Raw genomic sequence first — 568950 nt, forward strand, 5'->3', positions numbered from 1 at the left:
AGATTGCCTACTATGTCAATACAGTACCTGTCAATATGTCGCATACAGTACCAATCATCTCCATTCAGGAAGATGTATAACCAATTAAACAGATGGCTTTCTTCATTGTGGGGGAGAGATAGATTTTAATGAAGATAATAAATATGTGGTAATGCATATCTGAGAAGAAAACGGGGACAGAACTATGGAACGTACAGCACGGAAGAAAACCATTCGGCCCATTGTGTCAGTGATGACTCTTTAAAAGAGCAATTTATTCTTAATCAAAGAAGGTGTTGTTTTACGAATTGTTGCTTTATTTTAGCTTCCACCACCCATTCAAGGCAGTGCATTCCAGATCGTAACAACTCTCTGGGTAAACAAATTCCAGTTCTACAATGTTTCTACAGGTATAGTTTACGGTAACAAATAACAAATTGCCAGAAAATGCTCAGATCCATCCAATGTTTAACGGGTTCCATAGAAGCACATTTTAAATCAATCTGCATCTTTGTAACCAAATAGTGAAAAGTGCAATACGCCGAGACGCCTACATCTTGTATTACAATATTCTCACAAAGTAGCAAGAGTGGCAATGGGACCTTCTGTCTATGTTCAGACATGACTTCAGTTTAAAGTCTACATGAATCATTATCAAACTAGACATCAAAATTACTTTTAAAAAAATTCCATTTACTAACTGGAAGGACATTCCTCCGAGGCACTCATATTAATTTGGCACATCAAGTAATTGTCAAAGAATCAAATAAAAAAAGCTTAATTCTTGGCTGCAGAGTGGTCTGCAGATGCAACTATTGCATAAATGCAGATACAAGCATTACACATCCCCTCAAATCTTGGTCTCCACATACAAAAACAATTAAATTTAGCAATTTCTTCTGTATTACTCTTAAGCCTGAAACAATCGCTTTTACTGGGTTTTCAACAACAACATCAAACTTGTATTTATGTAGTGCCTTTCACGTATCTCACAGTACTTTACTAAGATGTGTTCAGACTCCTATCCAGTGCCAAACCACTGTTTTAAAAAAAACACATACATTATAGAACTACAAATTCTAAATCAATAAAGAATGTATTTCTCTCCTCACCAGTCTCACTGATTCCACCCTGTATGGATTATAACTCATCCAAACTCTGCATATTACTAGCATCCTTGTAGCATTTGACTTGCTCTCAGTATCTCTGTGGATTGACTTTAAATCCATTCATGGCCTCACCCCTCACAATCTATGCCATCTTCTCAAGCCCCAGATTCCAGCTATGCCCTTCGCTTTTCTGCTTCCAGTCTCCTGTTGTTTAGTTACCTTCCGCCACTCTGTCCCCACTCTCTGGAGAACAGGCAAACATAGGTTTAGGGTTGTAAAGGACAGGTAGCAAAAAAAAATTCTTTTTGCTGTCTCCTCCAGCCCTGTTTATATTGTCCCATGCTTTCACATAGTATTCTTTCAATTGTGAAACACACTTTGATGGTGTTTCTAAACTCATCAATTGTGATCTGGGGTAGAGCAGGTAGATTTATCCTCCAGATCTTCAATAAGACGCTGCAAAGCAAATGTACAATCAATTCTGCACATATTCTAATTGGGCAAAACATTTAGTGATCCACTGGTGATAAAATCATTAAGTCAATTGCATCATTATACACCACTGATGTTGGGTGGCTAATTTAGTTTGGATGCTCTCAAGCATGATGCTGGGTGACCATGTGAGTCAGTTAACAGAGAAAAAAAATGTCTTGTGCTAACTTTCCTTAATTCAAACTATACATATATTTTTGAAATGTATCTTTAATCGTGTTCTCACTGGCAATACGTTTTTAAAGCAAAGTTTTTTGACTGGTTCAGAGCAGTACTGCCTTGGATTCTGCTTGTCAAACAGCACCCACAAGAGGACAGGCAGCAGGGATCACTGCACTGCCAATTCCTCCCAGCAAAAATGTTTTACAATATTAATAATAATTCTTGCATTTTCATTGCATTGTATATTCTGTGAAATGCTTTGTGACATCTCGAAGATGTGATAAGGCACTATATCAATAAATTCTAAATTGATAAAGAATATAGTTCTCTCCTCGCCAGTCTCACTAATTCCACCCTGTACGGATTATAACTCATCCAAACTCTGCATATTACTTGCATCCTTGCAGGATATGACTCACTCTCAGTGTCTCCATGGATTGACATCAAACCCCTTCATGGAGCCCTGTAGTTCAGTGGTTAGAGCACTCGCCTCTCAAGCGAGAGACCTGTGTTCGATGTGAGAAGCGCTATATCAAATGGAAGGATTGTTATTATATCAAATGCAAGGATTATTATTATAATTATTTGATATAGCGCCTTTCACCTCATTGAAGCATCTCAAAGCGTATCACAGAGTATACTGTAAAATGAATTGACTGTATATTTTGTGGGCAAAACACGGCAGCCAATTTATTTATTTTGAAGGGATTATTCCTCCAAGGAAAGTGATCCACCAATCTACTAACACCCAGGTTTCTACTTACTGCTAGGTAACCAGGGGGAGTAAGGAAACTTGCCTAAGGTTTCACGTTGTTGTTTTTATTTAAGAATAAAGCAACGCTTTATCCAACAACATATGGTTTGCTTGATCTGCACCTCTGACAATGCTGATGCATTGCTTTAAGTGTTCCAGATCACTTTGAATCTACCCATGAGATTTAGTGTTAGTTAGTTAGTGTTAGTACAAATCTGATAGTGACGTGCAAAAAGGGCTCCAGCAGCGTGACTGTTGCTGGGCTGCTGACAACACTGCTAGCGATTTCCCTGGGAATTGCTCGTATTGCCATTTGTCCTCGAGACTTCAGCGCCGATGAGGTCTCAGGTCTGAGCTGTGGCTTTGGAAAGGGGAATGAGCATGCACTGAAACTTGGAAACAGCTCAGCCTGTTTCAGACGATCCCAGACATTACATACACACCAAGACCAGATGTCGCATTACACAGGGCCTTTCACTCTTTCCATTTGGCAAAGAAGGGTCTTTAGGGGCAATGGGGTAGAGGGGAGGCGACAAAGCAAACAGGAACTGCTGCAGACAGGACACAGATATTATCTACAAGGAGAAAGATGAGGCAATCTTGACAAATGTACTGAGGTGGTGGCAGAAAGTTGCAAAGCTTCAGTAAACTCAGGGGAAGGTTACACTGTGTAAAGGTTATGTTCAGAAATCTTCTGATGTGGAGTGTTGGCATAATGTAAGGTAAGTAATGTGTGTACATGAGGTGTATAGAGTGTCAAAGTGTTTTCTCACAAACGAGAAAGACAAGACAAAACCTGGTCCCTTGGGCCACTCTTCACCATCACCTGAATTCCAATAGTGTAAAACCGGCATTGAGCAGGCAATCAGTTATCAGCCTGGCTCGGTTGGGTAGCACACTCAACTCTGAGTTAGAAGGTTGTGGATTAAACGCCCACATCAGAGCTTTGAACTCACAATCAAGACTGACACTCTAATACAGTACTGGAATAATGCTGCATTGTTGTGCCATCCTTCAGATAAGACATTAAACAGAGGACTCATCCATCTGTTGAGGTGCATGGGAAAGATCCCACGACAATATTTGAAAAAGGAATCGAGTTTCTCCCTGTGTCCCAGCCCAATTCTTCCAAAATTGATCGTTGACATCATGGGACATTGTTGCGCGCAGGTTGGCTGCACTGTTAGCCTACAAAAAACATAGTCGCTACACTTCACAGTAAATCCTGTGAAGCAGTTTGAGACGTCCTCCTGATGTGAAAGGTGCTAATGTCGAATGCAAGGATTACTCATTTTCTTTTTTAAAATGAAACTGGCCAGTTTGACATTTTCCTCAGACATCAGAGAAGCCTGAATCAAGGTAATTGATAGTCAAGTGCTAACAGGTGATTGTAAAACTGGCTGCAGGAGTCCTGGTTGTTCAGAGGGAGTCAGTGCATGCTGCAATTGGCAATTAGCATTGATTTGGTTTAGGGCAGCTCAGAGAAACTGACACAGTATATGCTACAGAATTTCTCCCCTGCACTTTGTTAAAAATTGAGGTCACTTGAAATTATTACTTTTATAAAGGTAAGCATATGTTCAGTTTCTACTTTTTTTGTTTTGTGTTACTGGCAAGGTTCGGTTGCCAAGTTCCCAAGAAAAGTTCATGTTGAAGAACTCCCTTGGATCTCACCCTGCTGACTGGGAGACAATAAAGTAGGAGTTCTAAGTTAATAAGTTCAAAACTCGATTCATTCTCAGTCACAAATGCAGTTGAACAGTAAGTTTTTAATAAGTGACAATTGCACAGGTCTATCTTGACTGAAGAGGGGTCCTGTACTGTTGGAAATATTTCTGTGTAAGGTGAAGAATAAGGGAAGATTATAGATAAACACATTTCAATAATGAATTCTATTGCTGTAACAAGAATGACAGGTATTACATTGGTTGTGTTTATAACAGCAGCTGTGCAAAATTTGTTGCAATTTGTACTTGGTAGTGTTTGATTAAGATGGTATATGAAAAAGTTTGTGCTGAGCTTCAGGAACAGATGGATTGCTCTTCAGTCAGTAATATTATCTACTAAGCTGTTGTGTAGCCTTACACAAGATCAACCATTGTATTTGGGTTTATTACACATTTTTCCTCTTGAATGACTAAAACCTTGCTGTAAGTTCAGTTTTAGTCCCCCTACATTAATTTATTTCACTAAGTGCAAACCTTAGGCACTGTGAGAATTAAGCATCTCCATGGTCTGTAACTGTGTAATGTAGACTGACATGTGCCATGTAATTTTGAACAATATGAGCGTGGAAAATTCTTGCTGTGTGGCTGTCCATTTGAATGAAAAAATTGCCGTCTAGAAATTGTGTCTCTGCTCAGTATTTATAAAGTGTTTAGAGAGGTTCTCCCAACATGAAAGACGCAATATAGGTGTTTTGTTTCCTCCGCTTGCCTTCTATCTCCTTCCAAAGCCAGAATTTCAATCAAGTGGCACATTTTTTGGGGGTGTGATCCTGGATTGTAACATTGCTGAGGTTGATTTTTGCCATCACCCAGACATGTGATTACATGCACTTGCCTGCAGGCGCCGCTGAACGTCCTTGCTCAAGTGCATTCACCCATTTACCTGAGCTCAACTCGTGGAGCTCAATCCTCCGATAATAATCCTTGCATTTAATACAGCGCCTTATCATGTCTTCGACACGTCTCAAAGCGCTTCCCAGAATATACTGTAAAGTGAATTGACTGTATTTTTTTGTGGCCAAAATGCTTCAGCCAATTGCGTGCACATCTTTCGTGTTGAGGTTAAATAATAAAAATAATCCTTGTTTTTGATATAGTGCCTCATCACATCATTGAGATGCCTTAAGTGCTTCAAAGCATATACTGTAAAGTGGATTGACTGTATTTTGTGGGCAAAAAGGCAAGTACGTGACACATGACGGCCGATTTTCCTTGTTTTTCTTCCTTGATCAAGTAATTTAACACAAAACCTTTCTTGTATTTTTACAATCTCTAAAAGCAAGGTTTTTTTTGGAAAATCCACAAGGAAGGAATATTTATCAGTACAAAGTTTATTAATGGCCATAATGGTATAATACAAAAAATACCTGCTCTCGTGAATATTGGAGCCACATTACAAAAAATGTTAATATGCTATGTAGTAGTTATTGCCAACTGACCCAAACTCTCCATTTAACATTTTTCATATTTATTCTTTGCATATTTTTTCTGATCCTTTCAAGCTAAGAGACAGTTTTATATACAGTTGTTGAATATGAGATCCCGGCCCCCCATGATAGTTTAAGGGGCGAAGGATAAGAACAGGAGTACAATTTACATTTATCATAGACAGCGGGTGAAAATGCTCTTTGGGGAGGCTGAGTAAAAACTCAGTTAAAGAGTTGGACCCCTTTAAGACATGTATGACTAATAGATTCATCGGTCAATCAGAAGTGAGGGCGCCCATTGGAAGAGGGGTTCCGTGTGTGCCGTGGGTTGGGGCTGCTGGGAGGACTGGCTGTTGTCCTTCTCAGGGCTTTCCCCTTGTAGATAGATTGGGGTGGGATGCCTGATCCCCTTCTATCCTAATCACTTGCCGTCTATGATTCATATTAGCAGCATTCAGGTTGGGAAGATGTCTCAAAATGCTTTACACAGCTGTCTGGGAACTTGGGTCAGCCGTGTGGGGGGGGTGGGGGGGGACCAGAGCTTATCGTACTTACTCCTCCATTAAATCTGCAGAAACTCCCTTTAATTCCATTTCCCTGCTTTTCTCCATATCCTTCAATATATTTACTTATCAAATATGTATCCAGTAAGAACAAAAACGGAACAATAGAGATGTTAAAGTGGAGCTTTATGAAACCCACTTCATTCAGAGTTGCAAAACAAAAACAATTGTTGTTTAATCTATTTTGCAAATTCATCATGATAAGCAGAAGATTTAGAAGCTAAAATAATACCCAGGAAGATTGGCGGTAGATCGTCAGTCATAAAGTGGATTGTAACCTGGAGTATTTGGAATATCTTGCATTAAATGTTTATAAAATAACAGTAAATACAACGTGTCCATGTCTTGATCATCAGGGAATGCTGGATGTTCCTTTATTTCTGATAATGGGGCTAATAGCCACTAATACCATTTGTGGAGTCCTGTAGCTCAGTGGTTAGAGCACTCGCTTTGCAAGCGAGAGACCTGAGTTCAATTCCAGGCAGGGCGAAACCTTGGGCAAGTTTCCTTACTCCACACAGAGCCTAATAATAATCCCTCCAAAACCAAAAACAATAATAAATTGGTCATTTTCAATCTACGACTGTTTGTGGGACATTGCTGTGCGCAATTGGCTGCCGTGTTTGCCCACAAATATATACAGTCAATTCACTTTACAGTGTGTCTGTGAAGCGCTTTGGGACGTCCTCCCGACGTGAAAAGCGCTATATCAAATGCAAGGATTATTATTATAATACAAGGTGTTTCCTAGGTGGATTTCTTAATTAATAAATAAATGGGAAACGCTGAACAATGACTGGAGGGAATTCTACTCTGATGATATTTTGCTTTGGAGCAGACTTGTGAGTTGGTGTAATGTACGTCTCATTTCTAAACACCTTTGAGACATGTAGAAGGTGTGAAAAGTGAGATATCAAATGCAAGGATTATTATTATTATCACATATTAGAACTTAATAAAATACTGATAATCCATTTGTTAGAGCGTTGACATGTCAAAGTCCTTCACATGATTTACAGTAGTGTATGAACTCCATATTTGTAGACAGACGTGGCAGCCAACTTGAAATGAAGTGAATGACCAATTTTATCTGGGGAATTATTGGCCAGGACACCAGGAGAAACTTGCCATTGATATCACTCGCCTGAGTCTAGGCAAGTCCGTGTTCAATTGCTTGTGAGTTTTCAGTTGTTGATTTGATTGATGGCATGAATCAAGAAATATTCCATCAAGCAAATGTATTTTGTTGGCCACCATAAAGGTTGTCCACCAACGATATAAAACACAAGAAACATTGCAGCCTGGATACCCATTGAGCCTCGTGCGTGTCGGTAGATGAGTATCTTATTCATTGCCCGGATTATTTTGCAAACATTGTGGCTGGAAATTTGTGTTCAGAATGGCTTTCAGTCGCTTCCAAAAGAAGTTCTGCTGGAACTCGCCCTGCGGCCACTCCAAGTAGGTTTTCCTGTTCATCAGCTTCCTCAGTTTGCAGAATCGATCGGGAATGGATTTCGCAGGAATGGGTTCAAGGAGGAGCAGGATGAGAGAGTCTTTCTTTTTGTCAAGTATCTGATTGTGCGCAAAAAATAATTCGTAGTGGCACCACTCGCTCTGCACAAAGCTCTTTGACAGGACAAATATGGTTTTGTAACTCTTTGATATGCAATCGATTATGTTGGCGATGATCGACTTCCCAGGCCTGAAGTCTCTTTCGTGGATACAGATGTGGAATGGCGGGTTATTGGTTTCCAGCTGTGGCAGCATTTTATTCTTTACCCAGTCAGAGTCGCGCTCACTATATGAAATAAAGGCATGATACTCGAAATTCCCTTCCATGAGGTCATCTGGATGCCTTTTTGCATTGACCCAAAGCCAGAGTGTGTGGATGTACCAGGTGACCTTGTACTTAATGCACAGGATAACGCACAAGGCTACTACAAGTGCTATGCAGGCCAAAAGGACTCCAACAAATAGAGGAATGTTACACTCGACTGTTGAAAATTTCAGGTCTTTGATGACTTGACCTTGAATGTTTAGCGGACTGGCACATCGATAGTCTGCCGGCCAGTCAATGATCTCAATGTGCGAATGCTCAATATAATCAATGACTGACTGAATTGCGCAGGAGCACCGAAAAGGGTTGTTGCCTAATTTCAACTGGATTTGATTCATGGACCGCAGCAAGTCTACGTCGATGGTATTAATCGCATTGCGGTCGATGGACAAGACTCTTACGGGGTGGCCTGCTGCGAATTCAGGAAGAAATGATATAGCATTCCCTGTCAAAATGATTTCTCGCAGGTTGCTCATCTTCTCAAGGTTTGGCACTGTGCTGATGGCGTTGTAGCTTAAGTCTACCGATTCTAGCGAGGACGGTAGGCAGCTGAACACATTTGCTAAAAGTTTATTGTGCGAGAAATTGATGTGCCTTAAACTCCGAGACCAACTGCACATCCCTTCTCCAGGTAATTGAAGGGAATTAGAAGTTGCGATTAAACGGGTCAAGTTCCGCATCTGGAATGTCATCACACTGAGCTGTCGTAGGTGTGAAAATTTGTTGTCATTGAGTACGAGCGAGGTTAGGCCAGGGAACGGATTCGAACATTTTGGGATGAAGCTGAATTCTTGGAGTAAGTTGAAAGAAACATCTAAGTACTTTAAATTGATCAGCTTTTCCGATACCCCACACGGGATGTAGTACATGCTTCCATTTATGACACTCAACTTTGTCAGCTGTTGGAACAGGTTCTGAATGTATTTGAGCGAGTAAAATTTGAAGAAGTTTGGATTGACAATGTTGTTGATATAAATTTTATGCAAATTGATCTGCTGGGATGAGATTATTTCAATATCCCATTTGCCAATGCTGTCGATGTTGATGTTGGACAAATGCATTTCCACTATAGTTGATCTTAAAACGTTTTCAAACAAATTAATTGTTATCCGGTCATCGAGAGTGATGTGATTTAGGCTAAGAGTCGACAGATTTAATTTTTTTAAGGGGGTGAATAATTCCATACTGGTCCTGTATTTGGCTAAATTGTAATTTATGATTTCCAATGTGGTGGTTGTGTTTGGTAGATCATTTAATATCTGGGTAAGTATATCTGGTTTCTTCTCGATGTGCAAATCTAAAATAAGATCTCTTAAATTCTCCAGAGCAGTAAGTGTCCCAGGTTCATACTCTTCCAGGTCTTGAGTGATCAGATGGACCTTCTGTAGTGGGAGTCCACGAAGCATTGAGAGAGATCCTACCTTCAAGAAGGAAACTGAAGGGGTTCCAAGCATTAGAGTCTCTAGTTTCTTCAGCTCCTTAATCTCAACTCCCAGATAAATTGTGTCATACAAGTTGTTGGAGATATCTAGGTAGGTCAACGACTTGAGGTGATTAAATGGCAAAATTGCAATATCGTGCAAAGAATTATTCGAAAGGTCGAGGTGCTGCAGCTCTGAGTTATTTGCAAATGCTCCAGGTTCTATAGCAGCGATCTTGTTGAATGAAAGAATCAGCCTTTTCAGTTTGGAAAGTGTTTTGAAATATTGCTGTTGGATTCTTGTCATTTGGTTGTGGGACAGGTCCAGGATCTCAGTGTATGGTGTCACGGCGCACGGAATATTTGGAAATCCAATTCTTGAGCAGTTCACTGAATGAGCGCTTCTCTTCTCCAGTGGTGCAGAGCAAACAGTCATGAGCAGAGAGCTCAAGATAGCAACTGAACCAATTGCTACGATCTTGGCCTCTGGCCTGCCTGTCATGGCGACTGTTGAATGTTTTAGCTTTTCCAGGGCTTAATGCTGGCAATACAGCCACCTTCGCAATTATCCTGCCAAATGAACCAAAAGGGGGTGAGGGGAAATTAAAAATAACTCAGAGGAAATATCAGTGCATTATAGCAAAGCCTGCTGCTCTTTAAGATGCACCCTCTCCACCAAACCACTGTCAACTGCAACATTACTTTGTTTCAAGACACTGGACGTCTATTCGATTGAGTACCAAATGCGTTTGTCATTTGGCAAGTTTCCTTACTCCACACACGCCTGTTTACCTAGAAGTAAATCTGAAAACCCTGTTGTTAATCGATTGGTGGATCGCTTTCCAGGAGTAATTATCTCTCCAAAAAAATTGACAACTGTTTGTGGACACTGCTGTGTGCAATTGGCTGCTGTGTTTCACCCTCAAAATACACAGGTGATATATACAGTAAAGTGCTTTGGACGTTTCAACGATGTGTTAAGGCGCTATATTGAATGCAAGGACTATTATTAACATGGTATATTATTCGCACACAGTTGGTGCTTGTGTGCTCATTTAAAGCATGGGGTGTTGGTGTGGGTAAAGGAGCACTTTTTCATTGCAACTGAGGATTGGTATCAAGATGCATAAATCATTTATGACACAGTCAAATGATGATCAAAGGTCCCTATATTCCGTGAGCCGATCACCCCATCCTCGCCCGGCTTCACTGGCTCCCCATCCCCCAGAGGATTGAATTTAATATTCTCTGCCTCTCTTTTAAAGCTCTCCACAGTCTTCTTGCTCCTCTCTGCCTCTGCAACCCTCTAAAAGCTGACCAACGTAGCCGCTCCCTCCTCTCGGCGATACTGGCCTGCTCCATGTCCCCCGCCCTGCCTTCTCCACCATTGGCTGCCCGGCCTTCAGTCTTTCTGTCCCCACCCTCTGGAATTCCATTTGGGAATCCCTCCATCTACTGTCCTCTCCCTTGCCTCCGTTTCAGATGTTCTTCCCCCATTCACTTTACTCTTTCGGTCGTTCTCTAAAAACATGTTAAGCAACAGTGGGTTTTTATACATTTTTCCTAAAGTCTGCTTAATACAGTCGTGAATCTGTGCCCATTTCTCATGTTGACACACTCTGATCCCTTCTTTGTGTGGATTTGAGCCACTCTGAAGTTAAAATAATTTGTTTTTAATCTTATTTTACTGAAATTTCTTCCGTCGGATTATTTTAATTTATAATTCTTTGAAGTGGTGCCATATGGACAGTAAAACAAAGAAGTAACTTCCTTTTAAAACCAAAGAATTTAACAAAAAACGGCACAACTGATGAACCAGGAACATTCGCTTTATACAATGTATGCAGCCACTCACATTGTATTGTGTGCTTACCTTTACTGGAGAGACAGGTAACCTGTAGTTCTGTTGTGTTTCTGTGCTTTCTCCCTCTCTAATTTTTCCAGTTGCTTCTCCTTTGCCAAGCCTGCTCTTGCTCTGCCCTGCCCAAGATTCTGCTCTCAGGAACTTGCTGCAGGTGTGATGTTACAACTCCCTCAGTTTTATACGTCACAAGCTTTTCTTTGAAACTCCGTAACTCTGAAAGATACAGTAAATGCCTGGCTTTGAAGATACAGAGACCAATTAGAAGGTTCAGTAAAATCTGGGTTTGGTCAAAGCCTATTAATTTGGTGGGTGGATGCCATACCGAACAAAATAAACTTTGTGAAATCCAAAATCTATATCCAGAAGTTTTATTTCCACAGTGTAATTGTCCCATTTCTATTTTTCTTTTACTGTGTGTGGTGTGTGTGTTGCATATTGAGAGGGGTCAAGGCCCCACTTGTATGGTCTAGGCTGAGCAGGTGTACAATTTATTCTGTGAAGCGTTTTGAAACATCTCAATGACGTGATAAGATGCAATATCAATGCAAGGGTTATTATTATGCTATTATGTCATTAGGGATGAATAGATGCAGCTATCAAAAAAGATTGGACAAATTGGAGCTTTTCTCTATAGAGATGAGATGATTGAGAAAAGATCCAATAGAAGTGCTTAAGATTAGTCACTAATAAGAGGCATCAATATGTGAATGGGAAGCAAATTTAAAGCAAGTTTAGGAAGAACTTTCTCTGGCAGAGTAGTGAGGCGGGGAACACATTGCCAGAGCTATGTTTGAAGTAAATGTACAGAATTTGAGCAAACTTGATCTATACATGGAGGAAGAAAGGGAAATAGAAGGGTGGAGTATAAATATTGGCATGGATTAATTTGGCCAAATGTCCTGTTTCCATGTCATACCAATCTATGTAATTCTAAAAAAAAATCATTCACTTTATGGCTGTTTGTGAGACATTGCTATGGGCAAATTGGCTGCAGTGTTTACCTACAAAATACAGTGACTACACTCTACAGTAAATCCTGTGATATGCCTTGAGACATTTCAACTATGTGAAAAGACATGGTATCAAACGGAACCTTTATTTATCCAATTGTAAATATAAAGCCAGCAACAACAACTTGCACTCAATATAGCTCCTATCATGTCAGAAAATGCCTCTAAAAGAACTTTGAATTAATCTTTGAACTGCACTAACACTTGCACTGTCCGATCTTATGTGACGAATGCTTGCTCAAAGCACTTTGATATCTTTAAAGCACTTCCCTATGAAATAGCAGCTGATCTGAGTCATTTGTACTAAGGTGAGAAACTGCACCAATACCTGCATGTTAATTATTATATTGCTTTGTAAGGGTAGGTCTATTAATAGGAGCCACTCTTAGATGGCAAGGTGTGCAAATAGACCTGCCTCTTCCAGGCTTAATTATGTTGTGCTCTTAGGTCTTGCAATAATAATCCTTGCATTTGATATAACATCTTATCATGTCATTGAGACATCTCAAAGTGGTTTACAGATTACACTGTAAAGTTAATTGACTGTATATTTTATGGGTGAAATGCGACAGCCAATTACGCATAGCAGTGTCCCACAGTCACGGATTGAGTGACAAAATCATTTATTTTTTTAAAAAAAACTTGGAAGGAATTATTACCCTGGAATAGCGAACCACTTAACAACCAGGTTACCTACTTATTGCTAGGTAAACATAGGCATGTGGAGTAAGGAGACTTGCTCTGCCAGCGAATCGAACCCGGGTCTTCTGTCTTGCGAGGTGACTGTTCTAATCAATCTGCTACAGGACTTCACTATGAGCCCAAGCATATTGTGTGGCCAATCTTTCTTTGCCTACTCTCAATCATTTGGTTGTTTGCTGCGCTAAGCAAGGCTATTGCACATTTCAGGAGTATCTCACCTTTTTCTTAAGTATGACGCAGCTTGCAGACCTATTCAGGCTTTCAAACCAGCCTCTTGCTCTCCTGGGTATTGCCCCCCCCCCCCCCTAATTTACCTATACCTTTTCTTCCCCAGCCGCTCTTCACAGGAGTCACAATAATAATAATAATCCTTGCATTTGATATAGCGCTTTTCACGTCGGGAGGACGTCCCAAAGCACTTCACCTAACAAACTGTAAAGTGAATTGACTGTATATTTGTGGGCGAACGCGGCAGCCAATTGCGCACAGCAATGTCCCACAAACAGTCGTAGATTGAAAATGACCAATTTATTATTGTTTTTGGTTTTGGAGGGATTATTATTAGGCGTATGGAGTAAGGAAACTTGCCCAAGGTTTCGCCCTGCCTGGAATTGAACTCAGGTCTCTCGCTTGCAAAGCGAGTGCTCTAACCACTGAGCTACAGGACTCCACAAATAGCCTCTTAAGTGATTTTTGAAAAATTTCTGTATGCCCCCCACCCTTCCTTGGCTTATCGTGTCTGTGTAAAAGATGTACATCTAGTTCAAATAGTTTGTGTGTGTGGGAAACAGAATGTTTACTGATGTTACTATTTTTCAAGCAGTTTAATTCCCTCTAAGAGTATTTTGTGTTTCAGCAGTCTTTCACAAGTGGAAACTGTAACAAGTACAATCATAAGTCTACACATGAGAGCTTGATATTCCAGAGTCAATTATTTTTCCAATGATTAGCTTTTAAGTTATGAGCCTCCTTCATAGTAAAGGCAGTGTCTGGTACAGCAGTAGGTGTACAGATCAGGAGGTTGCAGGTTTGTCTGTGCTGACTCTGCTGATCTGGCAGTGCATGGAAAGTGCTTTTGTGTGAATTTTGGGTAAGAACGTGGTTGAGGCTTCCCATACCACTTATTGAGATGTACCTGAAATGAAGAAAACGCATTGAGGAAGAAAAGGTTGAATTTTCAACATCATTTACAACCAACATTTTTGTAGTTTCAGATCACCATTTCACGTACATTAACCTTAGATTTAGCAAAGAAATGAAGTGCCTACAGTAACAGAGGTTTTGTGACCTTTATTTTGTTATGGTGTTACACTTTAGCCTTTTTGGGGGAAGGGGAAATATAAATGAACCACAGGTAACTGCGTAGATCAGGGTGGCCCAACCTTTTGGCTCCTGAGGGCCGAATGGCAGATTTGAGGTAAGTCCAAGGGCTGTATAAACAACATTTTATCCTGATTGGCAAATCCCGTTGCCAGGCAGAGCCTGAGCCCCTGGTGTCTATCTCATGATGGGCCAGACCCGTTTTAGAGCCTGTGTGTTGGCTGTATTTGCAATGAAGTTGGGATGGTTCACGGGCCGATAAAATCACCCCCGGGCCGGATGCAGCTAGTTGGACCACCCTGGCGTAGAAAATACAGAGAATCATTCATATGTACATTTTCATAAAGATAGAATACATCTTGGTGTCTGATTTCCCCAATATTGGCATCTTCTCATACAACAACTTGCATTTATATAGCGCCTTCCACGTCGGGAGGACGTCCCAAGGGCGCTGAAACAGTGTATTGACTTCAAATGGCTGGTGGCTATTTGGTCAGATTGGCTGAAGAATAAGAACTGTATGGCTTAGAATGATGATCTGTCTCTCTCATTGAGCAATGTGCCAGACCAGTGTCTCCCAGCTGCAAACCTCTGGTCTGTCTGCCGCCAATATATAGCACCATTTTTCACAAAACTGTATAAAACAATGGCGGATTTCAAAACTGGCATCCATCCTCTGATTTTTTTTTCTTTTTTTTTTTACTCGTGTGCAATATAAAAAATATACTTGCTGAAGTGATTTAGTATGGGTATGCAGACACTGCTATATAAACTATGAAAGTCGTCTGGTATTCGATGTTTCCGTCAGCACTGTATGACAATGCTCGCACTTTCATTCTGTACGTCTGCGGCTCCCGGAGTGGTCTGGTTGTAAAAACAACTCCTTTCAATTTCTCGTCCCGAATGGCGAAAGGAACGCCCGGGTCCTCGTCCACCACTTGGAAGATTGTTCGCGGGTGCATCACGCCGTCCTGAGTGTAAGCCACCAGCCGGATGAGATCCTGGTTCGCGGCAATGCCGAAGGGAAGGGCGACGAGCTTGTACTCCAGTGCATAGGGACTCAGAGCACACTCCAGGTCATTAGACGGGCAGTTTTTCAGGCAGAACCTAAGAGCAAAAAAACAAATCCATTTCAAATGTCGCCTATAAAAGTCAGACTTCTGTTCCTGTAGATTCTGCTCAAACCAACTGGTCACATTGCTCATTATGTTCCCTGTCCCCCACCCTCACAAACCAGACAAGTCCTGCAATTTTGAAAGGATAAGTTTCTTTAAGAATTCTCCCCTAATTCACATGTGCAGTCATAAGGTGAGGGAACTTTACGCAAGTGACTGTCTACTGGGTAGGTGAGTGAAAATTCCATTTTCCTTCAAGTATTGTGTCACGCATACATGAGGAAAAAGAGAATTAGAGAGAGATAAAAGAGATTAGGAGGGGTGGAGGATTGGGTGGTGCATAAGTGCCAGAGTGGGCTAGTTGGATTAAAGTGCCTATTTCTATATTGAACTGAAGGAGTTGCACAATTTTGTTTCCTTGCAAATAGGTGAAAAAGGTGGTATTGGTGGTTTGATGCATCTCTTAGATATGGTCAATGCTAGATTTTATTTTTGTTTTGAAAGGTTGCAACTGGAGCGAGTGAAAAGTGAATACAATTGGATGTTTGGATCACGAGGTAGGGGGTTTGCTTGGAACAAAAGAGCACAGCTGGAAATTAGGAGGATTTTGTTTTACACAAAAGCTTTAAAGATGTGCAATGTCATTTAAGAGAAAATATTTTTTATTTTGAAAGAGAGGGAAGGTAAATGGGACTGAGTCAATTGCTCTTTTAAACAGCTGGCAAAGACACAAAGGGCTGAATGGCCTTCTGTGCTGTAAAACAATTTTTGGGTTTGATTTCCTTATAAATTTTCAGCTGGTGACAATTCAGACAATAGCAGGATGGATATCATGTTGGCGAAACTTACCCAGTGATTGGATCTCGCAAGTAGTTGGGTGGGCAAGGCGTGTCTATGCACTGATAGCTGCCTCTCATGTTGAAACACATACGGTTGGCCCCACAGTGGATGTTCTGCTCCAGGCACTCGTCAACATCTGAATAATTGAATAACAAAACCAGTTTCAGTATTACCATTGGGATTCATACAAGCAAAACCGGCAATTATTATTAAATCTAGAGAAATTAAAGAATGGGAAGGCGAATTTGATAAAATATGTGCACTTTAATACATTTGTCTTAATTTTGGGGATTAATTATCTCATACAAGCCTGAAACATTTTAGAAAAAAAATCTTTTTTTAAAAAAAGTGTAAGAATGAAAAATATATGGCTTGTTCATTTTAATGCTTTTTTTCCCTCACAGCCATTTTTGCACATAGCATTGTCCCACAAACCACTGTGAAAAGTACACTATAACCAATTTTGTTTTGATCTGGGGGCATGTTAACCACGATACTGGGAGAGGATTTCTTCTGAATGCTGTGACTGAACCAAGTGAAAACACGGCATCTACTTAAATAGTCAGATCTTTTGAAGAAAATACAACCATATTTGCTACTAAATTCTGTTTTTCACCTTATGTACATTAACAGCAGCTTGCATTTATATAGTGCCCTTCACGGCGGACAGTGTTTCGGAGTGCTTTATATTACATTATAATAATATTAATAAGAATCTTTGCATTTGATATAGCGCTTTTCACGTCGGGAGGACATCTCAAAGAGTTTCACAGAACACACTGTAAAGTGAATTGACTGTATATTTGTGGGCGAACGCCAATTGCACACAGCAGTGTCCCACAAACAGTCGTAGATTGAAAATGACCAATTTATTATTGTTTTTGGTTTTGGGGGGGATTATTATTAGGCGTGTTGGAGTAAGGAAACTTGCCCAAGGTTTCGCCCTGCCTGGAATTGAACTCAGGTGTCTCGCTTGCAAAGCGAATGCTCTAACCACTGAGCTACAGGACTCCACCTGTTAATTATATTAACAACTAGGAATTGTAAATCATTTCTGAACTATAACCTTACCATGGCACGCCTTGCCATTAGTCATGAGTCGATATCCACTGGGACAGAGGCACTGGTAGCTTCCTGGTGTGTTTTTGCAGTCGTGTTGACAGATTTCCTTGTTTTCACATTCGTTAATATCTGTGAAGAGAGGTTTGCAGAGTTTAGAGACGTGTTGAATACTTTCTGTTCTCTTCCCTTCCCTGCCCCATGTGTTGGACATTCATCAGTGTAATGAACCCAGTACTCTCTCCACCAGTCTGTTTGAGAACCTTAGACAACTTGTGCAATTAATAATAATCCTTGCATCTGAATAGAATACATGGAAATCCCATGCAGAGATTTCCCGAATTTCCTGGTTTCACACTTAATGAATATTTAAGGGATTTTGCATAATTCCTGATTCACAACTTTACTGTAACACGTACAGGTCACATTTCCAACCTACCTAACCAGACCTAAGTTGGACAATAGAGGTGAATGGGAATATACTATTTGATCAGGTAAAAGGGGTGCCAATGGCTTGAGGACATTGAAGAACAAGGGAAAGTAATAATAATCTTTGCATTTAATATAGCACCTTTCACGTCATCGAGCGAATCAAAGCACTTCACAGGATATACTGCGGGTGGATTGCTTGTATATTTTGTGAGCGAAACGCAGCAGCTGCTTGTGCACAGTAATGTTCTACAAACCGCTATGGAGTCAGTGACTGATTTTATTTGGGGGATTGTTGGTCAGGGAGAGAGAAACTCGCTTCTCTTTTCGAATAGTGCCATGGGACCGTTAACATCTTCGTGGCAGATAGGACCTCGGTTTAACGTCTCATCCGAAGTAGCAAGGCTATGCTCTATGCTCTTTTGGGGGTGGGGGCATTGAGTTGCTCTAACAAACGCGATCGAGAAGGAGTTTTCTGAGCAATGCTAATTCAAGCTTCACAACCTTCAAGACATTTCATTTCACACTGTTGCATTAAAAAGAAGATGCCATGATAAATTCTGATGTTTACCTATGCATTTGCCATTCTTTGCCTCATAGCCTTCAGGGCATGTTTTTCTAACGTTCCTGCCAGTCCTGGAGGAAGCTGAACGATATCGGCTGCCGTAGCCCACGTGGGATCTATACTGTGAGGACTGACTAATGTACTGGTGCCGGTTGAAATAACCCACGTTGGGGAACTGGGCAAAGTTATAGGTGTAATAATTGCTCTCATAATTTGGCAACCTCTCTAATCCAGCGCATGATTTCCCATCGCCTAACAAATGTTGTCCAGGTGGACAGAGGCACTTGAAGCTGCCAGGGGTGTTGATGCACTGGTATGCACAGGGTTTAGGCACCCGCTCACATTCGTCAATGTCTGCTCATGGGACATGGTCGCAGCACAATGTACCATGAAAAGGAAAGAAAAAAGAACATAGAAAAAGAGGATCAGTTTGAGTTGCACAATGAGGACCCGTCTTTACTTTCAATCAGGAGTGTTTGCTGACACTAGGGTCTAATTTGTGGTATTTAACTGGGTTCCTTATTGCACTGAATCACACAAATGGTGACTGCTTCTTGTGAAAGGAAGTACATTTCGCCCGCAAAATTCAGTCGATTCACTTTACAGTATATTCTGTGAAGCGCTTTAAGACGTCTCGAAGACGTGATAAGGCGCTTTATCAAATGCAAGGATAATTATGTCTCTCCCCCCTCCCCCGGGGAACTCTGAACCGAGCGGCAATGCCGTGGGGTTTACGAAACTAAGCAATCACATTAAAAGCATTGCCACAAATTAGACCCAGTTACTCCTGACAGGAATTTGGAAAGTACAGTACAGTAAAACTCACATGACTTAAACAAAGTCTGAGTTGCAGGCAACCTGTATAAGTCTACACTATGCATGCGTAATTCAATGCAGCTAGTAAGTCCACATAGGGTGATGGGTCAAGACTACATTTCCCGCAATTCAGTGCGTCTTCACCCGTCACCACATGAGCATTGACCGGCAAGTGCTGGCATCTGGTTTAATCATGGGAAATTAAGCTCTTCTGCGTATGCATCAATCGATCAAGGCTGTTTATCGCGAGTCCATGCAGCCAGTACGGGGTCAGGCAACAGGTCAGGATGTTATTTCCCGCAATTGAAGGCAGCAGCCAGTAATTGTAGAAATAATGGAGGGGAGGGGAGCTGGGTTATGATTTAGGAAGTGATTAATACAAGTAGTGCAAATAAATCTAAGTGGTTTTGATAGGGAACTGAATGGAACTTGGGTGAATGTACAACTTGGGCAATTATACAATTTATATAGATAAGACTTACGTGAGTTTTACTGTATAAGCTATTATAGTCCAGGCTGACACTCCAATACAGTGTTGGGGGGAAGGCTGCAAAGGCAGAGGTGCCATCCTTTGGATAAGATATTAAACTGAGATCCCATTTGCCTGTCTACTCAGATTGGGTTGGGCACAGGGAGGTGATATTTGTAAGGTGATCCCAACGAAATACTGCCAACTTTTCAAACCAATGGATTGTGCCCTTATGACAAAATTCAAAGCATTATCTATCCCTTGTGTGTTTTTTAAAAGATTCAACTTGCCAGCAAAATACTGTACCCTTAAATCGTTCATTAAACTGATCTGAACAGCAGATTTTAGTGGAGAAAAGGTGATTTATTTGAAGGGTGCTGTGTGAGCAGGCTAATGTTTGCAATTGCGAAGATTTTTAAAAAAAATTTACACCTGCCTAAGTGTGTAAACTGAGATGGCCCTTTTCACATAAGCGTTGCTTTTTTTCCCCAATCACATGAGTCATTAAATAGGTCAGTTATTCCGATGCATGCACCTGTGCTTTGATGTATAAGCAAATTAAGGAATCAAATGGAAGGTCAGAGATCACTTGATAAGTACTGTCATTAATGTGTGGAGAGAAAAACCTGCCATTATTTAGTTTGTCTTCTCCAGTTCCTGCTTTTCCCTCTTTCAGGGCAGGGAGAAGCAGCATTCCCCTTCCCTGTTGGAATATTGTAACCAGCTGTTTACCATTTTGTTGAATGCTACACCATATGCAGCTGAGGAATTAGCAAGCTTTGCTTGAGAAATAGGAAACCCAACTCCCAACTGGAGCTATCTGTTTGTTATAATTTAAATTTCCTGGCCCCAATTTTGGACCACATGACTAATTGTCACAGCCTTGAGTGACTGACCACCGCCTTGCATTCGACTCTGTCAAACTCTTTCTGTCTGAATTGTTGCCACAGCAGTTTTGTTAGTAAAAGTTGCCACTTTTTGTGATCAATGTAAATGAAAATTAAAGAGAAGGGTGGGCAGACTAATTCTAACATCCAACACAGATTAGGCAAGTGGCAGGAATTCTGTCACATTTCCCCAAACAAAGCATCTCATCAAATTGGTAAGTCAGAGTAATCAGTCCACTTTGATATGTTGAGATATCAGAACAAGATGGCACAGGTTCAGGTTTGTTGAGGACAATTTCAGGAAGAGATAAGGCTGGATTTCAGACTGAAAGTGATTTGGCCTAATTAATCACGGAGGTGCCACTGTAATACCCAATTAGAAATAGGTCAAATCATTAGCATCATGAGCAAATTTATGTAATGTGGATCTTTCGTGCTCTGTATTTTAGATCTGTTGTAATATTTATCCATCGTTCTCTGCACAATCTAAATGGTGATATTGAGAGAAATCAGAGCAAGAAGCTTACATCTATTCCTTCCTTGATTTGCTTACTTTAACTAAATGACTAAAAATATTATTAAATTAATATATATATAACAATAAATGATTCCGATTGGGACGTCCTCCTGACGTGAAAGGCGCTTTATAAATGGAATCTTGTTGTTGTTCCTTACATTTGATATAGTACCTCATCATGTTGTCAAAACATCTCAAACCACTTCACAGGATTTACTGTAAATTGTAGTGAGTGAATTTCTAAGTGAACTTGATAATCCAATTTCACACAGAAATATCCCACAAACAGCCATGGAGTAAATGACCAATTTTATCTGGGTGATTATTGGGCAGACTACTGGGTATGAGTCCCACCCCAGCTCGGTCGCCCAACCACCACTTTGAGATATCCTCCTGACAAGAAAGGTGCTATTGCAAACTATTGTATCTTCTCTCCAATAGTCACTGGGTTATGTGCCTTCTGAAGCCAAGAGCAGATGAGCAGGTCTCAGACTAGCACAATACATACTTTACATTCCTGCACTGAAATGCAAGGATTATTATTGAAGGGAAAGAAGCAGGTAAACGCAGTACAGTTGAATCTCACTTTGCAACATCTTAGCAATGAGGATCACGCACTATTCACGCCACTTTTTTTTAGTCTAGAATCCTAGGTGACTATCACCTCAGCTTCACAACCCAGGCAAAATAGATTACTCTATTGCTTGCTGTCATAGTAAATTTCAACTGTACAGTGATGCCTGCCTCTGCAGTACTCCTCAATAAATAATCATTACACGTGGAAGAGAACTGATGCCCTTGTGAAGGATTTCTCTGTACAAATTCATGAGATTTCATATTGAAAATTAGTAAAAAAAAATCCTCATTGGGTTTCTTCGATATCTTGCTGCTACATTGGAGACCTGCAAATGCTTTACAGATTTAACAGCCACGTATGAGGTGGTGATAATCTAATTTCAGAGAATAAAAGCCATGCTGTGGGGAGGATGCAGCTACAGAAAGCTAAAGTGTTAATTGTGCAGTTTATAGGCTCATTCACATTGGAGTTTTATGTTATTGAGGAATGGTTAAGATGCTGAATTTTACCACTCAATATCTGCAATCAAATCCTTATACAAGTCAGGTGTTGTAACAAGGCTAAATATAAACGCCCCAAACTTTGCCCCAATAAACACGATTTTTTTGAAAAAAGCACATATTTTAAAAAATAAAGGCATCCGTTTGTTAAATCTCACGAGAAGTTTACCTCCATCATTGGGATTCATTAGAAACTGTGTTAGACTGTGAAATGAAATGTCAGCCTCATGCAGAAATGTGCTCCAATGCGAAGCTGAATGTTACTCACCAACACAAGGCCTTCCAACTCCCTGAGATCGGTAACCTCTTGGGCAAACACAGCGGTAGCTGCCTCGGGTATTCTCACAGACCTGATTGTAGCGGCACTGGTGAGTGCCATCTCTGCACTCGTTAATATCTGTGGAAAAATGTCTGTTACCAACTGCACCGATCTACAACCTGCCGAAGTGGGTTGGTAACTTGTACCAAGAGTCTATGGTTGGTAACAACATTTGCTAACAACGTTTACTAACAACATTTGAGATTCTAAAGGAGATGTTAACTGCGTTCTGCCCAAACTAAATGAATCAGCTAGTTGCGTTTGCATTTCCATTGAAATGTGACTGGGCTCCTGACATTGAAGTTGGTCTCTTTCTCTGTAGCCACTGCATATATGTAGCAAGGCATTCCAAGATGTGGTTTGAAAATACTAGGTTCTATGGCTGACACAATTCATTATTGATGTTACCACACGGCTTAATTATTCCAAATGTCTTTTCAAGTGGCAATGATTTACTGGTAAACAAATGGTGCTTAAGGATACTAATGCAGATATAAAATGTCCTGTGTTCCTTGAAACCTACCAATACAGCTCCCATTCTCTGCTTTTGTCATTCCACTTGGACACAGATCGATGCACTTGAATCCCCCTCGCGTGTTCTTACATTGCTGATCAAGTCGGCACACATTCTGTCGACATTCATTGATGTCTAAATGGAGAAAGAGAAAGTGATCGATAAAGCTCCATTTTTTTTAGTCACGGAGCACTTAGAAATGTCTCTTCATTTTTATTTAAAGAGCTTGGAGGCTCATCCTTTATTTCTATTGTTCTCTATTTCCAATTGTATGAATTTTGTAACTTCAGTTTGTTCATCTTGCTGAATTGCATTAATGTGATGAAAGGTCTGCTTGCTCATTTTGTGACACTCTGGTCTCCTCGGAAGTTTGAGGGGGTCAAGGGGCCCCTAAGTCAGGACTTTGTGCTCAAAGTCATAGAGTGAGAGAGCTGCACTGTGAGATGTCTGTCATCATGGAGTCCTGTAGCTCAGTGGTTAGAGCACTCGCTTTGGGTTCAATTCCCGGCAGGGTGAAACCTTGGGCAAGTTTCCTTACTCCACACGCCTGATAATAATCCCTCAAACAATAATAAATTGGTCATTTCAATCCACGACTGTTTGTGGGAAGCTGCCATGCGCAATTGGCTGCCGCATTTCATCCACAATATACAGTCTATTCTGTGAAGCACTTTGAGACATCTTGAAGACGTGAAAAGCGCTATATCAGATGCAAGGATTATTTATCATTCATAAGGGACATTAAATTGCTGTACTGTTTGCCTGTTTGGGTGGATGCTAAAGATCCCATGGAACTATCTGAAAAGGGCAGAGAGTTTCCCCCAGTGTTCAGACTAACAATCCCCCAAATAAATTTGGTCATTTGTTTTGTGGCTGTTTGTACAATTTGCTGAGTGCAAATTGGCCACCACATTTACCTACAAATACAGCACTACACTTAATTCTAATAACCTGTGAAATGCTTTGAGAATTTGTGGGCACTGTATCTAATTATTATATAGGTGTGAATCATCCATTCGAGTAGTTTTAGTATGTGGTGCTTGGTGTGCTATAACACTATTATTTTTTTGCATTTGATATAGCACCTTATCTAGTCGGCAATGTCTCAAAGTGCTTCACATGATTTTACTGTGAAGTGTAGTGACTATCGCAAGCGCATTGTACATGAAGTACAGTAGCTCCGGCTCTTAATGTTGTGCTTCAGCACTGTCAAGCGTTCTGGAGGGGCACTATATAGATGCAAGTTGTTGTAGATACTTATATATTGCATTCCACATGAGCTTTGTATAACTGGTCGTGCACTTACCCATGCATCTTCTACCTCGCAGCTGGTAGCCTGGGTCACACCTGCATCGGTAGCTTCCGATGATGTTTAGACAGCGCTGTTGGCATGGATTTGACTCTTGGCATTCGTTGATGTCTGTCGAGCAGAAAAGGAATCTAATTTTCACCTCTGAATATTTTTTGCAAATGTTAGCATTGCCGGGATGTAATTTACACTGTGTAAAATTAAGGCTAGTGTTTAGCCAATGAAACGCTTCAAAAAACATTGCTCTCACCTACTGAAATAAAGTTCATGGGGGGAAACGTAAGAGGTAGTAAATAGTAATGGTGTCTTATAATTAAGTTCAGCTTTCTTGTGATATCAGGTGGATGTGAAGGTCTTCTCCATTCTCTATGTGAATCCTCCCACTCAGCTCCTATTAACTCTGCAAACCAAAGCCTTAACAGGTAGGGTGGTCCTAGCTGGACAAGATTGTTAGACAGTGCTATCAATGGCAAGCTATGTGGTTTTAGCTGGTTAGACTCCAGCAGTACATCAAGCACACCCTGGGTCCCTAAGCCTTTGCTCCTAACATGGCATGGAAATTGGTCATTCAGGTCTGCTTCTCTGTGTTGGACTAATTAGAGTTGGTCTCCTCGTCACTGACTTATGAGTTAGTCTCTGTCACTGATGTAGGTAAGTTAGTCTCTCAGTCAGTTAAATCTTAGTAACACAATTTGTAGTATTAACGACAACAATACCTTGGCAGCTTAAACCCTCTGATGTCCTCCTGAAGCCAAGCCCACAGCGTACCACACAGCGATACGAACCAATAGTGTTTTCACAGTCTTGTCCGGCATGGCAGGTGTGACCACCTAAAGCGCACTCATTGATGTCTGAAAACCAATATTAAATAGTGATGTACCAAAAGATTCAAGGTGCAGTTAATCTGAATGTAAAAGAGTTTTATTTTGGATGTGGCTCCTTCAGCAAAATTTAAATCGACTGGAGTTCTGATGAAGGATTGCCCCTGAAATGTTGACCTTTTTCAAATACTGATCAACCTTGTGCTTTGCTTTTTTCTTTGTTAACTCCCTATTTCATTTGCTGACCATCAACCTTTTCAACACCCGGTCATTTCATAGACAGGATGTTGACATGGCCACTTCCAAGTTTTAACACTTTATTTTTACATACAAATAGTCACTGAACATTGTTATCGCTTCTCTGACTGAGCCTTTCTAATGGTAAGCAGTTTCCTGCTGATCATTCACTCCCTCTCCCCATGCACCTTTAACCTTTCATATGTCTATCTACTTTGCTCTTGAAATTCACAATGGACTCTGCCTCGATCTCCTTAGTTTGGCAGGGCTTTGTACATCCCAACAACTCTCCGTGTAGGGGGCCAAAAAATATTGCTAAGCTCCCCTTTTGCTCTGACTATTTTATATCTATGTCCTCACTGACTCCTCTACCCGTAGCTTCTCCCCATTTATCCTGTCAAAACCGTTAGTAATTTTATACACCTTTACTAGGGTCCTCCTCTGCTCCAATTTAAACAGACCCAACCTCTCCAATCTCTTCCCAGAACTACATCCCTGATATCAATGTAGCTAATCCAATCAATATCCTGGAGTTGGGAAGGACAGTATGCCATCCAATTCTAGACATTTATTCTGATCTTTGTACCTCTGCTATTAACTAATTTATCTATCAAAGCTGACTTATTCAGTTTCCTTAAACGTTGCCTGCCGCCCCCCCCCTCATTTTGTTTAACCAAGAGGTTAATCAGAATTAGATGTTTTATTTGAGACTCATGTCGTGCAGGAATTGTCTAGATTGATGCAGTCAGATTTCTGTTCAGCAGAAATGCAGTGTTACCTTGGCAGGTTCTTCCATCGGCAGAGATGGTGAGTCCTTTTGGGCATGAGCAGTAATAGGTACCCATTGCATTGTGGCAGGTATTTGAGCAGGGATTGCGGATAGTGCACTCATCTTCATCTGTAGAGGAGCAGGGAGGGCGTTAGGCACAGCCATGGATTGAAGCATTTTCGTGCAAACTTGCTTCATCTTTGAATGCAATTGCTTTCCTTACCTGAGCAATAGGGCCCAGCCGAGTCCAGAGTGAAGCCGCTTGGGCACTGGTTACTGCGGTCACCTAATATAAAACAAATGCTTTTAGCTCTTCCTTAAACATAAGCTGCTCTCAGCCAAATAACACTCAGAGACATTCCCTTTCTTCCACCCGAGTTTAGTTATTGTTAATCATTGGCTTTGTAAGTGCGTACGATAGTGTTCCACTGCCATGTATAGCCTGCACTGATCGAACGTGGAGGGCAATAACACAGCCAGGATCAGAGCACCTGTATTAAACCTAGCAATCCTCCTCTGCTGTATTCTTTTGTGTGTAAAATACTGCAAGTAGAGACTGTGGGTGTTTGTGTGTGTATATATAATAGGGTGTTTGTACCATCAAAGGAGTTTACAGTAATAATAATCCTTGCATTTGATATAGCGCCTTATCACCTCATTGAGACGTCTCAAAGCGCGACACGGGAAATATTGTAAAGGGGATTGTGTATTTTCTTGGCAAAGCACAGCAATGTCCCACAAACAGTTGTGGATTGAATGACCAATCTTTTTTTGAGGGATTATTACTCCCGGAAAATGATCCGCCAATTGACTAACAACCGGGTACAGTACCTTTAGTGATGATGGCATGTATTCTGTAGTCCAGAGTTTCATCCAGTGGGTTGTACTCTGCACTAATAGAGGTAGCGTGCAGTGTTTCTACTAGAAACGGCATCCGTCCACGGTTATGATTGTATGTGATGGTGTGGTTCCAGGAGTATGGCACACTTGCACCATCAACGGTGAACATTCTGGTGGAGTAGGCGTAAATCTGCCCGCCTCCAATTTGAACGTAATCCTCCGTGTAATCCTAAATGTGACATTTAAGAGACAAGGAATTTCTGTTACTTTACCATCTTTCATACCTCCCCTCAGTACATTTTAATTACCAGTATTAGGGATGTTAGTCCTAGCCATGAATCCACACAAAATCTGTGCTGAGTGTCTGAGAATATGAATCTGGATGTGGGGCAGTGTCTCAAAGTGCTTAATTCTTACATTGTGCACGTAGCAATCTGGTTATTCCTAAGAAACTGTAATGGAATTGGGATATATTCCCCATTTTTAGATAAGAATCAAATATTTTTTTGATGGACAATAAGCCCATCCTTTTTTGTCCTCTCTTGACCTACTTTGTTCTCTTTCCAGTAATGCATCTTGTTGAGTCTTTAACCCATTTATAAGTTTTCTTTTGAATTTTCCTGATAGTTGCTGGCAGTTGTAGAAAGTTCCAATTGTGTTCTCTAGTCCAGCACAGGCCAGGAGATGGGACTTGCAACTGTATTGTTCAGTTTCACAATGTGTAGTGGCTTTACCAGTAGATTTGGAAGATCACAATACCTTTTTTTAAATTACCTTAACATTCAGGTTCACAGCAGAAGGAAGCTGTAGCGCATATCCATTCACCACAATATCCAACAACAGTGCTCCATCCGAGTCCAGGCCTCTGGCGATGTGCGTCATCCTCAGTATCTCTCCTGGAACAGACAGTGACCAAAGCACAGTGAATCCTCCCTAAATGCAACCTGTGCTTAACATATTGCTCACTGTGTGGCTGTGTGAGTTCAGTCCCAACATAGTTACTGAGTTTTATGCACTGTAATTAAGTTCAATAGGCTGACTCTCCAATGTAGTGCCATCCTTTGGATGAAAGTTGAATCAAGAACCTGTCTAACATTAGTGTGTGTAAATAGGGCCTTTTTGTTATCCAAAACCTCTTGTGAAAATTCACATCCTTTTACTAATCTCATGTACCTTTCCAAACTTTGCAAATACAGCACTTAGCAACTCACCAGTAGCAAACTCAACTTGCGTCTCCCGTCTGAACACTCCCTCCGTGAGAGAATATCCGTTGACTGCTTCCCCAATTTCCTTAGCGGTTGCCCAGTAGATGGGATTTAGGATTGAGATGAGCTTCCTCATAGCAGGACCTAGACAAGCAAGGAAGGGATTAATGCAGAACGAGATGGGTCCTACCCAACTAACGCATGTAATCCTGGTCTATTGTAATTACCTTGTAAAAGGGATGTGAAATTGAGATATACAGGTGTCCACAAAGTCCTCTTACCCCGGTTACAAAATAGCGTACAAGACAACGGAGGAGTCAGATGCATTTCACCTCGTCACTCCATGTTACGGACGATGTTGTACCGAACATGGTGACGGATCATTACCTGCATGAAAATGATGGCGTCGCTCACACTGATCCTCTGTACCTCTAAATACAGTTAAATGCTTGTACTAAGTACTTCTAAATACAATTATCATCATTCTTCCACGTTTCAGTTGTTGGTCAGTACAGTGTAGGGGGGAAACAAAAGGACTTTGTGGATAGACACCCTGTACCCACTGACTACTGAAATGCTCCGCACTCACCAATGCTCCTCGGTATGTTTGAGATCTGTGCCTGTATAATTCGAGCCTCAGTTTCTGGACTGTCAAAGATGGTAGCGTTCAGTAGAGCAATGCCAAACTCCACATCGTTAATGTTCCCAATAACACTTCCCCTGGCACGCTGAGGTCCACCTGAAACAAACAGAGACAATTACTGCATGTTGAACGCCTTATTTTTTATATATTTGTACGTAAAAAAAATCAATCTGTTTTTTAGGATTTTGAATGAAATAATCCTCAACAAGATATTGTTTCTCAGCACTTCAACAGATTGTTTGATTATTTTCAGATTCTTGCCCTGGTCTTCAAATCTCACCATGGTCTCACATTACCCTAGTCCATGTAATCCTTTCCCTTCAATCTGGCCCTTACTCTCCGATCTCATAATTTTCTGGTTTTACTCAGTGCTCAGACGTTACCCCCACTGTCTCTACGTTCAAATCCTTCGTATATTTCTGCTAGTTCCTGCTACATTTTGTTGAATGCTTTGAGAAGTGTAATTGCATGAAAGCTGAAACGCAAATGCTTTAAGAGTCATCAGAGACATTTCCTTGGTAAACACTCTGGATTTCAATATTTCTGAGGCCTGAATACCTTATTGCAGCTTTCAAAATGTGTGCGGTTTCAAGCATGTGGCATCCACTGAAATATTTCTATGCAGTTTCAACAGCGGGAGAGAGGAGGTGACTGTAAAGCAGTTGAAGAGGAAGGTTTTCAGTCATGATGAGGATGTGGGGTGGGGGTGCAAGGCGGAGGGATTGAGGGAGAGAATTCCAAAGCTTCGGAGCTTAGTGGAGTGGAGGAGACTAGGGACCAGCATGAGGCAAGAGCCATTTGAGCAGAGGCGGTGAATAAGGGAGTGGGGAGAAAGCAGGTCGAAAAGTTGGGAGGTGCCAGGGTATGAAGGGATTTGTTTCGCACGCTGAGCATAATCCAATGACAAACCTGGGCAGGGTTGGCCTTTACATCTGGACACTTGGGAGGCATCTCCTGGACACGAGCGGCCCCCGCTGGACGGCAGGGGCTTGTTGCACAGACGGACCCGCCTCTGTTCCCCACCTCCACACGATGCTGAGCAGTCACTCCAGGCCAGCCAAGGCCCCCAGTTCCCATCCACTGCGTGCATAGTTTTGAAGAAGGAAATGTATTTACAGAGGTTGCATTCAGATCGTTTAATTGCCATCTTCTGAGAAGGTGGGAAAGGGGGAGGGGGAGGTTGGGGAAAGTAACTATCACATTGGGAGCAGACTTGATGAGAGACTCCCTTTTGCTCTTGACTATCAGTGTGATTAATTGATGAACATCTCGGGTGTGATTCCGGAGCTGACCTAAATTTGCAGATCTCACATCAAATTTTTGCTGTGTGGGTGGGTGGGGGGGATGAGAGAATCTTCTCACAGTCTTGTGGCACGTGTGAGACGTCCTCACAGCATTTGTGTGATATCTTGCATGGGCTCCAAATGTGAAAGCAGCCCCTGCACTAATGACCAAAGCTAAAGTATCAGCGTTCTGTTGATCAGGTTGCAGTGAGAGCCGCACTGAAGGTCAGCTCTGGGCAGTCTGTTGTTACCTCTTCAGCAGGAAGGTTGTTTAGGTGAAGTTTCAGATCAACCACCTAAAAGTCTTAAGGTGCGTCAGTCTGTCTCAATCCCGAAAGGACATCAGCTAACGTCACAGCACTTACTCTAGGACTACAATTGCCTCTTTGGCGGTCTTAGCCCTCAGGGTAAAAAAATGTTTGACTAACTGGTTTTGTGAGCCTGGCTATTATAGGAATCTCTATTGAGAACTGGGGGTGTGTAATGTAAGTGTTGGGATGGGCCCTTCACTTCCTCCAGCATCATATGTGAACTCAGAATCCTTGTGAAATCAACACAAGATCTGATATTTGAATAGGATGCCAGGATCTGGCCACTGAATTCAGGTAACCAGCAGCAGATTGCGATTCAGTAAATGAATTGGTATCCTGATTTTAGTGATTTATTTGCTATTAAGATTGTTTAAGTTCAATGAATGAGCTTTTTTCTTCCCCTTTTTCTAGATAAGGTAACATTGGCCTTTATGTCTGAGCAAAGGAAATTCAATGTTACTTTGTATTCATTGCAACTGAAACAAACTTTTCAAGAGTGAAGTGTCTTGGAGAAATGTATTACCCCCCAACACCCCCAATTAAGCCATCAACAAAACTACAGGATAATAGATCATCATTTGAAAGATTAACAGTCTCGCCCTTTCTTCCAGTCACCGAGGGAATGCTTACGCAGGTTTCTCAGCACAAGGCAAGGCTTGTCTCATTGATGACCAACACACTAAGCTTTCTTGATGATTTATGCCATACATTCAGTCAAGAAAAAAACTGAAAGCACACTACCGATTGAACCCGGACTTACGTACTCTTACGAATGTTCGGAGGGGGGTCTGCCAATCGACTAACAACCAGGTTCCTACTTACTGATAGGTAAACAGGCATGTGGAGTAAGGGGACTTGCCCAACTTTTCGCCCTGTGGGGAATTAAACCCAGGCACTCTCTTGCGAGGGAGTATTCACTCAACTCAATGTCAACTCGAAACAAACCACATCAGCTTTGGCAGTCAGCCAACTCACCTGGACAAATGTTGGAGCTACACCTCTGTATCTGAGTGTCGGCCCCAGCGCAGGCCCGACCCCCGCTGGCTGGCCGGGGATTGTCGCAGGTCCTATACCGCCGCATCTGGCCTCCGTTGCACGTCCGACTGCATGTTCCCCAACTGCTCCAAGGGCCCCAGTTTCCGTGAACTGAAACAAGCAAAAATAGGCATTATAACACGTCGGCCGTGCAGAAAACCTGCCCGGCCCTGAAGTTTAATATGAGTGGAAGGTAGGTTCTCCCAATGTCCTGGCCGGAAACCCCCCCCAACTAACATTGATCGTTCACTTGCCGTATGAATTGCTGTTGGCTGCTGCGTTCAACCCACAAATACAACCATTACTCTTACAAAAAACTTGGTGATGCCACTTTGAGATTCAACATTATAGGTGCTGTACTCAAATGCAAATATAATACAACAAGTACAATAAATCTCTCATAAGTCGTATCATTTGGGACCATACATTTACTATCATTTATGTAAAGTATAAGTTATGTCAAACTTGCATAGAATATAAACTCTTGGACCGGGACTTGGGCAGATGTGTGACTAAGGGGATTATATGATTTATGCGAGTTTGACTGTATTAATGTTAGCATTTTTATTTTACTATTAAGACCACTGTGTAATATTATGAGGTAAATATCAGTTCAATGGGACCTTACAGCATTTGAAGGAGTGTGATTAACCACCAGTACTCACTCGGACACCGATCACTGTTGCAGAAGTCGATCTGTACGTCATTGCCTTCGCACTGGCGCCCCCCGTTCTGTGGTGGGGGGTCTGAGCACGCTCTGGTCCTCTGACGAGTGCCGCCTCCACACGACATGCTGCAGGCTGTCCAGCTGCTCCATGACTTCCATCGTCCATCCACTAAAACCAGGAAACAACAGCAGCCACAGAGGAGGGCGTCAAATTCTTTCTTGTGTGCAGAGCTCATGCTAACCCTGCTGTTCTCAAAAACTCTTGTCTTTATGTCTGGATCTTTCCAGGTGTTGGAGCTAAATGCTTACTGCAGATCTGCCTAAAGTATTATATAATATGCACAAAACAGCAAGAAAACTTTGGATGAAGAAGGTCAGTTGGCCAATTTCATCTGATCATCAATTCGACCCCACCAGCTTCCCATTAAATCGGCAACATAGTTTGAGATGGACTTGAGTTTCTTAATGCAAGATTAATTCTACACACTCTTGATGGCAAGGGGTGTGTGGGGTCAGGAAATGGCACCTCACATTAAATAACTATCTGAGTGTGGTTAAAATGACTTAAATAAATGTCACTCACTTTAACAATCATGTACATGATTACAAAATTTCAGATCAATCATAGGGTCATGCTGGATGGCCTGGGATAATCTCCCGACATGAAAGGCGCTATGTAATGCAATTTGTGGTGGTGTTCATCTGCCTGTTCAAGTGGACATTAAAGATTCCCTAGTCGAGAAAGGAGAAGGGAGTTTCTCCCGATGTCCTGCCCAACAATCCCCCAGATAAAACTGGTCTTTCATTTCATGGCTGTGGAACATAGTAGTACAATTTGGATGCCTACAAATACAGTCACTGAACTTTACAGAAAGAACTAAAGTGCTTTAACCTTACACCTCATATGTTAACTAAAACGGAATATTATGTTGGTGTTGCCAATTGCATACCTGGGCACAGTCGGTTATTACACACTTGGGTCTGCACCTCCTGCCCCTCACAGTGAGCTCCATCGAAGGACGGAGGAGGATTGTTACAAAGCTCTGTCTGGTTTGGGTCCCTTTACCACAGGTCTCGCTGCATGTTCCCCATGGCATCCAGGCCCCCCAACCACCGCCCACTGCAGAGAGATTCATCAAACAGCATGTGAAAATCTCAGTGCTAGCCAGCATGGAAGCAACCCGAAAGCTGTTCTAACGTCATGAAATAGACCATGTCCATTTTAACAAAAGGAGTTTAAAACGTTTACCTGACTTTCTCTTTCACTAATTGGTTTGAATTGGGCTGAAGTAGAGAGTTAAGCGAGAACAGAAAAAAATAACTAGCGGATATGGACAAGTGTCTGTCTTAAAGGTCTGTCTTAAAGGCATGAACAGCAACTTTTAACAAGCGCACCAGAGTGATATAAAAGGCATGGAAGTGAATGATGCAACTTTGATGTTTATTAAATTGCACATATTAGGATCCTTTGGCAAACGTATGCACTGCTCAGTATTTGGATTCAGAATGTCTTTGTATCAGTATCTGGTCTGAAGCCAGGGCCCTGTGGGTTTTATTACAACAAACTGGAGTGATTTGGGGAGTTATTGGGGGGAAGGGAATCGCTATAAAATGCTCTCTATTTCATAATGCCCACATCCTTTGTTTTACCGTATCAAAGTTCGCTAGGTTTGCTTATAAGTGTCACGTATCAAAAGCCACACATGCAGTAAGTAAAGCATGTCACACAGAGAGACTTAATTGTAGGGTGGGCTCTTAACTATTCTCAGAAGTGGAGTTTTAATTATTGAGCTTCATAGCTGAGGTCCTTGTCAATCCAAGTTGTAGAAAATTCAAGCAATTTATTTATTAAGTATAAAGCTGAGCTTTGAGCCTTTAGACACCCCCCCCGGTCCATCCTGGTGTCCCTCCAACTTGTTCTAGATCTATCTCAAGACCTATCTCTTTGACCATTGCTACGGTTCATCATTCTCCCTCCCACCACATCACCCAGCTCAAGTGTCAAGGCAGAATTGTTAAGCGCCTTGGGAAGTCCTCCTGACGTGAAAAGCGCTATATAAATGTAAATATGTATCGTATAATATATGCATATAAATGTCTTATGTAATTCTGTACAGTTTTCATATAATACAATATTATATGTGTATAAAAATAAAGAGATAGACGGACACTTGTATGTTACCTGGACAGGGGCGATTATTGCACATGATAGTCTCCACAGTCTTGCCCTCACATGGCTTCCCACCATACTGCATGGGTGGGTTACTGCACACCCTTGTTCTCATCCTATTTCCCTGGCCACAGGTACGAGAGCATTCCTCCCACTGGCCCCACTCTGACCAGTTGCCGTCCACTGGAAGACAACAAAGAAGTGCGATGTTACGGTAGAAAATTTCAAATGAAAAGTCTTACATTGCAACAGATTTGGATAAATTCCCATCCGCTCTCATTCCTCCAGACCTCCCACCCAGACCACCGACCTCCCATCACAGCATCAAGCTGTTTTTTAAATAAGTCCAGCATCCTGGCCTCAATCGCCTTGCCCAGCAACCTAATCCAATCAATCACTGTGCGAGCAAAGAAAAACTTGGTATCTGCCTGAAATTCTTCTTTACAACTCTAAACCTATGACTTTGGATAAAGTGACCTCTATTCCAGGGGCACTTAAGACAATTGTAGCTCCCTTCTTAGCAACTCGGTGGAGATCCGCTAACTAGGCACAGGCTGATGATTAAACTTTCTTTTTATCTACAGTGTGTACATTCTGAGCAATCTTAAATTTGGTCTTCATAGATCTTGCTGTAAAGGTTTTGTAGGCGAAATATCCCACATCGGCAGATTGCTTACTCTTCTGATGTAAGAAGTGCCATTGGTCTTACAATGGTTTAAACCAGTGGTGCCAACCTATGGCCTGTAGGCCAAAATTGGCCCAAGAATTGACTGTCAAGAAGTAGCCTCTCCTGAACATTCGCATAAGTTTAGATAAGTCCTTGTTCAATCAGTCGAGCATTTTCAGTTTTTTTTCTTGATTGAATATTTCTTGATTTTTGGCATAAATCAAGCAAATCTTTTTTGTTGACTGACCATCAATGTGGCCACCACTGGTTTAAACACTTGCACCCTTCTGTGGCTTTGTTTGTTGTGGTGGCCAGTCTTTGCCGGGTGCAGGGTAGAACGCTTACAGTTCTGGATCAGGAAGTAAAGCTGCTCCTACACACCTGGGCAAGGCTTGGCCTGGCAACCGCGACCTTCTTCGCTGGCCCCCTGGCATGGCCGACCCCCGTTGGCTGGGAGTGGATTCGTGCAGAGCCTCCGCCGTTTTTGGACTCCTTGCCCACAGGTAACGCTGCAGGGACCCCACACCAGCCACTTGGAAAATCCCCCATGCACTGCGGAGGGGAAACGGCAAGTGTTCAAACCCTTGTTGCTTTACTCTCCGTTCTCCATCAGAAAGGTTCACATGGCTGATTCATGGATGAATTGAGATGTATCTATTTTTGGGAGCAGCCAAATGTCCGACACAAATAGCAACCCATTACTATGCTTAAGAGTGTCCAAACCAAACTCCTGGGGGTTACATTACAACGCAATTTACAATTGTATAGCAGCTTTCACATTGCAAACCTCTTGCCTGGGCACCCAAGCTGGGACCTGAAGAGGGTGGGGAGGGGAAAGATGACTGAAGGCACGGTCAAAGAGTTAGATCTTGGCCATTTTGGCCAACCAGTCTGTGTCTGTGTTCAGAACCCACAAAAACCCCAACCCCTTCTATTCCCCTCCTCATGTATGAATCGAGTTTTCTCTTAAATATGTGAATGCTATTTGCTTCAACCACAGTTTCTGGTGGTGAGTTCCACATTTTCACTACCCTCTACATGAAGACGTTGCTCCTAAATGCCCTTAGTGGTGGCCAAGTTAGTGAAGAACATCAAACCTTGGATGGTCAGGGAGACCTTCACCAGTGCTGAGCCCATCAGGTTCCTGGCCACGCACTCGTAGTCAGATGTGTCCTCTTTCTGCAGGGCGGTGAGCCTCAGCGAGCTATCTGATAGGATGGTGACTCTGTCGTTGCTGAGGAGCGGGCGCCCCTGACGGGACCACTCGACTGTAGGGGGTGGCTCTCCACCTGCCTGACAGCTCAAGATAACTGTGGAGCCAGCGTCTGCCACTGTGTCCATCGGCTCAACTATGAACACCGGGGAGCCTGGGAGAGAGAAAGCATCATAGATTAACTGATGGGTTCTGTACCTTCCTCAAGGCAGAAATGTATTGCATTGCTGCGTTACAACACTTCCAAAATCAGCAATTAAACTGAGTGCGTCCTTCGAATGAGATGTTAAACCGAGCCCCCGTCTGACTGTTCAGGTGGATGTTCAGGATCCCGTGGCACTATTTGAAGAGAGAAATAAGTTTCTCCCAGGCTCCTGGCCAGCAATCCCCCAAATAAAATGTCATGGCTGTCTGTGGGACATTACTATGTGCAATTGGACTCCCGCATTCGCCTGCAAATACAGTCACTCCATTCCACAGTAAATCCATGAAGTGCTTTGAGGTGTCCTCCCAATGTGAGAGGCGCTAATACTCTTATAGAAAGGGCTGTAAACAATATTATTGCAAAATTCAAGGAAATCGGGTTTCAATTTTCCCTCTCCATTCGATTGATAAGAAGTCACTGGAGAACCAAAGTACCAGCAAAGGCTTACTCTGCAGAGTCAAGGTCACGCTGCGCTCAACCACACCAGCCTCATTTGTAGCGATGCACTTGTAGTCCCCAGCATCTTCATTCTGCAAATGAAACGGAGAGAGGATAGGAACAGGAGGCGGCTATTCAGCCCATTGAGCCCATTCCATTACTTTATTGAATCATGGCAGATCTTTTGACCCTCGTATCCCTGCTTTCTTTTTTCTTCATCTCCCTAAATGCTCCTTAAGTATCTGTCCAGTTCCCTTTTCAAAATTCCCAAACTATTCTGCATCTGTAAGCTATGCAGCAATTCATTCCAGATTGTCACAAACCTCTGTGTGAAGAAATATTACCCGATCTTGAGTCTAATCAGTTTAGCTCTAATTGTAAGATGATGACAGCAACAGGCGGGTATGAGTTTCTGATCAACATTCCAACCCTTTCTAACACTTCTCAAAAAAGCTATCTGCATGTTTTAACCCTTTTATCAAAGCAGGAACGATGTGTGTACAAAACAAGTACACTGGACACAAGAGATTATAAGTAAGATCCTTTGGTTGGTTGCTGGTTACACCTATTACCACAGTAAGTGAGGAAGGCACAAAGTGCAAAATCAATGATTTAAAGTATATTATTTTTATTATATTGCTAAATGTGAGCCCAAAGCAAACTGATTTCCTATCGGTTTCATTCTTTCCCAGGACTTTAACGCTATGGATCTCTTTATGTTCCTCCCTTCCTCCTACAACATACAGACTTTGAAAAGCCATCACCCTAACCTGTGCTTTGTGATCTCTCTCTCTCTCTCTCTCTCTTCCCATGCTGGCAGTGTGCTGTGCCTTGGGACCTGGAAACCTCACCCAGGTATTGCAATAAGAACAAAAGTTGATTTCAAAAAGAACCTTCAATTTTGCTGGAGTAAAATGTTATTAAGAATTTTCTGGCGCTAGCATTAGTTTTGAGACCGAGTGTTCTGGTGTCCAGCACCTGCTGAGCTCAGCTCACTGAACTCTTCACTGCATATGACCTACTGTCTATTGCACAACTTACTTACCACTGTGCCATAGATGGCCAGCGAGCCATTGTGGAGTTGTCGGATCCTGTTGGTGATATGAATACTGATGCCTTTTTTGCTCCACTGAATGGTGGGGGGAGGATCGCCTCGGACCTCGCAGTTCAGGATTGCGTTGCCTCCCAGAGGTTCGATGCGGTTTGGGTTGAAGTCGCCATCAAAGATTGGAGGCTCTAGGGGAAGATGGGGGAAATTGACAACCAGCCATTTCTTAAGCGAAAGCATAAAAAGGTGCAACCTTCACACAAATGCTCTATTCCCACCTCAAGTAAGTTGAACCATTAACAAAGCCCATATTAAAAGGGCACAAATGAATGAAACCTCCATCAGATTCCCTCTTAACCTCCCAGGAAACCTTTTCCTAACATGTCACTGATGTGATAACTCCATACCTTATTGCTTCTCCAAGTGCTATCACCTAACAAATGTTTCCAATTCACAAAAAAAATTAAGACCAGTATTGTTCCTCCATCAACGACCCCACTTCGAATACCACACCCAGCTTCCTTACTAATTAACATTATGTTTATGAGCAGGGCAACTCGACCAGTAAATAAACCGAAAAACAATCTAAACATTCCCAATCATCCAAGAAGAAAACTAAACAGAGACAGATGGCCGAGAGATGGTGCCACTGCAATGTTATTAAGGAAAGCTGAGAGATGGTGCTAAAGGGTTAGTTTTCCCAAACGAGGGATTTTCAGACTTGTGAATGTTCCTGCTGTGATGAATGCAAACAAGGAACATAAAGTAGCAAGAGAACACAGAAGCTCTTCCCAATTCACCTTTGACATATACAAATCCAATGGCCTTGATGGAACCCACTCTGTTTTCTGCTGTGCAAATGTACGTCCCAGAGTCATCCTTCGATGCCCTTTCAATAATCAGTTCACTGTGTCCATTGACGTTATCATACCGGGCTGTAGGAATAAACCATGCATTTGTCAGTAAGCTGTCTTGAGATTTGTCGCATGTTTTAGTTATTGTTAAATCTCCAGTTTCAATTTGAACATTTTTATACAAAACAACTTACATTTCTATAGTGACTTTCACGTCAGGGCAGACGTCTCAAAGCGCTTCATGGGGCTGGAATCAGCACCCAAAGGATGGGAGGAGGGGAACGATGACTGAAAGTAGTTGATGAGGTACTTTTTGAGATGCGTCTTGAAAGAGGGGAAGAAGCGAGCGAGTCTGAGGGACTCTGGAATGGAATTCAAGATCGTGGGGATAGAATAATAATAATAATCCTTGTATTTGATATAGCGTTTTGCACTTCGGGAGGACGTCCCAAAGCGCTTCACAGAACACACTATAAAGTGAATTGACTGTATATCTGTGGGCGAACGCGGCAGCCAATTGCGCACAGCAATGTCCCACGAAAAGCCGTGGATTGAAAATGACCAATTTATTATTGTTTTTGGAGGGATTATTATTAGGCGTATGGAGTAAGGAAACTTGCCCAAGGTTTCGCCCTGACCTGCCTGGAATTGAACTCAGGTCTCTCGCTTGCAAAGCGAGCGCTCTAACCACTGAACTACAGAATAGCTGAAAGACCACCCGCCAGTATAAACTGATCGGGCACGTAATTCTCTAGTCTGACTTGGGGACAGGTGTACAAAGAGGCGCAGAAATGAGATGAATAGATCTGCCATGATCTAATAAACTGTCTTATCTGACATTTGCTAACTCATCACAGATAAGATCAACCCTGATTACCAAGTACTTCACCAGCTTAGCTTCAAGAAGACCTCACTTACACCCACCCTTTCCTCCTACCCCCACCCCATAACAGCAGGACGGTCAGTGTTGGTAACACACGATATATTACAATAAAAGCAGTATATTCGATCCACATGAATCTCAGATCCAGTCAGTTGGGGAATCCTAGAGCAACCTATTAAAAACATCTACCAAGGTAGTCCTAGCAAACCATTATTTTCTTTTGCAAATGGATGAATCGAATGTAGGATTTAAATGACTTGATACAATACAGTTCGATACCCGTAGAAAAGTTCAGTCAGGAAAAACGGACATGAAAGGAGTTCTGAGGAAATGGACCTTTGGGCAGATCACGGTACCTCTCACAGCAGGAAGACACGATTGCACGTATTCTCCGAGCAGCCCGCACGCAAGAAGCAGGTCCTCACCGGGTATGATGTTGTTGTTGAACATCCAGGTGATGTGGGGTGTAGGAATACCATTTGTTGCACAGGTCAGTGCGAGGCGCTCCCCTTTGTTCAGGGATATGTCTCCAGGCAGTTCTGAAAAGGTCGGGTGGATGTGCACAGTCAAGTCGATGGTCATGGACTCACGCCCGATGGGGTTGGTGGCTGTACAAGTGTAGCTCCCGGCGTCGCCTGGCTGAGAGGGAGCAGTAGGAGGTTACAAGACTGCACTTGTCAGAAGCAATATGAGGCAAGACCCACCTGTTTAAAGGAAGCAAATCCTCCTTTTCCGATCCTCATTTCCCTGGGAAGCGGGATCCGAGCTGCAGGTCTGAGTGGTGGCTATTTCTCTTACCTTGGCATTTTCCACAGCGAGTTCCCCTGACCGCAGCAATGTGAACTTCCCCGGGGTGTCCCGTAGGGCCACGCCATCCCTCTGCCAGCTCAGGACTGGCCGAGGCACGCCGTCAGCCACGCACTGCAAAGTTACTCGCGAGCCCTCGATCACCGTGAGCTCCGTCTCTGCTCCGCGAATGGTTGGTGGGACTGTAAGAAAGGCACTAAGTAAACACACTGGACCTGAATGTGGATCGGTGATAATCCCTGCATTTGATACCTCACCTCATCACATTCTTGATGTCTCAATGCGTCTCATCAGATGTACTGTAAACTGCAACGACTGTGTCTATTTTGAAGGCAATTGCGGCACCCAGCCATGTCCCATAAACAGCCATGGAGTGAGTGACCAATTTTATTTGGGTATTGTGTGGTCACTCAATCCACAATTGTGTGCAATTGGCTGCCGTGTTTCCATCTCCCCCCCACACACACAAAATAGAGCCGATGTACTTTACAGAGTATAATACAAGAATTATTATCTTTATTATTGAGGGCAGAGGAAAGCCACCTTTGAATGCCAAACGTACCGTGGACAATGAGAAGCATGCTGGAGCTGCTGGATCCAGCCAGGTTAGATGCCGTGCAGGTATACCGGCCGGTGTCTCCAGGCTGGGCAAAGGCAATCTGCAGAGCCCCAGTGCTCAGCATCCTTTGGCGGATGGTCTCGGTGACCTGATGTCCGTCCTTGTTCCATGTGATCTCAGGAGCCGGGAAGCCCTTGGCCTCGCAGAGCAGGGTCAGCGATCTATCCAAAGCGACCACATAGTTCTTCGGATGAGGCTTGATTTCAGGCGGGACTTTCAAATTCAAAAAAAAAGTTTTATTGGTTTAAAATTAATTTTATGAATTATTTCAGACCATGGTTATTTGAAAAAAAAAATCTGTCCCTGGGTATAATGCAGCAAAAGTTAAATGAAGAGCTCTGCATGGGATCCGGTCGGTGTGAGAGCACCTTATATTTCAAATAATCATTCATTTTCTTTAACTCACCCTGCACTTGGAGCTTTATCTTTCCTAAGGCTGTGCCGGCTGGGTTCTGTGCGACACACATGTAGGTGCCAGTGTCCTTCACTGTCGCACGGGTGATCTGAAGTCCGCCACTGGGCAGCACGATGAAATTACCTCCTTTTTAAATCAGAAAGAAAGGGCAGGAGAAAAGCAATTCAGCATTCAAACTTGAAAGCACTGAGTTCTTGTTTTTAATTGACAGACATAATAATTGTAGTGCCTCTAACGCTAACATCACAAAGGTCTTTCGAGTAATTTCCAATGGATCCCACCCCTGTTGTAATGCTGTGTTTTGAGACCATCGAATCAGACCCTGCGTTATAACCCTATTAAATGGCTGCTGGTTAGCAATCCTGACCGTGCTGTTAAGTATTTTGACTTGTGATAGTTGTAGATGAATATGACAGCCAATTTACATCCAGCAATTCAATGATTCCCCAGCTTCAAACTTCTGAGCGAGCATTGGTGAGGAATGGTCAAACACACTAACTGTAGACCGTTTGCTCCAGTGCAAAATGAGTACTTGTAGCTGACTACAACTGCACTGCAGTACCTGCTTAGACGGTGAAGGTGTTCTGTATAGCTCCGGAACAGAGTTGGCTACAGAAGGGATGGAGGTGGCTTTACCTGCCGTGCTAATGCTGATGCCTTCCTTCTGCCAAGAGATGGTAGGGTTGGGGGTGCCGGTGGCCTTGCAGGGGAGAGTGACGGAGTTGTTGAGAATCACATCCAGTTTGCTGGGCTGCGTCTGAATCGTGGGAAGTTCTGGAAAGAGATGGGACCTTGAATTAGGAAAGTTACTGTGAAATTGGGTTCAAGCGTTGGTCAGAAACCACACCAAGGATATTATTAAAATGTTTTATTAGCGATTATAAAACCACACAAGCATAAACATCACATTACACCCGAACCATTATCATTACTCATTGCGCTTAAATGACTACTAACGCACTATCTTAAGATACATTACTAAAGCACTATCTTAACAGGATACACTTGATACTAAAATTCTAAACATATTAAAAAAAATGTGATATATGAAATGTGCCTAAATAATCTCTAACTGAACAATTTTGCAACCGGGATGATGGTGGTGGCAATAATGATAATAATCTTTGTATTTCATATAAGCTCCTTATCACGTTGTTGAGATGTCTCAAAACACTTCACAAGGTATCCCGTAAAGTGGTTAGACAGAATTTTGTAGGCAGCAAATGCGGCAGCCAATTTGCACACAGCAAAGTCCCACAAATAGCCATGGAATAAGTAATCAATTTTGTGTGGGAGGGGTTTGTAGGCCAGGATCCTGGGTGAGAAAAATGCCCTTGTCTTTTCAAATATCTTTTACGACAATCCAGCACTGTGTTGGAGTGTCAACATAGACTATATTCCAAGACCTGACATGAAGCTTGAATCCACAAGCTTCTGACTCGGAGGTGAAATTGCTACCAACTGAGCCGGGTGGACATAGGCGAGGTCATTTCTGGCGAGAAAATGATGTAAATCTCAGTTTATGGAGAAGGACCATGCTTCACACATTGATACCAATATAGTAGATGAAAGTGGAAGTGTATAATATGGGCTGTACATTGGTGCCTACCTTGTACCCGGAGGTTGACGTGTCTGTGGGCACTGCCAGCGGCATTTGTTGCAGTACAGATGTACTTTCCTGTGTGTCTGAGCTGGGCAGCGCTAATCTCAATAGTTCCTGGATGAACAGCAAAATGCACTCTATCACCAAGGGTTTCAGTGGATGAGAAAAGTAACTTGTGAAATATAAATGAATGACTTGTACTACAGGGCATGAGAACATGCAGTTAATATGAAGAATACCTTCACTAGTTGGCTTTTTAAAAAACTTTCTTTTTAAAATAAAATCCTCAGCAATTTTTCCCGAGAGTATTCATTCCTGTTTTCTTGCAACGATGATATGGTTCCTATCAGCATATTCCAGGGCTTACGTCGAATATAAACACCAGCGCGGACTAGTTCTGATGAATGGCCATTTTGGTGCTGCACATTCCATGTAATGTTATTCTATGTAACTACAGTGTTTGGTTTCAGTGCTGTAGGATATTTACCCCATTAGACCACTGGGGGGAGCATTTTACTTCTTGTGCTGCTCTCATTGGGATGTGTTGCTCTCAGCGAGACTGACCGACCGATGTACTGTATTTTATAAGCTTTGAAATAAGGTTTATTTTTTTAAAAAATGGCTGGGTGGTCTATTGCTATTGTATGGCAAGCTTTCCTGCTGCTTGCCTAGCTAGAACCACCCTACCCGTTAGGGCTTTTGCTTATAGGCTTAACAGAAGCTGAGTGGGATGGTTCCCTGCTCCCAGTGACTGGTCTGCCCTTCCAGGTCCTGCCAATATGCCAGGCTGGATTTGGTGTCATTAGCAGTGCCCTGAAATACTGTGGACTCACCTGGCTCAGGAAGTGGACGACCGAGACCACCATAAAGGGCTGGTTCGATTCCGACACACCATTGCCAAAGGAGACCCCACTTATCCAACCCTCCTCCCCCCTCCCCGCCAGGAAGATAGTCACTAGTTGGTTGTTCAACATCCGACAAGTGCCCTCACTTGGTGGATTGTTACCTGTTGGCAGAACGCGGTAATCCTCTCCTTGAAGTGGCAGGTTGATTCCATCCTTGGTCCAGTGAATGGCCGGGATGGGGACCCCTGAGGCAGTGCAGGTTAACACAGCCGGAGACAACTTTGTCACCAGCAGGTCCGTAGCTTCGTCCGCAATCGAAGGAGGTACTGGACAGGGAGCAAAAGCATTGAATAGAGCAGCAATCATCTCAGCTTTGTCAATCATTGAATTTATCGAGTTTAAAATCTTTGTCCTTCCCTCCCTTCCCTCACCCTGACCATTTGCCCCCTGCTCGGGTCCCGACCCAACTGTCCAGCGCCTTGGGATGTCCTCCCGACGTGAAAGGCGCTCTATAACTGCAATCTTGTTGTTGTTGTTGTTTAAAGCATGCTTGCTCTGTCCTATCTCTGTAACCTCCTAAAACCCTACCAACCTTTTCGCTCAACTAGCCTGCTCCACACCCCTTGACCCACCATCGGAGGTCGAGCCTTGCTGCACACACCCTCTAGATCGAAGCTCAAGCCCCTCTGCCTTGCCCCCTCAATTGCCTCCTTCGAGACTCATCGTAAGACACTCCTTTTTGGTCACCCTCCTGTCTCCACCCTCCCTGCTCTCCACCTCTCCTGATCCCAAGCCTGCAGCTCGAGTGCAAACCCTTGACCGTCCAGCGCCTTGGGACATCCTCCCGACGTGAAAGACATTATATCAATGAAATTTGCTGCAGTGTTCATCACGAACATTCAGGTGTCAGCCTGGCTCAGTTGGTAGCACTCTCGCCTACAACTACAGTCGCTAACACTTTACAGAAAATTTCCGCAAAGCACTTTGAGACGTGCTCCTGACGTGAAAGGCGCTATATCAAATGCAAGGATTCTTATTTATTTGAAAATAAGAGTAAATCCCACAGAGCAGCAGTGCAATCACTCTGGGCAAGAGTGGCATTAGAAGTGATAGTTCAATGATAGTCCACTTTACACCAGCTAACCTATGGTGCACACTGTGACCATTGATAAAATCAATGCTTTTGCCCCTCAGCAGTGCACCAGAGTGACAGCCTGGACACTGAACTCAAGTCCTGACAACAATGGGGCATGAGCCGATACTTTTCTGACCCAGAGCTACCCACAGAGTCAGGCTACTCCACAATTATCTACAAATAGCCAAAAATAATGACTTTTTTAAAAAAAAAAGAAACGGACACATGACTGCAATCCTGTGTGATCCACATAAGTCACCATCCATCACTTGTACTTAAACACCAGGCGAATTGCTGACATCAATGCACCCAGACCTCCCTACCTTGTACAGTAAGTCTGATCGTCCTTTGATCTGATCCGGCATCGTTGGAAACATTGCACTCATACAGGCCAGTGTCCTCCACAGTGGGCGAGAGAATTACAAGGGAGGCCGAGGAAAGCAGTCTGAGGGAGGCAATTTCGAAAGTTAAAGTTATACGAAGTGTTTATGGAGAGCGTTTTTTGGCACGTGGCTTTCTATGTTTTTTTTTAAAAAAAGACTTTGATTCGCCCACAAACACATAGTGAATTCACTTTATAATATATTTTGTGAAGCGCATTGAGAAGTCTCAACGATGTGATAAGAAATGCAAGGGTTATTATTATTATTATTATTCTTTTCAAGAACTTGCACTTGTAGATTGTCTCTCATATAAAAAGAACAGCTCAAAGCACTCGACAAATTCAACTGGGAAATGAGACATTAACTGAAGAATCAATTTATTAATGAACAAAATTGTGATAATTGTTTGCTTTGAGATCATAAACATCAGGCGCCTCCTGGCTCAGGTGATAGATCTCTCACCCTTTGAGTCAGAAGGCGGTGGGTTCAAACACCACATCTGGACTTTGAGCTCACAGTCCAGACAGACACTTCAGTACAGTGTGTGGGGAGAGCTGATTATTGGAGGTGCCATGGGTGAGATGTTAAATTGAGGTCCTGTCTCCCTGTTCAGGCAGACATTAAATATCCCTCAGCACTATTCGAAAAGAGAAAGGAGTTTCTCACGTTCTGGGCAACACTCTTCCCGTTAAACGGTCATGAAATTCACATCATGACTTAACAACGTCACTGCATTTAGCCGTGGTTCCTGTGAAGCACTTTGGGAAGTCTTTGGGATGTGAAAGTCACTATATCAAATAAATGCAAGAGTTTTTTTTTAAATGCAACCTATCCTACTTTTGTGTTTCAAACAAACACTTTGTGAAAGACCGAGTAAAACTGATAGTATCTTATCTGATGTGTATCAGAAAGTGCTCGGCTGTCTATCGTGCACCCAAGTATAGTGTTGAGCGAAAGTCCCTGTGAATCAATATGCTCTCGGGCAACCAGATTTCATCACCTGTACATGTTCTGATCGGTGTTGAGAAGCCGTCCATTCTTCTTCCAGGTGACCACAGGCCTTGGGATCCCGGTTGCCTCGCACGCCAGGATGGTCTGCACATTGACTGTGATGGTGATATCGGTGGGGCCGAGGGCAATGGATGGAGGGACTATTGGAGGGAGGAAAAGAGAAAATACCATCATCAATGGCATTAACACAAGCATTCAAATGCGGGGTCTGGGGAAAGCCGGAAATATACAAATGGAGATCAGACGCTTCTAGAGACACGTAGCTCAGTTATTCTCCATATGCGACTGAAAAATAGCTCTTTAAAAAAAGCAGAGTGTACGTCTGCATAATATCGTCAGCTGCAAAACAGTCTTGGGACATTTCAACGCGCTTGTCTATACAAAAAGGTGTGAAGGACACCCACTGGGTGTCAGCAGTGCTGTGCGAGCCATTACCGTAAACCTGCACATCAATGCGCTTGCGAGCGGTTCCGGCCGGGTTGGTCGCCATGCACAGATATCGGCCTGTATCGGTTACTTGAGCTGAGTCGATGCGCAATGAACCGTCACCTGAGAGCGAATACCTGAGAGGAAACCAGATCTAAGATTTATAAATAACCACAAAACAACCACTGCACACACACACACGAACACACACAGACACACAACAGCAGAGGGCTCAGAGGGGAACTCGGGTGGTCAGCAAAAGCAAAAACAACTTGGATTTACATAACGTTATTTAAGCAGGGTGACGTCTGGGAGCACTTAAAAGTAAATTAGCAAAAGCATTCAAAAATGATTGGTCTGTACAGTAATAACTGGACGAAAGTGCTGAATGCTGGTCAATTTTATAGTGTAAGTTTTTTTTAAATGGACCTAAACCACTGTGTTCTAACAGGGTTCAAGTGTATCTCTGTGGTCTCTGCCCGACAGTGACAAGTTATGGAGGAATTCACTCTGGGGCTCCAAACCTCCATGAATTGCGTTAGAACTGTCCAAGCCAATTTCGCTCGGGACTTGTTCTGAGTTTGGATGTTCAGAGTGCTACGTTTAAAGTTCCCGTCAAAATCCGGTAAAGCACTCTAAACAAAAGTGAAGTCTCGCGATATCCGTACCAATGGTTTACATGATCGGATGGAACCATTTTGGATGCCTTCAAATCCCTTTATATATAAAATCTTTTCAGTGAATAGGAGCGAGTGTGCGTTAGTAAAAGTAATTTCTTCCCCTTTCCACCACCCCCGCCCTTGAAGAATCAATCAAGGTTTAACAATGTTCTGACCGGAGGTTGCTTGTTGAGAGAACAGTGCCGTCCTTTCTCCAGGTGACTTGGGGTGAGGGCAGCCCGCTTACTGCACACGTGAGCACCGCTGGCTGGTTGATGTGAACAGCCACTGCCTGGGGGCTCTCCTCGATCATCGGAGGAACTGTACATTGGAAAGCAAGGGGAGCAGATTAGCTGCTGTTCAGAGACTGTGCTCACTATCGGCCGTAGAGTCATTGAGAAACGTTCACCACTATCCTCGCAGAGAAATTATTTCAAAGTGCGGGATTTGCATTCCCCTGGATACATGAAACAAGCCCCCCACCCTCCATCTTAACACTTAAAATACCACTGCTCTTATTTATTTTGCAGCTGTCTTGAGGCCACGGATATCTAACTCGTGACAATACAATTTATACAGCTTCAATTTAGATAGTACCTTTCACATCGGGAGGACGCCTCAAAGCACTTCCCAGCTTTATACTGCAAAGTACTGTGTGTATTTTGCGGGCCAAGTTTTTCCACAGTTCTCCGAAACAAAAGCATCAAGTTTCAGACTGAAGTAAAGCACTTCTCGTAATTGAGACTGAACTGAAAGGTTGTCCAGAATTGTATGCAACCGTAACATTTTAAGACAAAGTGGTCTCTCCAGAATAATGCAGCGTGAAATTTAAACCCTCTTTGATTTAGCACCAGAGAATCAAACACCTCAAACATCCCTCTGTAATTTCATGCTTTTGACTCACATTATTTAATTTTCAGAAGACGTTTAAGGTATAAAATATAATAATAATCCTTTGATCTAGCGCCTTATCACGTCATTGAGACGTCTCAAAGCGCTTCGCAGAATATACTGTGAAGTGAATGACTGTATTTTTTGTGGGCGAAAATCTATATATATTTTAAAAACCTGGATCTCAGCTAACCGTTCGCGCGTAAAACATTTCACTTACCATTTACGGCTAAGGTGAACTCTCTGGTCATTGTCCCCGCGATGTTGCTGGCCACACAGGTGTAGCGAGCTGTGTCCCCCAGGTCGGCGTTATTGATCTGCAGGTACCGTCCGCTGGACAGGATGCGGATACGAGGGGTTGCCTGAAAACCACGAGTCTGTATAGTCAAGTTCAGTTCAAGCGCCATTCACTATAAATAATAACGATCCTTGCATTTGATTTTGCGCCGCATCACCTCGTTGAGACGTCTCAAAGCCTCATATGTCCTCAGGCAGAGGCTCCCAAAGTGTAGGAGCGAGAGCAGCAGAAAAGAGAGCGCTTGTCGGCTATTATTTCAACTCTGTGTGATCCCCTTTCATTCTCTAACATTTTTATCCTCTTAACAGTGGAACCTTTTATTGTGGATGCATTGGAGTGATTTTTCCATGGGCGAGTTGTGCCCACATTCAGGATACAGTACGGTGTTTGAAACCCACCCTCATCCCACCTGGTGTGTTGGTAAATCTGCACAGCGAGGGTTAGTTAACCTGAGTCTGATGGCACAGTTTCTTGCTCTCCAGGAAGTATAGCTGCCCAACAGGTGAAGGCGATCCTGTTACCTGCAGTAGCTTGTTGTCTTTCAGCCAGGTCAGTGTTGGGGGTGGTACAGCATCCGACTTGCACTCCAGGATTGCCTGTCCGTTTCGCACTACAGTCAGGTACTGAGGCCCACTTTGACCAGCAATGTTCGGAGGGACTGTGTTGAAAGCACAAAGCGGAGTACGTGGAGTGAACACTGGGCGGCCGCATTTGAAATGCGTTCTCGTATGATCAGCGAAAATATGCTTACATATTTAGGTTACCCCTCGCTGCAACTAAAAACACAAAAACTAAACATTTGTGAAATTTAGAGATTCAGATTGTGTGATCGTGGACCGGTTCTGGAAAAATTGGAACTAACACAAATCACATTCCAGTGTAATTATAATAATAATCCTTATATTCAGTAAGCACTCTTCATGTCGTGAGGACGTCCCAAAGTGCTTCTCAGGATATACTGTAAAGTGGTGCGACTGTTTTTATGGGCAAATACTGCATAATTTACGCAAAGCAAATAGTTACTGAAGACTGTTGGATGTTGTACTGGCATTTGCTATCATCACTAAACCGGCAATCTGTGATGACACCAGATCCCAAAGTGCCCAGAGAGGGCATCAGCCGGGGCTCGATCTCACACCTGCTGAAAGTCAGTCGCTGGCCTGTGCTCCAGCTCCCTTGTGAACTGATCTTAGCTAACTGCCGTGTCTACCAATTAGACACCCCTGAGCCCCATTTTGTTTCATTCCTTACCGTGCACCCTGACCAGGTACTCTTTATCATCATCCCCCGCGGTAGTGGATGCCAAGCACGTGTATCTGCCAGTGTCTTCCACCTGCCGAGGGAAGCACCAAAACATATACGTTAAACTAAACAACTGCCATTCCGCCTTTTAAAATCAAATCCAAACTGTTCAATCAGTCTTGGGCAGTATAAGCTTATGCTGTGGTCTTTGTATTGTCAGTCAGGGTAGTGCACGAAAGAAGGATAACCACTGATTGAAGACACAGTAACCTGAAGAAACGCGCATTAAACATCAGACATTCAGCTTGTACATCTCAAAGAACCTTGTATGTGTGAGAAAATGTGTGTGTATGTATGTGACAGAGAAAGAGAGTGTGTATGATAGAGAGTGTGTGTTTGAGAGAATGTTTGTGTGTGGGTATGTGTGAGATTGTGCGTGTGTGTGAGCTCAGGCTCGAGCGGCTGAATGGCCTATTCCTGTTCCTATATTCCTATGAGAGAAGGTGTGTGTGTGTATGTGTATGACAGAGTGTGTGTGTGTGTCTCAAATGGCATCAATATATTTTAAGAGAAAACTTGATGCATAAGTGAGGGAAAGGGAATACAGAGGTTATAGGTGAAGGGAACGGGAGGGGAGGTGTGGCGTATAAACACCAGCACACACTATTTGGGCTGAATGGCCTCTTTCTGTGCTGTATCACTCTATGTAAGGTGGAAAGTCTCCCCCAGATGAGCGTTCAGTGTGAGATTGAGTGTTGTGCATGGGCTGAAGCAATACAAAGGACAGGATAAAGGTCTTATGAAGAGTTCCAGGACCTGAGCGTTTGCTACTCTCAGGACCTCTCCTCCCCGCAGCACACGGATGGTCTCTGTCTGCGGCAACGGACGTCCGTCCTTCATCCAGGTCAGCACAGGAGCTGGGATACCAGTAGCAATACAGAGGAGCTCCAATGGGTTATTCACAACCACAGAGGTTTCCTCTGGTAAGTCAGAGCCATTGATGCGGGGTGGATCTGTAAGAGACGATCATTTACGTTTAAGCTTCTCAGTTTATTTTTGTTATTACATTATTATTATTTATTGGTTGTCATTGTATTTTTATAGCATCTTCCTTGTCACATCTAAAAGGCTCAAAGAGCCTACAATGAATACTGTCGGGTGTGCCCGTGTTTGCACACAGCATGGAGTACAGAATATACTGTAAAAATGACGTGGCAATATTTTGTGGGTGAAATGCCGCAGCCAATTGCGCACAGCAGTGTCCCACAAACAGATGCAGATTGAGATACCAAATTATTATTATTTTCATTTCTGAAGGGATTATTACCTCCATAAAAGCGATCTCAATCGACTAACAACCCCGTTCCTACTTACTGCTGGGTAAACAGAGGCGTGCGGAGTAAGGCAAGTTGCCTAAGGTTTCGCCCTGCTCGGGAAGTACGTGATTCTGCTGTGCTGTGTGCGAGGCTGTGGTGTGTGCGCAAGGCTGTGTTGGAAGTGAGTGAACTTTGGCTTGGAACATCTACAGACGTCAATGTAACCGGGAACGTGTACACCGCGATAGACTGGCTACTGTCACATTCTCCAGCTAAACAAAGCGGGGTGAATGGAGCACTGTACAGCAATCGTTTCACTACTTTGTAAGAAACGGAGGGCGACTTTAATTCATTGGCTCCAGAAGGGCCCACATTGTACCTTTCCCAGTCGAGTGTTGTATCTTGACTTACCCAGTACCTTCAGGTTGAAGTGCTTGCTGACCTCTCCGGCCTCATTGCTGGCTACACATGTGTACACGCCTGTGTCCCCCAGCTCTGCCCTGGTGATCTGCAGGGCCATTCCCCGGTTGCTGACAGTCATGTGCCTGCCCAGCACCAGTGGTTCTGCCGCTTTAAGCCAGGCCAGGGTCGGAGCTGGGGTTCCGTCCATAATGCACGACATGGAGGCTGAACTTCCCTTAATGACAGTCACGTCTTCAGTGCCGCCAGCATTGTCCAGGTTTGGAGGTACTAGGAGAGACAAAGCCAAATGTCACGGCTCTGTTAAGCATTTGAGTGGAGAGCTGAGAATTTCCGCCTGTTGCGCTTTCCACAACTGCCGCGATGCATAGTGTTATTATAACAATAATAATCCTTGCATTCAATTATGGCACCTTATCACATCGTCGAGACATCTCAAAGCACCACAACCAATTTGTACACCGCAGTGTCACACAAACAGCCATGGAGCGAGTGATCAATTTCATTTGGGGGATTGCTGATCAGGAGAAACTCCCTTCTCTTTATCATAAAACCCGATTTTTGATTCGAGCACATCAGTTTGGATTGCCCTTGAGTGGAATAAAGCCAATGTAGACTTCCTTGCTCAAAACTCACCGTACACTATTAAGTTGTAATTCTTGTTGTCGACACCAGCCCGGTTGGAGGCCACACAGGTGTATGTACCAGCATCAGATACTTGAACTCGTACAATTCTGAAACCAAACAAATAAATACAGCTGGAATCTGAGGAGTAAAAAGTTATTTATTCTGTGTGTGTGTGTGAGGACGCTTTGGGACGTCCTCTCAACGTGAAAGGCGCTCTATAAATGTAATTGTGTTGTTGTTGTTTGTTGTGTGTGTGTGCGTGTGTTGCATTGCTTTGGGTTGTTTTTGTATGTGTGTCTTTGTGTGTGCGTGTGTGCATACATAATATAATAATCCTTGCATTTGAAATTGCACCTTTTCACATCATTGAGATGTCTCAAAGCGCTTCACAGATTATACTGTAAAGTGAATTGAATGTATATATTGTGAGCAAAATGCAGCAGCAAATTGGGTGAGGAGATGATTGGGCTCAAATATTTATAAATCCAAGTTTAGACACTACCGACACCACTTGGAAAACCTACCTCAGAACCTGCCCAGCAGAAAGGAGCCTGATCTGGGAGGAAATGGGCAGGGGAAGCCCGTTCCTGAGCCAGTTGAGCTGTGGTGGAGGTGAACCGATGGCCTTGCACTCTATGTTAATGGAACTGTCCAATATGGTGGTGAGCTCCCTGTTGCCCTCTGCACTCTCGTGAATGGTCGGTGGAACTAGAACACAAAAGATAGATACATTAATAAGTTTGTTGACTTTTTGGTAAATATCTTATCTGCAATTTACCATTTTACACAGAGATGACGTTTGAAACCACAAGGGTTTGTTGCAGTTGTTGCTGGAATTTGGACCTTTATGTAAAAAAAATCAGAATATTTAATAATGTTACAACGCATTAGACAATTGTACCAGACAAAAAAAAAAACTGTCATTCTAATACAGCAAAAAGAGACTCGACGCTATCTGTCTGATATTTGAGTGCAGTTTGTGATATTTTTAACATGATTCCCTAATAAATAATATCAGTCCCCAAATGGAGACTCCTTTCAGTAACAGGAAATGTATCACATTGAACCCACAGGAACTCACTCCGACATGATCCTGTGGATGACGGGAATTCCAATTTGATTTGATTGCTTATTAAAGAATCCTCATTAACAAATACCACAGAGTAGACCTCAGTGCCATCAGCTATCATTAATAATATGGAACTGACTGACATTGTTGGGAAGATATATAATAATAATAATCAGAATCCTTGAGACATCTCAAATCGCTTCACAGGATTTACTGCAAAGTAAAGACTATGACTGTGTGTACTTGTAGACATTTTTTTCTAATCTTAAGGATTATTGATCAGGATACTGGGAAAAACTCACTTCTTTTTNCAAATCGTGTCACGGGGTCTTTAACATTCACCTGAACTGGTAGGTACGATCTCAGATAAATGTCTCATCCAAAGCACAGTACCTCTGACAATGTAGCTCTCATCCAGCACTCTATTACCAAGACTAGCCTAGACTAGACTGAGTTCAAAGCCCTGACGTGAGGCTTGAACCCTCAATCTTCTGATTCGGGAGGCGAGAGTGCTATCAATTGAACCAGGGTGACATCCTAATGTAGGCCTATATTTATAGTGAAGTGGAGTATGCAGTGCCCTCTAATTGCCTCCTGTATTGTAGAGAAGCAGCAGAGATCTGGAGAGTGCATCCTGAATGGTCTGCTGCAATGTACTCACCGTAAATGTTCAGGTTGAATATTCGATCTTCCTCACCAGCGGAATTGGTGGCCACGCAAGTATATTTCCCAATGTCTGCTGTAACTGCACTGGTAATGGAGAGGGTGCTGCCATCTGAAGTCAGTCTGATAGAACACAACCACAACAACCAATTAAAAGTGCAACGATGAGTCTTCCTGCAAACTAAAATTATTTAGCAGAACTACATTTAGTTATTGATCAGAAACTACATAAATAGTTATCAATAATAATCCTAGCATTTGATACAATGCCTTATTTCATCGTTGAGATGTCTCAAAGCGCTTCACAGAGTATACTGTAAAGTGAATTGACTGTGTATTTTGTGGGCGAAACAAATACTCAGTCAATTGATCAGAAGCTACATACATAGAGTTATTGATCAGAAGCTACCTTAATCGTCCTTCATCAGATGTATTGAAGGGTTTCCCATCTTTGAGCCACTGTACTTGAGGTTTGGGAGTGCCTTGAGCAGCACAGATCAGCTTCACGTTTTCACCAACTGCAACACTGACCTCACTCGGCATCTCAGACCCCAAGATATTGGGGGGAACTGCACCAACAACAACAACAACAACTGGTATTTACATAGCGCCCCTCACACAGGGTAGTGTACCAGAGCATTTGACAGTGGCAGAGCTTCGGGGCTTAGTGGCTGAAAGTGTGGCGGAATAGAGGGCACGAAAGACAAGAGGCTGGAGCCAGTCGAGCGGAGGCAACGGGTATTGGGTTGGGGAGAAAGCAGGTCGGAGAGGTAGGGAGGTGTCAGGGCATACAGAGACAAAATGACATGCGAAAAGTGAGCAAAGGCAGGAAGTCCAAACCTTGTATGGTCAGGAGATAATTTTTGCGGGCTGTGCCTTCCACGTTTGAGGCGACGCAGGTGTATGTGCCGGTGTCTGACTGTTGGGAGCGAGCAATCTGCAGCTTGCTCCCTCCAGACAGGATGTGCATCTCCAAGGACCCAGCATTCGCTGTAACAGGAAGAAGAGCAGCAACAAGCTCTGTTTTGTGGTAATTTGTTTGCAGAGAGCAGTGCGACGTTCACATGCTTTCTCGGGTTACAAAATAACAATCCTCGCATTTGGTACAATGCCTTTCATGTCAGGAGGACATCCCAAAGCACTTCACGGGATGTACCTGTAAAGTCCAGTGATTGTGTGTTTTTTTGTTAACTAATGTGGCAAAACATTTACACACAACAATGTTCCACAAGCAGCCACAGAGTGGAACAATTATTTTGTATTTGCGGCTTTTGTTGGCCAGGACTCCAGGAGAAACTTCGCTTCTCTTTTTGAATAGTGCTATGGGATCTTGAACGTCAATCTAAACAGGCAGACAGGACCTTGGTTTAATGCCTCATCTGAAGGACGACACCTCCGACAATGCAGCACACCCCCAAGCACTGCACTGCACTGGAGTGTCAGATTAGACAATGTGAGTTCAAAGTCCCGACATGGGGCTTGAGCACACAGGTGAGGAAGAATAAAGGGGAACTTACTCTGCACCTATTCTATGCTGTACCCGATGTTGAATTTCTCAATGGCATTTGCTTAATGGGCAATCTTAAAGTATTTTTCAAGACTCCACCCCCCCTCCACCTCGCACTGTTTCCCCCAAGAAAAAATGATTCACAAACCTGAAGATATCATTTAATCAGGATTGACATTTATGCTAATATTCCCAGTCTTACCACTGGGGGGCACAGCGCTTGCATAGGTCTTGAGTTGATACTACAACCAGTCCAAACTGCATAGAAATCAGCTTACCGATGGCTCTTCCACTCTTGAGCCATGTTAGTGTGGGCGGAGGAATGCCGGTAGCATCACAAGCAAAGGTGACAGGGTTGCTAATGACCTCGTTGATTGTTTCTTGTGCTGGACCTTCAATGCTGGGTGGGACTGAATAAGAAAAACAACAATAATAATAGTCCTTGCATTGCTACGACATCGGGCGACATGTTGAAGCACTTTGCAGGATGTATTGTAAAATATAGGAACTACGTATTTTGTAGGCAAACGGGGCAGCGAATTTGCATACAGCAATGTCCCACAAACAGCCATGTCTGTGAAAGACCAATTTTGTCTGGGAGACTGTTGGGAGAAGCTCCCTCAAGGTGAATCTATACCAACCATCGGAGCAGGCAGATGGAACTGTGGTTTAACATCTCATCCAAATGAAGGCACCTCCAGCATTGCAGCACGCTTCCAGCACTGTATTGGTGTGTTAGTCTGGACTGTGAGCTCAGTTTCCCACCACTGTTTCCCTTCTTTTTAATGTCTGCAATAATCCTTGCATTTGATATAGTGCCATTGAGACGTCTCAAAGCGTTTCACAGAATATATTGTATAGTGGATTTACGTAGATTTTGTGGGTGAAACATGGCAGTCAATTGTGCACAGCAGTGTCCCACAAACAGTCGTGGATTGAGTGACCAAATTATTATTTGATCTTTTGAAGGGATTATTACTCCTAGAAAGCGATCCGCCAATCGACTGACAACTGAGTTCCTATTTAATACTCAGTAAACAGAGGCATTTGGAGTAACAAAACTTGTCTAAGGTTTCCCCCCCTCCCGGGATTCAAACCCAGGTCCTCTTGCTTGTGAGGCGAGCGTGGTAACAGCTTAACTACAGGATTCAGAAAAAGCGTATCTTACCATGTATGTTGAGATGAAAACTCTTATCCGCCTGTCCTGCAACGTTTGTGGCTTTACACACATACTGTCCTGTGTCTGACACCTTTGAATTTTCCGGAAAAAAAACACATACAAAAAGCATTGTTGATATTTTCAAATCGGTTTAAAACCACAAGCATGAGCAGTCTGAAATAAGTAGCTGCTAGGTGAAAGAGGATTTAGTACTTCATACAAAACAAATGCTAAAGTAAGTGGATTAACTGTGTATTTTGTGGGCAAAATGCGGCAGTAAGTTGCGCACAGCAGTGTCTCACGAACAATCGTGGATTGAGTGACTACATTTTTCTGCAAATCGACTAGCAAGTAGGGTTCCTACTTACTGCTAGGTAATCAAGAGGCATGTGGAGTAAGGAAACTTGCCTAAGGTTTTGCCCCACCGGGACATCGAATCCGGATCAGCTCGCTCGCAAGCCGAGCGCTCTAACGACCATGTTATGGGACTCCCTAATAGAAAGATCTCTTCCCCATCTGTTTGCCCACCCACCCCCGACCTGCTCTGCCCCTTGCCGGGAACGTGCTTCGTTCGGGATGGCAGTACCCTGAGCAGGACTCAGCTGCTCCTGTGTTAGACCCTCCTCTGCCCTCTGTGTTACCTCAACACCAGAGATCTCCAGCATTTGGCCGTTGGCCAGAATCCGAAGTTTGGCGGAAGCGGAGGCCGTGCGTCCGTTCTTGTACCAGGTGATGACGGGAGGCGGCACAGCATTGGACTCGCACTTCAGGGTCAGCGTGCTCCCAGCGCGGACACTGATCACCTCAGGGGAGTCCCCCGTGTGGTCCTTAATTGTGGGTGGAACTGGGAAGAGAAGCAAAACGTTGAGCGACGGGTGCCATCACTGTGACCCTGACCCTATTCTAGTCATCCTGACCCATAGCCGTTCGTGCAGCTGACCCAATTCAAGCACTCTGAGGCGCTACCCTGTGTGAGGGGCACTGCGCAGATTGCAAGTCGTTGTTATTCTTTGGTCACAATCTACAGTTATTTAGAAAGCTAGTCGTGTTCACCGACTCTTTTGATTTAAAAAAAAGCACGCGAATTGCAATCGGTCACATTGTACGTAGCCTGGCACGTCACACAGAATCAAACGTCATGGATTCACAGCTTCTTCGGTTGAAGCGTTCCAATCAAACCGCCAGTCTACAGCGCGAATGAATCTGTGTAATTAGGGTCTGCTTCCCGAACTCGGGGTGGCTCCTGTCCAGTCAAATGCAGGTGGTTTAGCAACAGCCTGCACTGCTGACTTCCATTACTCTGCCACCTGGTCTCCAATGCATTGCAGTCGCATTAAAACCAGAAGGTGCCCTTTCCTCTTTCGAAGTGCGGCTTGCTTGGTGCTTATTGTGTCACCTGCTTGACCCCTCCATAGTGAGAAATCAGGGCCAATCTCAACATTGCTGATACCACAAAGCATGCAGATCACCCTCACTCTCTGTTTTAATACAAGTAAATATCAGGTACTGCATATAAGAAGGAAGAGTAGGAGGCATGCAATGAGAATTGAGCTTCACAAGCTTTCACTATATATTTATCTGACTCTCTTTTCAATGCAACTATGGATTTGGCTCACTTTATAATAATAATAATCCTTGAACCCTCTCAATATGCAACATAACAACGGGCAATTAACAAAAATGTAATAATATAATAATCCTTGCATTTAATATAATTATTATAATAATAATGATCCCTGCATTTGATATAGCATCTTATGTCATTGAGACGTCTCAAAGCGCTTCACAGAATATATAATAAAGTGAACTGACTGTGTATTTTGTGGGCGAAACGTGGCAGCCAATATTGCAAAGCAGTGTCTCACAAACAGTCATGAATTGAGTGACCACGTTTTTTGGGGGAGGAATTAAATCCCCTGGAAAGCGATCTGCCAAATGGGTTCCTACTTACTGCAAGGTAAACAGAGGCGTCTAATTCAAGCTGAGATGCTGGATACAAACCATAAATCGTGAGGAAAATCTGCTTTTCTGCCTGTCCGGCTTGGTTTATAGCGATGCAGATGTATTTCCCACCGTCTGACAGCTTAGCCCGAAGGAGCTGCACAGTTCGACCTCCTAGTGAGACAAAGGTTTCACGATCAGCAATCCAATCCAGGTTTAAGGACAATGCAGAACAAATGCGCATTCTTTGACGTCTGACACTGAGAAAAAGAGCTTTCACTGTAGAGAAACTCAGGGTATTTTAGTCTGTCCATGCTGCGAGATGCTACCTGCACAACATCCGTGGTGTCAGCCTCAAGTGCGTTATCTGCCAATGGGAATTTCTTACCGGGCATAATGAGAACATTGGTGTTGGACTGCAGAGGCTTCCCATCCTTAAACCAGCTGAGCATGGGAGGTGGAAAAGCTGTGGCCTCGCAGGTCAAAGAGATGAAGTTATTTATCACCACCGTCATGTTCTCTGCATTGGTGCCCACAATACTAGGAGGCACTGGGAAAAGAAAGCAAAAGAGGAGGCCAAGCGGATTCCCATTAGAAACTCGTGTAGCACTTGAACCTGCTCAACATCGCGATTGAGTCTATTCTACCTGGTCATGGCTCGTCACACCACTTTATCATATTGTTTAAGACTGTGCAAAATTGTGGAAAATTTCTCAAACTCGGTCTTAAACTTGAAAGTGTTTTTTCTGCGTTCCTTAAAAAAAATCTTAGATTGATTTTAAGAATTATTAACAATTTCTGTGTCATCTTAAATTTCTAAGGCAAAATAGAAAATAGTAATAATAATAATCCTTGCATTTGATATAGCGCTTTTCATATCTTCTAGACATCTCAAAGGACTTCACAGAACATACTTTAAAGTGAATTGACTGTACATTTGTGGGCAAAACCGTTAAAAGACTAGGTTGAATTTCACACCTTATAATAGAACAATGGTCTGTATTTTATTTTGCCTCCATTTATAATGAACTAGTGATTCAATCCTTTTGGAAACTGGTTATACATCAATATTAGCTGTGTTAATGATTGATTAAATTCCAGGTTGTTGCTTCATTTCATTGTCTACTTGAAAAGCACCTCCTTTTGACTGAGTCGCGACCTGCACGTAAAGGGAGATGGGAAATAACTGAAGGGCTCATTGGGGGTGACCTTATGAAGAATGTCAGTTGTTCCCAAATTTCTCAGTGCAATATTAGTGAAGCCCATAACCAGAGGCCGTGAGCCATTCAAAGTATATTGTTACTAACGAGTTACCTTTTAAAACAAAATCATCAATTGGCAACCCTTGTCCAACCATTGAGGATACAACAGCAATAGAGGAGGAAGCATCAGCTTACCACTGGAAGCCATACAGACAGTGTGCTGTAGTGATGGCTTCTGGGTGAGTGCATTGGAGCACTGAACCATCAGAATTGAACCTCTTCAAATACGATTGATGTATAATTGTACCCCTCAAGTGACCACAAACACTTGATCACGTACGGTATCCCAATCTGGGACTGGTCTAATTTAAACAAGCAGCTCTTCAGGGTTGGTTTAGATGACTTTTAACCAGTAGTAATTTAGTTCACTTTAAAACTAAAATAATCACCAAACAATTAACTTCACATTCTTATTTTTGTTTTGGAGAAACCGAGACGGCTGTTCTGGGGAGTTCATTGATGAATTTGCATTGCATGGACGCCATTGTAAAATGTTCTAGAATATATTGGAGTGGGAGCTAAATAGAGAGAGTGACTTCTAATTATTCCAAAGCAACTGGAATTATCTGACCATCAGTGACTAAGCGTGGGTTGCAACACTTACCGTGCACGTTCAGGTTGAAGTATTTTTCGGAGTTCCCGGCTACATTTTCAGCCACACAGATGTACCTGCCCGTGTCCGATACCTGGGCGTTCAGCACCTGTCAGTAGCAGAGAGGGTGAATGGTACTGGAAATAATTGCTTTTCTTTCACAAAGGGTTCTTGTCTTACAGCAGGGATATTCCAAGCCCTCCTCAGATTAACGGGAACGCTGCTGGTGTCTTGACACCGGGAAAAAGTGCCTTGTATTGAAAACTGTGTTTTAATTTGTGGCTGTTCAGGTGGTCGTCAATTGCACTGTTTGAAAAGAGAAAGGAGTTTCTCTCTCCAGGAGTCTCAGTCAGCAAATTCCCCAAATAAAATTGGTCACTCACTGTTTGTGGGATACTGCTGTGTGCAAATTGGCTGTCGGGTTTCATCCACAAAATACAGTCAATCACTTTAACAGTATTCCTGCAAAGCGCTATACGATGTCTCTGTGACTTAATAAGGAGCTTTATTAAATGCAAGCATTATTATTATTATTATTATACTACAATAATCCTTGTATTATGGCCGAGTCTTTATTCTTCCTTTAAATACAGGGCACTAGGGTAGGAAGTGGTGATTGTGAGTGAGCTATCTTAATGAGGCTTCTACAAGCCCCGAGCACCAAGTAATGATAATGTGGCTCAAACATCCCCCCCGCCCATCCCTAAACTTGAACTGGATGTGCACCTGAAGCGTTCGTCCACTGGACAGAAGTTTGTGGGTATTGTCCCCACTCAGTGGCTGCCCGTCCTTCAGCCAGGAGATTTTGGGGGTGGGATTTCCGCTGACCATACAGTCCAACACGACAGTCTTGTTAATCAGTACGATGACTTCTTCAGGCAAATCACTGTCAGCCCCTTTGATGGATGGCGGAGCTGCAGGGAGGGGAAAGGCAACTGTCCTCAGGAACGGTACAATGATGTCATCTCCTCTTGAAGGTTCCCCTTTTACATCAGTGTGTGGTAACTGAGACCCATTGCTTTTCAGATAGAAACCCATTTGGGTCTAAGTCACTAGCACCAAGTTGTACAAGACAACCATTCAATCACACGACTAAGCAGCACCAGCCACATTGAGGTTTTACCACTTGGAATTCAACACAACAAAAAGCGGGGGTAGTTTGGAAGGTTAGAAGAATGTTTTTTATAATAGAGTATATTCAGTAGAACTCGCATAAGTCTTACCTTTATAAATCGTATATTCACCCAAGTCCCATTCAGTTTCCAATCAAAACCACTTAGATTTCTTTGCACCACACAGATCTATCACCTCATACTCCACTCCCCTACATTCCTCCCACACTTACCAGCTACATTGAATTGCGGGAAATGTAGTCTTGACCCGTCACTGCATGTGCACTTATCGGCTGCATTGAATTACGCATGCATAGTGTAGATTATTGATTAACTCAGATTTTATATGATTTACACAGTTTGCCTGCAACTCGGACTTCATGTAAATCATACAATCCCGACTGATACGACTTATGTGAGTTTTACTCTACATATATGTTAGTGTACAGAGCTTTGTGACTGTAGAGCCTCTCGGCACAAATAGCTCTTAAAACTGAATCCCCGTAACAACATTGAAAAAGAAAATGGATGAGCTGTAGGGAAAGAGCAGAGGAAAAGGATTAGAGTAGATAGCTCCACCAGGCTAGCACCAAAACATGCACAGTGAGCTAGAAGCCTCCTTTCTATTTGCATTCTTTCCATGATTTGGCAACTTTATCAGAAAGCTGAATACCCTGTGCTTCATACATAGAATCATACAGTACAAAAGGAGGTCATTCGGCCCATCGTACCTTGCCGGCTCTTTGAAAGAGCTATCTGCTAGTCCCACTGCCCATCTCTTTCCCCCAAATATTTTGTTTTCAAATATATATCCAATTCTCTTTTGAGAGTTATTATCGAATCTGCTTCCACCACCCTTTCAGACAGTGCATTCCAGCTCGTAACAACTCGCTGCGTAAAATATGTTCCCTTCATCTCCCCTCTTGTTCTTTTGCAAATTATCTTGAATCACATTCATCAAAGCAAAGAGTGTTCCTCAGTGCAGTGCACTGAGCAGTTGGCTGTTGTACTCACTCATCACCCTCACTTCGTACTGAATAGAGTCCTCGCCTGCTTCATTCACAGCTACACACGTGTACCTCCCAGCGTCAGGAGTTTGTGCTCTGGGAATCTGTAACACCCGGCCTCCTACACAGGAATGGGCAGAAACTCAACACCTCGGAACAACGACTAGATTTCCACAAAACGCTGGTTCTATTTATAATAGTAATAATGCTTGCATTATCACATCATTGAGCCATCGCAATGCTCTTCACAGAATATATCGTAAAGTGAATTGATTGTGTATTTTTGTGGGTGAAAAATACATTGTGCATCACCTCTGTTTACACTGTGCATCACCATCCTCATGGGTCAAGTAAAACACCTTCCCAATAAAGAGGAGTTTTGGAAATGAGTCTTGCTCTTCTGAGATTAATGGTTTCCAACGATAATAATAATTCTTGCATTTGATATAGCGCCCTATCACATTATCAAGATGTCTCAATGTGCATTTCAAGAATTTATATTCTGTATATTCTGTGAAGCGCTTTGAGACATCTCAACGATGTGAAAAGGTGCAATATCAAATGCAAGAATTATTATTATTATGACCTTTACTGTTAAATGTAGTTAAACGTACTGTTACTGGTGCTCTTGCACTCATGGTTAATTTCTATAGAACAAAATAATCCTCCATCCCTGCACTGAAAATTGTCAATGTTTTTCTTGGCAGGTAATAAATAATTAAATTTTGATTTCTGTTTTCAGTAATCGCCTTCACGGAGCCAATGTTTTCTTGGCAGGAGGCGAAACATTATAATTTCAATTATAATTTTCAATGGAGCAATTATCATTTTGTTGTTTCGGTGGGTAGAGACTGGGAAAATTGCCACAAAGCTGGTTCTCGTTTCAAATGTTGCTTAAAATTGTGCGTGTGTGTGTGGAGGGGGGAGGTGGGGGTGGGCATTATTGCCTTTCATAGAGGGGACCTTATAGAGATATATAACATTCTAAATAGGTAAACCCAGAGCAATACTTTGAGGTTTGCCAATGTAGCAGAACAAAAGGCCACATCATCAGGATTGTGCTGGGCAATTTCAGGGCAGACATCAAAGTGGCTTTCTTTACCCGTTAAAGCTAATTAGTGACCGGGCGACTAGGACGGACGTTTGAAGCCATGACTCCTCGATTCACTTAAGAAACAGCTTGTTACTGTAATGGGCAGTTTGATAGGGAAGGCGTTCTGGAAGGGGACAGTCAAATGGGGCAAAGGACCTTCTGTCCTGGATGTGCCTTGTGAATAGAAGCAGATGCTTAGACATACCTGGCAGTATCAGAACTTTGTCACTAGAGGTCAGCAGTTTGCCATCTTTGTACCAGCTGAGAGACGGAGGTGGTACAGCATTGGTCTCGCAGTACAGGGAGAGCGGGTTGTTAATGACCACATCCTTGACTTCAATCCCGTTGCTGCCCTCTAACGCCCTGCCCTTTGTATCCTGAACATACACTGGTTTCACAAAACTCGGAGGAACTAAATTAAAATCAAAAGGAAGCATTAAAACAACTCCAATCACAGCAGATAATTGGTTAAAATAGCTTTTTTTAACACCCCCACCAACTCACTTAATCCCACACAAATCCCTAAAAAAAATACACATTTCAGGAAAAATGACAGAATATGTTGAATTTTAAGATCTGACCCGCAAAAAAGGTTCGCAATACTTCCTTTCATACGTGGAACGACCAGAAATATCCACAGGAGGAAGAATTAAGACACCTGACTGACCCTCCCTCCCCCACAAAAGAGATTATACTCATGGCAATAAGCACGCAAGAAATTGGACCTTGAATGTTCACATCATAATCTTTTTCATCCTCTCCAGCGATGTTGGAGGCGACACAGGTATATCGGCCAGTGTCTGAGATCTGTGTGTTCTTTATTCTTACGATACGACCATTCGCTGTGATGGTAATGTGGCTGTCCTGCTTCAGAGGCTGGGAAAGGAAAATGCTATTTAAGATTCACAAACCTCTTCAATGTTACATTTACTCGATGCTCGTGATGGGGGGAAGGGGTGGGTGGGAGGGGAGGGGGGCGGTGTTCACGGACACCACCAAGGCTGAACCAGAAACATTGCAGCAGACCGTTGAGAAATAATAATAATCCTTGTATTTGATATAGTGCCTTATCATGTCATTGGGACGCTTCACAAAATATACTATACTGTAAAGTGAATTGACTATTTTGTGGGCGAATCCCGGCAGCCAATTGCACACTGCAAGGTCCCACAAACATTCATGGAATGAGGGACCAAATATTTTTTTTAGGGGATCATTACCCACCAGAAAGTGATCCGTCAATCGACTGACAACCTAAGAAAGGAAACTCGCCTAAGGTTTTGCCCTGCCCAGGAATAGAACCCGGTTCCTCTCGTTTGCGAGACAAGTGCGCTAACCACTGCTCTACAGGACTACATTATGCCCCCTTAAAAAGGTTCAAACGCTCTTTAAATAAAAAGTACGACAAACCTGTCCGTCCTTGTACCAGCGGAGAGTGGCTGCTGGAATCGCTTGAGTCTCGCACTCCAGAGTCAGGCTGTTGTTTATTTTAATCTTTATTTCTTTGGGGGACAAGCCAAAACCTGGGACGTCGTCCTTGTTGATGGTGGGAGGAACTGGGCAGAAAGAAGTGAAAATGAATGGTTTCACCCTCAGCTCGCTGTGAAAGTACATCCGGTGACCTGCTGGAGTTGCGGTTTGTAGATCAATGTAGCACTGATCAACCCCAGTATGCGACCTGAAGTGCATCAGTCTGTAAGCGCTGCGAGATGCTATATTGCCTGAAAGGTGCCATATAAGTGCAAGTTATTGGTCAGCTTTGATCCCAGTCTTTATTGGGAATGTGAAGCTTAAGATTTGACAAAGCCTAAGATATTATGGCATCAATTGCCAATAGATGATGGAATGGGTTAAATACTACTTTGGAATCTTGATGATTTGCTATGATACTGGCTGATACAGGAGCCACACAGAAAGCACTTACTGTACACTTTTACTTCATAATTCTTTAGTGTTTCTCCAGCCTCGTTGGTTGCAATACAAGTGTATCTTCCTGCGTCCTTCTCCTGGGCGTTCAGAATCTGAAGCGTTCGACCACCTGAAACACAAAGACAGGATGTGTTCAGTTTACATTATAATATTAATAAGAATTATCAACGACATTTACATTGGCAAATCTTGAGTATTCACCAGACTCAAACTTGTCTCTTGTGTTGGGAAGGATTTTTGGCCCAGTCCTGTCTGCCTGTTCAGGTAGATGTTAATGATCCTGCGGAACCTTCCGCAAATAGAAGGGAGTTTCTTCTGGTGTCCGGGCTAAAAACCCTCAGAACGTTCCACGTCTACCACTAAACCCGAGGGATAGACCTTCAATGCGCAGTTGCTAATCAGTCAGACTGATAAAAGAGTTGCTATTTGCTGAATAACACATTCAATCTCAAATATCTAGGCTGACAGTCTAACACAACTCTAGGGGAGTGCTGCATTGTTGAGGGCTGCCATCCTTTGGATGTACTTTAAACTAAGAACATAAGAACATAAGAATTAGGAGCAGGAGTAGGCCATTCGGCCCCGCTAGCCTGCCCCGCCATTCAATAAGATCATGCCTGATCTATTCTAACTCAACCTACCCACCTTATCCCCATAACGCTTATTTACAAGAAATCTATCAATCTCAGTCTTGAATATGTTCAAGGACTGAGCATCCACAGCCCTTTGGGGTAGAGAATTCCATAAATTCACTACCCTCTGAGTGAAGAAGTTTTTCCTCAACTCAGTGCGGAAGGGCTTACCCCTAATGTTAAGACTGTGACTGGTTATATTTTCTCCAACCAGGGGAAAAAGTCTCTCACTATCTATTCTGTCGTGCCCCTTAATAATCTTACAGGTTTCTATAAGATCACCTCTCATTCTTCTATATTCTAGAGAATATAGGCTTAAATTGCTCAACCTACCCTCATCCCTGGTACCAACCTAGTGAATCTATGTTGTACCCCTTCCAAGGCGAGTACATCCTTTCTTAAATAAAGAGACCAAAACTGCACACAATACTCTAGGTGCGGTCTCATCAGGGCCCTATACAGTTGCAGCAAGACTTCCCTACTCTTATATTCTAACCCTTTTGTAACAAATGCCAACATACCGTTCGCCTTCCTAATTGCTTGCTGTACCTGCAAACTAAATTTTTGTGACTGGTGTACAAGGACACCCAAGTCCCTCTGAACGCTAACACTATCTAGTCTCTCCCCTTCTAAAAAATAATCTGCTCTACTGTTTTTGCCACCTAGGTGGATGACCTCACACTTTCCTACATTATACTTCATCTGCCACCTATTTGCCCGCTCACCTTGCCTATCTATATCTTGTTGCATTTTTTTAATGTCATCCTCGGTGTTTACTCTCCCTCCTAGTTTGGTGTCATCCGCGAATTTGGATATATTAAGTTCGATGTCCTCATCTAGATCGTTGATGTAGATAGCAAATAGTTGAGGCTCAAGCACTGATCCTTGTGGCACTCCACTAGTCACATCCCGCCAATCTGAGAAGGACCCGTTTATCCCTATTCTTTGTTTTCTTCCCATTAGCCATTCATCAAACCATGCTAATATATTCCCCTTAATTCCATGGGCCCTAATCTTGTGAATCAACCTTTTATGCGGCACCTTATCGAATGGCTTTTGGAAATCTAAATACACTACATCCACTGATTTCCCCCCTATCTAATCTACTTGATATGTCCTCAAAAAAATCTAAAAGATTTGTTAAGCATTTATTAAGTGAGAATTCTATACCACAGTTCTTGTCCAACAAGCTTTTTTTTTTAATGACTACAAATTTAGGCGCATTTACCTTTACTGTCATTCGATTCCTGGATGGGTTAAATACTGTTTTGGAACAATGATTATTCGCTGTAATTCCCCCCAACCCCACCCCCCCAAGTAGTATTGCCGAACATTTACCTGGAAAAATGCGGATGTTTTGACTGTTGGAGTCAAAAGCTGCCCCGTCTTTGAGCCAGGTGATAGTGGCAGGAGGGTAGGACTGTGCTTCACACACCAGGGACGTGGGACTATTTAGAATGACAGTGACGTCCTCTGGTGTGCCCTCGCTGTTGGCACCGGGGATTGTCGGAGACACTGATCGGAGGAAGAGAAAGCAACAAATAACTAACAGAACCCCGCCCACGTTTAGAGTTGCCAGCAAGCCAAATTTTGCACTTGCAGAGTGACTGAGCTTCCAGTAACTCTATCCCACTCCTCAACCTCAGTGCGTCGCAGAAGCGATAGCCTTCTACCGGACTGGTTCAGGTTGCAGTTGCAACTCTCTGCGGGAAGGAAAAGCTCAATGGAAGCATAGTGCTGCGGGATCTTTTCTTGACACGTGCCGCCATGATGAAGGGACAGAGAAAAGAAAGAAACCCAAGGAGGAAAACCTGATGCCTCTTGGGTCTCTTGGTGATTGAAGCCTACAGCTGTCCAATGCTATCACCGTATTAATGGGGCTACCAGGCTGAAAGGGCTAAGAGGCGTTGCTCAGGATTCCTACCCAGCACATTTAAATTGAAGTTCTTGCTCCGGTCTCCAGCTGCGTTGGAGGCCACGCAGGTGTAGCGGCCTGTGTCAGACACGCGCGTCCTGTCGATCTGGAGGAAGCGGCCGCTGGACAGTACCCGATGCCTCTGGTCCTTCGTCAGTGGCTGCCCGTCTTTTAACCACGTGATGTTTGGGATGGGCTTACCTGTGCAGAAATAAACCCCCAAAAATAAACCCAAACTGTCCCATTATTGGCATATGTATTCCCAGCGTTGAATGTTTGCAGCCGATTGTGGCAAAATAGGGTATCCCACCTCACTTCACCTAGCCCAAAATTTTACCCAGTCTTAACCTGTGAGACTACAACTTTTCTTAAAGTTTATGTTCACACAGACTTGTGAAAAATTCTTAAATTCAGCCTTAATTTGGAAGCCAGTTATCCGTAGCTCTTAAATGGAAGTTGGCCTCCAAGCTAAAACTGGGGAAAGAATTTTCTACAGTCTTGGGCGATCTTAAATTTTTAAGACAAAATTGTTCTACGTGCTCAGACTAGGTGGAACAAACAGATTGAGGACAGTGTGTTTGTCAGGGAATTAGTTTCTGCTGCATAGGGCTTTGTAGAAGGGAGAATGTGCTTGGCAGATCCATGACAGTAAGTGACCAGGTGAACAAGGGAAATTTTGTGTGGTTTATGTCCTGTCAATCATTCTCGTAATCATCTGAACAATATACTGTATTACGTAGCTGCCGTCACAGACGTTAATATCCATATAGCATGAGATGTATATTGGATTGCAAAGTATTCATGTGCTGTGCTCTTACCAGAAACCTCACAGCTAAGGGTAACGCTAAGACTCTCCTTGACTTTCACATCTTCCAGTGTTCCTTCATTCACCATACTTGGTGGTACTGTTACAAAAGAGCATACCCAGTTAAATATTATTGAGCAACAGATGAATGTGACAATTGTTATTCAGTTTCTATTAGGTGTCCGCTTAACTTAGCTCGCAGCACTTTTGCCTCTTGGTCAGAAAGTTATGATTTCAAGTCCAATGTCAGTGCTTTGAGCTTAGTATTGTCGCAAGAAATGTCTTTCAGACAAGATGTTAAGCCGAGGTGGAATAGCTGAAAGCTGTTTGTTGATGAGATTACATACCCAGAACATCCAGGTCAAAGGTTTTCCTCTCTTCTCCCGCAGCATTGGTGACCACACAGAAGTATCTGCCGGCATCTTCCACCTCCGTGTGCATTAAACGTAGGATTCGACCCCCTGGTGAACGGAGGAAAGTTCAAAGCTTACATTAGGTAAGTAACATAAAGTGTGTGTGTGTATATAAATAACTAGAATGGTGCACGATGTTCGAAGCACTTAACCAAATATGAAGTGACAATTCACAACACAATGCCAATGTCTTGTATCCGTTACATGCGATTCATAGCCTTGAATGGGATTTATATTTCCTATTCCCTGAGCACTCACTGAGTAGGGGCCTGCAGAGTACTCTGTTCCCTGATGTTAGTTTTCCAATGTTGCTAAGTACTGGTAAAATAGAAGGCTCTATAACATTAAAACTGGCTCCACTGAACAGCCCAAGAGCATTTCTTAGTGGACATGAAGAGAGTTGCATCTTGTTACAAATCGATGTTCTGCCAAAACTAGCTCCTCGTACCAAATTTCATCTGTGTTTTTACAGCATGGCTCCGTGTGACTTTCATGGCAATTGGCCACATAAAACCACACAAAGGAAATTATAACCTTGAAGATAATCGCGTAAAGTTAATCCCAGCGTGCTCTCTGTCTCTCTCCCTCTCTTCGTAGACAGATTCTACCACTGGGCCACTTTTTGGAGCAGGAGAGACTGCTGGAAGAGCAGTGTACCATTCCCTGGGGAACTCTGGTAACCACACGTAGACTGTGTCAGTACAGAGGGCCCACAGGTCAGTGTGATGGACCACTAGTTACAGACAGGAGTTGCTGATGGTGACTCGGAGTCCATTAGTGACTCCAGTTAAGAATTGCCAGGTGTTAGACTTCAACTTAGTGGTGAATAACACACATCGCACAAATACTTCCATGATTTATCACACCCAAAGTCTGCTTCGTACCGTAAAGCATAAATACATTACAGACAATGGCAGAAATGCGGCCGAGTTTAATGGTGAACTGTGTCCATTCAAGAAATGCGTGCCACGCTTGTTGTCAATTAATTATCCTGCTGGCTTTGTATTTGCTCCAGAACATGTTTCATATAAAATGACGGGCTCAATTTACACAACTGAGTTTACGTTGGAGCGAATCCAGTAAAGGCTGAGTAAATGTGGAAGTATAACAGTGCCCTCGGGAGATGGAATGGATTGCCCTTCACAGACAGGCTTTGTGCTGCTTGGGCTGGGTGGCTTTGCTATTAGAGCAGATTAGATGCTCTTCTCATCTCAAGCTGTCGACTGTCCCGGCAAACACCACGGTGTTTGTGGATCACTCCTCGATCCCGGGTTGCAGCATTTATATGGGAGAAAACCCCAATCACACGGATGTAAAGGACTGATCCTGGAGTAGGCACTTACGCCCGTGTACAGTAAAGTTAGGCAGGAAGTAAGCACTGTGACCGTCATGAGCTTCAGTGGAATTGTACGCATTTTAAACACGTGTGAGTTTGTCGTTTTCCTGGTATTTGTTGAGACTCCAGTTAGTATTGGAGTCATTATTGTTCAGCAAAAGCACAAGAAACTCATCGAGATAGATCTTCACGATAGTAGCTCACCTGAGAGTATTCGCAAGCTGTTACTGAGGCTGATCGGTCGCCCGTCCTTCAGCCAGGTAATCGATGGCAGAGGGATACCCGAAGCCTCACAGGTCAGTACGACAGGGTTTTTCACCACCACGCTCACATTCTCCGGCACGCTCAGGGCTCCGCTAATACTTGGCGGCACTGAAAGAAGAACCGTAGCGTTCGAGCAGCCAGTTATCTTTTACAGTTATTGATCATAGGACAATTATTTCTGTTCGTCTGATCGATATCGTGCCTTACCTGAACTCCACAATAATAATCATAGCATTTGATCTAGCACCTCATCATGTCATTGAGACATCTCAAAGCGCTTCACAGAATATACTGTAAAGTAGATTGACTGTGTATTATGTGGGCGAAACGGGTCAGCCAATCGCGCACAGCAGTGTCCCACAAACGATCGTGGATTGAGTGACCATTTTTTTTCCCATTACACAAGCTGGGGTAATGCTTGTCCAAAAGATGATGTCAATATTGGCCATTGTTATAATATATAATATAATCCTTGCATTTGATATAGCGCTTTTCACTTCTTCTCGACATCTCAAAGCGCTTCACAGAATAGACTGTACAGTGAATTGACCGTATATTTGTGGGCGAAACGCGGCATCCAATTGCGCACAGCAATGTCCCACAAACAGTCGTGGATTGAAAATTACCAATTTATTATTGTTTTTGTTTTTTGGAGGGATTATTATTAGGCGTGTGGAGTAAGGAAACTTGCCCAAGGTTTTGCCATGCCTGGAATTGTACCCAGGTGTCTCACTTGCAAGGCGAGTTGTCTAACCACTGAGCTGCAGGACTTCACAATACAACACTAAGCCGATTAAGACATGATCACTACCCTGTTAACGTTTCCCCATTTCAAGTGCAGTTTTATTTCTCCCCCTTCCCCCCCCATCCCCAAGTACACCGTATTAAATGGCTTCAAGAAGGAGGAAGATAAAATATAGGAATGAGGGTTGATGGTGGGAGGGGGTGGGGGAGGGGTAGGAAGAGAAGGAGATGGACTGAAGGAAAGCAGTGACATGCCTTTTGTATAAATCTGTGGCTTCACAAGCCCTTCAGTAACCCTGCTACTCACCATGTACACTGAGGTCGTATTTCCTATCAGCCTGCCCGGCCACATTCACAGCCACACATGTGTACCGGCCGGTGTCAAACACCTGAGTGTCCTTAACCAGCAGTCGCTGGCCATCGCTCAGCACCGTCAGCCTACGGCCGCTCGTCAAGGGACGTCCGTCCTTCAGCCAGGTCAGGGCAGGGCGGGGCGTCCCCTGGGCCTCGCACTCCAAGCTCACCTCGCTCCCCTGAGTCACGGTGACTTCAGTTGGACGAGTGCCGCTGTTGCTGATAGTAGGTCGGACTGTCAATCAAACACACAAACAAATGAAGTTAAATGAAGCGTAAAGAAGGAGACCACTTTGTGTGCATTTATGTAATGTGTAATTAACCTGTACCTTTTGGAATATACCCTACAAAAGACACAGGCACTTCACTTTACGGTAAATCCTGTCAAGTGCTATGACATCCTCTTGAAGTGAACTGCGTTATATAAAAATGCAAGGATTATTATGATTATTGTTCAACCATATGGCTTAACGTAATTTTTACCCAAAGTAAAAAAAAGTTAGCTGAAACTTCTATAACAATTCTCCTTCATTTCTGATTCACTGTACTTTGAATGTTTATATTCCGTGAAAAGCATTATATCAATTATATCCTGTCCAGCCATTCAGCGCAAACTGTTTTTTCAACTCCACATTTTGATTTATTTCAATATCTTAAAAACAGAGAGGGCCACATTTCCCCTCTTTTCCTGCGTTTGTTTTCCCAACGAAAACATCTGTAATGGTCAAATTACAAGATGTATTAAGAAAATTCTGCAGTATTAGTAAACATTATTAAAACGTTCAGCTTGATTTCCATTCAAATCGTTTCCACTTTATATAACAAATAATAATAATCCTTTGTCGTCTCAAAGCGCTTCACAGGATATACTGTAGAGTGTGGTGACTGTGTGTTTTGCAGGAGAACGCAGCAACCAATTTTCACAAAGCAATGTCCCACAAACAGCCATGTTTGTTTATATATAGCTGAATGTAGAGATTAGAACAGCGAACTCTGCATTGAATCTTGGAGACATGCAACCTCCTGCTTTTCTCCCAAATGTGGAACTCATTCACAGACAGGCTGTTTTGTATTTCTTGGTCACAAGTGTACACGATTTCCATACTTGACTGGCTGTAAAACATCATATTTGCCATAGATATATCACACTATCTCTTCCGCTCCTTGCCGCAGACCCCTGTGCTTGTTATAAAGAGGTCGTTCTCTTGGGAAGCGACCAGCTGTGCACCATCCTGACTGCCTTTGAGATGGCAATTTCAGCCAATTAACAACTGCTTTGTCTATAAAATAACCATTCAAGTACAAAACACGCAGTCACTGCACTTCACAGTAAATCATGTGAGACGCTTTAAGACGCCTGGGGTAAAACACACTATACCAAATGCAAGAATTATTATTTTATTAATACTATTTGGGCACATAATACGTGATATAATAAGTTATTCCAGTCTAAAGGTTTAGTGGTAAATACGTCCTTATGGATCAGATTGTGGGTTGTTTCTGAGTAGTAGAAAGTTAACTCACAATGGGAAGAAGCTCATGTTAACAGCTGGCTCTGTAACGTACCGTAGACCTGCAGTGTATATTCCTTCTTGCTGTTTCCAGCCACATTGGATGCCTCACACGTGTAGGATGCGCTGTCTGCCGGTTCGGCGTTCGAGACCTGCAGCTGCCTCCCACCAGACAAAACACGGACCCGTCCCCCAGTGTCAGTCAGCAGTGACAAGCCTGGAGCAAATATACAAATAAACACCCCTTCTCTCTGCGCCCCAGAGCCACACATATACACATAGAATCTACGGCTAAGTAAAGCCAGGATAATGGGCATCTAAGTTTCCAAAACTGGCAAATAGATTCATAACTAGCGAATCCGGCAGGTTCCCAGCTGAGCAACAACTTGCATTTACTCGATGTAGCATCTTGGAGGGCTTACAAGCGCGTAGAGGGATTGAAGCAGCATAGTGGCTGAAAGCACGGACACCGATGGTAGACTGGAGGGGTTGAGGGAAGCGCAGAAGGATGGGTAGGAGGGTGGACATATAAATCGTATGTTAACATCACGTCATTACAATGTCAAGTTATCAAACCGTACTTTGGGATTTAAAAAAACAAAACACCATTACATCAATTTCTATTGTTTTTTCTCGAAGAGCAAATGCAGAACGAACGTTCAAACGTTATACGGCTCCTTTCAAGTGGGGAAAGCACTTTAGAGAAATGGACACGTTCCATTTTTAACTGGAGAGAGAAAAAAAGGGATTGCTGTAATGGTGCTTTTGAAACTCCAAAAGTATTGTTTGGTAGTCTAACCATTTCACTGGAATGCCACATACATGATTCATGTTTCCACTTTTCTATGACTTCACAAGACTTTGTTTGTAGCATCCGCCCCCAGCTGTTTGTGGTATGTGGTTTATCCAATATCTTAAAACCTACATCTTTGATGGTTTTTACGGGTTTTTTTGCCCTGTTGAGTGTCTGACCCTGTCACTGTAAAGGACGCTTTATAAATCCAAGTTGTGTTGTTGTATCTGTCTGATATGTCACCTCCGACAGGTGTGCTTTACAGTAGTCGGCATAGCACAACTCACCATCCTTCTTCCACATGAGGTTTGGGGGTGGAATAGCACTGGACTCACAGATCAGGCTGATCAGGCTTCCTTCAATGACCGTTAGCTGGGACAGCTCATCTGACCCTCGAATACTCGGTGGCACTACATGGTGAAATGCAAGGCACACGTTAATGTAGGTGGCGATTAAACCAAGAGAAATACTTCAGTCTCTTCACATTCCATTCCATGTTTTGCCTCAGTACAAAGACACAAAACCAGCAGAAAACAAACCCACTGTGGAAAATATCTAACCCAAATATGGAGATTTTGGAAGGAGGGATAAGGAAAGATGTAATCTAAATTAGAAACGTATCTAAATTAAACACAGAAAATAATAATACTTGCATTTGATATAGCGCCTTATCATGTCTTCGAGACATCTCAAAGCACTTCACAGAATATACTGTAAACTGTGTACTTTGTGGGCAAAACTCGGCAGCCAATTGCGCACAGGAATGTCCCATAAACTCGTGGAGTCCTGTAGCTCAGTGGTTAGAGCACTCGCTTTGCAAGTGAGAGACCTGAGTTCAATTCCAGGCAGGGCGAAACCTTGGGCAAGTTTCCTTACTCCACACAGAGCCTAATAATAATCCCTCCAAAAAAAAAACAATAATAAAATTGGTCATTTTCAATCCATATGACTGTTTGTGGGACATTGCTGTGTGCAATTGGCTGCCGCGTTCGCCCACAAATATACAGTCAATTCACTTTACAGTGTGTTCTATGAAGCACTTTGGGACATCCTCCCGATATGAAAAGCGCTATATCAAATGCAAGGATTATTATTATTATTATTAAACAGTCGTGGATTGAAGTGACCAATTTTTTTTTGAAGGAATTATTACCCCCGGAAAAGCGATCTGCCAATCAACTAACAACTGGGTTCCTACTTACTGCTAGGTAAACAGAGGCGGATAGAGAAAGGAAACTTGCCCAACGTATCGCCCTGTCGGGAATCAAACCCAGGTCTCCCATTTACAAGGCGAGTGCTCTAACCACTAACTACAGGACTCCACAATTAGAGGGATGCATCCTGCTTAACTAATTCCGGATAGCATTAGGTGCAGGTTGGCAAGATAACCTTCACAGTAAGTCCACAAAATACATAGCCACTACGCTGTAAGTTCCTTTATAAACTACAGAAAACAGACTTCAAAGGTGAGACTGAATTCAGCAATTTGCCAAATTCTAAGCCGGAAAATTCCTAAGAGGAAGTCAATCTGGACCTGGGTGGAAAATCTCCCTTTCTAATCCTTACAAAGTAGCCTGAACTAAATTTATCTCAGTTTGTGCAATCCCCAAAGTTCCAGGCTGTAAAAAACAGGAGCTGACAAAATACAGTTTTTGTTATAATTCCAAAATGCTCAGGGTGGTTTTAAGAGCTGAAGCCTATTTGTCCGAGTACTGATGAATAGCCAAATGGTTAAGGTGCCTGTGATTCCTAAGCTGTAGAAAGCTGCCAAGTTGAGGAGTTTTCCAGTTTTGCCCGAACAGCGATGACCTACCCCAAATGTTTAAGTTGTAGTTCTTCTCTGTTTTGCCAGCCACGTTGGTGGCTTCACATGTGTACCGGCCAGTATCCAGGACTTGAGCGACGTCAATCTGTGAGTTAGATAAAGAAAATTACAATTGCCATTGGCTTCCACCCATTCTACAGAATTGCCTGGCTTATTCTTTGTGTGGTGGGGATGGTCAGCCGGGTGTCTGACACTTGAGGAAATCCATCTCCATGTTTAACAGACTCGAAACCAGACTCGAGTTCCACATACGTATGCCACCTACAGGTGGAAATTTCCTTAATAATAATAATAATAATCCTTGCATTTGATATAGCGCTTTTCACGTCGGGAGGACGTCCCAAAGACCTTCACAGAACACACTGTAAATTGAATTGACTGTATATTTGTGGGCGAACATGGCAGCCAATTGCGCACAGCAATGTCCCACAAACAGTCGTAGATTGAAAATGACCAATTTTTATTATTGTTTTTGGTTTTTGGAGGGATTATTATTAGGCGTGTGGAGTAAGGAAACTTGCCCAAGGTTTTGCCCTGCCTGGAATTGACCTCAGGTCTCACACTTGCAAGTGAGTGCTCTAACCACTGAGCTACAGGACTCCTTGTGTCTGGAATGGAAAGTGCGCTCTTTCCCTGGAGGAATCTCCCTGGTAAGAGCCAAGGCCTGTTGCTAAAGCTAAAGTAAGCTTCCTGCTGCTTATCCTGCTAGGAGCATTCTACCCATTAGTGCTTTGGCTTGCAGCATTAACAGGAGCTGAGGGAGAACAATCCTTGCCTCGTTGACCCAGCTTCTGTGTACTAATGGTTTATAAACCTTGACATACCATTTTCATTTAAAATCATTAATATTGTAACGTATTGTAAAGCATCACAAGATTCCATGTGTAGGCGGCTATTCTAACAACCTTTCACTAAACTGATGGCACGTTAGATATTTACAGACCAGAGGGTCATGAGAAATGACTTCAAATAGACACAAAACCCCTTTGTTCCCAGTTCCAGCATGCTATGTTGGTGCACATAGTGCCTTTTAGTGTAGGATGGTAATCTCACAAAGTGCTTAGTGAAAGGAGGAATATCTCAAAGTGCTTAGTGCAGAATAGCCAATGCAGAGGTAGCTACAAGCAGATGTCACTGTGGAGGGATGTACCTTCAATGTGCTTCCATCTTCAGACACTGAGAGGCCTGCCTTCCTGAGTAGAGGTCTTCCATCTTTGAGCCAGCTGAGAGCTGGGGGAGGGATGGCATTGCTCTGACACGTCAGCACCACAGCTTGGTTAATGATGACTGAGACGTTCTGTTCTTCTCCCATGATATTTGGTGGGACTGTAAGACACGTGAATGTTTTACTCTGTGGGTCTCGTGCCTATTCTTGTCAAATTCCACCATCCATTACACTGGAGCTCCCAATTGAGCCAGGTTGCCACCATGTACTAGTGTCTATTATTTGTGTCCATTGACGAATTCACACATCATTTTTTTTAAACTGAGAAATTCAAAAATATTCTCAATGACTGCAATCCTCAGTCAGGAAACACATTGTTTTGATTACTGAGGCACTTTTGCATACTATAATACTGGACACAAACCGGCAGAAGCAATTTATTTTTGTAAGTGAGTATTTCCTGATCAGAGTTTGTCTCTTCATACACTATCTGAGACCCACTGCCAAACAGAGGGCAGATGAATATAACAAAGCATCAACGAGAGAAAAGGGGTTTCAGCAAACCAAATTTGTTACCAGAGACAACAGCTATTGGCATGGACTTCTAACATTTGGCAAGGTATTTTGCATTGACCACATGAATCAATGGGGATTTGGCAGATGTCCTCGACTATTTTAAAACAAAGATACAAGTCATATCTAGTTGCATTTCAATATCTTTGCCAGACATTTTAAGTCGACTTGTCAAGTGCAGCTGTGTTTCAAGCTATTAAAAGTAATGGAAGTGTTTCTGTCAGGAACGATTGGAAATAAACTTGTCAGAACTGCAACCTTAGCCTGCGTTTCATTAACAACCCTCGGGCGGCTCAGCCTTCGAGGTTCTGGAGGAGGAAGGGTCTCTGTACCAACCGGGAAACCACGCACACGTCTTTACAATTAGAGGCCATGTTAGACGTGAATGTTCACACAGTGTATTGCTGTGCAACATGTGTGGCATTTAAGGCATGGCAGGCCAGCGAGAGCTTCAACAATGCACAATATTTTGCGAAGACACCATAGCTGGCAACAGGCAGCGAAGGAGAGACAGGAAAAGCATAAGAGCATAGGAATTGCGAGACGAAAAAAGACCATGGTCCATCTAGTTCGCCTTCCACCATTTTGGTAGTCGAATGCTATAATAATGGAGACGTTGATGGCAATTAATTCTGTATGGATTCATCTACAACAGAATGGAAAGCTTTAGGACCTTGGATCTAAAGTTGCCTGGTTCTTCCAAGCCAATGATACACTATGTCATGTCTCAAATTTCTTATATACTGTATCCCAAAATATTATTTTCTAAAAGAAATCTATCTAAACACACTTGTCACTGCGCTCACCAGGTCCACTTTACAATCCATGGTATCAATTTGGTTCCTAGTTACAAATTATTACTAATAATCCTTGCATTTGATATAGTGCTTTATTATGTCTACGAGATAACTCAAATCATTCACAGGAATGATCTTACTGTGACGTGTAACAAATGGGCATTTTGCAGATGAAAGTGGCAGCCAATGTCCCACAATAGCCATGAAGTGAATGACCAATTTTTATCTGCGGGGGTTGTTGGACAGGACACTGGGACAAACTCCCTTCTCTTGTCAAGTGAGATCTTTCATGTCCCCTTGAACAGGCCATTGCATCTTAACTGTTATCCTTTTGATGGCTTATTCAACATATGTAAAAGGAATATAGCACAGGGCGTCAAGGAGTAGTTTTAGTCCACAATTAGCTGAGGAGCGAATATCCTCTTGATTATTCCTTTTTTTCCCACGCTCAGTGATTATTTTCCCCAGTGGTTCATGTGAGATGAGTATTAAAGGTGGGGATTGAGGCACAGTCTTGCATTCTGTCACTGCTGCACAGTACGCACGTGAGCAATGGACTGTGCAGGCGTAACGTGTTTTCTGTGCTCATGTAAAGAATATCTCAGTCCTTCCCTCGTCCTCACCTTATTCTGCAATTAATGAAAATTAATAATAATCCCTGAAAGTAAAGGCATGCACTGCATTCCATTCCACTATCTCCTTTCCAGCATTTGGAATATACAGAAGGGATCACAGATTGTATTGGCGAAAGCTGGGTTAACTTTGAAGCTGTCTGCAACCACCTTTGACCATCATGCCCGTGAACACTTCTTACCCCCCACCCCTCCCCAGGCACAGTCGCTTTGAGATATGTTTCTGATGTTAAAGACACCATATGACTATGAAACGTTGCATGAAATGTGGCGCTATGTGTTTGTATTCTGGGGTTTAAGTACATTAGGAAACTGTTCAGGATTTACTTCTTGTTCAAGGGGGAAAAAAAACACTTGTCTGGAAAATCTCCACTTTACAAGGCTTCACTTCCCACGTGTTTCATGGAAACTGGAGCTGATTCAAACATGTGCTGAGGAGCGCTGGCTTACACTGCTGCTACTGACAGAGGATGTCCACACTCCAGCCTGATTGAGTGTCCTCCCTCGCAGCCGGTTCTGCTGCTCTCTTTGACTTTTTTTTAAAATGCGATTTGAACTGTTGGGTTGCCAGTTTTATATGCTAGACTTTATCTGTCAGCTAAGATTGCAGTAGATGCGCGACAGGCAAAGGATATTTATAACAAAAACAGCATTTATATAGGACCCTTTAAGCGGGGTTGGGGCTCGGAGGGCTATAATTGACTTGTGTGCAAATAGGTTACTGGGAGATGGAGAGTTGGTATTGGATGATATGAAAATGTGCACAGTGTGCCGTTTATACTTATGCCTGTTGACAACACTTGGCACATCCTCCTGACATGAAAAGCTCTATACAAATGTAATTTGCTTGTTTGTAGGAGGGCAGTTTGTAGCCATTGTACAAACTGGGCAATGGACTAGGATACAATAGAATTTACATTTGTTTAGCATCCTTCACATTGAGAGGATGTATCAAAGTGTTTAACACTGTTGGCTGGGCAAGTGAGGTTGGTGGGTGGCGGGGAGAGATTATTCAAAATAATTTTTTCATCCCCACCCAGAATTGTTATACTGGATTGAAATTTAAGAAAGTCTAGTTAAAACACGGTTGACTGTTAAAGGCTTCCCCAGCTGCACACTCGTAGAAATCAGGAATCTGAGGCAGTAAAATTCATCGCAGTGATAATGGTTTTGAATTTTTTAAGAAAAAGTTCTATCAGGCAACAAACCTTCCAGCTTCTAGCCAATGGCAAGTGCTGAAAAACGTTCTGATGACTAGCTCTGCTCTGAGTCAGAAGGTTGTGGGTTCAAGCCCCACATTAGTACTTTGAACTTCTGTGGTATTATACAGTCTAGTCTGAATGTATGCAGTGGTGGGGGTGCCCTGATTGTTGCAGATGCCCTACTTTGTAATGAGATGTTAAACCGAGACCCCATCTATCTGTCTAGGTGGACATTAAAGATCCCAGGGCACTTTTTTAAAAAGAGAAGGGAGTTTCTCCCAATGTCCTGACAACAATCCCCCAAATAAAATTGGTCACTTGCTTCATGACCGTTCATGAGACACTCCTGTGCAAAGTGGCTGCTGGTTTGCCTACAAATGCACGGTCACTGCACTTCACAGTGAATCCTGTGAAGCGTTTTGAGGTGTCCGCCTGACGTGAAGGGCAATCTACCAAATTCAAGTATTATAATAATAATCCTTGCATTTGATATAGCACCTTATCACATCATTGAGACATCTCAATCGCTTCACAGGATCACTTTTCAAATAGTGCCATGGAATCTTTAACATTCACTTGAACAGGCAGACTGGACCTTGGTTTAATGTCTCATCCGTTAACGACCTCAGTTTACCAACTCGTCATTAATTGGAAAGTGTTTTGCTGCTGACCCCTATAAAAAAAATATAGACAGTAAACATCAAGTAAAAATCTTAAGAGTCGGGTTAATCTTTGTACTAAATGAAAAACAGAGGCTTCCTGATTGTAAAGTGCGGCTGATGTCTCTGCGGTGTAGACAAAGGGTGCTTTGGCACACAGTTTGTTGCTGCCATCTTTTGCGGAGAGCTTCAGATTACGTACTTCAAATACAAGGCCATGAGCGTGCCTCAAGCACATTTGGAAGGAAAAGTAGAGCCAGTGGTAGTAATCTTACCGTGCACTCTGAGGTCAATGTTCCTCTGCTGTTCACCTGCCGCGTTCACTGCTACACACGTGTATCTGCCAGTGTCACTGACCTGAGCGCTGGTGAGGGCAAGCACTCGACTCCCAGACAGGACCTGCGAATGGGGGCATTGACACCATGTTGGCACCAGAGGATTACTGTTAGCAGCACAAGCTAGTTGGGATGAATGGCCTGTGTCGGTGCTATATTTTTCTACATAATTTTTCAGCACAGAACAAGACCATTCAATCCATCATAAAAGTATTGATGACCCACCTCCACCCCCCCCCCCCCACTTTCTCCCCGTACTGTTTTATACTTTTCTAGCATTTGTGCAATCTTAGTATCATAGAGAATGGTTATATTATCCCATCACGCTCTAGCACCTCCCTTTCTTTCTGATCTCCTCCTACGCTACTCCTTTGCTCACCCCCTCCACCTAGCTAACTCAGGCTTGCTGTTCATTACCATTAGTGGCTGAGCTTCCTGATTCTACGTCCCTAACCTCCAAAGCTTTCCCCTTCCTGTCCATCTCGCCCTCTCTTTATCCATTCTTCATATCCAGGTGTATTGGACCGAGTTCTCTGTTGATAACATCACAAGAGTGCAACCAGGTATATCCCTTTACACAAAAGGTAATTAATGACTGGAAGCGGGTTACTAGGAAGGGTGGCTGTGAGTTGGAGCTGGATTTATCTTGAAATAAATTGTTTGACGCTGTACGGGAAAGACTGTACTGTACGCCATCAATTAAGAAATGTTCAATCAAGAAAAAAATGAAAACACACAACATGAATTTATATAGTGCCCTTCATGCAGGGTAGGGCTTGCTCTGGGACACCACTGATCGAACACAGACCTACGGGGGTCACAGGGAAGGGGGGGTCGCAGTTTGGCCACCACTGAGTTAGCTGGTTCAAAGCCGAGCACCGTTAGCCAACTCACCACCACCAGTCACAGGCTACAACAGGCCTGATTGGTAGATTGGTGCTGGCAGGTAGCCCATCAGGGGAGCACCGTAGGAGGCCCTGAGGTTCAGCTGCCAGAACCACAGCCAAATATCTGCTGGAACTTTAACAATATTTCCCCCAAACAATCCCTCTGTAATGAAATCAGGCATTAGTAGTTTAAAAAAATGAAGACTTCACTGCTTTGAAATGCTGTGGTCTTCGAGCATCTGGACCGAGTGAAATAAAACCATTTGGCCTAAGGCAGACACAAAAGGGTCACAGGACTCGTTCAAACGCAGAAGGCCCATTTTAGTCCATTCGATTGTATCGTTCCAGAACAACAACAACAAGATTCCATTTATAAAGCGCCTTTCACGTCAGGAGGACGTCCCAAGGCGCTGCACAGTTGGGTCAGGACCCGAGCAGGGGGGAAATGGTCAGGGTGAGGGGAGGGAAGGGAGGGAGCGAGGAGGGGGAAGAGAGTCGAGAGGGGAGCTGAAGGCACGGTCAAAGAGAAAGGTTTTGAGACCGGCCTTGAAGGAGGAGAGGGAGGAAGCAAGGCGAAGGCGAAGAATACCCGCAACGACACTTCCTTCCCATCGCAGCACTTGCCTGCACAACACACAGTCACTACACTTTGCACTAAATCCTGCAAAGCGCTTTGCAGGGCCTCGGTAATGCGATAAGGCGTTACGTTAAAAATGCAAATATTATTATTATAATCTGTTTCTTAAACGAGTGCAGTGTGTTGCTCTCAGTTGCCCTTCCTGGTAACCCCATTCCAGTCATTAATCCCTTTGAGTAAAGATGTGCTTCCTGGTGTCTGTATTAAAATTGCCCTTACAACCCAGATGCTGTGTCTGCCTGCACTGTTGCCTTGGTGAGGACAAAATTATTTGACCGAGTAGAAAAGAGTCCCGAATATCAGACTATTTTTGAATATTCCAAGCTTTGCCTCCTGCCAACCTATGCCCAATACTTTCTGGAATTAGGTAAGCAGGATGAGTCCTTCCAGGGAGAGAGTGCACATTCCATTCCAACAATCTATCTCTGGGATTTCCAGGTATAGATGGGAATGCATGGAATTCTCATCTTGGTTTGGATGGGTTGTGCTGCTTCAGCTTAAGCTTAATATGCCTAAGCTTGGGGATGAGTTTCCACATGTGGCAAGCACCCGGGTGACCAAAACATAAATAAAAATCGGACTTTAAACCCCACAGTGGTAGTTAAGCAAAAGAATAGTTCATTGTGGATTAGTGGTACCTGGATGCCATCGGAGAAGCTGGAGACCGGGCTGCCATCTTTCAACCATGTCAGGCTGGGCGCTGGGATGCCCCTGGCCTCACATTCCAGTCGGACCGGGTTATTGACCACCACTGCGACTGTGTCACTGGTGCCAGAGATCGTTGGAGCAACTGGGGAGGCGGAAACAGACAACATGTCACCAGCAAAACTGAGGCACAGCAGGGAGCAGAAAAAACAGGAGTGACCTTAACCCCGCAATGAGGATGTATTGCTATGGGCTTGTGGCCACAATTAGCTTGAGAGCGGAAGGTCTTTCCCCCTGTGTAACACTGTGGCAAGAGAAAAAAAGGTTACATTGCGTTTCGCCCACAAAAATACACAGTGACTCCACTTTACAGTATATACTTTGAAACATCTCAATGACATGATAAGGCACTATATCAAATGCAAGGATTATTTTGATTACTATTGGGGGATGAGTCCTTTTCTTTGAGAAATATTTACAAAACACCATTGATGTATTTAGTTATTTATTTATTATGTATTTAGCTCACGCTGTAATCAACCCCCAACCACGTGCAAAGCAGGGCATTTGCACACTTCCACACACGCACAACACACCTCCGTTCATCAAGCGACGGACAGGTCTTAACACTGGCAAGGTTGTCTGATTTTTTCCTGAACGTGGGACAAGTAACTTCAGCCCCAGCCTCTCATCCCAGTTTTAAATGGAAGCTTTGCTTAGGCAAGCTGTGCGGTATTAACTGGTTCAACTCCAGCAGTTACCCCCCAAATCACGCTCCCCCGCAAGCCTTGACTCTCACCAATCCGCCGGGTAACGCTCTCCAGGTTGGAGCAAGCAGAGTACGTCCCTCCAGGGAGAGACTGCGCATTCCATTCCAGACACGGGGGGATTTCCACGTGTAAGGTGGCATACATATGTGGAAATAACTCATTTTTCCTGCTGATCGCTCATAACTTACACAAACCAACCTCCAGCCCTCGTCCCCTCCTCTCAGCGCCCCCCAAATACGTGTCTTCACTTCTCTGCCCTTGCACTGACTGTACAAACGGCTGAGGCTGGCCATGCTTACCGTGCACCTGCAGACTGTAGAGAATCTCAGTAGCTCCTGCCACATTGGTAGCTGTGCACCTGTATAAGCCGGTGTCCCCGACCTGGGCCCTGGCGATCTGCAGAAACTGACCCCGCTCCCGGGCGGACACTCCAAAGCCTGTGCCGAGCGGGCGATTGTCTTTGTACCATGTCACCGCTGGTGTTGGGGAAAGTCAACGTTTTAGTCAGTGGTTCTTTCGCTGCTCAGAAAAATCACTGCCGCTGGCTAGTTTGATAAGTCACAGTATAATGTACTTTTTTTTGCTGAAGGAATAAATGCTCCTTAAACTATGAGCAAAGACTGGAAAGACTGTATGGAGGCTCAGTGCAACTAGAAAATTGAAGGGAGACCTGATCAAGGTCTTTAAAACGTATGCCGGGTTTTCAGAGTAGATGAGAGAAATGATTTCCAGTTGGTTGACTCAGTCAGTGACATATCAGTGCCTCAATTTAAAGAACTTGGATTTCTTTTAAAGAGGATTTATTTTCACACAGAGTCGTCAGGACTTGGAATGCCTTGTTGGGTTTGGTGGTTGAGGCAGCATTCAAGTTGGCTTTCAAGAGGGAACACGATAGATATATAAAAAAATAGCCATTTGGTATGAGGAAAAGGCAGGGAAAAGGGACTGAATGGATTTGTCATTCAAAGAGCCAGTACAGACCCAATATATTACAATGGCCTTCTTCTGTGCTGTAAATCTCTATGTTTTTTGGCTCCTTGTGACTTATGCCATCAGTATATCACTGATAACTGCTCATTCATCATTGCACATTAATCTATTTAATGTAGGATCACTCAATACTTTACATTAAAGGTCTCTGGATGAGCAGTGCCTTGCCTGGTGTAGGATGACCCCATGATTTGTATTCGAGCTACACAGAGGTTTAGCAACAACCTAGTGCAAGAAACGTGGAGTTAGAGACACATGGATTGTCAATGGTAACCTACCAGGTGTGGGATTGCCGGATGCTTTACACTCTAGCTGCACCGGATTGTTAGCAATCACTGTTCTGTTCACTGTCTGACCCCCGTCCTCAATGCTGGGAGGTTCTGCAAAGCAAATTACATCTGTGACTAGCAGCAACAACAACAACTTGCATTTACATAGTCCCCTTCAGCAGGATAGCCTCTCAGAGTGCTGCACCGCAACATTCGCCCGGCTTCCCATCCCCCAGAGGATAGAGCTCAAAATCCTCATCCTTGCCTTCAAAGCCCACCATGGCCTTGCTCCTTCCTATCTTTGTAACCTACTAACCCCATATCAACCTGTCCCATCCCTCTGCTCAGTAGGCTCTGGCCTGATCTATGTCCTCCGCCCAGCCTGCCCCACCAACGCCAACTCGGTCTTCAGCTTTTCTGCCCCCACCCTTTGGAACTCCATCACAGAGTCCCTTCGTTTTGCTCCCTCCCTCGCCTCCTTCAAAGCACATCTCAAGACCGTCCTCTTTGACCACGCATTTGGTCACCCTCCTATCTCTACCCTCCTTGTCATTCACCCCCCTTGGTCCCAACCCCCTGCTCGGGTCCAAATCCCTGACTGTCCAGTGTTTTGGGACTTTCCTCCCGACATGAAAGGTGCTATACAAATGTGATTTGTTGTTGTTCTCACCATGTACGTGGATTCTGACGTGTTGCTGTGCTTCTCCGGCTCTGTTAGTGGCCACGCAGGAATACATGCCAGCGTCCTCCAGCAGAGCATTCACAATTTGCAGCTCACGTCCTGCAGACTCCAGCTGCAAAGGTAACAGGCACACACACGTATGCCAAAACACACCCAAACAAAGGCACACAAAGATACCCAGATACACACACACACACATGCACAGACACCCACACACAGACATAATTTAGACACACACATACAGACACAGTTATTAGACATTGATACCTTGTCTGGAATGAGTTATACAAAGCCAAAAAGGCAAAAATGTGGTCAGCTTCCAGGCTTCCACTTAGGTTACTAATGTACGGGAAGAGCAGCCAGGATTCACTTGCTAATAATAATACTCCTTGTGTTTGATATTGCACATATAATGTCAAAAAATCTTAAAGCGCTTCATAGAGAATCGCTGGCACACATAGTAACTGTGTATTTGTAGTTATAGTTGCTTGTGGGACCTTGGTGTCTGCAAAATGATTTCTGAGTCTGCCTACTAATACAAAGCCACTATTGACAGCAATTAACCGATAGTATTTGAACTTCTGAAATTATGAAGTGCTTTGAGACATCCTCACAATATGAAAGGCATTACATCAATGTAAACTGTTGTATTGTTTTGACTTTATAGGAGCTATATATATCAAAGAAAAGGCTTTTCTTTGTTGACTCTGAAACAAGGCAGCCATTTGGTTAATGATATTAAAGAACTGGTCATGCAATTCCCCAAACCCCCCTTTATTGGCATTGATATATGATCAAGAGCCTTGGGGTGTCCTCCTGATGTGAAAGGCATGATAAACATAAATTTGTTGTTGTTGATCACCCCTCAGGGTTCTTGGAATGAATCCATTGATGAACTAATAGGACTACTAGACTACATAAGACCTTTGAAGGAACTATTTGAGAGTATTGGCTGAATTTGTAGGGGTGGTTACCTTAAAGCACTTCTCAGCGCTGGCTGTTTATCAGTCGGGGAGCATACCTTAATCGTTCCTCTCGCTGTGTTGACCGGCCGCCCATCTTTGAGCCAGGTGATGGTGGGGTTGGGAATGCCGTTCGCCACACACTGCATGGTTAAGGTCTTGTGAACCACCACCGACCTTTCGGAGGGTCCCGTTGATCTGATTGTCGGTGGCACTGCAATGAGTGGGTAAACAAATAAAGTAAGGGAGTTTCTCCCAGTGTCCAGGCCAACAATCCCCCAAATAAAATTGCTCACTCACTCCATGCCTTCTTGTGGGACATTACTGTGTGCAAATTGACTGCTGCATTCACCCGCAAATTGCACAAACAATCACTTCACAGTAAACCCTGTGAAATGCTTTGAGTCAACCTCCTGACCTGAAAGGTGCAATACCAAATGCAGGGATTATTATTACCATGCCTTCGGTCATCTTCCCTCCTCCACTCCCCTTGCCCTCGCACCCCTGTCTGATATCAACCCACAGCTCGGGTGCAAATCTCTAATTGTCCTACGCCTTGGGACATCCTGCTGACGTGAAGGCTCTACATAAATTTGTTGTTATTATTATGTGTACGATCACCAAAATACCCTCTCCAATGGAGACCAAGAGGGCATTGTACTCAGCCTGGAGAACACGAAGGGAGCAAAATACATTTAAATGGAAAAAGGAAACATATTTCAACATTCAGTCGAGCAGTGCACGAGGTGCGTACCTTGAACAGTCACACTAAATCCCCGCTTCTGATTGCCTGCTTCGTTTGTGGCCACACATCGGTACTGCCCGGTGTCAGAGACCTGGGCTCGAGAGATGACCAGCTTACGGCCGTCAGCTAAAATCTTCACACCAACCTGGACATTTAAGGGTCGTCCATCTTTCAGCCACCTGGGACAATACAATAAATCATTGGTTATGCTGATAGTTTGTGCCAGCCTACCCTTCTACAATGGAATAATAATTTGAAGCAGCAGAATGCAGTTGTAGCATAGGACGTAATACAACTTGCATTAATACAGCGTCTTTCACGTAGAATAGCATCTCAGAGGCCTTTACAATCGTGGGGTGGATGCCGAGCATTGAGGAGAGGGGTGGGAGGAGGTGATCATAGGCACAGCTGAAGAGCTGGGTTGTAAAGCCAGATTTAAAGATAGATGAAGAGGGGTGAGATGGATGGTTAAAGGAAGAGCGTGCCGAGGTTAAGGGTATGTTATTGGCAACCTTGCAGACGGTGACTCAGGAAGGGCGAGGGAGGTGCAAACAGCCCAAGCTGGCCGATCAGAGGGGGTGAGCGAAGAAATGGAGAAAGGAGGAGATCAGAGAGAGAGGAAGTCAAGGAATTTGTCGGTGAGAGTGAGGACCTTGAAATCAATCCACTGGGAGACAGTGGAGTCTGGAAAGGCTTTAAAAAGGGAATTCCTTTAAAAAGGGAATTTGATAAAGAAAATGAAAAGGTGTGGGGAAAGGGCGAGGGGAGAGGGATTGATTGGATGGGCTATCCTTTCACGGAGTCATCATGGACAAAATGGGCTAACTGGCCACCTGGAAGAGATTATGAGTCTAGCACTGCAAATTAATGTATTAATATATATTTTGACTGGAATAATAAATCAACGTGGAAACCCTCAGCAACGGGATATGTCCAGTTCATTCTAAACAGATGGAATCGTTCTTACATACAAACTCTGAGTGCAGAATTTCATCAGCCCCATAATTTATTTGGTGGAATCCACACAGATGGTTTTCAACAAGGGGACTTTTTAAACATTGACTTTGTTTAATACTGACTTTTATAATAAGGGAGAATTAAAGAAAAATGCAACATTTTGGCAGGGCATTTAATTCTTTGGGTTATATCAAAAAATATTACAACATTCAAATAATATGGGTTCAGAAAACCAACCATAAGGTTAACGTTAAAAATACCATTACTTAAAATGTGCTGTTAATGAACATATTAACCCTTGCAAATAATCCTTGCATTTGACGATACCACTTTATCACATCATTGAAATGTCTCAAGCAATTCACGGAATTCAGTGTAGAGACTGTGCATTTGTAGGCAAACTGAAGAACTAGAATATTTTGAAGTTTTCGGTCACTAAAATTGTTCAATTATTCAAGCACCAATGAATTTAAACTCTGCACATCATGGACATAGAACCATAGAAATCTACAGCACAGAAGAAGGCTATTTGGCCCATCATGTCTGTGCTGGCTTTTTTAAATAGCAATTCTTTCAGACCATTTACCTGCTTTTCCCCATACACCTATAGTTTACTCCTTTTTAGATATTTATCTAATTCCCTTTTGAAAGCTAATATCGATTCTGCCTCAACCACTGCTCGCAGCAGGGCATCCCATATTCTAAAAACTTTGTGTGTGAATAAAAAAATCTCCTGACCTTCCCCCATGTTTACCAGTCTAGATGCGCTTCACCTCTGAGATTGGCAACAAGTACATCTCTCCTTTGGTTTCTGTTTTCGGCTCTGGGAGAGGATGAGGGCTTAAAAGGTTGGGTGGCGAGATTCCTTCTAAGAGGTTGACTATTGCTATCATTGGCTTTTGGGTTTAGCTGGTCAGACTCGAGGAATACCCCAATGCACACTCTGGGGTCCCTAAGCCTGGGCTCTTGCCAACCTTAATACTCAACGAATTAGGTAAGCAGGATGTGTGCCTCCAGGTAGAATTTCATTCCAATAAATATTCTTGGGAATTTCCATGCTTCGGAACCTTAGCATGAGTCAGACACCTGGCCGACCCCCAAAAATTACTGTGCGAAACAAGAGGATAAGACACTGAAGCCAAACTTACGTGATCTTCGGAGGTGGGGACCCGGCTGCCTGGCACTCTAGTTCCAGTGTGTGATGGACTGTGACAGTGGTGTCTGTAGTCTCCTCACTCCCTTCTATATGTGGTGGCACTGTGTGGAGACAGAAAGAGTAAACTGGACACGAGGTATGTTATTTACAACTAATGTGTGCAGCGTGGCACCAATGATCAACCACACCATGTCCTGCCATGTCTACTGCTACCTCTTTACACTTTACTGTCCCCATCTACACAGTATAGCACAATGGCAGGCAGATTTGGTCTTCTATATGCAATCTGCAGAGACTGTCAAGCCAAACAAATGTCACCATCTACTTTAGCCCCTTTTACCGAGCCTCCATTGACAGTCAAATTACAGTCTTGCCAAATGGTGACATTTTTGGCAGAGATCTGGCATCATAATAACAATGCTTGTGTTTGATACAGCACCATTAACATCAAAACATTTCATAGAGCTTCACAGGCAACTTCTGTCAAACATAGCGACCGTATATTTGCAAACAAACACAGTAGTCCTGGAGTCGTGGAGTCCTCTAGCTCAGTGGTTAGAGCACTCGCTTTGCAAGCGAAAGACCTGAGTTCAATTCCAGGCACAGGGCGAAACCTTGGGCAAGTTTCCTTACTCCACACGCCTAATAATAATCCCTCCAAAAACCAAAAACAATAATAAATTGGTCATTTTCAATCTTCGACGATTTGTGGGACATTGCTGTGCGCAATTGGCTGCCGCGTTCGCCCACAAATATACAGTCAATTCACTTTACAGTGTGTTCTGTGAAGCGCTTTGGGACGTCCTCCCGATGTGAAAAGCGCTATATCAAATGCAAGGATTATTATTATTATTATAGTCAATTTCTGCAAAGCAAGTCCTCACAAATGACTGTGAAGTGAACAATCAGTTTATTTTTCTGGTTGGCCGAGACACTGGGAGAAAACTCCCATCTCTTTTTGAATGCGTTCAGAACCTTAGCATCCACCTTGGTTTAAAGTCTCATCCAAAGGACATCTGTGACAATGCAAAGCTTCCCCCACTGGACTGTCAGCCTTGTCCCTGAAGAATAAATGACAGACTTTCTCCATCACAGATTAGTTGGTGCTCTGAATGACTGAAATCATATCATTTCTCTTATAGCCTTTCCTGAGGACCAATCCCATTGTTGAATTGTGTACAAATCCAACTGGCTGTTCACATCTGGATTGTGGCAAATATTTATAACAGTAAGAGGGAAAAGAATTGATCCTTAACGGGTGGGGGAAAGGCTGAGTGAAAGAAAATGTAAAATGCATCTCTCAATGTATGTAGGCTGCAAGTCCTGCTTATAATTTCACAGAGGACACACACACAGCTTTTATGGATCAGTGTGGTCAAGTGTATGCAGATCCTCTGATATTAGTTGCTCGTTGTTGAGCGATTCTGGCTTCCTGCTGCAATGATGCTCCAGACAGTTCAGGAATGTTTTAATATTGAAATAACTAGAGCTGGCAACAACACAATGCACCCTAATACTGAGGCAGTTGCAGGGCAGAAGAGAAGGATTACCTATCGGAAAATGAGCCCTTTCTTTTGGCCTGTCCACAGGGGGACAAGAGAGGTGATAGAGCCTCTCCAGCTACTGGCGCATTATTCAAACCTTGGACAAACTTAGGGCCTTGTAGCGAGCTGGGAGGACTGAGAGGAAATCAACTTACAACCTTATCTTTTCTTACCTAAGACATCAACGTTGTATTTGACCTCATTCTCGCCAGCGATGCTGGTTGCCACACACACATATCCTCCGGCTTCGGACAAGGCAATGCTCAGAATTTGTACCCGTCTGCCTCCCAGCAGCACACGCACGTTGTTGCTGTGTTCCACGGGCACTCCGTCCTTCAGCCAAGTGAGGGTCGGGGGTGGGTGACCCGAGGCATCACACTCCAACGTAACCGAGTTACCGATGATGACTTTCTTCTGCTGGGGAGTGTCCGAGGTCCCGTCGATATTGGGAGGAACTGGTAAAGGGGCACAAAGCGATGAGAACAAATATTGGTCACTATAAATCGGAAGTCGTATTTTTGTTAGAGGTATTGTCTCGTGGCAATTGTTAAAAAACATAAAAAATAATCCACAGTATCAACGAAATAATGATATATTGATCCTTCACATAGAGAAGTGTCCTACTGTCGAAACGTCTCAAAGCGCTTCACAGAATTTAATGTTGACTGTAGTGACTGCATATTTGTATGAGAACGAGACAGCCGATTTGGTAACAGCTATGTTCTACAAACAGCCATGAACTGAATGACCAATTTTATTTGGGGGAATTGTTGGCCAGGGTACCAGGAGAAACTCCCTGATTTAATGTCTCTTCTGAAGAGTGGCACCTCTGACAGTGCAGCGTTCTCCTCGCACAGTGCTGGAGTGTCAGCCTAGACTATGTGAGTTCAAAGACCAGGTATATAGATTGCTTTATTGCATTCGCAGAAATACTGGGAATGGAGGTGCAGGCATCCAATTCCAAGGTATTCAGTAAGCATTATCCATTACTAATGTCCCAGCTTCTTTGGGCATTTGGGGAGCGGACAAGGGCATCTGCTCTCCCAATCACATATTGGATGTAAGAGGTCTAAAGCTGACACTTTCACATACCTAGCGCTTCCACATAAGAGAACCTCTCTCAAGACCTTCCTCTTCAATGGTACCTTTGGTCATCTTCCCATCACCACCCCTGTTTGCCCTCCACCCATTTTGACTCAGCCCCCAGTTCGGAAAGACGCTATGTAAATTCAATTTATTGTTGTTGTTGAAAGTATCTCAGTGATTTACAGGGTCAGTGTGGATAGGAGATTGCAAGATAAGAAAGGGGTAGGGGAAGGTGACGGAGGATACAGTGAGATGGTTAGGTTTTGAAGAATTTTGAGCGGATTGAGAAGGTTGAAAGTGAAGGGATTTTGGAGATGTTGTTCCAGCACCAGGGCATGGCCTCCAGAAACTGTAATATCTAAATAAAGCAGAAAACCTGCCTAACGGTTCCACGGCACCCGACAGTCGAGGAACTTGCGACACTTACGATAAACGTCAAGGTTGTAAGGCTTTTCAGCCGTTCCAGCAACGCTGGTCACCCGGCAGGTGTATTTGCCTGCGTCGGATACTTGAGCCCGGGATATCTGGAGGAATTTCCCTCTTTCGATGTACGTGGCATGCGAGCTGGAGATGAGAGGTCGAGCATCTTTGTACCATGTCACGGCGGGCAGTGGAACCCCACGGGCCTCACATTCCAGGGCCACCGCGCTGTTCAACAGAACCGTCAGGTCAGTGGTGAGGTTGCCACCTTTAATACTGGGCGGAACTGGAGGAAAAATGACAGAGGAATGCTGTAAACGTAAAGATGACGATCCCTTACGTTCGCACAGCTCCTGCTTTTACTTACCATAGCTCCTCCCGCTCAAAAGAGACATCACAAAGCGCGTTGCAGAAATGAGCTTAATAAAATACTGATGACAACCCTTGCATTTGCTGTAACATTGTATTATGTCATTGAGACGTCTCAAAGCACTTCACGAGATACACTGCAAAATGGATTGACTGTATATTTTGTGGGCGAAACGCGGCAGCTAATTGTGCACAGCAACGTCCCACAAACAGTTGTGGATTGGGCGGCCAATTTTTTGTGAAGGGATTATTACCCAGAAATGAGCTTATTAAAAATTTAAGTGTTGAGAGAGTGAGGGAGTTGGGGCAGTTCATTTATGCCCAGCAAATTCCAACAAGTAACAACGAGGCAAGTGGTCAGCTAGAATTTTTGTGGGTAATTTCTCACAAGGAGGGAAACAAGGTCATGAAGAGTAGAGCACCACTTTACTTTGAAATCACAGGAAATGGGAGAGGAAGAGAGAGAGAGAAAGCGACGGGAGAGGGGGGGAGAGATCTCTTCATTGCTCTTAAAAGAGCGAGCACAGACACAATGGGCCAAATGGCCGCCTTCTATGCTGTAGATTTCTATGGTTCCATGGTTCCATATCCCGCTGAATTATAAGGCAGATGGGACCTAAATTAGTGACGCGATGAAAAAAAAGGGATGATTAAACAGGCATAAAATCAATCAACATACAAACAAGTCAGCCCTGGGTATAAACGGGCATGAAATACCACAGAACCTGAGCCTGGATGCCTAGCGCATGTTCTGTATCCATGAAGGGCTTGTCTTACCATAGACGTTGAGCTTAAACTCCTTGAATTGTTTTCCTGCAGCATTCACGGCGCTGCACTGGTAATGGCCCTGGTCGGCCAGACGGGCGCTCTTTATCTGCAGCGCCTGCCCACTGTCTGTCACCTCCACATTCGGGTTGCCCGAGAACAGGGGCCTGTAAGTGCACAACCATCAAAGTGTCACCGTGCGACTGAGTTCAGTGCAAAATAAAGAGAGTAAAGAAAGAGCAATGCAATACAGTTTTTATAGCGTCTTTCATGTCGGGAGAACATCTCAAAGTGCTTTACATAACTGCAAGGGCAGCTTTCTCGTACTCTTACTTCTATCTCTACTCGTAGATCGATCTTTTCCAGTTTGTCTTTGATTAGTACGTACCTGTTATCTTTGTACCATTGGATGTTGGGGAGGGGCACTCCTTTGACTTTACATTCCAGCATTATCTCCCGATTGAAAATGACTGAGATCTCGCTTGGGCTGCCAGCATTCGTTATACTCGGCGGGACTGAGGAAGGAAGGTAAGATGGTGGAGAAGAGTGAACGACATAGTTACATTGGGGTAGGGAGACTAAAATTCACTGCTAGGCTGCTACAGACTTTTACACCTTAAGCAAGATTTGTATTTGATGCAGCTTACATTTTATTATGTCTCAAAACGCTTTCCACTCACACCAAAACACACACATAGGTGTGCCCACCATCAGTTACTTCAAAGCATAATTTTAGGGAAACCTGGCAGCTAATTTGCAGCAGCAACATCGCAGTCAACATCTAGAGGAATGAATGATTTGACCCGTTTCATTTGATCTTTAACATCCACCTCAAGAGGCAAATAAATGCATGCTTTGTCTTACATCTGAGTTGAAGGCAGTACCTCCAACAATGCTGTACTAGACTGACAGACAGGCAGGAGTCTGACAGATGGTTAGATGGTTGTGGGTTCAAGATATATATATATATTTTTATCTTACAATCCAGGCCGACACTCCAATAAAATACTGGGGGAGCACCTCATTGTTGGAGATGCTGTCCTTCGGATGAGATGTTAAACTGAGGTCTTGTCTTCCTGTTGAGGTGGACATTAAAAATCCTAATGCAATATTTGAAAAGAGATGGGAGTTTTTCCCGGTGTTCTGGTCAACAATCCCCCAAATAAAATTGGTCACTCGCTTCATGGCTGTTTGTGGAAGAATTACTGTGTACAAATTGGCTGCTGCGTTCACCTACAAAATACACAGCTAACTCCCATCACAGTAAATGCTGTGAAGCATTCAACAACATAAGGTGCTACATCAAATACAAGGATTATTACTGTTAACATTTTGACCCAGAGATAAGAGTGCAACTGAGTCACACTGATGTCTTGTCTAAGCAACTAAAACCCCCCACAAGATTAGCAAAGAAACCACAGGTCCCTTTTATCAAAGTGTAACTAAGTGCGTAAAAGGAGATACTGTGTTCAAAAGATATAATATGCATCCGCTACTGAATGAGCACATGATTAGCTTGGTGATTAAACTCCAGCGGAATGGAAAAGGACATCGCCTTCGTACTCTAGGAATTTCTGTAAACCTGCTGCGAGTCCAACACCCTCTGCTGTAACTTTAAGGGGAATTCAATTTCTTTGAAATCACGATGTACAGCCAGGGCTCCAAAGTGACGCTGAGATTACTGATACTCATACTGAATGAACATTGGGAGATAAACCCATAGCTTAGGCCCTCGACTGAATTGTGCACAGTCTGCAGCTCTGTAGTACGCACAAGATCACAAGAGAGGTTTGGATGAAGAAAGCCTTTTGGACCAGTTGATATCATTCTTCCAGAACACGCAACCTACTGCCCTCTTATAAACAGCACCAAGCTGTTTTTTTTTAAATAAGTCCAGCACTCCTTGTCTCCTACAGGTCCGTCTCAAAACCCTCCACTTCAACCATGCCTCCGGTCACCCTCCTACCCCCACCCTTCCTGCCCTCCATCCCTCCTGATTCCCAAACTCCAGCTGGGGTCCAAATCTCTTTCATCCCCTCCCCCTCTTCCTTCCATCTTTCTCTCTCAATCCCCTTCTCCCCCCCTCTCTCTCCGCCCTCTCCCCCCATTTCTCCACCCCACTCTCTCTCCCCTTCCCTCCCCCTCTCTCACAATCAACTGCATGGGCCACTATCCGCAGCAGCAGGAGCCGGTGGTTGCTAAGGATGCGGTGGATAAGGAGACGCTTTTGCTTTCCCCTCAGGTCAGGTACACATTGCAGTAACGGCTGGTATTATTTCCACTCTGCGCTATGGCCCCCAACCGCCGGTTCCTGCCACTGCCATGGGAGGACGTTTGCCAGGGAGGGAGGGAGGGAGCAGAACCTGGAATGTTGGAAATGGTCTCGGGCTGGATAAATCACCCACCTGTCGACTTATTGTTTTGAAAAAGCACAGGGGGTCCACAACAATATGATGTGTAAAACAACTGTGAAATGAAACGTGCATTAAACGTTAAATCAAACATTACATGTTCGAAAACAAGTGCTTTAAAGAAATGCGGAACAACGCTTCGGTAAGTGGTTGTTTGATAACTTAGTAATCAAACTAACACTAACTGTAGTTTAAATCGAATCTACTCACCCAGCACTTCCACATTGAAGCTCTTCTCTGCTGTTCCAGCGATGTTAATTGCTCTGCACAAGTATCTCCCTGTGTCTCCTGTAGACGCCTTCAGCAATCGCAGCATTTTCCCCTCATTTAACAGCTGTATGATATTGCTGCCACTAATCTAGAGGATACATTGCAGTAGAAGGCTTAATTATTGCACGAGTGGGTGTGGAAGGGCGAGGTAATGAGGGTTCAACTATCACTGACATTACTACTGTCTCACAAAGGAATATCTTAAGGCACAAGTTACATTGAAGTGTTTGAGAGATTTTATGTTACTTGAAGTGGCGCCTGATTTGAGCATTTGAAAGGGAATTGGATAAATACCTAAGGATAGAGAGCATACCAATAGATTTGAGGAGACGGCTTGAATGCTGGTGCTAGCTCAGTTAAAGGGCAATTTCAGGACAGACACCAGAAAGATTTTCTTTACCCAGGGGGTAATCAGGAACAGGTCGCAAGGAAGGATGGTTTCAGCTCGTACTTGGGATGCATTTAAAAAGCATCTTGATACTGTAATTAGAACACTCTTCCTCAATCCCTCCATCTTGCCCCCTCTCCCCTTTATTGTCCCCCCAAAAACCTTCCTCTTTGACCATGCTTACGGTCACCTCCACTCCCTCACCACCCCCACCTCCCAGCTCAGAATCAAGCTCCACCACTGTTAAGCGTTCTGAGATGCTACTCTATCTGAAGGGTGCTATATAAGTGTAAGCTATTGTTGTTGACAGTAGGGTGGGTGTTCTGGAGGGATGGGATTGGATGGGCTAAAGGGCCTTCTTCATCCAAACTGATCTTGTGACTGGAGCTATCTACCTGAATCCCAATTCCCTGCTCTTTGTCCAGACCATTATATATTCCTCTTCAAATACTTATCCAATTCCCTTTTGAACAAGAGCACTGCAGAAACGCTGAACAAGCTCACAGTCCATTACTCTTTTAAAGACAGGAAAAGATGGCAGTACATACAGGCTTTCTATCTTTATACCAGGTGATGATGGGAGCGGGGTTTCCTGACACGTCACAGTAGAGGTTGATGGGCTGATTCACAACCACAGACCTGTTGACTGGCTTCTCATTGTCCCTGATTTCAGGAGGAACTGAGAGAGGAAAAGAAGGACCGTGTTAACTATATGATGCCTTGCACCTTGTATTGCCACCAAACAGAAGTATAAAAAGAACTGCGGAAAGCCAGCCATCAGATTAAGATTGAATTGAATGATTTTCTAAAGCTCTTAACAATCCTAAATTCGAAGGTTAAGTCATGAGAAATTTCAGCTCGTTGGACTATTCATTTGTATTGCATTAGTTCCAGGGTTTCTCATACAGCGACATACGTACCGTGTACCTTAAGCTGGTACTTTCTCTCGGTGGTTCCAGCTTCATTCATTGCCACACAGACGTACTCTCCATTGTCGTACGGTGAAACGGCATCGATGAGTAAAGTCCCATCGTCCAAAAAGGAGACGCCTGGCTCATTGCCAGTCAGCTCTCTCCCATTACGCAACCACTTAATGATTGGTTTCGGGATACCTAGCAACAGAGGATTATAACGTGCATGAAAAAACAAACTTCAAAAAGCCTCAGATACAAGCAGAATTACAGCACGGCAAATCACCAATTTAAAAGGGACTTGTGTGGTTATTGCACGATGGTCTATAGGAGAGAATGTTAATTATGCCTTCCAACATCCAAACTTATACGCAGAAGGGAAAGGAGCACTGATTACATTTTTGTACATTGAATTTACCCCCCACAAAAAATATAATCACAACTACACTCGACAATAATTACTGTAACATCAAAATGCGTTTTGCATTTATATAGTGCCTTTCACGTTAGGATGACATCCTAAGGCACTGTAAAGCACGTTGACACATTCCAAAGGAGCTATAAAAATGCAAGCTCTGACCCTGTGGGTCAAGACCCTGATGGGTAGTTGATCTTAACTGGACAAGCAAGCCAGTGTTCATGAGATGCATGATTATAGATATTTAAACTCCAGCACTATCCCCCAGTGGCACACTCTAGGATCCTCAAGCAATAGTTCTGCCCCTAAACTGTCTGGGATTAGGTCAACAGGATGTGTCCCTCTGTGGGTAGAGAGTGTGCATTCCATCCCAATCAAAGAGAAATCATACATGTGTGGAACTAACAGATATTTGTGAAAATATTCTAGCTGAGGCAACTCGTCTAATTCATGTGCATGAAGTGTCTTAGCCTCGGTCAGCAAGGAAAATACTGGGCAATAGATAGTCAGCTCAAGAGAACAAGCAGGACATAGCACTCAGAGAATAAGTATGCAAAGAGTAGGTCTCCTGACTTCCTTAAATCAGCAAGGGAGGGTAATATTGACCAAATGTAAATATTTTTGTAATATAAGAACAACAAAATTACATTTGTAAAGACCCTTTCATGTCGGGAAAATGTCTCAAGGCGCTGGACAGACAGAGGTACGGACCCGAGCTAGGGGTCAGGGTGGAGGAGCGTGGAGGGCAGGGGGGGGAAGCAGGGAGATCGAAAGCACGGTCGAAGAGGAGGGTCTTGAGACGGGTCTTGAAAGTGCCATGGGAGTGGCAAGGCAGAGGGAGTAGGGAATGGAGTTCCAGATGGTGGGGGCAGAGTGGCGGAAGGCCCGCCCGCCAATGGTGGGGCAAGCGAGGCGGAGGATGTGAAGCAGGCTGGAGCCCATTGAGCGGAGGGAGTGAACAGGATGTAGGGGCTAAGGAGGTCGCAGAGGTAGAGGGGAGGAAGCAAGACCGTGGAGGGCTTTGAAGGTGAGGACCAGGATCTTCAACTGTAACAGTCAATTCACTTTACAGTCTATTCTGTGAAGCGCTTTGAAATGTCGAGAAGATGTGAAAAGCGCTATATCAAATGCAAGGATTATTATTATTCATCCTCTGTGTGATGGGAAACCTGTGGAGTTGGGCAAGGATGGGGGTGATAGGATCGCGGAGCCTAATGCGGGAGAGGAAATGGGTTGCAGAGTTCTGGATGATATAAACCACAAAATATACAATATATTTTGTCCATTTTACAATATATTCTGTATCAACGATCAACGTTGTGATGAGGCGCTATATCAAATACAAGGTTTTTTTTATTATTATAAATGGAAATGAAACCATAGCTGTACAGAACACCACATATCCAGCCAAGGCCTCCCAACCCATTAGGTCTTTGGACACCCCAGCAAGACTAACTCTTGAGCAAGACAGACCGATCAACAAAGCCTTGGATTAGTGCAGACCTGTATCACTTCATCAGGCAGGCAAATTTCCTGTGAACCAGTTCAACTCCTGAAGGACCCAGTTTTCCTCTCCCCCACCCCCAACTCCCTCCCACGCACACAAAAGGAGCATCCATTTTAGACATGGTTTAGTATGCGTTAACCTCGAAAGGCTGAAATTTTGTTTTTGAAATCCTGAATCTACCTTTTGTGGATTCCCTTCCAAAGAGATCTCATAATTGTCAGGGTGGTGATCTGCAGCTCATTATAGATCAAATCACCTGTTCATTATTTGGCAAAAAACAATCTCCGGAAAGTTGAGGTTGTGAGCCAAATCTTAAAAATGCTTAATTTCCTCCACATATAAAACATACACTAACAGCCTTGAGTTCATGTGCTCTTTCCCCCCACTGGTACTGAGGCAGCTTCTCAACAACAGATGTGGAAAAACATCTGTTGAAGATAACCCAGCTAAGTCATTGTTTTCCTTTCTTTGAATTGTTCTGAGTTTGGAGCCAAATGACGGGAGTAAGTTTGGGAACCTTTGCTGGAATCTATTAAAAGTTCTTGGTGACACTACATAGCGTTGTTAATCCTGAACTCATCAGGTCAATCTGAACCACACTTCCTTTAGAAAACCAAAGACTTGAATCTTAGCCTTATTGTGCAGTACAGTGCAATTCAAAGCTACAGATCAGCTATTTACCAACATTCCGAACGTTAGAACCAGAGAAATTTTTACAACCCATCAGGAGGCCATTTGGCCTTTTGAAACAATGCAATGCAATGATGGAATGCAATGTAATGTAGTTTTGGAACTTACTCCCAGCCACCTGATCTAGATTTATGGTGAACAACATGTGCCAAGTTAAAATGCAGAATAACTGCAAACACCATCTCCCAGGATAAAATATGAGAATGTAGCAAACACACAAATCCATTGTCAATGGCTATATGACTAATAAGACAGTCTGCCTATACCACAGAGTCTATCATGAAATGTACCATACCTTACCGCTGAGTGTATAACAAAAAATGCTGTGTGTGTGTGGTGTGTGTGTGTGTATAAATCAACAACAGCATTTATCATATATTGCGCTTCACGCAGGATAGCAACTCGGAGCACTTAATCCCACTTCCCAGGAAAAAGATACAATATTATGGTTGTATGGGCAATAAATGGCAGTATAAGGCATACAGCATCGTGTGTGCTACCTTGTACTCTTACCTTTGGCTGGGCAGGGGAAGGCAATGCGTTGGTTTGCTACTCTCTCTTGGAATGGGGTGTTGTACGGAGGACCTGGGTCTTCAACTGAGGGAGGTTCTGTGAATACAGTGAAGAGAATATTTCAATTAAAGGCACAAATCCTGATTTTAGTCGGCTTTGGCTGAGGTTTTGATCGGAGACACTGTTAATGTATAATGCCTCAAGGGCAGGATAAAAATGCCATCAAAGGGGGGATTTAATGGAAACCTAGTCAGTCACTTGCGGGTTGTTCATGCTATATGTTCACTGGCATTCTTCCACATGTTTCAGATGTTGCTCAGTGCACTGTTGGGGTGGGGGTGGAGGAGGAAGCAAGGAGGTAACAGGACGTTGTGAACACCCTGTACATTCCAAGCTGTGCTTCTAGCGATACTCACGGTGAATCTGCAAGGTTGTCGCGGCTTCATCCCGACCAGCAGCATTGATAGCGACACATCGATAGACGCCAGCATCAGAGAGTTGGACCTCCTTCACGATCAGCGTTCCCTCGGTCCCCAGGGTGAAGCGCGTACCACGGGCATCCAGGACGATGCTTCGGTCTTTATACCAGGTTACCGTGGGGGTGGGTAATCCATGGGCATTACAGGGAATGTCGACCCTGTGACCGACTTGGACTTTCATAACACGGGGGCCCGGCTGAATCTTTGGAGGAACTGAAGAACAGCAAAAAAAGCAAGTGAAGTGCTTCACTCTCATGTATACAAGGGAAATAAGGTTTGCTCTTGTACTGTCTAGTTGTGAAAGAAAGAGAGACGGATTGAGATTCAATCACAAACTGTCTGGCAAGCTTTCCCTGTGCTTCTCCAGCTAAGACCACCCTACCCATCAGGGTACAGTTAACAGAAGCTGAATGGGTGATTCCCTGCCTCCAATGGCTGGTCTGCCCTTCCAAGCCCTGCCAATGAACCAAGCTGGCTTTGCTTCATTTAGTTCTTCACTGGACATAGTTTTGCCAACCAAGATCAAAGTTTTCACTGATTATATTTGAATGGCTTACATTTTGCACTGTTATAACTTCAATCAAAATTACACACAGTCCTAGTCTTGTCCTGTGTTGTGGTGGCAGTACAGCCTTTGGCTCAAGAGATTAAATGGGTGAGGTGGAATCCTCGATCAGGTAGGTGTTGTGTGGTGTGCTACAGGGATTTTCTTGACAGGGTAAACGGCAATCAAAAGCTACTGATCAAGGACTCAGCCAGGGCTTTGGCATTATTGATGCCTGGCCGACTTTACAGTCAGCAAATGAAGAGCCCACAGGAAAGCACTGCCTGCAACTGACAGGAAAAACTTGTGCTGAGAAAGGTCACTTTAATATGGACCTGCGGACACATACCAAACAACAAAAACAACTTGGGATAAAGGCACGGGGCTCCAGAAGTTGGAGGCGTGATGCTGCAAGGCTTTACCCTGAGTGAAGGGCGCTATATAAATGCAAATTGTTATTATGTTGTAGTAATGACTTAAGGCTTGGTCACTGATGGTAGCACAGGGAGGTTGGCATCAGGCCTGTGTGGAGTCCAGCAATGCTGGAGTGAGGGAAGGAAATGTACGGGTGATTGGGCTGCACACAGGACATGGTACAAAAACTACAAGCGAAATTTGTAACACAGTCAGCGGGAATTAACTAAAAGCACGTCTGTACAGCAGTGGTAGTAAAGCTACCAGGGCACCCAGTCCTGTTTGTCTTGCTACACTATCCACCATGTTGAAATGTCCCAAAACATCATGTGGAATAAATATTAAAGGTCTATAAAGCAAACACCACAGGCAACCTCTGTAAATAGTTTCTCTTGTTAATTGACTGTCTTTTTGCCTGTAAAGTGTTTCAATGGGTACACAATGTACTATTTAAGCGATTTTATAGACATAACCTCCCCATAGCATTCCTCCCCCTCCCATCCCCTTCTCAAAATCTGCTCCAATCAATGTAAGATGTGCTCAGTGTAAGATGTGTACTTCAGATAAATATCTGGGGGTTACAGTAGAAATTCTCCACAATTTAAATTATACAAATAAATGAATGCTTCTGGCCACTAGCGGACCAAAGAAGGTTTATAAACCAGGCACCGTGATTCATTCTGTAGCAGAAGGTTTAGGTTTACTTTTACAAGAAAGCAAGACACAGTCTTGTGGAACCGTATCATGAGTTTGGAATGTAATGCCACTCAGTTGCCAGTGTTATGACTTGCATAGTAATCCTTATTTAATGAACATTTGCAAGGTGGCTGCACACTTGTATGGTTCCACAAGTTCCATGAGTGTCACTCCACAAGTGTGTGGCATCCCACAGATGTGTATTGCATGAGTGTCAGATGTCACATATTTACACTGTACACACCTAAGATACAGACATTTAATAGTCACTACACTTGACATCAATTCTTGTGAATGAAACTTTACTGCTGCTTTACCAAAGATTGCATAATTATTTCCAGTTTAATAATTTACTTTCAAAGATCTGCTAATCTTTTCAACAAACATTTTTTTTCCTTTAGTGTATGTGTAAAAGCCATTGTAATAGCTGTGGAGCCCAATGTGAGAGCCTCATTGACATCCCATTAAAGCATTGCTAACAACTCTGGAGAAGGGGGTGTCTTTGACATGTAAAGAAAGCTTCTGACACTCTCCATTGTACTTTTCCTGGCCTACAACCCCCCATAAAACTGGTCACTTCATGGCATGTTTGGCAGAACATTGTTGTGTGCAAATTGGCAGCTGCGTTTGCCTGCAAAAATTCTCTCATTGTTTTCCACAGTAAATTCTGTGAAGTGTTTTCAGATAACTCCTTGACGTGATAAGGCACGTGATAAGGCACAAATGCAAGGATAATTATTTACAACAACAACAAAATTACATTTATAGAGCGCCTTTCACGTTGGGAGGATGTCCCAAGGCGCTGAACAGTCAGGTGTCGGGGCCTGAGCATGGGGGAGGGGTGGTGTAGGGGTGAGGGAAGGCAGAGAGGTGGGAGGGAGACCAAAGGCACAATGGAAAAGAAGAGTCTTGAGACCGGCCCTGAAGGAGGCAAGGGGCGAAGCGAGGCGAAGGGACCGTGGGATGGAGTTCCAGAGTGTGGGAGCAGAGAGGCTGAAAGCCCGGCCACCCATGGTAGGGCGGGTCGGGTGGGAGACATGGAGCAGAACGGAGGGAGCGGGCAGGTTGGTTGGAAGTCAGCAGGTCAGAGGGGTAGGAGGGGGCAAGGCCACAGTAGCCTTGAAAGTGAGGACGAGGATCTTGAACTCGATCCTCTGGGGGATTTATTATATAATGTAAATGAAAACATACCATGGATACTCAGTATAACAGACTGGGTGATGTTCCCAGCAATGTTTGTGGCAACACAGCGATATATCCCACCGTCAGACAGTTGGGTTTTCAGGATTTTCATTGACCCTGATGAGAGCTGAGTGTGTCTGGAATACAGAATAACAATTTAAATAAAGCTTCAGTAAAAAGACCAACTTAAAAAATATCCACCCTCTCAAAATATACGGTAACATCCATAGACTGATCCCAGATTTTGTTGAATGAACATTAAGAATACAAACAACTGCTAAATACAATGAACTAAGTATGGAGAATCTAGCTCATGAAAACCAGACTCAATGGCTATTGTAAAATATGTTATAAAATAAATATAAAATACACTGTCAATCCCCTTTACAATATATTCTGTGAAGCACTTTGAGTCGTCTCAACGACATGATAAGGTGCTATATCAAATGCGAGATTACTATTGAAAGGTTCTTCAATGGTCAAGTTTTGACAGCTGTTAGCTGGGCGGCCGGACTTTCCTGCATCTGCAGTATCTGACGGGATGGGTATCAGTTACAGTTCTGTGCCACAGGCTGAGCGGAACACAGCTGTAAAGGAAACTGGAATGGTTTATGGCCCAGGCTGGAGGGGTGAGTGACGACAGTCAAATTTCAAAGATCACCTCCGTTGAAAAGAGAACCTTTTGGTGCCAAATTTTAGACACTTTTGCAGCGTGTACCCACATCCAGAATCCAGGCCTGAACTGGACTGAAGGACTCACTCATTTCCATTTCCTTACAACCATCACAGAGAAGACCTATCTTTCATTTGCAGAGGAACTGTGTCTCGGTCCTAGATGAGGAAGGATCGTTCATAGAACACATGGGACCATGGTGCAATAAGGTGCTGTTTCTCAGTGTGTTTGGTCTGAAGAAACAATGTTAAAGTCTAGGGAAAATATTCCAATAGTGCCATGTCCAGCATTAGTGATAAATCCACAGCAAGGGACTTTTGTTTTGAATGAATTGTCCCACTCTGTTTGAAGCAAATAGCATCAATGTACTTCAGAGAAAACTTGATGCAAACATGAGAAAGACAGGAAAAGACGAATGAGTATAGGTGAAGGGAATTAGGAGGGTTAGGGGCTCATGTAGAGTATAAACAGCGGCACAGTTGGCCAAATGGCCTGTTTCCGTGCCATGTCACTCAATGTAACTGTCTGTGCGTTTCTGTGTAACTGTACTCAACTCTGTGCAGCTCTATATTGTGCCACACTGTGTCCTACTGGTGCAGTCAGAGCCTGTAACCGTAGCGCAAGTTGCTAGTTGAAAAGGATAAGGATTACCTTGGTGAGTAAGGAGAAATGAGCTGTCTGTTTTTGGCCCAGGTGATGATGGGAGGAGGAAAGCTCTGCACTTCACAGGGCAGTGTGGCATCATGCCCTGCCACCACCGAGATCTCCCTCGGACTCTCTCCACTTCTCGAGCCAGCACTAACTCTTGGTTTGACTAGAATTGACAAATGGGTTGCAAAAACTTCTGTAAGACACTAGATACATGTATCTATTTCGAGCATTCCATCAGGAAAATGCCCTTTGCTCTTATCTCTCAGTCGTTAGAAATGGAAATAGTCCTGATCCAAACACAAATATATCAGTTCAATTTACATTTAAAAAAACGTACATCACATTCAGAAGAAAGGCACTGAATAGACTTCAAAATTTCTGTTTCCTTTTGTCATTTACCAATTGCTACTGGTATTTGTACTGCACTAGTTATTGGTTATTCAGGGTAATAGTCGTCTAATATTGACAGAACATGGATTTCAAACACACTTGTAGTTGGGTTGTGTGATTTCACAAGATTGGATGAAGAGTGTCCTTCAGCTCATCCGATCTCATCTTTCCAGATCATCTACCCTACTGTCCCTCCACCAAACTGCTTTTGAAATGAGTGCAGTGTCACGGCCTCAACCACCCTTTTAGCAATTTGTTCCAGTTGTTCATCCCCCGCTGTGTATAGAAAAACTTCCTGGTATCTGTCCTGAAACAACAGACCCCACTAGAAAGAGTTCCTTTTTAATTTTTTTGCAGTAATCCCAGTTGCAGTGTATTTCTGGATCAGAAGTACCTTTTGCACAAGCTAGTCATAACTTTATGAGCATTCTTGGGGCCACTAACACCAATACATCTTCAAAATAACTAGACAATACTCTTTACCTTTTGAAATCAACAGGATTATAGCATCTTCACCATTTTTTAGCAAAACAAAAGTCTCACTGATAACTTGCAAACAATAAACCATTTTACAGATGGTTTAATGAGAGCGATCTTGTACCCAGTCTTTAATATGGGGAATCCCATAAGAAAAACGTAATGAAAAGTTTAGCATGTTGTTGCTATTTGTAGTGAATGTGGAAAGTTACCTCTAATACCACCTAGCACAAAACAAAATAAAACTGTAAGAAAGTTTAAAAAGAGCTCCACTATGAGATTCAGTTTACAAAGCAGTGCATTCAATGCAGTACAGGAAACAGCTCAGTGCAGTTCAGCACTTCTGATCTGAGGAGTTTGGTCTGCTCTCACGAAGAGGAAGCAGAGATATTCACTTGAACCCTTGATCACCAGGCTCAAGCCAGACTTGCCCTGCCGGTCTGCATTGTCCTTTGACAATTTGGGGCCTAGAAGAGCTTGGGGGGAATTGGGGGTTGTCTATGTGAATAACCCTCATTCCCTAAGTGGAACATTTTGATCCAATTCAGCTAATGGAGGTGAGCAGGCCTAACCTTGCTCACCAATAAAATAAACTCAGTGCAGTAGAGGAAACAGCTCAGTGAGGGACAGGGATAAGCTCAGACCAGTACAGGGCTAATGTCAATACCGTAAACCGTCAGTTGAACCTTGCGAGAAGCGTAGCCTGCAGCGTTGGTGGCCGTGCACACAAACTCCCCCGTCTGCTCGCCAGTCGGGGAAAATATCAATAAGCTTCCGTCCGAGCCAGTCTTGAATTTCTGATTGTCTTCGGTAATAACTTCACTGTTCTGTGTGTTAGTTGTAAAATAAAATTAAATAATTTCTTTGTTTTCAAGCTACTTTTCAACAATGCAAAGTATCCCCGATAATGATAATAATAAAATTATTACTTGCATTTATTTAGCGCCTTTCGGGATTCTCAAAGCGCTTTACAAAATACAATTGATTTGGAATGAAGTGAAGGTTGTTGCAATATCTGCAGAGATAACTTTCTGGTTGTTATTTGATTTTTAAAGAGAGATATTCTAGAAAGTAACACAATAATATTTCGTATGAAAATATGTTGCATTTGAAATTCCTGTTGTTTACTTTGTCAGGATTGTGAAGTACAGGCTAGATCCTGTACTGCCCCGATCACATCAATGCTGAACAGTGTGTGTAAATACAGCTGCTGAGTCTACATGCTGAGAACCGTCATTACTATCTAAAGGTGACCATTATTACAGGTTAGGCAGTATTATATTGAGTCAGTAGTAGGTAAATCGAGCTCTTCTCTTCTTTAAATCCAAATGACTAACCGATCTGGCATGTTCAGATGTCTATTGGAATGACATTACAACCAGACTGTATCTGTGTTATTTCTATGAGACTCAAGCTAGCTGCCTCTGTAAGTAGCACAACAAATTGTAAGAAGGTGGGTGCTATTTTGAGGCATGATTTATTATGGACTTAAAACAAAGAACAGCAAATAAGATTACAGTGAATTGTTTTTGATAATTTTCTCTGCTCCCTCCTGAAGATCAGTCATGCTTTTTTTCAGCCAGATGTCTGATACATGCAGAAACCCATTGCCATGTTTAATAGTATTCAAACTAGACAGATCCTTGCATGCCACCTACACATGGAAATTCCTGTGTGTGAAATGGAATGTGCACTCTCTCCCCGGAGGAACACACGATACTTGTCTAATTCAAGCGGGTATCAGGTACATGTTGACAAGAGCCCAGGCTTGTGCACCCCACAGTGTGCGTTAAAGATACTGCTGGAGTTTTACCACCTAAAAACACAACTTGTCGTTGAAGACATGACTTCCTACTCTTTGTCCAGGTGGGACAAACCTACCTGTTAGGGCTTTAGCTTGCAGGGTTAGCGGGAGCTGAGTGGGAAAAATCCCTCTTTCCCCCCGATAAGTCTGCCCCTCTAAATCCTGCTGATGAGCCAGGCTGGCTGGTCTGTTCCCTGGAGTACTGTGGACCTGTCTGGCTCAGGAACTGGATTACTGAGATCGCCACAGAGTCTTGATTCAATTGCGACATTTCATTGCCAGGCATGTTCACCTTGGAGCCAATTCAGCTATAAGGAGATTCTGCTTCCCCCCCCGCCCCCTGCCCCCACACACAGGATATTCAAGATAAGTCATTTGGTTCTGTGGCAGCTAAATTACTTATCTTGACTATCCTGTGAAGTCCTCTGGCAACCTCACTCAAACCGAATTGTTTCAATATCACACCAGGGAGAATAGGGGGCAGGTGAGGAATGACCCTGATTTATTCATGTATCTAATGAACCTTGGAAACAGCTCAGACACGAGGAAATCACTTTGCTCCTAGGGGCGATATCAAAGCAAGTATTATTATTAAATATTGCTGAGAGTGGTGGATAAAGGAAGTCGTGGGTTCAAATACCTTGGACCAGGTGATTGAAGGCTTGGGAGTACCATGTGCTTTACAAGGTAGTGTGACTCGGACTCCCTCAATGGTACTGAATATTTGAGGTCCATGTTGGATGGTGGGGAGAACTGAAACACAAAATAAATATTAAACATTGTGAGTTAGTTAAGGGTTAATTGGAATAGGGTGAATATTTAGGTTCATGGAGAGCGGTCACAGGTGTTCAGAGTCTGTTGAATTTGTTAGATTGAGATATCAATCTGGTTATCTCACGTAAGGTGTAAAAATGTTGGTAAGGGCTTTCGGTTTATGGCTTTTTTGTTAGATTTTGTGAGTTAACAGGTTTTATGTTGGAGTCTTTTAGTCTGAACATAGTTGAGTTAACGAGTTTAGGTTTTCGAACTGTAAAAGCATCAAGGATTGATTGAAGGAGTCAATCTTAGTCAATTTGGAGTTGAGTTTGTCAAAGTACGGAGAACTGATTGGGTAAAAAAATCACATGGGCATATTTGAGGTATAAGAGAGAGGAAGTGAAGTTATATGACAGTTGAGTTTTGGAGTTTTAACTAATATTTGACTTTAATATCACTAATTATAAAAACTCTGAATCTCAGGAACTTAGAAGAGATGTGAATTTGGGGTAAGGTTACTCTATTTGTTTACCCCTGGTGGTCCAAGTGTTGAGGCTCAGTGGTTAGATATCTTATAAAGTATAGGATTATGCCTTGTTAAAGTTATATTAATATAATATTATCAGAGTATTATATAAGAATTGTTTTTGTTATTTTTGGGTCAAATGCTCCGAATGCGGGAATATATATATATATATTGAAGTATATGGGTTTGAATAAATAAGAAATATTTTATTAAAAGCCAAGTGCTGGGTGTATTTTGTGAGACTGCTCTGACTGGGCACGTACCCTAATAGTAATTAGAGAAGGATCGCTCTTTTCAGAGTGCACCTGGAAGGAGCATACAATTCTCATCCAGACATAAGATACCATGACAATATGAATTTTTATTAATAACATTAATTTATTATAATAATGATAATACTTGCATTTGATATCGTGCATTATCACACTGTTAAGATATCTCAAAGCGCTTCACCGGAAAGCATAATGACTATATATTCTGTACGCAAAATGTGTAAAGTGTATGCGTACCTATATGTACTGTGCATGTATATGTACACTATATGTGTGTGGGTCAATGTGTACAGGGTGTCTGTGTATGTTTATATGTACTGTGTGTGGAGTCCTGTAGCTCAGTGGTTAGAGCACTCGCTTTGCAAGTGAGAGACTTGAGTTCAATTCCAGGCAAAGGGTGAAACCTTGGGCAAGTTTCCTTACTCCACACGCTTAATAATAATCCCTCCAAAAAATAAGACAATAATAAATTGGTCATTTTCAATCTACGACTGTTTGTGGGACACTGCTGTGCGCAATTGGCTGCCGCATTCGCCCACAAATATACAGTCAATTCACTTTATAGTGTGTTCTGTGAAGCGCTTTGGGACGTCCTCCTGACATGAAAAGTGCTATATCAAATGCAACGATTATTATTATTATTATTATTTATATGCATAGTGTGTTTGTGTGTGTATCTATATCTGCAGTGTGTATGTCTATATTCAATATGTGTGTGCATCCACATCTACAGTGTTTGCGCGTGTCTATATCCACAGTGTGTATACATATCTATAGTATGTGTGTCTAAATGTATAGTTTGTGTGTGTATATATATCTACAGTGTATGCGTGTGTCTATATCCAGTGTGTGTGTATCTACATCTATAGCATGTATATCTATAGTATGTGTATCAGGGTGAAGAAGATGGGATATTCCATGATGGTGGCAGCTTCTTTGAGTTTGCAAAAACATTGACTTTCTATTGAAAAGTTTCTTGTGCTTGTGGTTCAGAAGCTGAGTTTGAAGCTTCAGTGGTTTGGGAAGCTCTGGACTTGCTGGGAAAATTACTGGAGGAGTTTTCCTGGAATATCCATTAAACAAAAATTTCCCTTTTCAAAGTAAAAGGCAGTACCTCAGAGACACACACTGACAACAGAAAGCAAATTATGTCTCATCGCTGGAGAACCACAGCTGGATTTTTGTCCCAAAGTAAAAACATTAATAAAGTTCCAATATGTTTATTCAGGAAATGAGGTGAATGATACAGACCATGTGGTTTAATAAATGACTGCCTTGCTTGCTTCTCTCTGTGCCTTCAGAATTGTCTTGAAAACTGCTCTATTTGACCGTGCCTTTGGTCAATACCATTACATTCCTCTGCCTCTCCTTCCTGCTTAATTCTACCCATTGTCTTTCTAAAGTGCTTTTGAGGTGGTCATTCACTCTACATGAAAAGCCCCTTTACATAGGTGCATGGTGTTGCTGTTGTGGTCGAAGGTATTTACAGTGCATTACCTACCAGCTACTTTGGTATTACTTACCAAAGATGTTCACAGTGGTCATCCTTTTGCTGGTCCCCGCCACATTACTGGCGACACACGTGTACTTGCCCCCATCGTGCAGCCGGACCCTCTCAATGTGGAGACTTTTGTCCCGGCGCACAGTCACGTAACCGTCCGACAACACCTGGGTGAGCAAACAAACAAAATCAGGGGCTTGTGATGCTTAAATGCTCGGTTTGGGGGTAGGGGTGGGGAGGCAGAGAAAAAGTGATTGTAGAGAAAAGGCAGGAGACAGCAGGACTGGTGGGGAAAGAGAGGAGAGGGGGACTAGTGGATCAGGACTGAAGAAAATGCTCTTTCAAGGAGTCAGCGTAGATAAGCCGAATGACTTTCTTCAATGCTGAAATATTCTGTGAATCTGCAACAGAGCTATCTATAACTGTTTCCCTCTTTGCCCCCTCCCCCACCACACCCCCCCAACTCCCCCCGTGCCCCCAACACACACACACACACTTAGCCCCAGTGATTTTCTCTCCTCACCAGCAAAGAATTTTTCGTCCACCGCCGTTCCGCGAGAGGATTCCCAGCCAGTAGCAAACAGGGCAAAGTCAAGGGCTGCCCCTCAATGACGTTGACAACCGCCGGGCTGATCCCAATCAGCGGCGTAACTGTGCAAAGGCAGAAGGGTTGAGGTTAAGCGAGGGGAATGGATACTTCACTCTAGGTGTTGAGCGAGAACAGGAGGAAATCCTGAAAAGAAGAATTCCTGTTGATCAAACGGTTTAGTTCACACCATTGTATACACCATCTCTTGTGTATAGACGTCACAAGAGATGTTCAGCTGAAGAAGTCCCTTTGGCCAATTTGATCTCATCCTATTTTGTTTCAGATAACTAGGACAACTAGGAACATAGGAAGAGAAGTAGGCCATTTAGCCCCTTGAGCCTGTTCTGCCATTCTAGTAGATCATGGTTGATCTGTACCTCAATTCCAATTAACCACCTCTGTCCCATATACCTTGATACTCTTACCTAACAAAAATCTATCCAACTCAGTCTTAAAAATTGGAATAGATGAAGCATCCACAGCCTTTTGGAAGAAAGAGTTTCTCTAACTTAGTCTCTCGAGAGATTTGTGTCTGACACATGCTGAAATCCGTTCCCGTGCTTAAGAGTATCCAAGCCAGGCAGCCTCCTACATATATAAGCCGCCTACACATGGGAATTTCCCTGTGTCTGGAATGGAATACAGACTCTCCCTGGGGGAAGAGATGATTCATAGACAGGCTGCACTCACTGAAATTCACATCTAAAAGAAACCCTGGAATTGTGCATTAGTCTTTAGGATTGCATTTTATATCTAAGAAAATGTCATGACAAAAAGCACAGTCATTACACTTTATAATAAATCCTGTGAAGCGCTTTGAGACGTCCTGACGTGAAAGGCGCTGTATCAGTTGGAAGTATTATTATTGTATCTTTATAAAGGATCGAACTGTGAATGAAACTTGTATAAAAGAGAACTATGTGAAAACGCACGACAACTCGAGATGACACAATACAATTTACACTTGCAGGAGCCTCTCATGTCAGGAAGACGTCTCAAAGCGCTGCTGGCTGGATACCCAAAGTGTGTGTGTGGGGGGGGGGGGGGGGCGGGGGGCGGAGGATAGGGCTGAAGAGGATGGTGGTGGGGAGAAGAGGAAAAGATGACCGAAAGCGCAGTCAAAAGGTGGGGTGGCGGTAACGCCTTGAGGCGGACAAACAACAAGATTAGAAAGACTTTTTGACAACTAGAACTTTTCCGACTAATTATAACTAGATCGCAGTCTGCTCCTCCCTATCAAGGAGCAAGCAGCATGTGCTGGAGTCTCCTCTTTCACTCCAGCTTCTCCCTCCGGGGCCTGGGTTTGCTGGCTGGCCCGCTCTCGCCAGAACTAACACTGGGAGTTGAGAACGGCTCACATCAGCAGTAATTGCATGTGAGCGTCTTGTTCCTCTGCAGCGCCGACTCACTCGGCCACTGGGGATCCCAGCTGCGGCTCATTCAACGAGAGCCAGAGTCGGTGAAGGACCAGGCGGAAATGCCCGTTCACCCACCTAGTTCCTGCCCCATTCATCACTGTCACCTCTCTAGAGGTAGCTTGTGAAGTAGCATAGCAGCAACCCGGTAAGGCTGGCCCACACTACATTCCACCTCCCCCTCTCCCACTGCGATGATGCCCGAACAACAAAATCTCTTATTAACCCTCAAAACCCCCCAAAAGGCCGTTCAGCTGGCTTGACCTACACAAGCATTCAGGGAACGAGCAGATTTATTTTGGCATCGCACACTGACTGACAATGCGATCCAGATGTGACACTGCAATTTTCTTCTTGAACAAGAACAAGAAGAAAAAGGGCAATTTTTTTTCTCTTTAAATGTGGTCTTGTACAGTTAGTTCTTAAAGCAGCACTGTTTATCCATTGAGAGACTGCGGAATGCACTGCTCCACAAAATACACAGTCAATTCACTTTACAGCATATCCTGTGAAGTGCTTTGAGATATCTCAACGATGTGATAAGGCGTTACATCAAATGCAAGGATTATTATTATTAAAACCACAGAGGCAGAATCAACCAGGATGTTTAAATGAGGAGATCGATGGAAGCTTAGGTTATAATAACAGTAATTCTTGCATCTGATATAGTCTTTCATTTTCAGAGGCCTTCACCGGATTTCTACCCCAAGGTGCAGTGGCTGTGTATTATGTAGGTGAATGAATGTCTCCCGCCCGACCTACCATCGGTGTCCGGGCTTTCAGCCTCTCTGCCACCACACTCTGGAACTCCAACCCACTGTCCCTTCACCTCGCTTCCTCCCTTGCATCCTTCAAGGCCGGTCTCAAGACCCTTCTCTTCGACCGTGCCTTTTGGTCTCCCTCCCACCTCTCTACCTTCCCTCACCCCTACACCACCCCTCCCCCATGCTCTGGCCCCGACATCTGACTGTTCAGCGCTTTGGGACGTCCTCACAACGTGAAAGGCGCTCTATAAATGTAATTTTGTTGTTGTTGAGGCAGTCAATTTACAAACAGTAAATTTCGCACAAACGGCCATGAATTGAATAACAAGAAAGATTGTTGGCCAGAAGACTGGAAGAAACTGCCTTCTCTTTACAACTTGAGGCATGGGAAACTTTGATGTCCACAGGTAGATCGGCTGAGGTTTAATATCTCATCCAAAGCATGGCACCTCTGATAATTCAGCTCCCCCCCAGCACTGCATTGGAGTAGCAACTGTGACTTTGTGAGTGCAAAGCCCCAACATGGGGCTCCAACCCACACCTTCTGACACAGAGATGGGAGTGTTATGAAGCCAACAGCCCGTCAAGCAGTAGTAAAGAGCATGTAGAAAAAGCATGTAGGAAATGTGAGAAAAAGATCTGCCACAATCTAACAAACTGAGAAAGCTCAGGAGCACTATTAGCACTGGCAAAGACTGGCCACTTTCCATGCTATACACGACGGCCATTGGAGGCCTATAAGATGTCCTCCTGATGTGAAAGACACTATATCAAATGCAAGGATTATTGCTATTACAATCCTCGTATCCATTGATCTCCTCAACATTTGCCCCACTCTATGGTTCTGGGTCAGGAGACTGGCAAACTGAGGTGTCCTTCCCGGTTGGAACAGTATTATCCTTGTGAAATTGGGGCTTCTGAATCCCTGCATGGTTTAATTTAATGTCAAAGGTTTAAGTAGAAATGAACACAACTCGACAACAACTCATTTGTAGAGCACCCTTCATGTGCGGCAGTGACTCAAAGCGCTTGTGTTAAAGGATGGGACGTCCTCCCGACGTGAAAGGCGCTATACAATGTAATCTTGTTGTTGTTGATGAAAGAGGTCAACTCAGTGAGGTCGGTGGGAGTTCTTGCCTGCTAGGAATCAAATCAACCCCCAGCCCCACAGCCACCTAGTACTGCGGCAACCACCTAGGCTGAATTTATGACCTTCCAAACAGAAATTTATGGAAACCAGGAACCCTCAGCCCCTGAAAGGTTAGAGCACGGGTTTACATTACAAACACTGTGAGGATTGGGCTGAACTTATCAGCGTGAGAGAGTGGTTAATGGGTAAAGACAGAAAGCAGAGCTCGTCTCTGTGATCAGATAGGAGCAGAGAGGCCACACTGTAGCCCAGCGGTCAGAGATAGAAAGAGGCATTGGAGCTGTAAACCTAACCGCAGGCTGGTTAACATCTGGCCCTGCAGCTGTGCCCGAGGTCTCTTGTTTGTATTCTCATAATCCTTTATCTTAACCCAGGACCATTGCAGGAACGTTTGCGAGGTTGTGGGAGTGGGTCTCCTGTGTGAAAAGCAGCTCTCCAGCTGGTACTTCTCCGATACATTCTCCAGGTCCTCGGTGGCTAGCGGGGACCCACAGACTCGTTGGGAGGTGAAGGAATCCAGCGGACACATGTGTGCGCGCACACACGGCTGTAAAATCTAAAGCCTTTCCTGTACTCGAGGTTTCTATGAAAAGAAAACGTTCAACCTGAAACCTGATCGCTGTGTGCTCCTCGAGCAATTATTAAGTTCTGGTGGACTGAAACCCCACAGGAAATGTATGGTTTCACTCCCGAGCCTTTCATTGTTTCGCGCCTCAGCTCTACCTCTGTCAAGTCTGAGGAGCAAAAGTAAACTTGGTTTGTTGTTGTGGTTCTGTTTGTCTTTCATTTAGAGATGCAATGTGGTATCAAAGCTGGAAACGTCTGCTTGACATCTAATCCTGAAACTGTGCCCAAGGTTTCTTGTTTACACTCTTCTACTCCCTTCCTCTCCTGAAGGTGCTCCATCATGCTGGGTTATGCACTCAGTGGTACCTTTCCCAAGTATATAATAATAATACTCCATGCATTTGATATAGCACGTTATCACGTCTTCGAGACTTTTCAAAGCGCTTCCCAGAATATAGTGTAAAATGAATTCACTGTATATTTGTGGGTGAAATGCGGCAGCCAATTGTGCACAGCAATGCATCTTAATGTTTGATCCCGCACACTGAACATATAATTATCAGCCCATTGGTTGCTCAGCTCCTGTTGATCACTTACCCAGTCCCGTCACTGTTACTCTGACCTGGGCCTGTATCTTCCAAACTGGTTCTCAGCCTCACAGACGTACGTGGCCTCATCATCCACCCAAAGATCTGAAGAGAAGAGTTGCGTTAGTTACGATTCACGATTGTGCCGCATTGAATAACAGTAAAATAAAAAAAAATTACATTTGATACAACACCTTTCGCTATGGGAAGATGTCTCAAAGTACTTCAGATTTTTTTTCCTTAAAGTGTAGTGATTGTGTGGGTTGTGGATGAACCTGGCAGCCAATTTGCACACAGCTGTGTCCCACAGACAACCATGAAAGTGAATTGGACATTCCAATTTTATCTTGGGCAATTGTTGGCCATTAGAAACATGCAGACAGGACCTCAGTTTAATGACTCATCCTAAAGACTGCACCTCCGACAATGCGGAGGAGGTTGCAGTGCAGTACTATGTTAGTAATAATAATAATTATATTCAAATTTTATGAGAGCCTTTCACATCAGGAGAACGTCTCAAAGTTGCTTCACATAAGGTTACATTGAAGCCTTGCTTCTGTTAAGCGGGTACAAGCGATAGTTAATAGTAACGTCGCACAACCAGTACCAAGTCAAAGCCTTTATTAATTTGGATGAAGGAGGAAAACAGCCAAGAGAACTGCTGTCTTTCTTTGAAATAGAGCCAAGGAATTTTTAATACTCATGTGAACAGGCAAAATATTACCTTGGTTTAAATTCTAACCTGTAGATCAGTGAGTCTTAACTATGTGGAGAAAACTTACATGACTTTGTAACTACCGCGGTGCCTGTGCTCCCTATTTTATAGGAACATGATATCACAGAACTCACTGTTAAAGAAGAGGCTTCCGGTTGTCAACTGAGTGACCAAGCTGACGGCTCGAGGCCTGGAGTAAATGGACAGTCCATCCAACCGTCGCCACCTGACCCGTGGCTCAGGGTAGCCCTGTGCCTGGCAGGGCAGAGTCAAATTGGAGCCAATGTCCACTGAAATATCCAGCGGAGACTGAAAGAATGTAGGGGCAGCTGTGGAAGGAGAGTGAAACCAGTTAAATATACTAACCGCCAATTCTACCGATTCTATGTATACCTCCATTCGGGTTTTATCTGTTGAAGAAATTATCCCCAATGCCAAACCACCACTGAACAGAATCTTGTGTAGATTTGCCAAATGAGATCGCAAACCAATTTCTGTAAAGTGCAGACATCTCAGTAATCTAGACAATGCATGATTCAGGTCACTTTCCCCATGGTCTGATTCCCCCTCCCCACCCCTCTTCACTTGAAGTTGATGGTGATCAGCATAAGTTCACTCATAACTGCAAACAAAGCCACCGCCATCAATAGTGCGTTTCACTGCAAGTTGCAAATTTGTTGTAGAAACTTACAACCGACTTCCAAAGTGACCTGCCCGGTGTCTCTTCCTGCCTCGTTGGTGGCCACACACATATAATCTCCTGCATCCAGGTCCTGGCTGCCCTGAATCCTCAAAGTGCCTTGACTGGTATCGATTCTTAAGAAATTAGAAGGTCTGAGCTCCAGGTCGCCTGAAATCACAAAGAACATTTAGTTTTAAAAAAAGTGAGAATAAGCATAACTGACATGAGTCAGATACAATTGCTCACAAGCCTCAAGACACCTCCCACCTCCCCCCAAAGAACAATGAACTGAGGTGATTGCCTCCTGCTGGTTAAATCGCGCAGGTGAGGCTAGGGTTGGAAGTCACAGAGGAGGTGGTAGTCCACTGGCCCAATCTTTCAGAGCGAGAGGCTGAATGCTAGAAATGGGGAAGAAAGGTTGGGGTTGTGGAACTCCACAAAGACAATTGCTTGCTTTAAGAGCTCCTTGATGCTACTCTGTGCTCCAGGTGAAAGGATGTCCCCAGTCACTCAGAGGTATTACTGGTTTAAAGCATATACATAATTATCAGCAGCTTATGAGACCAGAGTGATTTTTAGCTTTCCTCAACTCAACCAAAATGGAAAATGGCAGGAGTCAATGGTAATAGTAATCCTTGCATTTGCATTTTGATACAGTTAAAGACCTGAGAGGAATAGGAATTTCTGGCTCGCAAGGCATGAATCCTACTGCCTTTTTGCCGAGAGGGGCCCTCGAAATGATGTGGAATTTGCACAATCTACCTGCTGTCAGCAGCTATTTTCCACAGCTGTCTGAAGAAGCCTAGTGGTTCGACAAAAAGCACAAACTCAATTCTTTTTTTCTCAATTTCAGACTGATCGGAATGTCAGACTAGGAGCACCGGTGGGGCTGCTAACATCAATGCTGATGTCACACTCCACTCTTTGACTGGTCCGGAGGCAGTGTTAATAATGTGTTAATAATGCCAAAGTCCGCAAACATGTGCAACCTGCTCTGGTACTGGCAGAATTCAGGTTAGTTTCACCGGCAATTAAGCCTCATCTTAAACTAGTTCATTCATTCTTATAAGCAACAGGTTCATCGTCAAATTGCGTTCAACCTCCAAACATTTGCACTTAAATAAGGCAACAGGATCAACTGGCTAATGAATGTTTTTGTACGCAATGATGTCTAAATTATTCGAGGCGGAAGGAGTAAAAACCAACAAATCTGGGCATGTTGCAGCTCCCTTCCAGAACTCTGCTCCTCACTGATTTCACAGAAGTCGGAAATGAGATTAGCACCCAGAGTGGAGTTCAGCCTTAGAATCACAGAAACGTACAGGTCAGAAGGAGGCCCTTTGGCCCATCGAGTCCACACCCGCTCTCTCTCACCTTTGAACCACTTCACTTCGGGCGCTGGAACCCCAGTGGCTGGACATTCCAGCACCGAAGTGTCACCCAGACCAACGAGTATCTCCTTTCGGACCACGTTGACCTTTGGAACCTCTGAAGAAGGAAAAGAGGTAACAAATCACATCTCCAGTCCAGACTAATCCTTTATTACTCCCGAACAGAAGGGAGTTTCTCCCAGTGTCCTTGCGAACAAATTCCACAAACAAGATATTGTTTACTCGCTTCATAGCTCCATTTGCTATCCGCCCACAAAAATACAAGGACTGTCAGACTGACCTATGTAGGTGAGAACTGATGCCTGTCTATCAGTCCCTGCAGGGTTACTGCCCAGGCAGGTATAAACTCCAGCATCTTTCTGCGTAGCGTATCGGATAACCAGGTTGCCGCCTTCAATCAGAATATGCCTTTAAAACACAAAGTGCAATGTGATGTTTCAGATCAATGCCTTTTTTTAAAAAACAAGTTAAAAGTGTTGGAAAAATAATAATTTATCAGGGAACAGCAGCAACAAAGCGCTGGTGACTGCATCTGATAGATTGGAACATAGGAAAACAAGAATGAGCCAGACTGACTGGTCCATCATCAAGAGGATCTTGACTACAGGAGTATCGTAGTGGTTAGCGTGCTCGCCTCGCAAGCGAGAGGACCCAGGTTCGATTCCTGGGCACAAGTTTCCTTACTCCAAATGCCTCTGTTTCCCTAGCAGTAAGTAGGAACCCGACTGTTAGTTGATTGCCGACTCGCTTTCCAAGGATCATAATCCTCATGATTATGCTGCTGCATTTCACCCATTTTTCACGCACAAATCCACTGCATTTCATCCACAAAAATACACAGTCAATCCGCTTGATACTATATTCTGTGAAGCACTTTGACATGTCTCAACGATGTGATAATAATAATAATCCCTGCATTTGATATAGCGCCTTATCATGACTCGAAATATAAGGCACTATATCAAATGCAAAAATTATTATTATTATTAATAAAGGCAGCTGGAGATCGGAGGTAGCTCAGCAGCCACCTCTGGTAATGTTGCAGAAAGTGATGACATCTTGAAATAAGGCAAATGAAAACCACAGTTAAATGAGTGCATACCTGTTGGATCCCATTATGAACATATCGTTGTGTGTCCAGACGATATGTGGCTGGGGGTAGCCCGTAGCAGAGCAGCGGATTCGCACCTGCTTTCTCTCGGTGAACGTCTGTGTTTTAGGATGGACAGTGACTCTCGGGGGCTCTGATATGAAAAAGAATATTCATCGTTCATTCAGCGTAACATATGAAGCAACACGTCAACGCAGAGAGCCATTGAATAATAGGACTAAAGAACCTTTCATTTTTGTCTCGAAACCCACATCGTGAAAACATTTGAGAATTCTATATAACTTATGTATTTCTATCTTTGTAACACTTTGCCCAATTTCCACGGGCTCTCCCTACTTCTAACCAATCCTCAACGGCAACATGGTCACCCTAGCTTCCGCAAGCTATCATTAATAGCACTTTGCGGGAAGGCAACAAAGGCGAGACACCACTGACCTTATGTGACTCAAATATACCTCTCAGTCTATATACTCCACAATCCAGCTTAAAAGCAGTAAAAGGGTGCCAGCCTGGCTCAGTTGGTAGTGCTCTAGCCTAAGGCAGGAGGTTGTGGATTCTTTGAACTGCGTAGTCTAGGCTGACGCTTCAATGCAGTGCTACGGAGAGTACTGCAGAGAGGTGGCGTCCTTCGGGCAAGACGTTAAATCAAGGTCCCGTCCACTAGTTCAGGTAGATATTAAAAATAACAATCCCGCAAATAAAATTGGTCATTCACTTTGTGGCTGTCCACAAATTAGCTGCTGTGTGGTCACTCACAAATACACTGTAAAATCCTGCGAAGAACTTTAAGACATTCCGACGACATGAATAAGACACTACATCAATTGCAAGGATTATTATTAATTTCTACAGACTCAATTTCGCCAATATAATGTGTCCATTTCTGATGGAGAAATAGGAGGCGAATTTTGGGCTGCGACTGCACTATTAGACAGGGTTACGGAAAGCAATGAAAAAGCTTGTTAAAGAGATTATATGGATCGATTTACATGTTGTAAAGAATGGCAAGCGGGAATAAATGGTGTGGAAAACATTTCCAACTCATATGCTCAGGACGTCAGCTGAAAATACTGAACTGTTGGCATTTCTTCACATGTTATTTTTAGTTGTGGTCTACATTAAACTGGCCAAACAGAGATTTTATTTTCCCTGAGTTAAGCACTCCAAGATGCTACCCCACATGAAATGCAAGTTGTTTAAATACAATTTTTTTTGAAAGGGGGTTTGAAGGCCTTCTTCAAGGTGAGACTTTGGAGGAAGGTGAAGAGAGAGCGATTATTGGTGGCGGGGTAGGGGGTGGTGTGTGTGTCTAATTATTTCCGCAGAAGGAATCCAAGTAGAATTACCATTGACAGCCAATAAACGTGCTTTAGAAGTAGATCATGGCAGAATGGAGGGATATACTTCAAGTTATAGGAACATAGGAAGACAAGACAGTGACTGTATTTGTGGGCGAACACAGCAGCTAATTTGCTAAATACAAAGTGAATGACCAATTTTATTTGGTCTCGGATTCATTTTATATAATCACAAAATACTGCAAACTAGACCGAGCATTGTGTTCTTTTACTGTATTGGATGATATACCTGGCTCTGGACCAGAGAGCGTTTGATTTTCTGTCAATTGGTGTTACTACTGTGTTTCACACCCCCGCCCCCTCTCCTGAATGGCTTTCACTCAGTTTGCTTTTGTTTAATAGAAATCAAACCAGGCAAATCAGCCACAGAGGGTAAACGTGGACAATTTTCTCTAAATCGGAAATCTCTTCGCCCTAATGTACGATCAGTGGATAACTAGATATTTGGCTTATTACATAACTAATAATAAGCATTTAATAGAGTGCCTTCTGTCATTGAGAAATTGGAAAGCACTTCACAGAATGTATTGTAAAATGCAGTGATTGTGTATTTTGTATGCGAACACTGCAGCCAATTTACACACAGCAATGTTCCACAAGCAGCTGTGAAGTGAGCGACCAATTTTATTTGAAGGATTGTTGGCCAGGACACTGTAGAAAGTTTTTTTTGAATAGTGAATCTTGAACATCCACCTATTCCCTGGCAGACAGGACCTCGATTTAACGTTTCATTCAAAGTATGATAGTACATCGCTCCCCAAGCTCTGTATCATATTGCGAGACTGTGAGCTCCACAAAGTCTCAACATCCTGAAATAAAATCCTGAAATAATATTCCTTACATTTGACGTAGTGGCTTTGACATCAGACGGAAGCCTCAAAGTGCTTCACAGGATTTACTGCGCCTTGGGACATCCTCGTGATGTGAAAGGCACTATACAAATGTAATTTGTTGCTTGTTTTAAAAAAGTGGGGCGATGGTGCACTTTGTGGGTGAGTGGGTGAAATAACACACTGTATGGCTCTCATGCTGGATAGGTTAATGAAGAGCACTGTGAAAAATACTGCTCTCTGACATGTTCTCTTTAGAGGCACAAAATCCCCTCCCCGAGCCCCCACCCTCCCACCTTACCCTGCACCAGCTTAGGAAACAAACCAGACCAGGCTCATCGCTCCAGTCCTCGAGTGGTTGGCGGCTACGTTAACTACAGATATGAGTCATGTCAAGTCTACTTGAGGGTTAGACAGAGCAACATGAAAAGGGCCTCATGTCAGTTGTGTGGGTGGGATTATTTAGGCAGGAAGATGTGAAGAGAGATTGAAAGGAAACCTCACAGGGCAAAGTGATTTCTACCAACTCTCGCCACTTAGTTTTTTATGCTCCGAACCAAAAGTGGTAGAAACACAAAGGGGGAGGGTGTCAGAAATAGACGTTTCACTTGACTTTAAAACTCGCAGATTGTGCTGCGTTCGTGTTGAAGGCAAAATCTGGCTTCCCTTTCCAGCCTCATTAACATCACTGAATTCTAGTCCGTCATTGCTCCCCACTGCCCGTGAACTCAGACGCTCAGTACCTTTCTTCTACCTGTTAGTGATCTCACATCAAAGTGGGAATAATGACTGTGATCCAGCCGGCTGTGGGTAGCAATTAAATGTCCTGAGGGTATCCTGACAGCTGTTTATATGAACAAGAGCATTCACGTTTCCAGCACCCGAGATAAACCGCACACAACAAAGTGCGCAGCCATCAGGGGAGAAGTCTGCTCTGCATCTGGCAAAAAGACAATGATATCAACCCAGCACGTGGGATCCTCTTATTGTTCTGGTTACATCTCTCTACTCTGGGAGGGGGAAAAAAATGTGAAATGGAAACGGGCAGATTAAGTTTGAGTGTGAGGAGGCTGGCAGGGGGAGGGAAGGAAAGAGTCAACATTACACATTGGTGTGTCAGCCCAAAAAAGTAACACATCCTATACTGAGCTCAAGTACTGACTTGGGAGTTTGAACCTGTAACCTTTCGACCCTGATATTCATATGATATGTATTTGAGGGCTAAAATTCCACCTGGTCTTCGCTTGTAAGATCATTCATTTTCAAATAATAAAAAAACAATAATTTGACTGATAATTATGAAATCACACAGAACAAAAGTTAATTGGTCAACAATCTCCCAGATTTGTCATTCAATTGGTCACTCACTCCCCAAATTAGCTGCCATGTTCATTTATAAAATACACAATCACTATATTTACAATAACCCTGTGAAGGTCTTTGAGACTTTTCGTTTGTAATAAGGCACAATATCAAATGCAAGGATGATGATAATTATTATTAATAAATGATGGATTCTTAAATTGCGATTGCTAATTTCACAAAACGACTGAAGTCAAACAATATTGGTTCATTCTGTTCCGTATATCCTGTGAAGAGCTTTGAGATGTCATCGCAAGGTGGAACCCACTGTATTACAGCAATATAATAATGACCTTACAATTGCTTCAGCACCTTTTTCATAAATTCAACTAGCACAAGAAATCTAAGTGGTTTTGATAGGAAACTGAAAGAGACTCGGGTGAATGTACAACTTAAGCGATTATACGATTTATAAAGATAAGAGTTAAGCAAGTTTTACTGTATTACAGTGGGTAATTGTTACACCGTATAACAAAGTCAGCGAACTGTACTACTTACCTTGTACCACCAGATACACCGAGCCAAGCGTCGCTCCTCCTTCATTTGAAGCAATGCAGTTGTACTGCCCAGCATCAGTCGTCCGCACACTTCTGATCTCCAGAGACAAGTTGCTCATTACTTGAGCTCTAAGTCCTTCCGTCAGTCTGGGGTCAGCACCGTATCTCTGCCAGGTGAGGTTGTAGCGCACCGTGCTCAGGGTCAGACAGGTCAGCACGGCTCTCTCACCAGGAACCACCGTCACGTTGTTGGGCACCTGGATGGTGGGAGGAGGTTCTGCGGGGTTCAAGACCGAAACTAAAGATCAGATCACACCGAGGCCTGATACACGTATGGAGATTTCTAAACAGGATTCCTTTAATAGACGCCCTGCTTCCAGTAACTGGAAGTAAATCACTGTGTTATTGCAAGGGCAATGATAATTCATCGCTGGGGTAATATCCCATATTTGATCCATTCCAGATTTGAGTTAAATTAGACACTTAATATTTACACTCAACACCGTGTTATGGGACTAATTTCACTCCAGGGGGTAGCAATTCCACCTGGGTTGGTTCCAGACTTACACTATTTTCTTAGCATTTTCAGAGTGTCCAAAATTTGGCAAATCCATAAGTTATTTTGAAGCCTTTTTTTTTGCACATTTTTTTTCAAGATCAGCAAATGGCTTCAGAGTTAAGACCAAATTCAACCACTTGCCAAGCTCTGAAATGTTGGCATAAAGTAGAGCAAATCTAGACCCAGGTGGAATTTCTCCTGAGTTTTATTTACATTGTAGGTGATGAAACACAACATTACCTACAAAGTAATTGCCAAATGAGCATGTTTGCATTCCTTAACAGCATGGAGCACATTCCCACTGATATATATTTTTTGCTGATTTAATGCTCTAGTGTGCCATGCAGGAATGCGTTAGAGCAGCTCTCATGAAGGCTATTAATGTGATTTTTCACGCAAAAGGTGAGTGGCAATCTGGAACTCCCTCCCCCAAAAAGGCCATGGATGCTGGATCAATTGAAATTTTCAAGACAGAGGTTGATAGATTTTTGTTGGGTAAGGGTATCAAAAGAGATACGAAGCAAAGGTGGGTAAATGGAGTTGAGGTACGGATCAGCCATTATCTAATAGAATGGAAACAGGCTCAAGGGGCTGGATGGCCTCTTCGTTTCCTGTTCCTATGAGCTGCTGAGCCTTTTGTGCGGAGTTAGAACGAAAGTGCAAGAATCCAGTGTGAATCTGGCTTAAGAGGTACAATCCCTAAGCAATTCCCATGGGACCCCTGACAGCCAAAACCACATGGAGGACATTGATCTGCCTCAGGTTAATCCATCAGAATCCATCTCTTGAAAGGTCCGGGGAGGAGGGTGTGGGAAGGCGGCCGCCTCTAAAGGATCACTTTTAACATTCTTAAAGAGGGACTCTTTAATAACACTGATACATTTAGCAGCACTGGTTAGCAGAGCCCCAACTATGCACTTAGAACTTTCCTCAATCCTGGCCAATGTTAGCCTGGAGGGAAAAATATAAATCAGCCTCCCCCTGCTGCTCGCTCCCCTGGTGGAATGTGATACGAGATTTCCAGCAGTATACAATAGCCATTAGGCTTGGCGCAAGGAATGGGAGAGGCAATTTCTAAAGTGAGACCCTATTCTTAAGTGCTTTGAGACGTCTTCTTGATGGGAAATGTAACCTATATGAAAAGTAAACTATATTGTAAATTGTATTGTGTTGACACGGCGTGGGAGACTGAGCAAGGTGGAAGATGGGCCAGGTTGTCGTGGGGTGAGAGGGGGTGGTGAGAAGCAGGAGGAAGGTGACCAATTAAACAGTCAGAATTTGGGATTTTGAAAGAGGAATGTTTAGAGAGTTCCACAGAATGAGGGGCAAAGTGGATGGAAGTTTATCAGCCAACTGTGGGGCGGAGGACGTGTAAATTAGTCTAAATGAGCACACCGAGCGGAGCTGTACGTTAAGGAACTTGACGCTCGATGTTCTGTTCCCCACAGCAGAGTGTGGGTGAGACTGAGGAATGCCTATAGCCCCAGTAAAGCATTAAAAACTTTCAATTTCCATCAGCTCGAGGCTGAGCTGAATTTACAGCTCTGGAACCACTCTGCTTTGACACTGGAGCCCAGCAGACAATAGCATATACAGCAGGGATCCTGGGGCGTAGAACCATCTTGTAGAACTGAGAAATGTTGCTTTTGGCTCAGGCTGAGAGAGTCTGTGGGGCGAAGTTTAGAGGTGCATGGAAAAGCCAGAAGTTGAGCGCACTAAGAGCTCTATGGTTTTAGTAAGCTAAATAAAAGCTGATTTCAGGTAAGTTGGGCCAAAGCTCTGCAACTCCCAAATAGTATTTGCAGTTTATGTTTTAAATGTACCTCGCGTGCCTGCACCTCATCGCATTCCCCTGGGGAAACGGTACATAAATCCTATGACACAAGATGAAGCAACTAACTCGAGGCGACTTTTCGTAACACATTTGGCATCTGTGCCAACCAATCGCCTCTGTTTCGACAAAATGTGAAATCGGGAAGCAAATGAACAAATGAGCAGTTTTACCGCTGAGACCCTCGAAGGCCGGTCAGTGCCTTTTTAAAAAAAAATTAGGATGAGCAGAATCTTGGAAAGTTCTTGATTTGGCCGTTCTTGTTGAAAATTGGGGAAAACCGTCTTCCATAATAGAGATGCATCTCCCAAAATCATGCATGGACTCAAGTTTTAAGATGATGCTTATAAGGCTGAGGCCAAGTGGAATTTGGGTTCCTGGGAGTGCGGGAATAATCCTTACCCGACACGTCCAGGAAGGTTTGAGCACGGCCGGTGCCAGCACTGCTGATTGCGATACATTCGTAGTATCCTTCATTCACAGCAGAAACACGAGGTATATCCAACTTCGCGCTGGTAGATTCTCTGTGAGAAAGAAAGTGAAACGAGGAGGTAAGAGGAGGGAAATTAGAACAATCTCCATCAGTGTAAGGATTCTTCATATAAACTCTGGGGGTGTAAAGGTTCTGTATATAATCTCTGGACATATAATGATTCCTTGTCTAATCTCAAACAGTGTAATAGTTTGTATGTAATATCTGGGATGTTTTGGCATTGTATGTAATCTCTGTGGGGTGTAACTGTTTTGTATGAAATCTGGGGGTGTTAATAATAATCATTAATTGTTATCGTTGATGGTTTTTATTATTAATGGTCTGTATGTAATTTCTGGCAGTGTAATGGCTTTGTATGTAATCTAGGGGTGTAATGGTTTTGTATAATAATTAGTAGTAGTAATGGTTATTATTAATAATGGTTGTGCTTGTAACCTCTTCGATGTAATGGTTTTGGCTAACCTTAGGCAGTGTAATGGTAAGTAGAAATTGTAGCACATTCTATAGTGATCTCTGAGTATAATACATTCAGCTCTCTGCACTTTGTGTTGAAATGAGTTAGAATTCCTGTAGAGTACAGATTCTGTCTGCTCATTAAGTTACACTAAGTTATGGGTGGTCTACAATTAGGTCAAATATAATTAAAATGTTGATGCCAAGCAGGTGTCCCACTTCACAATCTCTGCTTAGTTTTGTTTAAAAAAAGGTCAATTTCAATTAAATTAAACCTATACTTGACTGAGTAAAGTTTTGCCTTTGTGTGTTCAGGAAGGTGGTAATTACTCTGAAATTGTCCTTTACAACCCTGAACACTGTCCCACTAGGCATCATGCTCCCTATTTAATCTGCAGTATCATTGCAGATCTCTCTCCGAAGGCCTTGCGTTTTCATAACCTATTTCACACGTTCCATTCCCCCGCCGAGTGTGTTTTTTGTAGAATTCAGATCATTTTGTCTCAGAATTTAAGATCGTGTGGGTAAAAAAAAAGTCTTAAATGTCTTAATTTGGAAAATCTGTTCTTTTTAAGAAGTGCGGAAACTCCGGCTTCCAAATTAAGACTGAATTTAAGAGTTTCCCACAAATCGTACATTCCAAGACAAGAGGAAGAAGAATTCCGGCCCTGAAACTCTTGGGTACAATAAGGTGAGAAACACTCTACGAGACTGTAAGCGTTCGTACGTACTTGAAAACCTGATCGGCTCCGAGCTTGGCGCCACCTCTGCTGAAACGCAATGTGAAGGGAATGAGACTGTTGACGGTGCATAGGAGGGAGGCCGTCTGCAGGTAGTAGCCAGGAGTCCGGGCTGGCATTATGACCTCCGGAGCTCCTAGAGAAAAATATTGTGTTTGAATTTTAGTTTCATTTGGAGGCAGACCTGGCTCAGTCGGTAGCACACTCAACCTCTGAGTCAGAAGGTTGTGGGTTCAAGCCCCACGTCGGGTCTTTGAATTCACACTATCTATACCGACATTCCAATGCCAGCGCAGAGCATTCTCTGCACTGTTAGAGGTGCCGTTCTTCAAATGAGGTATTAAATCTGGATCCCGTCTGCCTGTTCAGGTGGACTTTAAAATTTCTCTCCATGTCCTGGCCAACAATTCCCCCAGATAAAGTGGTCATTCACTTCATGGATGTTTTATGGGACATTACATTTCAGAATCACTGTGCTTTACAGTTAAGGAGCATGCTTGCGATGTCGTCTTAACATGAAAGGCGCTGGATCAAATGCAAGAATTATTATGAATATTGCAAGGACGGCTGGAAATTCATAATGCGCTCTCTTTACATCTCTGCATGTGTACTGCAGCCTTCAGTTCCCTTTTCTGGTAATAATAATCCTTGCATTTGTTATAGAGCCTTATCACATTGTTGAGACATCTCAAAGCACTTCACAGAATATACTTCAAAGTGAATTGAACTGTATATTTTGGTGGGCGAAACGCAGCAGCCAATTGCACACAGCAGTATCCGAAAAGCAATTGTGGATTGAGTGACTAATTTTTTTTAGGGGATTAAAGAAAAGCAATTCCGCCAATCGACTAATAACCAGGTTCCTACTTACTGCTAGGTGAACAGAGGCGTGTGGAGTAAGAAAACTTGCCTAAGGTTTTGCCTCGCCCGGGAATCGAACTCAGGTCCTCTCGCTTGCGAGGCGAGCGTGCTAACCACTGAACTACAGGGCTCCAATTCTAAGGTGGATGCACATCAGTCACTGTGGGGAGGGAATCATTCCACTCAGCTCCTGTTGACCCTGCAAGCCAAAGCCCTAACGGGAAGGGTGGTCCTAGCTGGACAGGCAGCAGGAAAGCTTGCTGAACAGCAATATCAATGGCAAGCTATGCGGTTTTAGCTGGTTAACCTCCAGGAGTACCCCAACAAACATTCTAGGGTCCCCAAGCCTTGGCTCTTGCCAACCTGAGCCTAATAATTTCTGGATTTAGGATGTCCCTCCAGGGAGAGCATGCGCATCCAACTCCACCAACTATCTCTGGAATTTCCATGCGTAGATGGGATGCATGGAATTCTCAGTTTGGTTTGGATATGAGTCTGAAATGCTGAACTCTGTCCAGCAGCTTGAGACGTCCTCCCGAAGTGAAAGACGCTATACAAATGTAATCTTGTTGTTGTTGTTGAATACTCTTAAGCATAGTGATGGGCTTCCACATGTGTCAGACACCCGACTGATCAAAAACACAAAAAGCACAAGTTTTTGGTCCAACTGATTATCAATGGCAGAGAAGTAAAAGTCCATCGCAGATTACCACAGCAAGCACCTCCACTTCGTACCTGGGACAATACTGGAGTAGGAGACACTAGAGACTCGCTGGAAGAGATAGCCTTCCTTATCGTAGCCGGTCACTTTCAGGAAGAAGGCTTCCTCAGGTGGAATGAAGTCGGACACGTTTAAGATACTGTACGGCTTGCGGTCAGGAAAGTACTTCACGGGAAAGGTCTTCAAAGCGCTGCCGGATATACTGAGAAGGTCCACCTGGTCCACTCGTGCGGGCGGGGTGAGCCCTGTGGTGTTCAGCAGCAGGTATGTGGGTATACCTGTGGGCACAGAGAACAGGACACGCCTGTCAGGCATAGAGTACAACAGCTAAGTGGAGGCAATGAGAACCGACTGGCCTATTAAAACAAGAGCCCTTTACTTCCTATAGGAAGCACACTGTCATGGCCCTGTCTGGAGAGTTATTACTGAGGATTTATAGTCCAAATAATCCATAACTGCCGTCAGGTACAAGAACATTCTAGACTCCCTGGATGGCTATTTTGTTTTTAATATACATATATATATAAAAACATTTTTAAGGTCACATACAAACATTAAGTTATAAAACTATTGAAATGCGGTGAGCAGCTTTATTATGAAACATTAACCCTAAAATATGGGCTTGTACGTCAAATAAAATATTTCCAAGAATTACTGCTCAGTCTTACAAGCGTCCTCCTGTCTGCCGTTCACTTTTCTTCTCTTGCAATTGTGATTTTAACCTTGACTTTATTTCTGAGAAACACCTTGTAAGATGTTGCCCCAGTAATACCAGTAAGCTTAAAAGGCTTCTTCCTTGGTGTCCCTCTGAGTAAATTCTTGGCGTCTGTCCTGAAATTGCCCTTTCTCACCATGTCCTCTTGTCCTGCTCCCTTGGCCTCTGGTGGCTCAAAGGAGATAACTCACTGTTGGTGGAGTACGGGGATGAGCAGCTGTAACACACTGACCTTGAACGGGCCTGTTGGCGATATTCTTAAAGTCCATCGTTGGCTTTCTGGAAAATCCACCTCGGAAATCAATACTGCTGAGGCCTGTGATTCGAACTGAATGTCTTCCACCACTTGAGGTCTGAAAATACAACCTCATTGAAATGACTTGAGGACCACCATCATGTGCAAACACATAAATAATTATAATTCTTGTCGAGCCTTACCACATTGTCGAAGCATTTTATTGTTGAAGTGTTTCTCAGGGTTTACTAGAGTGAGGTAATGGTGTTTTTCTTTGTAGGCAACATTTCAACTTGGCTCAGTGCATAGCATTCTCCCCTTTGGTCATGGATTTAAGCCCCACATGGTCTCTCGGGTTCAAATCCCACAGCCCAGGGCTCAGGATAGTCCGACTCCAGGCCTCAGCACTGTGACATTTTCATTTTCTCAAATAGCAGAACATATTTCCGCATTTTGAGAAAATAGCTAACGCTGGGAGGCAACTGACCAATGGTGTTGTATCTGAAATAAAAGCCTGGGCTTCATTGGGAAGGTCTAATTTAACATTCAGCCTGAACACAGGCCTCCAGGCTTCTGATGTCAGTTCCAGTTTTAGGAATGCTGTAAAACCTGTGCTCTTAAAAGACATTAGTTTCCACACAGACAGCAGCATAAAACCACAGGGCTTCCGCTTCCTAAATTGTTCCAATGGATCCAACATCTAATTTTACTGTAACTTCTCCTCCCTCCCCCCCGCAAAATCATCTAACAAGCTCTCTGCAAATCTCTCTGTGGGGATGTGGATGTCTTTACTGGCCGGGGGTGGGGTGGTAGCACGAAGGGCCATGGATGCCAAATTGATTGGGAATGTTTATAATGAGGATAGATGGTTAGGAAGTAAGGGTGTCAGGGGATACGGAGAAGCAGCTGAATGGAATTAAAACATTTGCTGTGATCTAATAAAATGGCAGATTGTGCTCAACATGCAGAATGACGTTTAGCTGCCTGGGTCAGTCGCTAGTAATCTCGCCTCTGAGTCAGAAGGATGCAGGATCAAACTCCACATCGAGACTTTGAACTCACAGTCCAGGTTGACACTCGAGTACAGTGCTGGAGGAGGTGTATTGGATTATCAGAGGTGCCGTCCTTCAAATGAGACATTCATTAAACCAACGTCTCATCTGCCTATTCAGATGGATGTTAAAGATCCCATGGCACTATTCAATAAAGAGAAAGGTGTTTCTTCTGGGGTCCTGGCCATTAATCTCTTAAATAAAATTGAGCATTAATTTGATGGACATTGCCGTGCACAAATTGGATAATATGCTTGCCTACAAAAGTCACGGTCACAACGCTTTACAGCATATCCTATAAGCTCATTGAGTCATCCTCCCAACATGAAAGGCACTACATCAAATGCAAGTATTATTGTTCCATGTTCCCAACCTCTTTGACCTGGTTGAAGATCAGTTTGTTCAAATAGTCCAGTCATTTTCATTTGCTCTTCCTATCCCTCATCTGAGACAACCCCCGTGACTTTCCCCCCACCCGGCAAGAGAGGGTTGCACGTGTCTCACAAAGGCCTGGCGCTGGCCCAGCTCATTGCGCTTAAGCCACCTAATAATGGAATAATTATTCCTCCAGTTTTGTGAGGTGAGCTCATATGGTGCACTTTTTTTTAAAGGTTTTAAAGCTAAAAGAATGGAACACGTCAGCTTCGAGCTATGGTAATCGCAGAGAGACTCGAGGGATTAGCTCCATTCATATCAGATGTCTGGTAGCACTCTTGCCTCTGAGTCAGGAGCTTGTAGGTTTGAGCCCCCAAGTCGGGACATGAGCTCATAGTCTATACAGGAGCACTTCAGTGCAGTATTGAAAAGCATTGCATTGTTAGAGGTTCTGTCCTTTGGATGAGATGTTTAACCGAGGTCCCTTATACCTGCTCTTCAGATGGACATTTAAAGGACTCATGACACTGGTGTAATTTAAAAAGAGAAGGGAGATTCTTCCAGTGTCTTGGCCAACAATCCTACAGACACATTGCTCATTCACTTCATGGATGTTTGAGGAATAAATAATAATAATCCTTGTATTTGATATAGCACCTTATCATGTCTTCGAGATATCTCAACGCGCTTCACAGAATGTACTGTAAAGTGAATTGACTGTATTTTGTGGGTGAAATGCAGTAGACAATTACGCACAGCTGGGTCCCACAATGAGTCGTGCAATGAGTGACCAAATTATTATTCAGATTTTTTTTTGAAGGAATTATTACCCCCAGAAAAGGGCCAATTCAAGACAGGGTGAGCACAGGACCTGATCATGTGCAAGGAATTTGTTCAGGGCCTCCTGGAATTGCACAGTCATCTCACTGTGGCTCAGAACATTCACTCCATTTGTAATCAACTCTCATTCCGTCTCCTTCTTTGAGATATTTCTTTTTCGTAGAAGGAGCTTCACAAAATGTGAGTTGAACATTCCAAAGATAATAGTAGTCATAATCCTTACATTAGATACAGGGCCTTATCACGGCATTGAGATGTCTCAAACCGCTTCACAGAATATCCTGTTGAGTGGATTGACTGTATATTTTTATGAGTGAAATGCGACAGCCATTTGCGCACAGCATTGTCCCACGAAAAACAGTCGTGGATTGAGTGACCACATTTTTTTTCAGGTATTATTACCCCCAGAAAACGATCCGCCAATTAACTAACAACTGTGTTTCTACACACTGCTAGGTAAACAGAGGCACGTGTAACCAGAGTAAGGAAACTTGCCTAAAGTTTCGCATGGCCCGGGAATCAAATCCTCTCGATTATTACATTTTGAAGATAAGATGCTGAATGAACAACTCAGCGTGCAATTTGTTGCAAATTTACTTTTATCTGCCGTTTAGAGATACTGATCCGAGCAATTCTTGGCAAATGAGCTTTGTGTTTATCAGGACTGAGCCGTACTTGCTTGGCTCCAGCTCAGAGTCGCTCTGCCCACCACAGTCCCATTAAACCCCTAGGTTCTCTTTGATTTCTCTCGGGAAGCTGTTTCTGTTTAGATGTCTTTACCTACAAGAACGTGCTCGGAAACGTAAGCAGGGACACAACAAATGATTTAATTATAGGTGAATTCCAAGGACAAGGCTTAGGGGCTTTATGAAATTAAACCAAAATCAAAAGCAGCTGTTGAGAGCACAGCGTTACACTTTGATTAACCTTGGCAAAAAAGAACAATTAACTGGATGGAGTTACATTTTAATCTGTTGCCAGATTTCTGTTCGAAGAGACTAAATTTTGTCAATGTCTGAAAAATATTCCCAACATAAGTTTTGCAGTACGACTTATTTTAAATATGGTTCATAATTGGATCCAACAGTGAGGAAAGCCAGAGATAAGAACAGTTGTCTAAACTGTCTGAACCTTTGTTCAAAATGGCTTTTTAATGAAAAAATTACACAATTAAAGGCCCTGCGGATAGGTATTTGAGAATGAATTTGAATGCTAGGGACCATTGTCAGTAAAACAACCATTTGCATTTATATAGCGCCCTTCACAGCGTCTCATAGCACTTAACAGGGATGGAAAGATTGGCTGTTCGTATCTAAAGCGCCAGCTTTTCCTTCAACATTCGCTCTGTCCGGCACAACCAGTTGTTCTGACTCTGAGTCAGGTCTTTCCCGATCTGGAGTCGGCAAGACCATCCATTTGACCACACTAGTTATAGTTACCTCCCGGGATGAGCCGTACCTTCTGAATAGAGTGTTAATAGCGCAAAGGCAGTGTTGTCTGTTACGTGCAATTGTGCTTGCCACCATCAGAGGCAATGTCTTCAGATCCTACTCCCTAACCTATGGAACGCCCTATGTCTTAGCCCCCCCACCCACCCCACTTTCTGTCCTTGAGCTCACTGTAAAACCTATTCACTTACAAATTTGGCCCACAAAATATACAGTCTATTCAGTTTACAGTATATTCTGTGAAGTGCTTTAAGTTGTCTCGAAGACGTGATATCAAATGCAAAGATTATTATTAAAAATACAGTCACTTCATTTTACAGTGAATCCTGTAAATTTCTTTGAAACATACTTCTGACATGAAAGACGCTATATCAGATGTAAGTATTATCATTATCTGTTTGACCACATCTCTCCCTTCTCTCTTGCTCGGCATCTGACCCCATCCTTGTAAAGAGCTCTGAGACATTACCCTTCGTGGAGAGCATTATATAAATGCAGGCTGTTGTTGAAAACCCATTTCTCCCGCAGCCTCTTTGAATGAGGGAGGTACTGTATTTGTACTCTTAGTTCTCCTGCCCATTGTTGACTGCCGTCAGTGGATACGAAACAATAGTCAATGGTCTTACTCCAGTTCCTATTGGACTTTCCCAGCAGAGGGGGCACCAGTTATAGGCTCTCTTCCGAGAGAGCAGAGTCAGGCCTCTCTCGCTGCCAACCTGGCAAATACCTCGGAGCAAAGCAGAGTCAAAATTACACTAACTACATGCTTCTCAGCAGAAGGATGTTAGTGTATCTTCCCATTAACACTGCCTTCCTGTCAGCAGTCTTTTTATCTCTCCATAGCCCTAATGAGTATAATTGCCTGTGTCTTGTCATTAACTGGTATCCAAGTGCAATTAGTTACAAACTCCAGGGGCTGGGGGTGGTGAGGGGCGAGGGGGTGCATGGGGGGGCAAGAGGAAAAACTTTTGTTATTGAGTGATAAAGAAGAATGAAGAGCTTCATAAAGGGAAGCAGATAAAGAGGTGCTGACCACCCAGGCAAGCACGTCCCAGACATCGCATTTTAAGTTGGTTTGAGCTATGGACCACCTCTCTGTTGGTTTTACCTATAGACAGCATCCTCTCTGTTGGCAATCTCGCTGCCACTGATGGTATAACCATCAGGAGATAGGGCACATATCAGTGTACACTTTCTGTTGTAAACTTTCATGGATCCGAATTAATAATAATGCTTACATTTGATAGGCGCCTTATCACATCATCGAGCCACCCCAAACGTTTCATAGGATATACTGGTTGCCGCATTTCACTCCACAAAATACAGTTAATCCACTGAAATGTGAAGCACTTTGAGACGTCTCGATGAAGTATAGGGTGATATATCAAATGTAAATATTATTATTATAATACAGCTTTGTAAAATGATGTGAATGAGTATATTTTGCGACAGTCAATTTGCATTCAGAAGTGTCCCACAAACAGAATTCTCTTCAGTAAAAGGTGATCAGTGCTCAAGGTGAGAACATCAAGTCAGATGTTTTACCAGCACGATTATCCGTTTGCAGCACAGAAATTCCTGAGGACACTGGGCTATTAAATGAAGCTATTCCTCAGTAACAGAGGAGACGAGGACTCTAGCAACAACAGAGCCATCTGCGCTTTTAATAGCAAAGACTTACCTTGATGGTCCACCTCCCAGGCTCTGGATCCTTGATGTTAACCACCCTAGCAGAGTTTGCAATGTGTAAGAGCTCGACCAGGCCAGAGCCCTTCTTGATCAGCTTCCCTGCAGATGAGAAAACACAAAGCTCTGATCAATGAAAACCCAACACAGGTCAAATTGTCACTGCAGCGAATCTAAGGACACAATCAGTAAAGCCATGTCTTTAGTTGTTGTTTTTAGTGACCACTGCTATTTTTCTTTCTGCCCTTGGACTGAGCATAAAATATTTAGTGGCTGCCATGATGGAGGACCCAGGGCCACGCTTATCACACTTCCCACTCAGCTCCTTTTAACCCTTAACTTAACTTTTAACAAAGTCCAACAGACAGGGTGGTTCTAGCTTTCCAGACAATGCTCTCAATGGCAAGCTATGCTGTCTTAGTTATTTAGGCTCCAGCAGTATCCTAACGCATACTCCGGGGGTCCCCAAGCCTTGGCTCTCACCAACCTGCGCTTAGTCAAGCTCCACAACTGTTCAACACCAGCACCGAAGCATCACCCCGCCCTGAGTGTGCTGCATAATTAGGAAAGTAGGGTGTGACCCTCCAGGGAGACAGTGCACATACCATTTCAGACCTAGACATTTTCATGTGTAGTTGGCTTAGATATGTGGCACTCTCAGTCTGATTTGAATATTCTTAAGCATGGTAATGGTTCCCGTGGGTGTCAGACACTGGCTGATCAAAATAAAGATCACACTCATGGTATCAGCGCAGGATGTTTGCAAACCTGGCAAAGTATCACTTTGTACAAGTCATGGGGGTTCATTAATACTACTATGTAAATTAAAAAACTTACAGCCAGAGCTAAAGCTGTTGGTCAAAGTACTGATACAAGAAGATAGGCATATCCTTTGTCACTGGAAACTAGTGATTGTTTTCAGCTTAGAAAATAAAGGTTTGTTGTTACTGATGACAGTTGAGATCTACAATTTACTCTAGAATTATGGCTTGCAAAAGCCTTTCGCATGTTGGTGCAGCTCCCTAAAAGAACATCAAACCCTTGTCAAACGTTCAGTGCCTTGCATTGAGTGTGAGACCCTGTACCTACCACAGTGGGTTACATCTATGTGCTATTTGGAGCTATTCACTCCCTGACCTTTAACTGTGACCTTTGTAATGCACGGTTGTCGCTTTGCGTTCAAAGGTGCATTTTAATCAGTGTCACAGCTTGGAATTTGTTGAGTGCCAATGCAAAACCATTAGCAAATTGATCGCTTTAATTATCAGGGAAATAACTCCAATTGTTTTCATTGTAAAAAGTCCTACTGGAACCCAGAAAGCTGGAGGTTCCCATAGAACCAGATACATTGTTATTCATCAATGACTTTGCCCAATTCGCTTCATCTGTCAAATCCGGGCTCAGTCATGTGTGTGTGTGTGTGTGTGTGTGTGTGTGGAGAGAGAGAGAGAGAGTTCTGAGTCTAAATCTACAATCCAGTTTAAACAACCTGTTTATTTTACAAACAATTATAGTGGCATTAGTGAAACACATGCCGGCTAGTGAAAAAATTAAAACCATAGCTCTCCTCAGGGAACAAGCAGATCATCTGAACTCTGTGATTACGATCCAGAGATTTCCGTGTGGAAGTCAATTTCTGGTACTGGTTATATTTCCAATGAAAAGTACTGCTTTAGTTGACTATTGATTTTTATTCCTTTGTTGCGCTGCAGTTTAGTATGTGATGCTCAGCAAAATACAGGTTACCCCCTGGATGGGGAGTGTTGTCCACAACACAAAATTAATGCCTTGAGATGCTGACAAAGGGGTTGCTAATGATTTTTAAATCTATTGGCCATCACCACTTTATATCATTAACCTTTCTTGCTTCCCTTCAAGTCTCTGTAATGATGGGAGAATCCTACCTGTGGGATCCCGGAGCTCAATGAAAGGGGCCGGACCGCTGAGAGACACTGTGACCTCTTTCAGGCTGGGATCAAAGGGGATTTGCCAGGTGTTTTTGGCTCGGGTCAGGTGGTCTGTGGAGAGCAGGTGGACTTTGGATGCCTGGACAGCCTCTTTCACCCATTTCAAAACCTGCAAATGAAAAGAGGAACAAGATTAAGAACAACAATCCCCTGTAGAGAAAGTGGCAATGTGGGATTTACTGGGGAAAAAACATCCAGTGAATTTCAACATAAACTCTTTTTTTAAAAAAATCCAGTAGCCTTTCTCTTTCAGTTGTGCTCCTTGTTTATTAGCTAGCTGGATTGTCACTGCAATTTGATAGTTTTTTTTTAAAACATCTTCTTTTCACTGCATTAAGCACTGACTATTTCATTATCACAGATCAACACTAGCCAGTCTCACCCCTCAGATTCTTAGCCTGCAAAGCTCAACTCATGGCGAGCTAGTTACTGGCTGAACAAGCCAAGAAGGCAGAACAATGCAAAAAAATCTATCTTTTCTTATGTATTGTAGGTTTTGAAAATGTACAAGGCAAAGAGCAATCCAATTAATATCATGTGTAACTACCATCTAATATGTTCCCTCAAATTCTACTTCTGATTCCCTCCAGTAATAGCCAGCCCAGCTGAGTTTCAAGGAAAAGAATGACATTGGCTCTGTACCAGCAACGGTCTTCCACAGAGGAGAGGTAGCAGAGGAATTCCATTAGTGGACTGGCATTTAAACTGGTTATTAAATGCTCAAGATTGCAGTTCTCTGTTTGACATCAAAAAGCAGATAGGCTTATCCAGCATCTACTTTGTGGAGTCCTGTAGCACAGTGGTTAGAGCACTCGCTTTGCAAGCGAGAGACCTGAGTTCAATTCCAGACAGGGCGAAACCTTGGGCAAGTTTCCTTACTCCACACGCCTAATAATAATCCTCCAAAACCAAAAACAATAATAAATTGGTCATTTTCAATCAACGACTGTTTGTGGGACATTGCTGTGCGCAATTGGCTGCCGCGTTTGCCCACAAATATACAGTCAATTCACTTTACAGTGTGTTCTGTGAAGCGCTTTGGGACGTCCTCCCGACGTGAAAAGCGCTATATCAAATGCAAGGATTATTATTATTATTACTCAATCTACTGCAGTGTTTCATTGGTACATCTGAACAAGAATCATTTTAAATAGAGAGCTTTGGGATAGCACCTTGTGTGATAGACATGAGTTTCCAAAGACTACTGTTTAATTGCAGGAATTAGTCAGTATCCAACACAATGGGGAAGCCTCTTCCCTCCCCGATAAATGTGAATTTATTGGGGAGGGATCTACTTTGGCAAAAGACAACATTAAATAACATTCGACAGTGGCTTTCAAAAGGGAATTGGATAGGTACTTGAAAAGGAAAAATTTGCAGGGCTAGGGGTAAGACCGGTGGAGTGGGACCAGCTGGGTAGCTCTTTCAAAGAGCCGGCACATTAATATTCTATGATTCTAACATAAATAGGGGCAGATTATTAAGTATCAATTGTTTGTGCCATATGCCCAGAACAATTTCTTCCACTGTCTCCCTAAAAGCTCTGAACAACTGCCCTAAACACCAGAAACTGGTCCCAGGCCATTTCTTATATCCTTTTGGTGTGGTGCACCAGACCAACATGCAGTGGATATTTGATGCAATTGCAATCCATGGACACTGATGGGCTAACTCAGACCCACTTTCCCAGCAGAGGGGGATGTGTATTTTGTGGGTGAATATAGGAGTCAATATTGCACACAACAGCATCTTACAAACAGCTATGAATTAAATGATCAATTTTATCTGATGTATTGTTAGCCAGGACATCGGGAGAAATTCCACCTGAACAGGTAGACAAGATCTTGTTTAAAACGTCTCATCTGTAGAATGGCACTTCCAGTAATGCAGCACTCCCCAAGCACTGCACTGGAGTGTCAGCCTACACTACGCAAGTTCAAAGTCCTGACGCGGGGCTTAAACCCACATCATTCTGACTCAGAGTTGAAGGTGCGATCAACTGAGCCAGGCTGACACACAATAAAAGGAGGACAATGCAGTACTAAAGTCCTAATGTAGGGCTTAAGCCACGACCTTCTATCTCAGAGGCAGGAGTGTTAACAACTGAGCCAAACTGAGCTGAGTTTAACTTCTTTTTTTCAAACTGAAATTTCCCAGCAGCGTCCCGGTTCAAGTGCCAGAACTGAGCATCTGTTTTTAATCATCATCGAAATATCCCCAACCCCAAAAATGCACCATCGTTTACACCGATTCCCAAATGGGCTGGATGGAGTTTTGCTACATTTACTCCATTCTTTTGTAATTTCTTCTGCCATCTCCCAAAGAGTTCTGAACAACTGCCCATAACCACTAGAAACTGGTCTCAGGCCATTTCTTACATTTCTTTTATGTGGTCAACCAGACCAACAGACAGTGGATCTGCGACTGAATCGCAACCAATACACAATCCTTGTGCTTGGATACTAATGGGCTGACTGGGACTTGTTAGGTCTTTCTTTGCTTCCAGAAATTCAGATCAAACCAAGTGGAACAAAAGGGACTATTTATTTGAAGGAGAACCAGTGCCACTTTAAAATGAATCCATATAGCTATCATTTTCCCACATTACTGATTCAGAATGCAGCCAGAGGTAAACATTGACAGCACCAGGTCAAGTGGTGGGTCACTACTGTGCGCAAACTGGCTTTCCGCCCACAAAATACAGTCAATACACTTTACGGTATAACCTGTGGAGCACTTGGAGACATCTCGATGACATGTTAAGGCATTATATCGAATGCAAGGATTATTATTATTATTGTGAGAAAGTGACATGTATCACATCAATGCAATTAGTAGAGTTTACATTTACAGAGCAGCTTTCAGATGGGAGGACGTCTTAAAGAGCTTACATCACCAATTGTGGCAGTGCTCTTTTAAAGGCCACAATAAGATATGCGGGAGTTGTATATAGCAAGATACTCAATGGATATGGAGGGATGGTGGGCAGGCAGAAAGCAGGGAACAGAAATCAGTGGCTTGCCACTACAAAGCCATTGTGACGTAAATTACAAGTTAAAAACAAATGCTGTATTTTAGTAGTCAACTGATATCAAGGGATTAAAGACCAAAGATCAACAAGGATGATATTGTTTCTGTCTATTACATGATATAAATGTGTAAAATGAACTATATGAACCAGCCAAGCCCTGCAATTATGTGCTACAATTGGCTAACATTTTACTGAAGGAGCCGTTTAGTTTGGGCTTTCATTCAGCTTCCCAGATGAGTTTTGAATGAGCCCCACACCTCTCCACTACAGAATAGAGATAAACATGGGTTTGCCTCTTCTCTTCCTGTTTTATCATGAACTCAAAAGCAGAGGATGCTGTGCCCTGTGCAATTACTGGTCACCGGTGGTCGTCCTCTCTTTGAAGTCCTTGGCTTTTTGGCACTATTCAGAACAGATCAGTTTGAAGTCCAGAAATCTACCACTCAGCATAGAAACTAGCCATTCAGACTCTGTAATTGGCTGGTCCAGTTTAAGCAATATACCCCCAAATCCAGTTCACCCTCAAGGCAAGTCAATGAAGGTTTGGATATACAATGCATACAATTTACATTTAATTTACATTGATATAATTCCTTTCACATCAGGAAGCCATCTTAATAAATTCTAGAATCCTTAATAAAGTCGAGAATCCTTAATTAGGGATGTCGTAGTGGGGTGCTTCGATGACCATAACATGATTAGGCAGAGTCAACATGGCTTTACAAAAAAGGAAGTCATGCTTAACAAATCTTTTAGAATTCTTTGAGGATGTCACTAGCAGGTTAGATAAGGGGGAACCAGTAAATGTAGTGTATTTAGATTTTTAGAAGGCATTCAACAAGGTGCCACATAAAAGGCTGCTACACAAGATTGGGGCCCATGGAATTAAAGACAATATATTAGCATGGATCAAAGAGTGGCTAACAGGAAGAAAACAGAGAGTAGGGATAAACGGGTCCTTCTCAGATTGGCAAGATGCGCTTAGTGGAGTGGCAAGGATCAGTGATTGGGCCTCAATTATTTACGGTCTATATCAATGATTTAGATGAGGAAATAGAACTTAAAATATCTACATTCGGGGATGATACTAAGCTAGGTGGGAGAGTAAGCTCTGAGGATAACAAAAAGATTGCAAAGAGATATAGATAGGGTAGGTGAGTGGGCAAGAAGGTGGCAGATGGAATTTAATGTGGGTAAGTGTGAAGTTATTCACCTAGGTAGTAAAAACAGAAAAACAGATTACTTTCTAGAGGGGGAGAGATTAGATAGTGTTAGTGTTCAGAAGGATTTGGGTGTCCTTGTACACCAGTCACAAAAAGTTAATATGCAGGTACAGCAAGCAACTAGGAAGGCTCAAGGCATTTTGGCGTTTATTGCAAAAGGGTTAGAATACAAGAGTAGGGAAGACTCGATGCAACTGAATAGGGCCTTGGTGAGACCATACCTGGAATATTGTGTGTAGTTTTGGTCTCCTTATTTATAAAACGACATACTTGTCTTAAAGGGGATGCAGAGTAGATTCACTATGTTAGTTTCTGGGATGAGGGGGTTGACCTATGAGGTTAGGTTGAGTCAACTAGACCTATATTCTCTAGAATATAGAAGAATTAGGGGTGATCTTATAGAAACATATAAGATTTTTATGGGGCTTGACAAGAGTAGACACTGTGAGACTGTTTCCCCTGGTAGGAGAATCTATAACTAGTGGTCACAGTCTTAAGATTAAGGGTCAGCCTTTTCAAACAGACTTGAGGAAACAATTCTTCACTCAGAGGGTAGTAAATTTATGGAATTCTCTACCCCAGAAGGCTCAGTCCTTGAACATATTCAAGACTGAGATTGATAAATTTCTAAAGGATAGAAGGATTAAGGGATATGGGGAAAGTCAGATATGGGGCAGATGGAGTTAGGTTAGAAGATCAGCCTTGATCTTATTGAATGGCAGGGCAGGCTCGAGGGGCCAAATGGCCTACTCCTGCTCCTAATTCCTATGTTCCGATGTTAATGCACTTGACACTGCTGGCTAGGCCATCCAAGGTGAATATGGAGCCGAAGGGGTGGGGAGGTGGAAAGATAACCGAAAACACAGTCAAAAGGTAGATCTTGGAACAGGCTTTGAAAGAGTGGAGAGAGCAAGAGAGCCGCAGTGACTTCAGGATGGAGTTCCAGAAAGTGGGGCAGAATGGTTCTAATATTCATTTGGATATGGTATATGATATGATACACCATGGATGCAGGCAATCAAAGATCAATAAATAACCGTCACCTGATACAACGCTAATAACGACAAAACACCTCAAAAGTGCTTCACAGGTAATTGCTGTAAACTTAATATGACTTTAAGTACTCCGAGACACAGTTCGGCGTGAAAGGTGCTACATAAATGCAAGTTGTTGTTGTTATGATTGCATTGAGGGGGGGGGGGGGGGAGACATTTCACCTGGATCTAGATTTACCCTTTTTTCTTAGGGTTTCAGAATATGCAGAACTTGACTGAATTCAGTGTGAAGTTTGAAACCAGTTTTCTATTATTATTATTATTACTATTATAATTCAGTCTCTTATTTAAGAAGAAATGTGATGCATACATGAGGGAGAAGGGAATAGAGGAGGGATATAGGAGAGGAGAAAAGGAAGGTGGACGCTCATGCAGGGTATAAACACCTGCACAATCTCAGTGGTGTTTTCATGCTGTAACATTCTATGTAATTCTATAAAATTACGCAGTTTATTACTATAGTTCATGAATAAATGACTTGCAAAGGAAATAGCAATGGAAGCTCTCAACACCGATCACTTCAGTTGGCTTCTACACCCAAGAATTCAACCTACGTGAATGAGCCAGCAAGCTGATTATCTGGTAAGCACGGTTTGCATGTTGACAGGAGACAGATATTGCCTCAAATCGTTCCTCCAGCTGGGTGTGTTGCAAAATAATCACATCAGAAAGGAGAACACAAAAAAGCCATGAGGAACAGTCACGCACAATAATTCAACTCCCTCACTGCTTGTGGTTCAAGGGTTCAGATACCAGACACAGTGTCATGAAATTTTTGCTGTTTGGTGTCTGACATCCACAATGTTTGGTATTTGTGAAAAATGCACATTACACACCATAGGGAAAGTATTTCAAACAGCAAATTAATTTGCGCATCAGGAGAATAAAATGCATGTTCCTTGAGATGCGCAGATAGCCGGATGTTGTATATTAAAAAGGAACGGAGAGGCAGAGCATGTGTCGCTATTATTCTGGCGCTGATTAGTTCGCTATGAAATGGTTGCAAAGCATTGCTAAGAATGTGCAGTTCATATAAGTACCACAAATGTTACAGATGTCCAGGTCTTGAGGAAGGTGACTCAAAGGAGACTTCATAAAGATGTGTAAAATTTTGAAAATTTAAACCCAGAACAATAATTTAGAAAAAACAAGAAAGTTCAAAAGTTGCTAATATATTACTCAGGACATAAGCCAGGGTATATAGGTGCATTTGAATAAATAGCACAGTTTCTAGGAGGCTTGCTCTCCAAATGAAGCAAACGATGGGTAGAAGAAAGTCCTTTACCCACATTTGGAGGTCAATCCACTGCAGATAGTCACTTGTTATATTTGGGTAAAAGTTTCCAAGTTTCCCACAACGGCAGCACTTCTTACAGAAATCCGAACTTCGCAAACCGAGAGCTTCAGGAAATAGTAGAGACAATTAGAAGTGGAGAAGACAAAGAAAACAGAAATTGAAATGCAAAGGAATGGCATTCTAAATTGTTCTAGTCTAGCAAGGCTTTAAATCAGGGCTGCAAGTTGAGTGTTGGCATCTGTTTTGTGCCTGTTTGCATTTGCTGCTTATCGTTCATAAAACTTTTAAAGGAACAAAATGGAGTGCCCTAGCGCATTGATTAGAGCACTCGACTCGCAAGCGAGAGGACCAGGGTTCAATTCCCGGGCGGGGCGAAACCTTAGCCAAGTTTCCTTACTCGATACTCCTCATACCCAGCAGTAAGTAGGAACCCGGTTGCTAGTTGATTGGTGGATTGTTTTCCGGGGGTAATAATCCCTCAAAAAATGTTTTGGTCACTCTGTCCATGACTGTTTGTGGGACACTGCTATGCACAATTGACTGTCGTGTTTTTCTCACAAACCATACAGTCAATTCTGTGAAGCACTTTTAGATGTCAAATGCAAGGATTATTATTATTAAAATACACAGATTTGAGTAGTTTTGTTCACGGCGCAGTGAACTGGAAGCTTTAGACCTTGAATTAATCACTTGCAAACATCAGCAAACGCGGACACAAGCTTCTACAGCAAAATAAGTCAGATCCAATCTGTGGTTCTTCTCAGTGTTACCTCAGGCAACATAGCCGAGTAAATAGACCATGGTGAGCTTTAGCACATACATCTGGCACCAGCTATCTGAACCACTGACTGACTGACTGCTCCTTGGAGAATGGGCTATTGCAACAGGCTCTGAAATGTCGCCTTTTCTCTATATCCACAGGAAGGAGAGGATTGGCTGCTTTGTGTCAGATTTAGAGCCATTGCTCTCAAAATGCAGTGTGGGTTGGCCACATGTTCATGTTTCATTATAAACCTCGGCATGTGGCAACACATGCCTCTGTTTACCTAGCAGTAAATAGGATCCTGGTTGTTAGTTGAGTCGCGGATCGCTTTTCTGGGGCTAATAAACCCTCAAAAAAAATGTGGTCTCTCAATCCACGACTATTTTTGGGACACTGCTCTGTGCAATTGGCTGCCGTGTTTCACCCACAAAAATATACAGTTCAATTCAATTTACAGTATATTCTGTGAAGCACTTTGGGATGTCTCAATGATAAGGCGCTATGATAAATGTAAGGATTATTATGATATATTAGCAGAGACACCTGCAAAATACAGTCACTGCACTTTACAGTATCGAATGCAATGATTACTATTATTCAAATAGTTCCAGATTTAATCAGCATTGCAGTGCTCCTCCTCCAACCCCCAAACACTGCTCTGGAATGTCAGACCAGACTATGAGCTCAGAATCCACAATCTCCCAGCTATCAACTGAGCCAAGCTGTGAAGATTAGACTTGCTAATATTCAGTAATGTAATGTTTTATTGTGAGGTAATAGTGCAATGGAGTCCTGTGGTTCCACTGCTTCAAATATAACCTTTAAATTTTAGCGAGCACTCCATCCCTCTTCCCTCTCACTGCCCTCCCACCCGCTCCCCCCCAATACTTGATGTCAGTCACTCCCGTCATGTCTCTCTCCCCAATTCCCATGAACTAGACCACAACTGTCGCCAGGATTACATTTACAAGCCTGACAGTGACTGACTCAAGACATTGGCTCAGGCGGAGTTGCTGTAGCTTGAAGCTGAAATTCCTCCTGTGGATGTTCCCCCTCCCACCCCCGACAAGAAAGGCGCTGGATAAAAACAATTTGTTGTTGTCGTGTCTTCCAACACATTAGATATCATTCTCTTTCGAGAGTAATATGCACACAATTTTCTCTTGTTGAAGGTTGAAAAACATTCAATGCTGAAAGCGGAAGCCAGCCTTGTCACAAAGCATATATGTTTAATTTTTGCAAGGAAAGTTCTACGGTCAATTGCGATCTTGAGATGTTTCCAAATTTGCATTCACAAAGTCCGATACTAAGCGGGTGAGCATTTGGCTGCATGTATTTGGTACTGAGGGGGTGACCAAGAAATCCACAGTGGTTAGATTAAAAGCCACAGGATCAGCGGGGGATACTCCCACACAATCCTGGGTTTCCCACAAAAGAGGTGAAGTTTGCTCAAGTGGCTCATTTGAACCGAAATGTGTGAAGTTACAGCATAAGTAAAATGGCAAATCTTTTGGCACTGTGTTGCTGGTTTCATTTTTGCCACACTGTACTAACCTGCCAAATAAAAATTGGTCATTAATGACCATGTTTATATATTTTTTAATAATCCGTCATTAACTTTGTGGCTGTTTGTGGGATGTTGCTGTGCACAAATTGGTTGTTGAGATTACCTGCAAAATGCCCAGTCACTACCCTTTACAGTATATCCTGTGAAGCACTTTGAGATGTCATCCCCACTGGAAAAGACTCAATACCAAAATTTCAAGGACTTTTATGATTTTAACAGAACACCTTATAATCAAGAACAACTTTCTGAGATGGAGATAGAGTCCTGTTAGATTGAAACTTTCTTTTGAGCTCTGGATTCAGGCTCTTTGTAAGACGAACTCAGGGAAATTAGCAGCCTCACAGGAGGCCAATACCATTGTGTGCTAATGTACAAACAAATACTTAGACACTTTTATCCAAAACAAAGCAAGGATGATGTAGATTGAAATCCTGAATTAAACTGCCCCCTTCTCTAAAGCGAGCAAGAATTCACCAACAAAACACAATTACATCATTTTACAGTAAATCCTGTGAAGCGCTTTGAGACGTCCTCCCCATTGTATCAAATGTAACTTTTTCTTTTATGACCGAGAAAAGCAGCCTACCCTCAATCCCCAGGTAAAGTTATTCCGCATTGCTAATCATGCACAGTGCAGCCGAAACTATAGTATGTCAAGGAAGCATTATCAGTCCGTGTTAAACTGAGGCTATGTTTATATGTTGGATGGGGAAGTGCTGTTCAACTTAGAGGTCACATTTTTTTTTGGGTTCACTTAGCTCTCTCATCTGCTGAGTAAATAAACTGAGAAATTGGCCGATTAACAAACAGGCTCTTGCTGACGACAAATTCCGCTCCTCAAACCCCACATGAAGGGCAGAGCATTACTAGACTTGATATGCGGATCTGCATTTGCTCTGCCACTCTAAGGGGCACAGCGGAGACAAACAGCCACAAAGTTAATTTATAAATTTAGTCATTAATGACCAATTTTTATTTGATCTGTTCCTAAAGCTGTAGCAATAATGAAACCACCAACACGATGCCAACAGATTTGCTGTTGTGCTTGGGCCGTAACTTCACAAACTTTAATTCAAATGAGACCCACAAGAAAATTTCTGAGGTGTAAGGAGTGGGCACTTTGCCTCTTTGCTCTATTTCACCTTTGGAATAATAATAATAATCCTTGCATTTGATATAGTGCCTTATCACGTCGTTGAAACGTCTCAAAGTGCTTCCCAGAATAAACTGTAAAGTGGATTGACTGTGTATTTCTGTGGCCGAAACACGGCAGCCAATTGTGCACAGCAGTGTCCCACAAACAGTCATGGATTGAGTGACCAAATTTTTTTTTGGAGGGCTTTGGAATCGAGCAAGGGTTTAAAGGTGAGTGGCTCCTTTCAGGCCCCAGACAAAAGGTTACCTCATCCAGTGGCACATTACATCGCACAGTGGAGGAGGGATGGAAATCAATTCAGACGCCTGCCTCAAGACTAGACTGTGAAACTCCCTGCTGGTAAGGTCAGGCAAGGAATGCGTGCAAAAACCTGGAAAATCCATGGAGCATGTTCTCATTCCCATTTGTTTATCCAGGTCAAATGCGGGTCTCTCAGCTAACTCTTCTACACTTTGTCTGTATGCTCTGGCTGTTTAACCCCATAATTACTTGCTTTTGCTCCACTATTAAAATGCCTAATAGGAAGGTTGCCCTAATAACAGCTGCTCAGTGTGGATCCACTTGGAAAGCACTTGAAAATTCAACCAAAACAAGCCTCAATATTTTTCTTGGAACGCAAGTGTCCTATAATTTATACACCATTTTTACTTACATTAGTGAGACTCATTCCATCATAGCTTAGTTTAAAAAAACTAAAATAACATCAACAGATTGGGTTAAAGTAGAGTTCATTGTTTCCAAAACAAGTAGTGGTTAAGCCTCTCCTTTTCATACTCCCATGCACACATGGTGCGCGCACCCACACACCCACGCGAATGCGCGCACCCACCCACCCGCGCGCGCACCCACACACACTCACGCGTATACACACACACACTCACGTGTACACACACAGTAATATGCACACACTCGCATCAACATGCACACACACATTAATGTACACACACATAGCCAATTTGTGCACAGCAATGTCCCACAGGTGACCAATTTTATCTGAGAGATTGTTGGCCAGGACACCAGGAGAAAGTCTCTTCCCTTTTCAAATTGTGTCATGGGAATTTTTAATGTCCACCTGAACAGGCAGGTGGGACCTCTGTTTAATGTCCCATTTGAAGGACAGCATCTCCAATAATGCACTGCATTGGAGCATCAGCCTAGACTGTGAGCTAAAAGTCCTCACATGGGGCTTTTGAAACAATACATTGGAAATGCGCTATTATAGGGCACCTATTTTTTCCCAGGTTAGCAAATTTGGGACTTTGATCACTATCAAAGTTTCAAAGAAATTGGAAAAAAAAGAAAGGCAATTGCTTAACAGAAAACGCACATACAACGGTTTTCTATCGTTCCTACCAGTAACCTTTGTGTCGTGAACAGAGTTAATCGTAATAATAATAATCCTCATGCCAGGAGGATGTCACAAAGCGTTTCACATGATATATTGCAAAGTGTAGTGCCTGTGTGTTTTGTGGGAGTTCCCAGATGACTGGATTCCACTCAGAGGGAGAAATAATAATAATAATAATCCTTGCATTTGATATAGCGCTTTTCACGTCGGGAGGACGTCCCAAAGCGCTTCACAGAATATACTGTAAAGTGAATTGACTGTATATTTGTGGGCGAACGCGGCAGCCAATTGCGCACAGCAATGTCCCACAAACAGTCGTGGATTGAAAATGACCAATTTATTATTGTTTTTGGTTTTTTGGAGGGATTATTATTAGGCGTGTGGAGTAAGGAAACTTGCCCAAGGTTTCGCCCTGCCTGGAATTGAACTCAGGTCTCTCACTTGCAAAGCGAGTGCTCTAACCACTGAGCTACAGGACTCCACAAATGCTGGAAAATGAAAAGATCGGAATGCCACAGTCTGACCCAGACCTCCAAACAGATCTGTACAAACCCCTCGCGGTGTGGGGGCAAGAGACTGTGCTCTTCATCCAAATGCTGATGTCTATGCAAGAGATCTTTCCCCCTGGAAATTAGCCCCAGTAAATGCATAATTTTTTTTTAAAATGCTGCTTAAATGTTTAATAGGATGACCTTTAAAACAAACAATTCCTTTTTTTTGAAAAAATGTCTAAGCACAAAATTATCCATCTTATAATGACACAACCATTTAATTGAGCCACATTCAACACAGGATGCAGGAAGAGGTCGCCTGGTTTTCATTAATTCTTATGCGATATAATTACATTTCACTAGCTCTGGGGGCAAGCGTTCCATCCGAGAAGGTAACGAGATGAGTCGTGCTCTGCCCATTAAAATAGTTAGGGAAGCTGAGCAGGGAAAGCTTAACTCTAAAACAAACAGAAGACTTAGTCAGCCATTTCCAAATGTCTGCTCTGATCCAATCACCCATTGTTTTGAGCTGTGGGGTTGGGTCCCCGAGTTTGGAGAATGCATTTGCTGGTTGAGGCACAAATGCTTTGCAATCATAAACATGTATGTTAGGACAAATAGAGTGGGTCGAGTGATGAATGGCCACCATTGTCCAAACTGTAAAAATTAATCAAACGCGCCAATAAAATGCGCGCTAGCCTACAGAAAATTGGCTTCAGTAACCTTACAAAGCATTTAATTAGGTTGCAATTCTCAGCAAGAGGGGTTCACCAAACTAAATCGTTTGTCAAATGTAAAGGAATTTAAATTTTACGGTCAAATTGCACTTTTAAAATAAATATTTAGTCCAAACGCTAAAGGCGGTGAAATCGGCAGTAACCCAATTGGCACAGCAGAGAAGTGCTTGCATTTCATACAGATTTCGGTGAAGATTTGTGCCTTTGTTTAGGGTTATAGAGTAGAGAGATGATTATCGTATTAATGGGGACTGGCCTCATTGTGGATAAGTTAACAGTGCAAATAAGTGGCCTTCATTTTATCATTATCTTCTCAGATTACTCTTTCTCGCTCATCACCGGAGCTTGTGAATTGCTGAATTTAAAGCTCTTGGGTTAGTTTATTATGGTGAATGTATGGCGTCCCCCAACCCAAGGTCTCTCAACCTCAATCTGTCACTTTGCAATGGCTTGTTCTCAGCCTGTCTGAATCCTGCTCTCCAGGTCTAAATAACTCAAAGTTGGCAAACAGTTTGTTATTTTTTCCGTGGTGTCAGTTCATTACAGGATTTTCTATATAAGTGTACTGTATATTTTGTAGATAAACGAGGCAGCTGATTTGCACACAGCGATGTCCCACAAACAACCATTGTAGTGAATGACCAATTTTATCTGGAGGATTGTTGGCCCCGACACCGAGAGAAATTATCTTCTCTTTTCGAATAGTGCCATAGGATTTTTAGGTTGCACTTGAACAGGGAGATGGACCTTGGTTTAATGTCTCATCTACACGAAGGCACCTCCAACAATATATCTCTCTTCCAGCACTGCACTTGTGTCAGTCTGGGCACTGAGTTCAAAGTCCTGATGTGGGAGACTTGAACCCATAACAGACATTCTGTAGAGGTGACAGTGCTACCAAATGAGCCAGACTGATGTCTGTGTCGCTCCCCACCCTCCCACTCAGGCGCCAACTCTCAAAAGGCAGATCTGGAATTTCCATGTGTAGGTGGGATGTATGGAATTCTCAGTTTGGTTTGGATGTTCTTAAGCGCGGTGACCAGCAAAAGGCAGAGTGCAGGCAGGCGATAGCGTTCAGGGCTGTAAGTGATGTGAAATTCCACTCACGGGATCAACAACAACTTGCATTTATACAAAGCCCCTCATGTGAGGTAGAGTCCCGGAGTGCTTGACAGTGGCGGAGGCTGACAACGAGCCAGGATCATCTGTGGTGTAATTGCAGGAGAATTGTCTGAAAAGCTGCGATTTGTTAACAGTAATTTTACTGATGATTGAAAGGCATAGCCCACGATCCTCGGCTTGCGGATGCTGTGATGAGTCCAGGTTGCCATGGCACCACCATAACTTCATGTGGCAATTTTTTCCAAAACTGAGAACCACTTAAGAAAAAAAAGTGTCCCTTCTGGTTTGTTTATGTCAGTTTCTCGTAGAACAAACAGTGAAATCCAACAACCAAAGACACTGGCCAAAACCTCAAACTCATCCAGCGGGTGAGTAGAGGGCCACATTTGATACCACAACTATTTGGGAAATGAAACTAATTGCATTCCTAAAAGCTGAGCTAATATTCCAAATTATTTCAGCAATGGAATCGAGCTCGATGGGCCAAGCAGCTGAGCTTCATCAGAGATCTCAAATACAATTGCCGTGCTCTACATTCCTATCGGGACCAAAAGACGACAATCTTCCTGGCCTCTGGGGGCGTTTGTCTGGAAGCTAAACTGTTTATCTCATTATTCTTTAGCCAATTATTTATGCTAGTTTCTATTTGTAATCGCAAGCAAATCGACCAAATCGCATTACCATTTTGGTGCAATCTTTTCTACTTATTGCAAGGCCGAGCTCTCTCTCCAAAACCCAATGGTTTGTTTACTCCTCTGGTGTAAATAATAACAATCCTTGCATTTTTAATATAGTGCCTTATCACAGGATTTTACTGCAATGTACAGTGACTGTGGATTTGTAGGCATACTTTGCAGTCAATTTGTGCATGAGGTGTCCCACAAACAACCAGTGATCATTAACTTCATGGCTGTTTGTGAGACACTGTGAGTGTGCAAATTGGCTGCTGCATTTGCCAACAAAATACAGTCACTACACTTCAGTGAATCTTGTGAAGAGAATTGAGAAGTCCTCCTTATCAGACGTGTTATTATTCTTACCTAGACTGGACAAAATTGGTGTCTGGACTCTTAAGTAGATCTAAACTGGAGATATTTGGGAAAATATCCAACAAGTTGCAAATTGGGCCAATTTGGCGCAGTTTGGGGTTGGAAAAATGACTTTGAAGTTTGTTTCTTGGGTCGCTGTTGTGGAATTAATGATTATAAATAGTGGGGAATGGAATTTTCCTGCAAAGACATGAAAACGGTAAACCTGTAGTTGAGCCATCTCGAACAAGTCAAATTCTCTTTGTGACCATTACACAAATGTTGTTTCAGTGTCTGCTTTGATGCAAACATAAAGGAAATTTATAAATGTACATTTGTACTGTATTTTGAAGCAGTCTTTCTTATGCGCAGGCTGTGATTTAAGAACTGCAGAAAATCAGCTTCCAAATTCATCCAGAATTTGTCCAAAATTCTGCACGATTAAATTTTTTTATGAGAATAGTCTTAAGACAACGAGCATGAGGAATTTCAGGCCTGTTGCCCCCGCTTCCATAGTCTGTGATACTATCTCAACACGGGTGTCACCTCCCCCAAATCAGCCACATCCAGCAAAGCTCAGTTTGTAGTGCTCTCGCCACCAAGTCAGCAGCCTGTAGGTTCACGCCCCACATTGGAACGCTGAACTCAGGAGTCTAAGCTGATGTTCCAGTGGGGTGCTGGGGAGGTGCTGAATTGGTGGGGGTGCTGTCCTTCAGCTGAGACATTAAACTGAGGCCCCTTCTGCCTGTTCAGGCAGATGTGAAAGATCCCATGGCACTATTCGAAAAGGGGAGTTTCCGTGTGAAGAGCGCAATATAAACACAGGTTGTTGTGGTGGAGGTGTCCTGATCAGTAATACCCCCGATAAAACTCGTCATTCACTTCAAGGCTGTTTGTTGGACATTGCTTTGTGCAAATTGGTTGCTGCGTCGGCTTATAATAAACCGTCACTACAGTTCAGGAAATCCTGTGTGGCCTTACAGAGAGTTTCTTAATCATGTGACGAGAAAACAAGGCTCCAAACAATATTTTCATATTTGTGCTCAAGCTGCAATTTATTCGAGACGTTTCTGATCGCATCTATTTCTCCGTTTCCATTCACTTTGCCAGAAAGTGAAATGATGGCTTTGAGAGACTGCGTAAGACACCCGAGTACAGTGGATAAACAGCGCATTGGAGCTTCCGGGGGAAGAGCATCAATAGAAAGTTCACACGGTGCCTCAGACTCAACACATCTGCCATACTAATCCAAACAACATTCTTTTGTCACAAGGGAGGGGAGGGGGGAATAAACAAACAAAAGCTAGTTATTGAATCGGAAACATTGAATAGATCTCTGGATTTATTTGACAGATTTATCCAATTAAATATTTTATGAAACGTGGTGATGTTTTCCCCAATGGGTTTGCTGAGTGACCTTTCCATCCTTTCACAGAACCTTAACGGCTAGTTTACAAGCGCTGTGGCACATTATACACATCTGTGCAGCGTTCCAAGGTCTGTCTATCTGTCTGTTCCCCACCCATCCAACGTATATTTTAATGTGACCTGATGGAACTGCAGGAGGGATGAAAATGACAGAGCAAAGATAGGCTGCAGTCCTGGCATCTGCAGGCAACATGCTTATTTTGTATGTGTTGTGTGGCAATGTTCATGAAGCTGTGATGACCACAGGGAAGAGGACATGATCACTTTCAGTCTATAACATTGCGGCTTAAATGGAGGGAAAGAGGTTTTAGTTGATGGCTTCAGGCCATAAATTTTGAGCAACAGACCATAATCTGTAAATAGCTCGGAAGGGATTCAAATGAATGGATTTTTGAAATTATTATTATAGCCAAGAAATCTGAACAGTAACTGAGGGGTTGGCTTCCAAAAAACACACCAAATGCAATAACTGCTTGAGTCGGTTCCTGTGGCAGCTGAAAGGAGGCATGAGCACAAAGCCACCCTGCCCCCACTTGTAGATTTCCCCCAAAGTAATTCGCTATCCAATCTCACAGCTACAAGCTCTGGAACTCCCTTCCTCAATCCTTCTGCCTTACCCTCTCTTTGCCTTTCTTCAGATCTTGCTCTAAAAAGGGTGCCTCTGGTCATCACCCCTTTATCCCTGTCTTAGAGTCAAACTACGTTATTGTAAAGCACTCCAAGATGCTATCCCGATTGAGTGGAACACTCATGTGGAGTATAAACACTGGCACCAACTAGTTGGGCCAAATGTTCCGGGTTTCTGGACTGTACAATCTATATATATCTACGATTCTTTCTCCATTTAGTTAGTTAATATAACACTGCTGTGCACAATTGGCTACCACGTTTCGCCCACAAAATATATAGTCAATTCACTTTAGAGTATATTCTGTGAAGCACTTTGAGACGTGTCGAAGACATGAAAAGTCGCTATGTCAAATGTAAGGATTATTACTATTATAATGGCATTGAGCATGTGTGTGTGTGTTGTGTGTGTGTCCACCCATCTCCTGCTTTACCTCATTGACTTGCTTCTTGTCGAGGTGAAAGACCTGACCAGAACTCGTGGAAGCAATTTCCTCATAAGCTTTGTAACCAACATGGCTTCGGTCATCACAGTCCCCGGTCAGCACAAACACTACCTGCAGGAAGAAAACATCTGAGCCTGAGAAACAATTATCGAATATTGCTATTTAAAATAGTTATGCACGATAGAGCTTTTCAGAATAGGAAGACATCTCATCGGGCCTCACAGGATTTACTGTAATTTGTAGCCGGGTATATTACACATGTGGCAACCCATCACTATACTTAACAGTATCCAAATCAGACTGAGTCACAAATCAGACATACATATCGGACCTACACAAGGACATTTCTCTGCGTCTGGAATGGAATATGCACTCTCTCCCAGAAGGAACGCATCCTGCTTACCTACATCCAGAGAGTATTGGACGCAGGTTGGGAGTTGCCAAGGCTTGGGGACCCCAGAGTCTTCGTTGGGGCAACTGCTGGGATCTAACCAGCTAAAACCACACGGCTTACTATTGAGCAAGGCTCACGGGCAGCGAGATAAACAACAAACAGAGAATCTGCTTCTTCTTTATGAAAAGCTAGATGGGATGGTGGTGGTGGGGAGGGGGGAGTGTAGGTGCAGTGTCTGCAACTCACCTGAGACTGCTTCTGTTGGATAAGCTGTAAAACTTCATTTGTTAGCCTGTAGTCCTTAGAACGAGCATCTGTGAAGACGTAGATAAAAGAACCAGGAAGAGAGATCTCCAAAGCAATCTTGATTGCACCGATACTCATCTCAGGGCAGTCCCCGCCTCCCTGATTGAAACAAAAGAAATTTGTGAGTGTCAGTTAACAACAACAAACATTTATATAGCAACCTACTCTCGGGGCAGCTTCACGGAGAGCTTAACAACTATTGAGGAAACCTTGAGTGCTGCTGGCCTCCAACTGGAGCTGTCCGTCACATCAGATTGAGGTAGACCTTCGATTAAAACTCAAATGGCTCTGTTTGAAGCAAACCTCAGACAAGTCATGCAAGGAAGGCCCTTTAACTCCACTCTGCTCCTTTCATTGTTTGCACTCAGGGATGCAATGGATAGAAAGTCAAAGGCCAAAGCTCGAGCACAGCAGAGCATCACTTGGGGTGGATTGCGTTGACACTGGGAAATTGTGGATCACCCTGTAAAAACACAGGGCCTTTAATCCACATTTTACAACAACAGTATTCTTTTTGTTGGTCTAGAACAGGCTGGAGCCATAGCTGTCAAACAGCAAACCGATGTAACATCCTGTCCTAGGCTTCTTTGCCCTGTAATAGTTGTTGAAGTTCAGTTGAGCAATCACAGGGACCCTATTCATCATTCTTTGGGCAGTTTGTAATAAATGGCCATTGCATTGCTTGCTTGCTGCACGTTTCACTATCTGAATGCTGTACACCCAGGAGACTGGAAATGCCAGGAGTGAGTAGCCTGGGAGAAGGAGAAATGGGTACATGAAAACGGAGACAGCAATAAGGTGAAACAACAAGAATAAGTTGCATTTATATAGCGCACCTCACGCAGGGTAGTATCTTAACAACAAGATTACATAGCGATTATATAGATTTTATAGCGCCTTTCACGTTGAGAGGACGTCCCAAGGCACTGGACAGTGTACAGCATTTCAGACCCGAGCTGGGGTCAGGGAGGGAGAAGGGAGGGGAGGGGGGTGACCGATGGCATGGTCAAAGAGGAGGGTTTTGAGGAGGGATTTAAAGGAGACTAAGGAGGGGGCGAGGCAGAGTGATTGGGAGATGGAATTCCAGAGGTTGGGGGCAGAATGGCTGAAAGCTCTACCGCCAATGGTGGGACGGGTGGGTCGGGGGACATGGAACAGGCCGTAAAGCACTTTAGAAAGAAAAAAAGAGATATACGCACACGGGGAGAGAATGAAAGAAACCAGAATAGTGGGAGAGATTAATATTTTTGCAGGCAGAGAAGAAGAGAAAAACAAAGTAGGAGTGAGATAGCAGGCACAGGATTAGAGCAAGAAGGAGAGAGATAGTTAACAGGTTGAGAGAGAGAGAGAGAGAGCGCGCATGTGTGAGTGAGAGGCTGCAAGCAGAACATTTATAAGCTTACAATTATTGAAATAGATTCTTTGCACTGCAAATTTTGGATCAATGTTACATATTTGTTGAATTTAATGCGGGTTTGAATCAATCATGGGTTTACCTGGGATTAATTTGCCCTACAATATTTCTTGCAGTGGATTTGCTCAATAAGCAGAGATGTTTCTGATGTGGTCTGATTTGCAATATTCGCGAAGGGCTGCCGAGAATTCTAACAGGGATTCCTTGCGGCAGAAATCCCTACAACTCATTGGAAATATCGCAAATTAGACCCCTATCATCGGTGGGGGGAAAACTCAGGTCTATAATGCAGATTTTGGCATCCATATTCAACTCAGAATGATAGGGCATCAGAATACTTGGAGGGCTGCCTCTGGTTTATACTCATGTGTATGTATGTACAACACAGATCTCCATTATGAGCAGCATGTTAAGGCTCCACAGAGGAACACATCTGGAAACAAGATGAATGGAATGCTGGCTGCAAATTGTCCTCTTGCCCATCAGTGAGTGACGGTGTTTGACAACACCAAACTACAAAAGAAGCCCTAAAGCACCTTCTGAAAATAATTTCAGCATCTCCTTCACCTCCCCTCGCACCTCTCCTATCCACTCCGTCAAAAGGGGCAATATTTTCCCGCAGCTCCGAAATCATTAGGAAGGTGACAGTCTGAAAGCCCTCCTCAATCACGGAGTCCCACACAAAAAGAAAAATGCAGCCTTTTGACTCCTGAACGAAGAGCCGGTAGAGGAAGGCTGGAGACAGACAGAAAATGAGAGAAGGACGATAACGTCAATTTCAAGGGAAAGGAAACAGTCAGTGTGTAATGTCTCAGATTCATCCTTGGCAGAGAGGAACATCATCGGGGAGGAACGGAAAGAGCTAACCAGTTTTTGTGAGCAGTGGCTCCGACACGCAGTTAGTTACAGCTTAATGTCTTCCTGCTGTTGGGAGCACAAAGAATACTGATTCAAGTTTGGACTCTGTTATCAACATGAAAATCATGGGGCTTTTTTTTCAAAAAAAAATGTTTTTAAAATAGTGTTTTTGTGTTTGTTTGTTTTCCTTCACACTTTGAGCTACGTATTGACACTCGTCTTCCTCATCAAGTCGAAAGGGAAGTTGTGGTGTTCTGTGCTGTACAAGAGTGAGTGAGCTTTAATCCACATTCCAGTTGCACTACAGAGAACGCACGTTATAACAAAGTGTGCTATAATGCAGAACTACTGCAATTATTAAGTGGAATCATGTGTGCGCACGGTGTTCAGTTAGCTCTTCACCATTACAAACCACTGGCGGGATATTTCCTTTGCAGTTGCGTCCGAGGAATATTCCACGCTCCATCCGTTTCTACGGAGGGGCTGTGCGGAGTCCAGTTTCAAGCCACTGTCAGTTTGGGATACAGTAAAACTGCAGCCAGTCCTGAGATTCTTACTAAACTCTCTCGCTCAGTCCATTTAACTGAATTCTTTAGCAAAGAGCAAACTACACGGATTTATCTTCCTCAACAAATTCCATATGTGGGCAAACATAAGAGAACGACATAGAGAAAACTTCGCATTGGGTCAGCTCTGTGTCAATGCACAAGTGAAAGATGGTGGATTTGCTTCTAGGGGGTGACTGAATAGCTCAGCCTGTTTTTTGTGCCAAAATAGTGAGTGAATTGGTGAAGGGAAACTTAAACACATGCTTTACATTATGAATGCTTTCTCTCTCAATTGAACTGCAAGTTTAAATAAAAATAATAACCCATGCATTCGATATAGCACCTTTCACATCAGGAGGATTGCTCAAAGGCAAACGTGTATTTTGTAGGTTCTGCAGTACTGGACGTGAGCTCTACCAAAGGAGCCTAGATAATTCTTGATGTTATTGTAAAGAACTCTCATTCCCTGAAGTGGACCTTTATTAAGTGTTTAGTCAGGACATCATGCAAGGTTTGCACTATTATTCAACTAGCACATTCTTGGCAAAGCTATAGGAGCAGTGGGACTTGCCTCAATGTAAAGTACACAAAATGCAGAGTCACTAGATTACACTAGACTAAGCATTTGTTTAACTAGACTACAGAAACCCCATTGAGATGTCACCAAACCTGCTACACCAAAAGAAATGCAAAGATGTACTGTATATGGACATCGCACTCTATTGAAGGGAAGCAGCTTTTGCAGCCCCCTTGGATATCTGTGACTCAATCTGTGTTCAAAGTCAACTCACAAATAACCATCATCCTCTTCACATATCTTGAACTATTACTCTTCAAGAAACAAGCATGGAGTCTTGATTTCCAGTGAGTGAAGCAAACCATCACTTGGAGTTGATTCAGGTGTTGGGATCTTCACATCGAGTTTGATTGAAAATCAACAGTGAGGTTGAATTAGGATTTGAGATATTCACAGTGAGTTGATCCATAGTGCATTCGATTTAGCACTTACACAAATTTAAGAATCGGGGTTGATTTAGAAATTGGTATCTCTATTCTAGGGATTGGCTTAAGATTTTGAAACTCCACATTGGATTTGATTTAGGACTCGGAGTCTCTACATTGGAAGCATACGTGAGTGTGATTTGAAACAGAACTTTATACAGAAACAAAAGGCGTCTGTTTGACACATTATGTTCCTGACCCTATTCAGATACCGTTCATAATCTTACCCATGAGGGTTTAGTGCCATCACTTTACTTAAGAACCTAATGTTCAATTGTCTTCAGTAAACTGCCTCACATAAAAGCGGAATAACATTGTGATGTTCCATGACTTAGAGCTTGGTCCTCATTGAGTTCTAGTCAAGCTCATACCAAACAGGATGATATCTTCAAGTGTTCAGTCATGACTTCTTACCTGGACATATAGCTCCCTGAGTTCATACTGAAATTTCTTAGGATCTGTGGTAATGGTGACAGGACCAATCTCTGGAAAAAAAAAATAATAATTTTAAAACACAAAACACATTCAAGATGGTCAGGGCAAAGATCATCTATCGAGACACCCTTTCCCCCTCTCCAGCAAGGCTCCATTGGCTTCATCCACCTACAGAACACACATAATCACTGCATGTTACAATATATCCTTTGGGACATCCTCCTGATGTGAAAGTGCTACATCGGCGTAAGGAATTTATTTATTGTTTATTATCCAGTGCCGTTTTTATGAATAAAAATCTCAACGGTGAGAGAACAGCCATTTCTACACAAACTTGGGGGTTGATGGGAAAGGAATGACAGCCTCTTGTTAGGGATAAACATTCTATCTTAAATTTATGTTGTGTGACTATGAGTCGAGCCTTATCTGTGGAGATTATCAACAAGAAAGCTGAACTGTGGCAAATAAAATACTGATATTTTATTGGCCTGCTCTGAAGATGCAATTCATTCTCTGCAGAACAATAATGCAAGACCAGTGGAATTGTCCGAGTATTAGTATCAGACGCGTGAAGCCACAAGTGAAGGCTACCACGTTTTAATGTAGTATGAAATCTGCGACAGTTTGAGGAAATGATCTTTCCAATGCCCCCCCCACCCCCCATATTACCCTCTCGCTCAGTCACTGAACTCTCAAACAACGCACCCAACTGAAGCTAATTGAAACCAGCTTGCTTCAGCCCCAACAGAGGATGGACCGTGGGGGAGCAAGCATCATCTTCCATGGCCCAATTCCACATCCCCATCCATCTACATTAACAAACTGTCTGACCCCCTGGCCCGTTCCTGTCCAGTGGAGACTAAGTGCATCATGTTTCACACTAAGCAGGCAATAGGCTTCACAGGAAATTGAAGTCTTCACGTTTGCAATTTTATGAGGTAGTTTTATTGAACAAAAGGCACCCTGCATTCTGTAAGAGATAATTTGTCAGCTGAGCGATTGAATTACAGTATTTAGTGGAGAGTACACAGCCCACATTCTTTAGCCCTGTGTAAAATCCATGCACATTGGGTCAATCTGGAATAGCAAGGCAACTTTATCCCTCACATAACTGATGTGGTCTCCATTGCAGTCCCGGATTACAGCAAAGGATAAAAGCATAAATCACTGTTAAGCTTTTTACAATTGACTGCAGAGTTCTTCCTAAAGTAACTCTTTTTCAGCAAAGCCTGAAAGCACTCGCTAATAAAACTGCTCTAGCCGTCTGGCTGGTTGGTTATGATTTATAACGTCTAAAGATGATGCTGATAACAGCTGAAATATTTCCCGTGAACAGATCAAGTCTGGCGACCTGTTGGATCAATACGTAGATACTCTGAAGTCCAGTTCGAATTTTAGGCCGTTTCAATGATCGCCACAAGAGCATGAGGCACGCTCTCGAAAGGAATTAGGGCAATTCAACTAATTCTGAAAATCTGACACACGACATAGTTCAGAAAGTGGGCAATACAGTCTGTGCACTTTGGACTTACACAGTTGCATGTACCATAGTTGCCCAGGTGCCCACTTCACAAGTGCACAGTTCAAGTATACAGTTGGCCAACTTGTCAGGATTTACCCAAAAGCTTTTTTTTGAAGCATTGTAGTGACACGTTCATCATCTCATCATCTACGATGCAAGGCAAAAACCAAGAGGACAAAATGTATCGATGCATTGCACAGACTCTCAAACTCTTAAGTATCCACTGCCTGGTCCTGCCTCTGCATTCAGCATTTGGCAGATGAGTGCTCCCAACTGGAAATTCCCACTCAGCTTGACCACAGGCCTTCCCCACCCCACAGCCCACCCAAGGGTGTTGCACAATCTCTGGCTCAGAGCAGACTGCTTCCTTTAGCAATACAGCCTTTACGATGCCAGCAAGCGAGTGAATGCTGACGCTGACATCCAGATTGCGGATTGCGTTCAGTTCAACACCCGAGTGGCAATATAAAACCATAACAACAACAACAACAACAACAAGATTCCATTTATAAAGCGCCTTTCACGTCAGGAGGACGTCCCAAGGCGCTGCACAGTTGGGTCATGACCCGAGCAGGGGGGAAATGGTCAGGGTGAGGGAAGGGAGGGAGCGAGGAGGGGGGAAATGGTCAGGGTGAGGGGAGGGAAGGGAGGGAGCGAGGAGGGGGAAGAGAGTCGAGAGGGGAGCTGAAGGCACGGTCAAAGAGAAAGCCAGTCCCCAGATTCAGATCCTTTACACAGTTATTCTGCTGAGGGCTAGAGATACAAGTGTTGAAGCGCATTAAACCTGCTCCCAACGATGGCCCTTTCATGCCAGCTTGTTTAGTGTGGCGTGGTGCCTTCTGTTGTGAGGGCAGCCTACGTTTTTCTCTCTCTCTCTCTCTCTGGACATCGGCAAGAAGATAATATGAAGTAGTGAGTCCTGTAGCTCAATGGTTAGAGCACTCGCTTTGCAAGTGAGAGACCTGAGTTCAATTCCAGGCAGGGCGAAACCTTGGGCAAGTTTTCTTACTCCACACGCCTAATAATAATCCCTCCAAAAACAATAATAATTGGTCATTTTCATGTTTGTTTGTGGGACATTGCTGTGCGCAATTGGCTGCCGCGTTCGCCCACAAATATACAGTCAATTCACTTTACAGTGTGTTCTGTGAAGCGCTTTGGGACGTCCTCCCGACGTGAAAAGCGCTATATCAAATGCAAGGATTATTATTATTAAAAGAGTTTTCCGAAAGAAGGAATGCTACAAGCTGGCATTGATAGGGCATTGTAGTGCTGGTTAGTGCTACACGTTTGTCACAATTCCCTCATTCATTCATTTCTCTAGAGACTCCTGTTGGGAAGCATTAGTCCTGTCTAGTCTTAGTGTTTGTGTGTGTATATGTGTGCACAAGAATTGTCTTGCCTCCCTCTGTATAGATCACTTCCAGTACTGTAGAACCTACACATTCGCCCACAAAACACACACTTTCCAGTACAACCTGTAAGCGCTTTGAAACTCCCTCCCGACCTAGAAGGCACTATGCCAACTGTATGGGTTATTATTATAAAGTGTGACTGCGTGTGTGAAAATGGGATGTGTGTGTGAGAAACTACTGTATATAAACACATATGGTATAATATACATGCATTGCATTTAGATATGTGCATATATGTACAATAAACAAACAATAAAATATACTGGACAACAAAAAATCTGCAGTGAATTAAAATGCTTCATAGTTAAGTTATGATTAAAAAATCCCATAATAAAACATTCTGCAAGCTGCACAGTTTTTGTCTTGGTTCTACAGATGTCAAGCATATGGTCAGAATTCTCTCAAGTTATTGACTCTGTCTCCGACCCAAGCTTAATATTGTGGCCGATGTTCTATGGGTGAAAGGGTTTGTAACAGATTGTAGTTTCTATGTATTGGAACTTAAGATAGATATTATTTCTTTATTTCCACGCTGGGTGTAAGGTTGGCTGCCAGCCATAATGGAATAGCTGTTATAATGGTGTAATTATGCCATGTGTGCTTTACACACACGTAGAGCAATAATGTTTTTGTGCTGGTCCCTATCTCCTACAAACTATCAAGGGCGGCTTGGAGTGGTGTGGATTGGCCATTGCATTCACCTACAGATGCACAGTCACTACACTTCACAATATATCCTGTGAAGCGCTTTGAGATGTCCTCCCGCTGTGAAAATGGCTACATCAAATGTAAGGACCTATTATTTGGTAGACCATTATCTACCATAACTGGTGAAGGGTATCAAACAGGTACCGAGTGTAGAACATGTTCATTTCCTTCTCATTTCAGTGCCACAATTTTAATGTAATAAAGCGATCTCATTCCGAGTCGCATTTCTTTGGTTGTCACCCGGGTGACCCTGGTTGCAAACAATGTAGAGAGCAATGAGGGACTGGCAGTCCCCTCAAGGCTCCCTGCTTTGAATTTGTTATGGCTATTTAGGCCTGTGATGAATGGGGAGGAGAGGCAACTAATTAAAGTACACATTTAAACCTTTTATTTTGCATCTTTGAAGCCTGACTTTAAGTGATAAATGCTCTGCTTTTAACTCTCTCGACACCCAAATTGATGAACCTTGCAGCAGACAAAACAATGGTTAGGGTGCAACTTGTTACACAAAAAAAGTCGCAACATTCAAAACGCATTCCAAAACATTTTTTGAAAAAAACTTTCACAATCAGTGCTTTACAAACATTAGACCATTTTGTAAATCAAGCTCCATCTTTAACAGCTAGACAAAACCTACTGGAAACTTCTGAGGAAACGTCCTCCACAGGATTTACTGCAAAGTGTAGTGACAGTGTATTTTATAGAACAATGCAGAAGCCAATAATAACCATCATGTGCATAAAAACAAACTCCATTTGCTTTTTTTTAAAAAAAATGATCTTAGATTTATGCTGTTCTGAGCAGAAACTCATCAGATGGCTTTAAAAGGCTTGAAATTGATTCACAGTATCAGGAACCCGGGCACAGGGAGGGGTCTCAGGTAACACTTTCCTCCAACTCTTAAACTTAAGTATCCAGTGGTTCACAAAATGCTTATTGCTGGTGACTGTATGACGGAACTAAGTGGCATTGCAAGACATCAAATGTCACTGGCGTGAAATACTTCTAATAATTGAAAACAATAATCATAATCCTTGCATTTGATATAGCGTCTTATCACAGTGTTGAGACGTCTCAAAGCACTTCACAGAATTCACTGTAAAGCGTAGTCACTTTAGAACGTATTTTTTTAGGTCAACAAAGGAGCCAATTTAGAGACATCAAATTGTCCCACAAACAGCCAGGAAGTGAATGACCTAACTTTATGTGGAAGATTGTCAGCATGAACACAGGAGAAACTCCCTTCTCTTTTCAAATAGTGCCACAAGATCTTTAACACCCACCTGAACAGGCAGACGGTACCTCAGTTTAACTTCTTATCTGAAGGAATGACAACCCCAACAATTGCAGCACATCCCCAGCACTGCACTAGAGTGCGTCAGTCAATGAGTTGAAAGTGAGTTGTCTAGGCTTGTGGTAAATGATAAAGTACAAGTAAAAGATAATCCCACCCATTATAAAATTATGTAACTGCATTGCTTCCCAATTATAGCCATGCATTAAAACATACCCACTCAATGTCATGTTAATGACAAGAATACATTCCTTTTACCACAAAGGGTTTATGTGGGTGGTTTCACAGCCCTGATGGGACCTGTAAGCATTTCATAATAAATCTTTTCCTAATGGATTCTCAGACATTAGTTATTCATCGAGTGCTTGAAAACATGGCCAGCAAATAAAGAATAAGTGATGGATGGGCATGTGTTATACAAAGGAAAACTGATAGTCGGCAGCAAGTTATAAAGCAATAGTTCAGTCATGCTGCTCTGGTAACGTGAGGGAGGTGTTGGCAAAGCTCCACAATTGAATTACTGCAATGAACTCATTATTCTTTGTAACAGGAATGTAAAGCTGATGATTTTAATGCTCTTGTTCGATGTTAATGCTCAATTTGTTCCTCTAATCTGATGCTCCAGTGCAGAGCTGGGTGTGTGTTGTATTGTTGGATGCGCTGTCCTTTGGATGATACATTAAACCAAGGTCCCATCTGCCTGTTCAGGTGAACGTTAAAGATCCCATTGGACAATTCAAAAAGAGAAGGGGGTTTCTGCTGGTGTGCTGGCCAACAACCCTCCAAATAAACTTGGTCGCTCACTTCATGGCTGTTTGCGGGACGTTTATGTGCGCAAGTTGGCTGCCGTGTTCACCTATAAAATACGCTTTGCAATCAGTGCAGTCACTACACTTTACAGTAAATCCTGTGAAGCGCTTTGAGAGGTCCTCTGTCCTCTTTGCTTTACCAAAGTCGAGGATCATTATGATGTTATCTAATAAATGCACTGATTGAGGGGCAGGAAGGTCAAACCGCAGAAAATGGAAGGGCCATTGCATCACATGACTGAATGTGCAACATTTTAGGGTTCGGGCACTGATTAGTGCTGAATTAACACACTGCGAAGGACTCGTTAAATAACTCCTCTTGAAAACAGTGTCGAGCAGAGTATAGACAAATCTCCCTCTATCACAACCAACAAATATTTTGTGAACCCCCAAGATAGCGTGTTGGTGTGTCTGCGCGAAAAATAAATCCCAAAGGGTCATTTAATAGACACATCTGAAAAATAAAAATCACTCTCCGCCTCCACACACACGCCACCTACTGGAGCTGGCAAGAGCGAAGCGATTTGAAGCGTTCCAAGCAGATTTGAGCTGTCACTCAGCAATCGGATCATTTAAAGCTCATGTTTCCTTCCCCCCCCCCCTCCCCCCAAGTCAAAATAGTTTTAATGCTCACGAATCAGGTTGAGGAGTAAAGCAAAGGGGGTGGGGGGGATCTTTTACTTGGGTCAGAGTCTTGGATGACTCAGCTTTCACAATGTCACGATAAAACAGTGGGAAAGCTGATGTGTGTGCAGCTCACACTGCCCCTTTGTTACATACAACGTGTAACAGCATTCAGCAAACCACTGGATACCTAGGATTCTTAAGAGATAAGCGCAGCATTAATAGAGTCACTTAAAAACTCCACATACAATAATAGTCCTTGCATTTGATATAGCCCGTCATACCACGTCATTCAGACGTCTCAATGAGCTTTACTGAACATATTGTAAAGTGGATTGACTGTGTTTTTTGTGGGCGAAACGCAGCATTCAGTTGCGCACAGCAGTGTCCCACAAATAGTTGTGGATTGAGTGACCCAATTTTTATATAAAGGCTGTAAATAGACCTAATAATATATTAGGCTGGTTATCGTGACACTGCAATTACAGCTCCACTCGAACTTGTGGGTAGAAATTCCACCTGGGTCTAGCTTTACGTCATTAACACAGCACTTCAGAGCATCCAAAATTTGTTAAAACTCTTAAATGTCGCCAAAATTTCAAGATTGTTTCCTTTGAGAAACTTATGGAAAACAAGCTTCTAACATTAAAGCTGATTTCAACAATTTGCCAAATCTGCCCACTCTAAAATGCTATTTTAATAAGAGTAAACCTGGACCCAGACGAAATGCGACCCCAAAAGTTTTTACAGTTGCTGCTCCCAGTTTTTACAGTTGCTGTATTTGATGAAATGTGCTGGAGCTTACAATAACTTGTTTGCCTACAACATGCACAGACACTGCACTTTACAGTACATCCTGTGAAGCGCTTTGAAATGTCCTCCTGATGTGAAAAACGCTGCATCAAATGCAAGGATTACTATTAGTATTTGTACATAGAATCTTCTGTGCTTTGAATCTAGTCTGATATTCATCCTGGGAGAGAATTTGCATTCCATTCCAACAAACTCTCTCTGGAATTTCCCCGCGTAGGTGGGATACATGGAATTCTCAGTTTGGTTTGGATATGCTTAACCATGGTGATGGATTTCCGCATGTCAAAAGACACCCGGCTGGCCAAAAGAAAACCTGTAATGAGAACTTGCTAACTGGTGTAGCCATCATGATTTACACACCAAGAAATCTACCCAATGAGATAATTTGCCCTGGTTGCACACTGGAAATATTTTGGCATCTTTTAATTTGTGGGGGGCGCGGGGGGGGTGTGGGCGGAGAAGAGAGAGGTAGCCTTGTGAGGCTCTTAGTCAGAGTTCAGCAAAAGCGCTCAGGTCTGCAGAATTCCCAAGCATAAAAATGATAATGCCTTCCTGCTCTCAAACCCAGAGGGCCACACCGCTAATTAAAACAATATGGTAGGTCTGGGGCGTGTGAGAACTTGGGCCCACGGGACAATGTCTGGCCATGTCACTGCAAGTCTAACGTTTTGTCTAAGAAAAAAAAATGCCTTGGTTATCTAGATCCCACTGACTAGACGGACTTATCGGACTGTTGTTTTTAATTTTTTTTGGCCGTCAATGTATTTCTTTTTGTTAGCTGGACATTCCTGTCCCTGCTGTACGTGGCTCTCCAAATCTGGCAGCCTCACTGAGCTTAAGTATTCAGATCAACTCCGTGTCCGTCTACTTACAGCCAGAGCCGTTCAGTTGCACAGAAGCCACTCAGCCAGTTATTACCCCTGTAGTTAGTTAACCCGGTCGGTCTCCCATTGCAGATGTGTGAATACCTACAATCGACACAGACTGCTTTTTTACAGTGTGCAACGTAATGCTTTGCAGTCCTTCCGCGTGTGTAAGGTGTGTGGTTATAACAGGAACAAAAGGAATTTCAAATCCATGTCATCAACATGGTTACAAGATGAGTTAACTCCAGTAATGAGGTTGTAGCCTTGCAGTTACAGCTTTGAGACGCTCGAAGCAGTAATTTGCTATCAAGCGTAGTGACTATGTATTTTGTAGATGAATGCAACAGTGCCAATGGAACCCTCAATGAAGAGGCTGGGGGTCAAAGAGTAGATGGGGAGAAAGTTACTCACTATACATAAAGTTTTAAAAAATAAATTGTTTTAATGATCAAAAAGGCTGATATTTATGGCTGAGCTGGTGGTGGGATTACTCAAAGTAAAATGTACGGGGTTAAAAGTGCAGCAATTAATTATCACATCACATACTGCATTATTCTCTTTATAGTTAGCACAGGGGCCACAGGTCACAAACCACCTACGATTTGTTGCTTATAGGTTACGGAGTTGAGGTCACTCACTCAGCACTTTGTCAGGACTGGCAGGCTCCTGCACCACTAGTTGCTAACCGGTTACAGAAAAATGTTTCACCAGTTGTTAAACTGGGGCCCATGCTCCAACCAACAATCTGCACTCTCGTGTGCCATTTACACGAAGTTTAACGAAACAATCCACAGTTCCTATTTTTCTTCCCGCTGCACACTGAGGAATATTTGTGAGTTCAGAGACATTGCTCCGTGCTAAGGGGACTATATAAGGGCAAATTGTTGAATAGATTGGATCAGGTGGTTACCTGCTCAGATTTTGGCCCTGTTAATCCAGTCCTACGCTTGAAAAAATAATGCTCATCAGGACAGTGTCAAACGAACTTTAATGACAAATTATAACCCTTGCATTTGATTTAGCACTTGATCACGTCGCCAAGCACTTTACATTAGTCTAATTGGAACAATTCATTATGTGGAACTCAAGTTCGACCTTGCTTGTTGAGTAGGAAAGGGAGCTACACTTCCTACAACAATCAAAACTTGAGTCCAAGTGTTGGTGTTTAGTAAACATCAAATGCTTCCCATCTCTCAAAAAAGTTTCTTCAATTTTTTATACAAGATTTTTCATCTCATTATTATCTTTTATGATATAGATTGGGGGTTGGGGGCTCGGGATTGCTGATTGGGAATAGTCTTTGATGTTCAGTTTCAGCCACAATTGAAATGCTCACACTGATTAAATGTTCGCACTGATCTTTTAAATTACACTGGGAGCAGCAGGATCCGTATCCAGGAGTCAAAGCGACGCCAATGTGACAACACACCCCCACGCCCCCCGGGGGAGGAATCTTTCCCCATCAAGAAACCTAACTCAGTGGGTCTCCAGCAACCTGGTCTCTTTCCTCTCTCACTGGAGGAATTACTTATGGAGAAGAGCACATCCCTGCCCCTCTTTTCCCAAGAGCTTTTGTTCTCCTTTGAACTTAATGTAGCTGCAGCACTGACAGCTGTAAATAGTGTGGCTTGTTGTTTTAGTTTAACATTACTTGACCTTGTAAACATGGATTAAGTGCGTCCCTGAAGGAAAGCTGATCAGGCTTCAAAAGGTTCTTTCACACACAGTTGCCTGTGGTTTTCCTTTTGATGGGGTGATTGATCAGAGGCTCCTGAATGGAGACCCAAGGCAGTACAATGTGATGAGGAAACAAGAATTACGTAGAGTAATATGGCAAGCACACAAGCCTAACTGGTCCACACCAATGTTTATATTCCTCCACACAAGCCCCCACCCATCCTGTTCTCTCGCCTATATCTCCCTATTCCCTTCTCCCTCAGCTGTGCAGAGTTCCCCCTTAAATACGTTGATACGTTTTGTTTTAACCGCAGCATCTGTCAGTGATTGAAATATTGTACACTGTCCAGTGCCTTGGGATGTCCTCCCGACGTGAAAGGTGCTATACAAATGTAATCTTGTTGTTGTTGAGTTCCACATTCTCACCACTCTCTGGGTGAAGACCTTCCTCCTAAACTCCCCATTAGATTTACTACTATTTTTGTCCTTTAGTTTTGGACTCGCCAACAAACCTTCAAGTTTATTTTCTACTAATAAAAGCTGTGCTCCAAACTTAATGTCATCATTATTAGACCAAGCCATTAATAACGTAATAATCTGAGACACATCCCTTCTGGCATTTTGGCAAATTGTTCTGCAACATCCCTTTTCATTCATTCAGCCTCAGGATTCTGCATCTACATGTGATATAGTAAGAATAGGAGGAAGTCATTCAGGTCACTGATCCCGTGCACAAGGAACACATTATGAAATGCCACAGATTTCACTTAAAATAATCCTTTTGAATTGGCCGTTGCTTTTCCCTTTTTGCCTTTAATCAATGATATTGGTATCAATGCTATTCCTTTCCCAAAGCCAATCTTTGCTACCAGAGCTTCACCACATATTTTAAAAAGGGGGAGGGTTATAAAGGGAGCCATCAGTACATGCACATATAGCCTTCCTGCACAATATACCGAGATCCCATCTACCTGTTCAGGTGGATGTTAAAGATCCCACACATTATTCCAAAAGAAAAGGCAGTTTCTCTCGCCAGTGTTCTGGTTAACAAATTCCCCCAAATCAAATTGGTCACTCCATGGCTGTTTGTGGGATATTGTTGTACACAACTGACTGCCGCATTTCACCCAGAAAATACGCAGTCAATCCACTTTATAGATATCTCAACACCTTGATAAGGTGCAAAATCAAATGCAAGGATTATTTTTATTGTTGTAATACAGTATGTAGGAGAGCAAGTATCTGAATTTAGGTAAATTGTAACTTTCAATAGCCCTCAGTAATAGTTTCTCTGAGCTAAAAACCATCAGTGGTCTCCGGTGACAAAGGATATACAGTAACAGCAGGGAACTTTCTATATCCCTGTTAAAGGACTCTCCCTAATCACACAGAGAGTGGTCAGCACCTCATTAGCAAGTTACAAACATCCTGCTCAACCAGTGTAATGTGTGTGTGGCTGGATCCACCCCATCCATCCCACAATAGTCCGCTGTAGAAGCTATGGTGCAAAATGGGCTTCATCTAGGCTTCTCCCTCCCCCAACAATGCAAATGCAAACATTATTATGAAGTAATTATGGCAGCATTCAGAGAGAGAAAAAAAAAGAAGAGGCCTATTTTTGCTCCCTCCTCTTACAAACAGAGTGAGCAAACACAAAAGCACTTAATACAAGTTACATTTATATAGCATCATTCGCGTTGGGAAGATGGCCCAAAGTGCTTGACAATTTTGGCTGGGCACCAGAGCTGTGGGGGTGGATATGAGGAGGGGAAAGATGACCGAAAGCACAGTCTTTAAGGACAAGCTTTCCTTATGCCGAGGTACTGGAACTCTGACACACTTGGAGCCCGAAATTTCATCTGGTCTTTGTTAAGATCATTTTGTCTTAAAATTTAATACCATGCAAAATCGTGGAAACTTCTTAAATTCAACCATAATTTGAAAGTTGGTTTACCGCAGTTCTTGCAAGGAAATTGACCTTCAACAATCTTTAATTTTAAGGTAAAATAAGTCTTGTAGACAAAGACTAAGTGGAATTTCTAACCCTTTCATCTTTGAAAACTCGACTGACTTAGAAGGAAGCTTAACAGAAGAGCTAGGAATGCAGCCACGGGTTCAAGCAAAAAATAGCATGTATTGAAATTTCAGCATTTGCATTCATTTCTAATCAATCTTGCTTTTATTCAAGTGAAAGGCGCTACTTAAATAAACTTCTTATGATATTTCCTGCAAAAGAGCAAGGTTCTGAAAAACTATAAAGTCTGGTGTTTTCTGATCCTTGGGGATCTTTCAGAATGCAGATTAAATCCTGCTGGATTGGGTTTGGAGATAAATGAAGCTGTCAATGTTATTGCGCTAAGAGATTTGTGGAAGAGGACCATGCTGATTGCCCCCTTCTTCCCTGAAGATACAGCATTTCACCCACACTCTCTGCCAAAGATCAAGAGCTCATCAGATGAGCATTCCACCAATGTAGTAATATAATAATCCTTTCATTTGATATAGTGCTTTTCATGTCTTCTAGACATCTCAAAGCGCTTCACAGAATACACTGTAAAGTGAATTGACTATATATGTGTGGGTGAAACGCAGCAGCCAATTGCGCACAGCAGTGTCCTACAAACAGTCGTGGATTGAAAATGACCAATTTATTATTGTTTTTGGAGGGATTATTATCAGGTGTGTGGAGTAAGGAAACTTGTTCAAGGTTTCGCCCTCTGCCTGGAATTGAACTCAGGTCTCTCGCTTGCAAAGCAAGTGCTCTAACCACTGAGCTACAGGACTCCACTCATAGTACCTGAAAGAGGTTCGATTTGTAAATAATTCCAAATTAGAAAGAAGGAGATAGAGGATGAGATGCTTGTGCAATTTAAATCATTACTGGCCACTCATTGATGCTCATCAGACAATGTTAAAGCTGTTATTATCAGCAAGATCAATCAAGTGCTCTCCGGGATACGATTGTAAACTGAACCATGTTATTGTCACTTGTGTGACTCATTTGTACACTCATATAGTATTTAGAATATTGAGAATAGCTTTTGAGCATCCATCACAGAGAGCAAGTCAGATACTCTAGGATTTTGGTATGTTATAAACCACTCAATGTTCACTCCTGCTGTTTACAGTGGCTGTGTGGCTCACACTTCCAGCCATTGTTCGGCATGCAATCCAAGAACAAGTTCATTTAGCACTCAAACAATGAACAGCTCTCTAGCTGAACCATTGGATAATATGGCTTTTGCATCCTTCAACTTGCTCACCATTGGTTTCACATCTACTGCAGAAGCTTAAAGCACAGACACAAACAAGATATTCAGCTTGTCGTACATCTCTTTGATGCATTTATCTACTGTACATTGCATGAAATCTGCTCAAAACAGATCTCCTACAAAACAGATAATTTAGATCAAGCTCCCAAATGTGACTCGGATTTGTCATTAAGGAATCCTGTTAAGAAATATCGCAAATTAGACCAGAACCTAGATGTAGGCAGGCTCCCTGCAGAGCTGTATAGTAAGTGTTAATTTGATATAGTAAGTGTAGTTTGCTTGGAAGAACTAGACAACTGTGGAACTAAGGTTTCTGTAGCTTTCCACTGGGTTGCAGACTAATCCATACTGAATTCATTGCTATCAACATCTCCATTATTGTAGTATGATAGAATATGATAGATAGACAGGATGATAGAAGGCGAACTTTATTCATCTATCAATTCCTATCTTCCTACCTGTGAGCCAGAACCAGAGGGAATAGGTTTAACATTATAAAGCCTCGAGTAAGACTAGAGATACACAAACACACAAGAGTAGTGGATATATCTAAAGAGACTTCCAAATAAAAAAAAACCAATCTGCAGTGTTGTCCAACCATTCTATCGTTGGTGTTCAGGGAGTGTCTGTGCACAACTTTTCCTCCCAGGAGATGGGGAGTGGGTGGGCAGGGGTCTGGGATAAGCTGTTTGGTCTAAAGGAAGGAGCAAAGGGTATTTTTGTCTTCTTTGGGTTGTGATTTTTTTTTTTAAAAAAGCAATACTCGTCTGTTTTGCTCCATTCTATTCCTGACCCTGTAACAAGCTGACAAAATGCAACCCGACTTCTGTTTCTAGTCCTGGTGCGATCTCGGTGTGTTGGAGATCCAGCAGTCAACCAGGTTGAGATCAGTTAAAAGTTGCTGCAACATTTCTCTGACCTGTTAACAACCCAGAAGTTCAAAATAACACTGACTAAAAAGAAGAGCGAGAGAGCCATACCTTGTGCTTTCTAGAAACCGCCTGCCCTGGGTTTTAGGAAAGGAGGGGTGGGATTCAAGGATTGCTAACATCTGCAGATTAGCTCATGGAACTTGTGTGTGTGTGTTTTAATTTTAAATTTTAAAAAAAGCTGATTTTTGCAAAGGAAACTCTGAAATTAACACGACAACGTGGAAGCACAGACACAGACAGACAGAGACAGACAGACAGACACACACACAGACAGACACACAGAGACACAGACAGACACACAGACAGACACAGACAGACAGAGTGAAGACCCCAGAACGAATCGGTAGCAGCAAAAGCAAAAAGCCTCATCGCCAATGAATTGATTTCTGTCCCAAACCCTGATCTGGGGCTGTGGGTGTGGGCTATGGGCTATGGGCTGTGGGCTATGAGCTGTGGCTATGAGCTGTGGGCTATGAGCTGTGGCTGTGGCTATGAGCTGTGGGCTGAGGGCTATGAGCTGTGGCTATGACCTGTGGGCTATGGGCTATGAGCTGTGGGCTATGAGCTGTGGGCTATGAGCTGTGGGCTATGAGCTGTGGGGTATGGGCTATGGGCTGTGGGCTATGGGCTATGAGCTGTGGGCTATGAGCTGTGGTTTGTGGGCTATGAGCTGTGGGCTATGACCTGTGGGCTATGACCTGTGGGCTGTGGGCAATGAGCTGTGGGGTATGGGCTATGGGCTGTGGGCTATGAGCTGTGGGCTATGGGCTATGGGCTATGGGCTATGGGCTATGAGCTGTGGGCTATGGGCTGTGAGCTGTGGGCTGTGGGCTATGGGCTATGAGCTGTGGGCTGTGGGCTATGAGCTGTGGGCTATGGGCTATGAGCTGTGGGCTATGAGCTGTGGGCTATGGGCTATGGGCTATGAGCTGTGGGCTATGGGCTATGGGCTATGGGCTATGAGCTGTGGGCTATGGGCTATGAGCTGTGGGCTATGGGCTATGAGCTGTGGGCTATGAGCTGTGGGCTATGGGCTATGGGCTATGAGCTGTGGGCTATGAGCTGTGGGCTATGAGCTGTGGGCTATGGGCTTACCTGGGTCGTGAAAGGGCACGAGGGCAAAGTTGTGAAGCGGCTTCTTGGGTCGGCTCAACGACGTTTCCAGTATCTTGGAGGCGCCTTCGATGACCTGAACCAAATCATCGTACATGGAGCCGGTCACGTCGAACACGAAGGCGAGGGTGGAGGCGCCCTCCGGGATGTCCTCCGCCCTCTCCTCGCTCCCGGGAGTAGCCGAGGAGCAGAGCAGGACCAGGAGGCACACCGTGCGGATCGGGCTCACCGGCACAGGCATTGTGCTGTGTGGGAAGAACTTGCAACCGGACTTGGGATCGGGATTTTCCTTCCGGACCCTCCAAAAAAGAAGTCAGAAGACGTCCAGTGTCGGTCGATGCATTTAAAGGGAAAGTGTTTGCAAAATCGCTCTGATCTCTGTGTGTGTGTGTGTGTGTTGTGTGTGTTGTGTTGTGTGTGTTAAAAAAAAAAAATCTCTCTAAGAGCAATACTCTTTTTGTGGCTGTGCCTGGGAATGATTCCCTCCCGGTGTGGAGGCAGGGGGTCTTGCCCAATGCTGGGCAGAAAGGAAAATGGTCCAAGGTTCCTCCTCGCCCCGCTTGCCCTCTGCTGTGTGCTTCTCTCCTGCTGGGATTGCAGTGGGGGTCTGGGTCTGGGTCCCTGGTGGGTTTGGGTGTCTCCGGTCCCGGGGCTCTCAGCCAGAGCTGATGCGACTGCAAGTGGAGCTCCTCAGCTCTGATCAGCCTCTTCTTCTCCTCCTCCTCCTCTCCTCTCCTCCTTCCACAAGGCGAGATGATACCCCCGGAGAGTGCTGAGCGCCGATTGGATCGCACTGCACTGGAGCCAGTGGGGGTTTCAGGGGCCCCTTTGGGTGATTATTGGTTTAAAGGTCCAGGACTGGAGGCACTTTTGACTCTTAAGGCATTAATGAAAAATGCATCTTGCTGTCAACGGGTGCATACGGTATATAATGTGCCTAGAGATACAATCTGGGTAACGTGTATATATACATATATTTTTTTTTTTGTCTTTCCCAGGAGTACTTTGCTACCCTGTGGGTCTGTGTGCTGCTGATTGAGCTGATGGGTTTGCCTCTGCACGATGCCATCTCGTTAACTTGCAGAATTGAAGGCATTGCAAGGGATGAGCTTCATCACTTGGTAACTGACCAAGTCTGAGACGAGTAACTTATTATTGTGGGGGGGGTTCAGCTGAAACTAGTCTCCCCACATCATTGCATTGATCTTTGCAGCGACTGAGATCTGAATAGATTACACCTGGTCGCTGCTTCGCTGCATTGTAGGTTTGATCAACTTGTCCGAATTCACTTGGATGTTGTACAGTGTAACGTGGACTTTTATTCTATGTAAATATGGACCTTTTGACCAAACCCAAATCATGTTTTTTTTTAAAAAAAAGAGCCACTTGATGTAGAGAGTATTATAATTAATAATTTCAACCACCCCTTTCAACCCCCCACACTCATGCATACACATAGTTATCATTTGAGTTAGAATTATTTCATTCTATATCACAAGCTACAGTGCAAATCAGCATTTCCAGGAGGACATCCCAAGGCGCTGGACAGTTCTAGTTTTCTCTCCCCCACCACCCCAATGTCCTGGACAACAACTCCACTAATAAAATTGATCATTTACATCATAGCTGTTTGTTGGTCATTGTTGTGACAAATTGGCCGCTGCATTTGTCAAGCCCTCTGAGACACTACATTGCGTGAAGGGTGCTATATAAATGCAAGTTGTTGTTGCCTGTAAAATACACAGTCACTACGCTTTACAATAAATCCTGCAAAACTCCTTGAGACGTTCTTCTGATGTGAAAGATGCTATATCAAATGCAAGGATTGTTACAATGAAGGATTAAGAAATAGCAAGATGTGACAACTTTTGCTGATCACATAGGATTATTTATTACTGTACTGTTCATGTCTTGGAGGAGTATATTTTCCCAGCTCTGTAAGCAGTCAGGGGGTTGGTGGTGCAATGGGTATCCAATTTGCAATATTTGTTAATGAGATTTGTGATTAATTGCTCAATAAGGAATCGGAGTGAGTACTGCTCCTGATCATCAGAAGTATTTGCACTGCATGCGGGAACTTTGCTCCAATGTAATCTACTTCTGGAGGTTCGTTAAAGGGAAATAATAATAATCCTTGCATTTGATATAGCACTGTATCGCATTGTTGAGATGTCTCAAAGCGCATCACAGAATATATTGTTAAGTTAAGACTGGTATTTTGTAGCCAAATGATCTAAGGAAGCCCATGAAATACAAAAATTTCGACCCAAATATCAAACGATATCGCTGTGTCACAGATTGGTCGCCTTTTGAGTTTAAGGTCAGAAACAAGATAGATGAGCCACAAAATACACATTCTGAAATGAAAGGATCGCAGAGGGTATAACTTCTGGAACAGCAAAAATTCACATCAGCACCCGGCACAATGATTTTTGAGCAGAGTTTTCAGTTTTCAGAGTAAACTCTTTTGCCAACTTAAACACAATGCCAACGTCGTTTGAAAGGCAAAAAAAAAAGTTTGCAATAAGTACATGTTTTGATGAGTTCGATCTATAAAGCTGCCAGCAAACATCTTTGCTTTTTACCACATCTCTGCCAGAACAATGTATTAGATTCAAAGATGTATGGCTCCCTCTAGTGGGTCACATGTTTGTGCCATTCAATTTCGAAAGTTGTAAATCAGGGTTTTAGTAACAACATTTGTTACCTCGCCTTATCACATCAAAATACCTCAGAGAGTTTTCTGTTAAGTGTAGTGACTATTTATTCATAGTTGGTAGCCAATTTATGACAGCAGTGACTAATTATAACTTGGGCATTGTCAGCCAGGACACTGGGAGAAACTCCTTTATCTTTTTGAATAGTGCTGTGGGATCTTTAATGTCCTCCTGAACAGGCAGACAGAACCCCAGTTTAATGTCTCATTTGAAGGATGGCATTTGCAGGGCTCTCCCAAAATTGCATTGGAGACAGTGAGCTCAGAGCCCAAACATGGGGCTTGGACCCACAACCTCTGACTCAGAGGTAAGAGTGCTACCAACTGAGCCGGTATAACATCTGGGGGAAATTATATTCTTAACCATTTTGAAATTAAAACCTCATAGGGACTTTGAGTTTACATGCCAGACATTGCATTATCATGGGTCCTGTTCTTCAAACAAGATTTTTAAATAGAGGCTCATCTGCCAACACACACTCTTGGGTCCCCAAGCCTTGGCTCTTGCCAATCTGTCCCTAATACTTTCCCGAATTAGGTAAGCAGGGAGAGTGTGCATTTCATTCCAACAATCTCTCTTTGGAATTTCTATGTGTAGGTGGGAAGCATGGAATTCTCAATTTGGTTTGGATACTCTTAAGCATGGTGAGGGTTTCTGCATGTGTCAGACACCTGGCTGACAAAAAATATATACCTGTTCAGATGGACAATGAAGATTTCATGGCACTGTTCAAAAAGGCAAGCGAGTTCCGCCCAGGGTCCCGACCAACAATCCTCCAGATAAAATTAGTCACTCACTTCATGAGTGTTTGTCTGACTTTGATGTGCACAAATTAGCTGTGTTCACCTACAAAATATTCACAACACTTTACGTAACACTCTATGAAGCACTGAGACATTTTGACATGATAGGATGCTATATCAAATGCAAGGGTTACTATTATTTTTAAGTATTAGGAAAAAATGAGTGGAAAGGGGAATTCCGGATAGAACTATATCTTTGCTTTGCAAACAGGACCTTCTCCTAAACTGAAAACCTTGAAGTTGGCAACACACCATTAACATGAAAATCCTGCCTGTTGACATGTAGGAATTTTGTTATTTTGATCTCTTATTCCAGTCACTGGATACCACATTCCTCCCAGCATTTCCTCTGGATGGTAAGGAAAAATGGGCTCAATTTTTCCACTTTAGGTGGTAATGTGACACAGACTCACTGATAGATATGGTGTGAAACTGAGGTTGGGGGTGGGGGGGTAGTCAGGTAATTGAGGGGGGCTATCAGGAAAAGAGCTTTCTGAAAGTTGCACTAGTTTAAATCATTTTGGCAAATTGTGCTGCTCCTAAGTTGCTGTCCAGACAGCGGGTTCACTGGACAGGAGACATCTGTTAAAATATAGAATGAAAAAGAAATCTCTCAAACTAATCACCAGGAACAATTTACGAGTAGAGAGGACGGAATGTTTCTGGATCTCCGCAGAGTGTTTTAAAATATGCATCTTGTTGGAAAAAGGATTCCAAATTTCTGATTAGCAAGTAAAAATAGAGTTTAGGGACATGTAGTCAACAGGACCTGCAAAATCTCTCTTTTTAAAAGATATAGGCGGGCTTTGAAGTTGTAGCCTTTATAGCAATGGACAATTGTGGTTCATCCATTGCTGATCAAAGATTCAATTGAGGACAAAATTGAGGTACAATATCTTAGCCTTGAGGCTTCCGATTACCAGATTGCTAGCCCATCAGAACCACTGCTGTCCTCTCTGCAACGGAAACGATTCAAGATGTTTGCACAGATGCATGAAGTGATTTCCACCCACCCAGTCCATCCTGAATCCAAGAGAAATACAGACAAGCCAGGATACGAAACACACATAAAAAAAATCAGGATAGTCCCAGAAACTATTTGAAGGATTGGCAATACTCAACAACAACAACAACTGGCATTTATATAATACCCCTCAAGCAGGATAGCATCCCAGAGCGCTTGACAGTGGCAGGTGAGGTAAGATAAGCACAGTGTTTCTGAGATTTAACTGGCTCTTTCATGACATAGTTGGCAAAGCAAATCTGCAGCGATCCAAGACTTTGTTGATGGGGTGACCAGCCTTGTCAGGTGGGACCAAGAGGTGCAGACATGTTCTCAATCCTGCAAATCAGTCCCCTAATGGGTAGCGCACTCCTAGCTAGACATGTATTGTGCTGCATTGTTATTATTATAAGATTAATTGAAAAAATGTTTATTTTGATTCTCCTATTCCAGTCCAAGTCCATTTCTAATTAATTTAGAAACAAATTTTGAGCAGTTGCCTTGCAAGCGAGAGATTCCCAGGCAAGGCAAAACCTTAGGCAAGCTTCCTTACTCCACACGCCCCTGTTTACCTAGCAGTAAGTAGGAACCCGTTTGTTAAGTCGGAACCCGATTGGCGGAAAACCTTCCGGGTTAATAATCCCTTCAAATTAAAACAAATTAAAAATTGTTCACTCGATCCATGACTGTTTGTGGGACACTGCTGCATGCAATTGGCTGCCACGTTTTGCCCACAAAATTTACAGTCAATTCACTTTACAATATATTCTGTGAAGTGTTTTGAGAGGTCTTGAAGAAGTGATAAAGTGCTTTATCAAATGCAAGAATTATTATAATTATTAAATTTATTTTAATTCCAAGTGCACTCTCCCAGTGATCTACTGTCCTGTGGCCCCCACTACTGGCTAACATTTAATGACTTAAACGCTCTTAAGGAAAGCTTAAGTAAAGAATGTTATCCCCTGAGCATTGAGAGTTCCTTCCAGCCTGAAGTTCTACACAGTTCTTAGGAACAGGAGGATGCCATTCAGCCCATCGAACCTGCTCCTCATCGAGCTGAGAACATGTCTGCACCTCTAGGTCGCACCTGACAAGGCTGGTCACCCCATCAACAAAGTCTTGGATTGCTGCAGATTTGCTTTGCCAACTATGTCATGAAGGAGCCAGTTAAACCTCAGGAACACTGTGCTTATCTTACCTCACCTGCCACTGTCAAGCGCTCTGGGACGCTATCCTGCTTGAGGTGCCTTGGATGAAATGTTATTATATTTTCTTCTATAACAACATCTAGAAAAACAGCTTATCTGAAAATTCACAAGGAACATTCCAAGACAGAATTAGAGAATTACACATAAATAAATAACATTGCTGCATTATATTATGTGATTTTATCACTCTAATGCTTATTGGAGTCCTCATAGAGTGAGTTACCCTATTTTTGAAGGCAACTTTATCACTGTATTTAATTGCACAGTCTGCAATGCCTGGAATTTTCCAAGTGAGGTGCCTAATGTCAGCTATCTGATCAAATGTGGTTTACTTTGGCTTTTGGAAACGTACAGTGTCCTGTTTTTACACATTCCCTGCAGAAAGGCAAATGACTAGAAGGTAATTTTCCTTCATGTGTCCAATCTGAATTCAATTTAAAAGTAATTCTTCACACAAGCAATTTTGGTTCTAAGAGAAAATTGCTCTCCTTGCTAAAAACCTACTTCTTGTCAAGAGGAATGGGAGTAATATGCTGTAATATAACCAGACCTTTAGAGCGGAGCCTTTAACGTCTGTTTATACAGCACTCCATTTTATGCTTTACTTTTCCTGGGACGGTTGTTTCAGTCTCTCCAAGACAAAAAAGTAAAATTAAAGGGAACTATGTAATTATATTTGGTAGGAACTAGGATTTAGTCAGGACTTGAGCTCATAAGGTCCTTAACCGTTCAGTGCCTTGGGACGTCCTTTCAACGTGAAAGGTGCTATGCAAATATAAATTACTTGTTGTTGTTGGAGACTGACCCTCAATAGGTTTAAAAAAAACACTTGCAAGATGGCGAATGGCATTTTCATCTCTTGGGCCTTAAAATATAATTTGTCAAGAATTCAAATTAAAAACCTCAAAGATCAGCAGCACTAACTGACAGGACAATAATAATACATGAGAAAGAAGGATCTGAGGCTTGATCTCACATCAACTGGTCTGCAAATCAGTCAGATACACTGCTAACCTCCAGCAGAGAACAATTAAAATTAAGGTCTGTGCATTTGTTATAGAACCTTTCACAGCACGGAAACGTCTCAATGTCCTTCGCAGTATTTACTGTAAGGTGTAGTTACTGCTTATTTCGGCAAATTCGGCAACCAATTTTCATAGAGCAATGTCACATAAACAGCAGTGAAGTGAATGGTCAATTTTATCTGGGTGATTGTTGGCCAGGACACCAGGAGAAACTTTCTTCTCTTTTCAAAGAGTACCATGGGATACTTAATGTCCACCTGAACAGTTTAATATCTCATCTGAAGGACTGCACCTCTGGCAATGCAGCACTTCATAACACTGCATTGGCGTGTCAGCCTAGACTGTGAGCTCAAAGGCCCAGTTAATTGTCAATCAATCAAAGGTTCTCCCTAATTCTATTCTTTTCTACACACTAAACATGCTCAATGTTGTCAATAAGTAATAGTCTCATTTGATTTGTATGCAAAAGTATCAATATACATATCCATATACATTAGGTAACTTGTTACACAGCATATGTTCTGCATTGCTGTGCTAGATTGAAAGCATGGATGTGGTCAGTAGGGGTCCCTGTAGCTTTGTCATTAAGCTATAGCAGGGAAAAGAAGTCCAAATCTCCAAGTACTAATGTGAGTTGCATCTCAGTAGGAAACATCAGGGGTGTGATTAATGTACCATTTGGTTTTACTTTATTTTTATCAGCCAGAGAGACCACAAAAGGGCTTTTTCAGCCATGTACAGTAATGTGCATTACTACCTTCCTAGGTTTCTGTGGATGAGTTGCTTTGCTCAGCTACAAGCAGGCATAGCTTGGCTTATTGGGAAGTGTGTTTGTGGCACAGGTTGTGGTCCCTGTACTAACCACTTCCCTGTGTCAGCGCTCTGAGACTCTACCCATGAATGAAGGGCACTATTTTTTGTTGTCAGGTGGGTGTTTGATACATGCAGGAACCCATCACAATAATTAAGGGTATCCGAACCTGACAGAGTTCCGTGCATTCCACCTCACAAGGAAATTCCAGAGATGTTTACTAGAATTAGTTTATTAAAATATAAACACCCTACCTTTGGCTGGTTTGATCTTATCCTTACAGGACATAATGCTACTACCCTTATTGTACCATCAAGATGTTTAGTAAATGAGTCCCAAGTTCTGCCCTCAACAACCTTTCTTAGTAGCCCATTCAACTCATTAATTAAATGTCCTCAGGATAAAGGAATGCTGTTCGATGCTTGTCTTGTAATTGCCTTTTACGAATCAACTTGTGTTTTTTTTGGCCACTCTAAGCTCCCCTTGACATAGCTGTGGATATGGTTCTTGGTTTACTTTCTCAATCCCATTTGGAATCTAATGTACCTCCGTAAGGTGCATCTCCTTTCTGAGATGCTTCAGATGGGACTCAACTCTCTGTGTTGGTAATCTGTGTGCTCCATTACTGAGGCAAACGCTCTGCTTACTTGTCTACTTTTCCTGGACTGTAAAATAATGTGGTCAGAGAGACATGTAACTGTTTTCAGGAATATGAGAGGACAATTGGAGAGGATGTTGAAAGAACATGAGATTAAGAAAAGGACAATGGCACAAATCTGAGTGCACTGAGCGCTAATTTCTCCACATACCACAACAAATTGTTCATGATCGGTGCCGGGAATTGCTGTGGGATTATTTACCCAGGGTTAGCCTGCAACTATTTTGTTGTTATCATTGCAATGTATTTTTCTGTCACGTGACTGAATCCACAATCCTTAAACATTCCTGAAATGCTATTTGTTCAGATCACTCTCAAAACTATTTTCCCCTCGTTTCACTGATAAATCTTGCTCCTGTGGGGCGGATTGGCAGCTTTGTGTTAGATTTTGTTTGCCAGTTGAGCTTTATTTTGGTTCAGTGAGGTCCACACTATACCTAAATAAGGTGCTTCACATCCAAAAGAACCATAAGATGCCCCTGGTCATAGGATGCAGTCACCAGGCAAGTCCACAATCACATCCCTCCGGGGCATGTTCTCTCTGCCTTTTATGAATGATATACTTCAGTGGTTCTCAAACAAATTATTTTAGTGGCCACAGTGGGCGGCCACCAACACTTACTGGTGACCCAAGTGCCAGTTTTTCCTACAAAATATTTAGCTAATCATATGAAAAATAGAGACACATGTACATCTTGAATGGTTTTCACTTATTTCTGTAGATTTCACAAACCATATTTAATTGAACAAAATTAAGCACAATAAATGAATTGGGTAAGGAAAGGCGAATACGACGGAAGATACAGGGAATAGCGCAAATATTAACAACTGCATCTCAAACTACCTGCATCTTTGAACAGATGCTTTGATCGTAGTGCATAACAACATAACGTATCATTTCATTGACATATGGAAGAGATGTAAGAAGTTGGCTGACGAATTCTGCATAGGGAAAGCCAGTGAAACAACCGAGTTAGGCTTCAATCCTTTACTACACCCTTCCTCACCATCAGCAGTGCACAGGCATACACAACATTGCTGTGTCGCAACCCTAAGCTATTAATCAATCTTGCAGCACTTGAGATGATTGCTACTGTCTTCACAAATAAGGAACTAGAAGTGTCATTACAGTTGTAGTAGGCTTAGTAGTTAAGAGTGATTTCTCGAACAAATTTGTGACTACAAAGTTGTGCAGCTGCTATTGGCCAACTTTGGCGACGCAGTTAAAAGGTGCAATGTCAGTTTGTTCTATCGCTTTGCACAATCAGCACTGTATTAACGTTAGAGCTGGCCACTGTACGCCTCACATGGAGTGTGTGTGTGGGGGGGGGTGTTGTTGCCAATTTAGCAATTTTGTCGCTGGATCTAGTGACTTTTTTCGATCTCTCTGAGATTTTTTAAAAAGTTGCTACTGTGACTTTTAATGAAATCTGGCGACGTTTTGGTGAATTTTCAGAATCTGCATTGCCACCTCCATTCTCGAGCCTGACAGGGCATATGGAGAGAGAGAGAGAGAGAGAGAAAGAGACGAAAAGAGCATGCATATGTCCAGCCACTCTTGCGGTGACTCCTTCACAGCAGCAGGCCTAAAACGTGCTTGAACTATAAGAACCTGCATGTGCTATACAGCAGGGGCTACATACACATGCATATCCTACCCCCTGCTGTGGCCACACAAAATCATGCAAGTTTAATTTTCCCCTCCCTTTCCCCCAGGCTCAGTGTCAGTCTCCGCCCCTGTCAATCACTCAGAAAGCTACGTACCCTTTGAAGGACGCTATATAAATGCTGTTGTTATTGCGATGCGATTTCCCTATAAAGAAAGCCACTTTCTTTCCCTTTCAAAATCACTGAACTCAGAACCCCCAATACCTTTCGAAGGGGAAATAGACAAACATCTGACGAGGTGAAAATATAATAATAGCAATAGTAATAATTAATAGTATTAGCAAAGTGAATTGACTATATATTTTTGTGGGCAAAAAGTGGCAGCCAATTGTGTACAGCAGTATTCCACAAGCAGTCATGTATTGCGTGACCAAATTATTTATTTATTTGAAGGGATTATTCCCCCCGGAAAGCGATCCGCTAATTGACTAACAGGAGGTTCCTACTTACTGCTAGATAAACAGGGGCATGTGGAGTAAGGAAACTTGCCTAAGGTTTCCCCCTGTCTGGGAATCAAACCTAGGTCCTCTCGCTTGCGAGGTGAGTGCTCTAACCATATAAAAAGTGTAGTAAGCGACAGAGAAAGCGAGCACAGGCACAATTGGTTGAAGGGGTTTCCTCTGCACTAAAAAATTCTGTGACCAGAAGTCATGAAGCACAATGGTCTCAACCGGTTTTAAAATTGGTGTCATGAAATCAACCTCACAACCGAATAGAAATTTTGTAGAATGTTTACAACCTAGGTCACCTGCAGGTTTTACATCGTTTTGATTGCCCCTTCAAGCGTTTGCTCATTCACGCCTCAGTGATAAAAAGCCCGCTGGTCGCTTGTGAGTTTTTATGTTGTCCGACATATTAAATCCTTTTCAGACCATTAGCAGAATAAAATCACCCAGTCATCAATGCTTGGAGCCACTGATGCCCTCTGTTTAGTTGGAAAACTATTTATTATTCAACAGCCAACAATACGCACGCACACTCCGCTGTAATGGCTTGTCCAAGGCTGGTGACTCTTCCCATTGACATGGGGTTTTGCTGAGTTGTGTGATGCTGTGTGTTTACAGCATAGTGATGTGCCCTTCTCAATGGATTCAGTCAGTGAAGCTGCCACATCCTGTAACGAACGCTTGCACAGATCAGTTCTGTTGGGATAATAGGAGCCAAGTCACTTGCAAATGCAGTTGCTTGTGGGAAATTAGAGGAGGTAGGTGGAAAACAAGAGGAAACAAATGATGAATTCCATTTCATTCAGTGGAGGAGAATTATTGTGTAAAATATGGGGCCAACACCTTCAGATGAATGCAGACTCTGGGGTCCCCAAGCCTTGGCTCATGCCAATTTGCACCTAATACTCTCCAGATTTGGGTAAGGGGGAGTGTGTGTCATTCTAGCCAGAGAGAGGAAACAGTTGATTCCAGATACTGGGAATTTCCATGTGTAGGTGGCAAATGTTGTGTCAGCCTGGCTCAGTTGATAGCACTCTCACCTCTGAGTCAGAAGGCTGTAGGTTCAAGTCCCATGTCTGGACTTAGAACTCACATAGCATAAAATATCACTCCAATGGTGTACGCTGCATTGTTGGACATACTGTCCTTCAGATGAAACATTAAACTGAGGCCCATTCTGGCTGTTCAGGTGGATGTTAAAGATACCATGGCATTGTTTGAGAAGGGACAGTTTGCAGGATGCTAGTGTGCACAAATTTGCTTCTGCATTTGGCCATAAAACACACGTTGCTCCATTTTACACTACATCCTGAGAAGCACTTTGGGGCATCCTCCCAATATGAAAGGCACTGTGTCAAATGTAAGGATTATTATTATTATTATATATACTTTGTATGGTTTGGATACTCTTAAGCATCGTGATGGGTTTCCACATGTGATGGACACCGGCTGACCCAAACTAAAACCATCACGTGGACTTTTGTTTGGAAATGAATCATTCCTTTTAATCCTGTCATTGTTCTAAACAAAACCCACTCACGTTATATGATTCACTGGTCCCCATGCAAAGAAAAAAACATCCGATCAGCGGTAAAGACAAAAGGTTCAATTTAATTTATTGTTCGTAACCAGAGAGAACTGTTGAGGACCAGATCTAGAATGTTTGACTTGAAGGCTTTGTATTGCCATCCGCATTCTGTGATGAATCGTCATGATTATTTTACCTAATGATTACATTCTGCATAGGAAAAGGACAGCATAAAGTTGTAATTGTTGTTAAAGAACCAGGTGTTCAAGTGTTTTTATCACTCAAACACTATCACAATCTTCCTAGAACCTATTATCTATTATTGACTGTCACCATGACAGGATTTGACTTGTGAACATGGGGCCTGAACTGGAATTGTAGTGTGAACAGTGACACTCAAATTTCACCCATTGGTTGTGAATAGCAGCTTAACTGTATTGGTTACAAAATATATATAATATAGTTAGTTATATATATATTACACATATAACTGACCTTGTGGTAGATCACCACCGCTGTTTATGTGTAACGCCACTGTAATAAATATCATCCTCAGGTGCTTTTGAACTATAGTCTAGGGGATTGTTGGTCTAGACCAGTTGTGGCCAATTTTTTGTGTCGGCCAACCACATAACCTTTTCTTGATTGAATTTTTCTTGATTGATGGCCACACCATAAATGTTACTACTCAGTAGTTACTGAAAACAAAACACACACTTGTCTAGACTAGTATGAATGTTCAGCAGGACACATCTTGCTATCCACTTGGGCCAATTTCAGTCCTTGGATCGGTCAACGCTGGCTTTGACACTGGGAGAAACTCCCTTCTCTTTTTGAATAGTGCCACCTGAAGAGGTAGACAAGGCCTGGGGCTAACATCTCACCCAAAGGACGGCACTTCTAACAGTACAGCACACCCCCAGTAGTGCAGTGCACTGGAGTTTGTTTGTAAGGAGAAAGGAAGGTTAACGTTTTGGGTTATACTATTCATCAGATGGATCACACCCAAAACCTTAAGCTATTTCAGATACTGATCAAGCAAACAATACAATATTACATTTGACGTTGGGAGGATGTCCCAGGGCACCTAAACTTCCAAAATAGGTGCTTAGAATAATGAAATATGAGGCTATCGATCTCCTGCACTGCTAATAGATGGAGGTGTGTGCATTCAAAGGAATAACTGCCCCTCGTTTGTACACAGTTAACAGAAATGAAAGGGGATTAGGCAGCTAAACACAGCACTCCCCAAAGTAGAGTAAATATTTTAGAATGGAATGACCTGAACCTCTCAAGGTTGAGAAAATAATCAGAACATTTGCTGATCCTGTGTAAAACGCAATTGGAAGTTGATTGCTGAAGACCCAACAACCCTATCAGGCTGTTGCGAGAAATGTAACTAACAACTTTGGTACGGGCAATGTTGTGCTCTATCCAATGCCAAAGAAGTGAAGACGCTGAATTTCCTGCGATCATCCAAACATTGGATCGACTGCAGAGGCAGGCCGGACATTCAGAGACATTTGGGATGCCTGAAATGCCACTTTGAGAGCTTTAAAAAGTCAGCACTAAGAGAATGCTTCTTCCTTTCAGTTCAACAGATGAAAGGAGCTCAAGTCGCAATAGATGTACAAAAGACCACTTAGAATTCATCCGAATGGGAACTTAGCCAATAGGTAATTTATTGGTCAAGCTGGGTAATCATCTGATTCGCCCTTCCTTTCCTGGTTAAAATAAGTTGTGGGAACCTTTTTAATGATGAAAGGAATCGTTTTTGGCGAATGTGACACATGTTCCAGTTGGCCAAACTGATTACAAAGATAAGAATCAATGTGTCAGTGATTAAGTAGTTATGTGTGTGTTTGTGCTACACTGGAAAACTGGGGCTGGATTTGGCACATTGACAGGACTGATCTGGGCTCCTCAGTTCAATATCCTCTGTACTCGTGCCAACAATGTAGGGCACTTTCAAGGTTCAATTCCTACCCTGTTCACAGTTAGATTAATTTTGATACACATTATGCTTCATTGCAATAGCTGGTCCTAGGTAGGCTGACAGATTTATGGTGCCATTTTGCAATCCAGGGCGTCAATGGGGAGGTAGCACGTGATCGGAGAGCGTAACTGTACAATGAAGGCTTGCTGTGGGACATGAAAGAATCAGATGTGGGTTCAAGCCATCAGCATCTAACATCCATGGTCTGTGATATGACCCAGTGTCATTGTATCAGGGGTCACTGAGCAGGGCCCAGATGCACAACCAAGAAAAACAGATAGTGGGAGAGAAATAGAGGAGATTTCATGATAATGGAGTTGCATCAAGTCTATGGCTATCTTCTTGGCCAGAGAGATGAAAACAACAACAATACATTTATATAGCACCTTTCACATTGGAAAGGACATTCCAAGGCATTGGGCAGTTAAGGGTTTGCACCTGAGCTTGGGGTTGGAATCAAAAGGGGTGGAGGTAGGGCGGCTGAATGCACGATCAAAGAGGAAAGTCTTGAGGCGGGCCTTGAAAGAGACAGGGGAGGGTCCTTCAGTCTGGATGGGGGCAGGGAAACCGATTAAATTTATTGCAAAAGCCATGCGAATGCCCTAAAGCCAAACACGGACAAGTGCAATAATAACAACCTTTGCATTTGATATAGCGCTTTTCACTTCTTCTAGACGTCTCAAAGCGCTTCACAGATTATTCTGTGAAGTGAATTGACTGTATATTCATCAACTCGCCTCATCTCGACTGCTTTGCAAAAACACTTTGGTGCCAAAAACGTAGCAACGATTTATGTCTGTTTCCACGTCCAAATATTATTGTGTCTTTAGTTTGTGTTAATATTGCAGTAAATGTAAACAGGAAACTGTTTTTCTGTGGGAACATTCTCAGCTCAGCATACTCAGAGGTCCAGAAATAAAATTCTCATCTCATGTTGTACCAAAACAATATGCTTACAAGTGCATTGTCAGCGTGTTGTTACCTGGTCTATCTGGCTACAGAAAAATCCTTGGAATTGGAACGATTCCTATGTAACACAGAAACATTTCGATTTGGGGCAAATGGTTTGCTTTCACTGTGCAAAAATGGAGACTGAAGCATTGGGGAGGCTTCAGAGAAATGCATTAACAATGCCTTGACTTCTCAAGGTCTTAGGGTGATCTAGTTGGGCAAGCAGTGGAAAAGCTCGCAGGACAGCAATATCAATGATTTTAGCTGGTTAGACTCCAGCAGTAACCCAACGCACATCTGGGATTCCCAAGCCTTGACTCTTACCAACCTGCGCTTTCTGGACTGAGGTAATCAGGAAGTATCCCTCCAGGGAGAGAGTGTGCATTCCATTCCAACAATCCACCGCTGGGATTTCAATGTGTGGATGGGATGCATGGAAATCTCAGCTTGGTTTGGATACTCTTAAGCGTGGTGATGGGTTTCCGCACGCGTCAGACACCCGGGTGACACCCCCCCAAAAAAAATGACTTCTCAAATGCACTCCCAGTTCCACCGTCCACAAGGGCTACATCACACTGCATTTGGATTAGCTAATCAATGACAACATTCCCTGACTAAAGAGGTGCAATGGTGCCTCTCTTTGGCAGTGCCTAAGAAACAGAATTCTGACAGGCACGAGTCCTGATGAGGTGTCATTAACTGCTTATTTATTAACTCCATGGACACAGGTCGAGGCCAAGATACAAACAATTACCACAGTTATTATCCTGTGTTTGTAGCAGCATGCAGGTGTTTTATGAGTCCGAACTCAGTTACCTCAGTATTCTGATACAAATTGTTCCAAAAGGCCCCTGGTATTGCACAGAATTAAAATGATTTACAGGGGAAAATCCCCAAATAGAAAATAATTGTGGTGATTCTTTTGAACTGCGACTATATTTCCTGTGCTGACGTCACACAGCATTTGAGGCAAAGTATTTGGACTGATCAGTATGTCAATGGATGGATAATTGACACACTGATAATTCCAACTGCAGTGTGATGTTATTACAGGACGTATGATTGCTGTTAAGTTACAACTACAACTATATTTCTTGTGCTGACGTGACACTGCATTCGACAGTCAAGTTAGCACAGGACAAACACTCGGGTCGAGTTTTGATGTGGTAAGTTCTTTCTTTTGGTTTGTGAATTATTAATCTGGTAACACAGAAAGCCAACATGAAAGTTCCCATGCTGTCTCTGGCCATTCTGCTGCCCAGTCTATCATTTGCAGTTGTCAACTGCACAACTGTTAACTCAAGACTACGTGTGTTATATATAAAGCTATATACAGTATATTGTAGAACCACTTTTTCTCGCAGCCTGTTTTAATTCCGCTATACTTGCACTCGGAAGTTTTTGTGTGAAATTGAATGGACCACGAAAAATAAATAATTGAGATGGACAAGCACAATTCTTAACGTTTGTGCGAAAATACAGAGCAAGAGACAGTTTGTTTTGCGAGTCAAAGCAACCACAGAATACAATGGGCTTTACAGTATGTAAAATAACTTATTGCGTAAATTTGCCCTCCCTTTTTAACCCGTTGATAATTCTAGAGCAGGTGCAATACAAAAACATTGCTTCTGGGGTACTTCTGGGTGGTTGCCCTCCTGTGGGTCAGTTTACCAATCCAGTGTACAGCACAACCTAAGCACACACACAGTACCAGGCAATTTGTACTCACAGTACAAACCAATCTAAGTCCACAACTATTAAGAATGAGTGCTTATCCCAGCTCCACACAGCAAGTACTCAGTCTAAAACTATAGCCACTGTATAGTATAGCCTATTGCCACCTTAATAGAACTATTGCATTGGTTTTGTAGAGATTACTTTGTGGTAGAAGTGTCTGGTCGCTACTCACCAACTGATCATAGGACAGTGGAATAGTTGAGGTCAGGAGCGGTTACTTTCTTGGTATCTAAGGTGCAGTTTCCACTGCAGTGCCTTATGGTGCTTGAATGCTGTTGATCGATACATTACTAAAACAAAAGCTATCACCAACTTTGAATCATACTGTATTGGTATTCCACCCACAGCAGTACGTAACCTGGTTAGAAATACTGGGTTTGTCAGTGTGAATGAGAACATCTTAACAACAATATATTGAGCTCATTGTTAGGTAAGGGTATCAAAGGATATGGAGAAAAGGCAGGTAAATGGGGTTGAGGAACAGATCAGCCATGATCTAGCAGAATGGTGGAACAGGCTTGAGGGGATGAATGGCCTACTCCTGTTCATCAGTATCTAAATAGTACAGGCATGTTTTTTCGACTGAAAATGGCAAGCCTTAATTGGTAGGTTCCAATTCATGTCCTTGGTGGATCCATCCCTAAGAATGGAGAGGTACTAGGGCCAGGATTTTTTTGATAATATTCCTGAAAAAATTGTTTGCAGCTAAAGCCAGAGCTCGGCCGGAATCAGGGCAGGGGCCAAGTTGGCAGGCAAAGCACAGGCCAAAACTTAAGACAGTGCACCTGGGGAGCTGTGACCCATGCATACTCAGGAGAGGGTGTATGTGGAGTCCTGTAGCTCAGTGGTTAGAGCACTCGCTTTGCAAGCGAGAGATCTGAGTTCAATTCCAGGCAGAGGGCGAAACCTTGGGCAAGTTTCCTTACTCCACACAGAGCCTAATAATAATCCCTCCAAAAAAACAAAACAATAATAAATTGGTCATTTTCAATCTACGACTGTTTGTGGGACATTGCTGTGCGCAATTGGCTGCCGCGTTCGCCCACAAATATACAGTCAATTCACTTTACAGTGTGTTCTGTGAAGCGCTTTGGGACGTCCTCCCGACGTGAAAAGTGCTATATCAAATGCAAGGATTATTATTATAGGATTATTATGTACAGCTGGAAGGGGTGGGGGGAGCCGTTTGGGAGAAATGGCCACATCTCCTCTACAAGGAAGAGGTAACTAAGCCAGTTGTTCAGTTCTTAAAAGGACTGTTTCCAAGTTAAGAGTTTAAGAAACTTCCGCCATTCTGTCCAACCTCAAAATGTTAAAAAGAAAATTGTCTTGCAGGCTAAGATGAGGTGGAATTTCAGAATTCCACTCTGTGTTTTTACATAGAACGTTATAGCACAGAAACAAGCCATGTGGACCAACTGGTCTGTGCCAGTTTATACTCATCACAAGCCTCTGCCCCTCCTAATCCCCTTCTCCCTCACATTTCTTACTCTCACACTATTTGAAAATTGTTTAAGAAATGTAATGACAATATTTGTTAGTTACTTACTTGAAAATGTCATCGTGTCCGTCCACGGTATTCCCTGTGCCTTTGCAACCACCTGCTCAGTGTGGGGTGACTGGGCAAAGGCAATCAGTGCAGCTGTGTTCAGATGGTGGGCATTGTGCGTCAGAATCCTTGGTGCAGCTGTTGGTGATTCGCAGCTTAATAGCAGTTTGTACAGCCTGAATGTGTGCCTGCTCATTTTCTAGGCTAATGCATTGTGTTACATAGTCAAAAAATATACATTCTAGCCCAAGCACTGCTCAAGGCAGTAATGGTTGGGCAGTGTGTTGTTTTAACTCAATGTACAGGGTGTTCGCAGTCCTGTTACACCCCTTCTTTTTTTTTCTTACAATGAACTTTTATTTTCTGTTGCTGAACAAATCGAGTCTAAATACAATTAAACACTTGTACTGAATACAGTTAAGTACTGCTAAATATAATTGTCATCATTCTTCCAAGTTTCAGTTGTTAGGTCAGTGCACCGTAGAAAAAAACAGGGATAACAGGACTTTATGAACACTGTACGAGACTGGCAGAGCAGACAAAGCTTGCCCATTCCTGGTTGCCCTGAGAAGATCATGGAGAAGGTCTTCTGTTTAAGACACTAAGCAAATTCTGGCTACTCTTTACATTTCCAGACACTATGAAATTAGCAAATAGACTTTAGCACGGACCCAGAGCATGATGGCAAGCACGTGGTTTAGATATTTATGGAAAGGAAGCAGGGAGTGTGAGAATATTTACATACAAACAGCCCAACTACTTATGTGCTTATGTTTTATAGATGTGACTGCAGTGCCAACAAAGGACAACACAGAGCACTTCTACAGCAGAAAATCAATGCAGTGCAAACAAACCCCTGAACCTATTATCATGTGCCCAGGTCAGAGCGGTGATAAAGCACCTGTATTTCATCTTGCACCATTTCAATCATTAAACCAATTAGTACATCCACCGGAGACTGACAAAAGACTGATCAAAAACATTTATAATCCCTTAAAAAAATAACAATAATTTGGTCACTCAATCCACAACTGTTTGTGGGACACTGCTGTGCACAATTGGCTGCCACATTTTGCCCACAAAATATATTTTAATAATAATCCTTGCATTTGATATAGCGCTTTTCACGTCGGGAGGACGTCCCACAGCGCTTCACAGAACATACTGCAAAGTGAATTGACTGTATATTTGTGGGCGAACGCGGCAGCCAATTGCGCACAGCAATGTCCCACAAACAGTCGTAGATTGAAAATGACCAATTAATTATTGTTTTTTTGGTTTTTGGAGGGATTATTATTAGGCTCTGTGTGGAGTAAGGAAACTTGCCCAAGGTTTCGCCCTCTGCCTGGAATTGAACTCAGGTCTCTCACTTGCAAAGCGAGTGCTCTAACCACTGAGCTACACTGAGCACTGAGCTATTTTACATATATTGTAAAGTCAATTTACTTTACAGTATATTCTGTGAAGGGCTTTGAAACATATTGAAGATATAACGCACTATATCAAATATAGGGTTATTATTATTAAATGATTGCTTTCACAACCTCGCTGCTTGTTCTCTATACTGCTGAAAATAGCAAAACAAAATAAGGCCCCTTATTTAAAAATAAAAGCCAAATTTTGTCCAATTTTGTCAAAGCCTCATTGCTTTGAAAACACATGTCAAATCCGTACCTTTCATTTTTCCATTCCTAGGCCTCTGTTCTATTCTGGAGGGATTTAGTTGACCTGATTAATGTTTATGAAGCATGGACAAGGAGCTCCTTTGTGGAATGGGAAACCTCGCGATTCTGCTCATTTAGCAAACTCCAAGCACCGTTAGTAATGAAAACCAGAGAGAAGGTAAAATAAAATTGTTTGAAATATCATAAATCATTTGAAATAGATCAGGGACTTCAAAAGGGAGAAACATTGTTTTATAGTTTCCAACGAAGTCATGAATGTCCAAATGTAAGATTTATTCACATTGCTGTACCTACAACCCCACCGTTACCCTCCACTACTGAAATGCTCCGAACAGCAATTTTCAAAAGGCCACTTGAATATATGGAGGTGATCATTGCTAGAGCATTTCAGTTAAGATTTACAGTAAAAAGATTGGAGACAAATAATAGTCCTTGCAATTTGATATAGTGCCTATTTTACATTAAAATATCGTAAAGCTCTTCACAGGTAATTGCAGTCGGTCAAATTACATGATTATTGTTCAATTTCTATGTCACATGCAAGCGGATATCTACAAGGATCAAATAAGGCTTTTTTAAAAAAAAATGTGTAATCAGATATACAAGCATACTGTGGCAGGAGGGAACATGCCCTCGTTATCAAAATTTGGAATAATGCAGGCTGTTTCCACAACTCTTTATTAGTGATCAATTGCTTAGAACAGCGACTAGATGGGGGGAACGTATATTTTTTCCATTCAACTTCCTTTCAGTAGCTTCCACTACTGGCACTGAGCTGCTCCGATTGTAATTTCTAACAAAAATAAATCATTACAAACCTATTCAAATGTTACAAAACGTCATTATATAAAATACCGCTATTTCGTAAAAGTTGTGAGACTGATATGTGAAATTCCGATCCAAATATTTTCTTTTGCACAAAACCAACTGTGTGCGCTTTGCAATCTTTGTTTGCATCAGGAAATTAGTTTCAAACCTTCCGTTCCCGATGGTTTAAAATTGTTCTGTGCAGCTTCAAGCGCATAATGGTCATCAGTCCAAAATATGCCACAATCAGACCAAAATTGCATCAGCAAGCAATAAAAACATTCTGGGACAGTTTGCTGAACATTTTATAGAAATGCAATGCAAATGCCATATTCAGTAAATTTGTGAGTAATCGAATGAGGCCTTGGGGACATCACTTTTCCAGGGTGATAATCTCTTCAAAACTAAAATAATAATTTGGTCACTCAATCCATGAATGATTGTGGGACACTGCTGTATGCAATTGGCTGCCTCGTTTGGCCCACAATATGCAGTCACTACATTTTACAGTATATTCTGTGAAGCGCTTTGAGATATCTCGAAGACGTGATGAGGCACTATGTCAAATGCAAGTATTATTATTAAAATAATTATTAATAAATGCCAGGTATGTTGCATCTAAAATGATCCTGTTCTAATCCTGTTGGTGTTTGTCAATACATTTTGAAAATGTGATTAAAAATATGGTAAATACCATCTTAAAGACTGGCTATGGTTTATTTTAGGCGGTGTGTGAACTTGAATGGAAAATCCTATAAAATTAAAATTTGATATCCCATTAGTGCCTCAAATATGACATTTAATTTCACATCTGCACCTCTGGTTGAAATAAAATTAAACTACAGAAAGCTTGGACAAAATTAGATGGTTCTGGTTAAGAGCAACACCCCCTTCCCCCATACCAAAAACATGCTCACGTGAGAAGCTGCTCTTGCCTGCAGTTCCTTTTTTCACTGTTACTGATTCCAGATGTGACGCATACGTCTAAAATAAACAAGCGTTCCAATGCTGAAATCTAGGAAGTGTTAGTAATAATCTAAAGCTAACGAAACCAATTAGCAGTTGAACACTGCTCTCATTTCCTTGCTAATCAAAGTGGAACTGAATGCAACAAAGATTGTTTAGCAGAACAGCCTATTTCACTTCAATTTCAATGAATGTTGCGAAATTCATACTTGCATGTTAAGCATAACTGGCGTTGACTTTCAATATGCCCAGTCTCTATAACTGAATAAATTGCTGGAAAGCTCAACTCCATATTTTCCAGAATTAGAATCCAGCTCTGTTTCACCATTTTTTTAAAGTTGCTTTCAAAAAAATTTGGAATACACCCAGAATGTTTTTTTTATTCCAAAACAGAAATCCTAGCAATTTAATAATTCTTGCATTTGACACAGGATCTATAAGTCAAAACATCTTGAAGCACTTCATAAATAGTTATCCAGTGAAGGACTGCATTTGTAGGCAAAACACTGGGCAATTTGCACACAATTTAAAGGAGTGTAAATTAATAACTCAAATTGTAAATTCCTCACTAAATATCCAGGTTTGAAGACATATTTAGACAGTTTTATGGCAGTAAACAGATTCACTGCTATTAACACACAACATAATCTACTCCACCTTATCTCAATTTGCTGCAATAAATTGATATGATTGTTGCAGCTTCCATAAATAATCACAGCTAATTCACTGAACAAGCAGGAAATGAGCCCTTTAACCTTCCTTCAAGTCACTGAGGTAATACCACCACAAGATTTAATTGGAAGCCATCTGCATCCAAAAGTAAATTCATAAAGTAAACCTTTTTGAGCCAAGAGGTTCTTAATGTTTGAAACTGGCATTAATCCCTGAACTGAAGTCTTCCAACATTACATTGCTACAAATGCAATCGGTTATTGGTACCACAGGGAAACCACAAAGGTCACATTCAGGAAAGTATTGGGGAGAAAAAAATTCAGTAATCGCATTTCATTTCATGTACCCAACAAGCAAGATATGCACATATGGACATTCATATAGTTATTTAGAGGATGGCATTTGTAATTAATAAACATGCATGGTTTCCTTAATAAGGTTTGGGATTCATAATAAAATGGGAATATTTAGATGGGCAAAACATCAATTACTCACCAGTAAACATGTAGTTGCGGTAGTCTTTACAAGATAACTTCAACTTTAGCGATATATTAATAATAATCCTTGCATTTGATAGTGCTTTTCACGTCTTCTCGGCATCTCAAAGAATATTCTGTAGAGTGAATCAACTGTATATTTGTGGGCGAAACTCAGCAGCCAATTGCACACAGCAGTGTCCCAAAAATAGTTGTGGATTAAAAATGACCAATTTTATTATTGTTTTGTTTCGGAGGGATTATTATTAGGCGTGTGGAGTAAGGAAACTTGCCCAAGATTTCGCCCTGCTTGGAATTCTTCAAAATATTCTCATTTTCTCCTGATTTCCCAAAAGCAGACACAAAAGGAAAAATGACACAAGCTACAGAGTGGTGGTGGTCGGGGGAAGCTTTGAGAAAAGTACTAATCTTGTGGATTGTATCCGGCACAGCAGTTGTTGTTTAAATCCAATTTCTTTCAAGTTAACATAAAAATTACAAACATGAGTAAATAAAGCCGTACGTCAACAAAGCATTTTTATGAGAGGTGTACTTAACCACTTCTGATTAAATACCAACGAGAGAAAATCCACGCCAACCCCATAAATTGCCAAAATCCATTATTTTGTATTAAGAAAAGACAACACTGGAAGAAAACACAAAGTCTAAAAATGTTGGGAGTTTAAATATATTTATTTCCTAATTCAGCATTGTGGTTTAGGAATGTTAGCTACGCAGTTTGTAACAAAATTCATAGAATTCTCATTCAGACACTTTCTAAAAATCCAGCATCAAAACAAATGCACTTTTCAATATTCCACGCCAATACATTTTCACATTTGGAAACTCTCCTTAAATTCAACAAGCATTTACATGGATTAGTATAATAAGTTACAGCAGAGGCAGAGGCGAAACACTTAAAAAGCTTAAGAAATCTATACAGATCCAACTCTTGCCTTACAAACTCTAGTATGCATTTATTTGAGTTTTTAATGCTTCAGAACGATATCTGCCATTTTATTTCTCTGTGTAGAATCCAAGTATAAATTTTTTATAAAAAGGTGATAAAACATTTAATCAAAAAAAAGTTTTCATTGGCAGGCATGTCAGCTTATCAATGATGCATTTAAGCTCTTTGCTGTTCATAGTACCGGAAAAAAAATAAAAAGGTATTTAACAGAGACCAGAAAGCCTATTTCCCCTTTTTTTTAAAACCCTTTGTTATTTTGTAGTTATGCTGCACTCAAATTCAAAACCATCTGCTTCACGATGAGGCAATGTGCAAATTGTGCAAAACAAAAACTCTGGGGAAGCTCTTTTGAATTTTTTTTCCTATTTTCCAGATTTTTAAATTAAACTGTTTGCACACCAGGTTTGCGCGTTACTTTTTCAAAAACACACTAGGCAACACAAAAACATACCTACATCTTGGGACAATACTATTTACAGCTTCATGTAATTTAACATATGCAATATGCAAAGGCTTCATGTTACCAACACCCAGAGTTCATGCTTTAATTTTTCTGGATACTTACTCCTCAACCATAAACACCCCAAAAATGTAGAATCCAAACCCTCCCCCCACCCTAGCCCATCAATGGTTGCAACACAAATCATTAAACCAGTTCAGCTTAAAAGGAAGCTAAACTTTACAAACTGGACATATTTATTTTGGTGTATGGGCTCCATTCATTGGTTTCTGGGTTGTATACTTCCACGGTGTTCAGAAACTCATTGCCATCGAAGCCTCCCACAGCATAGAGCAGTCCATCGACGACAGCAACCCCAGCATTGCTCCTTGATGATGTCATACTTCCCAGCATCTTCCACTCGTTTTTGGCCGGGTCAAAACTCTCAACACAGCTGAGCGCATGTGTCCCATCAAAACCACCCACAGCAAAGATCTTACCTGTAAAGTAGGATCGCAATGTAAATAACAGAAATTTGAAGAAATGAATCAGTGTTAACACAATCACAGAACATGTGTAACGATCAGGTTTATTAGCACACTTTACTCCTTGCTGTAGCTTCAAGCCTGATAAGTAGCACACAATTTAACCTGAATCCCAACTATAATAATAATAATAATAATAATAATCCTTGCATTTGATATAGCGCTTTTCACGTCGGGAGGACGTCCCAAAGCGCTTCACAGAACACACTGTTAAGTGAATTGACTGTATATTTGTGGGCGAACGCGGCAGCCAATTGCGCACAGCAATGTCCCACAAACAGCCGTTGATTGAAAATGACCAATTTATTATTGTTTTTGGTTTTGGAGGGATTATTATTAGGCGTGTGGAGTAAGGAAACTTGCCCAAGGTTTCGCCCTGTCTGGAATTGAACTCAGGTCTCTCGCTTGCAAAGCGAGTGCTCTAACCACTGAGCTACAGGACTCCACTTGTAGCTGGACCCAAAGCATTTTTTAAACTGATTGCCCTCCATGGATCAAATTTGACATGAGTGAGCTTGCTCCAACGCCTGACAAAATGTAAAATGAGATTGAAATCCTCTCCTTGCACAGCGTGCCCTATTTACCAATTCTTTCTGCACTAGCACAATAGGCCAAATGGCCCCCTTTTGTGCTATAAAATAATGTGCTTCTATAATGACATTAATAGAAATTCTAGAGAAATCAGGAAAACTATAAAGCATGCTTATCCGTCTTACAACATACAAGTGTGGCAATTTAATAATTTCTTGCCAGTCTTTGAGATTTCCTCATCCTCCTCTTTCTCCATTATTAAAATCCCATCTACTGGAAAAACAATTAAATTTCTGATCCTACTGTAACCTCTTTAAAAATTGGCTTGGCTCAATATAACAACTCGTTTCTTCTCACCATCGTAGACAGCCACTCCAGCTCCACGGCGAGCCATATTCATGGGTGAAACCAGAGTCCAGGTGTTGTTGTCAGGATTGTAACGTTCCACTGTATTCAGGCAGTTCCACGATTCTGCACCTCCAACGACATACAGGTAACCATCGAGCTCACAGACGGCAGCCTGATGCCTACCTAGATATTCAATAGCATGATTTTAAAATGTGCCAGTCAAAATATTAACATCTTAAATCAGGAACTTGTTGAAATTGGCTTCAATGCAATTGCAATTCCCACAATGAAACATTCTGCTGACAATCATTATCTAGTCATCCACAAACAGCCTGGTTTTTGTGAGGTACCAAGAGCTACTTGTGAAACAGTGCTCCAGTAAAAGTTAAGTCGAATTCCTTCAGGGGAGGGAATGAAATTGACAAAAACGCAGCAATATCAGCAAATAGTGTGCATTTATATACCCTCCCTCATGAAGAATATCCATCTTGGAGAGCTTCATGAGACTATCAGACGCTGAGGGAGGAGGATTATAGGCGGATTTTAAAGACAGACCAGGGTGAATAATTTTATAAAAGGTTACTTATTACATTTATTTACTTTAGCCAATATTGTCCACAATTGAGAAAATGTAGCAGATTTACACTTTATTCCAGAGAATTATACGTACGTGTATTAAGAGGAGCACAGTTTGTCCAGATTTGTGAAACTGGGTCAAAGGCATCACAGTTTTTTAATCCCTTTTGTCCATATGGATCTGATCCACCGACAATATACAGCTTGCTGTTCAGGGAACATACACCTGTCAACCAATCAAAATCCAGTCAAGTAAACCACTTCAATTTAATTAGTTACAACACAGTTAGTATAATTCTAAGGTAATGCTTACCTGCATTACAACGATTCGTACGGAGTTCTGGTACGGGTGTCCAGTCATCAGTATTGGGATTGTAAGTCTCACCACATCCAAGTTCATCTGAGTGCCCGTTGGATCCACCTATAACGTACAGTTGGTCCTGCAGCACAAAAGAACGGACATCTATCTCTAACCTAATCGATTACAGGCAAATTTAAATTACCCAGCAGAGTGCATGAACGCTATTAGATACAATTAAGATGCTGAGAAGACTAACACTGAAACAAAGTTAAATCTCACCGGAATTCACAATTACGAGAACAGCTTCATAATTGAGGGTTTGAAAAAAATCAAAACACTACAATGTGTACAAATTTCTACCCAAGTTCTTTTGACCACAACTTAACGCTCCTCTCTACACAGTTCTTCCTTTAGCCCAGCACTTACCATTAACACTGCCATTTGAAACCGTGCTCGTGGAGTCCTCATCGGAGCAATGAAGCTCCAATTATCAGTTGCAGGATCGTAGCACTCGACTGTGCGCAAGCATTCCTCTCGGTTATAGCCACCTAACAACCAGAACCACAAGTCAAGACAAATCCCAAGTGTAAAGTTACAGAAATAAACAGTTAACCCAACACACCCAAACTCTTAAGCATCAATTTCATCAGTAAACTTTTTAAAAAACAAAATAAAATAGGGAATTCAAATGTTTGGAGGGCAAAAGCAGTACCTTATAAATTAGTGCTGGGCAAAGTGTAGGTAAATTTGAGCAATATTAACTTCTGGGAGGTAGCCAGAGCTTATCAAAGCAATTGTAGATATTCTACATTCATGATACCATTGTATTAAGCAATTTATCTAGCACACAAGAATGACAACTTAGATGAGAAATTGCAGGTCAGTTGCAGGATATTTAAATGAAAAATAAATTTGCAAACTATAATTAACTACGAACTGCAAAAATCCACCTCTCTATGAAGCTTAATAACTTTAGACTCACCAGCAACAATAAGCCTGCCATTCAGTTCTGCTGTCCCCAGACCAGAACGAGCGTATTCCATGGGGGGCAGAAGTTTATCATCTTCCTCTTCAGTCTGAATCTCAAAACTCATGCTCTTCGTCAGACATGGAGTGCTGGAGGGTGAACTGTGGGGACTGTTGCGGCCATGAATAAAGATGACACACAGCACACCATTGAGAACAGCCAAGCATAAGAAGGTAGTGGCTGGATAGGAAAGCAGTTGACTGGTTAGCATGTGCCGTATTTTGTAAAAAAAAACATAAAAATCAACTTGTTTTGCAGAAGTGAAAGATGAGGCAGGAAACCCTGTGCTCATATAAAATGGCAAACCTCAGTGTAGGAAGGACCATGAATTTGAAGTTGGCATTTCAAAAAAGTACAAAATGAACTTGAATTTTAGAAGAAAATAAGAATTTGCTAGGCAAAAGAAGACCAAGGTCCATCTAGTTCAACTTCCACCATCCAGGCAGTCACTTGACATGTTGTGTCCCAAACTATACACTGTATCCTGAGATATTATTGTCTAAAAGACATACATACCTAGCTACTGTGAACACTTGCATGAGCCCAACAGTTGTTTAAAGTAGCATTAGAAAAGGTCACTCATCCCTTGGCATGAAATGTCAATTGCCATAGAGACAATATTATTAAAAAGCACAAAAGGAAATAAAGATTAACTCCCTCCAAAAGACAATGAATAATACTCTATATAAAATCAGGTGAAGTCAATGAAATGATAAAATGATTTTCTGGAACTGAAGACAACTTACTTGATGTTTTTTCAGAGGCGATGATTTTCCACTCATGTTTGTTTGTTTGCACTTGAGCACACAAATTTCCAGAAGAGCTGCTGCACATCTGACGGTGGTTATTCTCCCGCGGAGATTTCCTCTGCAAAATCAAGTGTGCAGCTAGAAAACCTAGCTAGGCTACACCTGTATTCACTCACTACCTTCACCATACTCCTATGGGATTCAACAACTTGCACTTATGCAGTGACTTTCGTAGGATTTTCTTGAAGCAAATGGCAATGAGGATTACCAAGAGGGGGAAATTTTGGGATGTTGCCCAAAGGTATGGCCAAAGAACGCTTATGAGGATTTTGAAGGCTGGTCTACAAGGTATTGAGGTGAGGGGATTTGGGGAGATAGTTCCAGAGAGCAGGGACAGTGTTTAAAGGATTGGCCACCAATGGAATGGAAGGAGTGAGGAATAAATAGTAGACCAAGGTGGAAAAGCACAGCAAGAGAATTGGACTGGATTTGAAAAATTATTATCTTATACTTAAATTTGATCCTCTTTTCAAATCATCTTCATACAACCTTGCTGGAGCAGGTTATGGACTCAAATACCAACAGTACGCATTACGTTGACAAATTCCATCGGAACATTCCATCAGCAGATGAACATCAAATGGCACGTGGATTTGCAGAGCAGAGACAGACTCTACACCACAAATAAGATCTTGAAGGGCAATTGAACTTTTGATCTATTTAGCATGGAGGTAAATTGTGATTCACGTCATTCAGACTGTCCACACGAATCACTTTTCCATGCATGAATGGGGTAGAGAAGTTGCATTGCTTAAACCTTCCAGCAATATTTGCAAGTCTAGACGTCAGTTGTCTACTCTCCTCAAATCATTAAGAATGGGACATCAAGTCAACAAATCCAGAGAAGGTATTGGAACATGCTATATATTAAGTGGAGAATTTGTGTGTGTCATTGGAACCTGAAATGTCCCAACATCAGCCCTAAGGTGCCCCCAAAAAAGGTTAGGACTACTGCAAAGGCAGGAAGGCATAAATGGAGGGAATGTTAGTCGAAGCCCTATCAAGCTACCCTAGTACCTTCAGCTTGTCAACAGATTACTTTGCCATCTGTGCAGTGAATGGCATATAGTCCGCAGGAAAAATATTTGCTAGTGTGCACACACACAATTTTGATTACATCAAGGAGCACTTATGTGGGACACATGTCCTTGGTTAACTAACTTTGTAGAATCTCACTAATAAATCCCATAATGTTCTCTAGCTTGCATTACAAATCATGCAATGCAAAATGTTTGAAAATAGACCAACATCCCTGTACAGAATACACAGGTAAAGCTTCTGTTCCAGTTCTGATCAGCAGGACTGAATGTCCAGTCCTAACTAATTTCTACATACACCTCTGAAGTTCTGTACCTGCACAAACTGAATGTGGTCATCATCAATGCCAAACACCTCAGCCTGTCCATCTAGCACGTTTCCATCAAGCAGTTTGTGTTCAGCAGAGTAGTACAAGGTTTGAACCTGCAAAACAGCAACAGAATACCCATGTTGCTACTATTTCCATGGCAACAAACTAGGTTATGTAAGCTCCTGGATAGGTTTTATTCCTCAGAGCTGGAAAATCGGCTTTCTTGAAGGGAACTGTAGATGTCTGACAGAAAGTTAAGTCATTCGTATGAAGGCAGCAGCTCATTCTAAACAGTGATGATCTGTTCTGTGCACGCTTAGTTGGCTTTGGAAAACTGAAGCATAGAAAATCCACTTCGACAAACGTGGTAGGAGATGTTTTTCTCATTGTAGAGGTTTCACCGTTGTTGCTTGGAAGACATTATGCAAAGAAACAGGAAATACAGAAACACACAGAAACAGGATTTGAAGATCACTTAAGATTTGCAATCAACACGACAATATACAAAATGAGAATCAGAACACACTAATTTGTCTTTAAAATTGTATGCATCTCATTTCAACTTAATTCGCTTGAAGTTTGAGATTCGTTATTGTATACAGAAATATAATTCAATGTGCAACTGATTTTGGCTCTTCTCCAAACCAATGGTGTGGATGGGGATTACTCATTCAACGAAGCTAACCTGCCGCCAGGGAGAAGCTAAAGTTCAAATGGCAGCCCTACCTTATTTAAACCTGACCAACAACAACAAATTAGATTTGTATAGCGCCTTTCACATCAGGAGGATTTCCTAAGGTGTTAGACATTCAGGGATTAGGAGCTGAGTAGGGGGTTGGGATCACGGGGGTGTGGGGGGCCAGAAGCGTGCCCAAAGACACGGATGAAGAGGAGGGGCTTGAGACGTGCCTTAAAGGAGGCAAGGGAGGGAGCAAGGTGAAGGGAGCGTCGGATGGAGTTTTAAAGAGTGGGGGCAGAAAGGCTAAAGGTCTGATCGCTGATGACGGGGTGGGCCAAAGTCTGCTGAGTGGACAGGTTGATATGGGGTTAGCAGGTCAAAGAGGTAGGAAGGAGCAAAGCCATGGAGAGTCTTGAAGGCGAGGACAAGGATTCTGCGCTCTATCCTCTGTGAGGTGGAGAGCCAGTAGAGCCAGTTGCAGAGGTGAGCAGGTCATGGCATGGATGTAGGGAAGAAAGGACAGTTGAGGGTCAAACAAGATGCCAGATGGGGGAAAAAATTTCTTTGATCAATGTCAGTTTATAGTTTACCACAAGCAACTAAACTTGAATGGAGAGCAGTTAATGCCTCAGTGCAAATCAGCAGGGAACCTGTGACTTCATCATTTGAACACACAGAGGTCCTGCAATGCTGGTTCACAATAGAAACCTGAACCAACCACCAGGGGTCTTAACTGAAGTGAACCCATCTATCTGTCTACCAGACACCTTACCTAACCCTTGATCTCTATCTAATGCAGGTTAGCAAATTAATCATTTGCAATGGTTCATTCTCAGGTGTATCTCTCTGGTGTCAGTGTTCCACCTGGATCCAGTCAAGAGTATTATTTCAGAATAGAAAAATCTAGAACACTACAATGGTTAACAAATGCAAATTACCCAGTTTTTCCAAAAAACATGCCTGGCTTCCCCATTTTACAAATGACTTCTACATTTTACTATCTGCAAACCCTGCAGAACCACATGAACTGACATCAATACAATAAAAAAAGGTCTTCCTCAATCAACAAATGGAACCTGGTATACTAGCAACACATATGGTCTTGTTTTTAATATTCACAAGTCTTCAATTTGTGGTGAAAGTAACTGCAACCTTCTAAAGTATAGCATGATGGGGTGCAAAATACACACTACATTATGATTTCAATAGGAAAGAAGCTATTCCACAAGTAAATACAGCCTGAACACCTTCTAAAAGTAACTGGCCAGTCTCAAACATTTTCTGGTAGCCAATGAGTACAGCACCACTGGGTTTAACTGCCACTGAATTCTGGGAGCACAGAGGGTAAACAATTTCAATAGGAAAATATGGTTGTCATGGAATATCATAATGTTAAATTCCACAAAGAACCTTTAAAAAGAATTGACAGGGGAGTGATTTTCTGCATATTAAACAATCATACATCAAAATGGCCAATTTATACAAAAACAACAGGACCTCTGCTTCTAACAAAAGTAACATCCAATTCTGAATTAGACCAAAGCAAGAATTTCACACACTGACGCTTTGTTTGTGAACGCTTTGAAAATAATGAGCGACATAATAGAATTTAGAGTGCAGACATATGACATATAAAGTCTCCTCTGGATAAGCTAGTGCAGAATGAAAACTTCAGAGTGGTTTGGGGACTTGGATGGAGAACAATATCCGACTACCATCAAAGAAGAGAAGCTTGAACATGAGGTAGAAGAAAGGAAGATCCAGCACATGGCTGAGGAGAAGGTACAGTGTGGGATGGGGAGGAGAGTTGTGGAGTTCTATAGCTCAGTGGTTAGAGCACTCGCTTTGCAAGCGAGGGACCTGGATTTGATTCCCAGCAGAGTGAAACCTTGGGCAAGTATCCTTACTCCACACGTCTGATAATAATTCCTCAAAAAAAATAATAAATTGGTCATTTCAATCCACAACTGCTTGTGGGGACGCTGCTGTTGGTTGGTTGCCGCATTTCGCCCACAAATATAGTCAATTCACTTTAGTCTATCCTGTGAAGCGCTTTGAGACATCTCGAAGATGTGAAAAGCGCTATATCAAATGCGATTATTATTATCATCATCATTATAAAAGATCTGTGCACTACGTGCTGACCCACTAGGCAGCCTTGTATAGATTGTTTGAAAACAAACTGCTGACAGCATTACTGTCAATAACCATCTATTTGAGAAGCAATATTGACACATCACATGCCCATCACAGCTACTCTAAATAACAGCCGATCCAGTAATATTCAAAGTCAGATAGCATTTAGCTTCTGAAATTGTCTAGTATGAACTGGAATAGTTAAAATTACAATCTTATAGACTTACCTGAATAAGGTCAAAATTGTTTTCCACCATTTAAATTAAACTGTTTCAAAACTGAGTCAGTATTTTACACAGCAAACCACAAATATCTCACACTACAATCCTGACAGCAAACGGAGATATGCAAGTTTTGGCTGATTTTGCCACAATATCATAACATAGCAAGTTAAGTAACCTTATCAATCCTGTAAAGAGTAAACACCATTAATTCAAATCTCTGCTCAAAGCAAGATTCTGCAGACTTTAGGGAAAGGCCGCTGCTTCTTTATGAGTCACTACCCTCGTAGTATCTTCATTTTCTTCAGGCTTGGAGTATCCTACTTTTGTTAGGTTTAATCTAAGGAAAGAAAAATCAATTGGGAGGGAGAACAATTAGAATGCTGTACTTACTCATCTGGATTAGCTGTGGAAGAAAGGCAGTTAAACACATACAAGTACCTTTTCTTGTTCTATACTTTTCTACACTGCAAAAAAAGCTTCAAAACAAAATGAAAACAGCAATTTACACAAATAATGCTGCATGAAGCAAAGAACAAACTAAACAATTTATACTGCTCACCTGCACACCCCAGTTTCTCAGCTTGGGGGCACCTATAGCAAAATTTAAATTCTTTAGCATCATTTAACAACATACTTTATGTGTAAGCCTCCATAGATCGACAAAAAGTATTTATTCTGTTCCACTAACCTCTTCCATCAGCTCCTCCAGGCTTTTTCCATTCTCCCAGACACTACGTTGCACCCAGTTGATTACCTTTGTGTAGAGTTTACCATTGTTAGGCAAGGAGACATTTTCTTCCAGTATCACCTCCAGCTGAGAGAGAGAAAAAAAANTCAGTCAATGAGAGCACCCTCTTACCAGGGCAAAATGAGTTTTCAGAAACAATTTCACATCAGTGTTGTAAATTCAAGCAACTCACAGATTTCAATGCCCAAACAAAAACAAATTTTGAGTGCTTGAGGAAGCAATTATGTCGAAATCTAGTTATTTTGCAAACAACAAGATGAGCAAATGAATAATGGTCAAATTGGAAAACACAAACTACTCATTACAAATCAAAAGCCCTTTTTGTAGTAGATGAGTGAGCTGAGGTGCTCAATTTCTAATTTTTGCTTACCTTTAGTCGTGGAAGTTTCAGAAAAGCATCTTGCTCTGAAATCTCCATCAAGTGTTCCTGAATGCAATTATCAATCTGACCCAGCAGTCGAGAATCTCCCATTTGACTAGCAAAGTTTCGATAAGAAATGCAATTCTGAACTTCCATCCGGGATAATATATGATCACCACATACCTAACAGAAAGTCAGGTGTAGTTAGAAACATTAAGCAACTTTATGCACCCCACAGAAAAATTGCAATTACCAAAATAGTCATTTTATTTTGGAAGGTGAACCATCAAAAACAAGAAATATCTAGAAATTGATTTAAAAAAAAACTCGAACATCAAATAGGGACGGAAAAGGGACGAGAAAGATAGATGATATTGCATTAGGTCAATATAAAAAGTGACTAGATAAATGATTAAAACTAGACCGTCAGATGAAAATCCTGAAATATTTTTTGATTAGATTAAAAAGGATTTAAAACAGCCTCCTTCTTCAGTTTTGAAGCCCCTTAATTAGCTCAAAATGCAGATACATACCTGCCTCACTCTGTCCATCTTTAATTTTTTGGCAGCTGAATACACATCTTTTACCAGATCTTTATCGGCCTTTAGCCTGCAATGCAACATAAACCAAATGTAAAAGAATTTACATTTTACCAATTAAAAGATTTACAGTCAAAAAGGAAAAATTTAATTGGCCCAATTCTGAATTATTTTGAATGAAAACATTATCTTCCATTTTTAAACATTCTTTCTAGTAAGCTTGAACGTATGCATCAATCATAAAAACAAAAAAGTATTTTGTATTGAAAGATAAATTTTAATCCTATTGAGAATAAAAAGAATGTGAAAATTCAGGGTCAACAAAGAAATCGGAACAAATATTCACGTAATCTGTTTACTCAACAGGAATTGAAAATGTCAAGTCTTCATAATATATAATAATAATCCTTGCATTTGATATAGCGCTTTTCACGTCGGGAGGACGTCCCAAAGCGCTTCACAGAACACACTGTAAAGTGAATTGACTGTATATTTGTGGGCGAACGCGGCAGCCAATTGCGCACTGCAATGTCCCACAAACAGTCGTAGATTGAAAATGACCAATTAATTATTGTTTTGGGTTTTGGAGGGATTATTATTAGGGTGTGGAGTAAGGAAACTTGCTTAACCAATTACAGCTAAACATACTCACAGAAGACCTTCTCTGCTAACCAACAGCAAAACAAGGCAATTTGGGAAAGGACAATAATCTTCCAGACCCAGCAAGAAATATACCAGCCTTCAAGAACTAGGCTACTCGTACATGGCTTTATCAGGGTTTATGTACTCTACCACTGTATTAAAAGTGATGCAGAAAAGATAGGCTCATTCATATGGCTCCCAAATAAAAAAGTGGCCACACTTCTACAAGTCTTAAATTGTGAGTTTCAGTATGCAATTCAGCATTATATTCTCCGGAGAGCAAGTGCCCAGCCCATTCGACAAAGGAAAAATTTCATGTACAGGCAGCATGTACACATAGAACTTAGTAAGGTGTCCCCCCCAAAAAAGAAAAAAAATACTTTGGGGACAGAGCAAGTTATTTTCTGAGCTTGTTGAAAATATTTGAGCAGGACTCAAGATTTCACTGCACTTTGGAGGTGCACTGTAACTGCATAGGGAAATATTTTCTTTAGTAGAGACAATTATTTGAAGACAGGGCTTCATCACGAACACTTACTGTGCAGTGTAGGCGTAGTTCATTAAGACTTCAACTGCAGCTGGGTTCAGGTCATCAAATTTCACATGAGAAAATCCATGGGGATCACTATCATTGTTGAAGATTTCAAACAAATAAGGACTGCAGCAAGCAAGGACGGCTCTGTGAGCCAGCATCTCATGTCCGCAGACCTGAATTGGGGGGGGGGGGGGGGTGGAGGGGAAGAAATACATGAACTCTGAAGTACTTCAGTCACTTCAGACAATCTTCAGTTAAATCGCAGTTTCTCAGATGATATTTCATCTTTGCTTACTATAATTATAATTTTAATCAATCTTACAACCAAAAAAGTTAACCAGTTGTTATTTGGCAACTCCAATCCAGCTGAAGGGAGGCAAAATGGAATAAAATTTATAATTTCAATAGGATTTTAAAACCATATATCAAGAATATAACCACCCACCTACTAAAAGCTATGTTTAAGCTAATACCATGAAAAGAAAAAAAATCAGAAATTCAATTATTCGCTAGTATTCATTACAAACGTGTCTTTAGCTAACCAGTTCAGCATATCTTCAGAATCAAATTTACCCTTTAACAAAAAAAGATTTGTAATATCAAAGAATCAATACCTGGAGCCTAACATCACAGAATTGTCCACTTTTTCGAAGGGCATTGAGTTTGGCCACAGATGACTCAATGAAATTCTCATCCTCAAAAACTAAATATCCATTAGGAATCATTTTGTTTTCCGTGTTTAGGGAAGTCTGACAAAAACATTAAAATACAAAGTTTACTAATCATAAACCAATTTTTTCACAATTGGTCACAAGCTTATGCATAGAATACACCCACATTTGTAGCACATGGTCATAAAATCCTAAACAAAAGAAACCTTAGTTTAGACAATAACAGGTATACCCCTCATAAAAATGATTCTGCACAAGAATAGTAAGGCAAGAGAAGCATATGATCAAATAACATTTTGTTTCAAAAGACCAATGACGCAGCTAATCCATAGTTTGAGCGACAGATGCAAATATAAATGTAAATTAATCTGGCAAATGGGAATAGAGTGAAACATGGCAACTTCAACCCATATGATTTTATCCAAGCAAAACTCCTGAGCTTCACAATGAGTATGAATGCTGATTTTGTGCTCATCTAATTCTGCACTTCAGGTTTTCAATGTTTCTTCAGTCAAATAAATAACCTCATCCAAAATAAATCAGCTCAATATTTCATTTTACCATCTCCAATAGCAAGCAATAGTGTTTTGATTTTCCACCCCTGATCAAAAAGCAATTGAAATAACAATTCAAATCCACCCCATTTAAATTTCTCTACTATAGAGAACTTGAAACTCAAGTTATACGCACAGAAAAACAAGCATCATCTGCAGATTCTTCAAGGCATATGTTCTATTGTATAGGATTACACCCACTAAAATATTAGAAACATAAAAAACTTAATTATTCTTTAAGAATATTGTCTAAACAATGCATCAGTTAAATGGACTTCACTCATCTCTGAATCTAACAATCAGCTTTGATAAAGGTAAAATAATAATAATAATAAAAATAGAGAAATGGAGAGAATAAATGGATGTGTATAATCTTTAATGTTGATCAGAATAAGTACTTCAATACTTTGGAAAAACTTACCCAATTAATACTGCTGTAATTCCAAGAAACAATTATAGAACAAGTGAAGGCACTTGATGCTTCTTTTGGGCACTCTGGATCCAGTTTTATCAAGATTTGAAAAGACTTGACTGGCGATGTATCAAATATGTAGGCAGGCAATGATGAGTCCTGTAAGGGTAAGCCTCAATGGTGCTGACAAAAAANTTAGGCCTGCTGCCGATGAAAAGGAGTCCCAAAATACACCAAGGCTATAGACATGAATTTCTACTGTGATGATGTTGCATCATATCCTAAAAGAAAAATAGGATCAACCATGTGGTTACATATCACGAGATGTATAAAATAAGCACGTTTCAAACCCATCACGTACCACATAGGTTATAGGTAGAAAGTTCACCAACTAGCTCAGAACAGACAATTTTGAATTAAAAGAAAATTACTAAAGGAAGATAGCTCACCAAAGAGTTAGGCAGTGTTCCCCTCCCATTCTCTCTCTCTCTCTCATCACATTCTTTGGAAGCACTTCCTCCCTACCACCATTGATTTGTCTCTGATTTTTACCAAATACAGTATATGGTTTTATTCTTTAAGGATCTAATAAAGAACTCATATTTTAGTTAATTTGGGCAATGTTACTGAATACCAAGAACAAGAAAGGTATTTAGCCACTTTAAAGTTTCATGAAAATTTTGAAAGTATGCAGACTTCAAACAGATTTTTCTCCTTACATTAATTTAATACAACACAAAATTACATTTGTATAGAGCCTTTCATGTCGGGAGGCCGTCCCAAGGCACTGGACAGTCAGGGATTTAAGAGCAATAAGTCTTCCAAAATACAATAGCAGTTTAATATGGCAATGCACCATTTAAAACCATTAAACAAATTGTTTAATCTTTATCCTCAATGAATAACTACAGTAGAACCTTGATTATCTGCTAAAACAGAAAATGATTGGCTTGCCTCCACAACTCAACTCCTGCATACATCACACAAATGTCATAAGCAGTTTTCCATTGCCACAGATATATGCATTACCGTAGACAAGAGCAAACAACAATAAATTAAATTTATATTGCGCTTTTCACGTCAGGAAACATAAATCACCCCTGTAATCCTCTCTCTCCCCTAACTCTGTCAAGGCAACAAGCACAATACATGTCAATTCCTGCTAACAGATTAATATTCCATATTTTTTAAAAAAAGCTTAATTCAGGTGAGATATTGTCTTCAGACCCCTGATTTCCACCTGTCTTCATACCTGCTCCAAACTAACAAGAGTGTTATCCTACCAGCTAAGCTCACTGCCAGAGGAATATGGGGTTCAAATAGGCTTCCAGTACCAGACTTACAACTGAATAATCAACATCTCCTTGGTGACAAAACAAAGCAGATCTTTTGAACCTCACACTGGAGTGTGGCACAATGAAAGCTATCCAAGTGTCAGCACTGTGAGTATAACATGCAAAATAACCACAAAGCAACCAGAATTCTCACATTACTTGCAACTACAAGTTTGATGTATCAGGTCAGAAAAAAAGAAACTTCAAAACAGATGAGGTTTGGACAATCTCTACATAATAATTCAATAATTTTACTTCCAAGTCATAAACCAGAGATTTGCTCAAGAAAAGGCAAGCAGAAGCCCAAGTATCCTTTATTGCTTCACTTGAAGCATAATATTCACAGGATGCAGTCTTTACTAAACAGTACAACAATGTCGCAAGCAAGATTAGTACAGTAGTAAACAGCACATCAGGTTGTCTTTATGTTACCATAAAGACAATCTGATATGCTGTTTACTACTGTACTAACCTGTACACTACTGTTGTACTACTGTACTGAAAGAAAGACAAATGGTAACACTCATCTGAAGACAGAAGGTAAGGAAGGCATTATTATCCTATGCAACAATGCAAAAATGGTTACTTCATTTTATAAGCTTTTGATATCTACATACATCTGAAATAATCAGAAGTGGCACAACTGCTGCTCACTAGCTCTTTACTAGCCAAAAGTATGAAAACAATGTCATACTGTACAGTTCCTAATCGTGTAAAATGACTCCTCTGATACAGACAACTTCCCTTAACTGGTACAATGACAAACTATATTCTAAATAGTCTCACTGCACTATAAAGTTATATAATTAAGATTGGACACTTACTGTCACCAAATTAATTTTCAAAAAAATAATTCTGTAACACTTATACTGGAACAACTTAACGTTTCAAGCTATGAGCAATTTTAAACAACTTTCACTCACTAGATTCTACAAAAGTATTTTTTAAACAAAAAAGATTGAATATAAATGTAGGTCTTAATTAAAATTCAGGGCACAATTTGGACAAGACATGCAATTCTAGTAGCCAATTGATGTACTTTCTACAAATTAGTCAGTACTCCACACCAAGACAATAGCTCTAAAGAAATCCATCATTTAAAAAAAATCTGATGAGAAACAACTTCATATTTTGCACAATGTAAAATGTCTGCAACAAAGCATTGGTGCTTAGAAGCTTTGTTCATTCAACATGCTTCAATGCTCACCAGCTTCCTAGTATGTAACTGGCCCAAACCCAATTACTGCTCCTATAGCTCCAAATACAAGAGCTCGGTTATGCACTATGGGGATACATCACAAGCTTCATTCAACCTTCCTTTTCCCTCCTCTCCGCACCCCCCACCCCAACTACATTAGCTGAAGCTTAATTGTTGGATTCGAGGAACATTAAGATGCCACTATCCTGCTCATGATTGGTAGATTATATTAAGATGTCAATCAATTTTTAGGTTTTGAAACAAATGCACCTTATTCAGCTATACATACAGTATTTTAATAATTTGCATCTAACATTAGTCCCATTTGTGACCAATCTCATGAATTTAAGGATTCCAACTTTATAATTCCAATATTATCCCAGCACAATTAAACTGAAAAAATTAATCCTTTGATAAGAAAATGGTCTGTTCAGCCCACTCAAAGCATTTCTTCAGATTGGCAGATAAAAACTATGTGCATTTTGGATATTTTGGTATGTTACGGCGGTATGCAGATTGAACCGAGAAAAAACATTTTACATAATTTCAGCCTAAAAATACATTGCTTGCTCCTTTGAGAAAAAGAAGACAATTGATTCATAGCATATTATACCAAATTGCTAGAGATTTAGTTTTGCACCCACAATTTCCAACATCTACCTCCCACAGTGAAACTAAAATCTCAGCATAAATTTAGCATAAATCATTTGGGACGCTTGTATCTTAGGAACAGATTAAAGCAGTGCAGTGGTTGTGAGGCAACTGAAAACAAAAACAATATTTTAAAATTAAATTTAGCGTTTACCAAAATAGTAAATTTGCATTTAATATGGGGCAACAATTTCCATTAACAAGTAGCTCATATCCTTTGGAGTAGCTTGAATCAAAATACACCCAGATCATATGATTTGTCAAAGGAAAATCTATAGTTTGATATTAAAATGTGAACTGGAACAGAAGCTAGGTCAACAAATATAGCAACGTACTGTATTACTCAATTTATTCATCATTTTTTAAGATGCAGAACTAAAAAAGAAAATTAATGCAGTAACTGACTTAGTTTTCCAATCCTGGAAGGAATGCGCCTTGGAACGTCTTCCTGACGTGAAAGGCGCTATAAAAAATGTAATTAGTCATTTTGTAGAATGCCCAACAAAAAACTAGATTACAGAAAGCCCAAATCATTTCAGTAAACCATATTCAGTAATGAACCATGTTGTGGTGTATGTTACATTTTAATAAATGACAGTAGGTGACACCCAACTAATATACTTGAAAAGAATTTTCCAAACAGATTTAACTGAAAAGATCTGATTCATACTCCAGTAATTTAAAACTTCCTGGGACTTAAGAACAATTCTATTGGGATTATTTTTGGCACAACAATTAAATTCAATACTAGTAATTAAATCTTTTCTAATTGAAATGAAACTGTTAATGAAACACTGTAATCATTAGTTATATTACTGTTGATAAAAACAGGACCACGTGGAGAATACAGACACTGTCCAATTTGCTGCTCTGATAATACATTGCTAGGAAGCATTTTTTTGTAATGATTCATATCCACAATTTACAATGAAAGTCCTTTGTTTCAAGTGAACAGTAAATTGAAAACAAAGCAGTCTCTCTTGCACTTTCTCTAATCCCCCACCCATCAAAGATTGTTAAAAATTTTAAAGATTTTCAAAGATTGGATATTTCCCCCCACTCTCTTAACAGTGTCCAGTTTTCCTCTCCCAACCCCCAAACATTCTAACAGTAGATCCTTCAAGGACCCTCTCCTAATCAAACCACAATTTTCTCTCAAATCAGACCACCAAGTTCGATATCTATTTCCCACCCATCCCAACTATGAACTAGAGAGATTTACTATTATTTTGATCAATGCCCGCGATACTGACTGATCAAAGGATTTTTGCTTCATATAGAAACCCACTTGCAACCTTGAGGTTTATTTACCAGCCAGAAAATAAAGCGGCTTCTCAACCTGTCAAAAAAACAACCAAGATTCCTGCGTCCTACTTTTGTCCCTACCGTAAAACTGAGAATTCATGGGTTATTTCTTTCATCCCTTCAAGCTTCTGATATAATCACAACTACTCTATAACAATTATTGCACTGATCTGCTTCCTTTTTGCCGCTCCCTCCACCTCTGGTCAGGTTCATCTCCCGAAATAACTCCTGCCTGGTCTCCCAACAACAGCAGCCCGCATTCATATAGCGCCCTTCACGCCGGATAGCTCTCCCGACCATCCGAGATTTAATCTTTCCCAAAGCCCCATCTCTACTGCACACACGAGGCTTGCCCTCTCTACAGCATCCCCCCTCCCTCCCATCCCCGCCAAAGCGTGTCCTCTCACCTGCACGCTCCATTTTAGCCACAGAGTTTACCCTCTCCCCCTCCACCATCATCCCAGCCCCAGACGACCTGGTCCTCTTCCCCCCCCCCCGCCCCGCCCCCCACGCCCCAACCGACGCTTGCGGCTGTTTAACCCACGCCAGAAAATGCAGCCCCTCCGAAACTGCGTCACATGCCGGATCCGATACCGCGTTTGGGCAGAGACAACACAACACGTGCGACATTGCAACGCCCGCCCGCCCGCCATCGCCGCTGGTGGCAGATGGCACCGGGACCCGCGGCGCGGGGCAGCAGCAGCAACAACAACAACAATGTTCACCAAACCCGAGCCACGGGGGAAGGAGGTGGCACCGCTTCTCCGTAACAGAACACACGCACACACAGACACACACACACAGACACACACACACGAGGGACTCCTTTTTCTTGACAGGAAACAACAAAAAAAAGAGCTGTTGTAAAGTTCTCTCCACGCGTCAGCCTTTCCCCCCGCGCCCCGTAGCCCTGTCTGTCGCCCCGGTCGCGGACCGTGTCCTCGCTCTTTCGAAAACATGTCTTTTTTTTTTGCGCGGGTGTGTGCGTGTGAGGGGGGGGGTGAGGGGGAGAGAGAAGAAAAACTCAAGAATTAACCGAACCCGACTAAAACCCAACCTTTTCCTCCCGCCGCCATTCATTACACCCCCCCCCACCCCACCATCATCATCATCATCACCGCCGCCGCCGCCACCAACAACAAAGCGCTAACAGGCTGCCCGTTCCGCTCCAGTCTCCCCTACGATCAGACAGATCCCCTCGACCCCCATTTGCTCGCCAGCTTTCGTCTTCGTCGCCCCCCACCCATTCACCCACCCACCCAGAGAAGTTCGGCGGCTGAACAAGGCTTCTAAAAAAAAGAGGTGGGTGGGTTGCGACCGTCGCCTCGCCGTTTTAACAAAGGGATTTTTTTAAATTAAAAACCTTCCTTTCCCTCCCCGCCCCCCACGGAAAAATGAATTAATACAAAAAGTACCTTTCTACGCACAAAACAGACGATATAAATCATATTTGATGAAGTAGGAAGATGCTGTTGTCGGCCACGCTCGCCCCGCTGGCGCTGAGAGCTCTCGACGACAAACCCTGATAAATAAAGCCGTTAAACCGTCCGCCTCGCTCTCGTGCCCGACTCCTCGCGCTCTCCCCACCGCCCCCCACTCTCGAGCACTGACGTGACACACAGGCCCCGCTGCGTGCGTCTGCGCTTGCGCGTGCGAGGAGGCCACTCGAGACGAGAGGGGGAGGGGCAGCGTCTGGGTCTGTCTCGGCTCTCCGGACCGCGCCTGCGCACCAGCAGCCCGACCTTGACTGAAGGGAGCTCGTCTCACTCAGGTTGTCTACCTCTGCAATCTGGGCTGCAAAATCTCCAACTAGCTGCAGGCTGTATATATATATATATATATATATATTATAATAACTTAAAACAGCAAAGAGCAGCTTAAGATATTGCGGCTCGAGCTGGTTATTTCCCCCACCAGTTCAACTTTCATTCAACAACGACGACAATATATTGTATAGCGATAGCGCCCTTCACTAAAGGGTAGTGTCTCAGAGCGCTTAACGGTGGCAAAGCTTGACGGACCTGGGGAGGGGGGTGTGACCGTAGCCAGGGGTTGCTCTAGCTATAGGCAAATTATGCAGCTGCTTAGGGCGGCAGATTTTTGGGAGAAGCAATTTTTTTTATATACACACTTGCCTCGCAAAATTGAGACGGGGCAGGGGTGTAGCGAGTGCACCTTTTCGATTTGTGCCACAAGATCATTAATGCCCACCTGAAGAACAAGAGGCGGGCAGGACCTTAGTTTAATTTTGATTCAAAAGGTTGGATGCCTCACAATATAGCACAATATAGCACTCTTCCATAACAACATAATATAATTTATATAGCACCTATCATATCAGAGGACATCTCAAAATACTTCTGTGCTGTGGGTGGACGAGGGTAGAGGGGAAGAAAGTGACCAAAAGCATGGTTGAAGATATAGGTCTCAAGATATAACAATAATATGTGCATTTGGTACAGTGCCTGTCTTGTTGAGAGGACGTCCCAATGCTCTTCACAGATTTAGTATGGAGTATCGTGATTGACAGCAATGTCCCACAAACAACCCTGGAGTCAGTAACCAATTTTATTTGCAGGATTATTGACCACTGGGAGAAACTCATTGCTCTTTTGGAAAAGTGCTAACGTCCACCTGAACAAGCAGGGCAACCTCAATTTAATTTACCAACTCAACCAAAGGATGGCACCTCTGGCCATGCAACACATTCCTGCATTGGAGGGTTTTTGGGGGGGCAGTGGGGGGAAAGAGGTGGAGAAAATGCTCACTTCACCCAACAAAATATCTTGAATGGATCGTTATTTTCAGATAGTACAGTTTTTGTTACAGGCACAGACCCATTATTTTCATTACATAGCTGTCCCATCTAACTCCCACAAGCAGCTGTCTAACCCCCACAGGCTCATATAAGTAAACACTTCCTCTGCAGAATAAAACAAGTTCCAGTGTCAAAACCACAAAAAACAGTTTGTAACTTTCGATTTTACCCTAAATAGGCCACTGAAAAAAAAGCTCATCTTTCCCTTGTGAAGATTTTCTTCCAGAGGTTACAGCTGACATAAATAGGAAAAAATGTTTGGACACACATCGGGCAAGATTTCAAAATATTGTATGTGGGATTCTTGGCAACACCACGGGAACAGTAGAAACCTTGAGAAATGTTTAAGCAGCAAAAAAAATTCACCAGCAAATATTGGCAATTTACTAGTAGCTTCTAGAGAGTTCTGCTGAATGAATAACCCATTACGAGGGACACTCATACAGGAATGAATCTGGTTAGAGTTGAATGGAGTTTCATCATAGTACTACAGTATTTATGTCTTTATTTTTGCTGGCAACAGGGCACAGATTAGACCTGCTGTTACAACTCAACCATGTTTTTTTTCCTGCCTCCAATCTCCTCCCCTCTGATCTCATACTAGGCACAGTTCTCCTGTGCCACAAGTCTTTCGGTACCTTGCCCTAAGTGACTGGTTATCAGGAGATATTCAGGAGATATCAGCAAAGAATGTGAATGCCAACTGTGCATCCCAGTGGACCTCACAGTGGTAGTAGATCTACTTTCACCCAATCTCCACCCATGCACACTGGATGAAGAGAGATCTGGTATTTCCATGATCGTTCCTTGATTGATTTTCCAGTAGAGATTCATCAGCATTGGAAAGCCTGGCTGCTATTACCCCCTTCCCAGGCCAGGGACACTGAGGCTAATTATAACATCCCAAACTCCACACTTCGCAGCTCAAACAAAAAAATAAATATTAAACCTAGAGGCTTCGTGGTCTCCATGGTTCAGCATTTAACTACAGAGAAATTTAAGGAGTATGCAGATCCACTGGCGTAGAAATTGTCATGTAAATATAATAGTGAATTCAAAAATAAAAAAAGAAGCAGGTAAGCAAATGCAAATAATTTCTGTTCTTCAAAAGTTATTGCTGCTGTGTCACAATCTCAGAAGCATCTGTAGGATACAACTTTCCTAACATAAGTGAGTTCCTGTTCTCAGATATGCTTTCAAGGAAAGACACTAACAGTAGAAGTCAGGTCTGTCTTCAGACGCCCAGACTCAAGCAGGCCAGTTAGTTATTTACAGAGCAGTATTCACATGGCACATCAGACACCTGCTGCTTCGATTGAAGTTAGAAAAATAGCAATCTATTAACACATAAGTAGACAGCAAGAGGCTAGTTTAGTGCTTTTGTCGCTCTATCGAAGTAGTATCCAACAGTTACATTTATCAATGGTTGCTGTTGAGTTAATTCCAGAATTGTCTTTACCCACTGTAATCTTGCCTACCGCTACCCTCAACCAAATCTCAAATTGGTTATTTTGTTTGCATTCAGTGGCTCTCAGTAGTCCTGTGTAGGAGTGGTTTTAAATCCCCCCTAATCCTCTTAGTGAGCTCTTATTATCCACACCAGTTCTACCTGGGTACTAACACAGGAAAGATTGAGAGAAATGGTGGGTACACAAGTTATGCTCCGTTTCTAATACTCCTCCCTTCCATGTTAGCCTAGTAACTCATTATATTGATTTCAGCACCGTGTGACCTCATGACCTGCGTCAAAGAAGTGGATGGAATTAGTACTGTCACTGTCCTGCATTGCACCATTATTTCCTCCTATCCCTGACCTACTTCTGTTTTCATTCTTTCAGTCTGCTTCACCTAAAAAATACAGTCAATCCACTTTACAATATATTCCGTGAAGCACTTTGAGAAGTCTCAACGACGATATATCAAATGCAAGGATTATTTTTATTAATCTTGATTTTAGGGTAATCATGAAATATTGTTGGGGAAAATGTTAATGTTTTTAATTCAGCTTCTACACCGTTGCTCAAAGTCTCCAAGACATCTCAAAGTGCTTCACAGCACTTTATATACTATAAAGTGAATTGACTATACTTTGTGGGCGAAATGCGGCAGCCAATTGCCCAGTGTCCAACAAACAGTCGTGGATTGAATGATCAATTTATTATTAATTTTTTTTAATGGAATTATTACCCCTAGAAAAATGATCCGCGAATCGACTGCTAGAGGATATACTATGAAGTGATGTGTCTGTGTGTATTTTTTGTGTGAAATATAATATGAATTAAGATAATTCATATTATAGAATTGCCAAGTCCATGGCATGCCCCGTTTTTCATTCTTAGACCAGTGTGTTAAATTATGCACAAAGCACATCACAAAACACTGACATCTGATAAACAGCACAAGTATTTTGTGCAATCATTGTCAAGCAAAAGACTTGAAAGCTTCCTTCTCCAGAAAACTAATTAATTGCACAACAGTTTCGATTACCTCTCCATTTGGCATGAGGCTACCGCATTTGAGAGCAGCCAGATTTCATTTGAACCCTTGGAGTATTCAATATCCTCTGTGGCTGCCATATTAAGACATTTTCAATTATGCTTTTCTATAATTCAATATGCAGAGAAATTAGGTTACAAAAATTAAACCAATTATTAAAGGTTGGTGAGACCAATGATAAAAGAAACCAACTAGCTCCCACCTCTCCTCTCCCCCAGCCCCATCCCTAACTTTAAAGGTCAACTGGTTATTAAATATCAGAAAATAAGCAAGGGCCCAGCCCAAACCTTGTGATGGGTTACCAAGAAGGATATTTGAGACCAGATGCTGAACACATTTAAGAAACAGCTTGCTACCGTTTTGGAAAGATGATAGGGTGAGCGTTCTGGAATGATGAGATCAAATGGGCCAAAGGGCCACTTTCATCAGAAGGTGACTGGCCAGCTGCACGTCACAGAGCTGTAAGGAATGAGCTTGTGCCCTTACTACTGTACATCACTCAGTGATTTCCCAATCTGAACCAGGCTGTTGCTTCAGCCTCCCACAACAATAAGAGGTTAAGCAACATCTACTGCATCTTCACAGCCACTCTTATACACTCTTCCTGCAGTGAATGAGGGAATGTAGATCAGAAGAAACACAAAGAAGGTACGGTCCGAATCAGTTGGCGGTGATTTTGCTTTCATGTAAAATTCAGATGATCTGGTCACTGTTTGTCATTCTTGAGCAATAGTTGGCAATGTTAATCGGGGTACAATAGTATAATAATATTGCCCAGAGTGCAGTGCAATGAAAAGGTGAATATATAGCAAATACCTGAATGAAATTGAACTTTCCTGGCACTTTTACCAAATGGAATTTGTTTTGAAACAGTTTTCAATGAATGGCATCAGCATGTTCCTTCCACACCATTCCACAACAAGTCAAACATTTTGAGTGCCTCAATTTGTCAATACTACAACAAGGAGAGAAAAGGGAACAAGTTCAGCCTTAGAGGAGAAAAAAAATAAAAGGACACAAAACGATTGGAGAGGAATGTAACAGCGCAGGGGCAAAGAACAAATAGAGTGGCTAAATGAATAACTCTTTCAAGGAGTCAGCACTGTAACATTCTCTAATCCTATGACTTTGAGTGAAAGGTAGGATTATGACTCTATTTTCAAAAGATAAAATCAGGCTTCCTCCTGGCATGTCATTTTCTGATATTTTATGGACATTTATGAAGATAATCATAAACCACACTGTAAGTTCGGTTTAAGAACAAGAAGCGCTGTTTAAAGGTCATGCTTCTCCACTGATTTACTTTAGATTTCTAACCTTTTCCTATAAAGTACATGTCGCCAACTATGTCAAACAACAACATTTTGAACTTTTGGGGGGAGGGTTGATAATATGGTTCCATAATTTGCCAATGTGTCCATTAGTGATACATTGGCAGGGTTTGATTTTTCAGATTTACAAGAAGGGAAAAAATAGCTGTTTGACATAATCCCAGTGAAACTTGTGGTGGAAGTTCCCGCACATCCTACATCTTGAGCAAAGCTTGTTGTAAATTTGAATGTTTAAATAGAGGATGTTTTACGCCCATCAGAAAATAGCTTGGAAGGGATACCATGATCTCCCCCGGAGTACACGGAGGCAGGAGAAAACACCCAGCAGAAGAAATGTTCATCTGGGAGTTTTAAATTAATATATAGCACCAATAAAACAATAGCATTTTTAAATCTGCATTTTTTAAAATCAAATACCTCCATGATTTACACACACGGAAGGGTTGAGGACAGCAATCTTTATAAATGATATTGCATGTGATTTCCACTCCTTTATTGTTGGTTTAGAAAAATCTATTGTAATGCATCAGTCTCTGCCATTCATGATTTAACATCAAGAGGAGTCATGCATGCCTAGAGGAGTCTGACAGGCTAAAAGCTCTAGTCTAATTCCAGCAGCGCTGGCACAATATACCGCTCTGTCATAGCATTAATGCCATCCCAAGGTAGCAAGGGAAAACAGAAAAAAACAGCCATTTCGATAATTCCCACTGAAACGTATGGTGTTGCTTCCAAAAACGTCCCATTTTAAAGCATATTTCTTTCTCTCTCTTTTTCTATTGAGAAGCTGATGGTTTATCCACAAATGATACTTGATGCTCCATACATCTTAAACATCCCTAAATTTCATACTCATTTTACTAATTGGACCACGTTCAGATTCAGCTCTTAAACGGCTTCGAGACACTAGAAAGGACATTACATTGCAATGAAAACAGCAAAAGGTCTTCCTGACCTGAGATATTTATTTATTACAACTGGACTTCACTATACCGCTGGGCTCCCTCAGAGATCTCCCCAGCAATGTGCAATAACTTGCTCAGCATTGAGTTCACTGTTAGCCTCCACTAAACTTCCCTAAGGCTTAACTGTCCACTTTTATTAGCACATTAATCACAGGCTTCCGTTTTGAAAATAAATGCCAGTCCAAGATTAGAATATTGTACGTCATGTATTGAGTGCAGCTCTGGGCTCTATAAACATTGCCAGTTACATTACTGCTGTAGCCCTTAACCCTTAGGCCTCCAATAGGACCACCGATACATCAGTCTTACTCCTTTGTTTAGAAATATGCAAAGAAATGACATCAATCTCACTGAAATATATTATTGTGCCACCTCCGACTGATGCCAACACTTTGAAAACATTGCTGGAACTTCTGGCTGTTCTCCCTGATTACAATGGAAATAAAGACTTGTCGAGGCTTGCTGAGCAGTTTTCATAAGGTTAGCAGCATTCAAGTGTTTGTGTGATATATACAGTACTTGCGGTTTTGAAGCAATTGATACCATAAGGAGTCTCAATGGTAGATTTTGGTGCAGTGCATCAGAATCGGATCTTAGCAATGGGAAAATCCGCACAATAAACTGAGCAAACTGAAAAGTTCAAAAAGATTTGGCCTAATTTAGTTCTGAAGAACAATGCAAGAAGGTATAAGAATCTACAATTTCAATCATTTACCTTCAAAGACATTGCAACTAACATTACATTTCGCCCACAAAACATACTGTCACTCCACTTTACAGTATATCCTGCAAGAGCTTTGAGACGTTCCCCCCATGTGAAAGACACCATACCAAATGTAAGGATTATTATTATTACTACTACTGTAGCCCTAATCCTTAGGTTCTGAATAGATCCAGGGAGCCATTGAGCCATTCTGAAACATTTTAAGCTTAGCCACCAAATTGTAAGGCAGAAGCCACTACTACATTAATGCACATCACAAAATGCTTCATTGCTGTAAATGTAAATTCTATATGCATAATATGTACTATTCTAAATGCTTTACTTAGTCTCACACTGTATTCCTGGAGGAAACAACAACAATAACAAATTATATTTTATAGAGCCTTTCACTTTGGGAGGACATCCCAAGGCACTGGAGAGTCAAGGTTGTGGTGGAAATCACAGTGAAGCCTGATCTGATTCTCACCTGACGTCAACACATATGCACTTTCCGCTCAGGCGCAGCATTCCTGGCTACGTTTTCTTCTCCCAAGTCCATAGACTCTGAGGCCAATGAGAACTAACACAGCTGACTGGTCTGAGATAAGCTAAATCAGCTTAGACCAACGTCTGAAACCTACAGCTCTGTCTGGCTCAGTGCCACATTGAGCAGTACCTTTATGCACTGGACCATCAGAGGAATCTAACCATTACTGTTAATGTCAAATCACACATTCTTTGTAACCTTGCCTCTACCAATCAACAGTGTGTATTTACTTACTGAGTCATGAAGAGTGGAAAGTTGCCAGGTTCAGTCCCTGCTGGTGTGTGCTGAGTTGTCTGATGTCTGTCAAGGTGGAGGGGAGGGGTTGGAAAGAGATAAGGAGGTCAAGCTTAATAAGAACCCTGTGTTACAAATTGATGCAAGTTAGATTTCAATGTCATTCACGAAGAAGTCACATGGAGGAGGTACAGGTACATTTCTGTCCTGTAGCTCAGTGGTTAGAGCACTCGCTTTGTAAGCGAGAGACCCGAGTTCCATTTCAGGTAGGGCAAAACCTTGGGCAAGTTTCCTTACTCCACACGCCTAATAATAATCCCTCCAAAACAAAACAATAAATTGGTCATTTTCAATCTACGACTGTTTGTGGGACATTGCTGTGCGCAATTGGCTGCCGCGTTCGCCCACAAATATATACAATCAATTCACTTTACAGTATATTCTGTGAGGCTCTTTGGGACGTCCTCCCGACGTGAAAGCGCTATACCAAATGCAAGGATTATTATTATTACTATTTTGGCCACAAATTCACAGTCAATCCACTTTACAATATATTCTGTGAAACTAATAATCCTTGCATTTGATATAGCACCTTATCATGTCATTGAGACGTCTCATCGACGTGATAAAGTGCTGTATCAAATGCAAGGATTATTATTATTATTAGAAGAGGTTGCTGGAGCCTAGCAAACAGTCTGAGTTACAGGAGCAGCCTTAAGGAGAAGAGAGAGTTTAAAAAAAACCTTAAAAAATCCCACTCATTTTTTTATCACCACCATTCATTAAGCCTAAATACTTTTTTTTAAAAATCAGGAATAAAAATGATTGTATAATTTATATCCATTTAATGGGCTGAAAGCTTTAAAAGGTGCACACAGGCTAAATGTACTATGACATTTCGAATAAACTCCCAGCTGCTTGAATAATGGATTTTCGTTGTTACTGCTTTGGTGATGTGTGTGATGTGTTGCAATCCTACATTGATTACGGAGAACATACACCGATGACAGCAATCGAGAGACTTGTGTACAGCTCCTGCCTACACCAGGTATTCTTCTCTGCATGCATTGTCCTTGCAATGCACTGCACTTAGCTGGACAAATTCAATCAAATGCATCAGCCAGAACTGTGACCCATCTGGAGCTAAGTAATAGGCACTACGGTCAAAGCTGCATATAGAGTGGGCGTAATCTGAATAACTTTTCAGAAAAGATCAACCTTCTATTTGTTTATGTTCAAACATTTGCAGCTGAATAATTCAGCATTGCATAAATGCCCCAAACCTTGTCCAACGATTAACTATAATGAGCAAATATCAAGGGAGCAGCCATTTGTGGGTGGACTAACAAAATAGTGCAGAGAAGTTACAAACTGGCCTTTTGGTCAACTTTATCGTGGGCAAAGTAAAGTTCACAGTGGCTCTCTGTGAAGGGCTATTCCAGGCGGGGCGAAACCTTAGGCAAGTTTCCTTACTCCACACGCTTAATAATAATCTCTCCAAAAAAACAAAACAATAATAAATTGGTCATTTTCAATCCATGACTGATTGTGGCACATTGCTTTACAGTTCACTTTACAGTGTGTTCTGTGAAGCGCTTTGGGACGTCCTCCCGACGTGAAAAGCGCTATATCAAATGCAAGGATTATTATTATTAGATGCTTCTGTGTAATATCAAATATAAGGATTATTATTTGCTTTATAGTACAATAATGACTATTCAAACCGTATATTCTTAAATTGATAAAAATATCTATTCATACTGCTGGTGCTTCAAGCATTAACCAAGATCTCTGCTCAGTTTCTGAAAGGTTGCTGATCTTGTTTGAGAGATCAAAGGGCTTTTCCTCGCTCACCCTCTATGGCAGTCCTCATCCTACACATTTCTCTTCACTCTATTTTTCTCGCTTCCTGTCCTGAAGGTGCTAGGCTCATGCTCGGGCGCAGTCCCACAGTTAACTCGCCCATTCTATACCTTTAAGCCTAGACCTGAGGATCTAGCATGCTATGTAATTGTGAGTTAGAGGAGGATTGATAGTTGAGATAGATCCTATCCTCATCCATCATCCACACAATTGGACTTTAAAGCAAATGGTGACTGCTTAGCGATCAGGAATGGGCACCCTACCAGATCTTTCTTCTCAATAACCTACTTTGCCGTCCCAATTCCCCCGCCCCCTCCACATCTCATCAGATTTATTTATTAAGAAACCCAGCATCTTAGACCACAATATGCTGTACATAGTAGAGCTCAGTAGCTGATTACTATTGCTGTCACGACATCTTCCAATTTGACTGAGACCATCATTATTAGCCTCCAGCTAATTATTTCAACACACTGTCCTGGTTTCCAACTGAGCACAGCTGCTTGTATTCAGAATGAGAAGCTGTACACCAGGGATTTCTGTAGATAGTTCAGTCCCTCTCCCCCCCATCAAAAAAAACTTTCCCCATCTCTACAATATATGCATTCTTCCCCTCTCCCTCTCCCCCCATTCAGATATACTCGCACGCAAATGTAATTTCAGACTCACCTGGTTTATTCTCCGGCTCATTAGCCATATCATTCTTGACATTGTTGCACACCAATTTCCAAGGATCTTTCAAGACAAACTATGAGGGACGCACCAAGCGGAATGCAAAAGTTCAGCACAGAGCCTCAGGGTATGTAACAACCAAGATAATTACTGCACAGAATGAGACGACTCAAATATTTGTATTCAATACAGCACTTGCTGCTGCAAGCAATAGATTGCACTGTGGCCTATTTTTAATCCGGTTTATTTTTGTCTCAGCAACAACTTGTACTTATATAGTAAGATGAACGTCTTGAAGTGCTTATTTTTAAATGTCCCAGTATAGCTGCATAAAATGCCAGAGCTCAGAAACAGAACATTTGACCCATCAAGTCTACACTAGGCTTTTTCACCTCGTCTAACTCAATTCATCTGCTCATTATGCTCGAGAAAAAAAATCTTTGCTTTTTCTTTTCAAATATCTATCTCATTCCCTTTTAAATGAAGGAAGGAAGGAGAATCCCATTTTCCTTTTAGGACAGAATACTCCACTTCTCAACCACTTTCTGCTTCATTTTCCCCTAATTGCTTTGATTCTTTTTATGATTATCTTAAATTTGTCCTGTCTAGTTAGTGACTTAACATGGGGTGGAAATAATCTATTACTATTTATTCAATCAAACCCCCACCATAATCTCAATGACCTATATCAGATCATCCCTTCACCTTGTCAATGCTAGTGAAAAAGATTGCACACACAAGAGGTATAATGAAACAGCCCAGTTTATAGCAGAATACACAACACAATGGTGTATAATTCCTATGTGATATTGCAATCATACAATTTCTATATCAAAGTGCACAATAACAACAACAACTTGGATTTATATAGTGCCCTCCACACCGGATGGAGTCTCAGAGTGCAAAAGTGCATGTGCCTTATGCTGGTCCAAAGTGATAAAGCATGCGATTAGGAACCACAAAGCTAGGTAACTCTGTGGTCTGAAGCTGACCTGACCGATCAATAGAATCAGCTCTATGCATATCCTGGTGTGTCCTGTCAGGCATGCAAAACAGTCACAAGATAAGGTTCAAGCTGAAACAAAGTTGAACATTATATTCATGCCAAAATAAAAGGCAAGCTACTGAAATTGAAGAAGAGGCGCGGCGGACTAAAATTTGAGGGCCATTTCCAGAAAGAAGCTAGTTTGAAATCAAAGTAGAAATTAACCAGGGAGAAATGGAAGATCATATTGGCAAAGAGAATGGAGGTACCCCACCCCTCTCTCTCCCACCTCCCCACTCTCCCTTCTTACCACATAAAAAGTACAAAATAAAGGAAAAGGATAGGCGAGGAGAAAGGGGTAGTGAAGATCTGAGAGGAGAAATACATTTTTAAGGGTCAAGGGGGAGACAAGTGAGACATTTGATGATATGACCACAGAAGTTCTTCATTCCTTCCTATGAGATGATTTATCAGCCTCTATATTGCAATACATGCCTGTAACAATCTTGTATTTTTCAGGTTTGTACCAAACATCTAAATGACCTCAAGCTATACCATGAAAGATGAGATTTATAGCACAAAGCCCAGATAGACTTAGCTGTGGTAAAGGATAGGAGAGTAAAGAAACATTTGGTAAGGCTTGGATTCCTGGTTGCCCGCAGTGGGCCACTAGGCAAAGGTACAACTTAGTTTTGCACTAAACCAAATGAGAAGATATCATGTTCCATTCCCTGTGTTGATCTACTTTATCCAATGGTGATCAGGTGCATAAAAAATACCTAGAATTGATTCATGCATCAACAATGTAAACAGTTTGCCAACCCAGCCTCATAATCATAATCACTTGCTCTCCAGTCTCAGTTTAAAGTCGACTGCAAGGTGAACCGACATTTAATGAGACTGGGCAGCAGCATTTTGAATTGTGAGAGCATCAACAAACTGTTCCAGGACTACTAATTATCGCTCCAGTTTATTCTGCATATTGGTAGAGCACACAAAAGAAGATTTGATAAGACCTCCTGCATTGATCTCAACAAGTTTCCTATTACAAAATTTGACTGTGGATAGAATGACCCAAAACAGCCCCAGCCAAAGGACCTGACAGAGAACATTTATTGTGTCCAGAAAAAAAGAACCTACATTTTAAAGCACGTTACCGTGTCAAAATATCTTCACAATCACTTTGCAAATAATTACTGTCATGTGTTGCAACTGCCTTTCATAGTCATTTGCGCAGAGTACACAGCTAGGAGGTAAACCACCGGTTAATACAGAGGTTTGGTGGCCAGGACAATGGGAGAAACAGCCTTCTTTTTTCAAATTACATCATGGGATCTTCAACATCCACCTGACGAAAAGGGGGACAGGAACTGTTTGACCTCACCTGAAAGGCTGCATCTCCAGTGATAATAATGCTCCCAAATCTAGTATTAAATAGATAACAGCTATATGTGCAAAGACGTCAGTTTTCTTGCACTTGGTTTAGTTCTGAGATCCCATTGTACCAGTGAATGCACATTCTGTATGAACGTAGAGTGCAGTGGTGAATTGGTGCAACTGAATAATTAATTTTAACCTTGACGTAGGCAGCACTCCGGTTATATTAAACAGGTCTTTACTCCAGATGGTCATTCGCTTGTGCGCCACTTCCTTTTTCAGTTAGCGGAGAGGATTTAACCAGACTTTACTGAAGTCAATCCTCATTACGGATACATTGCTGATGATATGCCAGTGATCTCTCTATTAAGAGTTTTGTTATTGCATAAGCCCATATTCTCTTAAAATCTGCCCAGCCTACACAAACACTGAGCTGAAAATGATGAAAGCTTGATTTTAGCAATGAACTTAAATAAAGTCAGTAAATATCCCTGGGTCTGGTTTCCTGTTGGGCATTATATAAAAATGCATTTTTAAAATTACGATCCATTAAGATTCATGTCCTCAAATGACGATACATTGGAAATTAAGCTCGTCTCTCTAACGGCTGAGCGAGTTTATCTGGTGAATAGCTGAGCCTGAGCCGCATAGATCCTGGGTTCAATATGTGGTCTGTGTGGAGATGATTGGTTTCAGCTATTTTAAGAAGGGTGGGTGGGGGGGGTGTGGGAAATGAGAGCCTGCGGGTTGGGGGCATGGGGGAAATCAGCCAGGGTTCTGGATTCTGATCACCATCCTACCACCTGGCAACCCCAATTGAAAATATATGTGGGAAAAGCTAAATATTTTTAAAACTCAGGGAACTCAAAAACAGAGTCATTTGTAAACCTTACAATCTCTGGCTAGAACAAGGCTCTTTCAAAGGAGACCTGAAGGTTAATTGTTTAATTCAAAGCAGTTCAACACCTTATGAGTCATTGACTCGTGGCAGAGCATAGTACATTCTATACTTGCATAGGCTGTCTGTCCCTTTTTTGTAAATATAACGTGTTTTCCTCGGTGATAGCATAGCACGCAGGGTTTCCAGCCAGCTGATGGCAGGGATTTCTACAGCTTTGTTGTTACTCTGATCAATGGTGTTCTACATGGTGAAATCTTTTGCAAGTTTCTGATAGTACGACAGATGAATGTCTTATTCCAGAGGAGGTTGATACAGTCAGCACCTGAGGTGAGGATCTACCAGTGGGAGCAGAGTAGAACAGTCTCAGTTTATTTGAAGGAAGTTAAGCCTATCCAGGATTTGATGTCTAAAAGGTAGTCTCTCAGAACAGCAGTGGTCCTGGACCAGAGGCAGAAAGATAGAGTTGGGTCTCATCTGCAAACATATGTATACCCCATGCCTCTCGCTGACATCAACAAAGGGTAGCATATAGATGAGGAAGAAGAGAGGACCGAGGATAGAGCCCTGAAGAACACAAAACATGACCTAGAGTGCCGTTACCTGAGCCAAGCTGACAAGCTTATGTCAGAACAAGGAACAACATCAATACTAAAGTGCAGCATGACCTATGATTAGATTAATCAAACAACCCAAACAAGTTATCGATTTACAATGGCACAATTGTGGAGATACTGAAAAGGAGTTGGGAGGTGGCAGTAAACTCATAATTACAATCTTTGTAAACTCAAAGTGTGAATTCTCTCCCCCAGGGTTTGGTGTCATGGTGAAATAAACAGAGTTACTAAAAAATAGCCATAAGGGGGACAAAAACCAGAGGGAGGGAAAGGAACAGCAACAACATTAGGAGTTTGGAGCACTGTTTAATCTGTAGACAGAAAAGGAATCAAGGCCTGCAGCATCTAAGAGAAGGGAACTCAAGTAGGCTTTAGAACTGTAGATCAATCATTCACACTGAGTGGAACATCCAATTTGCAAAATCTTTGGTATCTGAATTTCATTGATTTAGAGAAAAAGGCACCAATACACAAAGCCAGGGCTTGGATGATACTGAGAGTCTAAAGGACATCAAAGAAGCTCTTCAAAGTAAAGGAGTAAAGGAGAAAGTAGATAATAAATAATGTTTCATATGACGAGGTTCAGAATGGTTACAATCTGCAGGGGTTGAGGCAGGTTACACTCTCATTCCTTTGAGTATCGTGGCTTAGAGTTGTCAAAGAACTTTGCGTTAGCCTTACAATACCCCATGCGTCAATATAACTTTACATTTTTGCAGTGGTTTTTACGTCGATGTCCCAAGCCACTTAACACTCGACTGGGTGGTGGGAGCCGAGGGATGTGGGAAGGGGAAAGATGAGCAAAAGTGTGATCAAACAGATATGTCTTGAGACGGTCCTTGAACGAGGTGAGAGATGGAGTGAGTCGGAGGAGAGTAGGCCAAGTTTTTACCTAGCCTTACAACTGCTAAAAACTTGGTGGATCTCGATTTTCATAGGATGCTGAGCTGAGGGAGGGCAATACCAAAAGCTTGCCTGAAACTAGAGGAAAAAGAAATGCAATAAACCTAATGTATTATTAAAATTATAAATAAGATTTCCATGTTGATTGGGCACACTGAAATTTAGAAACACCAGTCTCTCAAATGCCCCACAGGCAAGGGGAAACTCGGGTTTTCTATTATTAACTGTAAAAAGATTTTTTAAAAATAGCAAAAAAGGTTTGTGGACCACTTTACACCACTCACGTGCATCATCACTGTCACATTTGTTTCTTGCCCAAGCAAACCTTGCAGTTAGAAGTTCTGAATTCCGATCGGAAACAGAAATCCCTGCATTCACAAGGCATCCAGACATCTGGAGACCATCTTATTGGAAATAACATTCCACACGTACAAGAACAGCTTGTTAATATCAGGACGATTGTGCAGACTGGAATGTCGCCTGGACCATTTGCTACAGAGCCGCCAATTTTCACTATCTGGTTGGATTTCCAGTTTGTGGAGTTCACAAGAGATTTGACTCGAGGAAAACCTGCTGATTTACAATTCCTACTTGCCTCCAGAGCAAAACTACTGTATTAGTGCAAAAGGATAATACGGAATAACCCAAATTTGATACAGAGCAGGTTGCGATCTCTCAAACACCCCAAGATTCCACTAAAGAGCACAGATATTGATGATTAGGCACAATAAGCACAACCCAGGGAAATGTTGTTATTAATGAACAAAGCATTATTTTCAAATGCGCACTCCATTTATTACTAATACAATTAAAGATGGGAGAAGTAGAAACAGGATATTTCTTGTATTTTAGGCAAAAGCAGCAGTAAAGGGGCTTCCAGGTATTTTTGGGTTGTGCAAGATCCAAAGCCCTGCCTGCGTGCGAAGAATTTTTACCCAGGAAGAATGCTGTACTTTGTAACATTTCACAACCTAATTGAATTTGAATATTAGACGTTAAAGGCTATGAGGGGCAGGCTTTTAAATGGTTATCAGTTTAATTTAAATTTGGTCTCCGTGCTCAAAACTGCACAGTAAAGACTCAGTGGTATGAATACTCTTCAGTGTCGACCTGGCAACATTACAGCCTATTGCAATTCAGCTAATTCTGGTTGTGACATACCATATTTCAGGGAGCTGTTTGGCACGGACACGTTGCAGCAGACTTGCATTAATGACAAAAGCTCCTGTGTGTGTGAAATCGGAGAAGCAGAGTTAAATAACTTTCCTCTTCAAACCAAGTGATCTTTTTTCCAATAGCCCGCCTGCAACTTTGGTCTAGCACGAGCTTGTACCAGTTACGATAGAATACGGTTTCCAGAAGCGGCTCGGAATTCATTAACCTTAATGGCAGCCGTGATAAACGAATGACCTTCAGCGCAGGAATGTGTTTTGAAACATTTCGAAGTGGATTCAAACGCTCCACAATTACGGTTAACTCTTCCAGTGCCAACCATTCAGTTTCAATTTTATTTGGTAAGTGGAGGGTTAATAAGGAGACAATACTCCACAAAAGATTTTAAGATCCTGATGGTCTTGTGGGTGTAGCTCCCCAAACCCCTCCCCCCCAACCCCCACTCCTGCTTGCTATACAGGAGTCACTGAGCTTTACATCACTGGAAGGTTAGGGAGATTCAACCTGCAGTAAGTTGTAAGGAAATAACAATAATGAGGTTGAACATATGATGATCGCTACAAAAAACCCAGTGAATGCCATTATAAACAGTTAACAGAATCCCCCTCACACACACATTATTTATGTTAGGAATCAGAGCATATTAGATCAGAATACATCACACAAAAAATACTTGGCATGCCATCTGATATTTTTCAGTAAAAGTTTAATGTTACTGGAATATGATCCATGTACAAATCCAAGCAACATCTGACTAAATGGCTGCAATTACCAGTAATATACTGACACATTCTCAATATTAGATTTATTCATAGCAACAAAGATACTTCAGAATCCCAAATCCACTGTGTACCGCAGTAGAAAAACTGGAAATATTCTAATGGCATCAGTTATACAAAATCTTAAAAACATTCAATACACGAATCAGAAAAGGAATTTGGTACTTTTCAAACATTGCAAGATTTTCACACAACAGTGACCTTGATTGATGGCATTTTATGAAAACGTAGTTGCAAATATACATAAATAAGAAAATAATTCTCCCCAATCACTTTGAAAGTACAGTCATTTATTATAAGACAGGCATTGAACACCATCGCGAAATGTTGCTCTGGGAATTGCAAAACTTTCTGTAACTCAATGTTAGTAAATAACTCTGCTTGGCACACACAAAGCAGCCAGTTACAGCCTGTTTGCCACTGTTAATTATCTCTAAGGCCCATCGCGCTAGAGGCATTTAATCCACAGAATAACAAGATCGCACCCAGAAGTGAATCAAAATGCACAACCATCAAACCCAAGGGAAAATAACCTGAAGGACAAAGTTAATCTCTACAAGCAAATGAGGGATGGGTGGGAAGGAAGCTATTAAGACTATCACCACACCCAAATGACAAAATACCAGCTAACAAATTAAAATTAACCCCCATCGATCAAATTATTTGTAACAAAAGATTAAAACTGATGATGTAAAGAGATCTGTTGCCTACAATGGGGCGGTTTGGGGAAGTAGGGGTGATTTGGGGAACAGCTAGCACACTCCAGACATTTCTGCTTTTCAGAAAAATTTAATCTCTGCTGCAGTGGCAAGCTCCTGTCTGAGAGGTGGCCTTTCAACTTCATAGTCGAAATTTTCACACAATTGGAGTAGTGATGCATTTAAATTATTTACAATGCCTGTTTGCAAAGTTTGACACCTGTTTTTACTGGCAACAGTGCCACTTTTGCAGCTAAAACATGTCACTTACATGAACAAAAAAGATTGACAGATTGGTCGGGAAGACTTCAAAATAATAAACTGCTATTGTATCGAAATAATCTGGTACATGCATTTTATGTAACATAGTCTGTAAGCAAGACTTGGTAGTAAAGAACTCACGTTTATGAAATGCAAGACACAAAGAAAGCCTGCATAAAAACATTAGGTTCCTGAAGAGACAGACATCACATCGTCTCTTATATCATTGTACAAAGGATAGCAGTTTCTTTAAACTTACTGTTTTTTCTGCCAACGTTTGCCATGTATGGCAACACTGAGTAAAAGCTACGTTTGCTCAAGTCTGGTTACAAGAGTGGGTCTCTGTGTTGAGCTCTACACATATATGATACAAGTTGTATATCAAACCATGGTGGTAGAATAGATATCTGACAGTAGAATAAACTGATAATGGAGGGACTGGTATTTACATGTCCAACATCTTAATGTACAAAGCTTCTTTACAAATAACATACACTTCCATATAATTTGCATGCCAGCTCGGGATGAAAGTTGAGGTTACTCTAAAGTTCAGGATTTGGAATCTCTAAAATTTATCAATTTCATGAAGATATTGTTTAAGAACATAGCAAGATGATCGAAGCTGGTTTCTTGGACCAGGATGCTACAGTAATAATCCCACAAGGAAGGATGCAGCACTTAATTTGGTACTGGGCAATGAGCCACGCAGGTTAACAACCTGAAGGCAGGGGAACCAGTGACATTAATAACATTCAAAAATGTGTAACAGCAACAGGCTATTGCTACAGAAAACAGCAAATCTTATAGGAATGAAAAACTTAGTAAGGAGAGATTTGGTAGAAAAATAGCAATTAAAATGACAGATCAACAGTGGGAAATATTTAAAGTTTTAATGGGTAACATACAAGTGAGGTATCTAAAATAATGAAAGGGATTCAAAGAATAAATGGTGAGGAATCCTGCTTACCTGATTAGAGAAAATATTAGATGCAGACTGGTCAGAATTAAGGCTTGGAGACTCCAGCGTAAGCATTGGGTTATGGTGTTTAACCAGCTCGAACCACATAAATTGCCATTGAGAGCGCTCTTTGGCAAGCTTCCTGCTACTTGTCCAGCTAGGATGACCCTAATTATCGAAGCTTTGGCTTACACTGCTAACAGGAGCGGAGAAGAATTCCTGCTCCCAGTGACCGGTCTGCCCTTCCGTATCTTAATAATGAGCCAGGCTTGCTGGTCGATCAACGGCACCTCGGAAGAACTGCATTGTCTCAGAACTGAGAGTGCCAGAGGATTAATTCTACTCCAATATTCCACCGCCAAGCTCACCTCCTAGGAGACCCTGCTCACCTTCCTTCCTCCTCCTCCTCGAAGGATGACGGTCACTCGTTGGTCATACGGGGAATTGGGGGTTAGGATAAGTGGCTTCATTGGAGGAGCAAACACCATTCGTAATTCAATACTTCAATATGTCTCCTACTGTGTCGCATATTGTAACTGTATGATAGTAGCAGGAACAGGAATGATACACCACCTCTGTAGGGTTATCCACCACCATCAGTAAATCATCAAGGTCCTCCACATGGTAGTATCTGGACTTGCTTCAGTCTTTGACCTACCACAATCCCAATGGATTTTATGTGAGTGTTTCTTTGCACATTTACAGGTTGCAATTGGACTGTTGGCTGGAGTTAGACTTCTAAATGCTAACCATACTTTTTTCCACTATGGTGCTCTTTCCTTATCTCGGCTGAAAATCTGTGGCAGCGTGCCTGGTCTGTCAAATCTCTGTATATCAACAGACACCAAGAACAGGGATCAGAGGACTAGTCTCAGGCTCTACACATTTTATAGCTCCAGAGGGACATCAAACAGTAGAAAAATTAATACATGAATACAGTATTTGCCAGCTACAAGTTTAGGCTCATCACAGATTGTCTTACACATTTTTTTTTAAAAAGAGAAAAAATAAACCGCTATTTAACTTTTTTTTGCAAAGTTGGTAAGCAGCCAAAACAAGAGAACAGACCCAGGAAAGGGGTTATATGTGGACTGCCCTACTTCACCCTTTGTGTAACCCCACCAAGTAAGAGTTGTGTTCAGCACATCAGCCATAATCTTACCCTTTGAGTGAGACTGGCAAGTTAATACCAATTAACGCAAGTGATGCTGCACTTGCTAGGGACTGGAGAGCTTTTTGCCAATCTCTTTTCCCTTAACACCCTTACGATCCTTGACACACTCAATAATAGATTACTCATCCAGATTTTGTACTCAAAACAAGAACAACAATTAAATCTGCTAAATTTAGTGACTAAAATTTCTGCGAATTGTTAAAAAAATCTGTAAAAACGCGAATGAAATATGAAAACTATAAATGCAGACATATCTTTTTTTCTGCTCCCTTTTACATACTACACAGCCCACGTATTACTGGCAGAAATCCCACTTGTAGCTGGATCGTTGCCTAGAATGTCAGTGGTTAACCGGTCCGAAAGAACACATAGTCCTCAGGAGTTTCAGCAAGGGTTAAAATGCAATATTTTAGTCAGATGTTTCTTTTTTTTAAAAAAAAGGCCTCCGTAAAATTGCAAATGAAGCGGACAAAGCATTACTATGAATTGTTGCCAGTCTGGGCAAATTAATTACACATCCTGAGAACGAATACAGAACCAATGCTCAATAATGCATCTAGGCTTACAATCCTTGTCTAAGGACTTCGAAAAGGAAAGAAAATGCTAAATCATGGGAAATGTCAGGCCTGGTGTTTCTTCACACACTGTATATCTTGTGTTGTAGTGGTGAGTGCATAACCTGAACATTTGTTTATTTAAATAGCACTTTAACAAACACTTTACATCGTTCCCTCTGATACAGAGAATAACCTTGTTCTCAAAAAGTTGAGCGTTAGTTGAAAATAAGAAACATGAACAAAACCGAGTTCACAAAGAAGCATTTTTGTCCTATTGTTCAGCAGCATCAAATCCAACCCCTGTTCCTGGCCTCCAGACAGATTGCTGTGTTGCACTGTTCCAAGCTGTAGGTTACTTCAGCCAGCTGGCTGCATCCGACTATTAGCTTCTTCCTGAAAAGGAACCAAAAGATTAACCTTTCTGAAGACACTTAACTTATTCAGAACTTTAAACACCATACTGATCGTTTACACTGTACTTTTTGTAATACTGCTTTTGAATAATAATATTTAGTGGAATCCAATGAAACATGTATAATAATTGAATACTCCCATCTCAACTCTTAACCAGCATAAACGTATAAATAGACCTGGTGAATTCTCCTCAAATCGAACTAAAACTTAAGAGAACCATGGTTCGGTTTAGCAATCTAGAAGACGGTTTGAAATGATTTCAACCACTGTCAAACTCTGCCGTTTAATGATTAAGTGAAACAAAGCAACTGAAAACGTTCATTGAACTGTTATCCTGTGTTCCTGCCTCAATGGATTGTAAAGTTGAAATAGATAAATTAGCAAATACTCGTTGACACGCAGCTAATAAATTCAAACCATGGTGCGTTTATTTTAATCCTAAATCAGCCTTCATTTAAGTTTGGTTCAAAGTTGGTTCACGAAACACACAGGTACAGTAGAATGTTCAAATTTATTACACACTGAAAATCTTTGATCACTAGGCAGTGTAGTTCCAATCAAACTAAAGGCAGCCAGATTCAGTTATTGTATAAACACTGACAAGAAATCACAGCAGTGTATTGATTATAGTAAATGTTGAAATCAGAGAGACAATTTGCAAACGCTGTAAGAATGGTAAACAGTCTCAGTGTCTACAAATGTAACTTAATAGCAGGTCATGTCATGAAACCGCTAGTTTCACAGAGTGAAAAAAATATTAGAGGCAGAGAGCAAAGTGGTGTCTGAAAATGAATATCTATCAGAACATTATCCGCTCCTCCATCTGTAGCTATCATATCCTCTTGATGATATCCACCAGCACTGACTATTACAATGGAAAGCACTTGGCAGACTCGAGAGGCATTTTCAGTTCATACTCTCAAGAGATTTCCCTCACATTTACATGGGAAACAAACCTAGGTATATATTTGAATTATAGGTACAATCTCCTTATTGAATATGCTAGATTATTGTGTGCCAGAATGGCAGTTGGTAGCACTCTCGCCTCTGGGTCAGTTAGTGGTACAAGTCCTGCAATGGGGCCTTGGGCTGACATTCTAATGCAACATTGGAGGCAGCAATGCATTGTCAGAGATGCTGTCCTTCAGATGAGATGTTAAAACGAGATACAGTCTGCCTAATCCAGGTGAACATAAAGACAATATTCAAAGAGTTTTTCCCTCTGCCCTGGCCAACGATCCACCAGTTAAACTGATCATTCATTTCTTGGCTGTTTGTGGGGCATTGCTGCGCTCAAATTGGCAGTTACATTCATCTATAAATACAATTAACTTTGTATATAAAAAAAATTCTCTTTCAATGTAGGATTGGTTCTAACTTTTGCTTGTATGGATATACAATTTTGTGTTTGAACCTGGTGCCTTTTTTTTTGTCAGCCAGGTGCCTGACACGTGCAGAAACCCATTACCATGTTTAAGAGTAACCAAACCGGAATTCCACAATGCATCACATATACACATGGAAAGTCCAGAGATAGATTGTTGGAATGCGTACTCTCTCCCCAGAGGGATGCGTCCTGCTTACCTAATTCCGAAAAGTATTAGGCTCGGGTTGGCAACAATGCGATTGGTTATCTTGTCTCCAGTGCCAAGAGTGAATATGGCTTGACGTAATATGCCAATAGCAAGGGAGGAGACTATAACAATTTGTCCCAGGAAAATGGCCAGGCAACAAATCATTCATCAAAGGTTATGTTTTTAGCATAACTGTTTCTAATTCTTGTCTGAACCTGCATGTGACAGACAGGAATTTATAATTCCCTAAAAAGCTAAGTCAAGAAATTCTGCTAATTCATGAAAGAAAGGCTTTTATTTACGTGGAAAGAGTCCAAAGCAAGTGGCAGTCATACTCATGGATCAACCATCCCCATCAGACACTTTTCATGGTTCATACTGCGTTGAAATTATGCTCACAATTTGGTGCAAATGCAAGTAGTTACTACAGTTTGTAAATTGGTGGTGTGAGTGGCACCATTTGATACACACAGCTTACATTTGATTTACCGCCTTATCACGCCATTGGCCGTCTCAAAGCGCTTATATTTTCCATTTTATGAGACAACGAAATGACCAGTTCACCCCATTTCCAGTGATTCCATTTCTATACGCAAGGCAGTGCAGCTCTTCCAGGGCAAAGCATTGAAAATATAAAGCTTTCCAGATCTTAAAGGATGAGGGGTCAGCAGGGAGGTCATTGCAAGTGAAGTTACTGCTCTACATCCTAACCCCTAACATGCCAGTTAACTGAAAACAAGACCCTTTTGCAGTTATGCGATTGCTCTACACAGCCGGACACAAAGTTATTGTCATTAGCATGTAGACGATCATAAAAGAGGAGGAAAGGCAACATTTAAGTTGCACTGTACCTTTACTGGGAAAATATGCAGATTATGTATACAAAAAGGGTTGCTAGGTTCCAATTTCCAACAGTCTCTCTCTCTCCATAGTTGACTTTCTCATCTGCTATGATCTGGAGCTGCTGTTACATATCTGTACCCTGTTCTCACAGACAAGCCACCCAGGACAACAACAACAAACTACACTTGTATAGCACCCTTCACTTTGGAAAGACATATATAACTTGAGGTAAATAAGCCTTTCCGCTACCACAGGTTCATGGATACAGACATTGAAAATATCTGAATTCTACCTAGCTCCTTTTATGTTGCGTGTCAAACTTGGCAAAATTGATAATTACTTCAAGCTAACTTTAGCTTTGATGCATGAGAAGGAAGTGGGGAAATAACCCACACACTGAATGACTGCATTTGGACAGTTTCAAACTTAGCAGTTGTCACTTGTTACAAACTCCCGGAAATTTGAAAACACCAACCACTAAACAATTCTCTAACTATGCTGGAACTGCACACAACTATGCTGACATGAGTCGTTTTCCTGCACCTTATTTTCCAACAATAGGTATCCTAACACAGCAAATTTTACAACTCTCTTAAGGAACTAAATTAAATAAATTAGATAAGATTTCTGCTAGAAAATAATATCTCAGGATACAGTATATGGATTGGGTCACAATATGTCAAGCGACTGCCAGGATGGTAGAAGGCAAACTAGATGGATCCTGGTCTTCTTTTGCTTAGCAAATTCTGATATTCTTCTGCTTTAGATGTTATCTAACAAACCAAATCATTCACAATAAATGTACTATATCTATACATATCTAGCTTAATATATTATCCTGAGTTGGATACTATGCTTTAGGGAGGCACATACAAATGTTTGGTTCAATTTAATTGGTTTACATTCACAGAAAAGGACAATATCCGAGCCCTGAAGTATTGACCTTGACATGCTCAACTGGAACATTTCTATCATCCATTAGTGAAGCAATCCTAAAACTGACATTTCATACACCATTCATAGATTGGAAATAATAAGAAAAAAATCAGTCACATGAGCTACCACCCTTCTGGAAATGATACCAGCGAGCCTTTCAACACTAAGAAGTAAAAACCAAAGCATTGTAGGTTGAAGGTCACTGCAGGTGTCCTGGGATAGCTTCCACATTATCTGCGTCACCTTGTGTTGTGGCGAGTTATGGAAATGACCAATGGACTGAAAGTGATGCAGCAATCTGAGCCAATAAAATCTGTGTACAGCTGAGGCAGCATTGGACTGGATATAAACAGTAAAAAGCAATGCAGCAGAGCGAAAGAAGCCAGTGAACCCTGCACTGCATTGGGTTTGCATATTGCACCCATTCTTTCTCAGCATACTGTTTTTTTAAAAAAAATCATGCACCAAACATTACTTCAATGCAGATCCTGTTCTAGTTTGTCCAACTTCTTATTTGATCAGTTAAAAAAGTATGCTTTTAGAGCTTCATTATTCATTTCTAAAGGTTTGCTTTTGCTGCTTAGAATGCATAGTGGAGACATTGTCTCTACCTTAAAGGCAAATTCCAGGTTACAAATAATATACTTAAAAGCTATTTATTTTTATTCTGCCCCACTTCCTGAAGATGATTAGCTTGCACTGGGAGATGGTTCCACGGCCACTGGCTGCTCTCTGGTATCTTGTTTCAGTGACCAATATTCATGCCAAGCCTGGATAGTCAATGTTAGATGGCTACTCAACCACAAGGGAGCATTACAGAAGAGAGTAATGGTACCCTCGCCAGATACCTGGGCACAACCACCTTCCAAAAAGGAGTCTCTAGATAGTGATCAGGACTGATTTAGGCTTCCATAATCTAGGGATCTAGGGAATGCTGAGGTCAATTATCACTCAACCACTAAGATCACCTAACTGAACGAGCACAGGCTGAATGCAAACTTGCAATGCATTTATCCATTAGCCAGCAGGAAACCTCTTCAATATTTTAAGTACATAGTACCAAGCTTAATGTCTGTCTGTCAAGATCAGCATTCTTCAAGCTGTCAATTCAACCTAACAAAGAACAATTTTTTTTAGAAAAATTGAATTTGAAATTATTTTCAAAAAATCAATTTATTCAGTAGCAAAGAATTCAACCAGAGATACACCATTTCACTGCCAAATCCATTTTTTTTTAAGAAAAACAAAACACACTGGAAAAACTCTGCAATTCACAGTGTTCAATCAAAAAAACAAAAGAAAGTTTACATCTAAAAGCTTCCAGTTTTGCCACAGCATTCAAATTGATCTTTTTCCTCCCGTTGTTCAGCTCAACTCAGGAAGTGTGCTCAAAACAAGAGCGGAACTGCAGAATTCTAAACACGAAAGAAGGCAGTATGCTATAAATGTGCAGAGTTCAGTCAGCAAAAAGCAAACTATAGTATTTGACAACTTTTTGTCTAGTTATTACATCGCTGCTCACAAGAGTTTAATTGAAACAATTTTATCCACCATGAAGGCAAAGTGCTGTGGAATGTGGAATGGAGGCAATATTTGGCCGATAAGTAAAGTGGCCCAAATTAAAAGACCAATTTAATTGTGGTAGTATATAGCATGAGAAAGCTCATCTGGCTGAGGTCAATAGATTGAAGTGATGGATACTGAGTTGGGAATGTTTTCATCAAGGGCAACTTGATCTACACTTACAATCATCATCCACTAATGCCTATTCTTGAAATACTGATACTTGTAAACACAGTACATTAGTTCTGCAGTTTGAAATCTCAAATAGTACCAATAATATTGTTATTAAAATGTTATCTATTATAATATGAAATTCACAACTGGCGAATGATGATACAGCAAATACCCTTGAAAATTCACAATGTTACAAATAGCAAAAGAGCGGAATTAAAACACAACTTGAGCTAACTTGTGACCACAGGGAGCTTCACTGTTCTACAAAGCCTGTGCAATTGAATACTCTAGCCCTCCGAGAGGAGCCTCTCAAAATTTCCACTCCTTCCTGAAGTTGCTCCAGTCAAAATCAGTCAAGTCAAAGCTCCAGTCCAGTTGGCTTGCTCAATGCCAGAGGATGCCCTCTGCAATGGGAGAGCTAGGCTATCAGTCTGTTGTAAGGGCATATGCAGATAAGAACCATGAGAATGGCAAGCACTTTAGCCTGATCTTCAGATTTATGCCAGAGTCTTAGCTGCACCTCAACTTTCTACATCAATACAAAATGTCTAATGGAATATCAATGGCCAAACTTATACACCATATCCGTTAGGAAGGTGGGGGAGGGGAGAAGAGGGGAAAAGAGAAACACAAGCTTGCTGCTGGACAATGCCATCAAAAAACTGTAACTACATCACGCACACTGCCTACATTAAGTACAATGTACAACGTGGTGAGTTTACAGAATGCAGTTCACTTGCATCATGGCTAAATACTCATTGATGGTTTTGCTTTGCATAAACATCCCTTCGCCCTCAGGCAAACCCAGTTACTATCAATGCAGGGCTACAGTGGGAGTTTTGTTTGAACATTGCGCAATGATTTATTCACCAGATCAATAAAGTTAGTGCTGATGGAATCATGGGCTTGAGCCAGAGCCAGTCCCAATTCTCCACTAAAAGCAAAGATTCTGGTAGTTATGAAGTACTTATACTTGACAGTTTTACAACTTAACCTCACATCTGATTATTACACTTTCAACCAGCAACCAATTGAACTTTTGATAATGGACTCAAACATTTATTCAAAAAAAACTGTAAAAAAAAAATCAAGGGCTTTGGGTATTAATAGTCGCAGAGTTGACTGAGTATGAAGCTTTTTGGTTAATTGTTAGCAAATTCTGCCAGTGGGAAAGAAACACTGATAACAAGCTGTCTTATCCAAAATCAAGGTGCATCAGAATAATACTTGCAGGTCCCCTCCACATTAAGAAACCTGGACATACTGCATGAGTAAGTGCTCTGAGACGCTGTCCGACGTGAAGGGCGCCATATAAATCCAAGTTGTTGTTGTTGAAAGTAGATACATGAGGTGAATTTCCTCTTGCTGCTGACAAAATTAAAAGTCATCAGCTCACTTTTCCCACAATTGTTCTTTTGTTGTGTAACATGTACTTATGTGATTTGTACTGAGGATATAAATATAAAGATACAAGTACATTTCTAAATATTACCATGTAAATGTTCGAACTCTATTCTTATTACTATGTCAACTCCATTCTTAAAGTGCTTCACAGAATAAATTGCAATGTGGATCAACTGTGTATATTGTGGGCGAAGCATGGCAGCCAATTGCACACATCAGTGTCTCACAAACAGTCGTGGAACGAGTGACCAAATTTGCTTTTCTTAGCCCTTAATCTGGAGTGTGTGGCGTATGTTCCAGTCCTGTGTTTTTTTTAAAATGAGGCTTGCTCACTAACCCATGTCATATAAATTTTACAGGAAAATTTCATGAAAACTATTCATTTATATTGTGCTTTTGTGGATTAACCTTGTGCTCATCATGAAAGTGTACTGTGAAATTCTGGTTTCATTTGAAGTAAAATTATACTGCAAGTTCAATTAAAACAAGTCGATGTTTTGTTACTTGGTTAGTCACGTGTTCTTTCTTGACAAATGTTCCAGTAACAAACTTTAGATTTCAGGAAGTTACGAGTTCAATTCATCATCAAGTCTCTTTACAGTTGTTGTGAAAGTAAGTGGTCAGCTCTGTTAGAAGCAATGTGCTGACCAATTGTTATCCTAGCTTCCTTATAATTCACCAATTAATATCTTTTACTATGGTAAGTTACTGGGATCCAGCTGACTTTATTACATGCATCAACTCACAAGGAATGCACAGGTACATAATTATACTGTTCACAACATTTTAGAATACCATAAAATTCAGTACAAGTCACCTTAAAACAACTTGTTTCACAATCTGCAAACCAGGAGGTATGGCTTTTGCACCAATCCAAATGCCTCATACACTTGGCTAGGTAACAGAAAAAAACAACTTACAGAAGCAAGTTGTTTTTCTTTGCCAGTTTTTCACTCTTCCACTCCACGAGGGGTTTTAGTTTCACCAAAGTGTGTGTGGTTCCATTGGCACCAGGTGCCCTCCACTACCTCACAGTTGGCAGCCTGAACAAAACCAAAGGCTGGAAATTGCTTAAGATGTTTTTCTCTTTGGTTTTAAATTTGTACCATATGCAGTCCCGGTCCTCACGCCCCTTTGAGTACTGGCAGACTATTCTTCCCTTTTGGGGTGTATTTCAAGTTCCTTGTTGCCATCTTAAAACACACAAATGTACCAGTGCAAGAATTGTGCCACATTGCAATGAGTTGGAGAATTACAATCAGTGCATTTGAAAATGTCTGAAAGTGGGAAATGGGCAGTGCGAAGACAGTGAATCAAATTACTATTACCATGCCACTGTTGCAACAAAACCTACTAATGTTAGACAAGTGACCAATGATCATTTTTGGTTTCAAACCATTGAAGACAATCCAAACACAGGAACATTGTGTGATCTAGCAATGGCCAGTAGCAGCAGCACCTCCCTATGGGCACTTGCAGGTAACCCACTATTGTTGTGGATGTCAGAGCCACACAGCATCAAGATAAATTGAACAGTTAATTTAATTTCCAGTGTTTCCATTCCAATAACTTCGGGCAAAACAAATGTTCCTATAAAGAGGATTATAGAGTAAAGCACTGACATATGCCATAAAACTAGTCATATGAAAAATATAATTTACTTCCCCTTAACTAAATTTTGATCGGCCAGAGGTGGCCGATCATAAAATGCTGCAGAGTAATAGAGATATGGAAGATGTTACCAACATCAAAGTTGCAACAATACTGCATTTTGTCTACAAAATATACATTTTACAGTATATTATACACTTTACAGTATATTCTGTGAACCACTTTGAGACGTCTTGAAGACATGAGGCGCTATATCAAATGCAAGGATTAGCACTTTGTACACTCAAAACAATAAACATACACCGTCCATTAACTTCCGTGGTAATCACCTGCAGCAGTGACGCTGGGCACATTCATCCTCTTTTGTGAAAGCCACCACACATCAAGGGCATAAGCCTGCGTTGGGAGTTCACGTGAGTAGATTGTAAACAGAATGACAGCACACATGAAGCAAACGCACTTAAAAACAGACTTCAGGATAAGGATGGAAAATAGCTATAGTATTCAATAGATACCCGAAATCGCAGTTAAACAATATTAGAAAGGTCCCAAACTGGACAGGCAACCAACATAAAAAAAAAGGGGAGAGAAGTATTTATGGACTAGAATAAGTCACAAACCCATTTACCATTATAGTACAGTGCTTTGCTATAATTTACCCAGCACTTTAAAACAAAATCTCCAGGCAGATTGTCATTACAGTAAAAATACAACTAAACGCTGAAACCACAAGTCAGAAAGCCATAATGCGAGTCTAGCTGCATGTTATAAAGGGATCATTATGCAAATAGCTGAAAAGCTTGGTATGTTCAGGCTCATAAGATGTTGCTGCAGAAACCATTATGCCATCATATTACCATTTAACATAAAACTGCTCAAAAAACTACAATATTGAGTACAATGAGAGTTAAATATAAACTTCAAACCAAATTCCATAAATAAATTGGTTGCTTCAATTTAGATCAGTTTAATTATAAATGAAAGAACATAACATCAAGGTACTAAGTTAAAAACTATTCATACACATCATATCATGTTCAGATACATCAGTGTCAGGAGGATATTAAGAGAGATCAAAAGGAAAGGGACTGATCACAAAGCCAGTTAAATATATGGAATTGGGTTTATTTTGGTGAGCGAGTTAAATCCCAAATGGAAACTTTTTTTAAAAAAAGGAGAATTAGTGAGTCTCTTCCAAAGGGCGAGACTCAACAGGTCAGGTTCATGCTCATCTGATCTTAACAGTTGTTTCCAATTGCAGTAAATCACATATTTGTATTTTCAATAAAGTTAGCTTCTTTTTCAGATATTGATAAGAGTCATGCAGAAACAACACTGGGTACTATTTTGTGGCAAACAGATTTCCTCGAGCTCAAGCTCCAATATAGTGGAATTCAGCATTGACTTAGAATTCTGTTCTGCCATTTCCAAGTTTGTAACCTTGCAGCTAACTCAACCCAAAGAGACCCTGCTTATTATGAAAGACCACTAAGGGTTACTTTTTACTCTGCACTAAGACTGAAAATAAAATGCGCCACTTACACTGTGAAATATTAATGTACATCAATAAATCTGCAATAATTGGGATTTAGTACCTGTACTGTAAACAGGGCTTCAAATTCAAAAAAATCCCCAAACAATTGTTAAGTAGATTCTGATACTTCATTCGTTAAAGATGTAGCTGTACTGAAATGAATACTCATGTTGCAAAGACGTTTCATATCAATCCTTTTACATGACCACCATAAGCAACTCTGTTATACAGTGACTTAGACTTATCTCTCTTTGACATCATAGTCAGCAAGATTGAGGTCAAGAACTTTCAGCTGCTCAGCTTCAACGCCACGTGAAGCTAAGCACGTGAAGCGTCAGAGAAATGTCATCTCCGGTTTGCATTAAGAAAGTAAATAGATATCTAAGGCAGAGGAAATTATGTTCTTAGATCCAAACTACAACATGACCATGACTCAAAAAATAAATCAGTTACTCTAAGATCACCTCCTGTTTACTTTGTTCTGTGCACATTTTTACTGTATTTCAGATGTAGAACACACAATAACTAGTAAAAAATCTAGGTTGTCTCATGAACTGTTCTATTCTGGTTCAGATGTATTGTATGCATGGAATGAAATAAGATCTTTCTACGTAAAAGCACTACACTGGAATACATTAACAAGATAGAAAAAAATTAAATCCTTGTGGTGTAGAATCGCAACACGCTGCAAAAACAAGCAGGAAATCATCTGTAATCCCAGCTCAGACAATAAAACAAATTAATGTATTTGTTGCATAATCCTGACCACTCAAATAGGATTAAAAGGTTAAATTGTACCAGTAAAGAAAAATCAGTAAAGATATGAAGGTTGAGTAATGCTGCACTTCACATAGCAATACAACTCAAATGAACAAATTTATTTAGCTTGGCAAATTTACATAGAAATAAAATGAAATACTGCAAACGTCGTAAATCTGAAATAAAACCAGAAAATGCTACAAATGCACCCCATGCCCATCAGCATTTGAAATAAGATGGGTTTTAAAAAAAAACACCCAAAATGTGAATCTATCTTTTATTCCAATGCTGACTAATCTGCTTTGTGTTTCCAGCATTTGCTGTTATTTTTTTAACTGGCCAGTTTTGTCTGTTTTAACACACGTGTGTCATAGACATATTTCCGAGTAATGCAGTTATCAAGCTGTCATGCTATTTTATAACATCTTAATATGTTTACAACTATTTGCATTGCATTTTGGGGGCTTAGCCACAATGCATATTCCACTGGCCCATACTTAACATTAGATCCAAGTCTTTTTTTTTATATAAGCCAATGCCAGCTTCAATAGTTAAGCATAAATGAAATGATAAAATATCTCTTAATGATAAAATATTTCTCTACCGCTTTCAGAACAAATCTATCATCTCCAACTGCATAACACTCCACTGCATATTTCACTAGTTACCCAATGCTTCTTTGTCAACATGGTGGTAGTGGTGGGGTGGGGGGAAGAAATTCCACATGGGTTTATAAATTTACTCTACTTTTACAATAATTTTAAAAAAGCATTATATAGAAGCTACGCACCTCCACTCCATTAAACTGCCTGGATGGTTCCCTATCTGCTTCATTCATGGCTTTCAGGATTTTAAGAACATTCATTTCCCTTTGTCTATTTTAAACGCATATTAAACTGATCCAGTATTGGATTCTTGCAGAGTCTCACCATGTCCTTGTTATGCCCCTGTGACTGCCTGCAAGTCTTGAAAATAAGGTCTTTGATGAACGACAAGTGCATTATCAAAAAGATGCATTTTGGAAACTGAATTAGAAATAAGAGGCCTCTGGTATTTGACAATGTCAGTAACTACCAAAATAAGAACTGAAACCAAAGTTTTACTTTATTACAAAATAATTAGAAATTAAACAGTTTGCAAATTTTATTTATTCAGAGAACGAGGCAAGTTTTGTTCATGATTTAAGGCATTCTCTGTAATATAGGTTTAGGGAATAAAGAATATTTTACTTCTGTGAAATGAGTTGAAATCCAAACCAGATTTGTGGTGTGAAACTCCTTTCATTTTGCTGATAGTTAAGCTTCCTATGCAAAATGAACTTGGGCATTTTCAATCCAGTTCCCAGTGGATAATATTAAAGGTTATGGGGAAAGAATGAGAACAAGATTTGATTAGACAGCAGCAGCTCAAACAATGAGCTGAATAGCCTCCTTCTGTGCTGTCAACTTGGTCTATGATTCCAGAGAAAGGGGATGGAAATCACCAATGCTGTACGTGACATTTCACACACATTTTGTACAGCGACTTTCACGTCGCTAGCTCGAATAGAAGGAGTTTTACTCTATATTTGGCTGTAACTTTACATGTCTGGGAAAACCTGATTCTGGCAAAGTGTTCTCCAGTATGGATATCCCTCACCTTGATGATAATAATCCTTATATTTATGTAGTAGATCTAGACTTTGCCATTCACTTTAATGCTATAAATTATTGCATGCGAGACAGAACAATGAAACTGCAGGCTCCACTCAGAGGAGAATGTGACAGGAAGATCAGAGCATCCTGAAACCACTTCAAGCTTACAAGACAAACCCTCCGTATTCAGTACTTAAAAGGATCAACATTTTCTAGAGACATTCTCTTCCCTATCCCACCCCCTCACCGCAATGAACTTTCATCCCTACTTTAAATCAAAAAGCAGCCCCTGCTCACAGCTGTCTACTAATGCCACACTATCAACAGTTGCTAGGAGAAGAGTATGAGGGGCCCAAGTTAATGGTTATTTGAATGTTATTTTCCTCCTCGGCCACAGGGAAGTGACAGCCACTTCCTATATTTGTACAATTGAGAGCAGGTGCTCAGGATGTGGAGGATCCCGAGCACAGGATGCACTGGCAGAACATGAGACTGGTCCTCAAGCAGGACAGAGCTTGGAACAGACACTCTACCCTCAACACAGAAACCACAGCTCCATCTCTATAGCAATATTTACCCACAGGAGACAAACTTGAGCATTGCTCATATCCTGAAAATAGAAAAATAAAGATGATTTGCCACTATGTTTTCAAGGCTGGTACCCGTGCCCTAAACCTCAAAACACTTGATGAATTAAATTGATTTTTTTGGTTGGTCAGCAAAGTGGAAACCCATCTCCATGCTTAAGGGTATCCAAACCAAGCTGAGATTTCCATGCATTCCACCTACACATGGAAATCCCAGAGATAGATTGTTGGAATGGAATACACACTCTCCCTGGAGGGACGCATCCTGCTTAAACACTGTCAAGGGCTCTGAGACACTAGCCTACGTGGAGGGTGCTATATAAGTGCAAGCTGTTAGTTTCTTACCTAATTCCAGAAAATATGATGTGCAGGTTGGCAAGAGCCAAGGCTTGAGGACCCCGGAGTGTGCGTTGGGGTACTGCAGTAGTCTAACTAGCTAAAACCGCATAGGTTGCCATTGATATTGCTGTCTGGCAGGCTTTCCCGCTGCTTGTCCAGCTAGGACCACCTCACTGAGTGGGATGACTCCCAGGCCACCGTGACTGGTCTGCCCTTCCAAGTCCTGCCAATGAGCTAGACTGTCATCAGCAGTGCTCTGGAACACTGGCAACAGCCAGGACCCTACAACACTGTACTGTACTGGAGTGTCAGCCTATACTGGGGAGAGGTGAAACTCACAATGTGCGTCATGAACCCACAACCAGGCCGAGGAGGGTTACCAACTGAGCGAAGCTGGCAACAGGCTGATAGGTGGCGAAGGAACTGTAATCTGAATTATTTTCCCTTAAAAATCAAAAAATCTTAAAAACCTTCCTCACAATGTTAAATGTGGCGTGATTCCAACGAGCACTTGTACAATACAGTATTTATTATATGGCTCACTCCCCAATCCACCACCCAGCGCTTCCACTCGACTGGCACCGGCCTCCTGCTCGTATCTCGCACCCTCCGCGCCACCATCGGAGATCGCGCTTTCAGCCACTACGCTCCAATACTCTGGAACACTCTCCCTCAATCCCTCCGCCTTGCCCCTTCTCTTCCCTCTTTCAAGTCCCACCTGAAGACTTCCCTGTTCGACTGTGCTTATGGCCTCCTCTGCCACCTCCCCCTGGCTCGGAGTCAGGCTCCGCCACGGTCAAGCGCTCTAAGACGCTACCCTGCATGGAGGGTGCTATATAAGTGGAAGTTGTTATCATGGCTGAATATTGCTAAATCAATAACCATGACTTGTATTTGTCACGCAACCACAAAACCTTTATATAAAGCCATTATATGAAGTGTGTGCTTCTGTCAGCTACTGCTCAACTGACTGAATTCTGTAAATGCACTCCCAAATTTCTGACTAATTACCGCAGCTTTACAAAGATTTTACTCATACACTGGTCAAAAATCAATGACAGAAAATAATAATCCTTCCATTTGATATAGTGTCACATCATTGAGACGTCTTAAAGCACTTCACAGTATATAGTGTAAAGCAAATTGACTGTGTTTTGTGGGCAATACATGGCAGACAATTGTCCCACAAAAAGTCATGGATTCAGTGACCACATTTTTTTTCTTGAAGGATTATTACCCCCGGAAAGTGATCTGCCAATTGACTGATAACCGGGTTCCTACTTACCCCAAGGTAAACAGAGATGTGTGGAGTAAAGAAACTTGCCTACGGTTTTGCCCTGCCCAAGAATCAATCCATGTTCCTCACTCCTGTGAGGTGAGTACACTAACCACTACGCTACGGGATTTCACATATTGAAACTCATGCCACCTGCCATTGAAAACATATTTTAGTAAGCTAACAGGATGTGGTTTCTTCAAATCATCATGTACGGAGCGTGGGTTTGCAGTCAGGCAGGCAAAACTGTTCTGTGACTCACCTGTACTCCTCATGTGTGAAGCATTCATACAGCTCCTGAGCAAATATCCTAGAAATAGAAAATTTTGCCTGCAAAGAGCAAACAGAAAACTTCATTAGAGTTTATTGAAATTAAATGAATAGATTAAACTGAAAATTAACAGAAATGTGAGTCATTTGAGTTCCAATCATCTTAAACTTGGTGATTGCTGTGTAAGAGATTGCACTTCTAAAAGTTTAGAGATTGCACTTCTGAATGTCCAAAAACATCCAATCCTATGAATTATCAAGGAACAATTTTTTTTGCCACTTATCAATTTAAGTTATTGTTTGAAAGGGTTTGATTCCCCCCCCCACCCCGATACCCTCTTCTGCCTCACCTAGTGGCTATTATTAATATATGATTATTGGTAGGTTACTCAATTGAGAGAATCACAAGCCAACCAGACATGTCCTTCCCAGCATCCACATATTTGCACTTTCCAACATGGGTCACTGAATACAAATAACCAGGTAACCCTGGTTGATTTTTCCCTTCCCTAACCCCGGGTGAAGGAGGCCAATCAGCTAATTCAATAGGGTTTGCACCCTCTGATATGTATGGTTCTGTGCTACACTGGAATGTGAATTTGTCCACTGGACTTTCACAAGTGCAATCTCTTTCTTACACAACAGAGAAAAAAAATTGGCAGGAAAGCGAAATAAAAGTTGAAAAAATGAGTCAAAAACTATACACAAATAGAAATCTGCCATACCTCAGCGTAATTTAAAAAGTTGTGTACGGTCTCAGCCAACTTCTGAAAATCTTGAACACTGCTGTCAGAACACATAATTCTAACAGAAGAAAAAATTAAATAGATTAGACAAAGTCTAAGGAAGCAGGTCTTAAAGATGCTGTCATGTTCCACTGACCCTATGCAGTAAAGGAGAAACATGAACCTTTTATTTTTATATAAGATCCAACAAAACCAAAAGGGATTATTGAGGCTAGTCACCCTAAAATACAGTTATTGCAACAATGCCCAAACATAACCTTACTTCTGTGAAGTATTTGTTGCTTTTTCTACAGAAAGCTTGAATTTTCTCTTTGTCTCTCTCAATTTATATTAAACCTTATGCATACTCTGTACAATTGACGTGGGGTTAAAGTTTAACTCCATTTTGTTCAATTATCAGCATTCTTTCAGTTTTTTGTGCCCAGTGTTAGCTATTAATCAAATTTCAGGTGTTAAGTCTGTTATTTATAGTAGATTGCCCAATATCTGCACAATGATCCATTGTGAATCCACCAAAACAACAGCACAGAGACATTTCTATGTGTTACCCACACACTAACATGGACATAGTTCCCATGGCATCAGACAACACAGAATGAATACACGTACTTATTGCCAGTTTCAATTTGGTCAGCGGAACTTGAAATACAATTACATATGCTTAGGAGATTTTATATTCCAATCATTTAACCCAAAACCCATATAGCGATACAATGCTTTAAAAGCTTAATGAATTATGAAATAAGTCCTGTAGCTTAGTGGTTAAAGCACTCGCCTTGCATGCGAGAAGACCTGGGTTCGATTCCCGGGCAGGGCAAAACGTTGGACAAGATTCTTTACTCCACATGCCTCCGTTTACCTAGCAGTAAGTAGGAACCCAGTTGCTAGTCGATTGACGGATCGCTTTCACTTCCAAATAAAAAATTATAATAATTTGGTCACTCAATCCATGACTGTTTGTGGGTCACTGCTGTGCGCACTTGGCTGCTGCGTTTTGCCCACAAAATATACAGTTAATTTACTTTACAGTATATTCTCTGAAGCGCTTTGAGACGTCTCAAAGGCACTATATTGAATGAAAGGATTATTATTATCTCATACATGTGGCACTGCATAATTATGGGTGCTAATTTAAAAACGTCACCAGTATCAACCTGTTTGTCCACCTTTAATTGATATTGGTTACATACTGCATAGGGCTACGTGTCTTATAGCAACATTAAGTGTCAGCCTGTTTAATTTGGTAGCACTCTCAACTCTGAATGAAAAAGATGAGAGTTCAATCTTCACATCGTGCTCTGAACCCACAGTCTAGGTTGACATTCCAATACGATGCTGCATTGTTGGAGGTGTTGTCCTTCATTTTACCATAAAGCACTTTGAGATGTTCTCCTGAAGTGAATGGCACAATACCAAATCAAGGACTAAGAAAAACATCTACCTCAACAGAGTACCAGCTGCTGCACATTTCCATATCACCATAAATAATATTAATCATGTGTTCTCTGACTGAAGCTGGCGAATTTCAGTTTTTGATGAGAACACTAGTTAGTGTTACGTTGGGGTCTAAAATGTGGAATTTGAAAATATTGAATCCTGATTGTTGCCAGATGTGCAGCACATTGACCAGCAGCAATTCTGCTCTACGTAATTTGGGTTAGTAAGGTGAAAATCAAGATTCCCACTCCTACGTGCCCTCCAGTGACTCCTGCTGGAGGTGTGATTATCAAATGAATGAATCAATTTTGGCTTTAATGGCCCTCTGGTTGAATAGCCTCACTGTTAAGACTTACAAAAAAAATTGGCTACTTGAGTGACATACTGGAAGCCATCTTTAAAACTTTTCCCCAGTAAAAAGAGCAAAATAAGTCAAATCCTGAGTGAGGCAAAATATTTAATAATATTCCTTGCATTTGAAATAGAGCTGTATCACATCTCAAAGCACTTCGCAAAATATACTGGGAAGTGGATTGACTGTATTTAATGGGCGAAACTCAGCAGCCAATTGCACATAGCAATGTCCAAATTAAACAAAATCAATGGGGAAAATAAAGCAAAAATCTGAAGATGCACAACACACATCTCGAGATTTAGACCCAAACTAATTATAGCAAAGGGATTTCCAAGACAGCAGCCTAATAGTTGCTGAGATGACAGATGTGGATAGAATCATGCTGTTCATGGAAAAGGTTCATAGGGAGCATGAGGCTGTATGAAGGATTAGTTATTCTGTTAGTTCAAAACAATACAACAGCAAGCTGTTCAAGTATTTAATTGTGGATTATTATTCTATGTACCTGGTTCACAATTAACCCCTCCAACTACTGTGAATTAAATTATTATGACTTGGTGATACAAACACAAGCCTTATTCCCTGCTCATTAAAACAATGAGAAAATGATTAAATCTTCACTTATAAAACACACGCAAGAAAGCAAAACAAGGCTTGTTGGGTTTGAACGACATGCAGCCTTTGTTCTTGCAGCTTAGAACATTTAAGCCATTCGACTTGTTACAATCTTACAGCACTTGTAATTCAATGACTCGTTCACACGCAAGTAGTATAAACTGAGGTCATGAAAGTGCTAATAGGGAATTAAAGCAATTCTTTGACAAAGTGCCTATCTCCAGTGCACAGCAGCCGCAAACCAATTTTTACAATCTTCTATCGACACTACAAAATGTCACTTGGAATCACAGGCAAGACAAGTTGGGTTTTCTCCAGGAATACAAAGCTCTTGGAATAATGTTTTATGCCCAGTACATTTGTAGAAGAACAATGTAAAATCTTAGCTCAGCATGAATCGAACAAACTCAAAGACATAAAACTTATCACAATTTGAAGTTTTTTTTAAAAAAAGGATTGGCATTAAAATCATTGATCTATTTGTAGGTCCTTCCCATAGTCCTGGAATAGATCATCAAGCTAATGCTTGCCTCTTCACGCTGCCTGGCTGCCCAGAATGTTTGTTTCGGGCCACAATACAGAGAGAGAGAAAAAAAAGCGCTGCAATTAGTTAAACCACAATCAGCTGCTGACTGATATAACTGCAGGTCAGACCTCCTGTTCCGTTGGCACACAACCAGGCTCATCAATGTTGATCTCATGGTTTGTAAAGGAAATCCTCTATTCATTTACATTTCCAGATGTTTGAAAACTGAGTGAGAATAATATTCATCTGAAATTATAATCATACAGCTACCTGAAAGCATTTCAGTTCCAACTTCATCTCTGAATGATTTTAGCAGCAATTCTCGATTGTCATAGAATTGCAATTTTATCACCAACATTTTTCTATCTATATTCTCCCTCCTAACTATTTGTCCCCCCACCCACCCCCAACTGCACTGCAATGTGGGTAACAAAGTGATTTCAGTCCTAATTGTCAGAAATTACAAAATATGAATGAACGATTCAGCAACAACAACTTGCATTTATATAGCACCTCTCATGCAAGGTAGGAGTCCCAGAGTGCTTCATATGTAATAGTATTCAAAAAATTGTCATCTACCATGAATGCTAGTTTTGCTGGATGGCACATTGGATTTGCACAAAGGCATTAGTTTTGGGACCCAAGATGCAGCCCAGCTATCAGTGTGAGTTCACAGCACAAAGCTGCTCACAATGCATTACAAACTGGAATTCTCACTTGAGAATGCAACTGCAGCTAGCGTGGGAAAGACAGGAAAAAACAAATCTCACTGCTGACTGCATTATCGTCCTGTAAGACTTGGCGTAACCATATTGTTGGAATAGAGTTAAGGGAGCTTTATTGTCTTTAGCTTTGTTGTCCCTGCCCTCCACCCTCCCCGATCCGATCTCGGGTACGAAACTCTGTCTGTCCAGCTCCTTGGGTCATCCTCCTGACGTGAAAGGTGCTATACAAATGTAATTTTGTTGTTGTTATTGTCTATAGACTCCTCTGTTTACAGGCCGACAAGAGTGTGTTTCGGGCCACAAACAGATCAAATTTTTCTGGGCTCCTTATCTGGTACATTGGAACACAAACAAACATCTAATTTTGGGGAGACAAACCAGCAATACTTTTTAAGTTATTAAATACAAATAAAATAAAAATATATCAGTACAATAGAACAAAAAATCTTTTTATAAATATCTGGAACTGTGTGAACCTTCCTCACAGGCTGTAGGGATATGTGGAGTTAATACTCAGTGACTGCCAGTTCCTTGAGAAGCTGCAAGTACTAATCTTGGCTTCATGAGTTGATGGTGGAGCCTGGTCCCTCAATTCCCTGGGTTTGCTTGATTCACAACCAAATTCATTGTTGCATGGAGCCTTCAATGTTTCTGCGCATCTTTCTCGATCAGTCATGAGAAACTTTTTGCCAGGTTTCAAATGAAACTTTTCCGCATGGAGGCACCATTCATGCTTGTCTACACTGAAATTTTTCAGAACTTAAACCTGAGTGGATACAGCAAATACAGAACTAGAAAAGGCATAAATACAGCTTTAATTTGAAGCTAGCTTTCTGCATGTTATTTCAAGAACTACAGAAAGATGACTTCAAAGTTAAGACTCATTTTGCCAATTTCTATACAGTAAGATACTTCATAAATAGAGTAAACCAAGATCCAAGTGGAATTTCCCCCACAAGTCGTTCCTATATTGAATCCCCTGTCCTGGCCCCCACAACTCTCCCTAGTAACCTGTTCCAGCTGTTGACGATCCTCAGGGTAAAGAAATACTTCTTACCATTTGTACTAATCTTGCCTTTCACAACAGTGAACCTGTGCTCTCTTATTCTATTGCTAGCTTTCTAATCGTGCATACTATCATTTAGTCTTAAAATTTCAATTGGTTTCCATCCCTAAGCATAGGGTTAAATGAGAGATAAGATGGACATATATTCACAACCATAAACTGCTACCATTTAAAAATCACAGGAATTATGCTGCACAATCATTTATTACAGATTTGGACAAGCTGAGTAATATTTCTCACAACTCAATTTTTGTGCACGATAGAGAACCATCCTTTAACCAATGTTTAATCAGGTGTGTCATCTGGTAAAAAGGAAATTACTTTCCCCAATGCCGAGATTTCTTGAACTGCTACATGCTGTACTAACACAACTGGTTAATATCAGCAAACACGCAGTAGATTGTATTGCAGACAATTTCACTAGTTGCATGTAACACAAAGCACTTAATTGTCTTTGTAAGGAAATAACTGCTAAGGTTTTTTTTTGCTTCTTCAGGTTTCTGTTCTGAGGCCTTAGAAGAAAAGCTCAAGAAAGAGACTATTGTCAGAAAGTAGCAGTCATTTTCTATGGAAACACACATAATGGACATGGCCTGAATGGAAAGCACATTTGCAGAGGTCTCCAATATCGCAGGACATTTTTCAAGATAGTTTCTACTGAATACACTCAGTTTTTTAAAAAACTATCGACTCTTTCTTGGTTTTGTTTCCACTCCACCCAATGCCTGCTCCGAAATCCTCCTCTCTCTGAAAGAATGTGGTCCAGCCAGTTAATGTGTCAAATGAGGCATTCAATAAAATCCCTTCCCTTTTCTTTCATTATTCTTTCTCTGGCTCATATTCATCTTTATTCTCTCTTGTCATCTTAACATTCTACCCCAAATTTCCTTTTGCACAAAATGCAACTTTTCCTACCATCTCAGAACTCTATCTGGTAGGTTGATATTGTATTCAATACAGCATCTCTAAAGAACGTAAAACTTAGCCCCAACTTTTTTTGTAAAAGAAAAATACACTTCAGCATAGAGTTACCTAAGGCACTGTCTTGTCCTCTCGTTCTTCAAGCTACTTAAAGTTTATGAGTGAACTGAGTAGGGGGTTCATAAGCCAATTCTACTAGCTACAGCAAAGGTTCTTGTTGTCTCCCTCTGCTGGCCAGTTCTCCTTACACAGCAGTTGTCCCTCCCAGACTTTGGGGAAAATATTGCGTAGAGCTAGATGGGAACCAAGTACAGGAGAGGCAGAATGCGCTGGGAAAATGTCAGTAAGCAGCTGCTTTTTGAAGTGCGCTAGTACTCATGTTAGATTAAAACATGAATCTGGACAGAAAATGAATCTGACTCAGAGGTACTTATGCACGTAATCATACAACTCAGTCTCGGGGCCAGTAAGTGCATTAGATACTATTGAACCTTATTACATGTGTATATTAAAGACAGTAATAATCCTTGCATTTGATATAGCGTCGTATCACGTCTTCGAGACATCTCAAAGTGCTTCACAGAATATACTGTAAAGTGAATTGACTGTATTTCTGGGCAAAAGATGATATAATAATACTTGCATTTGATATAGCAAATAACTAAATATATGTATAAACATATAATAAAGATAAGAAATAACTTGATAAAATATACATGTAGGGGTTGCAAGGTAATGGTAATGGTAAAACCTGGCAGCTATGTTTATTACATTTACATACTATGACTGAGAGGCAAAACAAATTCCTTTCTAAAATATACAGTGGCAAAGCAATAATAAAACAGCCATGGGAAGCCAAACTTGTCCAAGTAAAATATGATCCTGGATTCATGCAATGGCGTGTGTTGCTGGCGAACGTGGAAGGGGGACACCAAAGGAGCAGCTTGATTTGCGTCGGGGGTGGGGCAGCAGTCGATTTAGCCTCAATGATGAGGTGGCTACCTTCTTTCTGTGACTCTTACATCCAAAGAAACTCATAGATGAGTGAATTACATTCAATTTTAACAACTAGTCTTTTAACTTGCAATTACGAATTTGAAAGTCCCTTATTCTAAAGCAGTTCAGAAAGAAATTAACTAGTCTGAATGAACCACAGGAAGTCTTGAGTTACAAAATGAAAAATATGAAAGAGAAATATTGAACTTGGATCACAAACTAATGCACAACATAGTTAATATTCCACCCTCGGCGTGTGCATACGAACACCATTTTAACAAGGGTGTAGGGGTAGGGGTAATTAAAGAAGTGAATTTTCAGCTGATGTTAGATCCCACATTCATCAAGCCAAAGTTGAAAGTAAAATCCTTTGAATCCAGGATCAAAGTACTGTTCGAAAACATTAGCCATAGAAATCTTTTTTAGATCAGTTTTCTTTGAGTGAAGAGCTTGCATAATAATCCTTCTATTTGACATAGCGCCTTATCACGACTTCGAGACATCTCAACGCGTTTCACAGATTATACTGTAAAGTGAATTGGCTGTATATTTTGTGGGAGAAAAGCGGCAGCCAATTGTGCACAGCAGCGTCCCACAAACAGTCATGGATAGTGACCAAATGATTTTTATTTATTTTGAAGGAATTATTACCCCCTGAAAAGCGATCTGCCAATCGATTAATAACTGGGTTCCTACTTACTGCTGGTAAACCGAGGCATGTGGAGTAAGGAAACTTGCCCAACATTTCACCCTGCCAGGAATCGAACCCCAGGTCCTCTCACTTGAGAGGTGAATGCTCTAACCATTAAGTTACAGGACATGAGAAACGGCTACATTAACAGGGTTAATGTAAGCAATGAATTAAAAAATTCCTTCTTTGTCACAACCAAATCATATTTTGGAACCCTTGCCACTAAACTAGACTTATTGTCCTTTAGATGTACACAATTCATGGTATTATCAATATATGGGTCGAAATTGAAGGAAAAAAATCAACATAAACTACAAAAATTAAAGTTCAGACAGTACTTCATTATCACTAGTTTTAATGTTAAGCAGGATTTAGTGGACTTTTTAAAAAAACTTGAAATAGCAAAGAGATTGATGTAGTGCCACAAAAGTCACTCCAATCAACAATAATTGACTGTGAAATATTTTAAGAAGGTTTGACGTAATTAAATGCTATATAAATACTATTTTTTTCTTTTCTCATTACATCTAGTTTGCACGAGAGAAATTTGCTGTCCAACACTGATAAACTGAAAGCCATAGCAACTCACCCAAAGTGCAAGTTGTACTGTTGCCAGGTAAAATCCCAATGGTTCACTAACCAAAGGAAAATGGAGCTGGAGGAATTCAGGATTCTGTGATGGATTTAACCAACTAAAATTACATAGTTTGTCATTGAGAGCACTGACCAGCAAGCTTCCTGCTGCTTGGACAATGCTCCCTGTTGGCTCTTGGTAGGATTAACAGGAGCTGAGTGAGAAGAATCCCCAATCCCAGTGACTGCTCTGCCCCTCCAAATCCTGCCAATCAGCCAGCCTGTCTTATTAATTAAATAAAATGTTTTAAATAACATTAATTAAATAATTCAATGATATGAAGAACTTGCAACTGAAAGTATAATAATCCTTGCATTTAATCTAGCGCCCTTATCACGTCATTGAGACAACTCAAAGCACTTCACAGAATATATTGTAAAGTGGATTGACTGCATTTTGGAGGCAAATCGCAGAGTGACCACAGGGCATTGGTATAAGGAGGACTTGGTGCAGTTGAGCTGGCAGCAGCCTTTTTGTTTGATCCGTTGATGAGAAAAACTGCCTTGCAATTACACCAGCCATTCGCTGTCAGCAGGGAGAAACATTCAGAAGTTACTCTCACAATAAATACTGTTTGATTTGGATCAGTCTAATGCAGTTTCTAATTGCTGTTCAATCCTTGTACTCTGCAAACAAACACCGTGTTATCATTTACTAGCACAGGACGTGCTGAAAAACATTGCAGTTAGTCAGCTGATACCAGTGTACTTTATTTGCATCACCATGGAAAATTCCACCCTGGAAATAACTATGGGCACATTACTTTCCGGCTTATTCAGCGCAATCCTTCACGGATAACTTGCATTGACAAATTCCATGCTCAAAACTCCTCCAACTACCTTCTCATCTGTACCAAACATGCTTTCAGTAACAGTCCTTGAAAGTGATTGGTTAATGCAAACAACAATAACTAAACTTGCATTTATATAATACCCTACGCACAGGGTAGTGTCTCAGAGCAATTAAATTTTGGTAAGTTCGGATAATGCAGAGTCCTTAAGCAATGAGTAACTTTAAAAATATTTCTTCCAATCCTGGCTGGTATGTTACTGCTGCATGTGTCAAACGGAAATATTGAAAATGTAACAAAAATAGAAATTCTGGAGATCCTAGGAAACCTACCAGGTAGAGTAATTTTATCAATTTATGTTCACAAGCACATCAATGCCCACCCCCCATAAGATTTGGTTTATTAAATCATCTACAGTGCGATGACATGAACCTACACAAATGGGGTGAAATGATAATAATAAACCTTGCATTTGACATAGTACCTTATGTTGTCGAGACATCTCAAAGCGCTTCACATGATATACTGTAAATTGGATTGACTATATTTTCTAGGCAAAATGATACAGCCAGTTTGCGCACAGCAATGTCCCACAAACAGCCATGGAGTGAGTGACCAATTTTACTTGGAGGATTTGTTGGCCAGGAGAAACTCCCTTTTTTCCACCTGGATCTAGATTTACTCTATTTATGTAGCAGTTTAGAGCAGTCAAAATTTGGCATATTCTTAAATGCAGCATGAATTGTGAGGCTGGTTTTCTGCCAGTTCTTTCAAGAACAGGAAAAAAACACTTCCGTGTTGAGACTGAAGTCAACAATTTACTAATTTGTGGACGCTCTGAAACATTATATGGAGTAAATTGAGATCCAGGTGCAATTGCTTCCCAAAGGTTCAGTAAGCCTATTTGTGTGATTCTTAGTCTCACCATTGGAAAGCAGAGCAGTTATATAAAATGTATTCACAGTCAAATAATAAACAGTAAATTGCTGGTAGGACAACCTTTGCCTGGCACTAGTAAACAAATAATAATAGTCTTTGTATTTGATATAGCACCTTATCATAGCGGTTGAGACATCTCAAAGCGCTTCACAGAATAATGTATATTGTAAAGTGGATTGACTGTGTATTTTTGTGGGCAAAAAGTGGCAGCTAATTGCTCACAGCAGGGTCCCACAAACAGTCATGGATTAAGTGACCAATTTTATTTTGGGAGGGATTATCACCCCCAGAAAGTGATCCACCAATCGACTAACAACCTGGTTTCTATTTACTGCTAGGGAAACGGAGGCATGACTTGCCTAAGATTTTGCCCTGCCCGGGAATCGAACTTGAGTCTTCTCACTTAACCACTACACTACAGTACTCCACAAATAGTATTAAATGAAAAGACTATTGATAGTTTTGGATATTCCTATTGGGACTATTTGATGCTCACCTTTGAATTGCTGCCAGGAGTTCTTTTACAGCAGGCATCAACCTCTGCAGGCACATGAACGCTTCCTGAGGAAGCGGCAGCTTGGAGTTCATTAAAGAGGCCGTAGGGTTGTGAGGGAGGCTAAAGGTTGCAAAAATTATAGAGCTGGAAAAAAAAAGAAAAAAAACTCAAAGTTTCTTCAAGTACAATTAGGCAAGACCTAAACATTATTGAACCTTCTATTTGTCAATTCAAATAGCAAAGTCTTGTATCTAAATCACCAACCTGCGATGATTTATCTGGTCTCTCAGGCCAGTACTGTCTCTAGACTAGAGAAAATAAACTAAAAATTCAGTTTTCATTTCTCACTGGTATCTAGTATCTCATGTTGGAAAAGTGCAGCCAATGATAAAATCTAATTCAGCTCAAGTCTTCCTTAATGGTTGTATTCCTCACTAAGCTCACACATGAGAAATGGCTACATTAACAAGATATCAGAAGGCACAAGGGCTGTGGAATTGTATCCATTAGTGGCTTCAGAAAAGAAAGGAGTCTAAATTGAAACCGAGTTGGGGGTGGGAATAGAATAACAACGATCACTGTGATCATGTGTGAAAGGAAAATAAACTGTCCATTTAGATTTTATTTGAAGAATCTCCAGGGAGAGCGCACATTCCATTCCAATAATCTATCTTCCATGTGTGGGGGGGATGCATGGAATTCTCAGTTTGTTTGGATACTCTTAAGCACGGTGATGGGTTTCTGCACGTGTCAGACTTGCAGCTGACCGAAAAAAAAGAAGAATTCATCAAGCCCTGCATTCTTCACCCATTGATAGGGAAAGTGAGATGAGATCGGAGAGGCCTGGGCCAGGTTAGTTTTACTCTATCAAGGTTTTGCTACAATAGTAAGCTGATTTAGTATGAGAGGATGCATATTCACACCTACCTGTATTGACTTATTATAGTCCAAATGTTCTCAAAGGTGGCCCAGATTTCTCGACTTCTCATAAAGCTTCGTGAATTCTCCATCTCCTGCCCGTATGCATGGTTAGAGTTTAAAGGCACCAAGGTTGCGTTCCTCCCTGGATCAGAGTTCAAAGGAGGCTCATTTACTTTTTCCTGCATTTCATGTGATTCTTGTGGCTTTTTTGAAGATTTTGCATTTTGATCTATTTTACTTCCATCCTTAGTAATAGAAAAAGAAACACAAGGGAGATAATTGATGAGCAGGTATGGATTAGTGTTGCAGCATTTAAGAAGACAATACTCCAATATTTTAGCTAATGTTGGTACTTATACTCATGATATTAATTTAATTCCAAGACATTATGGAAGAGGTGTACTTAACCACACAACTGAACGTTTAACAAAAAAAAATTAAATTACCTTCATCTCAGATACCTTCTGATATAGCTCATTCATTACAGTAAAGGTTTCCTGGAGCACCCCCCCATAATCCGACCTTGAGCTGAAAGCATGCAACAGGTTTTGGCATTCATTCAGCAACCAGGTGAGAACAAGGCAATTGTACTCAGTCTTCCTGCCTGGATGTCCAAAAGAAGACAAATGAAAGAGGCAGAAAATGATGTTTTAAAAATCTTGAGATACTTGACTTCAGTGTACAGGTATTAGCTTATTAATAAACAAGGGTGGCTTCAAAGCAACACTAAGATGTAATACAACACAATCATTGCATTTAAAATGACAAGAAATTATTGTTATTTATAATCTTTAGGTTCATAACGTTATACATTCCTGCAAATAAATCTTAAAAGAAATGTGTAGATTTTCCCCCACGTTTGCAGTAATACTAAATTCACTGCGCTTCATTATAGCTCTAAGATCATGAAAATAAAATGACATTGGTCAAAACAACAACAAATTACACTTGTAATTGTAACTTATGCCCTTCACATCGGAAAGAAGTCCCATACTCTATCTGCCATGGTAAATAGTCCTGGTGAATTTGAATACATTATTATATTCAAACAGCGATGTCAACGCAGGAAATAGTACACTTTCCCTCACTCATCACCCAGTATCAGCATCAAACACTATCAAGTCAGGTTTAGCATGGGCCAGATGCAGAGAACTTTCTGTTTTGCTTCACCAGTATGCCTTACCCTCAACCTCTACTGAAAAAAAGTGTAACTTTTTCCAGTAAATGCATCAGGCATCTTGATGACAGTTTGCATTAAGCTGCCAGTTTGTACTAAACTATGGGCTTTTGTTGCGTTATGGGTCCGTGTCTGCTAGGAACTGCATTCAACACTATCAAATGCAAGGATTATTATTACTATGACACTCAAAAAAAGGTACACATTTTCAATAACAGGGTGAAACATTTCAAATAGACCTAACAGAAAGATCAGCAGGTAGGACTCGTGGAGTCCTGTAGCTCAGTGATTAGAGCACTCCCCTTGCAAGCGAGACACCTGGGTTCAATTCCAGGCAGAGGGCGAAACCTTGGGCAAGTTTCCTTACTCCACACGCCTAATAATAATCCCTCCAAAACAATAATAAATTGGTCATTTTCAATCCACGACTGTTTGTGGGACACTACTGTGTGCAATTGGCTGCTGCATTTCGCCCACAAATATACAGTCAATTCACTTTACAGTCTATTCTGTGAAGCGCTTTGAGACGTCGAGAAGACTTGAAAAGCGCTATATCAAATGCAAGGATTATTATTATTTATAATCTTAGGATTTTGCCATTTTATACAAGATAAATCTATGATCACATTGAAACATCAGGTGCCTCAGAGGCAATTACGGTTCACCATGTGATGACTCTTTCGTAGGCAAACACAGCAGCAATTTGTGTCAAAAAGGTCCCACAGATATTCAAGAGGTAAAGGACTAGTTATCCTAGAGGACAATTGGCCAGGAAACCAAGAACCCTTGACACGTTCTGGAAAAGGAAGGGAGGTTCTCCCTCCTAGAAGTCCTGGTCAACAATGCTCCACATAAAATGGGTCATTTACTTCACAGATCGTAGTGTGACATTGCTGCATGCAAATTGGTTGCCACAAAACTCCCTTCCCTTTTTGCACAGAGTTTGGATTTTTGCCTTCATAAGGCGTGACTGAAATAGCAGTGCATTTATCAGAAACTTTAGAAAGGCAGTGTATACAGCAGAACAGATGGTTGCAGGTTACCTAGGAGACCATCTTGTTCACAATGATTCGGTGGAAGCAGAACTCAACAGAAAAAAAGTACATAAAAATCCCAGCTAGCCAGCCTATGGGAGGTGGGGGAGGGAGAGATCAGGCCTGGCAATTATCTCTAATCCCACTTACCTCTAAACTTTAAGAATTTACCACACATTTATAACGAGTTCCTTTTCTAAATAATAATCCTTGCATTTAATACAGCTCCTTTCACTGTGGGAGGATGTCCCAAACCATTTCACAGGATATATGATGAAATAGAGTGGCTGTGTATTTGTAAGCAAACACGACAGCCCAATTGCACACAGCAATGTCCCACAAACAGCCATGAAACAAATGACCAATTTTATTTTGGGGGATTGTTGGTCAGGACACCAGGAAAAACTCCCTTCTTTTGTCTGACGAAGCCAGGACTCTACATGTCAGTTTGAGGCAGATTGCTTTGTCCTACAAGACAAAAGAACCAAACAATATTTTTTTCTCCACTTGATTCTGGCAATTCTGCATTTCAAGGCATTTCACGGGTTTTATGGTATTTAACCTTGTTTTGGCTGTTGGTATTACTAAATAAAATATTGAAAGTGCAACAGGGATTCCGCTAACCATATTTTAGGACATACCTGCATGAAAATGGTCACACAATATCTCAACGCTGCTGAGCAAATTTCTTTTCACAATTATGCCGAACACAGCGATCCAGTGCTTCTTCATACACTGTAACAGGTCGCTTAAGGACCAAGGTGGCTTCAGAAATATTACCTGGTCAGGACCAAATACATGATAGGACTTGCATCAATGATCATTTTGATTAGTCACAATTTAATCTTTTGTAACATTTCAACACCAACTTTTTTAAAAAAATATATAAATTAGTTTAATCATTTGAAAATGTGAGAATATAGTTCAGGTATAGTTGTGAACCTAACCACTGTCAAACAAGGCAACATTCACTGGCAAGGCACACATACTGGATGGTACCAGAGGGCCCAAGAAACTTTAGTTGAGTGGAAGGAAAAATAACCCAAGGGAAAATTGGCAGAAGGAAAACCTGTGAATAAATGCATCAAGATTGCTCAACAACAAAAATCTTAATACTGGTTATAACTTTTAACATTAAAACATGGAAATATTAATTTTGACTGCTGGAAATTAATTTTAAAAATGTGCTAAGTACATTGCAGTGATTCCCAAGAAAATTATTTGCTTGAACTGTAACCATCAGAATTACCTCACCATGTATATTTGTTTTTTAATATAATTTTTTTTAGGAACAGTATCACACAATAAAAATTCTTTTTGATTCACAAGATTTGCATTTTCACTAGAAACTGCATCAATTATTTAGAGCAAGAAAGAGGAAATTTAACATTTTCAACGCTGCGTGTGTGGAAAGTGTGGGAATGTAACTTTTGCGATTGCCCAAAGATGTTACATTCCCACACGTGGTTCAACGGGTAATAGTTATATCAGAAAAATGGGATGCATGAATAAACTTAAAATGCTAAGTTTTGCTTATTCTTTCATGGCAAGGAGTTTGGAAAGATGCTCATTTTAGCTCCTTGCTGAAGAACATATCAGTGCAATTTGTACCTCCATCCAGAGCTCTTCATATGCAATTTTCATCTCAGTTTCCAAAATGGCTGACAGAGCGATCCCCAGCGTCTTTTCCAGCTGGGTGAAAATGTCAACAACATTCAGCAGTGACTCTTGTGTGGTTCCATTTTGTTCTCTTCTGCTAGTCTCTACAAGATAGAGAAATCAACGACAATTGTGTCAAGCTCTCCTCTAAACAAACTGGGGCTCTGAAATAAGCTGCTTGAGTGTTGTGCTGATGGCAATTGTTTAGTTAAAAAATTTGACAACCATGGTAACACTGCTCACAGAGCAGTCATTTATCAAAGTTAGTCATCACTTATTAATAAAAGTAAGAAATGTGGAAAATTATTTGAGCAGGATGCCCAACTCCTGAAGTCATGAGATATAACATGCCCTGCATTGGCAAAATACACAAGTATAGACTTGATGGGCCAAATGTTGTTTCTTTGCTGTAACATTCACTTTAGTCAGCAATTCTAGTTAAAATACACACTCACACACATCTGTGCTGTACAACTGTAACATTTCACAATGACTACTGAGCGACCACACAATTACACATGACATATAGTCACGCACCATTGGTTTCTGGTTAAATTACTCATTACATTTCAGGTCAGAAGAGTGAGGAAATTAAGGGAGATCACAATCATTAGGTTGAGTCACAGCTCATTCAGGGCAGAGCCTCTCAACTCTCAATAGCTGCAAGTGCTGCTTAGTCAAGACATCATTTCACAATGAATATGCAAGGAACAGGAACACCCGAGGGTTGTCATCCTGCTAATTTGACGGATGTATATTCTTAAATGAATCTGGGAACAACGTGTGATCCTGACAAGGCGTTCATTCACAAGATTGAATTATAATTTTGGTTCTCGAAGGCAGGAAATTGCATAATTTATTTTTATACGATGAACCAGTCACATCTGTGCTTCCCTGGTGGGACTTGGCCGACTCACTATCGGCAAATCAAGAGGAACCCACATCGTTACCAAGCTGAAGAGAAAACAAATTCCTAGATCATTCAGCAGAATCATTTAGCAGAAGGAATTGTGGAAAGCAAAGAAATCACACAAAACGTGTAACGATTCCAGCAGGTGAAGAAGGCAAACAAATCTGCAAATATAGCATTACAGTGAACGGCATTTAATGAAAGCCCATTAGGAATCCACTACAGCCTTTTAATTCCAATTCATTTAGTCCAGACTGTCACTCCAATGCAGTGCTGGGGTGTGCTGCAGTGTTAGAGGTGCCGTCTGTCCGATGTGACGTTAAACCAAAGTCACGTTTGTCTGTCTGTTCAGGTGGATGTTAAAGATCCCAAGGCATCAGTTGAAAAGAGAATTTTCTTCTGGTATTCTGAATGACAAACCTCCAGATACAATTGGTCATTCACTTCAAGGCCATTTGTGAGACATTATTGTGCGCAAATTGGCTGCCACACTCACCTGCAAATACACAGCCACTATACTTTACAGTAAATCCTGTGAAAGGCTTGGAAACATTTTGACGATATGATGAGGTACAATATCAAATGTAAGAATTGTTCTATATTATTAATTTCCTAATTGTTACCAAAGAAACAAAAGAATGCACTGTAAAGATGTTTTCCTAACATTCCAACAAATATAGCAGCTCTTTAAAATGTTCACTCTTTATACAGACTATTGCACATTTAATTTTACAGACCTGAACAAATTTGAGGAAAATATACTGTATTGACAAACCTGCCTGAGGCTGCTCGGAGATGTTTAGCTCCTTAGGATTTGGGACATCTCTATTGGGCTTCAAGTTGTTAAACTCTGTTATGAGGTCAACCTTCCGCACTGCTCTGACACCACTAACAAGGGCTTTAGTGCAAAGGTTTTTATCATCACTGGAGAGAGAGTAAAGATTACACATCAGCAAATGGCATTAGTTTACACATACACAGCACAAAATGAACTCCAAAAATGTATTCTAAATTGTAACCATGTTTATTATTATAGACCAATAAGGATACAATTGGATACAGTTTCAAAGAATGTAAGGACATAACCTGGATAGTAATTATTAAGTGGTATGGCAAAAGGGAAACAACAACTTGCATTTATATAGCCCCTTCACTTAGGATAGTGCCTTGGGAGTGCTGCACAGTGGTGGGTTTTGACATAGAGCAAGGATAAAAGGAAAAGAGGTGATCACGGGTGCAGTCAAAGAGAGGTCTTAAAATGGGATAGAAAGATAAAGAGAGGGTGAGGCGGAGAGATTGAGGTTGGAAATTTCAGAGGTTAGAGGCACAGTGCTGAAGGCACGCATGGCTACTGATTGGCAGGGTGCTTGGACAGAAAGATCTGCAATATCTAATAAATTGGTTTGTATTTTGCTACGTTCATGTGTGAGCATAAACAGTGAGTGCCAGCAGGCTGTTTGACCACAAGGCCTTCACATTCCACCTTGATTCCTGATTCGCAAACCTGACCTTTAGACATAAGTACTTCCCACCAGTGCCCATTGGACAGTGATGAGGAGCAGAAACCCAGACAAATTCCTCTTCCACTTCCCAGCCCAACAGTGCTGAAGCACCATGACAAAAGATCAGTTAACTAAACTAAAGACCATGATTCAAATATGCCACCTTCTGGTCTTATAGATTAGTACAATACCACACATACTACTTTACATACTACTAGACAACCAGGGGAGCTTTGTCAAATATCTTTTCATAAGGCTCCACTAACTTTATTTTGCCTCAGTTCTGGTTCCTGCATGTACAGGAACAAGGTCAAGGAGAAGCGGCAAACACGATAAAGCAAGCAGTGCTCTTCTGCTTGTTGCAGGCAAAGGCTAAATGAGAAATGCAGGAACCAAACTACAGTGCAGACTCAATATACTAGGGTTCGGATAGCATGCTGTAGCGAGGTGAAATGGATGCGTACTCGCTTCCAGTGACCCATGAAATAATCATGAGCAGTCATTGCTTCTGACTGCTACTGCACTATAAAGGAACTGTACTCTGGTTAATGTAACACTGGTTATTGGAGACAGTAACACTGACTTACCTGCACAGGAGGATATGAGCACATGGGTACAGCTCAGTGTACTGCAGGCAACACTGCAACACACGGTCATCATTGTTCTCATCTCTTAAACCATCTGTTTAGGGGAAAAAAAACATTAGACCTTGAGATATCGCACACCGCTTATTTGCCAGGTCTGGTCTGTAAATGGTTGCTTGCTATTTTAGAGTTGCTATCTGTTGAATGGTTCTATAGGCAACCAGAGTGATTCCCAACATCTATTCTGCCATCTATTGCAACAAACAGAAATTACTTCTGTGTCCGGTCAATTTGCAGGTCCATTACATAAGGCAAAGCTAATACAGGTAATAATACTTTGTGAATGCAAGTTTTATTCCCTCTGAACGTCCCTCTCATGTCAAGAAGAAATTGCAATTTTTATACAGTAGTGGCTTATTATGAAATGCCTCAATTTTTTACATTAATTACTGTCCACTGTTGTGCTTATTTTTAATAACATAATCCTTGCTTTTGATATAGCGCCTTATCATGTCATTGAGATATCTCAAAATGCTTCACAGGGCATACTTTAAAGTGGATTGACTGTGCATTTTTTGTTGTGGCTAATAGGAGGGAAAAGAAGCTTAATTTGCAAACAAATCTAGGGTCAACGTATACCTCATATTGTAAAGTAAGCTTCAAGTTCACACTAATTCAATAAAGCAAGTGCACAAGACAGTAATTGAGTTGGCAATGAAAATATAAAGAGGAGGAAAAAAATAATAAGAAATGAATTCACATTCCAGAGTTAATTGTTAAAATGTCTGATTTCCCAAAGAATCGATGAGCTGCAAAACTGTTGACTTACACATCCCTTTCGCCGCTTGCTGCATAGACTGACCCCAAATGTTTGGACTTCGACTCTGGAAACAGGAAAAAATGAACTGTACAGCGGGCACAGCTTTGCGATTGACACCTCCAGACAGCTTTCCATTTTTCAATGCATCCAGCTCTTGTAGAACTACCCATGGGATGAGTATAATTGGGAAACCCAAACCTGAAATGATAGAAACACAACATCAGCACTTATGTCCATTTAAGTAGTACAGTACTTATTTAGCAAACTCTATAAAGTAGGATTTCTGCAAAGCTCAGATATTCTCCAGGGACACCGTACGTAATTTATACTGAGACAGAATCTTAATGAGGTACAGGCAGTGAAAGTTTACACTCTGTTTATGTCTCAAATGTCCGTTTTAGAAGAAAGTTAATGATAATAATCATCCTTGCAGCGATGCAAGGTGGTGAACAGCTAAGTAGACCAATGCTTACAATTTTTAATGATGAACTGTAGAAGTAGGTTTGAGTGCAGAAGGAGTCCATTGTTCACTATTAACAATAAGAAGTCAGTTCCTGATATAATGTAGCACTGTTTGTAGCCCAGGTGTACTGTGGTATACCGTGTGACATGTTCCTGACATGAAAGGCGCTATACAAATGTAATCCGTTGTTGTATATCAGAAGTACAGTACATTCTGGTGTCTGGCACGACTGGTTGGCTTTCAGCAATAGTTTGCATGTACGCAAGGCCTCCCGATGTCTCAGCAACCACTGGAGAGACTTGTGAGATTTATTATAATAATAAATAATCCTTGCATTTGGTATAGTGCCTTAATCACGTCTTCAAGACTTCTGCTTGTCATACAGGAAATAGACAACTGTATAACCTAGAATCGTTGACTGATAACCATTTTTACAGCATCCCTTTTTAAGATAAGATTTTATGGACCCAAACCACGCGGTATTATCACGCTTGACTGCAAAATACTGAAATTTGTAAAAGAATATGGAAAACAAAATAATAAAAAGCTGCATTGCTGCTAAGCATCCAGAAATGTTGGAACAAAAGACTCCTAATCTTGATTACTATAGTATCAGATTCCTATTAATCCCTAGGTACTGTGAAACCAATAACACCAGCATTATCTAGCACCGACTGAAGTGCAGCATGTTTGAATTGTAATCTGACTATAGGGTAGTCATAACTATGTTGCAATATTATACAAACATCCACAAGAAACTTTCTTTATGCATTTTAAACAAATGCTCGACTATAGTTGAGACTGAAACACGAATGTTGATATTTTATCTGGAGCCCTCGAGATATTTCATTTTGTCAAATATTTTCTATTGGCAAACAAAACATTATGCAAATATTTTATCATTTTAGTTCTACTGATTGCTGCACTGCAATAAAACTAATAATAGAAGGTTCGCCATAAGAATGAAGTTCGTTTCACATACCTGGAATCTCAATGTCTCTTAGAGTGTTGATAAAGTTGAGATGACTGATGAAAATGTTGGTGTCAAGGACAACGATAAGCTCACGCTGAGAAGATACTTGAGCTGGACAATCAATCACAAGTTTAAACAAAATTAATATAGCGCTACATCTCAAGAGTCTAGAGCAGCTTTTAATTCTAAGGGCTCCACCGCCCGTACAACTTCAAGATGATTCAAGAACTTGAACTGTGACTTCAAGATTCTCACACTCATCTTCATTCACTTCATGCCCTCACCTCCCTACCTCTCTGACCTGCTTACTCCCCTCCACTACTTATCTCCTGCTCATCCTTAGTTGCCTCCGCTCCACCATCGGAAGTTGTGCTCTCAGCCACTATGCCCTAAAACTTTGGAACTCTCACCCTCAATCCCTCCACCTTTCCCCTTCCTTCCTCATTTTCAGATCATGCCTGAAGACTTTCATCTTTGACCGTGCTTGTGGTAATTCTTAAAAGAACTTCCAGAAAACCGGCTTCAAATTCAAGTATTAAATAATTAAGAATTTGCTAAATTCGCTACTCTCATAAATGCTAATAGCATGTGGAATTTTACTCCTGTGAGCCATAATTGAATAGCCTGCTGACCTTCTCTAATTGGGATCATATATGAAGAATGACCACTTGGGCAAGCGACAAGTGTTACTAGGACCAGTGGATCTGCACTCCAAAACTGTCAGGGTCTTTTGAAGAGAATTAAATGAACTGAGCACAAAAAAAAGTTCTAAGTTGCGAAACCCACATTCCTATAGATGATAACAATACAGAAAAGGAAATCCACTTGACTACTTTTACAGAAAAAAACTAAGGGAAGCAAAAATAAAGGAAATTCAGGGGAAAAAGATGCGAGCTCAATACAGCTACTGTTCAGAAATTGTTTTTTCCGAAAGCAATACTTACACGGGAATGAAATTTTCAATTCTTGCGGAGGGTCTATCTCCATCCTGGTCAGCTCTCCATAACTCTGATCCACCTCCACCTCTAGGATTCTCTCATACCGAGCTGTGTGGAGCTCTTCCACGATCTCCATCTTTTAGAGCGAAAAAAAATCCTTTTGTGAAGTTAGCATAAAGAACTCACATTAAAGCCCCCCGATTTACTGATTTTCTGAACAGAACTCAAATTACGTTCCTAAAAAGAAATTCGGTAAACTTTAAAAGATTACTTATACTTTTTTATGTTACTGACATTACAATTAAATACAGTAAACCTCACATAAGTCGTATCAGTTGGGCCCATACATTTAATATGACTTATGCAAAGTATGAGTTATTCTTGCATAGAATATAAACTCTTGAATAGAACTTGGGACAAATGTACAACTTCGGCAATTATACGATTTATACAGATCAGACTTATGTGAGTTTTACTGTACAACCATTACAATTTAAGGCCTATTTTATGAAGAGTAATTATTCTGAGTTGACACGCTGAAAGAAGTTCTTTTTTCCAAAACTCAAAAGGCAACATGTTCATGTAACCAACCATGTAACTTACACTAAAGCCACCTGATGTGGTTATCTGAGAGGTAAAAATGACTAGGCAGTGTGTGGATTTATTTCATACTACACTCTTATTCTGTGATGATTTAGGCAGAACTTGGATACTTGGGCCACTTGTTTAATATAAGATGTTATGAACAGCCTTGCAAACAAGTGCCAATTATTATTTTAGATCAAATGAAAACAGGTCAGCACACACCTTCTCAGGGTTTGAAGGGAGAATAGGTTGCGATGGCTGAATTATGAAGTCCTATGTTAATTTGCTCCCATTACAACAGTTTTCTTTGACCGTGCCTTCAGCTCCCCTCTCGACTCTCTACCCCCTCCTCCCTCCCTCCCTTCCCTCCCCTCACCCTGACCATTTCCCACCTGCTCGGGTCCTGACCCAACTGTCCAGGGCCTAGGGGCATCCTCCCAACGTGAAAGCGCTCTATAAATGAAATCTTGTTGTTGTTTATGTAAGCCTCTACTTCTCAAAAGGGATATACCTGTGCTGATTCTATAGAATGTAGACCCACAGAATGTTATGGTACAGAAACACCCTTTCAAGTGCAGCATCCGTCTGGCTAGTGTTTTTGTCTACACGAGTCACTCTCTTGTTCATTCCCTATGCCCTTTTCCATTTCTTCTATCCAAGTATCATTTAATTCCTTTTCAAAAGAATTGATGCAGTCCTTGCCCTTCAAATACTCCTTTATTGGCCCGAAGCATCTATATAATTCACTTTTAAAAGAATAAATTGAGATGTCTCAAAAACGTGATAAGGCGCTATATCAAATACAGGGATTATGAATACATAATAATATTAATCATCCTTGAATTTGATATAGCACCTTAGTTGAGATGTCGCAAAGCGCTTCATAGAGTTTATTGTAAAGTGGTTCGACTGTATTTTGTGGGTGAAACACAGCAGCCAATTGCACACAACAGTCGTGGATTGAATAACCAAATTCTTTTTGAAAAAGAAACATAAAGACTTACGAAACATCAAGACGTAGAACCCATATTAGTCTAGACTGACACTCTAATGAGATCCTGGGGGTGCACTTCACTACTGATGTGTCGTCCTTTGGACAAGACATTAAACCGAGGTCCCGTCTGCCTGTCCAGATGGACAGTAAAGATCCCATTTGGGATCCTTTGGGATGTCCTCCCGACATATTACATGCTTAGGAAGTAAGAATATTAAGAAATATTGGGTAAAGATAGGGAAATGTAATTAAAAGTGATGTCCCATTCAATAAAATGACTGATCGGGGCAATTAGCAACCTCCTCTTATAATAGTAATAATAATAATCCTTGCATTTGAAATAGCGCCTTATCACGTCTTTGAGACTTCTCAAAAGCGCTTCACAGAATATACGGTATATTTTGTAGGCGATGTTGATATGTTCTTCACAGTTCATTCTCTGCTAAGTTTCAGAGGCCCAACATTTGAAGTTAGCAGCTCTTAAGGGCCCAACACATAAATGTCCACGGATAACATGATAGCAGAGCATTTAACTCAGATTTTAACATACGCAAAATAAAAACTAAATTTACTTTGAATACTACTCACATTATTAGTAATAGCCATCTTGGATATGAACAAAAAAATTTTTTTAAAGTAGGAATGTAGAATTTGGAATGTGCTGAATCCAGCTGTGACACGAGAGGTTACTGTGCCAACCAGAATTACACTGTGAGCTAGTTAATGGTGGCAGACTCGGTTTAGAAACACAACCAGACGTCCTTCCTGACGGCACTGATGGTTGAAAACGTCACCCCCTGATGTGAAGTGCAAAACTGAACCACACACAGACCTTGGAGGTCAGTTCGAATCCCCAGTTAGCTCATGTCTGCCAGTGCAATGGTGAAGCCATTGCAATTGGCGCTCGTGACTCCGGAGTTGCGCAGAGCAAGGTGTTCTGCTTGTAATACGTTTCTATCTTACCTTGAAGTTATGAGTGGGTAGTGATCGGATTCGTTTAAACTTTGGTATGATGCTCCCCAAGAATGAAAAGCTTTCCGAAACTTGCTTGGACGAAAAATTGGCCAGTTAGGTGGTTTTGTCTTGGTGATGTGGTATTATATTTCAGGGGGTGGGAAGCAACATCTCTGACAGAAATGGATGCTCAATAAAAGCATTTTATACTAATAAGGAGGCTAACTGTAAAACATAGTGATAATTATGACTTGATTGTAAAAGTTTTGAGGTGTGCTGAAATACTGATAATTAAGTTTAATGCCATTCTGCTTTACTGAAGTCAATATTATTATACACGTCACTGATTGAGTTGAACACCAGCAGAGAGGCATCATTGCTAAAACATTTCCCTGGTCATTAGAATACCACATACCTCTTCATCAGTCTCCATATCATGAACTGGCACAGTGGAAAAAGATCTGGTTGTTCTCTGAGAGTCCTGGGAGGATGAGGGGGGAAGGAGAAGCCATTGAAAATACCATTATAGTATCTCATTCGTCACTTTAAAAAGTGACCATTGCTTTAGGCTGTTTTTTTTAATATTGTTACATTCTTCCGTGTAATTATCTTGATAGTCAAAGATTTCTCACTGATACTACTCACACATATGTTCTGAAACATAAGCTACATTTTAATATAAAATTGAATAGCAACCTTGTATAAATTTATCCAGCTCTAAATGGAATTAATGTTATCATACAATTTACACATAAGACATATCACATCTCTAAACGATTATCCAGTTTCATATATTTTTAAAGAAAAATTCTGCCCTGTTGCTAAGAGCATCAAATTATCTGAACATAACAGTGGTTGTCAAATGAATGGAATCAGCAGAGGCAGCTTTAGTCAATGCAAGATCCTTGTGCCCCTCGATAAACAGGCAATAGAACAATTCAGAACTAGCACCCATTTATACTCTCATCTCCCAATTGCTCTCTTGGATGAGCAAAGCACGTGTCAATAACCGAGTCCATGCATAGAGTCCTGCTACCTGGCGACTACGCCAGTTTTTTTTTAATGTTATTAGACACCTGGCAGTACTGCTGCCTATCTTAAGAGCAGTCAAACAGATAGTTCAGGAACTTCTGAAACTTAAGTTTAAAATTAGCTTGAATCAAACCAAATTCACAGTGCATCTCCTCCATTTCAGACTCACCTCCTGGAGGTGACTTTAAACAGCACCAATGCCCCTAGAAACGGATTTACAATGGACTTTTAGCATCAATTAATCAATGCTACCGCAGAGAATATTGTGATATAAAGTTTACACTGTATTGAGAAACTGACCCCTACCCCACCCACGCTATTCAATTTCTGATACTTCAAATGTGAAACAATATATGAGGATGAAAGTCCCTAAGATAGAACTGATGGCAGTTAATAATCCTTTAAAATCTGTTTTTGGTTAGGGTCAGTGTGAAACAACATGTGATGAAACTGTATGAAATGTTATACTTCAGCATAGATAATGCTGATGAAAAAGTGAGAAAGACTAATTTTGGAATAGAAGTGTGATTACATTTCTCTTAATGTGTTGTACATTCCTTCAAGGATCTTGGACTTCATTGAATTTTTTTCAATATAGAGCAGGCGAGCTGCTCAAGGTACTTGCTAGGACTTTGAGCTTCCAGACAATTACTTGCTGAAAAGCAAAGTAACACATCACCTTATATTGATCAAGATGGCAAGTTCTGAGTGATGTTCCACCAAGCGAATCAGGCTAATAAAATTTAACAAACGTATTATCGTAAATCTCTCCGTACGAGTCACACATTCATACCTTTGTTTACCCCCATTAAAATACTGGACCAGCGCAGCCTTCCCTGCCCTCCGCAACATCATCTGGCTCCTCCACTGCCTGTCCTCTTAAGCTGCCAAAACGCTCACCCACAAATTTATTACTAGGCTAGACTATGCCAATTCCCTGCTTATTGGCCTTCCCAACCCTATCCTCCACAAGCAGCAGATCATCCAGAACTGCCCTCTCCTGCACCCCCACCCTCGCCAGCCCACTGGCTCCCCATCCCCCACAGGATAAACTTCAAAATCTTCATCTTCACCTTCAAAGCCTCCATGGCCTTGTTCCTTCCAACATCTATGACCTGCTAACCCCATATTAACCTGCCCACTCCCTCTGCTCAGCATGCTCAAGCCCACTCCACTTCCCCCTCCCAGCACCCACTAACATCAGCAGTCAGGCCTGCAGCCTCTCTGCCTCCACCTTTTGGAACTCCATCCCAGTTCCTTTGCCTTGCTCCCTCCTTTACCTCCTTCAAGGCACATCTCAAGACCCTCCTCTTCAACAATGCCTCCTCTTCCTACCCCTACCCTCCCTGCCCTTACTCTCCCTCCTGATCCCAACCCCCTGCTCAGGTCCAAATTCCTAACTGTCCAGCGCCTTGAGACGTCCTCCCTACGTGAAAGGTGCTATACAAATGTAATTTGTTGCTGTTGGAAGGGAAGAAATGCACACTGGAATTCATAGCTTATATTTTTGGACAAGACTGACTGCATTTCTCAACTTTGATAATTCAATGAAGCAATGATTTTTTAATATGGAAGTAGCAGAATTTCTAATTGGATTTAGAAATCTTCATTACCGGGTGTTGCGAGGACCAGGTGTAATCCAACTTGATCCCAGAGCTTTCTTCATCTGTCGCCGAACAAGCTAAACTAGAAGTTGCAGCATCGTCTGAAGTTTTACCTTTCAACTGAGTGCCTTTCGAAGTTAAAAGCTCATTGGAAGCCATCTGTGAAAAGGCGTCTTTATTAAGGACCTTTTTGGGAATTTTAAAGCTTTGAAACCTTTCAGCTGGTTGCTGAGAGGATTCGTATCCCACAGCTTCTTCAGAACTACTAGCTGGAAATGTCCCAGCATCAGCTCTTCCACAAAGTTCTGGCGTCTGAGGCACATTTGAGACTGTGGATTTATCCTGATACCCCAAACCTCCTTCGTCATAAACTAATTTGGTGCTTGTCTGATCATACAGGGATCTTTTGGATGACCCTAAACTTGTTGGTCCACCACCAGATCTAATGGATTTTTCAATCGCTGAGGTTTTAGAAGGACCACTGGATTTTGATGACATTTTGAGCGTTTTATTCTTGGATACATCCTTCAATCGCTCTAATTTTCTAGATTCCTTCCGGAGTCTTCTCAAATGATTATTTATTTTATCACATTTCTGCCAGTCGAGAATTTTCACTCCTCCTTCACTCGAATTTCCTGCAGTTTGGATAGCTTTGGGGAGGTTTACCTTCCATGGATCAAACAATCTTCCGGGATTTTCGCGTAATTTCGCAAGATGACTAGATTTTGTATTGAGAACATCTACCTCTTCACATTTTGTTAGACTTTCTCCTGAATCTTTGTGTGGTTTGTCTGATTGAGTAGACTCCTTGTGCTGTTCTTGTAAATCTTGTGTCTGTTTTGCACTTTGCTGTTGCTTGTAAGATTCGGAAGCAACATTGTCCTCAACTTTCTTGTTCACTGTTTGCGAAGGCTCTGTTAAGGAAGGTTGATTTTCACCTTCCTTACTAATTTCTTCTGCGACTTCTTGAGTTTCTTCTGGAGGAGACTTTTTTCCAAGATGGTGTTCCGAATTGGTTTGCGGCTGCTCAGGTGAAGGGCTATGAAGCTGCTCAATTACTTTAGACTTCAGGGCCTCTGGATCCTTCTCCACTGGAGGCTTTGCCTTAGGTGTAAGGGATTCACCAGTTTGGTCTACAGCGCTAGCGGTGTCAGGTGACACTTTTTCGTCTTCTCTGTGTCGGTGCTTTTCTTTCTTCTTTTCTGCTGGTGAATGCCTTCTGTGCTTCTTATGCTTCGACTTGTGTCTCTTTGACGATTTCGATGAGGAAGGTCCCTCCAACGAAGATGCATCATCCGTGTACTTACATTTTTTCGATTTCACATCATCCCTGTTCTTGGAATCGTGGCCCTCGGAGTCAGAGTGGCTGTCGAAACAAACAAAAGTAGATGGAGCCAAAACAAACAAAAAAAGACACATTTATGATATGGACACACATTATTCTAGTTACGTCTGAAGAATAAGAGGTAAGTGACAACTCGATTATAGCATGAATGTCTGTGTGCTAAATCTCAGTGGCCTCGTTGTAAGCGAAGCATGAAAATATCCAACTTCCAGGTAATTAGGTTGCTGCTGGCTTCATCCCCATTACAAAAGAAGTGACACCACCGACGTTTCATGTCACCATTACACATAACTTCTTTGGCAAGGTCAGCCACAAATGGGATTTCTGCCATCATAATCCTGCATTGTCAAACACATTACATGCAACATCAACTGGAATGTCAGTCCATAGGGATTTCAAAAACAGTTTTTAAAACTCATTTGACACGCTAATTAAAAACAAATGTTTCTCAAACTTTCGCCAATACTAACCTAAGATAGGATGGTTTATGCTCTTCCACAGACTGCTTGCGTTCAGTGGAAGAATCTCGATCATGATGGCTCTAATAAGAAACACAAAACAAAATAATATTGAAAGTGTAGACCATTCTCTGATATCTGAACAATACATAGACATGTTAGTGTACTGTAATTTAGAGCAAATGACCTGCTTTAATGTCATTATTGTAAATGCTGAATATGCTTTCTAGTCTTGGAGTAGAAACTCAATGCACCTTCAAATCCTACTTGGCAAAACATGAGAATATACTTTCTCCTGCATCTTTGGAAAATACTGTATTTGATATAGCACATATCACATCATCGAAACACCTCAAAGCACTTCACAAGATATAGTGTAAAGTAATGTCACTCTGTGTATTTGTTGGGTGAACAGTGTGAATAGTAATAGAAGCACAGTATTGAAACAATGCAAACATTTTAGCAGAAACTTTGCAATCTTATCATTGACATATGTTAAGAAAAAGTTTGCAAACATTCCATGGATAATTTTTAAACAAAATTTACAAACTTTCTATTGAAAGTCTGGAAACTTTCACCAGAACTCTTAAACTGTTAAACACATTTAAATCCCGTATCTGATATCGTATCAGAAAGCGTTTTAATGACAAATGTCACATCAATTTGTGATTACGAATAAGGACATGCCGTAGAACTGGAAGCTACAATGAAAATTACTTATATGAACTTTTCAATTATCAATGGTTAATACAATAGTGTGTTATCGCAAGGTTGCCCTCTAATACAACTTTTATAGTATCCTTAACATCAGATAACATCTCAACAACAACGAAAATTACATTTGTACAGCGCCTTTTACGTCAGGAGGACTTCCCAAGATGCTGGACAGTCAGGGATCCGCACCCGAGCTAGTGGCTGGGATCAGGAGACGTGGAGGGTGACCGAAGGCACGCTTGAAGAGGGTCTTGAGACGGGTCTTGAAGAAGGTGGAGCGGGAAAGGTGGGAAACGAGAAGCAGGCTGAAGCCTGCTGAACAGAGAGAGCGAACAGGTTTGTTGGGGGTTAGGAGGTCACAGAGGTAAGGAGAAGCAAGGCCATGGAGGGCTTCGAAGGTGAGGACCAGAATCTTGAACTGTATCCTTTGAGTGATGGGGAGCCAATGGAGCCAGGCGAGTATGGGGGTGACAGGGTTACGGAGCCTGGTACGGAAGAGGTCACGGGCTGCAGAGTCCTGGATGATCTGCAGCCTCAGAGTGATTTACAAAGACATGTTGGATTCAGAACAAGAGGGAGGGATACAGGGGAGGTAACCATGAGCATGGTCAACGAAACAGGTTAAGGTGGACTTAAAGATAGAGAGGGGGTGAGATGGAGCAGGAAAGAGAAGGAGTTCCACAGGTGAAGGGCATCAGATCTGAAGGCTCGGCAGATATTCTTGGAAAACTGCACTGAAACTTACTCGTTTTCCTCTGACTTCTTTTCGAGGTGATGGACTCTCTCTACTGCCAGTCTGGTCACTTTTACTTTTCTTCTTCTACCAATATAAAACACACACAAAAAAACATTTAGCACAACAATAATGAACTTATTCAATAGTAGCAAGACTTTTGAAGTTACGACAAGAAGGCTACAATCCTGAACCCTTTGCTCAACTTGTCCTTCAAATTAGGGATTGGAGAAGATAGCTCCAGTAGGGAAGTAGCATGAGACATGCACAATAGGCAGATGTTGTCCTTTTATGCTGCACTGTTTACTTGAAGCATCCAAGCCAATTGGCTCAGCCAAATTTTGGATATCTGGAAGTGAAAAACTCAGCACTAGTCAGTAGAGGTTCAGAGTCCACCTGACAACTATCGGATGAGATAAACTTTAAACTTTACAGTATGTAACTTCTAAAAGATAATCATTAACTGATATGTAGGGCTTTTTTTTAAAATAAAAAATGTCAATCTTCAGAACTGAGGGTACTATTCAGGGGACAAAGACAAAGCGGTCAGTCTTCAGAAAAAAACATGAATTCATAGGTAAATCTACTTAAGATTATACCACAAGACAAGACTAATCATTCCTAGTAAAACCAGACTGCACAAAAGTGCATTCTGAAGCTTACTTAGAATATTATTTTAATTCAATTAGTGAAGGGGGTAATGGTTATTTCTAAAGGGAATGGCAAATTATTGGTGCACATATATAGCTAATTTTTCAATTATCAATACCAAATATTGAGAACCTGGAAAAATTACTTTCACCCTTTTCTTCATGATATGTCTGTTAAACAACAGAAGATAGAATTGAATCTTCTTAACTTGGGTTGTGGCCATAGCATAGGTCAGAAAACACTGTTGAGGTGCATTGAAAGCAAGTGATTGTGTACTCACATCACGATCGACGCTGGATTTCCGGGACTTCTTTGTTCGTGATTTATCCTTCATTTTCTTGTGTTTCGTTCGCAACTTATCCTTTGGTTTCTTGTGCTTTGTATCCTTTCCAGACATTACTCACTATCTGATTTGTAGAGCTCCTGAATCCTGAGGCCAGGAAAGTTGGGGTGGGGGTGAGAAAGAGGATGTACAAAAAGGAAAAATACATAAGAACCTAGTTATACTTGCGTTTGGAATAGAGCCTTATCGCATCTTTGAGACATCTCAAAGCGCTTCACAGAATATATTATAAGGCCATATTACATGAAGAAGATAAAATAGTATTGCATTGTATAAATAACATACATTGATAACTGCACAGTACAGTATCAGTCGAGCTTGGGCCCTATTAGGGAGAGACCGACACATTTCTTAAGAACGAGCTCTCTGCTCATTTCCTCCCCCAAGAAGAATAAAATAAATTGTCACCTAGTACACAGTTAAGCGACTTTGATATCTATAGCCATACGAAAGTGTGAAACAAGAAAGGTACCTACGGGAAATCAAGCCCACTCTTTTTGTACATAAAATCTACCATTGTTACACGCTTCACCCAACTATTATCGCTGAGGGAAAGTTCAGCAGATAACTCTCCTGCTCTCCAAACGCAATGACATCAAGCAAAAACTCCAGATTATTCATCCATCCCCATTGCTTAAATCTGTCTCCATTTCTTCATGGGGGAGAAAATGAGCAGAGCTCGTTCTTACGACATGTGTCGGTCTCTCCCTAATAGGGCCCAAGCTCGACTGATACTGTACTGTACTGTGCACAGAAAGACAATAGCCTTTCAATACTGAATTTACAATCAATGTGTCCTGGGAGTATTTGCTCATTTCAGCCCTATTTGTGTCATTTCAATTTTAAATCCATGCACTCCAGTTCCGCTTGTATCTGGATAATTTGGGCTTTTTATAATCTTGACACAATGTTTCCCCCCTCACTCCTAAAATAAAAACATGCTTAGCTCTAGGTACATCTAGTACACTATATATATATATATACACACACACACAAGGACACTTTTTTCTAATTAATTTTGCTTTGTAAAGTGTTCTGTGAGAGACACTGAATAAACTCAAGTTATTAAGTTATTATTAACCCTGTATTATCCACCCTTCAGATTAAACACTAAACTGAGATCCCATTGCCTGTTCAAGTGAACATAAACAAATCACTAATTGGAGAGAGAAGGGAATTTCGCCCAATGTCCTGACGAACAGATACCCAAGATAAAATTGGTCATTCTGGCTGTTTGTGATACGCTGCTGTGCGCAAATTGGCCACCACATTAGCTCACAAAATACACAATCACTTCACTCCTCAAAAAATCCTGTGGCATGCTTCGAGATGGCCTCCTAAATTCAAAAGCACTGTACCAAAATGCAAGGATTATTATTGTGAGCACAGTTCTTGCGGCTATTCTCTGAAGCCTTCGATCATCCTTCTGAAGGTAAGATGACCCAAAACCGCTCGCGATATCCCAAATATTGGCTCACGAGGGACCTACACAAGGTTATACCTGGGTCAAATTTGAATCGTGCACAAACCGGATTTGCTGTGCCGTCCGTCCGAGACTACCACTTTCGTGAATACCGTCCGCCGGCCCGCTGGCGAGATTTGCAAAAAAAAAAAAAAACAGGTAACTGCACATCCCGCATCGGGATGGCCAGCAAAATCCAAGCGCGCGGACGAAGCGAATTAAGCCACCGGCGACTTATTTTCCGACTCAAGACGAGACAAGACACACGGCCCTCAAGGTGCCGCCTGGCCATTTGGTCATCCTCGCTGGCCTTGGCAGCCGCTTCGCCCTGACCGGAGGCGGCGTTCAGTCAACAGCCCAGGAGCAGGAGGAGGAGGAGGAGGAGGAGGAGGAGGTGGTGGTTTACAAATTCAAAGCATGTACGAACCCGGGAATGGCTATCGGAGCTCAACACACACACACACACACACACACACACAAAAAAAAATGTCCCGAAAGCTGCCTCACGACACGACATTTTAGTGGGTTGGACCGGGACGTGAAAATGTCCGGGGCCTTACCTCGAGCCAGAGAAACACCGAGACTTTCCCCGAGTGCAGAGCAGGGCCAGCGAGAGGCCTACACGACCATGACATTTACAACGGTTTTAACTCGCGAGGACGGTATTATTCGAGCCGCCGCACAACCTACAACCCGCGGGGGAAGGGGGCGGGTGGGTGGGGGGTGGTATTGCCGCCCACCACGACCACTGACGCTCGCCGGGCAGAGCAGCGGCGGTGATTTTTTTTTCTTCCCCCCTCTTCGACGCGGTGCGACGGGTTTAAAAGTACATGTCCGTTTCAGGGAAGCTGTTGGAGCGGCGGCCCGCGCGGCATTGTGGGAGCTGCAGTTCCCCCGGCAGCGGTTTCCGCCGCCACCGCGAGGGACCGGACTACGACTCCCGGCACGCACCGCGGCGGCCGCGCATGCTCCGCGGCCGCCCTTTCGATTTCCTTTCAAACCGTCGCCACTGCTAAAATGGCGGAGCCGCGGGTCGAGGAGCTGCACCAGGAGGACACGGGCTCAAGTAGGGACTTTGCTCAAGACGGTTGGGGAAAGATCCTTTTTCCCTCCTCCTCCTACTCCTCTCTCTCTCTTTCTCTCTCTCTCTCTTTTTTTTGCACAGCCATAATAATAATAATAATAATAATCCTTCCATTTGATATGGCGCCTTATCAAACTCTCCAAAGGGAAAGAAAAGTCTTCCTTACTCCGATCCGATCCTCTGCGCGCGCTGCTACCACCTTGTGGTTCGCCCTCCCTTGACCCCCCCCCCCCCCACCCCCCACCCGAGCAGCCGCGATGGAGCCGAGGGCCTGAGCGCAGAAGGGTCCTCCGTTCAGAGGGCCCCGATCCCGAGCGGCGGAGCTCGGGGGGGACCGGTCGGGAGATGGCGTCCTAACTTTCAAGGAGCTGTTTCAACGAGTTGACGGCGAAGGGACGGACGAGTGCAGCAGTGAAGCGAAACAGCGAATGCTTTTTTTTTATTAAATCCAAGTGCATCATATATTCTCTGATTGATTTTTTTTTAAAAAAAAATGCTTCCATGGAGTGAATTGTAATTCTATACTTGCGGTACTTAACTTATGAGGCCAGAGAATAGTTTGCCTCTTATCCCCTCTTGATCCCATTCCCCAGCTCGCGTGCAAACCCTTCACTGCCCAGTCCTTTAGGAAGCCCTCCCCTCATGACAGATGCTTTATGAATGCAATTTGTTGTTGGTATTTTTTAAAGAGCGTATTCTGCCAATCATCCAACTTGCATTCGTTTTCCTCTGTTCCACTCTCATGCAGGGTGGGGGGGGGGGGGGTTTCACTAATTTTTCTGGTCCAGTATGCCTGTTAAAAGATCCCATGGCACTATTCAAAAAGAGAAGGAAGTTTCTTTCTCCTGGTGTCCTGACCAACAATCCCTAAATATAATTGATCTCTCGCTGTTTGTGGGGCATTGCTGTGTGCAAACTGGATGTTGCATTTCACTCACAAATATAGTCAAATCAACTTTACAGTATATTCCTGTGAAGTGCTTTGATATGTTTCGACATGAAAGGTGCTATATCAAATGCAAGGATTATTACGCTACTGGGCTATGGTTCACTTGGGTTCTAGGAGTCCTCTGGTAACTTGCTAATATTGACTTCAGTGTCCCCGAGATAAGGGAGGGGAAAATCAACTAACATGCCCACTCCGGAGTCCTGTAGCTCAGTGGTCAGAGCACTCGCCTCGCAGGCGAGAGACCTGGGTTCAATTCCCCAGCAGGGCGAAATGTTAGGCAAGTTTCCTTAATCCATGCACCTCTGTTTACCTAGCAGTAAGGAGGAACCTGATTGTTAGTTGATTTGCGGATCGCTTTTCCGGGGGTAATAGTTCCTTTTTAAAAAAATTGGTCACTTCAATCCACGACTGTTTATGGGACACTGCTGTGCACAATTGGCTCCTGCATTTCGCCCACAAAATATATAGTCAATTCACTTTACAGTATATTCTGTGAAGAACTTTGAGGTGCCTCGAAGACATGATAAGACGCTATATCAAAAAATGCAAGGATTAACCAGTTTTCCTTGCTTTACCCTACCTCCCCATTTTTGTAGTAGTGGGTTTGTATATCAAATGACCCCAGGAATGAATAGTCAGTCTTGCTGATTCTCACTCTGTAGGCTCACAAATGAATAATGGCTTACTCAAGTGAGCAACTGTATAATAAACAATAAATTGTACCCCCAAAGATGATAAATGGAATCAATACCTTCAGAATGGGGGAGAGGGGAAGAAACTGGATTAGAAAAAATGGGGAAGATGGGACCTTATTTATTGTGAGGTGTTGGTGGCAGGGGGAGAGAAGGAAATTCCTGTAAATTTGCCCAGTTATATTCATATGCAAACATTGAATTTTCAGGAAGGGTGAGGGAGGGAACCGACATGACACTAATCATTGGTCTCTAATGTACGATCCGACACTTAAACCCAAACTCTTGTGAGTTGCCAATACCTGATCACCTGAGTTTGATAACAAACCTGCAAATTCAAGTGCAGGAGATGCAGGATATAAACTCACCTACAAGTTTTTTATTTCACCAGAGGTGGAATGTAACATGCCCCTACCTGGATATAATGGCTGGGACAGTTATCAGAGAATTCAGTATTTCAAGCCATGACATTTTATTTATCGCTTATTTAAAAAAAAGTTCAATGCTGTAATGGGTGACGTGGTGGGGATGGATACTCTGGGAGGAGGAGATCAAAGGGTTTTCATCACACTTCTCGTGAAGGATCATTTTATAGCTTGGATTCAGATGAAAATAAACATTTGCAGCAACTGAAGCTAATTTCTTTACACAACTTTTGAAGTAGTATAAATCTCTAAACAATGAATTTTGCATTGCCTTTTTTTGTAATTTGCTTTTAAGCATAATTGATTTGTATGCTAACGAAGCCTAAAAACAATAAAATCCCTTCTTAATATCTAGGTAAGGTTGGCTGTGTTTTTGGTTTGCAGAGCTTGTAAACTGTGTTAGAAAAGATGTTCAAAAATGATGATTACTTTTTACATTTCAGATGATTTCAACTCCTTTGACAACGAAGATGTTGGAAGTGTCACTGTTGACTTGAGCTCTGAGGCAAATTGTATTCAACCATGTTTCAATCCAATTATCAGTACTGATGTTCAAGATGATACCTTTTCTGAAACATTGGATCCGAGTGCAGCTTCTGGAACAGCAGGTTTGTTTAAAAGATGCGCCAATAAAACTGCATAACAAAAGAGCTCCTATAATGGCCTTGTAGATGAAAGCACCTAATAGTGTATAGCACTAAATCATGCAAACCAGAAGGTTGCAAGTCCTCATCCGCTGAGCTAGTTGATCTCAACTGGGTAGCAGTTTGGATGCTATGTTTGCCCTCAGTATCCCTGGGCTGGAGAAGAGGAGAAATTAACCTCTTGATCACCATTTAGTGTCCCATTGTGTATTTGGATAGAGCCAGGATCAATCTTGGCTATGATATTGATAAAGTACTATATCAAATGCAAGGATTATTATCACAAAGATGGTCACTTGTGTGAGGTTAAGGATAGCCCCAGGTGTCCATGGAAAGGCATCACAATAAGACTCGGTGTTAGGAAGAGAGAAAAAAATTGTGAAGGAGTGTTTGAGGGGATCTTCATACCACCAAACTGCTTCTTGATGGGCATTGGTCGTCACAAAGATGGCTGAGATGGAAGTACACTGAGTGAGGTAGAGGTGCAGAAGGCATTTTACTAAAACGGACTGCAGGAGGAGATTGCTCTCTGGTAATATCACATGATTTTATCTCTCTTGATTTGGTTCTCCGTTCCAAAAAGCTGGAGAACAGTAGTATTTCTCCTCATTTTGTACCTATGTGAAAAGCAGTTACCACATTCTATACAAAATATACTGTCAATTCACATTACAGTGTATTGTATGAAGCGCTTTGAGACATCTCAACGACGTGATAAGCCACTATATGAAATGCAAAGATTATTATTATTTATACCTATAAAGACATGATAACTATTTTGTAGAATGAATGTAATATTTTCTATGTGAAAGAGAAAGAAGAGAATAATTGGTTTTATTTATCATTTTAAAATCTTTTAAAATTCTTTCCCAGAGAGACACATCTCTATTCAACAAACTCTAATAGACTTGAAGAATCTTATAGATATTGATGGAGGTAAGTGGCACATCACACACTAACTGTAATAACTAAGACCTCAACCCATCTGGTTGGTCCAAATTAGTGACATTTGGTCCTTTTGCTGGGCAGCAAAGATTTATGTTCAGAACTGTAAAGATTTTCTTCGTAACTTGGTTGTGTTAATTGAACCACAATTATTTTTGGTGAGTACCATATATCAGAGTAAAAAAAAGTACAGAAATGTAATAGTAAGGCGCACCTATTTATTTTGTAGCAGCCTAAAATTCAGTAGGGTCACATTTGTATCTTCAGTTACTGTCCTCTCCTTCCAAGTCCTATCAATGAGACAGGCTGGCTGATCCATTGTCAGCAGTGCCTTGAAGTATTGCAGGCCCGTTGGGCTCATGCTTTAGACCACCGAGATTGCCACAGAGATTCAACTTGATTCCAGTCTTCCATTGCCAGACATGTCATCTTAGAGCCAACACCTCTCTCCAAAGAGCACCCCACTTATCTCCCTTTCTCTCATCCATCTTCCTCCCCCAAGTAGGAGAGTCATGTTTTTTCTTTGTGTACTCACCATTTAATTCACTGTCAAATGGCGATCACCCTGAACCAGTCTTGCCTGTAAAATGTTCTACTTGTTTCCACAGCTGGCAAAAAAGCTTGTCCCTTGTGTCCAGAAGAAAAGTTTAAACCCAGCTACGGCCATAAACTACGAAGACATTTGCAAAACCTACATTGGAAGGTTTCTGTAGAATTTGAAGGTAAATATATATTTTTATAACTACATTGCATCAGATAAAACCGTTTTTTCTCTTGTACAGGTTGTGTGTTTTTTGGGTGGGGGGTGGAAAGCTGCAGTCGAAAAGGTGGATATAGTAAAATAATCATTGGTGGCATCGCTTGAAGGAATATGTGAAGAAAACGTTCAAATAGCTAGCGCTTGCCAGCAAGACAGCCAACTTCATTCTCATAGCTTTCTCACACTAAAATGGTGACTTTGTAGCTTAGATTGCATTTTTAATGGATCCTGTCATTAAATAGGCTCACAGAAAATGGTCAATACAGACAAATCACTTTACAGTATATTCTGTGAAGCGCTTTGAGAAGAATCAACAACGTGATAAGGGGGAGAAAATTGGCAAAGGAAGTTGTTCACAGCACTGTTGCTGACCTGGACCTTGCTTGTGCCAGTAAAATGTGGTAACTGCTTTTCACATAGGTGCAAAATGAGTAGAAACACTACTGTTCTCCAGCTTTTTGGAACGGAGAACCAAATCATTTAAAAAGCAGCCCTAAAATATATTAATCAAACTAAAGTTCTATAAATATTGTACGACTGCATTTCTATAAATTGTGTAAATTTTCTTAACAGGGTGCAGAATGTGCATCTGTCACTTAACCTGTCGGCCAATGAAAACCAGTCTCAATGGGGAACAGGTAATGGCAAAATAAACGTGATATGTATAAAATTGTTTGAATTCACAGTCATTACCAATTAGAGTAAATCCTGTGAAGTGCTTTGACACATCGTTCCGACGTGAGAGGCGCTAAACAATACAAGTTACATTTATTTGGAGCCTTTTACAATCTGAGGACACCTCAAAGCGCTTCACAGTGCTGGGTGGGCCTCCAAGCTGGCACCTTTATTTTAAGATTACTACTGTAAGATAATGTTCAAACAGTCTTGTAAGACATGATATTGCCAACTATTTTGCCTTTTGGGTGTTGCTTTGCTCTCTCTTGGATCTCTCCCTTTGTTCCTTTGCAAACTCTCAGGGTATTATTATCCCACACCTAGATAATAATACTCCTAAAGTCAAGACTGACACTCCCAATGCAGTGCTGGGGGTGTGCTGCATTGTTGGAAGTGCACTGCATTGTTTGTGGTGCCATTCTTTGGATGAGATGTTAAACTAAGTTCTCCTCTGCCTATTCAGGTGGATGTTAAAGATCCCATGCAACTGTTTGAAAAGAGAAGGGATTTTCTCCCAGTTTCCTTGCTAACATTCCCCTGAATAAAATTGGTCATTCACTTCATGGCTATTTGTGAGACAGTGCCGTGTGCAAATTGGCTGCTGCGTTCACCCACAAAATATACACAGTCATCATTTTACAATAAATCTTGTGAAGCATTTTAAGACATCCTGCCGATGTGAAAGGCGCTGTATCAAATGTAAGGATTGTTACTATTGTTATTAACGCTCCACCTTCTCCCCCATAATAGCTTACCAGAGCATCTTTAATTGTAGTATTTATTGGTTAATTTCTAATTTTTTGAAAGGAAATTTCAATCAGTGGTCTCAATCTTGAGTGCTGACTCTTCAGCTGCTCTCCATGAGAAAAGACTTTTATTAATCTGAACCTGGTCTCTAAATATGTTCCCCAATTAGTGGTTAGAGCACTTGTCTCGCAAGCGAGAGACCTGGGTTCGATTCCTGGCAGGGCGAAACGTTGGGCAGGTTTCCGTACACCACACACCTTTGTTTACCTAGCAGTAAGTAGGAACCCGGATGTTAGTCGATTGGTGGATCGCTTTTCCGGGGGTAATAATTCCTTCTTTTTTAATAATAATAAATCGGTAACTCAATCCATGACTGTTTGTGGGACACTGTGGTGCACAATTGGCTGCGCGTTTCGCCCACAAAATATACAGTTAATTTACTTCGCAGTATGTTCTGTGAAGCGTTTTGAGACATCTCAAAGACATGATAAGGCACTATATCAAATGTAAGAATTGTTATTTATTATAAGGAACAGATAAGAAAGTTAGAATCTTACTGCTGGGGTTTTTGTTTTAATAGGAATATTTGATGCTTTCAGACCCCAGTGAGGCTAGGAGCGCATTACCACTGCATTGTCTGCTCAGCCACCATTGCACGCAGGACTGACATGATCAGCCACATCAAGCGGCACATGAAGAATGGAGACACAGAAGCCAGCTTCACTGGAGGTAGATCTTCTGGTCCCACTGTGGAGCAGATTGGGGACAATTGGAAATTGGGATTCAAATAATTTTTTTCTATAATTGCTACATTAAGCAATACAGAAGGTGGCAGGATTGAATCCTGTTCAATGTATTAGTTGGTTTCTGCGACGGCAGTGTCCTCCATTCCCCCTTGGTTTGACGGGAAAATCAGCCCGTTTTCCTGCACCTGATTACAAACCAGTGACCGCCAGTGTGTGTAGATATTGAGCTTAGCTGTGATGATTCTTCCCTTCTCTAACCCTGCCTCCCCCAGTGTATATTCTGTCAAAGCTCGCTGTCGAGGTTCACACAGGGTTCTTGACCGAGGTACAAGAGGATGACCGTCATGGAAAATCATGCGCAGTACAGTTCTACTCACTTATGTCGACCATTTTGTCAACATAAATGGTTTGTTGGCATAGGCAGTCGCAAGCAGATAATAGCTATTCTGTGATTAAAATTTTTGATCCATGTATTTTCATGAATTTTCATAGATATTTTTAAAAAATAATACATATAATTAAAATTTACAAATTATTTATTTACATATATTTTCATTTCCCGTATTTACAAAAAAATTGTTCATTTATTTACAAAAATAACTAAGCAAGTAAAAAGTAGGCATTCAAGAGTGTACTGTCGACATAAGTGGTAACAAAACAATGCTTTTAATAACGTTAGCAATTTGTTGACATAAGTGTGCTGGAGTTTATTTAGACGTCGATGTAGACGGTAAGTTTTTTTTAGTATTAATGTGGGACTTCACTTTTTTGTTGATATACGCGAGATGTCAACATAAACCAGTTTGAGATAAGTGGGTAGGACTACATGAAAATCCGTCAAAAGCCTTCAGTAGAAGAGAGTAAAAATACGAAATGTGATGAAAACGATGAATTGGTTCACGTGAACCATTGACTCAAACTGTATTCCCCAAAGGTATATCGTAACGTAAGATATTTAAAATAAAGATTTTAATAAAGGGATATATTGGGATCTGGAAGTTAAGATTAGTTTCTGGGATTGTATATTTTAATGATTGAATCTGCTGTTTTTCTCTGTTTCAGCCACTAGTGGGAATCAGTCATCTACTGAAGTGATGAAAGAGGTTGACACTGATGTACATGTTTTTCCAAACTACACCACTCCTCAGAAAACAGACTCTTTCTTTAACCCCAAAATGAAATCTAACAGGTGATGTGTCGGATTCACACATTCTATTAAAATCTCTCCGGATATTCCTGATGAGTTATCGGGCAGTTGCTTTCCGTTATATTCTTCCGTGAAGAAATGGCTGATTTGTGGTACATTCTCCTGATCTATAGTACATGTGACATTGTCCTTATTGTTCCCTAGGAAGATAGATAAGCAGGAAAAGTCGAAGGCCATTCACCCCATCAATCCCTTTGATTATTTGAAATACTTCAGTCAAATCACCCTTTAGCCTCCTCTGGTCTAGGGAGTATAACTCCAGTTTACCAAGACCGTGGCTGGATACCCTCCAAACTGAGGGCCCAAAACCGAACACTATAAATGAGGTTAGAATAGCACTCTATACAACAGGATAATTACCTACTTTTATATTCCAAAGTTGCATTTACTGAATATTCATGGTGATGCAGTGATTTCATTACAATTTCATGCTCTGGTACGCAATAAGTGGCATGCCTTTAGAATGATCTTACTGAGGATACATTTCTATCCAAAAATGTTCCTTTCCAGCTGATGACAGACCTTTCTCTTCTCCTTATTTGTTTTCTAACACCTCTCACCAGTGAAGTATTTTAAAGCTCTAAGCTGCTTGAAATGTTGCTAACTTGCTGTTCTGTTTGTTAATTTGCAGACAGTTAATATTCTGTACGCTCGCTGTGCTGGCACAGGAACGCAAACCACTGGAGTGTTTAGATGCCTTTGGAGCCACAGGTTCGTGAAAGGTTTTCCACAAGTTACATATTATTTCCAGTTGTTCCTTCTGGCGTGAATAGAGAGAGGTTCCTTAAATGTCGTTCTGCCTACCTTTCTACTCTAACGTTTCCCCATACCTACCACCGTGCTCCTCTGAGATGTTAGGCATGTGATCTGCTCCCAGGCCTCTGATGAAACCATATTATGTGAACAATGAACATGCTATTTCGTTTTTCCTTGTCTTCCTATACCTGGCTGAAGCAATCCTATCTTTTAATTTTTATTATTATTAATAATCCTTGCAAAGAATGCACAAGAAAGAAAGAGGAAAGAGAAGCCAGATTAGCGGTTAAGGGCCACATTGGGATCGATAAAGGAAGTGGAAGTGGTTTTGATGTATGAGAGAGTGGGAAGTTTTGCATTGTGCAGAATGGGTAGTCAATTAGAGTTTCTCTCGGGGTGTCCTGGCCAACAATTCCCCAGATAAAATTGGTCATTCACTTGGCTGTTTGTGGGATATTGCTGCGCGCAAATTAGCTGGCCCGCTCTATAAAATACACAGTCACTACATTTTGCAGGAAATCCTGTTAAGGCTTTGACGTGTCCTCCCAATATGAAAGACACTATATCAAATGCAAGGATTATTAATGTTCCAGGCTAGCGTGGGGGTGTTCTGTCTTTCAGGTGAAACGTTAAACTGAGATCTCGATTGCCTGTTAAAGATCCCTTGGAACTATTCAAAAAGAGAAGGGAGTATTTCACAGTATGCTGGCTGACCATCCCCGAAATAAAATTGATCATTCACTTCATGACTGTTTGTGCGGCATTGCTGTGTGCAAATTGCCTGCCACACTCGCCGAGAAAATACACAGTCTCTACACTTTGTAGTAAATCCTATGGAGCACTTTGAGATGGCCTCCTGACATGAAAGACATTATATCAAATGCAAGGATTGCTATTATTAATTGTTCGGAAAACTTAGCTGGATGAATGTGCTCTTCCTGCAGGAATCATGGGGTTGCAGTGGGCTAAGCACCTTGGGGATGCAGTGAAAGTCACCATAAACGATTTCAGCGAGGGCTCGGTGAAGATGATCCAGGAGAATTGCCATCTGAATAGAATGAAGGTGCTAATGACTGGAAAGGAGGAAGATGAGGAGGATGAAGATGAGATTGAGGAAACCGAGGAGCCCGCGGGGACCATTGAAGTCACCCAAATGGATGCCAACGTTCTCATGCACTTGAGAGCGTTTGACTTCATGTGAGTGCAACATTTGTATTACAATCTGTTTTTACTGCAAAAATTACATTTTTTTTTCCAAGCGTCGATCCTTCGGATGAGATGTTAAACCGGGTTTCCGTCTGCCTATTCAGGTGGATATTAAAGATACCATGGAACTATTCGAAACGAAAAAGCAGTTTCTCCTAGTGTCTTGTTTCTGGCCGGCAATCCCCAAATAAAATTGGTCAATCATTTAATCCCTGTTTGTGAGACATTGCTGTGCACAAGTTGTCTGCCACGTTTATCTATAAAATACCAGGTCACTACACTTCATAATGAAATGCTTGAAGAGGTCATCCCAACATGAAAGATGCAATATTAAATGTAAGGATTATTATAATCCTTTGAAAATAGTTCTTAGATTTTATACAGGACCCCAGGACTTTATAATAGAAATCAACTTCCAATACTTTTAAGTATTTCAAACAATAAATGTTGGCTCTGTCGATAAGTGTTTATGAAACACGTGCAGTGTTTCTGTAACAGGAGCACCCTGGAATTCTAAGGTACTTGGTAACAAACCAAACCAAAAAGTGCTACAACAAAACAAGTCAACAGAAATTTGGACAATGGGATTAGTTAGTTCTCCATTAACCTGCTGAGCACATCAGGATTATTTGAAGGTTACATATGTGATTCAGTTTAAACAAAGATGATTGTTCCAAAAAAAAATTCATTAACTAGATGCATTGTCAAATCAAAATTAAGTTTCAAATGCTGATTTGATCATTGTTTGGAATGGTGAACTATCTAAAGACTATCCAGCAAAGTCTGGAGAGGGATGTAAATTGTCACTAGTGTAAGTTAAGAATGTCTGGGAAACCTGCAGCAAATGTTGCATTGATTTTGTTTCCAAAACAGTACCATTTGGTGGGTCTTGTGTAAAAAATAAAATGAAAGAACACTGGGAAAGTGTAGGGGAATAGAATTAGAGGAGATGGTATTGACACAGTGGGTTGAATGGGCTTCTGTACCGTTAACGTTCTTTGATTCTAAATCACAATTGTTTTGGAGGCAATGTAGTTGTAGCTAAACGGTAAAATTTTAACAGCATTTTCTTGCAGGCACATGTTGTCTGTTTGCAGTTACTGAAGGCAAGTTGAGAGCATTTGATTGCTGGTACAAGTAGCGCAAAGCAAAATTCCAAAAAGTAAAGGAGCTGAAACGTTATGGCAGAATTGGATGGGATTCTATTTTTCACAATTTATCTTTATAGTTTATCTGTAAAAAAATAATAATTTGGTCACTCAATTCCACGACTGTTTGTGGGACACTGCTGAGCGGATTGGCTGCCGTGTTTCGCCCACAAAATACACAGTCAATTCACTTTACAGTATATTCTGTGAAGTGCTTTGAGACGTCTAGAAGACGTGATAAGGTGCTATATCAAATGAAAGGATTATTATTGTTATCTCAATTCTGCAGCGTTTAAGAGCTCCCAGAATATAGATTTAAGTTCAGAGGTGGCACATTGTGTTATGGGTAAGTTCAAATCATGGTTGAGGCTGGGATTTGAACTTGCTGCTTTGTTTGAACCAAACGCCCTCGAAACTTTCCATCCCTCATTTATGGAGGAAGAGGGGAGAATAGCCCCTGCAGACTCGCACACAGAAACGGTTCCGGCTCACTGATAGTGGTCAAATGGTGAGAACAAATAGGAAATGATGGAAGCTTAAATACTTGTCTATTTTCTGCATGTGATTTTTTTTTCCTGTTTTGACATAGACACCTGGACCCATTTGGAACAGCGGTAAATTACGTTGGTGCTGCCTTTAGAAATGTGAGGAATCTCGGGATAGTGTCTGTTACATCCACAGACGTTAGCTCGTTGTACTGTAAAGCCTTGAATGTCACCATGCGCCATTATGGCTGCAACATTGTCCGGACTGAGTACTATAAGGAAATGGCAGCCAGAATGATCATTGCTTCTGTGGCAAGGTACTTTTCTGTTCATGTCTTATTAATAAGTATAGAATGTTAGTACAAATTGCATTCATATAATCTGATATAAATTTAATATAAAATTTAATATAAAATCAAGTCTGCAGGGCTATGGGGAGAAAGCGGAGGAATGGGATTGATTTGGATAGCTCTTTTTAAAGAGTTGGCACAGACACAATGGGCCGAATAGCCTCCTTCTGTGCTGTATAATTCTATGATTCTATGAAAATGTCTATTATGTAGCTCTGTCATTTTGCATTGGAAAAGATATAATCAATGTGTTTCTCTAAAATTTTAGTTACTAAATTCCCTGTTAATAGCAAACTATTTCCTATATAAATGTTTTCTTCATTGGACTGTTCTGATGTAAGATTAGCTCATATACAACACATTGGACTTGCCAGCAGTGCATTTGTTTTAACCCTGAGTTTGTTGGCAGGCCTGCAATTATCCCCGTCACCACGGGGACTGCCTGTTGTAAATGTTTTCAGCTCAAACATTAATCCTGAAATAGAAACATTGAAACAGGAGTTGGCCATTCAGCCACTCAAGACTGTTCCACCATTCTATAAGATCTTGGCTGATCTGTACATCAACTCCAATCTCTCGCCCTTGCCCCGTATCCCTTGATGCCCTGATCTAACAGATATCTATCCACCTCATTCTTGAAAATGTGAATGAAAAATGTGAAATAAACAATCATATTACACTAAATACACTGCTCAAATAGGCAGCTTCATTACAACAGTATTACCTCAAACCTGCTAAAATACATTTGACAAATTATAAAATCTTCATCTCTGCTGACATTCTTTTCCCTGCCACTTTTGTCCTCCTCAATTCCCTGCCTAGTTTTAACTTTATTTTTTCTTTTGCTGTTGCCCTGTATTCATTCTGATCTTGGTTACCCAACCAGTTTTAACTTTGAAACTTGTTTCTTACCTTCCTTTTCCTAAACGTCTCCCACTGTCTTGGAAGGTGGGAGGAAGTTTTAATTTTACTAAAACAGAATTTTTTTTACCAACAATGAAAAGCCCAGACTCTCATCCAATTTAGTAAAGAAGGATTCATTGTTAAAAGCCAGGAGTTAAACAGTGAGTCACAATAGGACCCTCATCTGCTTGACTTGGAACTAAAAGAGTGCCTGGTTCTCTGCCTGACTGTACCATCAATATGCACGTACAGGTGTCCTGAGAGCAGGATGTCAAGGTCCTGGTGTAGTCTTGTGGGCAACGCTTTGGTTCACAATCATTAGAAAGAATTCCATCTTCCTGTTGCAAGATGCTTATTAAAAGCAATCGATTTTCTTTAAAGTCCAGATGGTGATTTTTGTGCAATAAAATTCCATTTGTAACCCTATGTTCGGCATTCTGCTACCTGTATCCATACCAAAGAGATCTAAGACAATATAGTCAGAGCCTCTCTGCGCTGCTCTTTGACCTGTAGGCTAGAGTCAGAATTTGTCTGTAGTAAACTCTTGTTTCTCCCTTCAACTCCCTCTCTGTACACGGTCAAGGTCAGTACGCAGATGGGACAAAGAAAAAACAGAAAAACATTTTACTGATCACATGGAGAAACATAATAATAATAATCCTTGCATTTGATATAGCGCTTTATCACGTCTTCGAGATGTCCCAAAGTATAAAGTGAATTGACCGTATATTTTGTGGGTGAAATGCGCAGCCAATTGCGCACAGCACATAGCATGCTTACACTTAGTATCGTAGGAATGGATTGATGTTCTTGATGTCCACTTTGAAGTTAATTTGCTGCTTTTATAGTAGCTGCCTAAGTACCCTTCATAACCAGTTTTGCATTAGACTCAAATCTGGTTCCATTCCTGCCAGGCACACTTTTGTGTTTGATATGCTAACAGCCTTTAAGCAATGTATTGAGTTCAAAATGCCCTTCATTTCACAGTATCTCATAATGCAATTCCTCCACTGGGTAATGTCAAATTAACAATTCCGTATTTAAATCTCCTATTTAATTAGGTCATGCTTAATTAAATTGAAGTCTCTAATCCAGTTTTTGCTCCCATCAGCTCATTTTCCTTTGTGAATCTAACCTACTTTATTGTATGTGCATAGAAATAAATTTATTATTTCCATTAGCATTTTGTGCCTTTAGGTTGATTTCCACCAACTCGCTTGCATATTTCTTCATAGTTTGATCTAAGTAACCATGGCAGTTAAGATCACAGCAGTGGGTTTCCCCAGTTTCCTGGCCAATATTCGTGTCTCATCCAATTTTACCAAAACACAGACTGATGAACCATTCATCTTATTGCAGTTTTCCTTTTCTTTTAATACTTGACCTGTGTCTAAAGTCTACTTGGATCTCATGCTTCTATACCCATTGACCCAGAGTATCCTTCACCTTCCAAGTGTTGTGGCACATGTACACGCGCTCATTATACATCCTGATCCTGCAGCCTGATGTGTTACATGAGCCCTCGTGGTTGCCTCAGTGTTTTATAGGGTGTGCAGGATGATGGACTACAGCTGGATCTGTGCCAACCCAGTGTTAGACTGCCACGTTGTGCCACGTGGTTCAAGATTATTATCCTACTCTTATAGTACCTCATATGTATATAACTATCATATTCCAAAGCCTTGTGTAACGGTATTGTAGTCTGATTACTCTGTGTGACGTTTTCTTGCAGGGCTGCTGCACGCTGTAATAAGGGCATTGAAGTTTTGTTTGCTGTAGCTCTGGAGCACTTTGTTCTTGTGGTCGTAAGGGTGCTTCGAGGCCCCTCCCAGGCAGACGATAGCCTGAAGAAAATCCGGCGCCTGATCCATTGTCAGTGGTGTGAAGAGCGTGTCTTCCAGAAAGAGTGTCACATGGTGGAAGGTAAGACTACACCAAGAGGACATTTCGAACTGGTTTCTTGTATTATTGTATTATGAGCATTTTCTTCACTCACCCACCACAACCTCTGAGGGGGGAAGAAATGCCAGCAGTACAGTTGGATAGGAATCTTACATTGAGTTTCCCAAAAGTCCAAGTAGCAACATTGGATTTTATTAAAACGTGCATCTGTTCCCCTGTTTTTTCTCATTGTGCTCTAAATGTGTTTGCTTGCACTGAATTAAAACAACAACAAGATTACATTTGTATAGCGCCTTTCATGTCGGGACGTCCCGAGGCAGTTAGCGTTGCCTTGATGGAATGCTAGTAGTCATTTGTGGTTCAGAACCACACAGTATCAAACATTCAAGGCCTCCACTATTTCAGAAAGACTTGTGCATGAACATGTAGAAACGAAAAGTCTCAGAAGCACCGCCCCCCCCCCACCCTCTATGGAGTCCTTTCCATCTTCCACCCAATATTCACCTAATGATAGTCTCTCCTCCTCTCCTGAAAGTTCAATTGGTATTATAATGTAACAGTAGCTGTTCGGCCATCACATGCCATCAGTGAGACATGGAAACATTAAATTCAGACTGTGTCAGAAATCTAGCACTACACTATTGGCATCTATTCCATGAGAATCCCCATCTCCTTCAGGGATATTGTGTGGCATTTTTTCCCCTCTTACCAGTGTTCATTTCTGCTGAAGGAGTTTGACTATTTTTTTCCTTCCACTAAAACACTGTTTCTCTGGCACCTTGAGGTGGTCAGCCAAGTGATCGTTATTTGTATTTGAGCCTTGACTGTGTCTGCTCATCACTTGATTGTGGAACGAGCATCAATCACATACATCCACATATCCAGCAGGATTTTCTGTATAGCTACCAGGAGCAGGAGCTCTTTTTTAATTCTCTACCCCTCCCCATTCCTCCCCCAAAAGGGTTGCCCCTGGCTGCACCCTGACAGAGATCAGCAAATTTATTCCAAGGTAGATTTTTTTGGGGGTGTAAATTATAACGGAGAACAGCCATGTTTGGCAGCTCTTCATTTTCTGAACTCAGCACACAGTGTAAATACTGAGCTTTTGTAGTTGTTAGAGTGGTATTGATGTTTGAGTCTGAAGGGCAACTCGTACATTGTCCCAACCAAATAAAGCATTGAACAATGTGTCATAAGGTTTCTCATTATTTGAAATGTCCTCTGTCGAATTATCAGACGAGTGATTAAAAACCCAGTGGGATATCTTTTAAGGTCAGCATTACATAATAATTATGATTGTGGATAAACTGAAGGATACACCGCAATACAGAGAGTTATTGTTTCCATTGCAATGAGCAAATTTATCAGTGCCAGAACCCATTGCTCAGAATGGTTAGTGGAGACTGGTGCTGCCGCTGTATATTAGCTCCAGAGCTATTTCCAATAAATATCTGTTCAATCTCTCAGACTGCATTCACTTAAAAACAAATGCCTTAATAATGTGTTATGATCTTATCCAAGGATTTCTGATTCATAAAGACATCTTATTTGATTATGGTCTTATGACCGCTTGCTCTTTGAATCAAAATTGTAGTCGATAAACAATGTGACCAGTCTGTTGAAGGAAATTCAACAGTGCTTTTTGTCTGCTAACAAACCAGCAGTCTGTTTCCAACCTGATTTAAACAATCTGCTTTCCTCCCAGAGAACACATACCGTCAGCTGCCATGTGACTGCCATGGAAGTATGCCAGGAAAGACAGCAGTGGAACTTGGACCATTGTGGTATGTTTTGTTTCTTGCAGTCAAAGGATTTGGCAGAGCGGCCCGAATGGTTGCATGCTTATCACATTGACAGTGCCGAGCAATGGAACATTTGCCTCTCTGTTTCAGAAAGACCATTTCTCCGCTGCTCCAGCAATAATTTTCAACCAAACCCTCGAAAAGACACTCTCGAGGGTGGCGTTTCCACTTGCCAAATTCATTCCTTACAACCACTCCAAAGGTTTCCATTTCAGCTGACTTTATAAGTAGCGTTTTGTCCTGTTGCCCTGCAGTAAGAGTGGGATGAATCTGTCCAATATCCTTTCACTTTGGATTCCTAAAGCTGGCTAAGAAAAGTAATTTCAGCTAAATCTGTGGGTCTAATGAGCCCAAGCTCAGACGTATAAAACCTGTTACTGAACCCACTCTTCTGCTTTAATCCTTTCAAGATATTAAAAAGTTAGCACTAAAGGCTATAATGTGACACCAGCTACCAGCAAAGCAGGAAAAGCTCTGAAGAGATGTTGAATTTCTGCAGAAACAAACACTGCAGGTTTGGCTGGTGGAAGCCGATTCAGCTGTGCAGACTGTCAACAATCGCTCCCACTCTGTCCATCTCAAGCTGTCTTTATTTATTGGTGCTGGTTTATGAAGGCAGCTCTACGTTTGTGAAGTTGCCACGACAACTTAGGGATTCCAAGCCACTGCTCTTTACAGAAATGCTTCTATCTTCTGCCCCTACCACCTACTGCTCCTGAGCTGAACGATATGATGTTTGAGTTCTTAAAGCTTTCTGTTGCTAGTTGCAAAGTGGTGCAACTTTGTAGTAGTTAAACAAAATCCTTGCATTTGACATAGCACTTTTTACTTCAGGAGGACGTCACAGGATTTACTCTAAAATGTAGTGACTAGTGTCAATAGATTTTTGTTAGGTAAGGGTATCAAGGGATATGGAATAAGAGCGGGTAAATTGATTTGAGGTGTGGTGGTGGTGACATGACCAGGGAACCTGCAAACTCGTTTAAATGGAGACTGATGTTTGTTAGAATGTTGCCTTTGTTTGCATGGTATTGCTTCGGTCATTTACACCCCACAGGTAGTACGAACTGTTAAAGGATCAGCCATGATTGAACAGAATACCAGAACGGGCTTGAGGGACTGAATAGCCTGCTCCTGTTCATAAGGTCCTATGACTGTATATTTTGTAGGCCAGCGCTAAAGCAAGTAGCTAAAGGATTTGCAGTGGTATTTATAAATAAGGGCTTTACCCTGAAACGATGATGCAAGCCAGGAACCGTTTATGTTATAACTACAAAGCAATGAGAACTGTTAGGGGTCATTGATCATTGAACTTTGAAGAAAGTATTACAGATCTTGACCTTTCTCATTAGAGAAAAGAAGATGAGGCACAGTAACATGATTAAAGAAATTAATGGCCCATTTCTCTTTGAGTATATTTTAGAATTGCTTTAAATAGATCTCTGAAGCATCTGTATGCCCTGTTTACTGGGCAGAATCCAAACCATTCACAGTGACAAAGGGAGGACAATCATTTTAACTGCCTGTTTGGGAACTTCCTCAATCTTTTGGGGGGAAAGTTAGTGAGGTAGTGAGGTTAGCGGTGGGGAAAATCTAGTGAGGCAGCAGGAAGGATCAGTAACCAAGCTCTCACAAGGTCTGTGGTCTCTGGGGTGGGTTGAAGATCCAGGAAGTAATGGCAGCCCTTTCTAGAGGCAATAGCAGCACAGGGCGTATTGTCATTTCCAATAGAACCAGTTCTGAAGTACCCTGAGGCTGTGTGAATCCGCCCTGTTTACATTGCAGGTTGAATCCAAATTATGAGCATCAATATGGGAAAGCTTCTACATTGTCTTCAAGTGGTGAACTCCCTGGTGCACATAGATCCCTGTTCAGGTATTGAGTCCAAGCACTTAAAAAAGTACATTATGAGCAATGATCCTTGCCCAGTAAATTATAATAGACTCGCTTTACAAAAAAATGTAGTTGTGCAGCTTGGAAATTCACAAAGATTTACAAAGAATGTACAGCACATAAACAAGCCACTTGGCCCAACTAGCTTCTTCAGTATGGCCTGCTGGGCACGGAACCTCAGGCAATTTTCCTCACGCCTCTGTTTACTGAGCAGTTATTAGGAACCTGGTTGTTAGTCGATTGGTGGATTGTTTTCCAGGGGTGGTAATCCCTCAAAAAAATCATTTGGTTATTCAATGCACGACTGTTTGTGGGACTCTGCTGTGTGCAATTGGCTGCCGCGTTTTGCCCAAAAAATACAGTCAATACACTTTACAGTATATCTGTGAAGCGCTTTGAGACATCTCAATGACGTGATAAGGTGGTATATCAAGTGCAAAGATTATTCTTATTATGTCTTCAAATCTTCCATTACAATGTATTTTAAAATGTTAAATTTTTATCCAACCCACCCATGAAAATTATTCTCTTCGATTTCCAGGGCAGGGCCTTTGTTTAACCCCGGTTTCTTGCGGCGGATGCTGTTTGAGAGTGTCCAGCACGGGATTGATGACATCCAGCCTTTGCTAAAGAATCTGATCTGTGAATCTGAATGCACAACACTGAAACACTATTCAATATTTGGACCAATGAGCCACAGCAGCCAAGGTCAGTGTGCTCCGAGACATTGGGTTTAGTAATGTTCGCAAATCCCAACCTTTTAAAAAGATTTGAAGTATTTTGCTCGATGAATCGTGACATCGGCAATTAAAATATTTACTGAGCACAAAGTTAGGTAGGGTAGTAAACAGTGAGAAGGATAGGTGCCAACTGCAGGAAGACATAGACAGAATGGTAAAATGGGCAGACACATGGCAGATGAGTTTCAATATGAAAAAATGCAAGGTAATGTATTTTGGTAGAAAGAATGAGGGGAGGCAATATAGGCTGGTAATACAATCTTAAGGGGTGGTGAAGGAACAGAGAGACCTGGGGGTTCAGGTAAATGTTGTAGTGTGGCCTGTCGGCACTTCAAGGGTCACCAAGGTCGCTGTTGATCACATATCCGAGCCCCTATGTGCTTCCATGCAGTGAGAGGAAGCCATCAACTCAGCATCAGAGGCTGGAAATAAACCACACTTCAGTATACTGCAGGCTTTTAATCTTTGTATTTGATACTGATCCTTGTGGAGTCCTGTATCTCAGTGGTTAGAACACTCGCTTTGCAAGCGAGAGACCTGAGTTCAATTCCAGGCAGGTCAGGGCGAAACCTTGGGCAAGTTTCCTTACCCCACACAGAGCCTAATAATAATCCCTCCAAAACCAAAAACAATAATAAAAATTGGTCATTTTCAATCTACGACTGTTTGTGGGACATTGCTGTGCGCAATTGGCTGCCGCAAATATACAGTCAATTCACTTTACAGTGTGTTCTGTGAAGCGCTTTGGGACGTCCTCCCGACGTGAAAAGCGCTATATCAAATGCAAGGATTATTATCATTATTATTATTATCAGTTATCTGAACAACTCAAAGCGCTTCACAGGATTAATTGTAAAGTGTAGTGAGGGAACAAATTTGTCTCTGTGTTAAATCTGTACCTGCAGTGTACTGAACGCCCACAGTTAGCTAAAATGGGGTTGGACTTTATTTCCTTGTGATAGACTATCAATTATTAATTGATAAATTCAGTGATTTACATTGGGTGGATTTTGGAACATTTGTTTGAATCCTCCATGTTCTGAGGTCCACACCAGGCACAGTTAAGCGGGGTTGATTTTCCCCTTCATACTCCAGGGTCACTCAAGCCAATTCTAACGCCCAACTGAGATACAATACAATTTACATTTACATGGTACTTCCGTGTCGGGAGGGTATCTTGAAAGATGAGCAACTGAAATGCAGGAGGGGAGGGTGAGAAAGAACACCTAAGGTGTGGCCCAAAATGAAAGTCTTGAGGCTAGCTTTGAAAGTGGGTAGAGAGGGGGGAGTCAAAGGGATTCAACATGTGAATGCTATTACATTTTTTAAAAATGTTACTGTATTTTTATGCCTCTTTTTTTGCCCCTCTAGAGGAAAGTGGGGTTGTGATCAAAACCTTAACCCCTCCTAAATTTGGAAGTGAAGGCAGTGGCAGAGAGAAATATTCTGTGCATGGTAAGAATTAATTTTATTGAATAAAATCTGTTGATAAAATGAGCAGCATTTGCACACACAGAGGCTGATAAGAATTGGTGTGTAGAGAGGTAAGCAACTATAAGCTATACTTACGTACTTCCGACTAATGGAACTATTGCTCAGTAGTTAGGGGTGTTTGTAAGGGTGTGTCCCCGAGCTGTAGGCAGGAGGATCATGGTGATGCTCTCGGGTATTTCATGCTGGTTTGTGTTAAGAGGCTTACATAGTATTCCTGGTACTTCCTATCCACCTGTCGGATGTCTGACCCTGCACTTGTCGGATGTCTAATACCAACTAGGGTAGGGTGGGGTTGTAAATGGGTTCCTTCTGGCTGAGCTAACATCATCAGGACATTTTATAGCGCTTCACAGCATTTACTGTAAAGTGTATTTACTGTGTATATATAGGTTAACAATTGTAGGAAGGGTGAAGGTTCAAGGGGAATATAAACACAGATACGGACGAGTTAAGCTGAATGGCCCTGTTTCAGTACTGTAAATTCTATGTAATATTATCTTAGTGTTTGTTCCACTAATGAAACCAAATATTTTTTCTTACTTTGCCCTTTTTAAATTAATTTTAAACTTGTGCTCTGTCTAAAATCACACATAGTGCTCCAGTGCCACATCATAATGTTGGGACACCAAACTGTGCATTCAACTGGAAAGCTATTGTGATTATACAAGCTCAGCATGTTAATAATAATTAGTGTAAATACTTCAGCCTTAGTCACTTGCCATTTATAAATTAATTCAATGTATTAGAGCAAATTGAGAAAGATGATTTGGCTAAAAGTTAATCAGCACCAAATTTATCAGTTGCACTGTCAAGTCTGTGAGTGTGTCTCAGTGTCTGTGATCTATTAACTATTCTTATAACTAGTGAACATTGTTCCCTTTTGTTTTTCATTTTGGCAGGCAAAAGAAAGGGTGGTAACGTATCTAGGAACTCAGCAAAACGGCAGAAAAATGATATTCCCATAGAGCATCCTCCCTTTTATTACAGCATCCATCGGCACAGTATTCGAGGAATGAACATCCCAAAGTAAGGACAGCAGTGGATTCTTTTCTGACTCAGTCATAGGTTAAGGTCTTGCTGGTCTAGTCAAGCTTGGGTGATGAGGCTTAAGGCCAGCTTTTGTGATTTGTAATTCGCCTTTTTACCAATATCGAAACTTAAACGGTCCTCCAATCTTTACAAACTCCAAGTGTCAAATAACGCAACAAATCTGGTTTGCAAAATTGCTTAGTAGACCCCAGTATTTCTATTCATTTTTCTGAACATTTGAATCTCCTTCTGAGATTCGTGATGGCCTTGGTTAAACCTTGTTAAAACACCAAAGTGTAGTAATTCATAATGAAACTATGTGATTACTCCACAAACTCGAGAACACTTAAAGGTTGTGAGCTTGTGAGCTTTTTCTTCCCTTGCCTTACTTGCATCTCTATACCATGTCCACAATTCGGAACACAGGGAATTTAGGAACAGGGAAAGGCTATTGGGTCTGCCAATTTATTAGATCATGGCAGATATTTTAATTCCTGTACCCACTTTTTGCCTATACCCCTTTAATTCTAAAATTTAAAACTCACTTTTAAACAACCCTGTTAATTTTATCTCTACTGCCTTCGGGCAGTGTATTCCACATTCTCGCAATCCTCTGTGTGAATACATGCCTTCTGATCTCACTTCTAACCATCCTAGCTGTAATTTTATGTCCCCTTGTTTTGGATCTCTCTACCAAAAGGAGGTATAGTCCACTAGCTGGCTTGTCAATTCCCTTTATTATTTTAAAGTGTTCAGTCGGCTTAGCCCTCAATCCTCCTTAGTTCCAAAGAAAATCAAGTAGGTTTCCAAATAATTCAAAAAGCCTCAGGAGTTCTGCACTGACTCTTTGCATTTCCCTCTGAGGAAGGAAGCACCTGGCCACCAGTCTCAGCTCAGATTGAAACTGGGTAACGTGAATTTTGGTTTCTCTATTTATGAGTCAGTTTAAAAGACATTGGGTCTAATTCCTTCTTTTGAAATACTAAATGCATCTCCAACTTAGGCTTCCTGCTCAAAGCTTGGCACAAACATCAGGGAGCAATCTAACGTGATTTCTAATCTTTCAAAACTGGCACCACTCTGCTGAAACTGCACACAAAAAATTCAAACGGAATCAGTTTAACACTAAAGTGACTGCTTTAATAATCTACAAACAGTCAGTATGAATGCTGTAGATTCCTCTTCCAGGTTTTGTTTTCCTCCTGCAGATACTGCAAATGTGATTTGTGAAGGTAACCTGCTCACCTATTCTATATTTGTTTTGCTAGTTTAATTCTTAGACTACCCTTGGAACTTGCAGTTTCCCTGGTTCACCCGAATGGTTTTATTTCCTGTTTATACATCCTGTTGCTAAAACGGTCATTAGTATTACAGCAATAAAATTGCACAAATGTTAGTAGAAGCTTCATTACCAGCAAGCATTTCTCCTCTGCCTATCTTCCCTTCCAGGAAGCAAAAATGTTCCTTTTTTATAGCATTGAAGCATCTCAAAAGTGTTCATAAGTAATTACTGTTGAGGTCCATGACCCTTTTTGTGAGCAAGCAAGACAGCCATTTGTGCCAGCAAAGTCCCACAAATGGCCATGAACTGAGTGACCAATTTATCTGGAGTATTGTTGGCTAGGTCACCAGAAGAAATTCTCTTGAGTAGAATCATGGAATATTTAAAGTTCACATGAACAGGCAGACAGTTCTTTGGTTTAGTGTCTCATCTGAAAGATGCCACCTCCAACAATTCAGTTCCCCCCCCCACCCCCCAGTACTGAGCTGAAGTGTCAGCCTGGACTTTGCACTTAAGTGTCTTTATTGGGCTTGAACTCGCAACCTTCTGACCAGAGGCAAAACTACTACCAACAGCATAGTGGTTAGAGCACTCATCTCACAAGCAAGAGGTCCCGGGTTTGATTCCCGGGTAGGATGAAACCTTAGTTTCCTTACTCCATATGCCACTGTTTGCCCAGCAGCAAGAGGGAACCCAGTTGTTAGTCGATTGGCGGATTGCTTTCCGGGGTAATCATTCCAAAAAAAAAATAATAATTTGGTCACTCAATACAAAACTGTTTGTGGGACACTGCTGTACACATTGGCTGCTGGGTTTTGCTCACAAAATATACAATCGATTCTCTTTACAGTATGTTCTGTGAACCGCTTAGAGATGTCTCAAAGACGTAATAAGGTGCTATATCAAATGCAAGGATTGTCATTAGTATTACCAACTAAATTAGATTAACATCTTAAAGTTCACTATTATAACATAGTATTTTGACTTGACTATTTCAGATTAACAAATAGTGTAATTGGTTGGCTCATTTCTATCAATGACTATCTGAGAAGTCTAGCTTTTGAAACAATGAATCAAATCTCGCATATTCTGAGCCACAGCCTGACTGGGGTTAATCATATTCCATTGAGTTGAACTCCCAAATGCTAAAATAGCTATTTCCACTTGAGAGGCCAGCCCCAAAATTGGCTTGGTTACAAGTTTCCAAAGAGACAAATCAGTGTTTCTTGCACTGCAGAAAAATAGTCTTCAACCAAATTTAGCAGTAATCTGCTGAGCCGCCTTTGAACTGACCAAATTTAGATTTATTGGACTTCTGCCCTGCACGTCTGCTTGTCCATAGTCCTAATAAAAATCATTGAAAGCAGATAAAGAAATTCAATTAAATACCAAATTGTTCCCCTCCCAACATAAAATTGCTCAGAACAGAGGGGCATTGTGAAACACTCATGGAAATCTGGAATTGTTCCTCTGATGTGGAGGGCTCAGTGTTTTACAAGAAAGTAGACCACTGAGCTAATGGGGTCCCAGCTCCTTTGCTGACTTGTTACTTGCTAAACCACTGAGTGTTGTCACAGATCTTCGTATCGTACACATTTTATTTTCCAAAGTTCCAACAATGTAAAGGTTACCGAGGATGTTGCTTCACCGAAAGCTGCAGCGTGCACTATGCAAAGCTACTTTAACAATATAATAATAATCTTGCATTTGATATTGCGCCTTATCACCTCCTTGCGACATCTCAAAGCGCTTCACAGAATAAACTGCAAAGTGAATTGATTGTATATTTTTGGGGGGCGAAACGCAGCAGTCATTGGCGTACAGCAGTATCCCACAAACCAATCAACTGACAACCACATTCCAACTTACTGCTAGTTAAACAGGGGCACGTGGAGTAAGGAAACTTGCCTAAGGTTTCGCCCTGCCTGGGAATCAAACCCAGGTCCTCTCACTTGCAAGGTGAGCGCGCTAACCACTACGCTACGGGACTCCACACTTTACCACATTTGTGATTCCCTAGCATTCACTGCTGAGGTGCCCTGGCTGGTGTGTTAATCGTGGCTCAATAGGCAGACATAGTTCTCAGAATCATTTTGTTTATTGTTCACATCTGTATTGTAAAACATTTCTCTCTAAAAGAAAATCACTTCCAGTGCATTTGTAACAGGAATAAGAATATTTATCGGGAACGAGGATGTTCTCCCGTGCTGAATTAATGCACTTTAATCAATTGCAGCAAGTACTTTTAGACCATTTTAAATAAATAGTTAAGTCGGGAAGATCCTGTCATAGTAACAGCCTTTAAACAGATTATTAAAATATTTTGATCCTAATTCCCCTGCCTTTGCTCCACACCTCTTAATAGTGTCGACCTGGCTCAGTTTGTAGCATTATTATCTCAGAGCCCGTTCAAGTAAACATTAAAGATCTCATGACTTGAGGGAGGGAGTTTTATTTCAGGGTTTGGGCCAACAATCCTTCATATTCAATGGTGATTCAACTCATGGAGTCCTGTAGCTCAGTGGTTAGAGCACTCGCTTTGCAAGCGAGAGACCTGAGTTCAATTCCAGGCAGGTCAGGGTGAAACCTTGGGCAAGTTTCCTTACTCCACACGCCTAATAATAATCCCTCCAAAACAAAACAATAATAAATTTGTCATTTTCAATCCATGACTGTTTGTGGGACATTGCTGTGCGCAATTGGCTGCCGCGTTCGCCCACAAATATACAGTCAATTCACTTTACAGTGTGTTCTGTGAAGCGCTTTGGGACGTCCTCCCAACGTGAAAAGCGCTATATCAAATGCAAGGATTATTATTATGGCTGTTTATGGGATCTTCCTGGCACAAATGACTATTAATGTGAAGCACTTTGAGATGTTTCAATATGATAAAATGCTAGAAAAATTCTTTCTATCTTTTTATATGATACTAAATGCTACAAGTGTCTTTATTGGGCTACCACAGAAATATATATTTTTAAAACTGATCTATATTTTGTTCCCTCCTACAGGATCAACAAATTTCTGCCCTACCTCACACAAGTTGGATTCCGAGTTAGCCGTACCCATTTTGATCCAACAGGAATCCGTACAGATGCCACCCTGGCACAGTTTAAAACCATTCTGATGAAGTATAGTGTACCAACATATACTGGCAACCAGCCTGGAATTCTTGAGCATAGCTCAACAGAACCATCAGAATCTGTGGGAGATCATGCTGACCTACTTGGTCAGACTTCAACAGAAACACCATTAGAACATCAGCCAGAACCCTCTGAGATCCCAGATGACATCTCAGCTAAGCCTGAAGCAGATCCCATTGAGCTGACTCAAGACTTGAAGGCCGAGTGATAAAAATCCACATACATCCTGCATGCCCCAAATGATCCCTTGTATCATTTTTTAATCCAGATTGAATTTGAAGTTGTCACTACTACGGCCTCTGGATTCGGGCATCATTAAGGAACCAACATTAGATGTGTAATACTCCAGTTTTAAGTTTAAAGAACATGGCTTTCAGCTTTGAGTAATTAAAAAAAACCAAAAAACATTATTCATCTATAACACAGATATTGTTTGTGATTCGTATTGATGTTGTTGTGTAATAAACTTTGCAGAATGAGTGAGACTTCAATTTCATTTACGTAAGGTTAGTTTCTGGAAAATCATCTTCGAGTCTGTGAAGAAGTAACGCACCTAATGTATATCCACGGCATTGTTGGGTATTTCCTTTGAGCTTCAGTAGTTTCAAGTACGCATCTAAAAGGTGACTGGAGAAAGAAAGGTTGCGATGCAGGTAATTGGAATTTTAAGTGTTTGACCCCCTTCATCAACGAGCATTAAGTCAAAAGCCAAAAGAAAAATTTGTTGAATCTGCGATAAGTGTAATGATGGACAAATGGTCATATGTTTCACCCACAAAATATATCGTCAATTCACTTTACAGTATATTCTGCGAAGTGATTTGAGACATCTCAACGACGTGATAAGGCACTATATCAAATGCAAGGAATATTATTATTACCTGCTAATGTCATTGCACTCACGGGGGATTTGTTCTTCGATTCTCAACTTAAAAGTCTACACATAGAACAAGTAGAGAAACAAATATGTTAAGGAAGGACGGGGGAAGACAGGATATTTTAACATTATTCCACTGAGCTGTGACTTATGGGGCTTGGATCAAAGCAGTGGGAAGTGAATCAATCTTGGAAACAGCCAAACCTTTTCTGTTCAGAAGTCACATGTTTTCAAAATAATAGAACAAAGAATGTTGAGAGATTGTTTTTTTTAATAATTTTGTGTGAGTTATTTTAGATTTTGTCCGGTTCCCTTTGATAGGGAACTGTACAGAGCTTGTCTCTGCTGATAAAGGGTTATCTTTAAGCTGCTCCGTTCAGCTGATAAAGGATTGGGATTTCAAATGGGCACAGGTACCCACATTTTAAAATTAAACTTCAAGGGGTTTGGTTAGTGTAACTAACAGCTGGGCAGTTAGAATGTGTGTAACAAAGTTTCAAGAGTTTTGTACAATTTGAATAAATGTTCCTTTAAACATTGAGAAAGGTGTTTTATGTCCAGTTCTCTTTTACACAGTGGACAGTTTTTTGGCTCATCAGCAGGACTTGGAGTTGCAGACCAGTCACTGCAAGCCAAAACTCTTATCAGCTTAGTGATCCAAGCTGGACAAGCAGCAGAAAAGACAGTTTTACACAAATGAATCCTGTTAAGTCCATGCTCCATCACTCCCTCCCTCCCTCCTCCCTCGTTCAAGGTCCATTTCAAGACAGTGGAATATTTTTGCTACTTTCACACCTGCCGAGCAAGTCTGGGTCAGGGGTTTGAAGATTATTTGCAGTGTTCAGCCCGGGCTTCTTGTGACTCCCGACTATGAACTATGAACAGCTGTTTACTGCACCCAGTTCACATCACGGTTCCCCACCCATTCTGACTGGAATCCAGCCTTTACCCCTCCGAACCAGTTTGGGGCGGTTCGCATTGAATAGTTCAGGAGAACTGAATCAGAACTACCAGAGGTGATTTTCCCATGCAAAGCTGAACCGTAACAGGTGTCAGCGAGGGACAAACCTAGTTTCCATTCTCTTGAGGTGGGTGTAACCTGATGTTCAAATCCATTGTAACACAGGCTTTGGCGTTCCTATTCATTCCAATGACCCCAAAAGACAATATTCTTTAGTCATTCCATTTTTGACATTGTAAACTGAAGTCGTAAACAAAATATTGTAACTTATGGGGGTTTATACTTGAAAAACAAGCACAAGCATCATTGCAACTAACTGGCTGCAGATTTGCATTTCAACCTGAATACAAACTAGAAATTATAATAATAATAATCCTTTCATTTGATATGGCGCCTTATTACATCATTGAAATGTCTCAAAGAGTCTACAGAATATACTGTAAAGTTGAACTGACTATATTTGGTGGGTGAAATGTGGTAGCCAATTGCGCCCAGCATCAGCCAATAACATGAAGGTCTCTAGTGACGAGGATCTGATTCTTTCTGCCTTCCCCTCCTGAAGGTGTTTGGCTCTGTTTTGTTCCATTCTACTGGGTGCATGAGTGCCCTCCTGCTTCTACCAAATGCCCAATGTTTGCCATGCAAAGCTGAGTTTTGAATACTATTTGACTATGGGGAGGGGGCATGACAGCTCCTTAACTGGCATATGCATGTCTCCAATGGCAGTCACAGGTCAGCAATCAGAAACCCTAGATGAGTTGTATCTCCCTAACTTGGGCACTTGGAAAGTTATGGTATTAAGGGATATAAAGAAAAAGTGGGGAAATGGGATCGAAAGATAATAATAATGATTCTTTTAACATAGTACCTTTTCGCAACAGCGAAACATCTCAAAGTGCTTCACAGTATTTACTGCAGAATGTAGTGCCGTCTTTTAGATAAGATGTTAAGCTGAGGTCTGAACTGTCTGTTCAGGTGGATGTTAAAGATCCTATGGCATTACTCAAAAAATGCATTTTTCCTGGTGTCTTGGCCAATAATCTCCTAAATAAAATTGCTCATTCAACTTATGGTTGTTTGTGGGGCATTGCAGTGTGTAATTTGACTCCAAAATTCATATTCACTTTACAGTGAATCCTGCAAAATGCTTTGAGACATCCTCCTGAAGTTAAAAGAGTTATATTAAATGCAAGGATTCTTTTATTGATGCCAGTCTAAGTCTTGGCATTTTAGAACAAAATTTGATCTCTGTACCAGGATCCTAGACCGGACACATGCTTATTTCTATTCTGGTTGAGTGATCACAAGAGAGGTTTGGATGAAGGCCTTTTGGCCCATTTACTGCTGTTATTTTTTTTCTCTGCAGGTATCTTGCCTATTAACACACCTCCTTGTATTTTGCTTCTTCACAAATGCTGCATTGGGGCAATGTTGCTGCTGTATGTTCGCCTACAAAATGCATACTCACTACACTTTATGGTGAAATCCTGTGAAGAGCTTTGAGACATTCTCCCAATGTGAAAGGTGATAGGCTTATTATTATTTATTATTATGGATGACTTTTGATTAACGTTTATATGCATGTTTCATCTGTATGCTCATGACGGAATTTGATATTTTCTTCAGTGAAAGATGTCATATATATATTAAATATCTATCACCACTGGTATGCTTTCTCAATGAATACATTCCAGTGTATTATTTAATAAAGGTGAGTAGACAGAACAGCTTGAACAACCGACAAAGATGACATTGCAACAATATGTCATGCATTCAAGTAAATACTAAACTGCTGGGATTGCTGTTTCCATCTTACTGTAAGTTTCCATTTACTGTTCCTGTTTACTTTGATGCATTTGTAGAGATGCATCCCTCCCTCTAGATAAAATCCTTTCTCTGCTAAAAGATGAGTGTATTCCACATGAATCCTCTGTAATTCTCAGAGGAACCAAGGTGATGTGATTGCCCCTGGTATTTACATAGCAAATAGTTCTTGAAGTGTTCTGCCCAGCAATGAAGTTTCAAAGAGCTTACAGGATATTTTGACACATTTCGATGTAATACGTGCTATCAAATTCAAGATTGTCACAAAGCGGGCAGTACAACAATATAAGGATATATGCTCTATCATACATTTTGTCAGTTAAGTAAGGCTGGGATCATGACAGGCAGTGGAGCCATATGATGACAGCGCTGACATTAATCTGGCTGTTTATTGCTCTGCTTATCGTACTTGTTTATACAAACCATTCAACTTTGTCCAATAATTTTTATTGCTGATAAAGTATTCCCTAAATATTACATTTTATGGGAAAAGTTTGCAATGAACCCAAATCTTGCAGGCAGCTGACGTTAGTGATATGAGCAGCACTGATGGGATTGTATCACTTGAAAGAGCCAAACATCCGGTAATTGCTGTAATTTCTCTATTTAGATGTACTTGGCCCATCTGTAATTATATTTGCAGAGAAATAAACATGAGCCGCAGAGCACAAATCACTAAATCATTCATACATTCAGTGCTTTCAAATCATAAACTGAAACAATTTTTCCCCTTCTTGCCAATCTGCAGCTGGGCAAACGAAAGTGCAACACTATCCACATATCTTGTTATGTATAAAGACAGATATGCTCTGTTACACTCTCAGGAATGAGTCTAAACTCATCAGATTCTACCCAGATGGATGTTGATTCACATGCTTTTTTGTTGTCGTGAGCTCCACCCTAGCATTGCAGCTTCCTCCCTCTCTCTCTCGCGCACTCAGGGGGAATAATACTGGCAGCCCCACCTCCCCACCCCCAAATAGAGCTGATGTGAAACTGATTCAACGAGTCCAACAGTGGCATTCACACTCAGTCTAAGCTGTCATACCTGTGCAGTGCTGGGAAGAGCATTGGATTGTTGGGGGTGCCATCCTTTAAACTGTCATGTTAAACCCAAGTCCCGTCTGCCTCTTCAAGTGGATAGCACAATTTGAAAAAATAAGGAAATTTCTCCCAATGTCCTGGCTAACAACAATCCCGGTCTTTGCTTCTTAAAGTATACCACCCTCCCTCAGGCTATTAGTAAGTGGCTGGGGACAAATGGATGTAGTGAGTGTAATATCTTACAGAGAAAAGGCAATCAACAATAGAAAGTCTTATCTAGCTCCTGACCTAGTATGCATAGAGCTTTGTAAAGGCTGAACATGTAACAGCCAACACGCTCAATCCGTTGGAGCTCAGGTTAGCTCACCTCACATTTATTGCTCATTTGTCACAGGTCCAGATAGACAGTGAGAGTAAGTGCTAACCTGAAATGGTGTATAATGAATGTGGAGGAGGAGGAAGAATCAAAAACCGTTTGCAATACTTTTCAATGTAGTGAACTCTTTAACAATTGAGACACACTGAGACAAGCTGTGCCTTTTGTGTTTAGACAGCCGCAGCGAGCTTCCAACAGGACTCACTGAGGCTTGATTTCCAAAGAGACACGCAGATGTTTTCAGCCCAGTGAGTGGGAGGCGAGTAAAGCAGCCCAACTGCTGTGTCGCTCAGCAGTAAAAAATGACGCCATGATTTTAGAGATAACTGCATCAAAAGATCTACAACATTTAGCACTTTCTGGTTCATGCCTGTTTGTGAGACGTTGCTGTGTGCAAATACAGTCACTACTCTTGACAAATGAGTTACACTTTACTGTAAATCCCGTTAGGCACTTTAAGACATCCTCACAATGTGAAAGGTATTGTATCAAATGCCAGGATTATAGAATGTGCTCTGAAAGTGGTACACAACCTTTAAAACCAGAGGATGTTCACCACCAACGACAGTTTCTGTCTGACACAATACGTACCCCATGTGTCATTCTAGAAAAGCCACATAAAAGGCATTGTACGCATAGTTTAAAGAGATCTGCAGTTGGTACTTAATAAAAGAAAGGTGTCAGTGAGGTATGTGTAAGTGTGAGCAGAAAGCTGTTGCTGCTCATGCCAAGTAACGTGTGAAGACAGTGCTAAATTTCCAAGGCTGTCAGATGACATACGCTTTTTATGCCATGATCATCTAGTCAAACTGGTTTTATAAAGCAGTTCTGTCGACGTCTACTTGTGTATGAAATCAGAAGGTCTCTGAGCATACTGCTAGCTTCCTGCATGTTGACATAACTGGAAATCATCAGGGTCCACTAGGGAGGATTATGAACCATTTTACAGCTTTTTTGTCCTGAGCTCCAACCTCACATTGTGGCTTTCTCCCTCTCTTGCTCATCCTTCCTAACTATCCACTATAACAGTTTATCTTAAGAACAATCTGCTGTTAGTGTTATGGAAACAACAAGGGCCAAACATATACAGGTGCCCTCAATAATATCACTTACATTAGGATCACAGGCAAGTCTGAAAATCTTTTCATTAGTTCATCATATGAGTAAGGGCATCTGCATGGTTAGCATTTAATCCCTTGCCAATAGATATCCATCTGAATGACATGCTGTGCTATTAGCCCATCTTAGACACGAGTAATTTTATTTTGTGAGTCAAATGGACGGATAACAGCGAGTGCCACAGTGACGTAAAGAAACGTCTCCTCTCCTATCTGTCAACATTCAACTTATTCTCACTTGACTGAACTAAGGTCTAAGCACGATTAAACCAGAGAATAGTGTGAGGGATAGCAGAGGTTATTGAATGGCGGACTGCACCCGGGTCTGTTGTACCTTTGGTCACCTTGCCTCCTTCACCCCTCTCCTTCACCCGCAAAATATACGGTCAATACACACTTTACAGCATATTAGGTGAAGCACTTTGAGACACCTCAATAACATGATAAGACGCTATATCAAATGGAACAATTATTATTTTTATTATTATTACCGTGTGATGTGATCTGGAATTGGTTTCACTGCCCCCGATGCAAGGGAATAGTAAGTAGCAAAACGTAGGGATAGGCTGCCAAATTTTAAAGTAACATCAAAAGGTCTTTCACATCTGTGCTAGTTCTCTGAAAGAGTTCTCCATTTAGTCCCATTCTCCTACCTCTTCCTCACACACACACACACACATACACACTCACATTTATATTTCTCCCTTTCAGAATAGTTATTCTCTTACAAAGAGGAAGGGCAACATGGACATTTCCTCATCCAAAGTATCAAAGACAAAGATCGAGGTTCGGAGGAGATGCTCCTTCAAATAACAGGGTATTAAATCTCAAGCGCCCGTCTTCCTTGAGAGTCTCCCGGGGGGAAGATTGATCCACAAAGGTGGGCAGCTCTCATTCAGGGGTGCAGCATTCTGAACTCAACGTTCATTTAATGACCTATCAAAAAAAAAGCGGCAGAAACCGGGCCATCCATCAAGCGATAATAAATCACGGTAGCCTGAAACTGTACACTTGAATGGTCTCTGCGCAGGTGCAGCTAAATTTAGCCAAACTGAATGAACACAGCTGTGTTGCTAGCAAATGCTCACCAAGGGCTTTCGGCAGCTTTTTCGGTAGCAAGCGGTTTGAGAAAGGTGGCCGAGAAGCGACTTCAATGACAACAAATTGCATTCATGTAGCGACTTTCCCTTCGGAAGGACGTCCCAAGGAGTTGGACAATGAGGGGTTTCCACCCAAGCTGCAGGTTGGGATCAGAGAGGGGTAGAGGGCGGGGGTTTGGAGGAGGGAAGAAGATCGAAGGCACGGTCGAAAAGGAAGGTTTCGAGATTTCAAGAAATTGGAGAATGTTTGTTGTTTGATATGTTATGAGGTGTGCGGCAGGTTTCATATAAAGGATTGTCAGATTTCAGCCCTTCCGTTGACATTCAATGGCGTGTGTCCCATAACGATGACGTGTACATTAATCCTTGGATTGAATGCAGTGCTAAATGTGGCCGAAACATTCCTAAGTGCATCACAGTTGTCCGTAAAGTGTAGTGACTGTGTTATTTGTAGGCAAAGATGGCAGACAATTTGCGAACAGCACTGTCCCACAAGCAACCATGAAGTAACTGCCCGATTGGCGGGTTGGTCTTTTCAAGATCATTCTAGAAGCTCCGGAACTGTGACTGAGACATGGATTTATCTGATTAATTATTTCAAATGAGTATTCAGTCCAGAAACGAAACAAAAAGATTTAATTTCAATTTTGGCAGAAACAATGCACTAATAAAACAGTAGATACTTAAGTACAGTATAGTTCACAGTAATAACAACTACTAGTACTCGACTAACTGACAACATAAATACCCAGCAGATAAAGCTTTTTTTAAATACGCTTCACCTGTGGAGGGGAGGGGAGGAGGGGGAAAAAAAAAGAGCATCAGATTTTTATTTAAATAAGAGAGACATTGAAAATATATTTATCTGTTTGCACTTCATTGCTATGCTTCAGTGCAGTGCACCGTGGAATCGCACAAGTCTGTTTAAAACAATAACTTTGCAATAACATCAAAAGGGCATGGGCGGGGACTCGGGACTCACCTTCAAAAGGAAAAGACTCGTTTTCAGGCTTTAAATGCAAAATAAAAACCCTTGACCTCAGTTACTGACCAGCAACAGACAGGCCTGCAGACAATTACAGCAACACAAGAAAAAAATATATAGATATCCATATCTATATATGTCGGTATATATGTTGCCCCCGTAAAATAGTCCAGGAACCGACGACAGCAAACTACAAGGTTCTATTTTCTGAATTGCGAGCTGTTCTCCTGGCAACACTCCCTCACCGGTAATCACCGGCAGCCAGGCCCCAGCTGACTGGCGATGCCTCGGATCCAGATTCCACCCGGCATGGTCGTGGTTTCCGTTTGGCCCGCCGTGGGTTGCCGTCTCACGAAAGATGAATTCGCGGCAGCCTTTGAGAGGCGTTGTCGTGGCCGCGCTCTCAAAGCCCCCCCAACCCCCCCACCCCCCCCACACCTCCACCCTCCCAACCCCACCCCACCCCCAATCCTCGCAGTGGATCTTGCCCATGGTGCCTACTTGTGTTCCTTGGTTGGTGCATAATACAGTTCCATGGGCTTATTCACCTTCCAATACTTCTCGCTGACGAGCTCCAGTGAAAAGGAGCCATTTAGTAGCTGTGGGGATAGGAGGGAGAAAGAACATACAAACAGTAAATTTTTGCTGTACTCTGACCTGTGCGCTGAGTTTAGATTGGCTTCTCAAAGTGATTCACATTCATGCAAGTCTGCTTGAGTTACAACTCCTACAACAACTACTATCTTTGAATTTGATATAGCAACTATAATGTCAATGGATCAAAATGCTGTATGGACAATTTAAAAGCAAGCACAGCAGGTGATGTCCAAGATCCCACAAACAGTCATGGAGTGAGTGAGGAAATTTAATTTGAAACTCCCTTCTCTGTGGGATCTTTAACATCCCAGCTGAAGAACAGGCACAGACGTGGCCTGGGTTTTAACATCTCACCTGAAGGACAGTGCTTCTGACAATGCAACTCTCTCTCCAAAACTGCACAGTGCGTCAGCCTGGACTATGAGCTCAAAAGTCCCTTATGACTTGGAGGTGAAAGCACTGCCAGGGTTGCAAATTAAAAGTGCTAAAACATTTTGGACCGCAGTCGTCTCGTGAAATCTCGTTCAGGCCATTTGTGTTGTGTATCAAAACCAAGCGTGAGGACATAGATATTGATGGTCATGGAAGGATGAGCTCTTTGCAGACCACATCTGCTATCATAAAGATTCATTTTGTTTGGGGAAACCTCATTTTCAGCACAAGGCAAAATGACTGATAAGAGTTAGCAATTGACATGTGATGGGTGTCTTCACTTAAACCAACCACCCAACTTCTCTGCTCTTTCCCAAATGTTGGATTAAGTGCTGCTCCACCACCCCCCCGGCCCCCACCCCACCCCTCGCCCAGCAATATACAAAACAATTTACATCAGCAGTATCCCCAATCCCCTCTGCGGTCTCCAGCCTGGTTCTGCCAACCTGTGCCTAATACTCTCCGGAATTAGGTAAGCAGGATGCGTCCCTCCAGGGAGAGAGTGCGCGCTCCATTCCAACAATCTATCTCATGAATTTCCATGTATAGATGGGATGCATGGAATTCTCAGCTTGGTTTGGATTCGCCCAACATGGTAATGGGTTTCTGTACGTGTCAGACACCCAGGTACCAAAATACAAAAAACAGAGTACTTCATGTCACAAGGACTCCCCAAAGCACTTTGCCCCACTGCATAGCGAGCTACAGGCCTCAGCTGACTCACAGTGAACTGGCTGTTGACTGTGGCGATGTAGATCGTGTACTGTTTCTCGCTGACCGTCTCCACGTCCACGGGATTCGCCTCGTCATTTTTCCGTATCTCCTCCAGGGCTAACCGCATGGCCAGGTACTTGGAGAGATGGTCAACAGTGGCGTTCCCTGTGGTTTTTATGTACCTGTCACCAACAAACAGCAACAAAAGTGTTGGGGGCGGAGAGAACGTCAATGCGATGGCCACAGCTACTTTTAAACGGTGAATCATATAACCTGGTGAATCACTTAGCACTGCAGCAGAGCAACAACAACAACTTGCATTTATATAGCGTCTCGGAGCATGGAGCGCGACACAGAGAGACCTACAAAACAACAAGCATTTGGATGGAATATATTTTCCCCTCCTGCGGATTCATCAAAAACATATCGTAACAACCAACCATTTTCAGTACAGAATTCCCCGGGGCCTAACGTGCCACAGTATCTATTTTTAGAGCCAGTCGCTCCCATTCATTTCCTATTTGCTCCTTTTAAGGGCTTGTTGCAATCTGCACCCTGTTTATACTCACCGTTGGCTCTTGCTAGCCCTGCAAGTCAAAGCAGGATGGTCTTAGGCGGACAAGCAGTGGGAAGCTTGCCAGACAGTGCTCTCAAGGGTAAACTAAGTGGTTTTATCTGGTACCCCTTAACACACACTCTGGGGGTAACATGTAATGCAAGCAGGGTACATCCCTCCAGGGAGAGAGTTCGCATTTTACGCCAGACACAGAGAAAGTTCCATATGTAGGTGACAACAACACAATTACACGTGTATAGCGCCTTTCACATTGGGTGGACGTCCCAAGGCGCTGGACAATCAGTGTTTTGGGCACAAGATGGTGGGTCGGGATCAGGGAGGGTGGAGGGCAGGCGGCAGGGGGAAGGAGGGTGACCGAAGGCACGGTCAAAGTGGAGGGTCTTGAGACAGGTCTTGAAGGAGTCAAGGGAAGGGGTGAGGCGGAGGGACTGTGGGATGGAGTTCCAGGTGGTGGGGGCAGAGTGGCTGAAGGCCCCTCCGCCAGTGGTGGGGCGGGCGAGGCAGGGGATGTGAGGGCTTTGAAGGTGAGGACCAGGATTTTGAACTGTATCCTCTGTGTGATGGGAAGCCAGTGGAGTTGGGTGAAGATGGGGGTAATAAGATCAGGGAGCCTCGTGGGGGAGAGGACATGGGCTGCAGAGTTCTGGATGATCTGCAGCCTATGGAGGGAGGAGTTGGGGAGGCCGACAAGCAGGGAGTTTGCGTAGTTGAGTCCGGATGCTACGAATGCATATATGAGGGTTTCGGCGGCCCACGGAGTGAGACAGTGGCGCCGACGGACATTGTTGCAGAGGTGGGGGAAGGCAGAACGGGTCATGGCATGGATATGGGGTAGAAAGGATAGTTGAGGGTCAACTAAGATGCCAAGGTTCTGGACTGGCCAGTGAGGTGGACTGTGCATCCTTGAATGGCGATGCTGTCAGTGCCTAAGAGTATCCAAACCATACTGAGATCCACATATAGATACCCTTGAGCATGGTGATGTGCGTCAGGTACCCTGCTAGTCCCAAAGCAAAATATAATCATCGATCACAAGAATAATACTTGCATGTGAAATAGTGCCTATAAATGTCAAAACACCTCAAAGAGCTTCACAGGTATTCCACACAGCAACATCCCATAAACATCACAAGGTAAATGACCAATTTATCCGGACACCGGGAGAATCTGCCTTCTGCTGAAATGGAAATGGGTTGTGCGCGCTGAGGTGGGTGGTCTCTAAATGGGACTCCGCCTTGCAGTGTAACCAAAAGCAGAGGTGACCCCATGTAGCCAAACACATATAGCTGTTTCCAGGGGCCGAGAGCAACACAGCTGTAAAACTATGGGAGAGAATGCATTCTCGAAGGTCAATATAATAATAATAATTCTTGCATTTGATATAGCGCCTTCGAAATGTCTCAAAGCACTTCACAGAATATATTGTAAAGCAAATTGTATTTGTGGACAATAGGCAGCAGCCAATCGCACACGGCAGTGTCCCTTGCTGAGTGAAGACTCTCCCATTCAAGACACGGTGACCGAAAGCCAAACTGCATTCCAATCAGTGCAGGAGCTGAAAGAGACTTGGGGAGTAAGCTCAAGGCGAGAATTGCTGAAAACCATTCGTAAACCACGCTGCGGTACACTGCCTGAGGGCAGCATGTGACATTACCACAATAACAGGAAGCTATTAGACAGAACGGACCTCTGTTCTCTGGTTAGATACCTTCTGCTGGTTCTATAGAAATTTAACAAATGATACTTTCTTTGTTTCGGGGTTTAAAACCACCACCAGTTCTGACTCCAGTCCTTCTTTTAGTTTCTGCTTATTATGACACACAGCTCTCTCTTCAACAACAACTTGTATTTTTTTATTATAACTACCCTCATACAGGCCCAGTTTCCATAATGGCGGCACAGTCTCGGAGCAGATTATCCCAGACAGACATTGTGCTGTCGGTTTGCAGAGAAACCGGCGACGGTGTTAACGCTTACCGCTTTCTCGACACTGGTACGCGGCCCACGATCCTTGGGACCCCCGTCGTGACCTGCCTTGGTTAAAAGAAAGAAAAGAAACATTTAGAGCAGCTGCTTTACAGCGCATTTTGCAGCACCCTCCGAGGGCAATCGGAGCCTCAAAACGCGAGACGCAACACAGCCAGGTTTCTGGTGCCGTGTCGTTCTCGCACGGTATTAACACGACATTGTACGTCAACTTATAAATAACAATCTTTGCATATAACACTGGGAGAAACTCCCTTCCCTTAGGGCCAGCGTCCACCTGAACAGGCACAGGCAGCAGCAGCATGGGTTTAATGTCTCACCCAAAGGAAGGCACGTCCAACAGACACAGCACTTTGGACCATGTGAGTTCCAAGCCCTGATGTGAGGCTTGAGCCCACAAGGTTCTGACTTGGGAGTGCTGCCCACTGAGCCAGGCTGACATATATCATATTAAAAAAATGTGGGGGATGACGAAATTCCGACGGCATAATTCCCCCTTATATATACCTGGTCTGAGCCGATTCATCTTTCTCTATTAGTGTAGGGTGAGGCCTGAAGACCAGCTCGATCTCGTTGGTCCCATCAGTCACGGGCTCGGGGTCCCCCGTCCCATTCTCGTTGGTGGTGTCCATATCGGGGCCCGAGTCGTCCGAGGTCTTTGCCCTCTTTTGGCTGGGGCCGGCCTCCTGGTTACTGTGAATGGAGGCGTTGCTGCAGTGTGAGCTGTCCCCGTTATCCTCCGCTCCGCTGCCATTCTCAGCCTGGTGCTTCCTCACCCTTTGCGCTCTGTGCCGGACACACCAATATCTCACAATCAACAAGAACAACAACAACAAGATTACATTTGTATAGAGCCTTTCACGTCGGGAGGACGTCCCAAGGCGCTGGACAGTGTACAGCATTTCAGATCCAACCTGGGGTCAGGGGTGGGGGGGGGGAGAAGGGAAAAACAACAACAACAACAACTTGCACTTATATAGCCCCTTCCACGCAGGGCAGCATCTCAAGAGCGCTTAACAGTGGCGGAGCCTGACACCGAGCTGGGGGGGGCGGGGGAGGTGGCCACAAGCACAGTCGAAGAGGAAGATTTTCAGGTGGGACTTGAAAAAGGGGAGGAGGCAAGGTGGAGGGATTGAGGGAGAGTGTTCCAGAGTTTCGGGGCATAGTGGCTGGTGCCAGTTGAGCGGAGGCGCCAGGTGGTGGATTGGGGAGTGAGGAGGTCGGAAAGGTAGGGAGATGCCAGAGAGGGTCAGTACAACTATACCCAGTCCCTCGCAGCACAAACCATCCCCGAGTCATCAGAATGTTAGACAAGACTATGTTGGAATGTTAGATCACTGTGTTGGGATACACAGACAGAACGCTGTCGACATGCCTCAGTGTGCTGTCCTGCCAGGACACACGGGCAAAATGTTATATTGCATTTGATACATCGCCTTATCATGTTGTCGAGACGTCTCAAAGGGCTTCATATTTTGTGGGTGAAAAGCGACAGCCAGTTGCGCACACCAACAACCGTGGAGTGAGCAACTGATTTTATTTGGGGGATCTGTTGGCTAAAACACCTGGAGAGAGAAACTCCTTTCTCTTTTCGAATAGTGTCACGGGATGTTTAACGTCCACCTGAACAGGCAGACGGGTCCTTGGTGTAACGTCTATCCCGAATGACAGCACCTCCGAGAATGCAACACCCCTCCAGCACTGCATTGGATTGTCAGCTTAGACAACATGATTCCAAGTCCCAATGTGGGGCTTGAACCCACTCTGACAATATCGAGCCATATCACAATAAACTGCGATTAGTATTTTTTTTGCTGCAATCCCCCCACCCCCCACTTGTCCCCTGTTGTGGCTCAGGGGTTCATTCAGGAATCCTTTTTCAAACTCATTGCTGCAGGTTCTCTTATCAAGGCCACAACCACGCTTCCTTCCTTTCAGCTTCCGCCTTACATTCTCCACAAAATCCATTTCACCCTTCTAAAACTCGGTCTATGCCACCTGGTCCATTTTGAGCAAAATGATTTGAAAGCCGTGCCTTAGACTCTCACTTTCTCACTGCACAACTGATTCCAGTGTCCGGTCTGAACTCGACACATCTCTGCCGCTCAGATAGCTTCAGCAGCAAGTCAGCCTTACTCACTACCTCAAATATTACTTCCTGTTTGTGCAGGCACAATTTGGAATCAATATCGTACGACTTTCTTTCTCAATCACTCGTACAAACACAACTTATTCCAGGAGGAATCCGATCTCTATTGAAAGTTCGCCCACAGCTAATAGCCAGGTTCCTACTTACTGCTGAGTAAACAGAAGCACACAGAGGAAGGAAAGTTGCCCAACGTTTCCACCTGCCCGGAACCGAACCTGGGTCTTTTCACTTGCGAGGCGATTGCTCTAACCAATACGCTACAAGACTGCAGGACTGCACATTTTGTAGGCAATAAACTACCAACATTGCTCAGTAAAATGCAAAGTGCAGTCAACACAATAAATGCCTACCTGTTAAGCGCCTGCATTTTGAGTCCCTCTTCAATACTGTGGCTCAGGGCCTGCTGGTTGTGGTGTTTGCTGATGCGAGCCAGCACCCGCTCCTGATGTGCCTCGTACTCATCCCGACTGGGGTAGATTTTGCTGATCAGTGCATCGAAGTTCGGATCCGGCCGCAGTGATCGCTTGGACACCAGTTTCTTTCTACAGGTTGGACACTCTTTGTTTCTAAAGACAGACAAGGATGCATCATTCATTCATTCATTCTGCACTGGATGGTTTGTGACCGCTTTAATTAAGGTCGCTGGTGAGCATCGAAACAACATGTTCGTGGAAACAACGCAGGTCAAGGTTCCGGGAGGGCCTCGAATGGCAATTTCGTGACCAGGAAATATTTTTTCACTTAGAGGAAAATGATGGCTTGAACAGACTAACAAAAAGGGTGGCAGTGCCCAGAACAGCAGATTCACTAAAGAAACAACCTGATGCTGTAATTACAAGATCGGTTCGGATGAAGTGAAGACCTCTTCAGCTCATCCGATCTCATCTTTCCAGAACACCCACCTCCATCACAGCATCAAGCTGCTTTTTAAAATGATTCGAGTGTCCTTGCCTCAACCACTCTTCCTTTCAACCCCTTCTGATCATTATTTAATTAAACTCTGGACAAAGAAAAACTTAACAGTGTTTGTCCTGAAATTTCCCGTTACAACTCCAAACCTTGTTCTACTGACTGGGTAAATCCTAAAGTAAGGGACAAAGCTATTTTGCATTTCTTAGCACAAAACACGGGTGCAAGGCTCCAAGCAATAGTGGTGCAAGTTTAATATCAACACCACTCCGAACACAAATAAAATAACACTACTCAGTAAACTTGATCTCCTGAGGAACAGCATATTTTACTTTGTAAACCGGTAATGTTTACTTTGTGAACCGGTTTACTTTGTGGAGTCCTATAGCTCAGTGGTTAGAGCACTCGCTTTGAAAGCGAGAGACCTGAGTTCAATTCCAGGCACAGGGCGAAACCTTGGGCAAGTTTCCTTACTCCACACAGAGCCTAATAATAATCCCTCCAAAACCAAAAACAATAATAAATTGGTCATTTTCAATCTACGACTGTTTGTGGGACATTGCTGTGCGCAATTGGCTGCCGCGTTCGCCCACAAATGTACAGTCAATTCACTTTACAGTGTGTTCTGTGAAGCGCTTTGGGACGTCCTCCCGACGTGAAAAGCGCTATATCAAATGCAAGGATTATTATTATTATAATGCAATTCACTGTTGCAAACAGTGATATGTCCAGAAGGTAGCAGCTACCTGAGCAGTAAAGTGTACAGATACAATGTATAAACAGTAAAGTGTACAGATACAATGTATTAGCAGTAACGTGTACAGATACAATGTATATGCAGTAAAGTGTACAGATACAATGTATAAGCAGTAAGTATACAGCTACAATATATACTTATGTGGGATCACAAGGGCCCAGGCGATATCAAACATAAACTAACAGTGTAACGTTAGTGATTTACCTTAACCCCAAAGTTCCAACGGGTCTCCTACACCCATATTCCAGTTAATAATAATAATCATCATCTTTGCATTTGATATAGTGCCTTATCACAAAATTGAGGCGTCTCAAAATCTTCACAGTGAAGTATTTTGTGGGCCTCTATCCAATACAGCTCTCGTACGTACCCGCTCCTGAGTGCAGTAACGATGCAGTCCGCGCAGAAGCGATGTAAGCACTCTTTGGTTGTCATTGTGTTCTTCAGCATGTCCAGACAGATGGGACACATCAGCTCGCTGTGCAGGCTCCTCGGCGACACCGCAATCTCCATCCCGTCTGTAATGGCCTCCTGTAAACCACAGCGCGTCACATGCCAGCAGCTCAAGACAACAGCAGCAGCAACAACAACAACAAATTACATATGTATATTGCCTTTCACCTCGGGAGGATGTCCCAAGTCACTGGACAGACAGAGATTTGGACCTGAGCTGGGGGTTGGGATCTGGAAGGGTGGAGGACAGGGAAAGTGGGGACCCGATCAGACTATTCGCTGATTGATCAATTGATTAGTTATGATCACTCTCCTCCTAAATGCACGGACTCTCAGTGCAGTACAGAAGATGTCCTTCTGCTCCTGCTGGTACCTGCTCCAATCAGCCGTGCTTCACGGACAAACCTGGACAGCAATTGTCGGAAGGCCTTTTGTCCATAAACAGCTTTGCAAATGGTCCGATCTTACCCACTTGCCCACCTGTACTCTCTGTTGGGTGATGTCAGCAGCTCAAACCTAAGGTTTTCTGGCCTAGGATGGCTTACGCCAACTGGAATGCCCTGAATGTTGAGATGAGGAGTAGCCAACGCTAGACACAGAGAAGTCCACACTGTGACTGAGGGAGGAATACTGGCTCCTTGCTCACCAGCAACCATTTCATATCATAAAGGACCACTTTATTCTGCTCTTTCTCCTATTTCCCTGCTCAGTCGAATAGACTCCTCCAGCCATTGCTGTATTGTGGGATGCATTGCCAGGAAGTTCACAGTGCAAAACTGGCAGGACTTTCTTCATGTAATTTCTTCCTAATCCTTCCTTGTGGTTAAATGCCTGGCCTCCCCTCTGCCTCGCCTCAGATCCGCTCAGAGACCACAACACAGCATTGGATTGTCAAGAATCGAAATGCCGTTCATAAAAGGCCGTCCCAGAGTTAGCGGTCAATCAACTGGCCAGCTTTCATCTAGTGATGAGAAAATGATCATAACTAAATGCCACTCTCCGAATCTCTGTACAATGTAAGCTTGTAAGTGGCTGTAAAGGAGGTCACGAGGTGCCGTGCAGCATGTTTTACAACTGCTTTGTATCGTGATGGCTGGTTAGAAGTTAAGTTCAGTAAACTGGGGAAGTCATTCCTGATCAATCTGTTCAAACACACAGACTACCCACATGCATAGTATACACACTACAAAACACTGCACACACCCACCCATCCACACAACAACAACAAACTGCATTTTCATATAAGCAATTATCACGTCAGAGGAGGATATCCCAAGGCGCTGGATACTTGAGGGTTTGCACCTAAGCTGGAGGCTGGATTTGGGAGGGGGGGATATACACACACACACACACACACACACAGACACTGTACCTGTGGTGTTCTCTGTAGCTCATACAAGCTGAGCTCCCACGTTTTGCTAAGGGGTTGGGTTCCATTGGTCTGCACTATCTGTGCCATCACTGTAAGAAACAGATACATGAATACACACACGAAAACAACCTCAGTCACGGACAACAAACACCCATGTAAAATTGGTCAGTCACTTCACAGCTGTTTTGGGGACAATTCTATGTGCAAATTGGCTACAGCGTTCGCCGTGAATCCCGTGAAGCGGTTTGAGACGTCCTCCCGACGTGAAAGACAATATATCGAATGCAAGGATAATTAAAAGGATTATTATATAAATTCTTTGCTGGCTTCCTTTTGCGCTGTAGATTTCTATTTTTCTGTGAAAGTTACAATCTCGTTGCCTGCTGTTAGATGGCATGTTTTCCTTTCCAATTGCACAGAGCAGTGTCCCTTAAATAGTCATGGATTAAGTGACCAATTTCTCTTTGAGGGATTATTAGCCCTGGAAAAGTGATCTGTCGATCAACTAACTCTTCTGTCTACCTAGGAACCAACTTACCTAACAGAAACGTGTGGAGTAAGGAAACTTGCCTAAGGTTTTGCCCCACCCAGGAATCGAACCCCCTGTCCTCTTGCTTGCAAGGCAAGCTCCCTAACCACCATGCTACAGGACTCTACATCCTTACTCCTACAAAAGAATATTACTGTCCAAAAGAAAACAGAACTGGAGTGAACAAAACACAGGAGGTAGAACCAGTCAGCAAAAAACTAAGCTCATTAAAAGACTTTACCATCTCAGTAGTGTTTAATTGGTCTCAGGTTTTTTTTGTAGAAGGGGGACTGTTTCTGCTTGGGTTGCAGTTTATTCAGAATGCTCAGAAACTGAGAATATCTCCAGAGTGCCAGGCGTGCTGATCCAACTGACTCGCAATGAAAATATTCTGAGGCAACCTGTTTTATTTGCCTATTCAGCCAGCAGGCCCCCAGGAAATAGTGTTTGATTTTTCGCTGTGCCCTATCCATCACTTGTCAGCCTTCAGCTGTGTAACTGCAGTAAGGTGGAACTTTCGCCCGCAGTGGGCAGTGGTGTGAGAGGATAATACACTGGCGTTTGCACAGCTCCTTTCATATGAAATAAACATCTCAAACAAAGTGCCTCAGCAAACACGATCATTTAGAAATGAAAATTGGGCGGTCATTAGAATAATCCTTGCTTTTGGTAAATCTACAAAGTCAAAATGTTTCAAACAGTTAATTGCCAGCCAGTATACAGCAGAGTGACTGCATATTTTGTAGGCAAACACAGCAGCCAATTTGCATACAGCAAAGTCCCACAAAGAGCTATCATAACATGAATGATCAATTTATCTGGAAGAATGCTGAAAAGGAGAAACTCCCTTCTCTATTCAAAGAGTATCACAAGATTCTTTAATGTCCAGCTGGACAGGTAGATTAAACCTCAGGTTAGCATCTCATTCAAAGAACTGCATTGGAGTCTCAGCCTAGTCGATACCTGTTCAAGCTGTGTGAGGCTTCAACCCACAACCTTCTAACTCAGCGGTTGTTAGAATTTATCCTTTTCCAAAAGGAAGATCTACATTTTAAAAAGAAAACTTCAAACCAATATCCCTTCGAACACAGTTTTATTTCATCAGCAAAGTTACACTCGCAAACAGGTCAAACACGCATGATTTTGAAAATAGCTGATACGACAAACCCAGAAAGTGTGCCCTAGTGCCTTTGCCCTTTTGAAAGGCTTTTATTTATTAATAGTTCTGGGCTTTCCCGACCCAGAACATTGTGTCTCCAGATCACTCGCACTTCTTTATATGGCAATTCTGCCCCAGTCATGCTGGCACTGTGTGCTTTTTCTCGTTTTGTTTTCTGCTCAGTGGGATAGGCCTTTATAATTCACTTGTCAACAGTGCCCTGGCATCTGTAGTTTATAACAATAAATTAGATTTCCGATAGTTCAGTGGGTAATTGTATTGTATGTTTGGCCCAGAGTCACACAGCCTAAGGCGTCACTGTGGGCGGGACGGACAGCTTTACTTACATAAGTACATAAGAATTGCTAGGTGAAAGAAGACCAAGATCCATCCAGTTCAACTTCTATCATCCTACTAGTCACATGCACATGTTATGTCCCAAACTATAGACTGTATCTTGAAAGAATGGACAATTTCTGCTTCCACCGTCTCCCTAGGGAGCCTGTTCCATATATTTACTACTCGTTCACTGAAGCAGTGTTTCTGCAGATTTGTTTTGAATTTATCCCCCTTTCAATCACAGGCAGGGTCCTCTGGTTCTACTGTTCAATACAAGATAAAACATGGTCTATCTAAGTGGGCTTATCCTACTTCAAGTGGGATTTCTTTTGGTTAGCCAGGTGTCTGACACGTCCAGAAACCCACTGTAAAGACAGAATGAAAAAAGTCACTAGCATTAGCAATCAGTGCCAGAAAAACCTCACTGTTGACCATTCGCCATTTGAGAGAGACACTGGCACAATGTTTGACATCTACCTCTGTGTTTTTTTGAGTTGATCCACATCCGCATTTTACGAGCCGTGCTCTAATTGATGACTCGTGAGACAGAAGCTGTGAATGATAACATGCCTGGAACGGAACCATTTCATTCTCAAAGCACTTCGCAGTAATACTGTGCTGGCAATTCAACGCATAAAACCTGACAGAATACAACAGACCAATATAAATCCGAGTGGATTCAGTGTTAACACCACAGTAAGATGTGGTAGGTCTATTAATTTTACAAGACAGTTGAAATTGAAATAGACTCATGAGCAACAGACTAACATTCTGTAACATGATTGACTATTTCTTAGGTTGTTCTTATCTAAGTCAGGGGACATGTAACTATAGGTAATGCAGTGAGCCGCTGTCCCTGACTGAACTTTAATAAACATCCCCACAAAATGAATAGAATTATTTGCTTTAATGCTGTGCACAATTTTATGTTCCAACATAAATTTGTCCACCAAGGCTACAACGAAAGCTCAACAACCGTCAACAGCTTGTCCAATAATAAATGATGAAATAAATAAACCTTGTATTTGATATGGTGCCTTATCACATCGTCGAAAGGTCTCAAAGGGCTTCACAGGATTTACTATAAAGCAAAGTGACTGTATATTTGAAGGAGAACCTTACAATTTACATACGGGAATGTCCCACAAACAGCCATGAAGTGAATGACCAATTTTATCCGGGGAATTGTTGGCCGTCAACCTGAACAGGCAAACAGGACCTTGGTTTAATGTCTCATCCAAACAACAGTACCTCCAACAATACAGTGTTCCCCTAGTAACTGCAATTGTGTGTTGGTCTAAACTGTGAGTTCAAAGTCCCAACATGGGACTTGAATCCACAACTTTCTGTCTTGGAGGTGAGAGTGCACCCAACTGAACGAGGCTAACACCACAAAAGTGCTTTTGACACAAGTGGTAACTGCAAACAACAACTCACACTTATACAGCGTCCTTCACCCAGGGTAGTGTCTCATCAAACAATTAGAGAAATCTTACTGTTCAAACAGGTTGAATGAAATGCAGTCTGTCTGCTCAGTATCTTGGTTGTCCTGTATTTTTCTCTATCACTGTAGCCAGTAAAGCAAACCAGCAAGAGCTACAAATGTTGCTGCATCATGTTCTAAAACTCTTGAGCCTCCCAGAGAGGTTTGCTCAGTGCTTGTACAGATGGATGCAGCTCCCAGAACAACACTGTGCTGCTGTTTTATTCAGTGATTTTACAGAAAAAAGAATCAGGAAAACATACATCAGCCGAGCCTGGGTCTGCCTGCCTGTCAGAAACCATCACAATGAGACATCCACCACAGTCAAAAATCACCAAGATTGCCTTGATTTTAACAAATCACCAAGATTGTCAAAACTCACCAAGACTGGTTTTAAACAATGTAGATAACTGCAATCCATTCGGAGCTAAAGACATATTTCCCCTAAAAACTCCCAGCTGGGTTTTGCCCTGTGTTCAGTGCAATGGAGTTTTACCAATAATTCCCAGCCGTTAAAAGCAACAACTTGCATTCATATAGCGCCCTTCACATGGGGCAGCGTCTCAGAGCGCTTAAACTTAGGTTCGACGTGAAAAGCAAACACATTGGCTCTTCATCCCCTATCTAACATGCCAATATCAGCAAAATAATACAGTGTTAAAGGAGCAAATGGACTCTGGTCATGAGATGCTACTAGCACAAAATGCTTTTACGAAGCAGTGGAAGATTATTACAGTAATCCACAATTTGATGTCTTGAACAGTGATCAGGAAAGGTATCCTGACTGAATTTTATCCACACTTTAGCTCAAGAGCACCAAGGGCCTCTGCTCTGTGAGTGAACAGCAACAACTTTATTCATTTATTTAGCTCCCTTTACACAGGGTAGCATCTGGGAGCGTTTAACAGTGATGCCAAGCCAGTGGGAACGGGGTGGTGACTTGAGACACGGTCGAAGATAAAGGCCTTCAGGGGTGATCTGATGATGAGGAAGGAGGGATCTTGGCGAAGGCATTGAGGAACAGAGTTCTGGAGTTTAGGGGTATAGTGGTTGAAAGCATGACTGCTGGTGGTGGAACGGAGTGGGGAGTCAGCAGAACAGAGAGGTAAGGAGGTGTTAGGAAGTGTATGGATTTGTGGATTGTGAGAATCTTAAAGTCGAAAAGATAGTTTCTCCCGGTTGGTGTCCTGGCCAACAATCCCCCAGATAAAATTGGTCATTCACTTTAGGTCATTGTCATGGGAACCTGCTGGGCGCATATGGCCTGCCACATGCCACATTCACCAACAAATACTTGACAGTAAAATATTGTGAAACGCTTTTGAGACATCCTCTCAACATAATTGGCACTATACCGAATACAAGGATTATTATATCATTATTAGCAGAAATCAAATTGGGAACATTTCTCAAACCAACAAATGCTCTTCCCAGCTGAAGTCCCAGTATTCATTGTCTATATTGACGTTGACACATTCCTTCAAGTTAACGGTTTCTCAGCTGGTTCTTCAGGGCATTGCTCTTGCTGTCGATAGATAAGCATAAGTTCACAAGGTGCTGGTCCAGTTCTTGTATAAGAACATCAGGCTCAAAAGTTGCTGAAGTAGGATTGGCACTCAACCAGCAAAACTTCTTATTTGTTTGCGTCACCATCTCATGAAAGGAGTCAACGGGACTAATGTATTGGTTTAAGGGACAAGTTTTAATGCAGAGTGGGCAAGACACATCAGTGTTAGGAAATTGAATATTTCCTTGTGAAGCGAGCAAATATTCAATTTCCTAACACTGATGTGTCTTGCCCACTCTGCACTAAAATTTGTCCCTTAAACCAATACATCGCTTCACGAGGAAATATTTGCCGGCATCAAACACAATACAACTTAGATAGAGCAAATCTTCCTGAAATGCCTCCCCACTGCTAAACCTTACTTTACACCAGCCTCTATCAGAGCAAAGCTCCCCCATAAACCTTGCCTTAAACCTCAGACTCTAAAGAACAACTTCACTACATCAACAGGGTATTACTATTTCCCACAATATTTATCCTTTGACAATTGAGTAAGGCTGCCAACGACACCACTAAACACTAAATAAAACAGTTTCATACTAGGGACATGCAATAACTAGGAATATGATTGAAATGTCCCGAATCTCTCTTATTGCTGCTTATTGCTCTCTTGCTGCAGAGAGACCAAAGGGGAGGAGGGAGAGAGAAGACTTTCATCCCAGCACTCTGGTGTGCACGGTCCAGACAGTATAACACTACTTCCCCACAATGATCAATAGAACCTCAATAATGATGTGATTTGGGAAATTTCCCCGCAGTTTGTTCAAAGTGTGGCAATGTTTTTCTTTCTTCCCTGTGTCACCCCCATAACAAGGAGAACAGATCACTCCATCTCAAGACAGTCAAAACAGCACAACCTCCTTTGCCCTTGCTATTGAGCTGCTTCTCTTTAGAGGGGAGCTTGCATTATTCTGTACCTACAACACGGAAACGTCGCAAAGCGTGTAACAGAGAATTACTGTCAAGTGCAGCGACCATTTTTGTAAATAAATCAGTAGCCATTTGCATCAGCAAGGTCCCACAACCAACGAAGTAAACAACCAATTAATCTGGAGGATTGATGGCCAGGACATTGTCAGATACTCCAGTCTCTTTTCTAACTGGGCCATTGGATCTTCAACATCCACCTGAACAGCAGATGGGATTCTGGTGTGACATCGCATCCGAAAGACAATGCAGTGCTCCTCCAGAACTGTACTGCTCTGCACTGGACTGTCAGGGTCCTGTGAGTTCACATCCTGATTTGGGACTTGAAGCCACAGTCTTCTGGACCAGACGTGAAAGCTACCAACTGTGCAAAGGTTTATTCTGTCGAGTCTTCTCAAGCACTTCAAATCTGCTTCAAAGTGAACCCACTTCAAGCAGCAGTGGCGAAGCCAATTTGTTTCATAATAATAATAATCCTTACATTTGGTTTAACACCTTTCATGTCGGGATGTACTGTAAAGTGACGTGACTGTGTATGTAGTGGGTGAACGACAGTTCATATCAGAACTACAGCTCGTGCACTGGGCAAGAATAATAATAATAATCCTTGCATTTGATATAGTGCCTCATCATGTCATTGAGATGTCTCAAAGCCCATCACAAGATAAATTATAAAGTGGATTGACTGCATTTTGTGGGTGAAACGCGGCAACCAATTGCACACAGCATTGTCCCACAAACAGCCATGGAGTGACCAATCAATTTATTCAGGGGATTGTTGGCCAGGATCCGGGTGAGAGAAACTCCCTTCCCTTTTTGAATAGTGCCATAGGATCTTTAACGTCCACCTGAACAGGAAGACGGGACCTCGGTTTAACGTCTCATTCAAAGGACAGCACCTCCGACAATACAACACAGCTCCAGCAATGCATTGGAGTGATGGCTTGGACTATGTGACTCCAAGTCCCAATGTGGGGCTTGAACCCACTCTGACAGCATTAAGCGCAGAAACGGCTTGGGGGGAGGTGTGTAGTACACAATGAACATGGAGGGCTGAATCAATCAATGAACTGTAAAATGAACTGACTCCCTCATGTAAAGGGGTGAAGACTTTACAATCCTTCAGTCCCAAGGGAGGCTGACTCATGCCTGTTAGCAACACTCACTCCTTACGGATTCTTCTGTCTCAGATACTAGGGTAGAGACAACCTCATGGAAACCACAAATTAGATTGAATTTACACTGTTATGATCTGAGAGAACTCAGTGAGGAAGTTGTGACCTATTCATGGCTGAAGGGACTATATAATAATAATAATCCTTGCATTTGATACAGCGCCTTATCACATCGTTCAAGCATCTCAGAGCATTTCACAGAATATACTGTAAAATGGATTGATTGTGTATTTGTGTAGGTGAAATGTGGCAGTCAATTGGGCACAGGAGTATCCCACGAACAATCGTGGATTGAGTGACCAAATTATTATTTTCTGGGAAGGATTATTACCCCCAGAAAGCGATCCGCCAATCGACTACAACCAGGTTCCTACTTAATGTAGGTAAAAAGAGGCGGCGTGTAGAGTAAGGAAACTTGCCTAAGGTTTCTCCCTGCCCGGGAATCGACTGACTTGTGAGGCAAGCGCTGTAACTAATATGCTACAGGACTCCAGAAATATGGTTTGAACGGGAAAGTTGGGGAAGAGGGAGTGGAGGTGGTGGAGGAGGAGGCGGAGGTGGGGGGGGATTGCTGGAACATCAAGCAAGAGACACAGTAGGAGAAAAAGAAGGCAATAAATAAGATGTGTGCAGAAAGTGGCCTCTCCACAATGGGATAGCGTTGAAGCTCTTCCCAATACTGACAGAGGCCATAGCCATTCAGTGGAGACTGACAGTGTGAACAGCATCCAATCCTGTCCTCTAGTGAAGGAGGGTTCAGCACCATCTGTGAGCTTCACCCCCCACTCCCCCCTCCCCCCCCCCCCCCCCCCACCCCCCACATCACTCTCCACACACAAAAAAAATGTACAAGTTCAGGCAACTCATTACAGTAACAATGAACAGGTCAGAGAGTCAGAAGAGCGAACAGCAGTGCCCATTGCACACAAATACACACATCCGCCATTGTATTTACAAATGGTTTTCTTTCTGGTCTCTTTTTTTAAAAAAGAAGAAAACTCAAAAATAATAAACGGATGGGGGGGGGGGGAGGAGGGGAGGGGAGGGGGGGGGTAGAATTTAAGCAGCGATTTGCATTGAAATGCACTTTGCAGGAGTCCATTAATAACTGTAGCAACTGGGAGAGAGGTGCAACAACACACAACACACTCACACACACACAAATACACACACAGTTACGTTACACAAGTGGTTACAGTCAAACACATGCACACATGCAATCGCATTACGGTTTTACTTACCCATTGATTCTGTGGGTCTCAAAATAGCTGAGCTATTTGCAAATAATTCGGTGTGTGTTTTTTTTTGGGGGGAAGGTGGGGAGTCTCTTGCTCAGCACAGCATTTTTTTCTCTCTTCCTCCCCCTTTCTCTTTCCCTTTCTCTCTACAAGAGAAATGGACACATGTCAGGTTACTGTTGCTGATCAGTCACACACTCACTCACTCACACTGTCTCTCTGTCTGATAGTGATCGCTGTGTGGGGGAGAGAGGAGGAGGAGGTGGTGGGGGGTGGGTTGCAGCCTGGCAGAAAACAACCCCCAAATGTGCTGCTCTCTCTCTCTCTTTCTCTTTCTCTCTCTCTCTTTCTCTCTCTCTCTCTCTCTGTCTATCTATCTGAGTCTCTCTGTTTGTGGCTCTCTCTCTGTCGATCTGAGTCTGTGTATGTGTGTCTCTGTGTGTGTATGTGTGTGTGTGTCTGTGTGTGTGTTTCTCTCCCTTTCTCTGTCTATCTGAGTCTGTGTCTGTATGTGTGTCTGTGTGTGTGTCTCTCCCTCTGTCTGTGTGTGTGTCTCTCTCCCTCTGTGTGTGTTTCTCTCCCTCTGTGTGTGTGTGTGTGTGTCTCACTCTGTGTGTGTGAGTGTGACTCTGTGTGTGTCTGTGTGTGTGAGTGTCTCTCTGTGTGTGAGTGTGTGTGTGAGTGTCTCTGTGTGTGTGAGTGTGTGTGTGTGTGTCTCTGTGTGTGTGTGTGTGAGTGTGTCTCTGTGTGTCTGTGTGTGTGTGTGTGAGTGTCTGTGAGTGTGTGTGAGTGTCTCTCTGTGTGTGAGTGTCTCTCTGTGTGTGAGTGTGTGTGTGTCTCTGTGTGTCTGTGTGTGTGTGTGTTTGTCTGTGTGAGTGTGTGAGTGTGTCTTTGTGTGTGTGTGTGTGTGTGTCTCTGTGTGTGAGTGTGTCTCTGTGTGTGAGTGTGTGTGTGTCTCTGTGTGTGAGTGTATGTGAGTGAGTGTGTGTGTGTGTCTCTGTGTGTGTGTGAGTGTGTCTCTGTGTGTGTGTGTGTCTGTGTGTGTGAGTGTCTCTGTGTGTGAGTGTCTCTGTGTGTGTGAGTGTGTCTCTGTGTGAGTGTGTCTCTGTGTGAGTGTGTGAGTGTGTCTGTGTGTCTCTGTGTGTGAGTGTGTGTCTCTGTGTGTGTGTGTCTCTGTGTGAGTGTGTGTGTGAGTGTGTCTCTGTGTGAGTGTGTCTCTGTGCGAGTGTGTGTGAGTGTGTCTCTGTGCGAGTGTGTGTGAGTGTGTCTCTGTGTGAGTGTGTGTGAGTGTGTCTCTGTGTGTGAGTGTGTGTGTGTGTCTCTGTGTGAGTGTGTGTGTGTGTGTGTGTGTCTCTGTGTGAGTGTGTCTGTGTGAGTGTGTGTGAGTGTCTCTGTGTGTGTGTGTCTGTGTGAGTGTGTCTGTGTGTGTGTCTCTGTGTGAGTGTGTGTGTGAGTGTGTCTCTGTGCGTGTGTGTGTGAGTGTGTCTCTGTGTGTGTGTGAGTGTGTGTGTGAGTGTGTCTCTACCCTCTGATACAGCGATCGCTGTACCGTAGCCGTCGCATAGAGCCTCGCATCCCGCACCGCTGTGGCTGCTGCCGGAGCCCGAGGCTCACTCACCGCTCAGAGCAGCTCTGCACCGGTGCAATAACCCCCACTCCCCCCCCCACCCCCCCCTCCCCCCCACACACCCCCCACACACAGCCCTCACTTAAGATCCACACACACTCACACTCAGATCACTGGAGACATCGCTCAATATGGCGAGTCTCCGCAATGGACATTGGGAAAGCAAATGTGCATTTAGAATAAAACTGTCCACTTCTCTCTCTCTCTCTCTCTCTCTCTTTTTCTCTCTCTCCCCCTTCCTTCCTTCCTTCCTTCCTTTCTTTCTTTCTTTCTTTCTTCCTTTCTTCCACACACATTCTCCCCCTCTCTCTCTCTCTCTCTCACACCCCCCCCCTTCTCTCTCTCTCTTTCTTTCTCCTCCTCTGCAATTCCTTTCTCTGCATTGGATCGATTTTTTTTTGCTTTAAAAATAAAATAATGTATATAAAAGGAATATTTTGACTTTGCAAAGGGGTTTATAGGGTTCCTTCCCCTCCACCTCAATCTCCCCCCCACCCCCCACCCCCACCACTGCACACACACACACACACACACACACCACCACCACACACATATACACACACACACACAAAAATCCATCTTTTCCCCCAAAAAAACATCTTGTGCAAACACGAGACCGGTTTTCGCTCATTTTTCTATTCGTGCAATATAACAAAGAGCCTTTCCTTCCCTCTGAGTTAAATTGCAAAGTTGCGACCTCTTCTTTTTTTGCAAAAAAAATATTAAAAAAATATAGATGCAAAATTGTGAACGTGTGGGAGTTTTCTGTCAACCGATTGATCTGAAAGGTATATATATGCTTTAGGATGTCAACGATTCAACCGATTTCGCTTTTGGCACAATTCTGCAAAGGAGGAAAACCTGAATCGAAATCTGCAGGTCGATCTATCAGATTTAAATAGCATCTTTTTTTTAAAAAATATATATAACCCCCCCAAAAAAAATCCACAGGACCGAATAGCTTTAATTGTTTCTTATTTACAACTAGAACGGTGCTCCTACGTCAATGAAGGTGCTTTGTGGCAATGCATTGTTCGTGTCAGCCTCACAGAAATGTCTAAAAAGCCTTTTTTTAATTATTATTATTATTATTATTATTATTTTGTGGTGGTTGGGTTTGGCTTTGCTCACACAATGCTGCATCGGCATTCTGGGTTTGCTTTAAATACAGGTTGCTCCACGCCCTGTTTGTACAGGGATGCAATGAATCCACAATCTGGTCCAGCATTTTGATAGCATTACAATGCTTGTATCAGTTCAACATTTTACACACATAGACACACACACACACACACTCCTGCTCTCCTCCCCCCATACACACTGTATTCATACCGCACCTGTTGTTCATTCTGGTTCACAAAGCGATTTCCTTCCCATCGAATAATAAGAAGCTTGCATCCTTCCACCTCTTAAACCTATTCCCGGGTGCAGTTTAAGAATAGATTCTGTTTGGAGTGGGTTGAAACGTACGTGCAACACGGTTGGCTCAAACACTGAGGCCGGACTTGCTGTGTGTCGGTTGATTTGGCTCACTTATGTTAACACTGGTTTGGTTAACCGGTATCCTCTGTGGTTCCAAACCGATGGATGTTTCAACACGGGACAAATAAAGCAATGAGGTCCAGGATTAGTCATTTAGGGGCAAAAGAATTGAAGTCCATTATTTGGTCCTCTTGTTCAACATCCCTCCCTATCCCAACCCCATATTAAAAACATCTTTCGGATGAGATGTTAAACTGAGGTCCCTTCACCCTGTTCAGGTAGATATTAAAGATCGCGTGGCACTATTCGAAAAGAGAAGGGAGTTTCTCCCAATCAATCCCCCAAATAAAACTTGGTTATTCACTTCATGGCTGTTTGTGAGACGTTGCAGTTTACAATTTGGCCGCCATGTTCGCCGACAAAATACAGTTACTTTATTTGTAAATCCTGTGAGGGGCTTTGGGACATCCTCTCATCATGAAAGGCACTATGTCAAATATTATTATTATTGGTGTTTGACCTCTAACTGTGGGAACAATACAGCGGGTCACAGGTGCAGCGTGTGATCAGATCACTTTGGTAGTGTTAAGTACATTAGTGTGTATGTGTGTTTGTCAAAAGGTAGACTGGCGTTTGAAACTTCAGCCAAAACTGGGAGTACTGCTTAGTGCTTTACTTAGAGGTACTGTGCCCAAATGGGCTGCCACGTTTGCCAACAAATCCACAGTCACTACACCTTACAGAAAAAAAATCTGTGAAGCCCTTCAAGACATTTTGACTTGATAAAGCACTACAAAATGCAAGGATTATTATTATTATTATTATTATTATTATTATTATTATTATTATTATCAAATGCAAGGATTATTATTACAGTAGTATTATGTATTATGTTAAGGGACCCACCCTAGAAATTGGCCAGGAGAAATTTGTTTCACAGAAAGAAATACTTTCACTAACCTATTGGTTATATTAAAGAAAAAGACCTAAGACAACTATTGAACAACAACAACAACAACAACAAGATTCCATTTATAAAGCGCCTTTCACGTCAGGAGGACGTCCCAAGGCGCTGCACAGTTGGGTCATGACCCGAGCAGGGGGGAAATGGTCAGGGTGAGGGGAGGGAAGGGAGGGAGCGAGGAGGGGGGAAATGGTCAGGGTGAGGGGAGGGAAGGGAGGGAGCGAGGAGGGGGAAATGGTCAGGGTGAGGGGAGGGAAGGGAGGGAGCAAGGAGGGGGAAGAGAGTCGAGAGGGGAGCTGAAGGCTCAGTCAAAGAGAAAGGTTTTGAGACCGGCCTTGAAGGAGGAAAGGGAGGAAGCAAGGCGAAGGCACTGGGGGATAGAGTTCCAGAGCCTAGATAAGCATGTTTAACTTTCTGGTAAATCTTCTGACCAAATGGGAGTGTGCTTTCCACCATCAGTAGTTTCTCTCCAAGACCTCCAAGGCCTGGAGTGCTCTGGGATGCTACCCCACATGAAGGGCGCTATATAAATGCAAGTTGTTGTTGTTGTCGTCGCTGGTCAGCACTCACACAGACACCCTCTCCAGAGCATGTAACACAATTGGAGTTCAACCCCTCAAGACAATAAAGGTAAATCTCTTGCCTATATTTAAAAAAAATAGAGAACTGTGTGGAATGTGGTGTTAGCCTGTTGCAGCTGATAGTACTCTTGTCTCCGAGTCAGACATTTGTGGGTTCAAACCCTATGTTGGGATTTTGAAGTCATAAAGTCTGACACTCTAATGCAGTGCTGGGAAAGTGCTACATTGCTGTATGTGCCATCCTTCAGATGAGACATTAAACCAGGCCTCTCCTGCATGTTCAGATGAACTTGTACCCCTTGTCACTGCACTTGACAGCAGCTAATTCTGCAGAGTTTGAACCTATCTCACCTCTGGGCACAAAGCCAAACACAAAGTGCTGGAATTCGGCACAAAATGGTGAAATTCTGCCTGTTGGGTGGTAAGGTTGGGGTCCCTCCAAACGAAAAGGGAACGAACGCTGCTACATATGAAGAATGGTCATTTCAGCCAGGTGTGAGCCTAGCATTCATACCTTGGCATAATTCACCTCATTTAGGAGTGAAGATAAGAAGGGAAACAATTAATAATAATAATAATAATAATCCTTGCATTTGATATAGCGCTTTTCACGTCGGGAGGAAGTCCCAAAGCGCTTCACAGAACACACTGTAAAGTGAATTGACTGTATATTTGTGGGCGAACGCGGCAGCCAATTGCGCACAGCAATGTCCCACAAACAGTCGTAGATTGAAAAATGACCAATTTAATTATTGTTTTTGGTTTTGGAGGGATTATTATTAGGCTCTGTGTGGAGTAAGGAAACTTGCCCAAGGTTTCGCCCTGTGCCTGGAATTGAACTCAGGTCTCTCACTTGCAAAGCGAGTGCTCTAACCACTGAGCTACAGGACTCCACAATTGTAGGGAAGGCGATATAAAAGCGCTTTAAGTGATTCTGATTGTGTACCAAGTCACAAACAGCTGCTGACAGTGATTTGATAGTGGGAACATATCTGTAAAATTAAAGTTGTCATTTTGGCTTGCGACTCACCACCACACCAAACATAAGGCGCTTTGGCCCGAATTTCTCGAGTGACAGAAATCTTCATTAAAAACATATTTTTCCGAGTCCAACAGTTGCTCCCATGCTATAAATAGAACCCATGCTTGTGCAACCTTGTGAGATTTGGCAAACCGTAACTCACTCATGAGTTCTTTCTGTCACGTTATCTGATCGGTGAAGATATTTATCACGTGCCAAGGCTGAGGATTAAGGATTACATCTCTGTATATACAGTAATTGAAAGACAAAATTGTTGGCTATAACACATTGTATTTATAGTATCAACATTGTTGTATGTTTTAATACACCACAGGTGCCACATATGGAAAATTCACCCATGTTTCCCAAAATACATGAATAATAATAATATTCCTTGCTTTGGTATAGTGTCTTGAACATCAAAACATGGTCAAAGGCTTAATAGTTGTTACACTCTTGCAGAATAAAATGTTTTGATTTGGTGAGACACTACATCAAGTATATATCGCTACACTGTATATATCGTACACTATATCACTTATGAGGCAAGTGCTCAAACCACTGAACTCTGGTTAGAGCACTTGCCTCACAAGCGAGAGACCTGAGTTCAATTCCAGGCAGGGCGAAACCTTGGGCAAGTTTTCTTACTCCACACAGAGCCTAATAATAATCCCTCAAGAAAAAAACCCCATAATACAATTGGTCACTTCAATCCACCATTGTTTATGGGACACTGCTGTGCGCAATTGGCTGACGCATTTTGCCTACAAATATACAGTCAATTCACTTTACAGTATATTCTGTGAAGCGCTTTGAGACGTCTAGAAGATGTGAAAAGCACTATATCAAAATACAAGGATTATTATTGATTATTATCAAATGCATGTAATATTATTATCATTGGTAAATGTCCCACAAACAGCCAGGAGGTCGATTGTTGGCCAGGACACAGCAACTAACTCCTTCCCTTTACAAAGAGTGCCATGGATTCCTTAAGATCCATATAAACAGGTCTCAGCTTAACATCCTATATGAAGGGTGACACCTTCAACAATGCAGAACTCTGCCAGTACAAGAGGGCTAAAACAGGGGTCAGATGTTGCTAACAGTTCTTGCATGATTTCCCCATGTGCCTTCACCTGATCAGTCATACTAATGAGAATAATATTCACCAAGTTAATGGATGTTCTTGTACTATTGACTACATGGCTGATGGAAAATTAGGTTGAATGTTAGTCTATTGCAGTAAAGATTATCAGCCTGGCTCAGCTGGTAGCACTCTTGCCTCTTGAGTCAGAAAGTTGTGGGTTCAAGCCCTAAATTGAGACTCTGAGTGTACAATCTTGGCTGACACTGCAGTACACTATTGGGGGAGCACTGCATTGTTGGAGGTGTTGTCCTTCAGATGAAACATTAAACTAGACCCAGGTGGTTATTTAAGATCCTGTGGCACTATTCGAAACAATCCCCGGATAAATTTGATCATTGACTCATGACTGTTTGTGGGACATTGCTGTGTGCAAATCGGCTGCTGTGTTTGCCTACAAAATGCACAGTAAAATCTTATAAAGCGCCTTGAGACAGCTCGACAATATGATAAGGGTCAAGGACTATTCATTGTTATTATTAACGCATGGATCCCTAATATATTTTACAATTAAGACAGAGCTTTGATGGAAGTGAACCAAGAGGCATAACTGCAATTGGAAAGGTGGTTTTAACATTTGAAGTACAAAATCAAATGAATGCATAAGTAATGCATTCACACCATTTAGACAAATACAGTGGAGTCCTGTAGCTCAGTGGTTAGAGCACTTGCTTTGCAAGCGAGAGACCTGAGTTCAATTCCAGGCAGGGCGAAACCTTGGGCAAGTTTCCTTACTCCACACGCCTAATAATAATCCCTCCAAAACTAAAAACAATAATTAAATTGGTCATTTTCAATCTACGACTGTTTGTGGGACATTGCTGTGCGCAATTGGCTGCCGCGTTCGCCCACAAATATACAGTCAATTCACTTTACAGTGTGTTCTGTGAAGCGCTTTGGGACGTCCTCCCGACGTGAAAAGCGCTATATCAAATGCAAGGATTATTATTATTATTATATATTACAGTATTTCCAAATGAGGGCAACCCAAGTAATGGCATGCCACTCTGTGCAAAGGTTCTTGTATCTAGACTTGTGACGACCAGGACTGGATATACCAGGACTCGCAGTATAGCATGTGAACTGGATCTGGAAACACTGCACTTATTTTATATGTTTCTCTATTATACAGAAAGGTTTGCATGAATATGTGGCTAATTGTATCTACAAGAACCTTGGCGCCTTATATATATAAAATAATAATAATCCTTGCATTTGTTATAGTGCCTTAATACGTCATTGAGATGTCACAAAACACTTCACAGGCTATACTGTAAAGTGGATTGAGTGTGTATTTTGTGGGCAAAACGCAGCAGCATCCAGTTTGCGCACAGCGCAATGTCCCACAACCAAATTTAATCTCGGAGTGAGCGAGCAATTTTATTTGGGGGATTGTCGGCCAGGACACCGGGAGAAACTCCCTTGTCTTTTTGAACAGCGCTGTGGGATCTCGAGCGTCCACCTCGACAGGCAAACGGGACCTCATTTTTTTAACGTCTCATCCGAAGAATGACATCTTCGACAACGCAAAGCCTCTCAACTCCCTCCTCCGGCACCGCATTGGAGTGTCGGTGTGATTCCAACAAGATTCTGACTGAAAAGCAGGAGTGCTTCCACTGAGTCAGACTGTCACCCAGAATGAGTAAAGCCTTCCTTGCCTGCGGTACATAGTCGCTCATCAGCTATAATCTGGTTCTGAAGTTACTTAGCATTACTCAGTATCAGTTGAAAACAATGATGGTTAGTCAGTCCTGGTGGTTAGCAATAGAATAGTCGTTCCTTCTGGCCGAATAAACCCAGTCTGGTGACATCCGACAAGGCTTCGGGTGGAAAGAAAGGGGGCGGAGGGGAGGCGGTGACTGGTTTGAGGAAGTTGATTATAATAGAGTGAGAGAAACGCACAGAGGGAGAGAGAGAGAGAGAGAGAGAGACACACACACACACACACACACACAACTGACTGTACGCGGTCCTGCACTGAGCTCTCTGGGCAGTCGCGGGGAGTTAATCGGCTCTGAAGAAGTTCACAGCAAAGCGATCCTACGGGGACTCGCTTCGCTGAAACGATATGGGCGGCTCGGTATCAAGTCTGGACGAGAATAGATGCACTTATATCAGAGGTAAGGATTGCATTCGATGGTAAATACTGCAGACCCTTAGAAAGATGCTGGTAAATGTGGGCAGGTACGGGTATACAATATCTTTCGCTTCGGACGATCCGGGAGCTCTTTGCTCTTCGGTCTCTGAGGCTGCGGTGAAGTGCCATCGATGGTCCCAACTCATAGCCTTGAGCGAGTCTGTAACTTTACTGGTTGGAGAGTTAGCGATGGATCGCAGTGGGACTTAAAGTTAATGAGACTGTGTGTGTGTGTGTGTGTGTGTGTGTGTGAGAGAGAGAGAGAGAGAGAGAGAGTGAGTGAGTGCTCTTAACCCAACAGCCAGTGAGTGGAAAAAGTGTGAGTTGGCTTTGCTTTTCGGGAATCTCATTGTTTTGTCAGTCAATTCACTGTTAAAATCGGTTTATCTGCAACATCAATAGTGCTTATAAAAAATGATGTGTATGTGTGTGTCTATATATACTAAAAAAAAATGTGTTCACGTCTCAATTTGGGGCTCAATGCAAACACATCGACATAACCCAGAGTGCAAGTCCACAGTCTATCCCCATAAGAAGAATTAATGTTATTTTTTAAATATATCTTTCTGCAGTTCAAGGGGCCTATTTGTACACACACACACACACACACACACGGGACTTATTTGCACAGACCTGAAAACCAGAGCGTTTGGGGTTGTATTTGGGGGTTCAGGAGATATGTACAGAAAGATCAATGATTAACTTGTTTTGAGAAAAGTCGTGGAAACTTTTCGGACTGGAGTTGTGCAGAGGGGAGGGGGTAAGTGGTTGGTCGGGTTAAAAAGGTTATTCATTCAACATGGGAAGTCGTAGCTGTATTAATCGGAAAATATTATGCGTCGGCTACGTTGTGCCATTTGCAAATAGCTTGGAATTCATTTGCTATTGAACTCCCAACAGTTATACACAGTTGAGCACTGGTGTTTATGCTTTGCTTTGCTGATGAGGATCCAAAACGCCAGGAACATAAGCACATAAGAATTTGCTCGAGGAAAGACCCGAGTTCCATCCAGTTTCGCCTTCCACCATTCTGGCAATTTTGCATTGCACGTTTGATGTCCCAAACTTTATCCAGAGATATTATTTCCTAAAAGAAATATTTTTTTCCCCAAGAGTAATACTCCCCTCCAAAAAAATATTTGGTCACTCAATCCAAGACTGTTTGTTGGGACACTGCTGTGTGCAATTGGCTGCTGTGTTTCGCCCACAAAATAGTCAGTTCACTTTACAATATATTCTGTGAAGTGCTTTGAGGAGTGATAAGGTACTACATCAAATGCAAGGATTATTATTATTATTATTATCCAATTTGCTTTTGAAATAATTGACATTTTCTCTCGAAGGAGCCAGTTACATATATTTACTAAGGAGTGGTTTAGCATTGTTGAGAATGGCGATGTTCTTTTTGATAAACCTACAAACACATGATTTGTCCACTTTAAAGATAATCAAGTGACTTAAAATGATCATAGTCCATAAAGTTTAACAGAAGCAGTCATTCAGCATCAGGCTTCAACCTTGGGTTACAGATTTATCACTTATCATTACTTATCACTATTTCATTGAATGTTGATAGAAAACATTTGTCAAAGTAGTTTACTGCGAAGGTATGACTCACAGGCAGAAGCACGTAAGCCAAGCACAAATCTTTTTGTCAATATTTTCTTGTTTGTTAACTGTCTGCCTGGCCGATAAGAATAAACTGTCAATACCCCAGCTGACAGAGTCAATGATGAGGTTATTAGAGACTTGCTTGTAGACTGGAACGAGTGGTAAATAATAATTACTGAGCTTCATAAATCTCACTTCTGTTTAAATGATGTTAATAAACTCCGAAAAAGGGACAAGAGCAAACACGTGGAGCTTTTTCATCTGTTCTCCCTTGCCTCCTTCAAGGCCTGTTTCAAGACCTTCCTCTTCGACCACTCCTTTGGTCACCCTCCTAACCTATCCCTCCTTGCCCTCCACCCCTCCTGATTCCAACCCCCATCTCAAGTGCACATCCTTGACTGTCCAGCATTTTAGGACATCCTCCTGATGTGAAAGGCGCTATACAAATGTAATTTGTTGTCGTCTTCCCATCCCCACCAAGACCCGCCCATAAAATGATTCTTGTATGAAGTATGAAAGTAGTCCCTCTGTATCTCTAAGCATTCTGATTAGCTTACCCCACCACCATCTGCTAGCAAGGGGATGGAATGAGCAATGTTAATAACTTTGGAAGCGATCAGTGGGAAATGCCTGTATGATTACAGCATCCAATAAATCCCAGAGGAGGCATTGCATGGCTTAGTTCCATGACCATTATGGACTTGACATGTTGTTACTGTTTTACAGTAATGTTGCCTTTATTGGAAGAAAGTGATGCACGGAGAGCTCAGTGCTAAAGTAAAGCACCCAAAGTGCTGCTGTTTTTATCACCTATTGCAGTAACTATATCAGCTACTGAGGTCTTAGTCAACCTTTGGTCCTAGTGCCTGTTAGGCATCCCTCCCTGCTAATGCAAAGGTGTGCTCCTTGGCAGCTGTATCCTGATTCCCCAGGAGTTCAATCGTCTATCATGTTGCTTGCAGTTTTATGTTTCTGGTATAATTAGAAAGAGTTAATGTCAATTAATAATTCTAATCCTGTCACTGCCAATGGAATGTAATTAACTCCACAACCCCTCTTGCCATAATTACAAGTTACTGTTAATATTTATACTTTTGCTTTAAATCCACAGTTTAAAATAACTGGGCATTTGCTCCACTGTGCCTGAAGCTTTACAATGTTCAAATATTTTGTTATCTCAACGGATCCAATATTTCTTTAAGATGTAGATAGATTTAGGTGTCAGCCTGGCTGAGTTGGTCGTACTCTCATTTCAGAGTCAGAAGGTTGTGGATTTTATGAGTTCAAATAATCTAGACTAGCACTCCAATGCAGTCCTGGGAAACACTGTATTTTTGGAGGTGCCAATTATTATTTATCATCATTAAAAATAATAATAACAATCCTTGTGTTTGATATAGTGCCTTTCATGTCATTTCAAAGTGCTTCACAGGATACATATACACTATAATTTAGTCACTGTAATTTGTAGGCAGACAATTTGCACACAGCAATGTCCCACAAACAACCACAAATAACCAATTTTATTTGTTTTAGTTTAACATTGTCTTGAGCAGGCATAGGAACAAAAGAATTGCGAGACGAAAAAAGACCAAGGTCTGTTGAGTTCACCTTCTACCATTCTATTAGTCACATGCTACGATAATGGAGATGTTGATAGCAATTGATTCTGCATGGAGTGCAGTCTACAACTAAGTCTACAACAATTAAGTCTACAACGGAGTGGAAAGCTTTGGGAACCTTAGCCACAAAGTTGCCTGGTTCATCCAAGGCTACACTTACTATATGTTATGTCTCAAATTACTCATGTACTGTATTCCAAAAGATTATTTTCTGAAAGAAATCAATCCAACTTGCATTTAAATGAACTTGGCAAACAGAACCATGGTTTAATGTCTCACCTGAGGAACGACACTTCCAACAAAGCAGCATTGCCCAGTATTATCTTGGGAGTGCCAAACTTATGGCAGTGTTTGAAAAGAGAAGGGAGTTTCTTACCCCATGTGTGTGTGTGTATATATATATATATGTATATATATATATGAAAGCAGCAGCCGATTTTTTTTGTGCAATTCAAGGTCCCACAAACAGACCTTCCCCGAAACCCTGTGGTTACACGATGGTAGCCACAAGCATCCCAGAACTTGAATCCACAGCAGGGATGGCAGCTCCTTGCCACCAGCTTATCTGACTGGTGTATTTTATTAAATGCAGCAAGTGGATCTTTTATCGATTTTCCAATCACTCCCTTTAATTAGTAAAGGGCCTCATTAGCACCTAATTAAATTATTTAGGTTGTCAGGTGGAGCCGTTGCAACATTGTGTTACTGTCAGCAGGTGTAGCTTCAAATGTTTGCTTGTGGTTCCTTCGCTTGTTACGTTTTTTTGATTTCTCTGGTTGTCAGTGAAGTCTAAGCTCCCCGGGGTTTTTTTTCTTTTAAAGCCATGGGAGTTGAGTGTTGCAATCGGAAGCACACTATTCATAGTGTCTTTCACGTAGGAAGGACATCCCAAGATGCTGGACAGTCAGTGTTTTGGACCCGCGCTGGGGGTCAGGATTGGGCAGGGTGGAGCTCAACAACAACCAAAAAATTTCATTTGTACAGTGCCTTTCAAATCACAGGGGGGGAAGCAGGGCATCAATAACACGGTCAAAGAGGAGGCTCTTGAGATGAATCTTAAAGGAGGCAACAACAACAAAAAAAATTAAATTTTTTAGAGCGCCTTTCACGTCGGGAGGACATCCCAAACGCTGAAAGGCAAGGGAGGGGGCGAGGCGGAGGGACTGCGGGATGGAGTTCCAGAGGATGGGGGCAGAGTGGCAGAAGGCTAATAGTGGGGAGAGTGAGGTGGGCGACGTGAAGCAGGCCAGAGCCCGCTGAGCGGAAGGAGCAAGCAGGATGGTAGGGGGTTAGGACGTCGTAGAGGTAGGTGGGAGCAAGACCATGGAGGGATTTGAAGGTGAAATTAATGTGATAGTGTTGAATTTTCCCCATTCTAGATGGGTACGTTTCTTCGTCATGCTACCATGCATGAAGGGCGCTATATAAATGCAAGTTATTGTTGTCAAATGCAAAGATGATTACAATAATATACACATGTGTTAGGAACATAGAAATGTACAAGAATGGAAAGGCGTTGCTGTGTGCCTGGCTAGTCTAGAAGCTTGAAGAATCATGGTTCTCTCCATAGCTTTGTGTTAGAGAGGCACAAATAGATTGCCTATACACATATACAGTGGCCTTTGTTCTGTTATAGGAAGAGCCAAACTTATCTATCTGTCAACAATATATATGTAAATTCCTCATGTAAATAAATTATTATCAAATCCCAATAGTTTGTCACATGTATAAATTACAATGTCTGAAATGAGCCACAGTTTGCATGTCATGTACAGCTATAATAAGAGAGCATTGCTCCACAGGAAATTCAACTCTTGCACTGTGTTTAGAATGCATTTATGATGGCTTATTCTAAATGGCACTGTGGCGTCTGATGAGCCGTACACAGGCAATCTTCCTATTAAAAATTAATTAGCAGGAATGTGAAGTCAATTGCAAATAAAGTTTGGTTTCTTTTCCCCTTAACACTGAATAGCTGAATTATGTAAGACCGAAACCTTCCTAGTTCCAAAATAGATACAGATGTCTGAGAGGACTTTAACAGAAGTTTCTTATAGGCAAATGCCAGCCAAGTATTGGGCGTTTGTACAAAACAAAGATATTTGCAACACTAAACATAGTGTGGAAAACTTCCCCCTCCCCAGTCTTGGTCAATATGTCATAGAAATAGGGAACTACAAAATAGATTTAGTTGAAACCAAGTGCTCATGAAACCAAAACAGCCTTTCTGACTATTGCAATGCAAGTATTCTATGAGCCCATGTGAAATAGTACCTTATTTCACATTCTTTTTGCTCATTCAGGCTGGGAATATCTTCCAAAGTTCATCAGTAAAACGTGTCTCGATAGGAATGATTGGCCACGGTTACAGGTTTGCCCTGTGACAGGCTTATTATCATTTCTAGTAAACAAACTACAGTAAACCGAATGAGAGAAAACAGTGCTGCAATCACCTAGGCGGACACCATTGTTGGAGATGCCGTCGTTCGGATGAGATGCCGCCTTCAGATTAAACCAAGGTTCATGTAGATGTTAAAGATCTCATGACACTATTTGAAAAGAGAAGGGAGTCCTGGCCAGCAATTTGCCAGCTAAAGGTCATTCACTTTATGGCTCTTTGTAGGGGATTGCTATGTGCATATTAGCTGCCGTGCTTGTCCACAAAATACAGAGTCACAACAAATAAATAAATCAATAAATCTCGTGAAGTGTTTTAAGATGTCTCTTTATACGGCACATTTGGTGTTGGTGCAGAATGATTTTTATGTGATTGCAAGCATGCCCATTTCCTAGAAACTGGCACTTTGGCTTTGAGTCTATCTGAACGTCTGATCTTCTGTCTATCTGAGCTTCTCTTGTTGGAGCTGTAGTTCAGGAGCAGTACAATTGTAGCCTGTAGTGATACAACTCCAGCCATTGTACAGTCAACCTCTTAAACTGTGAATAGTGTTTAGAAAGTCTTGTGAAGCTTACTGAGCTCCTTTTAGAAATGGTAGTACAGGGAGTAAGACTATCCCATTGATTTTAATTTGCTTTAGACATTTTTCTGGCAGTCACGGGCTGACTGGTTCACTGGATTCCATGCATTGAGTGCACATGTGCAGAGCTGTGCTTTTGCTCACTTGAGCAATGCCTGTGAGTAGAATAACTATCACTGCTCAATCATAATTCTTTTATAAATCAACTCGATACTGCACAATTCAACTAAAATGATTAAGCCATCTTTAAACATCTAGATCACATTAATTGGCTCATTGGGCTTTTTAGGGTTGAGTTTAACTGTCTTGACAATAGTTGGAGATAATATGCCATTTATGCTCAAACTGGCTATGCTGCCTACATTTACTTCAGTTGCTGATGATAGACCGAAATTAGATTAATTTTAATGGTATTAACTACTGTTACATTTCATTCTAAGTAGCCGGCCAGGTTCATCCTACTGGATCGGGCTTTAACCTGTAGTTTGATGACATGTCTACAATTGAAGGTCTCATTGATAACTTAAACTGTGTAGTCAAGCAATTGGTCATGGAATCACATTGAGATTTAATTTGTTGAGAATATTGCTGACTCCATAAAGTAGAATTATTACATGTCACTGTACCTTTGTGAAGAACTCCACCTTTTTATCGAGGCATAACTGTTTGTGTGAATCCTACTTGTGTGTTGCAGTGGGTGGAATAATGGCTGAACTTCAGAGCTGACTAATACTTGATTTGGCCTGGAGGCTTAGAATAACTTCAAGTATTGTAGAACAGGTTCTCATTTAACCCAAGGCTGTTGTTGCCTGGTGTCCACCCTGTTTGAATTGTATCACAAAGACAGTCAAGTCTCATGACTTTTTCCCAAGCTCTCCCTAGTCACCTGGAGAAGTCTGGTAACAAGCTGCACTGATTATCCGGGTGTTTAACTTGGCACTTTTGGAGGTGGAATGGAACCCATCACAGAAGATGGTGGTCGTCGGTCTTTGGATTGTCATTCACCCCAAAAATACACTTTTACACCACTTTACAATATATCATGTGAAATGCTTTAGATGGCTTCTTCTGACATGAAATGCGCTATATCAAATATAAGGATTATTATTATTGTTATAGCATGAGCACAAAGACAAGGCTATGTCAATGCCCACAGTGTGAGCTAAACCCAGCCCCAGATTTTTCCCCAACAATGCAGCAATCCTAATCTAAATATGTTTCTAGTGACTTTCACTGGAAAATATATTGAGTAAATCATTCCTGCACCAGCGTGTTTCCAGATATGGGTTGCTCATTAACTGGTATCTTCACAAATTTTAGAAATGTCCTTTGAAGCTATTCCTTCAGAGGAGAATTATCAGTGCTTAACACCCACTCAGAGGCGTAGGCGCATTGCTGCGGCAGTCCAGGTACTTGATGACAGGGTTTCCTGAGTGCAATTGCTTGAGTGATTGCTTGTGTTTAATATGCGTGACTTAAAACTGGAGCTCCCCAAACACACACGATATAAAGCCTTGAATAGATGGCTCTTCGTATGTGCCAACTAGCAGAGTGCCTGAGAAATGTTGGGGAAGAACCTGCAGCTGAATTCATGATTGTGTACTTATCCTATGTGAAGGGCGCTAATAAATACAAGTTGTTGTTGTTGTATTTGTAGGCAAATACCTACAAATAGGAGGTTGGTAAATTTATATACAAAATGATTTTACCAGAGCTCGGGTTTCTCATCTCAAAAGTACAACATATGATAGACAGTGGAGCAGTCTCTTGGGTTTGCTTCATTATGACTACAGACCTTGGCATACTTTCACCTAAAAATCGATTGGTTTAAAAATGTACGCATCAGTCACATTTAACATAAAGGGTAAACGTTTCCATTGGGGGATTCCATAAAACGAGACCATGTTTTAGCTTTATTGGTTGCGATCACTACCTGGGTTGTTGGTGTCACTGAGCCCTGCTGTGACTGTTCGCCATGCACAGGAAATCAGCCAGCCAGCAGTGGGCGGCTTCTCCTCACAATCATTCTAGGGGTCACCAAAAAGCTCGAGGTTCGTACACGACGAGTCCACTGTGTTTCTGTTTTGTATAAAGTTAGTCATTCACTCCATGGGTGTTTGTGGGACATTGCTGTGCCCAAAGTGGCTGCCATATTTGCCCACAAATACGCAGTTCGCTCTGTCACAGTGAAATCATGTAAAGGACTTTGCGATGTCTGGACGACATGATAAGGCACTGTAATGTCCAACGTAATATTCTAATATGTGGTATACTGAGGAATGCTATAATAGGGCCGGGCTGTGTATAAGTAGAAATGATGGTTCTTGTTATCTAATGGATTTTATAATGGCCGTCACAATGTTGCTGTGCTTTTGCAGGTTTCTACATTTAAATTACAGCTTGCCCTTAGGGTATCGGCACTGGGATTAGTTAACAGCAGTGGAAAGGCAGATTCCCGGTTAGATGTGATCCTGGTGTACGAACATGCGTTTGCAGATTGAAAATGCTGTTAACAGCTGCTGCCTGAGCGAACGCATCCTCAGAGGCTTTCAGTTATGTTATGTTCTACTTCTGCCTGGACATCCCGGACCTGACAATACTGCCCGCTGATTGTTTTTCCCTCTGGACCTTCCTGAATGGCGTGACTATCAAGCACGGGAAAGTGTGTGATATTCGTTTCTTTTGTTCTCTTTTAAAATTCCAAAGGGAATATTGGATACCGCACTCCGCTCTACCTTGTGTCACTGCTCGCCAGGTTTTCAATGGCCATTTCGCAAACACATGCAGGGTGTAGGAGATGGATGGTGGGGGGAGGAGTGCATATTGCAGGGCTTGAAATAGAAGGTGCTGCAGCAGCAAGTGGCAAAGATGATGAGTCGGCTGCACGAGCAGAATGGAAAAGGCTGAGAATGTGTGTCTTCATTGTATTCAATGCCGTGCCAGAGATGCTGGCTTTTAATGAGTTCATTTCTATGCGGAGCTCTGCCCTGATCGAAGCTCCATGACTCCCGATCGCAACATACTCGCCAGATGAAATCGGTCAGTCATTCACTTCATGGCTGTTTGTGGGACATTGCTTTGTGCAAATTGGCTGCTGTGTTCACATACAAAATACACAGCATACTTGCAGTATAAATCTTGTGCAGCGCTTTGAGATCTTGTGATGACGTTGCTATATCAAATGCAAGGATTAATGTTATTATGCATAAGGAACTAACACCTCCTTTCCTAGAAGAGAATGAAAAGACCTATCGAAAATCAAATGTTCTCTTGACACCAGTCTTGATCGATAGATCCAAAATAATGTTTCGATGACGTGATAAGCTGCGACAAGGATTGCAAAAATTATAAGGAATTTATAAATAATGAGTTTTATTTTGACTGATTGCAAATAAAAAGGCTGTTCAGAAGGTATTTTGAATCACCTGTCCTTCTGCTGGGGTACAGTTTCACAAATACCGATTCCAATCCCACCCCCTCCACACCCACTAGTTTGTAAGACACTGCTGTGCACAATTGACTGCTGTGTTTCGTCCACAAAATATACAGTCAACTCACTTCGAGACTTTTCACATCTTCGAGACTTTTCATATATGTGAAGTGTGAATACTATGTGAAGTGCTTTGAAAAGTCTCGAAGATGTGATAAGACGCTATATCAAATGCAAGGATGGTTGTTATTATTATTGTTGTTATCTTGCTCTCTTGGTGATCACTCTTGATGTGCAAACCTTGACATTGAATGCTCTCCGACGAAGGTGGTAACAAAGCCAGACGCAATCCATGCTTCACCTTGATATCCACAGAAGGTGCACACTGGAGACCAGAAACAGCAACTTTGGCTAACTCCCCACCTCCCACCCACTCATAATCCAGCAGCGCTGAAGCCAGTTGTAAAGCTCCTTCTATTGCTTTGGCTCCCATCAGCTAACACATCCCAACAGTAAATCCTGCAACTTTCTGGTCGAGTGAGATAACTTTGAAGGAGTGGTATAAATAGCAAATGTGAAACTGAGGCAGGCAGGGGGAATGCCGCCTTACTGCTGAATGCCAACTGGGCAAGTGACATGCGTGACTTTGCTTCATGCCTGTTATTGAGGATTTCCTATCTTGTAGTTTAATTTTATAGTCCAGTGTTTCCACTGATAAAACACCAGTGCAAATCGTGCTAATGTACTTGTTAACAAAACTCGAGGGGACGTTAAACTGACATTAATACAGTGCGTGAAATCCATTGCATCATTCTTTCCCATCTCATTTCCCACGGCCTCCCAAAGGCTCTCTGATCCGATATTTTTTTAAAAATTCTTTTCTCATTTCTCATTAAGTCCTGTCTGCTTGACTGTCATTTTTGGGTCACAACAACTATGATTGTGAAGTCTCCAGCTCCCTTTCAATGGCCAATGTGATCAGAATTGTTTCACTGCTGCAGCAACTGTCCCGTGAGACAGCACGATATATGTTACAGTGGTTTTACTGTGTGATACTTATGTCAGTTTGATTGGCTATCTATGAATATAGTATTCACAATGCATTGGAGGAAACCCACTTTTAGACACTTCCTGCTTCTCGTGTGCAGTGATAGGTATATGAATCCACCCCAGCACCAGCCACCGCTGCTAAATCTACACCTGTGTCTAAGGAGTTCTGGTTTTAAAAGCTGAATTCACGTGCAGCATTGCACAGAACAAAAACAAACTGGGTAACATTACTTCCCCAAAGCGCATCTATTTGTGGAGCTAATGTAAAATTCTTACCAGTAATGGTCTTGCCTCCTCGCTAGTGTTTCTGATTCTGGCAATTGATGGATCTGTTGCAAATGAAGACTGCACATGAATGGACTTTGCTTTTTATTGTTTACCTCTTCGAGCATGCCTGTGTTCATCTTTCCTCCTCCCCCCCCCCTCCCCGCATATTGTACACATATCAACTCGGTGACAACAATGTTCACAAATGCAATGAAAGACATCGGTAATAGCTTGCACACTCTCAACGAATGTTGTCTTTTTGAAAAAAAACATAATTAAACTCTATGAGAGGGACGTCTGGTTCACCCTGCATAAATTGTCTTGCACTCACTGACCATTGTCAATGGAACGCACTTTCCCAAGTACACAGGACTGATCTTGTCAAACAGTAGGGGTTTGTGATGGCGGGCAGGTGGGAGGGATTCAAGTTCAATCTCTGAGAAGAATTCTGACTGAATTGAGTCCTGAAGGCAACTGATTCCTAATTTGAATTAAAACTTTGAACCCATGAAATCCATTGCATCAATCTTTCCCGTCTCATTTCCTACAGCCTCCCAAAGACTCTCTTAGAAAAATTCTGACTGAATTGAGTCCTGAGAGCGACTGATTCTTCTCATTTTCCATCATTATAAAGACCTGATGGGAAGATTATTGTTAGCGATCAGAGTACAGCAGACCACTCTCTCTGTCTGGGCTTGAGTGTCGGAGATGCAACGCTATTCCTCAGGACGAGACAGTTAGCGAGCAGGGGAGAAAATGGCCAATGAATATTTTATACAATGATCATGCTATAAGGTATCCAAACCAGGCAAAGGCGGTTTTAATCTTGGGAAGATATTTACACTTTAAAGCTTGTTTCAGTGAGAGTGATGGCAGGAGCTCTGTTGCCTACATGTCAACATAGATGATTATCAGGAATAACTCGCTTCATAAAACACTAACTATGGGAGTTAGCTAACAGGCTTGTATTGTTAAACAAAAACAGAGAGAGCTGGGAAAACTCAGCAGGTCAGGCAGCATCTATGGAGAAAGGAAAGTGAGTCAACATTTCGGGTCCACGACCCTTCATCAGAACGACTGACGAAAGGTCGTGGACCCAAAATGTTGACTCACTTTCCTTTCTCCATAGATGCTGCCTGGCCTGCTGAGTTTTCCCAGCTCTCTCTGTTTTTGTTTTAGATTTCCAGCATCTGCAGTATTTTGTGTTTTGTTGAGACTTGTATTGTTCACTGGTTGCATTAGTTCAATGCTGAAAAATACTATTGTTAACCACAGGAGTGACAAGTGAAACTTGCCTGCCTTGCCCAATTAAAAGAACTATTGTGTGTCGCACCCTATTTCATCAATGCTATGAAAGTGTTTGACATTTAAATTCAAGCCAGAATCAACATATATACACGTACTGGAAATTACATCTAATGCATTGTGGCGAAAGCATTTAAATGATACAATTATATAGCACCTTTTGCATTGGAAAGACAACTCAAAGAGTTTTACAATGCTGGATGGGCATTTGAGCTGAGGGTGGAGGCCAAGCAAGGTGAGGGGAAGGATGACCGAAAGAGTGGGTCGAAGAGGTGCATGCCTTGAAAGTGGGGAGGGAGGGAACGAGTCATAGAGACTTTTGAATGGAGTTCTAGAGAGTACAGACAGTTTGATTGAAAAGGGACATATAGCAGCCCAGTGTTTGCTGAGCAAAGGGAGCGACCGGCTCAGTACGGTTGAAGGAACATGACTGGACGGTCACATTGGAACCCATTAAAATGAAGACCACAGCAGAAGGAATTCAAGTGAAGGGAATGGCTTTGAAATGTATCTGTTAGCTGTGGTTCGCGCTTGGAGTGTTTGGCAATGATGCGTGTCTTGCCGTGACTCATGTGAATAAAAATGGTTGGGACGAAAGGAAGTGCAGAAAGAGCAAGGAGATTAAATTAGCAGCATATCATAATGTGCTCAAATTATGATCATATCAGGGCTGTAATGAAATGCAGTCAACCCTTGCCCGTGGTGTGTGACTGTTTTCCTTTTTGCAGCTACTGCAAGGTTCAGATTCTAGCGCAAGATCAGTGGCTTTGTGTGAGGTGAGAAAAAACACACTGATGAGCGCATATCCTGCAAGAAGTGCCAAACATCTCGCTGTCTCTCACCTCGGAACCTGGTGCAAGAGACCAGTGACATTTTCAACAGTAACAGCAATTTTACATTTATATTAAGAGCCTTTCACATCTCCAAGTGCTTCACACAGACATCTGCGTATTCATTTGGGGGCAGAGGGAGCTGAGGAAGATGGGGAAGGGGTAGTGATCAGAAGCCAAAAGAAGAAGAACACTCTTAAGGGTGGACTTTAAAGATGAGAAGGGAGGGAGGGGGTGAGGTGGAGGGACTCTGGGAGCAGTTCCAGAAATCAGGAACAAAATGACTGAAAATCTTACTCAACAAGGGTGAGGTGCATAGGTGGGGAATATGAAGCAGGCTGGTATTCGTTGAGCGTAAGGAGAACCCAGGGTGGTAGGGGTGCAGGAGGTCACAGAGTTAAGGCGAGGATTTCCCCATCATGCAGAAGCATATTGAAACCAATTGGGGAGAATGGCCCTCAGAGTTGGAGGAATGAGCCATAAGCAACAATTAAACAAGCTAAGGCTCTTCAGCCATGAACAGAAACATCTCAGAGGTGATCTTAGAGGTATATAGAAATTTAAATGGAATTCAGAAAATAAAATGATTGTGGGTTGACAACACTTTCAGATACACAAACCAGCAGAACAAAAGGACATAGGGTTTAATGTTGCAAAGGGCAATTTCAGAACAGATACCAGGATGTATTTCTTTACTCATTGGCTAATTAATAACTGAAATAGGGTTTCAAGGAAAAATGGTTGAAGCCAGGACGGTTGACTCAGTTAAGAAATATTGCGATGGTCTGTTATTGGAAGAAAGGTATTCCGAAAGGACAAGGTTAAAATCTGAATCTCTCCTTTGATTTAGTTGCATTTCAATGCAGTATCGCCGACTGCAGGCTTTGTGCAGAATATGCGTTTGTGTAAATAGATAAGGAGTAAACATCCTCTATCTTCATTTGCTAAAATCTCTTGTCGTGTAATAGAGCTAATTCAATTTCAGCTGTTCCCATCAGTTTATCTTATGTATGCACTTCTTTAGCATCTATTGGAAACAACCAATTCTCTAGGGGATTGCGCACAATGAGATGTAAGCTATTGATTTGCCCTTTGAGTGAATTATACAGACTATCCTTACACGTGAAGTTAAAATCATTAGTCGCTTTGTTATTGGAAGGAAAATGCTTACCTGCAACTTGCATTTTCGCAGTGTCTTTCACACAGACAAAATACCTGCAATGCTTTACAGTCTAAGAATAACTCAAAATGAAGTGAATGGATGATGTTATGGAGGCAAATGCGGGAACCTCCTCTCCCAAACCCCCACTCCCTCCGACTTCAACAACAACAAATTACATTTGATTAGCGTTTTTCACATTGGGAGTACATCCCGAGGTGCTGGACTGTCAAGAATTTGGATCCGAGCATGGGATTGGGATCAGGAGGGTGGGGAGGGTAGGGATAGGATGGTGGCCGAAGGCGCGTTCGAAGAGGAGGGTCTTGAAGGAGGCAAGGGAGGGAGCGAGGCAAAGGGACTGTAGGATGGAGTTGTGACTTCAGCACAATACTTATCCCAAAGCTCGTTGAGATGTCCATGAACCCCCATCTTTGCTTTCAATGGCCGCGATCGCTGCCTTTCAATTCTGCTGCACAACCAAACTAATTCAATCTTGTGTTGTTGACTCACGCTGGGGATAGATTAACTTTATACAAAGTTAGCTGCTCTCCACATCTAGTCTTGCGAGGCTGTTCTTCAAGTAGAGACCAGGATTAATTGTATATGAGTCAAAGTCCATGTGTATATGCACCAAAGCGTACCCATATACATGCACACATACACCTGCAATGTGTCCACATGCATATACACATGAGCATGCATATGCACAAGTGCACAAACACACTTTTTCAGCAGGGTTAATTGTCATTGTTGAAGAGCCAAAGCTTGGTTTGAAAATGTTCCCCTCCCTGGCCCTGGGACATGGAGTATAATTGTAATGTCTCATTGTCACGCCAACTGAGATTATTTAATGGCCCATTTATCTTACAATGGTGTAGGCTTCCCTTTAAGGTCACTGTTGTCAGCTGAGCAAGGTTGAGTGTTGCCTCTGGTGATGGTTACTATCCTTGAGGTAATAATATTGCTTGCTTTGAAAAATAGCCTTTCACATTGGGAGGATGTCTCAAAGCGCTTCACAGGATATTCTGTAAAGTGCAGTGATATAGGACTCTATCTCATCTCTTGAAATAATAGCATTTGACCCGACACGTCTGTGCTGGGACAAGCTCCACCGTAGGAACTATCTGTTCTAGCCCCATTTCCTCGATCTTTCTATGTATCCTTTAATGTAATTTTTCCTCATTTGTCTTTTTTTCTAATCAGTGCTATTAGCATCTGGGATGTCCAATCAAAAATAGTGGTTGAGGCAGAATCCATAATATTAATCCTTACAGTTGATGTCGCCTATAATGTTGAAATGCCTCAAAGTGTTTCACATATAATTGCTGTAAATTGTAGTGGCTGTGCATCTCTAGGCAAACACAGCAGCCAATTTACACACACCAATATCTTACCACAGCAACTTGGGTTTATGTGTCTTCCTTCACACGAGGTAACATCTCAGATTGCTGAAAATAGCCATGAAGCAAGTGATTAATTTTACCCCTTCTTAAAAAAATGAAACCGACAGATCTGAAAGGTCCCAGATTTGAACCTTGTAAGTTTATGTCAGCCAGGGCAGCAACGGAAGGGTGGGAGGTCTCTGATTGTTTCAGTGTCCCCTGGCCTTATCGCCCAGACTGGGCTCCCACTCCTAATCACCATTAAGTGATTAATTGATTGATTGATTGATGAATTAATTAACTGATTAGTTAATCCACTTTACAATATATTTCGTGAAGCGCTTTGGGACCTCTCAATAACGTGATAAGGCGCTATATCAAATGCAAGGATTACTATTATTTAGTGACCTCTTGGAAAATGTGCATGTGTGGGCATTGTGAGGCCAGCATGGCGTTCAGCTGTGAGTCTCCCCTTCCCCATGGCTTAGTGGTCTAACACTCGCACATTAGCTTTCACTTCTTGGCCCAAGTGAGATGCAGTGGGTGGCTGGCTCCTGTAGAACCAGTACCCAGCACCTCCAGGAGGAAAGAGAACGGGAGAAAATTGGCCGACACAATAGAAAAGCATTGATACGAACATTGTCGCGTGGGCCAACAGTGTGTATCTGGACAGAGCTGCTGACTATGTGAGATCAGAAAGCTGCCATTATGTACATGTGTCGTCACGTCTCTTCAGCAGCTTCTGCATCGCTGTTGTTTTACTTTCTGCATCCTGAAAGCTCTTCGTACAAGGCTTCAAAATTAAAAATAGACGTTGTCTCATTTCCTTATAAATAACCATCTTTCACTCGACCAACAAGGAGCACTTCATAATACCACGTTACAAGGCAAGGCTGGGTGTCGAGGGCATTTTCTTTTTTTTTGTCCCTTCATTTGTTGTTTTTTTCTCAAGATCGGCTGCAAAGTAACTTCAGTAAAACATGAGTTAAAATTTCCTTCTCCAGACGCACTCCACTTGAGACAAATAGTCTCTTGTCGGGTTTCTGTAAGGGAAGGGGAGAGAAACCTTACATCAGAAGCCTGGTAACATTACAGCTTAAGAGGAAGGACAAGTTATATATAATAATTCTTGCATTTAATATAAAGCCTTATCACGTTGTTGAAACGTCTCAAAGCTCTTTACAACAACAACAACAATAACTTGGATTTATATAGCGCCCTCCACGCCGGACGGCGTCTCAAAATATACTGTAAGGTGAATTGACTATATTTTGTGGGCGAAAATATTAAGTGCTGCAAGATGCTACCCCATGTGAAGGAAGTTTTTGCGGTGGTTGTTGTTGGGGAGAGTTTGGAGAGGAGCCAGAACTTGGGTTCCATTTCTGCCCGTGTGGTTGAGGGTGAAGGTGAGGCCTGCCCAAGAGTGGGCTCCTTTGATTCTGGTGTGATTTGGAACTTGAGAATTCAGGAATTTTATATTATAACAGGAGACCTGAGCCAAGTAGTGAGAGTTCCCAGAGGAGAACATGAAATCATAGGGTTGGAGAAGCAATGTATCATTAATTATCATAACATTACACAAATATCTATTTATTTTGTCCATCAGCCCATGCTGCACTCAGTAACGTATTGGAACTATCTGCTCTAAATCCATTGGCCTCTCTTTCCTCATACTCTTATGAGGGGTCAGCCTGGCTCAGTTGGTAGCACTCCTGCCTCAAAGTAGAAAGGTTGCGTCTTGCATGCTGCATTGTTGGAGGTGCCATTCTGCAGATGAGACATTAAACCAAGGTCCTGTTTGTGCCTGTTCAAGTGGATGTTAAACATCTCGCACTCTTCAGAAAAAAGAAGAGAGTTCCTCCCGGCGCTCTGGCCAACAATCCTCCAGGCAAAATTGGTCATTACACCCCTTATTACTCATTCACCAAATAATCTTTCGCTATTTACCATCTCAAACCCTTTCATAAGGTGAACATTTTGATCAGATGCCCTAGTAACCTTTTCTGCTCTAGTAACTAGATTGTGCTGTTTATTTTTAACCCCACAGCTGCTTTACATCAGTTTCCTGCAGTACTGACATCTTCTGAACTCTCTCCCCCTTTTCTTCTTCTATTTAAAGATTCGAAACGAACATGTGAAGGGGATGACCTATCAAATCTTTTCTGCATTAACATGTCATACTCCGCACATCTGGATGTGTGTGTGTGAGTGCGGGTGGGGAGAGGGGAGTCATTCCAATTCTGAGAGAGTGCAAATAAGTGGATTTCTGCTGAGGAACGAGCATTTCTGAGGAACCAGATGAAAATTATTCCTGGATCAGCAACACTTGTATTTGAAGCAGCCTTCCGTCCTTCGAGGCCCCCCTAGTCACAAAACTTGTCTCTCGAGACCCCAGATGGCAGGTTCTTTGAAAAAAAAGCCAATTTAACAAACTTGGAAAAAAATGTCAAACTTTAGCCGGTTCTTACAACAAGAATAAAGCAGCTCCCATACAACACAGCTTCACACAAATTACCCACAGTCACACCACTTTACAATATATACCTGAGTGCCTTGAGATGTCTCGAATACATGATAAGGCATTACATCAAGGCGTTGTATAAGGTCCTGTTTATCAGAGCACCTACACTGTTCCGTGGTTAACTATTGGACTTCTGTACCAGAGATTTAAATAGAGTAACCCGACAGACACATTTATTATTTATTAATGATCCCCCAAATTTTAAGAAGAAACTGTCCGTGGTATCACAAAGGTTGAGCGATAATACATTTTAAAGATTAAGGACCTTGTGTCAAGACTTTGAGCTCACAGACCAGGCTGATACACCAGGCCTCTACTGAAGGTATACTTACAAAGGGAGTGTCTCTCTCGGTGGCCTGGCTAACAAAACCTCCAAATAAACTTGGTCATTCATTTCACAGCTGTTTGTGGCCCTTTGCTGTGCGCAATTGTGCTGCCAAATTTGCTTACAAATGCATAGTCATTCAATTTCATGGTAAATTCTGCAAAGTGCTCTGTTCTTCCAACTTGATAAGCCACTATACCAAATGCAAGTATTATTACTAGTTTGTCAGAGGTGCTGTCCTTCGGATGAGATATTAAACTGAAGGTCCCATTTGTCTGCTACTTTGGACATTAACGATCCCATGGCACTACTCAAAAAGAGAAGAGAGTTTCTTCTGGTGCCCTGGCCAACAATCCTTGAAAGAAGTTGATAATTCACTTCACAGCTCTATGTGGGACATTCCTGTGCACAAATTGGCTGAAAATATAGTCAATATACTTTACAGTAAATCTTGTGAAATTCCTCGAGTTATCCTCCTGCCATTTAAGCCACTATATTACTTCAAGGATTATTAATGAAAACAGCGAGATGAGAATGCGGAATATTAGAATACTACCAACTGAACCAACTTGATATAATAATAATAATCCTTGCATTTGATAAGCATCTTTTCATGTCATTGAGACACCTCAAAGCGTTTCACAAAATACACTGTAAAGTGATTTGACTGTATATTTTGTGGATGAAATGCAGCAGCCAATTGCACACAGCAGCGCCTCACAAACAGTCGTGGATTGAGTGACCAATTTTTTTTTGAAGGATTAAAAGTAATCCGCCAATTGACTAACAATCAGGTTCCTATTTACTGCTAGGTAAACAGAAGCCTGTTGAGTAAAGAAACTTGTCTAAGATTTTGCTCTGTCTGGGAATCGAACCTGGGTCCTCTTGCTTGTAAGGCGAATGCTCTCATCAGTATGCTATAGTTCAAGATCCTCACTCTTGTGTTCAAATCCCTCCACTCCTCTGCACCCCACTACCTCTCTGACCTTCTCTCTCCTCACAACAGTGCCCGTTGCCTTCGCTCCACTGGGTCTGGCCTCCTCCTTGTCCCCCAAATCCTCCGCTCCACCATCGGCGGCCGTGTCTTCAGACACCGTGCCCCGAGGCTATGGAACTCCCTTCCTCACTCCCTTCGCCTCACCTCCTCTCTTCCTATTTTCAGGTTTCGACTGAAGACCTTTCTTTTCGACCGCACCTTTGGTCACCTTCCTCCCCATCCCCCTGGCTCGGCCCTGGCATCCATTACTGTGAAGCGCTCTGAGACGCCATCCGGCGTGGAGGGCGCTATATAAATCCAAGTTGTTGTTGCTGTTGTTGTCGTACAGGACTCCACAACTCCATATTTTAGCCTCCTGGTTCCTCATGTTCTCCCACTCTCTTTCAGGCAAGTCGGAGGCCGAGCTGAAGAACTTCAGTCCACATTACCAGCGGCAGTACAATGTGGCCTTGTTCAACAGTATACGATGCGAAATCGAGCAAGAGAGGCAACCACAGCCCCAGCTGCTGCATCGCAAGGTAGGCTGGGAGCTACATCCTCATAACTTTTCTGGACAATATCTGCACTTCCATAGATGTACTTCAATGCAAACTAACCCTAAAAGAAAAGTGCTGACTTTGTTGTATAATGGGGTCATTCCCAGCACGCATGCACAAAACAGTGGCTGGTTGCGATCTGGCAATCCTACAAGTTAAATGTTAACAGTGCTGACCTAGGTGACATCACCTGCATTGCTCTACTTATGCCCCGACACAATCAAAATGCCCATAAATGGGCCAAAGGGCCTTTTCTTGTCATTAGATAATTTTATAGGGGATTGATAACTGGTTTGTCCTCTGAAACGTTTGGGCTTGCAACCTCCCACTCTCTATGGCATCAGAAACCTCCTAGAAACATATTCTTTGACCAAGGTTGACATAATTAAATCTTACTTCCTTGCTCACTGTGCACCACAGCTTTTAACCAGTGTTTGAAAAAATTCCTTTTCATGAAAGTTACTATAATGACAATGTCACAAAGAACTTCATGGGTGACTGCTTTGAAGTGTCGCGATTCTGTATTTGTAGGCGAACGTGCCAGCCATTTAGTGCCAAATTAGCGGGGCTGTTTCTCTCCAATTTTAGTTTATGTGTGAATAAATTTTGTTTTATTTTTCAGCAGTCGTTGGAAGTTGAGCAGGTGGTGTACGAAGGGGAAGTGACACAATATGCTGAAGAACTCAAGAAATGGAAAGACCGATACGTCGTGGTGAAAAACGACAGCAGCATTGAATGCTTTGAAAACCGAGATGTAAGATCTTTCTTTTCAACATGCTTTTGGTTACCTGTCTGTCCCCATCTCCTTCCTCAGCTCCCTCCAGCTCAGGCTTCCAGACGATTTCCTGAAGCACTTTAAGACATTCTCCTGACATGAAAGGCGGTGTATAAATGGAAAATTGTTGTTGTTGTCTGCATATCTCTCTATTCTGGTACCATGACTCTTTTTGTTGCCAGCAAAAGGTTTAAGGAAAATGGACCAGATTAGCGATCAGTGCCACTTTGACCGGGACCAAGAAGTTAATGCAGGCGCTGGAGATGATAATTTGTAACTGTAGCAACTAGCAACATTTGACTATGCAAGATCTTATCTTCAGTTTCCTGTGTTAAAAAAATAAGCCTTAGTAATGGACAAGTTGAGCTGAGAGCTATGTTCATCGGCTGTACAGGTGTCAGCACTGACACTCAAAGTGGATCTCAAGCCCAAGGTACTAAAACTGCATTGTACAAGGTGGGTCCCAGCAGGTGAACAATAAACCATAACTTAATTGAATTTAAAGAATTGCTCCCATCATTTTTAATTCAGAAGATCAAGGGGGAATGGGAGGAGATAGATTAGATGGCTGTGAAACTTATGTGTAGTTAAAAAGACTTTCCCTTCCTGTTGAATGTGAAAATTAATGCACAACATTAATTTATTAAATTTAGAAATTTTATGTTGCTGGTGAAATTGCCAGTGAGAGAACTGGCAATCCCACATTGAATAAGTCTAGATTAATTCACTTAACTGTGTTTAATAACACATTGTCCACGTTTCAGTTATTTTTTTGTCCTGAATTTTTTTTCTAGTAGCCAATTCATTATTTATATTAAATTCTTAGCAATGGGTTTACTCTCAGTAATGTAATGTAAATACATTACATCGGCTCGCTCTGGGAAATTAACCTGAAATATTAACAGCTGAGAACTTCAGCGAAGGAGTGGAGCTTTAATCTTTTTACCGACGGAGACCTGTATTTTCGGTTTCAATGAGCAACAATTCAACCAGCATTGGGAAAAAAAATGCTGACATCCAGTGAGTTTTCTTACAAGATAGAACAAGCAGATTAGTAAATGTAAGGCCCTGCAATGATGCAGTGACATTGCTGTAGTGTCAATTAGGTCTGATTGCTTGAATGGAAGCAAGTTTGTGTTACAGGAGAGAATGTTACATTTCTGCAGCGTTGGCTGGTTGAAATGCGCACCACGTTTTTGTGCAGCCAATATTTTAGAGAGAGTTTGTTACCAAAACTGAGCTTCACTGGAACTCCATCCCTTTCAGATGAGAGTCCCTTGGAAAGTTTCCAAAGGTTACCTTTCTGAATGTGATTTCAAGAAAACAATGTAATAATCTTTGCATTTGATATAGTGACTTATCACATCTTCAGGACATCTCAATACACTTTACAGAATATACTGTGAAGTTAATTGACTGTATATTTTCTGGGCAAACGGGGCAGCCAATTGCGCACAGGAGTTTCCAATGATCGTTGATTGAGTGACCAAATTTTTAAAAAAATTATTATTACCCCCAGTAAAGACATCCACTAATCGACTAACAACTGGGTTCCTACTTACTGCTAGGTAAACAGAGGCTTGTGGAGTAAGCAAGAGGACCTGAAAACTTGCCTAACGTTTCACCCTGCTCCTGAATTAAACCCAGGACCTCTCTCTTGTGAGGCGAGTTCTTTAACCACAAAGCCTCAGGACTCCACATAAGCTATAGGAGTCCACCTCTAAGACAATGCGATACATTGTCTTCGAGGTAAATCTCTACTGTGCACGGAAATAAAACCAAATAAGTAGAGAATGACTGTCTGACTGTCATCCATTCCCGCTAATATACCAGACATGACATTGTTCAGGTTCTCAGCTTCACGAGCTTAAAGGTCTCAACCTCTGATCATGCTTTCGTACACCTCTACCCCCACAAAATACACAGTCAGTCCACTGTACAATTTATTCTGTGAAACTCTTTGAGGGGTCTCAACGACATGACAAGACACTATATGAAATGTAAGTATTATTATCTTTCCCTTCTCCACCCACCTCGGTTCCCACCCCCAGCTCAAATGCTCTGCCAGTACTGTTGATGTCCTTCCCCTGTGAAAAGCCATATTGTATTTTATTAAGACTATTTTCTTAAAATTTCAGATCGTGCAAGATTTTTTTAAGACCTTGACGTTAAAGTCGAAACCATGTTAAATTTCAGGCCTCTGGTGAGGAGGGGAGGAGAGTTGTGGGACTGGGAAAGACAACAAAGTATCATTAGATTTATTTTTTATGTTCATGTCTTTTCCTGGTTTTGTTTTTTTGTGTCAGGCCTATCAGAAGGGACAAGCCATGAAATGCAAACTGATTCCAACTGGCTGCAAAGTCTTCACGTCCATGACTAAATACTCCTCACTGGTGGATAGAAACTTTCCTGACCCAAGTGGTGAGTAACCCTGAAGTGTTAAAGCTTGAGCATTGTTGGTGCTACCGCCGATAGTCCAATTGAAACTAACCCCGGCTCAGTTGGTAATACTCTTGCCTCTGAGTCAGAAGCTTGTGAGTTCGAGCCCCAGGTTGGGACTTTGAGCTCACAGTCTAGCTGACACCGGGTGAGTGGTGCACTGTTGGAAATGCAGTCCGAATGCTGAAGTCCTGTCTAATATGGGTATTAAAGATCTCCAAAAGAGAAAGGAGTTTCTTCTGGTATCTTGGCCGACAATCCTCAAGATAAAATTGGCTGCTTACTTCGTGGCTTTTGGTGGGACATTGCTATGCACTAATCGGCTGCTGCATTTAGAGTCACTCCATTTTGCATCAAACATCCTGTGAAGCATTTTGAGATGTTATGATCTGACAAGGTACCATACTGAATGTAAGGATTATTATTAACCCTGAAAAAACAGGCTGGTTTTGGTCTGCACTGCTGCTTCCTCGGGTGCTTCATTGTATTTCTTATACTTGGTGTAATTGAAATGCCTCACAAGCTAACATTACAGGAGATTGATAGCTCGCCTTTTACTTCCTTTTGTTTTGGTCATCTGGGTGTCTGACAATGCAGAAACTCAGCTCCGTGCTTAAGGGTTAATTCCAAACCAAGCTGAGAATTCCATGCATCCCACCTACATATGGAAATTTCAGAGATAGATTGTTGGAATAGACTGCGCACTCTCTCCCTGGAGGGACACATCTGGAAAGTATTAGGCTCAAGTTGGTAAGAGCCAAGACTTGGGGGGGGTTCCCAATATGTGTGTTGGAGTTACTGCTGGAGTCTAACCAGCTAAGACCGCAGAGCTTGCCATTGTTCCTCCTCTAAAACTGATACCAGCCTGTGTTTGGTTTTCCCATAGGTAATGAGAAGGAAGCCAGCCAGTGCTTTCTTGTTAACCACACCGAGTACCCTGTTTACCTGTGGCACCCTTACCGAAAGCACTGCTACTTCTGTCTCGAGAGTGCGGAGGCACAGCAGGAGTTTGGGGCCTTCCTTTGTGACTGTATCCGGCACCTCGATCATGGTAGGTTTGACCTGAATGGAAACCTGTGAAGTGAGTCAGTTGACTGCAGTGAAACCATCTCTTGTGACCTTGTTATAATGTGGATGGTTTTTTTTGCATTCTTGTGACTGTTGAGCCTCTGTGAGATTTACCAATGCTGTTGTAACGATAAGGGGATGGGAGTATTTTTATTTTACATTAAAAGTGCTCGTCTCTACAGTGGTGTGTCACTTTAAGGATGAATAATTCAAGTTCAATTGTATGCCAACCCAGCCCTTTAGGATACAGCCAGAAAGAGTTAAATTCGCATCAAATAGGCAGCGATGTCAGCAAATTCTAGTGAATGCATCAGAGCCCTGGAAAATGAAGGCAGTGTTGTACTTGTTCTTGCCCTTTGCTTCTACTGCAATATTACACCTCAAGAACAAGCTTCAACCAGCAGAGAATGGCAAGTCTTTGTGAACTCAGCTACAGTCCGACCACAAAGCTGTATAGCCCTGGCTGTGTCCCCCGCCTGCATACGTTTTCCCCGTAGATCGAGAGGGTGGGTCGGCAGCAGAATGTCAAAACCCCAACTTGGAAGTGACCGAACACTTGATTTGCAATCTTGACGCACAGTAAAGTACATAAAGGATCCTTCCACCAGGAACCTCAGTGGGCTTCACACTGGGCCTGCCTGAAGCAGTAGCCATCAATAATAACAGTAGTAATAAGCCTTACGATTGGTACAGCGCCTTTCAGGTTAGGAGGACATCTCAAAATGCTGCATGACTGTTTGTGGGACGCTGCTGTGCGCAATTGGCTGCTGCATATCACCCACAGAATTTAAGGCAAATATATCCTGTCAAGCACTTTGAGAAGTCTCAATGACATGATAAGGTGCAATATCAAATGCAAGGATTATTATTATTACTGCAAAGTGCAGTAACTGTGCTTTGTGTGTAAAACACTGCACCCAGTTTGCCCATAGCAACATTTTACAGACTGCCATGAACCGAATGAGCAATTTTTATTTGGGAGATTGTTGGCCAAGGCACCAGAGGAGAAACTGCCTTCATTTTTGTGTTGTACAACATCAAGATGGGATTAGAGATGGGAGCCTCTCTGAAATGAACTGTGGGAAAACCAGTTGCCAAGTTTAAGAATTATTTCCACAATTCTGCACAACCTTAAGTTTGAAGACAAAATGGTCCTGCAAGCTAAGGTTAGGTTGAATTTCAAAACTCTTGAAAGGTAGGAGTAGATCACCTCTCTCTCTCTCTCTCCACCAGGTTGAGAAATGAGGTGTGGTGCAAAGGGAATACAAATTGAAAAGGGAGTGGGTCTGTTCAGTGCGGAGTCATTTATAGTCTGAACTGCCAAAGAATAGGAATAAAAAGCCCTTCACATAATTACTAACAGTGGCATTGAACAGCTTTTTGCTTGATAATGAATGCATAAGTCATACATTGTTAGGCCAAATGAAACTGCCTCGAGCTGCTATTTATAAACTATTACTCATGCCTAAAATGCACAAGTTTAGCAAACCGAGTCAGCATCCTGTGAGGAAATCATGTCATCTAACCTGTCAGTTAGTGGTAAACAGCTTTACAATGCAAGGCTCAGGAAACGGGTGGCAAGATTGCCCTCCAAGCAACTTAAACAAAAAACATTTGAAAAACAAAAAAAACACGGTGTTTAAAAAAACTTTTACTTTTCCCTTCAGCGACATTCTCCCTTCTCCTGAAAATCCTGGCTCTTGCTGCAGTAAGAGTCCTGTGCGTAACCTTCATTCGCAATGGGAGCCTAGCCAGCATTGATGTGGCTTTGTGGTGGAGAGAGAGGGGGTCACAGTTGAGCTCTGGATCCTCATCTCAAATCAAAATTCACTTTGCTCAGGATGTCAAAGTGGGCTGTGCTTAACAGTGGCTGTCTTTCCCTTCCCACCCTGTCCCCAACCAATTCTGAGATTGGTTGCACCAGCACAGAAGGGGATCAATCTTGGTTTCACATTGACCAGGTGGCCTAAGTCAGCCAATTCCAAGCGCAAGCGAGAGGACCCGGATTCGATTCCCGGGCGGGGCGAAACCTTAGGCAAGTTTCCTTACTCCATATGGCTCTGTTTAATCTAATAGGAACCCGGTTGTTAGTGGATTGGCGCACTTTCCGGGGGTAATAATCTCTTCAAATAATAATAATAATTTGGTCATTCAATCCACACTTGTGGGACTGTTTGGCTGCCGTGTTTCGCCCACAAAATATACAATCAATTGATTTTAAGTCAGCCAATTGGGAATGAGCCATGGATAGAGGATCGCACCAATCTTTAACCGGTCTTTCTCTTTCAGGTGCTGATCATCCTCTGTACGTCTTGTTTTTCCTGTTTTTATTTAAAATGGCAGGGTTTTCCTTTTAATAAAATAAATATTGTCTCTCAGGTATAAATCCGGCCATGTCCTGCCTTGTCCCAAACAGCCTTGTGGGCTGTGAGACCAAAGGCTTGGGCCTCTCTCTGCCAACGCTATTCCCCATCATCGCAGGGGAAACAAAATCAATGAACCAAAAAAAAAGCACTGCACTGAGGAAGGAATGCAAAATGAACTTTATTAATTCCAGATATTTCAACTACCTGGAATGTGCCAGTTTCTTTTCACTGAGTCATTCACAGCAGAAAGAGGGAGCTTGAATAAAATTTGATTGGAGACTCCAAACTCTGTCAGTGTGTTAAGAAACTCATACTTTTTTTTTAGATTCAAGAAGACAAATTGTGCACATGTTTCAGCCGTTCATTTGTTTTACCATTGAACGTAGCAGAGAGTATGAGAACTGAATGTTGCAGTTCTGTGATTTATTTAATGTTTCCTTCCCCACTGTGGTTTCTCTCTCTTCCCCATTCCTCAGCAACAACAGTTTCGCAAACCAGCCAAGGGACTCTGTGTTAGGTTTAGCTCCTATTGATTTGCCATCAACATCTCCATCATTGCAGTATGCGATTACCAGGATGGTAGAAGGCGAACTAGATGGACCTTGGTCACTTTTTGCCCAGCAATTCCTACGTTCCTTATCTCGTGGTTTTCCTTGCTCAGTCAGCGTTTCTTAGTTTTATTGGAGGAGAAAATGAGCACATGACAAATTCTTGCAGCAGATATACTGCATTCACACTGTTGCATTTAGATATTTTTTTCTCCCATCACACCGATGAAGCCTTGCTGAACAACAACGTTGAGGGAAGCAGAAGTTTATGCAGAAAGCTCTACGCTTTGTTGGAATTCCCCAGAATAGCACTTGAATAACACTGTGCCGTGCTGTCAGAAGCCTTTTAGGCTACATTATTACACTTCACACTGTAATCGTTCACCTTCTCACTATGACAATGAGGGTTAGAAGTGTAACTACAACAACAATTTATGTTTATATAGAGTCGAAATGCTCCATTTGTTGTATGTTTCAAAGCTCAGAAGAAATTTTTTTTTTGTGTTGAGGGGGAGGGAGGAGTTAGGACACTTGTACAAAGGAAAGTAGGTGGGATTGGTTTGAAAGGTGGAGATCAAGTGGCTGAAATATATTCATTCTTTCATCCAAATCGCTTTTGTGATCACATAGTTGTGATAACTAACCAACACCCCAGTCAGCTCCTCTCTCTGTCTCCTGGCAGTCTGCGAATGAGTCTTGTGTCACTTGTTTATCTATTAAACATCCCATGATCATTTTGAATGAAGAAGGCCCTTTGACCCATTTCATCTTATTCTTCCAGCATACCCACTCTACTGTATGTCCTATCCCATACTGTAAGATTAAAAGGATATAAAAACAGTGCCATCATTCTAAACCACTGCACATTGGACAGACACACCAGTACAAAAATCTACTCATCTCCCGTCGTCCTGGAGATGCTCGGACAATTGCAGCCAAACAATTCTCTTTCAATGAGCTTGATTCTCAGCACAGTCGAGATCAAAAGATCACAAGAAAAGTTCGGATGAAGAAGGATGTCTGGCCAAATGATTCTGTAAATCATTCTATGATTCATAGAAAACCCACTTTCGTATTGTTCTTAAATGAGTCCAGCATCCATCCTTCCTTGTAACCTGCTGCAGCTGTGCCACTCTCTATGTAAAGTAAAAGGAGGAGAGTGGTATAGGAAAACTGGGGCAGAACCCAATATCCAGTACTTGGAAAACTGAACCGTTGAGTTGAACCTGATGCCAAGTTATTGATGCATTATTTAACCCAATTCTTCCTGATTATGCAGAGCAGCAATAAGCCAAACCACAAGTGGGCAGGTTTCATTCCCCTCTTCTTGGAAACAGAGCTTTATTTCATTCTGTTGAAGCTATTTCTGTGCTGCTCGTGGATGACACAATGTTGGGTCACGATATTTGTCTGCCTTTGAATAAACCACATGATTGCCTTATCTCCCGCTTGCACGCACCATCTCAAACAGTCATAAGGAAACCTGGGTAATATACATGGCATCATCCTATGGGCAAGTCAGCCGAGGTCTTAAAGGTGCAGTGACTTTGTGAAATGCAACCCCACAAATCCCCCACCATCCCTAATCCGGCGTGATATCAGCTTCCTGTCAATTGTGTTTTGTTTCAAGCAGAGGCAACTGATGTTATTGCCATATCATTTGCCTAATTTTTCCCTCAATTGTGCTTATTTTTATTTAGAGTGCTTAGATCAGAGTTTATTCGAAGTTCAAGCATTTTTAGAAGGGATTCAATTCTTCAGGCAAGAAAAAGGCCACTATGGATCCTGGGAAATGCTTGCTGGCGATAAAACCCTGGTGAGTCTGATAACTAACCAACTCATCAGTCAAGGCTTATCAACAAGTCTTCTAAGGTCTATTTCTATTTGACTCTCAGACCATGGTCAGACTTTCCTCTCAATTCCTTCCAATATTGTCTGGATAGTTTCCTGCTCCATATTTTGTTTCTCTGTGCACCTGCAACAGTTACGGGAACAAGGAACTTGCTGGAATATTTTCTCAAGCGATAAAGGAAATACAAAATGCAATTGTTTGCCAATGCATGTTTCGTTAACCCACATCTACAATGGGGGGTGGGGGATTCACTTAATTTGGAGCAGACTTGTGGACAGCAACTGTTGAAAGGCGAATATAATAGCAAAATAATTGTGTTTGGTTTAGTGCCCTGGAAACACAGCTCCAACCCCCTTTCATAGGTCCTGGCACCCAGGCACTGGCTATCTGTGAGGAATCTATGAATAGCGTCTATATATGTCCCTGTCTCTTGTAGATTCTGAGTAATCTGGTGATGGAAGAACTGCTGCCCACACTCCAGAGTGACATCCTGCCAAAGATGAAAGGGAGGAGAAATGAAAAGAAGAAGACCTGGTTCGGTGTACGTACCACTCCCCCCTTCCCCTCCGCAAAACTGGTTCGGGTAGTAGTAACGAGTAATCAAAAATTGCAGTTTACATGTATTACAAAATACTAAGCACTTTAGAAACATCAATGAAATATCTAAATCCAAAATGCACTCATTTCCAACTGATCATTCCTTAATAACAATAATAATAATAATAATCCTTGCATTTGATCTAGTGCCTTATCATGTCATTGAGACGTTTCAAAGCGCTTCACAGAATATATTGCAACGTGGATTGACTGTATTTTGTGGGTGAAATGCAGCAGCCAATTGCACACAGCAGTGTTCCACAAACAATCATGACCATTTTTTTATAGGGGTTATTACCTCCAATCCTGAGACATTTTCCTGAAGAGTTTTTGAGTGGCATAAACTTTTGTGTGAACCTAATCTGGTTTATTTTATTATCCTAACAGATTGTGGAGCATGCTTATACTATAGTACAAGAGCAGCTGGGTGAAGGGTTGCAGGCCCTAGAGGAGGAGTGCAAAAAATCGAGCACTGACCTGGAAGGGAGAATACGATCAGATATGGATCAGATCATCTCCTCAAAGGACTTTATGGCTGGCAAACTTCGAGGTAAAGATAGAGACATAAAATATTGAAGGAGGAAAGCCATTCAGCCTATAAAGCCCATTCGTCCAAAAGACCATTTACAATTTACTCAACCCACTCCATCTCCGGAAGATAAAGTCCTATAAAGTAATTATTTCAAGGCCTTGGGAGCATGTCCTCCAGATGTGAAAGATGCCATATAAATATAAATTTGTATTGTATTCAACCTGTGACTGTCCTCCGAGGAGAGATGGTTGACTCTATTCCAATATTCCATTGCCGAGTACATCACAATAGATCCAGTTCAGCTCCAAGGAGAGACCACTTAGCTACAGATTCCTCCGGGGCATTGCTATTGACAGATCAGCCAGCCTGGTTGAATAAAAAGAAAATCAATCCTGCACTATATCTTGCAATCCTCTCAATCATTCCTTCCTTCCCCAGATTGCTGTTCAATTCCCTCTCACATTTGCTGGCACCATCCGTACCTGGGTTGTCCATTCCATGTGTTCACCCGTCTCTGTGCAAAATAATTAAATCAGTGCTGTCCGTTCACCTTCCCTCTTCTGAGCTTAAGTCTGTGTCCCTTTGTTGTAGAGTTTGTGACTACTCTAAACCTATTGAATTTAGCGCCCGCTTTGTGGAATGGGCCAGGTTCCTGTGTTGCGGCCCCATATTTTCATACAAACCCCTAAGGGTTGCACTTACCAATTACATTAAAGCGATGGTAAGTTTAATTTTACGCATTAAACTTTCAAGCACAAATGTAGTGAAATTAAATCAGATGCAAAAAATGGCAGTTAGACTTTACGTTAACCATGTTTATAGTGTTTATCTACAATATGTTCTTTACCAAATGAAAATGTAACTAGCTGTTGAGTTTAAATGAATATTTGTTTCAGCCACAATCATCGAAAAGATAGACGAGAGTTATGTTCAGAACGTTAAACCCTACCTGGCTTCCATACTGGAAGAGTTGATGGGACCCATCAGCTCTGGATTTAGTGAAGTTCGATCACTCTTTGAAACTGAGGTCAATGAAATGAGCAAAAAATTCCAAGGCTCTTCTGGTGGCGAGAAACTGAAAGAGGTAAATATGTGTGCGTTTTTTTTTCCCCCTAAAACTCTGTAAATTTCCATTAGTATATCTGCTGAGTGCTTCGAGATGTTTGTTCAATGCCTCATCAGCGCAAGTCATTGTTATAAGGGATTCTAACCCTTATATAGTTTCGGACAGGACACGTACATGCGACTGCCAGGATGGGTAGAAGGCAAACTGGATGGACCTTAGTCTTCTTTCATCTACAATTCTTATGTTCTTGTATTCTAACTGTTGACAGGAGAATGGATTGAATCCATTCCCGTAACAATATTAGACAGTGTCTGATTTCTTGCACACAGAACCTTGCTCCACTGCTGAACTTGCCTTTGAATGGGATCAAGATGCAGCTGTGCTACAGTAAAGTTCACCTTCTTCAAGACCAGCATGGGGAGATGAACAACTCTTTCAAGTTCGTCAATACAGAGAGCCTCATTCAGAGAACCCAGAACATCATGCAAGAGGTACGTGTTCTGAGAGTCTTCCTGTATCTCATTACAATTCCACAGGTCTTCAGTAGCAACCTACATTAACCTGGATGCCAACTTGATGAAGAATCTCCCCTGGATGAAGGATATTACTCAGCCAAGTGAAGCAGTAACTTGTAAAGTTGTTCCTTGCTCTGTGCTCATTTCTGATCTCAGGCAGGACACAGGGGGTTGGGGGTGTTATAATTCAGGAGGAATGTTTAAAAGAACAATGTTATAGTCGGGTCCCTGAGCTGGGTTGGTGAGAAGCCTGCTAAGCCTCTGACTTCAGAGTGCTAGCCAATGATCCCTGCCAGAGATGCTTTGTGTGTGAGCATTGGGTGAGTACCAGAACAAGCAGTGATCCATATCCCCAGTGGCTGAATAGAATAGCATCCTAAATGGAACTGAAACTTTTAAAAAAAGTCTTCACACTGTGACTGAGGAACACGGTCAACTCTCCTGGCCATAAAAACAGGCTGGGAAAATGCTGGATAGGGCTTTTGGCCTTGTCCTTCATTTAGCTCAACAAGAGAACAAGTAAGTAGCAACTAAAGCTGCAATCAAGCTACAATCTTTTTGACATCAGTGAATGTTTATTCAGCTACAATAGGTGGATGTTCATTCAGCAACAATAGACTTCTTCTACAATAGAAGACAGACTCCCTCTTTCTCTTCCTGTCTGAGTCGATCTAGTCTTTCTGTTTTGTCAATGCTGCTGTTCTTCTGAACATTCTTCGCTTCCTCCTTCTAGAGCCTGAATTATGTTAAAAAATTAAGGTGATCAGTGTTGGCTCCATCTCTGTACTTCGTTCTTTCACAAGCTTGTTTATTCTGTCTGCCTTACCATCCTCCTACAATCTAAGGGCTTTTAGAATCCAAGCTTTTAACATCATCACTCTTCCAGGCATCATCGATCTAAACCTTTTTCATGTCCCCCGCTCCACCATTGCTGGGCAAGCTTTCAGTCAAGCTGCCCGAGGTCTCTGTAACTCCATTCTGCAGTCTCTCCACCCCATGGCCCCCACACTCCCTGCCTTCAAAACTTGCTTGAGGCTTATCTTTTTGATCCCACTTTCGGCCACCTTTTTCCTCTCTTCTCCAGCTTTTTACCCACCCCCAGCAGAGATTCCCAGTCACTCTTGTGAACCACTTTGAAATGTCCTCCCAAAATGAAAGACGCTATATAAATGTAAATTGTTGTTATTCAATCTCCTATACGATAAGACTGATCCTTTACCTTTCCCTACTCAATATAGAAATAATCTATACTGGAATAAATAGAAGAGATTTATTAGTGTATGATACTGTGGCAAGTGGCCTGTCTTGCTCATTATTTAATGACAAGTGTTACAGTTAAACATAAATAAACACTTAAAATTCGCAATGTTTCAGTGTTACCTTTCTGTGTTTTACCAGTTGATGGACAATGCAGTCTTCACGTTTGAACAACTCTTATCAGATTCACTGAAGACTGATCCGTCAAAAATTGCAACATCCATAGAAAAGGTTAAGCAACGAGTGTTAAAGGTAATGAAAGTGCAGTTTGCTAATGAAATCCAATGACCCTGCTTGAGCATTGACTTGCTAATATAGGATCACTTTCAATTCACCAGACAAAGCATTGATCTAAAGCAACATTTGATCTTTTCAGTGAGTATCTCAAAAGAAAGGATAACTAGAGGAAAATATAACTCCCCTTGTGGGTTGCATGCTGCTATTTGTGGATGCCTATCTTCTTCCGCAGAGAGGTCTTAGTTGAAGGAGTGCTCTGTGCAGTAATGCTCTTTTGAAGGGTCGGCAGACAGCCTTGACCTTTTATATAGGCTGATTAGAAACGGTCTTATTTTTTTCAATGCAGCTCCACCAATGTTTTGTGGAGCAAAACAGCACTGGAAGTCCCATAGCATAGTGGTTGGAACACTTATCTCGCAAATGAGAGGACCCAGGTTTGATTCCCGGGCAGGCGAAACCTTAGGCAAGTTTCTTTACTCAACACTACTCTGTTTACTTAGCAGTAAGGAGGAACCCGGTTGTTAGTTGATTGGCAGATCACTTACCGGAGGTAATAATCCTTCCAAAAATATGGTCACTCAATCCATGATGGTTTTAGGACACTGCTGTGTGCAATTGGCTGCCATGTTTCGCCCATCAACTACAGTCATTTCACTTTCCAATATATTCTGTGAAGCGCTTTGAGCTGTCACAATGACATGATAAGATGCTATATCAAATGCAAGGATTATTAATATTATATCCTCTGAAGTGCTTTGAGGCATCCTCCTACCATGAAAGGTTCCATATCAAATGCAAGGATTATTACAATTATTATTTAGCAAATCTTGGCATCAAAATCAAAAAGCCTTGCACTTACAGCTTCCTATGGCTTCAATGAGTTTTCAGTGTGCAGCTGAGCTATTGAAAGTTCCCAGGTTCAAACCCCAGTCTGTGCTCAGTTAGTTAGTTGATTTCAGCCAGAAAGGTAGTGGGGGTGTGGGAAAATTAGACGCATTTCCACTCTGCTTTCTATGCATCACCTCCTCATTGCTGGAGGTGCACATATAAAACCCAAACCCTAAATACCCTTTATCTGTAGATATTGACTGAATACAAGATTAGCTTTAATCTAATGGTTTAAAAATTTGAACATCTTCACAACAGAAGGAAACTGGAGGAGAAAAATGCTGAGCAGTAAAATAAGCTTGTGACATGCCCCCAAAAACATTACTCCTGATTGCTTACAAATACAGTTGCTATACTTTAGAGTAATTCATGTGAAACACTTTGAGATATTTGAATAAAGTGAAATAATAATAATAATACTTGCATTTGGTGTAGCACCTTATCGTGTCAAAGTGTTTTTGCATCAAATGTAAGGATTATTATGTTTGCCTTTTTGACCTTGTCTTTCACCTTGTTTATGCCAAGCTTTGAGTTTCTATATCCCTAACCTCTGGAATAAATGTAAATTGTTCTTTAACACTTCTTAAAAAAATGCAGTAATTTTTTTTACATATTGTTGTCGAAGGAATTTTATGCAGGACAGCAGCTGACAACTCTAGCTTTTACAGACAGCAAAAAATAAAGCAAAACTGTATATTCTCTCCCAGCAATATGACCACGACAGCAGCACAGTGAGGAAGAAGTTATTCCAAGATGCGCTGGTGGAGATCAGCATGCCATCGCTGCAGAAAGCCTTGGCTCCGAGTTGCAAACCTGTAAGTAACCCTTTCTTGTAATGTTTGCATATTGTGTGCTATGAAGAACGGAATCCCTTTCGAAGCACTGAATCATAGGAAAAGGAGTAGGCCATTCAGCTCCTCCAGCCTTTTCCGCCATTGTATTAGATCATGACTGAATTGTAGCTCAACTCCAAGTACCTGCCTTTGCCCAATATCCTTGATATCCTGACCTAACAAAAATCAATCTGCCTCAGTCTTGAAAATTTGAATGGATCCAGCATCCACAGTCTTTTTGGGGAGAGAGTTCCAGATTTCCATTACCTTTTGAATGGAAAAAATGCTTCCTGATTTCATTCCTAAATAGCTTAGCTCTAATTTGAACAATTTGCTATAGAGAGCCAAATATGTCACACAGGATAGCAATCAAGAACAGAAAGTCTTGGCATCTTTTCAAGGGCAATTTTGTTTTCGGTAAGCTGGGTGTCTTGATACATGCAGAAACCCTTCACCCGTGCTTATGAGTATCCAAACCGGACTGAGAGCTCCACGCATCCAACCTACAGATGGAATTTCCTGTGTTTTAGAGGGCAATGAAGCAAAGAGTAGCATCTCTATCTCTCGTGGGAACCAAGAAACAAACCATACTCGGGACCGCCTGGCATGTTTGGCTCAGTGCCACATTAACCAATGTAATTGCCCATTGGGGAGGGTGTGACTTTAATTTCACACTGTGCTCTGCAGCATTCATCACCTGCCAATGCAAAGGATTAGCAATTGCCATGATATCTGCTTGATCATTATGCTGATATTCACTGAGCCATCTGATAACCAGGAAACAAACCTGCGTTTATTACTCCTCCTTCAAGCGATGTGTTATTCCCAGTGTGAGAGGCTATCAACTTTTAATAGAAATTACTCCTCCCTCAAGCGATGTGTTATTCCCAGTGTGAGAGGCTATCAACTTTTAATAGAAATGTAGAAATCTACAGGGGTGAAAGACACCTTTGGTCCATCGACTCCACACCAGCTCAGAGAACAAAGTTTAGTTCAATCCCACTGCCTTCCCTTATCCCAATACCCCTTCAAGTCCCTCTAACATTTAAGAAATTAAGGAGAAACTTTGGAAAAAAAAGGAAGAAATGCAAATGGTGAAAATCTGAGTTTATTTTTTTTTAATTCAATCCGCCGGGGGTGAATCAGCGTCTGAGTTAGAGACAGGAAGGTTAATGTTTCAGGTTTGATCCACTGAAACATTGGGCTTGGGGGAGACCTGCCTATTTGGGTGGACATTAAAGATCCTGTGGCACTACTCAAAAAGAGAAGAGAGTTTTTTCCGGTGTCTGGGCCAACAATTCCGAATTTCATAGCTGTTTGTGGAACTTGGCAGGGCACAAATTGGCTGCCGGATATGCCTACAGTTACCAGAGATTTCAGTAAATGCTTGAAATGTCCTCTCGACATGAAAGAAGTTGTATCAAATGCAAGGATTTTTTTGATTTCCACCATTTCAGTTTTCACTGAATGCAATGTTTTCATCAAAGCAACAATTCACCAAACCACAGTCATCACCTGCCTGAAAAAGAGGTCTCACTATCAATTGAAGATACTTAGCAGATGAGGCAATTGGGAGGTTAGAATATTTTTTTTATCACAGAGTTATTAGGATATAGAATGCCTTACCAGGAGTGATGGTTGAGGCAAAATCTGTATTAGCTTTCAAAAGGAAACTAGAAAAATACCTGAAGAGGAGTGAACTATATGAGTATGGGGGGAAAGGGCAAGTAAATGAGACTGAAAGAATTGCTCTCTTAAAGATCCAACACAGATATAATGGTCATGGTCTGCCACATGGTCTTCCACTAGCCATCAATATCTGTGGTTTTATTGCAGCATTTACCTCCAAGTGCACAAGTCTTCCGAGGATGACTTTGTGTTTCACAACTTCCACATTTTCACAAGACCAGCAGATGTTTCAGCTAAATGTGGCCCCTTCTTATATTTATCAGAGATGCAAAATTGTTTTGGAAGATAAGACAGTGTTGGTGCACCACAAAGGTGGTTCAACATTTATTGTGTGTGTCAGTCTGGCTCAGTTGGTAGCACTCTAGCTTTGAGTCAGAAGGTTGTGGGTTTAACAATAACAACTTTCACTTGTATAACGCCCCCCACACAGGGTAGCGTCTCAGGGCGCTCAAGCCCCAAGTCAAGACTTGAACTCACGCAGTCCAAGTTTACACTCCAATGTTATGCTGTGGGGTAGTTGCATTGTCAGAGGTGCTGTGCTTTGGATGAGATGTTAAACCAAAGTCCTGGCTATTTGTTCAGGTGGAAGTTAAAGATCCCAGGTCAAGTGATTTTGTGAAAAGAGAAGGGAGCAGGTAGCTTTTTCTGTTGTAGCTAGGTGCAGTCTGCACTGTAAAGAGATTACCCGGCACAGCTGGTATTACTGTAAACTTGTGGACAGTTTTCATTAGTAAACTATAGAGAGCCACTTCTCCTGATCAGTGAGTCAGTAACAAGAGGAAATACATTTTGGATTATCAGCATAAGATAAAGGATGTGCGGAGGGGAAGATTAGAATTTTTCTTTATGTTGAGGGTTGTTAGAATATGGAGTGCTTTATCACCAATGACTGTTGAAGTTGAGTCCGCATCAGCATTTCAAAAGGAACTGAAAACGTAATATTGAAATATATGGGCTAAGTATAAGGGAATGGTTAAGTGCAGTGGTGGAGCAAGCGCCAGCTTAGAATACAGTAGTGGAATAGCTACCTTCTCTTCCTTGCTGTTAAGTATCAGAAGGTGACCTCAAGGATCTTGGCCATCTCCCAAAGGCTGACTCATAGGCAGAGACTTAACCTCCTTAGTCACTAGGATAATAGTAATTATAATAATCCTTGCATTTGATATAGCATCTTTCGTGTCAGGTGGATCGAAAGTGCTTCACAGGATACAGTTTAAAGTGGACTGACTGTGTTTTTGTGGGTGAACGGGGCAGCCAAGTTTCACACGGCAATGTCCCACGCTCACCTATGAAGTGCATGATTCATTTTTATAGGAGAAGACATGGGGTGGGAGGACATGGGCAGAGGGGTGGGGGAGGGGGAGGAAGAGAACGGAACTGAAGAGATGTAAAGCAAGTCTAAGAAAGGGCAAATTATGGAGAGCTGCCAACTGACCCAAGTGGAGTTGAGCATGATGGAGTTACTTCATTGAACTTTGTGTCTTATGCACTGCTGGACACCGCAGTGAAGCTTCAGCACACAACGCAGGAAGTTCTGAATCAATGTTTCAGATGGTCTTTAGTTTTCTTTAGCTGCAGCTTCCCAGTTTCAGATTGAAACTGTTCTATATAAAATAAAACTATACTCGTTTGACAACAAAGTATACAGTCGATTCACTTTGCAGTATATTTTGTGAAGCGCTTACAGTGGTAGGAATGGCAAGCTATGCGATTTTAGCTGATTAGACTCCAGCAGTTAACCCAACCCACATTCTGGAGCCCCCAAGCCTTGGCTCTTGTCAACCTGTGCCTAATGCTTTACGGTATTCGCTAAACAGGATGCATCCTTCCAGGGTGAGAGAGTGCGTTCCATTCCAACAATGTATCTCTGGAATTTCCAGATGTAGGTGGGCTGCATGGAATTCTCAGTTTGGTTTGGATACTCTGACACATGTGGAAACCCGTCACCGTGCTTCGGACACCTGGTTGACTCCCCCCCCCCCCCCCCCCCAAAAAAAAAGTTACTGAAGCAATTCCGAAAGCCTCCCTACTATTGCTCCAGCTGAGCTCCGTTAACTCAGCACAGACCCAGGATTTGAACCCGGAGTTTTCCTAGTCCGGTCTGGCCTGGTTTGTGTGGCTCAGCTCATTGGAAGCAGACATGGTTTGGTGGTGCATTCGTTAAATTATTCTATCTAAATGGAGGTGGATAGGAAGCATTCTATTTTATTGGAGATTAGATCACAAACTCTTTCTATTCCTTCCTTAGGAACTTCAGAAATTTGAGCAATACGTCTTTGCAGATTACACCAGCCTCATACAAGTGGAGAACGTCTATGAAGAAATCTTGCTTCGGATACTTTTGAAGGATGTTGTGAAAGGTGAACCATCTTTTGTATTAAAGGGGCCATTATCTCGATTGGGAAACTGTTAACTTTTCCTTCCGTTGTTTACCAATGTCGTATGGGCCATTGAAATGTATCATTATATCACGTTTCGCCCACAAAACATACAGTCAATTCACTTTACAGTACATTCTGTGAAGTGCTTTGAGACGTCTAGAAGACATGAAAACGTGCTATATCAAATGCAAGGATTATTATCAGTGTTATTATCGCACATTCTTGCAGTGAAGCTGATGCATGGCCTTCACAGTAATAATAGTCATAACAAACACGACTGTTTGTGGGACACTGCTGTGGCGCAATTGGCTGCCGCGTTTCGCCCATAAATATATGGTCAATTCTCTTTACAGTCTATTCTGTGAAGGGCTTTGAGATATCGAGAAGACGTGAAAAGCGCTATATCAAATGCAAGGATTATTATTATAATGAAAAATAATACTAACCTTTAGATTTGGTGTGGCGCCCTTCACATGAAGAAGATATAATAATAATTCTTACATTTGATATAACGCCTTTCAAGTTGGGAGGATGTCTCAAAACACTTCACAGGATATACTGTAAGGTGGAGCGTATAGTGAAAAGTAACCGAAAAGAAAGAGAAAGCTAACAAGCGACCTGAGCAAAGTGAGGATGATGCAGTTTTCTCAATGAACTCAATGCTTTGTGCACTGCTGGACTTGCCAAACATGAAGACCGTGTCCCTTTAAATAGCAATGTCATGGTCGACATGGCTCCTTTCTACATCTGAAGTCATAACTTTGAGTCAATCGATGACTCACTCAGAAGCCTGCTGACTGACTCAATAACTGTTGTGCGTAAAGAGTTTTATGCATTGCCAGCTAAGTTGTTAATGAAGCATTCAATTTCTGGTATTCTGGAGAGAGCAGCTTCTGATTCTGTCAGTGTCAGCTTCCTAAGTGATTTAGATCAATTCAGTTTATCTTGCAAAACACTGCTCCCAAATTTGGCTGAGTTTGTACTCCTTGGTTCAGCAATTTTGCATCAGAATTACTTATTGGAAAGCCCAAGCCATTTGTTTCTTGTCTACGCCTGATGCAATTGCCTTCATGCAAGTAATGGTTTCAAAAGCTTATCTGCAATTGTGAGATTGATTTTTAAACAACAACAACTTGCATTTATACAGCACCCTTCATGTGGGGTAGCGTCTCGGAGTGCTTAAACATTTGTTTATAAAAATATTAAAAACAAATTTAAATTTGTAAACCAGTTTAGGATTCCTGATTTTTTGCTTCCCAATGGGGTGGACAATTCTCATCACCTTAGGTGAATTGTGTATATGTTGCATACATTACACATTATTACTCTTACTATTATTACTACAAAGCACACTTTGTAGTAAAATCCCGTGAAGTGCTTTTGAGATATCCTCTTGACACAAAAATTCACGCAAGGAATTTGAAATAAGGAATTTGTCACAATGGGAATCATGACCATTGTCTTGTTTCCAGCCCCTTGTTCCTTCACCTACTCACACTGTCTCCCAGGTCACCTTGTGTTAATTGAAGCGTTTCATTCTTGTTGGATAAACTGTAACATAATGAATGCGACACTCTCTGAAAAACTAATGTTTTTTCACTTCTTTGTTGATAGTGGTGAAAGAAGCTGCCAGCTTGAAGAAGCATAATCTGTTTGATGACCAAGTGGTTTATACCAGTGATAGCGAGGGCAATCTCACAGATAAAATCAAGGGCAAGAGCCCAATGGGATCCCAGTCAGGAAGCCCTGCTAAAGTCTTACCTGAGAGTTCACCTGCTGAAGGCCCAGAAAGTGGGGGAAAGGTGGTCTCCCAAGCTGCCACTGCTCTCAATATTCCTTCACCCACATCTGATTCCTCGCTGAATGGGAAGCAAGTGTGTGAAGAGCAGTCGGTCTCTCAGCAGGCTCCATGTGCTGAAATTCTACGCACCACATCTGACTCTGAACAGAATGGAGAATCAGTTATCATTGAATCAGATTCCACTCGGCTCCAAGAAACAGTTTGTGCCATAATAGCACATCAGGAAGTTGAAGAACCCACGACTCTGGATCACAAGATAGATAATGAGGCTCTAGTGGGAAGTGAATGCCAAAATAGGCAAGTAGTTGAAAAACAGGAAGAAGGAATAACCTGCAGTACTGCTCCAGACAGTTTAAAAGAAATACAGAACTTGTTAACAGTGGCAATAGTACCAGTGGATGATCTCTCCACAAGTCAAGATGAGGGAGTTGGAAAAAAAGAGTCTTTGCAGTCGAAAACAAATGCTGATAACCATATTGAAGAATGCCTCAATCTTGTTACAGAAGTGTCACCAAACGTGGCTGAAGATCTTAAAGATGAGGGTAAAGAAGATAATGTGGAATATCTGGCATCAACACTCATGGAACATGTGGAAAGTGAGAAAGATGCATCTAAGGAAATTGTGATGGCAACATTTGAACATGTGAAGAGTGAGAGAGACGAGGAGTCTAAGGAAGTGTTAGTGCCAACAGTTCAAGATGTAGAATGTGTACTAGATGAAGGGCCTAAAGTATTTGCATCAATTAGTGAACATGTGGAATGTGAGAAAGAAGAGGAGTCTAAGGAAGAGTTGGTGCCAACAGTTGAACATGTGGAATGTGTACTTGATGAAGGGCCTAAAGTATTTGCATCAATTAGTGAGCATGTGGAACGTGAGAAGGAAGAAGAGTCTAAGAAAGAGATGGCACCAACAGTTGAGCATGCAGATGGGGAGGACGATGAGTCCAAGCAAGTTTTACTGTCAACAACTGAACATGCGACAGGTGAGAAAGATGAAGAGTATAAAGAAGAAGTGACATCAACGGTTGAACATGTGGAAACTAAAACTAATGAGGAGTCTAAGGAAGTCTCGATACTAATGACCGATGAACATGTGGAATGTGATACAGGTAATGAATCTGAAGAAGTATTACCAACAGTTCAACATCTGGAAACTGAAACAAATGAGGAACTGAAAGAAAACTTAATTTCAATAGTTGAAAATGTAGAAAGTACGAAAGCCGAGGGGCCTAAAGAAGAGTTAGCATCAGCAGCTGAACATGTGGAAAGTGAAATAGATAAAGGCCCTGATGTCTTTATAACAATCAGTGAACAGGTGGAATGTGAGAAAGCCGAAGAACCTAAAGGAGAGTTGACATCACAGATTGAACATGTGGACTGTGAGAAAGAAGACTTGACACCACAGGTTGAACATGTGGACTGTGAGAAAGAAGACTTGACATCACAGGTTGAACATGTGGACTGTGAGAAAGAAGACTTGACATCACAGGTTGAACATGTGGACTGTGAGAAAGAAGAGTTGACATCACAGGTTGAGCAGGTGGAATGCGAGAAAATTGAAGAACTGAAAGAGTTGATATCACCAGTTGAACAGGTGGAATGTGAGAAAGAAGAGGCGTCTAAAGAAGAATTGGCGTCACCAGTTGAATGTGTGGAAGGTGAAGTAAATGAAGGACCTGAAGTCTTTGAATCAATTAGTGAACTTGTGGAATGTGAGAAAGAAGAGGAGTCTGAAAGAGAAGACATGCCATCAGACGTAAATGAACTTTTGCAGACTTGCACTGATCACTCTGAGACAAGCAATACTCTTTCAGCAACTGCTCCACTGTTACACGAACAAGAAATTTGTCAAACAAGCACAACAGATATCGAAGTAACTCTCGTCTCTGAAGCTGGTGTCGAAAGACATGAGGAGTTTTCTCAGGCGCAGGTCACGATTGATGTAGACACAAAGCCCATGGAAACAGCTGGGAGGCAAAAAAGCGAACATGCTTTCAGTCCACAAAATGAATCAATCGCAGTACAAGACGACCTTGAAGAAAAGCAGCCTGAAGCTCAATCTTTATAAAAAAATGTTAATCTGAGGTGACAAAGAAGCTAAAAGCTTTGTTCCCACTAGGTTTGAGGTACTTACAAACCTCTTTGCAATGGTCAAAGTTTCTGAATATCCACTAACCACCCCTTCCAGTCCTTGGTCAAGAAATGGGATATCATTTTTGCAGCATATTCAACATGGGAAAAGGGCAAATTATATGGTGTATTTTCTTTCAACTAGTCTTTGTCACCGCATCGGATTCAGGGAGGCAAGTGGAGACAGCGTTTCGAAGATAAACTTTAAACGATCCATACAAAACTGTAGATAAACCATACACAGCAGCGGCTACAAGAAATGATCCAAGTAAAGGGGAAAAAACATTGAGCTGGCAGGAAGCAGCTTTGAAAAACTTTACATGAATGAATAGACTTAAAGCACAAAAGAAATTACATTTATTCATGTTTTGAGGAAGAACAGAAGATTAAATGCCTAGTTTTCTTTTAAACCTTCCGAAACTAGCAGAGACAGTAACGTGAAAATGTTCTGCATGATCAAAGTCCCGTTTCTAACATCAAGTTTTGTATTATATCTAGAATATTGTGACCTGCTGGACTTAAATTTATAGCGTTGGTTTGTTTACTACTGTTGCTTAGACTGATTTATACATTGTCGGTACTGGAATCTTGCCTGCTTGGAATACTGTCAACACGCAACGTGGATTTTTAACCACTTTATTACATAGCGTAATTTATTCAGCAGTGAATCCAGTATAACATCAGATACAAAGCGAGACCTATAAAGAAGTCTAGAATCCAGAGTCACACCAGTACTCATTTCCCCAAGTGGTGCCTTGGTACCACTAGTTTTTATTTTGTTGAGAGGGCGAGGGTTGTCCCCACGTAGTAGATATATGGAATGGACATCCAACAGAAGATATTAATGCTTTATCAAATAACTTCTTTTAAAAACATACCTGGTTAGTATTTGCTTGAGAGCATTGTTGGAAGATATAAGAATTAATCAATATTCCATTGGGATTTCTGTGTTGCTGGGGCTAAGGAAGGAATGCTGTCTATGGGAGAAAGGCAGCAGGAATGAATAGACAAAATGTGAAGATTGATGACTATTCTTGAGCTTTATTAGTACCTTTGGGAATTAAGAGATTGGCAGAGTGGGGTGGAGTAGAGTCACAGTGAGCTTTGTGTGCTCTGTCAGAGGAAATGGGCTTGATGTGCCAAATAGCCTTTTTATGTTCCACTCTCTTTTATATTCTTAATTAACTGCTTGAAGTATATCTGTACATCAGGTCTTACCATTGTCTTGGTGTCAGAGTTATGTGACACCTTATCGCTGACAAGTTTTAACAATCTTAAAACGCCACATGATTTGTTTTCTGTTATCTTTTGCATTACTGCTAATGGGAGTTGCACAAAACAATGATCACAACCTGGATTCAGTGGGCACAAGCTCAATCACTTGAAATGCTAATATCAAAGGAAAACTAACAATGCCAAGTAGGATACTATTGATCCAGCCTACAATATTACCATACAGTGTCTGGATCTCATTGTGTTTAAAAACTCTACTGTTAGTTTCTTTAGCCAGGGATCTGAGAAGTGAGATGTGGATTAGGTGAATTGAGACAAAAGTTCTACATTTCCGATTCAAAGCTGTTAAACTAAATCTTCATTATAAAAGGCGCTAATCAAATGTAATTTTGTTGTTGTGCAATAAAGTAACTGCTCTAACTAGCTGAAATGGTACCATACAACAATTCCATGATTAAGGTAACAAAGCAAGTTGTTCACATTAACTTTAAAGAGGAGCAAAGGCGGGTGTGGGAGTCATAGGATTTACTCCAACATTGTCCTACTCAGTACTCAGATGAAACAAGTAAAAGAAGGGTTGGAACTCTAACCTCTAGCGTTTTGGTAAAGAAGTATTATTATAATAATAATTCTCCATTTGACGTAGTGCCTTATCACATCATCAAGATGTCTCAAAGCGTTTCAAAAGATTGTACTGTGCGTGCAGTAACTGTGTATTGGCAGGCGAACTCGGTAGCCAATTTGCGACAGCAATGTCCCACAAACGGTCATGAAGTGAGAGACCAGTTTTATTTCTGGGCAATTGTTGCCCAGGATGCCAGGAGAAACTCTCTTTATCCCTATAAAGCACTAAATAAAGATGGAAGCTACAGAGTTTTTTTTAGCTTTAAGCCACCAGTTAGATTTAGATGAACCGAACATGACAGAAATTAAGCTGTATTGACTTGTAAGTGTGTCAAAGTGTCTCCTATCACTAGATTAGCTATGTGTCATAATCGTAATAAATCCTTTCTCTTAGATACTAACTAAAGAGAAAAGATGATTCACGTGAGACAAGGTACTTTGTAATGCACCTGACATCCAAAATTCCACCTGGACTTTGCCTACAAGACAATTTTGTCTTAAAATTTAAGTTTCTTTTTATGACTAAGGCAGACTTTAAGAATTCTCCATGATTCTGTGCAATGCTAAATTTTAAAGTTTTAAAAAAAAATTAAATTTTAAATTGAAAATTAAATTTGAAATCACTCAATTTTAAGTGGTCTTTCAGGTGGAATTTTGTGCCTTCTGAGGCCTTCACTTTGGATTGTTGGTGACAGGAGGATTATTTAAATTGTTACCACAGCCCCCATTGTAACTAACAGCCATTTACATTAATATAACACCCTTTGTGTGGGGTAGCACTTTGGTTTAATTGAACCAATTTGATCCTGTGAAGATTGGCAGTGGAAAAGTCGATATGGTTCTGTAAAGCAGAGATGGAATGGAAGAGGACATGAGTGAAGGAATCTTTTACTGCACAGGCAGATCTGCAAGAAGGAAAGGAACCCTGAAAATATCTTTGTATCTCTGTATTTAGCTTCTTCATAGAATCTTCATGACTTGTTTGGACTAATTTAATGTGGGTTATTGTATAATAGACTCAAATGGTATTACCGAAAAAATGCTTTAATCTTTAATCATTTAATTACCAAGTTTTCAAACTGTACGTGGTTATTTTGTTGCCATGACTTTGTATGTCAAAAAACCTAAATCTTCGGGCTGTTTAGACCTTAATTGTTATTTTTAATGAAAGAATTATCATAAATAAAACAATTGAAAAACAATTCTGTCTATCTTATTTTCCCTCGTGCCTTTATCTGTGAAGATGCTTTGGGAGATTTTGCAGTTATAGGCGTTCTATCAAATGCAAGGATTTAATTTGTTAGCGTGAATAAACAATGTGTTCTCGCAGCTATGTAAGAATCATCTCTCCTGCTGGCTCAGTTAATCAACTAGTTGAGCCAAATGCATTATTAGGCACTTTACTTTCTATGTAGCTCAACTATTCACAGATAAGGTGAGTTAGGTTAAGTGACTCAGTGCCCTGGGGGAGGGAGGAGAAATCAGCAAGGATTCTTGTTGCTAATCTTTATACAGAGATTCTTGCTTTAGTGGGTCACCTGTGTGAACATTGGGGGACTTTTGTATTCACATATGATGCTCATGCATTCAAATACCTGCTGACACTCATTATGAAGGTTCACTATGAATAACGGCACAACTGGTTGAGATGTGAAATGAAAAAAAAGAAAAAGGAATCAAAACCGTTTCAAGAGAGGAAGAGGAGGACCACTTATAGGATAGATCTCCAGGGCTCTCTATGTTATAGTGCAGACAGACAGTGCCCTCTGTTGTATTATTAACAGACAGTGCCCTCTACATTACGAATGGATGCTAACAATAAATCTGCAGCATTGACAAATAGAGCCATTACTGCATGTTTATCAATAATTAATTAGCAATAAATGAATAGCATGTTTTGTGGTTGATAAGATAATGCACCACTACGGTCTCTACATCATGTTGTAGACTAAAATTCTAGTTTTGCTCACTGCAAATGCTATAAAATCATTTGGAGAGTATTGTATTGATTGATATTGGTGGGGGGGGGGGGAACGACAAAAGATCACAGCGTTAATCAGGAGAATCGATGCCAGAATATTTCTGATTTGGAAAGGCTTCCTAAGATCTTTGACAAGAAGAATAGAACCTGAGCAAATCAAAACACAGAGCATGTTCTCTGGCAAAGCAGAACGGCTCAGCCATCCATTGAAAAACCTAATGTTCTGCCCAGTGAGAAGCTGCCGATCACAGGTGCCCAGAGAACAGTCGTTGCTTCTTCCTTGCCTTTCACTCTATCTCGGTCACTTGGCAGGGCCAGCTCTTTCTCAATGCATCAACATCAGCATCAACATCAGCATCAACATCAGCAAAATGGTCACCTTGAAGTGCTAGGCTCTGACTGAATCTGCAGATCATAAAGTGGTTGTGATGTGCTCACAGTGGTATTTTAATACACAGTCATTACACTTATTAATTAAATGTAGGATTATTATTATCTTAACCTATTATTATAATTATTATTATCTTAGCCCATCCATTAAATGTAAGGATTATTATTAGTAGCTTTGCAGTACTGTAGCTCAGTGGTTAGAGCACTCGCTTTGCAAGCGAGAGACCTGAGTTCAATTCCAGGCAGAGGGCGAAACCTTGGGCAAGTTTCCTTACTCCACACGCCTAATAATAATTCCTCCCCCCAAAAAATAATAAATTGGTCATTTTCAATCCATGACTTTGTGGGACATTGCTGTGCGCAATTGGCTGCCACGTTCGCCCACAAATATACAGTCAATTAACTTTACAGTATATTCTGTGAAGCGCTTTGGGACATCTAGAAGACGTAAAAAGCGCTATATCAAATGCAAGGATTATTATTATTATTATATCCCTGCAAACCTCCGAGGATTATTTTACAAGCTTCTGCGTGTAAACTTTTCCAAAACACATTTAAAACCCATTCCTTTGTTGTATTTTATTGCTTTAAGAGTGAAGGTGTATGAACATAACATTGAACAACTCTCTTTCCACCTCTGTGCCTTGGTTTCTCTTTCTTATATCTCTTTCTTATTTTCTTATTTCATTCTTTTGTATTCTTTTTTCTTTTTGTTGTCTCTCTCACCTGCCCCTCCTCTTTTTTTCTCATATTTCCTCCTCTCCTTCATCTAGCCTGCCTTCTCTCTCTCATCTACCAACTTCCCTCCTCTCTATCTTTGTAAAGGCCTAGCTCTAATTTTAAGATTATGCCCCTTTGTTCTGGATTCCCCACCAGAGGAAATAGTTTCTCTGTAGCTATCCTATCCAATCCATTTATTATTTTAAACATCTCAATTAGATCACGCCTCAAGCTTCTAAACTCAAAGGAAACTATCTTCTACATAACTACCTTCAAACTTTCATCACCACAACTTTCAAATCCTCAGACCAGTTGCCGAAACTTTTAATACATCACAAAATTATACTTATTCCTGCATCTAGTTGGCTTAACCCCCTCCTTTCCCACACCAACTGAGAGATATGTTCACATTTCTGAATACTCCTATAAATTTTCCGGGTTGAATGCATTCATGGCACACAATGGTGTGTGACACATTTAACTGACTAAAATGAGGCTGTCAGGTCAGGAGTCTGTTAATTTAATTTAATTACCGGGCTGTGCTGGTGGCTCTCAATCTATGAACAAAATTGAGAAAATATTTCACTTGCCAATTTGCACAGTGTCTCTGGGAACCATTTAGGGTTATTCATTAGTAATAAACTAGCTTGATTTCTTTCTCGGGATTGTTACTTTAGCTTTTTAAATGCATTCAGCCTTTCCATCTTTTTCTTAATGTAAGTACAAGGGTCAGACTACAAATTAAGCCATTAAGATTGTGTGTTTCTGTGTTCATTGAGTGAGCAAAACTGCAGCATTTTGCTTCCTACAGCGATTAACTTAATGTAAATCTAATAGGAAATAGATTATAAGAAGATCCTTATAGCATCAGAGTACTTCTGACAGAGCAATTTGTCAAGGAAAATTGGTGGGGAGGGAAAAAAACAATGCAACAGACATCTCTTATTTGTCTTTTGAAACGGCTACAATTTCAGCAAATGCCCATTAAATACAGAGTAAAATAACAAATAACAGCTGACGGCAGTAAGAGAGGGAGATATATTTTAAAGTGCACCGTTTATAAAGAAAACTCCTTGCACTTACCAAAGTGCAGCTTAATGTTAAAATGTCTCAAAGTGTTTTGCAGTAATTACTCTGATGCATAGTGACTGTTTTGCAGAGATAGCAAGGCTCCTCAAACGGCCATAAAATGAATGATTGAATAAATTTAGGGATTGTAATTAATCATAATGCTTGCACTTACTATAGCACCTTTCACTTTAGGATGGTGTCTCGAAGTGCTTCACAGGATTCGCTGTGAAGTATAGTGACTGTATATATTGTTGGCAAATGCAGCAGCCAATTTGAGCACAGCAATGGCCCAACTTGTGGTGCGTAGTTGCAGGATTGAATTTGCTGAGTTCACTTTCACAGATTCCCATCCCTTTAGGCAGAACTGAATTCCAAGACTCACAGCTTGAATGCACATGAATTTCACTGATCTCACAACTGCACTTTTGGCCATTCTTTGATTCTCTCTTTCTTTCCCCCATCCTGAGCTTGGGAGCTCAATCAGCAGCATGATGCACTTTCTCATGCCCTCTCAACGTGAAGGGCACTATATAAATGCAACTTGTTGTTGCTAAATTGTTGTTGTTGCTTTGCAACTATGCAACAACACAGCAGCTTCATTTTGATATAAATGGTGATGGGTTGATGCAGCAGAACACTTTAATACCAGAGTTTCCAGCAATGAGATGCCAGTGTTTCCTCACCTCAACATAAAAGCGGCACAAAGGGATGCGCTCACGCATGCTTCTAGTAAGAAAGCACATTTAATATGGTCCCACGATGTATTTCTGCTGCTGTGGTTCTACCTTCAGAGAGCCGGGAGGGACAGTGTGTTTCATTTTTGCTTTTTGTCAGCTGGGAGCCTGACAAATGTGGAAACCCTTCACCGTCCTTCAGAGTATCTAAGCCAGACTGAAGAAGGATGAGGTCAAATGGGTTGCAATTCCTTCAGCTGACCCTGACGTATGAAAGTGTGAAGTACAGTACACTGTTTATGGCAGAACTTGGCCTCTTCTTCTAACTTTTATAGCTCAATTTCGCCATCTAATGGCCAAAGTAAGAACTGTCACAATTTGGTTGCAGTCTGGTCCTCCTTGGCCTTCAGCGTCAGCCAAGTGTGAGATGTGTTGTAAGAAAATGTGACCTGAGCCGTTAGAAAAGTGTGAAAATATTTGCCTAAAATTGCACAGGTGGTTGGTGCTGTTGAGGTACATTTTACTGCCAACCCACATTTTATCACTTTATTCATCAAAACTAAACATGAGGAAATAACACGTGTTAGATTGTTGCAAAACATTTGTATTAATTTCTTCTTTAATAAAAAGTGGGTGGTCCACTTAGGTTGGAGGGGGGGTGGGGGGTGCGTGGAGACATGCAGTGGGCTACAGGAGCTCACCACCTCCTGCCTTTCAGGGCCCAGCACCGCACAGAGACAGAGACCCAGAGAGAGACACATACAGACAGACACAGAGAGAGACACACACATACTCAAGAGACACAAAGAGACACGCGCACACTCACAGACACAGAGACGCACATTCTCAGAGAGAGAGAGACACACACACACCTACAGTACTTTATTATTTTTAAATCTCAATACAATTTTATATTTGCTTCGTACACAGAATAGCCAACAAAGGGAGACATCAATAAATTCCTGGATAATCTTACCACTATTAACGTCACTGAGCCCCCTTCATCTATCTATTGTCCCATTACTGCCCACCCCTTTCCAATCACACTCACCATTTACAATCTGAAGAGACACAAGTCAGTAAATAAATGTATTTCTGATCATCATCATCAGTAATCATTCATTACTGTCAATAACCAACACCAGTTTTCATTCTGAATATGTTTAACGTCACAGTTAAATTTCACCATTAAAAAGCTAAAATAAGAGTTTTTTTTGTGCCTGGTTTAGTAACAATCATTACAATACAAGTTGTTGCTGATTAGATTACTCAATCACAAAGCTATAGACTATGTTCCCTACACTGATTCAGATTAGCACTAGATTTTGTATTTGTTTAAACCCCATGCACTATTCAATAAAGTTACCCTCCTTTTCTAAGCCTGATGCCGTTCACACGTTCATACCCACGAGGATGAAAGCGCTACATCAAATGCAAGGATTATTATTATTATTTATAATAATAATATAAGTATATTAGTAATATAAGTAATATTCTAAGTATTTATTAGAATATGGTCACTGCTGCACCCAAATGCGCAGCGACACTGGTACACAAATACAGTCACTAAACTTTACAGCCACAGATTCCTGGGTTGAAAAAGTTTGTTTGCCTGTTCTTCTTAGGGACATCTCTGACTGGGTCACTCCCCCAGTCCTGCTGATTGAGCTCTGGCTGGGTCCCGCCTACAGTCCTATTGATTGACAGCTCTGGCTGGGTCCCGCCTCCAGTCCTGTTGATTGACACCTCTGACTGGGTCACTCCCCCAGTCCTGCTGATTGACAGCTCTGACTGGGTCACTCCCCCAGTCCTGCTGATTGACAGCTCTGACTGGGTCACTCCCACAGTCCTGCTGATTGACAGCTGTGGCTGGGTCCCGCCTCCAGTCCCGCTGATTGACAGTTCTGGCTGGATCCCGCTTCCAGTCCTGTTGATTGACAGCTGTGGCTGGGTCCCGCCTCCAGTCCTATTGATTGACAGCTCTCGCTGGGTCCCACCTCCCGTCCTGTTGATTGACAGCTGTGGCTGGGTCCCGCCTCCAGTCCTGCTGATTGACACCTCTGGCTGGGTCACGCCCCTAGTCCTGCTGATTGACAGCTCTGGCTGGGTCCCACCTTCAGTCATGTTGATTGACAGCTCTGGCTGGGTCCCACCTCCAGTCAAATTGATTGACAGCTCTGACTGGGTCCCACCTCCCGTCCTGTTGATTGACAGCTCTGGTTGGGTCCCACCTTCAGTCATGTTGATTGACAGCTCTGGCTGGGTCCCGCCTCCAGTCCTGCTGATTGACAGCTCTGGCTGGGTTCCGCCTCCAGTCCTGTTGATTGACAGCTGTGGCTGAGTCCCGCCTCCAGTCCTATTGATTGACAGCTCTCGCTGGGTTCCGCCTCCAGTCCTGTTGATTGACAGCTGTGGCTGAGTCCCGCCTCCAGTCCTATTGATTGACAGCTCTCGCTGGGTCCCACCTCCCGTCCTGTTGATTGACAGCTGTGGCTGGGTCCCGCATCCAGTCCTGTTGATTGACAGCTCTGGCTGGGTCCCGCCTCCAGTCCTGTTGATTGACAGCTGTGGCTGGGTCCCACCTCCAGTCATATTGATTGACAGCTCTGGCTGGGTCCCACCTTCAGTCATGTTGATTGACAGCTGTGGCTGGGTCCCACCTCCAGTCATATTGATTGACAGCTCTGACTGGGTCCCACCTCCCGTCCTGTTGATTGACAGCTGTGGCTGTGTCCCGCCTCCAGTCCTATTGATTGACAGCAATGGCTGGGTCCCACCTTCAGTCATGTTGATTGACAGCTGTGGCTGGGTCCCGCCTCCAGTCCTGTTGATTGACAGCTCTGACTGGGTCACTCCCCTAGTCCTGCTGATTGACAGTTCTGACTGGGTCACTCCCCTAGTCCTGCTGATTGACAGTTCTGACTGGGTCACTCCCCTAGTCCTACTGATTGACAGCTCTGGCTGGGTCACTCCCCTAGTCCTGCTGATTGACAGCTCTGGCTGGGTCCCACCTTCAGTCCTGTTGATTGACAGCTCTGACTGGGTCACTCCCCTAGTCCTGCTGATTGACAGTTCTGACTGGGTCACTCCCCCAGTCCTGCTGATTGACAGCTCTGGCTGGGTCCCACCTTCAGTCATGTTGATTGACAGCTCTGGCTGGGTCCCACCTTCAGTCATGTTGATTGACAGCTGTGGCTGGGTCCCGCCTCCAGTCCTGTTGATTGACAGCTCTGGCTGGGTCCCACCTTCAGTCCTGTTGATTGACAGCTGTGGCTGGGTCCCGCCTCCAGTCCTGTTGATTGACAGCTCTGACTGGGTCACTCCCCTAGTCCTGCTGATTGACAGTTCTGACTGGGTCACTCCCCTAGTCCTGCTGATTGACAGTTCTGACTGGGTCACTCCCCTAGTCCTACTGATTGACAGCTCTGGCGGGGTCCCGCCTCCCGTCCTGTTGATTGACAGCTCTGGCTGGGTCACTGCCCTAGTCCTGCTGATTGACAGCTCTGGCTGGGTCCCGCCTCCAGTCCTGTTGATTGACAGCTCTGGCTGGGTCCCGCCTCCCGTCCTGCTGATTGACAGCTCTGCCTGGGTCACACCCCTTGTCCTGTTGATTGACAGCTCTGGCTGGGTCACTGCCCTAGTCCTGCTGATTGACAGCTGTGGCTGGGTCCCGCCTCCAGTCCTGTTGATTGACAGCTATGGCTGGGTCCCGCCTTCAGTCATGTTGATTGACAACTCTGGCTGGGTCACTCCCCTTGTCCTGCTGATTGACAGCTCTGGCTGGGTCACTCCCCTAGTCCTGCTGATTGACAGCTCTGCCTGGGTCACTCCCCTTGTCCTGCTGATTGACAGCTCTGGCTGGGTCACTCCCCTAGTCCTGCTGATTGACAGCTCTGGCTGGGTCCCGCCTCCAATCCTGTTGATTGACAGCTCTGGCTGGTTCCCGCCTCCAGTCCTGCTGATTGACAGCTCTGGCTGGGTCCCACCTCCAGTCATATTAATTGACAGCTCTGGCTGTGTCCCACCTCCCGTCCTGTTGATTGACAGCTGTGGCTGTGTCCCACCTCCCGTCCTGTTGATTGACAGCTCTGGCTGGGTCCCGCCTCCAGTCCTGTTGATTGACAGCTGTTGCTGGATCCCGCCTCCAGTCCTGTTGATTGACAGCTGTGGCTGGGTCCCGCCTCCAGTCCTGTTGATTGACAGCTCTGGCTGGGTCCCGTCTCCAGTCCTGTTGATTGACAGCTGTTGCTGGGTCCCGCCTCCAGTCCTGTTGATTGACAGCTGTGGCTGGGTCCCGCCTCCAGTCCTGTTGATTGACAGCTGTGGCTGGGTTTCCCCAGCTCTGCTCTCGCGACCTCCCTCAAGCTGAGGTAACCCACGTCTTTTTCCAAGCAGCAGCCAATCATCGGCGACCAGCGGACAGTGGCGCGCGTCACATGATTGACAGCGGCAATGACCACACAGGAGCGGCGGCTGCCACGGAGGCGGGGGGCGGGAACCAGTCGGAGCGGCGCGACCCGAGGCGGAGGAGGAGCCGAGGGGGGCGGGACGATGGAGGTGATTGATCGATTGACAGGGGAGGCGTTTCTCCACCCAAAAGCGGAGGCGACGCGAGTCAGTCGGCCAATCGGAGAGCGGGTGGCGTGGAGCGGGTGGCGGGGGGGCGGGACCAAGGGCCTTGTCAGCGTCAGTTGTTTAGCGTCACCGAAAGATGGCGGCTGCCAGGAAGAGGTGGGCCGGGCGGCTGGTGACATTACACTAGTTTCCAGCCTCGGGTGAATGGGACGTCTTCCCGGAGAGTTTATCGTTTTCTTTTTATTTTTTCTTCCCTCCCATCCTCTCCTCTCTCTCTCTCTCTGTCTGTCTCTCTCTGTCTGTCTCTGCTCCTGTTTCTCCCTCTCCCTCTCCCTCCCTCCCTCTCTCCCTCTTAGCTGTGTGTCTGGCTGTGTGCCCCGGCCCCGGCCCCGATGAGGTGCACGAAGAAGTCCGCAGCCTCTGCCTCTTCCCTGCCGAGGTGGTTGCTGCTGGTCACCGTGTCCTGCCTGTGGCTCGGGACGGCGGCGACGGCCCCAACCGAGGCGATGGGGGCCGAGGAGAAACGCAAACTCAGGTGAGAGCTCACTGTTCCGCTGCGCTGAAACCCGGAGGGCTTCACCCTCAATGGGACTTGTCATTAACGTTCACTTCGGGGATGTGCCCCAACGTCCACTACTTTCTGTGGAATAATCATAATAATCGTAATCATAATCATAATCATCACCGTAGTGATCCTTACATTTGGTATATAGCGCCTTTCGCACCGGGAAGAACGTCCTCCCAAGTACTTTCCGGAGGTGATGATTCCTTCCAAATAAAAGAAAACCAATCATTTCCCCCCTCCCCTCCCGACCACCACCGCCGCCCGCAATCCACGACTGTTCGTGGGGCGCTGCTGGATTTCGCCCGAGAAATATGCAGTCCATTCACTTTACAGTAAATCCTGTAAAGCGCTTTGAGACGTTTCGACGATGTGATCAGGCACATCGCAAATGCAAGGATTGTCATAACTTTACAGGATATACTGTAAAGTGTAGTGACTGTGTGTTTGGTAGGCAAACACGTGTCGTGAGTGGGCTGGGAAGAAGAGAAGGGGTTATTTACTTGGCCTGATTTATATTTCTTGGTTGAGTACTGAGTTAGAGGCAGCAAATATACTTTGGATTGTGTAACAGACTCTGTGGTTTTGACAGTTCCCTAATTGTGTTTTTCTTATATGTAATATATATATATAACAACAACAACTTGGGCTTATATAGCGTCCTCCACTCTGGACGGCGTCTCAGAGTGCTTTACAGTTTCGGATCCCGGGACCGAGCCAGGGGGAGGGGGGGGAAGGTGACCAAAGGCACAGTCGAAAAGAAAGGTCTTCAGCAGAGACCTGAAAATGGGAAGGATGGGAGCGAGACGAAGGGAGTGAGGAAGGCATTTCCAGAGCCTCGGGGCATAGTGGCTGAAGGCATGGCCGCTGAGGGTGGAGCGGAGGACTGAGGGGACAAGGAGGAGGCCAGACCCGGAGGAACGAAGGCAACGGGTACTGTTTTGAGGAGAGAGGAGGTCAGAGAGGTAGGGGGGGTGCAGAGGAGTGCAGGGACTTGAATACGAGGGTAAGGAGAATGCGGGCGGCAGAGTTCTGAATAAGTTGGATTTTATGGATGGGAGACCAGCGAGGAGGGTGTTGGAGTAGTATATATATATATAATGTATATATACTACATTCATTGATTAGTACAATATGTTTTTTTTCAAAATCTGCATTAAGAACCAATTATGGCACAAACAGCTTTTTAATTTTTTTTTAATTAATTGATTTTGTATTTGAGGCTATGTTTGCCTGTTGAGATGGACGTAAAAGATCTTATGGCATTATTCAAAAACAGAACAGAATCCTGGCCAAAAGCCCTCCTGATAAAACTGATTATTCACTTCATGGCTGAGACGTGGCTGTATGCAAAGTGGCTACTGTGTTCGTCCACAGTTACTACACTTATGCCGAAGTGCTTTAAGACATTTTGTTAAATGCAAAGATTATTATGATGTTAATCTTGGATCCACATGCACTTGTCAAAACCCAGATGCTTAACAAGTATACTAGCTGGTTAAACTCAGAGCTTGATGGGGATTGGATGAGTAAACTCATTGTGATGCTGTAGAGATTAAAATAACTAGTTAGTTGCTGTAAAGTTATAGGGACTGAAGGAATGTTATTACATTGTTGTTACATTCAAACTCCGCTCCCCATTAACCGCAGTCTTTGCCAGACTGCACTGGCTGCCTGTCCCAGAGAAGATCGATTTCAAGATCTGCACCCTTGTCTTCAAATCCCTCCACTCCTCTGCACCCCCCTACCTCCCTGACCTCCTCTCTCCTCACAACAGTGCCCATTGCCTTCGCTTCACCGGGTCTGTCCCCTGAATCCTCCGCTCCACCCTTGGCAGCCGAGCCTGCAACCACTACGCCCCGAGGCTCTGGAACTCCCTTCCTCACTCCCTTCGCCTCGTCCCCTCTCTTCCTATTTTCAGGTCTCGGCTGAAGACCTTTCTTTTCAACCACGCCTTTGTAAAGCGCTCTGAGACGCCATCTGGCATGGAGGGCGCTATATAAATCCAAGTTGTTGTTGTACATTGGGGAATTAAACAGAACCAATTCCCTTGCTGTGGAAAGATTTTAGTCATTTTGGATGTAATATCTGTGACAGTTTGAACATTTGCATCGTTGGTTTCAGATCTTTTCCCCCTCTTTTCTGAACTGTGACACCAAACACAATAGTTATATGGATAGTTGTACTTCACTGATCTGACTTGGGCAGATGTGAGGCTCTGACACCTGCTCCTTTGCACCTGGTTTCTGGCCCTGTGATTGACAAGAAAGAACATGAGATGAAGAAAGGATGTCTGTAGTGCAACTGTGCAAGCACACTACCTTTCCTTGATCTTAGCTAAAAAAAAGAAAATCTTCAGAATAAGTACTCTGTGTATTTAAAATGTTTAATTGCTTGTAAAGTGTCTTTGGAACTTTCATACAGAAAAAATATATTATGTAGCAAGCTGAGTTTAACAGTGAAGCTGTGTGAAACAAGTGCATGGTAGTGCTGGGTAATAATAAGTCAATCTTTTGGTTAATCTTTGTCAAATAACTGAGCAAAGGTTTGTCGTTGGTCAACTGGGTGTCTGACACATAGAGAAATTCATCACTGTGCTTAACAGTATACAAACCAGATTGAAATTTCCACATACATATGCCATCTATGCATAGAAATTTCCCTGTGCCTTGAATGGAATGCACAATCCCTGGATGGGTGCACTGTGCTTACCTCATTTCGGAGAGTATTAGGCCCGGATTGGCAAGAGTGAAAACGAGGCACCCCAGAGTGGGCGTTAGGATGCTGCTGGATACTGCTAGGATACTACTTAACCAACTAAACTCAGGAACTAGCCTACTGAGACCAGTACAGAGGATGAACTAAATTCTGACATTCTTCCAGCACAGCCCCAAAGAGGCCGCCCCCAAGCATAAGCAACTGAACAAAGATAAAGAATTCTAGGCACTCGCGTTTTTTGAGACTTAGCAGCTGTCACTTCTGCTTCTGAGCATGCATTACATTATGCTGGGCTGTGCAAACTTTATTTTATTTTGGGACAGAGGCATTTCAACTAGAGATAGTTAGGAGTTAGGATCTCAGGCTGCCAGAGCTGTGGAGTTCATCCCAATCACATAGTGGGTCCATCGCAGGCAGTGATGTGAAAGTATGTGGCCAAACTACTTGGATAGAGATAGCTTGGCCCCTGTGATCAGAAGAAAATAGATACATCAAGATTATTGCTTCCAGCAATGTGAAAATCTCACCTCTAAAGGTGTATTGTCACCTCATTTAGCGCGCAGCTTTGTCACTGAGCTGAAGGTAAATGCAGCATTAATGTATTTTTTATGGAGGCACGTGCAGGGATGCAATGCAAAATTGCTTTTGGGGATGAATGTTTTATTAGCATGATTTATTGCACAGTTAGGACTGAGGTCTATTGTCCCAAATTACAATGATTATTTCTCTTGTGTGTATTACATTTTTAAGATGGACTGTATGTTTATTAAGACCCAGTGACATTATTAAGGGGAAAAATGTATTTGATGGAAAACCGGGTCACGAGCGTAACATGAGGAAATTAAGCTAGGTATTATTCAGGTTAATTTATGGGCTGGTGACTGGTCCAGATCATTCATTAAATTCTGGTTCATTGGGGAAAATGATAGGTTTAGTGGCAAGTCAGTGGAAGTTAAAAATGGAATTGGTACAATGTGGGCTGAATGGTGCTATTTATGTTTCCAGATCCTGACTCAGTAAGTTCAACAATATGTCCCATCTGATGTAGCTCACAATTATGCATTTGTGAGCTACATCAAATGCACGTATTACTTTACTTCCACTATCACTGCACATGGTTGCCCACAAAATACAGTCAGTCCACTTTACAGTATATCCTGTGAAGCGCTTTGAGACATTTTCACAATGTGATAAGACTATAAAATATCCAAGTATTATTAGTGTAACTCCTTGTGTCATCAAAACCTCTCAAGATGTTTCACAGGATTTACTGTAAAGTGCATTGACTGTATTTGTAGACGCAAGTACCTCTTTATTTAATTTTATTATAAATGGGAAAAGGAGATTGAATCACCCCTAATCTAACTTTGATTTATCATTATAAACAGTTGCATAAACCAATGTAGCTTCAACTTGGAACCAGTATCAATGAAGTTCTATTTGGTTCAATCTCGCATTGTTAACTGCCATGAATGTCTGTCCATCTAACAGCTGGTATCATGACCAAATCCCTGCTATGCACAAAACCCATGTATATATTATGCCATGTGCAAGATAAGCATATACATTATGCTGTGTGCAAGATAATAATTCTTGCATTTGATAAAGCGCCTTATCAAGTCATCGATTCCAATGTATACATTGCACTTTGCATAAATAGTTTTATTATACACCTTGTATTGACTTGGGTACCATAATTTGAATATTGGCCCAAATCGACTTTTTTTAGTTAATTTCCACATCATATCAGTCTTTCTGCAAAAATTGGCTGACGTGTACATTTCAGTTGGTGCCTGCAGGTTAGTTTGAAATGCACTGTAGAGTTAATTGGTGTAACCTCCCTTTCTTTCTACTAGTTTTACTTCACTGTGGGAAAAAAGTTGAATATTTCTCCCTTCTTTTTCAAGCCTTTTCCCCCCCTTCCCAAAGTTGGTATACCTGGAGGGCAACCAAGTGGCTTGTTCCTGGTCTGCCAGTGAATCCCTTTATGAGATTGGGAACTTCTTCACAGGCACCTTGGAGCACAAAGCTGCTTCCCATCATGTAGGTCAGGGGTCTCCAACCGGTCGATTGCTGTTAGGTGGCGTCTCGCCGTGCTCAATAAAAACAATATTTACTGCAGTTTAAACAGTAGAGTTTATATTTTCATTTGAGATGCATGAAGTACTTTGTTTTACATTGGACTCGATAACTTTGCAGTTCTATCACTCCTACCTCTTATCTTTTTGGTCACTTGCGAGAGTACCACCTAGCAGCAATCAACCAGTTGGAGACCACTGATGTAGGTACTGTACCCATTGGGTCTCCATTCTTTACATGGACGGAAGATATAATTTCAAATAAAATAGAGATTTCGAAAGAAACAGCCTGATGTTTTGGATTAGATTTTCAGCAGTTTATTTGGTAGAAACAAATGTCAGTGCTGTTAGGAGGTTATGATTGTAGATTTGGAGGATGTAATCTTGTTGAATGGCAATCCGACCAGTTTACGAATGGACATGCCCTGCAGAAGCTATGAGTAAATTGGAATCAATACCAATGTCAGTTTTAGGATGCACTTACTTGATTGATACTGCTGGCGCAATGGATAAATGCAATACATGGTGTGCTACTGAGCCATACAGATCAGTTAGCTCAGTCAATAGAGCACTAGACTTGGGTTCGGGTCTCAGACTTTCAGATTTGGTTGTTAAAATAATTCCATACTACATTTGAAGCTTATTTAGTGAAATGGCCAAAGCAGATTGCTTCTACAACTTTCAGAATGAATATTAATATTAACATGATGACAGCATCTGTAAGCTATTTAAAGTTGGTTTAAACTATTTTGGGAACTGGACACAGATTTGCTTGCACACCTTTAGATTTGTATAAACGACAAGCAGATTTGCCTTTCCTGTTTGCTCTTTATCGAGCAGGATGTAGAGGTTGTATAAGGGATATTGCTATGTGACAAATCAGCTGCTGTGTTCGTATACAAATACACGCAACAGTAATTACAGGAAAGCACTTTGAGACGCTTAGAATGTTAGGAGCACTATGTCATATGCAAGAATTATTATTTCTTTGGAAAAAAAATTTATGGCGACATTTCAGCGAGGAATAACCACCAATTTGTATTATATTTCATCTCATTTTAGAAAATAATACTATAAAAGGCATGTATCCTTGAAAAATACGGGAGATGGGAGAATTTGGAAAAGTTTTGGAAAATCGTATTCGAAGTTTGTTTTTAATCTTGAAATGGTACACAGTAGTTTTCTCATTTCTTTTGATAAACCTTTCCCCGTACTACATTGACATCTCTGGCCACGAGACTGGCAAAACCTGTTCTCTCTCCTGATGTTTTGCCAGAGATTGAGAGCTTGATTTGGGGGAAGGCAGTAATGTAGCTTTTATGTTGTATAATGCATCGAGCATTTATGGGAATCCTGATTGTGCACTGTTGGGAATGCCCTATTGATTTTGTGTTACGTAATTAATTTGATGCAGAAAATAAGATCAGACCAGCTCTATATTGCCTTGCTCAACTTTGTGATACATTTATAATATTAATATTATCCTTGCATTTGTTGTAGAGCCTTATCATGTCGATGAGGTGTCTCAAAGTGTTTCACAGAATATAATGTAAAGTGGATTGACTGTGTATTTTGCGGGCAAAACACGGCAGCCAATTGCACACAGCATTGTTCCACAAACAGTTATGGATTGAGTGACCAATTATATTTGAGGGAATTGTTTGGGGGAAGTGGATCATTACCCCCGGAAAGCGATCCGCCAATCGACTAAAAAATAGATTCCTACTTACTACTCAGTAAAGGGAGGCGTGTGGAGTAAGGAAATTTGCCTGTATAGATCAATTTAAAGAATGCAGTAAAATTTTTAGTACAATTCCCAAATGTTATACAATGCTTTTTTTCGATATACTATATGTATATATATATATACACACACCATTGGCGGGAGAGCCTTCAGCCACTCTGCCCCCAACCTCTGGAATTCCATCCCCCAATCACTCCGCCTCGCCCCCTCCTTAGCCTCCTTCAAGTCCCGTCTCAAGACCCTCCTTTTCGGCCATGCCATCGGCCACCCCCCTGACCCCAGCTCGGGTCTGAAATGTTGTGCACTGTCCAGCGCCTTGGGACGTCTTCCTAACACGAAAAGCGCTATACAAATGTAATCTTCTTGTTCTTGTTGCAATGTATGTCGCCAGAAATTGGCAGACCTGTATGGGCTGAAGTTAGATCCACATTAGCCTTCATCCTAAGCACCCTTGTTTCAATGGTTATACCCAGCACCAAATTTGCATCCAGGGCGATTAAACGTTTAAACAAGCACTAGACAAGTGCAATGGCTGATTGCCTGTAGCATTACAACACATGTAAATTGAATGGCTCATTTAGTCTCTCTCAAAAGTGAATACAAAAGGCAGCCTGAGTTCAGAGGCACTGTTGGAAGCTAAATGAGGCAGCACTAGCTTCTGGGAGCGGCTCCTAACCTTTCTGAAATGGCTCCTTATTGCCACCTTCAAAGATGACGAATAGATAAATGGCTGGGCGAGCCAGCAAGCTTTCTGACATTGGCGTTGGTTGAAACATCAGGCCACCCTGTAGGGCCAGCAGTGTGCTTTCGGCATAGCTGAGAATGGGGAAGGTCTTGAGGTCACAACCTTTTGTTTTGCTGTTGAAGACAAGTGTGTGTGTGTGTGTGTGTGAATACAGAGAGATGCTGCTGTCAGTGCCTGGTATTCTGTCCATTCAGTAAACAGGCAGTGTTCCAGGCACCAGCAGCCTCAGGCTGTTCGAGAACTGGTCAGTCCTATTGGAACTGGTTATCAAGTAGTTGGTAACTAAATCTGGCATAGAGGACATGCCCTAAGCATGATATAGATTGATGCCCCTATTTCACCAGTTTGCAGTGAAATACACTGCCCTTCCCTGAGAGCAAATTGGTGAATTGTTTTATAATTCACATTACTTGCACAGGTCTCTCTAATGCAGTTATTCAAATATCAGTACAAAATCTTGACAGTTTCTGAGTAAGTGATGATCCTTATCTCTCTCTCTCTCTCACACTCACATTTTTTCATCAGAATGTGTATGTTAGGATGGCGTGGCTTCCAATATTTATGCGACTAAATGAAAATCTTCAGGCTGCTCCTGTATTGTTTCCAGTGCCTTGAGACGTTCTCTCGACGTGAAAGGCGCTAGACAAATGTAATTTTGATGTTTTTAGCTGCTTATAACATTACTAGCACGACCACTTATGTGACTCTTTGTCATGCAAGAAGCACTTAGTTATGTGTCAGTCTGGCTCAGTCAATACTCTCTCCGCTAAGTCATGAAGTTGTGGATTCAAGCCCCATGTTGAGACTTAGTAAAGTCCTGTAGCTTACAATAACAAAAACAAAATCATGAATATAATGCCTTTCATGTTAAGAGGGCATCTCAAGGCACTGAGTGGTTAGAGCAGTCACCTCGCAAGCATGAGGACCTGGGTTCAATTTCCAGGCAGGGCGAAACGCTAGGCAAGTTTCCTTACTTCATACACCTGTTTGCCAAGCAGTAAGCAGGAACCCAGTTGTTAGTTGATTAGCGGATCGCTTTTCCAGGGATAATAATCGCTTTTTTTAAAAAAAGGACATTCAGGAGTCTCCTTGAGAAGGAGGAGGAGGAGAGCCCTTGAAGGTGTCAGCGTTTGATACACAACTTTGGCTGGCGATAGCTGTATTTATCTTACATTAATGTTCTGAATCTGCCCCCTATATTACAGGGTGAACATGCCAGAGGAAAAATAAAACTGACTTTGCCTGTCACAGCTTGAAAGTAGTAATATTATGTTTTGGTTGCACACATGAGCATCACAGGCCTGAAAGGCTGGTTGAGCTACTTAGTTAGCAGCCAGCAAAGGTTGCTCTCTTTGACGGCAGTGCTTGTATTTGACATCAGAACACGTCTTTGGAGACATTGGGGAGGGCCACCCTTTTAGTCAGCTCTTGGCTACCTCAGAGGCCACCAACTCATTTACTTTATGGAGGGGTGTGGGTTGGCACTGTAGTGCAGTGCTAGGGAAGAACTGCATGTTAAATTGTTGTCTGTTCAGGCTGATGTTAAGGATCCTAAGCACTATTTGAAAGTAAAGGGAGTTCCACCCAGTGTCTTGGCAAACAATCCCTGGATGAAATTGGTTGCTCACTTCATGGCTGTTTGTAGGACATTGCTGTGTGCAAATTGGCTGCCATATTTGGCTACATGTACACAGTCACTGTACTTTACAGTAATCATGTTGTGAATCACTTTAAGACGTCTCAATGGCGGAATAGGGTATTGCATGAAATGCAAGGAATATTATAGCACTTCAGGTTAGCAATGGATGTGCTATAAGGTAAATGCACAATTAATTTCACACTTGCTCTTCACTTATACATTCAACAACCACGTCAACTTGCATTTATATAGCATCCTGAATGCAGTGTAGTGTCTCGGAACGCTTGATCAGTTTCAATGTCAAGAAATGTGTTGCTGCTATTTTTAAACAAAACTGTTCCTATTATAGACATATTATTGCATTGGGTTAAGCTAACACTGTTTTAATACAGAGCAGTGTTCTTCATATTCCCATTCAATCTGATAAATTCCTCCAAAATATAACTGCTCTTCCTTGTAAGTGAATGTGTACCTTTATAATGCTCTCTCTCTCTCCCTCACAGGGATCAAGTGCTTGAGATGTTTGATCACGCTTATAAGAGTTACATGGTAAGTAAGACATTTTCATTTTAACTTGTCATTTTAACTGTTTCATTTCCCCAACACTGCATTTTAATAACTTTTTAGATTTTTTTTGCAAGTGGCAACATTTAAAAAGTTTGCTTGATATATCTAATAATTGTAATAAGTCACAGAGTAGTAATGCCATAGTAATTCACTGGAAGGTACTCATTGATGCTCTTCTATTAAGAGGGAACAAGCTAGGCGAGGGATGACCTTTCACTCTGGTAGAGGGATCGAAACCCAAGGAGATCAGAATACATTTTTTAACACAGAGAGGATTGTGAATATATTGAATCACTATCCCAAATGGCTGTAGCTGCAAAATCTGATGGAGGTGTTTAAAAGGAAAACAGATGAATACACGGACAATTATGGTTTTAAACATTGAGTGGAAAAGGCAAAGAAATGGGATTAAACAATCTGCCATAATCTAATAAAATAGCACAACAGACTCAATGACCTACTCCTCTGTTCTAAAGACAATGTAACATATTTATATATTTTAAAAAATGGCTTAGCACATTTTAAAATCTCTTTGATTTAATCACGCAAAGAATCAATGTATTGAAAATGTGAAATTATTTTTAAAACAAAGTGGAAAATCTAATTTGTATTCTAATAATAATCCTTGCATTTGCATTTGATACAGCGCTTTTCACGTCTTCTAGATGTCTCAAAGCGCTTCACAGAATATACTGTAAAGTGAATTGACTGTATATTTTGTGGGCGAAATGCGGCAGCTAATTGCGCACAGTGGTGTCCCACAAACAGTCGTGGATTGAAATGACCAATTTATTATTCCCTGCCAGGAATGTTAACGGCGGGGAGTGTTGCTGGGTTGTTGGTATTTCGTTAATAATAATAATCCTTGTAATCATCGTAGTTCTGACGGCTGTACACTTCGAGCAATGACTCACTGTTGATCTGTAAGTAGGTGTGATTCAGTCTCTCAGTGCTCTGTAGGCAACGCAGCTCAGTTCAATGAAGCATAAGCAGGTGGAACAAGGATGTTTGCTTTACACGTGGTCACTTTCATGCAAATCATCAAATCTAAGGGAATTAAACATCGATCCAGAACAAACTCATCAGCCTTAATGTATGCTGTTTGTGCAGTGATCCTGTACAAACAGCTTAGAATTAACTTTTTACGATGGCAACTGCGAAGGAAAGAATCTGGGTGATGTGCCCAGTTTATCACAAACAATAGTTTGACTAGGAAAATCCATTTAAAAAAGGCGGGTCACATTTACACACTAAGTGGAACTAACTGCATAGTTTAAAAAAAACTCAGACATATTATATGTCTGGGCAAGACCTTTGCAGCGGTCTGTTTATCATTCCTTTTTTATTTTGATTTTATTTTTGATTTTAAAAAGATGCAGAAAACCTAGTGTTGAATTGGGTTGGCATAACCAGGTCTGACCATCAACTGTGGCCACTGGTTTTCAAGGAAACCTAATTGTAATAACAATAATAATTCTTGCATTTGGTATTGCGCCTTATCGTGTCGTTGAGATGTCGCCAAGTGCTTCACAGAATATTCTGTAAAGTGTACTGTAGTTAGTGCTTTGCTAATGTTGTCATAAAGACCACAATGCTAACGGCCATTTTCAGCATTACTGGGAATAAAACGGAGTAGGCTAGCTGTAAGCTAGCAGCAAAGAAGTATTAGGAATGAGCTCAGGGAGCAAGAAGCAAACTTTGAGGAACTGAGGTGTAAAAGAGACATCGCAGATTTAAAAACACTGCAAATACCTTTCTTTTTCTGTTAGGGGTTTATTTTGTAGTTTGCATTCAGTATTTTTTGCAGTCTGTGGAGGAAATTGGTAGTTTGTTTTACAGTACTATTTTCTCGTATTGTTGTGGAGACACTAATGGATTGGTCCAAATTTATTATAATAATAATAATCCTTGCATTTGATATAGCGCTTTTCACGTCTTTTAGACGTCTCAAAGCGCTTCACAGAACATGCTGTAAAATGAATTGACCGTATATAAATTTGGCCCATGTCTGACTAATAATAGCATCTTAATAATTCTCAAGCAATGAATACAAGTGAACTGTATTGCCTAAGTGACTGCTGAAACTAAAACCTAATTGGTATTGCTTTTGTGTGTGTGTGTAAAAAAAATCTTCTCCACTGACAGCAAGGTTGTTATAGCACTGACAGCTTTAACAAGCACAATAATTTATCGCCTCAATAACGTCATAAATATGTTTCCTCCTCGTCCAACGTTAATTGGGTGTGCTGGTTGGACTGTGTGTCATCACTCTTGTCATCTACCATGGGAAACAAAGTAAATGCGATTTTTTTTCCAATAAGAAATATTTCAAATCTGGATAGATTTAAATAGCAGTGACATATGCTCAATAAAGTCTTGCTTTGGCTCCCACAACTTCCCCGATAGCTGGAAATGCTATGTACAGCAACTGCTATTGTAACCACTTCCACCTCAGTATAGAAGGGAGTGCGAGTGGCTCAGCTTTTTTTCCTACCAATGCCTTGGTTTACAGCACCACTTCCTGTTTTCTGTTGACTGGAGCGACAATTTTGCTGTTGTTGGCACCAATAAAAAAAACACCAACTTTGGCACTCACTAAGGTTTCTTCTCCTTTTCTTTTCTTTTCCCTTCTTTCTTAAAAGCAATGAGGCAAACTGGGACAAGGCAGCTTGCTCAATTGGCCATCATTTGTACCTGAGCTGAGTACATCAGTGCATCTTACCAGATGATTTGAGAGTAAGTGGCATCTCAGCCAAAGCAGATGCACACACACATGTAGCAGGGGTTACAAGATTGCGATCAGGAACTCTGACCCATTTAGCCACCCCAAGTGCAGCCCCAGCTGGGACCAGCAAACCAGGTTGGATCAGAATTTGAGCTAGAAAGTTCCTGGTTCATAAGCTGCAGCTCTGTCCACTACACCATCGGGGGCTGCTCTGTTTGTTTTTTATATGAAGAAGATGGCACTAGTGATAGACCTGCCAAGTACCTGCCATTTGATCTGAATCCCTACTGCATAACAAGCTCTAAACTGCAGTGATAGCCTTTGTTTCACTGCATGCCTCAAGGGAACAGCACTCACTCCCTGTGTAAATTGTAATGAGAGTGATGGTTGGCTTCAGTGGGCACTTTTCGCTGATTTGCAATGTGGCATTAATGCAGTTATATAATGGAAAAGGGAAGCCTGATCTCTTGTTATGCTTTGTGCAGGAACACGCTTACCCAGCTGATGAACTCATGCCTTTGACGTGTCGCGGGCGTGTGCGAGGACTGGAACCGAGTCGTGGGGATGTGGACGATGCGCTTGGCAAGTCAGTGTCTTTTTTTATATATATGTATTATATAACCACAGCAACTCTTTCCTTCATTTACATTACATTGAAAATCCAGAAACTAGCACAAGTGACACTAACTTTAAGACACTTAAGACACTTATTGCATATGCTTTTTTTTCTACCAAAAGCTCTCTAGTTTCTCACCCTCGTAGCCACCTCTTTGTATCCTTACCCAAAAGGGGTATGGAACCACTTATGGAACCACTGACGATTCTGTCGCTACCTGGCTTGAGGCATTGAGATCAAACTTTCACTAACCGATTGCCTGATTACAAAATCACAATAGAGGTTTGGATAAGAAGACCTTTCAGTCTATTTGATCTTATCTTTCCAAAATGCCCATCCTACTATTTTCCCATAACAGCATTAAGTTTTTTTTTAAAAAAGTCCTTTGCCCTGGCCTCTGCTACCCTTCCTGGATACCTTTTCCAGTCGCTAATTACGTGTCGGTACAAAAAATACTTCCTGGTGAAATTGCTCTTTGCAACCCTAAACCAGTGGCCTCTTGTTCCTTCTGTCTTGGTGCGTTCAAAAGTATTTTGGGTTTACTTTCCCTTTTTAAAATTGTATACACCTCTATAAGGTCCTCTATGAGTTATCTCTTTTCAAAACTGAAGCATATTAACAGTTAAACCTGGAGAACTTCCTAGTCTGTGTGATTCAATATTTTACTTGTCTTCAAAAAATATTTTAATGTATGAAAAACAGTACTTTCCTTAATTCATTGAGCACTGTTACCAGAGTACTTATATGTAGCTAAGTCCTATATACAGTAGTTGGAAAGCACAGTCACAGCTGTAGAATATTTAACCTGGCTTAAAAGTCGTAAGATGTTCCAGTTGATCAAATCAGGTACCTCAGTCCTAGTTATCGGGGAGATAATAGGAAGTTAAAATATGCAAAGTCAGTTAAACTGTACCCTCGAGGAAAATAAAACCGTTACTTGAAGTATTAGTGAAGAAACATCTGGCTTTCAATATAATTCTGATTGTTCAGAACCTTTTTGTTGGGTTTCTTCACCATGTTTAAGAGAACCAGATTGAGAGTTCCATATTTGTATGTCATCTACGCATGGAATTTCCCTGTGTCATTTCTTCAAATACTCGAAACAATAAGCACGTTTTGAACATTATCATTGCACAAGGTGTTATAATTTATATAGTTGAGGAACTTTTGAGCTTTATTTTCATGTTGAAAAGTCTGGTTCTGTTTTCAGTTACCTCTAACTTTATCTCTTTCTTTCAGATTTTCTTTGACTTTAGTTGATACCCTGGACACTCTTGTGGTAGGTTTGAATTGTTGAGCTTGACCTTCCAATACATTCAGGGACAAATAGATAACATGAGTAATTGAATCCTGTCTTTCTATGTTATAGCTGCTGAATCAAATGGAAGAATTTGAAGATGCTGTGAGAAGGGTTGTACAGGACGTTCATTTAGATAATGATATTGTAGTCTCAGTCTTTGAGACCAATATTAGGGTACTTGGGTGAGTAAAAAAATTGATAACAGATTGAACAGTTTGCAATATAGTTACTAGATTCCTTTTAGAAGCTGTAATATTGTATAGAAAAATGCAGTTTAAAATTGTATCTCTAGCTTTTAAAAGTTCTAGATTGTAAAGTTTCTAATAGTATTTGAGGTACAGGAAAAGTAATTATTTTTGCTCAATTCCTTCTTGAAAGCTACATGGATTCTGCCTCGCCACCACTGTTCCTGGCAGCACATTCCACATCCTAACATCTCTGTTTGCCTCCTAATCCCCTCCTTTGCTCTCTTGCTGATTGCCTTAATGCCTTTAGTCACTGACTCACTGACCAGTGTCCCTATTCACTGTATTAAAAAATACGCTCAAAATTTTAAAGACTTCTATCAGATCTCTCAACCATTGCTGTTCCAGTGAAAATAGTTCCAGTGTTGCTGTTATTGAAGGTCACATTTTGCTACTTTAATCTTTTAAATCTCTATAATTTCGAGTCGCTGAACCAGATCCAACACCTGACTGCTTTTGTAACAGTTTAGCCTCAGGACTGCCAGCTGCCCTACTCATCACTTTGGGCTAACTGGCTCCCACAAAGACCTCTGAGAAACAAAAGCCACTACTGCACTAAAGCTACTTGAATCAGAGTTGTAATATTAGCTGTGAACCATTAAAATAATACAAAACACTCTAAAATTATTTATATTTGACCTGTTATTTCTGTTTTCTCCTCTTGTGATTCTCCTTTTAATATACCTACCTTTGCCCCTTGCCTTTCTTACGGCTTCCACAGTGCATTTTGGAAGGTGGGATAAACTTTTTAAAAAAAATTATTTTTGAATCCTTGACTTCTTTTTGAATACTTGGTTCAGCCCTGGGCTATTTTATATTTTTGGCAGCCAGTTGAAAAACTGTTGGGACTGTGAGACCAAAATATGGGGACTGGACGTTAGCGCTTGGCCCACAGCACATGGGGAAAAGCTTGCGTCCTGAAGTAAATTTACATTAGAGGCTCTCTAAGGTTTAAATTGTTACCTACTGTTTTTTTCCAGCATCACTTGAACCCAGAGATGCATTATAACATTGAGCTGCACAAGCTAAGGGATGAATCTGTGAAACATATGTGGTCCGTGGAGCAGGTCTCATTTCGTTCTCAGCCAGTTATTTTTTAACATGGGAATTGCAAGATCAGAAATGACTGTTCAGGTCCATCTGACCTGCAGCCGGTGTTGTAAGAACAACCAAAATAATCTCATTTGGAGAGGAGAAATATCGGATCTGTTTTTGAGGAGCCTGGGAAAATGTCATTTAAGATTTACTGGAGTAATTTCAAGTCAGAAATTTAATCTCCAGCTTCAAATGACCATTATAAACAACTTGAGTTTCACTGTCAATCCTCGATGTTATCTGAGTTCTTTGATTAGATTACTGCTTTGTAATCATTCCCAGCTATCAGTTGCTCTTGCTATCTGATCTCTTTAACTGTGTTTAATGTCTTGTAAATGATGCTGCAGGAGTATATGAATAATACCACCAAAATCAGGTGAACCAAATGAACAGCTTAAGAAGAATTTGGCTCATTTGTAATAACGTTGGGAGATTACAGGGAGAAATTGAACACCAGAAAATATAACCTGGGAGAAATTGATCAAGCTCAGTAGGGTACAAAATAATCCTTGCATTTGATATAGGGCCTTATTGTGATTGGTAGGACGGGAAGAAATATTATCTGAAGAGATCATAAACCTTAATAATTTCCTAAGGAAGTGTGCAGGAGCCACATAGTGAAGAATTAGATGGATTTAAAGAGAGAGAGAGGTAGGAGATTGGTGAACCCAACAGGTGATTGGCAATCAGCAGAAATAATAATAATACTTACATTTGATATAGTGCTTTTTCAAATCTTCTAGACGTCTCAAAGCGCTTCACAGAATATACTGTAAAGTGAATTGACTGTATATTTGTGGGCAAAATGCGGCAGCCAATTGTGCACAGCAGTGTCCCACAAACAGTCGTGGATTGAAGTGATTTTTTTTGTTCTTTCTTGAGGGATTATTATCAGGCGTGTGGAATAAGAAAACTTTCCCAAGGTTTTGCCCCGCTGTTAATCAAAGCCAGGCCTCTCGCTTGCGAGGCGAGTGCTTTAACCACTGAGCTACACGACTCCAACTGGAAACTGGAAATAACACAGCTTGAATAGAAGGCGAAGAGTATATGTTTACTCTGATCTATTAGAATTGTAATTGTTAAGAATCAACTGGAGGTTGTCCCAGTGACTTGTGTATGGACTCTGTTATTGGGCTGTGGATACTGCACAGTTACATAGAGCTGTAAACCAAAATGAGAAAGAATGATAAAGGCTCACTGAGTGTGATTGTTTTTGTAATGTTTTAGGGGTTTGTTGGGAGGCCACGCAATGGCTATTATACTGAGAGATCAAGGTGAATGGATGCAGTGGTACAATGATGAGCTTCTGAACATGGCCAAGGAGCTGGGCTACAGATTACTGCCAGCGTTCAACACCACCAGTGGACTCCCCTACCCTAGAGTAAGTGATGCGATACCTTCCGTTTTTGCAAATCAAAAATAGTCAAGTATTCTCTTCTATTGAAGGCAATGTTGCTTTATGGTTTATTATGTTAAAAAAATGAAAATTCTAGGGGAAGTATTTTGTGTTGGGCAGAGGAAATAATACATAATCGTTAAAAAGATGTAATTAACTTTATAGCCTCATAGAGACCTGCCATTGTGTGAGTCTTTATTTGCACTTGCATGATTTTAGTTATAGGGATGGGTTGTAAGTTGCTGAGGACCTCTGTCCAGAGAAGTTCCAGGTGTTTGGTTTGAGAGTGAGGGAGAGTAGGACTGCCCAACATGTTATCCTGTTTCTTTGCACATTTTGATTGATGTAGAAAAAACTAATATAAATCCTGTTTCAAGCATATGATTGCAAAGGTAAATATATTGAAGACTACCTGCCAGGAAATTTATTGCCGTTGAGTGGTATAACGATCCTTACAGTTCATACATTTGATATAGTGCCTTTCGTGTCAGAAGGACATCTCAAAGGACTTCACAAGGGTTGTTGTAAACTACAGTGACTGTTTATTTCTTAGGTGAACGCAGACTGTACAAATCAAACATTTTAGCTCAAAAATGCTTCCTTAAAAAGTTATTTGGACACACATTGCTTAAGCAGCCCCATAATAGCTCTTCAATCTTCCCCGCCAGCTTTATTTTGAAGTAACTTCAGTTTTGAATATTGGAAGTACTGACGAGGATGAATTTTTGTCAGATGCAGTTCAGTCAGTTTAGAATTTCTTTATGTCCGTTGTACTTTTCACTAACGATCGTCACTCACTTGATTTAAAACAGATTAATCTGAAATATGGGTTGAGGCGACCTGAAGCCAGAACAGGCACAGAGACAGAGACCTGCACTGCCTGTGCAGGGACCCTGATCCTGGAGTTTGCGGCTCTGAGCAGATTTTCTGGAGAACCGGTTTTTGAGGTAGGTGCTCTGTATTTCACCCACACGACCAAGGAGATTTATATGTTCACAATGCAATGGGTGTGAAGCATGAAGTTTTGTCTGTACCTAATTTAGTGCGTAAAGCAATAGTATGCGATTATTCAGTTTTCATCCTCCCTTCACCACCAACTTGATAACTTTTTTTCAAAGCAATTTAACATTGGAAGTGTGTTAGTTTCGGAAAAGAACCCTTGCATTTGGTATAGTGCATTATTATGACTCAATGTATTGTTGCTTGATAAAATGAGTTATTTTGTGATTTGTGATCATCTTGGCTCAGTTGGTAGCACTCTCTCCTTTTGAATCAGAACGTTTTGGCTTGAAGCCCCAAGTTAGGACTTTGAGATCTTAGTCTAGATATGCCAGTGAGGTGCTGGGGGTGTGCTGCATTGACGGATGTGCCATCCTTCAGATGAGATTTATGCCAAGATTTATATTTATCTGCAAGTTCATGTGGATATTAAAGATCACACCGCACTATTTTAAAAGAGAAGTGAGTTTCTCCTGGTGTTCTGGTTAAAAATCCCAAATCCCCCAATGTGGGGATAGTAATGTGAAACATGAATTGAGGCGACCTGAAGCCAGAGCAGGCACATTGCTAGGTTCAAATTGGGACATTGCTAGGTGCAAATTGTCTGCTGTGTTTCTCTACAAATACACAAGGCACTAGATTTTAAAGTAAGTCCATGTCAAGGGCTTTGAGATGTGCAACAACATGATAAGACATTATGTCAAATGCAGCAAATCGTTGTGTTACACCTTCTCACAAATGGGAATAACCAGTTAATTTGCTTTTGGTCGATTTTATCTGAGAGAATGAATGTTGGTTAAGAGAGCAGAAATCTCTGCTTTTTCCAAATAGTACCATGGGGTATTTAATGTCCAGCTGAACCAGCTCAACAGGAAGACGCAACCATGGTTTATCATCTCCTTCAAAGGATGCTCCTCCAACAAAGCAGCCCTCCCTCAGCACTTCACTGGAGTGATTATCAGCTCAGCTGTTCTGTGGGTTCTCTGTGCTCAAACCCACAGCCTTCTGACTCAGGCAGTGGAACCATAAACTGAGCCAAGCTGACCTAATTTTCCAGATCACCAGAGCAACTTCATCGTTAGGATGCTTTTATTATTAAAAGTACAGAATGTTTCAGAGGCAAGTGTGCTACCAATAGAGCCAAACTGACTCATAGATAGTATGTTTTGGTCTTGGTCTGTTCTGGGCAATGAGCAGAAAAAGATCAACTTATTCTTTACAGTCTTCGTTTAATTAAGGACTAGAGATCAGAGGAACCAAAGACACTCAGCAACTCGTGCTTTGAAAATTCTTTACTTAATAAGAAATGTAAATTGTGTTAGTTCAATTATCACAAATACAACAGACAGGTCAATAGCATAGACAAATGTCCGTATCAAAATCAGTTGGTAAATTCACAAACAGCAGGCAAAAGTCTTGAATCAGACGAAAAGTTTCTTGCTTCAGACCAGAAACTTCTTACTTGGGTTTGTTGATTACGAAGTCAAAATTGAATCTTAAAATGATGGACAGCTGAGCTGTGAATGTTATTCAACAGTTGTTATACGTTATTAATTCTTTTCGATAATTGTTATTCTGCTCCTCCTGTTTCAATCGATTTCAGACGTTCTGGAATTTCTGCAGTTTCCTTCTTCCTGAATTTGCTGGAGTTAACGAAAGTTGATGAAACGATAGAATAGACTAACTCTGATGGATTTTAACCCTGAAGACAACACATTTGCTTTACCACTTCATATATTCACATGAAAGATGGCTTTTATGTGGACAGCACCTGATATGGATATACTATGTCCTAGGCTGAATAAAGTATAACTCAGCCATGCATCTTTTATAATCAATTTTCCACAGGCAGAATAAAAATATATAGGCTTTCCTTTCTCACGGGCTTGAAGCAAATATCTTAATAATAAACTTGAATTGTTATAGAAAACATTTTTAACACAAGCATGAATTTGTTATGGGAAGACATCTTCAGCTACCTCATCTTTAACACACTTAACTAAAACATGAATTTGTTATGGACAAACATCTTCAACAATCTTTCAGCTACAATAACATGTCACCTTGACACTTTTTTAGCTACATCATTTTTAACCATTAATCAAAATGGTGTCTAATTCATGATGAGCATTTCTAACCATTGATTACAATAATTCTTTCGACTACATGGGTTAACATATATCACAATTTCAGTTGTGAAGCGGGATCACAACAACAACTTACATACATTCCGAGGAATGATCCTGCCGTGATTCTGTGTTGCTGCACTAATGTCTATTGCAATAATAGAGCACGCAGATCTTGGTTTTAAGCCTTCTGCTTTGTCTTCCAAATGGGAGAGGAAATGTAATTTTAATTGATATTTAGCAGTTCTGCATGAAAAAACAGCCCTGTTCTGTCTCATCACTTTGATTTGATGTGTCTATATACATATGGATTGTACTACCATCTGGGGATCTAACTGGACTTGTCTGTTTTCTAAGGAAGCACAAATAATTACAGAAATCTGTTTTTGGGGGCATTTGGAGAGACAGTGTGTTACTATACTGTGCTAAACTGTGGTACAGTCTATTCTACTTGTTTATGGAATAAAATGGCTTCTTTGTTCGTAGCAACATGCTCGGAAAGCACTCGACTTTCTGTGGGAAAAGAGGCAGAGGAACAGCAATCTGGTGGGAACAACCATTAATATCCACACAGGAGACTGGGTCCGGAAGGGTAAGGTGGATTCCTCATTTTCTACTGCCCAGCAAACACTTGTTCAAAATCAGCCACAATGGGGCTCTGCAGTTATATCACTGCAGCAGACTTCATTTGAGATGTGGGATAAATGGCAAATTCTGCTCAATTGTATCTCCTAGATGCTTCTCCTTATACCTCCGAGTACTGTAATTTGTTCTTTTATGCTTTGAAGAAAATCTACATTACGACTTATGGCGTGCAGTTGAATGAATATTTTAAAGTAGGATTAAATTAATTCATGGAGGCCAATAATCCATAATGTATACATATCATAGTATTGGCATTTCCAGATGTTTGGTTTAATTGAATTGGTGTAAAAATCTTAAGGGAGATTGTGCCATTCAGGCAACTTGTTATGTTAGTTGCAGTAAACCCTTAGCTTACTGGACTCTGGGTATCCAGAATTTGAACCAACCTGAAGTGGGCCCAAAACCCACCTTTTTTTTAATTCCCCGGGGCCATTCTCCTTGCTTGCCAATGCTGCGCTGAGCAGCCTCACTGGCTAGTAAATGCCAGTGCTGGTATTTTAATTACACTGTAATTAACTGGAAATTTCAGCTTGACGGACTGGATCTCTCTCCGCTCCCCATTAGTCCGGCTAGCCAGGGCTTTAGTGTATTTGGCAAAGAAACAGTTAGTGGGTACGAGACACTTGAGTAATGCAGGCCTTTTATTGTGATGTGTTGATTTACATTTTTACTTTGAGACTGGGCAGTAAGCCTTTCACAGTCCTGTATGTTCCTACTGTTGTAGGCTCTTTTCCACACTGTCTGACTCCAGTAACTTTGTGAGACACGTTCTCTGCTCACAATAGGGCCTACCGTTGACTGCCCCACTGTGCGATGATCTACATGCAGACTTAAGTACGTCAAGCTTCCATGCCTCTAACATTAAAATCGGCTTTAGTATTTATTGTGCGATTCCTTTTATTTGTAGATAGCGGAGTTGGAGCTGGAATAGACTCTTATTATGAATACCTCTTCAAAGCATATATTCTGCTGGGGGATGATGGCTTTTTACAAAGGTTCAACACTGTAAGTTTCAATATTTTGCCTTTCCTTTTGTTTGTGTGTTTGAGAGTAAGGTTACCAAACAGTCTGAAACTTCAATCAATGCTGGTAAGTATAATTGACACAAGTTAGTACAATGGAACATCATGGTTTAAAATGACATGTCCTCTACGGATAATCTTTTCCTAACATTTTAATTTTAGGAATGCTTTGCGAACTCCTTTAGAAAAAAAATATTTTTAAAATTAGTTATTAAAAATCGGCTCCTGAATGAAACATGGCATTAGGAGGTACTTTTTTTTAAAAAAATGTGAAATTGAAAAACATTTAATCTTTCTTCATAATCATCAGAGATTTATAAAATAAGAGACCAGATGTCCTAGTATAGCTTCCTCACTAGCCTGACCCTGAATATTGCCTCAATTAAGTGCCCAGATTTAATGCTTATCTGTGGCTTTACCTTCTTGAATGAGCCTTGGGACACTATCTGAAGTGGCATGTATTGGTGTGTGGTTGCAGTACCTGTTCTTCAGGCTCTAAAGGAGATTCACAGCTCAGTTACTTTTTTTAAATTTAACGGCCAGTATTTCAATATTACAAAAGTTCGCATTGAACCTCTGAGAAAATACCTTACAATAAGTGAAAATCTTGCAATTGGAAAATTACTTTCTACCTTTAGGCCCAAAAGGCATTAGTTTTTGTTTTGTACAGTTTAACATTACATGTCTAATATTCTTGGTGTTCTTGTTACTGCCTATGTGACTGCCTTTATTTTACTTAGAAACAATACAGGCCTGAAGTCATGTGCCAGTGCAATGTACTCAAACCATCCTTTTGTACTCAAACCATAGTGGTACAATGTTAGTATCCCATTGTCAACTCACCTTGAAATGTACACACCCATTGCAAATAGGATGCTCTCACCACCATGTAATGTATGCTTACTGATGACCAGACAAACACTTCTGCCCCCATAATATTTTTTTCAGACCAAATTAGATATTGCTTCAGTTTGACTGCTTAGAAAGGAATAGAAAGGTGAAACCTTTCTGCTTTGTCATCTATAAATAAACTGGTGCAAGGTTAATAGCTTAATATTGCTTTCCCATTTTCTTTTTCCTCTCAGCACTATGCTGCCATCATGAAGTACATCAGTCAGCCACCCCTCTTGTTGGATGTTCACATCCATAAACCAATGCTGAACGCCCGAACGTGGATGGATGCCTTGCTAGCATTTTTCCCAGGCCTGCAGGTAAATTCAGGAACTTTTGAGTTTACTTGCCACATATGCTGCTGAGAACAGTCATTATTCTTGACATGTAACATGCTTTTGATATGTTTCAAAGTTAACAGAGAGCTATACATTACTTCTTTCTATGTCGCTCAGTGTTTTGCTTAATGCTTGTGACATTGTAACATCTGGCGCAAATATTTATCCAAAGTCACATGCAAAGTAGACACACCCATGAAGTAACTGATTCTACTTTTGAATTAGCAATAAATTGTTTTATTGCTTACTTTGTTGCTGGTGTTACAACATTGAACAAACATTAGAGGGTAGGTATGTATTTTTTTCAGTGATCCCTTGTATAATCATAACAGCTGGGGAATAGGAAGGTGAAATGTTTATTGGGTGATCCTGGAGAATGAGACAACACAAGCTGGAGTCTGTTGTGTGTGTTCACCGTTGAATTAAGATAGACTTCATGTGGATTCACTTCTTACAGGTGCTGAAAGGAGATATCCGACCAGCCATAGAGACGCACGAGATGCTCTACCAAGTTACTAAGAAACACAATTTCTTGCCAGAGGTAGCATGAGTTTGACAAACTTTTTTTTTATTTTCCTTTAACGTTGAGGTTTGATATCAGAATTGTTTAAAATTCAGTTAAAGATCTGGTTAATTAATAGGTTAAGTAAGGATTATTTGATAACTTATTCTGTAGCTTGTTGATAAGTGTCTGAAAGTATGTTGCATCATTTCTGTAGATGCCCACATCATCTTGATTGTGGTCTACTATGTTTTTACCAGTCAAACCGTTCTCTAGTTTGTTCATTTCCTCCACTTGCCTTTGTTTGCTGGACTGTGTCACTCTTCCTCACCACTTAAAAGATCTTTCTTCATCCAGACCAATCTTGTGATCTCTCTTCTCTCCCACCACTAGCTTTCCACAATGCTCCTTGTTCCAGCTTTAATTGACAAAGGTCACTGTTGGGAATAGTGGGCATAAGAATCACAGCTTGTGTTCCCGGTGTCACAAACCTCAGCACCAGTGATATCAGCCTGCTGATCATCTCTTCTGTAAACACACGTCCCAAAAAAACTAAATTCAGAATTTACCAGAAGCTATGTGGACATGTGGTATTCAAAACAAAATCTGGATATTTTACAGAAATTAAACCACATGTGATTACTTTCGATAAACTATTAATTGTTTTTGTTTGAACATAGGAACAGGAGTAGGCCATTCAGCCCCTCGAGCCTATTCTGCCATTCTATTAGATCATTGCTGATCTGTACCTCAACTCCAATCCAGTTTGTGGATGACTGTAACTAAATAAACTCCATGGAGTTAGTAAGTGCAGTGACTCAGTAACACATTTTTCACATTCCTGGTTTGTTCAGTGAGACAACTATCCGGAGAGTTTGCATGTGAAATTTCTGATGTTGCTTTTTAGGCTTTCACCACAGATTTCAGAGTTCACTGGGCTCAGCATCCGCTGAGGCCTGAATTTGCAGAAAGCACTTACTTCCTATATAAGGTAATGTCTCCTTTTACCTTTGTTTTGCTCTGATGGTGTTTGCGGTGTGTGAGATGAAATGCAATTTATTTTATGATTTCATATCAGAGTTGCATCAATACCGGTGTAGTGTGATAAATCACCAGGACAGCAATTGATTTGAATGCGGTTTCTGATGTGTGGTCGTAATATTGGACATAAATTTTCTTTATTGTCCCCAACAGGCTACAGGTGACAAGTATTACTTGGAGGTGGGAAAGACGATCATAGAAAACCTGAATAAGTACGCTCGTGTACCATGCGGCTTTGCAGCAATGAAGGACGTTCGAACAGGCAGCCACGAAGACAGGTCAAGCACAAAACAAAATGGGAAACCTAGATGGGAATTTGGTGTTAAGAACAGAAACCTTTTTGTCCAGCGTTAGCATTATATACTCTTAAGATCGAGTACGGCATAAATTTAATTTGAGATTCTCTTTGCAGTGCCCCTGAACCCCAACCTCTGGAGATTCTCTTCCATTTTGGGAGTAAGGATCCTGCCCACTCAGCTCCTGTTAACCCCACAAGCCAAAGTCCTAATGGCTGGGACAGGCAACAGGAAGCATTGCTCTAAAGCTATGCAGTTTTAGCTGGTTAACTCCCAAGAAAACTCAATGCACAATCTGGGGACCCTAAACCTTGGTTCTTACTAACCTGTGCATAATAACTGGTTTTAGTAAGCAGAGTGATTCACCCTCAGGAAAGAGCTCTCAGCCCATTACGTTCCAGACATAGGGAAATTTCTACGTGTGGGTGGCATACACATCTGGACCTCTCTAGTTTACACTCTTAAGCCCAATGATGGGTTTCTGCATGTGTCGGATACCGGCTGGCTAAAAACAAAAATCACAGCTGAGCCTGATGGGGTTCTCACCCAGGTTTCACACACTTGCACCTCATAGAAATAGACAGTAGATGTCAATCAAGAGACTAAACCCTGGCTGATTTTCTCCTCCTCGCTCCCCTTCCCCAGCCCAAGGGATCTGATAATAATAATGATCCTTGCATTTGATATGCACCTCATCACGTCTTCGAGACATCTCAAAGTGCTTCACAGAATATACTGTAAAGTGAGTTGACTGTATATTTGTGGGCGAATTGCGGCAGCACACAGCTGTGTCCCACAAACAGTTGTGGATTGAGTGATGTATTATTTTTTTTTGAAGGGCTTATTACCCCCGGAAAAACAATCCGCCAATTGACTAGCAACCAGGTTTCCACTTACTGCTAGGTAAACAGACATGTTGGAGTTAGGAAGCTTGCCCAACGTTTCCCCCTAACGGGAATCAAACCCAGGTCCTTTTGCTTGCAGGGCGAGTGCTCTAACCACTAAGCTACAGAACTCGACAAGATGGTGCCATCTTGGTTAATGCAGTTTATTAAGCAGAGATGAGAATTGAATCTAGGACCTGAGACCAATTTCCGCAATCTTTTCTACATAAGGATAATCATTGAGTTTATTTTTAAATGTGCTACTCATTTCATACAGGATGGATTCATTTTTCTTAGCATTGAGTTTATTTTTAAATGTTGTTGCTCCTTTCACACAGGATGGATTCCTTTTTCTTAGCCGAGATGTTTAAATACCTGTATCTTCTCTTTGCGGAAAAAGAAGATGTCCTTTTTGATATTGAGGACTATATCTTTACCACCGAAGCCCATCTATTACCTCTTTGGCTCTCCACTAACTACACCAGGAACAGAAAAAATGAGGTAAGTGGAAAGATGTCTGAGAATAGTTTAAAAAGTTTAAAAGTACTTTCATTTTATATGTTAACACCTCAAAGCTCTTTACAGCAGTTACTGTCGAATGTAATAACTGTTTTAAAAGCAATCACTTTGCCACACTTGGCTCCTTAGTGACCAATTAATCCGGAAGTTTGTTGGGTCAAGACAGGACAGTGAGATAAACTCCCTTCTCTTTTTGAATCATCATAGAATGATTTGATATCCACCTGAAGACAGTCCCCATGCTTCAATGCTTCATCCAAAGGACATACCGCCAACAATCTGGCTCTCGCAGTGATGTACTTAAATGACAATGAGCTCAAGTGCAGGTGTCTTGTATAGATGATTTACAATCACAAGAAAAGTAGAATTGCACTGATGGAGAAACCTCATCACTCACAAAGATGATTAATATCAGTATGAAAAAGAGATGGGTTATCCTTCAGAAGTAGTGCAATTTCAGGGCTTGTTAAGCAGCTTTTAATTCCTGTGTAAAGGTAAATGGTTGTTGGGTTATCTCCTCCTGGAATACGTTTGCATCGCCTGCTTCTATAGATAGTAATTAACTGCAGCATTACTCTGGATTTACATCTGTTAGTAATTTTACAGTCATTGATCAATGTATTCTCTTTATTCTCTATAGAGTGCGGATTACACAGATTTGGACGACAGCAACTTTGACTGGTCTTGTCCTAACACCCAGATTCTATTTCCAAACGATCCTTCTTATGCTCGGAGTATCCGCGAACCTTTTAAAAATGTAGTGGATAAGACTTGTCCAAAGACGAGCATCAGACAGTAAGGACAGCTTTTATAAGTGAATGGTTCCATTTGTTTGTGGGCATTGATTGCATCCCGCGGGGGTCTGCTACAAATTGCTAGTTAGGCAAAATGCATGACCATCTCTTCAAATAAACATTGACTATTTTACCAGTGATATTTTACTGTTGGCTCTATTTTCGTGCAGCTAGATTGTTGTAAATGCTAAGAGCGTTGTCGATCATAGACTATCTTCTTTCTCTAAGATAAGTTTGCTTAAACCGATTAGTCCAAAGAAGTCAAGTACAATAACAGGAAATCAATCTGCTTAGTCTGTTGACTGTGTTATGCTAGCAGTATGCTTCAGTGACAATGCTGCAAATTGAACGGGACTTTACAGTTTGATGGAGCTGTAAATCAGTAGTGCAGCTGTGTGATGCAGTCAGTGAAGCCTCCAAATATGCCGTTCAATTGAGCACATTTATCTCAAGATTACTTTGCTCATCCACAGAAACCAGGTTTGTTTTGTCGTGTCTTAAGTATTTGCTATCTGGATTAGCTCCTCCTCTTTAGCAAGGAGGTTCTCAGTAAAGTAATACAGTTGTCGGGCAGCTCCATGTCCCCTTGTGAGTTTCTTGCGTTTCCAATTATGCTGATGCGGGGAATAGAAGGCTCTTATGGACTTTATTTTCTCTAGGGATATGAACGCTGGTGGTCCTGGGAGCAGACAACACCTGCGAGCCCGGGACTTCATGGCCAATAACCCTGAACACCTTGAGATGCTGAAGAGAATGGGAGTCAGCCTAATCCATCTGAAGGACGGCAGAGTCCAGCTAGTACAGCATGCAAACCAGGTTAAAACTATTCGCAATCCCTACCTACCGCTTGAAAAGTGCCCAATGCTGAGAATATTTCCAGCTGAAAATATTCATTTTAATAGCCTATCGGTCGGTAAAAGTTTCCCCCCGACCCCCCCCATCTCCTTTGTGCCGACTGACTCTGGTGATTGAAATCGATTCTTGACTTTCCCCACCAGGCGGCCAGCCCACACGACGCTGAGGACGGCTTGCGCTTCATGCAAGAGATGATTGAATTGTCCAGTCAACAGCAGAAGGAACAGCTGCCACCTCGTGCTGTTCAGATCGTCTCACACCCGTTCCTCGGCAGAGTGGTGCTTACAGCGGGACCAGCACAGTTTGGATTGGAACTCTCGAAAGTGGCCAATGGGGTAAACAATACTAAAGACTGAGTATATTAATATTCCATTTTTTTTAAAAAGTGTACATTATTGGGAAGAAATAAGTAACGGCCGCAACAACTTACATTTGTATAGTGCCTTTCACATTGGGAGGACATCCCAAGGAGCTGTAAGATTGTGAGGAGCATCTCAGCTATTTCAGGGAATTAATCCTCCGTTGAATTCTCTTGATCTTTACTGTTTCAGTTGATTTGAATCTGAACTTATTAACTGTATTGTACAACTTTAAGCGTTTGGTTGTATATGGCATGGACCTGTTCAAGGAGAGCTACGGTTAGACCAGCAAGGGCTCTTCAGTCATGAGAGAAGACGACTCAGGGGATCTCATAGAGGTATATACAATTTTAAATGGGATTGAAAAAGTAGATCCAGTTATTTAGGGCATATCAAGACTGTAGAACAAGAGACATAAATTTAGAGTTGTAAAGGGCAATTTCAGGAAGCTTTTCTTTACACAGAGAGCAATCAATGAGTTGAACAGGTTGCCAGGGAAGGTGGTAGAGGGCAGGACACTGGACTCATTTAAAAGCAGCTTGATGCACTGATGGGGAGACGGTATGATGGGTGTTCAGGAGATCAGAATAGTCTGATGGGCCTTCTTCATTCTTTATTACTTATATTGAGATATAAACAAGCAAATGCCAGATAAATTTTGTTTTTGAAGAGGTCCTGTAGCCCCCTCTTTAGGCACCACTATATCCCATTTCAAATTGATTCCTTGTGTAGCATTAAACACCAGTGCAGCATCCCATTCTAGAGCTTTCAGCTTAGTGTGCGACTTGCTTTGTTTCTGCAGTACTTGCTGATTAATGCTCAGTGAATAAAAGTAAATGGTTTCGTTTGAAATAATAATAATAATCCTTGCATTTGATATAGCGCTTTTCACGTCGGGAGGACGTCCCAAAGCGCTTCACAGAACACACTGTAAAGTGAATTGACTGTATATTTGTGGGCGAACGCGGCAGCCAATTGCGCACAGCAATGTCCCACAAACAGTCGTAGATTGAAAATGACAATTTAATTATTGTTTTTGGTTTTTTGGAGGGATTATTATTAGGCTCTGTGTGGAGTAAGGAAACTTGCACAAGGTTTCGCCCTGCCTGGAATTGAACTCAGGTCTCTCACTTGCAAAGCGAGTGCTCTAACCACTGAGCTACAGGACTCCACAGAAACTTGCTGTGTTAGGCTTTATACGATTTTGAGTTACTCAGAATATGCTGCGTTAAAATTATCAGGCTTCAGATGAATTAATAATAATTATTATTATTACTCCCAAGTCTATGATAAATGATTATTTCCCATATTTTATCCTCTAAGTTGCATTTCTGAAACGCAGTGCTGTACGGTACGTTTCATAGAAGCAAGCAATGTTTGCAGTTTATAGGGGTATCCACCCAAGTACCAAAGCAAATCTCTTGCAGTATTTTGAAAGTAAATGTCCGAAGTTCAAAGGTCATTGCTAGTGCAGAAGCTGCTGTGTAAATGCAAGTTGTGTCATTTTCACTATATTATTGACTCTGAGACAGAGGATTGCTTACCTAGCAACAGACCCTGACGTTCAGAGTAAATTACTATGTACAATTCTTCCAAGACATTTTGACGTGATGAGGTTCAAGATAAGATGCAATTAATTATACAAAGATCGTTTCTTAAGCCCCAACATAACAATAATAATAATGATTCTTGCATTTGATATAGCGCTTTATCACATCGTTGAGACATTTCAAAGTGCTTCACAGGATATACTGGAAAGTGGATTAACTGTATATTTTGTATATAACTGTATATAAACACGCCAGCCAATTATATCATATCAGCCAAATTTACATTCAGTTCCGTTTAAATTATCTACTCTGCTTCAAATAATTTTTTTTTAAGTAGGGCAATTGTGGCAGAGTCTGTTATAACCATAACAACAACAACAACTTGGATTTATATAGTGCCCTCCATGCCGGACGGCGTCTCAGAGCGCTTCACAGTAACGGATCCCGGCGCCGAGCCAGGGGGAGGGGGAAGGAAAGTGACCAAAGGCACGGTCGAAGAGAAAGGTCTTCATGTGGACCTTCGAGGTGAAGCCCAAAGAGGATCTAAACCTGGCTTTCTAAATGATCTGCATTTATGTTAAACAAAGAGCTTGTCAATTTAAAATATTAATACACTGATGTTTGGTCCCCCCAAAAATTAAAAGGTGATTTGGGTTTAATGTTTTGAATAACTGGGGCTTGTTGAATTATAATCTCTATCTTTATTAGTATTTTACTGAGCAATGCTGAACTTTGGTGTTTCAGTGCCTGTTGCATATGTGTTGCTATAGAAATATTGCCTTCAGTTGGACGAGTTGTTCTAAACCATTGACTACTCCACAACCACTATTGACTCCCACTTTGACATGAATAGATATGAAACGTGTTTTTACTAGACAGAGAGGAAGAAGATTCGATAGTATTTTTCCTTCCCGCCTCCTTGTGAAGTTGAATGGTTCTTATAAGCAGTATACATGTTGGTGTGATTTGTATGTGTATATAGTGTATATATACAGTAAAACTCACATAAGTCTGATCTGTATAAATCGTATAATCTCCTCAGTTGTACATCTGCCCAAATCCTGTTCAAGAGGTTTATATTTCTATGCAAGTTTGACATAATTCATACTTTACATAAGTTATATTAAATATATGACCCCAACGGATACGACTTATGTGAGGTTTACTGTATAAGATATATACCAGGTGAATAAATTGATACATCCAAAGTATCTTGCAGACGTCAAACTATTCTGTTGGGATTGGATTGGAAGGCAACAGATCGTTGCTAAAGCAGTTAAGATCAGTACCTCCTCTATTGTTGTAAAATGACACTTGTGGATTGGAGGCAAAGGGAGCATTTACTGTCCCAAAGCTGATTGATACATTTGTTGTTTTCATTCCAATGTTCTCCATAGGTGCGGGGATTTGTTGCCAAGGTTGAACCCTACAATGCCTGTTCCGAGGTAACAAACCCCGGATCAGTGAAGGGCAAAATCGCCCTAATGCAGCGAGGCCAGTGCATGTTTGCAGAAAAGGCACGGAATGCGCAGAAAGCTGGGGCTATTGGCGGCATCGTGATGGGTAAGAAGTGCAGTCATTACAGAGCATGTGTTTGGATTATGTTCATGTGTGAAAATCAAGGGATTGGCATTTGAACTTTGCATTGAAATGACTGAAAAGGCTCAAACAAGATACACTTAGATCTAAATTCTGTACATCAAAGATGCCACGTTTGTCTGGATTCTCGCTGATTGCAATGTTATATTGCTTAATATCTCAGTTACCAAATTTGGATCCCCGCTGCTTAAAAGTATTTTGAACCTTGCATATTTATAAATTTTTAAATTTAAATTTATAAATCATTGAAACGTTTCAAAGCGCTTCACAGAATATATTGTAAAGTGGATTGACTGTATTTTGTGGCCAAAATGCGGTAGCCGATTGCGCACAGCAGGGTCCCACAAATGGTCATGGAATGAGTGATTTTTTCAAGAGGTTATTGCACCCGGAAAGCGATCCGCTAATTGATTAACAATTGAGTTCCTACTGCTAGATAAACACAGGCGTGTAGAGTAAGGAAACTTGCCCTAGGTTTTGCCATGCCCAGGAATCGAACCGGGTCCTCTCGCTTGAGGAGCTAGGGGAGTGCACAACACACAACTCAAGAGCTGACTTGGTTTGACCCAGCAGATGCTCTGTCTGTGTTTTGCTTTTGTCCTCTTGTTCCTCATTGAGCAATAAACCTCAAGTCAACAAATTTAGATGGAAACAAAGCATTACCAGATTTAGTATAGACTGTAAATTAATGAAAACGTTTCCACTTTTAAAACTCCCCTCTAAAGTAATAATAAATATTGACCGTTTGAAATTCTGATCAGTAAAGTGTTGACCTCCTCCAGCTTAGGATAACGTTCAGCTCTTCTGCGTGCGACCTGAGAGACTGGCTCATCAAGACAGCTCTCAGCTGTATGGGATAGTTAGATTGTATTGATCCACATTGAGAACTCTTTGCCTGGCCAGGTACAAGCTGTTGCCTTGACTAAATGTGAATTTGCACTGAACAGATGACAACGAAGCAAGTAGCAGTGACACAGCACCGCTCTTCCAAATGGCCGGCGATGGAAGGAACACTGAAGACGTCACCATTCCAATGCTCTTCCTCTTCAATAAAGAGGGAAACATTATCCTCGACGCCATGCAGGAATACCAGGAAGTGGAGGTCCTGCTGTCCGATAAAGCTAAGGACAGAAGTAAGTTTTGCACCAACGCTAATAAACCATCTCAGGATTCTTTTAATACAGAAATAGAAAATTGGGGTAGTTACAAGTGATGGTAAGCCTTGCTCTTTAATGGGTAAATGATGAAGTACTTTGTCGTGTTCATTTAAGTCATTGCTGTTCAATGTAATTTACCTGGGTTTATTCATAGGATTGAGTTACTATTGCTATTGGAAGAAGTTAGCTTCCTTGTTCCCCTCAACCTTACTTTATCCTTAGGTTTGTGAATGAGCAGTGTTGGACGGTGATGTGTTTTTAATCTTTGTTCAATGAAAGGAACAACATTTGAGCCAATAGACTCAGCAGAGAGAAAAAAAGGTTTTCATTTCCTCTCCTCTCTTCTCCCCCTCTTTCCCCTTTGTGATTGTGTCTGAAAAAGGGTCAATACATAACCTTCTCTTGAGTACTGAGACTTAAAATCAGAACCAAGCTAGTTAGAACTGAAGTCGAGAAGAATTTCTTCCCTCAGAGAGTTGTGAAGACGTGGAATGCTCTGCCCTAGAAAGCTGTAAAGATGAAAGAGTAGGAAGAAATGTATAACCCGAGACTTCTTGACACTGGGGAGTATCAGGCACCAGCTGCTGTGTTACTCGCCGTTCTCTCCTTTATAGGGGACATTGCTGCTTTAGCTAGTGGTAAAGGTCACATCCAGCTCATGCTATGGTGGTTAAAGACTGCTGATAGTAGTATAATTATTTTTCTTTATAACCCTTGTATTATTTGTGCTTTTCTTTTGCTCCGTGTGGATTAAATAACAGCCACAATCATTAAAGGTAAAAGAATTGCAAACTACATTAGCAGTAAGTGGCTTTCTTTTAAATGCTATGTTTTGTACAGCAGTAACTGTGATCCACTGTTTGATTTGTATCCATTTCCACAGTACATTTCCTGCTGTGCCATTTCCTTCTTCCCTTGCTGCTTCCTCTACCATCCTTGTCTACCTGATGCAAACCTCTGCCAAAGTCGTTTTGCTTTTGTACATCCAGTGATATCAATCATATTAGAGTAACAGCTTCAGACAGGAGTAAACCATTGCTCAATCTTGCCAGCCCATCCAGCTTCTCAAAAGATTCTTTCAGTGTATCTGTCTCATTGTTTGATAATTCTGAAACCTTTTAGCTTCTAGAATTTATCTAGTTTCTCATTTAAATCCTTTAGAAGCCTGTGTTGCATTACGTGCGTTGGTATGTGTACTTGTATATCACCTTTTTTCCTTAAAACAAAATCTGCTCGCTGAGGTTGAGCCAGAACAAACCCCTCTACCTGGGCTTCTATTCTGTTAGGAGTCAGATTTGTCTTTGTATAGAGCTTTAAGAAAGAACGAACAAAGAAGTCACAGACGTGATGTTATACTTTGTTGGACTCTTCCTATTGTGGCAGAGGTTCTAAAGAATGGAGGCTGGAGGGGACAGGGTGGGAGGGACATGCACCTATCCTGGCCTCTGCCAGTAACATTGCTTCCCCATTCCCAAAGCAGCCGATTAATGGCACTGTCAGGAACAGTCAAACATGCTTGTACTTTTTGTAATATTGTTTATTGTGATGTTGGATTTGTAGCTTTATTTATAAATATACTTATTTTTAACCTGTTTTAGATTTGGACATGGACGACTCGGAGCAGAAGTCAGAGGAAGATGTTGAGTCCACAGGCCCCGATCTGAGTATTTCAGAGTGTCAAAAAGAAGTGGCTTCTCATGACGAGCGTTCTTGTAACGTGAAACCAAGCGAGTATGTTTTCAGCAGTCAATCTATTGTGCCTGACACTGAAACCCAGGCAAGCCCCAGGACCTCGAGTGGAACCGATCAAAACCTCATTGCTTCCCCTGACGGGTCTCCAGAAAGTGGGGATGTCCAAAATGAAGATACTCGGAGGACAGATTGCCATGAGACCTCTGGAGAGAATCAGGGATTTTGTGGTCAGACTTCAGACCAGGCAAAGGAAGGGACAGAGGTGGAGCCGGAACAAGAATCCAATCCAAACATCAGTCAGGAAACAGAAGCTCGGACAATAGATTCCCTGATGTCGGACTGGAAAGAAGAGATCGATGCCTTTGAAATGATGGATAAGGATGAGCTATGACCATAAATCGTACAGTTATTTTCTGGGATTATTGTTCCACAGAGATTCTGGGTGAAATTGTACACAGTGACATTCAGCTGACCAGTCTAAAGTGTGCGCTTGTTTGTATTAACGCACATCTGGGGAAAGGGAATGACGTACCAGGGAATGGTCACCCCTTTCTGCCTGGATCACTGGTTGATTTACCTGGAGGTGCCAAGTCAGGTTAATGGCTGCAATGGTCACATTCCTGACGCTGTACTCTTTGGATTTAGATGAGTGAAAAATCTCAAGGAGTTCAAGAAATTCACTCTTTCTCCCCCAACAGCCAGCGAAAATAAACCCACTGAATAATTTTTTTCCTTTCCCCATCTCTTTTCCCTGCCTCTCCTAACCCACCACGTACACAAACTTCATTCGCTGAAAACTAGCACAGCATTCTAATTTAGTATATATTTCTTGAAAACCAGTATGAATTACTGGTTTACAGTAGATTTTGTTCCATTCCTGCGACTGCTAATCATATCAGAGCATGAGATTGTTTTAATTTTTTTCTTAAAATCCATCTTCCCCACAATTACAGGAATATGATTTTAGTCCAAGTTGATTATCTTGGCTCTTTCATTACTTGCTTTTGTGAGGTGTTTGGAATTATTTTTGATAATATTTCCTATAGTAAAGGTGTTGCTGACAACACCTACCAGCACCATCCCAGCAAACTGGGTACAGATAGCGATGTTATTTTGTCATAGTTTAAAAATTTAGAACTTTTGACAAAAATTACAATTCGCACAACCTAAAAGTTGGCACCTTACTCAATATTTTACTCATTTTGAGTCTTGTTCCTTGATTCCATTCTAGCATTTCCAGATTGTTTTATATAACGTCCAACAACATATGATACGCATACACCGCAGGCTTGATGACCTGAATGGCCTTCTGTCTTGAAATTTGTAGGCAACATTTTGTCTTTTTTGTCGGTCCCAAAGTTTCAGACTCTCAGGTACCTCCCTCAGTGTGATTGGTTTTAAATTGGATCAATTTACTGCCATAACATCCAAACCACATCCAACTGTTGGACGGGTGTCAGTCTATCTGACTTTTGGCCGCCAGATGGCAGCAATCCCACAAATTGTAAAACAACATCTCACAAAACATACTCCAAAGAAATGGTTAGTCTAAAAATCGGTTTTGGATGTTAGTCTTTATGCCTAACACAGCAGCAGGGTATTTCTCCAGAGATTTGCAATAGACCTATTTGGGGAAAATACTGTATAAAGTTGCATTGTAAAAGCTAGGACTTTTTGTACATCTTGTTTGAAGTTCAACAGTACAATGCAGTTTGGTCAGCTATCACTTTAGATAATGGTTAAAGTAGTCTGAGAGAGATTTGTGTTGCATTGTTTCAAAAAAATCTTTTTTTATTTAAAAGGAGCCTGTTTTGATGTTTCTTCGTGAATCCGATCAAAAGCTGGGCAGTTTGCAGGAACCTGTAAATTCGTTCTTCCCACTTGGGAAATGGGAATCATTCAGGTTGTTTTACTTTACAACAAAGTGACTTTGTTTTACATATTGGGGGGAAAAAAACTTTTGCTGATGTGAAGAATATGCTACAAAATCTTTTTTTTAAACCATTTTCCAGGCAGGTTGGCTGCCACCTTGTTTATTGGCTTTTATTCCAGATGATATTACAGCTCATACATTTGTCACGGCATTGCACTTGCCACTCTTAACAATTGTGGGATCCTCTGCAGTGAACTAAACCAGTCTGTGGCACTAACGTAATTCTTCCCTGCAAGCAAATTTGTCGTTATAGACTAGGGATGGAAACAGCTGATTGATTGATGGGTTTGGATGCCTTGCTGGTTTCTCACTGGAAGAGTGTCCGGATGCGTTCCTGCTCTCTGGGTATTTCCAGAGAATGGACATCAGATGTGCAATTACTAGCATGGAAAGCATTTGTGGACCTGAGGTTTGTTTCTCCCAATTATTTCTCTGGATTGATTTCAATGATGCTGTACTATGGCTTTTTGTCTCTTGAAGTTACAGTACACGCATTGCTGAGTGTTGACCAATGAGGACATAGTGCATTGAACATGCTAGACTTTGGGCGTGGGTGAAAATATCAATGGGCTCTCTGGGTGAATGTACCTAGCAAAGGGAGAGTGGAATTTAATCAGCTGTCTGGTGCAGGAATGGGGTACACTCCCCCAGGACCCGATTGACCTGGGACTCGGAGCCAAGTTCATAACCAATCGGTTGCTCCCAATTGGATGAGCATTGGGAAGCTTAGAAGCTCAGTGGTACCCTGATACGTACTAAGAGATCCCCTGCACTTTGGTCGATCTGCATCTGTGTTCTCTGGTCATACACTTATAATAATCCTTGCATTTGATATAGCGCTTTTCACGTCTTCTAGACGTCTCAAAGGTGCTTCACAGAATATACTGTAAAGTGAATTGACTGTATATTTGTGGGTGATACACTTATTCCTCTCAACCTGCTCGTCTTCTCTCCCCCCCCCCCCCCCAGTAAAAGGGTAATATTGTACAAGCCAAAGCTCTGCTTTTGTACATTCTCAGAAGTTGTAACTGGAGATGTTTAAGCGTGTTATTTTGGGAGTACCAGACTTGCAGTTGACCAAACTGACATTAAGCAAATCTACAGGTTAAACAGGTATTTCATAGTGTATATGAGATGGGGATGGGGAGCATTGCTTACTTTTCAAACTGTCAAATAGTGTTGAATATTTTGGGGTGTGATTATATGAAGGCTTAACAGATATCTCAGGACTTGATCCATGAAAGTTTCTTAGTTTGGATTCATTTCTGAACTCTATATGAAAACCTTCTCGGGCTAGCAACGAACCCTATCAGGACCCAAATTCCTTTGCACGTTGCAAAAATATGCACATCCTTTCATGTCAGTTTAGTGTTTAAAAGTAGATAATTTTTACAAAGCATAATTCGCACAATAAAAAAAAATGCAAAGATGTTTGAATTCCTTGAATATTCTAACTTTTCATTTCTTATGGTGCAGAAATGCCACTGCGGTTTTCAGAGGGGTTTAACTTGCTTAAAAAGGATCTGTGTAATTTGAATAATACATTGGCTATTTGGTAGTACTTTATTAGTTCAAAACATCACTATTCTACAATATGAGAGTAACTAACCCAGTAAACAATTAACAAGTCTATACTTGTGCACATTTTCACTGTAAGGGACCAATTGCTGTTGACATGTTACATCTGTTTGTCTTGTAATTCCATGATAATTGGAAGCTGGTGTTGGCAGATGTTTGTTTGTACATTCAACACAGAAAGGATAAACTTGAATACCAGTTTGGCATAGCTGAATTCTATTGCAAAGTAAGAGAAAATACTTCAGCAAAATTTTCTTATTGGAGATTCTTCTTTGGGCACAACTAACTATTTACTGCTGGCAAATGGAACTCGTGCACCTAGAATAACAAACTTATCAGGCTTATAACAGTCCAATGTGACAAGAAATTAGGAATCCTTATGCAAGTTAATGTGAAAGGTGAGTAAACCGTGAGATGTTGCTCACCTTTTCTCAACATAAAGATTGTAATTGATGCTTTATCTGTGCGGTTCTGTTAGAAGTGCCCATATTAAGATTTTTTTTTNGACCCCCCNTCCTGGCTGTGTTTTATGAGATCACTCCAGCTATTCTAAAACTGTTTGCCATTTTCTTAACCCCTCCTTATATTGAAGAAAGCTTTCTGGGATGTTAGGATAGTTTATCTAATGGTGGCCTACCAATGGCGGCCAGGAGGTGGCGCTGCCTTTGGGTTTTTCTGCTTCATAAACAAACAATCTGATTACACTGACACCTTTGAAATGGTTGAACATCTTGTGCATAGCCTAAGAAACCGGACATACCTTAATCTAGATGTGCAAACACAACAGTCCAAATCTTCAAAGTACAAATTCTCCCCTAACTACAAAGAAATGGGGGGTGTGCGAAGGACTTCGAGGTTTAAAGCTGAAATAAATTTAAGATTGAAATCTCTTCCTTCCCAATATTATCGTAAGCATTTCTGTGATAAGCAGATGGTCCTGGTGGGAGTGTAGAGTTCACACAGTAGATGCTATGGTCCAGTGTCTTCCTGCAAACTGGTATGTGCGTCTTCAGAAACCCCTGTAAATGAGGTTGGACAGCTGTAAAATGTAAGCTGTGATGTAAAAGTTTGGTTAATTTTGTAGATATGATCACTGTACATATTTGTGCATTTGATTACTGTGATTACTTCTGATTGTAAAGATTTAATAAACAATGTAAATACAATGGGTCTTATCTCATTCAACAACAAATTACATTTATATAACATCTTTCACGTCAGAAGGACATACCAAGGCGCTGGATAGCAATGGATTTGTACGCAAGCTGAGATCTGGAGGCTAGGGGTAAGAGGGTGATCAAGGTGCAGTAGAAGAAGAGGGTGTTGAGAAGGGCCTTGAAGGTGGCAAGGGTGAGGGGAGGTCTGAGATGAAGGCACAGGGATGGAGTGGGGTAGGTAGAACAGTTTAGGGGCAGGGATGAACATTTAAAAATCACCACAAATAAATAATTTACTGCATCACTCTCTGAGCTTGATTGTAAATGTGACCAGTCTTAAACTTACTATAAATATATTTTCTACTCCAATCTCAAACATCAGTATTTTCAAAATGTATAAGTGAACGAGTATTGATGTATGAAGTCTGCACTGATGAAATGTGGGGTAGTATCACTGGCAGGGGGCTACCTGTGTGTTGGAGGCCTATTGAGACAGAGTTGAATCAAAACATTTGAACATGCTATCAATAAATGAACAAGACGCATTTTAAAGAAAGCTTGCAGGAATCAAAAGCGCATCAACCCCCTTTGAATTTCTGGTGAGGCATGTTCTGTTTTGAAATTACAGACGTGTTGTTGTTCAACTTAACTGCTAGGCGTAATTGGCTGCTCACACAATACACACTCAGTGAAGTCCTGTAGCTCAGTGGTTAGTGCACTTGCCTTGCAAGCGGAGACCTGGGTTTGATTCCTGCCAAAGGAAAATGTTGGGCAAGTTTCCTTACTCCACTCCACGCACCTCTATTTACTCAGCAGTAAGCAGGAACCCGGTTGTTAATCGATTGGCAGATCGGTTTCGCGGAGGTAATAATTCCTTCAAAAAAAATAATAAATTGGTCACTTCAATCCACGACTATTTGCGCAATTGGCTGCTGCGTTTTGCTCACAAAATATAGGCAATTCACTTTACAGTATATTCTGTGAAGTGCTTTTAGACTCTCGAAGATGTGATAAAGCACTATCAAATGCAACGATTGTTATTATTATAATTCACTTTACAATATATTCTGTGAAGTATGGAGCAAGAGCAACTATAAAAGGCCAGCAATGATCTGATGAGCATTCGGCAAGTTCATAAGTGCGAGAAGGGAAGCGATAACCAGAGCATGAGTGCTGTTTCGCCAAGTATTGCACAAGGCAAAAGGTCAAACCTAATACCTTGGATTGAAGTCCAAAATATATCCTAAGACTGGGCCATGCAATATTTAAGCCACAACACATTTCTACAGTAATTTAAAAACAGTATATTTCACTTGGATCGTAAAAATAATACAATGATAACAATCCTTGCAATTGGATTGCATTTTACAAAGACTGGCCCTATTTATACTCAGGATATCACAATGCCTTTGGTAACTGCAAGATTCTCCAACCACCACCACTTGATACAACCAAGTATTTTCAGTGCACCGCCCTGTAATCTACTGTTTCTATACAAACATCAGCAGTAAACATTGGTGAGGGACTTGAACTTTCTTCTGGTTTATGAAGACTTTGGCTTACAACTGGAGCTTTGTAACCTTGTCAGCCTTATGCAGAATGTGATGTAAAATCTGCCAACAATTTATGCTGCCAACATAAAGAGCATTTAGTTTAGCCAGCAATGCTTGAAGGTTTCACAGTACTGGACCAACAGGACCCGCATTCACTTTAAGTAACAATGATCAATTTAGGTTTATTCACAAATAAAAATGTGCCACATTGAATGCAATTTTGTTTAAAAAAATGTATGTGCCTTGCGTTGTGGTTGGAGGTGCAGCACCAAAGTAAGCATCGTGGAGCTTTGCTGGCTGCTCTGTTCACCTTACAAAGTAGTTACTACACTTTACAGTAAATCCTGTGAAGCGCTTTAGTGTCCTCCCAACGGGAAAGGAGCGATATCAAATGCAAGGATTATTATTGGCAAAAACGGCATATCAATTAATGAGCCATCAAGGGTCAGCCAGAGGGTTTTCAATAATTAAAAGGGAAATGTCCTCACCTCGGTTTACTTGACCACAATTCAGGCTTTCATAGTAATTTGTACCCTACTTCAATCAACAGAACATCTTCCAGAACAAAAGCAGATGCATTTCCATCCACTTGAGTCTTCAGAGATTTCAACAAAATAAAGTGCACACAAGTTTTTTTTTGTGACCAGGTAACCCAGTTTCCATCTGTTTCTTAACCTGTTAATCAAAGGTTCAAAAATAGCAGACGATCTGTCTGTCATCCTAGTCTTTCTGCCTGGATTGAAATATAAAGCTTGTGTGCGTCTTGAGAATGGCAATTAGCATTACACAGGCTCGGAGATAAAACAAACCGGGGTCTTTTTGTCTTACCTTTTTGCTGAAAATGCATCCCTGTTGGCTGCCCAGAGGTGTCGTTTTTTGAGAAGCAAGTGATACAAATCCCCCCTCCCCCTCCCCTCTTATCTGAGTTGAAATCCATTGAAGTTTTTTGTGTGGATTTTAAAAAATCTACAAGGGCAACTTTCATGGGAAAAGCTTCCCTGTGAGTATTCCGGAGTGTGGGAGCCTTGGAATACCTGGATAATAAATAAAATAGATCAAAAGAAATCAAGAGAAGCAGCAAAGCTTCTTTGTACTCCAGTTGCCAACAGCAACGGCAGTAGACAATGCAACAGAATCGCATCTATCCGTACACTTGAATATCGCTCAGCTCTCGGTGGAAGGCACAAGGGATTGAAGATATTAAGGACTGCTTTGTAAACTGTAATGATTCTCACTATCAATCTCACCCCAGTCCTCTTTCCCTAATCCACAAGTTTGTGGACACACACACACACACACACACACAACAAACTATAATAACAGAAACACCAAAACAGATGTAAGCACCAAAAACAAACAAATCATGCGAAATATTCATTCCGCTCTAAAACTATGACAATTAATACATGGCCAAGCTGTGATAATTAGTCCCTGTGTTGCCACAAAGCTAGGATAATTTAGAATTTTCAAACCTGCCCTTACTACTGTTTTTGCCTTTTGGGGGATTTAATTTGTGTGCATGGCTTGTCCTTTTGAGTGAGATTGTAACAAACACACAGTGGTTGAACTTCATAGGATATTCTTCTCAATGTGAAAGGCTCCAAATGAAACGCAAGGGTTATTTTTGCTGATTAGATTTTGGTTCACACCCTCCACCACAACCTACAGCCCAGACTATTGTCAACATCTGACAATATGTGACACTGCACTTTGCACAGCTCTCCTCTGTATTTTGCCAGGACATTCTTATTCAGATTGTAATTAACGACTGGAACAGGTTGTCAAGTTAAGGACAGGACACTGGACTCATTTAGAAAGCAGCCTGGTGCTGTGACGGGGATGTCTGCAGCTGTAGGGTGGGTGTTCTGGAGCGATAACATCTGATGGGCCAACGCAATTTTGTGATCTGGTGATTTTTTTTAGAAAAATACCCCCATCAGTGATTGTGCTGCTGGGTGAGTACAGGAAAATGGAACCATTTTAATATTCTGGCTTGTTCACGATTAGTTTGGGGAAACAGTTCCACCTGATCTCATCCTTCCAGAATTACTCACCCTACCACCCTCCCATCACAGCATCAATCTTCTGATTCATAAATGAGTCCAGTGTCTTGCCCTTGGACCATCCTCCCTAGCAACCTGTTGCACTTATTGCTTACCCTCTGGGTAAAGAAAACTAACTCCTGAAATTGCCCTTTGCAACTTTAACCCCGTGCCCTCTTGTTTTGCTGACTTTGTGCATCCTAGAGTATTATTGTGCGTTTACTTTCTCAATCCCATTTAAAACATTATTTACCTCAATAAGATCTCCTCTGATACATCTCCTCTCATGACTGAAGATCCCAGTCATGTCTAATCGTTACTCAATCCTGTTTCAATGGCTGCACAGATTAAACAAACGAGCCAACCCAAATTAACCAGGTTACACTGAAACATTAGCTAATTTGGAACAGAGAAGGAGTATTTGTCTAATTTCCACTGACAACGATTGCCATAAGGTTACATTTTCTGCACAGAGAGGAAACCATGAGAGGAAAATGAGATCTTGTTTGTTGCCTGGCTAAATCACCCCCTTTTCACTCAATGGCTCAGTTGATAAAAACCACAGGATGAAACATTACAAAGTTGCTGTAATAAATTGCAACTTAAAGGTTTTTTAGTGACAAAAAAAGTAAACACTCACCATGCAACAAATGTGCAAATGTTCTACCTTTGTGTGTATGGCTATTATAAATATTATAACTTTGTGTGTGGCTATTATCAGTGAGACTTGTGATTAATGGGAAGGGGGGGGAGGGAAGGAAAGGGTAAGGAGAGGGTAGGGAGGGTTTGACATTACCTCTGACCAGAATTGAATTGTTGCAAATCTGTACAGAAGTAATTCTCAAGGAATATTTGAACAAGCGAATGTTCTCTTTGTAAAAACAGTCTGTAAGACTGTGCTGGTAATAAAGGCAGCATTTTATTTCTCTTGCTGGAGCTTGACACCTTGTTTGGCAATGTTTACCTTGGGGTAAAGTAAATAACACTGTGAGATGCCACTCCGCTCCCAGATGATTGACATATGCCGTGTCAATTATTCTGCTGTCTGCTTGTAACCTGTACGCATTACTAACCAGCTGTTTGCCTATGTAGGAGTCAGTACCTGCACAGCAGCACCTGCTCTTAGTGTCCCAATCTATTAATAGCATAAAGCTTTGTCTGAAAAGCTGTAAATATGTTTGAATCTGCAAGCAACCAGTTTCACCATGGAGACTGCATTAGCTTTTCCACTGGACTCTCGTCTCAGCTCTGCCAAAAACAATTGCTCGCAGGTCAGGATCTTTTTCTTTCCTCTCCTGCTTTTACTATTGAGCCTTAAGATGCCTCACCCCAAGTGCTAATTCCTTTTGGCGCTTAAAGGCAGGGACTTTCGGCAGCATCCTTCAAGAGGAAATTTAAAGCGTACCTGAGGTGTGTGTGTTCAGCCCAATCCTAGTGACTATCCTCCTTGTGGGGAGGTAAGCAGAGTCTCTTATGATATGCCTGGTAATGGAATATCAGAATCAAGCCAGCCTCTATGGGGGGGGGTCTCAGTAGTCCAGTTCTTGAGCCAGGTGGGTCTGTAGTATTCCAGGGCACTGCTAATGACAGCATAGCCAGTCTGGCTTATCAGCAGGACCTGGAAGGGCAGACCAGTCATTGGGGGCACAAAGTCATCCCACTCAACTCCTGTTAATCCTCAAACCAAAGCCCTAACAGGCAGGGTGGCCCCAGCTGGACAGGCAGCAGGAAAGCTGGATAGCAATATCAATGGCAAACTGTGCGGTTTTAGCTGGTTAGATACCAGCAGTAATCTGGGGTCCCCAAGCACTGGCTCTTGCCAACCTGCGCCTAATATTTTCCAAAATAGGCAAGCAGGATGCACGCCTCCAGGGAGAGAGTGCGGATTCCATTCCAACATCCTATTTCTGGTATTTCCATGTGTAGGTGGGATGCATGGAATTCGCAGCTTGGCTTGGATACCCTTAAGCACAGTGATGAGTTTCTGCATGTGTCAGACACCCAAGCTGACCGAAACAGAAGCCTGATCCTGACCTCACCTTACACACACTCCAGCACTGTGACTGGATATTAACGAGGTGTCCCGGCTAATTGCCCTTCCCTGAACCAGGGACAGGTAAATGTTGGCTCAGATCAAGCCAGCTTTTAATTCTTCGTGGCTTTTCGAATCCAACAAGCAGGGGAAAGAATAACAAATGACAACAGTTTTTTCTAAGACACCGAGCCAGACTGCTGATCTCTCCCCACATTTCCTATCCACCTGAAACACAAGCTTAAAAAGGAAACACCAATATAGGGACACGAGTATGTTAAACAGCAGACTTTTAAATTAACCCTGAGGTATTCTGCTGAGCTGATGGGTAGTCGCTGTGCAGGAACAGCTTGGAACAATTCAGGTTGTTGCCGTAGCAACGGCACTGGCTTATTTATCAAAGACGATAGCAGTAATTCCTATGTGGAAAATGAGATCGATGTGCAAGCGTGCTGCAGACTCTGCAACAAAGACGTCTGTGAGACTTTCAATGGTCTCATCTTTACACATAAAGCTATCTATCCTCTCTCCATTCATTCTGAATCTCTCCAATGGCTGCAGCACACACACATTTCTACCGTTGCCTGGCTTTACCTCCTCGATCAACTTCCTCTGTAAATTGCTCTTACTGGTTTGCTTCCCTTTGCGAACCCAAATGTTAATAGTGTATCTGGTACCGTCTCTCTGTCTCTGACATTTTTCTTCCAATCTGTCCATAAAGATACAAATACTTAAAACAAAGGCAAACAGAATTATAGGTTTTACTGATAGAGGTACTGAATACAAAAGCAATAATCCCCCAGATCAAGCAGAAACAACTTGCATCTATATAGCGCCCTTCATTAGGGGTAGCATCTCAGAGCGCTTAAAGTTGTCACTCGGTTCATGGCTGTTTGTGGGATGTTGATGGGTGAAAATTGGCTGCCCCATTCATCTACAATTACACAGTCACTAAATTATACAATAAATCCTGTGAAGGTTTTTTTTTAGAAATGTCAATCAGGTGCTAAGATACAATATCGAAGGCACAGATTATGTATATTGGTTAGGTCACAGCGAGGATACGGTGTGCAGTTCTAGCCATATCATTATATTAAAAAAAAGACATGAGAGCTACGGAGTTAACACAGTATACATTCACAAAAATAATGTAATAAGGGATAAGAGGTTACAGTACAGTGCAAGGCTTGAAAGGCTGGGCTGTATGCAATTAGCTGCTGTGTTTAGCCCACAAAATGCATCACTTTGCAGTATATTCTGTGAAGTGCTTTGAGACGTCTCAACGACATGATAAGGCGTTATATCAAATGCAAGGATTATTTATTGTTATTATAAAACAATGTAAAACAGGAATGGGAGGAAAGCAAGGGATTGGAATTGAAGGCGATAACTTCAGTGGAGGAGACAGCACAAGCTGACTTCACTCTAAGCATTTAACTGACATACACGGACCAACTTCCTCACTGCAGAAAATCCAAATATTGGGCATCTTAAGCAATGACAGACACTGATTGAACCTGACTGGTCCCTGGTCAGAAAACAAGAGCCTCAGGCTATGTTCAAACTCCGGCAATGAAGGCTTACAAACCTTCCAAAGGTGCTGAAAGCCCTTTGTCGGGGCACGTGGTAACTATTAGATGTTTTGTTTGTTCTTGCATTGATTATTATACGTCTGTCTTCCTAACCTTTCAGCTGGATTGACTAATTCAGCAAGACGATTCCCCACCTGTATTTAGATCGCTGACGGATATCCCAATGTTTCCAAAGTGTCCACAGAAGTCCCGCCTCATCGCTGTTGTCAGGTTGCTTGTGTGATCCATTGAGGTCAGCGTCGCAGAATCCTATCAAACAGAAACACCTCTCCATCATCCTACCCGATAGCAACTCCATGATCCCGAGATGAAAAGCAACATAACACAAGGGAGAAACTACAATGTTTTTTATTAATAGAAAAAAAAATTCGAAACGTCATTGGGAACACCATTATCTGCTACTAGCAACCATGTCACCCAGCGCCTGGAACAGTAAGTTTTATTGTTTCGGGGCAGGATCGGTGCTCGTCAGTTCCAACAGAAAGAGTAAATGTTTTCTATCGTGCATTGGTGTCCCCCCGTGTTGGGTTTATTGGACACGAGTGTCCTCGTAGAAAGCAACATGCCCTTTGAATGCTGGTTACACATTTCATCCATTCACTGTCTCCAGACACGATTGAAGAACAAATTAAGAACAAGTAGTGTTCTACGGTAGGATCAAACTGAAAATCACAAGATCTGACAGAAGTCTTTCACAGGCTCATAAGTTTATCGGAGAAAAGCTTGTGTCTCAAGATCACGGACTGCAATATAAAGCCAACCACACGGCCTTTTCCGGACACACTTCCCATTAACGATGTCGGCAACCTTCTTCGAAGTTAGAGGCAACATTCAGAGTTGGGAACTTGCGGGGCAAGAAAAGTGGAAAATGCAAAAGGAAATGATTTAGCAGCAAAGAGAAAGTTGATTGATAGTCCTCAGCGTTGCTTGCATGTTCATCCTAAAGGAGGAGTAAGTCTCATAACACGCAATGCCAAAAGGCTTCCACCTTCCAATGTAATGCCTTTTGCAGTCACTTGAACATACTGGTTCTGGCTTCAGTCTATTTACACAGTGGTCGTCATACGTTGTGTGACGGGGATTGGCACTATGTAACATCCTCTTCTTCTGAACAATAGTCTCGGCCCTAAAAAGATAACATATACAAATACATTAATCCTCTCTATTTCAATAACAAAAATACACTTCATTTAATACCCCAAACCAGGTCATATTCAAAGTATTTAATTGACATCAACATACAAGTAATTGAGCAAATGACTATGCTGTATTTAAATCCAGGACCATGTCTGGTTGTGATGTTTGCATGCAGTCAATTCACTTTAGAATGGGAGTTCATTCTGAAATTTACATGATAAAAGACCCCAGAGTATAAATTTCAATCAGTGTTACAGACATTTTTGGTGAAGCGTGTCTGTAATGGGAAATCCCATTTATGGCCAACCTTGTCAAAGGAGTAACACTGAATAGAATCCACACCCACTTGTTTTTCAGTTATATATATTATATATAGAGAGAGAGAAATATAATATAGAGAATCAGAGAGATCGCTGGTGTACACCATTAACTACTCTCCGCCAATCGGAAAAACATCCCTTGATTTTTGTTCCCTGCCACCAGTCATTAAACCTTTTTTCCATTCACTTTGCTATCTAGCTTTCCACTTATTCCATAATTCAGGACATGAATCTCTTATGTGGAACCTTATCGAACGCCTTCCTAAAATCCAAATAAGCAGCATAGTATCACATCTCGCTTCATCCACAATCCCGTTACCTCTTGAAAGAATTCAATCAATTTAGTCCGACCTGGTACTACCTTCACAAAACAGTGCTGAGCATCTCTCATCTGTTCCAGCTTTTCTCAATGTTCCACAACAGCATCGCTCATTATGTCTTCAAGATAGGGGCTTGAAGGGGTATGGGAATAAGGCTGGGCAGTGTGATCAATGGGCAGGCTCAATGGGCCGAATGGCCTCCTTCTCCAGTGCAGATTCGATGTTTCTAAGCAGCCTCCCTACAATTGACGTGATCTTCCCTTAAACAAGAGAGTAAACCACACCAATCCAGTCTCATATACCTGCTCATCACAGAGAGACCAAGAGGCACGGCAAGAATTTCTGAAGCAAACCAGCACTTTTTTTCTTTTTGCGCAGAAATACTACTCCAATGAAATTTCTCCTGCTTTTTAAGAGGGTTCCACTCAGCAGCCAGACAGTGTTCATTCAAGTTCAAAAATTCTAAACCAATATTGCCCTCACTTTTCTTTTACCACTATTATTTTTCCTGATAGCTAGATTCTAGTCAGCTAAAATGGGATATGTGAAATGGTTTGTCATATTCAGTAATGCAGGTTCCAGGCTGTTTTACTGAGGTGGGAGTATCATCAGTTGGGACTCATTAATTTCTCTATTTCTGTTCGAACATAATTCATTTGTCACTTGTGACGTGAGGTACCGTTTAACAGCACATTGCATCCTTTAACCATCATCCGTTAATTGCTGTCGGGACATTCTCTCAACAAAAAGATCACACATGGGAGAAGCAAAGCAGGAGCGATTTCATTGCTACGTGATACTGACTGTAAAAATGGGCCGAAAAATAAAGAGAAAAGCCATCAACTGGAACATATGTAACCATAGTGTCCCAGCCTTAAATTGTATCAGTTACATATACAATGGCAACAACTTAAGCCAGCATGAAACTAAGGCTATATTTATTTCTGCTATACACAGCTGGTGTGCTTGAACTCAGCCTATAAATTAGACTTTACCACCACAGTGTTATCTTCTGCCTTGACATACAGACCCTTCAGTACTGCACTTTAGAGCACTATCAGCCAGAACACCACTGATTATTCAGTTACTAACCTAAGATGAGTAGTTAATGGATCATCTGCTTAACGATCTGTGCTTTTAATGATTTTTGAAAGGCTTAACTTCAAAACTCATTCAAAGTTAACAGTTGATCAGGTTTCCAAAAGAGAGCTTTTTTTTAAAATCAGTATGAAATCTTACCCTTTCGATTTTCTCATCCAACATCCTGAAGAACTCCTGTTGACTGTCTGAAGTATGAATGCTGGAAATGAACAATATTTCAAAACATTAACAAGTGTACAGTGAGAGGTGAGAGCCGAACAATCATCTGATAATTAATAATAGAACGACAATAATCAATAATTAACAATCTGAGCTCTGATCAAGTATTGCTTTCCTCCCTCTTTGCCACATCTGTCTGTTCAGATGGACGTTAAAGAATCCAACGAAATACTTGAACAGAGACGGGAATTTCTTTCTCCCGGTCTCCTAGCCAACAATCCTCCAGATAAAAAAATGAGCGTTCTATTCCTGGCTGTTTGTGGGTCATTGTTGTGTGCAAATTAGCAGCCAGTTTGTCTACAAATTACACAACACTTTACAGTAAATCCTGTGAAGTGCTTTGCGACATCCTGATGATGCCATAAGGTGCTGTATAGCAAATGAAAGGATTATTATAAATCTTGTCTATTTAAACCCATGCTTCTCCAATGCAGATATCGATCGTATTTAAATCAATTTCTCCACAGTACAAACAGACACCATAATTAAACTCGAGACTCAAAGAGCCATGATCAACTTGCAGTGTCTCTAAACATTCTTATAAATGATGGAAGCTCAATGATGGCACGAACTGATCAGAGCCGGTGACTGAATCAATTCTGACAATCTCAAGAGACACCTAGGTGGCGGGTGGCTAGGACCAAAGGGGGTTCAGCCTCCCAACCCCAAAACCTATCTACCAGCTAATAGGATGTTGCAGTTGGAGAGAAGCACTGCTCTCCACGGAGTGTAATGGACGTGAAGTAAAGCGAGTGTGGCAGTTAATGAGTTGAGTGAGCAGGAGTTTGATCCAGTGTTGGGAACACACACACACACCACAAACAGTTAGAGGCACTTGCGCACACTCCGCAGTCTTCAAGGAAGCACAGAGAACGAGGTGATATACGAGGGGAACTGGGGTTAGTTCAGCTGCTGTCCCCACCTCCCCATATACAGTGGGTGGAAGGCATCTCAGCAGAAAGAATGCCGAGGGGCATTTCTCTCAAAAATCAACTTGGCCTGGATTCAAACTATATTAAAGAGAACGCCCTTGGGACGCCTTGGGACGTCCTCCCGACGTGAAAGGCGCTATACAAATATAATTTTGTTGTGGTTGTTGCAGCCCTGCAGCACAATAAATCGGAAGTGGGAACAGAACAGAACCTACACCACATATGTTGTTAATAGACCTGTTTTTATTAATTTACACAGAATCTCCGTGTTCTGTGGAAAGCTGGGAAAGCAATAAAGTGCTAATTATCCTTCGATTTTGCGCCTTTCACATCGTGAGGACGTCTCAAAACGCCCCACAGGATTTACTGTAGATTGTAGTGGTTGTGTATTTTGAAGGTGAACATGGAAGTCAATTTGCGCACAACAATGTTCTACAAACAGCACAGAGAGTGACTGACTCATTTTATGTGGGGCACTGCTGACTAGGACACTGGGAAAGAGAAATTCACATTTCTTTTCGAGTAGCACCATGTGATCCTTAACATCCACTTGAACAGACAGACGAGACCTCGGTTTAATGTCTTATTCGAAGTACGGCAAAATGAATAGAAATGGACTCCTTCTATGCTGCAATCTACGATTCTTCAACCCACAGTGTTATTGGATCCAGTAATTACTGCATGCTCTGTAAATGAAGCTGAGACAAGAGAATGTGTTACACCCTGGCACTGAGCCAGAGGTCTTGCTCCTCATTTTGCATTAAACCCTGATAAAATAAAGATATTTATATTCATCCAATTTAAGATGGAAAGTGATTCCGATCGGGATCAAATCCAGGCAAAGCAACGCCCAATACTGAAAACAAACGGTTGGTTTAACACTGCTATGTTAATCCTTTCATTAGGAATTCAGGAAGCAGTTTGACAGGAAACAAAGCTTATAATATTGGTCTATCTCACACTGAATCCTCAAACAGCAATGTTTTGTCTGCAAGAGGATGGTTATATTTAGCAGTGAGCATGAGATGGACTCCCATTGTCTTTCCTTCTCTTCATATTTCCAAAACAACAGAACAAAACCTCTACTCCACTTTTTCCACTTTAGGGACTTACAGCTGTTCTGCACAGTTGCCTTTGGCTCAGTGCTTGTGAGCGGGCTTCAAAGACAGATGGTTTTTCTGATCGGTAATCAGCAAATAATTTAACAGAGCACGTCCTGATTTTGGCTTGAATACAGAACCACTATGAGGGCCCAGGTCACTCGCAAATGTCTTTTGAATAAATATGTTTTGATGTGAAAAGCAGAGATGATTAGGCGAGAGTAAGACTACTTCTTAAACGCTAAGCAAGGCAGAGTGGGCAAACGGAAGTGACTAATAGGCAGTAATCTCATTCCAGATTGTAGATTAATAATAGTGCTTGCATTTGATATAGTACCTATAACATCCAAGTGCCTCACAGTCAAATGTAGTGGCTACACTACCAATTCTGCCAGGTAGCTGAATTACCTGCATCTGCAAACACACAGTCACTTCACTTTACAGTATATTTTGTGAAGTGCTTTGAGACGTCCTCCGATGTGAAAGGCGCTACATCTAATGGAAGGGTTATCATTTTCATATTATTGATCTAATTGTAGTTCTCAATACTCCACACTTCATTTTTGCAAACAGCAATAAGATGCTTTGAAAAGATATAGAACAGAGGAAAATTGGAGTATGCAAAGCAATGTTAATTCTGGCTGTAATTCTTTGTTTCAATCCATGCAGAACAATGGCAAGCGAGCAGGACGCTGGCAAAATGTCAGATTTTAGGATATATAATCAAATATCCTTACAGAAGAAAATGATCCTTTCAATCTTAAATAGACAGAGCTGTGGGTTACTAATGGATACTCTTCCAGCTCATCTGGTTGCTGAACAATGATAATAAATTTATGAGACAATTACAATTGTATCTTTGCTCTGCACTGTAAATCCCGCTTGGTAAAAAAATGAGTATTATAGATTATCAAATTGTCTGATCATTTTTTTTGTTCATTCATTTGATTGATCTAAAGAAATGGAGATTTCTTTTGCACTCAGGGTCTGAATCAAGCATTCCCATGTCGGGAGCAACAACAACAACTTGTGTTAACACCACATCTTTCACGTAAGACAACTCATCTTCCAATATTTCTCTTGGTCGCAACTAAGATCCCGTTGAGGAAGCTGTTCACCCACTTGATCTCAGACAGAACAGAACTCCAGTATGGATGGATGATGGCTCAGTCTTCAGTCTGAGCAAAGTATCAAAACATGAACATCATGGAATCTCGGAATAGTCCATTGAATTGCAACACTGTTGATTCACATCTGGGGACCTCGGTTTGAGTTCAGCCAAGGCTGATAGACAGCAGAAAGACTTTTGCCTGAGTGAACAGCACAAACCTCTATAATTTGACATCAATTGCTTTTAAATTAGCAGTCTCACTCAGAGAAGCCATGAGAAGAGGAAATTCCACACTGCGGCTGTGTTATGGCATTGTGCATAACTAAAGGGTTCAAGTACTCTGAATTCACCACAACGCTCCACTGCATTCTTATTCTGTGTCTCCTTCCCTGAGTCATTTTTCTACATTTGGCTTCTGCACCTTTTATCAAAGATATCAGCCTGGCTCAGCTGGTACTACTCCGGAGTCAGAATGTTGTGGATTCAAGCCCCATGTCGGGAGCTCACAGTCTAAGCTTAGACTTCAATGCAGTACTGGGGGAGCGCTGTATTGTCTGAGGTGCTGTCCATCAGATCAAATGTTAAGCTAAAGACTGCCTGCCATCTAGGGTGGACGTTAGCACGACTCAAAAAGAGAAGGGTGTTTCTCTCAGTATTGTGTCCAACAATCCCCCAGATAACATTGGTCACCATCTCCATGGCTGTTTGTGGGACATTGCTGTATGCAAACTGTCTGCCGCATTCGCCCACCAAACACATATTCACTATCCAATACAGTAAATCTTCATGATGTAAAAAAGGGGAAAATCAAATTCGAGGATTAATATGACTTTATTACTTTCCTAGCTTGACAAGGAATAATTCCTGTGATACATGCAAAACCCTGTGTGGGGAAAGATCATACTAAACCATTGCCTTCTTGTCACTTGGTTAAATTAACCACCGTGGTTAATTCAGTGGTACTTAAATTAACAACAGCTTTTGGCATGAGCAACCCCGATTCATTTACGTAATTTGGCGGGAAGACTTGCTTAAAGATGGGTGCTGGGGAGGGAATCATTACTTCAAATTATATAGAATGTTATATGGTTAATTGGCATTGTATAGACATATACAAATATACAAACAATTCACTTTACAGTATATTCTGTGAAGCGCTTTGAGATATCTAGAAGACGTGAAAAGCGCTATATCAAATGCAAGGATCATTATATTTATGCCCACTGATTTACTGTGTGGTCTTGTTTTTTTTAAATAAACTAGCAGCTGCTAAACTATAATCCAATGCTTCTTCCATCAACGTTAATAATATTAACAGTCCACAGAGGCTTCCATCAGCTAAATCTACTCCTTTGTCAGTTAAATGACTGTAATTTGTACTCAACAATGCTGTCATTAACTTGCAGACCACAGGAACAGGTGTGTTAAACATAATGTTGTGCTGTTGGTTAACCTTTGTTTTCCTTTTCATTTTGGCATGCTCTAAATTTAACTATTTTTAAAAAATTGGGAGGGATGGGTTATAGCAAGGCAGGTTTGATCACATGAATCTGTGTTCAAATAAAGCAACTCTTATTTCCACTTGATAGAAATAATATCAGCAGCGATAGAAATCAGCCTCCATCTTAAGCGGAGATTTATTTTACTACCAAATCAACAGGTAAAATTGTTCATTCACTCCATGGTTGGCTGGGGACATTGTTCTGCGCAAACGGGCTGCCGCATTTGCCTACAAATTGCGAGTCGTTACACATTACGGTAAAATTCTGTGCAATGCTTTGAGACATCTCAACAACGTGATAAAGTGCTATATCAGATACAAGGATTATTATGCATTAAAATCCTGTGTATGTTTGCCTGGACCAGAGCTGTAACAATATCTTTGCAGAGAGTTATGAATACTATACCATTGAAGATCATTGAGCTGCCTACCCAATCTCACTGTGTTTTTTAACGTCCACTTAAAACAAGCAGACGGACCTCGGTTTAATGTCTCACCTGAAGGACAATACCTTTGACAAGTAATAGTAATCCTTGAATTTGATATAGCACTTTCCACGTCTTCTAGACGGCTCACAGCGCTTCACAGAATTGACTGTATATTTGCGGGCGAAATGCAGCAGCCATTTGTGCACAACAGTCTCCCACAAACTGCCGTGGATTGAAATGACCAATTTATTATTGTTTTTTTCTTGAGGGATTATTATCAGGCATGTGGAGTAAGGAAACTTGCCCATGGTTTCACCCTGCTGGGAATCGAATCCAGGTCTCTCGCTTGCAAAGCGAGTGCACTAACCACTGAGCTACAGGACTCCACTGACAAAGCACCACGACCCCATGAGTCTTTAACCCACAACCTTCTGACTCAGAGGCCTGAGTTCTATCAACTGAGCCAGACTGACACAGATGAAAATGAAGGGCAATGGATAAGCAATTTTTAAGCTGGGCCTTGGTATTCACATGACTGGGGGACACTGGCTGATGAGAGCTCATATACTTTGCAATGCGGAAATTACATCCTGAGTTACATAGCAGAAACATAAATTATGAATCCTCTATTGCATCGTGTTTAGTGAATATAGCTGTTTAATCTTGGGGTTTCCCAGTGGTAGACCAGAGTCCGTTCTAACTTGAAATTGCAATACCATAATGCATGAATGAATGGGCTCCAGACTTGAATAAGGATCGCTCCCAAGTTTGTCTGCAATCGATAAATGCTTGAACCTTTACCTCTCATTCCAGACCTTGAATTCTCCAACGTACAGAATGCAAGTCTCTCTTTTTACCACAAACTGATTAACATCCCTATTTCAGCCTAAATGTCTTTTGGTTTAAAAACTTGGATCCCAAATTCACAGTACAGTCTCTTAAAAAGTTTTCCAACTCTATAATGTTTATTCTGCTTCTCTCTAGTTCACTGAATGTGCATTGTACTTGTTTCATTGGTCAGGACACTGGGAGAAACGCCTTTCTATTTCTGAATAGTGTTCCAGGGGATCTTTAATGTCTACCTGACCAGGCAGATGAGACCTCGGTTTAATGTCTCATCTGAAGGACGGATAATGCAGCGCTCTTCCCTCTTCCAGCATTGGAGATTCAGCTTAGACCCTGTGTATTCAAAGTCCCGATGTGGAGCTTGAACCCAAAATCTCCTGACACAGAGGTGAGAGTGCTACCTGAGCCAGGCTGACACCTGACTTCAGTTCTACGGTACATTGAATACAGAGAGTGGGGGAGCCTAATGGACTATTGATATACACCAGACATTTACGACTTGAAATAGAAGCATTTGAATGATGCCATTATACTTGATATCCCACTGCAAGAGAGCAAACCATTCAAGACAGAGCAGCCACTAGATGGAGTCCTGTGCATTAGATATCTTTTTCAAATACATATTAAAATTATAGCTCAAAATTCTTTTGTACGGCACATAAAGAACACACAGTGGGGATCCCTTTTCAATGTCAAGCCCCAAGTCAGTCAGCGTGTAGTTTTACATACTATTGGTACACAGCATGGCTCCCCTATGAACAAGCTTCCCATCGATGCCACCATTGAAGTGCTGTGGATTTGTTTTTCGGCAATTACTGGCAACAATGGAACATTGGAATAGTTATTTAATTAGCTATGAAATGAAGTCTATGTAAGTGTTCAAAGACACCGTCTGTTGCTTTAGGGACACGAATCACAAGCTGGCCTCGGCAGTGCTCACTGACGATGGGTAATTGGCTTTTAGATGCACTGAGGCAGCAGAACAAGAGGGCATGGGTTCAGGGTCAAAGCATAATTTTAGGAGCGTCAGCCTGGCTCAGCTGGTAGAGCGTTCACCTCTACGACAGAGGGTTGTGGGTACATGCCCCACATTGAGACTTTCAACTCACATAGTCTAGGCTGAAACACCGATGCTGGGGAGTGGGGGGGAGAGAGAGAGAGACAGAGAGGACGCAGTGATGCTGAATTGTTGGATGTGCTGTCCTTCAGATGAGATGTTAAACTGAGGTCCCGTCTGCCTGTTCAGGTGGACGTTAAAGATCCCACAGTGCTATTCAAAAAGAGAAGGGAGTTTCTCCTGGTGTCCTGACCAACAATCCTCCAACATAAATGTCATTCACATCATGACTGCTTGTGGGACATTGCTGGGTGCAAATTGGCCGCCGTTCACCTACAAAATACTCAGTCAGTGCACTTTACAGGGTATCCTGTGATATACTTTGAAACGGCCTCCAGAAGTGAAGGTGCTGTCTTCAAAGTAGGGTTATTATTACAATTATGATTAGGATTATTACTATTATTATTATTGGGCAGACACCAGGAAGTCACATACAGTCAAATAGATGCACTCTCACAACACCAACACCCAATCAGGCCAAACATGGGAGTTGAAAGCCTTGAGGGAAGGGTGCTTGTAGGAGGCGGAAAAAAATATTTTCAATTTCAAAAGTATTCAAAATAAACGTGAATACATAATCCCCTTAGCATTACATGGTCTCTGAGCTTACCAGCAACAAAGCCCTTAAAACGAATGAAAGCGGCTGCTGTACTTACTTTGCTCTCGGTGCCTGCGTCAGTATCGGTGCCTCTTTGCTGAGTTTAGTCTTAACATTTGGCAAAGTACTCCTGTCCTAGAAATACAAAATCCACAACAGAGAAAGAATCAGTAAGAAATATTGTGCAACGACAATATTTATGCAATGACAGGCTTCACACCATTAACCTGAATGATCCCATTCAATCACAAGGGGAAATGATAACCACGTTTACCCAGCACTGATGGTGAGTACCCCTCATTCTAACACACCAGGAGATTTCCGCACTGATCGTGAGGACATAAATACAGAGCAGTCAGCAGAGGATCACAGCAGTGATGGTGAGTAACTCATTCCAATACACCAAGAACCCTCCTCCTCACTGATAGTGACAACATAAATACAGAGCAGTCTGGGTTTATTGTCTCTCAGTTCTGCTTTCCTGTGTTCTTCTTAAGCACAGTGATTTTAATGAATCAGATCATACCAGTACCCGACCTACACTGAAACACCAAGCGGAGGCGTGGTAAAGAATTTTTTTAATTGTTGATTGTAACAAGCTGCTCATTTCGGTTTCTCTCAATTGACGACCCATTCCAGGCACTTTAAATTGTCGAAAGCAAACAATCATGATGTGTAAGCTATCACGTAGGCATTGGTAGAGGATCACAGCACAATGTCCAGGCTGGGTGCCAACAGCTGATGCACTTTGGGCCATTTGCTGCTGGGGAGAAGTGGTGCAGGAGTTCTGCTCTCAGTTGTCAGATGTCCAAAAATGAAATGCAAATTCAATCTTCAGTCATGGAAATTGGAGGCACAAACCAAATGAAGAAACCAATCTGGAGGGAAGGTCTGGTGCACACACCTAAAGCTTTTTGATTGTCCACGTATGAATAGATACGTGCTTTTGCCAGTGTTTCTGGACAGGCAAAGTGGAGGTTTTGAAACAGCTGTAGTAACCTTTAAAAGACATATTGCACACAGAAGGCTGAAGAACAGACACAGAAACAGATTCATATACATTCACGCACACACAGACCTGGCCTTGAAACTTTCACCTTCAAAATATAGTCACTACACTCTACAATAAATGTTTTGAAGTGCTTTGAAATAAATATAATCCTTGCATTTCTGATATCAATAATACTATTCCATCCTCTTCACGGTGCTCATCCTTCTCTCTCTCTCTCAGGAATGGTCTCACACACACACACGTCCTTCTGACATGAAAGATGCTATACCAAATCCAAAGATTAATGTTACTGTTATCATTTTCCATTCAGAACAGCTAATCCAGCCATACCATATTTTTGCAGAAAGTGAATCGCTCAGCAAGCAATGGCTAAAAGCACAAGAAAGAAAAGAGCCAAAGTAAAATCTTATTCTGCAGTAACCATTGGCTTGCGTACTCGAGAAGTACATTGATATGCAGGTCAATATAACCAACATTGTTTTATGCCAGAGTTACAGCTGCCAGAAGACATGATTAACTTGTCAGAAGGATACTGAACTCCTAAAAACGGGTTCATTTGCAGGGCACAAAGTGAGCGAGGCTCTCTGTGACCTCTAGCTGAAAGAACAAGACGTTCAGAGTGGCTAATCTTGTGCAAAGTGATAATCAACCATCAGGAGTCATCTACCCTTATTATTCCAGAGCACAAGACAGGGAGAATAATGAGGAAGCAAGCTGATGTGAGGAGGCGTTACGGCCGGTGGCTCCGGCTGTGATAATTTCTACTCTTTGCTGAAGAAACAACAAAACAAGACAAAAAGTAGTGTCACTTTCAAATCACAACAGTCAATGGTTTGGGTAAAAGGGAGATAATATATTTGCCATTGTGAAGCAGATTATCAGTTACAGTATAATGCTACATTGTTTTACTTTCCTGATTAAAAAAAATCCCCTCTTTCATTTTAAGCTAATACTCCTTATATTGATACAGCGCCTTTCATGTCGGGAGAATGTTCCTTAGCATCAGGTGGATGCTAAGGAACACATGGCTCTGTATCAGCCAAACAACAGGATGTATACGAGCGGTCCAACAGGCAGCAACCAATTCCCTTTGCTTAGATTAAATTAATCATAATGATGTTCTTTAAAATTAATTAAATCAGAATAATGCTTGCTGCCATGACAAAGGTCTAACCCGTGCTGTCAACTGAGCAACCGGCGTTCTTTATCAAATAGGTAAATTGACACTGTACTTCAGATGTCAACAGGAGTGAGCACTTCCTCGCCTTTTATTGAAGCTGGCAAGCATTTGTGCTCCAACAACGAGCTGATATTTGAGCCTGTAGTTTAGAGCCGGCTTTGTGTCGGCAGGTAAAGCGAACCAATAATTTGGGAATGAATAGCTCGAGCTTGTTCAGAGGTCTCGTGCCACTATTCCAGTGAAAGATCCCGTGGCACTATTCAAAAACAGAAAGTGAGTTTCTCCCAACAATCCTCCAGATAAAGTTGGTCATTCACTTCATGCCTGTTTATGAGATATTGCTGTGTGCAAACTGGCTGCTGTGTTCACCTACAAAATACATAGTCGCGACACGTGTCAGCAATTCCCTTTCAAGCACTTTGAGATGTTTTGACTTGACAAGAGCTGAAGATTATTAATTATTATATGCTATTATAATATGGAAGGCCCATTTGTTTAGACAAGTGAATGCAGACGGTAGGAAAGTTAAAAGAGAGAAATGCGAATTGTTATTTCTCCTGCACTTAACACCCCCACTTAAATTAAATTAGAATTAAATTAAGAACATCTTCAACAATTGAGCGCTCTCCAGCACTACACTAGCCTGTCAGTCAATTGATGTTCTGACAGATGTGGTGGGGGATTAAAACTGTCGGTCAGAGCGACAGAGCAGACTGGAAGGAGGTGTTTTGGCAGAATCTTCGCGGTGAGAGTTAGAGGAGAACAGCATAGTCTGCCATCTATCAAAGAGATAGGGACTGAATCATCAGAGTGCTAGAAAGGGGCATTGGAGAGACAGCTTTGGCAAAGGATCTGAAGGAACATCTGCTGGAGGGCACAAAGGCAATGGCTGAGGCCCTATTCCAACAATGTTTAGGTTAGCAGCTTCAATATTGCTCTTGGAAACATGACTGGCTTGGGTGAAAACACAACTGGGGAAAAATTCTATCTCGTGCAATGCCTTTGGCAATATCTGCCACTAATAGGATTTCCAGTTGTAGTTGCACATCGCCAAAGGAGCCACATGCAGCACTGAAGAGTGTTCATTCCTAGCTTGCATTCTGTCCTAGATTTCCTCCCGACCCCCAAAATATTCAGAATGCATCAGCCAATCACCTCTCTTGCTGCTGTCTGGAGAATGATATTAATTGTCACGTATGACCTTTTACCACCTGCACACCAGTACCGCAGGCTGGGCCAAAGGCAAATGGAGTTGCTTGGCCTGATGGTTGGGGAGCAGTAACGTATGAAACATTTCCTGCCAGTTGGAACAAGATCGATCACTTGACCGGTGCAGCCAGCAAGATCAAAGAGCAGAGAAACGGAACAAGGAATTCTCGGATACCATCCCAATCAACTGAGCTGTAGCACCCAGGTCTTGGGTGACTGGGCGTGTTTAGATGGAGCCAGGCACGAGCACCTTGATCAGAAAAACCCAGAGGTGAGGAAACCGAACTACATGGCAAAGTAAGGATTGGAGTTGCTATAAAACTATAAGAAATCCTGTAGGTTTGAAATGGCGTGGATTATTATAATAATCTTTACATTTGATATACCTCCTTATCACGTCGTTGAGGCATGTCAAAATGCTTCACAGAATATACTGTAAAGTGAATTGATTGTGTATTTTGTGGGTAGAAAGGCTGAAGGCCCGACTGCTGATGAAGGGGCGAGCAGGAGACATGGAGCAGGCCAAAACCTGCTGGGCGGAGGGACTGAGATTAACTCAGACTAACTCTGCTTCTGAGGGGAAAGCGGTTCAAGGTCTGCCTTGTATGTGTGTGTGTGTGGTGGGGGGGGGCATTGGGGGAAGGAGGCAATGAGTTTATAAAATGGCACACAACAGAGGCACGATGTAGACGCTTCCAGTGATCAATCCTCTGAGCTGTCATCACAAGGCTTAAAAGCAGATCAGCAGAAAACTCTCCTCTGAAGTTTTGCACAAGATCCATTTGCAACCTCATTCATCCTGTGATCCACTCTCCCCACATCCTGAAGTTGATGCACAGTGAGAAAGAAGAGAAAGAGAGAGCGAACTTGGGGTTGGGGTTTGCGGGGGGAAGAAGAACATAGCTCTGACATGGTCACATTTTGCTCAAAGCAAATCCGCTTGTTAACTGAAACTGACAAAAAGAAGGGGAAAAATGAAACGCAATTAATTTTGGATGGAAACTTTTGTTACTTTTGCTTGCCGTCCAAACCTATTGGTCTCTAAAATTCTCCAGGCTAGCTTTGAAATTATTGATGGACGATAAATAAAAGGAAACAGATAAAGTGAACTATAAAAGGGAATTTGTAGCTTACTCTGCGAGAAAACCAGATAACACGCGAGCCAACAAGTCTGAAGGTCTTCACTTACATAATAAATTGCATATTTTTCTCTTTTTCCCTGGGGGCAATAAGACTAATTTATTCTTACTTATCAACAAGCATTGTTACACATCATCACTGTCACATAAATAATATCCTAGCATTTTACATAGCACCTTATCATGTCCAAATCTCTAAAAGTGCTTCGCTGAGTTTCTGTAAAGCGCATTGACTGTGTATTTGTAGGCAAAGGCAGCAGCCAATTTGGACTCAGCAATGTCTCACAAACAGTCAAGAGGTGAATGTGGGGGATTTTTGGCCAGGATACCAGGAGAACCTCCCTTCTCTTTTCGAATAGTGCCACGGGATTTTTAATGTCCGCCTGAACAGCAGACTGAACCCGAGTTTAACCTCAAAACCCAAAGTTGGTACCTCCAAAAATGTAGCACTCCCCCAGCACCGCACTGGAGTGTCAGCCTAGAGTTCAAAATTCCCGACGTGCAGATTGAACTCACAAACTTCTGACTCAGAGGTGAGAATGCTACCGACTCAGCCAGGCTGACACCTCAGATAGGAATTAATGAAATTCATCAGACTAAATTCGGAGTCAGGAAGCTAAACCAGGAAGCAAATAAATTACAGAACAGAAAGAAGCTGTGTTTCCCGTCAAACCAAGCTGGTTCCAGCTCACTGTTGGGAAAATACCCCAATCTCAGTTCCCCAGAGAACCATAGAAAGTAAAGCTCAGAAGGAGGCACTGAAGGAAGCTTGTATGTTCTTGATAGAAAATGTACAAAAAGCTGATTGAAAGAAGCCACTGGCAGCTGCCAATGGAAAAGAGGTCATTCTAAACCCAAACAGCATGCTGTTAATCTGATGCTACTGACAAATATGGCAGATTTACAGCTGGCTGGGGAGAGCGCAGACCCTGTCTCAACCAAGCTTTCATTACACAGTTGCATGGAAATTTCTGCCAACAGCGTATTATTTCTCAATGTTTTAAAAAAATCTCCCTTCACCGCATGTGAATCCTCTCAGATGCAGTGAGATAATAGAACAAGAGGACACAGGTTTAAAGTTGCAAAGGGCAATTTCAGGACAGACACCAGGAAGTATGTCTTTATCCTTAGAGTGATTAACAGGTTACCAGGAAGGATGGTTGAGGCCAGGTCCTGGACTTGTTTTTAAAATAAAAGCTTGATTCTGTGATGGGAAGAGGGAAGGGTGGGTATTCTGGAAGGATGAGATCTGAACTGATCATGTGAATACATCAAAGATTGTGAACCTGCTAGAGTGCTGCAAACCACCCGTTCCACTTCCTCCCTGTATAGTGAAACTGTATTTAAATCAAAACTTACCAGCATAGCATCCAACTTCAAGCAAAATACAGTCTTTATCAGACCTGAAAATGTATTTCAGCACATGAAGGGTTAAGTTGGCATCTTATTTAATAGCTTCCCTTTCATGTCTTTGGCCTTTTACAGAACAAGACAGTTTAACCCAATTTAGGACAAAAGAGTTCTCTCCCCAAACCTCTTGGCCTCAATTAACGCCTTTAAAACACTCCTAAAAAACATATTTTATCATTTGTGCTGCTATTCAAACATCCCTAGTGCTTCCCATCATAATTGTTAGTGCTTTGAGATGTTCAGTATCCGTGAAAGGAGCTGTAAAAGTGTAAGTTGTCGCTACAGTAGATTGCGCTATTGCAATACAATACAAATTGACATTTATATGGTGCTTTCATGTCTGGAGAACAGCCCAAAGTGTTCAATAGCACTGGATGGGAACCTGGGCTGGGAATAGAGCAGAGAAGGGTAGAGATGGGAAAGATGGCTATTAACTATATTCTACACTCAACCAACCCCAGTAGAAGAGCAATCATTCTGTCCTGTCCCACTCTGCCTTGTTCCGCTCAGACTGCACCAACGGTACAAACGTTCATCTGCGTTCAATGTGTCATAGGGTTGAAGGAGGCCGTGGAAGTAGAGTGGGGCGAGACCGTGAAGGGATTTGGGAGGGTTGGATGAGGATCTTGGATTGATCAACTCAGTAGGGAAGGAGGGGTCAGTGTAACCGAGCAAGAACGGTACAGTATGTTTTTGCAACCAGTGATTTGTTCTACTACCTTATTTAAAAACAAGTACCTAAACAGACTTGAGCTAACCTTTGCTGTAGTCAACACATGATCAGATGTGTGCCTTCAAATACATTTAAGTTTTCCATTTTTTAACGAAGCAAACTCGTTCTTTCCAAAATTTCGGAAGCAAAATTTGATTCCAATCTCTCTCGCTAGTGAAGCATATCTGAAGGACGTGACTCTGCAAATCTAATCTGTTCCAAAACACTGATGCTCACTGTGATCTGGACAGATCAGTGAATTTAATGGCCAAAGCTGCATTTAACCAAGTGCATATATCTATTTAGATTAGATTGAGAGATTCACATTTGGAGCAAATTGGCAGCCGATTTTCAGTACAATTCAACTATCTCATTCTCGACATATCTGTCCTGAAAACTGTACCTGCGGGATAGAAGCTTACAGCTTTCTGTGAATTAATGTGACATGAATTCAATCTTATACTGCCTTTCACGTAAAATGAAACGTCTCAAAGCGCCTTACAGACATTAACAAGAATGAATAATCTTTGCCTTTTATATAGTGCTTGTATCCTTGAACCGTTTTACAGTAATTGGTATTATTGTAGTTCTTGCATTTAATATACTGCCTATTGTGATGAAAGTCTCCAAGGGCTTCATAGTGTTTGCTGTAAATTGTAGTGACTATATTTGTAGGCAAATGTGGCATGGCAATGTCCCACAAACTGACCAATTTTAGCCAGAGCATTGGTGGCCAGGACATCAGGAGAAACTCGCTTCTCTTTCCGAGTCATGGGATCTTTAATCATGGAGGAAGAGGCAGGAGAAAGGGATCACCACAAAGGGTGGTGAGAATGTGGAACTCACTGCAAGAAGCCGGAAAGTATCAATTAATTTAAGAGGAAACTTGGAGGGAAAAGAGGAGAGAGGAAAAGGAGGGATTAAGGAGTTGTGGAGGCTCACATGAGGTAAAAACATGAGCACGGACTAACTGGGCAGAATGTGTTGGTACAATCCAGCCTGTGTAATTCTCTATATGTAAAGCCTGAATTAGAAAAGGTGTATTGAATCTGCACGTTGTACTTTGTGGTGCCTATCAAGTACTGTCAAGCGCTTTGAGAAGTCCTCCTAAACGTGAAAGATGCTATATAAATGGAAATTGTATCGCGTTGTGTTGTAAGAAAAATGTCCACAGAAAACCCTTAGGTGCAAAGGATTAAGTGCATGAAAGAATACATTCTGACAAACTCTACATTTGGTCAGTAATTACAGAAATAACAGGCTGCACACGTGCTCAGCAACCACCGATTCCAACCAGCCAGCATGTTCAGCCTGTTTAAATAAAGATGGGTTTAAGTTTACTAATGCTCTGAGGAGGAGCCAGGGACCCAAACTCTAACTTCAGATTTCCAGCCTGTTCTGTTTCTATTTAAGGTTAAGCTTCTCCTTGCTTTGCGCTGTCACGCTGACCCACTTCAACAACAAACGGAGGAATTCCATTCTCTTCAGAGAATATTTGACATTTTTAACTGGCAAAAGAATGTGTAATAAAAGCCTTGTCCTCCTCCAGCAGCTGTATATTGGCTGGTGAGGAGCCAGTGTTGGTTGCTTAATGAGCACTTTGTACCGATTCCACCGTAAATAGGCTTTTTTGGGGATGAAAATAGATTGGTTTGTGCCTAGCCTGGATTTTGACCAAGAAGACGAATACTCTGATTGTTCCTGGGTTTCAGGAACGGGCATTCATTGCATTGTCCCACAAATTGCACGTGTGATTGTACGTGAAGAGTTGGGTTCGTAGTGGATGAAAATGGACCGTGTACATAGCCGCTGATGTACAATGGGAGGTTTGCACAGCTGTGCTGTAAAACACCTGCCGTTCTCTCACTGCTTCCAACATGGGCAGAGAGCTCTTGAGGTTTTTTTTTTTTCCAAGTCAACTGAACTAAAGAATCCCTATTTAATAATAATAATCCTTGCATTTAATAGAGTTTTATCACGTCACTGAGACGTCTCAAAGCGCTTTGCAGAATATACTGTAAAGTGAATGACTGGATATTTTGTGGGCGAAATGCAGCAGTCAATTATCCCACAAACAGTCGTGGATTGAGTGACCAAATTATTATTATTTTATTTTTCCATTTACAGGAATTTAATCTCACTTCCTTTTGCGGCAGTTTTCCCACTCTCCCTTTATTTAACAACAAAAATAGGCCCCAAATTCCCCCCGCCCATGTAAGTAAAAACAATCCAGGTTTTTGTCTGCAGTGTTAACTGCAATGGTTGAATCAGGGGTCTCAAAGGAGTCATAATTTGTTTCTATTGAACAAAGATATGTATAAGCTCTGACAGAGGCCCAGTGCAGCATCCTCTCACTCATTCATTCACTCTCTGTGGACAAATAATTCCACAATTACAGATTTCTAGGTTGTGACCTACCGATTGCTCCATTTGTAAGACAACCGAAAGGGATATTGATTATGATCCATTCTCCCTTGAAAATATAATCGGCAGCTCAATAGATCAAAGATCAGCAATTAATGGCAGTCGTTAAGTGGGGAAGAGTGAGGCGGGGTGCTGTAAATCCTCGCTGTGCTATCAATCTTATCTGGCCCAATCCAAGCACTTTTTATTAACTTTCTGAAAAATCGATGCCTCTGTCAGCCCAAATGTGTCCAGTTTAAATAGGACAGGATTACAGGATTCAGAGAGACTGAGGAATGACTGACACACAGCACTAAGTGTGCAGGTATCTTCTCCCTTCATAGCCAAGAAGATTATGTGCCAGTGTAATAAGATTCAACATATTTATTCAGATGAAGAAGGCGCTTCAGCCCATTTGATCTTATCCATCCAGAACACCCACCCGACCGACTTCCCACCACAGTTTCAAGCTGGTTCTTAAATAAGTCCAGTGTCCTAGCCTCAGCCATGCTTTCCTGTAGCCAGTTCCACTCATTAATTACCCTGTGGGCAAGGAAATGCATCCCAGTGTTCATCCTGAAATTATCCTTTGGACCTCTGAACTTGTGTCCTTTTTGTTCCTTAGCCATGGTATATCCGAAACTGTCTCATCGTTGTTCATAGTTCATTCATCTAATCCTGCGGATTATCCTTGTTGTTCTCTTCACTGCCTCGAGGACCTGGGTAGCTCTTTCATGTTGCGACAAACAAAACGGTGTGCTGTACTCTAGGCATGACCTATACAACTTGAGCATGACTTAACTTACTTCAACTTATTTGCCAACATAGCCCAGCATCCTATTTCCTTGCTTATTGCTGCCTCGTACTGTTTTGACATGGTGAGCGATGAGTCATCTAACACCTCTAGGTTTCTTCCTGCTCCGCCGTTGGCAAGTTCCATTTTATACACGAAGTATGTGTATCTCCTATTTATACCTCTTACATGCAACACTTTGCATTTGTCTGTATTGAATGCCACAAGCCAGTCATCAGCCCACGTGTTTAAAATGATAAAGGGATTTGATAGGGAAACTACAGAGAAACTATTTCTTCTGGTGCGGGAATCTAGAACAAGGGGGCATGATTTTAAAATTAGAGCTGGGCCATTTAGGACTAAAATCAAGAAGCATTTTTTCATGCAAAGGGTAGTGGAAATCTGGAACTCGCCCCAAAAAGGCTGTGAATGCTGGATCCATTCAAATTTTCAAGACTGAGGTAGATGGAGTTTTGTTAGGTCAGGGTATCAAGGGATATGGAGCAAAGACGGGTAATTGGAGTTAGGTTTAGATCAACTGTGATTTAGTAGAATGGCGGAACAGGCTTGAGGGGCTGAATGGCCTACTCCTGTTTCTAAGTGTGCACACCCTATCAAGCTCTCTTAGTGAGTCCTTATCCTTTTAAGTGGTTGGAAGCCAGGAAATTTTTAGAAGCAGCGGTGTTTTTTGATGTTCCGCAAAAAGCTACAGTGACCTCAAAGCACAGCAGTTACTTCAACATCAGAAAGAAAATATTTCTACTTCGGAGTACAGGATGACAAAAAAAAGAAGAGTAGTTTCTCAAACAGCCATCATCTGTGGAAGAGATGACAGGCAATCCAAAACAAAACCTTGGTTACGGTCATAATTCAGCCCTTTCTAATTTATTTATGAAGAGCCCAGTTTTAGCCCAAATTTAGATCACAGGGCTTATATACACAGCAAAATAGCCATCCACATGCATAGGGCAAATGAGCAACACACAGCAATGGACAAGATCACAAGGAAATAAGATTGTAATCCTGTTTTCTCGACCCCTCCCCTCAACCCAGGAGCGAGGGAGAGATTGTGTGAGAGAGGGGGAAGAGAGTGATTGACAGAGAGGGGGAAAGAGACAATCATTGAGAGAGGGAGAGAGCAGAGAAAGAGACAGATTGAGGGAGAGCGTGAGAGAGAAAGTGTGTGTGAGAGAGAGTGTGATGGGGGAAGAGAGTGATTTAGAGAGGCGGAAGAGAGTGATTGAGAGTGGGGGGAGAGAATGTGAGTGAGAGGTGGAAGAGAGAGGGGTTGAGATTGAGAGAGAGAGAGAATGAGAGGGGTAAGGAAAGAAACAGAAAGGGAGGGGGAGAGAGAGCAGAGAGGATTCATTAATAATTAATAAATTGGAAGCCAGTTTCTTCTTAAGAACTGCAGACACTAGCCCCTAAATTCACTCAGAATTAAGAATTTTGCACAATCCTAAACCTTAAAGCAAGAAGGGTCAGGCAGGCTGAAACTCTAGTGAAATTACAGACTTTTAGCCTATGTTGACATTCGGCAGCATTTACTTTGAAAGAGGCCACCACAAGGCCTTTCTCAGGGGTGTCTATGCAAGAGTTAGAAGGAACAAAAGTCCCCTCTACTTAAGAGAATTGTAACTCAATGCTACAAGCTTGCTGACCAATTCCCTCTGCAGCCTAGCCTCGTCATCTGATAAATGGGTTTCTTGTAAAAGGGCCAAGTTGCACTTCATTTTGTTGAGACAAGTCAGAATGTTTTTCTTTGTCGGGGTTTGAATTCTCTGCACATTCCAGGCAATCACAGCACTTTCACTAGCCAGCACCTCCGAAGTAGATTTTACGTGCATAAAAACATGTCAAAACGGCTACCAATTTGCAGCTCATTGGTTCTTGGACTTTTTTTTCAAAAAGAAGTTAAGGCTGCTTTCTGTGTTCTTCTGGCTGTTGAATATTTTTCTTCTTGGGACTAACACAAATGAAAAAAATCTCAATCCGTTCCTGCCTGCTGTATCCTAGCTGTACGAAAGACATGCAGAGAGTCACTGATGTTTATTGATTTGCCGATAAATATCACCGCAAAAATAGACCCCATCTCATCCCCCCCATCCCCCCAAGTAAAACTCAACCCCGATTCAACTCAACACTGCCCTGTCCTTGTTTTTAGTAGAAATAGCCAAAGTAAACTATCTCTTAGAATAAGAGATCACTGCATGTAATCCAATGTAGCGGTTCTTGAAGTCTAATTGCACAGACAATGGGGTCAACATACAGGGATTTCTAACAGGATTCTTCATCTAAGTGCAGATTTCTTCCAGTAATCAGAAGCACGTCACACAAGGCACCTCTGACCTCCTCACTGTGAGTAGATTGAGTTTGAGTGCATTTACCCCTCCACCAATCAAGTTGACATGAAACACTTCTGGTTTCCTTATTAAGGAATCCTGTTTGGAAATCATCATCTGTCAGACCCCTCCCTCTCCGTGTGCCTATATTGCCAAACATTCAATTGAATCATCCACTTTTTGAACATTCACGATACACTAATGTAACGTAGCTATGAATTATTATTGACTATGTAACTAGTGTCTTATATAGATTAGATTTTAATGTATTAAAATCACCAAGATAAATTATTCTATTAGATTTTATTGGTGAACAGTGGGGGAATCTCATTAATGTACATTATAGTAGAAGAGAACTTGTGGAATACCAATATGCTTCACTTTTTTTTAAAGCAAAGTGTCGCTTCAGATACAGTTTTTAGAATTCTATCTGTAGTTTGACTTTCTCAATTGCATTAAGCTCACCACTACTGAGGTTCGGATCATGAGAAACCAGAAGCCTTCTACTATGACTGTCTAAAGCCAAGGCTCAACCCGAATAACTGCACTGAAAGGCCCCTCTTTTCAGAGATCTATAACTAGTTTTTTTATGGGGACCTTTTGGCTCATGGCAGTGAATAATAATAATAATAATAATAATAATCCTTGCATTTGATATAGCGCTTTTCACGTCAGGAGGACGTCCCAAAGCGCTTCACAGAACACACTGTAAAGTGAATTGACTGTATATTTGTGGGCGAACGCGGCAGCCAATTGCGCACAGCAATGTCCCACAAACAGTCGTAGATTGAAAATGACCAATTTAATTATTGTTTTGGGTTTTTTGGAGGGATTATTATTAGGTGTGTGGAGTAAGGAAACTTGCCCAAGGTTTCGCCCTCTGCCTGGAATTGAACTCAGGTCTCTCACTTGCAAAGCGAGTGCTCTAACCACTAAGCTACAGGACTCCACATGGAATGGCAATGGCTTTATAGGTTTGAAAAGACAGTGGATCCCTTTCTTACCAGGTTCTCTTGGTTCCTGGCTGCGACTTTCTGCTCATCTTCATGTCCAGAATCTCCCTTCTCAGACCAATCTGTTTCGTCTCGGTTGACGTTCTTCATGTACTTCACCTCTTCAACGTTTCTGATCCGGAACTCTTCTGCAAAGAGGCAGCAGCACAGAAACAAGAGCACAGTTATAATAATAAAAATAATTAATCCTTGCATCTGATGTAGCACCATATCACATGGTTGAGACGTCTCAAAGCACTTCACAGAATATTATAAAGGGGATTGACTGTGTATTTTGTGGGCGAAATACTGCAGCCAATTGCACAGAGCAATGTCCCACAAACAAGTGTGGATTGAGTGACCGAGGGATTATTATCCCCTGGAAAGTGATCTGCCAATCAACTAACAACCTACTTACTGCTAGGTAAACAGGCGTGTGGAGAAAGGAAACTTGCCTAAGGTTTCTCCTCACCTGGGAACTGAACCTGGGTCCTCTAACTTGTGAGGCGAGTGCTCTAACCAATATGCTTCGGGACTCCAGAGTTAGGAAGAGGACCCGCGCTGAGGGCCACACACTTGCGGAGAGACAGATGGTCTCAGAAGAAATTTATTAAGCAGTGGAGTTTATATCCACGAAATTACATTGCACTTAAAAGCTATCGGCAGAACACTGAATGGATTCATGTCAGCATGTCAGTGTCAACACATCTCTTTGTGTAGCATCAGATCAATGGTGCACAGGTCACTGATCAATAGCCCAAGATGGGGCTGTGAATCTTGCTTCTCTACAATCATAATTATCCTGTTTGCATCTGCACGTGTTCCACATACTGTACTTCACTGACCACAGCTCACACAATGCAATAAAACAAATCATAATTCTTTACATTTGATGTAGGATCTTTCTCATCAGGAGGATGTCTCAAAGAGCTTTTGGGTATGGCAACATAATAATAATCTTTGCATTTGATATAGCGGCTTATCACGCCATTGAGACGTCTCGAAGCACTTCACAGAATATATTGTAAAGTGAATTGACAATATTTTGTGTGCGAGATATCCCACAAACAGCATGAAGTGAATGACCAATGTTATTTGTGGGATAGTTGGCCAAGACACCAGGAGAATGGGGAGGGTGTGATGATATAGATGTGGTCAAAGATAATCAACTAAATTATCCTCTGAAACCGCATCAATGAGCACCAAGGTGTTATAAAGCACTCTCAGTGCCACAGAGGATTGCACTGTCAAGTAAATCTCCCCCATGAGAGGTTTCCAGCAAACAGAAATGGAGCACATTTTCTGGAGTGCTCCATGTCCCCTGGGAGATGTTTTCACTTCCTTTCCCCCGCTACACACTGAACTTTCCACGCCGTCTCCATCAGTCTCTTCAAGCACCCAGCCCCTACCACTTGTCTATACAAATGATGACTCACTCTTATATCCATCCAGTGTGCCGCTTACAGTCTTTTCAGGCGTGTCGTTTTGTAATAAAGATCAATGCAAGAATACTGTGACCCTGTCACACACTCCAACACTCCCCACCCCCCCCAACCCTACAATGTGCTAATGTGTGAAGTAACACCCTACCAGATACATCAAAACATTCACTCACAAAACACACAGTCGCTAAACATTACACTGAATCTTGAAAAGGACTTTCTTCCTGACAGGAATAGTTCTGCATCAAATGCAAAGATTATTGTTACAAAAGGTTCAATCCATTCATCAATGTTTTGTGGGTAACCCGAGTCCTGCAGATCAAAATTGCGGTCCTAAAATCTAAGGGGTATTGCCCCGTGGCCTTTACAGCAGCTGAAAGGTTAGTGACAGGCTGCTGTGTAGAGTCGCAATGTTCACATTCTGTTCTGTGCTATTTTTCCTCATTGTGGATCGATAGCATCATTACAGCTGTTTGTGTTGCAGCCTCTAACCCACACCACAGATGTTCCTCTTTCAGCAACAAGGAGCAAACCTTTCAGTCCTGGCAGTCTCCTTGCTGTTCTCTAACCACAGCAGATCATGGCACTTTTTAAAGGAATGCTTAGAAATAATTGTTTCTTCTCTTTTATTGTGGGCAGCTTCAAGAAGGAGCTGGCCATAATTTTTTTACCATAAAAAGGATGGGGGAGTGGAAGAGAGTTATATCAGATGGTATTTGAATGGACTGGATGAATAGCAGACTAATTTTAATGACTCATTTTATTTGGGGGATTGTTGGCCAGAACAGCGGGAAAAACTCCATTCTCATTTTGAATAGTGCAACAGAATCTTTAACGTCCATCTGAATGAACAGGTAGATGGGAACTCGGTTTAACGGTTCATCCAAAGGATGGCACCGCGAACATTGCAGCGCACTCCCAGAAGTGCATTAGAGTGTCAGCAAACCACAGCGACTAAAAAATAATAATCCTTGCATTTGACATAACGCCTTATCATGTCATTGATAAGTAGAGGAGTGGGGAAATTATTACCCCAGGAAAACGATCCACCAATTGACTAACAATGGGGTTCCAACTGACTGCGACATAAACAGAGGGATGTGGAGTAAGAAAAATTGCCCAAGGTTTCAACCAACCCAGAATCGAATCTGGGTTCTCTCGTTTGCGAAGCTCACGTTCTAACCATTATGCTACAGGAATCCAAGTCCTAATGTGGGACTTTAATCTCCTGGCTCAGAGGTGAGAATGCTATCAAGTGAGTCAGGCAACAATAAATAAGTGACTCCTTCAGCACTGAACGCTTGCATAACTACATAACTTTGTACAGCAAAGTGAGGTGGGAAAACATAGCAAAGGCCAATTCCTCACAAAATCAAATATTTTCCCTTAAATCGCTTTTTATTTTGCCCAAGCACAAATTAATTATTGTACCCACACCGTTCAAATAAATCACCCTGTAAACCTATTACTGAATTAATCCAAAAAATAACTCCTCAAAACTTTCAAGATTTCTATCTTAATGTTCTAATAAAGAAGAAAAATCACTGTGTCACAATGGCAGAATTTTCCCATTAAAACCTGTTCATTAAATCACTTTACTGACTAACTCAATAGAACGGCAGGACTGTAAATCAAATGTACTGCTTGTCCAACTACCTCAGCTTTGCAACTCTAGTAGAACTAACTTGTTAGTTACTTTAAGAGAACATTTAAGATTCTCCCTCTCTCTGACTTTGAAACTTTATTAGAGCAGAACTAGAATTGTCAAACTTCCAGGTGGGACTTCAAATAAAATGTTGGATCAAAGCGGAAAGATGAGGGGAAAGGATAATAATCCTTGCATTCGATATAGCACCTTATCATGTTGTTGAGGCGTCTCAAAACGCTTTACAGAATATCCTGTAAAGTGAATTGACTGTATTTCGTGGGAGAAATACTGCAGCCAATTGCGCACAGGAGTGTTCCACAAGCAGTTGTGGATTAAGTGACTATATTTATTTGTTTTTGAGGGATTATTACCCCAGAAAGCAATCCGCCAATCGACTAACAACCGGGTTCCTACTTACTGCTGGTAAACAAAGGTGTATGGAGTAAGGGAACTTGCCTAAAGGTTTTGCCCTGCCCGGGAAGCGAACCCGGGTCCTCTCGCTTGCGAGGTGTGAGCGTTAACCACTACGCTACGGGGACTCCAAGGCATAGTGGAAGGAAGACAGGAAGACTACAGGGGAAGATGGAGGAAGGAGAGAGAGTGGAGTAAGAGAAGAAACTTGTCAATACAGTGGATCTATCTAGCAACAAAATGTAGCCCCAGGGCGTTGGAACTGGTCAGTGTCTCTAGTGATTATCTGCACAACACAGTTCCCGATCTCGGCCAGGCTAACTGAATCTGGGGGAAATGTTCAACACAGTGAGGGATGAATCCACACAATGAATTATTGGTTATCAGTTTGGCAGAAGTGACATTGCTCCTCTAGAGCACTTTTCCTATGGGTTGTTAGAGCTCTGGACATGCTTCATGTTCAAGATCGCTGTTACGTTCCAACAATTTTGTTTCTTCAATTTGTAGGCCCTCAGGGAACTGAAAAATGTCAGGTTGGATGAATAAATCTGTGCAGCTTTAGTGGCCTCCAATTACAAGGAGAAGATCAATGCATACAGTGACTGTTCACAGACTGTGTTCACAGACCGTACCCATCTTTAAAGCCTGCTTAAAAAGCTACCTCTTCGGCTTATGCTCCCCTCCTCCTCTAACCTCCCTTTATCCATCACTCAGCCTCCGACACTATCCTTGTAAAGTATTCTGATATGGTCTCCCACAAAACTATCTAAATGCAAGTCGTTGTCAATGCATCTCTCTCTTCTGAAAGTGCTTCACAGGATATACTGTAAAGTGGACTGACTGTATTTTGTGGGCAATCCCAGTAGTCAATTGCACACAGCAATGTCCCACAAGCAGCCATGGAGTGAAGGACCAATTTTCTTTTGGGGGATTGTTGGCCAGGACACTGGGACAAACTTCCTTCTCTTTTCAAATAGTGGCATCCTTTACCAAACTGAGAACCACATAGTAGGATCTAATTTGTGATGTGTTTAAATCATACAGTTATTCCCCCAAATCATCAAACGATCCCCTCCTATAAACAACCCTCCACGTCACACGAAGAAACACCCACTCATTTCCTCTTTCTAGCCAGTCGCTCTCTTCAGAGACCTCCGAACATTTTAAACAGGCTGATCCAAAAGTGAAGAGATCTTTAATCTTGTGGAGTGTATGGACGAGCGAGACTAAGAAAGTAAACGAGTGATATCACTTAATGCCTTAATCAAGGCACTGCTACATTGGAAGAATAGGAACCATTTCTCTGGCAGGGAATCAGAACTAATCCTAAGTAGGCATCTCATGTCCAATTGAGCCCAAAAGTACTTGCTCTCTGCAATCAGCCCACTTGTGGAGACCAGTCTAAACAAAATACAAATTGATGGCAAGCATGTGGTTCGACCACAACAAACACAATTGCCTTGTACAAGCCTACTGGAAGATAAGATTCCTTTGCAGGGATCTCTCAGTTTACAACTCCCTGAGTGGGACACTTCGCTGAGAGAACATTGCCTGGAGCCACCACAGAAGAATCATTGGGTGGTGGGAGCAGGGAAGAGGAACAAAACACAAAGAAACATACTAGGGTCCACATGGCTTCCCCATTAATGCTGGGCAGAGCACATTAATGTTTTATAATCAGTAAAAAAAAATTCTGATCCTGAAAATTTTGCTTCCGCAGGTCAGTTAAGCGCTTCGGCAAGCCAGCCAGCTTTACGTCACCCTCCTGATGTGAAAGGTGCTATCTAAATGCAAGTTATATTGCGTGTGCATTCTTCAGCCAACCCAGCCGCCTCTGGGTAAGGGAGTGAAAACTACCATCAGCAAAACTGTGGCGAAGTACAAGCAGAACAAGGCTAAAGTTGGCTTCTGTTCTCCAGTGTATCGGAGTTTTGACAGATGAGCATTTTTGTACTTTGTCCCAATGACTGATTCTGCTCTGCGTGTGGGAAACGGCTGGAAACCCATTTAAAAAAATGAAGCAAAAACTTCATCTGGAAGAAAATATGTAGATGGATTAGCGTAGGCTGCAAATACTGGGTGCCCTAGGGTAAGAAGCAAGCACTTGGGTTTTTGTGGTGTCTAATCATGTCAAAACATGTCGCAGGCAATTACCGCTGAGTGTAGTGACTGTATTTGTGGGTAAACACAGCAGCTGTCTGTGCCAGGGTGGTTTTGCAAACGGCCATGAGGTGAAATAACCGAGTTTATCTTTTTGGCCAGCAGCATAGGGAGAAATTCTCTTCTTTTTGCAAAATAGTGTCGTAGGGTCTTTAACATCTAATTTTAGTTCTTTTGTCGTACAGAAATTACTTCTGATGTAGCAGCTTAAAAATGTTAGGACTCCCAGAAATAGTAACACAGGAAGAGGCCATTTAACATGACGTACCCATGTCAAGCTCACTCCAACCCCCTCTGGAGTCATTTACTCCAATTCCGCAGCCCAAAGCTTCCCGTGACGTCTTATCATACCCACTATATTAGCTGATGCGGTGACCAAAATGTTCTTTGGAACCTTTACTGCATTTTTGAAGTGTTTTCATTCCCTGTCCATTCTCCAAGGTCCATCCTCACTATCTAACCACTGCCCTTGTCGAGAAGCTGGGTGTGCACTGTGTTCTGAAACTGGCAACCAAACCACGTAGCTTATGGAAAAGACCCAGGAAGGTTCATTCCCGTCCCTTCGGTGAGGCAGTGCTCAGTCTCCTGCAGCACCTCAGAATGGCTGGGATCAGGAAGCCTGCACTTGGGACAAAGCCATGGCCCCACATCATACTAATCCTTTAACTGTACACACTGACTCAATGCACACAGCGGAGGTGTGGTAACTCCAGACATTAACAGCGCAGAAGAAAGTCATTCAGCCCATCGCGTCTGTGCTGGCTCTTTGGAAGAGTAATCCATTCCATCCCAGTTACCTGCTCTTTCTCTATACACTTTCTAAAAAAAATTCAGCCGGGTGTCTCACACATGCGGAAACCCTGCTTAAGAGCTATCCAAACCATACCGAGAATTTCACGCATCCCACCCATACATAGAAATTACAGAGATAGATTGTTGGAATAGAATGTGCATTCCTTGGAGGAACAAGATTTGGGAAGAGCCAAGGCTAGGGGACCCCAGAGCATTGCTGGAGTCTAACCAGCTAAAACCGCAGTGCTTACTATTGGTAGCACTGTCTGGCAAGCTTCCTTTTGCTTGTCCAGCTCGGACCACCCTACCTGTTAGGGCTTAGGCATGTTTATCTAATTCACTCTTGAAAACTACTGCATCCGTCAAGCGAATCCCATATCCTAACAACTCTGTGTGAAGAAAAAAACCTCTTGTTCCTTTGCTAAATTGTCTTAAATTAATGTCCTCTGGTTCCTGATTCACCAACTTTTGGGAATAATTTCTCCCCATCGACCATCAATCCACCTCATAATATTAAAGATCTATATCAGGTCTCCCCTCAACCATTTCTGTTCCAGAGTTCCAATTCCTTCAGCCTATTTTCATAGGTCAAACCACCCATCCCTGGTATCAACCTAGTAAATCTCATCTGCACCCTTTCTACGTCCCTGACATCCTTCCTAAAATGGGGTGATCAAAATTGGACACAACACTCTAACTGATCTAACTAACAATGTACACAGATTAAGCATCACCTCTGGTTTTATATTCTATGGGCCTATTTCTAAATCCTATGATCCTGTTAGATTTCTTCACAGCTTTGTCGACCTGGCTTCTCACCTTTAAAGATTTATGCAAGTTAAACCCCCAAGGTCTCTCTGCTCTATTCCTTTGAAAAGTGGAGGCATTTATATATTATTATTATTTTATTTATTTACACTCAAATTGTATCAGTGGAAATGGGGAAGACTTTCAAAGGAATGATTTGTGTAAAACACTGCTTTTGGCCGCCCTTTCCAAATCCTGGAAATGCTTACGCAAAGGAAATATCCAGCGTTTAATGTTTACAGAGGCCAAAATAGATACAGTTAGCAATGGTGTTCTAACGTCAATCGACAGGCTAACACACTTGGGACATGGAGTCAAATTAAAGAGTTGCACTTTGAATAGACAAAATCTTTTATCACAATACTCTACGTCATTTGCTGCTTTGAAATGGTGTCACTTTTCAATTGTAAACGTTCCGTTTTTGTGTTCCTAGCCAAATTAGGTCATACAAGCAATTCCAGGTTTGCACTGAGTTGCAGATCGGGTCTCTTGGCTCATTTGGCACTCTGGGTCAGAAGACTGTGGGTCAGAATTTTTAACTTGTATTGTCCAGGCTGACCAACAGTTCTGAGCCAATTGAGCCTCTGAGCCAATAACCCTCTGAGTTACTTGGCCCGCTGAGCCACTTGGACCACTGAGCAACTTGGCCCTCTCAGCAGTGGGAGCTCTGCATTGACCGAAGTGCCTTCTCTTGGACAAGACTTCAAACGCAGGTTCTGTCAGCCTGTTGAAGGGCGGTAACAATCTAGTGGCAGAACACGAAAAGAGTAGGGTATTTTTTTTTCCAGGTGTCCTGGCCAAAAGTACTTCCAGACAAATTGGTCATTCAATTGATGGCTGTTTATGGGGTAACTTGGCTGCTCTATCTCTCTCTGTCTGCCTGTCGCGCTCTCCGTCTGTCTGTCTGTCTGCCTGTCGCGCTCTCCGTCTGTCTGTCTGCCTGTCGCGCTCTCCGTCTGTCTGTCTGTCTGCCTGTCGCGCTCTCCGTCTGTCTGTCTGTCTGCCTGTCGCGCTCTCCGTCTGTCTGTCTGCCTGCCTGCCTGTCGCGCTCTCCGTCTGTCTGTCTGTCTGTCTGCCTGTCGCGCTCTCCGTCTGTCTGTCTGTCTGCCTGTCGCGCTCTCCGTCTGTCTGTCTGCCTGCCTGTCGCGCTCTCCGTCTGTCTGTCTGCCTGCCTGTCGCGCTCTCCGTCTGTCTGTCTGCCTGTCTGTCGCGCTCTCCGTCTGTCTGTCTGCCTGTCTGTCGCGCTCTCCGTCTGTCTGTCTGCCTGTCTGTCGCGCTCTCCGTCTGTCTGTCTGTCTGCCTGTCGCGCTCTCCGTCTGTCTGTCTGCCTGCCTGTCGCGCTCTCCGTCTGTCTGTCTGTCTGCCTGTCGCGCTCTCCGTCTGTCTGTCTGCCTGCCTGTCGCGCTCTCCGTCTGTCTGTCTGCCTGCCTGTCGCGCTCTCCGTCTGTCTGTCTGCCTGCCTGTCGCGCTCTCCGTCTGTCTGTCTGCCTGCCTGTCGCGCTCTCCGTCTGTCTGTCTGCCTGCCTGTCGCGCTCTCCGTCTGTCTGTCTGCCTGCCTGTCGCGCTCTCCGTCTGTCTGTCTGCCTGCCTGTCGCGCTCTCCGTCTGTCTGTCTGTCTGCCTGTCGCGCTCTCCGTCTGTCTGTCTGTCGCGCTCTCCGTCTGTCTGTCTGTCGCGCTCTCCGTCTGTCTGTCTGTCTGTCTGTCTGTCGCGCTCACTGTACCATGGGCCATAAATAGACTTTTTGATTGAACAAAAAAAGGCCTGTGGCTAGTTTTAAAAATGGATTAAAACACTGACAGTGGATTTCAAGGTAAGGTGTTCATTCCCACTCACATGTCGTTTGCCTACTCGAATGATGGGTGCGCTGTACGTCAAGGAGGAGGCTTACACTAAAACGTAATCAATATTAAAAGGAGTCTAAAAATAAGATCACACAATCAGATGATGAGATTCAGGTGAAGAAGTCCCTTCAGTCCAAATGCTGTGCGCAATTGGCTGCCGAATTTCTCCCACAAAATACATAGTCAATCCACTTTAGCTGTAAATCCTGTGAAGCGCTTTGAGATGTCTCAAGGACATGATAAGATGCTATACCAAATGCAAGATATATTATTATTATTGTTTGATCTAATTCCTTTCAGAATTTTTTTGGGGTCAGCCGGTGTCTGCTTAACCATGCTTAAGAGTATCCAAACCAGAGGTCCATGCACTCCACTTATGTATGGAAATTCTTGTGTAATGGAATGGAATAGCCTTCCAGAGTTCCCACAGAATTGTGTCTGCCCATCACGTCACAACTCCCCCAGTCTGGCAGCATATTAGGCTTTAAATTCTACCTGGTCTTATTCTGTAAGACCATTTGAAAGATTGCGCAGAATTCTTGAATTCGATCTTAATTTGGAAGCTGATTTTCCACTGGATTTAAAGGCACTAAAATGGAAGGATTTTCCACATCTCTGCACAAGTTACATTTTAAGACAAAATGGCCTGGCTGTCAGGCTAAGATTCGGAATTTCAGATTGATGGAGTCTCTCGAGCTAAGTTAGTTTCTACATGTAATATCCACACACACACTCACACCCCCCACACACACACACACACAAATTGCAGCCTCGAGCTTCTGACTATGTTTCTGTTTGAACAGCCTCGAAACTAAATCCAGCTTGAGATTCCTTGCTGTTAACCTTTGTGAATGTTCAGAGCATGAATTATTCATGTAAATGGTCTGCTTAACATCTCATTAGTTACTAACTACCTGTATCTAGGTACTGTAAATGTCACAATGCCCCAATACTGTAAACACAGCAGCTTATTTCCCCAAACACAATTACAATGGATTTTTTTTAAATAAAAGAGCCTCTGCTCTCAGGCACGGATGATGAAATCCTGCGTGCTGAAACGTCTCTATTTTCAGCGCTGGTATTAAGCCCGTGCGCTGGCTGCAGGCGTGTTCAATTAGGAAAAGTCAGCTTCACACGTCAGCTGGACAGTTGCATCCAGCGCTAGAAACCGAATGCTTGGTTTTAATTACATATTAAAAATAGTTGAAAAGATAGCATTTACACTTCAGAGGGTCTGTCGACACTGCACAGGAATGTGAAACAGAAGGCTGTTCCAGTTTGTGGCCTGGCCCATTGAAATGGTAACATTTTGTTTGTGGGATACCGCTGTGCGCAATTGGCTGCCGCGTTTCGCCCACAAAATACACAGTTACTACACTTTACAATGCATCCCTGTGAAGCTCTTTGAGATGACTCAATGATGTGATAAGGCGCTATATCAAATGCAAGAATTATTAAGGATATTTATTATTAACATCACTTTGGTAACGCACACAGCGAGTGGGAGAGGAAAGGAGGGAGGGTTGCATTTTGGCAGCAGAATGAAAATGGTCCCAGAGTAAAAAGGCACTGAAATGTCAATGCTATGTACATTGGAGCTGAATTTAGCAGAACATGCAGTTTCTCCCAGTGCCCTGACAATTACTTTTATTACATTGGTCACTCACTTTAAGGCTGTTTGTGGGACTGCCCTAGTTGCACAGAACACCAAAGAGCATGGTTTCTTAAGGCAACACTGACATGACTTTGTTAGTTCCATTCCTGTGCATCGACTGCACACAACTACACCTTGGCTGATAGTCAGTCATCTTCTCTAACAGCATTTTATGAACTCCAATTTAATTTTTGTTAGTCAGTGCTTGGATTGTTATAAATATAGCTCAGGGCAGGAAGTGCTCTTAATTCTCAGTTACATTTCGCTTATTATTCATGAAAAGCCTCTTACAAAATGTTCGTTGAGGAACTGTTCTTGAATTTGTGTGTTTCCTTGTGGACTCTGCAAACATACCAGTAGACAGAACATTACAGCTCAAGGACAAGGCACTGTGCTGATTGATGCCTTTCTCTATATGAGCCACATTTACGTGGAACTTTAAAGATGGGGATTGAAAGAGGGATGAAAAAACACAAGTGGGAAGAAACATTGTACATCCACACACTGCGCTTTACAAAGAGACTTTCTTTTAAGAACAAATCCACTCAAGTTCTCCTTTTCCTCCATTTAAAACTAAGTGGTGCAAATAGCCTACGTTTAAAGAAACAAGTGATGCTTAGGATTCCTTATCCTGGGGCCGACCGTCCATCATGTGTAAGTTGTCCAGACACACTGATGGCTGAAGAGATTATCATCATAGTTAGCGAGCTCCACTCCTCTATGTATTGCAGAGTTATGCTAGTTTATACCAAAAATCTTTACAAAACGCTCAAAACATAACATTTCTCCACATTTAAAAAAAAAATCCTTGCCTTTATATAGCAACGTTCACATTGGGGAGGGAACTTTCACAAAGGATAAACTGTAAAGTTCAGCAAACTATATTTTGTAGGTGAATAACAGTTAAGCAATAATAACCTTTGAGCTAGTTTTGGGATCTAAAATGCATGATAGGCAAATGCGTTAACTATGCTCAAGCGCATGCAGGTACCATTAAAATTAACCAATGAAAAGATGTACAGAATCACCAGTGATCATTTTCCTTAAAGCTAACATACCTGATTTACACCTGTATGCATTTCAATAGAATGAGCTCATGGGCTATTAATGGGCTATTAATAATAATGGTCTTGGCATTCGATGTAACATCTTATCACGCTGTCAAAACATCTCAAAACGCCTCACAAAATTTACTGTAAAGTGCAGTGACCATGTATGTTATAAGCAAATAACAGCAACCAATTTGCGCACAGCAAACCAAGCATACGATTAAAACCAAACGATGTTGCAAAGTCTTATTCGCATCCACCATTATTGTAACAGCACCACTCCATAGTTTTCCCCCTTCCTTAAACATAATTTTATTATTGGACAACCTTTAAGGACAAAGCATAACAAATACCACAACAAAACAATATTCAAATCAATTACATTTTGCCCACAAATACAGTTAATTCACTTTACAGTCTTTTCTGTGAAGCGCTTTGAGACGACGAGAAGACGTGAAAAGTGCTATATCAAATGCAAGGATTATTATTATTGTTATAATCCAAAGGAATACAGGTCACCGTTTTCATTCATTGATGTTAATCACTAAATGTATTAATAATAATCCTCGTGTATGATGCAGCACCTGATCCTGACTCTAAAAGTCTCAAAGCTCTTTACAGGGTTCACTGTAAAAGCATAATACTGTGCACTAGTAGGTGAAATAACATACAGTCTCTATTCCAATCTCTCCTGGCTGCACAATTACGATTCATCCCTAAACAGTTAGTTAATGGTTAAGGACATCATGGCGCCCGAGACATGTCTTTTCAGGAAGCCTCTGTACATACCCCCAAAGACATCGCCATTTTGGTAGCTCTTTCCCTTCTGTGCTTCCTCCTCGTTTTGAACAGTAGAGACATGCTTGGCTGAGGCACAGCCCATAGTTTTGTTTACGCAAATGGCTTCGATGTGCACTGCCCGCAGATCATCTCTAAGATGAATTTCCTTCCCTCCCCGTTAGATGCTTGCAACCTGCGGACAAACAAATCAAAAACAGTCTTAAAATCTCCGAGCTGAACGCCTCTCTCCTGCCCGAGCAATACAAATATCGCGCCGGTGCCTGGCCTGCTGTCAGCCGAATGGAACTGAAAATGAAAATCAGCGCTCAAGTCTGCCAAACGTTCTCCTGGAACAAACAGGAAGCGCCTCGCTTGTAATCACCCATCAGTCATGCTGGTCGAACTGACAGCCATTTAGTGACCACAGGCCTGCTCCTCTCCCCTGACAGCTAATGGAACCGACAATAGGTGGCTGCAACAGCTCTCCCCAGTTTTACAATCAGGAAAGAAAAGAGCAACAATTTAAAAACAGACAGATTGCAGCAAAGGACACGTATGAGAAAAGGGACGACGGGGAACGAGTGGGCCTTCTGCGATTGACAAGGAAATACAAATAACCCACATGTGGCTGTAGATTACAAGAACGTTTGGCCACCAAACGTGTTGTGCGATGACTCTAAGATGTAAACCACTCATAACTACATTACTGTTGACCAGTTTTTGTTTAGGTTATAGCACAATAATAATAATCCTTGCATTTGATGTAGCGTCTTATCGTGTCCTTCAATCTCAAAGTGCTTTGCCGAATATATTGCAAAGGGCTCTGAGATGCTGCCCCACATGTAGGGCGCTCTATAAATGGAGGTTGTTGTTGTAGTAGAGTGGATTGACTGTGTATTTCGTGGGCGACAAAGTTACCTTTGTCCGGTGTGTATGTTGCGCGGGGGTGCGCTTGAGTGCACGTGTACGTGAGTGCACATGTACGTGAGAGCGCGTGTCTGCACGAATAAAGTACCTTGAATGCGTGCTTTAACTTCTGCAGGGGTGCACCGCTCTAAATGGGGTTGATGGCAGCCTGAGTCACAATGAATGGGTAAGTTCCGGCCATGTACCAACCGCATGTACCGATAGTTAAAACTCTGGGTCCAATGAAAACCCGGTGCAACACTAGTACTCAACTGAATTCACCTCCAATAAAGGACATCTCAGTTCAATATTAAAATAAAACAGTGGAAAGATTCAGAATCTGGACAGTACGTTTCCCTCTCTAGTACCCGTTTTGTAGAGGTGAAAGATTTTAATTACATCAAAGAATTTATTTTATTCCAACAGTTACCTCGTTCATTTGGGACCATAGTTTGGGGGTGATTGAATTTCAGTGAAACGTGTTGCAATAAATTAGACCAGTCTGGGCACATATCAGACCCCACATACCCAGATATCACCTCAATCACTAAGGAGTCCTGTAGCTCAGTGGTTAGAGCACTCGCTTTGCAAGTGAGAGACCTGAGTTCAATTCCAGGCAGAGGGCGAAACCTTGGGCAAGTTTCCTTACTCCACACAGAGCCTAATAATAATCCCTCCAAAACCAATAATAAATTGGTTATTTTCAATCTACGACTGTTTGTGGGACATTGCTGTGCGCAATTGGCTGGCGGGTTCGCCCACAAATATACAGTCAATTCACTTTACAGTGTGTTCTGTGAAGCGCTTTGGGACGTCCTCCCGACGTGAAAAGCGGTATATCAAATGCAAGGATTATTATTATATTATTATCAATGAAAGAAACATCCATACGGGTTGAAAGTACCCAGTTTCAATTCTATCTATTCAAAGACTTGATTGTGACCCTCCAACATTCCAAGCAATTAATGCCAGTCTTCCACCCCCCTCATCCCACCAATATGTTGAGCAGGAAATATGGGAAAATGGCCAGGGGTGGGGGTCAGATAGCAGACACCACAGCTAAACCCAATCCAGTCTTCCTCTAATACTCACGCATGCACAATTCTCTCAGTAAATGCCACTCAGTTTTCCATTGATTACCACACTGGGATACTGCTGTGCGCAATAGCTGCTGCGTTTCGCCCATAAAATGCATAGTCACTCCACTTTACGATGTATTCTGTGAAGTGCTTTGAAACGTCTCAACAAAGTGATAAGTCATATAGAACTGACTGCAGAGCAACATTAACAGAAAGCAAGCAATCTGCTTGCCTATCTTTGTTCCAAGTGACGTGCGATCAGCGGAGAAAATAGAAGGATTCTTGGCCTCCCACGTACACCCTAAAATGATCAGCTTTGCACAGGAACTGAGCCTGCTGAGACACTACTAACCCTACATGGCTGAGCCGGAAGGTATTTTATATGAGAAAGCAAAGTGACCAAAATAAGTTACCAGAAATAATCCCAAGTGTAAAGCGAATGAGCTACAATGAAAGCTTTGAAAGATGTAAACTCCACTGCCCCTAAAGGCAGCGGCTCAAATGGGATCTGCACAAAGCATTAAATGTTATAGATATCATAAATCTAGATTATTACTTCAAATTAAACTAGAAAAGTAAGGCTAAAGGACAACAGCTCAAACAATGAGACACCGTGAGGAACTTTTTAATTCAAGAATGATTTAAACATTTGAAACAATTTGCCTGGCAGGATCATAGACGCAAAAAATATTAACACATTTAAAAGATTGCAAATATAGAGCGAGGGAGGGAGGGCAAAGGACGGGGATAATGGCAACAAAAAGGGAGAAAACTGTCTCTTCTGCTGGGAATACACACAAGCGAGTAGAAATGAATAAATAAGAAAGGAATAAACTTCTACTGTATGTGTCAGTCTGGTGCAGTGGTAGTACTCTCGCCTCCGAGTTAGAAGGTTGTGGGTTCAAATCCTACGTCTAAGTACTGTTGCATTGTTAGAGGTGCCGTCCTTCAGATGAGATGATAAACCAAGGTCCCATCTCCCCGTTGACCATTAAAGATGCCATGGCACTACTCGAAAAGAGAAGGGAGTTTCTCCTGGTGTCCTGGCCAACAATCCCGAAATAAAATTGGTCACTCGTTTCATGGTTGTTTGTGGGACATGGCTGTGTGTAATTGTACTGCTGCGTCTGCCTACAAATACCCAGTCGCTTCATTTCACAGTAAAATCCTGTGAAGCGCTTTGAGACATCCTTCTGACGTGATAAGGCGCAATACCAAATGCAAGGGGCTTCTTGCTGGCTCCCCTCCCCCATCCCATTGCGAATCACGTCTGTGAATGCGAGGCAAGGACGTGGTGCCTACAATGTCCCTCTCCTCCCCCTTCACATCACGGCCAAGTCATCAGTCTACACTCACTGTCCTGGTTCACACATGAAGAATGGTCACTTGGATGAGGTTCTGCGGGGAGGCTGGTACAGTGGAACTCTAACCCAGCCTTCAGGAGAAGAGATAAATCGGGGAAAGTGGGGGGAAGAGGGAGGAGGTAAAGAGAGAAATGGAAGGAAGAGGAGCAGAAGTTTAGCAACTTGCTAGAAAGCAGAGCTACTGAGCAAACATCAAAATATACAGCATTTTGTTGTTTTGATAGTTTAATACAATAGTGAGGATTCATGTAACACAGATAGTATGTAACATTTTGGGGTGGGGGGGGGGGGTGGAGAGAATACTCAACATGACTCTTGCATAGTGTTCTGTAAATACAGCTCCCACAATACGGAAGCTTTGACTCATTTGCCAAACCACTAGTGCTATCTTAATCGAGTCCAGGATCCACATTTGTTACTCTTGCTCTCTTGCCAGGGCTGCAACACTGTAGCACCAGTCTTGAGCCTCTCCCGAACAAGGGGCAAACTTAATAGATTGCAAGCAGATGGGATAATAAATAATAATCTTTGCATTTGACACACCTCATTATTACTTTGTCAAGGTGCCTCAAAGTGCTTCATAGGATTTCATTGTAAAGTGTAAGTGATATTGGTACACGAATACTGCAGCCAGTTTCCGCACAGCAACAGCCCACAAACAAACATGAACTGAATGACAAATCTGATCTGCGTGACGGGTGCTATACAAATGCAAGTTGTGGTTGTCCATCCGAACAGGCAGATAATACTGTTTAATGTCTCACCTGAAGGATGGCACCTCCAACAATGCAATGCACCCCCAGCATTGTATTGGAGTGTCAGCGTAGACTGTAAGTTCAAATTCCCGATTTGGGGCTTGAAACATAATTCTGCATATGGCATGTTTTTAATTGTTTTTCTTTTGCATTAACTTAAGTTTACATTTTCAAGGCATTTAATACGATTGATTTGGTGACACTTTAGACTAACGGTCCTTGTATTGAATAATAGATTGATATAAATAAAAGGTAAAAACAGTAAAAGATTAATATCAACTCTGGGCCAAGAAGATAAATTCTCAAGTCCGAATCCAAAGGTAGGGAAAAGGTCGGATTCTAACCTGAACCTATAAACCACACAAGAGACTCATGTGGAGTCTATGTTGACCGACACCAGCCCTGGTTTGTTTACTCAGTCCTGTTTCATTTCAGTACATGTCTGGTATTTGAGCTACACTGACATCTCAGAACATCCATGGTTAAGTAAATAGCTCTGGTCTGCAGAAATCAGACGACCACAAGGCTGTGGGACTGCCAGCTGGAATCAACTAGTACAGCCCCATCATCAGCTGATAAATGATCCCAATCTCCCACCTGGAGCAGCATCTCAGCAGTGTAAGCAGACGGTAATGGGGTGGGTGGGTGAGTGGGAGTATGCACAACAGTGACATTGTGAGTGCCCAATGTGCTGGGGGTGCAAGTAAGCTACTGTCCTGTATCAGAGGCATATGGTTGTCTGCAGTATTAAACCTCAATATCATAACTATTACAATGCAGTCCAAGTTAGTTCTAATAAATGTTTCCTGCACACGCCTCCGTTTACTGAACAGTAACCAGGAACCCGGATTCTAGTCGATTGGCTGATCGCTTTCCGGGGGTAATAATCCCTTAAAAAAATTGGTCACTTAATCCATCATTGTTTGTGGGACACTGTTGTGTGCAATTGGTTGCTGCATTTCGCCCATAAAATATAATCAGTTCACTTTACAGGATATTCTGTGAAGTGCTTTGAGACGTCTCAATGACATGATAAGGCACTATATCAATTGCAAGGATTATTATTATTAGGATTACTATTAATATTCAAATCATCTCATATGCACCACTGAAAATCTTTTTTAGTTCCAGGAAATCATCTGATGGATCACTTTGGGGCCCCAGTCGCTTTGTTGTTCCCCACGTGAACCTGTGCACCAATGTTGACAATCTAAAAATGTTAATGTATCCCTGAAAAGGTTTCACAAAGGACCAGCACGTAATTAAGTGATATAGGGTTATCGACTTTACAAGGTAATTAATAAAATAAGCATCTCTTAAATTGCTGCTGAAATAACAAGCCCACCAGAGCACTGTTCCTCACGGTTTCTCAACAAGCGAACTTGCTAAAAGCCACATAATAATCCTTGCATTTGATTATAATAATAACAATATAATAATATAATTTAAGTCCTATATACACACCTCCGTGTTTCTAGGTATCACGCAGTAATAATATTCTTTGCATCTGATAAAGAACCGTAGACATTGGTGGGAATATGAAAGGCTGAGGAGGGAACACGGCTAACCAATACTAAATTCATCCAAAGCCAAGCAACAGGTTATCATGCCCTAACGACACCGTGTCCATGATCAATAACTGATTAAATTACATGATGATATCACAGAGAGACCCGCAAGCAGTTAGTATGGATTTTGACTGGTTAGGCTTGAGGACTAAATTGCACACTCTCGGCCCTGAAAGAAAAATAAACCACTTCGGTTTTAAGAACCCAGCCCCGTAGATAGCAGCTTTTCTAAAAAATGGATGCCCTTGTACGCTGCTTCTCAAAAAATATACATTTACATTCCTTGCAGTTGACACAGTGCCTTTCAGGTTGGGAGGACGTCTCAGAGCAATTCACAGGATATACAGTCCTGGAGATAATGTTAAAATGTTCAAGTCTGAGGTCAGTAGATTTTTGTTAGGTAAGAGCGGGTAAATGAAGTTGAGGTACAGATCAGCCATAATCTAATAGAACAACAGAACAGGCTTGAGGGAATGAATGGCCTACTCCTGTTCCTATGTGAAGTATAGTGACTGCGTATTTTGCAAGGTGATTCCCCCACTGCATCGAGATTTTGTGGTCTTTTTACACAAGTGCTGAACACAAGCAGGGAATCGTTGCATGAAGATAGGCCAGTAGCCATTTGGGGCACGTAAAATTACATTGACTATAAACATGCATTTTATACATATACACACATCTGCAGATATATATGAGGGAGATACACATCATATATACACAGTCCTTACTCAGAGGTTTTAATTATTAATTATGGATTTTTTTTAAACAAAATTTTTGTCACTGAATTGATATGTGTAAACATCAACATGGCATCTCATATGACCTATTAGTAAAGACTTTTGATTTACCCTGTGTATGTGTGTATAGAAATATATCACACATATATGTACCTCTATATTTATACACATTTTATATATTGTATGTCACGAAACATGTGCACACATAAATTATATATAGATATATGACACACACACACACAGAGTTTAAAACCTCCCCAATGACCCCATCAAAAAATAATGCTGCTGCTCGTGGCCTGTCATCCACGCCAGTGAGTTTCCCACATCAGCTGGCCCTGCGGGAACGCACTATGTGGGTCAAGTGCCTCTCCACAACACAGGGAGGTGAAGAGCAGGACAAGAGGTAACGAGCACGACTCCACTCTATACATCTCATGGCTGGTTCACAGGCCTCACAGGGACCCTGCCAACAAGATGTGTGCCCAGTCTCTGGAGTGCCTACAGTTTCAGAGTGAATAAACCATATTCTTCTCAGTGTGTGTGTGTGCGCGAGAGAGGGGGAGAGGGGATAGGTCAGCAGCAGGAATCTCAACCACATGTTGAATGGACCTGCGCCAGTCAGCGAGAGTAAATCCTTTACACTGACATCCTGCTTATGTCTCAATGCCATGAGGAGGGCAGGGAGGGAGCGTTATTGTTCCTACATATCTACAAAATAGATTCAATTCAAGCTCAAAGTACAGCAGTCATGCTGGTGTGAGGTCTCAGAAGGTGGGCCCTGTGTAAAACCTACCACCACTTATGATTAACACACTCACCAGCGCCACAAAGCAGTGAGAGAAAGTGAAATGAAATAACATGGGTAAACTGTACAACTTGGATTTAATGATTTATTAATGCATTCCTTTAGGGAGTTATTTAAAGTCTGCAAACAGATCAGAGCTTACAGCAGTGTTCCCCACCCCCATCCTCACCCCCAAAAAACTTTCTTCTTCATATTAACTGAATTAATTAATGAAACAAGCAGCTTAAAACTGCAGATGTTACATACCAGTGCGTAGTAAAAAATAATAATCCTTGTATTTGATATAGGGCTTATCACAATTTTTATAATTTTTTTTCATAGAGAAGTGTGTACTTCTGTACGCAAAAGGCACACAGACGCACATTACCTGCCACCGGTTAATGACTGCTCATCATGTTGTTATTCGTGGGAAGTGAAATATTAACCCTGTTCTAACAACGTATGATACATTGATACCTGCTGTTGACCTACAATTATCCTCAGAATCCCAGAGGAAATTTACCATTTCAACCGGATTGGAAAGAGCAGAGGAACGGGATTAAAGCTGATAACTGTCGTGAGGAACTAAGCAAATAGTCTCATTCTGCGCCGTAATTTCTATGGATTCGTCAGATTATGTAACGTAGACAGGCAGGAAATCACACTCTGGGGATACTCTTTATCAATTGAATATAGTCATTGAAAGCACAGCACACAAAGAGACCATTCAGAACATCCAGTTAACGCTGGTGTTAGTTGCTGCCGCAGTCTTGTCCGCACAGCCCCAATTCCCAACTTTTACATTGCACCATATATAAAAATTAATTGAAAGGACATGTAGGTTGCTGACCATGGATTGAAAACTCTCTAGAAGACAGTAACCGTAGAAACAGGAGTAGGCTATTCAGCCCCTCAAGACTATTCTGACATGCTATAAGATCATGGCTGATCTGTACCTCAAATCCAAAAACCCGCCCTTGCCTCGTATCCCTTAATACCCCGACCTAACAAATAGACTTGACCTAAACTCCTGATAACTCATCACTGCAAGGGAAAAGGCCTGAGTGATGAGTTATCAGGAGCAGCAAATTAGGCATATGTAGAAATACACAAATAAATGTGACCTAGATATTGACAGCATGGTGACTGAAGTAGTAGTGACAAATTAAGCCAGGGTCGAATTATCAGGAGTTTATTTTATTCTTGTCTTAGAGCTGTACAGTCTCATAGTCAGTCGCTGCCCCTCGTTAGCTTGCCCTTACTTGCCTAGACAGCGCAACCCAAGAGATTATTTGAGACGCTCGGGGCAGAGAGAAATCTCCTCAGTTCTCCAGCATTAATGTTAAAAAAGAGCAAAGTTAAAAAAAACTCCAGAATTGTAATAAGAACTTTGATAAAGAGATTCAGAAAGATGATCCCCCCTGCCCCTTACAGATGTAAATGTGGCCTGCAAATAAATGTACGCTCAGTGCAAATAGCCTGAAGGGCACACGATATGGAACAAGCTTGGTGAAAATGGTACCATAAACCACACAAACTTATAAAGTCGTAACACTCATTTGTACCCACTCACATTCAGTTTGTTTTTCTTTTCAAATTCCCAGGATTTTTTTTNCCCCTCGAAATGAAACATTTCCTCTGGCTCGCCCCCGCTCCTGGGAATATATATGAATTATTTTTTTGTTTGCTTTAACTCTTCAATTGCTGCGCAGCCTAAATGGCATGAAGGTCCTGGGTTTGACCCCCTCCTCCGCTCCTCTGAGACAGTTGACGCTTTCAGCTGGGAACACAACTATTAATACCTTAACCCCACTCGGCCTTTGTGGAATTGTGATTTAGCTCAAAGGAGTTTCCATCAATTTTTCTTTCCTCCTCAAACATTTGCCTCCTCTTTCTTTCCCCTAAGGAATGCCGGCTGTCTTCTCTCCAGCATCTCACCGTGTCACAAACATCATGTAGCAGCAACTTACATTCATATAAGCTGTTCAAGGAGAGAAGGAGTTTTTCCTGGTGTCCTGACCAATAATCTCCCGGTTGAAATTGGTCACTCACTCCATGGCTGTTCGGGGGACATTGCTGTGTGCAAATTGACTGTCGCATTTGCCCACAAATACAGTCAATCCACTTTACGGTATAATTTGTGAAGAATTTTAAGACATCTCAACGACATGCAAGTATGTCACGACATGACATGTATGTCAATTGCAAGGATTATTATATACATCTTTCACATCCGGAGGATGTCTCAATGCGCTTCATTCAGCTCGAGGTAGGGGAAGCTGAGAAGGGTGGGCTGTTGGGGGTGTGGTGGGGGGGCAGGGGAAGATGACCAAAAACTTGGCTGTTTGTAGGACATTGCTGTGCATAATTGTGCTGTCACGTTTGCCTACAAATATAGTCACTCCATTTCACTGTAAATTCTGCTAACCACTTTGAGATGTCCTTCTGATGTGATAAGCCACTATGCCAATGCAAGGTTTATTATTATTATTGTTAACCCCAGCACTGAACTGGAGTGTCAAGCCTGGACTGTTAGTTCAACTTCCCGATGTGGGGGTTATATCGCATGACCTTCTGACTCAGAGCTGAGAGTGCTACTGACTGAGCCTGCAAGCCTGATAGTCTGGAGGTTCAAACCACTGCAAAATCCAGGCCAAGGGAGCAAGAATGGATCACATAGAAAAAGACCAGCAATTTTTGTGCTGTAACCTAAGATTCCGAGGAACAGTTAATCAGTGGGCGCATTTCTGAGTCGTTCCTCTTGTAATGACCACAACAGCATGGTCCAAGGAAATGGCATTCAGATGAGCAAATTATCAAGCACTGCACAGCAGACTTGAATGCTATCCTAGAGAGATGACTGTGCACTTAACAAAATTATACTGCAATAATCTTCAGCCATTCTCAGTCACTCTGCTCCTAATGTTACAGACTTGCTTATTGAGGGTAAATATTGACACAGCTTATGTACCACAACTAATAAATATTTACCCAAGGCAAATACTCAAAGCAATACAAGATCTCAAGATTAGTTACGACAAGCTGGTTTGCACTGGGGCATTTATGTAGACAAAACATAAAGACATATCGAAACATTACGTGTTTTCAAACTACACATTAATAATAATAATACTCGCATTAATACATCTCAAAGGGCTTCATAGGATTTCACTGTGAAGTGTAATGATTGTGTATTTGCGCACAGGTAGTTAGAACCATAGAACTTTACTGCACAAAAGGCCATTTGGCCCATTGTACATATGCAGGATCTCTCTCCTACCACCCAAAAGGCTCAGGCTGGGTTCGGTTTCACAGGTGCCCTCCAGTATAAAATTACAGAGTAGCACAGCACAAAATAGCATGGCAAAGGCCATTCAGCCCAACTAGTCTATGCTGGTGAATGTTGACAGGCTGTTTCTACTTGTTGGCAAGTTCAAAATGAAGGGACATAAATACAAAATAAATAAAATAATTTGCTCAATCAATCCACGGCTATTTGTGGGACGCTGCTGTGCACAACTGGCTGCAGCATTTCGCCCACAAAATATACAGTCAATTCACTTTACAGTACGTTCTGTGAAGCGCTTTGAGACATCTCAACGATGCGATAAGACGCTATAACAAATGCAAGGAATATTATTATTGTTGTTAAAGAGATCAAATAAAGTAGAATGATTTAGAGTTTAGGTTCCTTACATTGTGTAAATGCAGAATAATGTTGCTTTATAAGCATTATAGAAAGAGTGTCCTGTGGGAGGCATTTATGAAAGATGGGAGCAGAAAGATCAAGAGCCTTGAACAGCCAGTCTGTTGGATATTAATAGCAACACCACATTTGGTCCATGCAAGAAGGCCACTGGAATTATTTAGTTATGATTTTTTTCATGAAAGGAAAAGTTAAAAGTTTTGACAAACCCACTATCCCACAAGCTGCCAGAAATGAATGTCCAATTTAACTGCTTCACGAGACACCGATTTAACGCGAACCGTTATAATAATAATTCCTGTATTTGATATATTACTTTATCAGGTCGTTGGGATGTTTCAAAGCGCTTCACAGAATATACTGTGATGTGAATCGACAGTATATTTTGTGGGCGAAATGCTGCAGTCAATTGCGCACAACAGTGTTCCACAAACAGAAATTATTATTATTTATCTATTTATTTTACTGGAAAGTGATCTGCCAACCAACTAACAACCAGGTTCCTACTTACTATTACATAGACAGAGGCGTATGGAGTAAGGAAACTTGCCTAAGGTTTCGTCCTGCCTGGGAATCGAACCTGGAACCTCGTGTGTGCGATAACCAATAAACTACGGGACTCCACGGTAGGTCGAACAGCCTCCTTATGTTCTGTAAATTTTCTGTGCTTGTATTAAGACTTGTGAAACAGGTCCAATTGCACTAACACTAGCTGAGAAACACACAGTATTAAGCAAGGACCTTCACAGGTACTCTTTCTCCCATCCCCTCACCCCTCACCCACTTCACCAACGCCCTTCTGTTCCAGTCGAGCGTGTGCTGTGCGAAGTTTAACATTCAAATTTTCATCGCAGCCAAAACAGGCTTCTGTTGGATTGGCGCTTGGCAGGTGCAAAGTGAGGTTTTGCCATGTAGATTAGCTTTCCGTTCTGTCAATGACTCAGCCGTGATTCACCCACCACTGTCTGCACTGCTGAAGAACACACTGAACACCAAACTGCAGCCAGCGGAGGCTGCCAGCCACGCAACAGCAATCAATACAGGAGACAAGATTATACATCAGCAGCACAGACTGAAATGTCAAATGCTTTGGAAGGGCAGATGGGGATATTGAATTGCAGAATGATGAGAAGGTTGGGTGATACGTGGTAAACTCGATTCACTCCCCAGCAAACCCACTGAAGGCACATCAACATACGTACCCCCTTTTCTCTATGGTTAATAACAGCATTCATGTGGAGGGAACCCCTCAAACATCTTAATAACAGGTAGCTGATGAACGGGGCGGGAGGATGGGGATTGTTTGTCAGGACACCAGTTAAAACTCCCTTCCTTTGCCATGACATCTTTAATGGCCACCTGTACAGGCACAGATGAGGCCTCAATTTAACATAATTTAAAGTAATAATAATTTGGTCACTCCATCCACGACCCGTTTGTGGGACACTGCTGTGAAAATGCTGAGCACAATTGACTGCCGAGTATCATCCACGAAATATAAACAGTCAATTCACTTTCCAGTATATTCTGTGAAGCGCTTTGAGACGTCTCAGACGTGATACGGCGCAATATCAAAGGCAAGGATTATTATTATTATTATTACCTCATCTAAAGGATGGCACCTCCGACTATGGAGTGCCAGCCTAAACTATGAGCTCAAAGTCTTGATGTCGGGCTTGAACCCCCAATATTTCGACTCAGAATGCGACCAACCAAATGAGCCAGGCTTTAATAAAGAAAAAAAAGAGAAATATTTTGTAACATTGGGAAAAGACAGAGGACTGGGACAAATGAGTTGCTCTGTCAGGTGTCTTCTTTTGTGCAATATGTTCACTGTTTCTTTGAGCAACCGTGTTTAAAGGCGCTATTGACCGCTTTCAAAAGGCCCAGAAGATAACAGGAGGTTTTCAGCGGCTAAAAATAAACTGAAGATAAGTTTGTTCAAAAGATCATGCGATTGAGAAAGTGTTTCATGATCTGGAAATGAATCAAACCCTGGCAAGAAATCCACTGAAGGCTTGTAATTTACTCAAAACCCTCCATTCAAGCTATAAAAATGTTTTTTTTTTTCCTGGACATCAAAGGGCAACTTAAACCATGTGACTTTAATAATTCCTTGCATTTGATATAGTGCTGATAAATGTCGAAACATTTCCAAGCGCTTCACAGAGAACCGCTGTCAGAGAAGAGTGACCGTGGTCTTTGGGCTTCGCTGTGAGGATTTCACATACAACTTTTAACATTTTCATCAAAATAAAATAGTGGACAGGTGAAAGAAGACTGTTTTTTAAACAATTCTGTACAAGATACAGTAAATTCCTGATAACTCAACCCTGGCTTAACTTGTCACAATCAACAACAACAAGATTCCATTTATAGAGCGCCTTTCACGTCGGGAGGACGTCTCAAAGCGCTGTACAGTTGGGTCAGGACCCGAGCAGGGGGGAAATGGTCAGGGGGAGGGAAGGGAGGGAACGAGGAGGGGGTAGAGAGTCGAGAGGGGAGCTGAAGGCACGGTCAAAGAGAAAGGTCTTGAGACCGGCCTTGAAGGAGGAAAGGGAGGAGGCGGCGAAGGCACTGGGGGATAGAGTTCCAGAGCCTAGGGGCTGAGAGGCTGAAGGCCCGGCCACCGATGGTAGGGCGGTTGGGGCGGGGGATGTGGAGCAGACCGGAGCCAGAGGAATGGAGGGTACGGGCAGGTAGGCAGGTAGGAGGGTACGGGCAGGTAGGTCGGAGAGGTAGGAGGGGGCAAGGCCGTGAATGGCCTTGTAGGTGAAGATGAGGATCTTGAATTCGATCCTCTGGGGGATGGGGAGCCAGTGGAGGTGAGCGAGGGTGGGAGTGATGTGGTCGCGAAGCATCACTTACGTTATTAAACTATCAATATCCCAGCCCTATTTATTTATGTTTTACATATATGCCTAATTCCCTAATACGTATATCTCATCATCACTGAGCCCTTTCCCCTTGGAGTGATGAGTTATCGTGAGTTAATTGACTCCTGTTAACTCATCACTCCAAGCAAAAAGGGCTCAGTGATGAGTTGACTGTAATTTCATTCGTATCCATCCAATAATGAACTGTCGATTTTGTTTTAATCAAGTTAGCACTTCGACAAGTCACAGAAAGATGCAGTGATGCAAAGTCAACACAGGTCAGAAGAAGAGTCAATGCTGCTTGACTGATTCAGCCTTGCTGCACAACTGGAACTGGCAGATGTCATCTCAAGGGCAGGCCTGGGAGTTAGGCACTGACTGGTAGACTCATTAATAAAGTTAGGGACTGATAAAGCGAGATCTGTAGAGCAATTGACAGACTGACTCAAAAGTGTAGGCAAGCTAGCCAGTGCTAGTGGATTTAATGACTGCCAACAAGACTGGAAGGTTCAGAGAGAGGCTTGACAACAGAACTAGCAGACTTGCTTTCTACATAGAGGGTTCCAAATGCCTGTTTTGCCAATGGAACATTATGTAGGCGCTTACTTAAGCTACTGCACTGGCCTTGGGGCATTGTAGTTGCTTAAATTAAAGGGTCACAATAGCATTACTGTCCAAAGGCATGACTTATTCATGTATATCCAAATTGGTTAAACTGCAGCTATACCCCACCACACACACACACACGCACGCACACATAATAAAACACTCCAAAGTGTTTTAAACTCATTTAACTTGAATAAACGTTTGCCTACAAAATACAGTCATCACACTTTACACTAAGTCCTGTGAAACGCTTTGAGACATGCTCCCGATGTGAAAGATGCTATATATCAAATACAAGGATTAGTATTATTAATATTGGCAAGTTGAATTCAACCAGTTTTGCCAGCTGCAGAATAAATGTTTCCAAGAAAAATAATAAACTCCAAAATCAAGAGAGGTGTGGTGGCAAAAAGAGGCCATTCAGCCCATCGAGTTTGTGCCAGCTCTTTGAATAGAGCAATTAATGTCAATCCCACTCCCCAGCCCTTTCCTCATAACCCTGCAAACCCGTCCTCCTCAAATACCTGTCAGTGTTTATACCTGGTTTGTATAAATCTTTAATACAGTGCATGACTTGCATCAGTTTTTGCCCTCAATAAATAGCAGGTGGATCAATCAATGTACAGGGTGTCCACAAAGTTCTGCTTTCCCCACGTTTTCTATCTACAATTCACTGACCAACAAATGAAACACGTGAAAGAATGATGATAATTTTTCTAATATTTAGAATCACTTATTTGTATTCAGTACAAGAGTTTGACTGTATTTGGATGTCTAGAGGATCAGTTTGTGTGAGGCCATCATTTTCATGGCTGATAATGATCCGTCGCTCTGTTCGGTGTGACATCTTCCATAGCATGGATGGAGTGATGAGCGGAAATGCATCAAGCGGCTTGTTTCTCCTCCTCCGTGTCTCATATCGCTGTTTTATAACAGGGCATAAGAGGACTTTGTGGACACCCTGTAAAATTCAGTGCCCATTTGCCAAGTTTGCCAGGAATCTTTCTTTCAAAAAAATCTTTCTGCTAACAGTGCCATCGGGTTGATTATGAGCCATGTGTGAATGGCTCACAGACCGCACCTCACGCTGGAAATCCCAACGGCTAGATCCGCGACTGCCTGAACCACATCCCAACCCGTTGCTCAACTCCGAACCGACTAAAAGACAAACACTTCACTTTCCAGGCGTTTTCCAGACAGAAACGTAGACGTGTTCTGTACAGGTTACCGTGTCCACCACTGCTAAATCAACTATCGATTTAGAGACAAAAAATCATCCTCACCCACCCCCATAAAGAAATCTGCAAAATTCAATTTTCCAGTTTTCATTCTTCTCCTTACATGTTTTTGTTAAACACTCTGCATGAAGGGCGCTATATAAATGCAAGTTGTTTTTACGATTCGGTGAGAACCAAGTTCCCCAAGTTTAACGGCTCTGCCCCAGCGGACGATGTCTTGGAGAGTCAAAAAAAAATAACAGCAAATCCTTTACACACTACAGCAATTCCAGGTTGTGCACTGAATACAGCATGTTGTTAAGATCTCCCAGTGACAGGACCCACATCACTGTGACTGCAAAACTCAACAACAACATGCATTTATACAGCAGGGTTGCATCCCAGAATCCCAGAACAGAAATCTCTGTGAATCTATAACTCTTGGCAAATGCAGGTGTTGTCAAGGCTGTAAACCCTAACTAACCATTGTCAGCCATTCTGCAACATAAACAAGGCAGGTTCACCTCTAAGGCAGACATCCACACCTCCAGGGGTTGCTATAATAGATAGCACCCGCTGATACTGTGCTCCATGAAAGCATCTGAAGTCACGCACTGAGCCCCCACCACGCTCAATCTCAATTCGGAATCTGTGTAGGAAGAAATCCTCATGACGTGCAATGGTTCAGTGTCACAGTTATACACCCACTGAGCTCTCCAGCATGCTGAGATCGCTTCAGCAGCTATTAAAAACTGACAAAAGCTCCCCACGGAAATCCACTGCGAAGATTAATCCATCCTGGCATGCGGGATTGCCAACACAGGCACAGTCAGTGATCCCTTGGGGATAACAACTTTACCCAGTAAACCACCCAAAAATTTTGGTCACTCAATCCATGACTGTTTGTGGGACATTGCTGTACACAACTAGCTGTTGCATTTCGCCTACAAAATACAGTCAATTCACTTTACAGTATAATATGTGAAGTCCTTTGAGACATTCAGAGATGTGATAAGGCGCTATACCAAATGCAAGTTATTATTATTGGAATAATAAACCTCACCGCCATTAGGGGCCTCAGCCATATACTGTTACCCCGACTACTTTGCTAATAAATGAACAGGCAAACAATTAACGTTTCAATGTGCGTAAGGGTAAGTTAAAATGGATATTAAGCCACCACTTATGTGTTTTGTGCTTAAGCAATGCAAACCCACACGTATATAATGAAAATTACTCTTATTATGTACTTAACAGAATTGGCTCCATTGAAGAGATCCAAGGCTACACTGGCATTTAAAAACAGGGGATGTGGACTGAGTAGCAAGAGCACATTTACATGTGAGAGGAGGGGGAAAAAGGGGGAAAGGTTGCTGTGCATCAAGGGGAGAGAGAAAATGATTGAAATGAACTAGATGCAGTGAGAGTGACCAGGGCAGTCACATGCATCCACAAAAATACAGTCACTCCATTGGACAATTAATCACTATTGAGACTTTATTGTTGGAGATGTTGCTACTCTTATAATAGCATGCTTGAAGAACGTTACTTTCTCCATTTCTCCTTCGATTCTGCTCTATTCAGCTGCACAAGATGGTACTAGACAGATGTACCCTGACGGACATTCATCATCGTGCCTCGCCTTCCTCCCTTCCCTCCTCCCTCCCTACTGACAGCAGATGAGCAGCACTGCACTCCTTCAGCCAAAGTTCACTAAAGGTTCAGAGCAAACAATTTGATTTGCTTGCTCCACTGGGGGCTCAGGTTTTGTTGAAGGTTGCATCCAACTGTACAGCTGCTCAGTTTGCCTTCGCTGTTTCCTGGCAAGTCCAAATGATTCTCATTCCAACAACATGGCCTCTTCCTGCAACTTAGGGCCAATATTCCACCCTGCCCCAGCCCGGGACTGCACACTGTGGCAACGACGACAATGCATTTATATAGCGGCCTTCACATCGGGAGGACAACCCAAGACGCTGGACGGTGAAGGGTTTGTCCCTGAGCTGGGGGCGGCAGTCAAGAGGAATGGAGGTAGTAGGATGACCGAAGGCGCAGTCAAAGAGGAAAGTCTTGGGACAGGCCTTGAAGGAGGCATGGGGGTGGGGGAGAGAGAAGGCAGAGGGCTCCAGGATGGAGTTCCAGAGGGTGGTGGCAGAAAAGCCGAAGGCCCAACCTCCGATGGTGGAGCGGGCAGGATGCCTGAGGGGAGAAGTAATTGCGGATGTGGGGGAAAGCAGAACGGGTCACGGCATGGATGTGGGATTTAACACACACAATGTTAAACAAGCTTGGGTGAGGGGCACTTAAGCTGCCACAAAATGGGGTGAAGGGGGTGAGTGGGGATGTGGAAGAGGAAGAATGGGCAAGGATTGAAGTCACATCCATCATTTGTTTTAAAGCCCATTATGTCCAATAAAGAGTGCACTTCCTCAGACATTCCCCCAACATCTAGCTTTCTAGTACCTTAATTACAGGGGGAATCAGACAAACTCCCAGATCTCTACCAACCTGCTGCTAAGAGGCACCAAAGTACAGGGCACAGGGGACTAAACCCCATCTGATTCTCTCTCCTCCTCTCCAGCTGGGAGACGTTTGGGCTCAGGATGGGAAGAGTTGTCACCATGATGTCGAGTGTCACACCTACTAATCTGTGCTTTTACATTGCAATGAAAAGAACATTGATTTTGAATAAAAATTAACTCACACTGGCTGTACAAACGCAAGAAATAAAAGAGAAACTATGCAATTTGCTACTTTATTCCATCTGTGCTGGCCTGAAATTAACTATTCCCAGATGAGAACCAAGCGACATTCAGAATGAGCCATTGAGACATGTTGCTCTAAAACAAACGATATTAGTATTTACTGTCAGTTTCCAGTGTTTAATTCTAGTTACTCCAATGTGAAGATCATCACCAGAGCCTTTCCATTTTTTAAAAAAAGAAACATTCCAATCTTAGATTCAAAAGCGTGCACAAAAATCACAAGTGGGACTCAAGTTAAGACGGACGACCCTTCAGCCTATTTAATGTCAGGATCATGCCATTTCTTAATGAGATGGGAAAATAATCCTTGCATTGGATATAGAGCCTTATCACGTCATTGAAACATCTCAAAGAGATTCACAGAATATACTGATATGCTGCAAAGGAAATTGACTGTACATTTTGTGGGCGAAACGTGGCAGCGAATTGCACACAACAGTGTCCCACAAACAGTCGTGGATTATTATTGTTTATTTTTTATTACCCACAGAAAGCGATCCTCCAATCGACTAACAACTGGGTTCCTACTTACTGCTAGGTAAACCGAATCGTGCAGAGTAAGGAAACTTGCCTAAGGTTTTGCCCTGCCCAGGAAACAAAGGCAACAACTTGCATTAATATAGCACCACTCGCGTAGGGTAAGGTCTCGGAGCATTTTACAGGGATGGGGTTGGACACCGAGCAAGGGAGAGGGAAGGATGTGGCTATAGAAACATTGAAAGAGCGGGCGAGACAAAATGGTAGAAAGAGATTTCCAGAGGCTAGAACTGAATGCTTGGCCACCGATGAGGGACGTCTAGCAAATGCAGTTGAATGTAATAACACTCCTGATTTATCATCTCGAATTATTTGTGTTCCTTCAAAATAAAACAACAAAGAGCTTGCACCCAGCATTATTTAAACTTTTAATTGCTTTCAACCCCCCTAAACCCTCCCTCCCCAGACACTTTCTGTTCACAAGGTGGAGTGTCTATGTTGAGCCCTGACATGACAGTGATGGGTAGCAAACAACTGCTTCCGCAACAGAACGGGCCTTTCATTGAACGCCATTTGTGGTCATTGCAAACCAAGCTTTCCACAACTGCGGCATTTCCACAGCAGCGCAGCTCCCCGTTCAGCAGTTGTCCTTTTTAAGTGGCTTTTGGTTGAACTATAAATAAGGTGCAATGACAGCACTACAAACGAATGCACTGATGAAACACTGCATCATGACGAGCCCCTCTGTAATTATGCATTTGATGTGGTGATAATTACAAACACCGGCAAAAAATGTAACCGTTACACATCAAAGCCAGAAACCCAACATTTAGATAAGATGAAAATACACCCCAGGCAAGGCAGTTGACCAGCATGACTTAGATGACTCACTCACCACCCCCCACAACCCACCACTTTCCTCACTCACCTTCACTCCCCCAACTTCGCTGTCTCGCCACACATTCGCTTGTTTCCATCGTACAGAGCTCAAGTTTAATTCATTCACGTTCCATGTTATTTTGGCAATGGCGACTCACTGTGAATCCAGGCTGCTGTCAACACCAACAAGCACTCATGGGAGGCCCTGGATTATCTAAAACTTTCAATCATCCTCCAGAGGGTGTCCCCTCCGTTACTGCCAGCCATGTGTGGAGCTCAGATACTCAGTCATCAAAGGTGGACTTTGCCCTTTTTAGGGCTGTCTTGCTAGTCATCAACTAGTAGGTCCTTTGACTGATCGATCAATAGATCGTTAGATCAAGCAAACAATTAATCAATCAATCAATCGTCCTTTGGATGAGATGTTAAACCGAGGCATTGTCTGTCTGTTCAGTTGGACGTTAAAGATCCCACACGCAATAAAGAGAAAGGAGTTTCTGCCGGGGTCCGGGCTGAAAATTCTTCAAATAAATAAAAATGTGGTCATTCATTTCATGGCTGTTCGTGGGACAGGACATTGCTTTGCTGTGTAGTTTGCAGGTGAAAGTAATTGTATCAAGTAATCTAGCCGGCCAAAGGTTCAGCCTGGTGTAGATAGCGCATGATAAACAGGTTTTAAATTTACTAATGTTTACATGGCCTGAGGCATGCAGGTAATCTAGAGAACACGCCAAATGAAAACATACCTGCCTCGGCAGCACACCGCACGTGGGTGTAACATAGATTGCAGCTACCTCTAATACATGCATTCCAAGCCCCGGGGTAGGGGTGGGGGGGACTATTAAAGGGTATGCGGAATGCATAGGATAGCAGGTGGACAAAAAACACAGGCAGAAATTGGATGGGCCAAATGGCCCAGAGAGCCAAGCGCTCTGGGATGCTGCCCTGCGTGTATAAATGCAAGTTGTTATTGTTCTGTCCTGATTTTGATAACTCTTTACAAATGCTTAATGAAGTTGCAAAAAACACTAATAACAATGCACTTGTATAGCATCCTTCACCCGAGACAGGGTTTAGGAGCGCTTAAGAACGGCGGAGGCTGACGCCTAGCCTGGGGAATGGAGGGGATGACTGTAAGGTCAAAGAGGGAGATCTTCAGGCGTGATCTAAACAAGAGGAAGGAGAGGCAAGCCAGAGGGTTTGCGGGGAGAGAGTTTTAAAACTTTGCGGGTAGTGGCTGAAAATGCGGCGGCCGATGATGGAGCCAAGGGGACGAGGGACAAGCAGGAGGAGAGCCAGTCAAGCGGAAGCAGCAAGTAATGGAGTTGGGAGAAAGTAGGTCAAGAAGACAGGGAGGTGCCAGGGTGTGAAGGGATTTGCAGACAAGTGTGAGTGAAAGGACACCAAATCGCACAACTCACAATGCTGTGAAGAAGTAAGCATTTCCTCATACCACGTGACCAAGAAATGTGTCTGTTCATATGTATATATATATATAAGAAACTTGCATTGCAAATGACAATCACGCAGTGTAGGCTTTCACTGGAGAAATGTATCTTTGTCACAGTCAGATCTTAAACTATCAGATAGAGGAGGACTTTGGTAAAATTAGACCCCGCTGATTAAAGGGTTGCATTCGATGTTGGCTCGGAACATAAAAAGGAGGAAATGTTCTATTTTCCCAGTCTTTTTTTCACTCAAAATACTTCTGCTAACCTTTACCTAGGTGCTCCTTCTCCTATCTCTACTCCCTCTCCCTTGGAAGGGGAATAGAGATAGGAGAGGGGCACTTAGATTTGTTGATGCATGTTAACAACCTTCACGTTTCTTTAAACATGCTCCTCTCTTCGCTTGGGAACCAGAGCTGGGCAGTGATTATTGTAGCTCCACCAATCTGTTGGCACGTACAAACTGTGTGTGTCTATATATTCCTTTTACATCACTACCTCCACGATGAGAAGAGGGTAAGTAGTTTTTAAATAGTTGGTGGGAGGTTAGGCAGCAGGTGTGACTGGCAGTGATCGTGGAGGAGGAAAAAGGAGTCAAACCACTTAAGGAAGGGAAGAAGTTAGTTAACAACCACAAAACGTCTGGTCTCTATCTTTTGTATGCTTACCGGGATACATGTAGCAACACAATGCATCTCTCCAGTGTCTTGCAATTTAGGATCAAGGAAACGTAAAACAGTACATTTTTCTTTAATATTTTTTTTAAAAATTAGCAGCAGCAAAAAAAGAAAATTCAGATCAATAGTCGATTGCACGATCAGCAGGATTTGGTTCCTTTGAAACAAAGACGGCCTGAGATCTGGGTTGCCCTACACACGTTTTTATACCATAGATTTCAATCTGATAACATGACTTTCTGTGCAAAACCAAAGCACGTGGAGCAGATCCAACTGCAAAGTTCCTCCTAACGTCTGGCTCAGTTGGCAGCACTCTCGCCTCCGAAAAGGTTGTGGGTTCAAGCCCCACATCGGGACTTTAGTTCAGTCTAGGTGGAGAGTATCAGCGTGCTGCTCGGGATCAGACCGTTAAATCAAGGTTACAGCAACCCTGTTCAGGTGCACATTAAAGATTCCGCAGCACTATTCAAAAAGAGAAGGGAGTTTCTCTCAGTGTCCTGGCAACGGTGGATTGACTGTGTATTTTGCCCACAAAGTACACAGTCAATACACTTTACAATATATTCTGTGAAGCACTTTGAGACGTCTTAAAGACGCGATAAGGCGCTAGATCAAATTCAAGATATCTGGTTGATTCACGTCATGGCTGTTGGTGGGGCGTTGCTGTGTGCACATTGGCTGCCAAGTTGGCCTAGAAATTACACAGTTGTTGCACGTTACGGTATATGCCGCAAAGCTCTTTGAGACATTCCTCCGACGTAAAAGGTGCGATACCAAATGTAAGGATTAAAATTGTTACAATAAAATCTGTGGGATTTGTTTTGGATTGTGAAATCTTGCTCTTGCCCTTTATTTCACAAGAATGCAAAATATTACACAGGAGGAGCTCAGGGCTACTATGTGTAAATCACAAACTTACATTCGATTTTCTATTTACAATAATCACTTCTCACGAGGCACTTGGGTAACGGTTTGCAGAAGTATTTTGTTAAGAGAAAAAAAAGACTGAAGAAATAGAACATTTTCCTCCTTTTTATGTTCCGAGCCAAAGTCAAATGTGACCCGGTTGGGTTAAGCTCCCTCTGCTCGGCCCCATCAGTGGGTCTCAACCCTTCCCCCAGTCACAAGCTCATAAGAACTCTTCCTATTGCACCTGTGACAGTTCCAACAGCAGCCGGCTACCCAGACAGATACTCTGACCGGGAGAGCCAAATGTTTGCTGATAACTGTTCTGGCAAATGAGTTGTAGCATTGTGAAGTGGAGGGGGGAATTGGGGACATATTAGCAGGGGTAGGCCATTCAGCCCCTCAAGTCTGTTCCGCCATTCAACTAGATCATGGCTGATCTGTATCTCAAATCCATTTAACCGCCTTTACTCCATATCCCCGGATACCCTTACCTAACAAAAATCTATCCACCTTCGTCCTGAAAATTTTAATGGATCCAGCATCTACAGCCTTTTGGGGAGAGAATTCTAGATTTCCATCACCCTTCGCGTGAATAACTGCTTCCTGATTTCACTACTAAATAGCCTAGTTATAATTTTAAGATTATTCTACCTTGTTCTGGATTCCCCCACCAGAGGAAATAGTTTCTCTGTATTGAATCCCTTTATAATTTGAAACACTTCAATGGAGGGGGGGGGGGGGGGGGGGGATGGGGGCAGTGTGGAAGAAAGAGGTAGTAGGGATAGGCAAGGGGAAATGTATTTCTATACCATCAGCGCTCTGTAAACCCATGATAACTACTAGAAGAATGGTCTCGTCTTTCTTCTCTGGGACAAATGCCTCAAGGCACCTGTCACCTTCCTGTCACTGGTACCACTGATAGACGTCAGGGAAACGGCTGTGAGTCACAGTCAAAGGAATGAATTGCTGATACACCAGAGAAACCAGGCACCAGCATTGGGAAAGCTGGAGGAAACAGCAGGACAGGTGGTAGACAGGAGAGAGACAGTATCAGTCAGAAGTGAAAATAAAGAGCAAAGGGATAACAAGGTAGCTCTCTAGACAGACAACATGAAACAGAGGAGATGTAAAGGGAAAAACCCAACAAAACAAGGGGCCTGGTAAAGGCAGCCCTTTTAGCTATTGTTGCACCCCATGTGTCTGTGTCCTTACCAACATCAACCCAGCATCGAGATCAGGTTACAGCAAACAATGGTTTGTATGGGGTTAGCTTAAGATATGGAGGGTGTTCTGCTCACGCAGCAGGGAGCTTGTTTCTCTAACCATAATTCCCCCCTCCCTCTTGTCCCGCACCCCCACCCCCAGCTCGATTGCTTGACCATGTTTGAGGTCCACTTCATAAGGGATTTTTCTCCACAGTACTGTTGCTTGTTGGGGGTGGGGAAGAGATAGGAAAGAAAGGGAAGAGCCACATATTGAAACTACATTGCAACTTGTATCTTGCACGAGTGCTTTTCTTATGTACTTAATACTAAATCTAAGCATTTTAGGTCATGTGTTCTGCAAAGTCCTAGGGCTGAAAAGGAAGGGAACATTCAGCTACTGTATTAAAGATTCAGAATGTCCCTGAGGGAAAGAATCCTCTTGTTTACCTCTCCTGTCCCCACGCCCCCCATTGATAAACGTTTGCATACTTTGTTCTTTGCATAAAAGACTAATAATCCTTGTTTTTGATGTAATGCCTTCAACATCAAACCATCTCAAAACACTTCACTGGGAACGGCTGTGTATAGATGTTCTTTCTATTCACAAGTTCTTATTTTTGGGAGTAGCTGGATGTCTATGACACACGTGGAAACCCATCACCATGCTTAAGAGTATGGTTTCTACATAAACATTCCGCCTTCTCATAGAAATGTTCATGTTTCTGGAGTGGATATATTCTCCTTCCCTGGAGGGACACCCGTTGCTTACCTAATTCCGGATAGCGATAGGCATAAGTTGCCAAGAGCCAAAGCTTGGGGAACCCCAGAGTGTGCACTGGGGAAGTTTCTGCTGGTGTTTAACTAGCTAATTTTCTACCACCACAAAACATACAATAATTGCATTAAAACATCACCATTTTTAAAACAGTGGATCTCAACTGAAAGGCTCTGGTGACTCGAACAGAATGGACCCAAGATACAATTACTTCAAGACGTCATTGAATGGAGTTTAGACTTTAAGCAAAGTCTGAACTGACAATGATCAGTCTGAAGAGGTAAGAATGCTGACTAGGAGGTACTTTGCTCCAAGTACTTTAAATAGGTAAAACGAATCAGGGCCACACCACATATAAAGACTGTTTAGATTATGAGGAGTCAAGGATGCCAACAGATAATTTTTTGGCAACTAATAGTGATTGCATCAAGACCTCCTTAAAGTTATCTCACATGAAAGCATTTGGCATAGGGTTTCTTTGGGTTTAGAACGTTATCATGCTGACACTAGTGACTCAATGATGCTTTTTTACGTGGAGACACGGGAGAGTGACGTAAATGGGAGACAGAAGCATCTGCTCAACATAGATAATTATTTGGGGATTTTGTAGGACTATGGGGAGAGCGCAGGGAAGTGAAAAGAGCTATCTAATTCAATCTCAAAGAGCTGGCAAAGACACAACGGGCCGAATGGCCTCGTTCTGTGCTGCATAATTCTATGATTTTTTCCTTCCAATAGATAACATCCCTTTATTAAAAACCTTCAAGTGAAACTTGGGTAAATAAAAACATAAGAATTTAAAGGTGAAAAACCAAGACCCATCCAGTTCGCCATCTATCATCCTCCCAGTCGCTTGACACATTGTGTCGCAAACTATAAATTGTATCCCAAGATATTACTTTCTAACAGAAATGTATCTAATTTATTCTTGAAACAAACAACACTTTCTGCTTCCACCTTTCTTTTCTTTGCACCAACCTGATTTTGTTTCAGTAGGCACAGCTCAAAGAACCGTGAATTAATTGAATGAACCAAGATGTTTAAAACAATAATAATAATAATATTTAGAGTCATTACTTCCTTGCAAGCGTGCACTTCTCGATTTCAAATAAAAAAAACAAAGCTGGGAATGTTCTCGATGAAGAGACACTTGCTGAAGGACTCGATGCTTCCAAAACGAATACCTGCTGTGTAAGGTGTGTTAAGTGTGAAAAGGGCTCACAAATCACTCCACGGATTGCAATATGGATATCTACTCTGTGACAAACAGTGTCCATTCCAAACGTGTTGACGAAGCTAAGCCATGTTTGATGTAATCCACACACCCACACAGAACATTGGCCATCACAATATTTTATACATTCTATCATCAGGAGGGCCTTTCCATCCCACTCTTGCCATCAGTGCAAAAGTGCATGCATGCATCCTGATTCACACAAAGAATTCTACATGCAAACTGATTCCTGCATACACTGCACATCCGACACACACAACCAGTGTAGTATTAGACCAGATGACAGGTCCTTTCTGCGTTACTCATTCCTTTCAAGACTTTATATTCTACTGAAGTATATAGAATCTGGAGACAAGTCTGCTGATAAACATGTTTGTGTTCGACTTTAATTCCTTCCCCCCCACACCCCCTCTCTCTTTCCAAACACAGTAACCACAATTAGGGTAGTGGGCACATCATCATTTTTTCCATCTTCACTGTAGCATTACAAGTGAAAGGTTTTTTCGACGAGGAACCAAAACCATCCTACAAATTTTATACATCGTCCATTTCATTTGACCAGGAATTAAGGCTGCACCCCAGTTGTCGAGTCCTGTGACAGGGCAGCCCCCCAGGAAACCACTTTATCCACAGAATCTTACCCCCCTCCCCCGCACCCATGTAACCACTGCACATTCCTTTCTGAAGTGTATGATCGCACACTATGGTACTGTTGAGGAGCTACACTTACTCAGGCGGACGCTACAAGAACAATAACCCATTGGCATTGAGCCATTGGCCACAGATCTGCAATTGAAGACTTATTTTCTTCTATTGCAGCAGGAAAAGAGCCTACGTAGTCGGAAGATGTTTACTTCGCACACAATGCAATGAGAATGTTCTACACTTCTGTCTATCGTCCTCCTCCAAACGCCACCAACCCCTACCCCCCCAAAAAAAATACAGGCATTTGTATGAACAGCACATCTTCTTCATTCACAGGGATTTTTCACAAAAGCAACATAGTTGATGTGTTTTCTTATTTGGAAAATGAAACAAATACAGTAAAATGTAGCTGTGAGGGATCTCAGGAACAGTATAGACAACTACACCTCCTCCCCCTGTTTGGTTCCCCTTTCTCCCTCTCCTTTCACCCCCCCTCCCCTTCTTGCTATTCTCCCCCCTTCCCCCCTTTTCTCGCTTTTCTCCTACCACTCTCTCTCCTTTTCCCCCCCTCTCTTTCTCTCGCCCTTTCCTCCCTTTTCTTTCTCTCTCCTTTCCCTTCTCTTTCTCCTTCCCCATGTCTTCCTCTCCCACCCCATCAATTCCTCCCCCTCTCCTTCTTGTTTCTCTCCCTTTCGATCTCCTTCCCCCCTGTCTCTCGCTCTCTTCTTCCTCTTTCTTTCTCTCCCTCCTTCCCCTGACTCTCCCCCCACCCCCTTCCCTTCTCCTCTCTCCCCCCTTTCCCTTTCTGCCCCCCCTTGGCCTCTCTCTCTCTCTCTCTAAGCCCAGCAGCAAAACCACAGCTGAAGGAAGGAAACTGCTTCTCAACACAAAGGAGTTGAACTGTGTGTGTGTGTGTGTGAGTGAGCTGTGTGTAGGGTGTGTGTGAGTTGTGTGTGTGATAGTGAGCTGTGTGTAGGGTGTGTGTGAGTTGTGTGTGATAGTGAGCTGTGTGTAGGGTGTGTGTGTGTAGGGTGTGTGTGTGTGGGCTGTGTGTGTGTGTGTGTGAGATGTGTGTGATAGTGAGCTGTGTGTAGGTGTGTGTGTGTGTGGTGTGTGTGATAGTGAGCTGTGTGTAGGGTGTGTGTGTGTGTGATCTGTGTGTGCAACAGTGAGCTATGTGTGTGTGTGTGTGAGAGAGAGAGAGCTGTGTGTGTCACAGTGAGCAGTGTGTGTGAGTGAGTGAGTGAGTGAGTGAGTGTGGAGGGGGAGAGGGACTCACCCTCACAGCTGCTATGGGTGAAGCTGCACTGCGCTGAGCTGTTGTTATCGTTGCTCCAAATGCAATGAGAGGCTCCTCTTCCCGTCTTCTCACGGTTAGTGCCGGGCTGTGGGGTCCGCCTCCACTGGGCTGTGTAGCTGCTTGACTGCCTGCTGCTGGCAGGAGAGGCCGAGGGGGAGGGATGGAGGGAGGGAGGAAGGGAGGAGAGGAGGGAAAGGGGGGAGAGAGAGAGAGAGAGACCTGAGCAGCAGACAGCAGAGACACCAATCCAAAAGCAAGGCTCATGCCAAGGAAACCATGGAGACAAAGCCTGAGCTGCTCTCAGCCAACACAGCAGTTCCCCCTATTCCTCAACTGGCTTAAATAATAATAATAATAATAATAATAATAATAATAATCCTTGCATTTAACTTAATGTCCTGATCACGTCCTCGAGATGTCTCTCACAGGGCTTCACAAAACATTACTGTGAAACCAATGGATTTCCCTGGGAAATACGTGAAGCAATTTTAATTTTTAGTGTCGTCTTTTGGTGCAAAACAAAACCCACACTCTCAATCCTAAAAAATGCACCCCCCCCCCCCCCTCCTTCCTGGTTGGACACATGTAGTCCAAGAGTTGCACAATCACCCAAAAATATTGGTCACTTCCCCACCCCCACTTTTGGAAATTAGGTGCTCTGTAAGGACCTACAAAGTGGACTGAAGCATCAGCAGCCGATGACTACCTGCACTATAGGTTGCTTCACATGCGGGATGTCCCAGCCAATGCTGGCGCCATACATAACGCAGTGTTTTAGTCGCAATTGGCTCTCGCATTGGGAACATTATTTGCATTGTGACTTGAAACTGATTCAGGTCAGTGCGCCCAGAAAGAGCTGCTCCATCTCTGCACACCTATCCTGGCCAACAATCCCTCCCACCACAAATCAAAAAAAATTGGGTGGTTCACTCCATAGCTGCTTGTGGGACACTGCTGTGAACAACTGGCTGGTTGCGAGGTGCAAAGTTCTAATCTAATCACGAGAGTAACTTTTGCAAATTCCCAGGGTCGAGAGCTTTCTAAAATGTTTCACATTTGAGTGATTGATGTAGCAAAAGACCGTCTCAATGCCAATGGGTTGGCCCGATAGACAAGAGTAGTGAAGATGTTGTGAGTGAATCCATTGGAAGGGGTGAGGGTTTGAGGGTCTTCTGAAGTCGGAAGAAAATCCTGTATTGCTCATTCTGTGAAGAGCAATGGTTTCCTGTGTGGAGTTTATACCAGTGGTTTCTTGCTTGTTTGCAAAATATTATTGCAGTGATCATTAAAAATGAGAACATCAAAAGAAAAGGAACAAAGGGGGAAGGTTGAGACGATGAGCTCAGTGGCTCCAACTTCTTGCTGATATCAATGTGAAAAGTGAGCAATAGCTCGTCAGTGCCTCCAGTGTAAATCCTCTAGTATTGCAACAGTATAGGAAGGATTCATCTAAATATTCTATATAGAATTGTCATTTAATGAAGATGGAATTTTCTTTTGTAAAAATTAACTCAAATTGCACCACAACTCATAACATAACATAACATAACATGTAGGAGCAGGAGTAGGCCATTCGGCCCTTCGAGCCGGCCCCGCCATTCAATCATGGCTGATCTAATCTAACTCCTCAAAAATGATTTAACTCAAAAATGAAAGACGCCTATACTATGTGGAGTCCTGTAACTCAGTGGTTAGAGCACTCTCCTCGCAGACTCCCGAGCGAGGTGAAACGTTAGGCAAGTTTCCTTACTTCACACGTCTTTATTTACCTAGCAGTAAGTGGGAACCCGGTACTTAGTCAATCCACGACTGTCTGTGGGACACTGCCGTGCACAATTAGCTGTCGCGTTTCGCCCACAGTCAATTCACTTGACAGTATATTCTGTGAAGCGCTTTGAGGTGTCTTGATGACTCTTTCCTCCCGCCCCCTCCCCCACGCCCCCCACGGAATTCCATCTCAGTCCTTCCGACTCCTTGGTCTCTTTCGAGGCACTCTCAAAATATAACCTCTTTGACCGTGCTTTTAGTCATCTTTCTCCTCCCCATCCCCACCAGCTCCCAGCCTGTATGCCCATCCAGCACTGTGGGGTATATTGAGATATCCTCCCGTGTGAGAGGCGCTATAAATGTAAATTGTATTGCAGTGTGTATTTGTTGGTGAATGTGTCAGCTAATTTGCACACAGAAGTCTCCCACAAGCAGCCATGAAGTGAGTATGAGTATCCATTTTTATTTGGTGGACTGTTGAGCAGGCTATCAGGAGGCATTCCTTTTTTTAATATTGCTATTTTACTATTTCAATCAGGAGCTACTTTAAATAGAGAGTTTGAAACTTTTTTTTAACCATTGTGTTCAGTAGCAATAGATTTAAAAAAATATATTCACCACATAAAAATGGATATAAGGCAATGAACACCTCACACCTGTTTACGGATTTCAAGTGTCATGGAAATAGCAAAAAGAATCCAAAAATACATCCACATTTCCTTGTTTTCACCTCCTCAGCCTCACCATCGGCAGCTGAGCCTTCAGCCACAATGAGAGAGTTCCTGCTCTCTCACAAGATCCCTTCACCTTGCTCCTTCTCACTTCAAAACCATCTTACTTTTTTTCTTTTTTTTTAAACTTGGTCTCACTCAATCCATGACTGTTTGTGGGACACTGCTGTGTGGAATTGGCTGACGCGTTTCACCCACAAAATACACAGTCAATCCACTTCACAATATATTCTGTGAAGTGGTTTGAGGAGTCTCAACAACGTGATAAGATCAAATGCAAGGATTATTATTAACTCTGTGCCTTTGGTCAATGCCCTGAAATCCTTCTTCCCTTTCTCCCTATTATTTGATAAAAGTACTTCAAGACACTCATCTTACTATATAAATGCAAGTTATTGTTGTTCCAAATCTGGGCTGATATTTGCTTGTAAAGGGTGGATGTGCATCTGCTTTGGTTGTTTTCTGGGTTGAGAGAAATAGGGTTAAAATGTAACATTTTTAAAACCTGTAAAATATGAACATGCTAATTGAATAACCAGAGGAAGTGGTTCATACCTATCAATTTTCTTTTATTGGAATGAAGTTCCTGGATTTGACCATAAAAACATTCTAATCAAGGCTGCTTTTATTGCATAAACCACTTTGGGTGTTCTGTTATTCCACATACACGAATAATACTGTCAGACAGAATGAATTTGGTCTAATTTAATTACTGTATTTGTTTTTCTTTCTTTCCATATATCGCTATAATGGTTTCTTGGGCCATGCCCTCCAACCAGTGAAGAATATATTATTTTTTATTTTATCCATTTTCCATTATCAATTAAAATAATTGCATCACCTCTTAAACCTTCTTTGCCATAACAAGAACACACAAGCTCCTATCTATCAGTGAACTTTAGCTCAGCAATAATCATAATCGCTCGAGGCTGTACTCACTCACGCCACAGCAATTATGGCATATCCTTATGTAAGTACAGTGATGAAAATCAGACACGTGTCTCGACATGTGACCTAGCCTAGATATTGCACAGTTCCAAAATTACTTCCTTTATCTTATACAGTATTCCAGATAGCTTGCACGCCATAAAACTCCAATCTCTTGCTAATTATAGAATTTTCCTGTTGAGAAGTGAAACTTGCAAATTGTTTGCATATTACACTTTTGGCAAGTGTTCTCACCTCCCTTAATTTTATGGATTACTATCCCTGCAACTATTGCAAATAACCTTATTTTTTTGGCAGGTAAAGAAAACACACACAGCCCTCACTTCGTTTGACACTAAAGGCATCAGCAAATGTGAATGTACAGTATCGGGTCAATGACAACTGGGAATGATTGGTTGCTCGGAATGGATTCTTTGAGACGCTTTGCATGTAATTTCCCAATTGTACCAATTACTTGGCAGATTTTTTTTCATGAAGTAAATAAATTCACTCCTCTGCCCCACCCCCTCCGTTCGGCTAACACAGGCCTGCTGTTCTTCCCTCAACTCCTCCACACCACCATTGGTGGCCGTGCTTTCAGCCACTACACCTCTAATGTCTGGAACTCCCTGCCTATTGCCTGAAACTCCGCCTCTCCCCTCTTGATCTCTTTTTAAATTCTTAAGCTTAAATCCTACCTATTCGACTACGCCTCCTCATCCCCATTGCTTGGCATCCAACCCCACTACTGTGCAGCACTCCGAGACTACATGAAGTGGGTTATAAATGCAAATTGTTATTTTCTGGCCATTTTTATACCCTCTCCGCCACTTCAAATGACCTTCCTGTTGAATTTCTGTGAGACCTCATCCCAAACCTGCTGGTGATCGAAATGTGACCTTCATCTCCAGTTGACTCGATTGCCTGAAAAAACATTCAATATTTTTTAAGCCAACATTTACGTTCTCTAAATCCTTAGTGTTCAACATCTCATCAAGGCCTTAGCATGAGCAGAAAGGCTTCCATCTAAAAGCCAGTTCAATGATTTCCTTTATTTATGCAAAACAAAACACATTCAAAACATCATAAAGCGCTTCACAGAGCTTTCTGTAAACTCTAGTAAGTGTAATGACTGTGTATTTATAGGCAACTAACTTTTGCACAGCGATGTCCTACAAACAGCCATGAAGTGAATGATGTTTGCTTTATACCGGTGGGGTGGGGGATGGATTGTGAGCCAGGTCACTTAAAACTTTGTGTGTGAGTGAGTGAGTGGGTAGGTGGGTGGGCGAGTGATTGAGTGGTGCCTATATATATGCACTTGCCATTATTATCCAACCATGTTGGTTTTTAGTTGATTAGATGAGGCTCTGAAGTGAAATGACTTGGGCTGTCTGAAATCCTGTTACAACTCCACTGCACAAAACGACACTCAGTTTGCAATTCACAATTGCACTTAAAATATTTTTCTATCGGAAAAGGTTTCATAAGACTCTACAAATGGCATTCCGCTTTTCTCTACAGCAACACATTGATTATCTGTTGCTGCCAAAGAGTAAGAAAGTAGCAAAACACTTCAAAACAAAATGCAATGTATGCACTTCAAGGTGGTCAAGTGTCTAACCATCTGTAATATGAAAAAGATAGTGTTTCAAGATGCTACCCTACATGAAGCTAAATAAATGCAAGTTGTTGTTCATAGAAAATAATAATCCTTTAGATTTACCTGTCTTGGCCAACAATTCACCAAATAATTTAGTCATTCACTTCATGGCTGTTTGTGGCATCTAGCTGTGCCCAAATATAATGTTAAACAATGTTAAAATGGTTTACATCATAGTTGTTACATTAAAAGCATGGATTATTCTATCTCAGACATCACTATGTACTTTGATTGCATTTACATTTTCTAGACAGCTTGTGTTAAGCGAGGACACACACTGTGAAAAAACCTTTGTGTTGGAGGTTTCCACACTATTTTGGTAGATCGGTTTGATTGTCTTTCAACTCTCCTTATCTATTATTTTTAAAGCATTTTTCATGATCTGTAAAAAATAAAACATTAATTAGGTAAATGCGTGGTTGGGGTGTGTGTGAGTTGCCACCAGCTAGAGGTTGTGAGAGATAAGGGAAGAGCGGTGTAAAGTCAGGGATGAGGGGGAAAATCAAAGAGGTAATTGAGATGTGGGAACTGTGGAATAACAATAGTGCCAGCACCAGGGATTCACTACATGCAATGAAATAACACTCACAGGCATCTTCAACGTCCACCATCCTTTCAAATACAGCTTGTGCACAATGCTGGTTCATCCTGCAGGTCAGATCAAAGGCTCCAAAGAGGATGGATTCCAAGGACCTTCACATCGTAATAGGTCACTCCTCAAAGCCAGGGAAAGAAAGGAGAAAAGTGCACTGTACTTGGACCTAAATTTTGGATTTCTTTCAACTGTATGTTGTTTGTGAAGGAACACACTGTTGGCTTCCTTCTATCTCCCCAAATATTGTACAATAACCTGCACCTGATGGTGTAAATGTAGTGTACTCACTGGCGCAATATCAGCCTGCTTGTTAGATTTCTCTTCTGCATTAAGTCATTTTTTTATACTTGTTGCATCAACATATCCCACTACCACCACCCTGTGCTTTGATCCTTTTTTTCTTCAATCAAGAAACAGTGTAATGTGACACCGAACTTGGGTTTTAAAAGCCTGTAGATTTTACTGGAAAGGCGAAATTGAGGGAGCCTTGAGGTACTGAGACAGAATGAGACAGCAAAATAAACACAATTAAGATTCAGAAAGGAGGAGGAGAACATTGAATGGCACATTTGGAACCAGGGGAGAGAGAGAACAAGAGAAGAGGTTTCAGAAGATCAATGACTGGAGAATTATTAATAAAATAGAGAAAGAAAGAAAAAGGTTGCAATGGAGAAATGGATCTGGAGGCCAGAGGCGAGATCAGATCACAAGCATTTAAATTCAATACAACTGTATGAGAGAATTGGCAGCAGTGGTCCCTGATAAGATTGGAATAGAGCAGTGTTCAAATCTTGGACAGTCCTTCTTTTAAAAAAAGAATTAAGTGATGTTTGGAGAAAAGTTTTTTTTAAAAATTATCTTTGAGGCAGTTTCAGTCCCGTAGGGAATGTAACAATTCCATCTGAGATCAGAAGATACATTTGGAGCGAAGGGACAGAACAAGAGAAGAGAATTCAGAATTTAAATGCCTAGAGTATTATTCATTAAGTAGAGAAAGGGAAAAAAAAGATTGCAATGGAGAAAATTAGCTGTGCCTCTCAGCATCTTATATAAAAATCCTACATCATCCTTTGGCTTAGACATTAAACCAGTCCTATCTGTCTATTCAGGCAGACATTAAAGATCCCACATCACTGTTTGAAAAGAGAAGGGAATTTTTCCTGGTGTCCTGGCTAACAATCCCCCAGATAAAATTGGTCATTTGCTTCATGGCTGTTTGTGAGACATGGCAGTGTGCAAGTTAATCTACAAGTTCACAGTCATTACAGTAAATCATGTAAAGTGCTTTGAGATGTTCTGCTAATGTGATGAGGCACCATATTAAATGCAAGGATTCTCTTTCTATGTGCTTTTCTCCAATGAAAACACATTCAGCTGTACAAACCTCTCTATATAACTTAGAGCCTGAAATTCAGGTGTTATACTAGTGCCACTTTTCTGATACATCCATATCCTTTCGTTATTAGGATACAGGAAATTTCACAAGTACTCCAAATGTGGCCTCACCACCTAACACAAGGTTAGAATAACATACCACATGTTTTACTTTATAATTAAATCTCTTCAAGATTCAGACTTGTAAAGGGTAGCGTAGGGGAACAATTTGCACACAACCATGTTTCACCAATAGCCATGAGGTTTACAGTTTTCATGTACAGAATTGGTTGATGTGGGAGATATCACGTGGTCAGACAGAAGTGAAGATGCACTCCAGTCAAAATATTTAATTGAACCTCAAACAGATAATGGGTCCACAAAATGATCCCTTGCTGAAATGATTGTAATGGATCATTAAACAAATTGGTTGCTGCGTTTATCTACAAATAGATAGTCATTACAGTACACAGTAAAACCTGTGAAGCTTTGAGATGTTCTGCAAAGGCGCTATATTAAATACAAGGATATAATAATAATAAAACTGAATGCAATTGTGGAATATGATCAAGAGTCTACCTGAGTTGGTAGCATCTGCAGAATACCATGTAAACATGCATGTGTATATGCATGTACATGTATAATGTGTGTGTCTGCCTGAGTGGCTTTATTATCTCACCTTCGCAAATAAATAATATCTGATGAAAATATTTCATCGATACAAGAACGTTTGGTGCCAATTACTCCCCTGTTTCCTCTCTCCCTTTCTCTCCTTGTCTTCTCTTGCAAGGGTATATTTTCACACATTCGGCAATGCAAATCCACTCTTCATGTGGCATAGGCACTAATGTTTTAAAAGCGGAAAATGCCAATGTTTCTTTGTGTGAGCCAAAGCAACATCAACCATTACTTGCATTTCTACAGTGCTTTGTCCTCTAGGCCCAGGGTAACATCTTGAAGCGCTTTACAGGAACGGAGAGATAACACGAGTGAGGTGGGAGCATAGTGGAATAGCAGAGAGTTGACTGAAGGCACAATTGAAAGACTGCGTTCAACTGTGGAGCCTGATCCTGTCCTTACCCAACATCTGCTCAGCACAGAGATTGATTGTAGTTTAGCAGGAATCCTAGCTAGTATCTCATGTTCATACCCAGAGGGATGGAAGCCAATTGTAAAGTCCCAACTGCCGCCTCAGCTGAGAACAGCGAATCCAGCTCATGCCAGGAACCGAGCCTGGGTTCTTCTGGTTTCTGTGTGTGGCCAAAGTGTGACAAGGGACATTTAACACCCACATCATCAGAACAAGCCAGGAAAAGTCACTGAAAAATGCAAGCAATAGATGGAGTCAAATGTTCACAGTTCTGACTAAGAGTTGACTGAACGCAACCATTGTAATTTTGCAGCACATGTCCTCATTCCACAGGCTGCACCATTGACTGCTGTACAACTGTGATTGCATTAATTCTTAATATGTTTACAAAGCTGTGTTAATATTACATGTTCCATGTTAGATCGCCAGAATTTTTCAGGGACATGTCTGACACACATGGAAACTATCTTCATGCCTAAAGCCTCCAAACCAAACAACTAAGAGTTCCACAAATTTACAATTGCTCCTTGTCCGGTTCTGGGTGGGCACCCTCATCCTGGAGGGATGTACTTGCTTGTGTAATCATAGAGAGTTTAGGCGCAAGTTGGCGGGAGCCAAGGCTTTGGGGAATTTCAGGGTGTACATTGGGGTACTGCTGGAGTTTAACCAGCTAAAACTGCACAGCTTGGCATTGTAACACTGACAAGCTTCCTGCTGCTCATCCAGCTGGGACCATCCTACCCATTAGGGCTTTGGCTTGCAGGGTTAACAGGAGCTGAGTTGGTATTGGAATAATTTTGCCCAGTATTTCAGTTGAATACTACATCTAAACATTACGTAAGATTCCTTTTTTAAAATACATACATACGGTCTATTTTTCAAACGCCCAGAATTATGCGAATAATTGCAGACACCCAAAAAGGAGTCAGCAAAAGTGCTTTGCTTTCACATCCAGTGGCATTTAAAACTGTGTAGATCTGTGATCGATTACAAACACTTCTCCGGTCTGCTGCTGTGCAGTCAACATACAGGCTATAAATCAGTCCTGTACTTGCATATTTAAACTGGACTGAAACCTTGCAGGATCCGCGCTTCTACCTTTTGGTATTTTGTAGCAGTCACATCTTGTTTTTCTTTTGAAAAGTAATCTTCAAGAAAATGAAATTGCTTTGAAGTTAGAAAAAAATTACAAACCTTACATTTGATAGAATGCCTTTCACGTCAGAAAGGCATCTCAAAGTGCTTCCCTGGATTTATTTTAAAGTGTGTTGATTGGGTATTTTTTTTGTAGACAAACGTGGAAGCTAGTGTGCACACAGCAATGTTGTACAAGCATCCATGATGTGAATGATCAATTTTATTTGGGCAATTAATGGTCAGGACACCAGGAGAAACTTCCTTCTGTTTTCAAATAGCGCCACAGGATCATTAATGTCCATCTGAGCAGGAAGATAGGACTACCCCAGCATAGTGCTGAATTGTTTTGGGTAAATATGTTCAGGGAGTATTTTGTGCAGCTTAGGCTGAATTGTGATGACTTCATTTCATAGATTGCTGTTCACAGAATAATAATGTGTGTCAGCGCATTTTGTTACAATCAATTATTTGTTTTTTGTATTAGAGTCTTGCTCAAAAAAATTACTGTGTGGTTGAGTGTGCTATTATCTTGATCATTAAATAACAGGCAATTTCCTATCAGAGTTATTACCTTCATCTTTCTCTCGTTTGTTCTTAATTGATCATCCCACTTGTCCAAATTTTGTTTATTCTGTCTATTACTCTTTCCTGTTGCTCCCTTGTGCATCTGTATTCATGGTTGCTCCCGTGTCCACCAGCCCTCTCCATCCTCTTAACGACATCTTAACTACTTTCCATTGTGTTTCATATATCCTGTATTATAGTACAGCGGTTAGCACGCTCGCCTCGCAAGCAAGAGGACCTGGGTTTGATACCCGGGTGGGGCGAAACCTTAGGCAAGTTTCCTTACTTCACATGCCTGTTTACCTAGCAGTAAGGTAGCAGATCACTTAGCGGGGGTAATAATCCCTTCAACAACAAAAAAATGGTAATTCAATCCACTGCTCTTTGTGAGATTATTGCTGTGTGCAATTGGTTGCCACGTTTCGCCCCCAAAATACACAATCATTGACTTTACAATATATTCTGTGAAGCTCTTTGAGACGTCTCAATGACGTGATAAGGTGCTATTGTATATCAAATGCAAGGATTATTATTATTATTGGCCTGTGTGCTTGACAGCAATCCATTGTAGCTTTGCTGTGACTATTAGTGAACGTTTCCATTCTTGGAGATTACTACAGTTATTGTAATACAGTAATTACAGTATGTGGTCCAACACACAATATTCTACAGACAGCAATCTGTGAAATGAAGGCATCACAATTCAGCCTAAACTACATATTTACCTGAAATATTATTTTGATGTCTTAAAGTGTCTGAGTTATAACTGTTTGGTGAAGGGTAACATCATGGACACTAGTCCAAATTGGAATTGTAAAGGAACAGTAAGGTGTTTGGGGCTAGGATGCATGGCTCTTTTAAGAAACAGTTTGATCCTGTTACAGAAGGATGATGAAGAGGGTAGGGTGTATGGGAAGGATGAGATCAAATAGACTGAAAGATCTTTTTCATCTGAATCTTTCCTGTGATTGTGCAACTGGAACACAGCAATTTCATCTCTGCTATTTCCCCTCGACACCTCCAGGTCCTAGCATCACAAGTTCACCATAGGATTAAGTATGTACCAACCTGCTGCAGAGCCCAAGGATTTCCTGTTAGGCTCATTGGTGGCAGAGGACACGAGTGTGTCCTCAACACTACACAATCTGCAGCAGTAAAAGATACAACAGTCCTTTCAGTCTCCCTCCAGTGATTTGGTGGGAATCAGCTAAAGTTCTGTGTGTCTACCCATTAAACAGATGATGGATACTTTTTTGAGGAGGGCCCCTGGTGCTCTTCCATTAGAATAGCAATATTCTGCTCCTGTAGATTTCGCAAGAGGGCTGAGGATTAGAACATAGGATGCATTGTTGATGATACAACGAGGGGGAATGATTCTCTGTTGGTCGATAAATTTCACGAACTGGGTAGTGCCGGCTCATAAATAGAAATCTCACAGCTGAACAGGAAACCAGTTCCACTCGCTTAATATCCAACCAGTCTGCCACGCTCAACGGGTGTATCACGTACACACAAATGTCTTTAAATGCGTCTCTGTTCTGTTTCATTTCAACCCTTCACCACCAACAGTCTATTTGAAACGTTTCAAACAGATTGTGTTCAGCAAGCAGTAAATCAGTGCAGGATATGATGCCATTTGTCAGTGGAAATAACATGAAAAGGAACAGAAGACAACCACTACTGGAAGACTTTGGATCCCAATGAAAAATTAACTGAGCAGTTGTTACCAGCATTTTTACAAGCTCATAAGATTGTACTCGATGAAGAAGGCCCTTCGGCCCATCTGATCTTAGCCCTCCACAACACCCAACTTACAACAACTTGGATTTATATAGAGCCCTCCATGCCGGACGGCAGCTCAGAGTGCTTGAGCACTCCCCCCATCAATGCATCAAGCTGCGTTTTAAATGAATCCAGTGTCCTGGCCTCTACCACCTTTCCTGGCAACCTGTTTCAGTCATTCATTATGCTCTGGTAAAGAAAACTTCTTGGTATTTGTTCTGAAGTTGCCAGTTAAAACTCTAAACCTATGTCCTTTGTTCCTCAGTTATGATACATCCTGCGTATTGATCTGGGTTTACTTTTTCAATCCCATTTAAAAGTTTGTACACCTCTATGAGATCCTCCCTCTCAAAGAGTTGAGGAGCGCTGGGTCTTGCAAAACATTAAAGATGATTATCCCAAAACACTTACATCCCTCTTTCATCCCTTTTTCATGCACTATAATGAGATTGTTGACTATTCATCACATCAGTGCTGAAGGACTCTTGTAATGACACATTCTTTACCTTCACTGCACCAAGGACAAAATTCATGGCTTATCCACAATGTCTCCAAATGCGTAGAAATTCCACATTCTGTTTATCTTAATGACCTTAACCTGCACAGTGAGAACATTCAAATTCTTTAGGAACTGACATCTGCCTTGTTCCTTTTTATCCAGACAAGGTTATTCTCATCCCAGCCAATTAATTTGTTCCATTGAAAATCCCGACAGAACTAATGTAAAAATCCACATGACTACAACTGTTACTCCTTCTGCAGAGTTTGCCCCTGCTAAATATTTATATTATCTACATTCATAGCTGCCCCTCCCTCTCCCACCTACGCTCACCATAGATCCAGTTGGGCCAGTGCTCCAAGCTGCAAGACACTATCCAGCATGAAGGGTGCAATATAATTACGAGTTGTTGTTGTTGTTGTCGTTGTTGTAGGACAGCCTGAGGCTGTGGCAATGGCATCGGCACCTACATGAACCAGGCCTGAGATATACACAAATTTAGAAATAGCCTCCAGAAAACGTATTATTACTACAAGTGGTTCCTTCAGCACTAAACATACACTGACTGAATGAAACTCTTCCCCCAACAGATTTTGGAATGCTGCCTAATGGTTCAGTGCAAAGACTAGATGGGCCTGAACGAAAAGGGGAAGCAGAACAATCAACAGCTCAGTAAGTTAAAATTAAAATTGTGCTGAGAAAAAAATCTCAGGAGACGCAATGATGTTAATATTTCAACTCAAAATACAGTAGAATTGTGTATCCTTGCAAATCCCTACCTGAATACGATGTACTGTGATTTGAGTTGTCGAGGTTGATTCATTTGAGGGCAATGTACATAGTTTTAATTCAGTGATTAAAGCCTATGTTTCAAATGCCCAGTGTGGAGCGCCAACAACATGTTACATCCCTTTACTGAGTCCAGGGAGATAGCCATGGCTTATTTGCTCTGTGCTGTCATATCACTCACTCTATGTATCAGATGGCTTCTCTTTCTGATGATGGATGTCAGAACTTCACAAAACTTGTCTGCTCTATTTCCACTGGACTCCCTTACATTTCCACCAATTATTCTGCCTGAGCTAGAATTGTGAATATTTTGGCCTTGGTATGGAATTATTGCTGCCTGATTGACATGCTGTCACAGTCTTGCTCTATGGAGAGCAAATTCTGTACAACGGGATGAAATGTATCATCAATGACGTGTACCATTGTACCATCAATGATGTGGAGTCCTGTAGCTCAGTGGTTAGAGCACTCACTTTGCAAGCGAGAGACCTGAGTTCAATTCCAGGCAGGGCGAAACCTTGGGCAAGTTTCCTTACTCCACACGCCTAATAATAATCCAATAATCCCTCCAAAACCAAAAACAATAATAAATTGGTCATTTTCAATCTACGACTGTTTGTGGGACATTGCTGTGCGCAATTGGCTGCCGCGTTCACCCACAAATATACAGTCAATTCACTTTACAGTGTGTTCTGTGAAGCGCTTTCGGACGTCCTCCCGACGTGAAAAGCGCTATATCAGATGCAAGGATTATTATTATTATTATTATTTTAACAAGGCTGCCACTAATGTATATTCCCCATGATTAAAGTTGGAAAGGCGTTGCTCACAATGTCCTGGCCAGCATCCCCAGGATAAAATTGAGCATTTGATCCCATCCTTTCAGAAAACTCACCCTAACCATTTTCACAAGACACCTAAGGCCCAAACTTTCAACTCATCTGCAAGCCTGTAAGACAATTTTGTTTTAACATTAAGATTGGGCATAACTGTGAAAAATTCTTAAATGCCGTATTAATTTGGAAGCCGATTTTCCACATTTCTGAAAAAGAAACAGATTTGAAATTGAAATTGAAATTGAAGCAAATCTGATCTGCCTTTCAGTGTAAAGACGAAGTGAGATTCTAACCAGAGAGATTGAAGAAATTGTAAGACAGGTTAGAGCTCTTCTTTCTGGAGATGAGAAGATGGAGTTGTTAAAAATTATGAAACTATTCAATAATAGATTTGCCTCATATTGTTGCTTTTAGCTCTCTTCTGGAGACCGAAACTTGCACGTCCTTGACTGTTCAGCACTTTGGGACATTCTCCTGATGTTAATAGACTTGCTTCTACTTGTTGGTGAGTCCAAAACAAGAGGTCATTAATATAACATAAAAATAATGTAATATAATATATAATATAGATCTAAAATGAGCAAATCTGAAAGTGAATTTGGAAGGGTGGTGTGATGTTGTGGTTGAGTCTAAAGTCTTCAATTTGTGCACAATTATTTCCAATTCCTCCCAAATTGAATTCTATGAGTGAAAGATCATAGAAATGTGGACTTGTAATAGACCTTGAAATACAATTGAACTGTGAGGCTGCTATAATTCTAACTGCATTAACCATAAACCTCAAACCAAGGATTATCCCTCTGCAACTCCACAGAGTGATCTTAATGCTGTTAATGACTTTCCTCAACTGATCTTTAATGGACTCTTGTAAATCTGACTGATAGTGAACACAAAGAGATTTATGACCAACTGGCCCAAGCCAAAGGAATGCTTTTGTCGTAATCCAGGGAAGGTTAAGTTCACTACCATTAACTTTACATTCCCATTGAATAAACTTGTCGAACATGCACTAGGTATAGGATTTCTTGCTGATCAGTTGCAGGTTTGATCTTGATGAACCTGCATAAACAACATCACAATTGCTGATCTGGAGGCGAGGAACACACTGATAGGTGTATTGAATCCAGCATCAGCTATAATATCGAATAAAGTCTCCCCGTAAAATTTAAATACTATGGGGCAAATTTCCAATATTCCTTAAGCCTTCCTTGTTCTATTTATCAAATGCCTACAAAATACACAGTCACTACACTTCACAGTATACCCTGTGAAGCACTTTGGTGTGACGTCCTCCCAATGTGAAAGGGGCGATAACCATATGCAAAGGCTAGTATTAATTGTTATTTTTTATTATTGTGTTGAACACAACAAATGTCTTAAGGTATAACACAAATTTTCCTCCTGTATATTGTACTAACTATGATAACATAATGCAAGGAATGCAAATGCAAAGGTGTCAGCTGGATGGGTTCAGGCAATAATAATAATAATAATAATCCTTGCATTTGATATAGCGCTTTTCACGTCTTCTAGACGTCCCAAAGCGCTTCACAGAATATGCTGTGAAGTGAATTGTCCATATATTTGTGGGCGAAACGCGGCAGCCAATTGCGCACAGCAGTGTCCCACAAGCAGTCGTGGATTGAAAATAACCAATTTGTTATTGTTTTGTTTTGAAGGGATTATTGTTAGGCATCTGGAGTAAGGAAACTTGCCCAAGGTTTCACCCTGCCTGGAATTGAACCCAGGTGACTCGCTTGCAAGGCGAGTCTCTAACCACTGAGCTACAGGACTCCACGAATGTTTAAAGGAAGAAATAAAATTATTTTCTCAGTCATAACTGGGCTGTCAAACACTGGTATAACACTGTGGGCTTGATTTCAGAGGCAATGATATTAAGTGATATTATCAATGATAGTAAATCCTGTCTGCGTCACTCATGTGTGTCTGTTGAAGCCTTGGATTACTGCCTTCTGACCACACTGAAAGATCCATGGTTGCTTGTGATCCAAAAATATTGAAAAAGAATTAAAATCTGAACCAGAGAATAAATAAAAGAATTTCCTTCTGGGCAGAAGTGAAAGCACTCTAATTGGCCTCAGTGTCTGTGGACTATGGAAGACAAAAGTAGGGCAGTGGTCCAAAGCAGCATTGCTAACCAGTGATATGTGCTTCTGTGGGTGTACTGTGTTTATATATATATATATATATATGCTCACAACACAGCCACGCACTTATATATATATGTATATATATGTATATATATACACACTATATATATATCAGTGTGTGGCTGTGTTGTGTATATGTATCTATCAGTGAATATCTCTGGTTATGTATGTTTCTTAGAATCTGTGTGTGTGTGTGTGCTGTGCGGTTGTATTTGTGTACGTGTGTACATGTGTATGTATGTGCACGTGTGTCTGTCTCTCTACTTTCTCCGCTTGTATAGGTGTACGTGTACCTGTGCGTTTATGTATTTGCCTGTGTGTGAGTGTGTCTACGTATGTGTGTATGCATCTGCCTGTATCTGTGCCTCTGTGTAGGAAGATATCAAGTGAGGTCAGGATCAGGGTAAAAAGAATAGTCAAATGAGCAAGATGTCAGAGAGTTGTTTCCCGACGTGAAAGACGCTCTATAAATGCAATCTTGTTGTTGTTGTTGTCACACACAGAGCCGATTCCCAGCAAAAGTTACCGCCTTCAAGACAGGTTGAAAGAGCAGGAGAGAAATACTTTGTTTATAAAAAGTGACACCTACTATGGTCAGCTATCAGGGATCTGAATTTATTCACAAGCAATAATAACTTATTATATTGGAAGGCCAGAACAAATAATAATAAATGATAATGCTCACATCTGATATAGTCATCAAACATCTCAAAGTGCTTCCCAGGATTTACTGTAAAGCGTAATGACTGCACATTTGTACTCCACAGCCACTTGCACACAGCAACGTCTCACAAACAGCATGATGTGAATGACTGATTTTACCTGGGCGGATTGTTGGTCAGGACACCAGGAGAAACGCTCTTCTTGTTTCAAGTAATCCGATGGGATCTTCAATCTCCACCTACAGGCAAATACATTTACAAAAAATACAAAGGGGAAGCAGAGATCATATTGATTTTGTATGCAATAACAGTAAAGTATCTAACATTAGCTGGATTATTCCTTAATGAAAGCCACATCTGATGTAGATGGTCTCTGTGGCATATAGCAGGTGTAATGATGCATATTCTGAGCCTTAATGTGGTGCAAATTGACTTGAGACATCTTTTTGCATTCGCCAATCAGGCTTAACATTGAAATTAAGTGCAAAATGACATTAAAATATATTCAAATTATCCACGTTAAGTGATAAATAGGAAAGCCTCGAGGTGTAGGTTTGTGTGGGTTTGGGGTGGGGGTGGCAATGAATGTGAAGCTGGATAAAAGGTGTTTGGGTCACAGCAGGTCAGGCCTCACAATGAGGGCAGACAGGGGTCTTATCAGCCCCAAACACAACAAGAAACACGGCTATTAATAATTCCACCCACCTCAGTCCACTTCACATCGATGTTTCAGTATCTCATGATTCTCACAACTCACATGTGTCAAGTAACTCCTTTATTGTTAACATTTCAGCCATAAACCCCACACAGTTATTGTCCCAGAATCTCTTTTTATTCTTTCATTGGTTCCCATTCAATTGTCTATTTCCTTTTAAAGGGGTACCCTGGACACATTTTAAGCCAACAACAACTTGCACTAATGTAACACCTTTCACACAGGGACATTTTTCTAGGTTGCACCGAGACATTAGGACAAGATGACACAAGTCTAGAGTTGCAAAAGGGCAACTTCTGGTCAGATGCGGTGAATTTTTTTCTTTCCCCAAAGGGTGATTAACAGCTGGGACAATGCTGACACATTTCAAGCAATGCATCTAACATGGTGGCTATCAAGTAAACAGTTCATTAGGATTTACAAAATTTAAATTCCAACAACAACTTGTATCTGACGAAAATTCATCGACCTGAAACATTAACTCACTCTCCTCCCTCTATAGATGCTGCCTGACCTGCTGAGTGTTCCCAGCGACTTCTGTTTTTATTGCATTTGTATAGATAGCGCTCCTCTTCACATGGGGCAGCGTCTTGGAGTGCTTAAATTCATTGTTTCTGATGGGTTGAAAAGGATCCCGTTTCCACTGCTACGAGCTGCCTTCAATCACCGATTCCTGTCAAAAGTTCCCTTAGTCCCATGCCTCTCCAGACAAAGAAAATATGAAAATGGCCCTTTCTGCCTTCAAGCTACTGATTGAATTATATTGGTCCTTTGGGGGTGGTGATGGGGGGGGAAGGGGGGAGCATTCGGGTTATATTTGATTGGATGTTTATTGTCAGCCTGAAAGATTTTGTGTTTTTAATTTGTTTTCCAAACCAAACAGTTAATCCTAATTTTTAGAAGCAAAGGCAATTATATCTGATAACCCTCAAGGCACCTCATCACTCGGACCTCTGTCCAGCCTATTATCTCGCTAAAGCTTAAGATCCACATTTGAAAGATTAGGACATTTTGAACCTTGCAGAAATCTGATTTTTTATCTCTTGTTTGGCTGACTTAATGTGGCCACTCAATCCACCACTATTGGCTGCTGCGTTTTGCCCACAAAATATACAGTGATTTCAATTTACAGGATATTTTGCTTTGAGGTGTCTCAATGACATGATAAGGCGTTATATCAAATGGGGGATTTATTGGCCAGGGTAAACCTTTTTTATTCAAATAGTGCCATGGGATCTTTAACGTCCAGCTAAACAGGCAGAAGTATCTTGGTTTAACATGCCATCCAAAGGATGATTCAGCATGAGACCAGCGAACCCCATTTATTGTTCTTAATATCCTATCTGGGCACATGGTTTGCTTTTTACCCTCATTAATTCATCTCAAAGATACTAACCAAAGTGTTTGTGTCGCTCCCTCATTTCTTCCGATAATTTACAACAACATCAACAAAATGACATTTGTATAGCACCTTTCACGTAGGAGGACGTCCCAAGGCACTGGACAATCAGTGTTTCAGATGCTTGAGGAGGCAAGGGAGGGGGCGAGGTGGAGGGCCTACGGGATGGAGTTCCAGAGAGTGGGGGCAGAAGGTCCACCCGCCAATGATGGGGTGGGCAAGGCACTCTATGTGAAGCAGGCCAGAACAAGCTGAGCAGCGGGAGCGGGCAGTTTGTTAGGGGGTTAGGAGATCGCAAAGGTAGGGGGCAGCAAGGCCAAGGAGGTCTTTAAAGGTGAGGACCAGGATTTGAACTGTATCCTCTGTGTGATGGGAAGCCAGTGGAGTCGGGCAAGGATGGGGGTGATAGGGTCACGGAGTCTGCTGTGCGAGAGGATATGATTTGCAGAGTTCTGGATAATCTGCAGCCTATGGAATTGGGGAGGCCGACAAGCAGGGAGTTTTCATAGTCAAGCCTGGATGTTATGAATCTGTGAATGAGGGTCTTGGTGGCCCGCAGTGTGAGATAGTGGTGGAGGCGGGCAATATTGCGGAGGTGAGGGAAGGCAGAGCGGGTCACAGCACCGATGTGGAGGAGAGAGGATAGCTGAGGGTCAAACAAGACGGAAAGGTTCCGGACTGGCTCAGTAAGGTTAGACACCAATTTAGATACTAATATTTTAGTTAAGTCTAAGTGAAATACCCTTATCTCTTACTCACTGCTTATGAATTCCCAGTTAAATTGAATTCCTTTAAAAAAGATGGTGTCGGGGGGGGGGGGGGGGAGGGGTGGAGGGCAAGGAAGCATTTCCGTGCTATTTATATCCCCCCTAGTAACAATTCAAAGCATTGCTATTCAGAATATGAAAGAGGGCATTTGTCACCATACATCGTTTACCATCTCTATCACCTCCCACACTCGTACTTTCATTTTTAACAATTATGGGTTGTGTTCGGATTTTTTCAATGACTGGATAATAATAATTCAGATGGTTTTGCCCCTCTAAGAAGAATCAATTAATGTTTTCAGACCAGCTATTTCAGTTTTCAGGTTTGTTCAATTTCTTCGAGAGCTGGTCTGGAGTTAATTTAACAAAAAAAAATTAAGCTTCTCGATTCTGCTGCTGTCTTTAATTTTCATTTGACGGGCTGTGAATTGCTGCCGTTTTGTTCAAATCAATTGTGGCTCAATTCAAACAAGAAAATGCTCTACTGTCAGGTCAAAATTCACCACCTCAAGGATTTTGAGCTCACAGTCCAGGATGATATTCCAGTGCAGTATTGGGGGAGCGCTGCATTATGAGAGGCGCTGTCATTCAGATGAGACCGAAAACTGTTAAACTGAAATCTCGCATAAGGATGAATATTAGTCATAGCAGATCTAATTAACATTTCCCCAGGTGGATGTTAAAGATCCCACAGCACTATTCAAAATGAGAAGAAGCTTCTCCCGATGTCCTAGAAGATAAACATTAATCATTCACTTCATGTTTGTTTGTGGGACATTGCAGTGTGCAAATTGACTGTTGTATTTGCCTAAAAATACAGTCACTCCACTTTGCAGTATATCGTGCGAATTTTGAGCGGCCCTCCTGACATAAAAGGTGTTTTGGTCAAATGCCAGAATTATTTATTTACTTCACTTCATTTCATTTACCACAATACGTACAGATCCAACTCAGAAAGGATAGGAATTTATATCAGCTTCTTTTGCTCTTTTAACTTTTTTTTAAAAGTTAAAGCTAAAATGAACATAAACTAATTTGCATTTTACCTGCAAATACACAGTCCCTGCCCGACGTGAAAGGCACTAAATAAATACAATTTGTTGTTGTTGAGACGTCCTCCTGATGTGAAAGGCACTATATCAAATGCAAGGATTAGTTTATTTTGTTGCACTTTGCAGTAAATACTGGGAAGCGTTTTTTATATATAGCGCATTATCGCGTCGTCAAAACATTTAAAGATGTTAACCCCTGTTTGGTCAAAGAGATAGGTTGTTTGGATGTTAAAGAAAAGCCTTCAATAACTAGATTGCATTATAATTGTACAAAAAAAACTTGTATTTATAAAGCGTCTTTCACGTAGGATAACATCTTGGAGCAATTGCAGACCAAAGGAACTATTGCACTAACGATGCTGTGAATAAAGAAACGCCTTCCAAAAGTCAAACTTCATTTGTGCAGCTTTCCAACCCAATAGGGTCAAATGAGCACACCAGCTCTCCCCACTCGTATGTCTACTCCATTAATCACAGTGCGTTTTGGCCCCTAGACTCTTCAAAACAACAGCAATGCAAGATTCAACAGGGAAATCCATCTCTCGGACAGTCAGTTGAACAGAGAAATGTGGAATATCTTGTTTCGCAAGCCCAGGCTGTTGCTGTGCCAGAGGTACATGCTCACTGCATCTGATAACTGCCTTTAAATAACTGGAAGTTTCCCAAAACTGGGAACAGTCTTGACTGTATTGTTGAGATACTCGGGCCAAGGAAGGAAATGGATAATAATAAGCCTTGTATTTGATATAGCACCTTATCGTGCCGAGACATCTCAAAGCACTTCACAGGATTTTTACTCTGATGTGTTATTACTGTGTATTTGTAGGCAAATAGCATTTAGGAAATATCTCTCAGTGGACGAGAGCTGAAGAAAGGTTAGCGTAAACCCTGTTTTGTTTGATCAGTTAAAGCTAATGCTGGGTTTCTACCTGGATTTATTTTATGGAAAATTAAATATTTCTAAATCTCACAAGTTTACAGTCCCTCACTAGTGCTCTACCATCCTCTCTGCACATGTGAGTTTAAACACTGGCTTCACAAAAGATTCCTGCACAATTAAGCCCCACAATGAGACTCCGTCTATATCACCTGCCTTTTAGGCAACAGTCATGACCAGAGTAAACACACTGCGACCCCCTGTTCCGTGTTTATGCTGTAAGTTTCTGAATGGTCTGCAACGCCTTTAGCACGACTCAGACCAGTGCCCGCATGAGCTACAGCGATGCAATTATACGTATGAAAACCAGATAACACCAGGATTGTGTTGCGTTTTTAAGGATTTGTTCAATCTGCGATAGACAGAATCTTACGTGTTGAATTCAAGGCATCGTGACTTGGTTGATTGATGTGTGTGGACTCAATGCTGGTGGATGTGAGATCTATTTCAGGATTAGATTCTGCCTAATATCAGTTGGGATATCTGCCAGTATATCCCGACAGCAAATTACACCTGAAGACTTTCCTCTGGAACCGTGCCATTGGTCACCTCCCCTCTCTTTCAAGCTTGGCAGCAACCCACACCGTTGTTAAGTGCTGTGAGACACTACATCATGTGAAAGGTGCTATATAAATGTAAGTTGTTGTTGTTGTGACTTACATGCGTCAGAAGGATCCAGTGCTGACTGAGACTGGAATAAACAGGCACAGACGTGTACAGTGATAGTGCCAGGCCATTGTACGTGTACTAATGTTGGCCTGAAAGTGTAAAACATATCCACAGATTTTCAGTAAAGTCTTGTAGGCGAATGCTGCAATTAACTTGCGCACAACAAAGGTCCCACAGATAGCTACGATTGACCGATTTTATCCAAGAAATCATTTACTTCATGGGCTGCTTGTGAGAATTTGCTGTGCACTAATTGTCCGCTTCATTTAGCATTAAATACACAATTAACAGTAATTACTTATGAAGCACTTTGAGATAACAAGTCGTTATAGCAATAATACTTGCAGTTGATATAGCGGCTTATCACGCCATTGAAATGTCTCAAAACGCTTCACACAATCAAGTGAATACAATACATTTGTGTAAGTATATCTCCTAGGTTTACAGTCAATGAGAAATTTCAACCACAGATTGCCGGGGATCAGAATGCTGACAGGGTTCTGGATACAAGACAAGACAGGTGACTGGATCTGAATAGCTTGTCTTGCCAGCACAGACATGATGGGCCAAATGGCCCTCTTCTGTGCTCTAAATTCTCTATGGTTCTACGGGTTCTCCACTTTGCTGAGATCCTAATCCCAGTTGTGTTAATCAACAAAGGTTAGTGTGAATTTCTTTTGGGTTAGAGGGGAGGGGAGAGAAATGATATTGGAGTTTCACAAGACTCACTGGGTTGTTGAAAGATGTGAAACACAATCATTAATAAATGTAAGTATTTGGGTGCCGTGTTTAAAAAAGCATCACAGTGTTTCAGTTTCTGATCAGAGTCCCAGTTTTTATCTGTTTACCTTGTCTGAACTGGGTGCGGGTTTGAGTCTCAATTGATCCACACCAAATTTATTGATAGAGGGTCAGGATGGCAAACTAACATCAGTGGATGTTCCAGTCCGGATGGAGCGATGATTGACAATTGATGGAATTGACTGACAGATATTGCGGAGATGATTGACAGAATGTGAGCTCCACTTTTGTCTGGTTCAGACAAGTCACTGAGACAATTGGAACACTGCAGCTTCAACATCCACCGCAACAGGCAGACGGGACATTGGTTTAGTGTTTAAACCGGCCAATGCTGTCTGAGCAATGTTGCTAGTGTTTATTAGCTCTGTCACATATACATGTTATTATTGAGATGGGTAATTCATTACCACAAGTAGCTTTTGAGGTTGTAGAATCATTCAAAAGGGAACTGGAAATTTGACATTAAACATCTGCATATTCAGGTAGTCATTAAAGAACCCATGACATTAATGGAAAGACAACGGACTTTATGCTTTGTGTTCTGACCAACAATGCTCCAGATAAGATTGGTCATTCACATGATCCATAATCCTCGCATTTGATATAGAGCCATTTATGTCGGGAGAAGGTCTCAGGATTTACTGTAAAGTGTGTGTAGGCGAATGCTGCAATTAATTTGCGCACAGCAAAGATCCCACAGATAGCCACGATTGACCGAGTTTATCCAAGAAATCATTTACTTCATGGGCTGCTTGTGAGAATTTGCCGTGCACCAATTGTCTGCTTCATTTGTCAATAAATACACACTTAACAGTAATTACTTATGAAGCACTTTGAGATAAAAAGTTGTTATAGTAATAATACTTGCAGTTGATATAGCGGCTTATCACGTCATTGAGATGTCTCAAAGCGCGTCACACAATAAAGTGTATACTTTGTGAGTGATATTTAAATGCAAGGAAAATTATATCACACATCCACTGCCTTGGAGCTCTGGATTCAACCTCATACATGCAAGTGAACAGCAACTGAGACTTTGTATCAAACTAAATGATAAAGTACAGGGCCTTCACCTTCCAGGTTCAATTCAGTACAGCTCAAATCCAGATTTAATAAGAATAGATCACCTGGAGAATAGGTTGGTGTGAATGGGAGCTCAAACTTCAGGGAACCTCCCCGAATGATTCCCACTATTATGAATACTTTAAATTGACACCATTTAGAGTGAACAAAGGGGTTTACCATCTGCTGATCAGTAAACATGACAACCCTTTTGTCACACCTTCACAAAAGGAAATCCTTGAAGTTTATCAAGCTCATCAGGCGGCTGAGAGATGAACAGCTGATAGATGGTGTTACCATTCAAAAAGCATTTCTGCAAATACACAGTCACTCCCATTTTGCTTTGGTTATCCTATGGGACATCCACAAGAGGCAGGGGCCCCAAGAGAGAACAATTTGATGCTTCAGTTTTCATTAACCACAGATAATAATTTTTTTCTCTCCCTCTCAGTTCTCATTCAGTTACGGTTTTCACTTCTCGTTCCTTTCTCCTCACCTCCTCAGCCATTACTTTCCCTTACTGTGTGTTTGTGCCCTGCAGGAAATTACATTGACAATAAAATAAATATTTGTGCACAACACAACAAACATCCGGAAATAGCTCAAGGAAACCTTAGGCAAAGTTTCATAAATAACACCTCTTTGGTGCACTCTACACAGTAATATAATCACCCTCTGGGGGATGGGGAGCCAGTGGAGGTGAGCGAGGGTGGGAGTGATGTGGTCCCGAAGCCTGGTGCGGGACAGTACACGAGCTGCAGAGTTCTGAATGACCTGCAGCTTGTGGAGGGAGGTGGCGGGAAGGCCGGCGAGGAGAGAGTTCCCATAGTCCAGCCTTGAGGTGACAAAGGCGTGAACCAGGGTTTCAGCAGCGTGAGGGGTCAAGTAATGCCGTAGTCTGGCGATGTTCCGGAGGTGATGGAAGGCGGTGCCAGTTGTGGTGCGGATGTGAGGGAGAAAGGACAGCTCAGGGTCGAACAAAACGCCGAGGTTCCTGACGGGCTTTGAGAGGTGGAGAGTGCAGCCTTGGATGCTGATGGTGTCGGCGCCTGAGGTGCGGAGGCGCTGACGCGAACCAATCAGGAGGGCCTCGGTTTTTCGCACGTTGAGCTGAAGAAAGTTGTCTCTCGTCCAGGACTCGATGTCGGACAGGCAGGCTGTCAGGACATCGGTGGTCGTGGAGTTGAGAGTAGAGGAGGAAAGGTAGAGTTGGGTGTCATCCGCATACATCACACTATCCCTCTGTGGCGGGTTTCTAGACAGGTTCCTGAGCCAGTCAGGTTCACGGCATACCAGGGTGCTGCGGATGACTAGTTCATTAACAGAACTTGGAGTGGCAGACCAGTCAATGGGAACAGGGATTCTTCCCACTCAGCTCCTGTTGACCTTACAAGCCAAAGCCCTTTCGGGTAGGGTGGTCCTAGCTGGACAAGCAGCGGGAAGCTGGCTGGACAGTGGCAACTCCATGCACTTTAAAACGCTTCAGTTTCTTTTTAACAAATGCAAAAAAAACTTCCAAATTATGTCTGAATTGAAGAATTTTCCACAATTCTGCACGACCTTAAATTTTAAAGACAACGCAAACCAAGACTGGGTGGAATTTCAGGCCTGTCTAGCCTTGATGGTAGGATGTTTGATGGGACCTAAATACTACTGGAAGAAATGGTTCCAATGGGAAGGGGAGAGTAGAGGAGAATAGATCACCACTCTATCTGTGTGAAAATAATTCACAGCCTTATTAGCTTGGAAAAGAATCCAGGACGAGGATATGATACCACCTTCTGATTAGATGAGGAGAGGAGAGACGGTGGAGGGAGGGGGTGGGGGATGCAGTGGTGCTGCAAAGGATCAGGAGATGCACAGATGGAAGCTGGAGGCAAAACTGGTGAGCAAGCCACTGTGAACAGTTAACAGAAGCACAGGCAGAAAGGGTCTGGCTGATCGCCTCACTTCTCCAGGCAGGGAATCGATGTCTATGTGTACAATGTCTTTGTGTGAAACAACAGTCGATGTAACAAAAGAAAAAAATACATTTGCCTTCAGCATCTTGCTCGCTCTCACTCCCTTGCTCATTCCGTTTACACATTTCAGTCAAAACAACTCGGTCGTTCGTGTGCCACTCACAAGCCAGTCGGCCCAGTCTGCTGTCAAGATGATTGATAACTTCATTCTCTATTTGTTAAAATCGGCAATTGATCACTCAGTCTAGCCTCAAATACATTACCTACAACTGTTTGTATTCCATATGACAAACAGTGGACTGGCAGCAGTTGGTGGAGGGGTTTTATGCAGTAAGGATTATTATATAAAGTGTAGAAGTTACCAACACTAAAATAACTGGTGCAAACTCTTTTTTGAATGCGATCAGTAAGTTTTCGTTACCCTCAGAAAGTCATAGAGGCAGAATTTAATGGATTTTTTGGTCAGTCGGGTATATGATACGAGGAAACCCATCCCTGTGCTTAAGAGTATCCAAACCAACCTGAGAGTTCCATGCACTAAGGCTCGCCCACAACTAAATAATAAACCTTGCATTTGACGCTGTATCACATCATCGAGATGTCTAAAAACGCTTCACAGAATTTTACGGAGTGGTGTAGTGACTGTGTATTTGTAAGCTAATGCAGCAGCCAATTTGCGCACAGCAAATGTCCCACAAACATGAAGTGACTGTCCGTTTGGCTGCAAATAGAGTCACAAGACTTGCGATCAAGTGCTCTTATGCAAGACATTGCATCATTATTGGCCAGTATTATTATTATTGTCAGCAAGCTTCCCAAAACACAAGGGCTCTGTAGTAATCTTCGGGAGCTGAGCTTGCTGGAAAGCTCCTGAGAACAAGGCTAAAACTTCACAAATAAAGCTCCTAAACTAGATCCACACTCTAACTCTCTCAGGGTATTAGTGTCATTAGCAATTGGCTGCTGTGCAGTCAAGCCTCTTTTTACTTGACCTCTTCTGTGCAAGCGAGCACCAAGATGATTCATTGATTCGTTGCCAGACTAGCAAAATGACACATTGATTTAACGGAACACTTATGTGGATGATTCTGAAAATTAGTGGGAGTAACTTTGAATTCTGGGAATTCTGTCAGGAGCAGGAATTGACCGATGTTTAATTAGTTACAGAAGAAAACAATTTGATTTGTTTTATATTTAAAGGAACATTACTGTTAAACTTAGCTTCAAACCAACAGGGACCTATCTATCATTTGCCACTGGATTAGATCTCACATTTCATCTCTGATTCTGATAGTCCAACAGATGAGTTTCTATTTCACTTGTCCTCTGCAACATTGGCAATGCAGTTCATGATAGCATTCTTTTCATTTTTAGACTTCTCTTAATTTGTGTTTTTTGGGGTCAGCTGTGTGTCAGACACATGTGGAAACCCATCACCATGCTTAAGAGTATCCAAATCAAAAATTCCATGCATCCCATGCACACATGGAAATTCCAGAGGTATTTATTGGAATGGAATGCAAACTCTCTCTTGCTTACCCAATTCTAGAAAGTATTAAGCACAGGATGGCAAGAGCCAAGGCTTGGGGACACCCGAGTGTGCATTGGGGTACTGTTGGATTCTAACCAGCTAAAACCAAATAGCTTTTAATATCATATATAAAAAAACATAAATTTATATATAATTTTCATATAATAAAAATAATATTTTAAAAACAAAGCATGTTTTTAATATCAGTAAATAATGATAATAATCCTTGCATTTATATAATACCTTTATCAGAGGATGTTTCAAAGGGCTTCACAGGGCATACTGTAAAGTAGGTGACTGTGTATTTTGTAGATGAATGGAGCAGCTCATTTGTACACAGCAATATCCCACAAGCAGCCATGAAGTGAATGATCAATGGCAATCGTGAGACCAGAAGGAAAGAATTAGTATTTACAAAGAGCCTTTCAAATTACGGTAATTACTTTCAACTGTAGTGACTGTGTTTTTGTAGGCAAACAAGGCAGCTAGTTGCATTTAGCAAGGTCTCACAAAGAGCCACAAAGTGAATAACCAATTAATCCGGAGAATTGATGTCCAGAACATGGGGAGAAGCTCCCTTCTCATGTTGAATAGTGTCTTGCGATTGTCACCTACTGAAGAGTAGGCAGATATGACCTTGGTTTACAACAACAACTTGCATTTTTATAGTGCCCCTCACACAGGGTAGTGTCCCAGAGTGTTTTAAAGTCTCATCCAAAAGAAAACACCTCCAGCAATATGGCACTTCATCAGCTTTGACCTGGGTCCCGAGGTGGGGCTGAACCGATGACCTGACCCAAAGGTAAGAAATCTACCTGCTGAGCCAGGCTGACCAGGTCAACTTTTCACATACTGGCTACTTTTCAACTTGCCCTGGATGAACTGTAATAAATTGATACTCACACTATCTTGGACTGACTGAAGCTCGAAAGAGGCAATGTATTATTGTAGGCTCATTAACTACCAGAGTTAAGGATTTTGCCTCTCTGCAAACACATAGTTTCCTGATTGTAATTGTTTCAAAATGACAGGCTCGGGAAAAAAAATGCTCTTTTTTGTTGATGAAGTGATGCTCATAAAAGGAATGAAAACCTACTCATTCCCCACGCAAAGAAAAGCACCTCAAACAGTAATTGACTGCAGCGTTTACTTTCTTGCAAACAGTCTTATTGTTTAGTCCCATCCACGTGGAGTGCAGGACATGATAAGGCGCCATATCAAATGCAAGGATTATTATTATTATTAGAACAAACCTCTTGTAATCCGACTGTTTTTGTATTTTTTATCAAGGCAAAACTAAGCGCTGGCACCAGACACTCTGCTCAGAGCAATTGCATTCGAGGCTGCAGTGTATGCAAAAATAAATGAAAGTTTTGAAATTAGTTCAGAAATGTCTGTGTTTTAGGATTTCGGGAGATTATAAGGAGGTATTGTTCAAAACTTTGGCACATTGCATTGTTTACAATAAGGTGTAGTGTTTCCACCTTGAAGTTGTGATAAAGTAAAGGTCAAATGGAGAAGGTGTATAAGGTCCCTCATGACCTCTCTCCCCCGCTTGAGCTCAGCCTCCCCTATGAATAGTAACAATAATAATCCTTTCATTTGATACAGCACCTTATCATCTAATTGAGAAGTCTCAAAGCGCTTCACAGGATATAGTGTAAAGTGAATTGACTGTATATTTTGTGGGCAAAATCTGCAGAGCGAGGTAATCCGTCATGGTGAAATAAGGTGATAGCATTCATGTCCCGGATATTGGAAACACTGGTTGAGGGGAAGAGACCAAAGCACTTAATCTATTGTTGATGTACTGGGATACCTTCACCATGCCAGTAGTTCAGTCTCTTTGTTAACTCAAGGAGTTTCATGTCTTAGCAAGTCAAGCTATCTGACTTTAAGCTGTTATCACACGGCATTGAACATTTAAATCTGGACACAACACGGTCTGTTGTAATGTGCTTTTAGTAACGCACATTGTAACTCGCAAATGACCCCGGCTGTTTTATTTTAATTGCTGCACTATATTCCAGGCAATGCAAATTTGAAGCCTTAGAGAATGAGAACACCAAAGACTTTTAATAAAAGCAACATTAAAAATGCTTGAAGCAGATGTGAAGGAGAAAGAGATGTGAGATGAATTTGCTTTGGTTTTCTAAGATAAGTGATCACATTCTGTAATCTAGTAAAGGCAAATGTCAATTTGATTTTTGAGCACTGAGAGATAGAAAGCTCTAATTTCCTAAACCAACACCAGTAATCTTTTATCTCTGCAACTTTCTATGATAGTCTAGCAGGTTATTTGTATTCTAATGCCCTCCAGTAATGTAGGAGCCATCAGCCTCTGTACGGGGGACTATATTTGTCTGTATGAATACCAAACAGCAGTGTCTAGAGTTTGATCAAAATGTCTCTTTCAGTTGTTAAAGAATATGTACATTTTTTTACTGGCAGAGTCAATGGCAACTATTTGTACTATGGCAACAATTTGCAATAGCAAATATGGTTTTGAACTGTGCTATACGGTTAGTCAGATGTGTACAGTAAAGCACCCAACATATCTGAGGTTTATAATGTGTTTTAATACGATTAGGTTAACATTTGAGGTGTGTAAAATTTTGAGAAAATATGTTGTGAAATTATAATAGTAATTGTTGAGACGTCTTAAAGTGCTTCACAGAATATACTGTAAAGTGGATTGACTGTATATTTTGTGGGCGAAACGCGGCAGTCATTTGTGCACATAGGTGTCCCATAAACAGTAGTGGATTGAGTGACTAAATTAATATATTTTTTGAAGGTATTATTCCCCTCAGTTAGCGATCTGCCAATCAACTAACAACCGGGTTGCTACTCATTTCTAGGTCAATAGAGGTGTGTGGAGTAAGAAACTTGCCTAAGTTTTTGCCCTGCCTGGGAATTAAACCCCAGTCCTCACGCTTGGAGACGAGTGCACGAGTGCTCTAACCAATATGTCTACAGGACTCCACAGTAAATAAGTATCTTATTTGCCGTTCTTATAAAAATTCTATATCATAGGCAGTAAAGGTGATTAATCATTTTCTTGCTTAGGCTTACAAGGTAAGAAATGGTTTTGATCTACAATGTTTGAATTAGGACTTTTATTTTATCTGTGTTTAGATGTAACCATCATTGACGCAGGCATCGAGTTACTCTCAAATAATATAAAGGAGTTGACAATGATAGCTGTAGTAAGTGCAGCCTTGTGGGAGCCAAACCACAATGATGTTCATTTCACAATTGTTGCAGCTAAAGGGTCTTGAATAATTTACACAATCTTGGCCACATTACCTTTAAAATATTTCATGAGCCTCATCCAGTAAAGAAAAAAGACTTGAAAACAAGAGTTTCCAGTCAAATGGATTACAGGCTAAGTGCTGAAATCAGTGCACTGTTAGCCTAAAGCGCAGTAAATGCTCGCCTGCACTGACAGAGGAGGCCAGTGTTACAATGATGGCATCATTTGAAATGTGCCAATTGACCTGTTTCCCACTCAAGCACATGTTACAACTGGGGGGTATCTTGAGATATAACTGTTGTATGAATCCAGCAAACCAATGACCCGTGTTAGAACTAGGGCAGTAATGTAAACCATAATTTCCGAACCGCATCCTGTATCCATGTAAAATCCACATCCATTAAAGCCCCATTTCAGAAACTGGTCCATTGCAAGCTCCACGGGGCTTTTAACATATGCCTTGGAATCGAAAACAGATACGTAAATCTCCCAAACAAGCTATAATACATTAACATGTGGAAAGTATATTTTAAAAAATGAAGAAAACATTTTGAAAAATATAGAACATGCAAATATATCTATGTGTTGTATATATTCAGTCCATTTGCATGCAAAATTAATTTAAATCCCATTGGGTTCTGTCCAATTGCTCAATGACTTGGTGGCTGATGCGACACAAGATCATTCCAATTCTTTGGGCAAATGTCTTGCCAAGAGTTTACTCAACAAGGATTTGGGCAGTTGTTTCCCTTAAGATGCCTACTGCATATTGAGACATCTATATGAATGGGATTACATGGCTGAAGGAAGCCATGTAGCTCATTTTGCATCTATTTGTTGAAATGTTCTCAATAGATTGATCATCTCATCAAATCCAGATTGGTGGAGATGTTCCAAGTGAATATTGATCTTAGTCTCACTATTTCCCCACTGAAAGAAAAACTCAAATTACAGTGCAGTTTTGTTATATGTGATAGGAACAGGGCACACATAGGTCAGGCAAAACAAGTTATCCATAAATAGTTACGGTTATATATTAATCTAAAGAAGTTTGCACTTGGGAAACAGTTACATGTATCAAACCGCAAAGAGGTGTTTTTCATTGTAGTTAGAATATCCTGGTCAAGATAACATTCAAGAGCTATTGATTGTTTCTTCTGGTTCTTTGCCACCTGCTCTTCAGCTCTCACTTATTAATAGAAATGGCCACAGTCCCCAAACATTGCTGAACGCTAAATTCTTGACCTCTTAAGCATTAATCCACAATGAGATTTCCTGTGTTCTGCTAACTCCATACTGACCTGTCCACTCCATACCACTCAATGGAGACTCCAGCCTGATCCATGTCCCCACCCCGCCCGCCCCACCACTGGCAGTTTTTCTGTCTCCACTCTTTGGAACTCCGTTCACCTTGCACCCTTCCTTGCCTCCTTCAAAGTCCTTCGCAAGACCCTCCTCTTCAATGGTCCTTTGGTCACCCTCTTATCCTCATCCTCACTCCCCTCCACCCATCCTGATCCTAAACCGCAACACGGATGTTTCTTAGGTTCACATCCTGATTGTCCAGCGCCTTGGTACGTGCTCCTGACATGAAAGGCGCTGTACAAATGCAATTTGTCGCTGTTGTTGTAAAGTCTACACAAAGCTACAAAGTCTAAACTATAAATTGTGATCACCTTCCTGGATAGGTTTAATTCGGTCAGCAGTGTAGACTAGCCAAGCAGCACTCAACCAAAACGAAAATCATTTAGTTTGGTTTAAGACAACTATTTTTTAATGCATCGCTCTCTAAAAATTAAACACTGTTCCACATGCTTAAATGCGTTTGCTATCTGGGTCATTCTTGCTGATAGTAAATCTCGCTCCGAAACTGTCCCCAGTGTTGAAAGCTCTGTCCCTGTGTCAGTCAGAGATGGATACACTCATCTGTATTTATGGGAGTCCAGGATGGATACAATCATCAATCAAGTAGGAGCAAGGAAAAAGTCAGGTTCACTCCAAACACACAGCAGAACACCATTTTTAGCTGAACACAGGCAGCGACCACGGAACAAAAAGAACAAATTACATTTGTATAGCGCCTTTCACATCAGGAGCACGTCCTAAGGCATCAGGGAATTGGATCTAAGCAGAGCGTTGTGATCAGGAAGAGTGGAGGCCAGGGAGGATAGGGATAGGAGGCTGACTGAATGCGCGGTCGAAGAGGAGAGTCTTGAGACAACAACAACTTGCGTTTATATAGTGCCCCTCATGCAGGGTAGTCTCCCAAAGCACTTGACAGTGGAGAAGCACTTCGCCGAGCTGGGGGGAAGGGGGAGGTGACCGTAGGCACGGTCGAAGAGGAACGTCTTCGGATGCGACATGAAGATGGGGAAGGCGGGGGCAAGGCAGAGGGACAGAGAAAGTGTTGCAGGGTTTCGGGGCATAGTGGCTAAAAGTGTTGCCACCGATGGTGGAGCAGTTCACAACTCAGTCTGTCCACCCCTCAGATTAAAAGACAGACTGCAAAAGCAAGAACATAGGGCAGAAAATAGTGGGGTAAAAAAAAACAGAATCCATCTCTCTGGTGTCTTTTTTTGGGGAAAACCCACCTGACAGCAATGTAACTTTCAGCTTAGCTTTTACAGAGGAGAATTCCAGCCTTTTATTCCGAAGCAAAAAAAATGGAGTGTGGTCAAATGAATTGCCAACTTCCTGTACTGTCAGAATAGTTGTGGTGTTAGTGTTACTGCTACATGCAATTGGCTGCTGTGTTTCACCAACAAAATACACAGTGAATTCAGTTTACAATATATTCTGTGAAGCGCTTGAGACATCTCAGTGATGTAATAAGGCACTATATCAAATGCAAGGATTATTATTATATGGAGATCATTGCCTACAAGATTGGAGAAGAGAGGGTTTGCGTGTCATCAAAAGATGTCAGCTTCATTTGTTTCACAAATTGATAGCCTATGGGCTACCTGGAAGCCATTGCACATCAGATATCATGGTCTAAGCATGAGCAAAGGGCACCTGACATGTATTCTATATATGTTTCGGAACTCAGGTTATCACATCAAATCTGCTTTGAAATATCGCATTTTGGCCACCAGTTACTTTAAGAGTCCCTTAGGGTAGTGGTTAGGCCACTCGCTGCACTGAGCATCCTGGAACTCTCCAATTACATTCATTTCGGACTTTAAATTCAAAGCTGATTTAAAAGATTGTAGCAAAAACCTGTTGAAAGTATGAGTACGACACACTTCAATCCACCCGAAGCAAAAGGGTGGAGCTTGGTGGATTTGCATTCGCTGACCCGTTTTGTCTCCACATCACTGGTCTGAATAGCCCCAGAAGGGTTCCTTAATGCAACAGTAACAAGACTCAAAAGGTCACATCTGGAACAAAAACGTACTGCAATGATGATACTGTACAATGTTCGCTTCTGTCTGTCATTGTCTAAAGCGTTACTCCCTGTTAACTCACTTTGAATTCCTTGCTAAACCATTTGTAACTGAGTGTAAAGTTGATGACATGGAGCTATATAGTTGATGTTTGAGGAAGCAGTGAGTTGCTACTGAATGAAAATGGAATTTCTATAGGGATTCAGTCAGATTCTTAACGGTGTGTGTAATTTAATTGTTCAGAGTAAAATGATGTTTGCTATTTTCACCAACCTTTTGGATTTCACTTTTGAGGACGTTGATGTATTCGATAATAGTGCTCTAAGTTCATCTTCTTATTCCTTTAAGGATCTTACAGCATTTTGGTGATTAATATCAGCCTGACTCAGTTGGTAGCATTCTCGCCTCCGTGTCAGGAGGTTGTGGGTTCAAACACCATATTAGGACTTTGAGCTTATTGTCTGGAGTGACATCCAGAAGGCATTCGATAAGGTGCCGCATAAAAGGTTAGTCCAAAAGATAAGGGCCCATGGAATTGGGGGGAGCATATTAGCGTGGATTGGGGAATGGTTAACAAAGAGTAGGTATAAACGGGTCCTTTTCAGATTGGCGGGATGTGACTAGTGGAGTGCCACAAGGATCAGTCCTTGGGCCTCAGCTATTTACCATCTACATCAACGATCTAGATGAAGCTAATATATCTAAATTCGCAGATGACACAAAACTAGGAGGATGTGTCAACACAGAGGATGCCATTAAAAAAATGCAGCGAGACATAGATAGGTTAGGTGATTGGGCAGGTAGGTGGCAGATGAAGTATAATGTAGGGAAGTGCGAAGTCATCCACCTAGGTAGCAAAAATAGTAGAGCAGGTTATTTTTTAGAAGGGGAGAGATTGGAATGTGTTAGCGTCCAGAGGGACTTGGGTGTCCTTGTACACCAATCACAGAAAGTTAGTCTGCAGGTGCAGCAAACAATTAGGAAGGCGAACGGTATGTTAGCATTCATTATGAAAGGATTAGAGTATAAGGTAGGGAAGTCTTGCTGCAACTGTATAGGGCTCTGGTGAGACCACACCTGGAATACTGTGTGCAGTTTTGGTCTCCTTATTTAAGGAAGGATGTACTTGCCTTGGAGGGGGTGCAGCGTCGATTTACTAGGTTAGTACCAGGGATGAAGGGGATGAGTTACGAGGATAGGCTGACCAATTTGGGCCTATATTCTCTAGAATATAGAAGAATTAGAGGGGATCTTATAGAAACCTATAAGATCATCAAAGGGCATGATAGAGTAGATAGTGGGAGATTGTTTCCCCTGGTTGGAGAAACTAAAACGAGGGGTCACAACCTTAAAATCAGAGGCCAGCCCTTTCACACTGAGTTGAAGAAGAACTTCTTCGCTCAAAAGATGGTGAATGTATGGAACTCACTACCCCAAAGCGCTGTTGACACTCAGTCCTTGAACATATTCAAGACTGAGATAGATAGATTTCTTATTGAAAAAGGGATTAAGAGATATGGGGATAAGGCAGGGTTAGGTTATTAGCTGGACTTAGATTAGAAGATCAGCCATGATTGAATGGCGGGGCAGGCTCGAAGGGCCGAATGGCCTACTCCTGCTCCTACATGTTATGTTATGTTATATTATGTTATATTATGTTATGTTATGACACTTCAGTGCATTGCTGGGAAGCTTTGCATTTTCGGAGATGCCGTACTTTAGATGAGATGTTAACGTGAGAACCTGTTTCCCTGTTCAGCCCGACTTTAAAGATCCCATGGCACTATTCATAAGAGAAGGGAGTTTCTCCTGGTGTTCTGACCAACAAATCCCCCAAGTAAAATTCATCATTTGTTTCATGGCTATTTTTGGGACATTATTGTGTATAGATTGACTGCTGCATTCACATGCAATTACACAGTCACTGTACTTTACAGTTTACGTACATCCTGTGAAGCACTTTGATCCGTTTCGACAATGTGATAAAGCAAATATAAGGATTATTATTTATTATTGGTTGTGATATATGTTAGTAAAGTGCACTGATTGAGAATCTGCAGTTGGTCACCAGAAAAATCATGGTTTCCAATGATTACTGTGTCCCTTTAAAAAACAGGTCAATATTAATAGTACACTTCCCATTTACAGTTATTTGAACTGACCCAATAATGATGTCCCTGAACAATTTTACACAGTTATTATTGACCTTCCATTCGTTAATCTTTTGACTGTCAAAACTAATTAACCAGCTCCAAAACAGGTCACGCTATCAGAGCAGCACTGTGCTGTAGGGTTGTGAAGAGAAAGTATAGATGAAAGAGTTATAAGACAAGCTTATTGCAGAATTGAATGTGGAATGAGGCAGGAATTTAAAAAAAAGAGACGTCTCTGAGCTGGGAAGGTTATCTCGCTGTGATTGATGGTGCTTTCACAACTGATTTATGAACTATTGTCTGTTATCATCATCAGCTTCTTAATTGGATGAGCCCTGCAGATCTTCCAATGAAACACTAGCAACTTAAGGGCATTTCACATGAAGGATTAAGCCTTGCACCGGGATCTCATTTTTGTATCAAATTACCATTACAGAGCTGCCTACATTTGTACAATTAAAGCTTAAAATAAAATTCCTTTGTGTTCTTAACATGTAGCGCCTTGTGACAGTGTTTGAACTTTTCGTACTTCAGTCTTCAATTAAAAAGCATCTATTGCACATGGCAGGGGCCATGTAATAGAAGTAAATTGTGATCTAAATCCAACTGGCTATCATTCGCCACACACACTTTGAGAGACGTTCTCCCAGTTACTTTAATGAGGTCAAAACAGAGGAAGAAGAATTGTGCACAGAATGATCAAAGAACCATACAAACTAGTGTTTGCAGGAGAGATTTATGGAAATCTGTTCTATTTGTTTCATGCTTTTTCTTTGTTTAAAACAAGTGTACATTTCTGCCTTATTGGGAGAATCAAATGGGCACATATTGGGCATGATTGGCCACAGAGAAATAAAACACTGAAACACAAACTATAGGCGGAAATTACTTGAATGTTTTCTAGTGTATGCCAAAGGTATTATCTATCATCCTGTACATTACCGAGGATCCTAATCAGCCACGATAAACCCATTTCAAATCTGGAATATAAAATTGGACCCAGATCGTGCATGGGTCGTGTCTGGTCTCAATGATAATTTTTTTTTGCATTGAAAATTGCAGCCACAACTTGGCATTCTGATGCTTGGGGTTGTATTTTCACAGTGGGGGGCTGGGCTCCTTCATTTGTCCTTCTGCATGTCCTTGTCCCCTCCAATCCACCATTGGCAGCTATACTTTCAGACATTATGGAAACTCTGGAACTCTCTGCTTCAATCCCTCTGCCTCGCCCCTCCTTGGCTGTCTTCAGATCACATCTGAAGACCTTCCTCTTTGACCATGCCTCAGTATCAAGCTCCGCCACTGTTAAGCACTCTGAGACGCTACCCCATTTGAAGAGTGCTGTATAAATGCAATTTGTTACTGTCATGAGTAGGATAGATGCTGTGTACATTACCATCAGTGACTGCTTAGGAAGCATTATCCTTTACACTCCAGTGTGGTGCTGTTGCAATGTATTCCCTATTATCTTGGACGACTTCAGGCAAGAATAAGTCAGCGACTTGACAGGAAGCTTACGGAAATGACATAGTGCAATGAGACTGCTTGTCGAATTTGTTTGCTTTTCAAAATTCAGGGCAGCAGCGAATATATATTAACCGCTCAGCATCACAGACGCAGCCAAACTGTTGATAATGTGAATAACATCAGACTGGAATCATGACGATGCCAATGTTTACGTGGCAACCACATTTGATGGATTCTGAGGCTAAGAGCTAATGATTTCCTTATGATGTCTTGTCTGGGGAATAAATTAGCCAATGAGATTTCTGATTTCGAGCACTCACTGCATATAACAGAAATCCTAAATTAGTGTTGATCGTAAGATTACGTAACATTGTGGCAGCACACAATGGAATCTAGTTTGCAATATTTCTTATTGGGAATCTCTATAATAATAAAAATCCTTGCATTTGGTATATGGCCTTATCACTTCTTCCAGACATCTCAAAGCACTTCACAGAATATACTATAAAGTTAATTGACTCTATATTTTGTGGGCGAAAAGTGGTAACCAATTGCATACAGCAGTGCCCCACAAACAGTGGTGGATTGAATGACAAAATTATTATTGGTTTTTAAATTTTATTTTAGAAGGGATTATTACCCCCGGAAAAACGATCAGTCAATCGACTGATAACCGGGTTTCCACTTACTGCTAGGTAAACAGAGGTGTATGGAGTAAGGAAACTTGCTTAAAGTTTCGCCCTGCCCGGGAATCAAACCCGGATTCTCTCGCTTGTGAGGCGAGTGCTCTAACCAATACGCTATAGGAATCCGACTTTATTTAAAGAATCCAATTTGAATTAGGCCCATTGGAATGGATCTCATCAGAGCGCCTATGGTGATATGCTTCTACTTTTGCGGGTCTTGGTTTCCTTATTAAGAAATGTAAATAAAAAATACCGCAAATTATGGTAATTAATTCTCTTGTGTTATCCATCGTAGTAAAAGCTGCTTTTTTTCATTTCCTTTTAGTTCCCCCCCCCGCCTCAGTAAACGCCATCCATAAAGGACAGAGGGCAGGTCAGCTGCCCTGGTGTCTGGATTAACTCTTTCTCTGGCCTCTGGCTGGACTCTTCCCTAGGTATAGGATCAGGAAAATCCTGCAATGGTAAACTACTACTATTATACAAATACCATATTATTATTATCCAGTTGGCTACCTCATTTCGCCCACAAAATACACAGTCAATCCACTTTATAGTATACTCCGTGAAGTGCTTTGAGATGTCTCGGTGACATGATAAGGTGCTCTATCAAGTGCAAGGATTATTATTATTCCGTTCCCCGATTACCCCAGTCCTTGCCAGACTGCACTGGCTGCTTGTCACAGAGAGGATCGACTTCAAGATCTTCACCCTTGTCTTCAAATCTCTCCACTCCTCTGCACCCCCCTACCTCTCTGACCTCCTCTCTCCTCAAACCAGCACCCGTTGCCTTAGTTCCTCTGGGTCAGCCTCCTCCTTATCCCCCGAGTCCTCCGCTCCACCCTCGGCAGCCGTGCCTTCAGCCACTATGCCCTGAAGCTCTGGAACTCCCTTCCTCACTCCCTTCGCCTCGCTCCCTCTCTTCCTATTTTCACGTCTCTGCTGAAGACCTTTCTTTTTGACCGCGCCTTTGGTCAACTTCCTCCCCCTCCCCCTGGCTCGGCCCTGGGATCCGTTACTGTGAAGCGCTCTGAGACGCCGCCCGGCGTGGAGGGGGCTATATAAATCCAAGTTGTTGTTGTTGTTATTGATTATTATTATTACTACTATTATTATTCTACAACATATGCTCTAGGGTTCCAACTCATTCAAAACAATTCATTCAAGTGTTATACTTCGGATCAGGTGTTACTGTGGATGCACATAAAATGTGGAGGTGACACACACAGGCATAATACTGAACATGTTTATATATATATATATATATTCACCGCACACATCACAAGTTGCATGATTCAATTCCACCCACAGCACACTTACTGCTGAGGGCACTGTGAACCCACGCATGACTTCATTAAAGCCTTGTGCTTGTCTGCTAGCCTAGATTGTTGTGAATTACAGAACGTGGGTTCTTCATAAAAGTCAGATAGCAGGCCTGCTTATGAAAACTTTCAATTATTATGTACATACAGCAGGTTAGAAGAAAATGAGATTCGTTTAACGCATCTATTAAATTATAAACTTTTCCCACTTTGTTTACATGTTTGTGCCTAAAGTTTTAAAGTATTGGCAACACATTAAGGTCTTGTATATCAAATATTTTATTATCGCTCAATTTTATGAGCTGAAAGAATTAACTCCAATGCAATACATTTTCAGAGGTGTCATCCTTTGGATGAGATTTTAACTTGAGGTCCCATCTGTCTGTTCATGAGGACGTTAAAGACTTAGTAATATTGAAGGAGATTTTTCCTCTGCTTCCTGGCCAACAACCTCTAGATAAAATTGGTCTCATTTTATTAGTTCTCTGTGCACAAATTGGCTGCGCATTTGCCTACACAGTCACTACAGTTTACAGCCTTTCCACATGAAGCTCTTTGAGACGGTTTGATGTTTTAAGCGGTTTGATGTTGAGTCCTGCAGCACGTTGTTTCGACCATTCGCCTTGCAAGCGTGAGGACCTGGGTTTGATTTCTGGGCGGGGTGAAATCTTAGGCAGGTTTCTTTACTCCACACACCTCTGTTTATCTAGCAGTAAATAGGAACCCAGTTGTTAGTCGATTGTCAGATTGCTTTCTGGGAGTAATAATCCATTCAATAAATAAATAATAATTTGATCACTCAATCCATGACTGTTTGTGAGACACTGCTGTGCGCAATTGGCTGCTGCATTTTGCCCACAAAATATACAGTCAATTCACTTTACAATATATTCTGTGAAACTCTTTGAGGCATCTCATTGATGTGATAAGTTGCAATATCAAATGCAAGGATTATTATTAGTATTAATTATCATGATTATTTAAGCGCTATATCAAAGCAAGGATTATATATAATGTAAAATGAAGCTTCTTGATTGAGGAAATGTATTGGAAAACATTGAAGGACAGCGGCTCAGGAACTTGAACTTTACGTTAGTAATTGGGAAGGTCAACAATTGCATCAAATTAAAGTTAGGAAGTGTTTGACAGTGTGATCGGCCACAACACTTTAGTTCCCTGAGGCTTGATGCAGATTCTTTACATGTTCACTTTACAACACACGCAGGCTGGGTTCAGATTGAGGTGAATGAGTTGTGCCCAGTGTGCTTATATCTGGAACACCACAATTTTCATGAGCGCATTGGGAATGTAATCAGGACATTAACAGGAAAGCATCTATTTTACTGGAGAAGGGAGACGAATTTTCCAAGGTTTCTCCAGGTTGAGAGGGCCCTCTACATTTACCCAAATGCACACATGCATGATGTCCAATGACGTTACGACCCGTCAAACTCACCACCGGAGTTGACGTGAAAAAGCTAGAGCCAGGTTTCTCTAAGGATTTCATAATTCTCTGCACTTCACTCGCCTTTGTCTATCTCTTGCAGAAAAGAACAATGTTGAACCAATGGGTAAAAATTAACATAAGAAATGTCATTAAAATCAGCCGTCTGGATCATCGAATGTGGGAGGATTGATACAACCTCTTTAGTTTAACATTACATGAGTCTATTCTGATGTGGTATCTAGTTTTGTAGCACCAAGGACATAAAATATCTCCTGAATTCATTCAGTGAGGTAGACTTTATAATTTACAATTGAGTCATGAATGGGTTATGAATTATTATAAATGTTGAAAAGAGAAGGGAGTTTGTCCCGGTTTCCTGACCAACAATCTCCCAAATAAAAAATTGTCTTTCACTTTATAGCTATTAATCTGTGTGCAAATTGGGTGTCTCATTTTGCTTGCAAAATACACAATCACATTACAGCATATTTTGCAAAGCGCTTTGAGACATACTCCCAATGTGAAAGGCACTAAATCAAATGTAAGGAACATCATTTTATCTCCTTTCCAGGACTGAACATTCCTTTATCCCAATTGTGTTTATATACCAGACATGGGAATATATATACATACTCTATATTCAATTGTACTGATTATTATCCACGCTTGCTTAAAAAAATGTTTTTGGTCACTCAATCCATGACTATTTGTGGGACACTAAGATGCACAATTGGCTGCCAAGTTTCACCCACAAAATATACAATTATTATTATTATTATCATTATTGGTAAAACTCAGCAACACACCTCTCCAAGTACTTCACACCCCTCACTGTACATTTGAAATTCCAGGTTGCATTGACGACCAATAATACTTTGCTGAAGTGTATGGAGTAGCGGTCGAGAGTTTATGGAATGAAAACTGGGATTGTATGGGATAATCATTAGCCGTCATGAATTAGTTAAGTGTCGCATTTTTCACCCATGTATTTCTACATGGATGTTCATGCGAATCACACATACATGAATTAGATGTACATCAAATGAATGAGATAGATTCCAGATAGCAATTGGCCCAATGAATAAGGAACAAAGATAACACTGCAGACAAGATTTTAAGACATATGTGTGTCTCCAGCGAGACATTGGTTGTCATCAGCAAAACTGTGAGGAATATGCAGCACCTCTCTTACATTCGCTGCCATGTTTCGCCCACAAAATATACAATCAATTCACATCACAGTATATTCTACAAAGCTCTTTGAAACCTCTCAATGATGTGATAAGGCACTATATCAAATACAAGGGTTATTATTATATGTAAGAAGGTCAGGAATATGATGGACCTTTGAGGCAGTCACTGACCAGAACACTGGGAATACCTAGATCAGCCATGATCTAGTAGAATGGTGGAACAGGCTCGAGTACCTGAATAGCCTACTCCTATTCCCATGTTCCTACCTGTATTAAATCTAACTAAGGTGTTCTCATTGAGATACTGTGGTTGCACCAAGTTGTCAAAGATGATGATTGTACAGGACATCTTCATATTCGTGGGCCTGATGCCAGACTAGGGAGGTGCTGGTCACCAGCCATCTGGCATTGAAGTGAATGGTTGAATGCTTTTTATCCAGTGTTGTTCTAATGACCGTTGTGACCATGATAAAGTACGCTGGTTCCTGCAGCTTGAAGTTTAGACCTGATTTGGAGCCAGATGGCCTCCATCAACAGAGCCCCTGAGAGCAGCAAGGAAAATACGATGACGTGTGAGCTGCAATGGTGATCTATTATAGTATTGGTTAGAGCACTCGCCTCATAAGCAAGATGACCCGGGTTCATTTCCCGGACAGGGAAGTTTCCTTACTCCCCAAGCATTTGTTTACCTAGAAGTAAGGAGGAACCAAGTTGTTAATCGATTGGCAGATCACTTTCCAGAGGTAATAATCCCTTCAAAAAAAAAAGAATAATTTGCTTACTCAGTCCACTACTATTTGTGGGACACTGCTGTGAGCAATTGGTTGCCGAGTTTCGCCCACAAAATATAAACAATTCACTTTACAGTATATTCTGTGAAGCGTTTTGAGACGTCTCAAAGACGTGGTAAGCTGCTATATCAAATACAAGGATTATTATTACTATAATTTTATTAATCTTTCACTTTAAACTGGATGACATGAGAAATCCTGAAATCAAACAACATTGGTGGATTTCCATAACCAGTTGGAGTTTAATCTCATGATCTTGGATCTGCCATAAAGTGATCCAAACCAGTATCACAACCAATATCTATGCAGGATTCGTGATGATAACTGTACCTTTATCACACTAATCTGTGGGTTTTCCGCAGGGTCTATTAAGACATTCAGCAGGGTCCCCATGTCTAAAAGCAGACAGAATTCTGGCCCCGGGTATCCTGCAAACGGTGGCAATCCCAGTAAAAAATCTAGCTCACTTTGACAGCTCATGCATGATGGCACCACATCCACTGTATCAACCTCAGATTGTTTTGACACTGACTGGGAGTGCAGCACACCTCAATCTTTTGTCTCCACACAGCTTCCATCTGGCAGCGATCTACGATTGTTGTCAGTGTTGCATCATGTGCTGTCAGAAAACATTACAAGAGGACGCAAAGGAAGATCACCTGTGCGGTGAAGGAGACAAGAGCCTGCAGAGCTTCAGCTAAATACTGCGGAAGCATTCCCAATGCCAAGCACGGGTTCTGCTGATGCTCGTGCCTGTGACTGCTGCCTCAGTGGAGTCAATTTACGAAGCCGGCCAGGCATGAAATTTAAACAAAATCCATCACGTTAATTTGAATGTAGTACACCAAAATGTTTGTTTTTTTATCATTTCTCGGTGTTGTATTATTCAGTGCAACAGAATTTCTTTTTGTTGAAAAAAATGCCACTTTGCTCGACAGAGCGACACGAAAGATGGTCCGATGGCAATATTCCAACAATAATAATCATTTGCATTTGTTATAGTACCTTATCACATCATTGAGACGTCTCAAAGAGCTTCATAGAATCAACTTGTCTGTGTATTTTGTGGGCGAAATGCGGCAATCAATTGCGCACAGCAGTCTCCAAAAAACACTCGTGGATTGAGTGACCAAATTTTCTTTTGAGGGATTATTACTCCCAGAAAGCGATCTGCCAATCGACTAACAGCCAGGTTCCTGCTTACTGCTAGGTAAACAGAGGCCTGTTTAACGACAACCCCCACCACTCCCCAAAAAAGGGTATGATCACAATTTTGAATCAATGGACCATTTTCAAATGTCACAGAAACACAAATGGTCCCATTAACCTTCAGCCACAGTTGGAGTCTGATTCTGATCGAGCTGGAAAGAGTAAAAAAAAAGCAGGGACAATTGTTCACACATTAATGCATTCAAGATTTTGGATTTATTGAATGATTTGGACCCGGGGTGAGTGTTAATGCTAAAGTCATTAAACTGTCATATTACAGGCCACTGCAACACAGCTATAATCTGTATTGCCATGGCACCTCGCAGTATATTAGTTCCAATGTGTCCTCTCGGCAGAGAGATATTTTCACAAACACCGTCTCGTGAAATTGGACAAGATCAATTTAAAAAACACAACATCAGATTTGGCCTTTGATCTTCACCAGGAGAAGCAATTCTCAGCGCTCCGAGACGCTAGCCCACCTGAAGGGTGCTATATAAATACAAGCTGTTGTTGTTTATAAAACATATTGATTATGGACAGGCAACTTAATTAAAAATATCCAGGCGTGCAATTTCATTTTGCAAACATATTAATGAACTGTACAGAATTTCAGAAGTGCAATCTTTGAGACTTTTGTTGTGAATTAACAGCTTGCTAAATTTCAAGGGGGTGGGGAGACGAGAGGGGAAAGCTACTAAATGTCAATTAATATATTGTATGATACGTCAGCTAACCACAGCACCGTTGTGTTCCAGGCACTGGTCCAATGAATCACATCACGGCAATGGCAATCAGATGGACATATGAATAAACCTTTGCCACATGTAATTTTCTATTGCCTGTCACTTCAATGCCGCCCTCTCTAATTTTGCTTGCTTCTTTTGCCTTTGTCTCACACTCTGTGCAGCAAGAAGGCATTTGAGGTGCACTCCAGCCGTATCCCAATGAACACTCTGGCAACTTGCACGAATACTTTCCGGAATTGGATAAGCAGGAATAACCCCCCAGGGAGAGAGTGTGCATTTCCATTCCAACAATCTATCTCTGGAATGTCCATGTGTAGGTGGGATGCCTGGAATTCTCAGTTTGGTTTGGATACTCTTAACATGGCGATGGGTTTCCGCATGTGTCAGCCACGCAGATGACCCAAAAAAAAGGTGGCTGACCCGCTTCCTGGCATTAGGTCACTTATATTCTTGAGTCCGCCGCCAGCAATTGCACGACAATAGGGCTGCTGGTTACCTAGCGGTAAGTAGGAACTCGATTGTTAGTCGAATGGCAGATCACTTTTCCGCTAACATTGTCTCCTGCAGCCCACCTCTGTATGTGTGATCGTGAGTTGCTGCTGCTCTTGTATCGTGCACTGTGCCATCACTGATTTATCCTCACCTCTGTCACTGCCACCTATTTAATAAACGAGTGTACACTGATATCCTTGCAAGTCAATAGATTAAAACAGATGAGAAGGTCGTATGGAACCAAGTGCCCACATTCAAGGACAGCCTGCTGAAGTATTGATCGGGCCACAAATAAATTGAGACCTGATGCCACTTTGTATACCTTATATCTGTTATTTTTGGCACCCACTTCTCCCACCCCCCAACCCCCACCCCCAACCCCTGCAAAGTCCCCGGCTCTTGGGTTGCAGCCTTGTATTTTCATGCCACTGCAAAAGATTGCACTTTTCCTTTAAATTATACTAAAGGTCAGGTTTTGTTTATGTTTCAAGGCCCATTTAATTTTGCACAAAAATATCTGAGCGTGAATATTGGGAAATTAAATGGGCTGTGAAAAAAACTGCTGTATAGACAGCATTACATCAGTTTGTTTCGCTGTTTCCCCCATTTGGAACTTTACCAGGCATGTGACTGCGTTGGTGAGATCTAGCAGTGGACAGCAATTGACAAAGGACTCTCAATGTGTGAAAGCTTTCAGCATGCAAAGTGCAGCTAATGGGACCTGAAATTTACATTGTTTGTTCTCTGGAGGAGTTTTACACTCAATTCTTGCTTTCCTCACTCCACATCATTTTACGAGCGTTTCACCATAAAATCAGGAAGGCTGATATAGTCACAGGCTTCTCGGCTGCACTAACAGCTTGGCCTAATTAGATCATTTGATGTAATGGTTTGTCATTTTAGATTGTTTTTTTTATTCACATCCGCTGAGAAAGGCCTGACCTTTCAGCATTTTCAAGATCTGCACCATAATATTACCAGAGGATTTAATGTAAGCATTACTGTCACATTTTAAAATCCCAGCTTTCTTCCAGGAACTCCACTGTCAGAAGGTCGATGAAGGGTAGACAGATCCTCTGTTCAGTTGCCAGAGTTTAGCGAATCAAATACAAGTCATTACTGGAGTTTAATTTGTGGTATTTCTCAACAGATTTCTTAATTAGAAATGTGCAGGTGTCATAGTTCTAAAATGCCAAAAGTGTCGAGGAAACTATTTATTTTGAGGAAAAAAACTTCCCCATTTTCAGGTCGTGCCTGAAGACCTTCCTCTTTGACCGTGTCTACGGTCACCTCCACCTGGCTCAGCGTCATGCTCTACCACTGCCAAGTACTCTGGGACATTACCTACGTGAGGGGCGCTATATAAATGCAAGTTGTTGTTGAATTCAAAGTCGCAATGTGGGGCTTGAATCCATAATCTTCTCACTCACGGGTGAGACTGTTAGCATCTGAGCCAGGCTGACACACAGACAGCTTACATAAATAATACAGAGAACATGGCTTGAATGACAAAAACGAGGATCACCCATCAATATTCTTGACGTTACGCAGTTACAAAGAATGACAGTAATCTAGGAAGGAAATGAAAGACAATGGAGACAAGTGCCAGATAAGAAATGAAAATTCAAAAATTGAAACACCATCCATTTATTTTTCTGTTTCTGGTTCTTATAAGGAGGTCTATATCATGTCAAAAGGCTGAAAGATACAGAAGGATAAGCCCTTAAGATAGAGAGCTGATCAGCGATATGAATGGAACAAAGAGGAATGAAGAGCTATTTGTATAGAATGACTGAATAAGCAGACTCGCAGACAAGTATTGGGTGCTGAAATGACAGTTGTGAAGGAAAATGCGAATGATAGCTTTTATTTGGAGAGAGTAAAAGAATAGCATGCAAATGATACAGGACAAGGCAATACGTGTGTGCAGGAACACAGTAAAATTGTTGAAAGATTTCGGGCCAAATGTGACAACATTTCAGCACCACAGCAGCGGCACAAATGCAGACAACAGTAATATCCCCAAGCACTGGGCTTAAGGTATAATTGTCTCGCTACCAAAGACTGGATACGGAGAAGAATGGAACAATGGCTGAGGGACCGACATTCAAATGAAATTTACTCATTTTTAGGGGCTTCCTTTTTTTCGGACCGCTCTACTGTAGAAAAATTAGGTCATGTTTGATGGCTTTTAACCCTATTCCCTTGCAGAGTGTTGCTGTTACCTTCTCCTGCTTCATATCCCCCACCCTGCTCTGCCCCACTAACGGCGGGTGGGCTTTCAGCCCACTCTCTTGAACTCGCTCTCTTCCTCCCCTCATTCAAGGTCCATTTCAAGACCTACCTCTTTGACCGCCCTTTCAATCATCTTCCCACACCCTCGGCTCCCCGCTCCCTCCACCACCCCACCCAGATCAAGTGTCCAGACAGGATGTCCCAAGGTGCTCAGGTGTTAAGCACCTTGGGACATCCTTCCCAATGTGGAAAGCGCTTTATAAATGTAAATTTGTATTGTGTTGTGTTGCATTTTCACATGTTCGGTTTATGATCATTCTGGTGAGAAATGAATAACACACAAATCTGCTGTGAAACATTGCATTTTTTATCCTGTTATACACATTTATTAATTACTGCAGTATTTCTTTTTGAAACTGGTACCAAGAAATATTTTCTCAGCTTTTTCCAACAAGAAAATCTTCAAAGGAATCTTAACTGAAATCAAGAGCTAACATCTCTTTCTAATGGTTGATCAGATTTCAGTGAATGTTTTAAGGGCATCAAGGGAAACTGAGAGACAAATGTAACTAAACACAACTTTAAATGTGGTACTAGATGCCAAAAGGGGAATGACTTCCAACGCTCATCACTGCCATCCTTTGAAGGCTTAGTATTTGTGTGCCCCAGTAATATAACACCTTTCAATTACTTAAGAAAGCCACGGCACCAATTTCATTGCACCGTTTTCCATATACTGTAATACAGTATCAGCAAAAGTTAGCTTTTTAGCAAAATTCACATTCAATAGGTAAAAGCACAGAAGACAAATGTTTGACAAATGTCTTCTTTGTTAGTGATTCAAGTTGCTGAACGTTTCAACAAATCGAGTTAGTTCCTGGTCACATTGTGTGGATGGGTTACAAGCTCAGAAGCAAAAGCGGAGAGGAAAGCAACGAGGGTGAGGTCCTGATTACTATTTATCCACATTACTTAATATTGAAAGTGACTTATTACATTGACATGTTAAGTGTGAACTGATTTATGGAATGTTGGGGTGGGGGGATGGTGTTGAGTTTTGGTTCAGATTAATTACCCCCCCACCACCCCTTACTCATGGAGCAATGTTCTTAAGGTTTGAGTAACCAAAAACTCAATCCACAACTGTTTGTGAGACACCACTGTGCACAAATGGCTGCCGTGTTGTGCTCACAAAATGCACAGTCAATCAATTTTACAATAATATTAATCCTTACAGTTGATATAGCACTTTTCACGTCTTCTAGACGCCTCAAAGAAAGTGAATTGACTGTATATTTGTGGGCGAACCACAGCAGCCAATTGCGCACAGCAGTGTCCCACAAACAGCCATGGATTGACTGATTAAATTATTTTTTTTGAAGGATTATTATTCTTTGGGGTTATGTGGATTATAAATACCAGCATGGACTAGTTGGGCTGAATGGTCTGTTTCAGTGCTGAGTTAAAGCTTCTGCCTTAGTGTAATGAGACTTGGATTGAGATTGCAGTAAAACATAGGGTAATATTCTGCCTAGAAAAATGACCACAAATGATAATAATAATAATAATAAAATGATCACAAACTGGCTGAGGAAATACTTACACATTTCCAGACAGGCTCTGGGAGAATACTAGATGATATCTTGTGATTTAACAGTTGTATTTAAGCAAATTCTGGTTACTAAATTACAATTCACTTCCTGACGGATATGAAGCCCTCTTTGTTACATGGGAAATGGAAGATAACTAGTATTAGGCAAAATGGAAATTATCCCAAAGTAAAACAACAAGGAACAAAGATAACTGACAGATTTTCACTGAACAGATCCTCAACAGATACAGATGTGTATTCTGTGAAAAATAATATTTTTATATTACATTTTATATTAGCAAAGCTATATATTCCGTGAAGCGCTTTGAGACGTCTCAACGATGTGATAAGGCGCTATATCAAATGCAAGGATTATTATGATTATTATCCCATTACCACTCAGTCAGTGACTAAGCATTGTAAGGCAATGATGTTGCTGCAAGAGAAATGCATAGTGCAGGTCACCAAGCTCCTAGTCCAGGCAGAGGGAAATGATAGGACAGAGTTAAAAGTAATAACACTTCATCGAATTCAACCAATAAGATGGCAAATGAACACTGAATGTACAACAACGTTGCACATATGGGTTTTTATGGCCTGCCTGGTTGTGATTTAGAGATTATTGACAAGCATAAAAAAATCATTTACACCACTGTATTGGATTTTGTGGTACTCTCCAAGGATCGTAAAAAAGATATAAGAGAGATCATTCTCTGCAGGGCAATCTCAGGATACAATCCTTGCATTCGATGCTGAGCTGTTTCAAAGTGCTGTTAAGACGTCCCTACCAACCTGCCCGCTCCCTCCATTCAGCGGGCTCCGGCCTGCTCCGTGTCTCCCTACTATTGGTGGCCGAGCTTTCAACCTCTCTGCCCCCACACTCTGGAACTCCATCCCACAGTCCCTTCTCCTCACTTCCTCCCTTGCTCCTTCAAGATCGGTCTCAAGACCCTCCTCTTCGATCATGCCTTCGGTCGCCCTCCCACCTCTCTGCCTTCCCTCACAACCACCCGCCCCCCCATGCTCGGGTCCTGACCCCTGACTGTCCAGCGCCTGGGGACGTCCTCCCGACGTGAAAGGCGCTCTATAAATGCAATTTTGTTGTTGTTGTCTCAAAGCGCTTCACAGAATATATTGTAAAGTGACTTGACTGTATATTTTGCAGGCAAATCGCGACAGCCAATTGTGCACATCATTGCCCCTTAAACAGTCACTGATTTTTTTTGTAGCGATTACTATCCACGGAGGGCAATAAACTAATTGATTAACATTTTGCTACATGCCAAAAACCAAACAAACTTGTCTTTTTTAAGCCAAAGTTAATCACTCTCGTGAAAGCGTATCCATTAACTCTATTACTAGCACTGTTACTTCAACACCTCCACATCTACAGTGGTGTGTTACGCTATTAAAACTATTATCTATTAACAACTTGATAGAAATGAGTTGAGAATTACCAAGGTTTTGAGGCTCAATGTGTTTTGAGCTAATTAACAAGTAGCTACTATTGCACAAAGTTACAGTGGCTTACTGTTAAGTATCAGTCTGGCTCAATTAGTAACACTCATTTCTGAGTCAGAAGGTTGTGGTTCAAACTCCACGTCAGGACTTTGAACTCATGGTTCAACCTAATATTCCAGCATTTCAGAGGTACCGTCCTTTGGAAGAGACGTTATCCGAGGTCCCATTTGCCAGTTCAGCACCTTGGGACGTCTCCCGACATGAAAGGTGCTGTACAAATGTAATCTGTTGTTATTGTTGTTCAGGTGGATGTTGAATGGCACTACTTAAAAAGTGAAGGGAGTTTCCCCCGGTGTCCTGACTAACACATCAGATAAAATCAATCATTCACTTCATGGCTGTTTGTGGGATATTGCTGTGCATAATTTGGCTGCCCCAGCATTCTGCCACATCACTACATTTTACAATAAACCTGGTGAAGATATTTTGATGATGCAATAAGACACTGAACCAAGTCCAAACATTATTTATTATTAATTATTTTCAAGGCTCAGATAGAAACTGAAAAGGTTTTGTTTGTGGCACGGGGACATAATGATATACAAATCTGTGGGAGAGAACATTGCAAAAGAGCGAGGCATCTTTCAGCATTTGATTCTTCCACAGAATACTGTCTGTATCTCACCCTGAGGAGATGCAGAATGCTACCTTATTAATCGCTCCCAGAAGAAAGCTTCTTACTTGAACACATTAATTGCTTTCCTTGGTGTCTCCAGAAACACACTGCTGCCATGTTCGTCTACCCCCTGCAGGGGTATGTTAATGATGGTTTAAGCAATTATCACTATTGCATTGTTTCTAATGAATTTCAGTTCCCCCTCCCGCGCACAAGCACGCACACACACACAGCAGCAGCAACACAGCAATATCCCACAAACAGCCATGAAGTGAATGACCAATTTTGTTTGATTAGATAATTGTGTCAAAAGTGCTAGTAATCCAGAGCAGATCAAACAGCACCTGAAAGAAAAATGCTCTTGGGAAGAAATTACACCTTGATCTATTTATGTAGTATTTCAGAGCATGCAGAATTTTCAAATAACAGCCTTAATTTTGAAATCAATTTTTTGTTAGCTCTTTTAAGAAGCACAGAAAATTGACTTCAACATTAAAACTCAATTCAACAATTTGCCAAATTCAGGATGCACTAAAATGCTACATAGAGTAAATCTAGACCCAGGTAGAATTAATCCCCATTCATAGGTTATCAAATAGGATAACCATTCCTTTTTATTAGGACTGCCCTGATGAAGGGTCAGATCTTGAAACACTAACCTATTTTTCCTGTTTAAGATGCTGTTTGATATGCCGTACAGATCTGGTTTCATCATTTCAGACTTCCCACATTTACAGTTTATATTGATGATACAGTATCTGCATTTAATCTTCTTGTTGTTATTGCAGTGTGCTACACGTTTGGTTTTTATTGTTTTAAATTTCATTACATTAAATCCCTTCTACTATTGTGCAGTACTATTGTTTTCTAAGAATGCACTCCCATGCCATCAGTGAGATTGGAGAACTGTCTCGGTTTGGGAATTTCTATATTCTTCATGAACGGCCGACAGGAAAATAATAATAATCCTTGCATTTGATGTAGCGCCTTATCACGTCATTGAGAGGTGTCTCAGAGCGCTTCACAGAATATATTGTAAAGTGGAGTGACTGTGTGTATGAAATAGTGTTTCATTTCTAAACTTCCCTGTGAAACTCATTTCAAAACTTAGTAGAAAATAGGAGAATTCACAAAATGAACTGTGGGGGAGAAAGGGCAAAAGGATGAGAAAACATACACTTTAAAGAGTGGTGATGGGTTTAATCTGAATTGATAGACGTTATATTCTTCCAATTTTAAGTCTTCATAGGCTGATCCATTCCCTGGTCGAGAGGGTACATAGATGGCAACTTCCTAGGCCTCTACAAGTCTCACTGTGTAACCAGTCACTGGATGTAGTGTAAGAAATGAGTATGATAGATAGGGTGGCTCTGTCCACAATCTGCCCTCCTTCCTTCTGGAGCAGTGTCTTCAGTGCCCTCCTTCCTTTTGCTTCGTACCTCTCTACAATGACGTGTCTGAGAGTGGTACTCAGCAGGAAGGGAGGGAACATAAACCCACATCTTGCCATGCTGCGCCACACAGTAGTTAACCTCCACAGTGCAGCACTAATCAGTCAGACTGGGGCATGAAACATGTATTCAGTTCAGGCTTTTCATTCAAATTGACTCTAATAGAAACAGTCAAGTGTGCATCAATGATCATGTGCTTAAGTGGAATTTGCATTCTCAACCTCCATGATCTTAGTAAACTTTACATTTGCGAACAGGCAATGAAGCACAACAAGTTGGGTAAAGCCAATTTGAGCTGCTCTCTTCTTCAATGTATAAACAATGTAACAAGCAATTCTATATTGTGAAGTAACAGTGCCCCCTACAGTTCAATAAGAATAACACACACCCAAAGGAGGAGAGAGCAGGTGTGAAGGGGGGAGAAATTGCTTCTATGCAAATTATACCCCGTTTTTCTTTTTTTTAATAAAGTACCAAGTTATACCTTCCCTGCT

The 568950-nt window shown here is 41.8% G+C and overlaps 9 protein-coding genes across 19 annotated transcripts; 3 read left to right on the forward strand and 6 right to left on the reverse strand.

Moving 5' to 3' along the window:
- Nucleotides 1-7557: 7557 nt before the first annotated feature.
- LOC103180074 (toll-like receptor 2 type-2) lies at nucleotides 7558-9972 on the reverse strand. The gene has a single exon (XM_042334967.1). The coding sequence runs from the start codon at nucleotides 9970-9972 to the stop codon at nucleotides 7558-7560; it is 2415 nt and encodes an 804-aa protein (XP_042190901.1).
- A 4349-nt stretch (nucleotides 9973-14321) lies between these two features.
- hmcn1 (hemicentin 1) lies at nucleotides 14322-176956 on the reverse strand. Its single transcript, XM_007895691.2, is given in 109 exon segments — nucleotides 14322-15473; nucleotides 16331-16457; nucleotides 17393-17512; nucleotides 18381-18728; nucleotides 22409-22537; nucleotides 22983-23108; nucleotides 24280-24393; nucleotides 24999-25133; nucleotides 26119-26238; nucleotides 26333-26395; nucleotides 26941-27178; nucleotides 27724-27845; nucleotides 28161-28298; nucleotides 28744-28893; nucleotides 29707-29877; nucleotides 31367-31537; nucleotides 32092-32262; nucleotides 33044-33139; nucleotides 33142-33213; nucleotides 34276-34446; nucleotides 35312-35482; nucleotides 36028-36297; nucleotides 36797-36878; nucleotides 37832-38022; nucleotides 38635-38769; nucleotides 39997-40210; nucleotides 40370-40560; nucleotides 40941-41210; nucleotides 41404-41538; nucleotides 42049-42186; nucleotides 43022-43129; nucleotides 44022-44186; nucleotides 45319-45440; nucleotides 46379-46529; nucleotides 46825-46952; nucleotides 47651-47795; nucleotides 48586-48727; nucleotides 49185-49321; nucleotides 49915-49996; nucleotides 50722-50918; nucleotides 51633-51911; nucleotides 52278-52375; nucleotides 52793-52976; nucleotides 53999-54123; nucleotides 54410-54569; nucleotides 54841-54990; nucleotides 55786-55917; nucleotides 56676-56757; nucleotides 57308-57510; nucleotides 58668-58781; nucleotides 58996-59157; nucleotides 60474-60570; nucleotides 61188-61375; nucleotides 62588-62701; nucleotides 63879-64085; nucleotides 64399-64549; nucleotides 65084-65229; nucleotides 65598-65711; nucleotides 67573-67749; nucleotides 68159-68350; nucleotides 68968-69054; nucleotides 69302-69415; nucleotides 70908-71075; nucleotides 72019-72300; nucleotides 73632-73793; nucleotides 74657-74779; nucleotides 76183-76279; nucleotides 77345-77520; nucleotides 81498-81621; nucleotides 83720-83871; nucleotides 84796-84972; nucleotides 85765-85866; nucleotides 86426-86549; nucleotides 87459-87613; nucleotides 88154-88323; nucleotides 90250-90358; nucleotides 91975-92256; nucleotides 93315-93593; nucleotides 94454-94608; nucleotides 94830-94956; nucleotides 97063-97210; nucleotides 98059-98189; nucleotides 98431-98622; nucleotides 101550-101645; nucleotides 101966-102241; nucleotides 104874-105001; nucleotides 106189-106351; nucleotides 107723-107882; nucleotides 109500-109612; nucleotides 111937-112081; nucleotides 112438-112565; nucleotides 116997-117035; nucleotides 117038-117091; nucleotides 117836-118030; nucleotides 118393-118551; nucleotides 119758-119871; nucleotides 120055-120182; nucleotides 120877-121018; nucleotides 124934-125209; nucleotides 127725-127846; nucleotides 129000-129144; nucleotides 130605-130868; nucleotides 131538-131658; nucleotides 136937-137043; nucleotides 138846-139017; nucleotides 156216-156338; nucleotides 156868-157026; nucleotides 161164-161234; nucleotides 176212-176956. Coding segments are annotated over 109 exon segments (16893 nt in total). The 5' UTR covers nucleotides 176471-176956; the 3' UTR covers nucleotides 14322-15106.
- Nucleotides 176957-199609: 22653 nt separating this feature from the next.
- LOC103179999 (influenza virus NS1A-binding protein) lies at nucleotides 199610-229634 on the reverse strand. Of its 6 annotated transcripts, XM_042334866.1 has the most exons (18): nucleotides 229445-229634; nucleotides 226913-226978; nucleotides 225948-226058; nucleotides 223949-224087; nucleotides 213340-213611; nucleotides 212308-212442; nucleotides 211697-211866; nucleotides 210511-210586; nucleotides 209987-210160; nucleotides 209557-209682; nucleotides 205835-205942; nucleotides 204419-204539; nucleotides 203628-203852; nucleotides 203072-203193; nucleotides 202658-202784; nucleotides 202439-202570; nucleotides 201778-201951; nucleotides 199610-200844 (listed from the first exon to the last, which is right to left on the reverse strand). In XM_042334866.1, the coding sequence occupies exons 6-18, from the start codon at nucleotides 212416-212418 to the stop codon at nucleotides 200585-200587; spliced, it is 1926 nt and encodes a 641-aa protein (XP_042190800.1). In that variant the 5' UTR covers nucleotides 212419-212442; nucleotides 213340-213611; nucleotides 223949-224087; nucleotides 225948-226058; nucleotides 226913-226978; nucleotides 229445-229634; the 3' UTR covers nucleotides 199610-200584. The 6 variants fall into 6 exon arrangements, with proteins under 6 accessions (XP_042190800.1, XP_007893776.1, XP_042190801.1 ...); XM_007895585.2 differs by lacking the exon at nucleotides 225948-226058; XM_042334867.1 differs by lacking the exon at nucleotides 229445-229634 and having other exon boundaries at nucleotides 226913-227049.
- A 6467-nt stretch (nucleotides 229635-236101) lies between these two features.
- On the reverse strand, nucleotides 236102-288849 carry swt1 (SWT1 RNA endoribonuclease homolog). 5 transcript variants are annotated; one of them, XM_042334788.1, is made up of 20 exons: nucleotides 288099-288254; nucleotides 287606-287665; nucleotides 286014-286163; nucleotides 285095-285169; nucleotides 283648-283718; nucleotides 281842-283198; nucleotides 279612-279677; nucleotides 276670-276799; nucleotides 275735-275836; nucleotides 274299-274487; nucleotides 273473-273566; nucleotides 272159-272307; nucleotides 270426-270577; nucleotides 269456-269594; nucleotides 267050-267207; nucleotides 266610-266848; nucleotides 265683-265826; nucleotides 255471-255549; nucleotides 254738-254805; nucleotides 236102-240220 (listed from the first exon to the last, which is right to left on the reverse strand). In XM_042334788.1, exons 3-20 carry the CDS (start codon nucleotides 286128-286130, stop codon nucleotides 240115-240117), a joined length of 3435 nt encoding a protein of 1144 aa, XP_042190722.1. In that variant the 5' UTR covers nucleotides 286131-286163; nucleotides 287606-287665; nucleotides 288099-288254; the 3' UTR covers nucleotides 236102-240114. The 5 variants fall into 5 exon arrangements, with proteins under 5 accessions (XP_042190722.1, XP_042190721.1, XP_042190724.1 ...); XM_042334787.1 differs by having other exon boundaries at nucleotides 287578-287665; XM_042334790.1 differs by lacking the exons at nucleotides 287606-287665; nucleotides 288099-288254 and adding an exon at nucleotides 288789-288849.
- On the forward strand, nucleotides 288549-315025 carry trmt1l (tRNA methyltransferase 1-like). The gene is made up of 16 exons (XM_042334791.1): nucleotides 288549-288604; nucleotides 291132-291296; nucleotides 292206-292268; nucleotides 292886-292999; nucleotides 293611-293675; nucleotides 295059-295188; nucleotides 296268-296394; nucleotides 297044-297123; nucleotides 298113-298365; nucleotides 300112-300324; nucleotides 302993-303183; nucleotides 304868-304946; nucleotides 307399-307565; nucleotides 308969-309052; nucleotides 309991-310117; nucleotides 314414-315025. The coding sequence occupies exons 1-16, from the start codon at nucleotides 288556-288558 to the stop codon at nucleotides 314751-314753; spliced, it is 2247 nt and encodes a 748-aa protein (XP_042190725.1). The 5' UTR covers nucleotides 288549-288555; the 3' UTR covers nucleotides 314754-315025.
- An 8259-nt stretch (nucleotides 315026-323284) lies between these two features.
- On the reverse strand, nucleotides 323285-341295 carry rnf2 (ring finger protein 2). The gene is made up of 8 exons (XM_007895591.2): nucleotides 341197-341295; nucleotides 332777-332865; nucleotides 331322-331482; nucleotides 329636-329851; nucleotides 327644-327922; nucleotides 327128-327184; nucleotides 324584-324755; nucleotides 323285-323429 (listed from the first exon to the last, which is right to left on the reverse strand). The coding sequence occupies exons 1-8, from the start codon at nucleotides 341198-341200 to the stop codon at nucleotides 323328-323330; spliced, it is 1080 nt and encodes a 359-aa protein (XP_007893782.1). The 5' UTR covers nucleotides 341201-341295; the 3' UTR covers nucleotides 323285-323327.
- Nucleotides 341296-349834: 8539 nt separating this feature from the next.
- On the forward strand, nucleotides 349835-396192 carry niban1 (niban apoptosis regulator 1). Of its 2 annotated transcripts, none has more exons than XM_007895592.2 (14): nucleotides 349835-350135; nucleotides 370017-370147; nucleotides 370788-370919; nucleotides 373247-373361; nucleotides 374266-374430; nucleotides 379062-379177; nucleotides 379650-379754; nucleotides 380198-380360; nucleotides 381239-381426; nucleotides 381738-381899; nucleotides 383322-383432; nucleotides 385013-385120; nucleotides 389076-389187; nucleotides 390823-396192. In XM_007895592.2, the coding sequence occupies exons 1-14, from the start codon at nucleotides 350084-350086 to the stop codon at nucleotides 393075-393077; spliced, it is 3915 nt and encodes a 1304-aa protein (XP_007893783.2). In that variant the 5' UTR covers nucleotides 349835-350083; the 3' UTR covers nucleotides 393078-396192. The 2 variants fall into 2 exon arrangements, with proteins under 2 accessions (XP_007893783.2, XP_007893784.2); XM_007895593.2 differs by having other exon boundaries at nucleotides 370791-370919.
- An 8574-nt stretch (nucleotides 396193-404766) lies between these two features.
- Nucleotides 404767-441894, forward strand: edem3 (ER degradation enhancer, mannosidase alpha-like 3). The gene is made up of 20 exons (XM_007895594.2): nucleotides 404767-404942; nucleotides 414397-414442; nucleotides 417671-417771; nucleotides 419041-419080; nucleotides 419171-419283; nucleotides 421669-421822; nucleotides 422650-422784; nucleotides 425449-425554; nucleotides 426515-426612; nucleotides 427715-427840; nucleotides 428316-428399; nucleotides 429268-429351; nucleotides 429555-429679; nucleotides 430920-431082; nucleotides 431741-431895; nucleotides 432554-432710; nucleotides 432893-433084; nucleotides 436056-436221; nucleotides 437205-437390; nucleotides 439013-441894. The coding sequence occupies exons 1-20, from the start codon at nucleotides 404800-404802 to the stop codon at nucleotides 439495-439497; spliced, it is 2859 nt and encodes a 952-aa protein (XP_007893785.1). The 5' UTR covers nucleotides 404767-404799; the 3' UTR covers nucleotides 439498-441894.
- An 8810-nt stretch (nucleotides 441895-450704) lies between these two features.
- LOC103180006 (uncharacterized protein C1orf21) lies at nucleotides 450705-515554 on the reverse strand. The gene is made up of 6 exons (XM_007895595.2): nucleotides 515393-515554; nucleotides 487511-487694; nucleotides 474928-475064; nucleotides 461782-461858; nucleotides 454010-454070; nucleotides 450705-452119 (listed from the first exon to the last, which is right to left on the reverse strand). The coding sequence occupies exons 2-6, from the start codon at nucleotides 487602-487604 to the stop codon at nucleotides 452081-452083; spliced, it is 408 nt and encodes a 135-aa protein (XP_007893786.2). The 5' UTR covers nucleotides 487605-487694; nucleotides 515393-515554; the 3' UTR covers nucleotides 450705-452080.
- Nucleotides 515555-568950: the final 53396 nt, after the last annotated feature.

Source organism: Callorhinchus milii, unplaced genomic scaffold, assembly GCF_018977255.1.
Source record: "Callorhinchus milii isolate IMCB2004 unplaced genomic scaffold, IMCB_Cmil_1.0 Scaffold5, whole genome shotgun sequence".
NCBI classification, from domain to species: Eukaryota; Metazoa; Chordata; class Chondrichthyes; order Chimaeriformes; family Callorhinchidae; genus Callorhinchus; species Callorhinchus milii.

What these genes read in the sequence shown, in the direction of transcription:
- LOC103180074 (XM_042334967.1), bottom strand. Translation starts at nt 9,972, where the DNA reads ATGACAGGCAGGCCAGAGGCCAAGATCGTAGCAATTGGTTCAGTTGCT.
- LOC103179999 (XM_007895586.2), bottom strand. Translation starts at nt 212,418, where the DNA reads ATGATTCCTAATGGATATTTAGTTTTTGAGGATGAGAATTTCATTGAG. An exon ending in TCTGTGATGTTAGGCTCCAG is followed by an intron (nt 211,867 to 212,307) that starts GTATTGATTCTT and finishes CCCCCAATTCAG; the next exon opens with GTCTGCGGACATGAGATGCT. An exon ending in TGGAGTGGCTGTCTACGATG is followed by an intron (nt 200,845 to 201,777) that starts GTGAGAAGAAAC and finishes CCTACTTTACAG; the next exon opens with GTAAGATCTTTGCTGTGGGT.
- swt1 (XM_042334790.1), bottom strand. Translation starts at nt 286,130, where the DNA reads ATGTCTGGAAAGGATACAAAGCACAAGAAACCAAAGGATAAGTTGCGA. An exon ending in GCTCATATCCTCCTGTGCAG is followed by an intron (nt 272,308 to 273,472) that starts GTAAGTCAGTGT and finishes CTCTCTCTCCAG; the next exon opens with TGATGATAAAAACCTTTGCA. An exon ending in GTGTGACCATTTTCATGCAG is followed by an intron (nt 267,208 to 269,455) that starts GTATGTCCTAAA and finishes TTGGACATCCAG; the next exon opens with GCAGGAAGACTGAGTACAAT.
- trmt1l (XM_042334791.1), top strand. Translation starts at nt 288,556, where the DNA reads ATGGCGGAGCCGCGGGTCGAGGAGCTGCACCAGGAGGACACGGGCTCA. An exon ending in CCAGTCTCAATGGGGAACAG is followed by an intron (nt 293,676 to 295,058) that starts GTAATGGCAAAA and finishes TGATGCTTTCAG; the next exon opens with ACCCCAGTGAGGCTAGGAGC. An exon ending in ATCATTGCTTCTGTGGCAAG is followed by an intron (nt 300,325 to 302,992) that starts GTACTTTTCTGT and finishes GTTTTCTTGCAG; the next exon opens with GGCTGCTGCACGCTGTAATA.
- rnf2 (XM_007895591.2), bottom strand. An exon ending in AGCTACAGAGAACACCACAG is followed by an intron (nt 331,483 to 332,776) that starts GTACAGTGTCTG and finishes TGTGGTTTACAG; the next exon opens with GAGGCCATTACAGACGGGAT. An exon ending in GATGAATCGGCTCAGACCAG is followed by an intron (nt 327,185 to 327,643) that starts GTATATATAAGG and finishes CTTTTAACCAAG; the next exon opens with GCAGGTCACGACGGGGGTCC.
- niban1 (XM_007895592.2), top strand. Translation starts at nt 350,084, where the DNA reads ATGGGCGGCTCGGTATCAAGTCTGGACGAGAATAGATGCACTTATATC. An exon ending in AAACTTTCCTGACCCAAGTG is followed by an intron (nt 373,362 to 374,265) that starts GTGAGTAACCCT and finishes GTTTTCCCATAG; the next exon opens with GTAATGAGAAGGAAGCCAGC. An exon ending in CCCAGAACATCATGCAAGAG is followed by an intron (nt 381,900 to 383,321) that starts GTACGTGTTCTG and finishes GTGTTTTACCAG; the next exon opens with TTGATGGACAATGCAGTCTT.
- edem3 (XM_007895594.2), top strand. Translation starts at nt 404,800, where the DNA reads ATGAGGTGCACGAAGAAGTCCGCAGCCTCTGCCTCTTCCCTGCCGAGG. An exon ending in ACAGGCAGCCACGAAGACAG is followed by an intron (nt 429,680 to 430,919) that starts GTCAAGCACAAA and finishes CCTTTCACACAG; the next exon opens with GATGGATTCCTTTTTCTTAG. An exon ending in TATTGGCGGCATCGTGATGG is followed by an intron (nt 436,222 to 437,204) that starts GTAAGAAGTGCA and finishes TGCACTGAACAG; the next exon opens with ATGACAACGAAGCAAGTAGC.
- LOC103180006 (XM_007895595.2), bottom strand. Translation starts at nt 487,604, where the DNA reads ATGGGCTGTGCCTCAGCCAAGCATGTCTCTACTGTTCAAAACGAGGAG. An exon ending in AAATGGCGATGTCTTTGGGG is followed by an intron (nt 475,065 to 487,510) that starts GTATGTACAGAG and finishes GCCTCTTTGCAG; the next exon opens with AAGAGTTCCGGATCAGAAAC. An exon ending in TGGATGAGAAAATCGAAAGG is followed by an intron (nt 452,120 to 454,009) that starts GTAAGATTTCAT and finishes TTATCTTTTTAG; the next exon opens with GGCCGAGACTATTGTTCAGA.